Source organism: Schistocerca piceifrons, chromosome 1 (genome assembly GCF_021461385.2).
Source record: "Schistocerca piceifrons isolate TAMUIC-IGC-003096 chromosome 1, iqSchPice1.1, whole genome shotgun sequence".
Classification (NCBI taxonomy): Eukaryota; Metazoa; Arthropoda; class Insecta; order Orthoptera; family Acrididae; genus Schistocerca; species Schistocerca piceifrons.
In genome coordinates, this window is record NC_060138.1 from 175,964,056 (window position 1) to 176,497,065 (window position 533,010).

The 533,010-nt window shown below is 45.9% G+C and overlaps 14 protein-coding genes and 484 non-coding genes across 500 annotated transcripts in view; all 498 read right to left on the reverse strand.

Moving 5' to 3' along the window:
* The window catches only part of Trnat-ugu, a 72-nt gene extending 31 nt beyond the window's left edge, over positions 1-41 (reverse strand). Inside the window, exon 1 of the tRNA in view lies at positions 1-41. This exon is cut by the window's left edge and continues 31 nt beyond it. This is a non-coding gene — a tRNA (tRNA-Thr).
* Positions 42-6,014: 5,973 nt separating this feature from the next.
* Trnat-ugu lies at positions 6,015-6,086 on the reverse strand. The gene has a single exon. It is a non-coding gene; the product is annotated as a tRNA-Thr (tRNA).
* Positions 6,087-6,332: 246 nt separating this feature from the next.
* Positions 6,333-6,404, reverse strand: Trnat-ugu. Its single transcript has one exon. It is a non-coding gene; the product is annotated as a tRNA-Thr (tRNA).
* A 4,408-nt stretch (positions 6,405-10,812) lies between these two features.
* Positions 10,813-10,884, reverse strand: Trnat-ugu. The gene has a single exon. It is a non-coding gene; the product is annotated as a tRNA-Thr (tRNA).
* A 246-nt stretch (positions 10,885-11,130) lies between these two features.
* Trnat-ugu lies at positions 11,131-11,202 on the reverse strand. The gene has a single exon. It is a non-coding gene; the product is annotated as a tRNA-Thr (tRNA).
* A 4,408-nt stretch (positions 11,203-15,610) lies between these two features.
* Trnat-ugu lies at positions 15,611-15,682 on the reverse strand. Its single transcript has one exon. It is a non-coding gene; the product is annotated as a tRNA-Thr (tRNA).
* Positions 15,683-16,924: 1,242 nt separating this feature from the next.
* LOC124788012 (glycerol-3-phosphate acyltransferase 3-like) lies at positions 16,925-19,206 on the reverse strand. Its single transcript, XM_047255062.1, has one exon. It carries the CDS (start codon positions 19,124-19,126, stop codon positions 17,636-17,638), a length of 1,491 nt encoding a protein of 496 aa, XP_047111018.1. The 5' UTR covers positions 19,127-19,206; the 3' UTR covers positions 16,925-17,635.
* Positions 19,207-19,483: 277 nt separating this feature from the next.
* Positions 19,484-19,555, reverse strand: Trnat-ugu. Its single transcript has one exon. It is a non-coding gene; the product is annotated as a tRNA-Thr (tRNA).
* A 5,968-nt stretch (positions 19,556-25,523) lies between these two features.
* On the reverse strand, positions 25,524-25,595 carry Trnat-ugu. The gene has a single exon. It is a non-coding gene; the product is annotated as a tRNA-Thr (tRNA).
* A 5,949-nt stretch (positions 25,596-31,544) lies between these two features.
* On the reverse strand, positions 31,545-31,616 carry Trnat-ugu. Its single transcript has one exon. It is a non-coding gene; the product is annotated as a tRNA-Thr (tRNA).
* A 246-nt stretch (positions 31,617-31,862) lies between these two features.
* On the reverse strand, positions 31,863-31,934 carry Trnat-ugu. The gene has a single exon. It is a non-coding gene; the product is annotated as a tRNA-Thr (tRNA).
* A 332-nt stretch (positions 31,935-32,266) lies between these two features.
* LOC124799120 (peroxisome biogenesis factor 10-like) lies at positions 32,267-33,448 on the reverse strand. Its single transcript, XM_047262661.1, has one exon. It carries the CDS (start codon positions 33,285-33,287, stop codon positions 32,415-32,417), a length of 873 nt encoding a protein of 290 aa, XP_047118617.1. The 5' UTR covers positions 33,288-33,448; the 3' UTR covers positions 32,267-32,414.
* A 362-nt stretch (positions 33,449-33,810) lies between these two features.
* Positions 33,811-33,882, reverse strand: Trnat-ugu. The gene has a single exon. It is a non-coding gene; the product is annotated as a tRNA-Thr (tRNA).
* Positions 33,883-34,128: 246 nt separating this feature from the next.
* Trnat-ugu lies at positions 34,129-34,200 on the reverse strand. Its single transcript has one exon. It is a non-coding gene; the product is annotated as a tRNA-Thr (tRNA).
* Positions 34,201-38,457: 4,257 nt separating this feature from the next.
* Trnat-ugu lies at positions 38,458-38,529 on the reverse strand. The gene has a single exon. It is a non-coding gene; the product is annotated as a tRNA-Thr (tRNA).
* Positions 38,530-38,775: 246 nt separating this feature from the next.
* On the reverse strand, positions 38,776-38,847 carry Trnat-ugu. The gene has a single exon. It is a non-coding gene; the product is annotated as a tRNA-Thr (tRNA).
* A 246-nt stretch (positions 38,848-39,093) lies between these two features.
* Positions 39,094-39,165, reverse strand: Trnat-ugu. Its single transcript has one exon. It is a non-coding gene; the product is annotated as a tRNA-Thr (tRNA).
* A 246-nt stretch (positions 39,166-39,411) lies between these two features.
* Trnat-ugu lies at positions 39,412-39,483 on the reverse strand. Its single transcript has one exon. It is a non-coding gene; the product is annotated as a tRNA-Thr (tRNA).
* A 6,035-nt stretch (positions 39,484-45,518) lies between these two features.
* Trnat-ugu lies at positions 45,519-45,590 on the reverse strand. The gene has a single exon. It is a non-coding gene; the product is annotated as a tRNA-Thr (tRNA).
* Positions 45,591-45,836: 246 nt separating this feature from the next.
* Trnat-ugu lies at positions 45,837-45,908 on the reverse strand. Its single transcript has one exon. It is a non-coding gene; the product is annotated as a tRNA-Thr (tRNA).
* A 246-nt stretch (positions 45,909-46,154) lies between these two features.
* On the reverse strand, positions 46,155-46,226 carry Trnat-ugu. Its single transcript has one exon. It is a non-coding gene; the product is annotated as a tRNA-Thr (tRNA).
* Positions 46,227-46,472: 246 nt separating this feature from the next.
* Positions 46,473-46,544, reverse strand: Trnat-ugu. The gene has a single exon. It is a non-coding gene; the product is annotated as a tRNA-Thr (tRNA).
* A 246-nt stretch (positions 46,545-46,790) lies between these two features.
* Positions 46,791-46,862, reverse strand: Trnat-ugu. Its single transcript has one exon. It is a non-coding gene; the product is annotated as a tRNA-Thr (tRNA).
* A 13,357-nt stretch (positions 46,863-60,219) lies between these two features.
* Positions 60,220-60,291, reverse strand: Trnat-ugu. The gene has a single exon. It is a non-coding gene; the product is annotated as a tRNA-Thr (tRNA).
* Positions 60,292-67,075: 6,784 nt separating this feature from the next.
* Trnat-ugu lies at positions 67,076-67,147 on the reverse strand. Its single transcript has one exon. It is a non-coding gene; the product is annotated as a tRNA-Thr (tRNA).
* A 246-nt stretch (positions 67,148-67,393) lies between these two features.
* Positions 67,394-67,465, reverse strand: Trnat-ugu. The gene has a single exon. It is a non-coding gene; the product is annotated as a tRNA-Thr (tRNA).
* Positions 67,466-86,658: 19,193 nt separating this feature from the next.
* Positions 86,659-86,730, reverse strand: Trnat-ugu. Its single transcript has one exon. It is a non-coding gene; the product is annotated as a tRNA-Thr (tRNA).
* Positions 86,731-86,976: 246 nt separating this feature from the next.
* Trnat-ugu lies at positions 86,977-87,048 on the reverse strand. The gene has a single exon. It is a non-coding gene; the product is annotated as a tRNA-Thr (tRNA).
* A 246-nt stretch (positions 87,049-87,294) lies between these two features.
* Positions 87,295-87,366, reverse strand: Trnat-ugu. The gene has a single exon. It is a non-coding gene; the product is annotated as a tRNA-Thr (tRNA).
* A 246-nt stretch (positions 87,367-87,612) lies between these two features.
* Trnat-ugu lies at positions 87,613-87,684 on the reverse strand. The gene has a single exon. It is a non-coding gene; the product is annotated as a tRNA-Thr (tRNA).
* A 246-nt stretch (positions 87,685-87,930) lies between these two features.
* Positions 87,931-88,002, reverse strand: Trnat-ugu. Its single transcript has one exon. It is a non-coding gene; the product is annotated as a tRNA-Thr (tRNA).
* A 246-nt stretch (positions 88,003-88,248) lies between these two features.
* On the reverse strand, positions 88,249-88,320 carry Trnat-ugu. The gene has a single exon. It is a non-coding gene; the product is annotated as a tRNA-Thr (tRNA).
* Positions 88,321-88,735: 415 nt separating this feature from the next.
* LOC124798035 (G patch domain-containing protein 11-like) lies at positions 88,736-89,689 on the reverse strand. The gene has a single exon (XM_047261259.1). It carries the CDS (start codon positions 89,598-89,600, stop codon positions 88,779-88,781), a length of 822 nt encoding a protein of 273 aa, XP_047117215.1. The 5' UTR covers positions 89,601-89,689; the 3' UTR covers positions 88,736-88,778.
* Positions 89,690-89,960: 271 nt separating this feature from the next.
* Trnat-ugu lies at positions 89,961-90,032 on the reverse strand. The gene has a single exon. It is a non-coding gene; the product is annotated as a tRNA-Thr (tRNA).
* Positions 90,033-90,278: 246 nt separating this feature from the next.
* Positions 90,279-90,350, reverse strand: Trnat-ugu. Its single transcript has one exon. It is a non-coding gene; the product is annotated as a tRNA-Thr (tRNA).
* Positions 90,351-90,596: 246 nt separating this feature from the next.
* Positions 90,597-90,668, reverse strand: Trnat-ugu. Its single transcript has one exon. It is a non-coding gene; the product is annotated as a tRNA-Thr (tRNA).
* Positions 90,669-90,914: 246 nt separating this feature from the next.
* On the reverse strand, positions 90,915-90,986 carry Trnat-ugu. Its single transcript has one exon. It is a non-coding gene; the product is annotated as a tRNA-Thr (tRNA).
* A 246-nt stretch (positions 90,987-91,232) lies between these two features.
* Trnat-ugu lies at positions 91,233-91,304 on the reverse strand. The gene has a single exon. It is a non-coding gene; the product is annotated as a tRNA-Thr (tRNA).
* A 246-nt stretch (positions 91,305-91,550) lies between these two features.
* Trnat-ugu lies at positions 91,551-91,622 on the reverse strand. Its single transcript has one exon. It is a non-coding gene; the product is annotated as a tRNA-Thr (tRNA).
* Positions 91,623-91,868: 246 nt separating this feature from the next.
* Positions 91,869-91,940, reverse strand: Trnat-ugu. Its single transcript has one exon. It is a non-coding gene; the product is annotated as a tRNA-Thr (tRNA).
* A 246-nt stretch (positions 91,941-92,186) lies between these two features.
* Trnat-ugu lies at positions 92,187-92,258 on the reverse strand. The gene has a single exon. It is a non-coding gene; the product is annotated as a tRNA-Thr (tRNA).
* Positions 92,259-92,504: 246 nt separating this feature from the next.
* On the reverse strand, positions 92,505-92,576 carry Trnat-ugu. The gene has a single exon. It is a non-coding gene; the product is annotated as a tRNA-Thr (tRNA).
* A 985-nt stretch (positions 92,577-93,561) lies between these two features.
* On the reverse strand, positions 93,562-97,202 carry LOC124782298 (protein ERGIC-53-like). Its single transcript, XM_047253927.1, has one exon. It carries the CDS (start codon positions 97,190-97,192, stop codon positions 95,699-95,701), a length of 1,494 nt encoding a protein of 497 aa, XP_047109883.1. The 5' UTR covers positions 97,193-97,202; the 3' UTR covers positions 93,562-95,698.
* A 5,868-nt stretch (positions 97,203-103,070) lies between these two features.
* On the reverse strand, positions 103,071-103,142 carry Trnat-ugu. Its single transcript has one exon. It is a non-coding gene; the product is annotated as a tRNA-Thr (tRNA).
* A 246-nt stretch (positions 103,143-103,388) lies between these two features.
* On the reverse strand, positions 103,389-103,460 carry Trnat-ugu. The gene has a single exon. It is a non-coding gene; the product is annotated as a tRNA-Thr (tRNA).
* A 246-nt stretch (positions 103,461-103,706) lies between these two features.
* Positions 103,707-103,778, reverse strand: Trnat-ugu. The gene has a single exon. It is a non-coding gene; the product is annotated as a tRNA-Thr (tRNA).
* A 246-nt stretch (positions 103,779-104,024) lies between these two features.
* On the reverse strand, positions 104,025-104,096 carry Trnat-ugu. The gene has a single exon. It is a non-coding gene; the product is annotated as a tRNA-Thr (tRNA).
* Positions 104,097-104,342: 246 nt separating this feature from the next.
* Trnat-ugu lies at positions 104,343-104,414 on the reverse strand. Its single transcript has one exon. It is a non-coding gene; the product is annotated as a tRNA-Thr (tRNA).
* A 246-nt stretch (positions 104,415-104,660) lies between these two features.
* Positions 104,661-104,732, reverse strand: Trnat-ugu. The gene has a single exon. It is a non-coding gene; the product is annotated as a tRNA-Thr (tRNA).
* An 8,142-nt stretch (positions 104,733-112,874) lies between these two features.
* Trnat-ugu lies at positions 112,875-112,946 on the reverse strand. The gene has a single exon. It is a non-coding gene; the product is annotated as a tRNA-Thr (tRNA).
* A 5,882-nt stretch (positions 112,947-118,828) lies between these two features.
* Trnat-ugu lies at positions 118,829-118,900 on the reverse strand. The gene has a single exon. It is a non-coding gene; the product is annotated as a tRNA-Thr (tRNA).
* Positions 118,901-119,146: 246 nt separating this feature from the next.
* On the reverse strand, positions 119,147-119,218 carry Trnat-ugu. The gene has a single exon. It is a non-coding gene; the product is annotated as a tRNA-Thr (tRNA).
* Positions 119,219-119,464: 246 nt separating this feature from the next.
* Trnat-ugu lies at positions 119,465-119,536 on the reverse strand. The gene has a single exon. It is a non-coding gene; the product is annotated as a tRNA-Thr (tRNA).
* A 246-nt stretch (positions 119,537-119,782) lies between these two features.
* Trnat-ugu lies at positions 119,783-119,854 on the reverse strand. The gene has a single exon. It is a non-coding gene; the product is annotated as a tRNA-Thr (tRNA).
* Positions 119,855-120,100: 246 nt separating this feature from the next.
* On the reverse strand, positions 120,101-120,172 carry Trnat-ugu. Its single transcript has one exon. It is a non-coding gene; the product is annotated as a tRNA-Thr (tRNA).
* A 5,872-nt stretch (positions 120,173-126,044) lies between these two features.
* Positions 126,045-126,116, reverse strand: Trnat-ugu. Its single transcript has one exon. It is a non-coding gene; the product is annotated as a tRNA-Thr (tRNA).
* Positions 126,117-126,362: 246 nt separating this feature from the next.
* On the reverse strand, positions 126,363-126,434 carry Trnat-ugu. The gene has a single exon. It is a non-coding gene; the product is annotated as a tRNA-Thr (tRNA).
* A 572-nt stretch (positions 126,435-127,006) lies between these two features.
* Positions 127,007-128,589, reverse strand: LOC124789416 (mitochondrial import inner membrane translocase subunit Tim23-like). Its single transcript, XM_047256764.1, has one exon. The coding sequence runs from the start codon at positions 128,521-128,523 to the stop codon at positions 127,912-127,914; it is 612 nt and encodes a 203-aa protein (XP_047112720.1). The 5' UTR covers positions 128,524-128,589; the 3' UTR covers positions 127,007-127,911.
* Positions 128,590-128,866: 277 nt separating this feature from the next.
* On the reverse strand, positions 128,867-128,938 carry Trnat-ugu. The gene has a single exon. It is a non-coding gene; the product is annotated as a tRNA-Thr (tRNA).
* Positions 128,939-129,184: 246 nt separating this feature from the next.
* On the reverse strand, positions 129,185-129,256 carry Trnat-ugu. The gene has a single exon. It is a non-coding gene; the product is annotated as a tRNA-Thr (tRNA).
* Positions 129,257-135,022: 5,766 nt separating this feature from the next.
* Trnat-ugu lies at positions 135,023-135,094 on the reverse strand. The gene has a single exon. It is a non-coding gene; the product is annotated as a tRNA-Thr (tRNA).
* Positions 135,095-135,340: 246 nt separating this feature from the next.
* On the reverse strand, positions 135,341-135,412 carry Trnak-uuu. The gene has a single exon. It is a non-coding gene; the product is annotated as a tRNA-Lys (tRNA).
* Positions 135,413-135,658: 246 nt separating this feature from the next.
* On the reverse strand, positions 135,659-135,730 carry Trnat-ugu. Its single transcript has one exon. It is a non-coding gene; the product is annotated as a tRNA-Thr (tRNA).
* A 246-nt stretch (positions 135,731-135,976) lies between these two features.
* Positions 135,977-136,048, reverse strand: Trnat-ugu. The gene has a single exon. It is a non-coding gene; the product is annotated as a tRNA-Thr (tRNA).
* Positions 136,049-136,294: 246 nt separating this feature from the next.
* On the reverse strand, positions 136,295-136,366 carry Trnat-ugu. Its single transcript has one exon. It is a non-coding gene; the product is annotated as a tRNA-Thr (tRNA).
* Positions 136,367-136,612: 246 nt separating this feature from the next.
* Positions 136,613-136,684, reverse strand: Trnat-ugu. Its single transcript has one exon. It is a non-coding gene; the product is annotated as a tRNA-Thr (tRNA).
* Positions 136,685-142,790: 6,106 nt separating this feature from the next.
* Trnat-ugu lies at positions 142,791-142,862 on the reverse strand. Its single transcript has one exon. It is a non-coding gene; the product is annotated as a tRNA-Thr (tRNA).
* A 246-nt stretch (positions 142,863-143,108) lies between these two features.
* Positions 143,109-143,180, reverse strand: Trnat-ugu. The gene has a single exon. It is a non-coding gene; the product is annotated as a tRNA-Thr (tRNA).
* A 246-nt stretch (positions 143,181-143,426) lies between these two features.
* Positions 143,427-143,498, reverse strand: Trnat-ugu. Its single transcript has one exon. It is a non-coding gene; the product is annotated as a tRNA-Thr (tRNA).
* A 246-nt stretch (positions 143,499-143,744) lies between these two features.
* Trnat-ugu lies at positions 143,745-143,816 on the reverse strand. Its single transcript has one exon. It is a non-coding gene; the product is annotated as a tRNA-Thr (tRNA).
* A 246-nt stretch (positions 143,817-144,062) lies between these two features.
* Trnat-ugu lies at positions 144,063-144,134 on the reverse strand. Its single transcript has one exon. It is a non-coding gene; the product is annotated as a tRNA-Thr (tRNA).
* Positions 144,135-155,512: 11,378 nt separating this feature from the next.
* Positions 155,513-155,584, reverse strand: Trnat-ugu. Its single transcript has one exon. It is a non-coding gene; the product is annotated as a tRNA-Thr (tRNA).
* Positions 155,585-155,830: 246 nt separating this feature from the next.
* Trnat-ugu lies at positions 155,831-155,902 on the reverse strand. The gene has a single exon. It is a non-coding gene; the product is annotated as a tRNA-Thr (tRNA).
* A 246-nt stretch (positions 155,903-156,148) lies between these two features.
* Positions 156,149-156,220, reverse strand: Trnat-ugu. The gene has a single exon. It is a non-coding gene; the product is annotated as a tRNA-Thr (tRNA).
* A 5,880-nt stretch (positions 156,221-162,100) lies between these two features.
* On the reverse strand, positions 162,101-163,026 carry LOC124792454 (acyl-CoA-binding domain-containing protein 6-like). Its single transcript, XM_047257942.1, has one exon. The coding sequence runs from the start codon at positions 163,015-163,017 to the stop codon at positions 162,283-162,285; it is 735 nt and encodes a 244-aa protein (XP_047113898.1). The 5' UTR covers positions 163,018-163,026; the 3' UTR covers positions 162,101-162,282.
* A 328-nt stretch (positions 163,027-163,354) lies between these two features.
* On the reverse strand, positions 163,355-164,055 carry LOC124792470 (probable methyltransferase-like protein 23). The gene has a single exon (XM_047257943.1). The coding sequence runs from the start codon at positions 164,047-164,049 to the stop codon at positions 163,360-163,362; it is 690 nt and encodes a 229-aa protein (XP_047113899.1). The 5' UTR covers positions 164,050-164,055; the 3' UTR covers positions 163,355-163,359.
* A 284-nt stretch (positions 164,056-164,339) lies between these two features.
* Trnat-ugu lies at positions 164,340-164,411 on the reverse strand. Its single transcript has one exon. It is a non-coding gene; the product is annotated as a tRNA-Thr (tRNA).
* Positions 164,412-164,657: 246 nt separating this feature from the next.
* Positions 164,658-164,729, reverse strand: Trnat-ugu. The gene has a single exon. It is a non-coding gene; the product is annotated as a tRNA-Thr (tRNA).
* A 246-nt stretch (positions 164,730-164,975) lies between these two features.
* Trnat-ugu lies at positions 164,976-165,047 on the reverse strand. Its single transcript has one exon. It is a non-coding gene; the product is annotated as a tRNA-Thr (tRNA).
* Positions 165,048-167,888: 2,841 nt separating this feature from the next.
* Positions 167,889-167,960, reverse strand: Trnat-ugu. The gene has a single exon. It is a non-coding gene; the product is annotated as a tRNA-Thr (tRNA).
* A 246-nt stretch (positions 167,961-168,206) lies between these two features.
* Positions 168,207-168,278, reverse strand: Trnat-ugu. The gene has a single exon. It is a non-coding gene; the product is annotated as a tRNA-Thr (tRNA).
* Positions 168,279-168,524: 246 nt separating this feature from the next.
* Positions 168,525-168,596, reverse strand: Trnat-ugu. Its single transcript has one exon. It is a non-coding gene; the product is annotated as a tRNA-Thr (tRNA).
* A 246-nt stretch (positions 168,597-168,842) lies between these two features.
* Trnat-ugu lies at positions 168,843-168,914 on the reverse strand. The gene has a single exon. It is a non-coding gene; the product is annotated as a tRNA-Thr (tRNA).
* Positions 168,915-169,160: 246 nt separating this feature from the next.
* Positions 169,161-169,232, reverse strand: Trnat-ugu. The gene has a single exon. It is a non-coding gene; the product is annotated as a tRNA-Thr (tRNA).
* A 246-nt stretch (positions 169,233-169,478) lies between these two features.
* On the reverse strand, positions 169,479-169,550 carry Trnat-ugu. The gene has a single exon. It is a non-coding gene; the product is annotated as a tRNA-Thr (tRNA).
* A 246-nt stretch (positions 169,551-169,796) lies between these two features.
* Trnat-ugu lies at positions 169,797-169,868 on the reverse strand. Its single transcript has one exon. It is a non-coding gene; the product is annotated as a tRNA-Thr (tRNA).
* A 505-nt stretch (positions 169,869-170,373) lies between these two features.
* On the reverse strand, positions 170,374-171,132 carry LOC124793245 (acyl-CoA-binding domain-containing protein 6-like). Its single transcript, XM_047258005.1, has one exon. The coding sequence runs from the start codon at positions 171,121-171,123 to the stop codon at positions 170,389-170,391; it is 735 nt and encodes a 244-aa protein (XP_047113961.1). The 5' UTR covers positions 171,124-171,132; the 3' UTR covers positions 170,374-170,388.
* A 328-nt stretch (positions 171,133-171,460) lies between these two features.
* LOC124793261 (probable methyltransferase-like protein 23) lies at positions 171,461-172,161 on the reverse strand. The gene has a single exon (XM_047258006.1). It carries the CDS (start codon positions 172,153-172,155, stop codon positions 171,466-171,468), a length of 690 nt encoding a protein of 229 aa, XP_047113962.1. The 5' UTR covers positions 172,156-172,161; the 3' UTR covers positions 171,461-171,465.
* Positions 172,162-172,445: 284 nt separating this feature from the next.
* Positions 172,446-172,517, reverse strand: Trnat-ugu. The gene has a single exon. It is a non-coding gene; the product is annotated as a tRNA-Thr (tRNA).
* A 246-nt stretch (positions 172,518-172,763) lies between these two features.
* Trnat-ugu lies at positions 172,764-172,835 on the reverse strand. The gene has a single exon. It is a non-coding gene; the product is annotated as a tRNA-Thr (tRNA).
* Positions 172,836-175,677: 2,842 nt separating this feature from the next.
* On the reverse strand, positions 175,678-175,749 carry Trnat-ugu. The gene has a single exon. It is a non-coding gene; the product is annotated as a tRNA-Thr (tRNA).
* A 246-nt stretch (positions 175,750-175,995) lies between these two features.
* Positions 175,996-176,067, reverse strand: Trnat-ugu. The gene has a single exon. It is a non-coding gene; the product is annotated as a tRNA-Thr (tRNA).
* A 246-nt stretch (positions 176,068-176,313) lies between these two features.
* On the reverse strand, positions 176,314-176,385 carry Trnat-ugu. Its single transcript has one exon. It is a non-coding gene; the product is annotated as a tRNA-Thr (tRNA).
* A 246-nt stretch (positions 176,386-176,631) lies between these two features.
* On the reverse strand, positions 176,632-176,703 carry Trnat-ugu. The gene has a single exon. It is a non-coding gene; the product is annotated as a tRNA-Thr (tRNA).
* A 246-nt stretch (positions 176,704-176,949) lies between these two features.
* Trnat-ugu lies at positions 176,950-177,021 on the reverse strand. Its single transcript has one exon. It is a non-coding gene; the product is annotated as a tRNA-Thr (tRNA).
* Positions 177,022-177,267: 246 nt separating this feature from the next.
* On the reverse strand, positions 177,268-177,339 carry Trnat-ugu. The gene has a single exon. It is a non-coding gene; the product is annotated as a tRNA-Thr (tRNA).
* Positions 177,340-177,585: 246 nt separating this feature from the next.
* Positions 177,586-177,657, reverse strand: Trnat-ugu. Its single transcript has one exon. It is a non-coding gene; the product is annotated as a tRNA-Thr (tRNA).
* Positions 177,658-178,162: 505 nt separating this feature from the next.
* LOC124793363 (acyl-CoA-binding domain-containing protein 6-like) lies at positions 178,163-178,921 on the reverse strand. Its single transcript, XM_047258014.1, has one exon. The coding sequence runs from the start codon at positions 178,910-178,912 to the stop codon at positions 178,178-178,180; it is 735 nt and encodes a 244-aa protein (XP_047113970.1). The 5' UTR covers positions 178,913-178,921; the 3' UTR covers positions 178,163-178,177.
* A 328-nt stretch (positions 178,922-179,249) lies between these two features.
* On the reverse strand, positions 179,250-179,950 carry LOC124793379 (probable methyltransferase-like protein 23). Its single transcript, XM_047258015.1, has one exon. It carries the CDS (start codon positions 179,942-179,944, stop codon positions 179,255-179,257), a length of 690 nt encoding a protein of 229 aa, XP_047113971.1. The 5' UTR covers positions 179,945-179,950; the 3' UTR covers positions 179,250-179,254.
* Positions 179,951-180,234: 284 nt separating this feature from the next.
* Positions 180,235-180,306, reverse strand: Trnat-ugu. Its single transcript has one exon. It is a non-coding gene; the product is annotated as a tRNA-Thr (tRNA).
* Positions 180,307-180,552: 246 nt separating this feature from the next.
* On the reverse strand, positions 180,553-180,624 carry Trnat-ugu. The gene has a single exon. It is a non-coding gene; the product is annotated as a tRNA-Thr (tRNA).
* Positions 180,625-183,494: 2,870 nt separating this feature from the next.
* Trnat-ugu lies at positions 183,495-183,566 on the reverse strand. The gene has a single exon. It is a non-coding gene; the product is annotated as a tRNA-Thr (tRNA).
* Positions 183,567-183,812: 246 nt separating this feature from the next.
* Positions 183,813-183,884, reverse strand: Trnat-ugu. Its single transcript has one exon. It is a non-coding gene; the product is annotated as a tRNA-Thr (tRNA).
* Positions 183,885-184,130: 246 nt separating this feature from the next.
* Trnat-ugu lies at positions 184,131-184,202 on the reverse strand. Its single transcript has one exon. It is a non-coding gene; the product is annotated as a tRNA-Thr (tRNA).
* Positions 184,203-184,448: 246 nt separating this feature from the next.
* Positions 184,449-184,520, reverse strand: Trnat-ugu. Its single transcript has one exon. It is a non-coding gene; the product is annotated as a tRNA-Thr (tRNA).
* A 246-nt stretch (positions 184,521-184,766) lies between these two features.
* Trnat-ugu lies at positions 184,767-184,838 on the reverse strand. The gene has a single exon. It is a non-coding gene; the product is annotated as a tRNA-Thr (tRNA).
* Positions 184,839-185,084: 246 nt separating this feature from the next.
* On the reverse strand, positions 185,085-185,156 carry Trnat-ugu. Its single transcript has one exon. It is a non-coding gene; the product is annotated as a tRNA-Thr (tRNA).
* A 246-nt stretch (positions 185,157-185,402) lies between these two features.
* Positions 185,403-185,474, reverse strand: Trnat-ugu. The gene has a single exon. It is a non-coding gene; the product is annotated as a tRNA-Thr (tRNA).
* Positions 185,475-185,720: 246 nt separating this feature from the next.
* On the reverse strand, positions 185,721-185,792 carry Trnat-ugu. Its single transcript has one exon. It is a non-coding gene; the product is annotated as a tRNA-Thr (tRNA).
* Positions 185,793-186,038: 246 nt separating this feature from the next.
* Positions 186,039-186,110, reverse strand: Trnat-ugu. Its single transcript has one exon. It is a non-coding gene; the product is annotated as a tRNA-Thr (tRNA).
* Positions 186,111-186,356: 246 nt separating this feature from the next.
* On the reverse strand, positions 186,357-186,428 carry Trnat-ugu. The gene has a single exon. It is a non-coding gene; the product is annotated as a tRNA-Thr (tRNA).
* Positions 186,429-186,674: 246 nt separating this feature from the next.
* Trnat-ugu lies at positions 186,675-186,746 on the reverse strand. Its single transcript has one exon. It is a non-coding gene; the product is annotated as a tRNA-Thr (tRNA).
* Positions 186,747-186,992: 246 nt separating this feature from the next.
* Trnat-ugu lies at positions 186,993-187,064 on the reverse strand. Its single transcript has one exon. It is a non-coding gene; the product is annotated as a tRNA-Thr (tRNA).
* A 246-nt stretch (positions 187,065-187,310) lies between these two features.
* Trnat-ugu lies at positions 187,311-187,382 on the reverse strand. Its single transcript has one exon. It is a non-coding gene; the product is annotated as a tRNA-Thr (tRNA).
* Positions 187,383-187,628: 246 nt separating this feature from the next.
* On the reverse strand, positions 187,629-187,700 carry Trnat-ugu. The gene has a single exon. It is a non-coding gene; the product is annotated as a tRNA-Thr (tRNA).
* A 246-nt stretch (positions 187,701-187,946) lies between these two features.
* Trnat-ugu lies at positions 187,947-188,018 on the reverse strand. The gene has a single exon. It is a non-coding gene; the product is annotated as a tRNA-Thr (tRNA).
* Positions 188,019-188,264: 246 nt separating this feature from the next.
* Trnat-ugu lies at positions 188,265-188,336 on the reverse strand. Its single transcript has one exon. It is a non-coding gene; the product is annotated as a tRNA-Thr (tRNA).
* Positions 188,337-188,582: 246 nt separating this feature from the next.
* Trnat-ugu lies at positions 188,583-188,654 on the reverse strand. Its single transcript has one exon. It is a non-coding gene; the product is annotated as a tRNA-Thr (tRNA).
* A 246-nt stretch (positions 188,655-188,900) lies between these two features.
* Trnat-ugu lies at positions 188,901-188,972 on the reverse strand. Its single transcript has one exon. It is a non-coding gene; the product is annotated as a tRNA-Thr (tRNA).
* A 246-nt stretch (positions 188,973-189,218) lies between these two features.
* Trnat-ugu lies at positions 189,219-189,290 on the reverse strand. The gene has a single exon. It is a non-coding gene; the product is annotated as a tRNA-Thr (tRNA).
* Positions 189,291-189,536: 246 nt separating this feature from the next.
* Positions 189,537-189,608, reverse strand: Trnat-ugu. The gene has a single exon. It is a non-coding gene; the product is annotated as a tRNA-Thr (tRNA).
* Positions 189,609-189,854: 246 nt separating this feature from the next.
* Trnat-ugu lies at positions 189,855-189,926 on the reverse strand. Its single transcript has one exon. It is a non-coding gene; the product is annotated as a tRNA-Thr (tRNA).
* A 246-nt stretch (positions 189,927-190,172) lies between these two features.
* Positions 190,173-190,244, reverse strand: Trnat-ugu. The gene has a single exon. It is a non-coding gene; the product is annotated as a tRNA-Thr (tRNA).
* Positions 190,245-190,490: 246 nt separating this feature from the next.
* Positions 190,491-190,562, reverse strand: Trnat-ugu. The gene has a single exon. It is a non-coding gene; the product is annotated as a tRNA-Thr (tRNA).
* Positions 190,563-190,808: 246 nt separating this feature from the next.
* Trnat-ugu lies at positions 190,809-190,880 on the reverse strand. The gene has a single exon. It is a non-coding gene; the product is annotated as a tRNA-Thr (tRNA).
* Positions 190,881-191,126: 246 nt separating this feature from the next.
* Trnat-ugu lies at positions 191,127-191,198 on the reverse strand. Its single transcript has one exon. It is a non-coding gene; the product is annotated as a tRNA-Thr (tRNA).
* Positions 191,199-191,444: 246 nt separating this feature from the next.
* Positions 191,445-191,516, reverse strand: Trnat-ugu. Its single transcript has one exon. It is a non-coding gene; the product is annotated as a tRNA-Thr (tRNA).
* A 246-nt stretch (positions 191,517-191,762) lies between these two features.
* On the reverse strand, positions 191,763-191,834 carry Trnat-ugu. The gene has a single exon. It is a non-coding gene; the product is annotated as a tRNA-Thr (tRNA).
* Positions 191,835-192,079: 245 nt separating this feature from the next.
* Positions 192,080-192,151, reverse strand: Trnat-ugu. Its single transcript has one exon. It is a non-coding gene; the product is annotated as a tRNA-Thr (tRNA).
* A 246-nt stretch (positions 192,152-192,397) lies between these two features.
* On the reverse strand, positions 192,398-192,469 carry Trnat-ugu. Its single transcript has one exon. It is a non-coding gene; the product is annotated as a tRNA-Thr (tRNA).
* A 246-nt stretch (positions 192,470-192,715) lies between these two features.
* Trnat-ugu lies at positions 192,716-192,787 on the reverse strand. The gene has a single exon. It is a non-coding gene; the product is annotated as a tRNA-Thr (tRNA).
* A 246-nt stretch (positions 192,788-193,033) lies between these two features.
* Trnat-ugu lies at positions 193,034-193,105 on the reverse strand. The gene has a single exon. It is a non-coding gene; the product is annotated as a tRNA-Thr (tRNA).
* A 245-nt stretch (positions 193,106-193,350) lies between these two features.
* On the reverse strand, positions 193,351-193,422 carry Trnat-ugu. Its single transcript has one exon. It is a non-coding gene; the product is annotated as a tRNA-Thr (tRNA).
* Positions 193,423-193,668: 246 nt separating this feature from the next.
* On the reverse strand, positions 193,669-193,740 carry Trnat-ugu. Its single transcript has one exon. It is a non-coding gene; the product is annotated as a tRNA-Thr (tRNA).
* A 246-nt stretch (positions 193,741-193,986) lies between these two features.
* Trnat-ugu lies at positions 193,987-194,058 on the reverse strand. Its single transcript has one exon. It is a non-coding gene; the product is annotated as a tRNA-Thr (tRNA).
* A 246-nt stretch (positions 194,059-194,304) lies between these two features.
* Trnat-ugu lies at positions 194,305-194,376 on the reverse strand. Its single transcript has one exon. It is a non-coding gene; the product is annotated as a tRNA-Thr (tRNA).
* Positions 194,377-194,622: 246 nt separating this feature from the next.
* Positions 194,623-194,694, reverse strand: Trnat-ugu. Its single transcript has one exon. It is a non-coding gene; the product is annotated as a tRNA-Thr (tRNA).
* Positions 194,695-194,939: 245 nt separating this feature from the next.
* On the reverse strand, positions 194,940-195,011 carry Trnat-ugu. The gene has a single exon. It is a non-coding gene; the product is annotated as a tRNA-Thr (tRNA).
* Positions 195,012-195,257: 246 nt separating this feature from the next.
* Positions 195,258-195,329, reverse strand: Trnat-ugu. The gene has a single exon. It is a non-coding gene; the product is annotated as a tRNA-Thr (tRNA).
* Positions 195,330-195,575: 246 nt separating this feature from the next.
* On the reverse strand, positions 195,576-195,647 carry Trnat-ugu. Its single transcript has one exon. It is a non-coding gene; the product is annotated as a tRNA-Thr (tRNA).
* Positions 195,648-195,892: 245 nt separating this feature from the next.
* On the reverse strand, positions 195,893-195,965 carry Trnat-ugu. Its single transcript has one exon. It is a non-coding gene; the product is annotated as a tRNA-Thr (tRNA).
* Positions 195,966-196,208: 243 nt separating this feature from the next.
* On the reverse strand, positions 196,209-196,282 carry Trnat-ugu. Its single transcript has one exon. It is a non-coding gene; the product is annotated as a tRNA-Thr (tRNA).
* Positions 196,283-196,530: 248 nt separating this feature from the next.
* On the reverse strand, positions 196,531-196,602 carry Trnat-ugu. Its single transcript has one exon. It is a non-coding gene; the product is annotated as a tRNA-Thr (tRNA).
* A 247-nt stretch (positions 196,603-196,849) lies between these two features.
* On the reverse strand, positions 196,850-196,921 carry Trnat-ugu. The gene has a single exon. It is a non-coding gene; the product is annotated as a tRNA-Thr (tRNA).
* A 246-nt stretch (positions 196,922-197,167) lies between these two features.
* Trnat-ugu lies at positions 197,168-197,241 on the reverse strand. Its single transcript has one exon. It is a non-coding gene; the product is annotated as a tRNA-Thr (tRNA).
* A 250-nt stretch (positions 197,242-197,491) lies between these two features.
* Positions 197,492-197,563, reverse strand: Trnat-ugu. Its single transcript has one exon. It is a non-coding gene; the product is annotated as a tRNA-Thr (tRNA).
* A 245-nt stretch (positions 197,564-197,808) lies between these two features.
* Positions 197,809-197,880, reverse strand: Trnat-ugu. Its single transcript has one exon. It is a non-coding gene; the product is annotated as a tRNA-Thr (tRNA).
* A 246-nt stretch (positions 197,881-198,126) lies between these two features.
* Trnat-ugu lies at positions 198,127-198,199 on the reverse strand. Its single transcript has one exon. It is a non-coding gene; the product is annotated as a tRNA-Thr (tRNA).
* Positions 198,200-198,446: 247 nt separating this feature from the next.
* Trnat-ugu lies at positions 198,447-198,519 on the reverse strand. The gene has a single exon. It is a non-coding gene; the product is annotated as a tRNA-Thr (tRNA).
* Positions 198,520-198,765: 246 nt separating this feature from the next.
* Positions 198,766-198,837, reverse strand: Trnat-ugu. Its single transcript has one exon. It is a non-coding gene; the product is annotated as a tRNA-Thr (tRNA).
* A 248-nt stretch (positions 198,838-199,085) lies between these two features.
* On the reverse strand, positions 199,086-199,157 carry Trnat-ugu. The gene has a single exon. It is a non-coding gene; the product is annotated as a tRNA-Thr (tRNA).
* A 246-nt stretch (positions 199,158-199,403) lies between these two features.
* Trnat-ugu lies at positions 199,404-199,477 on the reverse strand. The gene has a single exon. It is a non-coding gene; the product is annotated as a tRNA-Thr (tRNA).
* Positions 199,478-199,707: 230 nt separating this feature from the next.
* Trnat-ugu lies at positions 199,708-199,779 on the reverse strand. The gene has a single exon. It is a non-coding gene; the product is annotated as a tRNA-Thr (tRNA).
* Positions 199,780-200,025: 246 nt separating this feature from the next.
* Trnat-ugu lies at positions 200,026-200,097 on the reverse strand. The gene has a single exon. It is a non-coding gene; the product is annotated as a tRNA-Thr (tRNA).
* Positions 200,098-200,342: 245 nt separating this feature from the next.
* On the reverse strand, positions 200,343-200,414 carry Trnat-ugu. Its single transcript has one exon. It is a non-coding gene; the product is annotated as a tRNA-Thr (tRNA).
* A 246-nt stretch (positions 200,415-200,660) lies between these two features.
* Trnat-ugu lies at positions 200,661-200,732 on the reverse strand. Its single transcript has one exon. It is a non-coding gene; the product is annotated as a tRNA-Thr (tRNA).
* Positions 200,733-200,978: 246 nt separating this feature from the next.
* Trnat-ugu lies at positions 200,979-201,050 on the reverse strand. The gene has a single exon. It is a non-coding gene; the product is annotated as a tRNA-Thr (tRNA).
* A 246-nt stretch (positions 201,051-201,296) lies between these two features.
* On the reverse strand, positions 201,297-201,368 carry Trnat-ugu. Its single transcript has one exon. It is a non-coding gene; the product is annotated as a tRNA-Thr (tRNA).
* Positions 201,369-201,614: 246 nt separating this feature from the next.
* Positions 201,615-201,686, reverse strand: Trnat-ugu. The gene has a single exon. It is a non-coding gene; the product is annotated as a tRNA-Thr (tRNA).
* A 246-nt stretch (positions 201,687-201,932) lies between these two features.
* On the reverse strand, positions 201,933-202,004 carry Trnat-ugu. The gene has a single exon. It is a non-coding gene; the product is annotated as a tRNA-Thr (tRNA).
* A 246-nt stretch (positions 202,005-202,250) lies between these two features.
* Positions 202,251-202,322, reverse strand: Trnat-ugu. Its single transcript has one exon. It is a non-coding gene; the product is annotated as a tRNA-Thr (tRNA).
* A 246-nt stretch (positions 202,323-202,568) lies between these two features.
* On the reverse strand, positions 202,569-202,640 carry Trnat-ugu. Its single transcript has one exon. It is a non-coding gene; the product is annotated as a tRNA-Thr (tRNA).
* Positions 202,641-202,886: 246 nt separating this feature from the next.
* Trnat-ugu lies at positions 202,887-202,958 on the reverse strand. The gene has a single exon. It is a non-coding gene; the product is annotated as a tRNA-Thr (tRNA).
* A 246-nt stretch (positions 202,959-203,204) lies between these two features.
* Trnat-ugu lies at positions 203,205-203,276 on the reverse strand. Its single transcript has one exon. It is a non-coding gene; the product is annotated as a tRNA-Thr (tRNA).
* A 246-nt stretch (positions 203,277-203,522) lies between these two features.
* Trnat-ugu lies at positions 203,523-203,594 on the reverse strand. The gene has a single exon. It is a non-coding gene; the product is annotated as a tRNA-Thr (tRNA).
* A 246-nt stretch (positions 203,595-203,840) lies between these two features.
* Positions 203,841-203,912, reverse strand: Trnat-ugu. The gene has a single exon. It is a non-coding gene; the product is annotated as a tRNA-Thr (tRNA).
* Positions 203,913-204,158: 246 nt separating this feature from the next.
* Trnat-ugu lies at positions 204,159-204,230 on the reverse strand. The gene has a single exon. It is a non-coding gene; the product is annotated as a tRNA-Thr (tRNA).
* Positions 204,231-204,475: 245 nt separating this feature from the next.
* Trnat-ugu lies at positions 204,476-204,547 on the reverse strand. Its single transcript has one exon. It is a non-coding gene; the product is annotated as a tRNA-Thr (tRNA).
* Positions 204,548-204,793: 246 nt separating this feature from the next.
* Trnat-ugu lies at positions 204,794-204,865 on the reverse strand. Its single transcript has one exon. It is a non-coding gene; the product is annotated as a tRNA-Thr (tRNA).
* Positions 204,866-205,111: 246 nt separating this feature from the next.
* On the reverse strand, positions 205,112-205,183 carry Trnat-ugu. Its single transcript has one exon. It is a non-coding gene; the product is annotated as a tRNA-Thr (tRNA).
* A 246-nt stretch (positions 205,184-205,429) lies between these two features.
* On the reverse strand, positions 205,430-205,501 carry Trnat-ugu. Its single transcript has one exon. It is a non-coding gene; the product is annotated as a tRNA-Thr (tRNA).
* A 245-nt stretch (positions 205,502-205,746) lies between these two features.
* Trnat-ugu lies at positions 205,747-205,818 on the reverse strand. The gene has a single exon. It is a non-coding gene; the product is annotated as a tRNA-Thr (tRNA).
* Positions 205,819-206,064: 246 nt separating this feature from the next.
* Trnat-ugu lies at positions 206,065-206,136 on the reverse strand. Its single transcript has one exon. It is a non-coding gene; the product is annotated as a tRNA-Thr (tRNA).
* Positions 206,137-206,381: 245 nt separating this feature from the next.
* Positions 206,382-206,453, reverse strand: Trnat-ugu. Its single transcript has one exon. It is a non-coding gene; the product is annotated as a tRNA-Thr (tRNA).
* A 245-nt stretch (positions 206,454-206,698) lies between these two features.
* On the reverse strand, positions 206,699-206,770 carry Trnat-ugu. The gene has a single exon. It is a non-coding gene; the product is annotated as a tRNA-Thr (tRNA).
* Positions 206,771-207,016: 246 nt separating this feature from the next.
* Trnat-ugu lies at positions 207,017-207,088 on the reverse strand. Its single transcript has one exon. It is a non-coding gene; the product is annotated as a tRNA-Thr (tRNA).
* A 245-nt stretch (positions 207,089-207,333) lies between these two features.
* Trnat-ugu lies at positions 207,334-207,405 on the reverse strand. Its single transcript has one exon. It is a non-coding gene; the product is annotated as a tRNA-Thr (tRNA).
* A 243-nt stretch (positions 207,406-207,648) lies between these two features.
* Trnat-ugu lies at positions 207,649-207,722 on the reverse strand. Its single transcript has one exon. It is a non-coding gene; the product is annotated as a tRNA-Thr (tRNA).
* A 246-nt stretch (positions 207,723-207,968) lies between these two features.
* Trnat-ugu lies at positions 207,969-208,040 on the reverse strand. Its single transcript has one exon. It is a non-coding gene; the product is annotated as a tRNA-Thr (tRNA).
* Positions 208,041-208,285: 245 nt separating this feature from the next.
* Trnat-ugu lies at positions 208,286-208,357 on the reverse strand. Its single transcript has one exon. It is a non-coding gene; the product is annotated as a tRNA-Thr (tRNA).
* A 246-nt stretch (positions 208,358-208,603) lies between these two features.
* On the reverse strand, positions 208,604-208,675 carry Trnat-ugu. The gene has a single exon. It is a non-coding gene; the product is annotated as a tRNA-Thr (tRNA).
* Positions 208,676-208,921: 246 nt separating this feature from the next.
* Positions 208,922-208,993, reverse strand: Trnat-ugu. The gene has a single exon. It is a non-coding gene; the product is annotated as a tRNA-Thr (tRNA).
* Positions 208,994-209,239: 246 nt separating this feature from the next.
* Trnat-ugu lies at positions 209,240-209,311 on the reverse strand. The gene has a single exon. It is a non-coding gene; the product is annotated as a tRNA-Thr (tRNA).
* Positions 209,312-214,915: 5,604 nt separating this feature from the next.
* Trnat-ugu lies at positions 214,916-214,987 on the reverse strand. Its single transcript has one exon. It is a non-coding gene; the product is annotated as a tRNA-Thr (tRNA).
* Positions 214,988-215,277: 290 nt separating this feature from the next.
* Trnat-ugu lies at positions 215,278-215,349 on the reverse strand. The gene has a single exon. It is a non-coding gene; the product is annotated as a tRNA-Thr (tRNA).
* Positions 215,350-215,595: 246 nt separating this feature from the next.
* Positions 215,596-215,667, reverse strand: Trnat-ugu. Its single transcript has one exon. It is a non-coding gene; the product is annotated as a tRNA-Thr (tRNA).
* Positions 215,668-215,913: 246 nt separating this feature from the next.
* Trnat-ugu lies at positions 215,914-215,985 on the reverse strand. Its single transcript has one exon. It is a non-coding gene; the product is annotated as a tRNA-Thr (tRNA).
* Positions 215,986-216,231: 246 nt separating this feature from the next.
* Positions 216,232-216,303, reverse strand: Trnat-ugu. The gene has a single exon. It is a non-coding gene; the product is annotated as a tRNA-Thr (tRNA).
* A 245-nt stretch (positions 216,304-216,548) lies between these two features.
* On the reverse strand, positions 216,549-216,620 carry Trnat-ugu. Its single transcript has one exon. It is a non-coding gene; the product is annotated as a tRNA-Thr (tRNA).
* Positions 216,621-216,866: 246 nt separating this feature from the next.
* Trnat-ugu lies at positions 216,867-216,938 on the reverse strand. Its single transcript has one exon. It is a non-coding gene; the product is annotated as a tRNA-Thr (tRNA).
* A 246-nt stretch (positions 216,939-217,184) lies between these two features.
* Positions 217,185-217,256, reverse strand: Trnat-ugu. Its single transcript has one exon. It is a non-coding gene; the product is annotated as a tRNA-Thr (tRNA).
* A 245-nt stretch (positions 217,257-217,501) lies between these two features.
* On the reverse strand, positions 217,502-217,573 carry Trnat-ugu. Its single transcript has one exon. It is a non-coding gene; the product is annotated as a tRNA-Thr (tRNA).
* Positions 217,574-217,819: 246 nt separating this feature from the next.
* On the reverse strand, positions 217,820-217,891 carry Trnat-ugu. Its single transcript has one exon. It is a non-coding gene; the product is annotated as a tRNA-Thr (tRNA).
* A 246-nt stretch (positions 217,892-218,137) lies between these two features.
* Positions 218,138-218,209, reverse strand: Trnat-ugu. The gene has a single exon. It is a non-coding gene; the product is annotated as a tRNA-Thr (tRNA).
* Positions 218,210-223,219: 5,010 nt separating this feature from the next.
* Positions 223,220-223,291, reverse strand: Trnat-ugu. The gene has a single exon. It is a non-coding gene; the product is annotated as a tRNA-Thr (tRNA).
* A 245-nt stretch (positions 223,292-223,536) lies between these two features.
* Positions 223,537-223,608, reverse strand: Trnat-ugu. Its single transcript has one exon. It is a non-coding gene; the product is annotated as a tRNA-Thr (tRNA).
* Positions 223,609-223,854: 246 nt separating this feature from the next.
* Trnat-ugu lies at positions 223,855-223,926 on the reverse strand. Its single transcript has one exon. It is a non-coding gene; the product is annotated as a tRNA-Thr (tRNA).
* Positions 223,927-224,172: 246 nt separating this feature from the next.
* Positions 224,173-224,244, reverse strand: Trnat-ugu. The gene has a single exon. It is a non-coding gene; the product is annotated as a tRNA-Thr (tRNA).
* Positions 224,245-224,489: 245 nt separating this feature from the next.
* On the reverse strand, positions 224,490-224,561 carry Trnat-ugu. The gene has a single exon. It is a non-coding gene; the product is annotated as a tRNA-Thr (tRNA).
* Positions 224,562-224,807: 246 nt separating this feature from the next.
* On the reverse strand, positions 224,808-224,879 carry Trnat-ugu. The gene has a single exon. It is a non-coding gene; the product is annotated as a tRNA-Thr (tRNA).
* A 246-nt stretch (positions 224,880-225,125) lies between these two features.
* Positions 225,126-225,197, reverse strand: Trnat-ugu. The gene has a single exon. It is a non-coding gene; the product is annotated as a tRNA-Thr (tRNA).
* Positions 225,198-225,442: 245 nt separating this feature from the next.
* Trnat-ugu lies at positions 225,443-225,514 on the reverse strand. The gene has a single exon. It is a non-coding gene; the product is annotated as a tRNA-Thr (tRNA).
* Positions 225,515-225,760: 246 nt separating this feature from the next.
* Trnat-ugu lies at positions 225,761-225,832 on the reverse strand. The gene has a single exon. It is a non-coding gene; the product is annotated as a tRNA-Thr (tRNA).
* A 246-nt stretch (positions 225,833-226,078) lies between these two features.
* Positions 226,079-226,150, reverse strand: Trnat-ugu. Its single transcript has one exon. It is a non-coding gene; the product is annotated as a tRNA-Thr (tRNA).
* Positions 226,151-226,395: 245 nt separating this feature from the next.
* Trnat-ugu lies at positions 226,396-226,467 on the reverse strand. The gene has a single exon. It is a non-coding gene; the product is annotated as a tRNA-Thr (tRNA).
* A 246-nt stretch (positions 226,468-226,713) lies between these two features.
* Positions 226,714-226,785, reverse strand: Trnat-ugu. The gene has a single exon. It is a non-coding gene; the product is annotated as a tRNA-Thr (tRNA).
* A 246-nt stretch (positions 226,786-227,031) lies between these two features.
* Trnat-ugu lies at positions 227,032-227,103 on the reverse strand. The gene has a single exon. It is a non-coding gene; the product is annotated as a tRNA-Thr (tRNA).
* A 245-nt stretch (positions 227,104-227,348) lies between these two features.
* Trnat-ugu lies at positions 227,349-227,420 on the reverse strand. Its single transcript has one exon. It is a non-coding gene; the product is annotated as a tRNA-Thr (tRNA).
* Positions 227,421-227,666: 246 nt separating this feature from the next.
* Positions 227,667-227,738, reverse strand: Trnat-ugu. The gene has a single exon. It is a non-coding gene; the product is annotated as a tRNA-Thr (tRNA).
* A 245-nt stretch (positions 227,739-227,983) lies between these two features.
* Positions 227,984-228,055, reverse strand: Trnat-ugu. Its single transcript has one exon. It is a non-coding gene; the product is annotated as a tRNA-Thr (tRNA).
* Positions 228,056-228,301: 246 nt separating this feature from the next.
* On the reverse strand, positions 228,302-228,373 carry Trnat-ugu. Its single transcript has one exon. It is a non-coding gene; the product is annotated as a tRNA-Thr (tRNA).
* Positions 228,374-228,618: 245 nt separating this feature from the next.
* Trnat-ugu lies at positions 228,619-228,690 on the reverse strand. The gene has a single exon. It is a non-coding gene; the product is annotated as a tRNA-Thr (tRNA).
* An 832-nt stretch (positions 228,691-229,522) lies between these two features.
* LOC124797243 (protein FAM102A-like) lies at positions 229,523-230,674 on the reverse strand. Its single transcript, XM_047260775.1, has one exon. It carries the CDS (start codon positions 230,672-230,674, stop codon positions 229,523-229,525), a length of 1,152 nt encoding a protein of 383 aa, XP_047116731.1.
* A 591-nt stretch (positions 230,675-231,265) lies between these two features.
* Trnat-ugu lies at positions 231,266-231,337 on the reverse strand. Its single transcript has one exon. It is a non-coding gene; the product is annotated as a tRNA-Thr (tRNA).
* Positions 231,338-231,582: 245 nt separating this feature from the next.
* Trnat-ugu lies at positions 231,583-231,654 on the reverse strand. The gene has a single exon. It is a non-coding gene; the product is annotated as a tRNA-Thr (tRNA).
* A 340-nt stretch (positions 231,655-231,994) lies between these two features.
* LOC124788656 (TIP41-like protein) lies at positions 231,995-234,243 on the reverse strand. Of its 3 annotated transcripts, none has more exons than XM_047255935.1 (2): positions 233,977-234,243; positions 231,995-233,860 (listed from the first exon to the last, which is right to left on the reverse strand). In XM_047255935.1, the coding sequence occupies exon 2, from the start codon at positions 233,827-233,829 to the stop codon at positions 232,987-232,989; it is 843 nt and encodes a 280-aa protein (XP_047111891.1). In that variant the 5' UTR covers positions 233,830-233,860; positions 233,977-234,243; the 3' UTR covers positions 231,995-232,986. The 3 variants fall into 3 exon arrangements, with proteins under 3 accessions (XP_047111891.1, XP_047111898.1, XP_047111907.1); XM_047255942.1 differs by having other exon boundaries at positions 231,995-233,864; positions 233,977-234,237; XM_047255951.1 differs by having other exon boundaries at positions 234,137-234,234.
* Positions 234,244-234,514: 271 nt separating this feature from the next.
* Trnat-ugu lies at positions 234,515-234,586 on the reverse strand. Its single transcript has one exon. It is a non-coding gene; the product is annotated as a tRNA-Thr (tRNA).
* Positions 234,587-234,832: 246 nt separating this feature from the next.
* On the reverse strand, positions 234,833-234,904 carry Trnat-ugu. Its single transcript has one exon. It is a non-coding gene; the product is annotated as a tRNA-Thr (tRNA).
* A 246-nt stretch (positions 234,905-235,150) lies between these two features.
* Trnat-ugu lies at positions 235,151-235,222 on the reverse strand. Its single transcript has one exon. It is a non-coding gene; the product is annotated as a tRNA-Thr (tRNA).
* A 245-nt stretch (positions 235,223-235,467) lies between these two features.
* Positions 235,468-235,539, reverse strand: Trnat-ugu. Its single transcript has one exon. It is a non-coding gene; the product is annotated as a tRNA-Thr (tRNA).
* Positions 235,540-235,785: 246 nt separating this feature from the next.
* Positions 235,786-235,857, reverse strand: Trnat-ugu. Its single transcript has one exon. It is a non-coding gene; the product is annotated as a tRNA-Thr (tRNA).
* Positions 235,858-236,103: 246 nt separating this feature from the next.
* On the reverse strand, positions 236,104-236,175 carry Trnat-ugu. The gene has a single exon. It is a non-coding gene; the product is annotated as a tRNA-Thr (tRNA).
* Positions 236,176-236,420: 245 nt separating this feature from the next.
* On the reverse strand, positions 236,421-236,492 carry Trnat-ugu. The gene has a single exon. It is a non-coding gene; the product is annotated as a tRNA-Thr (tRNA).
* Positions 236,493-236,738: 246 nt separating this feature from the next.
* On the reverse strand, positions 236,739-236,810 carry Trnat-ugu. Its single transcript has one exon. It is a non-coding gene; the product is annotated as a tRNA-Thr (tRNA).
* Positions 236,811-237,055: 245 nt separating this feature from the next.
* Trnat-ugu lies at positions 237,056-237,127 on the reverse strand. Its single transcript has one exon. It is a non-coding gene; the product is annotated as a tRNA-Thr (tRNA).
* Positions 237,128-237,373: 246 nt separating this feature from the next.
* Trnat-ugu lies at positions 237,374-237,445 on the reverse strand. Its single transcript has one exon. It is a non-coding gene; the product is annotated as a tRNA-Thr (tRNA).
* Positions 237,446-237,690: 245 nt separating this feature from the next.
* On the reverse strand, positions 237,691-237,762 carry Trnat-ugu. The gene has a single exon. It is a non-coding gene; the product is annotated as a tRNA-Thr (tRNA).
* A 246-nt stretch (positions 237,763-238,008) lies between these two features.
* Trnat-ugu lies at positions 238,009-238,080 on the reverse strand. Its single transcript has one exon. It is a non-coding gene; the product is annotated as a tRNA-Thr (tRNA).
* A 246-nt stretch (positions 238,081-238,326) lies between these two features.
* Trnat-ugu lies at positions 238,327-238,398 on the reverse strand. Its single transcript has one exon. It is a non-coding gene; the product is annotated as a tRNA-Thr (tRNA).
* A 245-nt stretch (positions 238,399-238,643) lies between these two features.
* Positions 238,644-238,715, reverse strand: Trnat-ugu. The gene has a single exon. It is a non-coding gene; the product is annotated as a tRNA-Thr (tRNA).
* Positions 238,716-238,961: 246 nt separating this feature from the next.
* Trnat-ugu lies at positions 238,962-239,034 on the reverse strand. Its single transcript has one exon. It is a non-coding gene; the product is annotated as a tRNA-Thr (tRNA).
* Positions 239,035-239,279: 245 nt separating this feature from the next.
* On the reverse strand, positions 239,280-239,351 carry Trnat-ugu. Its single transcript has one exon. It is a non-coding gene; the product is annotated as a tRNA-Thr (tRNA).
* A 246-nt stretch (positions 239,352-239,597) lies between these two features.
* On the reverse strand, positions 239,598-239,669 carry Trnat-ugu. Its single transcript has one exon. It is a non-coding gene; the product is annotated as a tRNA-Thr (tRNA).
* Positions 239,670-239,915: 246 nt separating this feature from the next.
* Trnat-ugu lies at positions 239,916-239,987 on the reverse strand. Its single transcript has one exon. It is a non-coding gene; the product is annotated as a tRNA-Thr (tRNA).
* A 246-nt stretch (positions 239,988-240,233) lies between these two features.
* Trnat-ugu lies at positions 240,234-240,305 on the reverse strand. The gene has a single exon. It is a non-coding gene; the product is annotated as a tRNA-Thr (tRNA).
* Positions 240,306-240,550: 245 nt separating this feature from the next.
* Trnaa-ugc lies at positions 240,551-240,622 on the reverse strand. Its single transcript has one exon. It is a non-coding gene; the product is annotated as a tRNA-Ala (tRNA).
* Positions 240,623-240,868: 246 nt separating this feature from the next.
* On the reverse strand, positions 240,869-240,940 carry Trnat-ugu. Its single transcript has one exon. It is a non-coding gene; the product is annotated as a tRNA-Thr (tRNA).
* Positions 240,941-241,186: 246 nt separating this feature from the next.
* Positions 241,187-241,258, reverse strand: Trnat-ugu. The gene has a single exon. It is a non-coding gene; the product is annotated as a tRNA-Thr (tRNA).
* A 245-nt stretch (positions 241,259-241,503) lies between these two features.
* On the reverse strand, positions 241,504-241,575 carry Trnat-ugu. Its single transcript has one exon. It is a non-coding gene; the product is annotated as a tRNA-Thr (tRNA).
* Positions 241,576-241,821: 246 nt separating this feature from the next.
* Positions 241,822-241,893, reverse strand: Trnat-ugu. The gene has a single exon. It is a non-coding gene; the product is annotated as a tRNA-Thr (tRNA).
* A 246-nt stretch (positions 241,894-242,139) lies between these two features.
* On the reverse strand, positions 242,140-242,211 carry Trnat-ugu. Its single transcript has one exon. It is a non-coding gene; the product is annotated as a tRNA-Thr (tRNA).
* Positions 242,212-242,456: 245 nt separating this feature from the next.
* Positions 242,457-242,528, reverse strand: Trnat-ugu. The gene has a single exon. It is a non-coding gene; the product is annotated as a tRNA-Thr (tRNA).
* Positions 242,529-242,774: 246 nt separating this feature from the next.
* On the reverse strand, positions 242,775-242,846 carry Trnat-ugu. Its single transcript has one exon. It is a non-coding gene; the product is annotated as a tRNA-Thr (tRNA).
* Positions 242,847-248,788: 5,942 nt separating this feature from the next.
* Positions 248,789-248,860, reverse strand: Trnat-ugu. Its single transcript has one exon. It is a non-coding gene; the product is annotated as a tRNA-Thr (tRNA).
* A 245-nt stretch (positions 248,861-249,105) lies between these two features.
* Trnat-ugu lies at positions 249,106-249,177 on the reverse strand. Its single transcript has one exon. It is a non-coding gene; the product is annotated as a tRNA-Thr (tRNA).
* A 245-nt stretch (positions 249,178-249,422) lies between these two features.
* On the reverse strand, positions 249,423-249,494 carry Trnat-ugu. The gene has a single exon. It is a non-coding gene; the product is annotated as a tRNA-Thr (tRNA).
* Positions 249,495-249,740: 246 nt separating this feature from the next.
* Positions 249,741-249,812, reverse strand: Trnat-ugu. The gene has a single exon. It is a non-coding gene; the product is annotated as a tRNA-Thr (tRNA).
* Positions 249,813-255,611: 5,799 nt separating this feature from the next.
* On the reverse strand, positions 255,612-255,683 carry Trnat-ugu. The gene has a single exon. It is a non-coding gene; the product is annotated as a tRNA-Thr (tRNA).
* Positions 255,684-255,929: 246 nt separating this feature from the next.
* Positions 255,930-256,001, reverse strand: Trnat-ugu. The gene has a single exon. It is a non-coding gene; the product is annotated as a tRNA-Thr (tRNA).
* A 246-nt stretch (positions 256,002-256,247) lies between these two features.
* Trnat-ugu lies at positions 256,248-256,319 on the reverse strand. Its single transcript has one exon. It is a non-coding gene; the product is annotated as a tRNA-Thr (tRNA).
* Positions 256,320-256,564: 245 nt separating this feature from the next.
* Positions 256,565-256,636, reverse strand: Trnat-ugu. Its single transcript has one exon. It is a non-coding gene; the product is annotated as a tRNA-Thr (tRNA).
* Positions 256,637-256,882: 246 nt separating this feature from the next.
* Positions 256,883-256,954, reverse strand: Trnat-ugu. The gene has a single exon. It is a non-coding gene; the product is annotated as a tRNA-Thr (tRNA).
* A 246-nt stretch (positions 256,955-257,200) lies between these two features.
* Positions 257,201-257,272, reverse strand: Trnat-ugu. The gene has a single exon. It is a non-coding gene; the product is annotated as a tRNA-Thr (tRNA).
* A 246-nt stretch (positions 257,273-257,518) lies between these two features.
* On the reverse strand, positions 257,519-257,590 carry Trnat-ugu. Its single transcript has one exon. It is a non-coding gene; the product is annotated as a tRNA-Thr (tRNA).
* A 245-nt stretch (positions 257,591-257,835) lies between these two features.
* Positions 257,836-257,907, reverse strand: Trnat-ugu. The gene has a single exon. It is a non-coding gene; the product is annotated as a tRNA-Thr (tRNA).
* A 246-nt stretch (positions 257,908-258,153) lies between these two features.
* Positions 258,154-258,225, reverse strand: Trnat-ugu. Its single transcript has one exon. It is a non-coding gene; the product is annotated as a tRNA-Thr (tRNA).
* Positions 258,226-258,471: 246 nt separating this feature from the next.
* Trnat-ugu lies at positions 258,472-258,543 on the reverse strand. Its single transcript has one exon. It is a non-coding gene; the product is annotated as a tRNA-Thr (tRNA).
* Positions 258,544-258,788: 245 nt separating this feature from the next.
* On the reverse strand, positions 258,789-258,860 carry Trnat-ugu. The gene has a single exon. It is a non-coding gene; the product is annotated as a tRNA-Thr (tRNA).
* A 246-nt stretch (positions 258,861-259,106) lies between these two features.
* On the reverse strand, positions 259,107-259,178 carry Trnat-ugu. The gene has a single exon. It is a non-coding gene; the product is annotated as a tRNA-Thr (tRNA).
* A 246-nt stretch (positions 259,179-259,424) lies between these two features.
* Positions 259,425-259,496, reverse strand: Trnat-ugu. The gene has a single exon. It is a non-coding gene; the product is annotated as a tRNA-Thr (tRNA).
* Positions 259,497-259,742: 246 nt separating this feature from the next.
* Trnat-ugu lies at positions 259,743-259,814 on the reverse strand. Its single transcript has one exon. It is a non-coding gene; the product is annotated as a tRNA-Thr (tRNA).
* A 246-nt stretch (positions 259,815-260,060) lies between these two features.
* On the reverse strand, positions 260,061-260,132 carry Trnat-ugu. Its single transcript has one exon. It is a non-coding gene; the product is annotated as a tRNA-Thr (tRNA).
* Positions 260,133-260,377: 245 nt separating this feature from the next.
* Positions 260,378-260,449, reverse strand: Trnat-ugu. Its single transcript has one exon. It is a non-coding gene; the product is annotated as a tRNA-Thr (tRNA).
* A 246-nt stretch (positions 260,450-260,695) lies between these two features.
* Positions 260,696-260,767, reverse strand: Trnat-ugu. Its single transcript has one exon. It is a non-coding gene; the product is annotated as a tRNA-Thr (tRNA).
* A 245-nt stretch (positions 260,768-261,012) lies between these two features.
* Trnat-ugu lies at positions 261,013-261,084 on the reverse strand. Its single transcript has one exon. It is a non-coding gene; the product is annotated as a tRNA-Thr (tRNA).
* Positions 261,085-261,330: 246 nt separating this feature from the next.
* Trnat-ugu lies at positions 261,331-261,402 on the reverse strand. Its single transcript has one exon. It is a non-coding gene; the product is annotated as a tRNA-Thr (tRNA).
* A 245-nt stretch (positions 261,403-261,647) lies between these two features.
* On the reverse strand, positions 261,648-261,719 carry Trnat-ugu. Its single transcript has one exon. It is a non-coding gene; the product is annotated as a tRNA-Thr (tRNA).
* A 246-nt stretch (positions 261,720-261,965) lies between these two features.
* Positions 261,966-262,037, reverse strand: Trnat-ugu. The gene has a single exon. It is a non-coding gene; the product is annotated as a tRNA-Thr (tRNA).
* Positions 262,038-262,282: 245 nt separating this feature from the next.
* Trnat-ugu lies at positions 262,283-262,354 on the reverse strand. The gene has a single exon. It is a non-coding gene; the product is annotated as a tRNA-Thr (tRNA).
* A 246-nt stretch (positions 262,355-262,600) lies between these two features.
* On the reverse strand, positions 262,601-262,672 carry Trnat-ugu. Its single transcript has one exon. It is a non-coding gene; the product is annotated as a tRNA-Thr (tRNA).
* A 245-nt stretch (positions 262,673-262,917) lies between these two features.
* Trnat-ugu lies at positions 262,918-262,989 on the reverse strand. Its single transcript has one exon. It is a non-coding gene; the product is annotated as a tRNA-Thr (tRNA).
* A 246-nt stretch (positions 262,990-263,235) lies between these two features.
* Positions 263,236-263,307, reverse strand: Trnat-ugu. The gene has a single exon. It is a non-coding gene; the product is annotated as a tRNA-Thr (tRNA).
* A 246-nt stretch (positions 263,308-263,553) lies between these two features.
* On the reverse strand, positions 263,554-263,625 carry Trnat-ugu. The gene has a single exon. It is a non-coding gene; the product is annotated as a tRNA-Thr (tRNA).
* A 245-nt stretch (positions 263,626-263,870) lies between these two features.
* Trnat-ugu lies at positions 263,871-263,942 on the reverse strand. The gene has a single exon. It is a non-coding gene; the product is annotated as a tRNA-Thr (tRNA).
* A 246-nt stretch (positions 263,943-264,188) lies between these two features.
* Trnat-ugu lies at positions 264,189-264,260 on the reverse strand. The gene has a single exon. It is a non-coding gene; the product is annotated as a tRNA-Thr (tRNA).
* A 245-nt stretch (positions 264,261-264,505) lies between these two features.
* Positions 264,506-264,577, reverse strand: Trnat-ugu. Its single transcript has one exon. It is a non-coding gene; the product is annotated as a tRNA-Thr (tRNA).
* A 246-nt stretch (positions 264,578-264,823) lies between these two features.
* On the reverse strand, positions 264,824-264,895 carry Trnat-ugu. Its single transcript has one exon. It is a non-coding gene; the product is annotated as a tRNA-Thr (tRNA).
* Positions 264,896-265,919: 1,024 nt separating this feature from the next.
* On the reverse strand, positions 265,920-265,991 carry Trnat-ugu. Its single transcript has one exon. It is a non-coding gene; the product is annotated as a tRNA-Thr (tRNA).
* A 245-nt stretch (positions 265,992-266,236) lies between these two features.
* Trnat-ugu lies at positions 266,237-266,308 on the reverse strand. Its single transcript has one exon. It is a non-coding gene; the product is annotated as a tRNA-Thr (tRNA).
* A 246-nt stretch (positions 266,309-266,554) lies between these two features.
* Trnat-ugu lies at positions 266,555-266,626 on the reverse strand. The gene has a single exon. It is a non-coding gene; the product is annotated as a tRNA-Thr (tRNA).
* A 245-nt stretch (positions 266,627-266,871) lies between these two features.
* On the reverse strand, positions 266,872-266,943 carry Trnat-ugu. The gene has a single exon. It is a non-coding gene; the product is annotated as a tRNA-Thr (tRNA).
* Positions 266,944-267,189: 246 nt separating this feature from the next.
* Trnat-ugu lies at positions 267,190-267,261 on the reverse strand. Its single transcript has one exon. It is a non-coding gene; the product is annotated as a tRNA-Thr (tRNA).
* A 245-nt stretch (positions 267,262-267,506) lies between these two features.
* Trnat-ugu lies at positions 267,507-267,578 on the reverse strand. Its single transcript has one exon. It is a non-coding gene; the product is annotated as a tRNA-Thr (tRNA).
* Positions 267,579-267,824: 246 nt separating this feature from the next.
* On the reverse strand, positions 267,825-267,896 carry Trnat-ugu. The gene has a single exon. It is a non-coding gene; the product is annotated as a tRNA-Thr (tRNA).
* A 245-nt stretch (positions 267,897-268,141) lies between these two features.
* On the reverse strand, positions 268,142-268,213 carry Trnat-ugu. The gene has a single exon. It is a non-coding gene; the product is annotated as a tRNA-Thr (tRNA).
* A 246-nt stretch (positions 268,214-268,459) lies between these two features.
* Trnat-ugu lies at positions 268,460-268,531 on the reverse strand. Its single transcript has one exon. It is a non-coding gene; the product is annotated as a tRNA-Thr (tRNA).
* Positions 268,532-268,776: 245 nt separating this feature from the next.
* Trnat-ugu lies at positions 268,777-268,848 on the reverse strand. The gene has a single exon. It is a non-coding gene; the product is annotated as a tRNA-Thr (tRNA).
* A 246-nt stretch (positions 268,849-269,094) lies between these two features.
* On the reverse strand, positions 269,095-269,166 carry Trnat-ugu. Its single transcript has one exon. It is a non-coding gene; the product is annotated as a tRNA-Thr (tRNA).
* A 246-nt stretch (positions 269,167-269,412) lies between these two features.
* Positions 269,413-269,484, reverse strand: Trnat-ugu. The gene has a single exon. It is a non-coding gene; the product is annotated as a tRNA-Thr (tRNA).
* Positions 269,485-269,729: 245 nt separating this feature from the next.
* Trnat-ugu lies at positions 269,730-269,801 on the reverse strand. The gene has a single exon. It is a non-coding gene; the product is annotated as a tRNA-Thr (tRNA).
* A 246-nt stretch (positions 269,802-270,047) lies between these two features.
* On the reverse strand, positions 270,048-270,119 carry Trnat-ugu. Its single transcript has one exon. It is a non-coding gene; the product is annotated as a tRNA-Thr (tRNA).
* A 246-nt stretch (positions 270,120-270,365) lies between these two features.
* Positions 270,366-270,437, reverse strand: Trnat-ugu. The gene has a single exon. It is a non-coding gene; the product is annotated as a tRNA-Thr (tRNA).
* Positions 270,438-270,682: 245 nt separating this feature from the next.
* On the reverse strand, positions 270,683-270,754 carry Trnat-ugu. The gene has a single exon. It is a non-coding gene; the product is annotated as a tRNA-Thr (tRNA).
* Positions 270,755-271,000: 246 nt separating this feature from the next.
* Trnat-ugu lies at positions 271,001-271,072 on the reverse strand. The gene has a single exon. It is a non-coding gene; the product is annotated as a tRNA-Thr (tRNA).
* Positions 271,073-271,317: 245 nt separating this feature from the next.
* Positions 271,318-271,389, reverse strand: Trnat-ugu. The gene has a single exon. It is a non-coding gene; the product is annotated as a tRNA-Thr (tRNA).
* Positions 271,390-271,635: 246 nt separating this feature from the next.
* On the reverse strand, positions 271,636-271,707 carry Trnat-ugu. Its single transcript has one exon. It is a non-coding gene; the product is annotated as a tRNA-Thr (tRNA).
* A 245-nt stretch (positions 271,708-271,952) lies between these two features.
* Positions 271,953-272,024, reverse strand: Trnat-ugu. The gene has a single exon. It is a non-coding gene; the product is annotated as a tRNA-Thr (tRNA).
* A 246-nt stretch (positions 272,025-272,270) lies between these two features.
* Trnat-ugu lies at positions 272,271-272,342 on the reverse strand. Its single transcript has one exon. It is a non-coding gene; the product is annotated as a tRNA-Thr (tRNA).
* A 245-nt stretch (positions 272,343-272,587) lies between these two features.
* Positions 272,588-272,659, reverse strand: Trnat-ugu. The gene has a single exon. It is a non-coding gene; the product is annotated as a tRNA-Thr (tRNA).
* Positions 272,660-272,904: 245 nt separating this feature from the next.
* On the reverse strand, positions 272,905-272,976 carry Trnat-ugu. Its single transcript has one exon. It is a non-coding gene; the product is annotated as a tRNA-Thr (tRNA).
* A 246-nt stretch (positions 272,977-273,222) lies between these two features.
* On the reverse strand, positions 273,223-273,294 carry Trnat-ugu. The gene has a single exon. It is a non-coding gene; the product is annotated as a tRNA-Thr (tRNA).
* A 245-nt stretch (positions 273,295-273,539) lies between these two features.
* Positions 273,540-273,611, reverse strand: Trnat-ugu. The gene has a single exon. It is a non-coding gene; the product is annotated as a tRNA-Thr (tRNA).
* Positions 273,612-273,857: 246 nt separating this feature from the next.
* Positions 273,858-273,929, reverse strand: Trnat-ugu. The gene has a single exon. It is a non-coding gene; the product is annotated as a tRNA-Thr (tRNA).
* A 245-nt stretch (positions 273,930-274,174) lies between these two features.
* On the reverse strand, positions 274,175-274,246 carry Trnat-ugu. The gene has a single exon. It is a non-coding gene; the product is annotated as a tRNA-Thr (tRNA).
* Positions 274,247-274,492: 246 nt separating this feature from the next.
* Trnat-ugu lies at positions 274,493-274,564 on the reverse strand. The gene has a single exon. It is a non-coding gene; the product is annotated as a tRNA-Thr (tRNA).
* A 245-nt stretch (positions 274,565-274,809) lies between these two features.
* Trnat-ugu lies at positions 274,810-274,881 on the reverse strand. The gene has a single exon. It is a non-coding gene; the product is annotated as a tRNA-Thr (tRNA).
* A 246-nt stretch (positions 274,882-275,127) lies between these two features.
* On the reverse strand, positions 275,128-275,199 carry Trnat-ugu. Its single transcript has one exon. It is a non-coding gene; the product is annotated as a tRNA-Thr (tRNA).
* Positions 275,200-275,444: 245 nt separating this feature from the next.
* Trnat-ugu lies at positions 275,445-275,516 on the reverse strand. Its single transcript has one exon. It is a non-coding gene; the product is annotated as a tRNA-Thr (tRNA).
* A 246-nt stretch (positions 275,517-275,762) lies between these two features.
* Trnat-ugu lies at positions 275,763-275,834 on the reverse strand. Its single transcript has one exon. It is a non-coding gene; the product is annotated as a tRNA-Thr (tRNA).
* Positions 275,835-276,079: 245 nt separating this feature from the next.
* On the reverse strand, positions 276,080-276,151 carry Trnat-ugu. Its single transcript has one exon. It is a non-coding gene; the product is annotated as a tRNA-Thr (tRNA).
* A 246-nt stretch (positions 276,152-276,397) lies between these two features.
* Trnat-ugu lies at positions 276,398-276,469 on the reverse strand. The gene has a single exon. It is a non-coding gene; the product is annotated as a tRNA-Thr (tRNA).
* A 245-nt stretch (positions 276,470-276,714) lies between these two features.
* Positions 276,715-276,785, reverse strand: Trnat-ugu. The gene has a single exon. It is a non-coding gene; the product is annotated as a tRNA-Thr (tRNA).
* Positions 276,786-277,031: 246 nt separating this feature from the next.
* Positions 277,032-277,103, reverse strand: Trnat-ugu. Its single transcript has one exon. It is a non-coding gene; the product is annotated as a tRNA-Thr (tRNA).
* A 246-nt stretch (positions 277,104-277,349) lies between these two features.
* On the reverse strand, positions 277,350-277,421 carry Trnat-ugu. Its single transcript has one exon. It is a non-coding gene; the product is annotated as a tRNA-Thr (tRNA).
* Positions 277,422-277,667: 246 nt separating this feature from the next.
* On the reverse strand, positions 277,668-277,739 carry Trnat-ugu. Its single transcript has one exon. It is a non-coding gene; the product is annotated as a tRNA-Thr (tRNA).
* A 245-nt stretch (positions 277,740-277,984) lies between these two features.
* On the reverse strand, positions 277,985-278,056 carry Trnat-ugu. The gene has a single exon. It is a non-coding gene; the product is annotated as a tRNA-Thr (tRNA).
* Positions 278,057-278,302: 246 nt separating this feature from the next.
* Positions 278,303-278,374, reverse strand: Trnat-ugu. Its single transcript has one exon. It is a non-coding gene; the product is annotated as a tRNA-Thr (tRNA).
* A 246-nt stretch (positions 278,375-278,620) lies between these two features.
* Trnat-ugu lies at positions 278,621-278,692 on the reverse strand. Its single transcript has one exon. It is a non-coding gene; the product is annotated as a tRNA-Thr (tRNA).
* A 245-nt stretch (positions 278,693-278,937) lies between these two features.
* Positions 278,938-279,009, reverse strand: Trnat-ugu. Its single transcript has one exon. It is a non-coding gene; the product is annotated as a tRNA-Thr (tRNA).
* Positions 279,010-279,255: 246 nt separating this feature from the next.
* Positions 279,256-279,327, reverse strand: Trnat-ugu. Its single transcript has one exon. It is a non-coding gene; the product is annotated as a tRNA-Thr (tRNA).
* A 245-nt stretch (positions 279,328-279,572) lies between these two features.
* Positions 279,573-279,644, reverse strand: Trnat-ugu. Its single transcript has one exon. It is a non-coding gene; the product is annotated as a tRNA-Thr (tRNA).
* A 246-nt stretch (positions 279,645-279,890) lies between these two features.
* On the reverse strand, positions 279,891-279,962 carry Trnat-ugu. Its single transcript has one exon. It is a non-coding gene; the product is annotated as a tRNA-Thr (tRNA).
* Positions 279,963-280,207: 245 nt separating this feature from the next.
* Trnat-ugu lies at positions 280,208-280,279 on the reverse strand. Its single transcript has one exon. It is a non-coding gene; the product is annotated as a tRNA-Thr (tRNA).
* Positions 280,280-280,525: 246 nt separating this feature from the next.
* Trnat-ugu lies at positions 280,526-280,597 on the reverse strand. Its single transcript has one exon. It is a non-coding gene; the product is annotated as a tRNA-Thr (tRNA).
* A 245-nt stretch (positions 280,598-280,842) lies between these two features.
* On the reverse strand, positions 280,843-280,914 carry Trnat-ugu. Its single transcript has one exon. It is a non-coding gene; the product is annotated as a tRNA-Thr (tRNA).
* A 521-nt stretch (positions 280,915-281,435) lies between these two features.
* LOC124793895 (transcription factor BTF3 homolog 4-like) lies at positions 281,436-282,279 on the reverse strand. The gene has a single exon (XM_047258055.1). It carries the CDS (start codon positions 282,196-282,198, stop codon positions 281,623-281,625), a length of 576 nt encoding a protein of 191 aa, XP_047114011.1. The 5' UTR covers positions 282,199-282,279; the 3' UTR covers positions 281,436-281,622.
* Positions 282,280-282,885: 606 nt separating this feature from the next.
* Trnaf-gaa lies at positions 282,886-282,966 on the reverse strand. The gene has a single exon. It is a non-coding gene; the product is annotated as a tRNA-Phe (tRNA).
* Positions 282,967-288,583: 5,617 nt separating this feature from the next.
* On the reverse strand, positions 288,584-288,655 carry Trnat-ugu. The gene has a single exon. It is a non-coding gene; the product is annotated as a tRNA-Thr (tRNA).
* Positions 288,656-288,900: 245 nt separating this feature from the next.
* Positions 288,901-288,972, reverse strand: Trnat-ugu. The gene has a single exon. It is a non-coding gene; the product is annotated as a tRNA-Thr (tRNA).
* Positions 288,973-289,218: 246 nt separating this feature from the next.
* Trnat-ugu lies at positions 289,219-289,290 on the reverse strand. Its single transcript has one exon. It is a non-coding gene; the product is annotated as a tRNA-Thr (tRNA).
* A 245-nt stretch (positions 289,291-289,535) lies between these two features.
* On the reverse strand, positions 289,536-289,607 carry Trnat-ugu. Its single transcript has one exon. It is a non-coding gene; the product is annotated as a tRNA-Thr (tRNA).
* A 246-nt stretch (positions 289,608-289,853) lies between these two features.
* On the reverse strand, positions 289,854-289,925 carry Trnat-ugu. Its single transcript has one exon. It is a non-coding gene; the product is annotated as a tRNA-Thr (tRNA).
* A 245-nt stretch (positions 289,926-290,170) lies between these two features.
* Positions 290,171-290,242, reverse strand: Trnat-ugu. The gene has a single exon. It is a non-coding gene; the product is annotated as a tRNA-Thr (tRNA).
* Positions 290,243-290,488: 246 nt separating this feature from the next.
* Trnat-ugu lies at positions 290,489-290,560 on the reverse strand. Its single transcript has one exon. It is a non-coding gene; the product is annotated as a tRNA-Thr (tRNA).
* A 245-nt stretch (positions 290,561-290,805) lies between these two features.
* On the reverse strand, positions 290,806-290,877 carry Trnat-ugu. Its single transcript has one exon. It is a non-coding gene; the product is annotated as a tRNA-Thr (tRNA).
* A 246-nt stretch (positions 290,878-291,123) lies between these two features.
* Positions 291,124-291,195, reverse strand: Trnat-ugu. Its single transcript has one exon. It is a non-coding gene; the product is annotated as a tRNA-Thr (tRNA).
* Positions 291,196-291,440: 245 nt separating this feature from the next.
* On the reverse strand, positions 291,441-291,512 carry Trnat-ugu. Its single transcript has one exon. It is a non-coding gene; the product is annotated as a tRNA-Thr (tRNA).
* Positions 291,513-291,758: 246 nt separating this feature from the next.
* On the reverse strand, positions 291,759-291,830 carry Trnat-ugu. Its single transcript has one exon. It is a non-coding gene; the product is annotated as a tRNA-Thr (tRNA).
* A 245-nt stretch (positions 291,831-292,075) lies between these two features.
* Positions 292,076-292,147, reverse strand: Trnat-ugu. The gene has a single exon. It is a non-coding gene; the product is annotated as a tRNA-Thr (tRNA).
* A 246-nt stretch (positions 292,148-292,393) lies between these two features.
* On the reverse strand, positions 292,394-292,465 carry Trnat-ugu. Its single transcript has one exon. It is a non-coding gene; the product is annotated as a tRNA-Thr (tRNA).
* A 238-nt stretch (positions 292,466-292,703) lies between these two features.
* Trnat-ugu lies at positions 292,704-292,775 on the reverse strand. Its single transcript has one exon. It is a non-coding gene; the product is annotated as a tRNA-Thr (tRNA).
* Positions 292,776-293,021: 246 nt separating this feature from the next.
* On the reverse strand, positions 293,022-293,093 carry Trnat-ugu. Its single transcript has one exon. It is a non-coding gene; the product is annotated as a tRNA-Thr (tRNA).
* A 245-nt stretch (positions 293,094-293,338) lies between these two features.
* Trnat-ugu lies at positions 293,339-293,410 on the reverse strand. The gene has a single exon. It is a non-coding gene; the product is annotated as a tRNA-Thr (tRNA).
* Positions 293,411-293,656: 246 nt separating this feature from the next.
* Trnat-ugu lies at positions 293,657-293,728 on the reverse strand. Its single transcript has one exon. It is a non-coding gene; the product is annotated as a tRNA-Thr (tRNA).
* A 245-nt stretch (positions 293,729-293,973) lies between these two features.
* On the reverse strand, positions 293,974-294,045 carry Trnat-ugu. Its single transcript has one exon. It is a non-coding gene; the product is annotated as a tRNA-Thr (tRNA).
* A 246-nt stretch (positions 294,046-294,291) lies between these two features.
* Trnat-ugu lies at positions 294,292-294,363 on the reverse strand. Its single transcript has one exon. It is a non-coding gene; the product is annotated as a tRNA-Thr (tRNA).
* Positions 294,364-294,608: 245 nt separating this feature from the next.
* Positions 294,609-294,680, reverse strand: Trnat-ugu. The gene has a single exon. It is a non-coding gene; the product is annotated as a tRNA-Thr (tRNA).
* A 246-nt stretch (positions 294,681-294,926) lies between these two features.
* On the reverse strand, positions 294,927-294,998 carry Trnat-ugu. The gene has a single exon. It is a non-coding gene; the product is annotated as a tRNA-Thr (tRNA).
* A 245-nt stretch (positions 294,999-295,243) lies between these two features.
* Trnat-ugu lies at positions 295,244-295,315 on the reverse strand. The gene has a single exon. It is a non-coding gene; the product is annotated as a tRNA-Thr (tRNA).
* A 246-nt stretch (positions 295,316-295,561) lies between these two features.
* On the reverse strand, positions 295,562-295,633 carry Trnat-ugu. Its single transcript has one exon. It is a non-coding gene; the product is annotated as a tRNA-Thr (tRNA).
* Positions 295,634-295,878: 245 nt separating this feature from the next.
* Positions 295,879-295,950, reverse strand: Trnat-ugu. The gene has a single exon. It is a non-coding gene; the product is annotated as a tRNA-Thr (tRNA).
* Positions 295,951-296,196: 246 nt separating this feature from the next.
* Trnat-ugu lies at positions 296,197-296,268 on the reverse strand. The gene has a single exon. It is a non-coding gene; the product is annotated as a tRNA-Thr (tRNA).
* A 245-nt stretch (positions 296,269-296,513) lies between these two features.
* Trnat-ugu lies at positions 296,514-296,585 on the reverse strand. Its single transcript has one exon. It is a non-coding gene; the product is annotated as a tRNA-Thr (tRNA).
* A 246-nt stretch (positions 296,586-296,831) lies between these two features.
* Positions 296,832-296,903, reverse strand: Trnat-ugu. Its single transcript has one exon. It is a non-coding gene; the product is annotated as a tRNA-Thr (tRNA).
* A 245-nt stretch (positions 296,904-297,148) lies between these two features.
* Positions 297,149-297,220, reverse strand: Trnat-ugu. The gene has a single exon. It is a non-coding gene; the product is annotated as a tRNA-Thr (tRNA).
* A 246-nt stretch (positions 297,221-297,466) lies between these two features.
* On the reverse strand, positions 297,467-297,538 carry Trnat-ugu. Its single transcript has one exon. It is a non-coding gene; the product is annotated as a tRNA-Thr (tRNA).
* Positions 297,539-297,783: 245 nt separating this feature from the next.
* Trnat-ugu lies at positions 297,784-297,855 on the reverse strand. Its single transcript has one exon. It is a non-coding gene; the product is annotated as a tRNA-Thr (tRNA).
* Positions 297,856-298,103: 248 nt separating this feature from the next.
* On the reverse strand, positions 298,104-298,175 carry Trnat-ugu. Its single transcript has one exon. It is a non-coding gene; the product is annotated as a tRNA-Thr (tRNA).
* A 248-nt stretch (positions 298,176-298,423) lies between these two features.
* On the reverse strand, positions 298,424-298,496 carry Trnat-ugu. The gene has a single exon. It is a non-coding gene; the product is annotated as a tRNA-Thr (tRNA).
* A 246-nt stretch (positions 298,497-298,742) lies between these two features.
* Trnat-ugu lies at positions 298,743-298,814 on the reverse strand. Its single transcript has one exon. It is a non-coding gene; the product is annotated as a tRNA-Thr (tRNA).
* A 247-nt stretch (positions 298,815-299,061) lies between these two features.
* Trnat-ugu lies at positions 299,062-299,133 on the reverse strand. The gene has a single exon. It is a non-coding gene; the product is annotated as a tRNA-Thr (tRNA).
* Positions 299,134-299,379: 246 nt separating this feature from the next.
* On the reverse strand, positions 299,380-299,452 carry Trnat-ugu. Its single transcript has one exon. It is a non-coding gene; the product is annotated as a tRNA-Thr (tRNA).
* A 247-nt stretch (positions 299,453-299,699) lies between these two features.
* Trnat-ugu lies at positions 299,700-299,771 on the reverse strand. Its single transcript has one exon. It is a non-coding gene; the product is annotated as a tRNA-Thr (tRNA).
* Positions 299,772-300,018: 247 nt separating this feature from the next.
* On the reverse strand, positions 300,019-300,090 carry Trnat-ugu. Its single transcript has one exon. It is a non-coding gene; the product is annotated as a tRNA-Thr (tRNA).
* A 245-nt stretch (positions 300,091-300,335) lies between these two features.
* On the reverse strand, positions 300,336-300,407 carry Trnat-ugu. Its single transcript has one exon. It is a non-coding gene; the product is annotated as a tRNA-Thr (tRNA).
* Positions 300,408-300,654: 247 nt separating this feature from the next.
* Trnat-ugu lies at positions 300,655-300,726 on the reverse strand. Its single transcript has one exon. It is a non-coding gene; the product is annotated as a tRNA-Thr (tRNA).
* Positions 300,727-300,971: 245 nt separating this feature from the next.
* On the reverse strand, positions 300,972-301,043 carry Trnat-ugu. The gene has a single exon. It is a non-coding gene; the product is annotated as a tRNA-Thr (tRNA).
* A 248-nt stretch (positions 301,044-301,291) lies between these two features.
* Trnat-ugu lies at positions 301,292-301,363 on the reverse strand. Its single transcript has one exon. It is a non-coding gene; the product is annotated as a tRNA-Thr (tRNA).
* A 245-nt stretch (positions 301,364-301,608) lies between these two features.
* Positions 301,609-301,680, reverse strand: Trnat-ugu. Its single transcript has one exon. It is a non-coding gene; the product is annotated as a tRNA-Thr (tRNA).
* A 246-nt stretch (positions 301,681-301,926) lies between these two features.
* Positions 301,927-301,998, reverse strand: Trnat-ugu. The gene has a single exon. It is a non-coding gene; the product is annotated as a tRNA-Thr (tRNA).
* A 246-nt stretch (positions 301,999-302,244) lies between these two features.
* Positions 302,245-302,316, reverse strand: Trnat-ugu. Its single transcript has one exon. It is a non-coding gene; the product is annotated as a tRNA-Thr (tRNA).
* A 245-nt stretch (positions 302,317-302,561) lies between these two features.
* On the reverse strand, positions 302,562-302,633 carry Trnat-ugu. Its single transcript has one exon. It is a non-coding gene; the product is annotated as a tRNA-Thr (tRNA).
* Positions 302,634-302,878: 245 nt separating this feature from the next.
* Positions 302,879-302,950, reverse strand: Trnat-ugu. Its single transcript has one exon. It is a non-coding gene; the product is annotated as a tRNA-Thr (tRNA).
* Positions 302,951-303,195: 245 nt separating this feature from the next.
* On the reverse strand, positions 303,196-303,267 carry Trnat-ugu. The gene has a single exon. It is a non-coding gene; the product is annotated as a tRNA-Thr (tRNA).
* A 246-nt stretch (positions 303,268-303,513) lies between these two features.
* On the reverse strand, positions 303,514-303,585 carry Trnat-ugu. The gene has a single exon. It is a non-coding gene; the product is annotated as a tRNA-Thr (tRNA).
* Positions 303,586-303,831: 246 nt separating this feature from the next.
* Trnat-ugu lies at positions 303,832-303,903 on the reverse strand. The gene has a single exon. It is a non-coding gene; the product is annotated as a tRNA-Thr (tRNA).
* A 247-nt stretch (positions 303,904-304,150) lies between these two features.
* Positions 304,151-304,222, reverse strand: Trnat-ugu. The gene has a single exon. It is a non-coding gene; the product is annotated as a tRNA-Thr (tRNA).
* A 246-nt stretch (positions 304,223-304,468) lies between these two features.
* On the reverse strand, positions 304,469-304,540 carry Trnat-ugu. Its single transcript has one exon. It is a non-coding gene; the product is annotated as a tRNA-Thr (tRNA).
* Positions 304,541-304,786: 246 nt separating this feature from the next.
* Positions 304,787-304,858, reverse strand: Trnat-ugu. Its single transcript has one exon. It is a non-coding gene; the product is annotated as a tRNA-Thr (tRNA).
* A 223-nt stretch (positions 304,859-305,081) lies between these two features.
* On the reverse strand, positions 305,082-305,153 carry Trnat-ugu. The gene has a single exon. It is a non-coding gene; the product is annotated as a tRNA-Thr (tRNA).
* A 246-nt stretch (positions 305,154-305,399) lies between these two features.
* On the reverse strand, positions 305,400-305,471 carry Trnat-ugu. Its single transcript has one exon. It is a non-coding gene; the product is annotated as a tRNA-Thr (tRNA).
* A 245-nt stretch (positions 305,472-305,716) lies between these two features.
* Trnat-ugu lies at positions 305,717-305,788 on the reverse strand. Its single transcript has one exon. It is a non-coding gene; the product is annotated as a tRNA-Thr (tRNA).
* A 246-nt stretch (positions 305,789-306,034) lies between these two features.
* Positions 306,035-306,106, reverse strand: Trnat-ugu. Its single transcript has one exon. It is a non-coding gene; the product is annotated as a tRNA-Thr (tRNA).
* Positions 306,107-306,351: 245 nt separating this feature from the next.
* Positions 306,352-306,423, reverse strand: Trnat-ugu. Its single transcript has one exon. It is a non-coding gene; the product is annotated as a tRNA-Thr (tRNA).
* A 246-nt stretch (positions 306,424-306,669) lies between these two features.
* Trnat-ugu lies at positions 306,670-306,741 on the reverse strand. The gene has a single exon. It is a non-coding gene; the product is annotated as a tRNA-Thr (tRNA).
* A 245-nt stretch (positions 306,742-306,986) lies between these two features.
* Positions 306,987-307,058, reverse strand: Trnat-ugu. The gene has a single exon. It is a non-coding gene; the product is annotated as a tRNA-Thr (tRNA).
* Positions 307,059-307,304: 246 nt separating this feature from the next.
* Trnat-ugu lies at positions 307,305-307,376 on the reverse strand. Its single transcript has one exon. It is a non-coding gene; the product is annotated as a tRNA-Thr (tRNA).
* A 245-nt stretch (positions 307,377-307,621) lies between these two features.
* Positions 307,622-307,693, reverse strand: Trnat-ugu. The gene has a single exon. It is a non-coding gene; the product is annotated as a tRNA-Thr (tRNA).
* Positions 307,694-307,939: 246 nt separating this feature from the next.
* On the reverse strand, positions 307,940-308,011 carry Trnat-ugu. The gene has a single exon. It is a non-coding gene; the product is annotated as a tRNA-Thr (tRNA).
* Positions 308,012-308,256: 245 nt separating this feature from the next.
* Positions 308,257-308,328, reverse strand: Trnat-ugu. The gene has a single exon. It is a non-coding gene; the product is annotated as a tRNA-Thr (tRNA).
* Positions 308,329-308,574: 246 nt separating this feature from the next.
* On the reverse strand, positions 308,575-308,646 carry Trnat-ugu. The gene has a single exon. It is a non-coding gene; the product is annotated as a tRNA-Thr (tRNA).
* A 245-nt stretch (positions 308,647-308,891) lies between these two features.
* Trnat-ugu lies at positions 308,892-308,963 on the reverse strand. The gene has a single exon. It is a non-coding gene; the product is annotated as a tRNA-Thr (tRNA).
* Positions 308,964-309,209: 246 nt separating this feature from the next.
* Positions 309,210-309,281, reverse strand: Trnat-ugu. The gene has a single exon. It is a non-coding gene; the product is annotated as a tRNA-Thr (tRNA).
* Positions 309,282-309,527: 246 nt separating this feature from the next.
* Trnat-ugu lies at positions 309,528-309,599 on the reverse strand. Its single transcript has one exon. It is a non-coding gene; the product is annotated as a tRNA-Thr (tRNA).
* A 245-nt stretch (positions 309,600-309,844) lies between these two features.
* Trnat-ugu lies at positions 309,845-309,916 on the reverse strand. Its single transcript has one exon. It is a non-coding gene; the product is annotated as a tRNA-Thr (tRNA).
* Positions 309,917-310,161: 245 nt separating this feature from the next.
* Trnat-ugu lies at positions 310,162-310,233 on the reverse strand. Its single transcript has one exon. It is a non-coding gene; the product is annotated as a tRNA-Thr (tRNA).
* A 246-nt stretch (positions 310,234-310,479) lies between these two features.
* Trnat-ugu lies at positions 310,480-310,551 on the reverse strand. The gene has a single exon. It is a non-coding gene; the product is annotated as a tRNA-Thr (tRNA).
* Positions 310,552-310,796: 245 nt separating this feature from the next.
* Trnat-ugu lies at positions 310,797-310,868 on the reverse strand. The gene has a single exon. It is a non-coding gene; the product is annotated as a tRNA-Thr (tRNA).
* A 246-nt stretch (positions 310,869-311,114) lies between these two features.
* Positions 311,115-311,186, reverse strand: Trnat-ugu. Its single transcript has one exon. It is a non-coding gene; the product is annotated as a tRNA-Thr (tRNA).
* A 245-nt stretch (positions 311,187-311,431) lies between these two features.
* Positions 311,432-311,503, reverse strand: Trnat-ugu. The gene has a single exon. It is a non-coding gene; the product is annotated as a tRNA-Thr (tRNA).
* Positions 311,504-311,749: 246 nt separating this feature from the next.
* Positions 311,750-311,821, reverse strand: Trnat-ugu. The gene has a single exon. It is a non-coding gene; the product is annotated as a tRNA-Thr (tRNA).
* Positions 311,822-312,067: 246 nt separating this feature from the next.
* Positions 312,068-312,139, reverse strand: Trnat-ugu. The gene has a single exon. It is a non-coding gene; the product is annotated as a tRNA-Thr (tRNA).
* A 245-nt stretch (positions 312,140-312,384) lies between these two features.
* Positions 312,385-312,456, reverse strand: Trnat-ugu. Its single transcript has one exon. It is a non-coding gene; the product is annotated as a tRNA-Thr (tRNA).
* A 246-nt stretch (positions 312,457-312,702) lies between these two features.
* Positions 312,703-312,774, reverse strand: Trnat-ugu. Its single transcript has one exon. It is a non-coding gene; the product is annotated as a tRNA-Thr (tRNA).
* A 245-nt stretch (positions 312,775-313,019) lies between these two features.
* Positions 313,020-313,091, reverse strand: Trnat-ugu. Its single transcript has one exon. It is a non-coding gene; the product is annotated as a tRNA-Thr (tRNA).
* A 246-nt stretch (positions 313,092-313,337) lies between these two features.
* Positions 313,338-313,409, reverse strand: Trnat-ugu. Its single transcript has one exon. It is a non-coding gene; the product is annotated as a tRNA-Thr (tRNA).
* Positions 313,410-313,647: 238 nt separating this feature from the next.
* On the reverse strand, positions 313,648-313,719 carry Trnat-ugu. Its single transcript has one exon. It is a non-coding gene; the product is annotated as a tRNA-Thr (tRNA).
* A 245-nt stretch (positions 313,720-313,964) lies between these two features.
* On the reverse strand, positions 313,965-314,036 carry Trnat-ugu. The gene has a single exon. It is a non-coding gene; the product is annotated as a tRNA-Thr (tRNA).
* A 245-nt stretch (positions 314,037-314,281) lies between these two features.
* On the reverse strand, positions 314,282-314,353 carry Trnat-ugu. Its single transcript has one exon. It is a non-coding gene; the product is annotated as a tRNA-Thr (tRNA).
* A 246-nt stretch (positions 314,354-314,599) lies between these two features.
* On the reverse strand, positions 314,600-314,671 carry Trnat-ugu. Its single transcript has one exon. It is a non-coding gene; the product is annotated as a tRNA-Thr (tRNA).
* A 245-nt stretch (positions 314,672-314,916) lies between these two features.
* On the reverse strand, positions 314,917-314,988 carry Trnat-ugu. The gene has a single exon. It is a non-coding gene; the product is annotated as a tRNA-Thr (tRNA).
* A 246-nt stretch (positions 314,989-315,234) lies between these two features.
* Positions 315,235-315,306, reverse strand: Trnat-ugu. Its single transcript has one exon. It is a non-coding gene; the product is annotated as a tRNA-Thr (tRNA).
* Positions 315,307-315,551: 245 nt separating this feature from the next.
* Positions 315,552-315,623, reverse strand: Trnat-ugu. The gene has a single exon. It is a non-coding gene; the product is annotated as a tRNA-Thr (tRNA).
* A 246-nt stretch (positions 315,624-315,869) lies between these two features.
* On the reverse strand, positions 315,870-315,941 carry Trnat-ugu. The gene has a single exon. It is a non-coding gene; the product is annotated as a tRNA-Thr (tRNA).
* A 246-nt stretch (positions 315,942-316,187) lies between these two features.
* Trnat-ugu lies at positions 316,188-316,259 on the reverse strand. The gene has a single exon. It is a non-coding gene; the product is annotated as a tRNA-Thr (tRNA).
* Positions 316,260-316,504: 245 nt separating this feature from the next.
* On the reverse strand, positions 316,505-316,576 carry Trnat-ugu. The gene has a single exon. It is a non-coding gene; the product is annotated as a tRNA-Thr (tRNA).
* Positions 316,577-316,822: 246 nt separating this feature from the next.
* Positions 316,823-316,894, reverse strand: Trnat-ugu. The gene has a single exon. It is a non-coding gene; the product is annotated as a tRNA-Thr (tRNA).
* A 245-nt stretch (positions 316,895-317,139) lies between these two features.
* On the reverse strand, positions 317,140-317,211 carry Trnat-ugu. Its single transcript has one exon. It is a non-coding gene; the product is annotated as a tRNA-Thr (tRNA).
* A 246-nt stretch (positions 317,212-317,457) lies between these two features.
* On the reverse strand, positions 317,458-317,529 carry Trnat-ugu. Its single transcript has one exon. It is a non-coding gene; the product is annotated as a tRNA-Thr (tRNA).
* Positions 317,530-317,774: 245 nt separating this feature from the next.
* On the reverse strand, positions 317,775-317,846 carry Trnat-ugu. Its single transcript has one exon. It is a non-coding gene; the product is annotated as a tRNA-Thr (tRNA).
* Positions 317,847-318,092: 246 nt separating this feature from the next.
* On the reverse strand, positions 318,093-318,164 carry Trnat-ugu. The gene has a single exon. It is a non-coding gene; the product is annotated as a tRNA-Thr (tRNA).
* A 245-nt stretch (positions 318,165-318,409) lies between these two features.
* Trnat-ugu lies at positions 318,410-318,481 on the reverse strand. Its single transcript has one exon. It is a non-coding gene; the product is annotated as a tRNA-Thr (tRNA).
* A 246-nt stretch (positions 318,482-318,727) lies between these two features.
* Trnat-ugu lies at positions 318,728-318,799 on the reverse strand. Its single transcript has one exon. It is a non-coding gene; the product is annotated as a tRNA-Thr (tRNA).
* A 6,112-nt stretch (positions 318,800-324,911) lies between these two features.
* Trnat-ugu lies at positions 324,912-324,983 on the reverse strand. Its single transcript has one exon. It is a non-coding gene; the product is annotated as a tRNA-Thr (tRNA).
* Positions 324,984-325,229: 246 nt separating this feature from the next.
* Positions 325,230-325,301, reverse strand: Trnat-ugu. Its single transcript has one exon. It is a non-coding gene; the product is annotated as a tRNA-Thr (tRNA).
* A 245-nt stretch (positions 325,302-325,546) lies between these two features.
* Trnat-ugu lies at positions 325,547-325,618 on the reverse strand. Its single transcript has one exon. It is a non-coding gene; the product is annotated as a tRNA-Thr (tRNA).
* Positions 325,619-325,864: 246 nt separating this feature from the next.
* On the reverse strand, positions 325,865-325,936 carry Trnat-ugu. The gene has a single exon. It is a non-coding gene; the product is annotated as a tRNA-Thr (tRNA).
* A 245-nt stretch (positions 325,937-326,181) lies between these two features.
* Positions 326,182-326,253, reverse strand: Trnat-ugu. The gene has a single exon. It is a non-coding gene; the product is annotated as a tRNA-Thr (tRNA).
* Positions 326,254-326,499: 246 nt separating this feature from the next.
* Positions 326,500-326,571, reverse strand: Trnat-ugu. The gene has a single exon. It is a non-coding gene; the product is annotated as a tRNA-Thr (tRNA).
* A 245-nt stretch (positions 326,572-326,816) lies between these two features.
* Trnat-ugu lies at positions 326,817-326,888 on the reverse strand. Its single transcript has one exon. It is a non-coding gene; the product is annotated as a tRNA-Thr (tRNA).
* Positions 326,889-327,134: 246 nt separating this feature from the next.
* On the reverse strand, positions 327,135-327,206 carry Trnat-ugu. The gene has a single exon. It is a non-coding gene; the product is annotated as a tRNA-Thr (tRNA).
* Positions 327,207-327,451: 245 nt separating this feature from the next.
* Trnat-ugu lies at positions 327,452-327,523 on the reverse strand. The gene has a single exon. It is a non-coding gene; the product is annotated as a tRNA-Thr (tRNA).
* A 246-nt stretch (positions 327,524-327,769) lies between these two features.
* On the reverse strand, positions 327,770-327,841 carry Trnat-ugu. Its single transcript has one exon. It is a non-coding gene; the product is annotated as a tRNA-Thr (tRNA).
* A 245-nt stretch (positions 327,842-328,086) lies between these two features.
* On the reverse strand, positions 328,087-328,158 carry Trnat-ugu. The gene has a single exon. It is a non-coding gene; the product is annotated as a tRNA-Thr (tRNA).
* Positions 328,159-328,404: 246 nt separating this feature from the next.
* Trnat-ugu lies at positions 328,405-328,476 on the reverse strand. The gene has a single exon. It is a non-coding gene; the product is annotated as a tRNA-Thr (tRNA).
* Positions 328,477-328,721: 245 nt separating this feature from the next.
* Trnat-ugu lies at positions 328,722-328,793 on the reverse strand. Its single transcript has one exon. It is a non-coding gene; the product is annotated as a tRNA-Thr (tRNA).
* Positions 328,794-329,039: 246 nt separating this feature from the next.
* On the reverse strand, positions 329,040-329,111 carry Trnat-ugu. Its single transcript has one exon. It is a non-coding gene; the product is annotated as a tRNA-Thr (tRNA).
* Positions 329,112-329,356: 245 nt separating this feature from the next.
* Trnat-ugu lies at positions 329,357-329,428 on the reverse strand. The gene has a single exon. It is a non-coding gene; the product is annotated as a tRNA-Thr (tRNA).
* Positions 329,429-329,674: 246 nt separating this feature from the next.
* On the reverse strand, positions 329,675-329,746 carry Trnat-ugu. The gene has a single exon. It is a non-coding gene; the product is annotated as a tRNA-Thr (tRNA).
* Positions 329,747-329,991: 245 nt separating this feature from the next.
* On the reverse strand, positions 329,992-330,063 carry Trnat-ugu. Its single transcript has one exon. It is a non-coding gene; the product is annotated as a tRNA-Thr (tRNA).
* Positions 330,064-330,309: 246 nt separating this feature from the next.
* On the reverse strand, positions 330,310-330,381 carry Trnat-ugu. The gene has a single exon. It is a non-coding gene; the product is annotated as a tRNA-Thr (tRNA).
* Positions 330,382-330,626: 245 nt separating this feature from the next.
* Trnat-ugu lies at positions 330,627-330,698 on the reverse strand. Its single transcript has one exon. It is a non-coding gene; the product is annotated as a tRNA-Thr (tRNA).
* A 246-nt stretch (positions 330,699-330,944) lies between these two features.
* Positions 330,945-331,016, reverse strand: Trnat-ugu. The gene has a single exon. It is a non-coding gene; the product is annotated as a tRNA-Thr (tRNA).
* A 245-nt stretch (positions 331,017-331,261) lies between these two features.
* Trnat-ugu lies at positions 331,262-331,333 on the reverse strand. The gene has a single exon. It is a non-coding gene; the product is annotated as a tRNA-Thr (tRNA).
* Positions 331,334-331,579: 246 nt separating this feature from the next.
* Positions 331,580-331,651, reverse strand: Trnat-ugu. Its single transcript has one exon. It is a non-coding gene; the product is annotated as a tRNA-Thr (tRNA).
* A 245-nt stretch (positions 331,652-331,896) lies between these two features.
* On the reverse strand, positions 331,897-331,968 carry Trnat-ugu. The gene has a single exon. It is a non-coding gene; the product is annotated as a tRNA-Thr (tRNA).
* A 245-nt stretch (positions 331,969-332,213) lies between these two features.
* Trnat-ugu lies at positions 332,214-332,285 on the reverse strand. Its single transcript has one exon. It is a non-coding gene; the product is annotated as a tRNA-Thr (tRNA).
* A 245-nt stretch (positions 332,286-332,530) lies between these two features.
* Positions 332,531-332,602, reverse strand: Trnat-ugu. Its single transcript has one exon. It is a non-coding gene; the product is annotated as a tRNA-Thr (tRNA).
* Positions 332,603-332,847: 245 nt separating this feature from the next.
* On the reverse strand, positions 332,848-332,919 carry Trnat-ugu. Its single transcript has one exon. It is a non-coding gene; the product is annotated as a tRNA-Thr (tRNA).
* A 246-nt stretch (positions 332,920-333,165) lies between these two features.
* On the reverse strand, positions 333,166-333,237 carry Trnat-ugu. Its single transcript has one exon. It is a non-coding gene; the product is annotated as a tRNA-Thr (tRNA).
* A 246-nt stretch (positions 333,238-333,483) lies between these two features.
* On the reverse strand, positions 333,484-333,555 carry Trnat-ugu. Its single transcript has one exon. It is a non-coding gene; the product is annotated as a tRNA-Thr (tRNA).
* Positions 333,556-333,801: 246 nt separating this feature from the next.
* Positions 333,802-333,873, reverse strand: Trnat-ugu. Its single transcript has one exon. It is a non-coding gene; the product is annotated as a tRNA-Thr (tRNA).
* Positions 333,874-334,118: 245 nt separating this feature from the next.
* Trnat-ugu lies at positions 334,119-334,190 on the reverse strand. Its single transcript has one exon. It is a non-coding gene; the product is annotated as a tRNA-Thr (tRNA).
* Positions 334,191-334,435: 245 nt separating this feature from the next.
* On the reverse strand, positions 334,436-334,507 carry Trnat-ugu. Its single transcript has one exon. It is a non-coding gene; the product is annotated as a tRNA-Thr (tRNA).
* Positions 334,508-334,752: 245 nt separating this feature from the next.
* On the reverse strand, positions 334,753-334,824 carry Trnat-ugu. The gene has a single exon. It is a non-coding gene; the product is annotated as a tRNA-Thr (tRNA).
* A 245-nt stretch (positions 334,825-335,069) lies between these two features.
* On the reverse strand, positions 335,070-335,141 carry Trnat-ugu. The gene has a single exon. It is a non-coding gene; the product is annotated as a tRNA-Thr (tRNA).
* A 246-nt stretch (positions 335,142-335,387) lies between these two features.
* Positions 335,388-335,459, reverse strand: Trnat-ugu. Its single transcript has one exon. It is a non-coding gene; the product is annotated as a tRNA-Thr (tRNA).
* A 245-nt stretch (positions 335,460-335,704) lies between these two features.
* Positions 335,705-335,776, reverse strand: Trnat-ugu. The gene has a single exon. It is a non-coding gene; the product is annotated as a tRNA-Thr (tRNA).
* Positions 335,777-336,021: 245 nt separating this feature from the next.
* On the reverse strand, positions 336,022-336,093 carry Trnat-ugu. Its single transcript has one exon. It is a non-coding gene; the product is annotated as a tRNA-Thr (tRNA).
* Positions 336,094-336,338: 245 nt separating this feature from the next.
* On the reverse strand, positions 336,339-336,410 carry Trnat-ugu. Its single transcript has one exon. It is a non-coding gene; the product is annotated as a tRNA-Thr (tRNA).
* Positions 336,411-336,656: 246 nt separating this feature from the next.
* On the reverse strand, positions 336,657-336,728 carry Trnat-ugu. Its single transcript has one exon. It is a non-coding gene; the product is annotated as a tRNA-Thr (tRNA).
* A 245-nt stretch (positions 336,729-336,973) lies between these two features.
* Trnat-ugu lies at positions 336,974-337,045 on the reverse strand. The gene has a single exon. It is a non-coding gene; the product is annotated as a tRNA-Thr (tRNA).
* A 245-nt stretch (positions 337,046-337,290) lies between these two features.
* Positions 337,291-337,362, reverse strand: Trnat-ugu. Its single transcript has one exon. It is a non-coding gene; the product is annotated as a tRNA-Thr (tRNA).
* Positions 337,363-337,607: 245 nt separating this feature from the next.
* Positions 337,608-337,679, reverse strand: Trnat-ugu. The gene has a single exon. It is a non-coding gene; the product is annotated as a tRNA-Thr (tRNA).
* Positions 337,680-337,925: 246 nt separating this feature from the next.
* On the reverse strand, positions 337,926-337,997 carry Trnat-ugu. Its single transcript has one exon. It is a non-coding gene; the product is annotated as a tRNA-Thr (tRNA).
* A 246-nt stretch (positions 337,998-338,243) lies between these two features.
* On the reverse strand, positions 338,244-338,315 carry Trnat-ugu. The gene has a single exon. It is a non-coding gene; the product is annotated as a tRNA-Thr (tRNA).
* Positions 338,316-338,561: 246 nt separating this feature from the next.
* On the reverse strand, positions 338,562-338,633 carry Trnat-ugu. Its single transcript has one exon. It is a non-coding gene; the product is annotated as a tRNA-Thr (tRNA).
* A 245-nt stretch (positions 338,634-338,878) lies between these two features.
* On the reverse strand, positions 338,879-338,950 carry Trnat-ugu. The gene has a single exon. It is a non-coding gene; the product is annotated as a tRNA-Thr (tRNA).
* A 246-nt stretch (positions 338,951-339,196) lies between these two features.
* Positions 339,197-339,268, reverse strand: Trnat-ugu. The gene has a single exon. It is a non-coding gene; the product is annotated as a tRNA-Thr (tRNA).
* Positions 339,269-339,513: 245 nt separating this feature from the next.
* Positions 339,514-339,585, reverse strand: Trnat-ugu. Its single transcript has one exon. It is a non-coding gene; the product is annotated as a tRNA-Thr (tRNA).
* A 246-nt stretch (positions 339,586-339,831) lies between these two features.
* Trnat-ugu lies at positions 339,832-339,903 on the reverse strand. Its single transcript has one exon. It is a non-coding gene; the product is annotated as a tRNA-Thr (tRNA).
* A 245-nt stretch (positions 339,904-340,148) lies between these two features.
* On the reverse strand, positions 340,149-340,220 carry Trnat-ugu. The gene has a single exon. It is a non-coding gene; the product is annotated as a tRNA-Thr (tRNA).
* Positions 340,221-340,465: 245 nt separating this feature from the next.
* Positions 340,466-340,537, reverse strand: Trnat-ugu. The gene has a single exon. It is a non-coding gene; the product is annotated as a tRNA-Thr (tRNA).
* Positions 340,538-340,782: 245 nt separating this feature from the next.
* Positions 340,783-340,854, reverse strand: Trnat-ugu. Its single transcript has one exon. It is a non-coding gene; the product is annotated as a tRNA-Thr (tRNA).
* A 241-nt stretch (positions 340,855-341,095) lies between these two features.
* On the reverse strand, positions 341,096-341,167 carry Trnat-ugu. The gene has a single exon. It is a non-coding gene; the product is annotated as a tRNA-Thr (tRNA).
* Positions 341,168-341,410: 243 nt separating this feature from the next.
* On the reverse strand, positions 341,411-341,484 carry Trnat-ugu. Its single transcript has one exon. It is a non-coding gene; the product is annotated as a tRNA-Thr (tRNA).
* A 246-nt stretch (positions 341,485-341,730) lies between these two features.
* Trnat-ugu lies at positions 341,731-341,802 on the reverse strand. The gene has a single exon. It is a non-coding gene; the product is annotated as a tRNA-Thr (tRNA).
* Positions 341,803-342,046: 244 nt separating this feature from the next.
* Positions 342,047-342,118, reverse strand: Trnat-ugu. The gene has a single exon. It is a non-coding gene; the product is annotated as a tRNA-Thr (tRNA).
* Positions 342,119-342,363: 245 nt separating this feature from the next.
* Trnat-ugu lies at positions 342,364-342,435 on the reverse strand. The gene has a single exon. It is a non-coding gene; the product is annotated as a tRNA-Thr (tRNA).
* Positions 342,436-342,680: 245 nt separating this feature from the next.
* On the reverse strand, positions 342,681-342,752 carry Trnat-ugu. Its single transcript has one exon. It is a non-coding gene; the product is annotated as a tRNA-Thr (tRNA).
* Positions 342,753-342,998: 246 nt separating this feature from the next.
* Trnat-ugu lies at positions 342,999-343,070 on the reverse strand. Its single transcript has one exon. It is a non-coding gene; the product is annotated as a tRNA-Thr (tRNA).
* A 245-nt stretch (positions 343,071-343,315) lies between these two features.
* On the reverse strand, positions 343,316-343,387 carry Trnat-ugu. The gene has a single exon. It is a non-coding gene; the product is annotated as a tRNA-Thr (tRNA).
* Positions 343,388-343,629: 242 nt separating this feature from the next.
* On the reverse strand, positions 343,630-343,703 carry Trnat-ugu. The gene has a single exon. It is a non-coding gene; the product is annotated as a tRNA-Thr (tRNA).
* A 244-nt stretch (positions 343,704-343,947) lies between these two features.
* Trnat-ugu lies at positions 343,948-344,019 on the reverse strand. The gene has a single exon. It is a non-coding gene; the product is annotated as a tRNA-Thr (tRNA).
* Positions 344,020-344,265: 246 nt separating this feature from the next.
* On the reverse strand, positions 344,266-344,337 carry Trnat-ugu. The gene has a single exon. It is a non-coding gene; the product is annotated as a tRNA-Thr (tRNA).
* Positions 344,338-344,582: 245 nt separating this feature from the next.
* Trnat-ugu lies at positions 344,583-344,654 on the reverse strand. The gene has a single exon. It is a non-coding gene; the product is annotated as a tRNA-Thr (tRNA).
* A 244-nt stretch (positions 344,655-344,898) lies between these two features.
* Trnat-ugu lies at positions 344,899-344,970 on the reverse strand. The gene has a single exon. It is a non-coding gene; the product is annotated as a tRNA-Thr (tRNA).
* A 244-nt stretch (positions 344,971-345,214) lies between these two features.
* Trnat-ugu lies at positions 345,215-345,286 on the reverse strand. Its single transcript has one exon. It is a non-coding gene; the product is annotated as a tRNA-Thr (tRNA).
* Positions 345,287-345,531: 245 nt separating this feature from the next.
* On the reverse strand, positions 345,532-345,603 carry Trnat-ugu. Its single transcript has one exon. It is a non-coding gene; the product is annotated as a tRNA-Thr (tRNA).
* Positions 345,604-345,845: 242 nt separating this feature from the next.
* On the reverse strand, positions 345,846-345,919 carry Trnat-ugu. The gene has a single exon. It is a non-coding gene; the product is annotated as a tRNA-Thr (tRNA).
* Positions 345,920-346,164: 245 nt separating this feature from the next.
* On the reverse strand, positions 346,165-346,236 carry Trnat-ugu. The gene has a single exon. It is a non-coding gene; the product is annotated as a tRNA-Thr (tRNA).
* A 245-nt stretch (positions 346,237-346,481) lies between these two features.
* On the reverse strand, positions 346,482-346,553 carry Trnat-ugu. Its single transcript has one exon. It is a non-coding gene; the product is annotated as a tRNA-Thr (tRNA).
* Positions 346,554-346,794: 241 nt separating this feature from the next.
* Positions 346,795-346,868, reverse strand: Trnat-ugu. The gene has a single exon. It is a non-coding gene; the product is annotated as a tRNA-Thr (tRNA).
* Positions 346,869-347,113: 245 nt separating this feature from the next.
* Trnat-ugu lies at positions 347,114-347,185 on the reverse strand. The gene has a single exon. It is a non-coding gene; the product is annotated as a tRNA-Thr (tRNA).
* Positions 347,186-347,430: 245 nt separating this feature from the next.
* Positions 347,431-347,502, reverse strand: Trnat-ugu. Its single transcript has one exon. It is a non-coding gene; the product is annotated as a tRNA-Thr (tRNA).
* A 246-nt stretch (positions 347,503-347,748) lies between these two features.
* On the reverse strand, positions 347,749-347,820 carry Trnat-ugu. The gene has a single exon. It is a non-coding gene; the product is annotated as a tRNA-Thr (tRNA).
* Positions 347,821-348,063: 243 nt separating this feature from the next.
* Trnat-ugu lies at positions 348,064-348,135 on the reverse strand. The gene has a single exon. It is a non-coding gene; the product is annotated as a tRNA-Thr (tRNA).
* A 246-nt stretch (positions 348,136-348,381) lies between these two features.
* Positions 348,382-348,453, reverse strand: Trnat-ugu. The gene has a single exon. It is a non-coding gene; the product is annotated as a tRNA-Thr (tRNA).
* Positions 348,454-533,010: the final 184,557 nt, after the last annotated feature.

The following is a 533,010-nucleotide window of genomic DNA, read 5'->3' on the forward strand; positions in this document are numbered from 1 at the left end:
TGGTTTACAAGACCAGTGCTCTGCCCCTGAGCTAAGGAGGCTGTTACAGCTTACACCTCTTTGCGATCGCTACAGCCCTCGAGAAAAATACATTTCAGAGTCCTGAAAATGCGTACAAAGATTTACTCTGCCACAACAATTCGCTACCACTGAGGTCCACAGCGATGACTGACGGGTGCTGCCGTCTTTCGTCTATCGTCATCTGTGATCTTGGCTCAGGCCCGAAAAGACACGCTATTTTGAAATTTTCGGTTCAAAGCATTACATTGGCCCATTTAAAATTGTGCTGCCCCCTGTGAGAATCGAACTCACGACCCCTGGTTTACAAGACCAGTGCTCTGCCCCTTTTTTTTTTTTTTTTTTTTTTTATATATTTTTTTTTAGCAGGAATCATACCCCCTTTTTTTTTTTTTTTTTTTTTTTTTAGGACCTCCTGCACCCGAAGCAGGAATCATACCCCTTTTTTTTTTTTTTTTTTTTTTGAAGCAGACACTCTACCACTCGAACGAATATATCTATTGAAAAAAATATTAAAGAATATCCACCACACAGCCACTTCAAAAGAAGTACAGTACTGAAATTAAAATCCTAAAACATGACTATATAATGTAGACTGCTTACTGAAATAAAGGTTAAAACACGAAAACTTCAGTCCTGGTGTAGAGAAGAAACATACATAAAGGCGGCAAATTCAGAAACAGTATAAAAGAAAATGGCTCACACAGGTGACCTTAGCCAACACCCTCTCTTTCAAATGTCAGGCTAAGCATATTGGCAAAATCATCTCGGAGGCCTGGCAATCGCAAGCGCTGCCAGTAAGCAGTAAGCATGTACTGCCGAAACGCTAGGTGTCCATCCTCTTCATGACAACTGTTGACAAAATGTACGAAATGGCCAATCAACCACATGACGGTATGGAGCTTCGTCCGCGGAAAAAAGGAAGAATCGGGCCGGACGATGATGTCAATAGTATAAGCGGCTTCAGCAGACCTAGTGACAAAAGCAAGTTGTTTCCTTAGCCAACGCCAATTAGCAAGGTGCCCACAGCAGGTGAATCGATGTTCAAGGGTATCCAGGAGACCACACCGAGTACAGGTGTCCGTGTCAGAAAGACCAATACGGTGCAGTCGTACATTGGTGGGAACCAAATTATTTATTACCCTATACCACGTGGACGCCACGGCCATAGAGTGGATCGGCAGACTAACGTTCTTCCAGACGTTCCTCCAGGACACGGATGGAGACGCCAGTTCTATTGGATTGGGACTGGCCAGCCCCTACCAGCGGGCAATCAAGCTCTTGGTCGTTGGCACCGGTCGCCGCAAGAAGACGTCACCGAGGTAACTCACCGCAATGTAAAATTCCCGAATGTGTTTCAACTTAAAATTTAGGCGTCCGACATCGACAGGTGGAGCAAGGCTCGCCGGACACACAACAGTAAAAAGCCTGGATGTAATTGAAGTCACTTCTTGCGTAACAATTAGAGTCGTTCGGCGGACGTACAAAGCAGACGCCTTGCGAGTAATGTCAGAGAGGCCCAAGCCTCCGGAGAGACGCGGTTTCGTCATTACCTCGTAACGTAACTTGAGTAGATGGCCCTTCCATATAAACCTGCTAGACAATTGGCGCAACCTTTTCGCCACCATCATGGGAAGTGGGAACAGCTGAGCAACATAATAAGCTTTACATAGGACGTAGGTGTCTAAAATTCGGACTTTTTGCAAAATGGTAGCAGAGCGCTGCTCATGGACCATCAGAGCCCCCTGTATCTTCTCGGTGACAGATTTCCAATTGAGAGCCGCCATTTTTAGAGGACACCGATCAATGATAATCCCCAAGGACGTATGGCGATCGACAAAAGTGGCCCAAGGGACGTCAGCATCGCGAAATCCTCGAATATCAAGGAACTTACATTTACCCTGATTGAGACGCGCTCCAGAGACACGACAGTATGCATCAACTGCCCCTTTCAACAACGGGATATCATCTCGTTGACGGAGGAGAACAACGACATCATCCGCATATGCCTTAACCGAGAGCTTCCCACCAGAGAGGGACATACCCTGAAGCTTGAGAGCAATAGTCCGAAGCAGCGGTTCCAGGGACAAAACGAATAAAGACATAGAGAGCGGACTACCCTGAGGCACTCCGCGGCGGATAGCAATGGGCGGCGTCAGCTGCCCATTGACAGACACCCGAGCTGTTATTCCCCTGTACAAATTGCCAAGAACACCACGTGATGAAGCGTTAAAACCTATTGTACCTAAAACACGATCTAAAAACACATGACTGACGTGATCAAAAGCCTTATAAAAATCAAGGAAGGCAAAAGCACAATGTACGTTTGTAACCGCCGCAACCGAGACAACATCCCGATATTCGGCTACTGGTGTCAGAATAGATCTATCATGAAAACAACATTGATGTGCACCAATCACACCCCGAAGCAGAGAAGACAGCCGGCTATTGAGCGCTCTAGCAGCTGTCTTATAGTCAAAATTCAGCAATGTGAGCGGACGAAGATTGGCAGCAGATAAACGACCAGAGGACTTCGGAATTAAAACAATTTTCCCTACTTTAAAATCGGCAGGCACATCCATCCCTCTGACAATCTCATTTAAAATCTGCGTAAAAATGCCACCCAAAAGAGGCCAAAAACGGAGATAAAATTCTTTAGGCAGGCCGTCTGGACCCGGCGATTTACTGGACGGAGAGCGAGCAATAAAATCGAAAACATCATCTACCTGGAACTCCCGGAGAAATTCGCCGTTCGCGTCAGGCGCGATCGTCGCAGTTAGATCCCCAAAGACATCATCCGAAAGAGACTCACCAGAATCATCGGCAGAATAGAGACTAGTGTAATACTGATGAAGAGCACGAACCATTTCCTCCTGTGCACTAAGCTGTCGCCCATCATCCACCGTAAGAGAAGAGATGAAGGAGCGACGACAACGAGTCTGATGCCGTAGCAGGTGGTACAAGGATGTCAGTTCACCTTCAACAAGAGAGTGAGGTTTCGACTTAACTCGCAGACCATCCATCTGTCGTCGTTTAAGGCTCAAGAGCTTGGCTTTAATACGACGAACATCATGGATCCGCAGTGGAGAGGTACCCGCCGCGTCATATAGTTCACGCAGGACAGAGTAGTAATATTCATACGTGTTCTTAAAATCACGCGTCCTAGCAGCACAGTAGAAAATCAAAGTCTGACGAATCTTGGGCTTGGCAAACGCAGTCCACCAAACCAGCAAGGAGGGGTATCGCGGGACAGAGCGAAGACATCGCTCCCACACGCCACTTATAACATCATCCATAGCACTGTCGGCAAGGTGGGAAACATTTAACATCCACTGGGAACGATAAAGTTTTGCAGGTTGGCGACTAAGATTTACAGTTGCAGTAAAAGCACAATGGTCAGAAAAACTAGTAGGAATAACATCGACAGAAAGAATTTTATCACATAAAATATCAGATAAATAGAATCTGTCGAGTCTACTGCATGAGGACGCGGTAAAAAACGTATATTTCACCAGGGTTGGATATTTGTGTTCCCAAACATCACGCAGATGCATCGTACGAACTAAGTCATGTAAATCACGGCAATAATTAAAATTGGGGGACTGGTCTGCAGGGCGTAAAACACAATTAAAATCGCCTCCGAGCAGGAGACTCCGAGGACTCTGGCGCAAAAGATAAATAAGCTCTTCTTTATAAAAGCGCGATCGAGCCACAGTGTGACCCGAACCAGAGGGGGCATACAAAACAACGAGGCGGAGATCAAAAAGACGACAACCAATCCCACGGCCAGAGTCAAGGAATTCAATGTCAGTAATAGGAATGCCCTCTCGAAAGAAAAGAGCAGTTCCTGTTGAATATTCCAGCGCGACATTAAAAACAGTTTGAAATCCAGGTAGAGAGAGATCAGAAAACAACACTTCCTGCAAAAACACTACGTCCGCACAGGCGTCGTAAATAAACTGCCGCAAAGAGGCAATGCGAACGTCGGACTCAATACGGTTAACATTTAAGGTAAGAAAGGTGTATGCTTGAACCATAGAGAGAAAAGCGAGAAAACAAATCACCTACACCGACGCACCAGCGTCACAGTCCATAGCAGGGGTGACGGAGGCATCCGAGGGAGGGGGACTGCTACCCCGTTCCGCGGATCCCTTACGTTTCGGTTTTTTACGAACAGCATTAACGTTCGGCTGAACGCGTAACTTGCGTCGGCTGACGGGCAGGGAAACTTCAGCCGCCGGTGACGTAGGAGGGTCAAGTTCTGTATCCGACACCACCCGCGCCGGTCCACATGCGGGATCCGGGGTCGCGGGGGAAACATCCGACAAAACGGAATGGTCAACACCTGCACTAGCTTCCGGCAAACATGGACTGCACGGAGGCGAAACGTGAGCAGGAAGGTCCGAGGCCGCAGAGTTGGAAGGAAGCGGAGCAGCTCCGCTGGCAGAGGTATGGGGCAGCGAAGCAGGAAGTTGTCGCGGCTCCACTTGTTGTGACATCGAAGTCGGTTCGGAAGACGGCGCCAACAGGCCCGACCGACGACCCGACTCGAGAGAAGCTGCGTCGGAGGCCGGAGGGGCGCCAGCAGCCGCCACCGGAACCGCTACCTCAGGAGGGCAGGGAGCAGCTACAGTACACAGTGGCTCGGAGGATGCCGGTCGCTCGGACTGGGGCATCTCAGGGAGATCCTCATCCGTACTATTTCCATCGTGTGGGCGACGCCTCTTATTATTCAAAAGTGGCACACCTACCTGAGGGACAGACGGAACAACATCAGATTTAGCACGCAAAGGAGGAAATTCTGTATCAGGGGTGCGCAAAACCTGTGGCGGGGCGCTACTACCACTGGACTGTGCTACACCAAGAGCAGAACCACCTGCAACGAGGTCAGCGACCGTTAACTTGCGACGCTGTTCGAGAGAATTTTTTAAAACAAAAACTCTCCGCGGACAGTCGGTACGCACGTGACCACTTTCATTGCACAAAAAACAGGTGCCCACCTGACCACTATATGTTACATGGACACGATATCCACCGATCTGCAGGTGAGATGGAATATTCTGCTTAACGTGCATTTCGACTGAACGAATACCACTGTAACATTGCAGGCGATGTTGGCTTGACCAGCGTTCAAGGCGAATGCTCTTTACATCACCATACTTCTGTAGACCCTCCTTAAGATAGACATTATCCACCTCCGGTGGAAGGTTGTAAACACGAACATTGGTATACGTGATGGAAGCATTGGAAAGCAGCACGGTACTTACAGAATCATCCCGATGCCGAAAGAGAACTTGATGACCATATTTAGAAAGAATTTTATCAACCTGAAGTGGGTCCATAAACTTAACAAAGAAAACATACAGTTCGGTATCAAAATAAGCAGTGTGCACCTGATCCGAATGAACACCAAAGGTATCTACCAACCAATCATGAATCTCAAGAGAACTAGGTTGCACATGGCGGGTTGACTTGTCAAAAGCAAAACTAACTGTAGCCTGACGAGGAATAACCTGGGACGACATTTTCAAAATATGCGGTCGAAACCGCTACACAAAAAACACTGAAATAAGGACAGAAAGTAACACAAGGTACGAAACAACGACGGAGAAACACTCACAGAAGTTGCAACACAACACGTAAACAAAAACGATAGTCCACTATACGTAACGCTACGGCGGAGCGGAAGACTAGGCACGTCCACACTGCACGGCGTCTAAAGCGGGACTGTGCCCCTGAGCTAAGGAGGCTGCTACAGCTTACATCGCTTTGCGATCGCTACAGCCCTCGAGAAAAACACATTTCAGAGTCCTGAAAATGCGTACAAAGATTTACTCTGCCACAACAATTCGCTACCACTGAGGTCCACAGCGATGACTGACGGGTGCTGCCGTCTTTCGTCTATCGTCATCTGTGATCTTGGCTCAGGCCCGAAAAGACACGCTATTTTGAAATTTTCGGTTCAAAGCATTACATTGGCCCATTTAAAATTGTGCTGCCCCCTGTGAGAATCGAACTCACGACCCCTGGTTTACAAGACCAGTGCTCTGCCCCTGAGCTAAGGAGGCTGCTACAGCTTACACCTCTTTGCGATCGCTACAGCCCTCGAGAAAAATACATTTCAGAGTCCTGAAAATGCGTACAAAGATTTACTCTGCCACAACAATTCGCTACCACTGAGGTCCACAGCGATGACTGACGGGTGCTGCCGTCTTTCGTCTATCGTCATCTGTGATCTTGGCTCAGGCCCGAAAAGACACGCTATTTTGAAATTTTCGGTTCAAAGCATTACATTGGCCCATTTAAAATTGTGCTGCCCCCTGTGAGAATCGAACTCACGACCCCTGGTTTACAAGACCAGTGCTCTGCCCCTGAGCTAAGGAGGCTGCTACAGCTTACACCTCTTTGCGATCGCTACAGCCCTCGAGAAAAATACATTTCAGAGTCCTGAAAATGCGTACAAAGATTTACTCTGCCACAACAATTCGCTACCACTGAGGTCCACAGCGATGACTGACGGGTGCTGCCGTCTTTCGTCTATCGTCATCTGTGATCTTGGCTCAGGCCCGAAAAGACACGCTATTTTGAAATTTTCGGTTCAAAGCATTACATTGGCCCATTTAAAATTGTGCTGCCCCCTGTGAGAATAGAACTCACGACCCCTGGTTTACAAGACCAGTGCTCTGCCCCTTTTTTTTTTTTTTTTTTTTTTTTTCCAGAGACACGACAGTATGCATCAACTGCCCCTTTCAACAACGGGATATCATCACGTTGACGGAGGAGAACAACGACATCATCCGCATATGCCTTAACAGAGAGCTTCCCACCAGAGAGGGACATACCCTGAAGCTTGAGAGCAATAGTCCGAAGCAGCGGTTCCAGGGACAACACGAATAAAGACATAGAGAGCGGACTACCCTGAGGCACTCCGCGGCGGATAGCAATGGGCGGCGTCAGCTGCCCATTGACTGACACCCGAGCTGTTATTCCCCTATACAAATTGCCAAGAACACCACGTGATGAAGCGTTAAAACCTATTGTACCTAAAACACGATCTAAAAACACATGACTGACGTGATCAAAAGCCTTATAAAAATCAAGGAAGGCAAAGGCACAATGTACGTTTGTAACCGCCGCAACCGAGACAACATCCCGATATTCGGCTACTGGTGTCAGAATAGATCTATCATGAAAACAACATTGATGTGCACCAATCACACCCCGAAGCAGAGAAGACAACCGGCTATTGAGCGCTCTAGCAGCTGTCTTATAGTCAAAATTCAGCAATGTGAGCGGACGAAGATTGGCAGCAGATAAACGACCAGAGGACTTCGGGATTAAAACAATTTTCCCTACTTTAAAATCGGCAGGCACATCCATCCCCCTGACAATCTCTTTTAAAATCTGCGTAAAAATGTCACCCAAAAGAGGCCAAAAACGGAGATAAAATTCTTTAGGCAGGCCGTCTGGACCCGGCGATTTACTGGACGGAGAGCGAGCAATAAAATCGAAAACATCATCTACCTGGAACTCCCGGAGAAATTCGCCGTTCGCGTCAGGCGCGATCGTCGCAGTTAGATCCCCAAAGACATCATCCGAAAGAGACTCACCAGAATCATCGGCAGAATATAGACTAGTGTAATACTGATGAAGAGCACGAACCATTTCCTCCTGTGCAATAAGCTGTCGCCCATCATCCACCGTAAGAGAAGAGATGAAGGAGCGACGACGACGAGTCTGATGCCGTAGCAGGTGGTACAAGGATGTCAGTTCACCTTCAACAAGAGAGTGAGGTTTCGACTTAACTCGCAGACCATCCATCTGTCGTCGTTTAAGGCTCAAGAGCTTGGCTTTAATACGACGAACATCAGGGATCCGCAGTGGAGAGGTACCCGCCGCGTCATATAGTTCACGCAGGACAGAGTAGTAATATTCATACGTGTTCTTAAAATCACGCGTCCTAGCAGCACAGTAGAAAATCAAAGTCTGACGAATCTTGGGCTTGGCAAACGCAGTCCACCAAACCAGCAAGGAGGGGTATCGCGGGACAGAGCGAAGACATCGCTCCCACACGCCACTTATAACATCATCCATAGCACTGTCGGCAAGGTGGGAAACATTTAACATCCACTGGGAACGATAAAGTTTTGCAGGTTGGCGACTAAGATTTACAGTTGCAGTAAAAGCACAATGGTCAGAAAAACTAGTAGGAATAACATCGACAGAAAGAATTTTATCACATAAAATATCAGATAAATAGAATCTGTCGAGTCTACTGCATGAGGACGCGGTAAAAAACGTATATTTCACCAGGGTTGGATATTTGTGTTCCCAAACATCACGCAGATGCATCGTACGAACTAAGTCATGTAAATCACGGCAATAATTAAAATTGGGGGACTGGTCTGCAGGGCGTAAAACACAATTAAAATCGCCTCCGAGCAGGAGACTCCGAGGACTCTGGCGCAAAAGATAAATAAGCTCTTCTTTATAAAAGCGCGATCGAGCCACAGTGTGACCCGAACCAGAGGGGGCATACAAAACAACGAGGCGGAGATCAAAAAGACGACAACCAATCCCACGGCCAGAGTCAAGGAATTCAATGTCAGTAATAGGAATGCCCTCTCGAAAGAAAAGAGCAGTTCCTGTTGAATATTCCGGCGCGACATTAAAAACAGTTTGAAATCCAGGTAGAGAGAGATCAGAAAACAACACTTCCTGCAAAAACACTACGTCCGCACAGGCGTCGTAAATAAACTGCCGCAAAGAGGCAATGCGAACGTCGGACTCAATACGGTTAACATTTAAGGTAAGAAAGGTGTATGCTTGAATCATAGAGAGAAAAGCGAGAAAACAAATCACCTACACCGACGCACCAGCGTCACAGTCCATAGCAGGGGTGACAGAGGCATCCGAGGGAGGGGGACTGCTACCCCGTTCCGCGGATCCCTTACGTTTCGGTTTTTTACGAACAGCATTAACGTTCGGCTGAACGCGTAACTTGCGTCGGCTGACGGGCAAGGAAACTTCAGCCGCCGGTGACGTAGGAGGGTCAAGTTCTGTATCCGACACCACCCGCGCCGGTGCACATGCGGGATCCGGGGTCGCGGGGGAAACATCCGACAAAACGGAATGGTCAACACCTGCACTAGCTTCCGGCAAACATGGACTGCACGGAGGCGAAACGTGAGCAGGAAGGTCCGAGGCCGCAGAGTTGGAAGGAAGCGGAGCAGCTCCGCTGGCAGAGGTATGGGGCAGCGAAGCAGGAAGTTGTCGCGGCTCCACTTGTTGTGACATCGAAGTCGGTTCGGAAGACGGCGCCAACAGGCCCGACCGACGACCCGACTCGAGAGAAGCTGCGTCGGAGGCCGGAGGGGCGCCAGCAGCCGCCACCGGAACCGCTACCTCAGGAGGGCAGGGAGCAGCTACAGTACACAGTGGCTCGGAGGATGCCGGTCGCTCGGACTGGGGCATCTCAGGGAGATCCTCATCCGTACTATTTCCATCGTGTGGGCGACGCCTCTTATTATTCAAAAGTGGCACACCCACCTGAGGGACAGACGGAACAACATCAGATTTAGCACGCAAAGGAGGAAATTCTGTATGAGGGGTGCGCAAAACCTGTGGAGGGGCGCTACTACCACTGGACTGTGCTACACCAAGAGCAGAACCACCTGCAACGAGGTCAGCGACCGTTAACTTGCGACGCTGTTCGAGAGAATTTTTTAAAACAAAAACTCTCCGCGGACAGTCGGTACGCACGTGACCACTTTCATTGCACAAAAAACAGGTGCCCACCTGACCACTATATGTTACATGGACACGATATCCACCGATCTGCAGGTGAGATGGAATATTCTGCTTAACGTGCATTTCGACTGAACGAATACCACTGTAACATTGCAGGCGATGTTGGCTTGACCAGCGTTCAAGGCGAATGCTCTTTACATCACCATACTTCTGTAGACCCTCCTTAAGATAGACATTATCCACCTCCGGTGGAAGGTTGTAAACACGAACATTGGTATACGTGATGGAAGCATTGGAAAGCAGCACGGTACTTACAGAATCATCCCGATGCCGAAAGAGAACTTGATGACCATATTTAGAAAGAATTTTATCAACCTGAAGTGGGTCCATAAACTTAACAAAGAAAACATACAGTTCGGTATCAAAATAAGCAGTGTGCACCTGATCCGAATGAACACCAAAGGTATCTACCAACCAATCATGAATCTCAAGAGAACTAGGTTGCACATGGCGGGTTGACTTGTCAAAAGCAAAACTAACTGTAGCCTGACGAGGAATAACCTGGGACGACATTTTCAAAATATGCGGTCGAAACCGCTACACAAAAAACACTGAAATAAGGACAGAAAGTAACACAAGGTACGAAACAACGACGGAGAAACACTCACAGAAGTTGCAACACAACACGTAAACAAAAACGATAGTCCACTATACGTAACGCTACGGCGGAGCGGAAGACTAGGCACGTCCACACTGCACGGCGTCTAAAGCGGGACTGTGCCCCTGAGCTAAGGAGGCTGCTACAGCTTACATCGCTTTGCGATCGCTACAGCCCTCGAGAAAAACACATTTCAGAGTCCTGAAAATGCGTACAAAGATTTACTCTGCCACAACAATTCGCTACCACTGAGGTCCACAGCGATGACTGACGGGTGCTGCCGTCTTTCGTCTATCGTCATCTGTGATCTTGGCTCAGGCCCGAAAAGACACGCTATTTTGAAATTTTCGGTTCAAAGCATTACATTGGCCCATTTAAAATTGTGCTGCCCCCTGTGAGAATCGAACTCACGACCCCTGGTTTACAAGACCAGTGCTCTGCCCCTGAGCTAAGGAGGCTGCTACAGCTTACACCTCTTTGCGATCGCTACAGCCCTCGAGAAAAATACATTTCAGAGTCCTGAAAATGCGTACAAAGATTTACTCTGCCACAACAATTCGCTACCACTGAGGTCCACAGCGATGACTGACGGGTGCTGCCGTCTTTCGTCTATCGTCATCTGTGATCTTGGCTCAGGCCCGAAAAGACACGCTATTTTGAAATTTTCGGTTCAAAGCATTACATTGGCCCATTTAAAATTGTGCTGCCCCCTGTGAGAATCGAACTCACGACCCCTGGTTTACAAGACCAGTGCTCTGCCCCTGAGCTAAGGAGGCTGCTACAGCTTACACCTCTTTGCGATCGCTACAGCCCTCGAGAAAAATACATTTCAGAGTCCTGAAAATGCGTACAAAGATTTACTCTGCCACAACAATTCGCTACCACTGAGGTCCACAGCGATGACTGACGGGTGCTGCCGTCTTTCGTCTATCGTCATCTGTGATCTTGGCTCAGGCCCGAAAAGACACGCTATTTTGAAATTTTCGGTTCAAAGCATTACATTGGCCCATTTAAAATTGTGCTGCCCCCTGTGAGAATAGAACTCACGACCCCTGGTTTACAAGACCAGTGCTCTGCCCCTTTTTTTTTTTTTTTTTTTTTTTTTTCCAGAGACACGACAGTATGCATCAACTGCCCCTTTCAACAACGGGATATCATCACGTTGACGGAGGAGAACAACGACATCATCCGCATATGCCTTAACAGAGAGCTTCCCACCAGAGAGGGACATACCCTGAAGCTTGAGAGCAATAGTCCGAAGCAGCGGTTCCAGGGACAACACGAATAAAGACATAGAGAGCGGACTACCCTGAGGCACTCCGCGGCGGATAGCAATGGGCGGCGTCAGCTGCCCATTGACTGACACCCGAGCTGTTATTCCCCTATACAAATTGCCAAGAACACCACGTGATGAAGCGTTAAAACCTATTGTACCTAAAACACGATCTAAAAACACATGACTGACGTGATCAAAAGCCTTATAAAAATCAAGGAAGGCAAAGGCACAATGTACGTTTGTAACCGCCGCAACCGAGACAACATCCCGATATTCGGCTACTGGTGTCAGAATAGATCTATCATGAAAACAACATTGATGTGCACCAATCACACCCCGAAGCAGAGAAGACAGCCGGCTATTGAGCGCTCTAGCAGCTGTCTTATAGTCAAAATTCAGCAATGTGAGCGGACGAAGATTGGCAGCAGATAAACGACCAGAGGACTTCGGGATTAAAACAATTTTCCCTACTTTAAAATCGGCAGGCACATCCATCCCCCTGACAACCTCATTTAAAATCTGCGTAAAAATGTCACCCAAAAGAGGCCAAAAACGGAGATAAAATTCTTTAGGCAGGCCGTCTGGACCCGGCGATTTACTGGACGGAGAGCGAGCAATAAAATCGAAAACATCATCTACCTGGAACTCCCGGAGAAATTCGCCGTTCGCGTCAGGCGCGATCGTCGCAGTTAGATCCCCAAAGACATCATCCGAAAGAGACTCACCAGAATCATCGGCAGAATATAGACTAGTGTAATACTGATGAAGAGCACGAACCATTTCCTCCTGTGCAATAAGCTGTCGCCCATCATCCACCGTAAGAGAAGAGATGAAGGAGCGACGACGACGAGTCTGATGCCGTAGCAGGTGGTACAAGGATGTCAGTTCACCTTCAACAAGAGAGTGAGGTTTCGACTTAACTCGCAGACCATCCATCTGTCGTCGTTTAAGGCTCAAGAGCTTGGCTTTAATACGACGAACATCAGGGATCCGCAGTGGAGAGGTACCCGCCGCGTCATATAGTTCACGCAGGACAGAGTAGTAATATTCATACGTGTTCTTAAAATCACGCGTCCTAGCAGCACAGTAGAAAATCAAAGTCTGACGAATCTTGGGCTTGGCAAACGCAGTCCACCAAACCAGCAAGGAGGGGTATCGCGGGACAGAGCGAAGACATCGCTCCCACACGCCACTTATAACATCATCCATAGCACTGTCGGCAAGGTGGGAAACATTTAACATCCACTGGGAACGATAAAGTTTTGCAGGTTGGCGACTAAGATTTACAGTTGCAGTAAAAGCACAATGGTCAGAAAAACTAGTAGGAATAACATCGACAGAAAGAATTTTATCACATAAAATATCAGATAAATAGAATCTGTCGAGTCTACTGCATGAGGACGCGGTAAAAAACGTATATTTCACCAGGGTTGGATATTTGTGTTCCCAAACATCACGCAGATGCATCGTACGAACTAAGTCATGTAAATCACGGCAATAATTAAAATTGGGGGACTGGTCTGCAGGGCGTAAAACACAATTAAAATCGCCTCCGAGCAGGAGACTCCGAGGACTCTGGCGCAAAAGATAAATAAGCTCTTCTTTATAAAAGCGCGATCGAGCCACAGTGTGACCCGAACCAGAGGGGGCATACAAAACAACGAGGCGGAGATCAAAAAGACGACAACCAATCCCACGGCCAGAGTCAAGGAATTCAATGTCAGTAATAGGAATGCCCTCTCGAAAGAAAAGAGCAGTTCCTGTTGAATATTCCGGCGCGACATTAAAAACAGTTTGAAATCCAGGTAGAGAGAGATCAGAAAACAACACTTCCTGCAAAAACACTACGTCCGCACAGGCGTCGTAAATAAACTGCCGCAAAGAGGCAATGCGAACGTCGGACTCAATACGGTTAACATTTAAGGTAAGAAAGGTGTATGCTTGAATCATAGAGAGAAAAGCGAGAAAACAAATCACCTACACCGACGCACCAGCGTCACAGTCCATAGCAGGGGTGACAGAGGCATCCGAGGGAGGGGGACTGCTACCCCGTTCCGCGGATCCCTTACGTTTCGGTTTTTTACGAACAGCATTAACGTTCGGCTGAACGCGTAACTTGCGTCGGCTGACGGGCAAGGAAACTTCAGCCGCCGGTGACGTAGGAGGGTCAAGTTCTGTATCCGACACCACCCGCGCCGGTCCACATGCGGGATCCGGGGTCGCGGGGGAAACATCCGACAAAACGGAATGGTCAACACCTGCACTAGCTTCCGGCAAACATGGACTGCACGGAGGCGAAACGTGAGCAGGAAGGTCCGAGGCCGCAGAGTTGGAAGGAAGCGGAGCAGCTCCGCTGGCAGAGGTATGGGGCAGCGAAGCAGGAAGTTGTCGCGGCTCCACTTGTTGTGACATCGAAGTCGGTTCGGAAGACGGCGCCAACAGGCCCGACCGACGACCCGACTCGAGAGAAGCTGCGTCGGAGGCCGGAGGGGCGCCAGCAGCCGCCACCGGAACCGCTACCTCAGGAGGGCAGGGAGCAGCTACAGTACACAGTGGCTCGGAGGATGCCGGTCGCTCGGACTGGGGCATCTCAGGGAGATCCTCATCCGTACTATTTCCATCGTGTGGGCGACGCCTCTTATTATTCAAAAGTGGCACACCCACCTGAGGGACAGACGGAACAACATCAGATTTAGCACGCAAAGGAGGAAATTCTGTATCAGGGGTGCGCAAAACCTGTGGAGGGGCGCTACTACCACTGGACTGTGCTACACCAAGAGCAGAACCACCTGCAACGAGGTCAGCGACCGTTAACTTGCGACGCTGTTCGAGAGAATTTTTTAAAACAAAAACTCTCCGCGGACAGTCGGTACGCACGTGACCACTTTCATTGCACAAAAAACAGGTGCCCACCTGACCACTATATGTTACATGGACACGATATCCACCGATCTGCAGGTGAGATGGAATATTCTGCTTAACGTGCATTTCGACTGAACGAATACCACTGTAACATTGCAGGCGATGTTGGCTTGACCAGCGTTCAAGGCGAATGCTCTTTACATCACCATACTTCTGTAGACCCTCCTTAAGATAGACATTATCCACCTCCGGTGGAAGGTTGTAAACACGAACATTGGTATACGTGATGGAAGCATTGGAAAGCAGCACGGTACTTACAGAATCATCCCGATGCCGAAAGAGAACTTGATGACCATATTTAGAAAGAATTTTATCAACCTGAAGTGGGTCCATAAACTTAACAAAGAATACATACAGTTCGGTATCAAAATAAGCAGTGTGCACCTGATCCGAATGAACACCAAAGGTATCTACCAACCAATCATGAATCTCAAGAGAACTAGGTTGCACATGGCGGGTTGACTTGTCAAAAGCAAAACTAACTGTAGCCTGACGAGGAATAACCTGGGACGACATTTTCAAAATATGCGGTCGAAACCGCTACACAAAAAACACTGAAATAAGGACAGAAAGTAACACAAGGTACGAAACAACGACGGAGAAACACTCACAGAAGTTGCAACACAACACGTAAACAAAAACGATAGTCCACTATACGTAACGCTACGGCGGAGCGGAAGACTAGGCACGTCCACACTGCACGGCGTCTAAAGCGGAACTTTCCCCTGAGCTAAGGAGGCTGCTACAGCTTACACCTCTTTGCGATCGCTACAGCCCTCGAGAAAAATACATTTCAGAGTCCTGAAAATGCGTACAAAGATTTACTCTGCCACAACAATTCGCTACCACTGAGGTCCACAGCGATGACTGACGGGTGCTGCCGTCTTTCGTCTATCGTCATCTGTGATCTTGGCTCAGGCCCGAAAAGACACGCTATTTTGAAATTTTCGGTTCAAAGCATTACATTGGCCCATTTAAAATTGTACTGCCCCCTGTGAGAATCGAACTCACGACCCCTGGTTTACAAGACCAGTGCTCTGCCCCTGAGCTAAGGAGGCTGCTACAGCTTACACCTCTTTGCGATCGCTACAGCCCTCGAGAAAAATACATTTCAGAGTCCTGAAAATGCGTACAAAGATTTACTCTGCCACAACAATTCGCTACCACTGAGGTCCACAGCGATGACTGACGGGTGCTGCCGTCTTTCGTCTATCGTCATCTGTGATCTTGGCTCAGGCCCGAAAAGACACGCTATTTTGAAATTTTCGGTTCAAAGCATTACATTGGCCCATTTAAAATTGTGCTGCCCCCTGTGAGAATCGAACTCACGACCCCTGGTTTACAAGACCAGTGCTCTGCCCCCTTTTCTTTTTTTTTTTTTTTCCTAAAACAGCATTAATGATTGCCAGTTTATTTACAAGCTTTGCTAGTACATAACAATACAAAATGCAACAAAAGAGCTTGACTCACCATTTTAACACACATTTTCTAAAAATGTGAAGTACACAAACAAATAAATTACAAAAGTTTTTCTTCACAGATTTAGTGCAGTGACTGGTATGACTACTTACAATAGAAAGTCCATTTCTATATACAATGAAAATCTAAGATAAGAATAACAATACTCTCATTTCTTTTACACCTATTGTTCAGTCTTCATGTATAATTTACTGTCATTTTACTTCATCTTATGAAGTGCAATGTACAAAAATATTGAAAGATCATTAGGGAAGTTTGCCTTTGCTATTACCTTAAAAAAAAACTTCACAGTAAGCTATCAGGAAAGTCACAGTTGAACACAACATTTCTTAGATAAAGTTATTCAAAATATGTAATGGAATACTTTGTGCCATAATCTTGCTTAACCCTCTTATTTTCCTTGCCACAATAAATATAAAAAAAAACATTAAGTGAAATGTATTCAAGACATTATTGCATCAAAACAAGTTATAAAATTACCTAGTGCCTATATACAAGTTACAAAGTGTGTTCCCACCCATTTTACTAGGCATCTTCACTTATTCCCTCCTTTAATATCATAAAAACTCTACACAGCCTCATATTTCCTTGTCTCAGTCACGCCGTCCAGCAGTCTTATCTGAACATGATTGCAAGTTCTTGGAATTGTTTAAGAATGACTTTCTGGGTCCTGAATAATCAAAACTGTATAAATGAAAATGAATGCCATCTGAGTTAACTCACTTGGTTGTTTCCACTCAATTTTGATATATCTGAAGCTCAATGATACTTTACTTCTACCATGGCACTTCTGCAAGATTCCACAGGAGTAATTTTGTTGCTTTTCAGTTATCACAGTGAGTTTATTAATTAAAAAGCACATTAAAAATGTTGGTACGGTCTATACAAAATAGGTTCTATCACACCAGCACAAGTTTTACTGCTTAACATTTACACAATTTACAAGTCATACAAACTGTGATGTAAACAGAACAAAATGAAAATGCATACATGGAATGTGTGCCACAAATTATGATGCTATAATGCCTACAGTTGACACAAACACGTTTAATTACAAATACACAACTATCAATGAAACTAAAAAAAATGATCAATGAATTTTATACAGTGAATTCTTTGGTGAGGATGGCTACATGCATTCAGATGATATGCATGTCCAGTTTCTGGATGAATATCCCCAGAAATGATAATGCAGACACAACACAACTCATCATGTCAGGAACATATGTAATTGCTCATACTTTATAACTCTCATCCTGTCTTGTCAAACACAAATTGACATAGAATGTGTAATCACCATACAAAATAGTCAGTCCACTGAATTCTGGATGTAAACATAAGAAATACTTGCATAAAAAGCATTTCTGTAAACAGAGCTGTACTACCAAAATTAGTTTGCACAGCCATTCTTGTTATCAAAGATAAAGACAACAATAACCATATAAAATAATCCAGAATTAAAAGACTGCAAATCACAGGGACCACTTTTTCAAAACAATAAAATGATGGAAATGTTTCACTGTAGTTAAACCTCATTCCAGTTTCAGTCTCTTGCTAAATTCTTTTTGCTGGTTCTCTTTCCACTCTTTCTTTGGTTTCATGCGCTTCAGTTGCCCATCCCACATCAGATCTACCAGTCCACCTTGCCTGGCAATAACGCCTTTCACCCTGTTTGCAAAGTCTATAGCTGTCTCTCCTTCTTGCTGGTACATAGGTGGCAGATACCATACATCACTAACAATGGCCCAACTTGTCATCATCATGTACAAGTATTGCATCATTGAATAACGACTGCTGTTCCAAAATGCATCACCAAATTTTGGATCATACTTTATGGCTACAGGATAAATGACACCTCCAACTTCAAAGCTTCCTTTCTTGAACTGCATAACTGATGTATTGTTAATGCAAGTTCCTTCAGGGAAAATGAGAATTGGAGGGTTGTTAGGATCAGACACATGCTCACGAAGCCTTCTTGCAACTGCTTCTCTGTCCTTTACTTCAGAACGTTCAAACCATATGTGAGGGGACGCTCTCGCTAAAGCTCGCTGGAGGAGTCCTAAGAAACCACCATGCCTCTGACCAATCAAGGCATAGCAGTTATCACAGGCTAGGACGAGGACATCAATTGGAGACGTGTGATTTGCTACACATATTCCACTCTTAGGTCTGTTTTCTGGATTGTGGTAGGTAATCACAGATGACAGAGCACTGGACAAAACACCAAAGCACATTATGGAAACACGATGGTTGAGCCAACGCTTGAATGGACCCTCAGGAACATAGCCCACAACAGCTGTACAAGCTGTCAACCACATAACCCCTATGAAACAAATCATTACACGTAGAGGCAGTAGAAAGAAGTAGCGGACAAAGAATCCTGCCATCCAAATAACAGTAAGTCTCCAGCTGATGAATTCATAGTATTGATTTGTACGTGTCAAAAGATTCCAGGACTTGAGTTCTTCTGCTTCAAATCTGTGTGTAACTTCATCTTCTATTATTGCTTCAACTCCAGCCTTGACATAGTCAAGGAGATCTGAAAGCTGAAATTCCCTCTTCAGCGTCTCAAATGATCTCCTTCGAATGAGATCAGGAGGAGCAGTGGATGTCTCTTCCTGTTTGTTATTGCCTTTGTAGTTCTGTACAGGATCTGGCGCGAGGATGAGATCTTCTCTGCTGATCAAATTATTGCTTATCACCCCATTCATTTTCTTTTCTGGTGTTTTATTGCACACATTATTGCAGTTTTCTTTAACCTCTAAAACATCTTTTTGTTCTTTTTCTTCCTCCTTTTCTTCATCATCTGAGTTATCTCTGCTCACCTGGCGGTCTTTCTGTGCTATTTCTATATGTTGACGTCCATACTCGAAAATCTTCAACAACAGATTGACGTAAAGTCTTCTAACTCCAAGAGATTTTCCGATTGAGGCCAGAAATATTATTCCTAATAGAACCATCAGAAATGGGGTTATAAGAAGAGAAAAAGAGAACGATACGACTGTCCACATAGTTGCCACCATCTTTAATAAATTGTCCGTTGTATACTTGACAGTTTAGATTTAACTACATTCGCTCACACACAACTTCCCCTAACCAGCGCTAGACCGCAACTGCCCCTGAGCTAAGGAGGCTGCTACAGCTTACACCTCTTTGCGATCGCTACAGCCCTCGAGAAAAATACATTTCAGAGTCCTGAAAATGCGTACATAGATTTACTCTGCCACAACAATTCGCTACCACTGAGGTCCACAGCGATGACTGACGGGTGCTGCCGTCTTTCGTCTATCGTCATCTGTGATCTTGGCTCAGGCCCGAAAAGACACGCTATTTTGAAATTTTCGGTTCAAAGCATTACATTGGCCCATTTAAAATTGTGCTGCCCCCTGTGAGAATCGAACTCACGACCCCTGGTTTACAAGACCAGTGCTCTGCCCCTGAGCTAAGGAGGCTGTTACAGCTTACACCTCTTAGCGATCGCTACAGCCCTCGAGAAAAATACATTTCAGAGTCCTGAAAATGCGTACAAAGATTTACTCTGCCACAACAATTCGCTACCACTGAGGTCCACAGCGATGACTGACGGGTGCTGCCGTCTTTCGTCTATCGTCATCTGTGATCTTGGCTCAGGCCCGAAAAGACACGCTATTTTGAAATTTTCGGTTCAAAGCATTACATTGGCCCATTTAAAATTGTGCTGCCCCCTGTGAGAATCGAACTCACGACCCCTGGTTTACAAGACCAGTGCTCTGCCCCTTTTTTTTTTTTTTTTTTTTTTTTTTTTTTTTTTTTTTTTTTTTTTTTGTCACGCTGACCACTTTTTTTTTTTTTTTTTTTTTTTTTTTTTTTTTACAAGTGCTCTACCATCTTTTTTTTTTTTTTTTTTTTTTTTTTTTTTAATTATGGAACAAACGGAGAGTACATATATATATACACAAAGCAAAAGTTCTTCAAGGTACCAGTTAAACATATACAAAGGAGTGTTAGGTAAACAAATTATTAGAATAACATGAAATACAACAAATTAGAACATATCCTGTTTTCCTTTTTTTTTGTTTTTGTTTTGTTTAAAAATTTGTATTGAACAAACTAAAAGTACATATATATTCACTATGCAAGAGTTCTTCAAGGTACCATTTAAAAATATACAAATGACTGTTAGTTAAACAAAAAAAATATTAAAAAAGAAAAACATTAAATACAACAAAATATAACATATTCTGTCTTCTTCCTTTTTTTTAAAAAAAAATAAAATTGTGTTTGTTTTTGGTCGATGCATGAGAACGTTGATAAGGGTGTTGTATCATGTGACAGGTAGGCATGGTACACCCCAACTTTGAGGGGGGTCAAGGAAGACGCTGCGGAGATAACCGGCAAAAGTTTGTCTGTAAGATGGTTTTCGGGTGAGGGTGCTATGCGCGGTCACAACTTTGTACCAGAAGTCAAGGACTGTATGCGGACCACTCCGAAAGAGATATTCTAAAGCCTGTCCTCGAAACCAGATTAGGGTATGGTGCTTAGCAAGAGGGTAGTGAAATGTCTGGGGCAACAACAGGAAATCCGGGGTTACCGTCGTTGGCGGGGCACGGAGGTAAAAGCCCACGATTCGTTGGATGAGGAGCCATACGTTTTGTTTCAGGGGGCACGTAAGACGGTGCTCGTCGGTGTCTTCGAGCTGACAGTCAGGACAGAGTGGGGAGGTGGCCATTCCTATGCGATAAAGTCGACTATTAGTCGGGAATTTTCCATAGACTAAAACATACCAGAGTGCAGACACAGACGATGGTAAAAAGGGTGCATGCACACACCCCCAAACCGTGCGCCAGTTAATGTCAGGATGCTGTAGCACCATGGGGTCGCAAGGGTTGGACAGCATAAACAAACGATAATAATCTTTTGTACGGGGAGGACGGGTGACTGGAAGATCGGCCCGAACGTAGCTGAGTTCTATGAAACAATTCGCGACGTAGTACAATAATGGAGAAATAGGTGCCACATTGATCGGTGGATCGAGAGAAGCTGGTCGGAGGGTATCTAAGAGACTGCGTGTTAAAGACGGGACCGGCCCCTGCCAGTGCCGCAACAGAGTGTGGACAAAGAGTGCAGAAGAGCGTGCCCGCACGTTGATGAGTCCGAGGCCACCTTTTGCAGGAGGCAGTGTTAGAGTGTTGTAGCGGACTTTGAAAAGTGCCCCTGCTGACACGAAATATCCAAAGGCTGATTGGATGCGGCGGCCAAGGAGTAACGGCAGTGGGAGGATCTGGGCGACGTGTACCAGTTTAGGGGCGACATAGATGTTTACATAGGACACACGTTGGAGTTGGTTTAAGTTACGGTGCACTTGACCGCGAACATGGTGCCGAATTGACTGCAAAAGCCGCCGGTAAGCCAGGGCCACTGTGCGGTGTGTGGAGCTCGTAAATTCGATACCCAAGTAACGAAGGGTGGCACTAACTGGGAGTGGGGTCGGCACCATAGCCGGGAGGCCGCGCCCAATGTGCATCATAGTCGATTTACGGACATTAAGAATGCTACCAGAAAGACGTCCATACTGCTGGATCCATTGGATGGCGTCATTGAGTTCCGTGGAGGAGCAGGTGAGAAAGAGGAGATCGTCCGCATAAGCCCTACAGTGAAAGGTGTGGTCACGCAAAGTGAGGCCCTGCAGTCTAGAGGTAAGTCCCGTGATGAGGGGCTCAAGTGCAATGGCATATAGTAAAGTAGACATAGGGCATCCTTGACGCACAGAGCGGCGTATAGGAATCGGTCCTACAAGCCTCCCATTGACTTGTACCATCGAGACCGCGGGAAGGAGCAACCGGCGAATGGCATCGACAAAAAGCAATGGGAACCCCATACGTGTCGCCACCATGAGGAGGAAAGGGTGTCGAACGCGATCAAAGGCACTCGTGAAATCGACGGATACCAGTGCTGCACGAAGGCGACAAACCGACGCCAGTGCAATGAGGTCACGGCATTCTCCCAGGGCTGTTTGTAAGGTGGCCCCACAACCACGTGCAGTCTGCTCAGGAGAAAGGACCGTAGGTAAGACGGTGCGTATGCGCGCTGCTAAGAGGCGTGCATAGATTTTATAGTCTGCATTCAGTAGTGTAAGGGGGCGATATGCAGAGACATGAGACCCTCCCTTCGGTTTAGGCACAGGTAGAAGAATGCCAGTGACGAATTCAGGTGGAATTGGGAAGGACGGAGTAAAGAGTTCCTGAATCATTTCCGTCCAGCGAGGAAGCATTAACGTGGTGAACGCCCGGTAAAACTCCACTGGGAGACCATCTGGTCCGGGTGATTTGTTCTTGGCCCCTTTGTTGATCGCATCTACCATCTCTTCTGCGGTGATTGCAGACATCATGGACGTTGACTCCGCTACGGTGAGGGTCCGTTCAGGGGAAGGACGGAGATCATCAGGAATGGGCGTCGCCATCGGTTCATCATCATAAAATTGGCGATAATGTTCAGCAAAGGCAGACACGACCGCCGCCTGTGTTGTGTGGTGAACACCATCGGAGGTCGTGATGTTGGGGACGAAAAGCCGACGTCGACGACTATGGTCGGATGCGGCATGGATTGTGGATGGGGTTTCGTCGTGGAGGAGGTCTTGTCGTCGGGAACGCACCACGACACCATGCAGTCGTGCACGTTGAAGAGAGAGGAGACGAGCTTTAGTACGTTGTCGTTCCCTGTGGGTGTCAGGTGATGGAGGGAGCGCATCGAGCTCACGGAGGACGGCGTAGTGAAAATTTGTGGTTTCTCGATGCCATGCTGCTGCTTCCTTGCCACATTGTATGAAGGCCTTTCTGATCGCAGGTTTGGCACATTTGAGCCACCAATGGAACGTGGATGTGTACTGCGGAAGGCGTCTTTCGCAAGACGCCCATGTGGTGGCAATACATTGTCGGCAATGTGGATCATTAAGGAGGGAGGTATTAAGCTTCCAGTAACCTCTGCTGCGCCACACTGACTGAGGTGGCAGAGCCAGGGAGCAAATGACGGCGCAATGGTCCGAAAATGCAAGGGGCCATCGTTCAGCTTGGGCGACTTCATTGCCGAGGTGAGCAGAGACATAAAACCGGTCCGGTCTGCTCGCAGAATGTGCTGTATAATGGGTAAAACCGGGGGTATTGCCATGAATTTTCTCCCAAACATCCACTAGATGAAAATCTTCGATTAAGGTGAGCAGCGCCGGGCATGGCGAATAACCAGGTACTTGGTCCTGCGGATGGAGGACACAGTTGAAATCCCCTCCCATGATAAGGCGATCATAGCGTCCAGAAAACAGGGGCGCCACGTCATGTCCGAAGAAAGTGGACCGCTGCCGACGGTTCGTGGACCCAGACGGAGCGTAGATATTGATGACGCGCGTGTCGAAGATGGTAACAGCCATGCCTCTTCCACAGGGAAGGATTGTCGTGTCCGTGAGTGGGATTCCTTCGCGTATGTAGAAAGCCACTCCACGCCCTGATTGATCACATGTGGACGTGTATGAGTCGTAGCCGTAGACTGGTGGTAGTGTGGCAACGCGTACTTCCTGAAGAAGGGCGACGTCGACGTCAGAGGCCCGAAGCATGTCACATAGGAGTTGCAGCTTGGGTGCAGTGCCGATCATGTTGATGTTCAGTGTGCCAAACCGGTATGTTTGTTTCAGTGGTGGTGGACGCGCATCTACCATCACCAAGGGAAGTAAGAGGAGGGCACCGACAGGAAGTCCCGTCCCATCAGCTGCAATGCCTCGCTTTTGATGTTAACAGGTAGCCTCGTCCGGCGGAGGTAACTCATCCGGAGGAGGGGGCGTACCTTCCTCAATGTCGTCGGCCCATGCTCCTGTGCCGTGGGTCTGTCCAATGTCCATGGGAATTGCGTCGTGGTGAGAGAGATCTGGAGTTTTCGGCGGGGAGACAGGCGTCTCAACCGGCGCACCGATCGTTACATAGTGCGTGGCGACCTCCATAGTGGTCCCGTCCTGCGAAACGTCTTGTTCATCGTGAAAGTTGTCCGCCGACCTCTGCGTGGAAATGTCGGCTGCTTGGGTGTCGTCTTCGTCGTCGCGGGTGGCAACGCTCTGAGAGCCCGTGGGTGAACGGCGACGGCGTTTGCGCCTACGTGGCGAGCGTTGTTTGCGCACGTGTTCCTCAGTGTCGGACGACGGCAAGGAGGAGCGTCGACCTGGTTCGAAGGCGTCGGTGGGTACAATGAGATTGTCAAACAGGTGTTGTGAAGATGTACTGGTCTCCTCAGCGTCCGGTGCGGGAGCCTGTTCGGCGGCAAGGTTGTCAGGTGGGACGTCTGTACCGTCCGTTGGTGACTGGGACGGTGGGACGTGCCGATCGGAAGGACCGGGCGACGGACTGGACGAAACTGTAGACGTGGCAAGAGCCGCTGCGTAAGTGACCGGTAGGGCGGTCATCGTGGGTGTGACGGACGCTTCCGACAACGGGAGCTGCGCGACACGTCGTTGAATGCATTCAGACCGTAGGTGACCTTCTTTCCCGCAACCGGAACAGGTCCGAGGTTGGCCGTCGTACATTATAATGGCACGGCAGCCTCCGATACGTAGATAGGAAGGCACGTGTTTCTGCAACTCGATGCGGACCTGTCTAACACCGTTTAAAACTGGATAGGTCTGAAATTGGACCCATCGTTCGGCAACATGTTCCAGAACGTTGCCATAGGGACGGAGCGCCTCGATGACGACGTCTGCAGGTAGTTCGAACGGCAGTTCGAAGATCCTTATCGTCCGTGTGCCGAGACCTGCGTGATCGACGGTAACGGGTCCGACGTTGCCGTCGGAATGACAGAAGCGCAGTCCACGTTTTGCCTCTTGAATCACCTTGTCGCACGCCGCATCGTTGATCATTTTGACGTAGACGGTACTGCTAACTATGGACAAGTGGATACCAATTAGATCCGTTGGTGGTATTTTAACTTCATCGCGTATAAATCGTTCTACCTCCAGGGCCTTGGGTCGGGCGAAGTCGGAACAAAAGTTGAAACGTAATGTCTTCTTCCGATAGTTGTGCGCCATGGTGGTCTAGAAGGAAAACGGCACTTACAGCGGCCGAAGTAAACACAAACACACCGTGCGCGCCTCGCCCGCAGCGCTCTGGCGCGTGACCGCCTCGCAGCACTGCCGGCGGCAGACTACCCCTGAGCTAAGGAGGCTGCTACAGCTTACCCCTCTTTGCGATCGCTACAGCCCTCGAGAAAAATACATTTCAGAGTCCTGAAAATGCGTACAAAGATTTACTCTGCCACAACAATTCGCTACCACTGAGGTCCACAGCGATGACTGACGGGTGCTGCCGTCTTTCGTCTATCGTCATCTGTGATCTTGGCTCAGGCCCGAAAAGACACGCTATTTTGAAATTTTCGGTTCAAAGCATTACATTGGCCCATTTAAAATTGTGCTGCCCCCTGTGAGAATCGAACTCACGACCCCTGGTTTACAAGACCAGTGCTCTGCCCCTGAGCTAAGGAGGCTGCTACAGCTTACACCTCTTTGCGATCGCTACAGCCCTCGAGAAAAATACATTTCAGAGTCCTGAAAATGCGTACAAAGATTTACTCTGCCACAACAATTCGCTACCACTGAGGTCCACAGCGATGACTGACGGGTGCTGCCGTCTTTCGTCTATCGTCATCTGTGATCTTGGCTCAGGCCCGAAAAGACACGCTATTTTGAAATTTTCGGTTCAAAGCATTACATTGGCCCATTTAAAATTGTGCTGCCCCCTGTGAGAATAGAACTCACGACCCCTGGTTTACAAGACCAGTGCTCTGCCCCTCTTTTTTTTTTTTTATTTTTTTTTTTTTTTTTTGCTCGTCCGGGATTTGAACCCGCGACCTCCTGCACCCTAAGCAGGAATCATTCCCCTAGACCAACTTTTTTTTTTTGTTTTTTTGAAGCAGACACTCTACCACTCGAAAATATATCTATTGAAAAAAATATTAAAGAATATCCACCACACAGCCACTTCAAAAGAAGTACAGTACTGAAATTAAAATCCTAAAACATGACTATATAATGTAGACTGCTTACTGAAATAAAGGTTAAAACACGAAAACTTCAGTCCTGGTGTAGAGAAGAAACATACATAAAGGCGGCAAATTCAGAAACAGTATAAAAGAAAATGGCTCACACAGGTGACCTTAGCCAACACCCTCTCTTTCAAATGTCAGGCTAAGCATATTGGCAAAATCATCTCGGAGGCCTGGCAATCGCAAGCGCTGCCAGTAAGCAGTAAGCATGTACTGCCGAAACGCTAGGTGTCCATCCTCTTCATGACAACTGTTGACAAAATGTACGAAATGGCCAATCAACCACATGACGGTATGGAGCTTCGTCCGCGGAAAAAAGGAAGAATCGGGCCGGACGATGATGTCAATAGTATAAGCGGCTTCAGCAGACCTAGTGACAAAAGCAAGTTGTTTCCTGAGCCAACGCCAATTAGCAAGGTGCCCACAGCAGGTGAATCGATGTTCAAGGGTATCCAGGAGACCACACCGAGTACAGGTGTCCGTGTCAGAAAGACCAATACGGTGCAGTCGTACATTGGTGGGAACCAAATTATTTATTACCCTATACCACGTGGACGCCACGGCCATAGAGTGGATCGGCAGACTAACGTTCTTCCAGACGTTCCTCCAGGACACAGATGGAGACGCCAGTTCTATTGGATTGGGATCGGCCAGCCCCTCCCAGCGGGCAATCAAGCCCTTGGTCGTTGGCACCGGTCGCCGCAAGAAGACGTCACCGAGGTAACTCACCGCAATGTAAAATTCCCGAATGTGTTTCAACTTAAAATTGAGGCGTCCGACATCGACAGGTGGAGCAAGGCTCGCCGGACGCACAACAGTGAAAAGCCTGGATGTAATTGAAGTCACTTCTTGCGTAACAATTAGAGTCGTTCGGCGGACGTACAAAGCAGACGCCTTGCGAGTAATGTCAGAGAGGCCCAAGCCTCCGGAGAGACGCGGTTTCGTCATTACCTCGTAACGTAACTTGAATAGGTGGCCCTTCCATATAAACCTGCTAGACAATTGGCGCAACCTTTTCGCCACCATCATGGGAAGTGGGAACAGCTGAGCAACATAATAAGCTTTACATAGGACGTAGGTGTCTAAAATTCGGACTTTTTGCAAAATGGTAGCAGAGCGCTGCTCATGGACCATCAGAGCCCCCTGTATCTTCTCGGTGACAGATTTCCAATTGAGAGCCGCCATTTTTAGAGGACACCGATCAATGATAATCCCCAAGGACGTATGGCGATCGACAAAAGTGGCCCAAGGGACGTCAGCATCGCGAAATCCTCGAATATCAAGGAACTTACATTTACCCTGATTGAGACGCGCTCCAGAGACACGACAGTATGCATCAACTGCCCCTTTCAACAACGGGATATCATCTCGTTGACGGAGGAGAACAACGACATCATCCGCATATGCCTTAACCGAGAGCTTCCCACCAGAGAGGGACATACCCTGAAGCTTGAGAGCAATAGTCCGAAGCAGCGGTTCCAGGGACAAAACGAATAAAGACATAGAGAGCGGACTACCCTGAGGCACTCCGCGGCGGATAGCAATGGGCGGCGTCAGCTGCCCATTGACTGACACCCGAGCTGTTATTCCCCTGTACAAATTGCCAAGAACACCACGTGATGAAGCGTTAAAACCTATTGTACCTAAAACACGATCTAAAAACACATGACTGACGTGATCAAAAGCCTTATAAAAATCAAGGAAGGCAAAGGCACAATGTACGCTTGTAACCGCCGCAACCGAGACAACATCCCGATATTCGGCTACTGGTGTCAGAATAGATCTATCATGAAAACAACATTGATGTGCACCAATCACACCCCGAAGCAGAGAAGACAGCCGGCTATTGAGCGCTCTAGCAGCTGTCTTATAGTCAAAATTCAGCAATGTGAGCGGACGAAGATTGGCAGCAGATAAACGACCAGAGGACTTCGGAATTAAAACAATTTTCCCTACTTTAAAATCGGCAGGCACATCCATCCCTCTGACAATCTCATTTAAAATCTGCGTAAAAATGCCACCCAAAAGAGGCCAAAAACGGAGATAAAATTCTTTAGGCAGGCCGTCTGGACCCGGCGATTTACTGGACGGAGAGCGAGCAATAAAATCGAAAACATCATCTACCTGGAACTCCCGGAGAAATTCGCCGTTCGCGTCAGGCGCGATCGTCGCAGTTAGATCCCCAAAGACATCATCCGAAAGAGACTCACCAGAATCATCGGCAGAATAGAGACTAGTGTAATACTGATGAAGAGCACGAACCATTTCCTCCTGTGCACTAAGCTGTCGCCCATCATCCACCGTAAGAGAAGAGATGAAGGAGCGACGACGACGAGTCTGATGCCGTAGCAGGTGGTACAAGGATGTCAGTTCACCTTCAACAAGAGAGTGAGGTTTCGACTTAACTCGCAGACCATCCATCTGTCGTCGTTTAAGGCTCAAGAGCTTGGCTTTAATACGACGAACATCATGGATCCGCAGTGGAGAGGTACCCGCCGCGTCATATAGTTCACGCAGGACAGAGTAGTAATATTCATACGTGTTCTTAAAATCACGCGTCCTAGCAGCACAGTAGAAAATCAAAGTCTGACGAATCTTGGGCTTGGCAAACGCAGTCCACCAAACCAGCAAGGAGGGGTATCGCGGGACAGAGCGAAGACATCGCTCCCACACGCCACTTATAACATCATCCATAGCACTGTCGGCAAGGTGGGAAACATTTAACATCCACTGGGAACGATAAAGTTTTGCAGGTTGGCGACTAAGATTTACAGTTGCAGTAAAAGCACAATGGTCAGAAAAACTAGTAGGAATAACATCGACAGAAAGAATTTTATCACATAAAAAATCAGATAAATAGAATCTGTCGAGTCTACTGCATGAGGACGCGGTAAAAAACGTATATTTCACCAGGGTTGGATATTTGTGTTCCCAAACATCACGCAGATGCATCGTACGAACTAAGTCATGTAAATCACGGCAATAATTAAAATTGGGGGACTGGTCTGCAGGGCGTAAAACACAATTAAAATCGCCTCCGAGCAGGAGACTCCGAGGACTCTGGCGCAAAAGATAAATAAGCTCTTCTTTATAAAAGCGCGATCGAGCCACAGTGTGACCCGAACCAGAGGGGGCATACAAAACAACGAGGCGGAGATCAAAAAGACGACAACCAATCCCACGGCCAGAGTCAAGGAATTCAATGTCAGTAATAGGAATGCCCTCTCGAAAGAAAAGAGCAGTTCCTGTTGAATATTCCGGCGCGACATTAAAAACAGTTTGAAATCCAGGTAGAGAGAGATCAGAAAACAACACTTCCTGCAAAAACACTACGTCCGCACAGGCGTCGTAAATAAACTGCCGCAAAGAGGCAATGCGAACGTCGGACTCAATACGGTTAACATTTAAGGTAAGAAAGGTGTATGCTTGAACCATAGAGAGAAAAGCGAGAAAACAAGTCACCTACACCGACGCACCAGCGTCACAGTCCATAGCAGGGGTGACGGAGGCATCCGAGGGAGGGGGACTGCTACCCCGTTCCGCGGATCCCTTACGTTTCGGTTTTTTACGAACAGCATTAACGTTCGGCTGAACGCGTAACTTGCGTCGGCTGACGGGCAAGGAAACTGCAGCCGCCGGTGACGTAGGAGGGTCAAGTTCTGTATCCGACACCACCCGCGCCGGTCCACATGCGGGATCCGGGGTCGCGGGGGAAACATCCGACAAAACGGAATGGTCAACACCTGCACTAGCTTCCGGCAAACATGGACTGCACGGAGGCGAAACGTGAGCAGGAAGGTCCGAGGCCGCAGAGTTGGAAGGAAGCGGAGCAGCTCCGCTGGCAGAGGTATGGGGCAGCGAAGCAGGAAGTTGTCGCGGCTCCACTTGTTGTGACATCGAAGTCGGTTCGGAAGACGGCGCCAACAGGCCCGACCGACGACCCGACGCGAGAGAAGCTGCGTCGGAGGCCGGAGGGGCGCCAGCAGCCGCCACCGGAACCGCTACCTCAGGAGGGCAGGGAGCAGCTACAGTACACAGTGGCTCGGAGGATGCCGGTCGCTCGGACTGGGGCATCTCAGGGAGATCCTCATCCGTACTATTTCCATCGTGTGGGCGACGCCTCTTATTATTCAAAAGTGGCACACCCACCTGAGGGACAGACGGAACAACATCAGATTTAGCACGCAAAGGAGGAAATTCTGTATCAGGGGTGCGCAAAACCTGTGGCGGGGCGCTACTACCACTGGACTGTGCTACACCAAGAGCAGAACCACCTGCAACGAGGTCAGCGACCGTTAACTTGCGACGCTGTTCGAGAGAATTTTTTAAAACAAAAACTCTCCGCGGACAGTCGGTACGCACGTGACCACTTTCATTGCACAAAAAACAGGTGCCCACCTGACCACTATATGTTACATGGACACGATATCCACCGATCTGCAGGTGAGATGGAATATTCTGCTTAACGTGCATTTCGACTGAACGAATACCACTGTAACATTGCAGGCGATGTTGGCTTGACCAGCGTTCAAGGCGAATGCTCTTTACATCACCATACTTCTGTAGACCCTCCTTAAGATAGACATTATCCACCTCCGGTGGAAGGTTGTAAACACGAACATTGGTATACGTGATGGAAGCATTGGAAAGCAGCACGGTACTTACAGAATCATCCCGATGCCGAAAGAGAACTTGATGACCATATTTAGAAAGAATTTTATCAACCTGAAGTGGGTCCATAAACTTAACAAAGAAAACATACAGTTCGGTATCAAAATAAGCAGTGTGCACCTGATCCGAATGAACACCAAAGGTATCTACCAACCAATCATGAATCTCAAGAGAACTAGGTTGCACATGGCGGGTTGACTTGTCAAAAGCAAAACTAACTGTAGCCTGACGAGGAATAACCTGGGACGACATTTTCAAAATATGCGTCGAAACCGCTACACAAAAAACACTGAAATAAGGACAGAAAGTAACACAAGGTACGAAACAACGACGGAGAAACACTCACAGAAGTTGCAACACAACACGTAAACAAAAACGATAGTCCACTATACGTAACGCTACGGCGGAGCGGAAGACTAGGCACGTCCACACTGCACGGCGTCTAAAGCGGAACTGCCCCTGAGCTAAGGAGGCTGCTACAGCTTACACCTCTTTGCGATCGCTACAGCCCTCGAGAAAAATACATTTCAGATTCCTGAAAATGCGTACAAAGATTTACTCTGCCACAACAATTCGCTACCACTGAGGTCCACAGCGATGACTGACGGGTGCTGCCGTCTTTCGTCTATCGTCATCTGTGATCTTGGCTCAGGCCCGAAAAGACACGCTATTTTGAAATTTTCGGTTCAAAGCATTACATTGGCCCATTTAAAATTGTGCTGCCCCCTGTGAGAATCGAACTCACGACCCCTGGTTTACAAGACCAGTGCTCTGCCCCTGAGCTAAGGAGGCTGCTACAGCTTACACCTCTTTGCGATCGCTACAGCCCTCGAGAAAAATACATTTCAGAGTCCTGAAAATGCGTACAAAGATTTACTCTGCCACAACAATTCGCTACCACTGAGGTCCACAGCGATGACTGACGGGTGCTGCCGTCTTTCGTCTATCGTCATCTGTGATCTTGGCTCAGGCCCGAAAAGACACGCTATTTTGAAATTTTCGGTTCAAAGCATTACATTGGCCCATTTAAAATTGTGCTGCCCCCTGTGAGAATCGAACTCACGACCCCTGGTTTACAAGACCAGTGCTATGCCCCTGAGCTAAGGAGGCTGCTACAGCTTACACCTCTTTGCGATCGCTACAGCCCTCGAGAAAAATACATTTCAGAGTCCTGAAAATGCGTACAAAGATTTACTCTGCCACAACAATTCGCTACCACTGAGGTCCACAGCGATGACTGACGGGTGCTGCCGTCTTTCGTCTATCGTCATCTGTGATCTTGGCTCAGGCCCGAAAAGACACGCTATTTTGAAATTTTCGGTTCAAAGCATTACATTGGCCCATTTAAAATTGTGCTGCCCCCTGTGAGAATCGAACTCACGACCCCTGGTTTACAAGACCAGTGCTCTGCTCTTTTTTTTTTTTTTTTTTTTTAACTGGATGTTTAATTTTAATTATGAACAGCTTTTTCCATGTACAGAAGGAAGTGGACTAGAGACATATGTAATCTCATCACATCACAATCACTATGAATGGCATTGTTTATAAACTGTCAATCCTCAATAATTAAAGAAGTAATCAAATTTTAGCTCATGGAAAATTCTGTAGCATTATCACTTTGTTAGGAGTTACACCATCTTTGCATACAGGGCACTGTTCCTGTGATTTCAGCCACTCCAAAATACACGACCAACAAAACACATGACCACATGTTGTTGCTGATGGACTGGCTAATTCTTCCAAGCATAATGAACAAGTATGTCCTTTAATTCTTTGGATATTAGTAGAATACTGTGTTTTTTCTACTGAATGTGAAAACTCATGTAAAAGTTTTCTATATCCGTGATACAATGCAAGTAATAAGTATGTAACAGATGAAATTAACACTGCTTTGAATACGGTATCTGTGCTGTGATCTTTGATCCAGTGGTGATGAAGAACATATCGAATTCCTGTTAGACGCTTGGACAATGCTAAGTATGTGCCATTTAAGTAAAACAATGTAGTATGTATCTTCTCAAAAAATGGTAAACACTTTTCAGCCAATAGCATCAGTTTTGATGCTTTCTGGCACGCTTCCTCATCAGCATCACTTGTTGATGGCAGTTTATCTATGTACACTCGTAATTTCTTCATTAACCAAGTAAGTAGTAGTAGTCCTTCACATTGTGCAGAAATCATCACAAATCTTTCAAATTTGCTTGGAACTTTTCTCAGTGACTGGTCAACCATTACAATTCCAGTGTACTCCTCTCCTAGTGTTTGAAAACCACTTAATGTAGTTAAAGCATAATACAGGTTTCTTGAACCAACTGAAGTCCATTTACTGTATTTACGGAACCAATGACTGCCCAATGTCCTTAGCAACACTTCTGCCAACTGTGATCGCATTTTTTCAGACACCAGTTCATCTTTCTGACTTGCTCGCAGTATTTCTGCTCGTCCAGCAGTAGTGAAAACCATTTCAAACACTCTAAAATGTGTTTTTTGCTGCAGTAGGGCGTTTTAACTTAACTATAAAAGCAAAAGATAAGCTGTCACAACGCTACAACGTCTCTCTATAACCTTACAGGACACAATTACAAACAAAAGCACGGGCAAGAATTGATATTCTGCGCTCTACTGGCGCAAATTAATCAAAAAAACTTCTTCATGAGATAATTTACGAAGAAAGCGTTAAATGACTTAGTACCACTGTGTTAGTACTGAACATCAGATAACGCCCCTGAGCTAAGGAGGCTGCTACAGCTTACACCTCTTTGCGATCGCTACAGCCCTCGAGAAAAATACATTTCAGAGTCCTGAAAATGCGTACAAAGATTTACTCTGCCACAACAATTCGCTACCACTGAGGTCCACAGCGATGACTGACGGGTGCTGCCGTCTTTCGTCTATCGTCATCTGTGATCTTGGCTCAGGCCCGAAAAGACACGCTATTTTGAAATTTTCGGTTCAAAGCATTACATTGGCCCATTTAAAATTGTGCTGCCCCCTGTGAGAATCGAACTCACGACCCCTGGTTTACAAGACCAGTGCTCTGCCCCCGAGCTAAGGAGGCTGCTACAGCTTACACCTCTTTGCGATCGCTACAGCCCTCGAGAAAAATACATTTCAGAGTCCTGAAAATGCGTACAAAGATTTACTCTGCCACAACAATTCGCTACCACTGAGGTCCACAGCGATGACTGACGGGTGCTGCCGTCTTTCGTCTATCGTCATCTGTGATCTTGGCTCAGGCCCGAAAAGACACGCTATTTTGAAATTTTCGGTTCAAAGCATTACATTGGCCCATTTAAAATTGTGCTGCCCCCTGTGAGAATCGAACTCACGACCCCTGGTTTACAAGACCAGTGCTCTGCCCCTGAGATAAGTAGGCTGCTACAGCTTACACCTCTTTGCGATCGCTACAGCCCTCGAGAAAAATACATTTCAGAGTCCTGAAAATGCGTACAAAGATTTACTCTGCCACAACAATTCGCTACCACTGAGGTCCACAGCGATGACTGACGGGTGCTGCCGTCTTTCGTCTATCGTCATCTGTGATCTTGGCTCAGGCCCAAAAAGACACGCTATTTTGAAATTTTCGGTTCAAAGCATTACATTGGCCCATTTAAAATTGTGCTGCCCCCTGTGAGAATCGAACTCACGACCCCTGGTTTACAAGACCAGTGCTCTGCCCCTTTTTTTTTTTTTTTTTTTTTTTTTTTTTTTTTTTTTTTTTTTTTTTTTCCACCTACGTACTTTACTGGTGCCGCATTCTTGTTATATCCACGTGCTATAACAGGCGTCTACTCTTCGTTGAGGAGCTGCAACCGGGGCTGAGTTCCACCTACTCTTCAGCACGGTCAAAACGGCAGGGCTCGTCCGGGATTTGAACCCGGGACCTCCTGCACCCAAAGCAGGAATCATACCCCTTTTTTTTTTTTTTTTTTTTAAAAAATCAAGGAAGGCAAAGGCACAATGTACGTTTGTAACCGCCGCAACCGAGACAACATCCCGATATTCGGCTACTGGTGTCAGAATAGATCTATCATGAAAACAACATTGATGTGCACCAATCACACCCCGAAGCAGAGAAGACAGCCGGCTATTGAGCGCTCTAGCAGCTGTCTTATAGTCAAAATTCAGCAATGTGAGCGGACGAAGATTGGCAGCAGATAAACGACCAGAGGACTTCGGAATTAAAACAATTTTCCCTACTTTAAAATCGGCAGGCACATCCATCCCTCTGACAATCTCATTTAAAATCTGCGTAAAAATGCCACCCAAAAGAGGCCAAAAACGGAGATAAAATTCTTTAGGCAGGCCGTCTGGACCCGGCGATTACTGGACGGAGAGCGAGCAATAAAATCGAAAACATCATCTACCTGGAACTCCCGGAGAAATTCGCCGTTCGCGTCAGGCGCGATCGTCGCAGTTAGATCCCCAAAGACATCATCCGAAGGAGACTCACCAGAATCATCGGCAGAATAGAGACTAGTGTAATACTGATGAAGAGCACGAACCATTTCCTCCTGTGCACTAAGCTGTCGCCCATCATCCACCGTAAGAGAAGAGATGAAGGAGCGACGACGACGAGTCTGATGCCGTAGCAGGTGGTACAAGGATGTCAGTTCACCTTCAACAAGAGAGTGAGGTTTCGACTTAACTCGCAGACCATCCATCTGTCGTCGTTTAAGGCTCAAGAGCTTGGCTTTAATACGACGAACATCATGGATCCGCAGTGGAGAGGTACCCGCCGCGTCATATAGTTCACGCAGGACAGAGTAGTAATATTCATACGTGTTCTTAAAATCACGCGTCCTAGCAGCACAGTAGAAAATCAAAGTCTGACGAATCTTGGGCTTGGCAAACGCAGTCCACCAAACCAGCAAGGAGGGGTATCGCGGGACAGAGCGAAGACATCGCTCCCACACGCCACTTATAACATCATCCATAGCACTGTCGGCAAGGTGGGAAACATTTAACATCCACTGGGAACGATAAATTTTTGCAGGTTGGCGACTAAGATTTACAGTTGCAGTAAAAGCACAATGGTCAGAAAAACTAGTAGGAATAACATCGACAGAAAGAATTTTATCACATAAAAAATCAGATAAATAGAATCTGTCGAGTCTACTGCATGAGGACGCGGTAAAAACCGTGTATTTCACCAGGGTTGGATATTCGTGTTCCCAAACATCACGCAGATGCATCGTACGAACTAAGTCATGTAAATCACGGCAGTAATTAAAATTGGGGGACTGGTCTGCAGGGCGTAAAACACAATTAAAATCGCCTCCGAGCAGGAGACTCCGAGGACTCTGGCGCAAAAGATAAATAAGCTCTTCTTTATAAAAGCGCGATCGAGCCACAGTGTGACCCGAACCAGAGGGGGCATACAAAACAACGAGGCGGAGATCAAAAAGACGACAACCAATCCCACGGCCAGAGTCAAGGAATTCAATGTCAGTAATAGGAATGCCCTCTCGAAAGAAAAGAGCAGTTCCTGTTGAATATTCCGGCGCGACATTAAAAACAGTTTGAAATCCAGGTAGAGAGAGATCAGAAAACAACACTTCCTGCAAAAACACTACGTCCGCACAGGCGTCGTAAATAAACTGCCGCAAAGAGGCAATGCGAACGTCGGACTCAATACGGTTAACATTTAAGGTAAGAAAGGTGTATGCTTGAACCATAGAGAGAAAAGCGAGAAAACAAATCACCTACACCGACGCACCAGCGTCACAGTCCATAGCAGGGGTGACGGAGGCATCCGAGGGAGGGGGACTGCTACCCCGTTCCGCGGATCCCTTACGTTTCGGTTTTTTACGAACAGCATTAACGTTCGGCTGAACGCGTAACTTGCGTCGGCTGACGGGCAAGGAAACTTCAGCCGCCGGTGACGTAGGAGGGTCAAGTTCTGTATCCGACACCACCCGCGCCGGTCCACATGCGGGATCCGGGGTCGCGAGGGAAACATCCGACAAAACGGAATGGTCAACACCTGCACTAGCTTCCGGCAAACATGGACTGCACGGAGGCGAAACGTGAGCAGGAAGGTCCGAGGCCGCAGAGTTGGAAGGAAGCGGAGCAGCTCCGCTGGCAGAGGTATGGGGCAGCGAAGCAGGAAGTTGTCGCGGCTCCACTTGTTGTGACATCGAAGTCGGTTCGGAAGACGGCGCCAACAGGCCCGACCGACGACCCGACTCGAGAGAAGCTGCGTCGGAGGCCGGAGGGGCGCCAGCAGCCGCCACCGGAACCGCTACCTCAGGAGGGCAGGGAGCAGCTACAGTACACAGTGGCTCGGAGGATGCCGGTCGCTCGGACTGGGGCATCTCAGGGAGATCCTCATCCGTACTATTTCCATCGTGTGGGCGACGCCTCTTATTATTCAAAAGTGGCACACCCACCTGAGGGACAGACGGAACAACAGCAGATTTAGCACGCAAAGGAGGAAATTCTGTATCAGGGGTGCGCAAAACCTGTGGCGGGGCGCTACTACCACTGGACTGTGCTACACCAAGAGCAGAACCACCTGCAACGAGGTCAGCGACAGTTAACTTGCGACGCTGTTCGAGAGAATTTTTTAAAACAAAAACTCTCCGCGGACAGTCGGTACGCACGTGACCACTTTCATTGCACAAAAAACAGGTGCAACCTGACCACTATATGTTACATGGACACGATATCCACCGATCTGCAGGTGAGATGGAATATTCTGCTTAACGTGCATTTCGACTGAACGAATACCACTGTAACATTGCAGGCGATGTTGGCTTGACCAGCGTTCAAGGCGAATGCTCTTTACATCACCATACTTCTGTAGACCCTCCTTAAGATAGACATTATCCACCTCCGGTGGAAGGTTGTAAACACGAACATTGGTATACGTGATGGAAGCATTGCAAAGCAGCACGGTACTTACAGAATCATCCCGATGCCGAAAGAGAACTTGATGACCATATTTAGAAAGAATTTTATCAACCTGAAGTGGGTCCATAAACTTAACAAAGAAAACATACAGTTCGGTATCAAAATAAGCAGTGTGCACCTGATCCGAATGAACACCAAAGGTATCTACCAACCAATCATGAATCTCAAGAGAACTAGGTTGCACATGGCGGGTTGACTTGTCAAAAGCAAAACTAACTGTAGCCTGACGAGGAATAACCTGGGACGACATTTTCAAAATATGCGGTCGAAACCGCTACACAAAAAACACTGAAATAAGGACAGAAAGTAACACAAGGTACGAAACAACGACGGAGAAATACTCTCAGAAGTTGCAACACAACACGTAACAAAAACGATAGTCCACTATACGTAACGCTACGGCGGAGCGGAAGACTAGGCACGTCCACACTGCACGGCGTCTAAAGCGGAACTGCCCCTGAGCTAAGGAGGCTGCTACAGCTTACACCTCTTTGCGATCGCTACAGCCCTCGAGAAAAATACATTTCAGAGTCCTGAAATTGCGTACAAAGATTTACTCTGCCACAACAATTCGCTACCACTGAGGTCCACAGCGATGACTGACGGGTGCTGCCGTCTTTCGTCTATCGTCATCTGTGATCTTGGCTCAGGCCCGAAAAGACACGCTATTTTGAAATTTTCGGTTCAAAGCATTACATTGGCCCATTTAAAATTGTGCTGCCCCCTGTGAGAATCGAACTCACGACCCCTGGTTTACAAGACCAGTGCTCTGCCCCTGAGCTAAGGAGGCTGCTACAGCTTACACCTCTTTGCGATCGCTACAGCCCTCGAGAAAAATACATTTCAGAGTCCTGAAAATGCGTACAAAGATTTACTCTGCCACAACAATTCGCTACCACTGAGGTCCACAGCGATGACTGACGGGTGCTGCCGTCTTTCGTCTATCGTCATCTGTGATCTTGGCTCAGGCCCGAAAAGACACGCTATTTTGAAATTTTCGGTTCAAAGCATTACATTGGCCCATTTAAAATTGTGCTGCCCCCTGTGAGAATCGAACTCACGACCCCTGGTTTACAAGACCAGTGCTCTGCCCCTGAGCTAAGGAGGCTGCTACAGCTTACACCTCTTTGCGATCGCTACAGCCCTCGAGAAAAATACATTTCAGAGTCCTGAAAATGCGTACAAAGATTTACTCTGCCACAACAATTCGCTACCACTGAGGTCCACAGCGATGACTGACGGGTGCTGCCGTCTTTCGTCTATCGTCATCTGTGATCTTGGCTCAGGCCCGAAAAGACACGCTATTTTGAAATTTTCGGTTCAAAGCATTACATTGGCCCATTTAAAATTGTGCTGCCCCCTGTGAGAATCGAACTCACGACCCCTGGTTTACAAGACCAGTGCTCTGCCCCTGAGCTAAGGAGGCTGCTACAGCTTACACCTCTTTGCGATCGCTACAGCCCTCGAGAAAAATACATTTCAGAGTCCTGAAAATGCGTACAAAGATTTACTCTGCCACAACAATTCGCTACCACTGAGGTCCACAGCGATGACTGACGGGTGCTGCCGTCTTTCGTCTATCGTCATCTGTGATCTTGGCTCAGGCCCGAAAAGACACGCTATTTTGAAATTTTCGGTTCAAAGCATTACATTGGCCCATTTAAAATTGTGCTGCCCCCTGTGAGAATCGAACTCACGACCCCTGGTTTACAAGACCAGTGCTCTGCCCCTGAGCTAAGGAGGCTGCTACAGCTTACACCTCTTTGCGATCGCTACAGCCCTCGAGAAAAATACATTTCAGAGTCCTGAAAATGCGTACAAAGATTTACTCTGCCACAACAATTCGCTACCACTGAGGTCCACAGCGATGACTGACGGGTGCTGCCGTCTTTCGTCTATCGTCATCTGTGATCTTGGCTCAGGCCCGAAAAGACACGCTATTTTGAAATTTTCGGTTCAAAGCATTACATTGGCCCATTTAAAATTGTGCTGCCCCATGTGAGAATCGAACTCACGACCCCTGGTTTACAAGACCAGTGCTCTGCCTTTTTTTTTTTTTTTTTTTTAATCTCTAACCAACTTTTTTTTTTTTCTTTTAACCACTTTTTTTTTTCCTTATCCATTTTTTTTTTCTTTATCCATTTTTTTTATGCTTTATCCATTTTTTTTCTTTTTGTATTTCTTTCACTGTGTTGACCCAGTGCAGCTCGGGGGAGGCGCGTTGGGCAGGGGTCGAAATCCGAGGCCTGGCCATGACGTCTCCTCCTCCCTGCACTGAAGCACAGTGGCACCAATACGTAGTAATTTCCCTTGGTTCAGAGTCTTATGATACTTATATGTGGACACGGGGCTTGTGATGCAGTGTCTATCCAAACAGGTAAAAGCTTGGCAGGAAAGCAAAATAAGTAAGAGCTAGCGAGAATGTCTTCCCTATCGTGAAGTGAGATCAGTATGCCCCTATACCGGTGCCATTAATGTAACTGGCGCAGGAGCGATCAAGAGAAGTGGAAACTTAACCAATCCCCTGCTTTTCGAAGACAATACTAAGCATATTCGCAAAGTCCCTCTTAAGATGTGGGAAAGATTGTTGCGTCCAGTACTCATGAAGCATGTAACTAAGAAACGAAATAAAATCGGAAATACCATCACCATCAACCACTGCAAAAATGTAACGGCCAAGAAGCCACATAATGGTATTGTTCTTTGTCCCGGGATAAAAAACCGTGTCCGGCCAGCAGAGAATATCAGTTGTAAATGCCGATTCCGAGCTCCTGGTGAGTAACGCCAATTGTCGGCGCAGCCAGTACCACATGCGAAGACGGTCAGCGCAGGTAAATCGGTGTTGGAGTGTATCAACACAACCACACGTTTGACAAAGCGGAGAGACACTTAAACCTATGCGATGAAGTCGTTCATTCGTAGGAATCAGCTGGTGAACTACCTTATACCATAGGGAGGCAACAGGTGCTGAATGAACGGGTAAGCTAATATTCGTCCATATGTGACGCCAATTAAAACGGGGATATTGCAAAACAATCGGGATGGAAGAAGAAGACCTGTGCCATTTGTCAAGCAGTGTTCGCATAGTAAAAACAGGACGACGTTGGAAGTGGAGATCCAGATAACTAATCTCAATGTAGAAGTCCCGAACATGCCGTAGCTTCGCATTTAGAGGCCCTACGTTAATAGGCGGTGACAAGCTCGCAGGACGAACGACATGGAATAATCGCGAAGTAACAGTCGGGGACTCAGAAAATAAAAGATGGAGGGTGCGCTTAACATAAAGGGCCGCAGCCTTGACACGGACATCGGTGAACGACAAGCCGCCCGCAAGACGCGGCTTCGTAAGAACATCACAACGTAATTTAAAAATGTGCCCCCGCCAAATATATCTGTTGATAAGCTGGACCATTTTTGCACCCTGCATTCTTGGAAGCGGAAACAACTGAGCAACGTAAAATACTTTACATAAAACATAAGTGTCTAATACACGCTTTTTTTGCAGTAGCGGTATCGAACGCCATGAGTGTTCGAATAAAACACCTTGAAGCTTGGAAATGGCCACTTGCCAATTTTTTGCAGCCATACGAAGAGGACACCGTTCAAGATAGATGCCTAAATGTGTATGGTGTTCAACAGCCGTAACCCACGGAACAACCACATTTTCAAAGCCCCGCAAATTCAGAAGTTTGCTTTTACGGGGGTTGAGACGAGAGCCGGAGGCCGCAGAAAATTTATCTAGTTCCATTTTCAACTGCGGCACTTCGGCGGCGGAACGAAGCAAAACAACCAAATCATCAGCATAAGCTGTTGCTGTCAGGGTAACCCCAGAAATCGTAAGACCACGAAGTGTCGAGTTGAGACGAGAGAGGAGTGGTTGAAGGGAGAGAGCATAAAGGGTCATGGATAAAGGGCTACCTTGCGGGACGCCACGTTTAATATCAATGACCTTCGTTAGCTGGCCATTAATGTCAATCTTAGCAGAAATACCAGTCGTCATATTCTTAAGTACCAGCAGCGCCTTTTCATTAAAACCGAGTCGGCGCAGCAGAAGCTCTAAAAACGAATGGGACACACGATCAAAAGCCTTACTAAAATCAACAAATAAAAGCGCACAGGAAATATTGGTGACAGCGACAATCGACACGACATCACGATACCCCGCCAGAGGAGTCAATATGGAGCGCCCTGGAAAGCAGCTTTGACAAGGAGTTATCACAGGTGTAAGCAAGAGGGATAGACGTGCATTAACAGCCCTAGCAGCCGTCTTATAATCAAAATTTAAAAGGGTTAAAGGACGAAAGTCACTAGCTGTCTTCAAACCAGCAGATTTTGGTATCAGGACAACCGTACCTCTCTTGAAATCGGCTGGAATTGTGCCACCATTCAAGATTTCATTTACAATATCCGTAAAAACAGGCCCTATAATAGTCCAAAAGCGAACAAAAAATTCCTTAGGAAGGCCATCCGGACCAGGAGATTTGTGAGATGGTGAACAAGCAATGAAAGCTGAAATTTCGTCTGCAGTAAAAGGAGCTAAAAATTCCACATTATGGTCCTCTGTTAAAACTGATGGGATAGCAGTTAAAATCTCATCAACATCAAGCGGATCAGAATCAGCCACAGCATATAAGGTCTCATAGTAGCAGGTAAGTTCATGGGTTATTTGATTCTGTAAGGTAAGCCGGCAACCATCAGCTGCCATAAGGCCGTCAATCAATACACGTCGACGGTTCTTGTGGTGACGAAACAGGTGGTACATGGAAGTCATTTCATGTGCTAAGGTGGACGGCGGTTTAGATTTAATCTTCAATCCTTCCATCTGAAGCCGTTTAATACTAAGGAGCTTGGCTTTAATTTTCCGAATCTCAGAAAGGTGGGCACCTGTCATTCGAGAAGTATCATAAAGTTCGCGAAGCACCGAATAATAATACTCAAAAGTCAGTTTCAGATCTCGCGCTCTATTATAACTGTAGGACATTAAAGTGCGACGTAGTTTTGGCTTCGCACAGTGGATCCACCAGTGAAGCTTAGACGGATAGTATCGCAGAGAACGTAAACACATGTCCCACGCCGTCTGTATTAGAGGTTCGATGTCAGGGTCATCGAGCAAGGAGACATTTAATTTCCACAGCGGCCGATAAAGTTTAAGAGGCTGACGCTCCAAATTAATTATAACCGCAAGGGCACAATGATCCGTAAAACTGGCTGGAATAACATCTACATTTAAAACAGAAACACTAAGGGGATCAGAAATATACAATCGGTCCAGTCGACTACTTGACGTGGCAGTAAAAAATGTAAATTTAACTAAAGTGGGGTGTTTAACCTCCCACGCATCGCGTAGTCGTAGTTGACGTACAAGAGAATGTAGCTCGAAACAATAATTAAAATGAGGCGATTGGTCCTTAGCTTGTAATACACAATTAAAATCACCCCCCAATATCAAAGTCGCAGGATTTTTGCGTAAAAGATAAATCAGATCCTCTTTATAAAAACGAGACCTTTCCTGCCGTTTGCTGGAACCAGAGGGGGCGTAAATATTAACCAAGGTTGTGTCAAATAACCGACAACCAATACCCCTTCCCGAGTCTAAGAGCTCAATTTCGGTAACGGGGATACCGTCACGAATTAGTAAGGCAGTACCTGTGGAAAACTCAGGCGCAAAAGTTAGAATAGTGCGAAAGCCAGGAACAAACAGGTGTGCAACGGAGACTTCCTGCAGGAAAACAACATCAGCTGCAGAGTCATAAATGAACTGCTGCAGAGACGCTAACTTCAGAGCAGATTGAATGCTATTTATATTTAAGGTAATAAACGTGTACGCCTGCAACATCAACAAAACAAAAGGGAAAATGAACCCTAATTACACCACATTAGAAGCAACGACATCCAGATCATCAACATCAGACATGGCAGAGGGTGATTGCCCGGAATCAACGGAATCAGAGTCATCCTTTGCATGCTTGTGTTTTTTCCGCACCGCGTGAAGATTGGGGGGCACTTTCACCCGACGGCGTATCTGATGCACACCAGATTCAAGAGCAGGTGGAGTGGGGGGTTCGAGATCAGGCACGTCAACCAAGGCATCCGAAGGATTAGCAGAGCGAGAGGAATCAGAAGAAGGAGCAAGCAAGGGGAAAACTGCATCAGGAACATCGGCACCGGCATCAGAAGGTGTAGGTATGGGAAGTGTAGGAGGTGGAGAGATAGGGTTGGAATCCGCTGAAGCGGAGCGCGCAGTTCTAGAAGCGATTTTCCGACAAACAGCTGTCTGCACCGAAGTGTCGTCAACATGTGGTGATGCCTGTGTCGGGGGGGATGTCAACACCACCTCGACCGAATGTTGGGGCTCTTGCGCCGACGGCGTGGCAGCAAGTTTGACGTCATCAGGCAAAGCAGGAGACACAGTGGGAACAGAATCCAAAACAAGCATGGGAGACTCCGGAAGTCTCTCGTCAGATCCGCAAACCGGCTGCGAAACAGCAGCTTCGTCATCAGTGCTACCGGTATCACTAGCACGACGGCGTTTGTTATTGGAAACAGACGGGATCGGTGTAGAAGCAGCCGATACATCTGGGCGAGTGGGTAACGGGGGAAAACCTGCATCAGAGGAAGGTGTCACCCGTTGTGAAGAATCTACTGCAGGAGGCTGACACGAGACAGTGGAGGAAGCTGCTGGCACAAGATCGGCAACCGTTAATTTGCGGCGTTGTGCTAGCCCATTTTTAAGCACAAACACCCGCTTAGGGCAATTAGCACGAACATGACCATTTTCATTACATAGAAAACACGTACCAACTTGCCCCTCATAAGTAAGATGAACACGATAACCACATACAACCAGATGGGACGGTATGTTCGACTTAATATGCATTTCAACCGATCTGACACCATTATAACATTGCAGCTTATGTTGTGCAGACCAACGTTCATTTCGAATCGACCGAACGGTACCATAACCAAGCAAAGCTTCCTTGAGGTAACTGTTTTCAACTTCAGGGGGTAAATTATAAACCCGAACTGTGGTATACGTAATTTCAGCATTTGAAACAGTAACACTGCTAACAGAACCATCTCTATGACGGAACGACACTTGCTCACCATGTTTAAGTAAAATCTTATCTAGCAAAACCGGGTTCAACAATTTCACAAAAAAGCAGTAAAGTTCTGTGTCAAAATACGCCGTATGTACCTGGTCCGATGTAATGCCAATCGTATCCACAATCCATTCGTGAATTTCCAACGAAGTTGGTTGAACATTCCTGGTAGCCTTGTTAAACTGAAAACTGAGAGTACACTTCCGCGGAAACAACCGGGAAGCCATAACACTTAATTAATGCGGCAAAAGCCGCTATACAACACAAGACACAACACAAACACTAAGGCGACGAAACAACGAAGAAAAGAAGACAAAGAAACGTCACACACAGAAAGTAAATAGTCACAACCCGAGGGAAACGGCGGATCGAATACACAGCACGTGCGATCGCTGTCGCGTCTCAAGCGGAACTGCCCCTGAGCTAAGGAGGCTGCTACAGCTTACACCTCTTTGCGATCGCTACAGCCCTCGAGAAAAATACATTTCAGAGTCCTGAAAATGCGTACAAAGATTTACTCTGCCACAACAATTCGCTACCACTGAGGTCCACAGCGATGACTGACGGGTGCTGCCGTCTTTCGTCTATCGTCATCTGTGATCTTGGCTCAGGCCCGAAAAGACACGCTATTTTGAAATTTTCGGTTCAAAGCATTACATTGGCCCATATAAAATTGTGCTGCCCCCTGTGAGAATCGAACTCACGACCCCTGGTTTACAAGACCAGTGCTCTGCCCCTGAGCTAAGGAGGCTGCTACAGCTAACACCTCTTTGCGATCGCTACAGCCCTCGAGAAAAATACATTTCACAGTCCTGAAAATGCGTACAAAGATTTACTCTGCCACAACAATTCGCTACCACTGAGGTCCACAGCGATGACTGACGGGTGCTGCCGTCTTTCGTCTATCGTCATCTGTGATCTTGGCTCAGGCCCGAAAAGACACGCTATTTTGAAATTTTCGGTTCAAAGCATTACATTGGCCCATTTAAAATTGTGCTGCCCCCTGTGAGAATCGAACTCACGACCCCTGGTTTACAAGACCAGTGCTCTGCCCCTGAGCTAAGGAGGCTGCTACAGCTTACACCTCTTTGCGATCGCTACAGCCCTCGAGAAAAATACATTTCAGAGTCCTGAAAATGCGTACAAAGATTTACTCTGCCACAACAATTCGCTACCACTGAGGTCCACAGCGATGACTGACGGGTGCTGCCGTCTTTCGTCTATCGTCATCTGTGATCTTGGCTCAGGCCCGAAAAGACACGCTATTTTGAAATTTTCGGTTCAAAGCATTACATTGGCCCATTTAATATTGTGCTGCCCCCTGTGAGAATCGAACTCACGACCCCTGGTTTACAAGACCAGTGCTCTGCCCCTGAGCTAAGGAGGCTGCTACAGCTTACACCTCTTTGCGATCGCTACAGCCCTCGAGAAAAATACATTTCAGAGTCCTGAAAATGCGTACAAAGATTTACTCTGCCACAACAATTCGCTACCACTGAGGTCCACAGCGATGACTGACGGGTGCTGCCGTCTTTCGTCTATCGTCATCTGTGATCTTGGCTCAGGCCCGAAAAGACACGCTATTTTGAAATTTTCGGTTCAAAGCATTACATTGGCCCATTTAAAATTGTGCTGCCCCCTGGGAGAATCGAACTCACGACCCCTGGTTTACAAGACCAGTGCTCTGCCCCAGAGCTAAGGAGGCTGCTACAGCTTACACCTCTTTGCGATCGCTACAGCCCTCGAGAAAAATACATTTCAGAGTCCTGAAAATGCGTACAAAGATTTACTCTGCCACAACAATTCGCTACCACTGAGGTCCACAGCGATGACTGACGGGTGCTGCCGTCTTTCGTCTATCGTCATCTGTGATCTTGGCTCAGGCCCGAAAAGACACGCTATTTTGAAATTTTCGGTTCAAAGCATTACACTGGCCCATTTAAAATTGTGCTGCCCCCTGTGAGAATCGAACTCACGACCCCTGGTTTACAAGACCAGTGCTCTGCCCCTGAGCTAAGGAGGCTGCTACAGCTTACACCTCTTTGCGATCGCTACAGCCCTCGAGAAAAATACATTTCAGAGTCCTGAAAATGCGTACAAAGATTTACTCTGCCACAACAATTCGCTACCACTGAGGTCCACAGCGATGACTGATGGGTGCTGCCGTCTTTCGTCTATCGTCATCTGTGATCTTGGCTCAGGCCCGAAAAGACGCGCTATTTTGAAATTTTCGGTTCAAAGCATTACATTGGCCCATTTAATATTGTGCTGCCCCCTGTGAGAATCGAACTCACGACCCCTGGTTTACAAGACCAGTGCTCTGCCCCTTTTTTTTTTTTTTTTTTTTTTTTTTTTTTTTTTTTGGTGCTGCATGCGCATGCATTTAACAAACTTGCATGCGATGTACTAGTTCCTGGGGAACGAATGGAATCGTTGTACGTGCCAGTCTTTACGTATAGATATAAGTAAGCGAAGACGGCTTAATCCTGCCACGTAGATTGCTATCCATAAGACGCACCTGTGAGTCTCATGGGCCGGTGGCCTGACGTGCAGTTTTTCCTGCTGCATGGCTTACTTTCAGAGACTCGCAAGTTTATCGTAGTGCTGGGTTGTCGCGAAAGTGAAAAGTAGGGCCTGTCCGGGATTTGAACCCGGGACCTCCTGCACCCAAAGCAGGAATCATACCCCTTTTTTTTTTTTTTTTTTTACAAGTCGCATAAGAGGAGCAACAAAAACGCGCTTTTCCGGTACCGGGAATCGAACCCGGGCCTCCTGGGTGAGAGCCAGGTATCCTAGCCACTTTTTTTTTTTTTTTTTTTTTTTTTTTTACTGTACTGAAATTAAAATCCTAAAACATGACTATATAATGTAGACTGCTGACTGAAATAAAGATTAAAACACGAAAACTTCAGTCCTGTTGTAGAGAAGAAACATATATACAGGCTGCAAATCCAGAAACAGTATAAAAGAAAATGGCTCACACAGGTGATTTTAGCCAACACCCTCTCTTTCAAATGTCAGGCTAAGCATATTGGCAAAATCATCTCGGAGGCCTGGCAATCGCAAGCGCTGCCAGTAAGCAGTAAGCATGTACTGCCGAAACGCTAGGTGTCCATCCTCTTCATGACAACTGTTGACAAAATGTACGAAATGGCCAATCAACCACATGACGGTATGGAGCTTCGTCCGCGGAAAAAAGGAAGAATCGGGCAGGACGATGATGTCAATAGTATAAGCGGCTTCAGCAGACCTAGTGACAAAAGCAAGTTGTTTCCTGAGCCAACGCCAATTAGCAAGGTGCCCACAGCAGGTGAATCGATGTTCAAGGGTATCCAGGAGACCACACCGAGTACAGGTGTCCGTGTCAGAAAGACCAATACGGTGCAGTCGTACATTGGTGGGAACCAAATTATTTATTACCCTATACCACGTGGACGCCACGGCCATAGAGTGGATCGGCAGACTAACGTTCTTCCAGACGTTCCTCCAGGACACAGATGGAGACGCCAGTTCTATTGGATTGGGACCGGCCAGCCCCTCCCAGCGGGCAATCAAGCCCTTGGTCGTTGGCACCGGTCGCCGCAAGAAGACGTCACCGAGGTAACTCACCGCAATGTAAAATTCCCGAATGTGTTTCAACTTAAAATTTAGGCGTCCGACATCGACAGGTGGAGCAAGGCTCGCCGGACGCACAACAGTAAAAAGCCTGGATGTAATTGAAGTCACTTCTTGCGTAACAATTAGAGTCGTTCGGCGGACGTACAAAGCAGACGCCTTGCGAGTAATGTCAGAGAGGCCCAAGCCTCCGGAGAGACGCGGTTTCGTCATTACCTCGTAACGTAACTTGAATAGATGGCCCTTCCATATAAACCTGCTAGACAATTGGCGCAACCTTTTCGCCACCATCATGGGAAGTGGGAACAGCTGAGCAACATAATAAGCTTTACATAGAACGTAGGTGTCTAAAATTCTGACTTTTTGCAAAATGGTAGCAGAGCGCTGCTCATGGACCATCAGAGCCCCCTGTATCTTCTCGGTGACAGATTTCCAATTGAGAGCCGCCATTTTTAGAGGACACCGATCAATGATAATCCCCAAGGACGTATGGCGATCGACAAAAGTGGCCCAAGGGACGTCAGCATCGCGAAATCCTCGAATATCAAGGAACTTACATTTACCCTGATTGAGACGCGCTCCAGAGACACGACAGTATGCATCAACCGCCCCTTTCAACAACGGGATATCATCACGTTGACGGAGGAGAACAACGACATCATCCGCATATGCCTTAACAGAGAGCTTCCCACCAGAGAGGGACATACCCTGAAGCTTGAGAGCAATAGTCCGAAGCAGCGGTTCCAGGGACAATACGAATAAAGACATAGAGAGCGGACTACCCTGAGGCACTCCGCGGCGGATAGCAATGGGCGGCGTCAGCTGCCCATTGACTGACACCCGAGCTGTTATTCCCCTATACAAATTGCCAAGAACACCACGTGATGAAGCGTTAAAACCTATTGTACCTAAAACACGATCTAAAAACACATGACTGACGTGATCAAAAGCCTTATAAAAATCAAGGAAGGCAAAGGCACAATGTACGTTTGTAACCGCCGCAACCGAGACAACATCCCGATATTCGGCTACTGGTGTCAGAATAGATCTATCATGAAAACAAACATTGATGTGCACCAATCACACCCCGAAGCAGAGAAGACAACCGGCTGTTGAGCGCTCTAGCAGCTGTCTTATAGTCAAAATTCAGCAATGTGAGCGGACGAAGATTGGCAGCAGATAAACGACCAGAGGACTTCGGGATTAAAACAATTTTCCCTACTTTAAAATCGGCAGGCACATCCATCCCCCTGACAATCTCATTTAAAATCTGCGTAAAAATGCCACCCAAAAGAGGCCAAAAACGGAGATAAAATTCTTTAGGCAGGCCGTCTGGACCCGGCGATTTACTGGACGGAGAGCGAGCAATAAAATCGAAAACATCATCTACCTGGAACTCCCGGAGAAATTCGCCGTTCGCGTCAGGCGCGATCGTCGCAGTTAGATCCCCAAAGACATCATCCGAAAGAGACTCACCAGAATCATCGGCAGAATATAGACTAGTGTAATACTGATGAAGAGCACGAACCATTTCCTCCTGTGCAATAAGCTGTCGCCCATCATCCACCGTAAGAGAAGAGATGAAGGAGCGACGACGACGAGTCTGATGCCGTAGCAGGTGGTACAAGGATGTCAGTTCACCTTCAACAAGAGAGTGAGGTTTCGACTTAACTCGCAGACCATCCATCTGTCGTCGTTTAAGGCTCAAGAGCTTGGCTTTAATACGACGAACATCATGGATCCGCAGTGGAGAGGTACCCGCCGCGTCATATAGTTCACGCAGGACAGAGTAGTAATATTCATACGTGTTCTTCAAATCACGCGTCCTAGCAGCACAGTAGAAAATCAAAGTCTGACGAATCTTGGGCTTGGCAAACGCAGTCCACCAAACCAGCAAGGAGGGGTATCGCGGGACAGAGCGAAGACATCGCTCCCACACGCCACTTATAGCATCATCCATAGCACTGTCGGCAAGGTGGGAAACATTTAACATCCACTGGGAACGATAAAGTTTTGCAGGTTGCCGACTAAGATTTACAGTTGCAGTAAAAGCACAATGGTCAGAAAAACTAGTAGGAATAACATCGACAGAAAGAATTTTATCACATAAAAAATCAGATAAATAGAATCTGTCGAGTCTACTGCATGAGGACGCGGTAAAAAACGTATATTTCACCAGGGTTGGATATTTGTGTTCCCAAACATCACGCAGATGCATCGTACGAACTAAGTCATCTAAATCACGGCAATAATTAAAATTGGGGGACTGGTCTGCAGGGCGTAAAACACAATTAAAATCGCCTCCGAGCAGGAGACTCCGAGGACTCTGGCGCAAAAGATAAATAAGCTCTTCTTTATAAAAGCGCGAGCGAGCCACAGTGTGACCCGAACCAGAGGGGGCATACAAAACAACGAGGCGGAGATCAAAAAGACGACAACCAATCCCACGGCCAGAGTCAAGGAATTCAATGTCAGTAATAGGAATGCCCTCTCGAAAGAAAAGAGCAGTTCCTGTTGAATATTCCGGCGCGACATTAAAAACAGTTTGAAATCCAGGTAGAGAGAGATCAGAAAACAACACTTCCTGCAAAAACACTACGTCCGCACAGGCGTCGTAAATAAACTGCCGCAAAGAGGCAATGCGAACGTCGGACTCAATACGGTTAACATTTAAGGTAAGAAAGGTGTATGCTTGAACCATAGAGAGAAAAGCGAGAAAACAAATCACCTACACCGACGCACCATCGTCACAGTCCATAGCAGGGGTGACAGAGGCATCCGAGGGAGGGGGACTGCTACCCCGTTCCGCGGATCCCTTACGTTTCGGTTTTTTACGAACAGCATTAACGTTCGGCTGAACGCGTAACTTGCGTCGGCTGACGGGCAAGGAAACTTCAGCCGCCGGTGACGTAGGAGGGTCAAGTTCTGTATCCGACACCACCCGCGCCGGTCCACATGCGGGATCCGGGGTCGCGGGGGAAACATCCGACAAAACGGAATGGTCAACACCTGCACTAGCTTCCGGCAAACATGGACTGCACGGAGGCGAAACGTGAGCAGGAAGGTCCGAGGCCGCAGAGTTGGAAGGAAGCGGAGCAGCTCCGCTTGCAGAGGTATGGGGCAGCGAAGCAGGAAGTTGTCGCGGCTCCACTTGTTGTGACATCGAAGTCGGTTCGGAAGACGGCGCCAACAGGCCCGACCGACGACCCGACTCGAGAGAAGCTGCGTCGGAGGCCGGAGGGGCGCCAGCAGCCGCCACCGGAACCGCTACCTCAGGAGGGCAGGGAGCAGCTACAGTACACAGTGGCTCGGAGGATGCCGGTCGCTCGGACTGGGGCATCTCAGGGAGATCCTCATCCGTACTATTTCCATCGTGTGGGCGACGCCTCTTATTATTCAAAAGTGGCACACCCACCTGAGGGACAGACGGAACAACATCAGATTTAGCACGCAAAGGAGGAAATTCTGTATCAGGGGTGCGCAAAACCTGTGGAGGGGCGCTACTACCACTGGACTGTGCTACACCAAGAGCAGAACCACCTGCAACGAGGTCAGCGACCGTTAACTTGCGACGCTGTTCGAGAGAATTTTTTAAAACAAAAACTCTCCGCGGACAGTCGGTACGCACGTGACCACTTTCATTGCACAAAAAACAGGTGCCCACCTGACCACTATATGTTACATGGACATGATATCCACCGATCTGCAGGTGAGATGGAATATTCTGCTTAACGTGCATTTCGACTGAACGAATACCACTGTAACATTGCAGGCGATGTTGGCTTGACCAGCGTTCAAGGCGAATGCTCTTTACATCACCATACTTCTGTAGACCCTCCTTAAGATAGACATTATCCACCTCCGGTGGAAGGTTGTAAACACGAACATTGGTATACGTGATGGAAGCATTGGAAAGCAGCACGGTACTTACAGAATCATCCCGATGCCGAAAGAGAACTTGATGACCATATTTAGAAAGAATTTTATCAACCTGAAGTGGGTCCATAAACTTAACAAAGAAAACATACAGTTCGGTATCAAAATAAGCAGTGTGCACCTGATCCGAATGAACACCAAAGGTATCTACCAACCAATCATGAATCTCAAGAGAACTAGGTTGCACATGGCGGGTTGACTTGTCAAAAGCAAAACTAACTGTAGCCTGACGAGGAATAACCTGGGACGACATTTTCAAAATATGCGGTCGAAACCGCTACACAAAAAACACTGAAATAAGGACAGAAAGTAACACAAGGTACGAAACAACGACGGAGAAACACTCACAGAAGTTGCAACACAACACGTAAACAAAAACGATAGTCCACTATACGTAACGCTACGGCGGAGCGGAAGACTAGGCACGTCCACACTGCACGGCGTCTGAAGCGGAACTGGCCCCTGAGCTAAGGAGGCTGCTACAGCTTACACCTCTTTGCGATCGCTACAGCCCTCGAGAAAAATACATTTCAGAGTCCTGAAAATGCGTACAAAGATTTACTCTGCCACAACAATTCGCTACCACTGAGGTCCACAGCGATGACTGACGGGTGCTGCCGTCTTTCGTCTATCGTCATCTGTGATCTTGGCTCAGGCCCGAAAAGACACGCTATTTTGAAATTTTCGGTTCAAAGCATTATATTGGCCCATTTAAAAATGTGCTGCCCCCTGTGAGAATCGAACTCACGACCCCTGGTTTACAAAACCAGTGCTCTGCCCCTTTTTTTTTTTTTTTTTTTTTTTTTTTTTTTTTTCACACCCCGAAGCAGAGAAGACAACCGGCTATTGAGCGCTCTAGCAGCTGTCTTATAGTCAAAATTCAGCAATGTGAGCGGACGAAGATTGGCAGCAGATAAACGACCAGAGGACTTCGGGATTAAAACAATTTTCCCTACTTTAAAATCGGCAGGCACATCCATCCCCCTGACAATCTCATTTAAAATCTGCGTAAAAATGTCACCCAAAAGAGGCCAAAAACGGAGATAAAATTCTTTAGGCAGGCCGTCTGGACCCGGCGATTTACTGGACGGAGAGCGAGCAATAAATCGAAAACATCATCTACCTGGAACTCCCGGAGAAATTCGCCGTTCGCGTCAGGCGCGATCGTCGCAGTTAGATCCCCAAAGACATCATCCGAAAGAGACTCACCAGAATCATCGGCAGAATATAGACTAGTGTAATACTGATGAAGAGCACGAACCATTTCCTCCTGTGCAATAAGCTGTCGCCCATCATCCACCGTAAGAGAAGAGATGAAGGAGCGACGACGACGAGTCTGATGCCGTAGCAGGTGGTACAAGGATGTCAGTTCACCTTCAACAAGAGAGTGAGGTTTCGACTTAACTCGCAGACCATCCATCTGTCGTCGTTTAAGGCTCAAGAGCTTGGCTTTAATACTACGAACATCATGGATCCGCAGTGGAGAGGTACCCGCCGCGTCATATAGTTCACGCAGGACAGAGTAGTAATATTCATACGTGTTCTTAAAATCACGCGTCCTAGCAGCACAGTAGAAAATCAAAGTCTGACGAATCTTGGGCTTGGCAAACGCAGTCCACCAAACCAGCAAGGAGGGGTATCGCGGGACAGAGCGAAGACATCGCTCCCACACGCCACTTATAACATCATCCATAGCACTGTCGGCAAGGTGGGAAACATTTAACATCCACTGGGAACGATAAAGTGTTGCAGGTTGGCGACTAAGATTTACAGTTGCAGTAAAAGCACAATGGTCAGAAAAACTAGTAGGAATAACATCGACAGAAAGAATTTTATCACATAAAATATCAGATAAATAGAATCTGTCGAGTCTACTGCATGAGGACGCGGTAAAAAACGTATATTTCACCAGGGTTGGATATTTGTGTTCCCAAACATCACGCAGATGCATCGTACGAACTAAGTCATGTAAATCACGGCAATAATTAAAATTGGGGGACTGGTCTGCAGGGCGTAAAACACAATTAAAATCGCCTCCGAGCAGGAGACTCCGAGGACTCTGGCGCAAAAGATAAATAAGCTCTTCTTTATAAAAGCGCGATCGAGCCACAGTGTGACCCGAACCAGAGGGGGCATACAAAACAACGAGGCGGAGATCAAAAAGACGACAACCAATCCCACGGCCAGAGTCAAGGAATTCAATGTCAGTAATAGGAATGCCCTCTCGAAAGAAAAGAGCAGTTCCTGTTGAATATTCCGGCGCGACATTAAAAACAGTTTGAAATCCAGGTAGAGAGAGATCAGAAAACAACACTTCCTGCAAAAACACTACGTCCGCACAGGCGTCGTAAATAAACTGCCGCAAAGAGGCAATGCGAACGTCGGACTCAATACGGTTAACATTTAACGTGAGAAAGGTGTATGCTTGAACCATAGAGAGAAAAGCGAGAAAACAAATCACCTACACCGACGCACCAGCGTCACAGTCCATAGCAGGGGTGACGGAGGCATCCGAGGGAGGGGGACTGCTACCCCGTTCCGCGGATCCCTTACATTTCGGTTTTTTACGAACAGCATTAACGTTCGGCTGAACGCGTAACTTGCGTCGGCTGACGGGCAAGGAAACTTCAGCCGCCGGTGACGTAGGAGGGTCAAGTTCTGTATCCGACACCACCCGCGCCGGTCCACATGCGGGATCCGGGGTCGCGGGGGAAACATCCGACAAAACGGAATGGTCAACACCTGCACTAGCTTCCGGCAAACATGGACTGCACGGAGGCGAAACGTGAGCAGGAAGGTCCGAGGCCGCAGAGTTGGAAGGAAGCGGAGCAGCTCCGCTGGCAGAGGTATGGGGCAGCGAAGCAGGAAGTTGTCGCGGCTCCACTTGTTGTGACATCGAAGTCGGTTCGGAAGACGGCGCCAACAGGCCCGACCGACGACCCGACTCGAGAGAAGCTGCGTCGGAGGCCGGAGGGGCGCCAGCAGCCGCCACCGGAACCGCTACCTCAGGAGGGCAGGGAGCAGCTACAGTACACAGTGGCTCGGAGGATGCCGGTCGCTCGGACTGGGGCATCTCAGGGAGATCCTCATCCGTACTATTTCCATCGTGTGGGCGACGCCTCTTATTATTCAAAAGTGGCACACCCACCTGAAGGACAGACGGAACAACATCAGATTTAGCACGCAAAGGAGGAAATTCTGTATCAGGGGTGCGCAAAACCTGTGGAGGGGCGCTACTACCACTGGACTGTGCTACACCAAGAGCAGAACCACCTGCAACGAGGTCAGCGACCGTTAACTTGCGACGCTGTTCGAGAGAATTTTTTAAAACAAAAACTCTCCGCGGACAGTCGGTACGCACGTGACCACTTTCATTGCACAAAAAGCAGGTGCCAACCTGACCACTATATGTTACATGGACACGATATCCACCGATCTGCAGGTGAGATGGAATATTCTGCTTAACGTGCATTTCGACTGAACGAATACCACTGTAACATTGCAGGCGATGTTGGCTTGACCAGCGTTCAAGGCGAATGCTCTTTACATCACCATACTTCTGTAGACCCTCCTTAAGATAGACATTATCCACCTCCGGTGGAAGGTTGTAAACACGAACATTGGTATACGTGATGGAAGCATTGGAAAGCAGCACGGTACTTACAGAATCATCCCGATGCCGAAAGAGAACTTGATGACCATATTTAGAAAGAATTTTATCAACCTGAAGTGGGTCCATAAACTTAACAAAGAAAACATACAGTTCGGTATCAAAATAAGCAGTGTGCACCTGATCCGAATGAACACCAAAGGTATCTACCAACCAATCATGAATCTCAAGAGAACTAGGTTGCACATGGCGGGTTGACTTGTCAAAAGCAAAACTAACTGTAGCCTGACGAGGAATAACCTGGGACGACATTTTCAAAATATGCGGTCGAAACCGCTACACAAAAAACACTGAAATAAGGACAGAAAGTAACACAAGGTACGAAACAACGACGGAGAAACACTCACAGAAGTTGCAACACAACACGTAAACAAAAACGATAGTCCACTATACGTAACGCTACGGCGGAGCGGAAGACTAGGCACGTCCACACTGCACGGCGTCTAAAGCGGAACTGGCCCCTGAGCTAAGGAGGCTGCTACAGCTTACACCTCTTTGCGATCGCTACAGCCCTCGAGAAAAATACATTTCAGAGTCCTGAAAATGCGTACAAAGATTTACTCTGCCACAACAATTCGCTACCACTGAGGTCCACAGCGATGACTGACGGGTGCTGCCGTCTTTCGTCTATCGTCATCTGTGATCTTGGCTCAGGCCCGAAAAGACACGCTATTTTGAAATTTTCGGTTCAAAGCATTACATTGGCCCATTTAAAACTGTGCTGCCCCCTGTGAGAATCGAACTCACGACCCCTGGTTTACAAGACCAGTGCTCTGCCCCTTTTTTTTTTTTCTTTTTTATACAAATATCCACGTGCTATAACAGGCGTCTACTCTTCATTGAGGAGCTGCAACCGGGGCTGAGTTCCACCTACTCTTCAGCACGGTCAAAATGACAGGGCTCGTCCGGGATTTGAACCAGGGACCTCCTGCACCCAAAGCAGGAATCATACCCCTTTTTTTTTTTTTTTTTTTTTTAGAATCATCGGCAGAATATAGACTAGTGTAATACTGATAAAGAGCACGAACCATTTCCTCCTGTGCAATAAGCTGTCGCCCATCATCCACCGTAAGAGAAGAGATGAAGGAGCGACGACGACGAGTCTGATGCCGTAGCAGGTGGTACAAGGATGTCAGTTCACCTTCAACAAGAGAGTGAGGTTTCGACTTAACTCGCAGACCATCCATCTGTCGTCGTTTAAGGCTCAAGAGCTTGGCTTTAATACTACGAACATCATGGATCCGCAGTGGAGAGGTACCCGCCGCGTCATATAGTTCACGCAGGACAGAGTAGTAATATTCATACGTGTTCTTAAAATCACGCGTCCTAGCAGCACAGTAGAAAATCAAAGTCTGACGAATCTTGGGCTTGGCAAACGCAGTCCACCAAACCAGCAAGGAGGGGTATCGCGGGACAGAGCGAAGACATCGCTCCCACACGCCACTTATAACATCATCCATAGCACTGTCGGCAAGGTGGGAAACATTTAACATCCACTGGGAACGATAAAGTTTTGCAGGTTGGCGACTAAGATTTACAGTTGCAGTAAAAGCACAATGGTCAGAAAAACTAGTAGGAATAACATCGACAGAAAGAATTTTATCACATAAAAAATCAGATAAATAGAATCTGTCGAGTCTACTGCATGAGGACGCGGTAAAAAACGTATATTTCACCAGGGTTGGATATTTGTGTTCCCAAACATCACGCAGATGCATCGTACGAACTAAGTCATGTAAATCACGGCAATAATTAAAATTGGGGGACTGGTCTGCAGGGCGTAAAACACAATTAAAATCGCCTCCGAGCAGGAGACTCCGAGGACTCTGGCGCAAAAGATAAATAAGCTCTTCTTTATAAAAGCGCGATCGAGCCACAGTGTGACCCGAACCAGAGGGGGCATACAAAACAACGAGGCGGAGATCAAAAAGACGACAACCAATCCCACGGCCAGAGTCAAGGAATTCAATGTCAGTAATAGGAATGCCCTCTCGAAAGAAAAGAGCAGTTCCTGTGGAATATTCCGGCGCGACATTAAAAACAGTTTGAAATCCAGGTAGAGAGAGATCAGAAAACAACACTTCCTGCAAAAACACTACGTCCGCACAGGCGTCGTAAATAAACTGCCGCAAAGAGGCAATGCGAACGTCGGACTCAATACGGTTAACATTTAAGGTAAGAAAGGTGTATGCTTGAACCATAGAGAGAAAAGCGAGAAAACAAATCACCTACACCGACGCACCAGCGTCACAGTCCATAGCAGGGGTGACAGAGGCATCCGAGGGAGGGGGACTGCTACCCCGTTCCGCGGATCCCTTACGTTTCGGTTTTTTACGAACAGCATTAACGTTCGGCTGAACGCGTAACTTGCGTCGGCTGACGGGCAAGGAAACTTCAGCCGCCGGTGACGTAGGAGGGTCAAGTTCTGTATCCGACACCACCCGCGCCGGTCCACATGCGGGATCCGGGGTCGCGGGGGAAACATCCGACAAAACGGAATGGTCAACACCTGCACTAGCTTCCGGCAAACATGGACTGCACGGAGGCGAAACGTGAGCAGGAAGGTCCGAGGCCGCAGAGTTGGAAGGAAGCGGAGCAGCTCCGCTGGCAGAGGTATGGGGCAGCGAAGCAGGAAGTTGTCGCGGCTCCACTTGTTGTGACATCGAAGTCGGTTCGGAAGACGGCGCCAACAGGCCCGACCGACGACCCGACTCGAGAGAAGCTGCGTCGGAGGCCGGAGGGGCGCCAGCAGCCGCCACCGGAACCGCTACCTCAGGAGGGCAGGGAGCAGCTACAGTACACAGTGGCTCGGAGGATGCCGGTCGCTCGGACTGGGGCATCTCAGGGAGATCCTCATCCGTACTATTTCCATCGTGTGGGCGACGCCTCTTATTATTCAAAAGTGGCACACCCACCTGAGGGACAGACGGAACAACATCAGATTTAGCACGCAAAGGAGGAAATTCTGTATCAGGGGTGCGCAAAACCTGTGGAGGGGCGCTACTACCACTGGACTGTGCTACACCAAGAGCAGAACCACCTGCAACGAGGTCAGCGACCGTTAACTTGCGACGCTGTTCGAGAGAATTTTTTAAAACAAAAACTCTCCGCGGACAGTCGGTACGCACGTGACCACTTTCATTGCACAAAAAACAGGTGCCCACCTGACCACTATATGTTACATGGACACGATATCCACCGATCTGCAGGTGAGATGGAATATTCTGCTTAACGTGCATTTCGACTGAACGAATACCACTGTAACATTGCAGGCGATGTTGGCTTGACCAGCGTTCAAGGCGAATGCTCTTTACATCACCATACTTCTGTAGACCCTCCTTAAGATAGACATTATCCACCTCCGGTGGAAGGTTGTAAACACGAACATTGGTATACGTGATGGAAGCATTGGAAAGCAGCACGGTACTTACAGAATCATCCCGATGCCGAAAGAGAACTTGATGACCATATTTAGAAAGAATTTTATCAACCTGAAGTGGGTCCATAAACTTAACAAAGAAAACATACAGTTCGGTATCAAAATAAGCAGTGTGCACCTGATCCGAATGAACACCAAAGGTATCTACCAACCAATCATGAATCTCAAGAGAACTAGGTTGCACATGGCGGGTTGACTTGTCAAAAGCAAAACTAACTGTAGCCTGACGAGGAATAACCTGGGACGACATTTTCAAAATATGCGGTCGAAACCGCTACACAAAAAACACTGAAATAAGGACAGAAAGTAACACAAGGTACGAAACAACGACGGAGAAACACTCACAGAAGTTGCAACACAACACGTAAACAAAAACGATAGTCCACTATACGTAACGCTACGGCGGAGCGGAAGACTAGGCACGTCCACACTGCACGGCGTCTAAAGCGGAACTGGCCCCTGAGCTAAGGAGGCTGCTACAGCTTACACCTCTTTGCGATCGCTACAGCCCTCGAGAAAAATACATTTCAGAGTCCTGAAAATGCGTACAAAGATTTACTCTGCCACAACAATTCGCTACCACTGAGGTCCACAGCGATGACTGACGGGTGCTGCCGTCTTTCGTCTATCGTCATCTGTGATCTTGGCTCAGGCCCGAAAAGACACGCTATTTTGAAATTTTCGGTTCAAAGCATTACATTGGCCCATTTAAAATTGTGCTGCCCCCTGTGAGAATCGAACTCACGACCCCTGGTTTACAAGACCAGTGCTCTGCCCCTGAGCTAAGGAGGCTGCTACAGCTTACACCTCTTTGCGATCGCTACAGCCCTCGAGAAAAATACATTTCAGAGTCCTGAAAATGCGTACAAAGATTTACTCTGCCACAACAATTCGCTACCACTGAGGTCCACAGCGATGACTGACGGGTGCTGCCGTCTTTCGTCTATCGTCATCTGTGATCTTGGCTCAGGCCCGAAAAGACACGCTATTTTGAAATTTTCGGTTCAAAGCATTACATTGGCCCATTTAAAATTGTGCTGCCCCCTGTGAGAATCGAACTCACGACCCCTGGTTTACAAGACCACTGCTCTGCCCCTTTTTTTTTTTTTTTTTTTTTTTTTTTTTTTTTTTTTTTTTTTTCATGAAATGCAAAATGTTAATAGCAGTCCACACGTGAATGGGGAACGCTCCAAATGGTTATGCTTTTGCTACTAGGATTAATAACGGGACGTAAGGGGTTTAACTGCGAGAAGACGACCTCAGCTGTTCCTCCCCGCAGGAAAGACATCTCACCGTTTTGGGTGCTGCATGCGCATGCATTTAACAAACTTGCATGCGATGTACTAGTTCCTGGGGAACGAATGGAATCGTTGTACGTGCCAGTCTTTACGTATAGATATAAGTAAGCGAAGACGGCTTAATCCTGCCACGTAGATTGCTATCCATAAGACGCACCTGTGAGTCTCATGGGCCGGTGGCCCGACATGCAGTTTTTCCTGCTGCATGGCTTACTTTCAGAGACTCGCAAGTTTATCGTAGTGCTGGGTTGTCGCGAAAGTGAAAAGTAGGGCCTGTCCGGGATTTGAACCCGGGACCTCCTGCACCCAAAGCAGGAATCATACCCCTTTTTTTTTTTTTTTTTTTTTTTTTTTTTTTTTTTTTTTTTTTTTTTTACATCTCAAATCTAGCGTCCCGATGCTTCCATAGTCAGCTGCTACGAAATAAAAGTATGCCCCAGGTGAGGCTCGAACTCACAACCCCGGCATTGCTCACGGCTACTGCCTTATAAGTACCGTGCGCTAACCAATTGCGCCACTTTTTTTTTTTTTTTTTTTTTAACTGTGACAGGATTCGAACCTGCAATCTTCAGATCCGAAGTCCGACGCCATATCCATTTTTTTTTTTTTTTTTTTTTGTACGAAGTCCGACGCCTTATCCATTTTTTTTATGCTTTATCCATTTTTTTTCTTTTTGTGTTTCTTTCACTGTGTTGACCCAGTGCAGCTCGGGGGAGGCGCGTTGGGCAGGGGTCGAAATCCGAGGCCTGGCCATGACGTCTCCTCCTCCCTGCACTGAAGCACAGTGGCACCAATACGTAGTAATTTCCCTTGGTTCAGAGTCTTATGATACTTATATGTGGACACGGGGCTTGTGATGCAGTGTCTATCCAAACAGGTAAAAGCTTGGCAGGAAAGCAAAATAAGTAAGAGCTAGCGAGAATGTCTTCCCTATCGTGAAGTGAGATCAGTATGCCCCTATACCGGTGCCATTAATGTAACTGGCGCAGGAGCGATCAAGAGAAGTGGAAACTTAACCAATCCCCTGCTTTTCGAAGACAATACTAAGCATATTCGCAAAGTCCCTCTTAAGATGTGGGAAAGATTGTTGCGTCCAGTACTCATGAAGCATGTAACCAATAAACGAAATAAAATCGGAAATACCATCACCATCAACCACTGCAAAAATGTAACGGCCAAGAAGCCACATAATGGTATTGTTCTTTGTCCCGGGATAAAAAACCGTGTCCGGCCAGCAGAGAATATCAGTTGTAAATGCCGATTCCGAGCTCCTGGTGAGTAACGCCAATTGTCGGCGCAGCCAGTACCACATGCGAAGACGGTCAGCGCAGGTAAATCGGTGTTGGAGTGTATCAACACAACCACACGTTTGACAAAGCGGAGAGACACTTAAACCTATGCGATGAAGTCGTTCGTTCGTAGGAATCAGCTGGTGAACTACCTTATACCATAGGGAGGCAACAGGTGCTGAATGAACGGGTAAGCTAATATTCGTCCATATGTGACGCCAATTAAAACGGGGATATTGCAAAACAATCGGGATGGAAGAAGAAGACCTGTGCCATTTGTCAAGCAGTGTTCGCAGAGTAAAAACAGGACGACGTTGGAAGTGGAGATCCAGATAACTAATCTCAATGTAGAAGTCCCGAACATGCCGTAGCTTCGCATTTAGAGGCCCTACGTTAATAGGCGGTGACAAGCTCGCAGGACGAACGACATGGAATAATCGCGAAGTAACAGTCGGGGACTCAGAAAATAAAAGATGGAGGGTGCGCTTAACATAAAGGGCCGCAGCCTTGACACGGACATCGGTGAACGACAAGCCGCCCGCAAGACGCGGCTTCGTAAGAACATCACAACGTAATTTAAAAATGTGCCCCCGCCAAATATATCTGTTGATAAGCTGGACCATTTTTGCACCCTGCATTCTTGGAAGCGGAAACAACTGAGCGACGTAAAATACTTTACATAAAACATAAGTGTCTAATACACGCTTTTTTTGCAGTAGCAGTATCGAACGCCATGAGTGTTCGAACAAAACACCTTGAAGCTTGGAAATGGCCACTTGCCAATTTTTTGCAGCCATACGAAGAGGACACCGTTCAAGATAGATGCCTAAATGTGTATGGTGTTCAACAGCCGTAACCCACGGAACAACCACATTTTCAAAGCCCCGCAAATTCAGAAGTTTGCTTTTACGGGGGTTGAGACGAGAGCCGGAGGCCGCAGAAAATTTATCTAGTTCCATTTTCAACTGCGGCACTTCGGCGGCGGAACGAAGCAAAACAACCAAATCATCAGCATAAGCTGTTGCTGTCAGGGTAACCCCAGAAATCGTAAGACCACGAAGTGTCGAGTTGAGACGAGAGAGGAATGGTTGAAGGGAGAGAGCATAAAGGGTCATGGATAAAGGGCTACCTTGCGGGACGCCACGTTTAATATCAATGACCTTCGTTAGCTGGCCATTAATGTCAATCTTAGCAGAAATACCAGTCGTCATATTCTTAAGTACCAGCAGCGCCTTTTCATTAAAACCGAGTCGGCGCAGCAGAAGCTCTAAAAACGAATGGGACACACGATCAAAAGCCTTACTAAAATCAACAAATAAAAGCGCACAGGAAATATTGGTGACAGCGACAATCGACACGACATCACGATACCCCGCCAGAGGAGTCAATATGGAGCGCCCTGGAAAGCAGCTTTGACAAGGAGTTATCACAGGTGTAAGCAAGAGGGATAGACGTGCATTAACAGCCCTAGCAGCCGTCTTATAATCAAAATTTAAAAGGGTTAAAGGACGAAAGTCACTAGCTGTCTTCAAACCAGCAGATTTTGGTATCAGGACAACCGTACCTCTCTTGAAATCGGCTGGAATTGTGCCACCATTTAAGATTTCATTTACAATATCCGTAAAAACAGGCCCTATAATAGTCCAAAAGCGAACAAAAAATTCCTTAGGAAGGCCATCCGGACCAGGAGATTTGTGAGATGGTGAACAAGCAATGAAAGCTGAAATTTCGTCTGCAGTAAAAGGAGCTAAAAATTCCACATTATGGTCCTCTGTTAAAACTGATGGGATAGCAGTTAAAATCTCATCAACATCAAGCGGATCAGAATCAGCCACAGCATATAAGGTCTCATAGTAGCAGGTAAGTTCATGGGTTATTTGATTCTGTAAGGTAAGCCGGCAACCATCAGCTGCCATAAGGCCGTCAATCAATACACGTCGACGGTTCTTGTGGTGACGAAACAGGTGGTACATGGAAGTCATTTCATGTGCTAAGGTGGACGGCGGTTTAGATTTAATCTTCAATCCTTCCATCTGAAGCCGTTTAATACTAAGGAGCTTGGCTTTAATTTTCCGAATCTCAGAAAGGTGGGCACCTGTCATTCGAGAAGTATCATAAAGTTCGCGAAGCACCGAATAATAATACTCAAAAGTCAGTTTCAGATCTCGCGCTCTATTATAACTGTAGGACATTAAAGTGCGACGTAGTTTTGGCTTCGCACAGTGGATCCACCAGTGAAGCTTAGACGGATAGTATCGCAGAGAACGTAAACACATGTCCCACGCCGTCTGTATTAGAGGTTCGATGTCAGGGTCATCGAGCAAGGAGACATTTAATTTCCACAGCGGCCGATAAAGTTTAAGAGGCTGACGCTCCAAATTAATTATAACCGCAAGGGCACAATGATCCGTAAAACTGGCTGGAATAACATCTACATTTAAAACAGAAACACTAAGGGGATCAGAAATATACAATCGGTCCAGTCGACTACTTGACGTGGCAGTAAAAAATGTAAATTTAACTAAAGTGGGGTGTTTAACCTCCCACGCATCGCGTAGTCGTAGTTGACGTACAAGAGAATGTAGCTCGAAACAATAATTAAAATGAGGCGATTGGTCCTTAGCTTGTAATACACAATTAAAATCACCCCCCAATATCAAAGTCGCAGGATTTTTGCGTAAAACATAAATCAGATCCTCTTTATAAAAACGAGACCTTTCCTGCCGTTTGCTGGAACCAGAGGGGGCGTAAATATTAACCAAGGTTGTGTCAAATAACCGACAACCAATACCCCTTCCCGAGTCTAAGAGCTCAATTTCGGTAACGGGGATACCGTCACGAATTAGTAAGGCAGTACCTGTGGAAAACTCAGGCGCAAAATTTAGAATAGTGCGAAAGCCAGGAACAAACAGGTGTGCAACGGAGACTTCCTGCAGGAAAACAACATCAGCTGCAGAGTCATAAATGAACTGCTGCAGAGACGCTAACTTCAGAGCAGATTGAATGCTATTTATATTTAAGGTAATAAACGTGTACGCCTGCAACATCAACAAAACAAAAGGGAAAATGAACCCTAATTACACCACATTAGAAGCAACGACATCCAGATCATCAACATCAGACATGGCAGAGGGTGATTGCCCGGAATCAACGGAATCAGAGTCATCCTTTGCATGCTTGTGTTTTTTCCGCACCGCGTGAAGATTGGGGGGCACTTTCACCCGACGGCGTATCTGATGCACACCAGATTCAAGAGCAGGTGGAGTGGGGGGTTCGAGATCAGGCACGTCAACCAAGGCATCCGAAGGATTAGCAGGGCGAGAGGAATCAGAAGAAGGAGCAAGCAAGGGGAAAACTGCATCAGGAACATCGGCACCGGCATCAGAAGGTGTAGGTATTGGAAGTGTAGGAGGTGGAGAGATAGGGTTGGAATCCGCTGAAGCGGAGCGCGCAGTTCTAGAAGCGATTTTCCGACAAACAGCTGTCTGCACCGAAGTGTCGTCAACATGTTGTGATGCCTGTGTCGGGGGGGATGTCAACACCACCTCGACCGAATGTTGGGGCTCTTGCGCCGACGGCGTGGCAGCAAGTTTGACGTCATCAGGCAAAGCAGGAGACACAGTGGGAACAGAATCCAAAACAAGCATGGGAGATTCCGGAAGTCTCTCGTCAGATCCGCACACCGGCTGCGAAACAGCAGCTTCGTCATCAGTGCTACCGGTATCACTAGCACGACGGCGTTTGTTATTGGAAACAGACGGGATCGGTGTAGAAGCAGCCGATACATCTGGGCGAGTGGGTAACGGGGGAAAACCTGCATCAGAGGAAGGTGTCACCCGTTGTGAAGAATCTACTGCAGGAGGCTGACACGAGACAGTGGAGGAAGCTGCTGGCACAAGATCGGCAACCGTTAATTTGCGGCGTTGTGCTAGCCCATTTTTAAGCACAAACACCCGCTTAGGGCAATTAGCACGAACATGACCATTTTCATTACATAGAAAACACGTACCAACTTGCCCCTCATAAGTAAGATGAACACGATAACCACATACAACCAGATGGGACGGTATGTTCGACTTAATATGCATTTCAACCGATCTGACACCATTATAACATTGCAGCTTATGTTGTGCAGACCAACGTTCATTTCGAATTGACCGAACGGTACCATAACCAAGCAAAGCTTCCTTGAGGTAACTGTTTTCAACTTCAGGGGGTAAATTATAAACCCGAACTGTGGTATACGTAATTTCAGCATTTGAAACAGTAACACTGCTAACAGAACCATCTCTATGACGGAACGACACTTGCTCACCATGTTTAAGTAAAATCTTATCTAGCAAAACCGGGTTCAACAATTTCACAAAAAAGCAGTAAAGTTCTGTGTCAAAATACGCCGTATGTACCTGGTCCGATGTAATGCCAATCGTATCCACAATCCATTCGTGAATTTCCAACGAAGTTGGTTGAACATTCCTGGTAGCCTTGTTAAACTGAAAACTGAGAGTACACTTCCGCGGAAACAACCGGGAAGCCATAACACTTAATTAATGCGGCAAGAGCCGCTATACAACACAAGACACAACACAAACACTAAGGCGACGAAACAACGAAGAAAAGAAGACAAAGAAACGTCACACACAGAAAGTAAATAGTCACAACCCGAGGGAAACGGCGGATCGAATACACAGCACGTGCGATCGCTGTCGCGTCTCAAGCGGAACGCCCCTGAGCTAAGGAGGCTGCTACAGCTTACACCTCTTTGCGATCGCTACAGCCCTCGAGAAAAATACATTTCAGAGTCCTGAAAATGCGTACAAAGATTTACTCTGCCACAACAATTCGCTACCACTGAGGTCCACAGCGATGACTGACGGGTGCTGCCGTCTTTCGTCTATCGTCATCTGTGATCTTGGCTCAGGCCCGAAAAGACACGCTATTTTGAAATTTTCGGTTCAAAGCATTACATTGGCCCATTTAAAATTGTGCTGTCCCCTGTGAGAATCGAACTCACGACCCCTGGTTTACAAGACCAGTGCTCTGCCCCTGAGCTAAGGAGGCTGCTACAGCTTACACCTCTTTGCGATCGCTACAGCCCTCGAGAAAAATACATTTCAGAGTCCTGAAAACGCGTACAAAGATTTACTCTGCCACAACAATTCGCTACCACTGAGGTCCACAGCGATGACTGACGGGTGCTGCCGTCTTTCGTCTATCGTCATCTGTGATCTTGGCTCAGGCCCGAAAAGACACGCTATTTTGAAATTTTCGGTTCAAAGCATTACATTGGCCCATTTAAAATTGTGCTGCCCCCTGTGAGAATCGAACTCACGACCCCTGGTTTACAAGACCAGTGCTCTGCCCCTGAGCTAAGGAGGCTGCTACAGCTTACACCTCTTTGCGATCGCTACAGCCCTCGAGAAAAGTACATTTCAGAGTCCTGAAAACGCGTACAAAGATTTACTCTGCCACAACAATTCGCTACCACTGAGGTCCACAGCGATGACTGACGGGTGCTGCCGTCTTTCGTCTATCGTCATCTGTGATCTTGGCTCAGTTCCGAAAAGACACGCTATTTTGAAATTTTCGGTTCAAAGCATTACATTGGCCCATTTAAAATTGTGCTGCCCCCTGTGAGAATCGAACTCACGACCCCTGGTTTACAAGACCAGTGCTCTGCCCCTTTTTTTTTTTTTTTTTTTTTTTTATCACCAACGCAGAGCAATTCCATTGGCGTCGCATCAAAGCGAATACCTGCCGAAACCCGGGATCGAACCAGGGACCTTTAGATCTTCAGTCTAACGCTCTCCCAACTTTTTTTTTTTTTTTTTTTTTTTTTTTTTTTTTTTTTTTTTACAGTACTGAAATTAAAATCCTAAAACATGACTATATAATGTAGACTGCTGACTGAAATAAAGATTAAAACACGAAAACTTCAGTCCTGGTGTAGAGAAGAAACATATATAAAGGCGGCAAATCCAGAAACAGTATAAAAGAAAATGGCTCACACAGTTGACCTTAGCCAACACCCTCTCTTTCAAATGTCAGGCTAAGCATATTGGCAAAATCATCTCGGAGGCCCGGCAATCACAAGCGCTGCCAGTAAGCAGTAAGCATGTACTGCCGAAACGCTAGGTGTCCATCCTCTTCATGACAACTGTTGACAAAATGTACGAAATGGCCAATCAACCACATGACGGTATGGAGCTTCGTCCGCGGAAAAAAGGAAGAATCGGGCCGGACGATGATGTCAATAGTATAAGCGGCTTCAGCAGACCTAGTGACAAAAGCAAGTTGTTTCCTGAGCCAACGCCAATTAGCAAGGTGCCCACAGCAGGTGAATCGATGTTCAAGGGTATCCAGGAGACCACACCGAGTACAGGTGTCCGTGTCAGAAAGACCAATACGGTGCAGTCGTACATTGGTGGGAACCAAATTATTTATTACCCTATACCACGTGGACGCCACGGCCATAGAGTGGATCGGCAGACTAACGTTCTTCCATACATTCCTCCAGGACACAGATGGAGACGCCAGTTCTATTGGATTGGGACCGGCCAGCCCCTCCCAGCGGGCAATCAAGCCCTTGGTCGTTGGCACCGGTCGCCGCAAGAAGACGTCACCGAGGTAACTCACCGCAATGTAAAATTCCCGAATGTGTTTCAACTTAAAATTTAGGCGTCCGACATCGACAGGTGGAGCAAGGCTCGCCGGACGCACAACAGTAAAAAGCCTGGATGTAATTGAAGTCACTTCTTGCGTAACAATTAGAGTCGTTCGGCGGACGTACAAAGCAGACGCCTTGCGAGTAATGTCAGAGAGGCCCAAGCCTCCGGAGAGACGCGGTTTCGTCATTACCTCGTAACGTAACTTGAATAGATGGCCCTTCCATATAAACCTGCTAGACAATTGGCGCAACCTTTTCGCCACCATCATGGGAAGTGGGAACAGCTGAGCAACATAATAAGCTTTACATAGAACGTAGGTGTCTAAAATTCTGACTTTTTGCAAAATGGTAGCAGAGCGCTGCTCATGGACCATCAGAGCCCCCTGTATCTTCTCGGTGACAGATTTCCAATTGAGAGCCGCCATTTTTAGAGGACACCGATCAATGATAATCCCCAAGGACGTATGGCGATCGACAAAAGTGGCCCAAGGGACGTCAGCATCGCGAAATCCTCGAATATCAAGGAACTTACATTTACCCTGATTGAGACGCGCTCCAGAGACACGACAGTATGCATCAACCGCCCCTTTCAACAACGGGATATCATCACGTTGACGGAGGAGAACAACGACATCATCCGCATATGCCTTAACAGAGAGCTTCCCACCAGAGAGGGACATACCCTGAAGCTTGAGAGCAATAGTCCGAAGCAGCGGTTCCAGGGACAAAACGAATAAAGACATAGAGAGCGGACTACCCTGAGGCACTCCGCGGCGGATAGCAATGGGCGGCGTCAGCTGCCCATTGACTGACACCCGAGCTGTTATTCCCCTATACAAATTGCCAAGAACACCACGTGATGAAGCGTTAAAACCTATTGTACCTAAAACACGATCTAAAAACACATGACTGACGTGATCAAAAGCCTTATAAAAATCAAGGAAGGCAAAGGCACAATGTACGTTTGTAACCGCCGCAACCGAGACAACATCCCGATATTCGGCTACTGGTGTCAGAATAGATCTATCATGAAAACAACATTGATGTGCACCAATCACACCCCGAAGCAGAGAAGACAACCGGCTATTGAGCGCTCTAGCAGCTGTCTTATAGTCAAAATTCAGCAATGTGAGCGGACGAAGATTGGCAGCAGATAAACGACCAGAGGACTTCGGGATTAAAACAATTTTCCCTACTTTAAAATCGGCAGGCACATCCATCCCCCTGACAATCGCATTTAAAATCTGCGTAAAAATGCCACCCAAAAGAGGCCAAAAACGGAGATAAAATTCTTTAGGCAGGCCGTCTGGACCCGGCGATTTACTGGACGGAGAGCGAGCAATAAAATCGAAAACATCATCTACCTGGAACTCCCGGAGAAATTCGCCGTTCGCGTCAGGCGCGATCGTCGCAGTTAGATCCCCAAAGACATCATCCGAAAGAGACTCACCAGAATCATCGGCAGAATATAGACTAGTGTAATACTGATGAAGAGCACGAACCATTTCCTCCTGTGCAATAAGCTGTCGCCCATCATCCACCGTAAGAGAAGAGATGAAGGAGCGACGACGACGAGTCTGATGCCGTAGCAGGTGGTACAAGGATGTCAGTTCACCTTCAACAAGAGAGTGAGGATTCGACTTAACTCGCAGACCATCCATCTGTCGTCGTTTAAGGCTCAAGAGCTTGGCTTTAATACGACGAACATCATGGATCCGCAGTGGAGAGGTACCCGCCGCGTCATATAGTTCACGCAGGACAGAGTAGTAATATTCATACGTGTTCTTAAAATCACGCGTCCTAGCAGCACAGTAGAAAATCAAAGTCTGACGAATCTTGGGCTTGGCAAACGCAGTCCACCAAACCAGCAAGGAGGGGTATCGCGGGACAGAGCGAAGACATCGCTCCCACACGCCACTTATAACATCATCCATAGCACTGTCGGCAAGGTGGGAAACATTTAACATCCACTGGGAACGATAAAGTCTTGCAGGTTGGCGACTAAGATTTACAGTTGCAGTAAAAGCACAATGGTCAGAAAAACTAGTAGGAATAACATCGACAGAAAGAATTTTATCACATAAAAAATCAGATAAATAGAATCTGTCGAGTCTACTGCATGAGGACGCGGTAAGAAACGTATATTTCACCAGGGTTGGATATTTGTGTTCCCAAACATCACGCAGATGCATCGTACGAACTAAGTCATGTAAATCACGGCAATAATTAAAATTGGGGGACTGGTCTGCAGGGCGTAAAACACAATTAAAATCGCCTCCGAGCAGGAGACTCCGAGGACTCTGGCGCAAAAGATAAATAAGCTCTTCTTTATAAAAGCGCGATCGAGCCACAGTGTGACCCGAACCAGAGGGGGCATACAAAACAACGAGGCGGAGATCAAAAAGACGACAACCAATCCCACGGCCAGAGTCAAGGAATTCAATGTCAGTAATAGGAATGCCCTCTCGAAAGAAAAGAGCAGTTCCTGTTGAATATTCCGGCGCGGCATTAAAAACAGTTTGAAATCCAGGTAGAGAGAGAGCAGAAAACAACACTTCCTGCAAAAACACTACGTCCGCACAGGCGTCGTAAATAAACTGCCGCAAAGAGGCAATGCGAACGTCGGACTCAATACGGTTAACATTTAAGGTAAGAAAGGTGTATGCTTGAACCATAGAGAGAAAAGCGAGAAAACAAATCACCTACACCGACGCACCAGCGTCACAGTCCATAGCAGGGGTGACAGAGGCATCCGAGGGAGGGGGACTGCTACCCCGTTCTGTGGATCCCTTACGTTTCGGTTTTTTACGAACAGCATTAACGTTCGGCTGAACGCGTAACTTGCGTCGGCTGACGGGCAAGGAAACTTCAGCCGCCGGTGACGTAGGAGGGTCAAGTTCTGTATCCGACACCACCCGCGCCGGTCCACATGCGGGATCCGGGGTCGCGGGGGAAACATCCGACAAAACGGAATGGTCAACACCTGCACTAGCTTCCGGCAAACATGGACTGCACGGAGGCGAAACGTGAGCAGGAAGGTCCGAGGCCGCAGAGTTGGAAGGAAGCGGAGCAGCTCCGCTGGCAGAGGTATGGGGCAGCGAAGCAGGAAGTTGTCGCGGCTCCACTTGTTGTGACATCGAAGTCGGTTCGGAAGACGGCGCCAACAGGCCCGACCGACGACCCGACTCGAGAGAAGCTGCGTCGGAGGCCGGAGGGGCGCCAGCAGCCGCCACCGGAACCGCTACCTCAGGAGGGCAGGGAGCAGCTACAGTACACAGTGGCTCGGAGGATGCCGGTCGCTCGGACTGGGGCATCTCAGGGAGATCCTCATTCGTACTATTTCCATCGTGTGGGCGACGCCTCTTATTATTCAAAAGTGGCACACCCACCTGAGGGACAGACGGAACAACATCAGATTTAGCACGCAAAGGAGGAAATTCTGTATCAGGGGTGCGCAAAACCTGTGGAGGGGCGCTACTACCACTGGACTGTGCTACACCAAGAGCAGAACCACCTGCAACGAGGTCAGCGACCGTTAACTTGCGACGCTGTTCGAGAGAATTTTTTAAAACAAAAACTCTCCGCGGACAGTCGGTACGCACGTGACCACTTTCATTGCACAAAAAACAGGTGCCCACCTGACCACTATATGTTACATGGACACGATATCCACCGATCTGCAGGTGAGATGGAATATTCTGCTTAACGTGCATTTCGACTGAACGAATACCACTGTAACATTGCAGGCGATGTTGGCTTGACCAGCGTTCAAGGCGAATGCTCTTTACATCACCATACTTCTGTAGACCCTCCTTAAGATAGACATTATCCACCTCCGGTGGAAGGTTGTAAACACGAACATTGGTAAACGTGATGGAAGCATTGGAAAGCAGCACGGTACTTACAGAATCATCCCGATGCCGAAAGAGAACTTGATGACCATATTTAGAAAGAATTTTATCAACCTGAAGTGGGTCCATAAACTTAACAAAGAAAACATACAGTTCGGTATCAAAATAAGCAGTGTGCACCTGATCCGAATGAACACCAAAGGTATCTACCAACCAATCATGAATCTCAAGAGAACTAGGTTGCACATGGCGGGTTGACTTGTCAAAAGCAAAACTAACTGTAGCCTGACGAGGAATAACCTGGGACGACATTTTCAAAATATGCGGTCGAAACCGCTACACAAAAAACACTGAAATAAGGACAGAAAGTAACACAAGGTACGAAAACAACGACGGAGAAACACTCACAGAAGTTGCAACACAACACGTAAACAAAAACGATAGTCCACTATACGTAACGCTACGGCGGAGCGGAAGACTAGGCACGTCCACACTGCACGGCGTCTAAAGCGGAACTGCCCCTGAGCTAAGGAGGCTGCTACAGCTTACACCTCTTTGCGATCGCTACAGCCCTCGAGAAAAATACATTTCAGAGTCCTGAAAATGCGTACAAAGATTTACTCTGCCACAACAATTCGCTACCACTGAGGTCCACAGCGATGACTGACGGGTGCTGCCGTCTTTCGTCTATCGTCATCTGTGATCTTGGCTCAGGCCCGAAAAGACACGCTATTTTGAAATTTTCGGTTCAAAGCATTACATTGGCCCATTTAAAATTGTGCTGCCCCCTGTGAGAATCGAACTCACGACCCCTGGTTTACAAGACCAGTGCTCTGCCCCTTTTTTTTTTTTATTGAATATTATCGCACGACGCTGTGAAACCTCCCACGATGCACAACTATACATTGACTCATGTCCTTTACTGTTGTGCAATCGTTGCATGGGGCCGTTACTAATAAAACGTCGCCTAAATGTTGTCTGCAAACTTATCGCGCTAAGCTCGTAACACACTATCGAAGACTGCTGGCACTCGATGCAACAACAAATTGCACCAGTTGTTACGTCTCATACGTTGAAGCAGAGAATTGACGTGTTTTGTCGACACTCACTGGGCAATTGGAAAATTCGCAAGCATTTCGAATGCAATGTTCCCCACGTTTTCGCTCATTTCACGGTTCCGTTGAAGACGTTCTTCACCACCTGACACAGAAAAAGGAACGCAGTCGGTAGGGCTTTTTTGATTCTTTTGCTTCAAAGGGAGTTAGTTTTCTAGTGAGTTCCTCTTATGGCATGCACTAGACAACCAGAACTGCTACAGCAGAGAGTCATTTTTGTTGTCAGCTGTAGTTGCATTATCACCAACGCAGAGCAATTCCATTGGCGTCGCATCAAAACGAATACCTGCCATAACCCGGGATCGAACCAGGGACCTTTAGATCTTCAGTCTAACGCTCTCCCAACTTTTTTTTTTTTTTTTTTTTTTTTTTTTACAGTACTGAAATTAAAATCCTAAAACATGACTATATAATGTAGACTGCTGACTGAAATAAAGATTAAAACACGAAAACTTCAGTCCTGGTGTAGAGAAGAAACATACATAAAGGCGGCAAATCCAGAAACAGTATAAAAGAAAATGGCTCACACAGGTGACCTTAGCCAACACCCTCTCTTTCAAATGTCAGGCTAAGCATATTGGCAAAATCATCTCGGAGGCCTGGCAATCGCAAGCGCTGCCAGTAAGCAGTAAGCATGTACTGCCGAAACGCTAGGTGTCCATCCTCTTCATGACAACTGTTGACAAAATGTACGAAATGGCCAATCAACCACATGACGGTATGGAGCTTCGTCCGCGGAAAAAAGGAAGAATCGGGCCGGACGATGATGTCAATAGTATAAGCGGCTTCAGCAGACCTAGTGACAAAAGCAAGTTGTTTCCTGAGCCAACGCCAATTAGCAAGGTGCCCACAGCAGGTGAATCGATGTTCAAGGGTATCCAGGAGACCACACCGAGTACAGGTGTCCGTGTCAGAAAGACCAATACGGTGCAGTCGTACATTGGTGGGTACCAAATTATTTATTACCCTATACCACGTGGACGCCACGGCCATAGAGTGGATCGGCAGACTAACGTTCTTCCAGACGTTCCTCCAGGACACAGATGGAGACGCCAGTTCTATTGGATTGGGACCGGCCAGCCCCTCCCAGCGGGCAATCAAGCCCTTGGTCGTTGGCACCGGTCGCCGCAAGAAGACCTCACCGAGGTAACTCACCGCAATGTAAAATTCCCGAATGTGTTTCAACTTAAAATTTAGGCGTCCGACATCGACAGGTGGAGCAAGGCTCGCCGGACGCACAACAGTAAAAAGCCTGGATGTAATTGAAGTCACTTCTTGCGTAACAATTAGAGTCGTTCGGCGGACGTACAAAGCAGACGCCTTGCGAGTAATGTCAGAGAGGCCCAAGCCTCCGGAGAGACGCGGTTTCGTCATTACCTCGTAACGTAACTTGAATAGATGGCCCTTCCATATAAACCTGCTAGACAATTGGCGCAACCTTTTCGCCACCATCATGGGAAGTGGGAACAGCTGAGCAACATAATAAGCTTTACATAGAACGTAGGTGTCTAAAATTCTGACTTTTTGCAAAATGGTAGCAGAGCGCTGCTCATGGACCATCAGAGCCCCCTGTATCTTCTCGGTGACAGATTTCCAATTGAGAGCCGCCATTTTTAGAGGACACCGATCAATGAGAATCCCCAAGGACGTATGGCGATCGACAAAAGTGGCCCAAGGGACGTCAGCATCGCGAAATCCTCGAATATCAAGGAACTTACATTTACCCTGATTGAGACGCGCTCCAGAGACACGACAGTATGCATCAACCGCCCCTTTCAACAACGGGATATCATCACGTTGACGGAGGAGAACAACGACATCATCCGCATATGCCTTAACAGAGAGCTTCCCACCAGAGAGGGACATACCCTGAAGCTTGAGAGCAATAGTCCGAAGCAGCGGTTCCAGGGACAATACGAATAAAGACATAGAGAGCGGACTACCCTGAGGCACTCCGCGGCAGATAGCAATGGGCGGCGTCAGCTGCCCATTGACTGACACCCGAGCTGTTATTCCCCTATACAAATTGCCAAGAACACCACGTGATGAAGCGTTAAAACCTATTGTACCTAAAACACGATCTAAAAACACATGACTGACGTGATCAAAAGCCTTATAAAAATCAAGGAAGGCAAAGGCACAATGTACGTTTGTAACCGCCGCAACCGAGACAACATCCCGATATTCGGCTACTGGTGTCAGAATAGATCTATCATGAAAACAACATTGATGTGCACCAATCACACCCCGAAGCAGAGAAGACAACCGGCTATTGAGCGCTCTAGCAGCTGTCTTATAGTCAAAATTCAGCAATGTGAGCGGACGAAGATTGGCAGCAGATAAACGACCAGAGGACTTCGGGATTAAAACAATTTTCCCTACTTTAAAATCGGCAGGCACATCCATCCCCCTGACAATCTCATTTAAAATCTGCGTAAAAATGTCACCCAAAAGAGGCCAAAAACGGAGATAAAATTCTTTAGGCAGGCCGTCTGGACCCGGCGATTTACTGGACGGAGAGCGAGCAATAAAATCGAAAACATCATCTACCTGGAACTCCCGGAGAAATTCGCCGTTCGCGTCAGGCGCGATCGTCGCAGTTAGATCCCCAAAGACATCATCCGAAAGAGACTCACCAGAATCATCGGCAGAATATAGACTAGTGTAATACTGATGAAGAGCACGAACCATTTCCTCCTGTGCAATAAGCTGTCGCCCATCATCCACCGTAAGAGAAGAGATGAAGGAGCGACGACGACGAGTCTGATGCCGTAGCAGGTGGTACAAGGATGTCAGTTCACCTTCAACAAGAGAGTGAGGTTTCGACTTAACTCGCAGACCATCCATCTGTCGTCGTTTAAGGCTCAAGAGCTTGGCTTTAATACGACGAACATCATGGATCCGCAGTGGAGAGGTACCCGCCGCGTCATATAGTTCACGCAGGACAGAGTAGTAATATTCATACGTGTTCTTAAAATCACGCGTACTAGCAGCACAGTAGAAAATCAAAGTCTGACGAATCTTGGGCTTGGCAAACGCAGTCCACCAAACCAGCAAGGAGGGGTATCGCGGGACAGAGCGAAGACATCGCTCCCACACGCCACTTATAACATCATCCATAGCACTGTCGGCAAGGTGGGAAACATTTAACATCCACTGCGAACGATAAAGTTTTGCAGGTTGGCGACTAAGATTTACAGTTGCAGTAAAAGCACAATGGTCAGAAAAACTAGTAGGAATAACATCGACAGAAAGAATTTTATCACATAAAAAATCAGATAAATAGAATCTGTCGAGTCTACTGCATGAGGACGCGGTAAAAAACGTATATTTCACCAGGGTTGGATATTTGTGTTCCCAAACATCACGCAGATGCATCGTACGAACTAAGTCATGTAAATCACGGCAATAATTAAAATTGGGGGACTGGTCTGCAGGGCGTAAAACACAATTAAAATCGCCTCCGAGCAGGAGACTCCGAGGACTCTGGCGCAAAAGATAAATAAGCTCTTCTTTATAAAAGCGCGATCGAGCCACAGTGTGACCCGAACCAGAGGGGGCATACAAAACAACGAGGCGGAGATCAAAAAGACGACAACCAATCCCACGGCCAGAGTCAAGGAATTCAATGTCAGTAATAGGAATGCCCTCTCGAAAGAAAAGAGCAGTTCCTGTTGAATATTCCGGCGCGACATTAAAAACAGTTTGAAATCCAGGTAGAGAGAGAGCAGAAAACAACACTTCCTGCAAAAACACTACGTCCGCACAGGCGTCGTAAATAAACTGCCGCAAAGAGGCAATGCGAACGTCGGACTCAATACGGTTAACATTTAAGGTAAGAAAGGTGTATGCTTGAACCATAGAGAGAAAAGCGAGAAAACAAATCACCTACACCGACGCACCAGCGTCACAGTCCATAGCAGGGGTGACAGAGGCATCCGAGGGAGGGGGACTGCTACCCCGTTCCGCGGATCCCTTACGTTTCGGTTTTTTACGAACAGCATTAACGTTCGGCTGAACGCGTAACTTGCGTCGGCTGACGGGCAAGGAAACTTCAGCCGCCGGTGACGTAGGAGGGTCAAGTTCTGTATCCGACACCACCCGCGCCGGTCCACATGCGGGATCCGGGGTCGCGGGGGAAACATCCGACAAAACGGACTGGCCAACACCTGCACTAGCTTCCGGCAAACATGGACTGCACGGTGGCGAAACGTGAGCAGGAAGGTCCGAGGCCGCAGAGTTGGAAGGAAGCGGAGCAGCTCCGCTGGCAGAGGTATGGGGCAGCGAAGCAGGAAGTTGTCGCGGCTCCACTTGTTGTGACATCGAAGTCGGTTCGGAAGACGGCGCCAACAGGCCCGACCGACGACCCGACTCGAGAGAAGCTGCGTCGGAGGCCGGAGGGGCGCCAGCAGCCGCCACCGGAACCGCTACCTCAGGAGGGCAGGGAGCAGCTACAGTACACAGTGGCTCGGAGGATGCCGGTCGCTCGGACTGGGGCATCTCAGGGAGATCCTCATCCGTACTATTTCCATCGTGTGGGCGACGCCTCTTATTATTCAAAAGTGGCACACCCACCTGAGGGACAGACGGAACAACATCAGATTTAGCACGCAAAGGAGGAAATTCTGTATCAGGGGTGCGCAAAACCTGTGGAGGGGCGCTACTACCACTGGACTGTGCTACACCAAGAGCAGAACCACCTGCAACGAGGTCAGCGACCGTTAACTTGCGACGCTGTTCGAGAGAATTTTTTAAAACAAAAACTCTCCGCGGACAGTCGGTACGCACGTGACCACTTTCATTGCACAAAAAACAGGTGCCCACCTGACCACTATATGTTACATGGACACGATATCCACCGATCTGCAGGTGAGATGGAATATTCTGCTTAACGTGCATTTCGACTGAACGAATACCACTGTAACATTGCAGGCGATGTTGGCTTGACCAGCGTTCAAGGCGAATGCTCTTTACATCACCATACTTCTGTAGACCCTCCTTAAGATAGACATTATCCACCTCCGGTGGAAGGTTGTAAACACGAACATTGGTATACGTGATGGAAGCATTGGAAAGCAGCACGGTACTTACAGAATCATCCCGATGCCGAAAGAGAACTTGATGACCATATTTAGAAAGAATTTTATCAACCTGAAGTGGGTCCATAAACTTAACAAAGAAAACATACAGTTCGGTATCAAAATAAGCAGTGTGCACCTGATCCGAATGAACACCAAAGGTATCTACCAACCAATCATGAATCTCAAGAGAACTAGGTTGCACATGGCGGGTTGACTTGTCAAAAGCAAAACTAACTGTAGCCTGACGAGGAATAACCTGGGACGACATTTTCAAAATATGCGGTCGAAACCGCTACACAAAAAACACTGAAATAAGGACAGAAAGTAACACAAGGTACGAAACAACGACGGAGAAACACTCACAGAAGTTGCAACACAACACGTAAACAAAAACGATAGTCCACTATACGTAACGCTACGGCGGAGCGGAAGACTAGGCACGTCCACACTGCACGGCGTCTAAAGCGGAACTGGCCCCTGAGCTAAGGAGGCTGCTACAGCTTACACCTCTTTGCGATCGCTACAGCCCTCGAGAAAAATACATTTCAGAGTCCTGAAAATGCGTACAAAGATTTACTCTGCCACAACAATTCGCTACCACTGAGGTCCACAGCGATGACTGACGGGTGCTGCCGTCTTTCGTCTATCGTCATCTGTGATCTTGGCTCAGGCCCGAAAAGACACGCTATTTTGAAATTTTCGGTTCAAAGCATTACATTGGCCCATTTAAAATTGTGCTGCCCCCTGTGAGAATCGAACTCACGACCCCTGGTTTACAAGACCAGTGCTCTGCCCCTTTTTTTTTTTTTTTTTTTAGAAATGTAACACTGTCAACCTTTTCGATCTGCATGTCTTCATATGTTATAAACATGCTGTCGCTGGAGAAATCGAGCAGTTTGCAAATCTGACATAAAACTTGGATTAGCGTACTCACACTTTCCCCAATACGACTAGCTTTTACAGCACAGGAGTAAACGAATATGTCACATTACGTATAATTTTTGTTGTATTATAAGGCTGTACACTTTATTCTATTATGCGAGCAGCACAAGAAATTAAGCTTCGAATTTAACCTACAGTTCTCAGTTTACATATTACTTCATACTTAAAAACGCACGTTGTTAACATTTTACTTAAACAGTGCTTTGGCGAAGTTCCGCGTACTTTCTGTCGCAGCTGCGAAGATAATATTTCTAATAGCGACCGATAACCTACAAACATATAATATGAAACACTAATAATCGTTCTAACATCAACTAAAATGTACCCGGAGTTAATAAGCTGAGGTTATGACACGATTCATGCGACATTCCTGCTATTTCACACTACTCGCAGTTACACTGATAACTAAACTGATGGATTCCAACTATGTCGTTATTTAACTGTCGGAGTTATCGGTATTCGCTAGCGATAAATAACTTGGCAGTTATTAATAACCGTTACCGATAACGGTTATCAAAGAATAACTGGAACTGTGATAACGGTTACTCCAGAATAACCGTTTGGCCCACCTCTATTGTGCATGTAGTACATACAATCACAGAGTATATCCACTCGGCACTCAATGTCTCTCACACTGTCGGTCACGTCGATTCAAGTCACGTACTCTCACTTCACATGGCTGTACACAACTGTTTATTCGCGGGAATTGTGGTCATCACAAGATGATTCTCAATCTCAACCGTTTTCATGCAAAACGTGCATATAGTCACACACTTGATGAAGCTTATTCGTCGATACTGCAGCCCACATTTGTGCGAGAATGACCATTACCGGACTCAAAATAGATGTACAAATTAATTTGTAATATGAATGTCAAATGACTCGTTCAACATCATGCCGGATTTATCGTGCAAAATGATCCATGGAACATAAAAACAATTAACTAATCAAATGGTTTGCAACTTGCAGCGATTGCTTGTATGTTAGAGAAGGAAGACAGAAGCGCGAGGAAGCGCAAAAAAGTGTGTAGGCCCGAAAAAAACTATTACACGGTACAAAAGGGATATTTCATATTCTACAATTGCTCGGGCTAGAGGAATCTCCATTTTATAAATATTTTATAAAGTCGAAGCACCAATTTTCTCATTCGTTACGTCAAACTGCACCCAGAAATATTAATAGAAACATGGAGTTACAAGCAGCCATTACACCCCGTGAAAAATACATTTTGCCCCTGAGCTAAGGAGGCTGCTACAGCTTACACCTCTTTGCGATCGCTACAGCCCTCGAGAAAAATACATTTCAGAGTCCTGAAAATGCGTACAAAGATTTACTCTGCCACAACAATTCGCTACCACTGAGGTCCACAGCGATGACTGACGGGTGCTGCCGTCTTTCGTCTATCGTCATCTGTGATCTTGGCTCAGGCCCGAAAAGACACGCTATTTTGAAATTTTCGGTCCAAAGCATTACATTGGCCCATTTAAAATTGTGCTGCCCCCTGTGAGAATCGAACTCACGACCCCTGGTTTACAAGACCAGTGCTCTGCCCCTTTTTTTTTTTTTTTTTTTTACATACACCAAGGCGGTAAATCCCGAAACAGTATAAAAGAAAATGGCTCACACAGGTGTCCTTAGCCAACACCCTCTCTTTCAAATGTCAGGCTAAGCATATTTGCAAAATCATCACGGAGGCCTGGCAATCGCAAGCGCTGCCAGTAAGCAGTAAGCATGTACTGCCGAAACGCTAGGTGTCCATCGTCTTCATGACAACTGATGACAAAATGTACGAAATGTCCAATCAACCACATGACTGTATGGAACTTCGTTCGCGGAAAAAAGGAGGAATCGGGCCGGACGATGATGTCAATAGTATAAGCGGCTTCAGCAGACCTAGTGACAAAAGCAAGTTGTTTCCTGAGCCAACGCCAATTGGCAAGGTGCCCACAGCAGGTGAATCGATGTTCAAGGGTATCCAGGAGACCACACCGAGTACAGGTGTCCGTGTCAGAAAGACCAATACGGTGCAGTCGTACATTGGTGGGAACCAAATTATTTATTACCCTATACCACGTGGACGCCACGGCCATAGAGTGGATCGGCAGACTAACATTCTTCCAGACGTTCCTCCAGGACACAGATGGAGACGCTAGTTCTATTGGATTGGGACCGGCCAGCCCCTCCCAGCGGGCAATCAAGCCCTTGGTCGTTGGCACCGGTCGCCGCAAGAAGACGTCACCGAGGTAACTCACCGCAATGTAAAACTCCCGAATGTGTTTCAGCTTAATATTTAGGCGTCCGACATCGACAGGTGGAGCAAGGCTCGCCGGACGCACAACAGTAAAAAGCCTGGATGTAATTGAAGTCTCTTCTTGCGTAACAATTAGAGTCGTTCGGCGGACGTACAAAGCAGACGCCTTGCGAGTAATGTCAGAGAGGCCCAAGCCTCCGGAGAGACGCGGTTTCGTCATTACCTCGTAACGTAACTTGAATAGATGGCCCTTCCATATAAACCTGCTAGACAATTGGCGCAACCTTTTCGCCACCATCATGGGAAGTGGGAACAGCTGAGCAACATAATAAGCTTTACATAGAACGTAGGTGTCTAAAATTCTGACTTTTTGCAAAATGGTAGCAGAGCGCTGCTCATGGACCATCAGAGCCCCCTGTATCTTCTCGGTGACCGATTTCCAATTGAGAGCCGCCATTTTTAGAGGACACCGATCAATGATAATCCCCAAGGACGTATGGCGATCGACAAAAGTGGCCCAAGGGACATCAGCATCGCGAAATCCTCGAATATCAAGGGACTTACATTTACCCTGATTGAGACGCGCTCCAGAGACACGACAGTATGCATCAACTGCCCCTTTCAACAACGGGATATCATCACGTTGACGGAGGAGAACAACGACATCATCCGCATATGCCTTAACCGAGAGCTTCCCACCAGAGAGGGACATACCCTGAAGCTTGAGAGCAATAGTCCGAAGCAGCGGTTCCAGGGACAATACGAATAAAGACATAGAGAGCGGACTACCCTGAGGCACTCCGCGGCGGATAGCAATGGGCGGCGTCAGCTGCCCATTGACTGACACCCGAGCTGTTATTCCCCTATACAAATTGCCAAGAACACCACGTGATGAAGCGTTAAAACCTATTGTACCTAAAACACGATCTAAAAACACATGACTGACGTGATCAAAAGCCTTATGAAAATCAAGGAAGGCAAAGGCACAATGTACGTTTGTAACCGCCGCAACCGAGACAACATCCCGATATTCGGCTACTGGTGTCAGAATAGATCTATCATGAAAACAACATTGATGTGCACCAATCACACCCCGAAGCAGAGAGGACAACCGGCTATTGAGCGCTCTAGCAGCTGTCTTGTAGTCAAAATTCAGCAATGTGAGCGGACGAAGATTGGCAGCAGATAAACGACCAGAAGACTTCGGAATTAAAACAATTTTCCCTACTTTAAAATCGGCAGGCACATCCATCCCCCTGACAATCTCATTTAAAATCTGCGTAAAAATGCCACCCAAAAGAGGCCAAAAACGGAGATAAAATTCTTTAGGCAGGCCGTCTGGACCCGGCGATTTACTGGACGGAGAGCGAGCAATAAAATCGAAAATCTCATCTACCTGGAACTCCCGGAGAAATTCGCCGTTCGCGTCAGGCGCGATCGTCGCAGTTAGATCCCCAAAGACATCTTCCGAAAGAGACTCACCAGAATCATCGGCAGAATATAGACTAGTGTAATATTGGTGAAGAGCACGAACCATTTCCTCCTGTGCAATAAGCTGTCGCCCATCATCCACCGTAAGAGAAGAGATGAAGGAGCGACGACGACGAGTCTGATGCCTTAGCAGGTGGTACAAGGATGTCAGCTCACCTTCAACAAGAGAGTGAGGTTTCGACTTAACTCGCAGACCATCCATCTGTCGTCGTTTAAGGCTCAAGAGCTTGGCTTTAATACGACGAACATCATGGATCCGCAGAGGAGAGGTACCCGCCGCGTCATATAGTTCACGCAGGACAGAGTAGTAATATTCATACGTGTTCTTAAAATCACGCGCCCTTGCAGCACAGTAAAAAATCAAAGTCTGACGAATCTTGGGCTTGGCAAACGCAGTCCACCAAACCAGCAAGGAGGGGTAACGCGGAACAGAGCGAAGACATCGCTCCCACACGGCACTTATAACATCATCTATAGCACTGTCGGCAAGGTGGGAAACATTTAACATCCACTGGGAACGATAAAGTTTTGCAGGTTGGTGACTAAGATTTACAGTTGCAGTAAAAGCACAATGGTCAGAAAAACTAGTAGGAATAACATCGACAGAAAGAATTTTATCACATAAAAAATCAGATAAATAGAATCTGTCGAGTCTACTGCATGAGGACGCGGTAAAAAACGTATATTTCACCAGGGTTGGATATTTGTGTTCCCAAACATCACGCAGATGCATCGTACGAACTAAGTCATGTAAATCACGGCAATAATTAAAATTGGGGGACTGGTCTTCAGGGCGTAAAACACAATTAAAATCGCCTCCGAGCAGGAGACTCCGAGGACTCTGGCGCAAAAGATAAATAAGCTCTTCTTTATAAAAGCGCGAGCGAGCCACAGTGTGACCCGAACCAGAGGGGGCATACAAAACAACGAGGCGGAGATCAAAAAGACGACAACCAATCCCACGGCCAGAGTCAAGGAATTCAATGTCAGTAATAGGAATGCCCTCTCGAAAGAAAAGAGCAGTTCCTGTTGAATATTCCGGCGCGACATTAAAAACAGTTTGAAATCCAGGTAGAGAGAGATCAGAAAACAACACTTCCTGCAAGAACACTACGTCCGCACAGGCGTCGTAAATAAACTGCCGCAAAGAGGCAATGCGAACGTCGGACTCAATACGGTTAAGATTTAAGGTAAGAAAGGTGTATGCTTGAACCATAGAGAGAAAAGCGAGAAAGGAAATCACCTACACCGACGCACCAACGTCACAGTCCATAGCAGGGGAGACGGAGGCATCCGAGGGAGGGGGACTGGTACCCCGTTCCGCGGATCCCTTACGCTTCGGTTTTTTACGAACAGCATTAACGTTCGGCTGAACGCGTAACTTGCGTCGGCTGACGGGCAAGGAAGCTTCAGCCGCCGGTGACGTAGGAGGGTCAAGTTCTGTATCCGACACCACCCGCGCCGGTCCACATGCGGGATCCGGGGTCGCGGGGGAAACATCCGACAAAACGGAATGGTCAACACCTGCACTAGCTTCCGGCAAACATGGACTGCACGGAGGCGAAACGTGAGCAGGAAGGTCCGAGGCAGCAGAGTTGGAAGGAAGCGGAGCAGCTCCGCTGGCAGAGGTATGGGGCAGCGAAGCAGGAAGTTGTCGCGGCTCCACTTGTTGTGACATCGAAGTCGGTTCGGAAGACGGCGCCAACAGGCCCGACCGACGACCCGACTCGAGAGAAGCTGCGTCGGAGGCCGGAGGGGCGCCAGCAGCCGCTACCGGAACCGCTACCTCAGGAGGGCAGGGAGCAGCTACAGTACACAGTGGCTCGGAGGATGCCGGTCGCTCGGACTGGGGCATCTCAGGGAGATCCTCATCCGTACTATTTCCATCGTGTGGGCGACGCCTCTTATGATTCAAAAGTGGCACACCCACCTGAGGGACAGACGGAACAACATCAGATTTAGCACGCAAAGGAGGAAATTCTGTGTCAGGGTTGCGCAAAACCTGTGGCGGGGCGCTACTACCACTGGACTGTGCTACACCAAGAGCAGAACCACCTGCAACGAGGTCAGCGACCGTTAACTTGCGACGCTGTTCGAGAGAATTTTTTAAAACAAAAACTCTCCGCGGACAGTCGGTACGCACGTGACCACTTTCATTGCACAAAAAACAGGTGCCAACCTGACCACTATATGTTACATGGACACGATATCCACCGATCTGCAGGTGAGATGGAATATTCTGCTTAACGTGCATTTCGACTGAACGAATACCACTGTAACATTGCAGGCGATGTTGGCTTGACCAGCGTTCAAGGCGAATGCTCTTTATATCACCATACTTCTGTAGACCCTCCTTAAGATAGACATTATCCACCTCCGGTGGAAGGTTGTAAACACGAACACTGGTGTACGTAATGGAAGCATTGGAAAGCAGCACGGTACTTACAGAATCATCCCGATGCCGAAAGAGAACTTGATGACCGTATTTAGAAAGAATTTTATCAACCTGAAGTGGGTCCATAAACTTAACAAAGAAAACATACAGTTCGGTATCAAAATAAGCAGTGTGCACCTGATCCGAATGAACACCAAAGGTATCTACCAACCAATCATGAATCTCAAGAGAACTAGGTTGCACATGGCGGGTTGACTTGTCAAAAGCAAAACTAACTGTAGCCTGACGAGGAATAACCTGGGACAACATTTTCAAAATATGCGGTCGAAACCGCTACACAAAAAAACACTGAAATAAGGACAGAAAGTAACACAAGGTACGAAACAACGACGGAGAAACACTCACAGAAGTTGCAACACAACACGTAAACAAAAACGACAGTCCACTATACGTAACGCTACGGCGGAGCGGAAGACTAGGCACGTCCACACTGCATGGCGTCTAAAGCGGAACTGCCCCTGAGCTAAGGAGGCTGCTACAGCTTACACTTCTTTGCGATCGCTACAGCCCTCGAGAAAAATACATTTCAGAGTCCTGAAAATGCGTACAAAGATTTACTCTGCCACAACAATTCGCTACCACTGAGGTCCACAGCGATGACTGATGGGTGCTGCCGTCTTTCGTCTATCGTCATCTGTGATCTTGGCTCAGGCCCGAAAAGACACGCTATTTTGAAATTTTCGGTTCAAAGCATTACATTGGCCCATTTAAAATTGTGCTGCCCCCTGTGAGAATCGAACTCACGACCCCTGGTTTACAAGACCAGTGCTCTGCCCCTGAGCTAAGGAGGCTGCTACAGCTTACACTTCTTTGCGATCGCTACAGCCCTCGAGAAAAATACATTTCAGAGTCCTGAAAATGCGTACAAAGATTTACTCTGCCACAACAATTCGCTACCACTGAGGTCCACAGCGATGACTGACGGGTGCTGCCGTCTTTCGTCTATCGTCATCTGTGATCTTGGCTCAGGCCCGAAAAGACACGCTATTTTGAAATTTTCGGTTCAAAGCATTACATTGGCCCATTTAAAATTGTGCTGCCCCCTGTGAGAATCGAACTCACGGCTCCTGGTTTACAAGACCAGTGCTCTGCCCCTGAGCTAAGGAGGCTGCTACAGCTTACACTTCTTTGCGATCGCTACAGCCCTCGAGAAAAATACATTTCAGAGTCCTGAAAATGCGTACAAAGATTTACTCTGCCACAACAATTCGCTACCACTGAGGTCCACAGCGATGACTGACGGGTGCTGCCGTCTTTCGTCTATCGTCATCTGTGATCTTGGCTCAGGCCCGAAAAGACACGCTATTTTGAAATTTTCGGTTCAAAGCATTACATTGGCCCATTTAAAATTGTGCTGCCCCCTGTGAGAATCGAACTCACGACCCCTGGTTTACAAGACCAGTGCTCTGCCCCTGAGCTAAGGAGGCTGCTACAGCTTACACCTCTTTGCGATCGCTACAGCCCTCGAGAAAAATACATTTCAGAGTCCTGAAAATGCGTACAAAGATTTACTCTGCCACAACAATTCGCTACCACTGAGGTCCACAGCGATGACTGACGGGTGCTGCCGTCTTTCGTCTATCGTCATCTGTGATCTTGGCTCAGGCCCGAAAAGACACGCTATTTTGAAATTTTCGGTTCAAAGCATTACATTGGCCCATTTAAAATTGTGCTGCCCCCTGTGAGAATCGAACTCACGACCCCTGGTTTACAAGACCAGTGCTCTGCCCCTGAGCTAAGGAGGCTGCTACAGCTTACACCTCTTTGCGATCGCTACAGCCCTCGAGAAAAATACATTTCAGAGTCCTGAAAATGCGTACAAAGATTTACTCTGCCACAACAATTCGCTACCACTGAGGTCCACAGCGATGACTGACGGGTGCTGCCGTCTTTCGTCTATCGTCATCTGTGATCTTGGCTCAGGCCCGAAAAGACACGCTATTTTGAAATTTTCGGTTCAAAGCATTACATTGGCCCATTTAAAATTGTGCTGCCCCCTGTGAGAATCGAACTCACGACCCCTGGTTTACAAGAACAGTGCTCTGCCCCTGAGCTAAGGAGGCTGCTACAGCTTACACCTCTTTGCGATCGCTACAGCCCTCGAGAAAAATACATTTCAGAGTCCTGAAAATGCGTACAAAGATTTACTCTGCCACAACAATTCGCTACCACTGAGGTCCACAGCGATGACTGACGGGTGCTGCCGTCTTTCGTCTATCGTCATCTGTGATCTTGGCTCAGGCCCGAAAAGACACGCTATTTTGAAATTTTCGGTTCAAAGCATTACATTGGCCCATTTAAAATTGTGCTGCCCCCTGTGAGAATCGAACTCACGACCCCTGGTTTACAAGACCAGTGCTCTGCCCCTGAGCTAAGGAGGCTGCTACAGCTTACACCTCTTTGCGATCGCTACAGCCCTCGAGAAAAATACATTTCAGAGTCCTGAAAATGCGTACAAAGATTTACTCTGCCACAACAATTCGCTACCACTGAGGTCCACAGCGATGACTGACGGGTGCTGCCGTCTTTCGTCTATCGTCATCTGTGATCTTGGCTCAGGCCCGAAAAGACACGCTATTTTGAAATTTTCGGTTCAAAGCATTACATTGGCCCATTTAAAATTGTGCTGCCCCCTGTGAGAATCGAACTCACGACCCCTGGTTTACAAGAACAGTGCTCTGCCCCTTTTTTTTTTTTTTTTTTTTACCCTGGAATATGCATTTTATTGTTCTGAAACTAACACATATCAACAATGTCCACACTTCATACCTTATGTCGACTGATGTTGACCAGTGGTTCTTTTTAATTATTTATTTATTTATTCATAACTATAAGATTACTAATGATCTGCCCTTGTGCTTCCAGGGCAATTCTGCTGCATATCTTTTTCATCGTCAAATTCTGTTCCACACCAGATGCAATAGTGATATGTTCTTCTTAGATACAACGTGATTATTTCCAGTTTTTCTGGAGTCTGAAATGTTATTTCCTCACTGCTCTCCTCCTCCTCCTCCTCATCCCCATCACATTCTTCTTCCTCCTCCTCCTCTTCATCTGACTCATTTTCTTCCTCTTGTGACCAACCATCAGGCCAAAACCACGGTTCTGCTGGAATGTCAATGTCCTTTCTTTTGTCAAGCTGCTCACAAATTCTCTGACTTTTCCTTAGATCAGCTTCATTCTGACGTTCTTCCATTTTTCTTGTCATCTGACTTCTGTAACTTTCTATATCATTTAATTGATTCCTGTGTTTTAATAATCTTGCCTTAATTGCCAGTTTTTGTTCTTTAATTTCTTTCAATGCTACTTCCCTCCCAAGACCTCCTCTATTTGTCTTCACAGCTATTGGTACAGGCTCCACAATTCCTGAACCTGATTTTCCAATAGCTGATCCTGGTTTGTAGCCCATTTTCTGCAGAAGGGCAAACCCCTTATTGTCACTGGAAATTGCTTCTTTTAGTCCTTCGTCCCTCCTTTCTTCCTCAAGCACACTTTTTCTTGGAAATATTTTCTTATTTTCTGCATCTTTCACCAATTTTTGTTTATATTTTGTATGTGATCTTTTCTGACTGTGGTTAAGTATTAAGCCCGGTCTTATGTCCTGTTGTTCACATTGAACCAATATGTCATCTGACATATAATCAACGTCATCAGAAGCCATATTAAATGTGGAACTGTGATTATACTACCACCGCAAAATAACTTGCACTACACTACCATTTACACACTACCACTGAACAACATTCTCGCCCCTACGCCCCTGAGCTAAGGAGGCTGCTACAGCTTACACCTCTTCGCGATCGCTACAGCCCTCGAGAAAAATACATTTCAGAGTCCTGAAAATGCGTACAAAGATTTACTCTGCCACAACAATTCGCTACCACTGAGGCCCACAGCGATGACTGACGGGTGCTGCCGTCTTTCGTCTATCGTCATCTGTGATCTTGGCTCAGGCCCGAAAAGACACGCTATTTTGAAATTTTCGGTTCAAAGCATTACATTGGCCCATTTAAAATTGTGCTGCCCCCTGTGAGAATCGAACTCACGACCCCTGGTTTACAAGACCAGTGCTCTGCCCCTGAGCTAAGGAAGCTGCTACAGCTTACACTTCTTTGCGATCGCTACAGCCCTCGAGAAAAATACATTTCAGAGTCCTGAAAATGCGTACAAAGATTTACTCTGCCACAACAATTCGCTACCACTGAGGTCCACAGCGATGACTGACGGGTGCTGCCGTCTTTCGTCTATCGTCATCTGTGATCTTGGCTCAGGCCCGAAAAGACACGCTATTTTGAAATTTTCGGTTCAAAGCATTACATTGGCCCATTTAAAATTGTGCTGTCCCCTGTGAGAATCGAACTCACGACCCCTGGTTTACAAGACCAGTGCTCTGCCCCTGAGCTAAGGAGGCTGCTACAGCTTACACCTCTTTGCGATCGCTACAGCCCTCGAGAAAAATACATTTCAGAGTCCTGAAAATGCGTACAAAGATTTACTCTGCCACAACAATTCGCTACCACTGAGGTCCACAGCGATGACTGACGGGTGCTGCCGTCTTTCGTCTATCGTCATCTGTGATCTTGGCTCAGGCCCGAAAAGACACGCTATTTTGAAATTTTCGGTTCAAAGCATTACATTGGCCCATTTAAAATTGTGCTGCCCCCTGTGAGAATCGAACTCACGACCCCTGGTTTACAAGACCAGTGCTCTGCCCCTGAGCTAAGGAGGCTGCTACAGCTTACACCTCTTTGCGATCGCTACAGCCCTCGAGAAAAATACATTTCAGAGTCCTGAAAATGCGTACAAAGATTTACTCTGCCACAACAATTCGCTACCACTGAGGTCCACAGCGATGACTGACGGGTGCTGCCGTCTTTCGTCTATCGTCATCTGTGATCTTGGCTCAGGCCCGAAAAGACACGCTATTTTGAAATTTTCGGTTCAAAGCATTACATTGGCCCATTTAAAATTGTGCTGCCCCCTGTGAGAATCGAACTCACGACCCCTGGTTTACAAGACCAGTGCTCTGCCCCTGAGCTAAGGAGGCTGCTACAGCTTACACTTCTTTGCGATCGCTACAGCCCTCGAGAAAAATACATTTCAGAGTCCTGAAAATGCGTACAAAGATTTACTGTGCCACAACAATTCGCTACCACTGAGGTCCACAGCGATGACTGACGGGTGCTGCTGTCTTTCGTCTATCGTCATCTGTGATCTTGGCTCAGGCCCGAAAAGACACGCTATTTTGAAATTTTCGGTTCAAAGCATTACATTGGCCCATTTAAAATTGTGCTGCCCCCTGTGACAATCGAACTCACGACCCCTGGTTTACAAGACCAGTGCTCTGCCCCTGAGCTAAGGAGGCTGCTACAGCTTACACCTCTTTGCGATCGCTACAGCCCTCGAGAAAAATACATTTCAGAGTCCTGAAAATGCGTACAAAGATTTACTCTGCCACAACAATTCGCTACCACTGAGGTCCACAGCGATGACTGACGGGTGCTGCCGTCTTTCGTCTATCGTCATCTGTGATCTTGGCTCAGGCCCGAAAAGACACGCTATTTTGAAATTTTCGGTTCAAAGCATTACATTGGCCCATTTAAAATTGTGCTGCCCCCTGTGAGAATCGAACTCACGACCCCTGGTTTACAAGACCAGTGCTCTGCCCCTGAGCTAAGGAGGCTGCTACAGCTTACACCTCTTTGCGATCGCTACAGCCCTCGAGAAAAATACATTTCAGAGTCCTGAAAATGCGTACAAAGATTTACTCTGCCACAACAATTCGCTACCACTGAGGTCCACAGCGATGACTGACGGGTGCTGCCGTCTTTCGTCTATCGTCATCTGTGATCTTGGCTCAGGCCCGAAAAGACACGCTATTTTGAAATTTTCGGTTCAAAGCATTACATTGGCCCATTTAAAATTGTGCTGCCCCCTGTGAGAATCGAACTCACGACCCCTGGTTTACAAGACCAGTGCTCTGCCCCTGAGCTAAGGAGGCTGCTACAGCTTACACTTCTTTGCGATCGCTACAGCCCTCGAGAAAAATACATTTCAGAGTCCTGAAAATGCGTACAAAGATTTACTCTGCCACAACAATTCGCTACCACTGAGGTCCACAGCGATGACTGACGGGTGCTGCCGTCTTTCGTCTATCGTCATCTGTGATCTTGGCTCAGGCCCGAAAAGACACGCTATTTTGAAATTTTCGGTTCAAAGCATTACATTGGCCCATTTAAAATTGTGCTGCCCCCTGTGAGAATCGAACTCACGACCCCTGGTTTACAAGACCAGTGCTCTGCCCCTGAGCTAAGGAGGCTGCTACAGTTTACACCTCTTTGCGTTCGCTACAGCCCTCGAGAAAAATACATTTCAGAGTCCTGAAAATGCGTACAAAGATTTACTCTGCCACAACAATTCGCTACCACTGAGGTCCACAGCGATGACTGACGGGTGCTGCCGTCTTTCGTCTATCGTCATCTGTGATCTTGGCTCAGGCCCGAAAAGACACGCTATTTTGAAATTTTCGGTTCAAAGCATTACATTGGCCCATTTAAAATTGTGCTGCCCCCTGTGAGAATCGAACTCACGACCCCTGGTTTACAAGACCAGTGCTCTGCCCCTGAGCTAAGGAGGCTGCTACAGCTTACACTTCTTTGCGATCGCTACAGCCCTCGAGAAAAATACATTTCAGAGTCCTGAAAATGCGTACAAAGATTTACTCTGCCACAACAATTCGCTACCACTGAGGTCCACAGCGATGACTGACGGGTGCTGCCGTCTTTCGTCTATCGTCATCTGTGATCTTGGCTCAGGCCCGAAAAGACACGCTATTTTGAAATTTTCGGTTCAAAGCATTACATTGGCCCATTTAAAATTGTGCTGCCCCCTGTGAGAATCGAACTCACGACCCCTGGTTTACAAGACCAGTGCTCTGCCCCCTTTTTTTTTTTTTTTTTTTTTTTTTTAACAAATATTGCACGCCAGTTTTATTTGACTGTTCACTTCTGTTTACAACAGTCTACCTGAGACTCAATGAACAAATGGTGAGGTTCCAATGCCTACAGCACGGTTTACATAACATCACTTAATTTTTACTTTCATCTGTCTGATAGAAAAACTGCATTTACTGGAAATTTCTCTTTGTGGAAAGTAGCTACCTGCGATGTATTTTGCCATAAGTAAAAGAGACACAATAAATGAGATATAAAATGAATACCACAAAATGAATTTTGTTAGACATGGTACTACTAAAAAAATTAAGATGTAATAACCCACAACACATTCATTTACAAACCACATTTGCTAATTTTGTGCAATACACAGCAGTCTTCATCAAACAATAATAAATACACATTTTTGACTATGTGGCAGTGTATGAATGGGTATGCCAGATGCTACCATCTTAATTTTTCTTTGGGTTAAAATAGTGTTCAGAAAATATAGTAATTCTGAATAAGTACAAAAATTTTAGATCCTTACACACCAAAGGTCATCATTTACCCCATAACTTTGTGACAACTATTCTAACACCCTTTGAAAACAAATTCACACTGTAGTAGTAACTCTGAACAAGGGCTACATTATAGATACACAACAAGTTTCTAGAATTGCCATGCATGTTAATGTGTGTAAATTTCATGTTTTATTCATTTTTAGCTGCAGGATGAATAAATGGTCTTCAATGTGACAAGTAAATTATAACTAACAAAAAATTAGTATGAAATAATTTTCTAGCAGGAACAATCTGGTCCATACGAGAGTAACACCCAAAGCATCGCACTTTATCTCTCACTGTACAATAACCTAATTAACAGTGTTTATATATAACTCCTTACAAGAAAATAAGAAGGAACAGAGACAGCATTTTAAAGATTGCCAAACAGAAAAAATTCATGCACAACATAACAGGGTAGGAGAGGATAACAGGTTGGAAATTGTTTAAGACAAAAGCTTCACTAAGATTGCTGTGTATGTCACAAATTTGAAACACAAATTTCTTTACATGTATTGCTGCTTTCACATTTTCACATAACTTGCTGTGGAAAAAAATGTTCAAAAACAAACTGCCACAAATCACAATCATCAATTAAACTCAGAAAACATTAAAGTTTTGGAAAATTATCATAGGACTTACATACAAGACAACTAAATATCAGAAACATGAAGAGACAACCACAAGAAAAATGCAAAGAAAATTGTCACAACAAACAAATTCTACAACAGAAAAAACTAAGAACAAACAGAAAACGCAAAATGGATGGAAACAAATTCAAATGCATGTAATGGCACAGGAAGCAAACAATTTTGGTCAGAGGAAAGTCACTTTTGAACCACAGAACACAAACTTACAGTAATGACAAAAGTAAGTTTCAAAAATAAATTACTGACCATACAGTTGCTGCTACCACTAATACCAAGACAATGTTCAAATGGTAACACACTGTTACCTTAAATTCGTTTAGCCCTAATTAAGTGAAAAACAGACCAACTGTGCTCCAGTGCTTCCTCACCAAATAATGAGAAAAACCAACAAATTACTTTATGAACACACACACACACACACACACACACACACACACACACACACACACACACACACACACAATTTTTTCAAACTGGAGAACAATATCCACTAACATACAATTCTGTTACACCTTTTAATACTTAAATTTATGTACACCAGGCCCTATGAAATGCATCTGTTAAAATATAATCACTCAGTACTACAACAGCATTACAAAATTTGCCACAGCTCAGAAAAATGCAAAAATATATGCATTTATTTATGTTGGAATGTCTGCAAAAACTTAAGGACTGCCCAAAGCAATGAAAGAATCTTATGATTACTCCCACTGATTACCTCTTTCCAATTCCAAAGCTTCTCTCAGTGGGCTATTACATGTCAATCATAAACACACACTGGTTCTTGAATTAAAAGTTCACACTCATTTATAATTCTTTTCCAGAACAACTATGTCAGAAGAGCACAAGTTTTCTTTGAAACACTAGAGCATCACAACCACATAACTTAAGAGAGGTATGTCTTCCTGAATGTGAAGACCATGCACAAATCTGCGTATACTGCCTGAAAATTGGCACCTTTTCTTGAATGTCCATATACTTAAAACTAAAAACTGTGATAAATGTGTCTTTTCAGAAGCTTCCTCTGAGTGAGAAACATGGCCTTGGATTCTGTACTGAAACACACTTATGTTTTACAGCTCAAAACATCTCTTTACAATGTGAACTTCGAAGAGTGCGCGCGCGCACATACACGATTAGCTATGATGACTACAGTCAGCCAATAATGTAAGTTTAATTTTGTCATGTAGAACGCCTAAAGTAAATTTTACACACATTTACAGGGCTCATTCCATATTGCTCTGAGCAGTCTCAGTAACAGGTACAGTGTTCAGAGAACAAAGAATTCTTTATTACCAATGGTGTTTGAAATATTGATCTTATTTTGTCTCTTACGATATGGGAATTAAGATGAATATGGGTATAAAAAAACACAGCGGAAACAGAACTGTCTATTGTCTGTCATGGGATGAATTACAATCATTTAAAAAAAAAGCTTCTGTCAATAATGGAACAAATGTAATACCCTAGATACTATTTAGTGTTCAAACTTAACAGCCTTTTACTCTTTATTATCACAGGTCCCATCCTCAGTTACTTCATGAACACAACATTGCCATTACTACAGTTTCTCCACTTCTTTGGAAGCCTTCTGTCGAGCACAAATCACAGAAGTTAAAAGAACTTCTTTGCCTGTGCTTCTTTGTTGTCCCTGTAGTAAACATACAGGAGTAGGACAAGCATCTGCCCAGCAACAATGACCAGCACCATGGTCAATGAAACACATGATACACTTGGACAAGATGGCACAACTTTCTGTGCCATTTCACGCTTGAGTGAATTAAGTGCATCACGCACTTCATTCCCTAAGCCAACAGCCTCATAGCTGACAGATGCAACTTGTCCAGTTGACTGCTTTGATTGAGTTTGCAAAATAGTGTCTGCTCGTGAATGGACCTCGTGTAAAGTAGATCTTATTTCCCGAGCAGCATTGATGATAGTATTCTGATTGGACAGGACAGCATCCACCTCATGGCGGCGGATAGTGTCAGTTATTTGTAGTGGTTGTCCCCCTGCCACCTGTCCTCCTGTTGATATACCAGAGAGAAGGCTCATAACTCTTTCCTGTCTGCCAACCACCTCATCCAGTTTTCGGCTCAGCTCATGAATCATTTCAGACATTTTGCTCTGTCCTGCAAATATCTGTCTCAATTCCCGTTGGCTATCAGATTCAAACCACTCATCAGAGAATTGATCACGGTCCTTGACTGCATCAGGGTGCTCACGGCGATACTCTTCTTTCTGCTGTTCCAGCTTCTTCTGATAATCTGCATATTCCTGACTGAGTTTCTTCTGCTCCTCGTCAGTGACCCATGCTGGGGAGGGCGGTGGAGGTGCTTGCCCAGGAGGATGCAAGCTTGTGGTCAGGAAGTGGAGAACATCGTGATCATCTGCTAACCCTCCTGTTGCAGCAGAGAGACCAAAGTAACCATTTTTGGGAAGGACTACATTATCGGCTCTGAAACAGATTTCCATTTCCTGTTCATTGTTTGTCATACCACTATGGATCAGGACAGTGAGTGAGTTGAGGTAATACTCTATTCGAGCTCTTGTCGGGTAAGGCTTGTTGCGGAAATCTCTCATACATCCATTCAACATCTGAGTTGCTCCATCATGAGGATGATCAAATTCCTTTGTACCATCATTGAGTACACCCATAATGAAGGGGTTATTGTGTTTATTATCATTGTCAAATGAATCAAAGAACACACCAAGTCCAACCCATTTATCAGAACTGCCAAAAACTGGTCCATCATAGGCACCTTTTGACTCTGTGAACCAGAAAGCCAGCCCATCAGCACCCAGTCTACCTCTTCCTGTGATGCGGAAAACAATATCTACTTCCAACCAATCAAAATTTGTTTTTGATTTAGTCCATATTGCTCCCTTTTGACTTTTCATTGACGGAGCTATTCGGACATTTTCTGAACTGGCAATGGCATTTCCGCCGTACTCCCAAAACGGGACAGATCCATCCTTCTGAGCCAAATATGGAGGCTTGAAACTATATTTATATTCAAACCTCCTGAACCGATTATTCCCAAAAGTCTCAGACGTCAACAATAGGACAAACACCACGCACAGCCACCTCAACCCTGCCGCCACCATGTTTCACGACGGTCAGACTGCCCCTGAGCTAAGGAGGCTGCTACAGCTTACACCTCTTTGCGATCGCTACAGTCCTCGAGAAAAATACATTTCAGAGTCCTGAAAATGCGTACAAAGATTTACTCTGCCACAACAATTCGCTACCACTGAGGTCCACAGCGATGACTGACGGGTGCTGCCGTCTTTCGTCTATCGTCATCTGTGATCTTGGCTCAGGCCCGAAAAGACACGCTATTTTGAAATTTTCGGTTCAAAGCATTACATTGGCCCATTTAAAATTGTGCTGCCCCCTGTGAGAATCGAACTCACGACCCCCGGTTTACAAGACCAGTGCTCTGCCCCTTTTTTTTTTTTTTTTTTTTTTTTTTCTTTTTTTTTTTTGAAAGCCAGGTATCCTAGCCACTTTTTTTTTTTTTTTTTTTTTTTTTTTTTTACAGTACTGAAATTAAAATCCTAAAACATGACTATATAATGTAGACTGCTGACTGAAATAAAGATTAAAACACGAAAACTTCAGTCCTGGTGTAGAGAAGAAACATATATAAAGGCGGCAAATCCAGAAACAGTATAAAAGAAAATGGCTCACACAGGTGATTTTAGCCAACACCCTCTCTTTCAAATGTCAGGCTAAGCATATTGGCAAAATCATCTCGGAGGCCTGGCAATCGCAAGCGCTGCCAGTAAGCAGTAAGCATGTACTGCCGAAACGCTAGGTGTCCATCCTCTTCATGACAACTGTTGACAAAATGTACGAAATGGCCAATCAACCACATGACGGTATGGAGCTTCGTCCGCGGAAAAAAGGAAGAATCGGGCCGGACGATGATGTCAATAGTATAAGCGGCTTCAGCAGACCTAGTGACAAAAGCAAGTTGTTTCCTGAGCCAACGCCAATTAGCAAGGTGCCCACAGCAGGTGAATCGATGTTCAAGGGTATCCAGGAGACCACACCGAGTACAGGTGTCCGTGTCAGAAAGACCAATACGGTGCAGTCGTACATTGGTGGGAACCAAATTATTTATTACCCTATACCACGTGGACGCCACGGCCATAGAGTGGATCGGCAGACTAACGTTCTTCCAGACGTTCCTCCAGGACACAGATGGAGACGCCAGTTCTATTGGATTGGGACCGGCCAGCCCCTCCCAGCGGGCAATCAAGCCCTTGGTCGTTGGCACCGGTCGCCGCAAGAAGACGTCACCGAGGTAACTCACCGCAATGTAAAATTCCCGAATGTGTTTCAACTTAAAATTTAGGCGTCCGACATCGACAGGTGGAGCAAGGCTCGCCGGACGCACAACAGTAAAAAGCCTGGATGTAATTGAAGTCACTTCTTGCGTAACAATTAGAGTCGTTCGGCGGACGTACAAAGCAGACGCCTTGCGAGTAATGTCAGAGAGGCCCAAGCCTCCGAAGAGACGCGGTTTCGTCATTACCTCGTAACGTAACTTGAATAGATGGCCCTTCCATATAAACCTGCTAGACAATTGGCGCAACCTTTTCGCCACCATCATGGGAAGTGGGAACAGCTGAGCAACATAATAAGCTTTACATAGAACGTAGGTGTCTAAAATTCTGACTTTTTGCAAAATGGTAGCAGAGCGCTGCTCATGGACCATCAGAGCCCCCTGTATCTTCTCGGTGACAGATTTCCAATTGAGAGCCGCCATTTTTAGAGGACACCGATCAATGAGAATCCCCAAGGACGTATGGCGATCGACAAAAGTGGCCCAAGGGACGTCAGCATCGCGAAATCCTCGAATATCAAGGAACTTACATTTACCCTGATTGAGACGCGCTCCAGAGACACGACAGTATGCATCAACCGCCCCTTTCAACAACGGGATATCATCACGTTGACGGAGGAGAACAACGACATCATCCGCATATGCCTTAACAGAGAGCTTCCCACCAGAGAGGGACATACCCTGAAGCTTGAGAGCAATAGTCCGAAGCAGCGGTTCCAGGGACAATACGAATAAAGACATAGAGAGCGGACTACCCTGAGGCACTCCGCGGCGGATAGCAATGGGCGGCGTCAGCTGCCCATTGACTGACACCCGAGCTGTTATTCCCCTATACAAATTGCCAAGAACACCACGTGATGAAGCGTTAAAACCTATTGTACCTAAAACACGATCTAAAAACACATGACTGACGTGATCAAAAGCCTTATAAAAATCAAGGAAGGCAAAGGCACAATGTACGTTTGTAACCGCCGCAACCGAGACAACATCCCGATATTCGGCTACTGGTGTCAGAATAGATCTATCATGAAAACAACATTGATGTGCACCAATCACACCCCGAAGCAGAGAAGACAACCGGCTATTGAGCGCTCTAGCAGCTGTCTTATAGTCAAAATTCAGCAATGTGAGCGGACGAAGATTGGCAGCAGATAAACGACCAGAGGACTTCGGGATTAAAACAATTTTCCCTACTTTAAAATCGGCAGGCACATCCATCCCCCTGACAATCTCATTTAAAATCTGCGTAAAAATGCCACCCAAAAGAGGCCAAAAACGGAGATAAAATTCTTTAGGCAGGCCGTCTGGACCCGGCGATTTACTGGACGGAGAGCGAGCAATAAAATCGAAAACATCATCTACCTGGAACTCCCGGAGAAATTCGCCGTTCGCGTCAGGCGCGATCGTCGCAGTTAGATCCCCAAAGACATCATCCGAAAGAGACTCACCAGAATCATCGGCAGAATATAGACTAGTGTAATACTGATGAAGAGCACGAACCATTTCCTCCTGTGCACTAAGCTGTCGCCCATCATCCACCGTAAGAGAAGAGATGAAGGAGCGACGACGACGAGTCTGATGCCGTAGCAGGTGGTACAAGGATGTCAGTTCACCTTCAACAAGAGAGTGAGGTTTCGACTTAACTCGCAGACAATCCATCTGTCGTCGTTTAAGGCTCAAGAGCTTGGCTTTAATACGACGAACATCATGGATCCGCAGTGGAGAGGTACCCGCCGCGTCATATAGTTCACGCAGGACAGAGTAGTAATATTCATACGTGTTCTTAAAATCACGCGTCCTAGCAGCACAGTAGAAAATCAAAGTCTGACGAATCTTGGGCTTGGCAAACGCAGTCCACCAAACCAGCAAGGAGGGGTATCGGGGGACAGAGCGAAGACATCGCTCCCACACGCCACTTATAACATCATCCATAGCACTGTCGGCAAGGTGGGAAACATTTAACATCCACTGGGAACGATAAAGTTTTGCAGGTTGGCGACTAAGATTTACAGTTGCAGTAAAAGCACAATGGTCAGAAAAACTAGTAGGAATAACATCGACAGAAAGAATTTTATCACATAAAAAATCAGATAAATAGAATCTGTCGAGTCTACTGCATGAGGACGCGGTAAAAAACGTATATTTCACCAGGGTTGGATATTTGTGTTCCCAAACATCACGCAGATGCATCGTACGAACTAAGTCATGTAAATCACGGCAATAATTAAAATTGGGGGACTGGTCTGCAGGGCGTAAAACACAATTAAAATCGCCTCCGAGCAGGAGACTCCGAGGACTCTGGCGCAAAAGATAAATAAGCTCTTCTTTATAAAAGCGCGATCGAGCCACAGTGTGACCCGAACCAGAGGGGGCATACAAAACAACGAGGCGGAGATCAAAAAGACGACAACCAATCCCACGGCCAGAGTCAAGGAATTCAATGTCAGTAATAGGAATGCCCTCTCGAAAGAAAAGAGCAGTTCCTGTTGAATATTCCGGCGCGACATTAAAAACAGTTTGAAATCCAGGTAGAGAGAGATCAGAAAACAACACTTCCTGCAAAAACACTACGTCCGCACAGGCGTCGTAAATAAACTGCCGCAAAGAGGCAATGCGAACGTCGGACTCAATACGGTTAACATTTAAGGTAAGAAAGGTGTATGCTTGAACCATAGAGAGAAAAGCGAGAAAACAAATCACCTACACCGACGCACCAGCGTCACAGTCCATAGCAGGGGTGACAGAGGCATCCGAGGGAGGGGGACTGCTACCCCGTTCCGCGGATCCCTTACGTTTCGGTTTTTTACGAACAGCATTAACGTTCGGCTGAACGCGTAACTTGCGTCGGCTGACGGGCAAGGAAACTTCAGCCGCCGGTGACGTAGGAGGGTCAAGTTCTGTATCCGACACCACCCGCGCCGGTCCACATGCGGGATCCGGGGTCGCGGGGGAAACATCCGACAAAACGGAATGGTCAACACCTGCACTAGCTTCCGGCAAACATGGACTGCACGGAGGCGAAACGTGAGCAGGAAGGTCCGAGGCCGCAGAGTTGGAAGGAAGCGGAGCAGCTCCGCTGGCAGAGGTATGGGGCAGCGAAGCAGGAAGTTGTCGCGGCTCCACTTGTTGTGACATCGAAGTCGGTTCGGAAGACGGCGCCAACAGGCCCGACCGACGACCCGACTCGAGAGAAGCTGCGTCGGAGGCCGGAGGGGCGCCAGCAGCCGCCACCGGAACCGCTACCTCAGGAGGGCAGGGAGCAGCTACAGTACACAGTGGCTCGGAGGATGCCGGTCGCTCGGACTGGGGCATCTCAGGGAGATCCTCATCCGTACTATTTCCATCGTGTGGGCGACGCCTCTTATTATTCAAAAGTGGCACACCCACCTGAGGGACAGACGGAACAACATCAGATTTAGCACGCAAAGGAGGAAATTCTGTATCAGGGGTGCGCAAAACCTGTGGAGGGGCGCTACTACCACTGGACTGTGCTACACCAAGAGCAGAACCACCTGCAACGAGGTCAGCGACCGTTAACTTGCGACGCTGTTCGAGAGAATTTTTTAAAACAAAAACTCTCCGCGGACAGTCGGTACGCACGTGACCACTTTCATTGCACAAAAAACAGGTGCCAACCTGACCACTATATGTTACATGGACACGATATCCACCGATCTGCAGGTGAGATGGAATATTCTGCTTAACGTGCATTTCGACTGAACGAATACCACTGTAACATTGCAGGCGATGTTGGCTTGACCAGCGTTCAAGGCGAATGCTCTTTACATCACCATACTTCTGTAGACCCTCCTTAAGATAGACATTATCCACCTCCGGTGGAAGGTTGTAAACACGAACATTGGTATACGTGATGGAAGCATTGGAAAGCAGCACGGTACTTACAGAATCATCCCGATGCCGAAAGAGAACTTGATGACCATATTTAGAAAGAATTTTATCAACCTGAAGTGGGTCCATAAACTTAACAAAGAATACATACAGTTCGGTATCAAAATAAGCAGTGTGCACCTGATCCGAATGAACACCAAAGGTATCTACCAACCAATCATGAATCTCAAGAGAACTAGGTTGCACATGGCGGGTTGACTTGTCAAAAGCAAAACTAACTGTAGCCTGACGAGGAATAACCTGGGACGACATTTTCAAAATATGCGGTCGAAACCGCTACACAAAAAACACTGAAATAAGGACAGAAAGTAACACAAGGTACGAAACAACGACGGAGAAACACTCACAGAAGTTGCAACACAACACGTAAACGAAAACGATAGTCCACTATACGTAACGCTACGGCGGAGCGGAAGACTAGGCACGTCCACACTGCACGGCGTCTAAAGCGGAACTCGCCCCTGAGCTAAGGAGGCTGCTACAGCTTACACCTCTTTGCGATCGCTACAGCCCTCGAGAAAAATACATTTCAGAGTCCTGAAAATGCGTACAAAGATTTACTCTGCCACAACAATTCGCTACCACTGAGGTCCACAGCGATGACTGACGGGTGCTGCCGTCTTTCGTCTATCGTCATCTGTGATCTTGGCTCAGGCCCGAAAAGACACGCTATTTTGAAATTTTCGGTTCAAAGCATTACATTGGCCCATTTAAAATTGTGCTGCCCCCTGTGAGAATCGAACTCACGACCCCTGGTTTACAAGACCAGTGCTCTGCCCCTGAGCTAAGGAGGCTGCTACAGCTTACACCTCTTTGCGATCGCTACAGCCCTCGAGAAAAATACATTTCAGAGTCCTGAAAATGCGTACAAAGATTTACTCTGCCACAACAATTCGCTACCACTGAGGTCCACAGCGATGACTGACGGGTGCTGCCGTCTTTCGTCTATCGTCATCTGTGATCTTGGCTCAGGCCCGAAAAGACACGCTATTTTGAAATTTTCGGTTCAAAGCATTACATTGGCCCATTTAAAATTGTGCTGCCCCCTGTGAGAATCGAACTCACGACCCCTGGTTTACAAGAACAGTGCTCTGCCCCTGAGCTAAGGAGGCTGCTACAGCTTACACCTCTTTGCGATCGCTACAGCCCTCGAGAAAAATACATTTCAGAGTCCTGAAAATGCGTACAAAGATTTACTCTGCCACAACAATTCGCTACCACTGAGGTCCACAGCGATGACTGACGGGTGCTGCCGTCTTTCGTCTATCGTCATCTGTGATCTTGGCTCAGGCCCGAAAAGACACGCTATTTTGAAATTTTCGGTTCAAAGCATTACATTGGCCCATTTAAAATTGTGCTGCCCCCTGTGAGAATCGAACTCACGACCCCTGGTTTACAAGACCAGTGCTCTGCCCCTGAGCTAAGGAGACTGCTACAGCTTACACCTCTTTGCGATCGCTACAGCCCTCGAGAAAAATACATTTCAGAGTCCTGAAAATGCGTACAAAGATTTACTCTGCCACAACAATTCGCTACCACTGAGGTCCACAGCGATGACTGACGGGTGCTGCCGTCTTTCGTCTATCGTCATCTGTGATCTTGGCTCAGGCCCGAAAAGACACGCTATTTTGAAATTTTCGGTTCAAAGCATTACATTGGCCCATTTAAAATTGTGCTGCCCCCTGTGAGAATCGAACTCACGACCCCTGGTTTACAAGACCAGTGCTCTGCCCCTGAGCTAAGGAGGCTGCTACAGCATACACTTCTTTGCGATCGCTACAGCCCTCGAGAAAAATACATTTCAGAGTCCTGAAAATGCGTACAAAGATTTACTCTGCCACAACAATTCGCTACCACTGAGGTCCACAGCGATGACTGACGGGTGCTGCCGTCTTTCGTCTATCGTCATCTGTGATCTTGGCTCAGGCCCGAAAAGACACGCTATTTTGAAATTTTCGGTTCAAAGCATTACATTGGCCCATTTAAAATTGTGCTGCCCCCTGTGAGAATCGAACTCACGACCCCTGGTTTACAAGACCAGTGCTCTGCCCCTGAGCTAAGGAGGCTGCTACAGCTTACACCTCTTTGCGATCGCTACAGCCCTCGAGAAAAATACATTTCAGAGTCCTGAAAATGCGTACAAAGATTTACTCTGCCACAACAATTCGCTACCACTGAGGTCCACAGCGATGACTGACGGGTGCTGCCGTCTTTCGTCTATCGTCATCTGTGATCTTGGCTCAGGCCCGAAAAGACACGCTATTTTGAAATTTTCGGTTCAAAGCATTACATTGGCCCATTTAAAATTGTGCTGCCCCCTGTGAGAATCGAACTCACGACCCCTGGTTTACAAGACCAGTGCTCTGCCCCTGAGCTAAGGAGGCTGCTACAGCTTACACTTCTTTGCGATCGCTACAGCTCTCGAGAAAAATACATTTCAGAGTCCTGAAAATGCGTACAAAGATTTACTCTGCCACAACAATTCGCTACCACTGAGGTCCACAGCGATGACTGACGGGTGCTGCCGTCTTTCGTCTATCGTCATCTGTGATCTTGGCTCAGGCCCGAAAAGACACGCTATTTTGAAATTTTCGGTTCAAAGCATTACATTGGCCCATTTAAAATTGTGCTGCCCCCTGTGAGAATCGAACTCACGACCCCTGGTTTACAAGACCAGTGCTCTGCCCCTTTTTTTTTTTTTTTTTTTTTTTTTTTTTTTTTGAGAGGTTCACACTACTTTTTATTATTGTAATAACATGATGATGGATTTATGTACATGAGTATGCAAATAAAAAACTAACTCATAAATGAACATGCTAAACCGAGATTACATTTTCTTTCAGTAAACAGACAAATCATTATATTTAAGGATTATCTTCCTTATAACTGCATACAAAACCTGTACTTTTGTGTATATATATATATTTTTAAAAAGATCATCATTAAAATTAGCTTACAATGGAAGGTCACACACTGCTTGTGAACATGAATTATACTTTAAAAATGTAATATAATGTGCAGGGAGGCTTGTATTCTGGCCACCCCGGCCACTCGTCTTCACTATCACTGGAAAGACTTTCAGTACTGACATATTTTTTCTTTATCTCCACCAAATCAGTAAGAAGAAACACTTCTTCAACGTCCATATCACTGTCACTTTCCACCTTCATGTTCCAGTTTATTAGTTCTTCCACATGGTCATTTTCTTTTACAGAAACTATCTCTCCTCCTGGAATTGTATTTAGTGGAGTGACCCTAGAGTTCCACCCCAGCCAATTTTCTTCTTCCGCCTCAGAGTCGGCAGTGCTCATATGTGCATGCTGTGAGTCACTGACATTTCTATTAATCCTGCCAGAGTGTCTCTTTCCCCTATTTTTTTGGACCACATTGCTTGTCAACACATTTGAATCACCTTTGGAAGAATTCATGTGTCCTTTTTTATCACAATTTTTATTAATGGAAGCTACTTTACTAGCTTCGTCTTTTTCTGAGACAACCAAACTTTCTGTATTCTCAAACTCTGCCTCAAATGGAATATAACTATCTTGTTTTACTTCAGAAGCAAAAGTAGAGGCAGCTTTCTCCAACTCTAGATGAAGCTCTGTTTTATCGACTTCATTTGGAACTCTGACTGCTGGTTTCACAGATGTATCACACCTGCTTTTTTTCATTTTTGTTTGTCTATATCTGGGTGCACTTGCAGAAATACTTCCTGCCTTATGAGTATCTGACGGTATCACTAAGTGACCACCACTCATTAACTCTCTTTCAGACAAACGAGATAGCCTAACTGAACACGGTCTGATTACCCCACACCAATTGTCTTCAACATTTCGGGTAAAACATGTGAGCACCTTTCCTTCTGTGCTTAAAATAGTTCCAACACTCCCGTTTTGCCGTCTGAAATTGTTAAATTTGAACTGGAAATTCTTCTTTGTTTTTACGTTCTTCTTGCTTTGTAACACCTTTGCTATATCCGATGCTGGATGAGGCATCATATTATTAGAGTAGAACAACGCTGCTGAAGACTTGTATTCTGGACAGTCTTGACAGTCTTCCTCTCTAGCACTAAAACATTCTTCAGTACTTTGCAGGTTCTGTTCTACAGCTTCAAATCCTTTCAACTGCATCTTTCCCACGTATTCCTCCTCTTCAGAGTCAGGTATTTCACTGTAGCCATCTTTTGTACCCACTGCATCACTGCTTGATTTCCTATTTCTTTTGAGGACTTGTTTATTTTGCTTATGCCTAGTCATGTTAATAAAGCCAACTGCACTTTGTCTTGTAATACTCTTCATATGTGGCAGGTTTGTATTTTTACCAACATAAATCTGTTTCTGCCAACCACGTTTTCTTGACTTTGGAAGTTTGCCTTTACTTTCTTGCGATTCTTTGAAACTGTCTTTAATTGTTTCGGTTTCACGTGCAAACGTATTTGCTGTTTTGTCTAACTCCATGAGAAGTTCCTTACTGTCAACCTCATTTGCAGGTTTAACGGTTGTTCTGCTTTTTCTCATTGTCCTTCCCACACTAATACGTTCAAGCAGATTCTCTCTCTCTTTGAAAACTGTGTTTAGTGCATAATTCCCATGCGCAGAAGCTGAATTGCACTTCGCTTCGCCAGAACAGTAAATGGAAAAGTCTTCAATCGTCCACAGCTTTTATTCCAGAGATCCTCTTGTATGTTCGAGGATGAATGAGTCATCATAGTTCGCCTAAACACGAATTATTACCCCTGAGCTAAGGAGGCTACTACAGCTTACACTTCTTTGCGATCGCTACAGCCCTCGAGAAAAATACATTTCAGAGTCCTGAAAATGCGTACAAAGATTTACTCTGCCACAACAATTCGCTACCACTGAGGTCCACAGCGATGACTGACGGGTGCTGCCGTCTTTCGTCTATCGTCATCTGTGATCTTGGCTCAGGCCCGAAAAGACACGCTATTTTGAAATTTTCGGTTCAAAGCATTACATTGGCCCATTTAAAATTGTGCTGCCCCCTGTGAGAATCGAACTCACGACCCCTGGTTTACAAGACCAGTGCTCTGCCCCTTTTTTTTTTTTTTTTTTTTTTTTTTTTATGTGGACACGGGGCTTGTGATGCAGTGTCTATTCAAACAGGTAAAAGCTTGGCAGGAAAGCAAAATAAGTAAGAGCTAGCGAGAATGTCTTCCCTATCATGAAGTGAGATCAGTATGCCCCTATACCGGTGCCATTAATGTAACTGGCGCAGGAGCGATCAATAGAAGTGGAAACTTAACCAATCCCCTGCTTTTCGAAGACAATACTAAGCATATTCGCAAAGTCCCTCTTAAGATGTGGGAAAGATTGTTGCGTCCAGTACTCATGAAGCATGTAACCAATAAACGAAAGAAAATCGGAAATACCATCACCATCAACCACTGCAAAAATGTAACGGCCAAGAAGCCACATAATGGTATTGTTCTTTGTCCCGGGATAAAAAACCGTGTCCGGCCAGCAGAGAATATCAGTTGTAAATGCCGATTCCGAGCTCCTGGTGAGTAACGCCAATTGTCGGCGCAGCCAGTACCACATGCGAAGACGGTCAGCGCAGGTAAATCGGTGTTGGAGTGTATCAACACAACCACACGTTTGACAAAGCGGAGAGACACTTAAACCTATGCGATGAAGTCGTTCGTTCGTAGGAATCAGCTGGTGAACTACCTTATACCATAGGGAGGCAACAGGTGCTGAATGAACGGGTAAGCTAATATTCGTCCATATGTGACGCCAATTAAAACGGGGATATTGCAAAACAATCGGGATGGAAGAAGAAGACCTGTGCCATTTGTCAAGCAGTGTTCGCATAGTAAAAACAGGACCACGTTGGAAGTGGAGATCCAGATAACTAATCTCAATGTAGAAGTCCCGAACATGCCGTAGCTTCGCATTTAGAGGCCCTACGTTAATAGGCGGTGACAAGCTCGCAGGACGAACGACATGGAATAATCGCGAAGTAACAGTCGGGGACTCAGAAAATAAAAGATGGAGGGTGCGCTTAACATAAAGGGCCGCAGCCTTGACACGGACATCGGTGAACGACAAGCCGCCCGCAAGACGCGGCTTCGTAAGAACATCACAACGTAATTTAAAAATGTGCCCCCGCCAAATATATCTGTTGATAAGCTGGACCATTTTTGCACCCTGCATTCGGGGAAGCGGAAACAACTGAGCAACGTAATATACTTTACATAAAACATAAGTGTCTAATACACACTTTTTTTGCAGTAGCGGTATCGAACGCCATGAGTGTTCGAATAAAACACCTTGAAGCTTGGAAATGGCCACTTGCCAATTTTTTGCAGCCATACGAAGAGGACACCGTTCAAGATAGATGCCTAAATGTGTATGGTGTTCAACAGCCGTAACCCACGGAACAACCACATTTTCAAAGCCCCGCAAATTCAGAAGTTTGCTTTTACGGGGGTTGAGACGAGAACCGGAGGCCGCAGAAAATGTATCTAGTTCCATTTTCAACTGCGGCACTTCGGCGGCGGAACGAAGCAAAACAACCAAATCATCAGCATAAGCTGTTGCTGTCAGGGTAACCCCAGAAATCGTAAGACCACGAAGTGTCGAGTTGAGACGAGAGAGGAGTGGTTGAAGGGAGAGAGCATAAAGGGTCATGGATAAAGGGCTACCTTGCGGGACGCCACGTTTAATATCAATGACCTTCGTGAGCTGGCCATTAATGTCAATCTTAGCAGAAATACCAGTCGTCATATTCTTAAGTACCAGCAGCGCCTTTTCATTAAAACCGAGTCGGCGCAGCAGAAGCTCTAAAAACGAATGGGACACACGATCAAAAGCCTTACTAAAATCAACAAATAAAAGCGCACAGGAAATATTGGTGACAGCGACAATCGACACGACATCACGATACCCCGCCAGAGGAGTCAATATGGAGCGCCCTGGAAAGCAGCTTTGACAAGGAGTTATCACAGGTGTAAGCAAGAGGGATAGACGTGCATTAACAGCCCTAGCAGCCGTCTTATAATCAAAATTTAAAAGGGTTAAAGGACGAAAGTCACTAGCTGTCTTCAAACCAGCAGATTTTGGTATCAGGACAACCGTACCTCTCTTGAAATCGGCTGGAATTGTGCCACCATTCAAGATTTCATTTACAATATCCGTAAAAACAGGCCCTATAATAGTCCAAAAGCGAACAAAAAATTCCTTAGGAAGGCCATCCGGACCAGGAGATTTGTGAGATGGTGAACAAGCAATGAAAGCTGAAATTTCGTCTGCAGTAAAAGGAGCTAAAAATTCCACATTATGGTCCTCTGTTAAAACTGATGGGATAGCAGTTGAAATCTCGTCAACATCAAGCGGATCAGAATCAGCCACAGCATATAAGGTCTCATAGTAGCAGGTAAGTTCATGGGTTATTTCATTCTGTAAGGTAAGCCGGCGACCATCAGCTGCCATAAGGCCGTCAATCAATACACGTCGACAGTTCTTGTGGTGACGAAACAGATGGTACATAGAAGTCATTTCATGTGCTAAGGTGGACGGCGGCTTAGATTTAATCTTCAATCCTTCCATCTGAAGCCGTTTAATACTAAGGAGCTTGGCTTTAATTTTCCGAACCTCAGAAAGGTGGGCACATGTCATTCGAGGAGTATCATAAAGTTCGCGAAGCACCGAATAATAATACTCAAAAGTCAGTTTCAGATCTCGCGCTCTATTATAACTGTAGGACATTAAAGTGCGACGTAGTTTTGGCTTCGCACAGTGGATCCACCAGTGAAGCTTAGACGGATAGTATCGCAGAGAACGTAAACACATGACCCACGCCGTCTGTATTAGAGGTTCGATGTCAGGGTCATCGAGCAAGGAGACATTTAATTTCCACAGTGGCCGATAAAGTTTAAGAGGCTGACGTTCCAAATTAATTATAACCGCAAGGGCACAATGATCCGTAAAACTGGCTGGAATTACATCTACATTTAAAACAGAAACACTAAGGGGATCAGAAATATACAATCGGTCCAGGCGACTACTTGACGTGGCAGTAAAAAATGTAAATTTAACTAAAGTGGGGTGTTTAACCTCCCACGCATCGCGTAGTCGTAGTTGACGTACAAGAGAATGTAGCTCGAAACAATAATTAAAATGAGGGGATAGGTCCTTAGCTTGTAATACACAATTAAAATCACCCCCCAATATCAAAGTCGCAGGATTTTTGCGTAAAAGATAAATCAGATCCTCTTTATAAAAACGAGACCTTTCCTGCCGTTTGCTGGAACCAGAGGGGGCGTAAATATTAACCAAGGTTGTGTCAAATAACCGACAACCAATACCCCTTCCCGAGTCTAAGAGCTCAATTTCGGTAACGGGGATACCGTCACGAATTAGTAAGGCAGTACCTGTGGAAAACTCAGGCGCAAAATTTATAATAGTGCGAAAGCCAGGAACAAACAGGTGTGCAACGGAGACTTCCTGCAGGAAAACAACATCAGCTGCAGAGTCATAAATGAACTGCTGCAGAGACGCTAACTTCAGAGCAGATTGAATGCTATTTATATTTAAGGTAATAAACGTGTACGCCTGCAACATCAACAAAACAAAAGGGAAAATGAACCCTAATTACACCACATTAGAAGCAACTACATCCAGATCATCAACATCAGACATGGCAGAGGGTGATTGCCCGGAATCAACGGAATCAGAGTCATCCTTTGCATGCTTGTGTTTTTTCCGCACCGCGTGAAGATTGGGGGGCACTTTCACCCGACGGCGTATCTGATGCACACCAGAGTCAAGAGCAGGTGGAGTGGGGGGTTCGAGATCAGGCACGTCAACCAAGGCATCCGAAGGATTAGCAGGGCGAGAGGAATCTGAAGAAGGAGCAAGCAAGGGGAAAACTGCATCAGGAACATCGGCACCGGCATCAGAAGGTGTAGGTATTGGAAGTGTAGGAGGTGGAGAGATAGGTTTGGAATCCGCTGAAGCGGAGCGCGCAGTTCTAGAAGCGATTTTCCGACAAACAGCTGTCTGCACCGAAGTGTCGTCAACATGTTGTGATGCCTGTGTCGGGAGGGATGTCAACACCACCTCGACCGAATGTTGGGGCTCTTGCGCCGACAGCGTAGCACCAGGTAGACGTCATCAGGCAAAGCAGGAGACACAGTGGGAACAGAATCCAAAACAAGCAAGGGAGATTCCGGAATTCTCTCGTCAGATTCGCTAACCGGCTGCGAAACAGCAGCTTCGTCATCAGTGCTACCGGTATCACTAGCACGACGGCGTTTGTTATTGGAAACAGACGGGATCGGTGTAGAAGCAGCCGATACATCTGGGCGAGTGGGTAACGGGGGAAAACCTGCATCAGAGGAAGGTGTCACCCGTTGTGAACAATCTACTGCAGGAGGCTGACACGAGACAGTGGAGGAAGCTGCTGGCACAAGATCGGCAACCGTTAATTTGCGGCGTTGTGCGAGCCCATTTTTAAGCACAAACACCCGCTTAGGGCAATTAGCACGAACATGACCATTTTCATTACATAGAAAACACGTACCAACTTGCCCCTCATAAGTAAGATGAACACGATAACCACATACAACCAGATGGGACGGTATATTCGACTTAATATGCATTTCAACCGATCTGACACCATTATAACATTGCAGCTTATGTTGTGCAGACCAACGTTCATTTCGAATTGACCGAACGGTACCATAACCAAGCAAAGCTTCCTTAAGGTAACTGTTTTCAACTTCAGGGGGTAAATTATAAATCCGAACTGTGGTATACGTAATTTCAGCATTTGAAACAGTAACACTGCTAACAGAACCATCTCTATGACGGAACGACACTTGCTCACCATGTTTAAGTAAAATCTTATCTAGCAAAACCGGGTTCAACAATTTCACAAAAAAGCAGTAAAGTTCTGTGTCAAAATACGCCGTATGTACCTGGTCCGATGTAATGCCAATCGTATCCACAATCCATTCGTGAATTTCCAACGAAGTTGGTTGAACATTCCTGGTGGCCTTGTTAAACTGAAAACTGAGAGTACACTTCCGCGGAAACAACCGGGAAGCCATAACACTTAATTAATGCGGCAAAAGCCGCTATACAACACAAGACACAACACAAACACTAAGGCGACGAAACAACGAAGAAAAGAAGACAAAGAAACGTCACACACAGAAAGTAAATAGTCACAACCCGAGGGAAACGGCGGATCGAATACACAGCACGTGCGATCGCTGTCGCGTCTCAAGCGGAACTGCGCCCCTGAGCTAAGGAGGCTGCTACAGCTTACACCTCTTTGCGATCGCTACAGCCCTCGAGAAAAATACATTTCAGAGTCCTGAAAATTCGTACAAAGATTTACTCTGCCACAACAATTCGCTACCACTGAGGTCCACAGCGATGATTGACGGGTGCTGCCGTCTTTCGTCTATCGTCATCTGTGATCTTGGCTCAGGCCCGAAAAGACACGCTATTTTGAAATTTTCGGTTCAAAGCATTACATTGGCCCATTTAAAATTGTGCTGCCCCCTGTGAGAATCGAACTCACGACCCCTGGTTTACAAGACCAGTGCTCTGCCCCTGAGCTAAGGAGGCTGCTACAGCTTACACTTCTTTGCGATCGCTACAGCCCTCGAGAAAAATACATTTCAGAGTCCTGAAAATGCGTACAAAGATTTACTCTGCCACAACAATTCGCTACCACTGAGGTCCACAGCGATGACTGACGGGTGCTGCCGTCTTTCGTCTATCGTCATCTGTGATCTTGGCTCAGGCCCGAAAAGACACGCTATTTTGAAATTTTCGGTTCAAAGCATTACATTGGCCCATTTAAAATTGTGCTGCCCCCTGTGAGAATCGAACTCACGACCCCTGGTTTACAAGACCAGTGCTCTGCCCCTTTTTTTTTTTTTTTTTTTTTTTTTTTTTTTTTTTTTTTTTTTTATTTTCGCCTGGACGGGGGCTTGAACCCGGGACCCTTTGGTTGAAGGTCTAGCGCTCTACTGACTCTTTTTTTTTTTTTTTTTTACAGTACTGAAATTAAAATCCTAAAACATGACTATATAATGCAGACTGCTGACTGAAATAAAGATTAAAACACGAAAACTTCAGTCCTGGTGTAGAGAAGAAACATATATAAAGGCGGCAAATCCAGAAACAGTGTAAAAGAAAATGGCTCACACAGGTGACCTTAGCCAACACCCTCTCTTTCAAATGTCAGGCTAAGCATATTGGCAAAATCATCTCGGAGGCCTGGCAATCGCAAGCGCTGCCAGTAAGCAGTAAGCATGTACTGCCGAAACGCTAGGTGTCCATCCTCTTCATGACAACTGTTGACAAAATGTACGAAATGGCCAATCAACCACATTACGGTATGGAGCTTCGTCCGCGGAAAAAAGGAAGAATCGGGCCGGACGATGATGTCAATAGTATAAGCGGCTTCAGCAGACCTAGTGACAAAAGCAAGTTGTTTCCTGAGCCAACGCCAATTAGCAAGGTGCCCACAGCAGGTGAATCGATGTTCAAGGGTATCCAGGAGACCACACCGAGTACAGGTGTCCGTGTCAGAAAGACCAACACGGTGCAGTCGTACATTGGTGGGAACCAAATTATTTATTACCCTATACCACGTGGACGCCACGGCAATAGAGTGGATCGGCAGACTAACGTTCTTCCAGACGTTCCTCCAGGACACAGATGGAGACGCCAGTTCTATTGGATTGGGACCGGCCAGCCCCTCCCAGCGGGCAATCAAGCCCTTGGTCGTTGGCACCGGTCGCCGCAAGAAGACGTCACCGAGGTAACTCACCGCAATGTAAAATTCCCGAATGTGTTTCAACTTAAAATTTAGGCGTCCGACATCGACAGGTGGAGCAAGGCTCTCCGGACGCACAACAGTAAAAAGCCTGGATGTAATTGAAGTCACTTCTTGCGTAACAATTAGAGTCGTTCGGCGGACGTACAAAGCAGACGCCTTGCGAGTAATGTCAGAGAGGCCCAAGCCTCCGGAGAGACGCGGTTTCGTCATTACCTCGTAACGTAACTTGAATAGATGGCCCTTCCATATAAACCTGCTAGACAATTGGCGCAACCTTTTCGCCACCATCATGGGAAGTGGGAACAGCTGAGCAACATAATAAGCTTTACATAGGACGTAGGTGTCTAAAATTCGGACTTTTTGCAAAATGGTAGCAGAGCGCTGCTCATGGACCATCAGAGCCCCCTGTATCTTCTCGGTGACAGATTTCCAATTGAGAGCCGCCATTTTTAGAGGACACCGATCAATGATAATCCCCAAGGACGTATGGCGATCGACAAAAGTGGCCCAAGGGACGTCAGCATCGCGAAATCCTCGAATATCAAGGAACTTACATTTACCCTGATTGAGACGCGCTCCAGAGACACGACAGTATGCATCAACCGCCCCTTTCAACAACGGGATATCATCACGTTGACGGAGGAGAACAACGACATCATCCGCATATGCCTTAACAGAGAGCTTCCCACCAGAGAGGGACATACCCTGAAGCTTGAGAGCAATAGTCCGAAGCAGCGGTTCCAGGGACAATACGAATAAAGACATAGAGAGCGGACTACCCTGAGGCACTCCGCGGCGGATAGCAATGGGCGGCGTCAGCTGCCCATTGACTGACACCCGAGCTGTTATTCCCCTATACAAATTGCCAAGAACACCACGTGATGAAGCGTTAAAACCTATTGTACCTAAAACACGATCTAAAAACACATGACTGACGTGATCAAAAGCCTTATAAAAATCAAGGAAGGCAAAGGCACAATGTACGTTTGTAACCGCCGCAACCGAGACAACATCCCGATATTCGGCTACTGGTGTCAGAATAGATCTATCATGAAAACAACATTGATATGCACCAATCACACCCCGAAGCAGAGAAGACAACCGGCTATTGAGCGCTCTAGCAGCTGTCTTATAGTCAAAATTCAGCAATGTGAGCGGACGAAGATTGGCAGCAGATAAACGACCAGAGGACTTCGGGATTAAAACAATTTCCCCTACTTTAAAATCGGCAGGCACATCCATCCCCCTGACAATCTCATTTAAAATCTGCGTAAAAATGCCACCCAAAAGAGGCCAAAAACGGAGATAAAATTCTTTAGGCAGGCCGTCTGGACCCGGCGATTTACTGGACGGAGAGCGAGCAATAAAATCGAAAACATCATCTACCTGGAACTCCCGGAGAAATTCGCCGTTCGCGTCAGGCGCGATCGTCGCAGTTAGATCCCCAAAGACATCATCCGAAAGAGACTCACCAGAATCATCGGCAGAATATAGACTAGTGTAATACTGATGAAGAGCACGAACCATTTCCTCCTGTGCAATAAGCTGTCGCCCATCATCCACCGTAAGAGAAGAGATGAAGGAGCGACGACGACGAGTCTGATGCCGTAGCAGGTGGTACAAGGATGTCAGTTCACCTTCAACAAGAGAGTGAGGTTTCGACTTAACTCGCAGACCATCCATCTGTCGTCGTTTAAGGCTCAAGAGCTTGGCTTTAATACGACGAACATCATGGATCCGCAGTGGAGAGGTACCCGCCGCGTCATATAGTTCACGCAGGACAGAGTAGTAATATTCATACGTGTTCTTAAAATCACGCGTCCTAGCAGCACAGTAGAAAATCAAAGTCTGACGAATCTTGGGCTTGGCAAACGCAGTCCACCAAATCAGCAAGGAGGGGTATCGCGGGACACAGCGAAGACATCGCTCCCACACGCCACTTATAACATCATCCATAGCACTGTCGGCAAGGTGGGAAACATTTAACATCCACTGGGAACGATAAAGTTTTGCAGGTTGGCGACTAAGATTTACAGTTGCAGTAAAAGCACAATGGTCAGAAAAACTAGTAGGAATAACATCGACAGAAAGAATTTTATCACATAAAAAATCAGATAAATAGAATCTGTCGAGTCTACTGCATGAGGACGCGGTAAAAAACGTATATTTCACCAGGGTTGGATATTTGTGTTCCCAAACATCACGCAGATGCATCGTACGAACTAAGTCATGTAAATCACGGCAATAATTAAAATTGGGGGACTGGTCTGCAGGGCGTAAAACACAATTAAAATCGCCTCCGAGCAGGAGACTCCGAGGACTCTGGCGCAAAAGATAAATAAGCTCTTCTTTATAAAAGCGCGATCGAGCCACAGTGTGACCCGAACCAGAGGGGGCATACAAAACAACGAGACGGAGATCAAAAAGACGACAACCAATCCCACGGCCAGAGTCAAGGAATTCAATGTCAGTAATAGGAATGCCCTCTCGAAAGAAAAGAGCAGTTCCTGTTGAATATTCCGGCGCGACATTAAAAACAGTTTGAAATCCAGGTAGAGAGAGATCAGAAAACAACACTTCCTGCAAAAACACTACGTCCGCACAGGCGTCGTAAATAAACTGCCGCAAAGAGGCAATGCGAACGTCGGACTCAATACGGTTAACATTTAAGGTAAGAAAGGTGTATGCTTGAACCATAGAGAGAAAAGCGAGAAAACAAATCACCTACACCGACGCACCAGCGTCACAGTCCATAGCAGGGGTGACGGAGGCATCCGAGGGAGGGGGACTGCTACCCCGTTCCGCGGATCCCTTACGTTTCGGTTTTTTACGAACAGCATTAACGTTCGGCTGAACGCGTAACTTGCGTCGGCTGACGGGCAAGGAAACTTCAGCCGCCGGTGACGTAGGAGGGTCAAGTTCTGTATCCGACACCACCCGCGCCGGTCCACATGCGGGATCCGGGGTCGCGGGGGAAACATCCGACAAAACGGACTGGCCAACACCTGCACTAGCTTCCGGCAAACATGGACTGCACGGTGGCGAAACGTGAGCAGGAAGGTCCGAGGCCGCAGAGTTGGAAGGAAGCGGAGCAGCTCCGCTGGCAGAGGTATGGGGCAGCGAAGCAGGAAGTTGTCGCGGCTCCACTTGTTGTGACATCGAAGTCGGTTCGGAAGATGGCGCCAACAGGCCCGACCGACGACCCGACTCGAGAGAAGCTGCGTCGGAGGCCGGAGGGGCGCCAGCAGCCGCCACCGGAACCGCTACCTCAGGAGGGCAGGGAGCAGCTACAGTACACAGTGGCTCGGAGGATGCCGGTCGCTCGGACTGGGGCATCTCAGGGAGATCCTCATCCGTACTATTTCCATCGTGTGGGCGACGCCTCTTATTATTCAAAAGTGGCACACCCACCTGAGGGACAGACGGAACAACATCAGATTTAGCACGCAAAGGAGGAAATTCTGTATCAGGGGTGCGCAAAACCTGTGGAGGGGCGCTACTACCACTGGACTGTGCTACACCAAGAGCAGAACCACCTGCAACGAGGTCAGCGACCGTTAACTTGCGACGCTGTTCGAGAGAATTTTTTAAAACAAAAACTCTCCGCGGACAGTCGGTACGCACGTGACCACTTTCATTGCACAAAAAACAGGTGCCCACCTGACCACTATATGTTACATGGACACGATATCCACCGATCTGCAGGTGAGATGGAATATTCTGCTTAACGTGCATTTCGACTGAACGAATACCACTGTAACATTGCAGGCGATGTTGGCTTGACCAGCGTTCAAGGCGAATGCTCTTTACATCACCATACTTCTGTAGACCCTCCTTAAGATAGACATTATCCACCTCCGGTGGAAGGTTGTAAACACGAACATTGGTATACGTGATGGAAGCATTGGAAAGCAGCACGGTACTTACAGAATCATCCCGATGCCGAAAGAGAACTTGATGACCATATTTAGAAAGAATTTTATCAACCTGAAGTGGGTCCATAAACTTAACAAAGAAAACATACAGTTCGGTATCAAAATAAGCAGTGTGCACCTGATCCGAATGAACACCAAAGGTATCTACCAACCAATCATGAATCTCAAGAGAACTAGGTTGCACATGGCGGGTTGACTTGTCAAAAGCAAAACTAACTGTAGCCTGACGAGGAATAACCTGGGACGACATTTTCAAAATATGCGGTCGAAACCGCTACACAAAAAACACTGAAATAAGGACAGAAAGTAACACAAGGTACGAAACAACGACGGAGAAACACTCACAGAAGTTGCAACACAACACGTAAACAAAAACGATAGTCCACTATACGTAACGCTACGGCGGAGCGGAAGACTAGGCACGTCCACACTGCACGGCGTCTAAAGCGGAACTGAACAGGCCCCTGAGCTAAGGAGGCTGCTACAGCTTACACCTCTTTGCGATCGCTACAGCCCTCGAGAAAAATACATTTCAGAGTCCTGAAAATGCGTACAAAGATTTACTCTGCCACAACAATTCGCTACCACTGAGGTCCACAGCGATGACTGACGGGTGCTGCCGTCTTTCGTCTATCGTCATCTGTGATCTTGGCTCAGGCCCGAAAAGACACGCTATTTTGAAATTTTCGGTTCAAAGCATTACATTGGCCCATTTAAAATTGTGCTGCCCCCTGTGAGAATGGAACTCACGACCGATGGTTTACAAGACCAGTGCTCTGCCCCTGAGCTAAGGAGGCTGCTACAGCTTACACTTCTTTGCGATTGCTACAGCCCTCGAGAAAAATACATTTCAGAGTCCTGAAAATGCGTACAAAGATTTACTCTGCCACAACAATTCGCTACCACTGAGGTCCACAGCGATGACTGACGGGTGCTGCCGTCTTTCGTCTATCGTCATCTGTGATCTTGGCTCAGGCCCGAAAAGACACGCTATTTTGAAATTTTCGGTTCAAAGCATTACATTGGCCCATTTAAAATTGTGCTGCCCCCTGTGAGAATCGAACTCATGACCCCTGGTTTACAAGACCAGTGCTCTGCCCCTGAGCTAAGGAGGCTGCTACAGCTTACACCTCTTTGCGATCGCTACAGCCCTCGAGAAAAATACATTTCAGAGTCCTGAAAATGCGTACAAAGATTTACTCTGCCACAACAATTCGCTACCACTGAGGTCCACAGCGATGACTGACGGGTGCTGCCGTCTTTCGTCTATCGTCATCTGTGATCTTGGCTCAGGCCCGAAAAGACACGCTATTTTGAAATTTTCGGTTCAAAGCATTACATTGGCCCATTTAAAATTGTGCTGCCCCCTGTGAGAATCGAACTCACGACCCCTGGTTTACAAGACCAGTGCTCTGTCCCTGAGCTAAGGAGGCTGCTACAGCTTACACCTCTTTGCGATCGCTACAGCCCTCGAGAAAAATACATTTCAGAGTCCTGAAAATGCGTACAAAGATTTACTCTGCCACAACAATTCGCTACCACTGAGGTCCACAGCGATGACTGACGGGTGCTGCCGTCTTTCGTCTATCGTCATCTGTGATCCTGGCTCAGGCCCGAAAAGACACGCTATTTTGAAATTTTCGGTTCAAAGCATTACATTGGCCCATTTAAAATTGTGCTGCCCCCTGTGAGAATCGAACTCACGACCCCTGGTTTACAAGACCAGTGCTCTGCCCCTGAGCTAAGGAGGCTGCTACAGCTTACACCTCTTTGCGATCGCTACAGCCCTCGAGAAAAATACATTTTAGAGTCCTGAAAATGCGTACAAAGATTTACTCTGCCACAACAATTCGCTACCACTGAGGTCCACAGCGATGACTGACGGGTGCTGCCGTCTTTCGTCTATCGTCATCTGTGATCTTGGCTCAGGCCCGAAAAGACACGCTATTTTGAAATTTTCGGTTCAAAGCATTACATTGGCCCATTTAAAATTGTGCTGCCCCCTGTGAGAATCGAACTCACGACCCCTGGTTTACAAGACCAGTGCTCTGCCCCTGAGCTAAGGAGGCTGCTACAGCTTACACCTCTTTGCGATCGCTACAGCCCTCGAGAAAAATACATTTCAGAGTCCTGAAAATGCGTACAAAGATTTACTCTGCCACAACAATTCGCTACCACTGAGGTCCACAGCGATGACTGACGGGTGCTGCCGTCTTTCGTCTATCGTCATCTGTGATCTTGGCTCAGGCCCGAAAAGACACGCTATTTTGAAATTTTCGGTTCAAAGCATTACATTGGCCCATTTAAAATTGTGCTGCCCCCTGTGAGAATCGAACTCACGACCCCTGGTTTACAAGACCAGTGCTCTGCCCCTTTTTTTTTTTTTTTTTTTTTTTATCGAACCGGGGACCTTCTGCGTGTTTTTTTTTTTTTTTTTTTTTTTTTTTTTTTTTTTTTTTTTTTTACAGTACTGAAATTAAAATCCTAAAACATGACTATATAATGTAGACTGCTGACTGAAATAAAGATTAAAACACGAGAACTTCAGTCCTGGTGTAGAGAAGAAACATACATAAAGGCGGCAAATCCAGAAACAGTATAAAAGAAAATGGCTCACACAGGTGACCTTAGCCAACACCCTCTCTTTCAAATGTCAGGCTAAGCATATTGGCAAAATCATCTCGGAGGCCTGGCAATCGCAAGCGCTGCCAGTAAGCAGTAATCATGTACTGCCGAAACGCTAGGTGTCCATCCTCGTCATGACAACTGTTGACAAAATGTACGAAATGGCCAATCAACCACATGACGGTATGGAGCTTCGTCCGCGGAAAAAAAGAAGAATCGGGCCGGACGATGATGTCAATAGTATAAGCGGCTTCAGCAGACCTAGTGACAAAAGCAAGTTGTTTCCTGAGCCAACGCCAATTAGCAAGGTGCCCACAGCAGGTGAATCGATGTTCAAGGGTATCCAGGAGACCACACCGAGTACAGGTGTCCGTGTCAGAAAGACCAATACGGTGCAGTCGTACATTGGTGGGAACCAAATTATTTATTACCCTATACCACGTGGACGCCACGGCCATAGAGTGGATCGGCAGACTAACGTTCTTCCAGACGTTCTTCCAGGACACAGATGGAGACGCCAGTTCTATTGGATTGGGACCGGCCAGCCCCTCCCAGCGGGCAATCAAGCCCTTGGTCGTTGGCACCGGTCGCCGCAAGAAGACGTCACCGAGGTAACTCACCGCAACGTAAAATTCCCGAATGTGTTTCAACTTAAAATTTAGGCGTCCGACATCGACAGGTGGAGCAAGGCTCGCCGGACGCACAACAGTAAAAAGCCTGGATGTAATTGAAGTCACTTCTTGCGTAACAATTAGAGTCGTTCGGCGGACGTACAAAGCAGACGCCTTGCGAGTAATGTCAGAGAGGCCCAAGCCTCCGGAGAGACGCGGTTTCGTCATTACCTCGTAACGTAACTTGAATAGATGGCCCTTCCATATAAACCTGCTAGACAATTGGCGCAACCTTTTCGCCACCATCATGGGAAGTGGGAACAGCTGAGCAACATAATAAGCTTTACATAGAACGTAGGTGTCTAAAATTCTGACTTTTTGCAAAATGGTAGCAGAGCGCTGCTCATGGACCATCAGAGCCCCCTGTATCTTCTCGGTGACAGATTTCCAATTGAGAGCCGCCATTTTTAGAGGACACCGATCAATGATAATCCCCAAGGACGTATGGCGATCGACAAAAGTGGCCCAAGGGACGTCAGCATCGCGAAATCCTCGAATATCAAGGAACTTACATTTACCCTGATTGAGACGCGCTCCAGAGACACGACAGTATGAATCAACTGCCCCTTTCAACAACGGGATATCATCACGTTGACGGAGGAGAACAACGACATCATCCGCATATGCCTTAACAGAGAGCTTCCCACCAGAGAGGGACATACCCTGAAGCTTGAGAGCAATAGTCCGAAGCAGCGGTTCCAGGGACAACACGAATAAAGACATAGAGAGCGGACTACCCTGAGGCACTCCGCGGCGGATAGCAATGGGCGGCGTCAGCTGCCCATTGACTGACACCCGAGCTGTTATTCCCCTATACAAATTGCCAAGAACACCACGTGATGAAGCGTTAAAACCTATTGTACCTAAAACACGATCTAAAAACACATGACTGACGTGATCAAAAGCCTTATAAAAATCAAGGAAGGCAAAGGCACAATGTACGTTTGTAACCGCCGCAACCGAGACAACATCCCGATATTCGGCTACTGGTGTCAGAATAGATCTATCATGAAAACAACATTGATGTGCACCAATCACACCCCGAAGCAGAGAAGACAACCGGCTATTGAGCGCTCTAGCAGCTGTCTTATAGTCAAAATTCAGCAATGTGAGCGGACGAAGATTGGCAGCAGATAAACGACCAGAGGACTTCGGGATTAAAACAATTTTCCCTACTTTAAAATCGGCAGGCACATCCATCCCCCTGACAATCTCATTTAAAATCTGCGTAAAAATGTCACCCAAAAGAGGCCAAAAACGGAGATAAAATTCTTTAGGCAGGCCGTCTGGACCCGGCGATTTACTGGACGGAGAGCGAGCAATAAAATCGAAAACATCATCTACCTGGAACTCCCGGAGAAATTCGCCGTTCGCGTCAGGCGCGATCGTCGCAGTTAGATCCCCAAAGACATCATCCGAAAGAGACTCACCAGAATCATCGGCAGAATATAGACTAGTGTAATACTGATGAAGAGCACGAACCATTTCCTCCTGTGCAATAAGCTGTCGCCCATCATCCACCGTAAGAGAAGAGATGAAGGAGCGACGACGACGAGTCTGATGCCGTAGCAGGTGGTACAAGGATGTCAGTTCACCTTCAACAAGAGAGTGAGGTTTCGACTTAACTCGCAGACCATCCATCTGTCGTCGTTTAAGGCTCAAGGGCTTGGCTTTAATACGACGAACATCAGGGATCCGCAGTGGAGAGGTACCCGCCGCGTCATATAGTTCACGCAGGACAGAGTAGTAATATTCATACGTGTTCTTAAAATCACGCGTCCTAGCAGCACAGTAGAAAATCAAAGTCTGACGAATCTTGGGCTTGGCAAACGCAGTCCACCAAACCAGCAAGGAGGGGTATCGCGGGACAGAGCGAAGACATCGCTCCCACACGCCACTTATAACATCATCCATAGCACTGTCGGCAAGGTGGGAAACATTTAACATCCACTGGGAACGATAAAGTGTTGCAGGTTGGCGACGAAGATTTACAGTTGCAGTAAAAGCACAATGGTCAGAAAAACTAGTAGGAATAACATCGACAGAAAGAATTTTATCACATAAAAAATCAGATAAATAGAATCTGTCGAGTCTACTGCATGAGGACGCGGTAAAAAACGTATATTTCACCAGGGTTGGATATTTGTGTTCCCAAACATCACGCAGATGCATCGTACGAACTAAGTCATGTAAATCACGGCAATAATTAAAATTGGGGGACTGGTCTGCAGGGCGTAAAACACAATTAAAATCGCCTCCGAGCAGGAGACTCCGAGTACTCTGGCGCAAAAGATAAATAAGCTCTTCTTTATAAAAGCGCGATCGAGCCACAGTGTGACCCGAACCAGAGGGGGCATACAAAACAACGAGGCGGAGATCAAAAAGACGACAACCAATCCCACGGCCAGAGTCAAGGAATTCAATGTCAGTAATAGGAATGCCCTCTCGAAAGAAAAGAGCAGTTCCTGTTGAATATTCCGGCGCGACATTAAAAACAGTTTGAAATCCAGGTAGAGAGAGATCAGAAAACAACACTTCCTGCAAAAACACTACGTCCGCACAGGCGCCGTAAATAAACTGCCGCAAAGAGGCAATGCGAACGTCGGACTCAATACGGTTAACATTTAAGGTGAGAAAGGTGTATGCTTGAACCATAGAGAGAAAAGCGAGAAAACAAATCACCTACACCGACGCACCAGCGTCACAGTCCATAGCAGGGGTGACAGAGGCATCCGAGGGAGGGGGACTGCTACCCCGTTCCGCGGATCCCTTACGTTTCGGTTTTTTACGAACAGCATTAACGTTCGGCTGAACGCGTAACTTGCGTCGGCTGACGGGCAAGGAAACTTCAGCCGCCGGTGACGTAGGAGGGTCAAGTTCTGTATCCGACACCACCCGCGCCGGTCCACATGCGGGATCCGGGGTCGCGGGGGAAACATCCGACAAAACGGAATGGTCAACACCTGCACTAGCTTCCGGCAAACATGGACTGCACGGAGGCGAAACGTGAGCAGGAAGGTCCGAGGCCGCAGAGTTGGAAGGAAGCGGAGCAGCTCCGCTGGCAGAGGTATGGGGCAGCGAAGCAGGAAGTTGTCGCGGCTCCACTTGTTGTGACATCGAAGTCGGTTCGGAAGACGGCGCCAACAGGCCCGACCGACGACCCGACTCGAGAGAAGCTGCGTCGGAGGCCGGAGGGGCGCCAGCAGCCGCCACCGGAACCGCTACCTCAGGAGGGCAGGGAGCAGCTACAGTACACAGTGGCTCGGAGGATGCCGGTCGCTCGGACTGGGGCATCTCAGGGAGATCCTCATCCGTACTATTTCCATCGTGTGGGCGACGCCTCTTATTATTCAAAAGTGGCACACCCACCTGAGGGACAGACGGAACAACATCAGATTTAGCACGCAAAGGAGGAAATTCTGTATCAGGGGTGCGCAAAACCTGTGGAGGGGCGCTACTACCACTGGACTGTGCTACACCAAGAGCAGAACCACCTGCAACGAGGTCAGCGACCGTTAACTTGCGACGCTGTTCGAGAGAATTTTTTAAAACAAAAAACTCTCCGCGGACAGTCGGTACGCACGTGACCACTTTCATTGCACAAAAAGCAGGTGCCAACCTGACCACTATATGTTACATGGACACGATATCCACCGATCTGCAGGTGAGATGGAATATTCTGCTTAACGTGCATTTCGACTGAACGAATACCACTGTAACATTGCAGGCGATGTTGGCTTGACCAGCGTTCAAGGCGAATGCTCTTTACATCACCATACTTCTGTAGACCCTCCTTAAGATAGACATTATCCACCTCCGGTGGAAGGTTGTAAACACGAACATTGGTATACGTGATGGAAGCATTGGAAAGCAGCACGGTACTTACAGAATCATCCCGATGCCGAAAGAGAACTTGATGACCATATTTAGAAAGAATTTTATCAACCTGAAGTGGGTCCATAAACTTAACAAAGAAAACATACAGTTCGGTATCAAAATAAGCAGTGTGCACCTGATCCGAATGAACACCAAAGGTATCTACCAACCAATCATGAATCTCAAGAGAACTAGGTTGCACATGGCGGGTTGACTTGTCAAAAGCAAAACTAACTGTAGCCTGACGAGGAATAACCTGGGACGACATTTTCGAAATATGCGGTCGAAACCGCTACACAAAAAACACTGAAATAAGGACAGAAAGTAACACAAGGTACGAAACAACGACGGAGAAACACTCACAGAAATTGCAACACAACATGTAAACAAAAACGATAGTCCACTATACGTAACGCTACGGCGGAGCGGAAGACTAGGCACGTCCACACTGCACAGCGTCTAAAGCGGAACTGCACGACCCCTGGTTTACAAGACCAGTGCTCTGCCCCTGAGCTAAGGAGGCTGCTACAGCTTACACTTCTTTGCGATCGCTACAGCCCTCGAGAAAAATACATTTCAGAGTCCTGAAAATGCGTACAAAGATTTACTCTGCCACAACAATTCGCTACCACTGAGGTCCACAGCGATGACTGACGGGTGCTGCCGTCTTTCGTCTATCGTCATCTGTGATCTTGGCTCAGGCCCGAAAAGACACGCTATTTTGAAATTTTCGGTTCAAAGCATTACATTGGCCCATTTAAAATTGTGCTGCCCCCTGTGAGAATCGAACTCACGACCCCTGGTTTACAAGACCAGTGCCCTGCCCCTCAGCTAAGGAGGCTGCTACAGCTTACACCTCTTTGCGATCGCTACAGCCCTCGAGAAAAATACATTTCAGAGTCCTGAAAATGCGTACAAAGATTTACTCTGCCACAACAATTCGCTACCACTGAGGTCCACAGCGATGACTGACGGGTGCTGCCGTCTTTCGTCTATCGTCATCTGTGATCTTGGCTCAGGCCCGAAAAGACACGCTATTTTGAAATTTTCGGTTCAAAGCATTACATTGGCCCATTTAAAATTGTGCTGCCCCCTGTGAGAATCGAACTCACGACCCCTGGTTTACAAGACCAGTGCTCTGCCCCTGAGCTAAGGAGGCTGCTACAGCTTACACTTCTTTGCGATCGCTACAGCCCTCGAGAAAAATACATTTCAGAGTCCTGAAAATGCGTACAAAGATTTACTCTGCCACAACAATTCGCTACCACTGAGGTCCACAGCGATGACTGACGGGTGCTGCCGTCTTTCGTCTATCGTCATCTGTGATCTTGGCTCAGGCCCGAAAAGACACGCTATTTTGAAATTTTCGGTTCAAAGCATTACATTGGCCCATTTAAAATTGTGCTGCCCCCTGTGAGAATCGAACTCACGACCCCTGGTTTACAAGACCAGTGCTCTGCCCCTTTTTTTTTTTTTTTTTTTTTTTTTTTTTTTTTTTTATGCAGTATGGCAACATTTTTATTTCACACAATGAGAAATGAATGTTAAGAACAGATAGGACAAATAAGACGGGGGAAAAAAGATGGATGAGGGTAAACACTGTAAGATAGATAGAAGTATACTGGAAAAGTAACTTCTTACTTCACCAGAATTTGTTCATGTTCTAGATAATTTTTTCCAAGCACCGTTTTCTCAATCTTCTATCTGCTCCCCAAAATTAATAGCCATCAGTTAATTTCATTTACTTTCTTTGTTTTCTGCAGTTTCCCCATCTTATTACATTACATTCTTAGGCACACAATAGGTTCTCAATAAAAGTTCAAGGTACCAAGTGACAGCTTAGTAATTAGTATATATGAATTGTTGACAGTCTATATACCTGACTGCAATGACTTTCCATCCATGTAATATTAAACACTTTTAACCCCATGTTACAGCAATTTATAGTACCTACTGCTTGTTTTTAGATTGAATACAAGTTCCATCACATGCGTTTTCAGCGTTTCCTGAGCAGACTGAAGTTGTTCTTGTTACCTACTTAAATCCCACCGTGTGTTTTCAGAATTGTGCCTCAGACACATCAAAATACGAAAAGTAAGTATGAACTAAAAATGATAGTTATAACAATTGTATTTTTACATAACATAGATTATATCTGGAAAGGAAAGATGTTTACTGACACCTCCAGAACAGCAAAATTTTATATTTATATAGCAAAAATGGCAGAAGAAATCTCTGGGAGCCCATAAAAGAATATAAACTAGAACTACAACTTAATGAGCCATTACACACATGCGACTTATCAACAAGCACACACAGCAGCTATTACACTGGTTTTAAAATCACAGATTTCACAAAGAGCTAAAATCTTAAACTCAAAATACAGCATAACAGTGCATCATAACCTTCAAGTAATCCCTAAAAACAAATACAGCATATCATATCTTCTGTTTTCTGAGAGTTTACTAGATGCCACAAAACCAAATTTGATTTGTAGCCTCTACTTTACACAGTGCTTTATTGTCCGGCTTCATAACTAAGTTTTATGTACAAGTTCACAAAAAACAAGATCTAAATTTTCAACAAATCTTTTCCTTTGAGTGTTCTATAAATATTCAACAAACTATAACACATTCTTACGCTGGATTGAATTCACGGCGAAAATCTTGCAATTTATCCCTAGAACTCCACAAGCAATAAGCTGCTGCAAGGGTGAATCCAACTCCTCCTCCAATTGCACACTTTCTCAATCCAGCTGATGACTTGTACAACAAGCCTGTTGCAGTTGCAGCTGAGATTGTATTGAGTTCGTCATCACATCCTCTCATCCATGACAATATTGTGCCAAAGCCACTGTACATAACGGCTATGACGCCAAGGGTGTTGGCAGTTGCTGCTCCTTGTTTCATAACATAATTTAGGAGCTGTGTTCTTCTCAACTTCCCAGTATGTCCTGCAAGGGTTGTACTTTTCAGCCCATTGTAAAATCCGTTAATGCCTCCTATTGTTGCTCCAGCCATGCATGAAACGCCTATCTGTGAAAACGCTAGCTCATATCGCCCTCTCTGTCTCGAAGCACCTTCAGGGAATATGAATTCCGGCTGGCTTTGTGGTAGATACACAGGGTTGAAGTTCAGGTAAGGAGAGAGGGGAGCAAGGTTTTTCGTTGAGCCTGTAACGTTCAAGTCGGAATCCTTATTCGGAAAATCGGAATACATGCTACCGGAATACGTCGTTCGATCTCCCATATCAGTTTACTTTACAATAATTCTCATGCATGGGTAACACCAACAACTTAACCTATTACGAAACGTTTATCGAAAGACGCCCCTGAGCTAAGGAGGCTGCTACAGCTTACACCTCTTTGCGATCGCTACAGCCCTCGAGAAAAATACATTTCAGAGTCCTGAAAATGCGTACAAAGATTTACTCTGCCACAACAATTCGCTACCACTGAGGTCCACAGCGATGACTGACGGGTGCTGCCGTCTTTCGTCTATCGTCATCTGTGATCTTGGCTCAGGCCCGAAAAGACACGCTATTTTGAAATTTTCGGTTCAAAGCATTACATTGGCCCATTTAAAATTGTGCTGCCCCCTGTGAGAATCGAACTCACGACCCCTGGTTTACAAGACCAGTGCTCTGCCCCTGAGTTAAGGAGGCTGCTACAGCTTACACCTCTTTGCGATCGCTACAGCCCTCGAGAAAAATACATTTCAGAGTCCTGAAAATGCGTACAAAGATTTACTCTGCCACAACAATTCGCTACCACTGAGGTCCACAGCGATGATTGACGGGTGCTGCCGTCTTTCGTCTATCGTCATCTGTGATCTTGGCTCAGGCCCGAAAAGACACGCTATTTTGAAATTTTCGGTTCAAAGCATTACATTGGCCCATTTAAAATTGTGCTGCCCCCTGTGAGAATCGAACTCACGACCCCTGGTTTACAAGACCAGTGCTCTGCCCCTGAGCTAAGGAGGCTGCTACAGCTTACACTTCTTTGCGATCGCTACAGCCCTCGAGAAAAATACATTTCAGAGTCCTGAAAATGCGTACAAAGATTTACTCTGCCACAACAATTCGCTACCACTGAGGTCCACAGCGATGACTGACGGGTGCTGCCGTCTTTCGTCTATCGTCATCTGTGATCTTGGCTCAGGCCCGAAAAGACACGCTATTTTGAAATTTTCGGTTCAAAGCATTACATTGGCCCATTTAAAATTGTGCTGCCCACTGTGAGAATCGAACTCACGACCCCTGGTTTACAAGACCAGTGCCCTGCCCCTTTTTTTTTTTTTTTTTTTTATACAGTACTGAAATTAAAATCCTAAAACATGACTATATAATGTAGACTGCTGACTGAAATAAAGATTAAAACACGAAAACTTCAGTCCTGGTGTAGAGAAGAAACATATATAAAGGCGGCAAATCCAGAAACAGTATAAAAGAAAATGGCTCACACAGGTGACCTTAGCCAACACCCTCTCTTTCAAATGTCAGGCTAAGCATATTGGCAAAATCATCTCGGAGGCCTGGCAATCGCAAGCGCTGCCAGTAAGCAGTAAGCATGTACTGCCGAAACGCTAGGTGTCCATCCTCTTCATGACAACTGTTGACAAAATGTACGAAATGGACAATCAACCACATGACGGTATGGAGCTTCGTCCGCGGAAAAAAGGAAGAATCGGGCCGGACGATGATGTCAATAGTATAAGCGGCTTCAGCAGACCTAGTGACAAAAGCAAGTTGTTTCCTGAGCCAACGCCAATTAGCAAGGTGCCCACAGCAGGTGAATCGATGTTCAAGGGTATCCAGGAGACCACACCGAGTACAGGTGTCCGTGTCAGAAAGACCAATACGGTGCAGTCGTACATTGGTGGGAACCAAATTATTTATTACCCTATACCACGTGGACGCCACGGCCATAGAGTGGATCGGCAGACTAACGTTCTTCCAGACGTTCCTCCAGGACACAGATGGAGACGCCAGTTCTATTGGATTGGGACCGGCCAGCCCCTCCCAGCGGGCAATCAAGCCCTTGGTCGTTGGCACCGGTCGCCGCAAGAAGACGTCACCGAGGTAACTCACCGCAATGTAAAATTCCCGAATGTGTTTCAACTTAAAATTTAGGCGTCCGACATCGACAGGTGGAGCAAGGCTCGCCGGACGCACAACAGTAAAAAGCCTGGATGTAATTGAAGTCACTTCTTGCGTAACAATTAGAGTCGTTCGGCGGACGTACAAAGCAGACGCCTTGCGAGTAATGTCAGAGAGGCCCAAGCCTCCGGAGAGACGCGGTTTCGTCATTACCTCGTAACGTAACTTGAATAGATGGCCCTTCCATATAAACCTGCTAGACAATTGGCGCAACCTTTTCGCCACCATCATGGGAAGTGGGAACAGCTGAGCAACATAATAAGCTTTACATAGGACGTAGGTGTCTAAAATTCTGACTTTTTGCAAAATGGTAGCAGAGCGCTGCTCATGGACCATCAGAGCCCCCTGTATCTTCTCGGTGACAGATTTCCAATTGAGAGCCGCCATTTTTAGAGGACACCGATCAATGATAATCCCCAAGGACGTATGGCGATCGACAAAAGTGGCCCAAGGGACGTCAGCATCGCGAAATCCTCGAATATCAAGGAACTTACATTTACCCTGATTGAGACGCGCTCCAGAGACACGACAGTATGCATCAACCGCCCCTTTCAACAACGGGATATCATCACGTTGACGGAGGAGAACAACGACATCATCCGCATATGCCTTAACAGAGAGCTTCCCACCAGAGAGGGACATACCCTGAAGCTTGAGAGCAATAGTCCGAAGCAGCGGTTCCAGGGACAATATGAATAAAGACATAGAGAGCGGACTACCCTGAGGCACTCCGCGGCGGATAGCAATGGGCGGCGTCAGCTGCCCATTGACTGACACCCGAGCTGTTATTCCCCTATACAAATTGCCAAGAACACCACGTGATGAAGCGTTAAAACCTATTGTACCTAAAACACGATCTAAAAACACATGACTGACGTGATCAAAAGCCTTATAAAAATCAAGGAAGGCAAAGGCACAATGTACGTTTGTAACCGCCGCAACCGAGACAACATCCCGATATTCGGCTACTGGTGTCAGAATAGATCTATCATGAAAACAACATTGATGTGCACCAATCACACCCCGAAGCAGAGAAGACAACCGGCTATTGAGCGCTCTAGCAGCTGTCTTATAGTCAAAATTCAGCAATGTGAGCGGTCGAAGATTGGCAGCAGATAAACGACCAGAGGACTTCGGGATTAAAACAATTTTCCCTACTTTAAAATCGGCAGGCACATTTATCCCCCTGACAATCTCATTTAAAATCTGCGTAAAAATGCCACCCAAAAGAGGCCAAAAACGGAGATAAAATTCTTTAGGCAGGCCGTCTGGACCCGGCGATTTACTGGACGGAGAGCGAGCAATAAAATCGAAAACATCATCTACCTGGAACTCCCGGAGAAATTCGCCGTTCGCGTCAGGCGCGATCGTCGCAGTTAGATCCCCAAAGACATCATCCGAAAGAGACTCACCAGAATCATCGGCAGAATATAGACTAGTGTAATACTGATGAAGAGCACGAACCATTTCCTCCTGTGCAATAAGCTGTCGCCCATCATCCACCGTAAGAGAAGAGATGAAGGAGCGACGACGACGAGTCTGATGCCGTAGCAGGTGGTACAAGGATGTCAGTTCACCTTCAACAAGAGAGTGAGGTTTCGACTTAACTCGCAGACCATCCATCTGTCGTCGTTTAAGGCTCAAGAGCTTGGCTTTAATACGAAGAACATCATGGATCCGCAGTGGAGAGGTACCCGCCGCGCCATATAGTTCACGCAGGACAGAGTAGTAATATTCATACGTGTTCTTAAAATCACGCGCCCTTGCAGCACAGTAAAAAATCAAAGTCTGACGAATCTTGGGCTTGGCAAACGCAGTCCACCAAACCAGCAAGGAGGGGTATCGCGGGACAGAGCGAAGACATCGCTCCCACACGCCACTTATAACATCATCCATAGCACTGTCGGCAAGGTGGGAAACATTTAACATCCACTGGGAACGATAAAGTTTTGCAGGTTGGCGACTAAGATTTACAGTTGCAGTAAAAGCACAATGGTCAGAAAAACTAGTAGGAATAACATCGACAGAAAGAATTTTATCACATAAAAAATCAGAAATAGAATCTGTCGAGTCTACTGCATGAGGACACGGTAAAAAACGTATATTTCACCAGGGTTGGATATTTGTGTTCCCAAACATCACGCAGATGCATCGTACGAACTAAGTCATGTAAATCACGGCAATAATTAAAATTGGGGGACTGGTCTGCAGGGCGTAAAACACAATTAAAATCGCCTCCGAGCAGGAGACTCCGAGGACTCTGGCGCAAAAGATAAATAAGCTCTTCTTTATAAAAGCGCGATCGAGCCACAGTGTGACCCGAACCAGAGGGGGCATACAAAACAACGAGGCGGAGATCAAAAAGACGACAACCAATCCCACGGCCAGAGTCAAGGAATTCAATGTCAGTAATAGGAATGCCCTCTCGAAAGAAAAGAGCAGTTCCTGTTGAATATTCCGGCGCGACATTAAAAACAGTTTGAAATCCAGGTAGAGAGAGATCAGAAAACAACACTTCCTGCAAAAATACTACGTCCGCACAGGCGTCGTAAATAAACTGCCGCAAAGAGGCAGTGCGAACGTCGGACTCAATACGGTTAACATTTAAGGTAAGAAAGGTGTATGCTTGAACCATAGAGAGAAAAGCGAGAAAACAAATCACCTACACCGACGCACCAGCGTCACAGTCCATAGCAGGGGTGACGGAGGCATCCGAGGGAGGGGGACTGCTACCCCGTTCCGCGGATCCCTTACGTTTCGGTTTTTTACGAACAGCATTAACGTTCGGCTGAACGCGTAACTTGCGTCGGCTGACGGGCAAGGAAACTTCAGCCGCCGGTGACGTAGGAGGGTCAAGTTCTGTATCCGACACCACCCGCGCCGGTCCACATGCGGGATCCGGGGTCGCGGGGGAAACATCCGACAAAACGGAATGGTCAACACCTGCACTAGCTTCCGGCAAACATGGACTGCACGGAGGCGAAACGTGAGCAGGAAGGTCCGAGGCCGCAGAGTTGGAAGGAAGCGGCGCAGCTCCGCTGGCAGAGGTATGGGGCAGCGAAGCAGGAAGTTGTCGCGGCTCCACTTGTTGTGACATCGAAGTCGGTTCGGAAGACGGCGCCAACAGGCCCGACCGACGACCCGACTCGAGAGAAGCTGCGTCGGAGGCCGGAGGGGCGCCAGCAGCCGCCACCGGAACCGCTACCTCAGGAGGGCAGGGAGCAGCTACAGTACACAGTGGCTCGGAGGATGCCGGTCGCTCGGACTGGGGCATCTCAGGGAGATCCTCATCCGTACTATTTCCATCGTGTGGGCGACGCCTCTTATTATTCAAAAGTGGCACACCCACCTGAGGGACAGACGGAACAACATCAGATGTAGCACGCAAAGGAGGAAATTCTGTGTCAGGGGTGCGCAAAACCTGTGGCGGGGCGCTACTACCACTGGACTGTGCTACACCAAGAGCAGAACCACCTGCAACGAGGTCAGCGACCGTTAACTTGCGACGCTGTTCGAGGGAATTTTTTAAAACAAAAACTCTCCGCGGACAGTCGGTACGCACGTGACCACTTTCATTGCACAAAAAACAGGTGCCAACCTGACCACTATATGTTACATGGACACGATATCCACCGATCTGCAGGTGAGATGGAATATTCTGCTTAATGTGCATTTCGACTGAACGAATACCACTGTAACATTGCAGGCGATGTTGGCTTGACCAGCGTTCAAGGCGAATGCTTTTTACATCACCATACTTCTGGAGACCCTCCTTAAGATAGACATTATCCACCTCCGGTGGAAGGTTGTAAACACGAACACTGGTGTACGTAATGGAAGCATTGGAAAGCAGCACGGTACTTACAGAATCATCCCGATGCCGAAAGAGAACTTGATGGCCGTATTTAGAAAGAATTTTATCAACCTGAAGTGGGTCCATAAACTTAACAAAGAAAACATACAGTTCGGTATCAAAATAAGCAGTGTGCACCTGATCCGAATGAACACCAAAGGTATCTACCAACCAATCATGAATCTCAAGAGAACTAGGTTGCACATGGCGGGTTGACTTGTCAAAAGCAAAACTAACTGTAGCCTGACGAGGAATAACCTGGGACGACATTTTCAAAATACGCGGTCGAAACCGCTACACAAAAAACACTGAAATAAGGACAAAAAGTAACACAAGGTACGAAACAACGACGGAGAAACACTCACAGAAGTTGTAACACCACGTAAACAAAAACGATAGTCCACTATACGTAACGCTACGGCGGAGCGGAAGACTAGGCACGTCCACACTGCACGGCGTCTAAAGCGGAACTGCCCCTGAGCTAAGGAGGCTGCTACAGCTTACACTTCTTTGCGATCGCTACAGCCCTCGAGAAAAATACATTTCAGAGTCCTGAAAATGCGTACAAAGATTTACTCTGCCACAACAATTCGCTACCACTGAGGTCCACAGCGATGACTGACGGGTGCTGCCGTCTTTCGTCTATCGTCATCTGTGATCTTGGCTCAGGCCCGAAAAGACACGCTATTTTGAAATTTTCGGTTCAAAGCATTACATTGGCCCATTTAAAATTGTGCTGCCCCCTGTGAGAATCGAACTCACGACCCCTGGTTTACAAGACCTGTGCTCTGCCCCTGAGCTAAGGAGGCTGCTACAGCTTACACCTCTTTGCGATCGCTACAGCCCTCGAGAAAAATACATTTCAGAGTCCTGAAAATGCGTTCAAAGATTTACTCTGCCACAACAATTCGCTACCACTGAGGTCCACAGCGATGACTGACGGGTGCTGCCGTCTTTCGTCTATCGTCATCTGTGATCTTGGCTCAGGCCCGAAAAGACACGCTATTTTGAAATTTTCGGTTCAAAGCATTACATTGGCCCATTTAAAATTGTGCTGCCCCCTGTGAGAATCGAACTCACGACCCCTGGTTTAAAAGACCAGTACTCTGCCCCTGAGCTAAGGAGGCTGCTACAGCTTACACTTCTTTGCGATCGCTACAGCCCTCGAGAAAAATACATTTCAGAGTCCTGAAAATGCGTACAAAGATTTACTCTGCCACAACAATTCGCTACCACTGAGGTCCACAGCGATGACTGACGGGTGCTGCCGTCTTTCGTCTATCGTCATCTGTGATCTTGGCTCAGGCCCGAAAAGACACGCTATTTTGAAATTTTCGGTTCAAAGCATTACATTGGCCCATTTAAAATTGTGCTGCCCCCTGTGAGAATCAAACTCACGACCCCTGGTTTACAAGACCAGTGCTCTGCCCCTGAGCTAAGGAGGCTGCTACAGCTTACACCTCTTTGCGATCGCTACAGCCCTCGAGAAAAATACATTTCAGAGTCCTGAAAATGCGTACAAAGATTTACTCTGCCACAACAATTCGCTACCACTGAGGTCCACAGCGATGACTGACGGGTGCTGCCGTCTTTCGTCTATCGTCATCTGTGATCTTGGCTCAGGCCCGAAAAGACACGCTATTTTGAAATTTTCGATTCAAAGCATTACATTGGCCCATTTAAAATTGTGCTGCCCCCTGTGAGAATCGAACTCACGACCCCTGGTTTACAATACCAGTGCTCTGCCCCTGAGCTAAGGAGGCTGCTACAGCTTACACTTCTTTGCGATCGCTACAGCCCTCGAGAAAAATACATTTCAGAGTCCTGAAAATGCGTTCAAAGATTTACTCTGCCACAACAATTCGCTACCACTGAGGTCCACAGCGATGACTGACGGGTGCTGCCGTCTTTCGTCTATCGTCATCTGTGATCTTGGCTCAGGCCCGAAAAGACACGCTATTTTGAAATTTTCGGTTCAAAGCATTACATTGGCCCATTTAAAATTGTGCTGCCCCCTGTGAGAATCGAACTCACGACCCCTGGTTTACAAGACCAGTGCTCTGCCCCTGAGCTAAGGAGGCTGCTACAGCTTACACCTCTTTGCGATCGCTACAGCCCTCGAGAAAAATACATTTCAGAGTCCTGAAAATGCGTACAAAGATTTACTGTGCCACAACAATTCGCTACCACTGAGGTCCACAGCGATGACTGACGGGTGCTGCCGTCTTTCGTCTATCGTCATCTGTGATCTTGGCTCAGGCCCGAAAAGACACGCTATTTTGAAATTTTCGGTTCAAAGCATTACATTGGCCCATTTAAAATTGTGCTGCCCCCTGTGAGAATCGAACTCACAACCCCTGGTTTACAAGACCAGTGCTCTGCCCCTGAGCTAAGGAGGCTGCTACAGCTTACACCTCTTTGCGATCGCTACAGCCCTCGAGAAAAATACATTTCAGAGTCCTGAAAATGCGTACAAAGATTTACTCTGCCACAACAATTCGCTACCACTGAGGTCCACAGCGATGACTGACGGGTGCTGCCGTCTTTCGTCTATCGTCATCTGTGATCTTGGCTCAGGCCCGAAAAGACACGCTATTTTGAAATTTTCGGTTCAAAGCATTACATTGGCCCATTTAAAATTGTGCTGCCCCCTGTGAGAATCGAACTCACGACCCCTGGTTTACAAGACCAGTGCTCTGCCCTTTTTTTTTTTTTTTTTTTTTTTTTTTTTTTTACAGCATTCTTTTAAGTCCAAAGGGAACACACACAGACACACACACACACACACACACACACACACACACACACACACAGACACACACACACACACACTTAAATAAAAAGAAGATATAATTGGTTTCTAATGCAAACAGCAAAGGGTGGATTTGTACCTCAATTTTGATATACTGGGAGTGCATAATAAATTCATATTTTTTTTTCATTGTGTAAAGTTAGAGGTGACAGTGAGATTCAGGCCTGCGGAAGCAAAGTGGGCAGGGGTCGAAGCCCGAGGCCTGGCCACGATGACTCCACCGTCCTGTTTCCGAAAGGCACCTGTACAAGGGCGTAGTATTATCCCCTACTGTCTCGGTTCGTGGTCGCTCGTTTGTTTTTCTTGAGCGCCCTAAAGGTCCACGAAAACTGCAGTCCTGGATGTAGAGAAGAAACATACACCAAGGCGGTAAATCCCGAAACAGTATATAAGAAAATGGCTCACACAGGTGTCCTTAGCCAACACCCTCTCTTTCAAATGTCAGGCTAAGCATATTTGCAAAATCATCACGGAGGCCTGGCAATCGCAAGCGCTGCCAGTAAGCAGTAAGCATGTACTGCCGAAACGCTAGGTGTCCATCGTCTTCATGACAACTGATGACAAAATGTACGAAATGTCCAATCAACCACATGACTGTATGGAGCTTCGTTCGCGGAAAAAAGGAGGAATCGGGCCGGACGATGATGTCAATAGTATAAGCGGCTTCAGCAGACCTAGTGACAAAAGCAAGTTGTTTCCTGAGCCAACGCCAATTGGCAAGGTGCCCACAGCAGGTGAATCGATGTTCAAGGGTATCCAGGAGACCACACCGAGTACAAGTGTCCGTGTCAGAAAGACCAATACGGTGCAGTCGTACATTGGTGGGAACCAAATTATTTATTACCCTATACCACGTGGACGCCACGGCCATAGAGTGTATCGGCAGACTAACATTCTTCCAGACGTTCCTCCAGGATACAGATGGAGACGCCAGTTCTATTGGATTGGGACCGGCCAGCCCCTCCCAGCGGGCAATCAAGCCCTTGGTCGTTGGCACCGGTCGCCGCAAGAAGACGTCACCGAGGTAACTCACCGCAATGTAAAACTCCCGAATGTGTTTCAGCTTAATATTTAGGCGTCCGACATCGACAGGTGGAGCAAGGCTCGCCGGACGCACAACAGTAAAAAGCCTGGATGTAATTGAAGTCTCTTCTTGCGTAACAATTAGAGTCGTTCGGCGGACGTACAAAGCAGACGCCTTGCGAGTAATGTCAGAGAGGCCCAAGCCTCCGGAGATACGCGGTTTCGTCATAACCTCGTAACGTAACTTGAATAGATGGCCCTTCCATATAAACCTGCTAGACAATTGGCGCAACCTTTTCGCCACCATCATGGGAAGTGGGAACAGCTGAGCAACATAATAAGCTTTACATAGAACGTAGGTGTCTAAAATTCTGACTTTTTGCAAAATGGTAGCAGAGCGCTGCTCATGGACCATCAGAGCCCCCTGTATCTTCTCGGTGACAGATATCCAATTGAGAGCCGCCATTTTTAGAGGACACCGATCAATGATAATCCCCAAGGACGTATGGCGATCGACAAAAGTGGCCCAAGGGACATCAGCATCGCGAAATCCTCGAATATCAAGGAACTTACATTTACCCTGATTGAGACGCGCTCCAGAGACACGACAGTATGCATCAACTGCCCCTTTCAACAACCGGATATCATCACGTTGACGGAGGAGAACAACGACATCATCCGCATATGCCTTAACAGAGAGCTTCCCACCAGAGAGGGACATACCCTGAAGCTTGAGAGCAATAGTCCGAAGCAGCGGTTCCAGGGACAATACGAATAAAGACATAGAGAGCGGACTACCCTGAGGCACTCCGCGGCGGATAGCAATGGGCGGCGTCAGCTGCCCATTGACTGACACCCGAGCTGTTATTCCCCTATACAAATTGCCAAGAACACCACGTGATGAAGCGTTAAAACCTATTGTACCTAAAACATGATCTAAAAACACATGACTGACGTGATCAAAAGCCTTGTAAAAATCAAGGAAGGCAAAGGCACAATGTACGTTTGTAACCGCCGCAACCGAGACAACATCCCGATATTCGGCTACTGGTGTCAGAATAGATCTATCATGAAAACAACATTGATGTGCACCAATCACACCCCGAAGCAGAGAAGACAACCGGCTATTGAGCGCTCTAGCAGCTGTCTTGTAGTCAAAGTTCAGCAATGTGAGCGGACGAAGATTGGCAGCAGATAAACGACCAGAGGACTTCGGAATTAAAACAATTTTCCCTACTTTAAAATCGGCAGGCACATCCACCCCCCTGACAATCTCATTTAAAATCTGCGTAAAAATGCCACCCAAAAGAGGCCAAAAACGGAGATAAAATTCTTTAGGCAGGCCGTCTGGACCCGGCGATTTACTGGACGGAGAGCGAGCAATAAAATCGAAAACATCATCTACCTGGAACTCCCGGAGAAATTCGCCGTTCGCGTCAGGCGCGATCGTCGCAGTTAGATCCCCAAGGACATCATCCGAAAGAGACTCACCAGAATCATCGGCAGAATATAGACTAGTATAATACTGATGAAGAGCACGAACCATTTCCTCCTGTGCAATAAGCTGTCGTCCATCATCCACCGTAAGAGAAGAGATGAAGGAGCGACGACGACGAGTCTGATGCCGTAGCAGGTGGTACAAGGATGTCAGTTCACCTTCAACAAGAGAGTGAGGTTTCGACTTAACTCGCAGACCATCCATCTGTCGTCGTTTAAGGCTCAAGAGCTTGGCTTTAATACGACGAACATCATGGATCCGCAGAGGAGAGGTACCCGCCGCGTCATATAGTTCACGCAGTACAGAGTAGTAATATTCATACGTGTTCTTAAAATCACGCGCCCTTGCAGCACAGTAAAAAATCAAAGTCTGACGAATCTTGGGCTTGGCAAACGCAGTCCACCAAACCAGCAAGGAGGGGTATCGCGGGACAGAGCGAAGACATCGCTCCCACACGCCACTTATAACATCATCCATAGCACTGTCGGCAAGGTGGGAAACATTTAACATCCACTGGGAACGATAAAGTTTTGCAGGTTGGTGACTAAGATTTACAGTTGCAGTAAAAGCACAATGGTCAGAAAAACTAGTAGGAATAACATCGACAGAAAGAATTTTATCACATAAAAAATCAGATAAATAGAATCTGTCGAGTCTACTGCATGAGGACCCGGTAAAAAACGTATATTTCACCAGGGTTGGATATTTGTGTTCCCAAACATCACGCAGATGCATCGTACGAACTAAGTCATGTAAATCACGGCAATAATTAAAATTGGGGGACTGGTCTGCAGGGCGTAAAACACAATTAAAATCGCCTCCGAGCAGGAGACTCCGAGGACTCTGGCGCAAAAGATAAATAAGCTCTTCTTTATAAAAGCGCGATCGAGCCACAGTGTGACCCGAACCAGAGGGGGCATACAAAACAACGAGGCGGAGATCAAAAAGACGACAACCAATCCCACGGCCAGAGTCAAGGAATTCAATGTCAGTAATAGGAATGCCCTCTCGAAAGAAAAGAGCAGTTCCTGTTGAATATTCCGGCGCGACATTAAAAGCAGTTTGAAATCCAGGTAGAGAGAGATCAGAAAACAACACTTCCTGCAAAAACACTACGTCCGCACAGGCGTCGTAAATAAACTGCCGCAAAGAGGCAATGCGAACGTCGGACTCAATACGGTTAACATTTAAGGTAAGAAAGGTGTATGCTTGAACCATAGACAGAAAAGCGAGAAAACAAATCACCTACACCGACGCACCAGCGTCATAGTCCATACCAGGGTTGACGGAGGCATCCGAGGGAGGGGGACTGCTACCCCGTTCCGCGGATCCCTTACGTTTCGGTTTTTTACGAACAGCATTAACGTTCGGCTGAACGCGTAACTTGCGTCGGCTGACGGGCAAGGAAGCTTCAGCCGCCGGTGACGTAGGAGGGTCAAGTTCTGTATCCGACACCACCCGCGCCGGTCCACATGCGGGATCCGGGGTCGCGGCGGAAACATCCGACGAAACGGAATGGTCAACACCTGCACTAGCTTCCGGCAAACATGGACTGCACGGAGGCGAAACGTGAGCAGGAAGGTCCGAGGCCGCAGAGTTGGAAGGAAGCGGAGCAGCTCCGCTGGCAGAGGTATGGGGCAGCGAAGCAGGAAATTGTCGCGGCTCCACTTGTTGTGACATCGAAGTCGGTTTGGAAGACGGCGCCAACAGGCCCGACCGACGACCCGACTCGAGAGAAGCTGCGTCGGAGGCCGGAGGGGGGCCAGCAGCCGCCACCGGAACCGCTACCTCAGGAGGGCAGGGAGCAGCTACAGTACACAGTGGCTCGGAGGATGCCGGTCGCTCGGACTGGGGCATCTCAGGGAGATCCTCATCCGTACTATTTCCATCGTGTGGGCGACGCCTCTTATTATTCAAAAGTGGCACACCCACCTGAGGGACAGACGGAACAACATCAGATTTAGCACGCAAAGGAGGAAATTCTGTGTCAGGGGTGCGCAAAACCTGTGGCGGGGCGCTACTACCACTGGACTGTGCTACACCAAGAGCAGAACCACCTGCAACGAGGTCAGCGACCGTTAACTTGCGACGCTGTTCGAGAGAATTTTTTAAAACAAAAACCCTCCGCGGACAGTCAGTACGCACGTGACCACTTTCATTGCACAAAAAACAGGTGCCAACCTGACCACTATATGTTACATGGACACGATATCCACCGATCTGCAGGTGAGATGGAATATTCTGCTTAATGTGCATTTCGACTGAACGAATACCACTGTAACATTGCAGGCGATGTTGGCTTGACCAGCGTTCAAGGCGAATGCTCTTTACATCACCATACTTTTGTAGACCCTCCTTAAGATAGACATTATCCACCTCCGGTGGAAGGTTGTAAACACGAACATTGGTATACGTGATGGAAGCATTGGAAAGCAGAACGGTACTTACAGAATCATCCCGATGCCGAAAAAGAACTTGATGACCATATTTAGAAAGAATTTTATCAACCTGAAGTGGGTCCATGAACTTAACAAAGAAAACATACAGTTCGGTATCAAAATAAGCAGTGTGCACCTGATCCGAATGAACACCAAAGGTATCTACCAACCAATCATGAATCTCAAGGGAACTAGGTTGCACATTGCGGGTTGACTTGTCGAAAGTAAAACTAACTGTAGCCTGACGAGGAATAACCTGGGACGACATTTTCAAAATAGGCGGTCGAAACCGCTACACACAACACACTGAAATAAGGACAGAAAGTAACACAAGGTACGAAACAACGACGGAGAAACACTCACAGAAGTTGCAACACAACACGTAAACAACGATAGTCCACTATACGTAACGCTACGGCGGAGCGGAAGACTAGGCACGTCCACACTGCACGGCGTCTAAATCGGAACTGCCCCTGAGCTAAGGAGGCTGCTACAGCTTACACCTCTTTGCGATCGCTACAGCCCTCGAGAAAAATACATTTCAGAGTCCTGAAAATGCGTACAAAGATTTACTCTGCCACAACAATTCGCTACCACTGAGGTCCACAGCGATGACTGACGGGTGCTGCCGTCTTTCGTCTATCGTCATCTGTGATCTTGGCTCAGGCCCGAAAAGACACGCTATTTTGAAATTTTCGGTTCAAAGCATTACATTGGCCCATTTAAAATTGTGCTGCCCCCTGTGAGAATCGAACTCACGACCCCTGGTTTACAAGACCAGTGCTCTGCCCCTGAGCTAAGGAGGCTGCTACAGCTTACACCTCTTTGCGATCGCTACAGCCCTCGAGAAAAATACATTTCAGAGTCCTGAAAATGCGTACAAAGATTTACTCTGCCACAACAATTCGCTACCACTGAGGTCCACAGCGATGACTGACGGGTGCTGCCGTCTTTCGTCTATCGTCATCTGTGATCTTGGCTCAGGCCCGAAAAGACACGCTATTTTGAAATTTTCGGTTCAAAGCATTACATTGGCCCATTTAAAATTGTGCTGCCCCCTGTGAGAATCGAACTCACGACCCCTGGTTTACAAGACCAGTGCTCTGCCCCTTAGCTAAGGAGGCTGCTACAGCTTACACCTCTTTGCGATCGCTACAGCCCTCGAGAAAAATACATTTCAGAGTCCTGAAAATGCGTACAAAGATTTACTCTGCCACAACAATTCGCTACCACTGAGGTCCACAGCGATGACTGACGGGTGCTGCCGTCTTTCGTCTATCGTCATCTGTGATCTTGGCTCAGGCCCGAAAAGACACGCTATTTTGAAATTTTCGGTTCAAAGCATTACATTGGCCCATTTAAAATTGTGCTGCTCCCTGTGAGAATCGAACTCACGACCCCTGGTTTACAAGACCAGTGCTCTGCCCCTGAGCTAAGGAGGCTGCTACAGCTTACACCTCTTTGCGATCGCTACAGCCCTCGAGAAAAATACATTTCAGAGTCCTGAAAATGCGTACAAAGATTTACTCTGCCACAACAATTCGCTACCACTGAGGTCCACAGCGATGACTGACGGGTGCTGCCGTCTTTCGTCTATCGTCATCTGTGATCTTGGCTCAGGCCCGAAAAGACACGCTATTTTGAAATTTTCGGTTCAAAGCATTACATTGGCCCATTTAAAATTGTGCTGTCCCCTGTGAGAATCGAACTCACGACCCCTGGTTTACAAGACCAGTGCTCTGCCCCTGAGCTAAGGAGGCTGCTACAGCTTACACCTCTTTGCGATCGCTACAGCCCTCGAGAAAAATACATTTCAGAGTCCTGAAAATGCGTACAAAGATTTACTCTGCCACAACAATTCGCTACCACTGAGGTCCACAGCGATGACTGACGGGTGCTGCCGTCTTTCGTCTATCGTCATCTGTGATCTTGGCTCAGGCCCGAAAAGACACGCTATTTTGAAATTTTCGGTTCAAAGCATTACATTGGCCCATTTAAAATTGTGCTGCCCCCTGTGAGAATCGAACTCACGACCCCTGGTTTACAAGACCAGTGCTCTGCCCCTGAGCTAAGGAGGCTGCTACAGCTTACACCTCTTTGCGATCGCTACAGCCCTCGAGAAAAATACATTTCAGAGTCCTGAAAATGCGTACAAAGATTTACTCTGCCACAACAATTCGCTACCACTGAGGTCCACAGCGATGACTGACGGGTGCTGCCGTCTTTCGTCTATCGTCATCTGTGATCTTGGCTCAGGCCCGAAAAGACACGCTATTTTGAAATTTTCGGTTCAAAGCATTACATTGGCCCATTTAAAATTGTGCTGCCCCCTGTGAGAATCGAACTCACGACCCCTGGTTTACAAGACCAGTGCTCTGCCCCTTTTTTTTTTTTTTTTTTTTTTTTTTTTTAAGAATATCCACCACACAGCCACTTCAAAAGAAGTACAGTACTGAAATTAAAATCCTAAAACATGACTATATAATGTAGACTGCTTACTGAAATAAAGGTTAAAACACGAAAACTTCAGTCCTGGTGTAGAGAAGAAACATATATAAAGGCGGCAAATCCAGAAACAGTATAAAAGAAAATGGCTCACACAGGTGACCTTAGCCAACACCCTCTCTTTCAAATGTCAGGCTAAGCATATTGGCAAAATCATCTCGGAGGCCTGGCAATCGCAAGCGCTGCCAGTAAGCAGTAAGCATGTACTGCCGAAACGCTAGGTGTCCATCCTCTTCATGACAACTGTTGACAAAATGTACGAAATGGCCAATCAACCACATGACGGTATGGAGCTTCGTCCGCGGAAAAAAGGAAGAATCGGGCCGGACGATGATGTCAATAGTATAAGCGGCTTCAGCAGACCTAGTGACAAAAGCAAGTTGTTTCATGAGCCAACGCCAATTAGCAAGGTGCCCACAGCAGGTGAATCGATGTTCAAGGGTATCCAGGAGACCACACCGAGTACAGGTGTCCGTGTCAGAAAGACCAATACGGTGCAGCCGTACATTGGTGGGAACCAAATTATTTATTACCCTATACCACGTGGACGCCACGGCCATAGAGTGGATCGGCAGACTAACGTTCTTCCAGACGTTCCTCCAGGACACGGATGGAGACGCCAGTTCTATTGGATTGGGACTGGCCAGCCCCTCCCAGCGGGCAATCAAGCTCTTGGTCGTTGGCACCGGTCGCCGCAAGAAGACGTCACCGAGGTAACTCACCGCAATGTAAAATTCCCGAATGTGTTTCAACTTAAAATTTAGGCGTCCGACATCGACAGGTGGAGCAAGGCTCGCCGGACGCACAACAGTAAAAAGCCTGGATGTAATTGAAGTCACTTCTTGCGTAACAATTAGAGTCGTTCGGCGGACGTACAAAGCAGACGCCTTGCGAGTAATGTCAGAGAGGCCCAAGCCTCCGGAGAGACGCGGTTTCGTCATTACCTCGTAACGTAACTTGAATAGATGGCCCTTCCATATAAACCTGCTAGACAATTGGCGCAACCTTTTCGCCACCATCATGGGAAGTGGGAACAGCTGAGCAACATAATAAGCTTTACATAGGACGTAGGTGTCTAAAATTCTGACTTTTTGCAAAATGGTAGCAGAGCGCTGCTCATGGACCATCAGAGCCCCCTGTATCTTCTCGGTGACAGATTTCCAATTGAGAGCCGCCATTTTTAGAGGACACCGATCAATGATAATCCCCAAGGACGTATGGCGATCGACAAAAGTGGCCCAAGGGACGTCAGCATCGCGAAATCCTCGAATATCAAGGAACTTACATTTACCCTGATTGAGACGCGCCCCAGAGACACGACAGTATGCATCAACTGCCCCTTTCAACAACTGGATATCATCTCGTTGACGGAGGAGAACAACGACATCATCCGCATATGCCTTAACCGAGAGCTTCCCACCAGAGAGGGACATACCCTGAAGCTTGAGAGCAATAGTCCGAAGCAGCGGTTCCAGGGACAAAACGAATAAAGACATAGAGAGCGGACTACCCTGAGGCACTCCGCGGCGGATAGCAATGGGCGGCGTCAGCTGCCCATTGACTGACACCCGAGCTGTTATTCCCCTGTACAAATTGCCAAGAACACCACGTGATGAAGCGTTAAAACCTATTGTACCTAAAACACGATCTAAAAACACATGACTGACGTGATCAAAAGCCTTATAAAAATCAAGGAAGGCAAAGGCACAATGTACGTTTGTAACCGCCGCAACCGAGACAACATCCCGATATTCGGCTACTGGTGTCAGAATAGATCGATCATGAAAACAACATTGATGTGCACCAATCACACCCCGAAGCAGAGAAGACAGCCGGCTATTGAGCGCTCTAGCAGCTGTCTTATAGTCAAAATTCAGCAATGTGAGCGGACGAAGATTGGCAGCAGATAAACGACCAGAGGACTTCGGAATTAAAACAATTTTCCCTACTTTAAAATCGGCAGGCACATCCATCCCTCTGACAATCTCATTTAAAATCTGCGTAAAAATGCCACCCAAAAGAGGCCAAAAACGGAGATAAAATTCTTTAGGCAGGCCGTCTGGACCCGGCGATTTACTGGATGGAGAGCGAGCAATAAAATCGAAAACATCATCTACCTGGAACTCCCGGAGAAATTCGCCGTTCGCGTCAGGCGCGATCGTCGCAGTTAGATCCCCAAAGACATCATCCGAAAGAGACTCACCAGAATCATCGGCAGAATAGAGACTAGTGTAATAGTGATGAAGAGCACGAACCATTTCCTCCTGTGCACTAAACTGTCGCCCATCATCCACCGTAAGAGAAGAGATGAAGGAGCGACGACGACGAGTCTGATGCCGTAGCAGGTGGTACAAGGATGTCAGTTCACCTTCAACAAGAGAGTGAGGTTTCGACTTAACTCGCAGACCATCCATCTGTCGTCGTTTAAGGCTCAAGAGCTTGGCTTTAATACGACGAACATCATGGATCCGCAGTGGAGAGGTACCCGCCGCGTCATATAGTTCACGCAGGACAGAGTAGTAATATGCATACGTGTTCTTAAAATCACGCGTCCTAGCAGCACAGTAGAAAATCAAAGTCTGACGAATCTTGGGCTTGGCAAACGCAGTCCACCAAACCAGCAAGGAGGGGTATCGCGGGACAGAGCGAAGACATCGCTCCCACACGCCACTTATAACATCATCCATAGCACTGTCGGCAAGGTGGGAAACATTTAACATCCACTGGGAACGATAAAGTTTTGCAGGTTGGCGACTAAGATTTACAGTTGCAGTAAAAGCACAATGGTCAGAAAAACTAGTAGGAATAACATCGACAGAGAGAATTTTATCACATAAAAAATCAGATAAATAGAATCTGTCGAGTCTACTGCATGAGGACGCGGTAAAAAACGTATATTTCACCAGGGTTGGATATTTGTGTTCCCAAACATCACGCAGATGCATCGTACGAACTAAGTCATGTAAATCACGGCAATAATTAAAATTGGGGGACTGGTCTGCAGGGCGTAAAACACAATTAAAATCGCCTCCGAGCAGGAGACTCCGAGGACTCTGGCGCAAAAGATAAATAAGCTCTTCTTTATAAAAGCGCGATCGAGCCACAGTGTGACCCGAACCAGAGGGGGCATACAAAACAACGAGGCGGAGATCAAAAAGACGACAACCAATCCCACGGCCAGAGTCAAGGAATTCAATGTCAGTAATAGGAATGCCCTCTCGAAAGAAAAGAGCAGTTCCTGTTGAATATTCCGGCGCGACATTAAAAACAGTTTGAAATCCAGGTAGAGAGAGATCAGAAAACAACACTTCCTGCAAAAACACTACGTCCGCACAGGCGTCGTAAATAAACTGCCGCAAAGAGGCAATGCGAACGTCGGACTCAATACGGTTAACATTTAAGGTAAGAAAGGTGTATGCTTGAACCATAGACAGAAAAGCGAGAAAACAAATCACCTACACCGACGCACCAGCGTCACAGTCCATACCAGGGGTGACGGAGGCATCCGAGGGAGGGGGACTGCTACCCCGTTCCGCGGATCCCTTACGTTTCGGTTTTTTACGAACAGCATTAACGTTCGGCTGAACGCGTAACTTGCGTCGGCTGACGGGCAAGGAAACTTCAGCCGCCGGTGACGTAGGAGGGTCAAGTTCTGTATCCGACACCACCCGCGCCGGTCCACATGCGGGATCCGGGGTCGCGGGGGAAACATCCGACAAAACGGAATGGTCAACACCTGCACTAGCTTCCGGCAAACATGGACTGCACGGAGGCGAAACGTGAGCAGGAAGGTCCGAGGCCGCAGAGTTGGAAGGAAGCGGAGCAGCTCCGCTGGCAGAGGTATGGGGCAGCGAAGCAGGAAGTTGTCGCGGCTCCACTTGTTGTGACATCGAAGTCGGTTCGGAAGACGGCGCCAACAGGCCCGACCGACGACCCGACTCGAGAGAAGCTGCGTCGGAGGCCGGAGGGGCGCCAGCAGCCGCCACCGGAGCCGCTACCTCAGGAGGGCAGGGAGCAGCTACAGTACACAGTGGCTCGGAGGATGCCGGTCGCTCGGACTGGGGCATCTCAGGGAGATCCTCATCCGTACTATTTCCATCGTGTGGGCGACGCCTCTTATTATTCAAAAGTGGCACACCCACCTGAGGGACAGACGGAACAACATCAGATTTAGCACGCAAAGGAGGAAATTCTGTATCAGGGGTGCGCAAAACCTGTGGCGGGGCGCTACTACCACTGGACTGTGCTACACCAAGAGCAGAACCACCTGCAACGAGGTCAGCGACCGTTAACTTGCGACGCTGTGCGAGAGAATTTTTTAAAACAAAAACTCTCCGCGGACAGTCGGTACGCACGTGACCACTTTCATTGCACAAAAAACAGGTGCCAACCTGACCACTATATGTTACATGGACACGATATCCACCGATCTGCAGGTGAGATGGAATATTCTGCTTAACGTGCATTTCGACTGAACGAATACCACTGTAACATTGCAGGCGATGTTGGCTTGACCAGCGTTCAAGGCGAATGCTCTTTACATCACCATACTTCTGTAGACCCTCCTTAAGATAGACATTATCCACCTCCGGTGGAAGGTTGTAAACACGAACATTGGTATACGTGATGGAAGCATTGGAAAGCAGCACGGTACTTACAGAATCATCCCGATGCCGAAAGAGAACTTGATGACCATATTTAGAAAGAATTTTATCAACCTGAAGTGGGTCCATAAACTTAACAAAGAAAACATACAGTTCGGTATCAAAATAAGCAGTGTGCACCTGATCCGAATGAACACCAAAGGTATCTACCAACCAATCATGAATCTCAAGAGAACTAGGTTGCACATGGCGGGTTGACTTGTCAAAAGCAAAACTAACTGTAGCCTGACGAGGAATAACCTGGGACGACATTTTCAAAATATGCGGTCGAAACCGCTACACAAAAAACACTGAAATAAGGACAGAAGTAACACAAGGTACGAAACAACGACGGAGAAATACTCTCAGAAGTTGCAACACAACACGTAACAAAAACGATAGTCCACTATACGTAACGCTACGGCGGAGCGGAAGACTAGGCACGTCCACACTGCACGGCGTCTAAAGCGGAACTGCCCCTGAGCTAAGGAGGCTGCTACAGCTTACACCTCTTTGCGATCGCTACAGCCCTCGAGAAAAATACATTTCAGAGTCCTGAAAATGCGTACAAAGATTTACTCTGCCACAACAATTCGCTACCACTGAGGTCCACAGCGATGACTGACGGGTGCTGCCGTCTTTCGTCTATCGTCATCTGTGATCTTGGCTCAGGCCCGAAAAGACACGCTATTTTGAAATTTTCGGTTCAAAGCATTACATTGGCCCATTTAAAATTGTGCTGCCCCCTGTGAGAATCGAACTCACGACCCCTGGTTTACAAGACCAGTGCTCTGCCGCTTTTTTTTTTTTTTTTTTTTTTTTTTTTTTTTTTTTTCCACCACACAGCCACTTCAAAAGAAGTACAGTACTGAAATTAAAATCCTAAAACATGACTATATAATGTAGACTGCTTACTGAAATAAAGGTTAAAACACGAAAACTTCAGTCCTGGTGTAGAGAAGAAACATACATAAAGGCGGCAAATTCAGAAACAGTATAAAAGAAAATGGCTCACACAGGTGACCTTAGCCAACACCCTCTCTTTCAAATGTCAGGCTAAGCATATTGGCAAAATCATCTCGGAGGCCTGGCAATCGCAAGCGCTGCCAGTAAGCAGTAAGCATGTACTGCCGAAACGCTAGGTGTCCATCCTCTTCATGACAACTGTTGACAAAATGTACGAAATGGCCAATCAACCACATGACGGTATGGAGCTTCGTCCGCGGAAAAAAGGAAGAATCGGGCCGGACGATGATGTCAATAGTATAAGCGGCTTCAGCAGACCTAGTGACAAAAGCAAGTTGTTTCCTGAGCCAACGCCAATTAGCAAGGTGCCCACAGCAGGTGAATCGATGTTCAAGGGTATCCAGGAGACCACACCGAGTACAGGTGTCCGTGTCAGAAAGACCAATACGGTGCAGTCGTACATTGGTGGGAACCAAATTATTTATTACCCTATACCACGTGGACGCCACGGCCATAGAGTGGATCGGCAGACTAACGTTCTTCCAGACGTTCCTCCAGGACACAGATGGAGACGCCAGTTCTATTGGATTGGGACCGGCCAGCCCCTCCCAGCGGGCAATCAAGCCCTTGGTCGTTGGCACCGGTCGCCGCAAGAAGACGTCACCGAGGTAACTCACCGCAATGTAAAATTCCCGAATGTGTTTCAACTTAAAATTTAGGCGTCCGACATCGACAGGTGGAGCAAGGCTCGCCGGACGCACAACAGTAAAAAGCCTGGATGTAATTGAAATCACTTCTTGCGTAACAATTAGAGTCGTTCGGCGGACGTACAAAGCAGACGCCTTGCGAGTAATGTCAGAGAGGCCCAAGCCTCCGGAGAGACGCGGTTTCGTCATTACCTCGTAACGTAACTTGAATAGGTGGCCCTGCCATATAAACCTGCTAGACAATTGGCGCAACCTTTTCGCCACCATCATGGGAAGTGGGAACAGCTGAGCAACATAATAAGCTTTACATAGGACGTAGGTGTCTAAAATTCTGACTTTTTGCAAAATGGTAGCAGAGCGCTGCTCATGGACCATCAGAGCCCCCTGTATCTTCTCGGTGACAGATTTCCAATTGAGAGCCGCCATTTTTAGAGGACACCGATCAATGATAATCCCCAAGGACGTATGGCGATCGACAAAAGTGGCCCAAGGGACGTCAGCATCGCGAAATCCTCGAATATCAAGGAACTTACATTTACCCTGATTGAGACGCGCTCCAGAGACACGACAGTATGCATCAACTGCCCCTTTCAACAACGGGATATCATCTCGTTGACGGAGGAGAACAACGACATCATCCGCATATGCCTTAACCGAGAGCTTCCCACCAGAGAGGGACATACCCTGAAGCTTGAGAGCAATGGTCCGAAGCAGCGGTTCCAGGGACAAAACGAATAAAGACATAGAGAGCGGACTACCCTGAGGCACTCCGCGGCGGATAGCAATGGGCGGCGTCAGCTGCCCATTGACTGAGACCCGAGCTGTTATTTCCCTGTACAAATTGCCAAGAACACCACGTGATGAAGCGTTAAAACCTATTGTACCTAAAACACGATCTAAAAACACATGACTGACGTGATCAAAAGCCTTATAAAAATCAAGGAAGGCAAAGGCACAATGTACGTTTGTAACCGCCGCAACCGAGACAACATCCCGATATTCGGCTACTGGTGTCAGAATAGATCGATCATGAAAACAACATTGATGTGCACCAATCACACCCCGAAGCAGAGAAGACAGCCGGCTATTGAGCGCTCTAGCAGCTGTCTTATAGTCAAAATTCAGCAATGTGAGCGGACGAAGATTGGCAGCAGATAAACGACCAGAGGACTTCGGAATTAAAACAATTTTCCCTACTTTAAAATCGGCAGGCACATCCATCCCTCTGACAATCTCATTTAAAATCTGCGTAAAAATGCCACCCAAAAGAGGCCAAAAACGGAGATAAAATTCTTTAGGCAGGCCGTCTGGACCCGGCGATTTACTGGACGGAGAGCGAGCAATAAAATCGAAAACATCATCGACCTGGAACTCCCGGAGAAATTCGCCGTTCGCGTCAGGCGCGATCGTCGCAGTTAGATCCCCAAAGACATCATCCGAAAGAGACTCACCAGAATCATCGGCAGAATAGAGACTAGTGTAATACTGATGAAGAGCACGAACCATTTCCTCCTGTGCACTAAGCTGTCGCCCATCATCCACCGTAAGAGAAGAGATGAAGGAGCGACGACGACGAGTCTGATGCCGTAGCAGGTGGTACAAGGATGTCAGTTCACCTTCAACAAGAGAGTGAGGTTTCGACTTAACTCGCAGACCATCCATCTGTCGTCGTTTAAGGCTCAAGAGCTTGGCTTTAATACGACGAACATCATGGATCCGCAGTGGAGAGGTACCCGCCGCGTCATATAGTTCACGCAGGACAGAGTAGTAATATTCATACGTGTTCTTAAAATCACGCGTCCTAGCAGCACAGTAGAAAATCAAAGTCTGACGAATCTTGGGCTTGGCAAACGCAGTCCACCAAACCAGCAAGGAAGGGTATCGCGGGACAGAGCGAAGACATCGCTCCCACACGCCACTTATAACATCATCCATAGCACTGTCGGCAAGGTGGGAAACATTTAACATCCACTGGGAACGATAAAGTTTTGCAGGTTGGCGACTAAGATTTACAGTTGCAGTAAAAGCACAATGGTCAGAAAAACTAGTAGGAATAACATCGACAGAAAGAATTTTATCACATAAAAAATCAGATAAATAGAATCTGTCGAGTCTACTGCATGAGGACGCGGTAAAAAACGTATATTTCACCAGGGTTGGATATTTGTGTTCCCAAACATCACGCAGATGCATCGTACGAACTAAGTCATGTAAATCACGGCAATAATTAAAATTGGGGGACTGGTCTGCAGGGCGTAAAACACAATTAAAATCGCCTCCGAGCAGGAGACTCCGAGGACTCTGGCGCAAAAGATAAATAAGCTCTTCTTTATAAAAGCGCGATCGAGCCACAGTGTGACCCGAACCAGAGGGGGCATACAAAACAACGAGGCGGAGATCAAAAAGACGACAACCAATCCCACGGCCAGAGTCAAGGAATTCAATGTCAGTAATAGGAATGCCCTCTCGAAAGAAAAGAGCAGTTCCTGTTGAATATTCCGGCGCGACATTAAAAACAGTTTGAAATCCAGGTAGAGAGAGATCAGAAAACAACACTTCCTGCAAAAACACTACGTCCGCACAGGCGTCGTAAATAAACTGCCGCAAAGAGGCAATGCGAACGTCGGACTCAATACGGTTAACATTTAAGGTAAGAAAGGTGTATGCTTGAACCATAGAGAGAAAAGCGAGAAAACAAATCACCTACACCGACGCACCAGCGTCACAGTCCATAGCAGGGGTGACGGAGGCATCCGAGGGAGGGGGACTGCTACCCCGTTCCGCGGATCCCTTACGTTTCGGTTTTTTACGAACAGCATTAACGTTCGGCTGGACGCGTAACTTGCGTCGGCTGACGGGCAAGGAAACTTCAGCCGCCGGTGACGTAGGAGGGTCAAGTTCTGTATCCGACACCACCCGCGCCGGTCCACATACGGGATCCGGGGTCGCGGGGGAAACATCCGACAAAACGGAATGGTCAACACCTGCACTAGCTTCCGGCAAACATGGACTGCACGGAGGCGAAACGTGAGCAGGAAGGTCCGAGGCCGCAGAGTTGGAAAGAAGCGGAGCAGCTCCGCTGGCAGAGGTATGGGGCAGCGAAGCAGGAAGTTGTCGCGGCTCCACTTGTTGTGACATCGAAGTCGGTTCGGAAGACGGCGCCAACAGGCCCGACCGACGACCCGACTCGAGAGAAGCTGCGTCGGAGGCCGGAGGGGCGCCAGCAGCCGCCACCGGAACCGCTACCTCAGGAGGGCAGGGAGCAGCTACAGTACACAGTGGCTCGGAGGATGCCGGTCGCTCGGACTGGGGCATCTCAGGGAGATCCTCATCCGTACTATTTCCATCGTGTGGGCGACGCCTCTTATTATTCAAAAGTGGCACACCCACCTGAGGGACAGACGGAACAACATCAGATTTAGCACGCAAAGGAGGAAATTCTGTATCAGGGGTGCGCAAAACCTGTGGCGGGGCGCTACTACCACTGGACTGTGCTACACCAAGAGCAGAACCACCTGCAACGAGGTCAGCGACCGTTAACTTGCGACGCTGTTCGAGAGAATTTTTTAAAACAAAAACTCTCCGCGGACAGTCGGTACGCACGTGACCACTTTCATTGCACAAAAAACAGGTGCCAACCTGACCACTATATGTTACATGGACACGATATCCACCGATCTGCAGGTGGGATGGAATATTCTGCTTAACGTGCATTTCGACTGAACGAATACCACTGTAACATTGCAGGCGATGTTGGCTTGACCAGCGTTCAAGGCGAATGCTCTTTACATCACCATACTTCTGTAGACCCTCCTTAAGATAGACATTATCCACCTCCGGCGGAAGGTTGTAAACACGAACATTGGTATACGTGATGGAAGCATTGGAAAGCAGCACGGTACTTACAGAATCATCCCGATGCCGAAAGAGAACTTGATGACCATATTTAGAAAGAATTTTATCAACCTGAAGTGGGTCCATAAACTTAACAAAGAAAACATACAGTTCGGTATCAAAATAAGCAGTGTGCACCTGATCCGAATGAACACCAAAGGTATCTACCAACCAATCATGAATCTCAAGAGAACTAGGTTGCACATGGCGGGTGGACTTGTCAAAAGCAAAACTAACTGTAGCCTGACGAGGAATAACCTGGGACGACATTTTCAAAATATGCGGTCGAAACCGCTACACAAAAAACACTGAAATAAGGACAGAAAGTAACACAAGGTACGAAACAACGACGGAGAAACACTCACAGAAGTTGCAACACAACACGTAAACAAAAACGATAGTCCACTATACGTAACGCTACGGCGGAGCGGAAGACTAGGCACGTCCACACTGCACGGCGTCTAAAGCGGGACTGTGCCCCTGAGCTAAGGAGGCTGCTACAGCTTACATCGCTTTGCGATCGCTACAGCCCTCGAGAAAAACACATTTCAGAGTCCTGAAAATGCGTACAAAGATTTACTCTGCCACAACAATTCGCTACCACTGAGGTCCACAGCGATGACTGACGGGTGCTGCCGTCTTTCGTCTATCGTCATCTGTGATCTTGGCTCAGGCCCGAAAAGACACGCTATTTTGAAATTTTCGGTTCAAAGCATTACATTGGCCCATTTAAAATTGTGCTGCCCCCTGTGAGAATCGAACTCACGACCCCTGGTTTACAAGACCAGTGCTCTGCCCCTGAGCTAAGGAGGCTGCTACAGCTTACACCTCTTTGCGATCGCTACAGCCCTCGAGAAAAATACATTTCAGAGTCCTGAAAATGCGTACAAAGATTTACTCTGCCACAACAATTCGCTACCACTGAGGTCCACAGCGATGACTGACGGGTGCTGCCGTCTTTCGTCTATCGTCATCTGTGATCTTGGCTCAGGCCCGAAAAGACACGCTATTTTGAAATTTTCGGTTCAAAGCATTACATTGGCCCATTTAAAATTGTGCTGCCCCCTGTGAGAATCGAACTCACGACCCCTGGTTTACAAGACCAGTGCTCTGCCCCTGAGCTAAGGAGGCTGCTACAGCTTACGTCTCTTTGCGATCGCTACAGCCCTCGAGAAAAATACATTTCAGAGTCCTGAAAATGCGTACAAAGATTTACTCTGCCACAACAATTCGCTACCACTGAGGTCCACAGCGATGACTGACGGGTGCTGCCGTCTTTCGTCTATCGTCATCTGTGATCTTGGCTCAGGCCCGAAAAGACACGCTATTTTGAAATTTTCGGTTCAAAGCATTACATTGGCCCATTTAAAATTGTGCTGCCCCCTGTGAGAATCGAACTCACGACCCCTGGTTTACAAGACCAGTGCTCTGCCCCTGAGCTAAGGAGGCTGCTACAGCTTACACCTCTTTGCGATCGCTACAGCCCTCGAGAAAAATACATTTCAGAGTCCTGAAAATGCGTACAAAGATTTACTCTGCCACAACAATTCGCTACCACTGAGGTCCACAGCGATGACTGACGGGTGCTGCCGTCTTTCGTCTATCGTCATCTGTGATCTTGGCTCAGGCCCGAAAAGACACGCTATTTTGAAATTTTCGGTTCAAAGCATTACATTGGCCCATTTAAAATTGTGCTGCCCCCTGTGAGAATCGAACTCACGACCCCTGGTTTACAAGACCAGTGCTCTGCCCCTTTTTTTTTTTTTTTTTTTTTTTTTTTTTTTTTGATACTGATATGTGGACACGGGGCTTATTTATGCGTTGTCTATCTAAACAGGTAAAATCTTGGCAGGAAGGCAAAATAACTAAGAGCTAGCGTGAATGTCTCCCCTATCATGAAGTGAGATCAGTATCCCCCTATACCGGTGCCATTAATGCAACTGGCGCAGGAGCGAGCAATAGAAGTGGAAACTTAACCAATCCCCTGCTTTTCGAAAACAATACTGAGCATGTTCGCAAAGTCCCTCTTAAGATGTGAGAAAGATTGTTGCGTCCAGTACTCATGAAGCATGTAACCAGTAAACGAAATAAAATCGGAAATACCATCACCATCAACCACTGCAAAAATGTAACGGCCAAGAAGCCACATAATGGTGTTGTTCTTTGTCCGGGGATAAAAAACCGTGTCCGGCCAGCAGAGAATATCAGTTGTAAAAGCTGATTCCGAGCTTCTGGTGAGTAACGCCAATTGTCGGCGCAGCCAGTACCACATGCGAAGACGGTCAGCGCAGGTAAATCGATGTGGGAGTGTATCAATACAACCACACGTTTGACAAAGCGGAGTGACACTTAAACCTATACGATGAAGTCGTTCGTTCGTAGGAATCAGCTGATTAACTACCTTATACCATAGGGAGGCAACAGTTGCGGAATGAACGGGTAAGCTGATATTCGTCCATATGTTACGCCAATGAAAACGGGGATATTGTAAAACAATCGGGATGGAAGAAGAAGACCTGTGCCATTTGTCAAGCAGTGTTCGCGTAGTAAAAACAGGACTACGTTGTAAGTGGAGATCCAGATAACTAATCTCAATGTAGAAGTCCCGAACATGCCGTAGCTTCGCATTTAGAGGCCCTACGTTAATAGGCGGTGACAAGCTCGCAGGACGAACGACATGGAATAATCGCGAAGTAACAGTCGGGGACTCAGAAAATAAAAGATGGAGGGTGCGCTTAACATAAAGGGCAGCAGCCTTGACACGGACATCGGTGAACGACAAGCCGCCCTCAAGTCGCGGCTTCGTAAGAACATCACAACGTAATTTAAAAATGTGCCCCCGCCAAATATATCTGTTAATAAGCTGGACCATTTTTGCACCCTGCATTCTGGGAAGCGGAAACAACTGAGCAACATAATATACTTTACATAAAACATAAGTGTCTAATACATGCTTTTTGTGCAGTATCGGTATCGAACGCCATGAGTGTTCGAATAAAACACCTTGAAGCTTGGAAATGGCCACTTGCCAATTTTTCGCAGCCATACGAAGAGGACACCGTTCAAGATAGATACCTAAATGTGTATGATGTTCAACAGCCGTAACCCACGGAACAACCACATGTTCAAAGCCCCGCAAATTCAGGAGTTTGCTTTTACGGGGGTTGATACGAGAACCTGAGGCCGCAGAAAATTTATCTAGTTCCATTTTCAACGGCGGCACTTCTGCGGTGGAACGAAGCAAAACAACCAAATCATCAGCATAAGCTGTTGCTGTCAGGGTAACCCCAGAGATCGTAAGACCACGAAGTGTCGAGTTGAGACGTGTGAGGAGTGGTTGAAGGGAGAGAGCATAAAGGGTCATGGATAAAGGGCTACCTTGCGGGACGCCACGTTTAATATCAATGACCTTCGTCAGCTGTCCATTAATGTCAATCTTAGCAGAAATGCCAGTCGTCATATTCTTAAGAACCAGCAGCGCCTTTTCATTAAAACCGAGTCGGCGCAGCAGAAGCTCTAAAAACGAATGGGACACACGATCAAAAGCCTTACTAAAATCAACAAATAAAAGCGCACAGGAAATATTGGTGACAGCGACAATCGACACAATATCACGATACCCCGCCAGAGGCGTCAAGATGGAGCGCCCTGGAAAGCAGCTTTGACAAGGAGTTATCACAGGTGTAAGCAAGAGGGATAGACGTGCATTAACAGCTCTAGCAGCCGTCTTATAATCAAAATTTAAAAGGGTTAAAGGACGAAAGTCACTAGCTGTCTTCAAACCAGCAGATTTCGGTATCAGGACAACCGTACCTCTCTTGAAATCGGCTGGAATTGTGCCACCATTCAAAATTTCATTTACTATATCCGTAAAAACAGGCCCTATAATAGTCCAAAAGCGAACAAAAAACTCCTTAGGAAGGCCATCCGGACCAGGAGATTTGTGAGATGGTGAACAAGCAATGAAAGCTGAAATTTCGTCTGCAGTAAAAGGAGCTAAAAATTCCATATTATGGTCCTCTGTTAAAACTGATGGGATAGCAGTTAAAATCTCGTCAACATCAAGCGGATCAGAATCAGCCACAGCATATAAGGTCTCATAGTAGCAGGTAAGTTCATGGGTTATTTGATTCTGGAAGGTAAGCCGGCGACCATCAGCTGCCATAAGGCCGTCAATCAATACACGTCGACGGTTCTTGTGGTGACGAAACAGATGGTACATGGAAGTCATTTCATGTGCTAAGGTGGACGGCGGTTTAGATTTAATCTTCAATCCTTCCATCTGAAGCCGTTTAATACTAAGGAGCTTGGCTTTAATTTTCCGAACCTCAGAAAGGTGGGCACATGTCATTCGAGAAGTATCATAAAGTTCGCGAAGCACCGAATAATAATACTCAAAAGTCAGTTTCAGATCTCGCGCTCTGTGATAACTGTAGGACATTAAAGTGCGACGTAGTTTTGGCTTCGCACAGTGGATCCACCAGTGAAGCTTAGACGGATAGTATCGCAGAGAACGTAAACATATGTCCCACGCCGTCTGTATTAGAGGTTCGATGTCAGGGTCATCGAGCAAGGAGACATTTAATTTCCACAGTGGCCGATAAAGTTTAAGAGGCTGACGCTCCAAATTAATGATAACCGCAAGGGCACAATGATCCGTAAAACTGGCTGGAATAACATCTACATTTAAAACAGAAACACTAAGGGGATCAGAAATATACAATCGGTCCAGTCGACTACTTGACGTGGCAGTAAAAAATGTAAATTTAACTAAAGTGGGGTGTTTAACCTCCCACGCATCGCGTAGTCGTAGTTGACGTACAAGAGAATGTAGCTCGAAACAATAATTAAAATGAGGGGATTGGTCCTTAGCTTGTAATACACAATTAAAATCACCCCCCAATATCAAAGTCGCAGGATTTTTGCGTAAAAGATAAATCAGATCCTCTTTATAAAAACGAGACCTTTCCTGCCGTTTGCTGGAACCAGAGGGGGCGTAAATATTAACCAAGGTGGTGTCAAATAACCGACAACCAATACCCCTTCCCGAGTCTAAGAGCTCAATTTCGGTAACGGGGATACCGTCACGAATTAGTAAGGCAGTACCTGTGGAAAACTCAGGCGCAAAATTTATAATAGTGCGAAAGCCAGGAACAAACAGGTGTGCAACGGAGACTTCCTGCAGGAAAACAACATCAGCTGCAGAGTCATAAATGAACTGCTGCAGAGACGCTAACTTCAGAGCAGATTGAATGCTATTTATATTTAAGGTAATAAACGTGTACGCCTGCAACATCAACCAAAAAAGGGAAAATGAACCCTAATTACACCACATTAGAAGCAACTACATCCAGATCATCAACATCAGACATGGCAGAGGGTGATTGCCCGGAATCAACGGAATCAGAGTCATCCTTTGCATGCTTGTGTTTTTTCCGCACCGCGTGAAGATTGGGGGGCACTTTCACCCGACGGCGTATCTGATGCACACCAGATTCAAGAGCAGGTGGAGTGGGGGGTTCGAGATCAGGCACGTCAACCAAGGCATCCGAAGGATTATCAGGGCGAGAGGAATCAGAAGAAGGAGCAAGCAAGGGGAAAACTGTATCAGGAACATCGGCACCGGCAGCAGAAGGTGTAGGTATTGGAAGTGTAGGAGGTGGAGAGATCGGTTTGGAATCCGCTGAAGCGGAGCGCGCAGATCTAGAAGCGATTTTCCGACAAACAGCTGTCTGCACCGAAGTGTCGTCAACATGTTGTGATGCCTGTGTCGGGAGGGATGTCAACACCACCTCGACCGAACGTTGGGGCTCTTGCGCCGACAGCGTGGCAGCAGGTTTGACGTCATCAGGCAAAGCAGGAGACACAGTGGGAACAGAATCCAAAACAATCATGGGAGCTTCCGGAATTCTCTCGTCAGATTCGCAAACCGGCTGCGAAACAGCAGCTTCGTCATCAGTGCTACCGGTATCACTAGCACGACGGCGTTTGTTATTGGAAACAGACGGGATCGGTGTAGAAGCAGCCGATACATCTGGGCGAGTGGGTAACGGGGGAAAACCTGCATCAGAGGAAGGTGTCAGTTGTTGTGAAGAATCTACTGCAGGAGGCTGACACGAGACAGTGGAGGAAGCTGCTGGCACAAGATCGGCAACCGTTAATTTGCGGCGTTGTGCTAGCCCATTTTTAAGCACAAACACCCGCTTAGGGCAATTAGCACGAACATGACCATTTTCATTACATAGAAAACACGTACCAACTTGCCCCTCATAAGTAAGATGAACACGATAACCACATACAACCAGATGGGACGGTATATTCGACTTAATATGCATTTCAACCGATCTGATACCATTATAACATTGCAGCTTATGTTGTGCAGACCAACGTTCATTTCGAATTGACCGAACGGTACCATAACCAAGCAAAGCTTCCTTGAGATAACTGTTTTCAACTTCAGGGGGTAAATTATAAACCCGAACTGTGGTATACGTAATTTCCGCATTTGAAACAGCAACACTGCTAACAGAACCATCTCTATGACGGAACGACACTTGCTCACCATGTTTAAGTAAAATCTTATCTAGCAAAACCGGGTTCAACAATTTCACAAAAAAGCAGTAAAGTTCTGTGTCAAAATACGCCGTATGTACCTGGTCCGATGTAATGCCAATCGTATCCACAATCCATTCGTGAATTTCCAACGAAGTTGGTTGAACATTCCTGGTGGCCTTGTTAAACTGAAAACTGAGAGTACACTTCCGCGGAAACAACCGGGAAGCCATAACACTTAATTAATGCGGCAAAAGCCGCTATACAACACAAGACACAACACAAACACTAAGGCGACGAAACAACGAAGAAAAGAAGACAAAGAAACGTCACACACAGAAAGTAAATAGTCACAACCCGAGGGAAACGGCGGATCGAATACACAGCACGTCCGATCGCTGTCGCGTCTCAAGCGGAACTGCCCCTGAGCTAAGGAGGCTGCTACAGCTTACGTCTCTTTGCGATCGCTACAGCCCTCGAGAAAAATACATTTCAGAGTCCTGAAAATGCGTACAAAGATTTACTCTGCCACAACAATTCGCTACCACTGAGGTCCACAGCGATGACTGACGGGTGCTGCCGTCTTTCGTCTATCGTCATCTGTGATCTTGGCTCAGGCCCGAAAAGACACGCTATTTTGAAATTTTCGGTTCAAAGCATTACATTGGCCCATTTAAAATTGTGCTGCCCCCTGTGAGAATCGAACTCACGACCCCTGGTTTACAAGACCAGTGCTCTGCCCCTTTTTTTTTTTTTTTTTTTTTTTTGAAGCTCAAAAAGAATTTAATGACTTATTTCAAATTTACAGTCTTGTTTTAAATGATGGCGCACTTATTTACAACATATTATACTTCAAGGCTTTATCAGCTATGCAAATGAAGGGAAAAGATCAATTAACTTCATTATCAATGCAAGAATAATCATGATGTCAAATGTTCATAGGCCTACATGAAACAATATCAGTTTGCTATTGTCAGAGCCTTCAATATTTCACTGTCAGCAGCGATCTCTTTTGGGAGTGTCCCATCAAGATCAGCAATATTGGGATCTCCACCATGTTGAACTAAAAATTTAGTAACATTAACATGTCCACAGGCTGCAGCATAATGCAAAGCAGTTTGGCCATCAGCATCTTTTAAATTCACATCAGCTTTCAGTTTCTCAACTAGACAGTCTACCATTTCCATATTTCCTCTGTCAGCAGCCCAATGAAGTAATGCCATCCCACTTTCATCTTGTTTATTAATCATTTCAAGTGAACTGAAGCTCCTAGAGGCATCAATGACCTTCTGAACATTACCTTCTTTCACCCAGTCAAATACTGTTTTCTCTGTGTCTGGTAAGTACTCATCAGTATTTGTCATGCAGCTTACTGCCACCCATCCTGCACCACTGCCAGCAGGTCTTTCAGTAAATCGTTCCTCCCAAACAGGATCCACTTCAGATATTATTTTAACATATTTTATCATAGCAGTCTCACGATCCATATCCTTTAGGCGTCTCCATGATTCCCATTTCTGTTTAGCTGTTAAGTCATACCAACTGGGCTTTGATGTTTGGCAAGGTCCTTCTGTAGCTTGTTTATAGTAACCATACAGTTCCAGAAGTTCATTACTGTCAAAATCCCCACAAATCTCTTTAGCATACTTTGCTGCTTTTGCAAATTTTTCTACAAGCTCATCAGTATCATCCATACTGTTACAAATACTACAAAAACTGGTAACTGACTACAAATGACTATAATCACCAAATATTATTGTCAGTGTGATGCAACTTGAACTGTTATTTGATTTCCTTCTAAAACATGAGTCTGTTTATTGGTGACCTTGTTAAAACCTGATTTATTACCAAGCACAACAAAACCATAGCCTCTTGATAAGCCAGTGTTTTTGTCAAAAACAACGACTGCTGAGGCAACAGGACCAAACTCGGAAAAATACATCCTCAGTTCACGATGTCCAATAGTCCAAGGAAGGTTTCCAACAAATATTTTATATGCAGCTCGTGCTGCCATTATTAACTGCCTATTATATAAATCAAGCTCTTGTTATTTCTAAGAGATGGATAGTGTGATCTTGCATTAATTCACTAGTGTCTATTCCTGATTCTGTGCCCAAGTTGTTTAAGGGGATATGTTCGCACTGCAGTCTCCACTTGTGCAATAAATGTTCTATGCACCAGTCGGCACTGCGTTCCTGATAAGTGCATAAAAATTTTGCGTGTGGATTCCTTTCCAATAAGAACGCAACGCTTACGATAATGTCTTCAAACACACCTGGTTCATAGAAACAATCTGATCCCAAAATGAGATCTACCTGACCAAGGCTAAATATACTTGATAGGAAAAGTCCCCAAGTCAGGCCAATGACTCTTGCCTGGTTTGGTTGGAGTCCATTTATTTCACAACACCGTTTCACGTGTTGCAAGCTCTTCGGCAGACAAGCATTATCCGTTAATGTTACAGCAGCACCACACTTTGCAGCGACAATCCCTGGAAGCGCGGTGCCCGAACCAAGTTCCAGTATATGTTTTCCCGGCAGTTCACGTCGATGTTCCCACAAGAACCATGCAAGTACTGGTGCTGATGGCCACGTGTAAAAACTGTAACCTGCTTGAAGTTGCTCTGGTATCAGTATTTCTAGCGTCTCTATCTCGTTTTCACTCGCTCTATTGTTAACTGATTTGAAAACAAACTTTTTCACTTGCTCTGAAACCCCATCAGACATTGGACTGTTATACCGGAAATGAACTGCCCCTGAGCTAAGGAGGCTGCTACAGCTTACACCTCTTTGCGATCGCTACAGCCCTCGAGAAAAATACATTTCAGAGTCCTGAAAATGCGTACAAAGATTTACTCTGCCACAACAATTCGCTACCACTGAGGTCCACAGCGATGACTGACGGGTGCTGCCGTCTTTCGTCTATCGTCATCTGTGATCTTGGCTCAGGCCCGAAAAGACACGCTATTTTGAAATTTTCGGTTCAAAGCATTACATTGGCCCATTTAAAATTGTGCTGCCCCCTGTGAGAATCGAACTCACGACCCCTGGTTTACAAGACCAGTGCTCTGCCCCTGAGCTAAGGAGGCTGCTACAGCTTACACCTCTTTGCGATCGCTACAGCCCTCGAGAAAAATACATTTCAGAGTCCTGAAAATGCGTACAAAGATTTACTCTGCCACAACAATTCGCTACCACTGAGGTCCACAGCGATGACTGACGGGTGCTGCCGTCTTTCGTCTATCGTCATCTGTGATCTTGGCTCAGGCCCGAAAAGACACGCTATTTTGAAATTTTCGGTTCAAAGCATTACATTGGCCCATTTAAAATTGTGCTGCCCCCTGTGAGAATCGAACTCACGACCCCTGGTTTACAAGACCAGTGCTCTGCCTCTGAGCTAAGGAGGCTGCTACAGCTTACACCTCTTTGCGATCGCTACAGCCCTCGAGAAAAATACATTTCAGAGTCCTGAAAATGCGTACAAAGATTTACTCTGCCACAACAATTCGCTACCACTGAGGTCCACAGCGATGACTGACGGGTGCTGCCGTCTTTCGTCTATCGTCATCTGTGATCTTGGCTCAGGCCCGAAAAGACACGCTATTTTGAAATTTTCGGTTCAAAGCATTACATTGGCCCATTTAAAATTGTGCTGCCCCCTGTGAGAATCGAACTCACGACCCCTGGTTTACAAGACCAGTGCTCTGCCCCTGAGCTAAGGAGGCTGCTACAGCTTACACCTCTTTGCGATCGCTACAGCCCTCGAGAAAAATACATTTCAGAGTCCTGAAAATGCGTACAAAGATTTACTCTGCCACAACAATTCGCTACCACTGAGGTCCACAGCGATGACTGACGGGTGCTGCCGTCTTTCGTCTATCGTCATCTGTGATCTTGGCTCAGGCCCGAAAAGACACGCTATTTTGAAATTTTCGGTTCAAAGCATTACATTGGCCCATTTAAAATTGTGCTGCCCCCTGTGAGAATCGAACTCACGACCCCTGGTTTACAAGACCAGTGCTCTGCCCCTTTTTTTTTTTTTTTTTTTTTTTTTTTTTTTTTTTTTTTTTTTTTTTGGCCTCCCTTCTCCCCACATAGCCCATCCAATCGCTCACCTTTTGTGCCTTCGTCGGCTAGCTTCTACGCTGTAAGTTTTTTTTTTTTTTTTTTTTTTTTTTTTTTTTTTTTTTATTTGTAAATGTTATAACATAAAGTAAATGAGAACAAAAGAGATGAGTGGCTTCGACTCTTGAATGCCATCTCCGGGAAGAAATCCTCTGTATGTGCCGCCTTCATCGGCATTGTGTTGGTTCGTGATTGTTCTCGAATTACCCTTGGCAACCGTACCGTAGTGGCCCTCGTACGTCGGGAAACTGTAAGGTCGGTTTCTCGGGTTGCAATGTGTTTACTCCGTTGCGAGTTCGTCCTGTTTCATCGTGTGGTCTCTTCTCTTTACTTTCCTGTCTTGTCTAATCTTAGCTTTACACCCGCCAAGTCTGTGGGGGATCCATGATCGCTTTGATGAGAAAATTTGCGTATACCTGTTTATAATGTGGAAGTTTGCGAAGTCCATCGTGCTGTGTCTGTAAATATGTCGAAAAGTCTCCAATACTACGTTCTGAGTTTGCAATAATATAATATATGGCTTGTCCTTTCAGCCAGGTTACGGCATTTCGTTTCGTGGTAGGGTAGAGGTCATCGTCCGGTAGAAGTAGACTCTTAAGGGTGATGGCTTGAGGGGACGTGCGTTGTAGAAAGGCCAAGAGGTTTCTAACCGCTTTCCAGATGTCATGCGCCGTACCGCATACGAATGGGTGTTCATCAGTATCTTGCACATTACAGGTTGCACAAAGGGAAGTAGCAGCCAAATGTATCGAATGTAATCGGGAAGTCGTGGGAAGTTTCCTATTGACCACGTAATACCACAATGCTCTCACTCCCGTTGGCAAATGTGGATGATGAACACTTCTCCATATACGTGGCCAGACTGCCTCGGGGTACTTAACTTCAATACTGTTTCGAGCGTGCGTCGTGAGCAAATATTTGTACACTGTTCGCACTGTGACTATTTGTTCCTCAGGCATTCCCATGCGGATGTAGCTATAGTCAAGCAAAAATTGCTTGAGATGATGAAGGTCGTGTGGTATGTGATGAACATCCACAGGCGCGTCAAGATTAGCCGGCTTTATTTCGTTCAATAGAAAACTGGTGATACTATTAGGCGAATTCTTCCATCTGTTAAATGTAGAACTGACGTACAGGGCCCGTGTCTTCGTATAGACGTCGATGAGGTTGAGACCACCTGACGCCGACGGTAGAGTCAACGTAGAATACTTGACTTTGAAAACGTGGCCGCGGCTGACAAAGTGGCCGAAGGCAGCTAACAATCTGCTTGCCATCGGGAGGGGTAGCGGAAGTACGCGTGCCACATAGTTAAGTTTAGAGACGAGATAAATGTTCACCAAGGCCACGCGTTGTATTTCGTCCAGCGACCTGAGGGTATGTTGACGTATGCTCGCGCGCACTGTATTCAGCAAATCTTTGTAATTGATTGCAATCGTGCGTCGGATGTCACGAGTAAATTTCACTCCCAAGCACTTCATGACCGTGGTCACCTTGATCTGTCCAGGAATAGGGGCCTTCAATCCGCGACCGATGTTCAGGACACCGGACTTCATTACATTCAACTGAGCCCCCGCCGCCTTCCTATACTGCTCTACTATGTCCATCGCCGTCCGTATCTCAGACGTGGTTCGCACAAGAAAGGCCACATCATCCGCGTAGGCGCGGCATACAAACTTGTGACCATACATCAGGACACCCTGGAGGTGTGAGGTCAGCGCTGTTAATAGCGGCTCGATGGCGATAGCAAACAGCGCCATCGACATAGGGCAGCCCTGTCTGACCGAACTTTCAATAGTTATCGGCCCCACTGATCGCCCGTTGAGCAAAATCGTGGACTGGGAGTGGCGCAGCAGTCGTTCGATGATGGTGAGGAAACGGTGGGGGAAGTTCATTGTCTGCATGGTTTTCAGTAAATACTCATGGTTCACACGGTCAAATGCCTTGTCAAAATCGAGAGCAACCAAGGCGCACGGAATGCGACAGGCGGCAGCTATCGCTATGACGTCGCGATAGTCACACAAGGTGTCGTGAATGTTGCGGCCTATACCGACACTCGTTTGTGGCGGGGCTGTAACCGTGTTCATCACCGGTTTGAGTCTCCTAGCTATAATCCTTGCAAAGATCTTATAATCACAGTTTAACAGTGTGAGCGGGCGATAGTGTTTTGCGGATTGCTACCCCTGAGCTAAGGAGGCTGCTACAGCTTACACCTCTTTGCGATCGCTACAGCCCTCGAGAAAAATACATTTCAGAGTCCTGAAAATGCGTACAAAGATTTACTCTGCCACAACAATTCGCTACCACTGAGGTCCACAGCGATGACTGACGGGTGCTGCCGTCTTTCGTCTATCGTCATCTGTGATCTTGGCTCAGGCCCGAAAAGACACGCTATTTTGAAATTTTCGGTTCAAAGCATTACATTGGCCCATTTAAAATTGTGCTGCCCCCTGTGAGAATCGAACTCACGACCCCTGGTTTACAAGACCAGTGCTCTGCCCCTGAGCTAAGGAGGCTGCTTCAGCTTACACCTCTTTGCGATCGCTACAGCCCTCGAGAAAAATACATTTCAGAGTCCTGAAAATGCGTACAAAGATTTACTCTGCCACAACAATTCGCTACCACTGAGGTCCACAGCGATGACTGACGGGTGCTGCCGTCTTTCGTCTATCGTCATCTGTGATCTTGGCTCAGGCCCGAAAAGACACGCTATTTTGAAATTTTCGGTTCAAAGCATTACATTGGCCCATTTAAAATTGTGCTGCCCCCTGTGAGAATCGAACTCACGACCCCTGGTTTACAAGACCAGTGCTCAGCCCCTGAGCTAAGGAGGCTGCTACAGCTTACACCTCTTTGCGATCGCTACAGCCCTCGAGAAAAATACATTTCAGAGTCCTGAAAATGCATACAAAGATTTACTCTGCCACAACAATTCGCTACCACTGAGGTCCACAGCGATGACTGACGGGTGCTGCCGTCTTTCGTCTATCGTCATCTGTGATCTTGGCTCAGGCCCGAAAAGACACGCTATTTTGAAATTTTCGGTTCAAAGCATTACATTGGCCCATTTAAAATTGTGCTGCCCCCTGTGAGAATCGAACTCACGACCCCTGGTTTACAAGACCAGTGCTCTGCCCCTGAGCTAAGGAGGCTGCTACAGCTTACACCTCTTTGCGATCGCTACAGCCCTCGAGAAAAATACATTTCAGAGTCCTGAAAATGCGTACAAAGATTTACTCTGCCACAACAATTCGCTACCACTGAGGTCCACAGCGATGACTGACGGGTGCTGCCGTCTTTCGTCTATCGTCATCTGTGATCTTGGCTCAGGCCCGAAAAGACACGCTATTTTGAAATTTTCGGTTCAAAGCATTACATTGGCCCATTTAAAATTGTGCTGCCCCCTGTGAGAATCGAACTCACGACCCCTGGTTTACAAGACCAGTGCTCTGCCCCTGAGCTAAGGAGGCTGCTACAGCTTACACTTCTTTGCGATCGCTACAGCCCTCGAGAAAAATACATTTCAGAGTCCTGAAAATGCGTACAAAGATTTACTCTGCCACAACAATTCGCTACCACTGAGGTCCACTGCGATGACTGACGGGTGCTGCCGTCTTTCGTCTATCGTCATCTGTGATCTTGGCTCAGGCCCGAAAAGACACGCTATTTTGAAATTTTCGGTTCAAAGCATTACATTGGCCCATTTAAAATTGTGTTGCCCCCTGTGAGAATCGAACTCACGACCCCTGGTTTACAAGACCAGTGCTCTGCCCCTGAGCTAAGGAGGCTGCTACAGCTTATACCTCTTTGCGATCGCTACAGCCCTCGAGAAAAATACATTTCAGAGTCCTGAAAATGCGTACAAAGATTTACTCTGCCACAACAATTCGCTACCACTCAGGTCCACAGCGATGACTGACGGGTGCTGCCGTCTTTCGTCTATCGTCATCTGTGATCTTGGCTCAGGCCCGAAAAGACACGCTATTTTGAAATTTTCGGTTCAAAGCATTACATTGGCCCATTTAAAATTGTGCTGCCCCCTGTGAGAATCGAACTCACGACCCCTGGTTTACAAGACCAGTGCTCTGCCCCTGAGCTAAGGAGGCTGCTACAGCTTACACCTCTTTGCGATCGCTACAGCCCTCGAGAAAAATACATTTCAGAGTCCTGAAAATGCGTACAAAGATTTACTCTGCCACAACAATTCGCTACCACTGAGGTCCACAGCGATGACTGACGGGTGCTGCCGTCTTTCGTCTATCGTCATCTGTGATCTTGGCTCAGGCCCGAAAAGACACGCTATTTTGAAATTTTCGGTTCAAAGCATTACATTGGCCCATTTAAAATTGTGCTGCCCCCTGTGAGAATCGAACTCACGACCCCTGGTTTACAAGACCAGTGCTCTGCCCCTGAGCTAAGGAGGCTGCTACAGCTTACGTCTCTTTGCGATCGCTACAGCCCTCGAGAAAAGTACATTTCAGAGTCCTGAAAATGCGTACAAAGATTTACTCTGCCACAACAATTCGCTACCACTGAGGTCCACAGCGATGACTGACGGGTGCTGCCGTCTTTCGTCTATCGTCATCTGTGATCTTGGCTCAGGCCCGAAAAGACACGCTATTTTGAAATTTTCGGTTCAAAGCATTACATTGGCCCATTTAAAATTGTGCTGCCCCCTGTGAGAATCGAACTCACGACCCCTGGTTTACAAGACCAGTGCTCTGCCCCTTTTTTTTTTTTTTTTTTTTTTTTGAAGCTCAAAAAGAATTTAATGACTTATTTCAAATTTACAGTCTTGTTTTAAATGATGGCGCACTTATTTACAACATATTATACTTCAAGGCTTTATCAGCTGTGCAAATGAAGGGAAAAGATCAATTAACTTCATTATCAATGCAAGAATAATCATGATGTCAAATGTTCATAGGCCTACATGAAACAATATCAGTTTGCTATTGTCAGAGCCTTCAATATTTCACTGTCAGCAGCGATCTCTTTTGGGAGTGTCCCATCAAGATCAGCAATATTGGGATCTCCACCATGTTGAACTAAAAATTTAGTAACATTAACATGTCCACAGGCTGCAGCATAATGCAAAGCAGTTTGGCCATCAGCATCTTTTAAATTCACATCAGCTTTCAGTTTCTCAACTAGACAGTCTACCATTTCCATATTTCCTCTGTCAGCAGCCCAATGAAGTAATGCCATCCCACTTTCATCTTGTTTATTAATCATTTCAAGTGAACTGAAGCTCCTAGAGGCATCAATGACCTTCTGAACATTACCTTCTTTCACCCAGTCAAATACTGTTTTCTCTGTGTCTGGTAAGTACTCATCAGTATTTGTCATGCAGCTTACTGCCACCCATCCTGCACCACTGCCAGCAGGTCTTTCAGTAAATCGTTCCTCCCAAACAGGATCCACTTCAGATATTATTTTAACATATTTTATCATAGCAGTCTCACGATCCATATCCTTTAGGCGTCTCCATGATTCCCATTTCTGTTTAGCTGTTAAGTCATACCAACTGGGCTTTGATGTTTGGCAAGGTCCTTCTGTAGCTTGTTTATAGTAACCATACAGTTCCAGAAGTTCATTACTGTCAAAATCCCCACAAATCTCTTTAGCATACTTTGCTGCTTTTGCAAATTTTTCTACAAGCTCATCAGTATCATCCATACTGTTACAAATACTACAAAAACTGGTAACTGACTACAAATGACTATAATCACCAAATATTATTGTCAGTGTGATGCAACTTGAACTGTTATTTGATTTCCTTCTAAAACATGAGTCTGTTTATTGGTGACCTTGTTAAAACCTGATTTATTACCAAGCACAACAAAACCATAGCCTCTTGATAAGCCAGTGTTTTTGTCAAAAACAACGACTGCTGAGGCAACAGGACCAAACTCGGAAAAATACATCCTCAGTTCACGATGTCCAATAGTCCAAGGAAGGTTTCCAACAAATATTTTATATGCAGCTCGTGCTGCCATTATTAACTGCCTATTATATAAATCAAGCTCTTGTTATTTCTAAGAGATGGATAGTGTGATCTTGCATTAATTCACTAGTGTCTATTCCTGATTCTGTGCCCAAGTTGTTTAAGGGGATATGTTCGCACTGCAGTCTCCACTTGTGCAATAAATGTTCTATGCACCAGTCGGCACTGCGTTCCTGATAAGTGCATAAAAATTTTGCGTGAGGATTCTTTTCCAATAAGAACGCAACGCTTACGATAATGTCTTCAAACACACCTGGTTCATAGAAACAATCTGATCCCAAAATGAGATCTACCTGACCAAGGCTAAATATACTTGATAGGAAAAGTCCCCAAGTCAGGCCAATGACTCTTGCCTGGTTTGGTTGGAGTCCATTTATTTCACAACACCGTTTCACGTGTTGCAAGCTCTTCGGCAGACAAGCATTATCCGTTAATGTTACAGCAGCACCACACTTTGCAGCGACAATCCCTGGAAGCGCGGTGCCCGAACCAAGTTCCAGTATATGTTTTCCCGGCAGTTCACGTCGATGTTCCCACAAGAACCATGCAAGTACTGGTGCTGATGGCCACGTGTAAAAACTGTAACCTGCTTGAAGTTGCTCTGGTATCAGTATTTCTAGCGTCTCTATCTCGTTTTCACTCGCTCTATTGTTAACTGATTTGAAAACAAACTTTTTCACTTGCTCTGAAACCCCATCAGACATTGGACTGTTATACCGGAAATGAACTGCCCCTGAGCTAAGGAGGCTGCTACAGCTTACACCTCTTTGCGATCGCTACAGCCCTCGAGAAAAATACATTTCAGAGTCCTGAAAATGCGTACAAAGATTTACTCTGCCACAACAATTCGCTACCACTGAGGTCCACAGCGATGACTGACGGGTGCTGCCGTCTTTCGTCTATCGTCATCTGTGATCTTGGCTCAGGCCCGAAAAGACACGCTATTTTGAAATTTTCGGTTCAAAGCATTACATTGGCCCATTTAAAATTGTGCTGCCCCCTGTGAGAATCGAACTCACGACCCCTGGTTTACAAGACCAGTGCTCTGCCTCTGAGCTAAGGAGGCTGCTACAGCTTACACCTCTTTGCGATCGCTACAGCCCTCGAGAAAAATACATTTCAGAGTCCTGAAAATGCGTACAAAGATTTACTCTGCCACAACAATTCGCTACCACTGAGGTCCACAGCGATGACTGACGGGTGCTGCCGTCTTTCGTCTATCGTCATCTGTGATCTTGGCTCAGGCCCGAAAAGACACGCTATTTTGAAATTTTCGGTTCAAAGCATTACATTGGCCCATTTAAAATTGTGCTGCCCCCTGTGAGAATCGAACTCACGACCCCTGGTTTACAAGACCAGTGCTCTGCCCCTGAGCTAAGGAGGCTGCTACAGCTTACACCTCTTTGCGATCGCTACAGCCCTCGAGAAAAATACATTTCAGAGTCCTGAAAATGCGTACAAAGATTTACTCTGCCACAACAATTCGCTACCACTGAGGTCCACAGCGATGACTGACGGGTGCTGCCGTCTTTCGTCTATCGTCATCTGTGATCTTGGCTCAGGCCCGAAAAGACACGCTATTTTGAAATTTTCGGTTCAAAGCATTACATTGGCCCATTTAAAATTGTGCTGCCCCCTGTGAGAATCGAACTCACGACCCCTGGTTTACAAGACCAGTGCTCTGCCCCTTTTTTTTTTTTTTTTTTTTTTTTTTTTTTTTTTTTTTTTTTTTTTTGGCCTCCCTTCTCCCCACATAGCCCATCCAATCGCTCACCTTTTGTGCCTTCGTCGGCTAGCTTCTACGCTGTAAGTTTTTTTTTTTTTTTTTTTTTTTTTTTTTTTTTTTTTTTATTTGTAAATGTTATAACATAAAGTAAATGAGAACAAAAGAGATGAGTGGCTTCGACTCTTGAATGCCATCTCCGGGAAGAAATCCTCTGTATGTGCCGCCTTCATCGGCATTGTGTTGGTTCGTGATTGTTCTCGAATTACCCTTGGCAACCGTACCGTAGTGGCCCTCGTACGTCGGGAAACTGTAAGGTCGGTTTCTCGGGTTGCAATGTGTTTACTCCGTTGCGAGTTCGTCCTGTTTCATCGTGTGGTCTCTTCTCTTTACTTTCCTGTCTTGTCTAATCTTAGCTTTACACCCGCCAAGTCTGTGGGGGATCCATGATCGCTTTGATGAGAAAATTTGCGTATACCTGTTTATAATGTGGAAGTTTGCGAAGTCCATCGTGCTGTGTCTGTAAATATGTCGAAAAGTCTCCAATACTACGTTCTGAGTTTGCAATAATATAATATATGGCTTGTCCTTTCAGCCAGGTTACGGCATTTCGTTTCGTGGTAGGGTAGAGGTCATCGTCCGGTAGAAGTAGACTCTTAAGGGTGATGGCTTGAGGGGACGTGCGTTGTAGAAAGGCCAAGAGGTTTCTAACCGCTTTCCAGATGTCATGCGCCGTACCGCATACGAATGGGTGTTCATCAGTATCTTGCACATTACAGGTTGCACAAAGGGAAGTAGCAGCCAAATGTATCGAATGTAATCGGGAAGTCGTGGGAAGTTTCCTATTGACCACGTAATACCACAATGCTCTCACTCCCGTTGGCAAATGTGGATGATGAACACTTCTCCATATACGTGGCCAGACTGCCTCGGGGTACTTAACTTCAATACTGTTTCGAGCGTGCGTCGTGAGCAAATATTTGTACACTGTTCGCACTGTGACTATTTGTTCCTCAGGCATTCCCATGCGGATGTAGCTATAGTCAAGCAAAAATTGCTTGAGATGATGAAGGTCGTGTGGTATGTGATGAACATCCACAGGCGCGTCAAGATTAGCCGGCTTTATTTCGTTCAATAGAAAACTGGTGATACTATTAGGCGAATTCTTCCATCTGTTAAATGTAGAACTGACGTACAGGGCCCGTGTCTTCGTATAGACGTCGATGAGGTTGAGACCACCTGACGCCGACGGTAGAGTCAACGTAGAATACTTGACTTTGAAAACGTGGCCGCGGCTGACAAAGTGGCCGAAGGCAGCTAACAATCTGCTTGCCATCGGGAGGGGTAGCGGAAGTACGCGTGCCACATAGTTAAGTTTAGAGACGAGATAAATGTTCACCAAGGCCACGCGTTGTATTTCGTCCAGCGACCTGAGGGTATGTTGACGTATGCTCGCGCGCACTGTATTCAGCAAATCTTTGTAATTGATTGCAATCGTGCGTCGGATGTCACGAGTAAATTTCACTCCCAAGCACTTCATGACCGTGGTCACCTTGATCTGTCCAGGAATAGGGGCCTTCAATCCGCGACCGATGTTCAGGACACCGGACTTCATTACATTCAACTGAGCCCCCGCCGCCTTCCTATACTGCTCTACTATGTCCATCGCCGTCCGTATCTCAGACGTGGTTCGCACAAGAAAGGCCACATCATCCGCGTAGGCGCGGCATACAAACTTGTGACCATACATCAGGACACCCTGGAGGTGTGAGGTCAGCGCTGTTAATAGCGGCTCGATGGCGATAGCAAACAGCGCCATCGACATAGGGCAGCCCTGTCTGACCGAACTTTCAATAGTTATCGGCCCCACTGATCGCCCGTTGAGCAAAATCGTGGACTGGGAGTGGCGCAGCAGTCGTTCGATGATGGTGAGGAAACGGTGGGGGAAGTTCATTGTCTGCATGGTTTTCAGTAAATACTCATGGTTCACACGGTCAAATGCCTTGTCAAAATCGAGAGCAACCAAGGCGCACGGAATGCGACAGGCGGCAGCTATCGCTATGACGTCGCGATAGTCACACAAGGTGTCGTGAATGTTGCGGCCTATACCGACACTCGTTTGTGGCGGGGCTGTAACCGTGTTCATCACCGGTTTGAGTCTCCTAGCTATAATCCTTGCAAAGATCTTATAATCACAGTTTAACAGTGTGAGCGGGCGATAGTGTTTTGCGGATTGCTACCCCTGAGCTAAGGAGGCTGCTACAGCTTACACCTCTTTGCGATCGCTACAGCCCTCGAGAAAAATACATTTCAGAGTCCTGAAAATGCGTACAAAGATTTACTCTGCCACAACAATTCGCTACCACTGAGGTCCACAGCGATGACTGACGGGTGCTGCCGTCTTTCGTCTATCGTCATCTGTGATCTTGGCTCAGGCCCGAAAAGACACGCTATTTTGAAATTTTCGGTTCAAAGCATTACATTGGCCCATTTAAAATTGTGCTGCCCCCTGTGAGAATCGAACTCACGACCCCTGGTTTACAAGACCAGTGCTCTGCCCCTGAGCTAAGGAGGCTGCTTCAGCTTACACCTCTTTGCGATCGCTACAGCCCTCGAGAAAAATACATTTCAGAGTCCTGAAAATGCGTACAAAGATTTACTCTGCCACAACAATTCGCTACCACTGAGGTCCACAGCGATGACTGACGGGTGCTGCCGTCTTTCGTCTATCGTCATCTGTGATCTTGGCTCAGGCCCGAAAAGACACGCTATTTTGAAATTTTCGGTTCAAAGCATTACATTGGCCCATTTAAAATTGTGCTGCCCCCTGTGAGAATCGAACTCACGACCCCTGGTTTACAAGACCAGTGCTCAGCCCCTGAGCTAAGGAGGCTGCTACAGCTTACACCTCTTTGCGATCGCTACAGCCCTCGAGAAAAATACATTTCAGAGTCCTGAAAATGCATACAAAGATTTACTCTGCCACAACAATTCGCTACCACTGAGGTCCACAGCGATGACTGACGGGTGCTGCCGTCTTTCGTCTATCGTCATCTGTGATCTTGGCTCAGGCCCGAAAAGACACGCTATTTTGAAATTTTCGGTTCAAAGCATTACATTGGCCCATTTAAAATTGTGCTGCCCCCTGTGAGAATCGAACTCACGACCCCTGGTTTACAAGACCAGTGCTCTGCCCCTGAGCTAAGGAGGCTGCTACAGCTTACACCTCTTTGCGATCGCTACAGCCCTCGAGAAAAATACATTTCAGAGTCCTGAAAATGCGTACAAAGATTTACTCTGCCACAACAATTCGCTACCACTGAGGTCCACAGCGATGACTGACGGGTGCTGCCGTCTTTCGTCTATCGTCATCTGTGATCTTGGCTCAGGCCCGAAAAGACACGCTATTTTGAAATTTTCGGTTCAAAGCATTACATTGGCCCATTTAAAATTGTGCTGCCCCCTGTGAGAATCGAACTCACGACCCCTGGTTTACAAGACCAGTGCTCTGCCCCTGAGCTAAGGAGGCTGCTACAGCTTACACTTCTTTGCGATCGCTACAGCCCTCGAGAAAAATACATTTCAGAGTCCTGAAAATGCGTACAAAGATTTACTCTGCCACAACAATTCGCTACCACTGAGGTCCACTGCGATGACTGACGGGTGCTGCCGTCTTTCGTCTATCGTCATCTGTGATCTTGGCTCAGGCCCGAAAAGACACGCTATTTTGAAATTTTCGGTTCAAAGCATTACATTGGCCCATTTAAAATTGTGCTGCCCCCTGTGAGAATCGAACTCACGACCCCTGGTTTACAAGACCAGTGCTCTGCCCCTGAGCTAAGGAGGCTGCTACAGCTTATACCTCTTTGCGATCGCTACAGCCCTCGAGAAAAATACATTTCAGAGTCCTGAAAATGCGTACAAAGATTTACTCTGCCACAACAATTCGCTACCACTCAGGTCCACAGCGATGACTGACGGGTGCTGCCGTCTTTCGTCTATCGTCATCTGTGATCTTGGCTCAGGCCCGAAAAGACACGCTATTTTGAAATTTTCGGTTCAAAGCATTACATTGGCCCATTTAAAATTGTGCTGCCCCCTGTGAGAATCGAACTCACGACCCCTGGTTTACAAGACCAGTGCTCTGCCCCTGAGCTAAGGAGGCTGCTACAGCTTACACCTCTTTGCGATCGCTACAGCCCTCGAGAAAAATACATTTCAGAGTCCTGAAAATGCGTACAAAGATTTACTCTGCCACAACAATTCGCTACCACTGAGGTCCACAGCGATGACTGACGGGTGCTGCCGTCTTTCGTCTATCGTCATCTGTGATCTTGGCTCAGGCCCGAAAAGACACGCTATTTTGAAATTTTCGGTTCAAAGCATTACATTGGCCCATTTAAAATTGTGCTGCCCCCTGTGAGAATCGAACTCACGACCCCTGGTTTACAAGACCAGTGCTCTGCCCCTGAGCTAAGGAGGCTGCTACAGCTTACGTCTCTTTGCGATCGCTACAGCCCTCGAGAAAAGTACATTTCAGAGTCCTGAAAATGCGTACAAAGATTTACTCTGCCACAACAATTCGCTACCACTGAGGTCCACAGCGATGACTGACGGGTGCTGCCGTCTTTCGTCTATCGTCATCTGTGATCTTGGCTCAGGCCCGAAAAGACACGCTATTTTGAAATTTTCGGTTCAAAGCATTACATTGGCCCATTTAAAATTGTGCTGCCCCCTGTGAGAATCGAACTCACGACCCCTGGTTTACAAGACCAGTGCTCTGCCCCTTTTTTTTTTTTTTTTTTTTTTTTGAAGCTCAAAAAGAATTTAATGACTTATTTCAAATTTACAGTCTTGTTTTAAATGATGGCGCACTTATTTACAACATATTATACTTCAAGGCTTTATCAGCTGTGCAAATGAAGGGAAAAGATCAATTAACTTCATTATCAATGCAAGAATAATCATGATGTCAAATGTTCATAGGCCTACATGAAACAATATCAGTTTGCTATTGTCAGAGCCTTCAATATTTCACTGTCAGCAGCGATCTCTTTTGGGAGTGTCCCATCAAGATCAGCAATATTGGGATCTCCACCATGTTGAACTAAAAATTTAGTAACATTAACATGTCCACAGGCTGCAGCATAATGCAAAGCAGTTTGGCCATCAGCATCTTTTAAATTCACATCAGCTTTCAGTTTCTCAACTAGACAGTCTACCATTTCCATATTTCCTCTGTCAGCAGCCCAATGAAGTAATGCCATCCCACTTTCATCTTGTTTATTAATCATTTCAAGTGAACTGAAGCTCCTAGAGGCATCAATGACCTTCTGAACATTACCTTCTTTCACCCAGTCAAATACTGTTTTCTCTGTGTCTGGTAAGTACTCATCAGTATTTGTCATGCAGCTTACTGCCACCCATCCTGCACCACTGCCAGCAGGTCTTTCAGTAAATCGTTCCTCCCAAACAGGATCCACTTCAGATATTATTTTAACATATTTTATCATAGCAGTCTCACGATCCATATCCTTTAGGCGTCTCCATGATTCCCATTTCTGTTTAGCTGTTAAGTCATACCAACTGGGCTTTGATGTTTGGCAAGGTCCTTCTGTAGCTTGTTTATAGTAACCATACAGTTCCAGAAGTTCATTACTGTCAAAATCCCCACAAATCTCTTTAGCATACTTTGCTGCTTTTGCAAATTTTTCTACAAGCTCATCAGTATCATCCATACTGTTACAAATACTACAAAAACTGGTAACTGACTACAAATGACTATAATCACCAAATATTATTGTCAGTGTGATGCAACTTGAACTGTTATTTGATTTCCTTCTAAAACATGAGTCTGTTTATTGGTGACCTTGTTAAAACCTGATTTATTACCAAGCACAACAAAACCATAGCCTCTTGATAAGCCAGTGTTTTTGTCAAAAACAACGACTGCTGAGGCAACAGGACCAAACTCGGAAAAATACATCCTCAGTTCACGATGTCCAATAGTCCAAGGAAGGTTTCCAACAAATATTTTATATGCAGCTCGTGCTGCCATTATTAACTGCCTATTATATAAATCAAGCTCTTGTTATTTCTAAGAGATGGATAGTGTGATCTTGCATTAATTCACTAGTGTCTATTCCTGATTCTGTGCCCAAGTTGTTTAAGGGGATATGTTCGCACTGCAGTCTCCACTTGTGCAATAAATGTTCTATGCACCAGTCGGCACTGCGTTCCTGATAAGTGCATAAAAATTTTGCGTGAGGATTCTTTTCCAATAAGAACGCAACGCTTACGATAATGTCTTCAAACACACCTGGTTCATAGAAACAATCTGATCCCAAAATGAGATCTACCTGACCAAGGCTAAATATACTTGATAGGAAAAGTCCCCAAGTCAGGCCAATGACTCTTGCCTGGTTTGGTTGGAGTCCATTTATTTCACAACACCGTTTCACGTGTTGCAAGCTCTTCGGCAGACAAGCATTATCCGTTAATGTTACAGCAGCACCACACTTTGCAGCGACAATCCCTGGAAGCGCGGTGCCCGAACCAAGTTCCAGTATATGTTTTCCCGGCAGTTCACGTCGATGTTCCCACAAGAACCATGCAAGTACTGGTGCTGATGGCCACGTGTAAAAACTGTAACCTGCTTGAAGTTGCTCTGGTATCAGTATTTCTAGCGTCTCTATCTCGTTTTCACTCGCTCTATTGTTAACTGATTTGAAAACAAACTTTTTCACTTGCTCTGAAACCCCATCAGACATTGGACTGTTATACCGGAAATGAACTGCCCCTGAGCTAAGGAGGCTGCTACAGCTTACACCTCTTTGCGATCGCTACAGCCCTCGAGAAAAATACATTTCAGAGTCCTGAAAATGCGTACAAAGATTTACTCTGCCACAACAATTCGCTACCACTGAGGTCCACAGCGATGACTGACGGGTGCTGCCGTCTTTCGTCTATCGTCATCTGTGATCTTGGCTCAGGCCCGAAAAGACACGCTATTTTGAAATTTTCGGTTCAAAGCATTACATTGGCCCATTTAAAATTGTGCTGCCCCCTGTGAGAATCGAACTCACGACCCCTGGTTTACAAGACCAGTGCTCTGCCTCTGAGCTAAGGAGGCTGCTACAGCTTACACCTCTTTGCGATCGCTACAGCCCTCGAGAAAAATACATTTCAGAGTCCTGAAAATGCGTACAAAGATTTACTCTGCCACAACAATTCGCTACCACTGAGGTCCACAGCGATGACTGACGGGTGCTGCCGTCTTTCGTCTATCGTCATCTGTGATCTTGGCTCAGGCCCGAAAAGACACGCTATTTTGAAATTTTCGGTTCAAAGCATTACATTGGCCCATTTAAAATTGTGCTGCCCCCTGTGAGAATCGAACTCACGACCCCTGGTTTACAAGACCAGTGCTCTGCCCCTGAGCTAAGGAGGCTGCTACAGCTTACACCTCTTTGCGATCGCTACAGCCCTCGAGAAAAATACATTTCAGAGTCCTGAAAATGCGTACAAAGATTTACTCTGCCACAACAATTCGCTACCACTGAGGTCCACAGCGATGACTGACGGGTGCTGCCGTCTTTCGTCTATCGTCATCTGTGATCTTGGCTCAGGCCCGAAAAGACACGCTATTTTGAAATTTTCGGTTCAAAGCATTACATTGGCCCATTTAAAATTGTGCTGCCCCCTGTGAGAATCGAACTCACGACCCCTGGTTTACAAGACCAGTGCTCTGCCCCCCTTTTTTTTTTTTTTTTTTTTTTTTTTTTTTTTTTTTTTTTTTTTTTTTTTTTTTTTTTTTTTTGGCCTCCCTTCTCCCCACATAGCCCATCCAATCGCTCACCTTTTGTGCCTTCGTCGGCTAGCTTCTACGCTGTAAGTTTGTTTTTTTTTTTTTTTTTTTTTTTTTTTTTTTTTTTTTTTTTTTTTATTTGTAAATGTTATAACATAAAGTAAATGAGAACAAAAGAGATGAGTGGCTTCGACTCTTGAATGCCATCTCCGGGAAGAAATCCTCTGTATGTGCCGCCTTCATCGGCATTGTGTTGGTTCGTGATTGTTCTCGAATTACCCTTGGCAACCGTACCGTAGTGGCCCTCGTACGTCGGGAAACTGTAAGGTCGGTTTCTCGGGTTGCAATGTGTTCACTCCGTTGCGAGTTCGTCCTGTTTCATCGTGTGGTCTCTTCTCTTTACTTTCCTGTCTTGTCTAATCTTAGCTTTACACCCGCCAAGTCTGTGGGGGATCCATGATCGCTTTGATGAGAAAATTTGCGTATACCTGTTTATAATGTGGAAGTTTGCGAAGTCCATCGTGCTGTGTCTGTAAATATGTCGAAAAGTCTCCAATACTACGTTCTGAGTTTGCAATAATATAATATATGGCTTGTCCTTTCAGCCAGGTTACGGCATTTCGTTTCGTGGTAGGGTAGAGGTCATCGTCCGGTAGAAGTAGACTCTTAAGGGTGATGGCTTGAGGGGACGTGCGTTGTAGAAAGGCCAAGAGGTTTCTAACCGCTTTCCAGATGTCATGCGCCGTACCGCATACGAATGGGTGTTCATCAGTATCTTGCACATTACAGGTTGCACAAAGGGAAGTAGCAGCCAAATGTATCGAATGTAATCGGGAAGTCGTGGGAAGTTTCCTATTGACCACGTAATACCACAATGCTCTCACTCCCGTTGGCAAATGTGGATGATGAACACTTCTCCATATACGTGGCCAGACTGCCTCGGGTTACTTAACTTCAATACTGTTTCGAGCGTGCGTCGTGAGCAAATATTTGTACACTGCTCGCACTGTGACTATTTGTTCCTCAGGCATTCCCATGCGGATGTAGCTATAGTCAAGCAAAAATTGCTTGAGATGATGAAGGTCGTGTGGTATGTGATGAACATCCACAGGCGCGTCAAGATTAGCCGGCTTTATTTCGTTCAATAGAAAACTGGTGATACTATTAGGCGAATTCTTCCATCTGTTAAATGTAGAACTGACGTACAGGGCCCGTGTCTTCGTATAGACGTCGATGAGGTTGAGACCACCTGACGCCGACGGTAGAGTCAACGTAGAATACTTGACTTTGAAAACGTGGCCGCGGCTGACAAAGTGGCCGAAGGCAGCTAACAATCTGCTTGCCATCGGGAGGGGTAGCGGAAGTACGCGTGCCACATAGTTAAGTTTAGAGACGAGATAAATGTTCACCAAGGCCACGCGTTGTATTTCGTCCAGCGACCTGAGGGTATGTTGACGTATGCTCGCGCGCACTGTATTCAGCAAATCTTTGTAATTGATTGCAATCGTGCGTCGGATGTCACGAGTAAATTTCACTCCCAAGCACTTCATGACCGTGGTCACCTTGATCTGTCCAGGAATAGGGGCCTTCAATCCGCGACCGATGTTCAGGACACCGGACTTCATTACATTCAACTGAGCCCCCGCCGCCTTCCTATACTGCTCTACTATGTCCATCGCCGTCCGTATCTCAGACGTGGTTCGCACAAGAAAGGCCACATCATCCGCGTAGGCGCGGCATACAAACTTGTGACCATACATCAGGACACCCTGGAGGTGTGAGGTCAGCGCTGTTAATAGCGGCTCGATGGCGATAGCAAACAGCGCCATCGACATAGGGCAGCCCTGTCTGACCGAACTTTCAATAGTTATCGGCCCCACTGATCGCCCGTTGAGCAAAATCGTGGACTGGGAGTGGCGCAGCAGTCGTTCGATGATGGTGAGGAAACGGTGGGGGAAGTTCATTGTCTGCATGGTTTTCAGTAAATACTCATGGTTCACACGGTCAAATGCCTTGTCAAAATCGAGAGCAACCAAGGCGCACGGAATGCGACAGGCGGCAGCTATCGCTATGACGTCGCGATAGTCACACAAGGTGTCGTGAATGTTGCGGCCTATACCGACACTCGTTTGTGGCGGGGCTGTAACCGTGTTCATCACCGGTTTGAGTCTCCTAGCTATAATCCTTGCAAAGATCTTATAATCACAGTTTAGAAGTGTGAGCGGGCGATAGTGTTTTGCGGATTGCTACCCCTGAGCTAAGGAGGCTGCTACAGCTTACACCTCTTTGCGATCGCTACAGCCCTCGAGAAAAATACATTTCAGAGTCCTGAAAATGCGTACAAAGATTTACTCTGCCACAACAATTCGCTACCACTGAGGTCCACAGCGATGACTGACGGGTGCTGCCGTCTTTCGTCTATCGTCATCTGTGATCTTGGCTCAGGCCCGAAAAGACACGCTATTTTGAAATTTTCGGTTCAAAGCATTACATTGGCCCATTTAAAATTGTGCTGCCCCCTGTGAGAATCGAACTCACGACCCCTGGTTTACAAGACCAGTGCTCTGCCCCTGAGCTAAGGAGGCTGCTTCAGCTTACACCTCTTTGCGATCGCTACAGCCCTCGAGAAAAATACATTTCAGAGTCCTGAAAATGCGTACAAAGATTTACTCTGCCACAACAATTCGCTACCACTGAGGTCCACAGCGATGACTGACGGGTGCTGCCGTCTTTCGTCTATCGTCATCTGTGATCTTGGCTCAGGCCCGAAAAGACACGCTATTTTGAAATTTTCGGTTCAAAGCATTACATTGGCCCATTTAAAATTGTGCTGCCCCCTGTGAGAATCGAACTCACGACCCCTGGTTTACAAGACCAGTGCTCAGCCCCTGAGCTAAGGAGGCTGCTACAGCTTACACCTCTTTGCGATCGCTACAGCCCTCGAGAAAAATACATTTCAGAGTCCTGAAAATGCGTACAAAGATTTACTCTGCCACAACAATTCGCTACCACTGAGGTCCACAGCGATGACTGACGGGTGCTGCCGTCTTTCGTCTATCGTCATCTGTGATCTTGGCTCAGGCCCGAAAAGACACGCTATTTTGAAATTTTCGGTTCAAAGCATTACATTGGCCCATTTAAAATTGTGCTGCCCCCTGTGAGAATCGAACTCACGACCCCTGGTTTACAAGACCAGTGCTCTGCCCCTGAGCTAAGGAGGCTGCTACAGCTCACACCTCTTTGCGATCGCTACAGCCCTCGAGAAAAATACATTTCAGAGTCCTGAAAATGCGTACAAAGATTTACTCTGCCACAACAATTCGCTACCACTGAGGTCCACAGCGATGACTGACGGGTGCTGCCGTCTTTCGTCTATCGTCATCTGTGATCTTGGCTCAGGCCCGAAAAGACACGCTATTTTGAAATTTTCGGTTCAAAGCATTACATTGGCCCATTTAAAATTGTGCTGCCCCCTGTGAGAATCGAACTCACGACCCCTGGTTTACAAGACCAGTGCTCTGCCCCTGAGCTAAGGAGGCTGCTACAGCTTACACTTCTTTGCGATCGCTACAGCCCTCGAGAAAAATACATTTCAGAGTCCTGAAAATGCGTACAAAGATTTACTCTGCCACAACAATTCGCTACCACTGAGGTCCACAGCGATGACTGACGGGTGCTGCCGTCTTTCGTCTATCGTCATCTGTGATCTTGGCTCAGGCACGAAAAGACACGCTATTTTGAAATTTTCGGTTCAAAGCATTACATTGGCCCATTTAAAATTGTGCTGCCCCCTGTGAGAATCGAACTCACGACCCCTGGTTTACAAGACCAGTGCTCTGCCCCTGAGCTAAGGAGGCTGCTACAGCTTACACCTCTTTGCGATCGCTACAGCCCTCGAGAAAAATACATTTCAGAGTCCTGAAAATGCGTACAAAGATTTACTCTGCCACAACAATTCGCTACCACTGAGGTCCACAGCGATGACTGACGGGTGCTGCCGTCTTTCGTCTATCGTCATCTGTGATCTTGGCTCAGGCCCGAAAAGACACGCTATTTTGAAATTTTCGGTTCAAAGCATTACATTGGCCCATTTAAAATTGTGCTGCCCCCTGTGAGAATCGAACTCACGACCCCTGGTTTACAAGACCAGTGCTCTGCCCCTGAGCTAAGGAGGCTGCTACAGCTTACACCTCTTTGCGATCGCTACAGCCCTCGAGAAAAATACATTTCAGAGTCCTGAAAATGCGTACAAAGATTTACTCTGCCACAACAATTCGCTACCACTGAGGTCCACAGCGATGACTGACGGGTGCTGCCGTCTTTCGTCTATCGTCATCTGTGATCTTGGCTCAGGCCCGAAAAGACACGCTATTTTGAAATTTTCGGTTCAAAGCATTACATTGGCCCATTTAAAATTGTGCTGCCCCCTGTGAGAATCGAACTCACGACCCCTGGTTTACAAGACCAGTGCTCTGCCCCTGAGCTAAGGAGGCTGCTACAGCTTACGCCTCTTTGCGATCGCTACAGCCCTCGAGAAAAATACATTTCAGAGTCCTGAAAATGCGTACAAAGATTTACTCTGCCACAACAATTCGCTACCACTGAGGTCCACAGCGATGACTGACGGGTGCTGCCGTCTTTCGTCTATCGTCATCTGTGATCTTGGCTCAGGCCCGAAAAGACACGCTATTTTGAAATTTTCGGTTCAAAGCATTACATTGGCCCATTTAAAATTGTGCTGCCCCCTGTGAGAATCGAACTCACGACCCCTGGTTTACAAGACCAGTGCTCTGCCCCTGAGCTAAGGAGGCTGCTACAGCTTACACCTCTTTGCGATCGCTACAGCCCTCGAGAAAAATACATTTCAGAGTCCTGAAAATGCGTACAAAGATTTACTCTGCCACAACAATTCGCTACCACTGAGGTCCACAGCGATGACTGACGGGTGCTGCCGTCTTTCGTCTATCGTCATCTGTGATCTTGGCTCAGGCCCGAAAAGACACGCTATTTTGAAATTTTCGGTTCAAAGCATTACATTGGCCCATTTAAAATTGTGCTGCCCCCTGTGAGAATCGAACTCACGACCCCTGGTTTACAAGACCAGTGCTCTGCCCCTGAGCTAAGGAGGCTGCTACAGCTTACGCTTCTTTGCGATCGCTACAGCCCTCGAGAAAAATACATTTCAGAGTCCTGAAAATGCGTACAAAGATTTACTCTGCCACAACAATTCGCTACCACTGAGGTCCACAGCGATGACTGACGGGTGCTGCCGTCTTTCGTCTATCGTCATCTGTGATCTTGGCTCAGGCCCGAAAAGACACGCTATTTTGAAATTTTCGGTTCAAAGCATTACATTGGCCCATTTAAAATTGTGCTGCCCCCTGTGAGAATCGAACTCACGACCCCTGGTTTACAAGACCAGTGCTCTGCCCCTGAGCTAAGGAGGCTGCTACAGCTTACACCTCTTTGCGATCGCTACAGCCCTCGAGAAAAATACATTTCAGAGTCCTGAAAATGCGTACAAAGATTTACTCTGCCACAACAATTCGCTACCACTGAGGTCCACAGCGATGACTGACGGGTGCTGCCGTCTTTCGTCTATCGTCATCTGTGATCTTGGCTCAGGCCCGAAAAGACACGCTATTTTGAAATTTTCGGTTCAAAGCATTACATTGGCCCATTTAAAATTGTGCTGCCCCCTGTGAGAATCGAACTCACGACCCCTGGTTTACAAGACCAGTGCTCTGCCCCTGAGCTAAGGAGGCTGCTACAGCTTACACCTCTTTGCGATCGCTACAGCCCTCGAGAAAAATACATTTCAGAGTCCTGAAAATGCGTACAAAGATTTACTCTGCCACAACAATTCGCTACCACTGAGGTCCACAGCGATGACTGACGGGTGCTGCCGTCTTTCGTCTATCGTCATCTGTGATCTTGGCTCAGGCCCGAAAAGACACGCTATTTTGAAATTTTCGGTTCAAAGCATTACATTGGCCCATTTAAAATTGTGCTGCCCCCTGTGAGAATCGAACTCACGACCCCTGGTTTACAAGACCAGTGCTCTGCCCCTGAGCTAAGGAGGCTGCTACAGCTTACACCTCTTTGCGATCGCTACAGCCCTCGAGAAAAATACATTTCAGAGTCCTGAAAATGCGTACAAAGATTTACTCTGCCACAACAATTCGCTGCCACTGAGGTCCACAGCGATGACTGACGGGTGCTGCCGTCTTTCGTCTATCGTCATCTGTGATCTTGGCTCAGGCCCGAAAAGACACGCTATTTTGAAATTTTCGGTTCAAAGCATTACATTGGCCCATTTAAAATTGTGCTGCCCCCTGTGAGAATCGAACTCACGACCCCTGGTTTACAAGACCAGTGCTCTGCCCCTGAGCTAAGGAGGCTGCTACAGCTTACGCCTCTTTGCGATCGCTACAGCCCTCGAGAAAAATACATTTCAGAGTCCTGAAAATGCGTACAAAGATTTACTCTGCCACAACAATTCGCTACCACTGAGGTCCACAGCGATGACTGACGGGTGCTGCCGTCTTTCGTCTATCGTCATCTGTGATCTTGGCTCAGGCCCGAAAAGACACGCTATTTTGAAATTTTCGGTTCAAAGCATTACATTGGCCCATTTAAAATTGTGCTGCCCCCTGTGAGAATCGAACTCACGACCCCTGGTTTACAAGACCAGTGCTCTGCCCCTGAGCTAAGGAGGCTGCTACAGCTTACACCTCTTTGCGATCGCTACAGCCCTCGAGAAAAATACATTTCAGAGTCCTGAAAATGTGTACAAAAATTTACTCTGCCACAACAATTCGCTACCACTGAGGTCCACAGCGATGACTGACGGGTGCTGCCGTCTTTCGTCTATCGTCATCTGTGATCTTGGCTCAGGCCCGAAAAGACACGCTATTTTGAAATTTTCGGTTCAAAGCATTACATTGGCCCATTTAAAATTGTGCTGCCCCCTGTGACAATCGAACTCACGACCCCTGGTTTACAAGACCAGTGCTCTGCCCCTGAGCTAAGGAGGCTGCTACAGCTTACACCTCTTTGCGATCGCTACAGCCCTCGAGAAAAATACATTTCAGAGTCCTGAAAATGCGTACAAAGATTTACTCTGCCACAACAATTCGCTACCACTGAGGTCCACAGCGATGACTGACGGGTGCTGCCGTCTTTCGTCTATCGTCATCTGTGATCTTGGCTCAGGCCCGAAAAGACACGCTATTTTGAAATTTTCGGTTCAAAGCATTACATTGGCCCATTTAAAATTGTGCTGCCCCCTGTGAGAATCGAACTCACGACCCCTGGTTTACAAGACCAGTGCTCTGCCCCTGAGCTAAGGAGGCTGCTACAGCTTACGCCTCTTTGCGATCGCTACAGCCCTCGAGAAAAATACATTTCAGAGTCCTGAAAATGCGTACAAAGATTTACTCTGCCACAACAATTCGCTACCACTGAGGTCCACAGCGATGACTGACGGGTGCTGCCGTCTTTCGTCTATCGTCATCTGTGATCTTGGCTCAGGCCCGAAAAGACACGCTATTTTGAAATTTTCGGTTCAAAGCATTACATTGGCCCATTTAAAATTGTGCTGCCCCCTGTGAGAATCGAACTCACGACCCCTGGTTTACAAGACCAGTGCTCTGCCCCTGAGCTAAGGAGGCTGCTACAGCTTACACCTCTTTGCGATCGCTACAGCCCTCGAGAAAAATACATTTCAGAGTCCTGAAAATGCGTACAAAGATTTACTCTGCCACAACAATTCGCTACCACTGAGGTCCACAGCGATGACTGACGGGTGCTGCCGTCTTTCGTCTATCGTCATCTGTGATCTTGGCTCAGGCCCGAAAAGACACGCTATTTTGAAATTTTCGGTTCAAAGCATTACATTGGCCCATTTAAAATTGTGCTGCCCCCTGTGAGAATCGAACTCACGACCCCTGGTTTACAAGACCAGTGCTCTGCCCCTGAGCTAAGGAGGCTGCTACAGCTTACACCTCTTTGCGATCGCTACAGCCCTCGAGAAAAATACATTTCAGAGTCCTGAAAATGCGTACAAAGATTTACTCTGCCACAACAATTCGCTACCACTGAGGTCCACAGCGATGACTGACGGGTGCTGCCGTCTTTCGTCTATCGTCATCTGTGATCTTGGCTCAGGCCCGAAAAGACACGCTATTTTGAAATTTTCGGTTCAAAGCATTACATTGGCCCATTTAAAATTGTGCTGCCCCCTGTGAGAATCGAACTCACGACCCCTGGTTTACAAGACCAGTGCTCTGCCCCTGAGCTAAGGAGGCTGCTACAGCTTACACCTCTTTGCGATCGCTACAGCCCTCGAGAAAAATACATTTCAGAGTCCTGAAAATGCGTACAAAGATTTACTCTGCCACAACAATTCGCTACCACTGAGGTCCACAGCGATGACTGACGGGTGCTGCCGTCTTTCGTCTATCGTCATCTGTGATCTTGGCTCAGGCCCGAAAAGACACGCTATTTTGAAATTTTCGGTTCAAAGCATTACATTGGCCCATTTAAAATTGTGCTGCCCCCTGTGAGAATCGAACTCACGACCCCTGGTTTACAAGACCAGTGCTCTGCCCCTGAGCTAAGGAGGCTGCTACAGCTTACACCTCTTTGCGATCGCTACAGCCCTCGAGAAAAATACATTTCAGAGTCCTGAAAATGCGTACAAAGATTTACTCTGCCACAACAATTCGCTACCACTGAGGTCCACAGCGATGACTGACGGGTGCTGCCGTCTTTCGTCTATCGTCATCTGTGATCTTGGCTCAGGCCCGAAAAGACACGCTATTTTGAAATTTTCGGTTCAAAGCATTACATTGGCCCATTTAAAATTGTGCTGCCCCCTGTGAGAATCGAACTCACGACCCCTGGTTTACAAGACCAGTGCTCTGCCCCTGAGCTAAGGAGGCTGCTACAGCTTACGCCTCTTTGCGATCGCTACAGCCCTCGAGAAAAATACATTTCAGAGTCCTGAAAATGCGTACAAAGATTTACTCTGCCACAACAATTCGCTACCACTGAGGTCCACAGCGATGACTGACGGGTGCTGCCGTCTTTCGTCTATCGTCATCTGTGATCTTGGCTCAGGCCCGAAAAGACACGCTATTTTGAAATTTTCGGTTCAAAGCATTACATTGGCCCATTTAAAATTGTGCTGCCCCCTGTGAGAATCGAACTCACGACCCCTGGTTTACAAGACCAGTGCTCTGCCCCTGAGCTAAGGAGGCTGCTACAGCTTACACCTCTTTGCGATCGCTACAGCCCTCGAGAAAAATACATTTCAGAGTCCTGAAAATGTGTACAAAGATTTACTCTGCCACAACAATTCGCTACCACTGAGGTCCACAGCGATGACTGACGGGTGCTGCCGTCTTTCGTCTATCGTCATCTGTGATCTTGGCTCAGGCCCGAAAAGACACGCTATTTTGAAATTTTCGGTTCAAAGCATTACATTGGCCCATTTAAAAATGTGCTGCCCCCTGTGAGAATCGAACTCACGACCCCTGGTTTACAAGACCAGTGCTCTGCCCCTGAGCTAAGGAGGCTGCTACAGCTTACACCTCTTTGCGATCGCTACAGCCCTCGAGAAAAATACATTTCAGAGTCCTGAAAATGCGTACAAAGATTTACTCTGCCACAACAATTCGCTACCACTGAGGTCCACAGCGATGACTGACGGGTGCTGCCGTCTTTCGTCTATTGTCATCTGTGATCTTGGCTCAGGCCCGAAAAGACACGCTATTTTGAAATTTTCGGTTCAAAGCATTACATTGGCCCATTTAAAATTGTTCTGCCCCCTGTGAGAATCGAACTCACGACCCCTGGTTTACAAGACCAGTGCTCTGCCCCTGAGCTAAGGAGGCTGCTACAGCTTACGCCTCTTTGCGATCGCTACAGCCCTCGAGAAAAATACATTTCAGAGTCCTGAAAATGCGTACAAAGATTTACTCTGCCACAACAATTCGCTACCACTGAGGTCCACAGCGATGACTGACGGGTGCTGCCGTCTTTCGTCTATCGTCATCTGTGATCTTGGCTCAGGCCCGAAAAGACACGCTATTTTGAAATTTTCGGTTCAAAGCATTACATTGGCCCATTTAAAATTGTGCTGCCCCCTGTGAGAATCGAACTCACGACCCCTGGTTTACAAGACCAGTGCTCTGCCCCTGAGCTAAGGAGGCTGCTACAGCTTACACCTCTTTGCGATCGCTACAGCCCTCGAGAAAAATACATTTCAGAGTCCTGAAAATGCGTACAAAGATTTACTCTGCCACAACAATTCGCTACCACTGAGGTCCACAGCGATGACTGACGGGTGCTGCCGTCTTTCGTCTATCGTCATCTGTGATCTTGGCTCAGGCCCGAAAAGACACGCTATTTTGAAATTTTCGGTTCAAAGCATTACATTGGCCCATTTAAAATTGTGCTGCCCCCTGTGAGAATCGAACTCACGACCCCTGGTTTACAAAACCAGTGCTCTGCCCCTGAGCTAAGGAGGCTGCTACAGCTTACACCTCTTTGCGATCGCTACAGCCCTCGAGAAAAATACATTTCAGAGTCCTGAAAATGCGTACAAAGATTTACTCTGCCACAACAATTCGCTACCACTGAGGTCCACAGCGATGACTGACGGGTGCTGCCGTCTTTCGTCTATCGTCATCTGTGATCTTGGCTCAGGCCCGAAAAGACACGCTATTTTGAAATTTTCGGTTCAAAGCATTACATTGGCCCATTTAAAATTGTGCTGCCCCCTGTGAGAATCGAACTCACGACCCCTGGTTTACAAGACCAGTGCTCTGCCCCTGAGCTAAGGAGGCTGCTACAGCTTACACCTCTTTGCGATCGCTACAGCCCTCGAGAAAATACATTTCAGAGTCCTGAAAATGCGTACAAAGATTTACTCTGCCACAACAATTCGCTACCACTGAGGTCCACAGCGATGACTGACGGGTGCTGCCGTCTTTCGTCTATCGTCATCTGTGATCTTGGCTCAGGCCCGAAAAGACACGCTATTTTGAAATTTTCGGTTCAAAGCATTACATTGGCCCATTTAAAATTGTGCTGCCCCCTGTGAGAATCGAACTCACGACCCCTGGTTTACAAGACCAGTGCTCTGCCCCTGAGCTAAGGAGGCTGCTACAGCTTACACCTCTTTGCGATCGCTACAGCCCTCGAGAAAAATACATTTCAGAGTCCTGAAAATGCGTACAAAGATTTACTCTGCCACAACAATTCGCTACCACTGAGGTCCACAGCGATGACTGACGGGTGCTGCCGTCTTTCGTCTATCGTCATCTGTGATCTTGGCTCAGGCCCGAAAAGACACGCTATTTTGAAATTTTCGGTTCAAAGCATTACATTGGCCCATTTAAAATTGTGCTGCCCCCTGTGAGAATCGAACTCACGACCCCTGGTTTACAAGACCAGTGCACTGCCCCTGAGCTAAGGAGGCTGCTACAGCTTACACCTCTTTGCGATCGCTACAGCCCTCGAGAAAAATACATTTCAGAGTCCTGAAAATGCGTACAAAGATTTACTCTGCCACAACCATTCGCTACCACTGAGGTCCACAGCGATGACTGACGGGTGCTGCCGTCTTTCGTCTATCGTCATCTGTGATCTTGGCTCAGGCCCGAAAAGACACGCTATTTTGAAATTTTCGGTTCAAAGCATTACATTGGCCCATTTAAAATTGTGCTGCCCCCTGTGAGAATCGAACTCACGACCCCTGGTTTACAAGACCAGTGCTCTGCCCCTGAGCTAAGGAGGCTGCTACAGCTTACACCTCTTTGCGATCGCTACAGCCCTCGAGAAAAATACATTTCAGAGTCCTGAAAATGCGTACAAAGATTTACTCTGCCACAACAATTCGCTACCACTGAGGTCCACAGCGATGACTGACGGGTGCTGCCGTCTTTCGTCTATCGTCATCTGTGATCTTGGCTCAGGCCCGAAAAGACACGCTATTTTGAAATTTTCGGTTCAAAGCATTACATTGGCCCATTTAAAATTGTGCTGCCCCCTGTGAGAATCGAACTCACGACCCCTGGTTTACAAGACCAGTGCTCTGCCCCTGAGCTAAGGAGGCTGCTACAGCTTACACCTCTTTGCGATCGCTACAGCCCTCGAGAAAAATACATTCAGAGTCCTGAAAATGCGTACAAAGATTTACTCTGCCACAACAATTCGCTACCACTGAGGTCCACAGCGATGACTGACGGGTGCTGCCGTCTTTCGTCTATCGTCATCTGTGATCTTGGCTCAGGCCCGAAAAGACACGCTATTTTGAAATTTTCGGTTCAAAGCATTACATTGGCCCATTTAAAATTGTGCTGCCCCCTGTGAGAATCGAACTCACGACCCCTGGTTTACAAGACCAGTGCTCTGCCCCTGAGCTAAGGAGGCTGCTACAGCTTACACCTCTTTGCGATCGCTACAGCCCTCGAGAAAAATACATTTCAGAGTCCTGAAAATGCGTACAAAGATTTACTCTGCCACAACAATTCGCTACCACTGAGGTCCACAGCGATGACTGACGGGTGCTGCCGTCTTTCGTCTATCGTCATCTGTGATCTTGGCTCAGGCCCGAAAAGACACGCTATTTTGAAATTTTCGGTTCAAAGCATTACATTGGCCCATTTAAAATTGTGCTGCCCCCTGTGAGAATCGAACTCACGACCCCTGGTTTACAAGACCAGTGCTCTGCCCCTGAGCTAAGGAGGCTGCTACAGCTTACACCTCTTTGCGATCGCTACAGCCCTCGAGAAAAATACATTTCAGAGTCCTGAAAATGCGTACAAAGATTTACTCTGCCACAACAATTCGCTACCACTGAGGTCCACAGCGATGACTGACGGGTGCTGCCGTCTTTCGTCTATTGTCATCTGTGATCTTGGCTCAGGCCCGAAAAGACACGCTATTTTGAAATTTTCGGTTCAAAGCATTACATTGGCCCATTTAAAATTGTTCTGCCCCCTGTGAGAATCGAACTCACGACCCCTGGTTTACAAGACCAGTGCTCTGCCCCTGAGCTAAGGAGGCTGCTACAGCTTACGCCTCTTTGCGATCGCTACAGCCCTCGAGAAAAATACATTTCAGAGTCCTGAAAATGCGTACAAAGATTTACTCTGCCACAACAATTCGCTACCACTGAGGTCCACAGCGATGACTGACGGGTGCTGCCGTCTTTCGTCTATCGTCATCTGTGATCTTGGCTCAGGCCCGAAAAGACACGCTATTTTGAAATTTTCGGTTCAAAGCATTACATTGGCCCATTTAAAATTGTGCTGCCCCCTGTGAGAATCGAACTCACGACCCCTGGTTTACAAGACCAGTGCTCTGCCCCTGAGCTAAGGAGGCTGCTACAGCTTACACCTCTTTGCGATCGCTACAGCCCTCGAGAAAAATACATTTCAGAGTCCTGAAAATGCGTACAAAGATTTACTCTGCCACAACAATTCGCTACCACTGAGGTCCACAGCGATGACTGACGGGTGCTGCCGTCTTTCGTCTATCGTCATCTGTGATCTTGGCTCAGGCCCGAAAAGACACGCTATTTTGAAATTTTCGGTTCAAAGCATTACATTGGCCCATTTAAAATTGTGCTGCCCCCTGTGAGAATCGAACTCACGACCCCTGGTTTACAAGACCAGTGCTCTGCCCCTGAGCTAAGGAGGCTGCTACAGCTTACACCTCTTTGCGATCGCTACAGCCCTCGAGAAAAATACATTCAGAGTCCTGAAAATGCGTACAAAGATTTACTCTGCCACAACAATTCGCTACCACTGAGGTCCACAGCGATGACTGACGGGTGCTGCCGTCTTTCGTCTATCGTCATCTGTGATCTTGGCTCAGGCCCGAAAAGACACGCTATTTTGAAATTTTCGGTTCAAAGCATTACATTGGCCCATTTAAAATTGTGCTGCCCCCTGTGAGAATCGAACTCACGACCCCTGGTTTACAAGACCAGTGCTCTGCCCCTGAGCTAAGGAGGCTGCTACAGCTTACACCTCTTTGCGATCGCTACAGCCCTCGAGAAAAATACATTTCAGAGTCCTGAAAATGCGTACAAAGATTTACTCTGCCACAACAATTCGCTACCACTGAGGTCCACAGCGATGACTGACGGGTGCTGCCGTCTTTCGTCTATCGTCATCTGTGATCTTGGCTCAGGCCCGAAAAGACACGCTATTTTGAAATTTTCGGTTCAAAGCATTACATTGGCCCATTTAAAATTGTGCTGCCCCCTGTGAGAATCGAACTCACGACCCCTGGTTTACAAGACCAGTGCTCTGCCCCTGAGCTAAGGAGGCTGCTACAGCTTACACCTCTTTGCGATCGCTACAGCCCTCGAGAAAAATACATTTCAGAGTCCTGAAAATGCGTACAAAGATTTACTCTGCCACAACAATTCGCTACCACTGAGGTCCACAGCGATGACTGACGGGTGCTGCCGTCTTTCGTCTATCGTCATCTGTGATCTTGGCTCAGGCCCGAAAAGACACGCTATTTTGAAATTTTCGGTTCAAAGCATTACATTGGCCCATTTAAAATTGTGCTGCCCCCTGTGAGAATCGAACTCACGACCCCTGGTTTACAAGACCAGTGCTCTGCCCCTGAGCTAAGGAGGCTGCTACAGCTTACACCTCTTTGCGATCGCTACAGCCCTCGAGAAAAATACATTTCAGAGTCCTGAAAATGCGTACAAAGATTTACTCTGCCACAACAATTCGCTACCACTGAGGTCCACAGCGATGACTGACGGGTGCTGCCGTCTTTCGTCTATCGTCATCTGTGATCTTGGCTCAGGCCGAAAAGACACGCTATTTTGAAATTTTCGGTTCAAAGCATTACATTGGCCCATTTAAAATTGTGCTGCCCCCTGTGAGAATCGAACTCACGACCCCTGGTTTACAAGACCAGTGCTCTGCCCCCTGAGCTAAGGAGGCTGCTACAGCTTACACCTCTTTGCGATCGCTACAGCCCTCGAGAAAAATACATTTAGAGTCCTGAAAATGCGTACAAAGATTTACTCTGCCACAACAATTCGCTACCACTGAGGTCCACAGCGATGACTGACGGGTGCTGCCGTCTTTCGTCTATCGTCATCTGTGATCTTGGCCTCAGGCCCGAAAAGACACACTATTTTGAAATTTTCGGTTCAAAGCATTACATTGGCCCATTTAAAATTGTGCTGCCCCTGTGAGAATCGAACTCACGACCCCTGGTTTACAAGACCAGTGCTCTGCCCCTGAGCTAAGGAGGCTGCTACAGCTTACACCTCTTTGCGATCGCTACAGCCACCTCGAGAAAAATACATTTCAGAGTCCTGAAAAAGCGTACAAAGATTTACTCTGCCACAACAATTCGCTACCACTGAGGTCCACAGCGATGACTGACGGGTGCTGCCGTCTTTCGTCTATCGTCATCTGTGATCTTGGCTCAGGCCCGAAAAGACACGCTATTTTGAAATTTTCGGTTCAAAGCATTACATTGGCCCATTTAAAATTGTGCTGCCCCCTGTGAGAATCGAACTCACGACCCCTGGTTTACAAGACCAGTGCTCTGCCCCTGAGCTAAGGAGGCTGCTACAGCTTTACACCTCTTTGCGATCGCTACAGCCCTCGAGAAAAATACATTTCAGAGTCCTGAAAATGCGTACAAAGATTTACTCTGCCACAACAATTCGCTACCACTGAGGTTCCACAGCGATGACTGACGGGTGCTGCCGTCTTTCGTCTATCGTCATCTGTGATCTTGGCTCAGGCCCGAAAAGACACGCTATTTGAAATTTTCGGTTCAAAGCATTACATTGGCCCATTTAAAATTGTGCTGCCCCCTGTGAGAATCGAACTCACGACCCCTGGTTTACAAGACCAGTGCTCTGCCCCTGAGCTAAGGAGGCTTGCTACAGCTTACACCTCTTTGCGATCGCTACAGCCCTCGAGAAAAATACATTTCAGAGTCCTGAAAATGCGTACAAAGGTTACTCTGCCACAACAATTCGCTACCACTGAGGTCCACAGCGATGACTGACGGGTGCTGCCGTCTTTCGTCTATCGTCATCTGTGATCTTGGCTCAGGCCCGAAAAGACACGCTATTTTGAAATTTTCGGTTCAAAGCATTACATTGGCCCATTTAAAATTGTGCTGCTCCCCTGTGAGAATCGAACTCACGACCCCTGGTTTACAAGACCAGTGCTCTGCCCCCTGAGCTAAGGAGGCTGCTACAGCTTACACCTCTTTGCGATCGCTACAGCCCTCGAGAAAAATACATTTCAGAGTCCTGAAAATGCGTACAAAGATTTACTCTGCCACAACAATTCGCTACCACTGAGGTCCACAGCGATTGACTGACGGGGGTGCTGCCGTCTTTCGTCTATCGTCATCTGTGATCTTGGCTCAGGCCCGAAAAGACACGCTATTTTGAAAATTTTCGGTTCAAAGCATTACATTGGGCCCATTAAAATTGTGCTGCCCCCTGTGAGAATCGAACTCACGACCCCTGGTTTACAAGACCAGTGCTCTGCCCCTGAGCTAAGGAGGCTGCTACAGCTTACACCTCTTTGCGATCGCTACAGCCCTCGAGAAAAATACATTTCAGAGTCCTGAAAATGCGTACAAAGATTTACTCTGCCACAACAATTCGCTACCACTGAGGTCCACAGCGATGACTGACGGGTGCTGCCCGTCTTTCGTCTATCGTCATCTGTGATCTTGGCTCAGGCCCGAAAAGACACGCTATTTTGAAATTTTCGTTCAAAGCATTACATTGGCCATTTAAAATTGTGCTGCCCCCTGTGAGAATCGAACTCACGACCCCTGGTTTACAAGACCAGTGCTCTGCCCCTGAGCTAAGGAGGCTGCTACAGCTTACACTCTTTGCGATCCGCTACAGCCCTCGAGAAAAATACATTTCAGAGTCCTGAAAATGCGTACAAAGATTTACTCTGATACAACAATTCGCTACCACTGAGGTCCACAGCGATGACTGACGGGTGCTGCCGTCTTTCGTCTATCGTCATCTGTGATCTTGGCTCAGGCCCGAAAAGACACGCTATTTTGAAATTTTCGGTTCAAAGCATTACATTGGCCCATTTAAAATTGTGCTGCCCCCTGTGAGAATCGAACTCACGACCCCTGGTTTACAAGACCAGTGCTCTGCCCACTGAGCTAAGGAGGCTGCTACAGCTTACACCTCTTTGCGATCGCTACAGCCCTCGAGAAAAATACATTTCAGAGTCCTGAAAATGCGTACAAAGATTTACTCTGCCACAACAATTCGCTACCACTGAGGTCCACAGCGATGACTGACGGGTGCTGCGTCTTTTCGTCTATCGTCATCTGTGATCTTGGCTCAGGCCCGAAAAGACACGCTATTTTTGAAATTTTCGGTTCAAAGCATTACATTGGCCCATTTAAAATTGTGCTGCCCCCTGTGAGAATCGAACTCACGACCCCCTGGTTTACAAGACCAGTGCTCTGCCCCTGAGCTAAGGAGGCTGCAACAGCTTACACCTCTTTGCGATCGCTACAGCCCTCGAGAAAAATACATTTCAGAGTCCTGAAAATGCGTACAAAGATTTACTCTGCCACAACAATTCGCTACCACTGAGGTCCACAGCGATGACTGACGGGTGCTGCCGTCTTTCGTTCTATCGTCATCTGTGATCTTGGCTCAGGCCCGAAAAGACACGCTATTTTGAAATTTTCGGTCAAAGCATTACATTGGCCCTTTTAAAATTGTGCTGCCCCCTGTGAGAATCGAACTCACGACCCCTGGTTTACAAGACCAGTGCTCTGCCCCTGAGCTAAGGAGGCTGCTACAGCTTACACCTCTTTGCGATCGCTACAGCCCTCGAGAAAAATACATTTCAGAGTCCTGAAAATGCGTACAAAGATTTACTCTGATACAACAATTCGCTACCACTGAGGTCCACAGCGATGACTGACGGGTGCTGCCGTCTTTCGTCTATCGTCCTATCTGTGATCTTGGCTCAGGCCCGAAAAGACACGCTATTTTGAAATTTTCGGTTCAAAGCATTACATTGGCCCATTTAAAATTGTGCTGCCCCCTGTGAGAATCGAACTCACGACCCCTGGTTTACAAGACCAGTGCTCTGCCCCTGAGCTAAGGAGGCTGCTACAGCCTTACACCTCTTTGCGATCGCTACAGCCCTCGGAGAAAATACATTTCAGAGTCCTGAAAAATGCGTACAAAGATTTACTCTGCCACAACAATTCGCCTACCACTGAGGTCCACAGCGATGACTGACGGGTGCTGCCGTCTTTTCGTCTATCGTCATCTGTGATCTTGGCTCAGGCCCCGAAAGACACGCTATTTTGAAATTTTCGGTTCAAAGCATTACATTGGCCATTTAAAATTGTGCTGCCCCTGTGAGAATCGAACTCACGACCCCTGGTTTACAAGACCAGTGCTCTGCCCCTGAGCTAAGGAGGCTGCTACAGCCTTACCACCTCTTTGCGAAAAATACATTTCAGAGTCCTGAAAATGCGTACAAAGATTTACTCTGCCACAACAATTCGCTACCACTGAGGTCCACAGCGATGACTGACGGGTGCTGCCGTCTTTCGTCTATCGTCATCTGTGATCTTGGCTCAGGCCCGAAAAGACACGCTATTTTGAAATTTTCGGTTCAAAGCATTACATTGGCCCATTTAAAATTGTGCTGCCCCCTGTGAGAATCGAACTCACGACCCCTGGTTTACAAGACCAGTGCTCTGCCCCTGAGCTAAGGAGGCTGCTACAGCTTACACCTCTTTGCGATCGCTACAGCCCTCGAGAAAAATACATTTCAGAGTCCTGAAAATGCGTACAAAGATTTACTCTGCCACAACAATTCGCTACCACTGAGGTCCACAGCGATGACTGACGGGTGCTGCCGTCTTTCGTCTATCGTCATCTGTGATCTTGGCTCAGGCCCGAAAAGACACGCTATTTTGAAATTTTCGGTTCAAAGCATTACATTGGCCCATTTAAAATTGTGCTGCCCCCTGTGAGAATCGAACTCACGACCCCTGGTTTACAAGACCAGTGCTCTGCCCCTGAGCTAAGGAGTTTGCTACAGCTTACACCTCTTTGCGATCGCTACAGCCCTCGAGAAAAATACATTTCAGAGTCCTGAAAATGCGTACAAAGATTTACTCTGCCACAACAATTCGCTACCACTGAGGTCCACAGCGATGACTGACGGGTGCTGCCGTCTTTCGTCTATCGTCATCTGTGATCTTGGCTCAGGCCCGAAAAGACACGCTATTTTGAAATTTTCGGTTCAAAGCATTACATTGGCCCATTAAAATTGTGCTGCCCCCTGTGAGAATCGAACTCACGACCCCTGGTTTACAAGACCAGTGCTCTGCCCCTGAGCTAAGGAGGCTGCTACAGCTTACACCTCTTTGCGATCGCTACAGCCCTCGAGAAAAATACATTTCAGAGTCCTGAAAATGCGTACAAAGATTTACTCTGCCACAACAATTCGCTACCACTGAGGTCCACAGCGATGACTGACGGGTGCTGCCGTCTTTCGTCTATCGTCATCTGTGATCTTGGCTCAGGCCCGAAAAGACACGCTATTTTGAAATTTTCGGTTCAAAGCATTACATTGGCCCATTTAAAATTGTGCTGCCCCCTGTGAGAATCGAACTCACGACCCCTGGTTTACAAGACCAGTGCTCTGCCCCTGAGCTAAGGAGGCTGCTACAGCTTACACCTCTTTGCGATCGCTACAGCCCTCGAGAAAAATACATTTCAGAGTCCTGAAAATGCGTACAAAGATTTACTCTGCCACAACAATTCGCTACCACTGAGGTCCACAGCGATGACTGACGGGTGCTGCCGTCTTTCGTCTATCGTCATCTGTGATCTTGGCTCAGGCCCGAAAAGACACGCTATTTTGAAATTTTCGGTTCAAAGCATTACATTGGCCCATTTAAAATTGTGCTGCCCCCTGTGAGAATCGAACTCACGACCCCTGGTTTACAAGACCAGTGCTCTGCCCCTGAGCTAAGGAGGCTGCTACAGCTTACACCTCTTTGCGATCGCTACAGCCCTCGAGAAAAATACATTTCAGAGTCCTGAAAATGCGTACAAAGATTTACTCTGCCACAACAATTCGCTACCACTGAGGTCCACAGCGATGACTGACGGGTGCTGCCGTCTTTCGTCTATCGTCATCTGTGATCTTGGCTCAGGCCCGAAAAGACACGCTATTTTGAAATTTTCGGTTCAAAGCATTACATTGGCCCATTTAAAATTGTGCTGCCCCCTGTGAGAATCGAACTCACGACCCCTGGTTTACAAGACCAGTGCTCTGCCCCTGAGCTAAGGAGGCTGCTACAGCTTACACCTCTTTGCGATCGCTACAGCCCTCGAGAAAAATACATTTCAGAGTCCTGAAAATGCGTACAAAGATTTACTCTGCCACAACAATTCGCTACCACTGAGGTCCACAGCGATGACTGACGGGTGCTGCCGTCTTTCGTCTATCGTCATCTGTGATCTTAGCTCAGGCCCGAAAAGACACGCTATTTTGAAATTTTCGGTTCAAAGCATTACATTGGCCCATTTAAAATTGTGCTGCCCCCTGTGAGAATCGAACTCACGACCCCTGGTTTACAAGACCAGTGCTCTGCCCCTGAGCTAAGGAGGCTGCTACAGCTTACACCTCTTTGCGATCGCTACAGCCCTCGAGAAAAATACATTTCAGAGTCCTGAAAATGCGTACAAAGATTTACTCTGCCACAACAATTCGCTACCACTGAGGTCCACAGCGATGACTGACGGGTGCTGCCGTCTTTCGTCTATCGTCATCTGTGATCTTGGCTCAGGCCCGAAAAGACACGCTATTTTGAAATTTTCGGTTCAAAGCATTACATTGGCCCATTTAAAATTGTGCTGCCCCCTGTGAGAATCGAACTCACGACCCCTGGTTTACAAGACCAGTGCTCTGCCCCTGAGCTAAGGAGGCTGCTACAGCTTACACCTCTTTGCGATCGCTACAGCCCTCGAGAAAAATACATTTCAGAGTCCTGAAAATGCGTACAAAGATTTACTCTGCCACAACAATTCGCTACCACTGAGGTCCACAGCGATGACTGACGGGTGCTGCCGTCTTTCGTCTATCGTCATCTGTGATCTTAGCTCAGGCCCGAAAAGACACGCTATTTTGAAATTTTCGGTTCAAAGCATTACATTGGCCCATTTAAAATTGTGCTGCCCCCTGTGAGAATCGAACTCACGACCCCTGGTTTACAAGACCAGTGCTCTGCCCCTGAGCTAAGGAGGCTGCTACAGCTTACACCTCTTTGCGATCGCTACAGCCCTCGAGAAAAATACATTTCAGAGTCCTGAAAATGCGTACAAAGATTTACTCTGCCACAACAATTCGCTACCACTGAGGTCCACAGCGATGACTGACGGGTGCTGCCGTCTTTCGTCTATCGTCATCTGTGATCTTGGCTCAGGCCCGAAAAGACACGCTATTTTGAAATTTTCGGTTCAAAGCATTACATTGGCCCATTTAAAATTGTGCTGCCCCCTGTGAGAATCGAACTCACGACCCCTGGTTTACAAGACCAGTGCTCTGCCCCTGAGCTAAGGAGGCTGCTACAGCTTACACCTCTTTGCGATCGCTACAGCCCTCGAGAAAAATACATTTCAGAGTCCTGAAAATGCGTACAAAGATTTACTCTGCCACAACAATTCGCTACCACTGAGGTCCACAGCGATGACTGACGGGTGCTGCCGTCTTTCGTCTATCGTCATCTGTGATCTTGGCTCAGGCCCGAAAAGACACGCTATTTTGAAATTTTCGGTTCAAAGCATTACATTGGCCCATTTAAAATTGTGCTGTCCCCTGTGAGAATCGAACTCACGACCCCTGGTTTACAAGACCAGTGCTCTGCCCCTGAGCTAAGGAGGCTGCTACAGCTTACACCTCTTTGCGATCGCTACAGCCCTCGAGAAAAATACATTTCAGAGTCCTGAAAATGCGTACAAAGATTTACTCTGCCACAACAATTCGCTACCACTGAGGTCCACAGCGATGACTGACGGGTGCTGCCGTCTTTCGTCTATCGTCATCTGTGATCTTGGCTCAGGCCCGAAAAGACACGCTATTTTGAAATTTTCGGTTCAAAGCATTACATTGGCCCATTTAAAATTGTGCTGCCCCCTGTGAGAATCGAACTCACGACCCCTGGTTTACAAGACCAGTGCTCTGCCCCTGAGCTAAGGAGGCTGCTACAGCTTACACCTCTTTGCGATCGCTACAGCCCTCGAGAAAAATACATTTCAGAGTCCTGAAAATGCGTACGAAGATTTACTCTGTCACAACAATTCGCTACCACTGAGGTCCACAGCGATGACTGACGGGTGCTGCCGTCTTTCGTCTATCGTCATCTGTGATCTTGGCTCAGGCCCGAAAAGACACGCTATTTTGAAATTTTCGGTTCAAAGCATTACATTGGCCCATTTAAAATTGTGCTGCCCCCTGTGAGAATCGAACTCACGACCCCTGGTTTACAAGACCAGTGCTCTGCCCCTGAGCTAAGGAGGCTGCTACAGCTTACACCTCTTTGCGATCGCTACAGCCCTCGAGAAAAATACATTTCAGAGTCCTGAAAATGCGTACAAAGATTTACTCTGCCACAACAATTCGCTACCACTGAGGTCCACAGCGATGACTGACGGGTGCTGCCGTCTTTCGTCTATCGTCATCTGTGATCTTGGCTCAGGCCCGAAAAGACACGCTATTTTGAAATTTTCGGTTCAAAGCATTACATTGGCCCATTTAAAATTGTGCTGCCCCCTGTGAGAATCGAACTCACGACCCCTGGTTTACAAGACCAGTGCTCTGCCCCTGAGCTAAGGAGGCTGCTAGAGCTGACACCTCTTTGCGATCGCTACAGCCCTCGAGAAAAATACATTTCAGAGTCCTGAAAATGCGTACAAAGATTTACTCTGCCACAACAATTCGCTACCACTGAGGTCCACAGCGATGACTGACGGGTGCTGCCGTCTTTCGTCTATCGTCATCTGTGATCTTGGCTCAGGCCCGAAAAGACACGCTATTTTGAAATTTTCGGTTCAAAGCATTACATTGGTCCATTTAAAATTGTGCTGCCCCCTGTGAGAATCGAACTCACGACCCCTGGTTTACAAGACCAGTGCTCTGCCCCTGAGCTAAGGAGGCTGCTACAGCTTACACCTCTTTGCGATCGCTACAGCCCTCGAGAAAAATACATTCAGAGTCCTGAAAATGCGTACAAAAATTTACTCTGCCACAACAATTCGCTACCACTGAGGTCCACAGCGATGACTGACGGGTGCTGCCGTCTTTCGTCTATCGTCATCTGTGATCTTGGCTCAGGCCCGAAAAGACACGCTATTTTAAAATTTTCGGTTCAAAGCATTACATTGGCCCATTTAAAATTGTGCTGCCCCCTGTGAGAATCGAACTCACGACCCCTGGTTTACAAGACCAGTGCTCTGCCCCTGAGCTAAGGAGGCTGCTACAGCTTACACCTCTTTGCGATCGCTACAGCCCTCGAGAAAAATACATTTCAGAGTCCTGAAAATGCGTACAAAGATTTACTCTGCCACAACAATTCGCTACCACTGAGGTCCACAGCGATGACTGACGGGTGCTGCCGTCTTTCGTCTATCGTCATCTGTGATCTTGGCTCAGGCCCGAAAAGACACGCTATTTTGAAATTTTCGGTTCAAAGCATTACATTGGCCCATTTAAAATTGTGCTGCCCCCTGTGAGAATCGAACTCACGACCCCTGGTTTACAAGACCAGTGCTCTGCCCCTGAGCTAAGGAGGCTGCTACAGCTTACACCTCTTTGCGATCACTAGAGCCCTCGAGAAAAATACATTTCAGAGTCCTGAAAATGCGTACAAAGATTTACTCTGCCACAACAATTCGCTACCACTGAGGTCCACAGCGATGACTGACGGGTGCTGCCGTCTTTCGTCTATCGTCATCTGTGATCTTGGCTCAGGCCCGAAAAGACACGCTATTTTGAAATTTTCGGTTCAAAGCATTACATTGGCCCATTTAAAATTGTGCTGCCCCCTGTGAGAATCGAACTCACGACCCCTGGTTTACAAGACCAGTGCTCTGCCCCTGAGCTAAGGAGGCTGCTACAGCTTACACCTCTTTGCGATCGCTACAGCCCTCGAGAAAAATACATTTCAGAGTCCTGAAAATGCGTACAAAGATTTACTCTGCCACAACAATTCGCTACCACTGAGGTCCACAGCGATGACTGACGGGTGCTGCCGTCTTTCGTCTATCGTCATCTGTGATCTTGGCTCAGGCCCGAAAAGACACGCTATTTTGAAATTTTCGGTTCAAAGCATTACATTGGCCCATTTAAAATTGTGCTGCCCCCTGTGAGAATCGAACTCACGACCCCTGGTTTACAAGACCAGTGCTCTGCCCCTGAGCTAAGGAGGCTGCTACAGCTTACACCTCTTTGCGATCGCTACAGCCCTCGAGAAAAATACATTCAGAGTCCTGAAAATGCGTACAAAGATTTACTCTGCCACAACAATTCGCTACCACTGAGGTCCACAGCGATGACTGACGGGTGCTGCCGTCTTTCGTCTATCGTCATCTGTGATCTTGGCTCAGGCCCGAAAAGACACGCTATTTTGAAATTTTCGGTTCAAAGCATTACATTGGCCCATTTAAAATTGTGCTGCCCCCTGTGAGAATCGAACTCACGACCCCTGGTTTACAAGACCAGTGCTCTGCCCCTGAGCTAAGGAGGCTGCTACAGCTTACACCTCTTTGCGATCGCTACAGCCCTCGAGAAAAATACATTTCAGAGTCCTGAAAATGCGTACAAAGATTTACTCTGCCACAACAATTCGCTACCACTGAGGTCCACAGCGATGACTGACGGGTGCTGCCGTCTTTCGTCTATCGTCATCTGTGATCTTGGCTCAGGCCCGAAAAGACACGCTATTTTGAAATTTTCGGTTCAAAGCATTACATTGGCCCATTTAAAATTGTGCTGCCCCCTGTGAGAATGGAACTCACGACCCCTGGTTTACAAGACCAGTGCTCTGCCCCTGAGCTAAGGAGGCTGCTACAGCTTACACCTCTTTGCGATCGCTACAGCCCTCGAGAAAAATACATTCAGAGTCCTGAAAATGCGTACAAAGATTTACTCTGCCACAACAATTCGCTACCACTGAGGTCCACAGCGATGACTGACGGGTGCTGCCGTCTTTCGTCTATCGTCATCTGTGATCTTGGCTCAGGCCTGAAAAGACACGCTATTTTGAAATTTTCGGTTCAAAGCATTACATTGGCCCATTTAAAATTGTGCTGCCCCCTGTGAGAATCGAACTCACGACCCCTGGTTTACAAGACCAGTGCTCTGCCCCTGAGCTAAGGAGGCTGCTACAGCTTACACCTCTTTGCGATCGCTACAGCCCTCGAGAAAAATACATTCAGAGTCCTGAAAATGCGTACAAAGATTTACTCTGCCACAACAATTCGCTACCACTGAGGTCCACAGCGATGACTGACGGGTGCTGCCGTCTTTCGTCTATCGTCATCTGTGATCTTGGCTCAGGCCCGAAAAGACACGCTATTTTGAAATTTTCGGTTCAAAGCATTACATTGGCCCATTTAAAATTGTGCTGCCCCCTGTGAGAATCGAACTCACGACCCCTGGTTTACAAGACCAGTGCTCTGCCCCTGAGCTAAGGAGGCTGCTACAGCTTACACCTCTTTGCGATCGCTACAGCCCTCGAGAAAAATACATTTCAGAGTCCTGAAAATGCGTACAAAGATTTACTCTGCCACAACAATTCGCTACCACTGAGGACCACAGCGATGACTGACGGGTGCTGCCGTCTTTCGTCTATCGTCATCTGTGATCTTGGCTCAGGCCCGAAAAGACACGCTATTTTGAAATTTTCGGTTCAAAGCATTACATTGGCCCATTTAAAATTGTGCTGCTCCCTGTGAGAATCGAACTCACGACCCCTGGTTTACAAGACCAGTGCTCTGCCCCTGAGCTAAGGAGGCTGCTACAGCTTACACCTCTTTGCGATCGCTACAGCCCTCGAGAAAAATACATTCAGAGTCCTGAAAATGCGTACAAAGATTTACTCTGCCACAACAATTCGCTACCACTGAGGTCCACAGCGATGACTGACGGGTGCTGCCGTCTTTCGTCTATCGTCATCTGTGATCTTGGCTCAGGCCCGAAAAGACACGCTATTTTGAAATTTTCGGTTCAAAGCATTACATTGGCCCATTTAAAATTGTGCTGCCCCCTGTGAGAATCGAACTCACGACCCCTGGTTTACATGACCAGTGCTCTGCCCCTGAGCTAAGGAGGCTGCTACAGCTTACACCTCTTTGCGATCGCTACAGCCCTCGAGAAAAATACATTTCAGAGTCCTGAAAATGCGTACAAAGATTTACTCTGCCACAACAATTCGCTACCACTGAGGTCCACAGCGATGACTGACGGGTGCTGCCGTCTTTCGTCTATCGTCATCTGTGATCTTGGCTCAGGCCCGAAAAGACACGCTATTTTGAAATTTTCGGTTCAAAGCATTACATTGGCCCATTTAAAATTGTGCTGCCCCTGTGAGAATCGAACTCACGACCCCTGGTTTACAAGACCAGTGCTCTGCCCCTGAGCTAAGGAGGCTGCAACAGCTTACACCTCTTTGCGATCGCTACAGCCCTCGAGAAAAATACATTTCAGAGTCCTGAAAATGCGTACAAAGATTTACTCTGCCACAACAATTCGCTACCACTGAGGTCCACAGCGATGACTGACGGGTGCTGCCGTCTTTCGTCTATCGTCATCTGTGATCTTGGCTCAGGCCCGAAAAGACACGCTATTTTGAAATTTTCGGTTCAAAGCATTACATTGGCCCATTTAAAATTGTGCTGCCCCCTGTGAGAATCGAACTCACAACCCCTGGTTTACAAGACCAGTGCTCTGCCCCTGAGCTAAGGAGGCTGCTACAGCTTACACCTCTTTGCGATCGCTACAGCCCTCGAGAAAAATACATTCAGAGTCCTGAAAATGCGTACAAAGATTTACTCTGCCACAACAATTCGCTACCACTGAGGTCCACAGCGATGACTGACGGGTGCTGCCGTCTTTCGTCTATCGTCATCTGTGATCTTGGCTCAGGCCCGAAAAGACACGCTATTTTGAAATTTTCGGTTCAAAGCATTACATTGGCCCATTTAAAATTGTGCTGCCCCCTGTGAGAATCGAACTCACGACCCCTGGTTTACAAGACCAGTGCTCTGCCCCTGAGCTAAGGAGGCTGCTACAGCTTACACCTCTTTGCGATCGCTACAGCCCTCGAGAAAAATACATTTCAGAGTCCTGAAAATGCGTACAAAGATTTACTCTGCCACAACAATTCGCTACCACTGAGGTCCACAGCGATGACTGACGGGTGCTGCCGTCTTTCGTCTATCGTCATCTGTGATCTTGGCTCAGGCCCGAAAAGACACGCTATTTTGAAATTTTCGGTTCAAAGCATTACATTGGCCCACTTAAAATTGTGCTGCCCCCTGTGAGAATGGAACTCACGACCCCTGGTTTACAAGACCAGTGCTCTGCCCCTGAGCTAAGGAGGCTGCTACAGCTTACACCTCTTTGCGATCGCTACAGCCCTCGAGAAAAATACATTTCAGAGTCCTGAAAATGCGTACAAAGATTTACTCTGCCACAACAATTCGCTACCACTGAGGTCCACAGCGATGACTGACGGGTGCTGCCGTCTTTCGTCTATCGTCATCTGTGATCTTGGCTCAGGCCCGAAAAGACATGCTATTTTGAAATTTTCGGTTCAAAGCATTACATTGGCCCATTTAAAATTGTGCTGCCCCCTGTGAGAATCGAACTCACGACCCCTGGTTTACAAGACCAGTGCTCTGCCCCTGAGCTAAGGAGGCTGCTACAGCTTACACCTCTTTGCGATCGCTACAGCCCTCGAGAAAAATACATTTCAGAGTCCTGAAAATGCGTACAAAGATTTACTCTGCCACAACAATTCGCTACCACTGAGGTCCACAGCGATGACTGACGGGTGCTGCCGTCTTTCGTCTATCGTCATCTGTGATCTTGGCTCAGGCCCGAAAAGACACGCTATTTTGAAATTTTCGGTTCAAAGCATTACATTGGCCCATTTAAAATTGTGCTGCCCCCTGTGAGAATCGAACTCACGACCCCTGGTTTACAAGACCAGTGCTCTGCCCCTGAGCTAAGGAGGCTGCTACAGCTTACACCTCTTTGCGATCGCTACAGCCCTCGAGAAAAATACATTCAGAGTCCTGAAAATGCGTACAAAGATTTACTCTGCCACAACAATTCGCTACCACTGAGGTCCACAGCGATGACTGACGGGTGCTGCCGTCTTTCGTCTATCGTCATCTGTGATCTTGGCTCAGGCCCGAAAAGACACGCTATTTTGAAATTTTCGGTTCAAAGCATTACATTGGCCCATTTAAAATTGTGCTGCCCCCTGTGAGAATCGAACTCACGACCCCTGGTTTACAAGACCAGTGCTCTGCCCCTTTTTTTTTTTTTTTTTTTTTTTTGAACGCTGGACCCTTAGGTTAAAAGCCTAATGCTCTACCGACTTTTTTTTTTTTTTTTTTTTTTTTTACAGTACTGAAATTAAAATCCTAAAACATGACTATATAATGTAGACTGCTGACTGAAATAAAGATTAAAACACGAAAACTTCAGTCCTGGTGTAGAGAAGAAACATACATAAAGGCGGCAAATCCAGAAACAGTATAAAAGAAAATGGCTCACACAGGTGACCTTAGCCAACACCCTCTCTTTCAAATGTCAGGCTAAGCATATTGGCAAAGTCATCTCGGAGGCCTGGCAATCGCAAGCGCTGCCAGTAAGCAGTAAGCATGTACTGCCGAAACGCTAGGTGTCCATCCTCTTCATGACAACTGTTGACAAAATGTACGAAATGGCCAATCAACCACATGACGGTATGGAGCTTCGTCCGCGGAAAAAAGGAAGAATCGGGCCGGACGATGATGTCAATAGTATAAGCGGCTTCAGCAGACCTAGTGACAAAAGCAAGTTGTTTCCTGAGCCAACGCCAATTAGCAAGGTGCCCACAGCAGGTGAATCGATGTTCAAGGGTATCCAGGAGACCACACCGAGTACAGGTGTCCGTGTCAGAAAGACCAATACGGTGCAGTCGTACATTGGTGGGAACCAAATTATTTATTACCCTATACCACGTGGACGCCACGGCCATAGAGTGGATCGGCAGACTAACGTTCTTCCAGACGTTCCTCCAGGACACGGATGGAGACGCCAGTTCTATTGGATTGGGACTGGCCAGCCCCTCCCAGCGGGCAATCAAGCTCTTGGTCGTTGGCACCGGTCGCCGCAAGAAGACGTCACCGAGGTAACTCACCGCAATGTAAAATTCCCGAATGTGTTTCAACTTAAAATTTAGGCGTCCGACATCGACAGGTGGAGCAAGGCTCGCCGGACGCACAACAGTAAAAAGCCTGGATGTAATTGAAGTCACTTCTTGCGTAACAATTAGAGTCGTTCGGCGGACGTACAAAGCAGACGCCTTGCGAGTAATGTCAGAGAGGCCCAAGCCTCCGGAGAGACGCGGTTTCGTCATTACCTCGTAACGTAACTTGAATAGATGGCCCTTCCATATAAACCTGCTAGACAATTGGCGCAACCTTTTCGCCACCATCATGGGAAGTGGGAACAGCTGAGCAACATAATAAGCTTTACATAGAACGTAGGTGTCTAAAATTCTGACTTTTTGCAAAATGGTAGCAGAGCGCTGCTCATGGACCATCAGAGCCCCCTGTATCTTCTCGGTGACAGATTTCCAATTGAGAGCCGCCATTTTTAGAGGACACCGATCAATGATAATCCCCAAGGACGTATGGCGATCGACAAAAGTGGCCCAAGGGACGTCAGCATCGCGAAATCCTCGAATATCAAGGAACTTACATTTACCCTGATTGAGACGCGCTCCAGAGACACGACAGTATGCATCAACTGCCCCTTTCAACAACGGGATATCATCACGTTGACGGAGGAGAACAACGACATCATCCGCATATGCCTTAACAGAGAGCTTCCCACCAGAGAGGGACATACCCTGAAGCTTGAGAGCAATAGTCCGAAGCAGCGGTTCCAGGGACAATACGAATAAAGACATAGAGAGCGGACTACCCTGAGGCACTCCGCGGCGGATAGCAATGGGCGGCGTCAGCTGCCCATTGACTGACACCCGAGCTGTTATTCCCCTATACAAATTGCCAAGAACACCACGTGATGAAGCGTTAAAACCTATTGTACCTAAAACACGATCTAAAAACACATGACTGACGTGATCAAAAGCCTTATAAAAATCAAGGAAGGCAAAGGCACAATGTACGTTTGTAACCGCCGCAACCGAGACAACATCCCGATATTCGGCTACTGGTGTCAGAATAGATCTATCATGAAAACAACATTGATGTGCACCAATCACACCCCGAAGCAGAGAAGACAACCGGCTATTGAGCGCTCTAGCAGCTGTCTTATAGTCAAAATTCAGCAATGTGAGCGGACGAAGATTGGCAGCAGATAAACGACCAGAGGACTTCGGGATTAAAACAATTTTCCCTACTTTAAAATCGGCAGGCACATCCATCCCCCTGACAATCTCATTTAAAATCTGCGTAAAAATGTCACCCAAAAGAGGCCAAAAACGGAGATAAAATTCTTTAGGCAGGCCGTCTGGACCCGGCGATTTACTGGACGGAGAGCGAGCAATAAAATCGAAAACATCATCTACCTGGAACTCCCGGAGAAATTCGCCGTTCGCGTCAGGCGCGATCGTCGCAGTTAGATCCCCAAAGACATCATCCGAAAGAGACTCACCAGAATCATCGGCAGAATATAGACTAGTGTAATACTGATGAAGAGCACGAACCATTTCCTCCTGTGCACTAAGCTGTCGCCCATCATCCACCGTAAGAGAAGAGATGAGGGAGCGACGACGACGAGTCTGATGCCGTAGCAGGTGGTACAAGGATGTCAGTTCACCTTCAACAAGAGAGTGAGGTTTCGACTTAACTCGCAGACCATCCATCTGTCGTCGTTTAAGGCTCAAGAGCTTGGCTTTAATACGACGAACATCATGGATCCGCAGTGGAGAGGTACCCGCCGCGTCATATAGTTCACGCAGGACAGAGTAGTAATATTCATACGTGTTCTTAAAATCACGCGTCCTAGCAGCACAGTAGAAAATCAAAGTCTGACGAATCTTGGGCTTGGCAAACGCAGTCCACCAAACCAGCAAGGAGGGGTATCGCGGGACAGAGCGAAGACATCGCTCCCACACGCCACTTATAACATCATCCATAGCACTGTCGGCAAGGTGGGAAACATTTAACATCCACTGGGAACGATAAAGTTTTGCAGGTTGGCGACTAAGATTTACAGTTGCAGTAAAAGCACAATGGTCAGAAAAACTAGTAGGAATAACATCGACAGAAAGAATTTTATCACATAAAAAATCAGATAAATAGAATCTGTCGAGTCTACTGCATGAGGACGCGGTAAAAAACGTATATTTCACCAGGGTTGGATATTTGTGTTCCCAAACATCACGCAGATGCATCGTACGAACTAAGTCATGTAAATCACGGCAATAATTAAAATTGGGGGACTGGTCTGCAGGGCGTAAAACACAATTAAAATCGCCTCCGAGCAGGAGACTCCGAGGACTCTGGCGCAAAAGATAAATAAGCTCTTCTTTATAAAAGCGCGATCGAGCCACAGTGTGACCCGAACCAGAGGGGGCATACAAAACAACGAGGCGGAGATCAAAAAGACGACAACCAATCCCACGGCCAGAGTCAAGGAATTCAATGTCAGTAATAGGAATGCCCTCTCGAAAGAAAAGAGCAGTTCCTGTTGAATATTCCGGCGCGACGTTAAAAACAGTTTGAAATCCAGGTAGAGAGAGATCAGAAAACAACACTTCCTGCAAAAACACTACGTCCGCACAGGCGTCGTAAATAAACTGCCGCAAAGAGGCAATGCGAACGTCGGACTCAATACGGTTAACATTTAAGGTAAGAAAGGTGTATGCTTGAACCATAGAGAGAAAAGCGAGAAAACAAATCACCTACACCGACGCACCAGCGTCACAGTCCATAGCAGGGGTGACAGAGGCATCCGAGGGAGGGGGACTGCTACCCCGTTCCGCGGATCCCTTACGTTTCGGTTTTTTACGAACAGCATTAACGTTCGGCTGAACGCGTAACTTGCGTCGACTGACGGGCAAGGAAACTTCAGCCGCCGGTGACGTAGGAGGGTCAAGTTCTGTATCCGACACCACCCGCGCCGGTCCACATGCGGGATCCGGGGTCGCGGGGGAAACATCCGACAAAACGGAATGGTCAACACCTGCACTAGCTTCCGGCAAACATGGACTGCACGGAGGCGAAACGTGAGCAGGAAGGTCCGAGGCCGCAGAGTTGGAAGGAAGCGGAGCAGCTCCGCTGGCAGAGGTATGGGGCAGCGAAGCAGGAAGTTGTCGCGGCTCCACTTGTTGTGACATCGAAGTCGGTTCGGAAGACGGCGCCAACAGGCCCGACCGACGACCCGACTGGAGAGAAGCTGCGTCGGAGGCCGGAGGGGCGCCAGCAGCCGCCACCGGAACCGCTACCTCAGGAGGGCAGGGAGCAGCTACAGTACACAGTGGCTCGGAGGATGCCGGTCGCTCGGACTGGGGCATCTCAGAGAGATCCTCATCCGTACTATTTCCATCGTGTGGGCGACGCCTCTTATTATTCAAAAGTGGCACACCCACCTGAGGGACAGACGGAACAACATCAGATTTAGCACGCAAAGGAGGAAATTCTGTATCAGGGGTGCGCAAAACCTGTGGAGGGGCGCTACTACCACCGGACTGTGCTACACCAAGAGCAGAACCACCTGCAACGAGGTCAGCGACCGTTAACTTGCGACGCTGTTCGAGAGAATTTTTTTAAAACAAAAACTCTCCGCGGACAGTCGGTACGCACGTGACCACTTTCATTGCACAAAAAACAGGTGCCAACCTGACCACTATATGTTACATGGACACGATATCCACCGATCTGCAGGTGAGATGGAATATTCTGCTTAATGTGCATTTCGACTGAACGAATACCACTGTAACATTGCAGGCGATGTTGGCTTGACCAGCGTTCAAGGCGAATGCTCTTTACATCACCATACTTCTGTAGACCCTCCTTAAGATAGACATTATCCACCTCCGGTGGAAGGTTGTAAACACGAACATTGGTATACGTGATGGAAGCATTGGAAAGCAGCACGGTACTTACAGAATCATCCCGATGCCGAAAGAGAACTTGATGACCATATTTAGAAAGAATTTTATCAACCTGAAGTGGGTCCATAAACTTAACAAAGAAAACATACAGTTCGGTATCAAAATAAGCAGTGTGCACCTGATCCGAATGAACACCAAAGGTATCTACCAACCAATCATGAATCTCAAGAGAACTAGGTTGCACATGGCGGGTTGACTTGTCAAAAGCAAAACTAACTGTAGCCTGACGAGGAATAACCTGGGACGACATTTTCAAAATATGCGGTCGAAACCGCTACACAAAAAACACTGAAATAAGGACAGAAGGTAACACAAGGTACGAAACAACGACGGAGAAATACTCTCAGAAGTTGCAACACAACACGTAACAAAAACGATAGTCCACTATACGTAACGCTACGGCGGAGCGGAAGACTAGGCACGTCCACACTGCACGGCGTCTAAAGCGGAACTAGGCATTACATTGGCCCATTTAAAATTGTGCTGCCCCCTGTGAGAATCGAACTCACGACCCCTGGTTTACAAGACCAGTGCTCTGCCCCTGAGCTAAGGAGGCTGCTACATTATACCGGAAATGAACTGCCCCTGAGCTAAGGAGGCTGCTACAGCTTACACCTCTTTGCGATCGCTACAGCCCTCGAGAAAAATACATTTCAGAGTCCTGAAAATGCGTACAAAGATTTACTCTGCCACAACAATTCGCTACCACTGAGGTCCACAGCGATGACTGACGGGTGCTGCCGTCTTTCGTCTATCGTCATCTGTGATCTTGGCTCAGGCCCGAAAAGACACGCTATTTTGAAATTTTCGGTTCAAAGCATTACATTGGCCCATTTAAAATTGTGCTGCCCCCTGTGAGAATCGAACTCACGACCCCTGGTTTACAAGACCAGTGCTCTGCCCCTGAGCTATGGAGGCTGCTACAGCTTACACCTCTTTGCGATCGCTACAGCCCTCGAGAAAAATACATTTCAGAGTCCTGAAAATGCGTACAAAGATTTACTCTGCCACAACAATTCGCTACCACTGAGGTCCACAGCGATGACTGACGGGTGCTGCCGTCTTTCGTCTATCGTCATCTGTGATCTTGGCTCAGGCCCGAAAAGACACGCTATTTCGAAATTTTCGGTTCAAAGCATTACATTGGCCCATTTAAAATTGTGCTGCCCCCTGTGAGAATCGAACTCACGACCCCTGGTTTACAAGACCAGTGCTCTGCCCCTGAGCTAAGGAGGCTGCTACAGCTTACACCTCTTTGCGATCGCTACAGCCCTCGAGAAAAATACATTTCAGAGTCCTGAAAATGCGTACAAAGATTTACTCTGCCACAACAATTCGCTACCACTGAGGTCCACAGCGATGACTGACGGGTGCTGCCGTCTTTCGTCTATCGTCATCTGTGATCTTGGCTCAGGCCCGAAAAGACACGCTATTTTGAAATTTTCGGTTCAAAGCATTACATTGGCCCATTTAAAATTGTGCTGCCCCCTGTGAGAATCGAACTCACGACCCCTGGTTTACAAGACCAGTGCTCTGCCCCTGAGCTAAGGAGGCTGCTACAGCTTACACCTCTTTGCGATCGCTACAGCCCTCGAGAAAAATACATTTCAGAGTCCTGAAAATGCGTACAAAGATTTACTCTGCCACAACAATTCGCTACCACTGAGGTCCACAGCGATGACTGACGGGTGCTGCCGTCTTTCGTCTATCGTCATCTGTGATCTTGGCTCAGGCCCGAAAAGACACGCTATTTTGAAATTTTCGGTTCAAAGCATTACATTGGCCCATTTAAAATTGTGCTGCCCCCTGTGAGAACCGAACTCACGACCCCTGGTTTACAAGACCAGTGCTCTGCCCCTGAGCTAAGGAGGCTGCTACAGCTTACACCTCTTTGCGATCGCTACAGCCCTCGAGAAAAATACATTCAGAGTCCTGAAAATGCGTACAAAGATTTACTCTGCCACAACAATTCGCTACCACTGAGGTCCACAGCGATGACTGACGGGTGCTGCCGTCTTTCGTCTATCGTCATCTGTGATCTTGGCTCAGGCCCGAAAAGACACGCTATTTTGAAATTTTCGGTTCAAAGCATTACATTGGCCCATTTAAAATTGTGCTGCCCCCTGTGAGAATCGAACTCACGACCCCTGGTTTACAAGACCAGTGCTCTGCCCCTGAGCTAAGGAGGCTGCTACAGCTTACACCTCTTTGCGATCGCTACAGCCCTCGAGAAAAATACATTTCAGAGTCCTGAAAATGCGTACAAAGATTTACTCTGCCACAACAATTCGCTACCACTGAGGTCCACAGCGATGACTGACGGGTGCTGCCGTCTTTCGTCTATCGTCATCTGTGATCTTGGCTCAGGCCCGAAAAGACACGCTATTTTGAAATTTTCGGTTCAAAGCATTACATTGGCCCATTTAAAATTGTGCTGCCCCCTGTGAGAATCGAACTCACGACCCCTGGTTTACAAGACCAGTGCTCTGCCCCTGAGCTAAGGAGGCTGCTACAGCTTACACCTCTTTGCGATCGCTACAGCCCTCGAGAAAAATACATTTCAGAGTCCTGAAAATGCGTACAAAGATTTACTCTGCCACAACAATTCGCTACCACTGAGGTCCACAGCGATGACTGACGGGTGCTGCCGTCTTTCGTCTATCGTCATCTGTGATCTTGGCTCAGGCCCGAAAAGACACGCTATTTTGAAATTTTCGGTTCAAAGCATTACATTGGCCCATTTAAAATTGTGCTGCCCCCTGTGAGAATCGAACTCACGACCCCTGGTTTACAAGACCAGTGCTCTGCCCCTGAGCTAAGGAGGCTGCTACAGCTTACACCTCTTTGCGATCGCTACAGCCCTCGAGAAAAATACATTCAGAGTCCTGAAAATGCGTACAAAGATTTACTCTGCCACAACAATTCGCTACCACTGAGGTCCACAGCGATGACTGACGGGTGCTGCCGTCTTTCGTCTATCGTCATCTGTGATCTTGGCTCAGGCCCGAAAAGACACGCTATTTTGAAATTTTCGGTTCAAAGCATTACATTGGCCCATTTAAAATTGTGCTGCCCCCTGTGAGAATCGAACTCACGACCCCTGGTTTACAAGACCAGTGCTCTGCCCCTGAGCTAAGGAGGCTGCTACAGCTTACACCTCTTTGCGATCGCTACAGCCCTCGAGAAAAATACATTTCAGAGTCCTGAAAATGCGTACAAAGATTTACTCTGCCACAACAATTCGCTACCACTGAGGTCCACAGCGATGACTGACGGGTGCTGCCGTCTTTCGTCTATCGTCATCTGTGATCTTGGCTCAGGCCCGAAAAGACACGCTATTTTGAAATTTTCGGTTCAAAGCATTACATTGGCCCATTTAAAATTGTGCTGCCCCCTGTGAGAATCGAACTCACGACCCCTGGTTTACAAGACCAGTGCTCTGCCCCTGAGCTAAGGAGGCTGCTACAGCTTACACCTCTTTGCGATCGCTACAGCCCTCGAGAAAAATACATTTCAGAGTCCTGAAAATGCGTACAAAGATTTACTCTGCCACAACAATTCGCTACCACTGAGGTCCACAGCGATGACTGACGGGTGCTGCCGTCTTTCGTCTATCGTCATCTGTGATCTTGGCTCAGGCCCGAAAAGACACGCTATTTTGAAATTTTCGGTTCAAAGCATTACATTGGCCCATTTAAAATTGTGCTGCCCCCTGTGAGAATCGAACTCACGACCCCTGGTTTACAAGACCAGTGCTCTGCCCCTGAGCTAAGGAGGCTGCTACAGCTTACACCTCTTTGCGATCGCTACAGCCCTCGAGAAAAATACATTCAGAGTCCTGAAAATGCGTACAAAGATTTACTCTGCCACAACAATTCGCTACCACTGAGGTCCACAGCGATGACTGACGGGTGCTGCCGTCTTTCGTCTATCGTCATCTGTGATCTTGGCTCAGGCCCGAAAAGACACGCTATTTTGAAATTTTCGGTTCAAAGCATTACATTGGCCCATTTAAAATTGTGCTGACCCCTGTGAGAATCGAACTCACGACCCCTGGTTTACAAGACCAGTGCTCTGCCCCTTTTTTTTTTTTTTTTTTTTTTTTTTTTTTTTTTTTTTTACATAGGACGTAGGTGTCTAAAATTCTGACTTTTTGCAAAATGGTAGCAGAGCGCTGCTCATGGACCATCAGAGCCCCCTGTATCTTCTCGGTGACAGATTTCCAATTGAGAGCCGCCATTTTTAGAGGACACCGATCAATGATAATCCCCAAGGACGTATGGCGATCGACAAAAGTGGCCCAAGGGACGTCAGCATCGCGAAATCCTCGAATATCAAGGAACTTACATTTACCCTGATTGAGACGCGCTCCAGAGACACGACAGTATGCATCAACTGCCCCTTTCAACAACGGGATATCATCTCGTTGACGGAGGAGAACAACGACATCATCCGCATATGCCTTAACCGAGAGCTTCCCACCAGAGAGGGACATACCCTGAAGCTTGAGAGCAATAGTCCGAAGCAGCGGTTCCAGGGACAAAACGAATAAAGACATAGAGAGCGGACTACCCTGAGGCACTCCGCGGCGGATAGCAATGGGCGGCGTCAGCTGCCCATTGACTGACACCCGAGCTGTTATTCCCCTGTACAAATTGCCAAGAACACCACGTGATGAAGCGTTAAAACCTATTGTACCTAAAACACGATCTAAAAACACATGACTGACGTGATCAAAAGCCTTATAAAAATCAAGGAAGGCAAAGGCACAATGTACGTTTGTAACCGCCGCAACCGAGACAACATCCCGATATTCGGCTACTGGTGTCAGAATAGATCTATCATGAAAACAACATTGATGTGCACCAATCACACCCCGAAGCAGAGAAGACAGCCGGCTATTGAGCGCTCTAGCAGCTGTCTTATAGTCAAAATTCAGCAATGTGAGCGGACGAAGATTGGCAGCAGATAAACGACCAGAGGACTTCGGAATTAAAACAATTTTCCCTACTTTAAAATCGGCAGGCACATCCATCCCTCTGACAATCTCATTTAAAATCTGCGTAAAAATGCCACCCAAAAGAGGCCAAAAACGGAGATAAAATTCTTTAGGCAGGCCGTCTGGACCCGGCGATTTACTGGACGGAGAGCGAGCAATAAAATCGAAAACATCATCTACCTGGAACTCCCGGAGAAATTCGCCGTTCGCGTCAGGCGCGATCGTCGCAGTTAGATCCCCAAAGACATCATCCGAAAGAGACTCACCAGAATCATCGGCAGAATAGAGACTAGTGTAATACTGATGAAGAGCACGAACCATTTCCTCCTGTGCACTAAGCTGTCGCCCATCATCCACCGTAAGAGAAGAGATGAAGGAGCGACGACGACGAGTCTGATGCCGTAGCAGGTGGTACAAGGATGTCAGTTCACCTTCAACAAGAGAGTGAGGTTTCGACTTAACTCGCAGACCATCCATCTGTCGTCGTTTAAGGCTCAAGAGCTTGGCTTTAATACGACGAACATCATGGATCCGCAGCGGAGAGGTACCCGCCGCGTCATATAGTTCACGCAGGACAGAGTAGTAATATTCATACGTGTTCTTAAAATCACGCGTCCTAGCAGCACAGTAGAAAATCAAAGTCTGACGAATCTTGGGCTTGGCAAACGCAGTCCACCAAACCAGCAAGGAGGGGTATCGCGGGACAGAGCGAAGACATCGCTCCCACACGCCACTTATAACATCATCCATAGCACTGTCGGCAAGGTGGGAAACATTTAACATCCACTGGGAACGATAAAGTTTTGCAGGTTGGCGACTAAGATTTACAGTTGCAGTAAAAGCACAATGGTCAGAAAAACTAGTAGGAATAACATCGACAGAAAGAATTTTATCACATAAAAAATCAGATAAATAGAATCTGTCGAGTCTACTGCATGAGGACGCGGTAAAAAACGTATATTTCACCAGGGTTGGATATTTGTGTTCCCAAACATCACGCAGATGCATCGTACGAACTAAGTCATGTAAATCACGGCAATAATTAAAATTGGGGGACTGGTCTGCAGGGCGTAAAACACAATTAAAATCGCCTCCGAGCAGGAGACTCCGAGGACTCTGGCGCAAAAGATAAATAAGCTCTTCTTTATAAAAGCGCGATCGAGCCACAGTGTGACCCGAACCAGAGGGGGCATACAAAACAACGAGGCGGAGATCAAAAAGACGACAACCAATCCCACGGCCAGAGTCAAGGAATTCAATGTCAGTAATAGGAATGCCCTCTCGAAAGAAAAGAGCAGTTCCTGTTGAATATTCCGGCGCGACATTAAAAACAGTTTGAAATCCAGGTAGAGAGAGATCAGAAAACAACACTTCCTGCAAAAACACTACGTCCGCACAGGCGTCGTAAATAAACTGCCGCAAAGAGGCAATGCGAACGTCGGACTCAATACGGTTAACATTTAAGGTAAGAAAGGTGTATGCTTGAACCATAGAGAGAAAAGCGAGAAAACAAATCACCTACACCGACGCACCAGCGTCACAGTCCATAGCAGGGGTGACGGAGGCATCCGAGGGAGGGGGACTGCTACCCCGTTCCGCGGATCCCTTACGTTTCGGTTTTTTGCGAACAGCATTAACGTTCGGCTGAACGCGTAACTTGCGTCGGCTGACGGGCAAGGAAACTTCAGCCGCCGGTGACGTAGGAGGGTCAAGTTCTGTATCCGACACCACCCGCGCCGGTCCACATGCGGGATCCGGGGTCACGGGGGAAACATCCGACAAAACGGAATGGTCAACACCTGCACTAGCTTCCGGCAAACATGGACTGCACGGAGGCGAAACGTGAGCAGGAAGGTCCGAGGCCGCAGAGTTGGAAAGAAGCGGAGCAGCTCCGCTGGCAGAGGTATGGGGCAGCGAAGCAGGAAGTTGTCGCGGCTCCACTTGTTGTGACATCGAAGTCGGTTCGGAAGACGGCGCCAACAGGCCCGACCGACGACCCGACTCGAGAGAAGCTGCGTCGGAGGCCGGAGGGGCGCCAGCAGCCGCCACCGGAACCGCTACCTCAGGAGGGCAGGGAGCAGCTACAGTACACAGTGGCTCGGAGGATGCCGGTCGCTCGGACTGGGGCATCTCAGGGAGATCCTCATCCGTACTATTTCCATCGTGTGGGCGACGCCTCTTATTATTCAAAAGTGGCACACCCACCTGAGGGACAGACGGAACAACATCAGATTTAGCACGCAAAGGAGGAAATTCTGTATCAGGGGTGCGCAAAACCTGTGGCGGGGCGCTACTACCACTGGACTGTGCTACACCAAGAGCAGAACCACCTGCAACGAGGTCAGCGACCGTTAACTTGCGACGCTGTTCGAGAGAATTTTTTAAAACAAAAACTCTCCGCGGACAGTCGGTACGCACGTGACCACTTTCATTGCACAAAAAACAGGTGCCAACCTGACCACTATATGTTACATGGACACGATATCCACCGATCTGCAGGTGAGATGGAATATTCTGCTTAACGTGCATTTCGACTGAACGAATACCACTGTAACATTGCAGGCGATGTTGGCTTGACCAGCGTTCAAGGCGAATGCTCTTTACATCACCATACTTCTGTAGACCCTCCTTAAGATAGACATTATCCACCTCCGGTGGAAGATTGTAAACACGAACATTGGTATACGTGATGGAAGCATTGGAAAGCAGCACGGTACTTACAGAATCATCCCGATGCCGAAAGAGAACTTGATGACCATATTTAGAAAGAATTTTATCAACCTGAAGTGGGTCCATAAACTTAACAAAGAAAACATACAGTTCGGTATCAAATAAGCAGTGTGCACCTGATCCGAATGAACACCAAAGGTATCTACCAACCAATCATGAATCTCAAGAGAACTAGGTTGCACATGGCGGGTTGACTTGTCAAAAGCAAAACTAACTGTAGCCTGACGAGGAATAACCTGGGACGACATTTTCAAAATATGCGGTCGAAACCGCTACACAAAAAAACACTGAAATAAGGACAGAAAGTAACACAAGGTACGAAACAACGACGGAGAAATACTCTCAGAAGTTGCAACACAACACGTAACAAAAACGATAGTCCACTATACGTAACGCTACGGCGGAGCGGAAGACTAGGCACGTCCACACTGCACGGCGTCTAAAGCGGAACTCGCTGAAAAATGGCTCTGAGCACTATGGGACTTAACATCTATGGTCATCAGTCCCCTAGAACTTAGAACTACTTAACCCTAACTAACCTAAGGACAGCACACAACACCCAGCCATCACGAGGCAGAGAAAATCCCTGACCCCGCCGGGAATCGAACCCGGGAACCCGGGCGTGGGAAGCGAGAACGCTACCGCACGACCACGAGATGCGGGCAATGATAATGATTAGGACAACACAACACCCAGTCCCTGAGCGGAGAAAATTTCCGACCCAGCCGGGAATCGAACCCGGGCCCTTAGGATTGACAGTCTGTCACGCTGACCACTCAGCTACCGGGGCGGACGCCCCTGAGCTAAGGAGGCTGCTACAGCTTACACCTCTTTGCGATCGCTACAGCCCTCGAGAAAAATACATTTCAGAGTCCTGAAAATGCGTACAAAGATTTACTCTGCCACAACAATTCGCTACCACTGAGGTCCACAGCGATGACTGACGGGTGCTGCCGTCTTTCGTCTATCGTCATCTGTGATCTTGGCTCAGGCCCGAAAAGACACGCTATTTCGAAATTTTCGGTTCAAAGCATTACATTGGCCCATTTAAAATTGTGCTGCCCCCTGTGAGAATCGAACTCACGACCCCTGGTTTACAAGACCAGTGCTCTGCCCCTGAGCTAAGGAGGCTGCTACAGCTTACACCTCTTTGCGATCGCTACAGCCCTCGAGAAAAATACATTCAGAGTCCTGAAAATGCGTACAAAGATTTACTCTGCCACAACAATTCGCTACCACTGAGGTCCACAGTGATGACTGACGGGTGCTGCCGTCTTTCGTCTATCGTCATCTGTGATCTTGGCTCAGGCCCGAAAAGACACGCTATTTTGAAATTTTCGGTTCAAAGCATTACATTGGCCCATTTAAAATTGTGCTGCCCCCTGTGAGAATCGAACTCACGACCCCTGGTTTACAAGACCAGTGCTCTGCCCCTGAGCTAAGGAGGCTGCTACAGCTTACACCTCTTTGCGATCGCTACAGCCCTCGAGAAAAATACATTTCAGAGTCCTGAAAATGCGTACAAAGATTTACTCTGCCACAACAATTCGCTACCACTGAGGTCCACAGCGATGACTGACGGGTGCTGCCGTCTTTCGTCTATCGTCATCTGTGATCTTGGCTCAGGCCCGAAAAGACACGCTATTTTGAAATTTTCGGTTCAAAGCATTACATTGGCCCATTTAAAATTGTGCTGCCCCCTGTGAGAATCGAACTCACGACCCCTGGTTTACAAGACCAGTGCTCTGCCCCTGAGCTAAGGAGGCTGCTACAGCTTACACCTCTTTGCGATCGCTACAGCCCTCGAGAAAAATACATTTCAGAGTCCTGAAAATGCGTACAAAGATTTACTCTGCCACAACAATTCGCTACCACTGAGGTCCACAGCGATGACTGACGGGTGCTGCCGTCTTTCGTCTATCGTCATCTGTGATCTTGGCTCAGGCCCGAAAAGACACGCTATTTTGAAATTTTCGGTTCAAAGCATTACATTGGCCCATTTAAAATTGTGCTGCCCCCTGTGAGAATCGAACTCACGACCCCTGGTTTACAAGACCAGTGCTCTGCCCCTGAGCTAAGGAGGCTGCTACAGCTTACACCTCTTTGCGATCGCTACAGCCCTCGAGAAAAATACATTCAGAGTCCTGAAAATGCGTACAAAGATTTACTCTGCCACAACAATTCGCTACCACTGAGGTCCACAGCGATGACTGACGGGTGCTGCCGTCTTTCGTCTATCGTCATCTGTGATCTTGGCTCAGGCCCGAAAAGACACGCTATTTTGAAATTTTCGGTTCAAAGCATTACATTGGCCCATTTAAAATTGTGCTGCCCCCTGTGAGAATCGAACTCACGACCCCTGGTTTACAAGACCAGTGCTCTGCCCCTGAGCTAAGGAGGCTGCTACAGCTTACACCTCTTTGCGATCGCTACAGCCCTCGAGAAAAATACATTTCAGAGTCCTGAAAATGCGTACAAAGATTTACTCTGCCACAACAATTCGCTACCACTGAGGTCCACAGCGATGACTGACGGGTGCTGCCGTCTTTCGTCTATCGTCATCTGTGATCTTGGCTCAGGCCCGAAAAGACACGCTATTTTGAAATTTTCGGTTCAAAGCATTACATTGGCCCATTTAAAATTGTGCTGCCCCCTGTGAGAATCGAACTCACGACCCCTGGTTTACAAGACCAGTGCTCTGCCCCTGAGCTAAGGAGGCTGCTACAGCTTACACCTCTTTGCGATCGCTACAGCCCTCGAGAAAAATACATTTCAGAGTCCTGAAAATGCGTACAAAGATTTACTCTGCCACAACAATTCGCTACCACTGAGGTCCACAGCGATGACTGACGGGTGCTGCCGTCTTTCGTCTATCGTCATCTGTGATCTTGGCTCAGGCCCGAAAAGACACGCTATTTTGAAATTTTCGGTTCAAAGCATTACATTGGCCCATTTAAAATTGTGCTGCCCCCTGTGAGAATCGAACTCACGACCCCCGGTTTACAAGACCAGTGCTCTGCCCCTGAGCTAAGGAGGCTGCTACAGCTTACACCTCTTTGCGATCGCTACAGCCCTCGAGAAAAATACATTCAGAGTCCTGAAAATGCGTACAAAGATTTACTCTGCCACAACAATTCGCTACCACTGAGGTCCACAGCGATGACTGACGGGTGCTGCCGTCTTTCGTCTATCGTCATCTGTGATCTTGGCTCAGGCCCGAAAAGACACGCTATTTTGAAATTTTCGGTTCAAAGCATTACATTGGCCCATTTAAAATTGTGCTGCCCCCTGTGAGAATCGAACTCACGACCCCTGGTTTACAAGACCAGTGCTCTGCCCCTGAGCTAAGGAGGCTGCTACAGCTTACACCTCTTTGCGATCGCTACAGCCCTCGAGAAAAATACATTTCAGAGTCCTGAAAATGCGTACAAAGATTTACTCTGCCACAACAATTCGCTACCACTGAGGTCCACAGCGATGACTGACGGGTGCTGCCGTCTTTCGTCTATCGTCATCTGTGATCTTGGCTCAGGCCCGAAAAGACACGCTATTTTGAAATTTTCGGTTCAAAGCATTACATTGGCCCATTTAAAATTGTGCTGCCCCCTGTGAGAATCGAACTCACGACCCCTGGTTTACAAGACCAGTGCTCTGCCCCTGAGCTAAGGAGGCTGCTACAGCTTACACCTCTTTGCGATCGCTACAGCCCTCGAGAAAAATACATTTCAGAGTCCTGAAAATGCGTACAAAGATTTACTCTGCCACAACAATTCGCTACCACTGAGGTCCACAGCGATGACTGACGGGTGCTGCCGTCTTTCGTCTATCGTCATCTGTGATCTTGGCTCAGGCCCGAAAAGACACGCTATTTTGAAATTTTCGGTTCAAAGCATTACATTGGCCCATTTAAAATTGTGCTGCCCCCTGTGAGAATCGAACTCACGACCCCTGGTTTACAAGACCAGTGCTCTGCCCCTGAGCTAAGGAGGCTGCTACAGCTTACACCTCTTTGCGATCGCTACAGCCCTCGAGAAAAATAAATTCAGAGTCCTGAAAATGCGTACAAAGATTTACTCTGCCACAACAATTCGCTACCACTGAGGTCCACAGCGATGACTGACGGGTGCTGCCGTCTTTCGTCTATCGTCATCTGTGATCTTGGCTCAGGCCCGAAAAGACACGCTATTTTGAAATTTTCGGTTCAAAGCATTACATTGGCCCATTTAAAATTGTGCTGCCCCCTGTGAGAATCGAACTCACGACCCCTGGTTTACAAGACCAGTGCTCTGCCCCTGAGCTAAGGAGGCTGCTACAGCTTACACCTCTTTGCGATCGCTACAGCCCTCGAGAAAAATACATTTCAGAGTCCTGAAAATGCGTACAAAGATTTACTCTGCCACAACAATTCGCTACCACTGAGGTCCACAGCGATGACTGACGGGTGCTGCCGTCTTTCGTCTATCGTCATCTGTGATCTTGGCTCAGGCCCGAAAAGACACGCTATTTTGAAATTTTCGGTTCAAAGCATTACATTGGCCCATTTAAAATTGTGCTGCCCCCTGTGAGAATCGAACTCACGACCCCTGGTTTACAAGACCAGTGCTCTGCCCCTGAGCTAAGGAGGCTGCTACAGCTTACACCTCTTTGCGATCGCTACAGCCCTCGAGAAAAATACATTTCAGAGTCCTGAAAATGCGTACAAAGATTTACTCTGCCACAACAATTCGCTACCACTGAGGTCCACAGCGATGACTGACGGGTGCTGCCGTCTTTCGTCTATCGTCATCTGTGATCTTGGCTCAGGCCCGAAAAGACACGCTATTTTGAAATTTTCGGTTCAAAGCATTACATTGGCCCATTTAAAATTGTGCTGCCCCCTGTGAGAATCGAACTCACGACCCCTGGTTTACAAGACCAGTGCTCTGCCCCTGAGCTAAGGAGGCTGCTACAGCTTACACCTCTTTGCGATCGCTACAGCCCTCGAGAAAAATACATTCAGAGTCCTGAAAATGCGTACAAAGATTTACTCTGCCACAACAATTCGCTACCACTGAGGTCCACAGCGATGACTGACGGGTGCTGCCGTCTTTCGTCTATCGTCATCTGTGATCTTGGCTCAGGCCCGAAAAGACACGCTATTTTGAAATTTTCGGTTCAAAGCATTACATTGGCCCATTTAAAATTGTGCTGCCCCCTGTGAGAATCGAACTCACGACCCCTGGTTTACAAGACCAGTGCTCTGCCCCTGAGCTAAGGAGGCTGCTACAGCTTACACCTCTTTGCGATCGCTACAGTCCTCGAGAAAAATACATTTCAGAGTCCTGAAAATGCGTACAAAGATTTACTCTGCCACAACAATTCGCTACCACTGAGGTCCACAGCGATGACTGACGGGTGCTGCCGTCTTTCGTCTATCGTCATCTGTGATCTTGGCTCAGGCCCGAAAAGACACGCTATTTTGAAATTTTCGGTTCAAAGCATTACATTGGCCCATTTAAAATTGTGCTGCCCCCTGTGAGAATCGAACTCACGACCCCTGGTTTACAAGACCAGTGCTCTGCCCCTGAGCTAAGGAGGCTGCTACAGCTTACACCTCTTTGCGATCGCTACAGCCCTCGAGAAAAATACATTCAGAGTCCTGAAAATGCGTACAAAGATTTACTCTGCCACAACAATTCGCTACCACTGAGGTCCACAGCGATGACTGACGGGTGCTGCCGTCTTTCGTCTATCGTCATCTGTGATCTTGGCTCAGGCCCGAAAAGACACGCTATTTTGAAATTTTCGGTTCAAAGCATTACATTGGCCCATTTAAAATTGTGCTGCCCCCTGTGAGAATCGAACTCACGACCCCTGGTTTACAAGACCAGTGCTCTGCCCCTGAGCTAAGGAGGCTGCTACAGCTTACACCTCTTTGCGATCGCTACAGCCCTCGAGAAAAATACATTTCAGAGTCCTGAAAATGCGTACAAAGATTTACTCTGCCACAACAATTCGCTACCACTGAGGTCCACAGCGATGACTGACGGGTGCTGCCGTCTTTCGTCTATCGTCATCTGTGATCTTGGCTCAGGCCCGAAAAGACACGCTATTTTGAAATTTTCGGTTCAAAGCATTACATTGGCCCATTTAAAATTGTGCGGCCCCCTGTGAGAATCGAACTCACGACCCCCGGTTTACAAGACCAGTGCTCTGCCCCTGAGCTAAGGAGGCTGCTACAGCTTACACCTCTTTGCGATCGCTACAGCCCTCGAGAAAAATACATTCAGAGTCCTGAAAATGCGTACAAAGATTTACTCTGCCACAACAATTCGCTACCACTGAGGTCCACAGCGATGACTGACGGGTGCTGCCGTCTTTCGTCTATCGTCATCTGTGATCTTGGCTCAGGCCCGAAAAGACACGCTATTTTGAAATTTTCGGTTCAAAGCATTACATTGGCCCATTTAAAATTGTGCTGCCCCCTGTGAGAATCGAACTCACGACCCCTGGTTTACAAGACCAGTGCTCTGCCCCTGAGCTAAGGAGGCTGCTACAGCTTACACCTCTTTGCGATCGCTACAGCCCTCGAGAAAAATACATTTCAGAGTCCTGAAAATGCGTACAAAGATTTACTCTGCCACAACAATTCGCTACCACTGAGGTCCACAGCGATGACCGACGGGTGCTGCCGTCTTTCGTCTATCGTCATCTGTGATCTTGGCTCAGGCCCGAAAAGACACGCTATTTTGAAATTTTCGGTTCAAAGCATTACATTGGCCCATTTAAAATTGTGCTGCCCCCTGTGAGAATCGAACTCACGACCCCTGGTTTACAAGACCAGTGCTCTGCCCCCTTTTTTTTTTTTTTTTTTTTAGTGTATGAAATAGGAACATTTTAATATTTTTCACCTAAATGAATATTCTGTAACAAAAGTTACTTAATAAAAACAGACCATAAATAATTGATAATACTGCACAGAATTTTGACAATAAATATTTGTTAAAACAGAGTCTGACATTTTAACAGTAAAGTCTAAATGTCTTCATTCCGCTTCAAAACATATCTCCCAGAACATTCTTCATGCTGGGAAAGTACAGGACAGGAATATTTTCTGTTACTGAGACTTACTTAGAACGACAAAATGTAATTTTGTACATTTTCTGGAAGGAAGTACTAACTGTACAAAACACATTCAACAAAATAACAGCAAAGGCAGAAAACAGCGAAATCACTTTTCATTAAGGAACTATATGACAATATCTACAAGCTGAAATATGGTTCACATTTCCAAAAATACACTTCACATTTGTGAAAATGTGTTGCACACATTATAAGGCACTTAATGAAACACTGTTCAAATACATTTATCAGTTTTTAAGACTAATTTTGATTAGACTTCACTACAACTTCTTTCAAACTTCCTGAAAGTACCTGACTTCTGGTTTTAGGAGTTCCCAGGGTAGTTGAACCATCTTTAGCTATAAAAAGTTGCAACCCCAAATTTTCATCATTTTCATTTGGCTGATCATGTATGGTTGACCTAATAAGTTCATCAATCAAACTATCAGCATCAATTCCACTACCTGAATTACTATCACGAATAATTCCATGCTCTGCCTTCTTCCGCCTATCTAAAGATGATGTCTCGTCAAGTCCTGAAGTTTCATTGAAACAAAAACCAGTGCTGGAATTTCTTGCATGTCTATATATCTTGGGGCTGCTGTGCCATCGATGATGGCTGTAGCCATTGACAGTATGCAAGTCAGTATTATTGTTCACACTGCTTGATGTTGGACCACTTTCAAGACGAGCTGTAGAGTATTCACCATTTTCAGTGCTCGATACAATCTCTATCTGCCTGTCTCCTTCTTTAACTACAGGCTCAACATTTGGAGCAATTTCACATGAAGTTAATCCCAGTCTTTTTCTGGATAAGCTGCCACTAGCTGGTGTTACACCTGTTACTGACTTAGCTGTGGGGCCACTTGAAAGAGTAGCTCCTCTTTCACAGCTGTCAGCTTCATTGTTGTCTTGTTTTGTAACAGGACTGGGTTTTGCTGATGCAGATGGTACCTTGAACAGAATATCACCTGAAAGCAAATTCATTTTTATGGAAACACCAAGCACTGAATTATCTTGTCTCTGGTGTGTACCATATCCTTCCAGTAGATACCGCCTTGCAATTTCACCACAGCCTGCAAATTCTGCAAGATTTACAGTACAAAAACCAAGCTTTTGAAATGAGCGACCACCCTTCACTTCTCTGCGAACAGATATTCGAAGGATACACGGGTTAAGTACGCCAGTAGACGCGTTAGCTGTCATTTTACAGTCAAACTGAAATTTTGCAGCCCACTGCACAGTATGTTCGCGTACTTCCTCCCTGCTAGAAGTTTCGGTGAAGCCTCCCCCATTTAGTAGTCTCACTTTAGCAAACAGTACTGCGTTGATGAAAGGTACCGCAGTCAGTTCTTCTACACAGATTTCTACCTGAAACTTGTAATATTTTTTCCTTTGCAGCATAAATGCCATTTCATTGATGTCACCTGGAGTACTATCAGTGCACTGTGATCAGTCAAACTCGAAAAACAGTGGACAACAGCGTACAAACACACACGTAATACGACGTAACAGGTATAAGAAGCTAACAAAACCGATGACAGGAAACTCCAAACAGCTGATCATATACCTCAAATAACGCAATGACACACGACTAACACATCCGACAGCAGCTCCGCAGAGACTGCCGATCACGCGTATCACGCTTAACGTAATAATTAACACCTTGGCAGCGACGTCACTCAATCTCGAGCTACGTACACACCAGTTTTAACACATTTTATCAGAGGCGCTTCTGTGCCCCTGAGCTAAGGAGGCTGCTACAGCTTACACCTCTTTGCGGTCGCTACAGCCCTCGAGAAAAATACATTTCAGAGTCCTGAAAATGCGTACAAAGATTTACTCTGCCACAACAATTCGCTACCACTGAGGTCCACAGCGATGACTGACGGGTGCTGCCGTCTTTCGTCTATCGTCATCTGTGATCTTGGCTCAGGCCCGAAAAGACACGCTATTTTGAAATTTTCGGTTCAAAGCATTACATTGGCCCATTTAAAATTGTGCTGCCCCCTGTGAGAATCGAACTCACGACCCCTGGTTTACAAGACCAGTGCTCTGCCCCTGAGCTAAGGAGGCTGCTACAGCTTACACCTCTTTGCGATCGCTACAGCCCTCGAGAAAAATACATTCAGAGTCCTGAAAATGCGTACAAAGATTTACTCTGCCACAACAATTCGCTACCACTGAGGTCCACAGCGATGACTGACGGGTGCTGCCGTCTTTCGTCTATCGTCATCTGTGATCTTGGCTCAGGCCCGAAAAGACACGCTATTTTGAAATTTTCGGTTCAAAGCATTACATTGGCCCATTTAAAATTGTGCTGCCCCCTGTGAGAATCGAACTCACGACCCCTGGTTTACAAGACCAGTGCTCTGCCCCTGAGCTAAGGAGGCTGCTACAGCTTACACCTCTTTGCGATCGCTACAGCCCTCGAGAAAAATACATTTCAGAGTCCTGAAAATGCGTACAAAGATTTACTCTGCCACAACAATTCGCTACCACTGAGGTCCACAGCGATGACTGACGGGTGCTGCCGTCTTTCGTCTATCGTCATCTGTGATCTTGGCTCAGGCCCGAAAAGACACGCTATTTTGAAATTTTCGGTTCAAAGCATTACATTGGCCCATTTAAAATTGTGCTGCCCCCTGTGAGAATCGAACTCACGACCCCCGGTTTACAAGACCAGTGCTCTGCCCCTTTTTTTTTTTTTTTTTTTTTTTTTTTTACTTTTCAAAATTTCACTTTTTTAATGTATATTGATAAAACATGATGTCTGCTTTTACACACACACACACACACACACACACACACACACACACACACACACAAGGTTGGAAATGAGCACAAAGTACAGTGTCTCACTAAAGATTATGTTTACATAATTCTGTGAACACTTGTTCAATGAATACCTATTCTGTTCACAATATATTGTACTGGTTAACAATTTTTCATGATGTACACACACACACACACACACACACACACACACACACACACACGTGCGCGTGCACGTGATGGGAATGAGCACAAAATACAGTGTCTCACTAAACATAATGTTTACATAATTTTACAAGCGTGCGCAGGTGATGGGAAATGAGCACAAAGTACAGTGTCTCATTAAACATAATGTTTACATAATTTTACAAATACCTATTCAATATGTACCTATTCTGTTCTTGTAATGGTTAACAACTTTTTTGACGTCCTCAACAGTGCTCACAAAATTTAATGCTTTCATAATTAATTGAGAATATGGCAACTAATTATGATTCTACATATATACTGGTAGATTTCTGAAATAGTAAATACATTATATGGGGTGTAGGAAAGATGTAACAGTTCTCTCATTACAGACAAATGCACAGGCAAAAAACAGGATAAAGAAATGAAACCTACATCATTTCATTAAGTTTGCAGCTCTAGAGAAGCAATATACATCAATTATTCAATTTCCTCAATTCCATGGAATGGATTGATCACTGTTAGTAACATTGACAACAGGTCTCACTGATTATTCAAGGCTTAATCAGTATGAGCCACATGTTTTTACACGAGTTCATAGACTCGATTTCCCTTGCATTTTACATTTTAACTACTGCTAAAAACCATGTACTTGACTATATAAACATACTTCAGCAATATAAAGTACACCAATTATTTAAAAAAAAACACACACACACACACACCAAAAATGACAACATTGGCTTTATCATACATTCTGCAAATTATTTTATTCCTGAAGAACTGCTTTCTGGGAAGCTAAGTTTAGAATAATGAGACTCAATTAATGGAAGAAGTGGTGACACCTCATTTGGTTCTCTGAGGACAGAAGGTGGAACATGTTTTATTTCGGATGCCTGAGCTGCTCTAGATGTATATTCTCTCAGTATAAAATCTGTTCCAAATTCATGATACAGCCGAGTATCATTTGTTCGCAACATGACATTGTCCACCCTCAGGAAGTACCGCAACAAGACAAAGAAACTACTTGGCATTACCCTCACTTTCACTGAGCAAACTGCAATGCCATTATCATGTAACTCATCTTCAAACAATGTGAGATCATTATAAAATAATATTTGCTCCCTTTGCCGTAGTTTCTCAATATTTATCCTCTCATCTGTTTGTCTGACAATAAAATTTCCCAACAATGTGCCCATATAGTCCGTGGTAAATGTCCAGTCAAATGGCTTAACTTCATCAAGATTTCCATGCTCCTGTCTTGATTCCTTCCATTCCTCAGAACAGGCAACTTTCAAAGATAATTTTCCATTACTGACTCTTCGCAGAGCATCCAAGGCATTGAACTCTATTCCACAACCATTATCATGCTGTAGCACCATCACATTGTTGGGGAACACCATGTCAGGTAAATGTGGAAGCTCTAGTTCACTGTTGTAAATGCACAACAAGCATTTATTTTTATCGTCTTCGCAAGGCCCATTGACACATTTTGAGTGTAGTATGTGACTTTTCTTGTATTTTACTTTCCATGAATTAAACTTGTGTTCCTCTGAATCCACAGGCAATTTCTGGATGTCAATTTCACCCTTTAATGCGGAAATCATTCTTCTTCTCTAAGTGATCTTCCACTAATTGCTAACTGAAAACAAAAAAGAAACTATTTCTTCGAGTGATTACATATCTGGTTTCAGGAAAACACACAGAGAAAAAGAGACATTGATATTGCTGCATACGAAGTCTGTCATGTATACCTGGCATGCACATAATTTAGAGATAAGCAATATTTCAAATTTCACTAGCTTATCATAGGCTACATATGTTTCTGAAAAAAGTGGAGGATGACACTGAAGACGTATAATCGAACAATTAACGGTGTGAGCTATGCTATCTTCAGAATTGTCTTTCAGTTACATTTTTTTCGGGGAAATACAAACAGCATACACATAAATAATACATTTCGACATTCACTTGTCTTTCCTCTTAAGTGTCTAGCCGCCAGCGTCTCACCACGGTGAAAGATAACAGGCCCCTGAGCTAAGGAGGCTGCTACAGCTTACACCTCTTTGCGATCGCTACAGCCCTCGAGAAAAATACATTCAGAGTCCTGAAAATGCGTACAAAGATTTACTCTGCCACAACAATTCGCTACCACTGAGGTCCACAGCGATGACTGACGGGTGCTGCCGTCTTTCGTCTATCGTCATCTGTGATCTTGGCTCAGGCCCGAAAAGACACGCTATTTTGAAATTTTCGGTTCAAAGCATTACATTGGCCCATTTAAAATTGTGCTGCCCCCTGTGAGAATCGAACTCACGACCCCTGGTTTACAAGACCAGTGCTCTGCCCCTGAGCTAAGGAGGCTGCTACAGCTTACACCTCTTTGCGATCGCTACAGCCCTCGAGAAAAATACATTTCAGAGTCCTGAAAATGCGTACAAAGATTTACTCTGCCACAACAATTCGCTACCACTGAGGTCCACAGCGATGACTGACGGGTGCTGCCGTCTTTCGTCTATCGTCATCTGTGATCTTGGCTCAGGCCCGAAAAGACACGCTATTTTGAAATTTTCGGTTCAAAGCATTACATTGGCCCATTTAAAATTGTGCTGCCCCCTGTGAGAATCGAACTCACGACCCCTGGTTTACAAGACCAGTGCTCTGCCCCTGAGCTAAGGAGGCTGCTACAGCTTACACCTCTTTGCGATCGCTACAGCCCTCGAGAAAAATACATTTCAGAGTCCTGAAAATGCGTACAAAGATTTACTCTGCCACAACAATTCGCTACCACTGAGGTCCACAGCGATGACTGACGGGTGCTGCCGTCTTTCGTCTATCGTCATCTGTGATCTTGGCTCAGGCCCGAAAAGACACGCTATTTTGAAATTTTCGGTTCAAAGCATTACATTGGCCCATTTAAAATTGTGCTGCCCCCTGTGAGAATCGAACTCACGACCCCTGGTTTACAAGACCAGTGCTCTGCCCCTGAGCTAAGGAGGCTGCTACAGCTTACACCTCTTTGCGATCGCTACAGCCCTCGAGAAAAATACATTCAGAGTCCTGAAAATGCGTACAAAGATTTACTCTGCCACAACAATTCGCTACCACTGAGGTCCACAGCGATGACTGACGGGTGCTGCCGTCTTTCGTCTATCGTCATCTGTGATCTTGGCTCAGGCCCGAAAAGACACGCTATTTTGAAATTTTCGGTTCAAAGCATTACATTGGCCCATTTAAAATTGTGCTGCCCCCTGTGAGAATCGAACTCACGACCCCTGGTTTACAAGACCAGTGCTCTGCCCCTGAGCTAAGGAGGCTGCTACAGCTTACACCTCTTTGCGATCGCTACAGCCCTCGAGAAAAATACATTTCAGAGTCCTGAAAATGCGTACAAAGATTTACTCTGCCACAACAATTCGCTACCACTGAGGTCCACAGCGATGACTGACGGGTGCTGCCGTCTTTCGTCTATCGTCATCTGTGATCTTGGCTCAGGCCCGAAAAGACACGCTATTTTGAAATTTTCGGTTCAAAGCATTACATTGGCCCATTTAAAATTGTGCTGCCCCCTGTGAGAATCGAACTCACGACCCCTGGTTTACAAGACCAGTGCTCTGCCCCTGAGCTAAGGAGGCTGCTACAGCTTACACCTCTTTGCGATCGCTACAGCCCTCGAGAAAAATACATTTCAGAGTCCTGAAAATGCGTACAAAGATTTACTCTGCCACAACAATTCGCTACCACTGAGGTCCACAGCGATGACTGACGGGTGCTGCCGTCTTTCGTCTATCGTCATCTGTGATCTTGGCTCAGGCCCGAAAAGACACGCTATTTTGAAATTTTCGGTTCAAAGCATTACATTGGCCCATTTAAAATTGTGCTGCCCCCTGTGAGAATCGAACTCACGACCCCTGGTTTACAAGACCAGTGCTCTGCCCCTGAGCTAAGGAGGCTGCTACAGCTTACACCTCTTTGCGATCGCTACAGCCCTCGAGAAAAATACATTCAGAGTCCTGAAAATGCATACAAAGATTTACTCTGCCACAACAATTCGCTACCACTGAGGTCCACAGCGATGACTGACGGGTGCTGCCGTCTTTCGTCTATCGTCATCTGTGATCTTGGCTCAGGCCCGAAAAGACACGCTATTTTGAAATTTTCGGTTCAAAGCATTACATTGGCCCATTTAAAATTGTGCTGCCCCGTGTGAGAATCGAACTCACGACCCCTGGTTTACAAGACCAGTGCTCTGCCCCTGAGCTAAGGAGGCTGCTACAGCTTACACCTCTTTGCGATCGCTACAGCCCTCGAGAAAAATACATTTCAGAGTCCTGAAAATGCGTACAAAGATTTACTCTGCCACAACAATTCGCTACCACTGAGGTCCACAGCGATGACTGACGGGTGCTGCCGTCTTTCGTCTATCGTCATCTGTGATCTTGGCTCAGGCCCGAAAAGACACGCTATTTTGAAATTTTCGGTTCAAAGCATTACATTGGCCCATTTAAAATTGTGCTGCCCCCTGTGAGAATCGAACTCACGACCCCTGGTTTACAAGACCAGTGCTCTGCCCCTGAGCTAAGGAGGCTGCTACAGCTTACACCTCTTTGCGATCGCTACAGCCCTCGAGAAAAATACATTCAGAGTCCTGAAAATGCGTACAAAGATTTACTCTGCCACAACAATTCGCTACCACTGAGGTCCACAGCGATGACTGACGGGTGCTGCCGTCTTTCGTCTATCGTCATCTGTGATCTTGGCTCAGGCCCGAAAAGACACGCTATTTTGAAATTTTCGGTTCAAAGCATTACATTGGCCCATTTAAAATTGTGCTGCCCCCTGTGAGAATCGAACTCACGACCCCTGGTTTACAAGACCAGTGCTCTGCCCCTGAGCTAAGGAGGCTGCTACAGCTTACACCTCTTTGTGATCGCTACAGCCCTCGAGAAAAATACATTTCAGAGTCCTGAAAATGCGTACAAAGATTTACTCTGCCACAACAATTCGCTACCACTGAGGTCCACAGCGATGACTGACGGGTGCTGCCGTCTTTCGTCTATCGTCATCTGTGATCTTGGCTCAGGCCCGAAAAGACACGCTATTTTGAAATTTTCGGTTCAAAGCATTACATTGGCCCATTTAAAATTGTGCTGCCCCCTGTGAGAATCGAACTCACGACCCCTGGTTTACAAGACCAGTGCTCTGCCCCTGAGCTAAGGAGGCTGCTACAGCTTACACCTCTTTGCGATCGCTACAGCCCTCGAGAAAAATACATTCAGAGTCCTGAAAATGCGTACAAAGATTTACTCTGCCACAACAATTCGCTACCACTGAGGTCCACAGCGATGACTGACGGGTGCTGCCGTCTTTCGTCTATCGTCATCTGTGATCTTGGCTCAGGCCCGAAAAGACACGCTATTTTGAAATTTTCGGTTCAAAGCATTACATTGGCCCATTTAAAATTGTGCTGCCCCCTGTGAGAATCGAACTCACGACCCCTGGTTTACAAGACCAGTGCTCTGCCCCTGAGCTAAGGAGGCTGCTACAGCTTACACCTCTTTGCGATCGCTACAGCCCTCGAGAAAAATACATTTCAGAGTCCTGAAAATGCGTACAAAGATTTACTCTGCCACAACAATTCGCTACCACTGAGGTCCACAGCGATGACTGACGGGTGCTGCCGTCTTTCGTCTATCGTCATCTGTGATCTTGGCTCAGGCCCGAAAAGACACGCTATTTTGAAATTTTCGGTTCAAAGCATTACATTGGCCCATTTAAAATTGTGCTGCCCCCTGTGAGAATCGAACTCACGACCCCTGGTTTACAAGACCAGTGCTCTGCCCCTGAGCTAAGGAGGCTGCTACAGCTTACACCTCTTTGCGATCGCTACAGCCCTCGAGAAAAATACATTTCAGAGTCCTGAAAATGCGTACAAAGATTTACTCTGCCACAACAATTCGCTACCACTGAGGTCCACAGCGATGACTGACGGGTGCTGTCGTCTTTCGTCTATCGTCATCTGTGATCTTGGCTCAGGCCCGAAAAGACACGCTATTTTGAAATTTTCGGTTCAAAGCATTACATTGGCCCATTTAAAATTGTGCTGCCCCCTGTGAGAATCGAACTCACGACCCCTGGTTTACAAGACCAGTGCTCTGCCCCTGAGCTAAGGAGGCTGCTACAGCTTACACCTCTTTGCGATCGCTACAGCCCTCGAGAAAAATACATTCAGAGTCCTGAAAATGCGTACAAAGATTTACTCTGCCACAACAATTCGCTACCACTGAGGTCCACAGCGATGACTGACGGGTGCTGCCGTCTTTCGTCTATCGTCATCTGTGATCTTGGCTCAGGCCCGAAAAGACACGCTATTTTGAAATTTTCGGTTCAAAGCATTACATTGGCCCATTTAAAATTGTGCTGCCCCCTGTGAGAATCGAACTCACGACCCCTGGTTTACAAGACCAGTGCTCTGCCCCTGAGCTAAGGAGGCTGCTACAGCTTACACCTCTTTGCGATCGCTACAGCCCTCGAGAAAAATACATTTCAGAGTCCTGAAAATGCGTACAAAGATTTACTCTGCCACAACAATTCGCTACCACTGAGGTCCACAGCGATGACTGACGGGTGCTGCCGTCTTTCGTCTATCGTCATCTGTGATCTTGGCTCAGGCCTGAAAAGACACGCTATTTTGAAATTTTCGTTTCAAAGCATTACATTGGCCCATTTAAAATTGTGCTGCCCCCTGTGAGAATCGAAACTCACGACCCCTGGTTTACAAGACCAGTGCTCTGCCCCTGAGCTAAGGAGGCTGCTACAGCTTACACCTCTTTGCGATCGCTACAGCCCTCGAGAAAAATACATTCAGAGTCCTGAAAATGCGTACAAAGATTTACTCTGCCACAACAATTCGCTACCACTGAGGTCCACAGCGATGACTGACGGGTGCTGCCGTCTTTCGTCTATCGTCATCTGTGATCTTGGCTCAGGCCCGAAAAGACACGCTATTTTGAAATTTTCGGTTCAAAGCATTACATTGGCCCATTTAAAATTGTGCTGCCCCCTGTGAGAATCGAACTCACGACCCCTGGTTTACAAGACCAGTGCTCTGCCCCTGAGCTAAGGAGGCTGCTACAGCTTACACCTCTTTGCGATCGCTACAGCCCTCGAGAAAAATACATTTCAGAGTCCTGAAAATGCGTACAAAGATTTACTCTGCCACAACAATTCGCTACCACTGAGGTCCACAGCGATGACTGACGGGTGCTGCCGTCTTTCGTCTATCGTCATCTGTGATCTTGGCTCAGGCCCGAAAAGACACGCTATTTTGAAATTTTCGGTTCAAAGCATTACATTGGCCCATTTAAAATTGTGCTGCCCCCTGTGAGAATCGAACTCACGACCCCTGGTTTACAAGACCAGTGCTCTGCCCCTGAGCTAAGGAGGCTGCTACAGCTTACACCTCTTTGCGATCGCTACAGCCCTCGAGAAAAATACATTTCAGAGTCCTGAAAATGCGTACAAAGATTTACTCTGCCACAACAATTCGCTACCACTGAGGTCCACAGCGATGACTGACGGGTGCTGCCGTCTTTCGTCTATCGTCATCTGTGATCTTGGCTCAGGCCCGAAAAGACACGCTATTTTGAAATTTTCGGTTCAAAGCATTACATTGGCCCATTTAAAATTGTGCTGCCCCCTGTGAGAATCGAACTCACGACCCCTGGTTTACAAGACCAGTGCTCTGCCCCTGAGCTAAGGAGGCTGCTACAGCTTACACCTCTTTGCGATCGCTACAGCCCTCGAGAAAAATACATTTCAGAGTCCTGAAAATGCGTACAAAGATTTACTCTGCCACAACAATTCGCTACCACTGAGGTCCACAGCGATGACTGACGGGTGCTGCCGTCTTTCGTCTATCGTCATCTGTGATCTTGGCTCAGGCCCGAAAAGACACGCTATTTTGAAATTTTCGGTTCAAAGCATTACATTGGCCCATTTAAAATTGTGCTGCCCCCTGTGAGAATCGAACTCACGACCCCTGGTTTACAAGACCAGTGCTCTGCCCCTGAGCTAAGGAGGCTGCTACAGCTTACACCTCTTTGCGATCGCTACAGCCCTCGAGAAAAATACATTCAGAGTCCTGAAAATGCGTACAAAGATTTACTCTGCCACAACAATTCGCTACCACTGAGGTCCACAGCGATGACTGACGGGTGCTGCCGTCTTTCGTCTATCGTCATCTGTGATCTTGGCTCAGGCCCGAAAAGACACGCTATTTTGAAATTTTCGGTTCAAAGCATTACATTGGCCCATTTAAAATTGTGCTGCCCCCTGTGAGAATCGAACTCACGACCCCTGGTTTGCAAGACCAGTGCTCTGCCCCTGAGCTAAGGAGGCTGCTACAGCTTACACCTCTTTGCGATCGCTACAGCCCTCGAGAAAAATACATTTCAGAGTCCTGAAAATGCGTACAAAGATTTACTCTGCCACAACAATTCGCTACCACTGAGGTCCACAGCGATGACTGACGGGTGCTGCCGTCTTTCGTCTATCGTCATCTGTGATCTTGGCTCAGGCCCGAAAAGACACGCTATTTTGAAATTTTCGGTTCAAAGCATTACATTGGCCCATTTAAAATTGTGCTGCCCCCTGTGAGAATCGAACTCACGACCCCTGGTTTACAAGACCAGTGCTCTGCCCCTGAGCTAAGGAGGCTGCTACAGCTTACACCTCTTTGCGATCGCTACAGCCCTCGAGAAAAATACATTTCAGAGTCCTGAAAATGCGTACAAAGATTTACTCTGCCACAACAATTCGCTACCACTGAGGTCCACAGCGATGACTGACGGGTGCTGCCGTCTTTCGTCTATCGTCATCTGTGATCTTGGCTCAGGCCCGAAAAGACACGCTATTTTGAAATTTTCGGTTCAAAGCATTACATTGGCCCATTTAAAATTGTGCTGCCCCCTGTGAGAATCGAACTCACGACCCCTGGTTTACAAGACCAGTGCTCTGCCCCTGAGCTAAGGAGGCTGCTACAGCTTACACCTCTTTGCGATCGCTACAGCCCTCGAGAAAAATACATTCAGAGTCCTGAAAATGCGTACAAAGATTTACTCTGCCACAACAATTCGCTACCACTGAGGTCCACAGCGATGACTGACGGGTGCTGCCGTCTTTCGTCTATCGTCATCTGTGATCTTGGCTCAGGCCCGAAAAGACACGCTATTTTGAAATTTTCGGTTCAAAGCATTACATTGGCCCATTTAAAATTGTGCTGCCACCTGTGAGAATCGAACTCACGACCCCTGGTTTACAAGACCAGTGCTCTGCCCCTGAGCTAAGGAGGCTGCTACAGCTTACACCTCTTTGCGATCGCTACAGCCCTCGAGAAAAATACATTTCAGAGTCCTGAAAATGCGTACAAAGATTTACTCTGCCACAACAATTCGCTACCACTGAGGTCCACAGCGATGACTGACGGGTGCTGCCGTCTTTCGTCTATCGTCATCTGTGATCTTGGCTCAGGCCCGAAAAGACACGCTATTTTGAAATTTTCGGTTCAAAGCATTACATTGGCCCATTTAAAATTGTGCTGCCCCCTGTGAGAATCGAACTCACGACCCCTGGTTTACAAGACCAGTGCTCTGCCCCTGAGCTAAGGAGGCTGCTACAGCTTACACCTCTTTGCGATCGCTACAGCCCTCGAGAAAAATACATTTCAGAGTCCTGAAAATGCGTACAAAAATTTACTCTGCCACAACAATTCGCTACCACTATGGTCCACAGCGATGACTGACGGGTGCTGCCGTCTTTCGTCTATCGTCATCTGTGATCTTGGCTCAGGCCCGAAAAGACACGCTATTTTGAAATTTTCGGTTCAAAGCATTACATTGGCCCATTTAAAATTGTGCTGCCCCCTGTGAGAATCGAACTCACGACCCCTGGTTTACAAGACCAGTGCTCTGCCCCTGAGCTAAGGAGGCTGCTACAGCTTACACCTCTTTGCGATCGCTACAGCCCTCGAGAAAAATACATTCAGAGTCCTGAAAATGCGTACAAAGATTTACTCTGCCACAACAATTCGCTACCACTGAGGTCCACAGCGATGACTGACGGGTGCTGCCGTCTTTCGTCTATCGTCATCTGTGATCTTGGCTCAGGCCCGAAAAGACACGCTATTTTGAAATTTTCGGTTCAAAGCATTACATTGGCCCATTTAAAATTGTGCTGCCCCCTGTGAGAATCGAACTCACGACCCCTGGTTTACAAGACCAGTGCTCTGCCCCTGAGCTAAGGAGGCTGCTACAGCTTACACCTCTTTGCGATCGCTACAGCCCTCGAGAAAAATACATTTCAGAGTCCTGAAAATGCGTACAAAGATTTACTCTGCCACAACAATTCGCTACCACTGAGGTCCACAGCGATGACTGACGGGTGCTGCCGTCTTTCGTCTATCGTCATCTGTGATCTTGGCTCAGGCCCGAAAAGACACGCTATTTTGAAATTTTCGGTTCAAAGCATTACATTGGCCCATTTAAAATTGTGCTGCCCCCTGTGAGAATCGAACTCACGACCCCTGGTTTACAAGACCAGTGCTCTGCCCATGAGCTAAGGAGGCTGCTACAGCTTACACCTCTTTGCGATCGCTACAGCCCTCGAGAAAAATACATTTCAGAGTCCTGAAAATGCGTACAAAGATTTACTCTGCCACAACAATTCGCTACCACTGAGGTCCACAGCGATGACTGACGGGTGCTGCCGTCTTTCGTCTATCGTCATCTGTGATCTTGGCTCAGGCCCGAAAAGACACGCTATTTTGAAATTTTCGGTTCAAAGCATTACATTGGCCCATTTAAAATTGTGCTGCCCCCTGTGAGAATCGAACTCACGACCCCTGGTTTACAAGACCAGTGCTCTGCCCCTTTCTGTTTTGGGCCTCCCATCTCCCCTTCTAGCCCTTCCATTCGCTCTCCTTCATGCGCCTTCTTCGGCGAGCTTCTTTGCTAAAATCAAATTAAATGCACCTTCTCACGTAAGGGAATCCAAGCCAAACGTGGTGAGAAAAGTAAATTTCTGCATCCAAATGAACTTATTCTGTGATGTTGGATGGTTTTTCATAATGAGGGAACTTGATCTGTTGAAAAATGGGGATAAAGAAAGAAAAATTAAGTGGTAAACTGAAAAACGTAGACTTCTTAAGGACACACACAATACATGACACTGATCTCAGATTATAATCACAGTATATCATTCAACACATCATCCAATACCTTCCTTTTGAAAGAGTATGTGGAGCATATTTCCAAAATGCTTGGTGTGGTTCCGTTGGGCGCGTAGCTTGTAATATTCCTCCGTGATGTAGCAGTTGTAGTCCTCAATGGTGTCCGTGGTCGTTTTGTGGATGACAAAGTGAACAAAATTGCCGTATAGCCACAGTATGGTATTATTTTTCTGACGCGGAAAATACATCACGTCCGGGGCCGAGAGTTCGGTGGTGGTGATGAATCTACCATCATTGCGCCTGAGGAATGCGACCTGCTGCTTAATGTGGTTCCATATGGTATTGTATCCTTGACAAGTAAACCTGTGAACTGTCGTATCCACATATCCACAACGGCGACACAAGGGAGTATCATGAAGTCCTATAGCATGGAGCCTCTCATTGTTGGCGATGATATCGTTAACCACTTGATACCATGTCGACCGTACTGACATGCTTAAGACTTTATTATGAATATTCTTCCAAACAGTATTCCAATCTTTGGATGGATATTTTTTCTCGATTCGATTCCTGACTGAACAGCGCCATGTAATAGAAGTAGCAGATGACGTGGCGCTACGGCTGGGTGTCAGATGTATACTCTCTTTGTAACTGATCTCGGTGAAGTAAAGTCTGACATGGTGCAGCTTAAAATGAATCGGAGCCACATTGACAGGAGCATCTAAACTTTGAGGTTCAGTCAGATGAAATAGTTGCGTCGTAATACTGTCGGGGTACTTACGGAGATGTTCTCGAGTACGCTTGATAAATAAAGTCACTGTCTTGTGACGAATATCTGTGAGTCCGAGGCCACCGGCGACCGGAGGTAAGGTCACTGTACGAGCTGCCACTTTAAAAATACAGCCTCTCCATAACAGCTGACAAACTGCCCGCGTAATATTTTTGGCGATGCCCAAGGGAATAGGTAGACATTGCCCCAGGTAAATCGCTTTTGACAGGATCACACAGTTAATCAGTTGTACCCTTTGCATTAAATTGAGGTCCCTATTTCGATGCTCTATTAAGGAGCCTCTGATGTTGGTAAGCATGTTCTTCCAGTTAACGGAAGCCATCTTGAGCGGGCAGCTAGAAAATGTGACACCGAGAGACTTATGTTGGTTCGTGGAAGTGATCCAATCTAAGTCTGCGTTCGCATAACCATTGAGGCTGAGCATAGAGCTTTTAGTGTTATTCACAGCAGCACCAGTAGCACCACAATAAACGTGTAAGGCGGTCTTAAGAGTTTGAACATCGTCGTCACTCCGAACTATGACCCCTAAATCATCTGCATACACATTGGTTACTTTCTTTACCGACATAATCGTGATCCCTTCCAAGAGAACGTTTAAATGTCGGACAAGAGGTTCCAGAGCTATGACATAGAGCAGCATGGAGAGTGGGCTTCCTTGCGGGAATCCACGACAAATATTTATGGCTCTCGTGCATTGACCGTTGACAAGTACTTTTGCCGTCATCCCAGTAATCATACTTTGCAAAGACTTCAAGCACCGTCCCCCAAAACCCAGGGCCGACATTGTTTTAAAAAGATAACGATGATCAATCCGGTCAAAAGCATTTGCAAAATCAATAAAGCATAGAGCACCTTGAAGTTGAGCTGCCGAAAAAATGGAAATCACATCACGATATTCACTGACCGTTTTGATGATACTTCTATGCGGAAGGGCCGTTTGGTCCTGCGCAATGACACGTTGTAGGACTGGAGTCAGTCGCAATTTCAGTGCACGGGCAACAATTTTATAGTCTCCATTTAATAAACATATAGGTCGCAGACGACGGACATCCTTCATTCCTCGCCCCTTGGGTACCATCACAAAGACACCCTCTTTAAACTCCGAGGGTATGGAGATACCGTTGATGACTTCATTGATGATGGCGGTGAGCACATCGCCTAGAACATTCCAAAACCTGTAGTAAAATTCGACTGGTAAACCATCCGGCCCAGGCGTCTTGTTTACCGGAGAAGTTTTGACGATATCCAAAACATCATCACTAGTAAATATGTCCAATAGCGCCCTATTCTCGTCCTCAGTAACTATCGAGTCTGTGCCGTGAAGTAACGTCGCCACAGACTGTTCATTGACGTCAGGGGCAGTATATAAACACGTAAAAAAGCGATGGATTTCGTTAATGATGTCACGTTGTTCATGGAGCACATCGTTATTCACATCGCGCAGGGTGTTGATAAAACTATTCCTTCTATTCTTTGCATGCCGGAGGAGATGATACAAAGAGGCAGTTTCATCTTCGAGAGTGGAATGTGATCTTGACTTTACCTTCAAACCATCAAGTTGTCGTCGTTTCAGTTGGGTTAAAATCGCCTTAATTTTCTGTATTTGCATGAAATGGTCAGCAGACAAAACGGGACGATCATACAGTTCTCGCAAACAGGTATAATAAAATTCAATAGTGTCTTTCCGAAGTTGAGCCCTTGCCTTGCCATAGTCGATCAAAGTCATCCTCAGCTTCCTTTTAGCGTAGTTTGTCCACCACTCAATGGTGGAAACGTATCTGGGGCGCGCTCTGAGGCACATATTCCAGGTCACTTGGATGGATTCATTTAAGTCTGTTTCGTGAAGAAGACTGACATTCAATTTCCAAAGACCGCGTCCCCAATAGGTCGTTTGCCGGGCAAGATGTATGCTACAACGAACTCCACAGTGATCAGAAAAACTGGTGGGAATCGTGTCTATTGAAGATGCACACTGCATTAAACTATCGGATATATAAATTCTGTCAATTCTACTGGCCGCCAAGTTCGTCATATATGTAAACTTAACAGCTGTGGGGTGAAATAATTCCCATGCGTCTGTAAGACGTAAGGCTGTGACACAATCTTTCAGTGCTTGAGAGAAGTTAAAGTTCGGTTTTTGATCTTTTGACTTCAGTACACAGTTCCAGTCGCCAGCTATAATGATATTTTCTGAATTGTCGTTTAATAAGTGAACCATTTCACCGGTGAAAAAAGTTGTCCTGGCCGCTCGGGAGCTGCTACCAGAGGGGGCATAGACATTAACAACAGTCGTATTAAAGATTTTACAAGAGATTCCGCGACCGGATTCTAGAAGACACAATGGCTCCGCCGGTATACCATGTTTCACCAAAATAGCCGTTCCACATTCATTTTCGAAAGCAACATTTAAAATTTCAGTAAACCCCGGGAAATTAAATTCACTGACCATTACCTCCTGCAAGAGAGCAATATCGGTATCCGAATTATACAAGAAATCTTTCAAAGCCGCCAATTTTGGTGGACTCCTAATCCTGTTAATATTCAAAGTCATTATATTGTAAGTCTGTGACATTCTCTGTAAACGTCGTTCCATTTAGGAAGAGAAAACCAATGGACACACCAACATAAAAACCAGTGTAACGTTCAACAAAATCGTCCTGTTATTATCTGTGGACAAATGAGGCATTTCATTTTAGCGCAGCGATCCAGGGTGCCCTGCAAGGAGACTTTCGTCAACTGGTATGCTATCAATGATCATCGGCAGCGTGTCAACTGCCGTCGTTGCTCGTGGTGCACAGTCATCTTCCTTGTCCGTCGCCCAGTCCAACCTAGGGGAAGACCGATCCGTGCTACATTCACGAGATGGCCGTCTGGGTGGACCATCGTTGGGAGCCGCCAAGCCTTCTTTACACTCTATCCCTTCTCTAGACCTGTGTGTTACAGGGTTTCTACCATCTTCCCTATCTGGACTATACGTTGAACTATCTGAAATATCCTTATTTTCCTCTGGTCCATCATTGCTTTGGTCATCGTCCATCTTCGTAATCTGACGCAACTTTTCCCTGGTTTTTGGGACCTCGTGCGCCGCCGCCGGATGGGCAATCCGTCTCTTCTTGTTTTTTCGCGATCTAGGCGGGGAAGAGACCATATCTTGCCCGTCATCCGGTGGGGAGTGAGGCAGAGTAACTCCAACAGTGGCTGAGTATTCCAACTCCTGGAGCACCGTCGCATCAGTTCGACGCTGGGGAGTATCAGTCGAAACCTCTGGGTTAACTGGAACTTCGTTTTGTAGCCGGGGTAAAGCAGGTTCGCCCTGGTCAGAGACCGTGGAATCGTGAAGGGGAACTGCTTGAGAGACATGGTCGGTACCCGTCGCTTGGATGACACTTGTCGCAACGGGAGGGGACGGTGGAGCGATGACAGCCGCAGCCGCATACGAGAGCGATATATTTACAACTCCAGGTGAGCGCGTGACGCTGTCTCCGGGTGGTAACTGCGCGATCCGACGCCGCGAACACTCGGCGCGAATGTGCTCCGTCGAGTTACATATAGAACAAGTTCGCGGCTGTCCATCATAAATAACTAAAGCACGATACCCGGATACACTGATGAAGGACGGGATGTGCTTCAGCAAATCAATTCGAACCTGCCTCACGCCGTTCAGTACAGGCAACGGATAATCATTTCCCCACTTTTCTTCGTGAATAGAAAGGACACGTCCATATGCACGTAAAACCTCGCTCACATGATCACAAGGGATTTCGAAAGGAAGTTCAAATATCCGCACCGTACGCAAACCAAGTCCACCAAAAGAGACGTGAACTTCGGTAACACTCCCATCAGAACGTGTAAATCTCATAACACCACCACTTTCTTCAACGATACGACTACAGAGATCAGAATCCTTCAATTTAACAAATCCGACTGTTGCAAGGTGCGACAAATGTATTCCAGTAATAGCATCGGAAGGAATCTTAACTTGTTCAATCACAAAATATTGAAATTCGAGGGCAGACGGTTTAACACATCCTCGTTCAAAAGTAAACTTAAGAGTATCTCTTCTAGAAATCAAAGCCATCTTCAAACTGGCACCATTACACAAACATCAACACGAGCACCCAGACAGCACAAACGAATGTATTGATAACGGCAACGAAAAATCAACTAATAACAAGATAAACAACACAATATGGCGTCACAAGCAGCAGCAAACTTGCCTTGCCCTGAGCAGCGACGGAGCACAGCGTAAACACGTCCGCTCTCCACGACGGCTCAAGCCGGAATGCCCCTGAGCTAAGGAGGCTGCTACAGCTTACACCTCTTTGCGATCGCTACAGCCCTCGAGAAAAATACATTTCAGAGTCCTGAAAATGCGTACAAAGATTTACTCTGCCACAACAATTCGCTACCACTGAGGTCCACAGCGATGACTGACGGGTGCTGCCGTCTTTCGTCTATCGTCATCTGTGATCTTGGCTCAGGCCCGAAAAGACACGCTATTTTGAAATTTTCGGTTCAAAGCATTACATTGGCCCATTTAAAATTGTGCTGCCCCCTGTGAGAATCGAACTCACGACCCCTGGTTTACAAGACCAGTGCTCTGCCCCTGAGCTAAGGAGGCTGCTACAGCTTACACCTCTTTGCGATCGCTACAGCCCTCGAGAAAAATACATTCAGAGTCCTGAAAATGCGTACAAAGATTTACTCTGCCACAACAATTCGCTACCACTGAGGTCCACAGCGATGACTGACGGGTGCTGCCGTCTTTCGTCTATCGTCATCTGTGATCTTGGCTCAGGCCCGAAAAGACACGCTATTTTGAAATTTTCGGTTCAAAGCATTACATTGGCCCATTTAAAATTGTGCTGCCCCCTGTGAGAATCGAACTCACGACCCCTGGTTTACAAGACCAGTGCTCTGCCCCTGAGCTAAGGAGGCTGCTACAGCTTACACCTCTTTGCGATCGCTACAGCCCTCGAGAAAAATACATTCAGAGTCCTGAAAATGCGTACAAAGATTTACTCTGCCACAACAATTCGCTACCACTGAGGTCCACAGCGATGACTGACGGGTGCTGCCGTCTTTCGTCTATCGTCATCTGTGATCTTGGCTCAGGCCCGAAAAGACACGCTATTTTGAAATTTTCGGTTCAAAGCATTACATTGGCCCATTTAAAATTGTGCTGCCCCTTGTGAGAATCGAACTCACGACCCCTGGTTTACAAGACCAGTGCTCTGCCCCTGAGCTAAGGAGGCTGCTACAGCTTACACCTCTTTGCGATCGCTACAGCCCTCGAGAAAAATACATTTCAGAGTCCTGAAAATGCGTACAAAGATTTACTCTGCCACAACAATTCGCTACCACTGAGGTCCACAGCGATGACTGATGGGTGCTGCCGTCTTTCGTCTATCGTCATCTGTGATCTTGGCTCAGGCCCGAAAAGACACGCTATTTTGAAATTTTCGGTTCAAAGCATTACATTGGCCCATTTAAAATTGTGCTGCCCCCTGTGAGAATCGAACTCACGACCCCTGGTTTACAAGACCAGTGCTCTGCCCCTGAGCTAAGGAGGCTGCTACAGCTTACACCTCTTTGCGATCGCTACAGCCCTCGAGAAAAATACATTTCAGAGTCCTGAAAATGCGTACAAAGATTTACTCTGCCACAACAATTCGCTACCACTGAGGTCCACAGCGATGACTGACGGGTGCTGCCGTCTTTCGTCTATCGTCATCTGTGATCTTGGCTCAGGCCCGAAAAGACACGCTATTTTGAAATTTTCGGTTCAAAGCATTACATTGGCCCATTTAAAATTGTGCTGCCCCCTGTGAGAATCGAACTCACGACCCCTGGTTTACAAGACCAGTGCTCTGCCCCTTTTTTTTTTTTTTTTTTTTTTTTTTTTACAGCCACTTCAAAAGAAGTACAGTACTGAAATTAAAATCCTAAAACATGACTATATAATGTAGACTGCGTACTGAAATAAAGGTTAAAAACACGAAAACTTCAGTCCTGGTGTAGAGAAGAAACATACATAAAGGCGGCAAATTCAGAAACAGTATAAAAGAAAATGGCTCACACAGGTGACCTTAGCCAACACCCTCTCTTTCAAATGTCAGGCTAAGCATATTGGCAAAATCATCTCGGAGGCCTGGCAATCGCAAGCGCTGCCAGTAAGCAGTAAGCATGTACTGCCGAAATGCTACTAGGTGTCCATCCTCTTCATGACAACTGTTGACAAAATGTACGAAATGGCCAATCAACCACATGACGGTATGGAGCTTCGTCCGCGGAAAGAAGGAAGAATCGGGCCGGACGATGATGTCAATAGTATAAGCGGCTTCAGCAGACCTAGTGACAAAAGCAAGTTGTTTCCTGAGCCAACGCCAATTAGCAAGGTGCCCACAGCAGGTGAATCGATGTTCAAGGGTATCCAGGAGACCACACCGAGTACAGGTGTCCGTGTCAGAAAGACCAATACGGTGCAGTCGTACATTGGTGGGAACCAAATTATTTATTACCCTATACCACGTGGACGCCACGGCCATAGAGTGGATCGGCAGACTAACGTTCTTCCAGACGTTCCTCCAGGACACGGATGGAGACGCCAGTTCTATTGGATTGGGACTGGCCAGCCCCTCCCAGCGGGCAATCAAGCTCTTGGTCGTTGGCACCGGTCGCCGCAAGAAGACGTCACCGAGGTAACTCACCACAATGTAAAATTCCCGAATGTGTTTCAACTTAAAATTTAGGCGTCCGACATCGACAGGTGGAGCAAGGCTCGCCGGACGCACAACAGTAAAAAGCCTGGATGTAATTGAAGTCACTTCTTGCGTAACAATTAGAGTCGTTCGGCGGACGTACAAAGCAGACGCCTTGCGAGTAATGTCAGAGAGGCCCAAGCCTCCGGAGAGACGCGGTTTCGTCATTACCTCGTAACGTAACTTGAATAGATGGCCCTTCCATATAAACCTGCTAGACAATTGGCGCAACCTTTTCGCCACCATCATGGGAAGTGGGAACAGCTGAGCAACATAATAAGCTTTACATAGGACGTAGGTGTCTAAAATTCGGACTTTTTGCAAAATGGTAGCAGAGCGCTGCTCATGGACCATCAGAGCCCCCTGTATCTTCTCGGTGACAGATTTCCAATTGAGAGCCGCCATTTTTAGAGGACACCGATCAATGATAATCCCCAAGGACGTATGGCGATCGACAAAAGTGGCCCAAGGGACGTCAGCATCGCGAAATCCTCGAATATCAAGGAACTTACATTTACCCTGATTGAGACGCGCTCCAGAGACACGACAGTATGCATCAACTGCCCCTTTCAACAACGGGATATCATCTCGTTGACGGAGGAGAACAACGACATCATCCGCATATGCCTTAACCGAGAGCTTCCCACCAGAGAGGGACATACCCTGAAGCTTGAGAGCAATAGTCCGAAGCAGCGGTTCCAGGGACAAAACGAATAAAGACATAGAGAGCGGACTACCCTGAGGCACTCCGCGGCGGATAGCAATGGGCGGCGTCAGCTGCCCATTGACTGACACCCGAGCTGTTATTCCCCTGTACAAATTGCCAAGAACACCACGTGATGAAGCGTTAAAACCTATTGTACCTAAAACACGATCTAAAAACACATGACTGACGTGATCAAAAGCCTTATAAAAATCAAGGAAGGCAAAGGCACAATGTACGTTTGTAACCGCCGCAACCGAGACAACATCCCGATATTCGGCTACTGGTGTCAGAATAGATCTATCATGAAAACAACATTGATGTGCACCAATCACACCCCGAAGCAGAGAAGACAGCCGGCTATTGAGCGCTCTAGCAGCTGTCTTATAGTCAAAATTCAGCAATGTGAGCGGACGAAGATTGGCAGCAGATAAACGACCAGAGGACTTCGGAATTAAAACAATTTTCCCTACTTTAAAATCGGCAGGCACATCCATCCCTCTGACAATCTCATTTAAAATCTGCGTAAAAATGCCACCCAAAAGAGGCCAAAAACGGAGATAAAATTCTTTAGGCAGGCCGTCTGGACCCGGCGATTTACTGGACGGAGAGCGAGCAATAAAATCGAAAACATCATCTACCTGGAACTCCCGGAGAAATTCGTCGTTCGCGTCAGGCGCGATCGTCGCAGTTAGATCCCCAAAGACATCATCCGAAAGAGACTCACCAGAATCATCGGCAGAATAGAGACTAGTGTAATACTGATGAAGAGCACGAACCATTTCCTCCTGTGCACTAAGCTGTCGCCCATCATCCACCGTAAGAGAAGAGATGAAGGAGCGACGACGACGAGTCTGATGCCGTAGCAGGTGGTACAAGGATGTCAGTTCACCTTCAACAAGAGAGTGAGGTTTCGACTTAACTCGCAGACCATCCATCTGTCGTCGTTTAAGGCTCAAGAGCTTGGCTTTAATACGACGAACATCATGGATCCGCAGTGGAGAGGTACCCGCCGCGTCATATAGTTCACGCAGGACAGAGTAGTAATATTCATACGTGTTCTTAAAATCACGCGTCCTAGCAGCACAGTAGAAAAGCAAAGTCTGACGAATCTTGGGCTTGGCAAACGCAGTCCACCAAACCAGCAAGGAGGGGTATCGCGGGACAGAGCGAAGACATCGCTCCCACACGCCACTTATAACATCATCCATAGCACTGTCGGCAAGGTGGGAAACATTTAACATCCACTGGGAACGATAAAGTTTTGCAGGTTGGCGACTAAGATTTACAGTTGCAGTAAAAGCACAATGGTCAGAAAAACTAGTAGGAATAACATCGACAGAAAGAATTTTATCACATAAAAAATCAGATAAATAGAATCTGTCGAGTCTACTGCATGAGGACGCGGTAAAAAACGTATATTTCACCAGGGTTGGATATTTGTGTTCCCAAACATCACGCAGATGCATCGTACGAACTAAGTCATGTAAATCACGGCAATAATTAAAATTGGGGGACTGGTCTGCAGGGCGTAAAACACAATTAAAATCGCCTCCGAGCAGGAGACTCCGAGGACTCTGGCGCAAAAGATAAATAAGCTCTTCTTTATAAAAGCGCGATCGAGCCACAGTGTGACCCGAACCAGAGGGGGCATACAAAACAACGAGGCGGAGATCAAAAAGACGACAACCAATCCCACGGCCAGAGTCAAGGAATTCAATGTCAGTAATAGGTATGCCCTCTCGAAAGAAAAGAGCAGTTCCTGTTGAATATTCCGGCGCGACATTAAAAACAGTTTGAAATCCAGGTAGAGAGAGATCAGAAAACAACACTTCCTGCAAGAACACTACGTCCGCACAGGCGTCGTAAATAAACTGCCGCAAAGAGGCAATGCGAACGTCGGACTCAATACGGTTAAGATTTAAGGTAAGAAAGGTGTATGCTTGAACCATAGAGAGAAAAGCGAGAAAGGAAATCACCTACACCGACGCACCAACGTCACAGTCCATAGGAGGGGAGACGGAGGCATCCGAGGGAGGGGGACTGGTACCCCGTTCCGCGGATCCCTTACGCTTCGGTTTTTTACGAACAGCATTAACGTTCGGCTGAACGCGTAACTTGCGTCGGCTGACGGGCAAGGAAGCTTCAGCCGCCGGTGACGTAGGAGGGTCAAGTTCTGTATCCGACACCACCCGCGCCGGTCCACATGCGGGATCCGGGGTCGCGGGGGGAAACTCCGACAAAACGGAATGGTCAACACTTACACTAGCTTCCGGCAAACATGGACTGCACGGAGGCGAATCGTGAGCAGGAAGGTCCGAGGCCGCAAAGTTGGACGGAATCGGAGCAGCTCCGCTGGCAGAGGTATGGGGCAGCGAAGCAGGAAGTTGTCGCGGCTCCACTTGTTGTGACATCGAAGTCGGTTCGGAAGACGGCGCCAACAGGCCCGACCGACGATCCGACTCGAGAGAAGCTGCGTCGGAGGCCGGAGGGGCGCCAGCAGCCGCCACCGTAACCGTTACCTCAGGAGAGCAGGGAGCAGCTACAGTACACAGTGGCTCGGAGGATGCCGGTCGCTCGGACTGGGGCATCTCAGGGAGATCCTCATCCGTACTATTTCCATCGTGTGGGCGACGCCTCTTATTATTCAAAAGTGGCACACCCACCTGAGGGACAGACGGAACAACATCAGATTTAGCACGCAAAGGAGGAAATTCTGTGTCAGGGGTGCGCAAAACCTGTGGCGGAGCGCTACTACCACTGGACTGTGCTACACCAAGAGCAGAACCACCTGCAACGAGGTCAGCGACCGTTAACTTGCGACGCTGTTCGAGAGAATTTTTTAAAACGAAAACCCTCCGCGGACAGTCGGTACGCACGTGACCACTTTCATTGCACAAAAAACAGGTGCCAACCTGACCACTATATGTTAGATGGACACGATATCCACCGATCTGCAGGTGAGATGGAATATTCTGCTTAACGTGCATTTCGACTGAACGAATACCACTGTAACATTGCAGGCGATGTTGGTTTGACCAGCGTTCAAGGCGAATGCTCTTTACATCACCATACTTTTGTAGACCCTCCTTAAGATAGACATTATCCACCTCCGGTGGAAGGTTGTAAACACGAACATTGGTATACGTGATGGAAGCATTGGAAAGCAGCACGGTACTTACAGAATCATCCCGATGCCGAAAGAGAACTTGATGACCATATTTAGAAAGAATTTTATCAACCTGAAGTGGGTCCATAAACTTAACAAAGAAAACATACAGTTCTGTATCAAAATAAGCAGTATGCACCTGATCCGAATGAACACCAAAGGTATCTACCAACCAATCATGAATCTCAAGGGAACTAGGTTGCACATGGCGGGTTGACTTGTCAAAAGTAAAACTAACTGTAGCCTGACGAGGAATAACCTGGGACGACATTTTCAAAATATGCGGTCGAAACCGCTACACACAACACACTGAAATAAGGACAGAAAGTAACACAAGGTACTAAACAACGACGGAGAAACACTCACAGAAGTTGCAACACAACACGTAAACAAAAACGATAGTCCACTATACGTAACGCTACGGCGGAGCGGAAGACTAGGCACGTCCACACTGCACGGCGTCTAAAGCGGAACTGCCCCTGAGCTAAGGAGGCTGCTACAGCTTACACCTCTTTGCGATCGCTACAGCCCTCGAGAAAAATACATTCAGAGTCCTGAAAATGCGTACAAAGATTTACTCTGCCACAACAATTCGCTACCACTGAGGTCCACAGCGATGACTGACGGGTGCTGCCGTCTTTCGTCTATCGTCATCTGTGATCTTGGCTCAGGCCCGAAAAGACACGCTATTTTGAAATTTTCGGTTCAAAGCATTACATTGGCCCATTTAAAATTGTGCTGCCCCCTGTGAGAATCGAACTCACGACCCCTGGTTTACAAGACCAGTGCTCTGCCCCTGAGCTAAGGAGGCTGCTACAGCTTACACTTCTTTGCGATCGCTACAGCCCTCGAGAAAAATACATTTCAGAGTCCTGAAAATGCGTACAAAGATTTACTCTGCCACAACAATTCGCTACCACTGAGGTCCACAGCGATGACTGACGGGTGCTGCCGTCTTTCGTCTATCGTCATCTGTGATCTTGGCTCAGGCCCGAAAAGACACGCTATTTTGAAATTTTCGGTTCAAAGCATTACATTGGCCCATTTAAAATTGTGCTGCCCCCTGTGAGAATCGAACTCACGACCCCTGGTTTACAAGACCAGTGCTCTGCCCCTGAGCTAAGGAGGCTGCTACAGCTTACACCTCTTTGCGATCGCTACAGCCCTCGAGAAAAATACATTTCAGAGTCCTGAAAATGCGTACAAAGATTTACTCTGCCACAACAATTCGCTACCACTGAGGTCCACAGCGATGACTGACGGGTGCTGCCGTCTTTCGTCTATCGTCATCTGTGATCTTGGCTCAGGCCCGAAAAGACACGCTATTTTGAAATTTTCGGTTCAAAGCATTACATTGGCCCATTTAAAATTGTGCTGCCCCCTGTGAGAATCGAACTCACGACCCCTGGTTTACAAGACCAGTGCTCTGCCCCTGAGCTAAGGAGGCTGCTACAGCTTACACCTCTTTGCGATCGCTACAGCCCTCGAGAAAAATACATTCAGAGTCCTGAAAATGCGTACAAAGATTTACTCTGCCACAACAATTCGCTACCACTGAGGTCCACAGCGATGACTGACGGGTGCTGCCGTCTTTCGTCTATCGTCATCTGTGATCTTGGCTCAGGCCCGAAAAGACACGCTATTTTGAAATTTTCGGTTCAAAGCATTACATTGGCCCATTTAAAATTGTGCTGCCCCCTGTGAGAATCGAACTCACGACCCCTGGTTTACAAGACCAGTGCTCTGCCCCTGAGCTAAGGAGGCTGCTACAGCTTACACCTCTTTGCGATCGCTACAGCCCTCGAGAAAAATACATTTCAGAGTCCTGAAAATGCGTACAAAGATTTACTCTGCCACAACAATTCGCTACCACTGAGGTCCACAGCGATGACTGACGGGTGCTGCCGTCTTTCGTCTATCGTCATCTGTGATCTTGGCTCAGGCCCGAAAAGACACGCTATTTTGAAATTTTCGGTTCAAAGCATTACATTGGCCCATTTAAAATTGTGCTGCCCCCTGTGAGAATCGAACTCACGACCCCTGGTTTACAAGACCAGTGCTCTGCCCCTGAGCTAAGGAGGCTGCTACAGCTTACACCTCTTTGCGATCGCTACAGCCCTCGAGAAAAATACATTTCAGAGTCCTGAAAATGCGTACAAAGATTTACTCTGCCACAACAATTCGCTACCACTGAGGTCCACAGCGATGACTGACGGGTGCTGCCGTCTTTCGTCTATCGTCATCTGTGATCTTGGCTCAGGCCCGAAAAGACACGCTATTTTGAAATTTTCGGTTCAAAGCATTACATTGGCCCATTTAAAATTGTGCTGCCCCCTGTGAGAATCGAACTCACGACCCCTGGTTTACAAGACCAGTGCTCTGCCCCTGAGCTAAGGAGGCTGCTACAGCTTACACCTCTTTGCGATCGCTACAGCCCTCGAGAAAAATACATTTCAGAGTCCTGAAAATGCGTACAAAGATTTACTCTGCCACAACAATTCGCTACCACTGAGGTCCACAGCGATGACTGACGGGTGCTGCCGTCTTTCGTCTATCGTCATCTGTGATCTTGGCTCAGGCCCGAAAAGACACGCTATTTTGAAATTTTCGGTTCAAAGCATTACATTGGCCCATTTAAAATTGTGCTGCCCCCTGTGAGAATCGAACTCACGACCCCTGGTTTACAAGACCAGTGCTCTGCCCCTGAGCTAAGGAGGCTGCTACAGCTTACACCTCTTTGCGATCGCTACAGCCCTCGAGAAAAATACATTCAGAGTCCTGAAAATGCGTACAAAGATTTACTCTGCCACAACAATTCGCTACCACTGAGGTCCACAGCGATGACTGACGGGTGCTGCCGTCTTTCGTCTATCGTCATCTGTGATCTTGGCTCAGGCCCGAAAAGACACGCTATTTTGAAATTTTCGGTTCAAAGCATTACATTGGCCCATTTAAAATTGTGCTGCCCCCTGTGAGAATCGAACTCACGACCCCTGGTTTACAAGACCAGTGCTCTGCCCCTGAGCTAAGGAGGCTGCTACAGCTTACACCTCTTTGCGATCGCTACAGCCCTCGAGAAAAATACATTTCAGAGTCCTGAAAATGCGTACAAAGATTTACTCTGCCACAACAATTCGCTACCACTGAGGTCCACAGCGATGACTGACGGGTGCTGCCGTCTTTCGTCTATCGTCATCTGTGATCTTGGCTCAGGCCCGAAAAGACACGCTATTTTGAAATTTTCGGTTCAAAGCATTACATTGGCCCATTTAAAATTGTGCTGCCCCCTGTGAGAATCGAACTCACGACCCCTGGTTTACAAGACCAGTGCTCTGCCCCTGAGCTAAGGAGGCTGCTACAGCTTACACCTCTTTGCGATCGCTACAGCCCTCGAGAAAAATACATTTCAGAGTCCTGAAAATGCGTACAAAGATTTACTCTGCCACAACAATTCGCTACCACTGAGGTCCACAGCGATGACTGACGGGTGCTGCCGTCCTTCGTCTATCGTCATCTGTGATCTTGGCTCAGGCCCGAAAAGACACGCTATTTTGAAATTTTCGGTTCAAAGCATTACATTGGCCCATTTAAAATTGTGCTGCCCCCTGTGAGAATCGAACTCACGACCCCTGGTTTACAAGACCAGTGCTCTGCCCCTGAGCTAAGGAGGCTGCTACAGCTTACACCTCTTTGCGATCGCTACAGCCCTCGAGAAAAATACATTCAGAGTCCTGAAAATGCGTACAAAGATTTACTCTGCCACAACAATTCGCTACCACTGAGGTCCACAGCGATGACTGACGGGTGCTGCCGTCTTTCGTCTATCGTCATCTGTGATCTTGGCTCAGGCCCGAAAAGACACGCTATTTTGAAATTTTCGGTTCAAAGCATTACATTGGCCCATTTAAAATTGTTCTGCCCCCTGTGAGAATCGAACTCACGACCCCTGGTTTACAAGACCAGTGCTCTGCCCCTGAGCTAAGGAGGCTGCTACAGCTTACACCTCTTTGCGATCGCTACAGCCCTCGAGAAAAATACATTTCAGAGTCCTGAAAATGCGTACAAAGATTTACTCTGCCACAACAATTCGCTACCACTGAGGTCCACAGCGATGACTGACGGGTGCTGCCGTCTTTCGTCTATCGTCATCTGTGATCTTGGCTCAGGCCCGAAAAGACACGCTATTTTGAAATTTTCGGTTCAAAGCATTACATTGGCCCATTTAAAATTGTGCTGCCCCCTGTGAGAATCGAACTCACGACCCCTGGTTTACAAGACCAGTGCTCTGCCCCTGAGCTAAGGAGGCTGCTACAGCTTACACCTCTTTGCGATCGCTACAGCCCTCGAGAAAAATACATTTCAGAGTCCTGAAAATGCGTACAAAGATTTACTCTGCCACAACAATTCGCTACCACTGAGGTCCACAGCGATGACTGACGGGTGCTGCCGTCTTTCGTCTATCGTCATCTGTGATCTTGGCTCAGGCCCGAAAAGACACGCTATTTTGAAATTTTCGGTTCAAAGCATTACATTGGCCCATTTAAAATTGTGCTGCCCCCTGTGAGAATCGAACTCACGACCCCTGGTTTACAAGACCAGTGCTCTGCCCCTGAGCTAAGGAGGCTGCTACAGCTTACACCTCTTTGCGATCGCTACAGCCCTCGAGAAAAATACATTTCAGAGTCCTGAAAATGCGTACAAAGATTTACTCTGCCACAACAATTCGCTACCACTGAGGTCCACAGCGATGACTGACGGGTGCTGCCGTCTTTCGTCTATCGTCATCTGTGATCTTGGCTCAGGCCCGAAAAGACACGCTATTTTGAAATTTTCGGTTCAAAGCATTACATTGGCCCATTTAAAATTGTGCTGCCCCCTGTGAGAATCGAACTCACGACCCCTGGTTTACAAGACCAGTGCTCTGCCCCTGAGCTAAGGAGGCTGCTACAGCTTACACCTCTTTGCGATCGCTACAGCCCTCGAGAAAAATACATTTCAGAGTCCTGAAAATGCGTACAAAGATTTACTCTGCCACAACAATTCGCTACCACTGAGGTCCACAGCGATGACTGACGGGTGCTGCCGTCTTTCGTCTATCGTCATCTGTGATCTTGGCTCAGGCCCGAAAAGACACGCTATTTTGAAATTTTCGGTTCAAAGCATTACATTGGCCCATTTAAAATTGTGCTGCCCCCTGTGAGAATCGAACTCACGACCCCTGGTTTACAAGACCAGTGCTCTGCCCCTGAGCTAAGGAGGCTGCTACAGCTTACACCTCTTTGCGATCGCTACAGCCCTCGAGAAAAATACATTCAGAGTCCTGAAAATGCGTACAAAGATTTACTCTGCCACAACAATTCGCTACCACTGAGGTCCACAGCGATGACTGACGGGTGCTGCCGTCTTTCGTCTATCGTCATCTGTGATCTTGGCTCAGGCCCGAAAAGACACGCTATTTTGAAATTTTCGGTTCAAAGCATTACATTGGCCCATTTAAAATTGTGCTGCCCCCTGTGAGAATCGAACTCACGACCCCTGGTTTACAAGACCAGTGCTCTGCCCCTGAGCTAAGGACACTGCTACAGCTTACACCTCTTTGCGATCGCTACAGCCCTCGAGAAAAATACATTTCAGAGTCCTGAAAATGCGTACAAAGATTTACTCTGCCACAACAATTCGCTACCACTGAGGTCCACAGCGATGACTGACGGGTGCTGCCGTCTTTCGTCTATCGTCATCTGTGATCTTGGCTCAGGCCCGAAAAGACACGCTATTTTGAAATTTTCGGTTCAAAGCATTACATTGGCCCATTTAAAATTGTGCTGCCCCCTGTGAGAATCGAACTCACGACCCCTGGTTTACAAGACCAGTGCTCTGCCCCTGAGCTAAGGAGGCTGCTACAGCTTACACCTCTTTGCGATCGCTACAGCCCTCGAGAAAAATACATTCAGAGTCCTGAAAATGCGTACAAAGATTTACTCTGCCACAACAATTCGCTACCACTGAGGTCCACAGCGATGACTGACGGGTGCTGCCGTCTTTCGTCTATCGTCATCTGTGATCTTGGCTCAGGCCCGAAAAGACACGCTATTTTGAAATTTTCGGTTCAAAGCATTACATTGGCCCATTTAAAATTGTGCTGCCCCCTGTGAGAATCGAACTCACGACCCCTGGTTTACAAGACCAGTGCTCTGCCCCTGAGCTAAGGAGGCTGCTACAGCTTACACCTCTTTGCGATCGCTACAGCCCTCGAGAAAAATACATTTCAGAGTCCTGAAAATGCGTACAAAGATTTACTCTGCCACAACAATTCGCTACCACTGAGGTCCACAGCGATGACTGACGGGTGCTGCCGTCTTTCGTCTATCGTCATCTGTGATCTTGGCTCAGGCCCGAAAAGACACGCTATTTTGAAATTTTCGGTTCAAAGCATTACATTGGCCCATTTAAAATTGTGCTGCCCCCTGTGAGAATCGAACTCACGACCCCTGGTTTACAAGACCAGTGCTCTGCCCCTGAGCTAAGGAGGCTGCTACAGCTTACACCTCTTTGCGATCGCTACAGCCCTCGAGAAAAATACATTCAGAGTCCTGAAAATGCGTACAAAGATTTACTCTGCCACAACAATTCGCTACCACTGAGGTCCACAGCGATGACTGACGGGTGCTGCCGTCTTTCGTCTATCGTCATCTGTGATCTTGGCTCAGGCCCGAAAAGACACGCTATTTTGAAATTTTCGGTTCAAAGCATTACATTGGCCCATTTAAAATTGTGCTGCCCCCTGTGAGAATCGAACTCACGACCCCTGGTTTACAAGACCAGTGCTCTGCCCCTGAGCTAAGGAGGCTGCTACAGCTTACACCTCTTTGCGATCGCTACAGCCCTCGAGAAAAATACATTTCAGAGTCCTGAAAATGCGTACAAAGATTTACTCTGCCACAACAATTCGCTACCACTGAGGTCCACAGCGATGACTGACGGGTGCTGCCGTCTTTCGTCTATCGTCATCTGTGATCTTGGCTCAGGCCCGAAAAGACACGCTATTTTGAAATTTTCGGTTCAAAGCATTACATTGGCCCATTTAAAATTGTGCTGCCCCCTGTGAGAATCGAACTCACGACCCCTGGTTTACAAGACCAGTGCTCTGCCCCTGAGCTAAGGAGGCTGCTACAGCTTACACCTCTTTGCGATCGCTACAGCCCTCGAGAAAAATACATTCAGAGTCCTGAAAATGCGTACAAAGATTTACTCTGCCACAACAATTCGCTACCACTGAGGTCCACAGCGATGACTGACGGGTGCTGCCGTCTTTCGTCTATCGTCATCTGTGATCTTGGCTCAGGCCCGAAAAGACACGCTATTTTGAAATTTTCGGTTCAAAGCATTACATTGGCCCATTTAAAATTGTGCTGCCCCCTGTGAGAATCGAACTCACGACCCCTGGTTTACAAGACCAGTGCTCTGCCCCTGAGCTAAGGAGGCTGCTACAGCTGACACCTCTTTGCGATCGCTACAGCCCTCGAGAAAAATACATTTCAGAGTCCTGAAAATGCGTACAAAGATTTACTCTGCCACAACAATTCGCTACCACTGAGGTCCACAGCGATGACTGACGGGTGCTGCCGTCTTTCGTCTATCGTCATCTGTGATCTTGGCTCAGGCCCGAAAAGACACGCTATTTTGAAATTTTCGGTTCAAAGCATTACATTGGCCCATTTAAAATTGTGCTGCCCCCTGTGAGAATCGAACTCACGACCCCTGGTTTACAAGACCAGTGCTCTGCCCCTGAGCTAAGGAGGCTGCTACAGCTTACACCTCTTTGCGATCGCTACAGCCCTCGAGAAAAATACATTCAGAGTCCTGAAAATGCGTACAAAGATTTACTCTGCCACAACAATTCGCTACCACTGAGGTCCACAGCGATGACTGACGGGTGCTGCCGTCTTTCGTCTATCGTCATCTGTGATCTTGGCTCAGGCCCGAAAAGACACGCTATTTTGAAATTTTCGGTTCAAAGCATTACATTGGCCCATTTAAAATTGTGCTGCCCCCTGTGAGAATCGAACTCACGACCCCTGGTTTACAAGACCAGTGCTCTGCCCCTGAGCTAAGGAGGCTGCTACAGCTTACACCTCTTTGCGATCGCTACAGCCCTCGAGAAAAATACATTTCAGAGTCCTGAAAATGCGTACAAAGATTTACTCTGCCACAACAATTCGCTACCACTGAGGTCCACAGCGATGACTGACGGGTGCTGCCGTCTTTCGTCTATCGTCATCTGTGATCTTGGCTCAGGCCCGAAAAGACACGCTATTTTGAAATTTTCGGTTCAAAGCATTACATTGGCCCATTTAAAATTGTGCTGCCCCCTGTGAGAATCGAACTCACGACCCCTGGTTTACAAGACCAGTGCTCTGCCCCTGAGCTAAGGAGGCTGCTACAGCTTACACCTCTTTGCGATCGCTACAGCCCTCGAGAAAAATACATTTCAGAGTCCTGAAAATGCGTACAAAGATTTACTCTGCCACAACAATTCGCTACCACTGAGGTCCACAGCGATGACTGACGGGTGCTGCCGTCTTTCGTCTATCGTCATCTGTGATCTTGGCTCAGGCCCGAAAAGACACGCTATTTTGAAATTTTCGGTTCAAAGCATTACATTGGCCCATTTAAAATTGTGCTGCCCCCTGTGAGAATCGAACTCACGACCCCTGGTTTACAAGACCAGTGCTCTGCCCCTGAGCTAAGGAGGCTGCTACAGCTTACACCTCTTTGCGATCGCTACAGCCCTCGAGAAAAATACATTCAGAGTCCTGAAAATGCGTACAAAGATTTACTCTGCCACAACAATTCGCTACCACTGAGGTCCACAGCGATGACTGACGGGTGCTGCCGTCTTTCGTCTATCGTCATCTGTGATCTTGGCTCAGGCCCGAAAAGACACGCTATTTTGAAATTTTCGGTTCAAAGCATTACATTGGCCCATTTAAAATTGTGCTGCCCCCTGTGAGAATCGAACTCACGACCCCTGGTTTACAAGACCAGTGCTCTGCCCCTGAGCTAAGGAGGCTGCTACAGCTTACACCTCTTTGCGATCGCTACAGCCCTCGAGAAAAATACATTTCAGAGTCCTGAAAATGCGTACAAAGATTTACTCTGCCACAACAATTCGCTACCACTGAGGTCCACAGCGATGACTGACGGGTGCTGCCGTCTTTCGTCTATCGTCATCTGTGATCTTGGCTCAGGCCCGAAAAGACACGCTATTTTGAAATTTTCGGTTCAAAGCATTACATTGGCCCATTTAAAATTGTGCTGCCCCCTGTGAGAATCGAACTCACGACCCCTGGTTTACAAGACCAGTGCTCTGCCCCTGAGCTAAGGAGGCTGCTACAGCTTACACCTCTTTGCGATCGCTACAGCCCTCGAGAAAAATACATTCAGAGTCCTGAAAATGCGTACAAAGATTTACTCTGCCACAACAATTCGCTACCACTGAGGTCCACAGCGATGACTGACGGGTGCTGCCGTCTTTCGTCTATCGTCATCTGTGATCTTGGCTCAGGCCCGAAAAGACACGCTATTTTGAAATTTTCGGTTCAAAGCATTACATTGGCCCATTTAAAATTGTGCTGCCCCCTGTGAGAATCGAACTCACGACCCCTGGTTTACAAGACCAGTGCTCTGCCCCTGAGCTAAGGAGGCTGCTACAGCTTACACCTCTTTGCGATCGCTACAGCCCTCGAGAAAAATACATTTCAGAGTCCTGAAAATGCGTACAAAGATTTACTCTGCCACAACAATTCGCTACCACTGAGGTCCACAGCGATGACTGACGGGTGCTGCCGTCTTTCGTCTATCGTCATCTGTGATCTTGGCTCAGGCCCGAAAAGACACGCTATTTTGAAATTTTCGGTTCAAAGCATTACATTGGCCCATTTAAAATTGTGCTGCCCCCTGTGAGAATCGAACTCACGACCCCTGGTTTACAAGACCAGTGCTCTGCCCCTGAGCTAAGGAGGCTGCTACAGCTTACACCTCTTTGCGATCGCTACAGCCCTCGAGAAAAATACATTCAGAGTCCTGAAAATGCGTACAAAGATTTACTCTGCCACAACAATTCGCTACCACTGAGGTCCACAGCGATGACTGACGGGTGCTGCCGTCTTTCGTCTATCGTCATCTGTGATCTTGGCTCAGGCCCGAAAAGACACGCTATTTTGAAATTTTCGGTTCAAAGCATTACATTGGCCCATTTAAAATTGTGCTGCCCCCTGTGAGAATCGAACTCACGACCCCTGGTTTACAAGACCAGTGCTCTGCCCCTTTTTTTTTTTTTTTTTTTTTTCACTACCACTCGAACGAATATATCTATTGAAAAAAAATATTAAAGAATATCCACCACACAGCCACTTCAAAAGAAGTACAGTACTGAAATTAAAATCCTAAAACATGACTATATAATATAGACTGCTTACTGAAATAAAGGTTAAAACACGAAAACTTCAGTCCTGGTGTAGAGAAGAAACATACATAAAGGCGGCAAATCCAGAAACAGTATAAAAGAAAATGGCTCACACAGGTGACCTTAGCCAACACCCTCTCTTTCAAATGTCAGGCTAAGCATATTGGCAAAATCATCTCGGAGGCCTGGCAATCGCAAGCGCTGCCAGTAAGCAGTAAGCATGTACTGCCGAAACGCTAGGTGTCCATCCTCTTCATGACAACTGTTGACAAAATGTACGAAATGGCCAATCAACCACATGACGGTATGGAGCTTCGTCTGCGGAAAAAAGGAAGAATCGGGCCGGACGATGATGTCAATAGTATAAGCGGCTTCAGCAGACCTAGTGACAAAAGCAAGTTGTTTCCTGAGCCAACGCCAATTAGCAAGGTGCCCACAGCAGGTGAATCGATGTTCAAGGGTATCCAGGAGACCACACCGAGTACAGGTGTCCGTGTCAGAAAGACCAATACGGTGCAGTCGTACATTGGTGGGAACCAAATTATTTATTACCCTATACCACGTGGACGCCAAAAATTGTGCTGCCCCCTGTGAGAATCGAACTCACGACCCCTGGTTTACAAGACCAGTGCTCTGCCCCTGAGCTAAGGAGGCTGCTACAGCTTACACCTCTTTGCGATCGCTACAGCCCTCGAGAAAAATACATTCAGAGTCCTGAAAATGCGTACAAAGATTTACTCTGCCACAACAATTCGCTACCACTGAGGTCCACAGCGATGACTGACGGGTGCTGCCGTCTTTCGTCTATCGTCATCTGTGATCTTGGCTCAGGCCCGAAAAGACACGCTATTTTGAAATTTTCGGTTCAAAGCATTACATTGGCCCATTTAAAATTGTGCTGCCCCCTGTGAGAATCGAACTCACGACCCCTGGTTTACAAGACCAGTGCTCTGCCCCTGAGCTAAGGAGGCTGCTACAGCTTACACCTCTTTGCGATCGCTACAGCCCTCGAGAAAAATACATTTCAGAGTCCTGAAAATGCGTACAAAGATTTACTCTGCCACAACAATTCGCTACCACTGAGGTCCACAGCGATGACTGACGGGTGCTGCCGTCTTTCGTCTATCGTCATCTGTGATCTTGGCTCAGGCCCGAAAAGACACGCTATTTTGAAATTTTCGGTTCAAAGCATTACATTGGCCCATTTAAAATTGTGCTGCCCCCTGTGAGAATCGAACTCACGACCCCTGGTTTACAAGACCAGTGCTCTGCCCCTGAGCTAAGGAGGCTGCTACAGCTTACACCTCTTTGCGATCGCTACAGCCCTCGAGAAAAATACATTCAGAGTCCTGAAAATGCGTACAAAGATTTACTCTGCCACAACAATTCGCTACCACTGAGGTCCACAGCGATGACTGACGGGTGCTGCCGTCTTTCGTCTATCGTCATCTGTGATCTTGGCTCAGGCCCGAAAAGACACGCTATTTTGAAATTTTCGGTTCAAAGCATTACATTGGCCCATTTAAAATTGTGCTGCCCCCTGTGAGAATCGAACTCACGACCCCTGGTTTACAAGACCAGTGCTCTGCCCCTGAGCTAAGGAGGCTGCTACAGCTTACACCTCTTTGCGATCGCTACAGCCCTCGAGAAAAATACATTTCAGAGTCCTGAAAATGCGTACAAAGATTTACTCTGCCACAACAATTCGCTACCACTGAGGTCCACAGCGATGACTGACGGGTGCTGCCGTCTTTCGTCTATCGTCATCTGTGATCTTGGCTCAGGCCCGAAAAGACACGCTATTTTGAAATTTTCGGTTCAAAGCATTACATTGGCCCATTTAAAATTGTGCTGCCCCCTGTGAGAATCGAACTCACGACCCCTGGTTTACAAGACCAGTGCTCTGCCCCTGAGCTAAGGAGGCTGCTACAGCTTACACCTCTTTGCGATCGCTACAGCCCTCGAGAAAAATACATTCAGAGTCCTGAAAATGCGTACAAAGATTTACTCTGCCACAACAATTCGCTACCACTGAGGTCCACAGCGATGACTGACGGGTGCTGCCGTCTTTCGTCTATCGTCATCTGTGATCTTGGCTCAGGCCCGAAAAGACACGCTATTTTGAAATTTTCGGTTCAAAGCATTACATTGGCCCATTTAAAATTGTGCTGCCCCCTGTGAGAATCGAACTCACGACCCCTGGTTTACAAGACCAGTGCTCTGCCCCTGAGCTAAGGAGGCTGCTACAGCTTACACCTCTTTGCGATCGCTACAGCCCTCGAGAAAAATACATTTCAGAGTCCTGAAAATGCGTACAAAGATTTACTCTGCCACAACAATTCGCTACCACTGAGGTCCACAGCGATGACTGACGGGTGCTGCCGTCTTTCGTCTATCGTCATCTGTGATCTTGGCTCAGGCCCGAAAAGACACGCTATTTTGAAATTTTCGGTTCAAAGCATTACATTGGCCCATTTAAAATTGTGCTGCCCCCTGTGAGAATCGAACTCACGACCCCTGGTTTACAAGACCAGTGCTCTGCCCCTGAGCTAAGGAGGCTGCTACAGCTTACACCTCTTTGCGATCGCTACAGCCCTCGAGAAAAATACATTCAGAGTCCTGAAAATGCGTACAAAGATTTACTCTGCCACAACAATTCGCTACCACTGAGGTCCACAGCGATGACTGACGGGTGCTGCCGTCTTTCGTCTATCGTCATCTGTGATCTTGGCTCAGGCCCGAAAAGACACGCTATTTTGAAATTTTCGGTTCAAAGCATTACATTGGCCCATTTAAAATTGTGCTGCCCCCTGTGAGAATCGAACTCACGACCCCTGGTTTACAAGACCAGTGCTCTGCCCCTGAGCTAAGGAGGCTGCTACAGCTTACACCTCTTTGCGATCGCTACAGCCCTCGAGAAAAATACATTTCAGAGTCCTGAAAATGCGTACAAAGATTTACTCTGCCACAACAATTCGCTACCACTGAGGTCCACAGCGATGACTGACGGGTGCTGCCGTCTTTCGTCTATCGTCATCTGTGATCTTGGCTCAGGCCCGAAAAGACACGCTATTTTGAAATTTTCGGTTCAAAGCATTACATTGGCCCATTTAAAATTGTGCTGCCCCCTGTGAGAATCGAACTCACGACCCCTGGTTTACAAGACCAGTGCTCTGCCCCTGAGCTAAGGAGGCTGCTACAGCTTACACCTCTTTGCGATCGCTACAGCCCTCGAGAAAAATACATTCAGAGTCCTGAAAATGCGTACAAAGATTTACTCTGCCACAACAATTCGCTACCACTGAGGTCCACAGCGATGACTGACGGGTGCTGCCGTCTTTCGTCTATCGTCATCTGTGATCTTGGCTCAGGCCCGAAAAGACACGCTATTTTGAAATTTTCGGTTCAAAGCATTACATTGGCCCATTTAAAATTGTGCTGCCCCCTGTGAGAATCGAACTCACGACCCCTGGTTTACAAGACCAGTGCTCTGCCCCTAAGCTAAGGAGGCTGCTACAGCTTACACCTCTTTGCGATCGCTACAGCCCTCGAGAAAAATACATTTCAGAGTCCTGAAAATGCGTACAAAGATTTACTCTGCCACAACAATTCGCTACCACTGAGGTCCACAGCGATGACTGATGGGTGCTGCCGTCTTTCGTCTATCGTCATCTGTGATCTTGGCTCAGGCCCGAAAAGACACGCTATTTTGAAATTTTCGGTTCAAAGCATTACATTGGCCCATTTAAAATTGTGCTGCCCCCTGTGAGAATCGAACTCACGACCCCTGGTTTACAAGACCAGTGCTCTGCCCCTGAGCTAAGGAGGCTGCTACAGCTTACACCTCTTTGCGATCGCTACAGCCCTCGAGAAAAATACATTTCAGAGTCCTGAAAATGCGTACAAAGATTTACTCTGCCACAACAATTCGCTACCACTGAGGTCCACAGCGATGACTGACGGGTGCTGCCGTCTTTCGTCTATCGTCATCTGTGATCTTGGCTCAGGCCCGAAAAGACACGCTATTTTGAAATTTTCGGTTCAAAGCATTACATTGGCCCATTTAAAATTGTGCTGCCCCCTGTGAGAATCGAACTCACGACCCCTGGTTTACAAGACCAGTGCTCTGCCCCTGAGCTAAGGAGGCTGCTACAGCTTACACCTCTTTGCGATCGCTACAGCCCTCGAGAAAAATACATTCAGAGTCCTGAAAATGCGTACAAAGATTTACTCTGCCACAACAATTCGCTACCACTGAGGTCCACAGCGATGACTGACGGGTGCTGCCGTCTTTCGTCTATCGTCATCTGTGATCTTGGCTCAGGCCCGAAAAGACACGCTATTTTGAAATTTTCGGTTCAAAGCATTACATTGGCCCATTTAAAATTGTGCTGCCCCCTGTGAGAATCGAACTCACGACCCCTGGTTTACAAGACCAGTGCTCTGCCCCTGAGCTAAGGAGGCTGCTACAGCTTACACCTCTTTGCGATCGCTACAGCCCTCGAGAAAAATACATTTCAGAGTCCTGAAAATGCGTACAAAGATTTACTCTGCCACAACAATTCGCTACCACTGAGGTCCACAGCGATGACTGACGGGTGCTGCCGTCTTTCGTCTATCGTCATCTGTGATCTTGGCTCAGGCCCGAAAAGACACGCTATTTTGAAATTTTCGGTTCAAAGCATTACATTGGCCCATTTAAAATTGTGCTGCCCCCTGTGAGAATCGAACTCACGACCCCTGGTTTACAAGACCAGTGCTCTGCCCCTGAGCTAAGGAGGCTGCTACAGCTTACACCTCTTTGCGATCGCTACAGCCCTCGAGAAAAATACATTTCAGAGTCCTGAAAATGCGTACAAAGATTTACTCTGCCACAACAATTCGCTACCACTGAGGTCCACAGCGATGACTGACGGGTGCTGCCGTCTTTCGTCTATCGTCATCTGTGATCTTGGCTCAGGCCCGAAAAGACACGCTATTTTGAAATTTTCGGTTCAAAGCATTACATTGGCCCATTTAAAATTGTGCTGCCCCCTGTGAGAATCGAACTCACGACCCCTGGTTTACAAGACCAGTGCTCTGCCCCTGAGCTAAGGAGGCTGCTACAGCTTACACCTCTTTGCGATCGCTACAGCCCTCGAGAAAAATACATTCAGAGTCCTGAAAATGCGTACAAAGATTTACTCTGCCACAACAATTCGCTACCACTGAGGTCCACAGCGATGACTGACGGGTGCTGCCGTCTTTCGTCTATCGTCATCTGTGATCTTGGCTCAGGCCCGAAAAGACACGCTATTTTGAAATTTTCGGTTCAAAGCATTACATTGGCCCATTTAAAATTGTGCTGCCCCCTGTGAGAATCGAACTCACGACCCCTGGTTTACAAGACCAGTGCTCTGCCCCTGAGCTAAGGAGGCTGCTACAGCTTACACCTCTTTGCGATCGCTACAGCCCTCGAGAAAAATACATTTCAGAGTCCTGAAAATGCGTACAAAGATTTACTCTGCCACAACAATTCGCTACCACTGAGGTCCACAGCGATGACTGACGGGTGCTGCCGTCTTTCGTCTATCGTCATCTGTGATCTTGGCTCAGGCCCGAAAAGACACGCTATTTTGAAATTTTCGGTTCAAAGCATTACATTGGCCCATTTAAAATTGTGCTGCCCCCTGTGAGAATCGAACTCACGACCCCTGGTTTACAAGACCAGTGCTCTGCCCCTGAGCTAAGGAGGCTGCTACAGCTTACACCTCTTTGCGATCGCTACAGCCCTCGAGAAAAATACATTCAGAGTCCTGAAAATGCGTACAAAGATTTACTCTGCCACAACAATTCGCTACCACTGAGGTCCACAGCGATGACTGACGGGTGCTGCCGTCTTTCGTCTATCGTCATCTGTGATCTTGGCTCAGGCCCGAAAAGACACGCTATTTTGAAATTTTCGGTTCAAAGCATTACATTGGCCCATTTAAAATTGTGCTGCCCCCTGTGAGAATCGAACTCACGACCCCTGGTTTACAAGACCAGTGCTCTGCCCCTGAGCTAAGGAGGCTGCTACAGCTTACACCTCTTTGCGATCGCTACAGCCCTCGAGAAAAATACATTTCAGAGTCCTGAAAATGCGTACAAAGATTTACTCTGCCACAACAATTCGCTACCACTGAGGTCCACAGCGATGACTGACGGGTGCTGCCGTCTTTCGTCTATCGTCATCTGTGATCTTGGCTCAGGCCCGAAAAGACACGCTATTTTGAAATTTTCGGTTCAAAGCATTACATTGGCCCATTTAAAATTGTGCTGCCCCCTGTGAGAATCGAACTCACGACCCCTGGTTTACAAGACCAGTGCTCTGCCCCTGAGCTAAGGAGGCTGCTACAGCTTACACCCCTTTGCGATCGCTACAGCCCTCGAGAAAAATACATTCAGAGTCCTGAAAATGCGTACAAAGATTTACTCTGCCACAACAATTCGCTACCACTGAGGTCCACAGCGATGACTGACGGGTGCTGCCGTCTTTCGTCTATCGTCATCTGTGATCTTGGCTCAGGCCCGAAAAGACACGCTATTTTGAAATTTTCGGTTCAAAGCATTACATTGGCCCATTTAAAATTGTGCTGCCCCCTGTGAGAATCGAACTCACGACCCCTGGTTTACAAGACCAGTGCTCTGCCCCTGAGCTAAGGAGGCTGCTACAGCTTACACCTCTTTGCGATCGCTACAGCCCTCGAGAAAAATACATTTCAGAGTCCTGAAAATGCGTACAAAGATTTACTCTGCCACAACAATTCGCTACCACTGAGGTCCACAGCGATGACTGACGGGTGCTGCCGTCTTTCGTCTATCGTCATCTGTGATCTTGGCTCAGGCCCGAAAAGACACGCTATTTTGAAATTTTCGGTTCAAAGCATTACATTGGCCCATTTAAAATTGTGCTGCCCCCTGTGAGAATCGAACTCACGACCCCTGGTTTACAAGACCAGTGCTCTGCCCCTGAGCTAAGGAGGCTGCTACAGCTTACACCTCTTTGCGATCGCTACAGCCCTCGAGAAAAATACATTCAGAGTCCTGAAAATGCGTACAAAGATTTACTCTGCCACAACAATTCGCTACCACTGAGGTCCACAGCGATGAATGACGGGTGCTGCCGTCTTTCGTCTATCGTCATCTGTGATCTTGGCTCAGGCCCGAAAAGACACGCTATTTTGAAATTTTCGGTTCAAAGCATTACATTGGCCCATTTAAAATTGTGCTGCCCCCTGTGAGAATCGAACTCACGACCCCTGGTTTACAAGACCAGTGCTCTGCCCCTGAGCTAAGGAGGCTGCTACAGCTTACACCTCTTTGCGATCGCTACAGCCCTCGAGAAAAATACATTCAGAGTCCTGAAAATGCGTACAAAGATTTACTCTGCCACAACAATTCGCTACCACTGAGGTCCACAGCGATGACTGACGGGTGCTGCCGTCTTTCGTCTATCGTCATCTGTGATCTTGGCTCAGGCCCGAAAAGACACGCTATTTTGAAATTTTCGGTTCAAAGCATTACATTGGCCCATTTAAAATTGTGCTGCCCCCTGTGAGAATCGAACTCACGACCCCTGGTTTACAAGACCAGTGCTCTGCCCCTGAGCTAAGGAGGCTGCTACAGCTTACACCTCTTTGCGATCGCTACAGCCCTCGAGAAAAATACATTTCAGAGTCCTGAAAATGCGTACAAAGATTTACTCTGCCACAACAATTCGCTACCACTGAGGTCCACAGCGATGACTGACGGGTGCTGCCGTCTTTCGTCTATCGTCATCTGTGATCTTGGCTCAGGCCCGAAAAGACACGCTATTTTGAAATTTTCGGTTCAAAGCATTACATTGGCCCATTTAAAATTGTGCTGCCCCCTGTGAGAATCGAACTCACGACCCCTGGTTTACAAGACCAGTGCTCTGCCCCTGAGCTAAGGAGGCTGCTACAGCTTACACCTCTTTGCGATCGCTACAGCCCTCGAGAAAAATACATTCAGAGTCCTGAAAATGCGTACAAAGATTTACTCTGCCACAACAATTCCCTACCACTGAGGTCCACAGCGATGACTGACGGGTGCTGCCGTCTTTCGTCTATCGTCATCTGTGATCTTGGCTCAGGCCCGAAAAGACACGCTATTTTGAAATTTTCGGTTCAAAGCATTACATTGGCCCATTTAAAATTGTGCTGCCCCCTGTGAGAATCGAACTCACGACCCCTGGTTTACAAGACCAGTGCTCTGCCCCTGAGCTAAGGAGGCTGCTACAGCTTACACCTCTTTGCGATCGCTACAGCCCTCGAGAAAAATACATTTCAGAGTCCTGAAAATGCGTACAAAGATTTACTCTGCCACAACAATTCGCTACCACTGAGGTCCACAGCGATGACTGACGGGTGCTGCCGTCTTTCGTCTATCGTCATCTGTGATCTTGGCTCAGGCCCGAAAAGACACGCTATTTTGAAATTTTCGGTTCAAAGCATTACATTGGCCCATTTAAAATTGTGCTGCCCCCTGTGAGAATCGAACTCACGACCCCTGGTTTACAAGACCAGTGCTCTGCCCCTGAGCTAAGGAGGCTGCTACAGCTTACACCTCTTTGCGATCGCTACAGCCCTCGAGAAAAATACATTCAGAGTCCTGAAAATGCGTACAAAGATTTACTCTGCCACAACAATTCGCTACCACTGAGGTCCACAGCGATGACTGACGGGTGCTGCCGTCTTTCGTCTATCGTCATCTGTGATCTTGGCTCAGGCCCGAAAAGACACGCTATTTTGAAATTTTCGGTTCAAAGCATTACATTGGCCCATTTAAAATTGTGCTGCCCCCTGTGAGAATCGAACTCACGACCCCTGGTTTACAAGACCAGTGCTCTGCCCCTGAGCTAAGGAGGCTGCTACAGCTTACACCTCTTTGCGATCGCTACAGCCCTCGAGAAAAATACATTTCAGAGTCCTGAAAATGCGTACAAAGATTTACTCTGCCACAACAATTCGCTACCACTGAGGTCCACAGCGATGACTGACGGGTGCTGCCGTCTTTCGTCTATCGTCATCTGTGATCTTGGCTCAGGCCCGAAAAGACACGCTATTTTGAAATTTTCGGTTCAAAGCATTACATTGGCCCATTTAAAATTGTGCTGCCCCCTGTGAGAATCGAACTCACGACCCCTGGTTTACAAGACCAGTGCTCTGCCCCTGAGCTAAGGAGGCTGCTACAGCTTACACCTCTTTGCGATCGCTACAGCCCTCGAGAAAAATACATTCAGAGTCCTGAAAATGCGTACAAAGATTTACTCTGCCACAACAATTCGCTACCACTGAGGTCCACAGCGATGACTGACGGGTGCTGCCGTCTTTCGTCTATCGTCATCTGTGATCTTGGCTCAGGCCCGAAAAGACACGCTATTTTGAAATTTTCGGTTCAAAGCATTACATTGGCCCATTTAAAATTGTGCTGCCCCCTGTGAGAATCGAACTCACGACCCCTGGTTTACAAGACCAGTGCTCTGCCCCTGAGCTAAGGAGGCTGCTACAGCTTACACCTCTTTGCGATCGCTACAGCCCTCGAGAAAAATACATTTCAGAGTCCTGAAAATGCGTACAAAGATTTACTCTGCCACAACAATTCGCTACCACTGAGGTCCACAGCGATGACTGACGGGTGCTGCCGTCTTTCGTCTATCGTCATCTGTGATCTTGGCTCAGGCCCGAAAAGACACGCTATTTTGAAATTTTCGGTTCAAAGCATTACATTGGCCCATTTAAAATTGTGCTGCCCCCTGTGAGAATCGAACTCACGACCCCTGGTTTACAAGACCAGTGCTCTGCCCCTGAGCTAAGGAGGCTGCTACAGCTTACACCTCTTTGCGATCGCTACAGCCCTCGAGAAAAATACATTCAGAGTCCTGAAAATGCGTACAAAGATTTACTCTGCCACAACAATTCGCTACCACTGAGGTCCACAGCGATGACTGACGGGTGCTGCCGTCTTTCGTCTATCGTCATCTGTGATCTTGGCTCAGGCCCGAAAAGACACGCTATTTTGAAATTTTCGGTTCAAAGCATTACATTGGCCCATTTAAAATTGTGCTGCCCCCTGTGAGAATCGAACTCACGACCCCTGGTTTACAAGACCAGTGCTCTGCCCCTGAGCTAAGGAGGCTGCTACAGCTTACACCTCTTTGCGATCGCTACAGCCCTCGAGAAAAATACATTTCAGAGTCCTGAAAATGCGTACAAAGATTTACTCTGCCACAACAATTCGCTACCACTGAGGTCCACAGCGATGACTGACGGGTGCTGCCGTCTTTCGTCTATCGTCATCTGTGATCTTGGCTCAGGCCCGAAAAGACACGCTATTTTGAAATTTTCGGTTCAAAGCATTACATTGGCCCATTTAAAATTGTGCTGCCCCCTGTGAGAATCGAACTCACGACCCCTGGTTTACAAGACCAGTGCTCTGCCCCTGAGCTAAGGAGGCTGCTACAGCTTACACCTCTTTGCGATCGCTACAGCCCTCGAGAAAAATACATTCAGAGTCCTGAAAATGCGTACAAAGATTTACTCTGCCACAACAATTCGCTACCACTGAGGTCCACAGCGATGACTGACGGGTGCTGCCGTCTTTCGTCTATCGTCATCTGTGATCTTGGCTCAGGCCCGAAAAGACACGCTATTTTGAAATTTTCGGTTCAAAGCATTACATTGGCCCATTTAAAATTGTGCTGCCCCCTGTGAGAATCGAACTCACGACCCCTGGTTTACAAGACCAGTGCTCTGCCCCTGAGCTAAGGAGGCTGCTACAGCTTACACCTCTTTGCGATCGCTACAGCCCTCGAGAAAAATACATTTCAGAGTCCTGAAAATGCGTACAAAGATTTACTCTGCCACAACAATTCGCTACCACTGAGGTCCACAGCGATGACTGACGGGTGCTGCCGTCTTTCGTCTATCGTCATCTGTGATCTTGGCTCAGGCCCGAAAAGACACGCTATTTTGAAATTTTCGGTTCAAAGCATTACATTGGCCCATTTAAAATTGTGCTGCCCCCTGTGAGAATCGAACTCACGACCCCTGGTTTACAAGACCAGTGCTCTGCCCCTGAGCTAAGGAGGCTGCTACAGCTTACACCTCTTTGCGATCGCTACAGCCCTCGAGAAAAATACATTCAGAGTCCTGAAAATGCGTACAAAGATTTACTCTGCCACAACAATTCGCTACCACTGAGGTCCACAGCGATGACTGACGGGTGCTGCCGTCTTTCGTCTATCGTCATCTGTGATCTTGGCTCAGGCCCGAAAAGACACGCTATTTTGAAATTTTCGGTTCAAAGCATTACATTGGCCCATTTAAAATTGTGCTGCCCCCTGTGAGAATCGAACTCACGACCCTGGTTTACAAGACCAGTGCTCTGCCCCTGAGCTAAGGAGGCTGCTACAGCTTACACCTCTTTGCGATCGCTACAGCCCTCGAGAAAAATACATTTCAGAGTCCTGAAAATGCGTACAAAGATTTACTCTGCCACAACAATTCGCTACCACTGAGGTCCACAGCGATGACTGACGGGTGCTGCCGTCTTTCGTCTATCGTCATCTGTGATCTTGGCTCAGGCCCGAAAAGACACGCTATTTTGAAATTTTCGGTTCAAAGCATTACATTGGCCCATTTAAAATTGTGCTGCCCCCTGTGAGAATCGAACTCACGACCCCTGGTTTACAAGACCAGTGCTCTGCCCCTGAGCTAAGGAGGCTGCTACAGCTTACACCTCTTTGCGATCGCTACAGCCCTCGAGAAAAATACATTTCAGAGTCCTGAAAATGCGTACAAAGATTTACTCTGCCACAACAATTCGCTACCACTGAGGTCCACAGCGATGACTGACGGGTGCTGCCGTCTTTCGTCTATCGTCATCTGTGATCTTGGCTCAGGCCCGAAAAGACACGCTATTTTGAAATTTTCGGTTCAAAGCATTACATTGGCCCATTTAAAATTGTGCTGCCCCCTGTGAGAATCGAACTCACGACCCCTGGTTTACAAGACCAGTGCTCTGCCCCTGAGCTAAGGAGGCTGCTACAGCTTACACCTCTTTGCGATCGCTACAGCCCTCGAGAAAAATACATTTCAGAGTCCTGAAAATGCGTACAAAGATTTACTCTGCCACAACAATTCGCTACCACTGAGGTCCACAGCGATGACTGACGGGTGCTGCCGTCTTTCGTCTATCGTCATCTGTGATCTTGGCTCAGGCCCGAAAAGACACGCTATTTTGAAATTTTCGGTTCAAAGCATTACATTGGCCCATTTAAAATTGTGCTGCCCCCTGTGAGAATCGAACTCACGACCCCTGGTTTACAAGACCAGTGCTCTGCCCCTGAGCTAAGGAGGCTGCTACAGCTTACACCTCTTTGCGATCGCTACAGCCCTCGAGAAAAATACATTCAGAGTCCTGAAAATGCGTACAAAGATTTACTCTGCCACAACAATTCGCTACCACTGAGGTCCACAGCGATGACTGACGGGTGCTGCCGTCTTTCGTCTATCGTCATCTGTGATCTTGGCTCAGGCCCGAAAAGACACGCTATTTTGAAATTTTCGGTTCAAAGCATTACATTGGCCCATTTAAAATTGTGCTGCCCCCTGTGAGAATCGAACTCACGACCCCTGGTTTACAAGACCAGTGCTCTGCCCCTGAGCTAAGGAGGCTGCTACAGCTTACACCTCTTTGCGATCGCTACAGCCCTCGAGAAAAATACATTTCAGAGTCCTGAAAATGCGTACAAAGATTTACTCTGCCACAACAATTCGCTACCACTGAGGTCCACAGCGATGACTGACGGGTGCTGCCGTCTTTCGTCTATCGTCATCTGTGATCTTGGCTCAGGCCCGAAAAGACACGCTATTTTGAAATTTTCGGTTCAAAGCATTACATTGGCCCATTTAAAATTGTGCTGCCCCCTGTGAGAATCGAACTCACGACCCCTGGTTTACAAGACCAGTGCTCTGCCCCTGAGCTAAGGAGGCTGCTACAGCTTACACCTCTTTGCGATCGCTACAGCCCTCGAGAAAAATACATTTCAGAGTCCTGAAAATGCGTACAAAGATTTACTCTGCCACAACAATTCGCTACCACTGAGGTCCACAGCGATGACTGACGGGTGCTGCCGTCTTTCGTCTATCGTCATCTGTGATCTTGGCTCAGGCCCGAAAAGACACGCTATTTTGAAATTTTCGGTTCAAAGCATTACATTGGCCCATTTAAAATTGTGCTGCCCCCTGTGAGAATCGAACTCACGACCCCTGGTTTACAAGACCAGTGCTCTGCCCCTGAGCTAAGGAGGCTGCTACAGCTTACACCTCTTTGCGATCGCTACAGCCCTCGAGAAAGATACATTCAGAGTCCTGAAAATGCGTACAAAGATTTACTCTGCCACAACAATTCGCTACCACTGAGGTCCACAGCGATGACTGACGGGTGCTGCCGTCTTTCGTCTATCGTCATCTGTGATCTTGGCTCAGGCCCGAAAAGACACGCTATTTTGAAATTTTCGGTTCAAAGCATTACATTGGCCCATTTAAAATTGTGCTGCCCCCTGTGAGAATCGAACTCACGACCCCTGGTTTACAAGACCAGTGCTCTGCCCCTGAGCTAAGGAGGCTGCTACAGCTTACACCTCTTTGCGATCGCTACAGCCCTCGAGAAAAATACATTTCAGAGTCCTGAAAATGCGTACAAAGATTTACTCTGCCACAACAATTCGCTACCACTGAGGTCCACAGCGATGACTGACGGGTGCTGCCGTCTTTCGTCTATCGTCATCTGTGATCTTGGCTCAGGCCCGAAAAGACACGCTATTTTGAAATTTTCGGTTCAAAGCATTACATTGGCCCATTTAAAATTGTACTGCCCCCTGTGAGAATCGAACTCACGACCCCTGGTTTACAAGACCAGTGCTCTGCCCCTGAGCTAAGGAGGCTGCTACAGCTTACACCTCTTTGCGATCGCTACAGCCCTCGAGAAAAATACATTCAGAGTCCTGAAAATGCGTACAAAGATTTACTCTGCCACAACAATTCGCTACCACTGAGGTCCACAGCGATGACTGACGGGTGCTGCCGTCTTTCGTCTATCGTCATCTGTGATCTTGGCTCAGGCCCGAAAAGACACGCTATTTTGAAATTTTCGGTTCAAAGCATTACATTGGCCCATTTAAAATTGTGCTGCCCCCTGTGAGAATCGAACTCACGACCCCTGGTTTACAAGACCAGTGCTCTGCCCCTGAGCTAAGGAGGCTGCTACAGCTTACACCTCTTTGCGATCGCTACAGCCCTCGAGAAAAATACATTTCAGAGTCCTGAAAATGCGTACAAAGATTTACTCTGCCACAACAATTCGCTACCACTGAGGTCCACAGCGATGACTGACGGGTGCTGCCGTCTTTCGTCTATCGTCATCTGTGATCTTGGCTCAGGCCCGAAAAGACACGCTATTTTGAGATTTTCGGTTCAAAGCATTACATTGGCCCATTTAAAATTGTGCTGCCCCCTGTGAGAATCGAACTCACGACCCCTGGTTTACAAGACCAGTGCTCTGCCCCTGAGCTAAGGAGGCTGCTACAGCTTACACCTCTTTGCGATCGCTACAGCCCTCGAGAAAAATACATTCAGAGTCCTGAAAATGCGTACAAAGATTTACTCTGCCACAACAATTCGCTACCACTGAGGTCCACAGCGATGACTGACGGGTGCTGCCGTCTTTCGTCTATCGTCATCTGTGATCTTGGCTCAGGCCCGAAAAGACACGCTATTTTGAAATTTTCGGTTCAAAGCATTACATTGGCCCATTTAAAATTGTGCTGCCCCCTGTGAGAATCGAACTCACGACCCCTGGTTTACAAGACCAGTGCTCTGCCCCTGAGCTAAGGAGGCTGCTACAGCTTACACCTCTTTGCGATCGCTACAGCCCTCGAGAAAAATACATTTCAGAGTCCTGAAAATGCGTACAAAGATTTACTCTGCCACAACAATTCGCTACCACTGAGGTCCACAGCGATGACTGACGGGTGCTGCCGTCTTTCGTCTATCGTCATCTGTGATCTTGGCTCAGGCCCGAAAAGACACGCTATTTTGAAATTTTCGGTTCAAAGCATTACATTGGCCCATTTAAAATTTTGCTGCCCCCTGTGAGAATCGAACTCACGACCCCTGGTTTACAAGACCAGTGCTCTGCCCCTGAGCTAAGGAGGCTGCTACAGCTTACACCTCTTTGCGATCGCTACAGCCCTCGAGAAAAATACATTCAGAGTCCTGAAAATGCGTACAAAGATTTACTCTGCCACAACAATTCGCTACCACTGAGGTCCACAGCGATGACTGACGGGTGCTGCCGTCTTTCGTCTATCGTCATCTGTGATCTTGGCTCAGGCCCGAAAAGACACGCTATTTTGAAATTTTCGGTTCAAAGCATTACATTGGCCCATTTAAAATTGTGCTGCCCCCTGTGAGAATCGAACTCACGACCCCTGGTTTACAAGACCAGTGCTCTGCCCCTGAGCTAAGGAGGCTGCTACAGCTTACACCTCTTTGCGATCGCTACAGCCCTCGAGAAAAATACATTTCAGAGTCCTGAAAATGCGTACAAAGATTTACTCTGCCACAACAATTCGCTACCACTGAGGTCCACAGCGATGACTGACGGGTGCTGCCGTCTTTCGTCTATCGTCATCTGTGATCTTGGCTCAGGCCCGAAAAGACACGCTATTTTGAAATTTTCGGTTCAAAGCATTACATTGGCCCATTTAAAATTGTGCTGCCCCCTGTGAGAATCGAACTCACGACCCCTGGTTTACAAGACCAGTGCTCTGCCCCTTTTTTTTTTTTTTTTTTTTTGATTTTTTTATCAGTTTTATTATACAATCTGCTAGTTAAGTCTCACTTGCTCAACAGCTGATAAAATAGTGTGGTTAAAGAATACAAAACAACTTTAAGACACTAACTCAACATTTCTCCTCCGAAGTTTAAGAGCTTTATAACATGTAAGAGAAATGAAAATTAACTTGTTTCTTCCAATTATATCAAGCAAGTATACAATCACTCAAAGTTATTTTTATTAAACTTTGATTTTGATTCTATTCACATACAATGAGAGTAAATTTTTATAGAACTGATGTTGCAAATGCACATCGAAATGTCCATGAAGACTGCTGCCGCTGCTTGGAGGATTCAGGGGTACAGCTACTCTTCACGGCAAAATAACTGAGCCTTCAGATTCTTCAATTCTCCTTGTCCTTGTTTGTTGCTTCCGCCTTATTTTCTTTGGATTTTTCTTCCTGTTTTCCGTCACTTGCGGATCCATCTGCGTCCTTCCCCTTGGATTTATCTGATATTACTGCAACCTCTTCCTTACTTGCCTCGTCGAAGTTCTCAACAAGTTCAGGAACTTCGTCGTCTTCTTCAATGCTAGCTTTGCCGCCTGCAGCACTGTTTGCCACACTCGATGCCAGGCGCTTTAATTGAGTCAAACCTTCAGTGCCCAACTGACTTAGAATACCCGGTAACATTTCTGTAATTTGCTTTGTTTCTCCAAGGCCAGTGATGGCAAATGTATTGGCCGCTAAAGACGCTTGGGCTTTAGGATTATTAAAGTGAATTACAGTACCGTCATCCTTGATCATATTTACTTCTTCGATGCCCGGTATAGTATTTACTGAAAGCTTCTTCAACGAACTTTGCAACTTCTTGTCATCAGTAGCTGCGGTTGCATGAACAACCTTCTTCTTCCTTCGCGGTGTGCCTTTCCCTCCAATCCGCACCTGGGCCTGTAGTTTCTTCAACTTTTCTTGGTTCATTTCTGCTGCCTTAACTTTTTACACACGTGCTCTCACACAAAACCAATTCATGAAGAAAATGGATGCCGGCAGGATTGCCAAAGCAACTCGTTCACAAAGTAAGCAACGTAAGCCACATATGATTAACACGTACACAAACAATTACGCCCCTGAGCTAAGGAGGCTGCTACAGCTTACACCTCTTTGCGATCGCTACAGCCCTCGAGAAAAATACATTCAGAGTCCTGAAAATGCGTACAAAGATTTACTCTGCCACAACAATTCGCTACCACTGAGGTCCACAGCGATGACTGACGGGTGCTGCCGTCTTTCGTCTATCGTCATCTGTGATCTTGGCTCAGGCCCGAAAAGACACGCTATTTTGAAATTTTCGGTTCAAAGCATTACATTGGCCCATTTAAAATTGTGCTGCCCCCTGTGAGAATCGAACTCACGACCCCTGGTTTACAAGACCAGTGCTCTGCCCCTTTTTTTTTTTTTTTTTTTTTTTTTTTTGACACAGAAAAAGGAATGCAGTCGGTAGGATATTTTTAATCCTTTTGTTTCTAAGGGAGTTAGTTGTCTAGTGAGTTCCTCTTACGGCATGCACTAGGCAACCAGAACAGCTACAGGAGAGAGTCATTTTTGTTGTCAGCGGTAGTTGCATTATCGCAAACGCAGAGTAATTCCATTGGCGTCGCATCAAAATGAATACCTGCCGAAACCCGGGATCGAACCAGGGACCTTTAGATCTTCAGTCTAACGCTCTCCCAACTGAGCTATTTTTTTTTTTTTTTTTTTTTTTTTTTTTTTTTTTTTTTTTTTTTTTTTCTCCTGCACCCAAAGCAGGAATCATACCCCTTTTTTTTTTTTTTTTTTTTTTTTTTTCCTACCACTCGAACGAATGTATCTATTGAAAAAAATATTAAAGAATATCCACCACACAGCCACTTCAAAAGAAGTACAGTACTGAAATTAAAATCCTAAAACATGACTATATAATGTAGACTGCTTACTGAAATAAAGGTTAAAACACGAAAACTTCAGTCCTGGTGTAGAGAAGAAACATACATAAAGGCGGCAAATTCAGAAACAGTATAAAAGAAAATGGCTCACACAGGTGACCTTAGCCAACACCCTCTCTTTCAAATGTCAGGCTAAGCATATTGGCAAAATCATCTCGGAGGCCTGGCAATCGCAAGCGTTGCCAGTAAGCAGTAAGCATGTACTGCCGAAACGCTAGGTGTCCATCCTCTTCATGACAACTGTTGACAAAATGTACGAAATGGCCAATCAACCACATGACGGTATGGAGCTTCGTCCGCGGAAAAAAGGAAGAATCGGGCCGGACGATGATGTCAATAGTATAAGCGGCTTCAGCAGACCTAGTGACAAAAGCAAGTTGTTTCCTGAGCCAACGCCAATTAGCAAGGTGCCCACAGCAGGTGAATCGATGTTCAAGGGTATCCAGGAGACCACACCGAGTACAGGTGTCCGTGTCAGAAAGACCAATACGGTGCAGTCGTACATTGGTGGGAACCAAATTATTTATTACCCTATACCACGTGGACGCCACGGCCATAGAGTGGATCGGCAGACTAACGTTCTTCCAGACGTTCCTCCAGGACACGGATGGAGACGCCAGTTCTATTGGATTGGGACTGGCCAGCCCCTCCCAGCGGGCAATCAAGCTCTTGGTCGTTGGCACCGGTCGCCGCAAGAAGACGTCACCGAGGTAACTCACCGCAATGTAAAATTCCCGAATGTGTTTCAACTTAAAATTTAGGCGTCCGACATCGACAGGTGGAGCAAGGCTCGCCGGACGCACAACAGTAAAAAGCCTGGATGTAATTGAAGTCACTTCTTGCGTAACAATTAGAGTCGTTCGGCGGACGTACAAAGCAGACGCCTTGCGAGTAATGTCAGAGAGGCCCAAGCCTCCGGAGAGACGCGGTTTCGTCATTACCTCGTAACGTAACTTGAATAGATGGCCCTTCCATATAAACCTGCTAGACAATTGGCGCAACCTTTTCGCCACCATCATGGGAAGTGGGAACAGCTGAGCAACATAATAAGCTTTACATAGGACGTAGGTGTCTAAAATTCTGACTTTTTGCAAAATGGTAGCAGAGCGCTGCTCATGGACCATCAGAGCCCCCTGTATCTTCTCAGTGACAGATTTCCAATTGAGAGCCGCCATTTTTAGAGGACACCGATCAATGATAATCCCCAAGGACGTATGGCGATCGACAAAAGTGGCCCAAGGGACGTCAGCATCGCGAAATCCTCGAATATCAAGGAACTTACATTTACCCTGATTGAGACGCGCTCCAGAGACACGACAGTATGCATCAACTGCCCCTTTCAACAACGGGATATCATCTCGTTGACGGAGGAGAACAACGACATCATCCGCATATGCCTTAACCGAGAGCTTCCCACCAGAGAGGGACATACCCTGAAGCTTGAGAGCAATAGTCCGAAGCAGCGGTTCCAGGGACAAAACGAATAAAGACATAGAGAGCGGACTACCCTGAGGCACTCCGCGGCGGATAGCAATGGGCGGCGTCAGCTGCCCATTGACTGACACCCGAGCTGTTATTCCCCTGTACAAATTGCCAAGAACACCACGTGATGAAGCGTTAAAACCTATTGTACCTAAAACACGATCTAAAAACACATGACTGACGTGATCAAAAGCCTTATAAAAATCAAGGAAGGCAAAGGCACAATGTACGTTTGTAACCGCCGCAACCGAGACAACATCCCGATATTCGGCTACTGGTGTCAGAATAGATCTATCATGAAAACAACATTGATGTGCACCAATCACACCCCGAAGCAGAGAAGACAGCCGGCTATTGAGCGCTCTAGCAGCTGTCTTATAGTCAAAATTCAGCAATGTGAGCGGACGAAGATTGGCAGCAGATAAACGACCAGAGGACTTCGGAATTAAAACAATTTTCCCTACTTTAAAATCGGCAGGCACATCCATCCCTCTGACAATCTCATTTAAAATCTGCGTAAAAATGCCACCCAAACGAGGCCAAAAACGGAGATAAAATTCTTTAGGCAGGCCGTCTGGACCCGGCGATTTACTGGACGGAGAGCGAGCAATAAAATCGAAAACATCATCTACCTGGAACTCCCGGAGAAATTCGCCGTTCGCGTCAGGCCCGATCGTCGCAGTTAGATCCCCAAAGACATCATCCGAAAGAGACTCACCAGAATCATCGGCAGAATAGAGACTAGTGTAATACTGATGAAGAGCACGAACCATTTCCTCCTGTGCACTAAACTGTCGCCCATCATCCACCGTAAGAGAAGAGATGAAGGAGCGACGACGACGAGTCTGATGCCGTAGCAGGTGGTACAAGGATGTCAGTTCACCTTCAACAAGAGAGTGAGGTTTCGACTTAACTCGCAGACCATCCATCTGTCGTCGTTTAAGGCTCAAGAGCTTGGCTTTAATACGACGAACATCATGGATCCGCAGTGGAGAGGTACCCGCCGCGTCATATAGTTCACGCAGGACAGAGTAGTAATATTCATACGTGTTCTTAAAATCACGCGTCCTAGCAGCACAGTAGAAAATCAAAGTCTGACGAATCTTGGGCTTGGCAAACGCAGTCCACCAAACCAGCAAGGAGGGGTATCGCGGGACAGAGCGAAGACATCGCTCCCACACGCCACTTATAACATCATCCATAGCACTGTCGGCAAGGTGGGAAACATTTAACATCCACTGGGAACGATAAAGTTTTGCAGGTTGGCGACTAAGATTTACAGTTGCAGTAAAAGCACAATGGTCAGAAAAACTAGTAGGAATAACTTCGACAGAAAGAATTTTATCACATAAAAAATCAGATAAATAGAATCTGTCGAGTCTACTGCATGAGGACGCGGTAAAAAACGTATATTTCACCAGGGTTGGATATTTGTGTTCCCAAACATCACGCAGATGCATCGTACGAACTAAGTCATGTAAATCACGGCAATAATTAAAATTGGGGGACTGGTCTGCAGGGCGTAAAACACAATTAAAATCGCCTCCGAGCAGGAGACTCCGAGGACTCTGGCGCAAAAGATAAATAAGCTCTTCTTTATAAAAGCGCGATCGAGCCACAGTGTGACCCGAACCAGAGGGGGCATACAAAACAACGAGGCGGAGATCAAAAAGACGACAACCAATCCCACGGCCAGAGTCAAGGAATTCAATGTCAGTAATAGGAATGCCCTCTCGAAAGAAAAGAGCAGTTCCTGTTGAATATTCCGGCGCGACATTAAAAACAGTTTGAAATCCAGGTAGAGAGAGAACAGAAAACAACACTTCCTGCAAAAACACTACGTCCGCACAGGCGTCGTAAATAAACTGCCGCAAAGAGGCAATGCGAACGTCGGACTCAATACGGTTAACATTTAAGGTAAGAAAGGTGTATGCTTGAACCATAGAGAGAAAAGCGAGAAAACAAATCACCTACACCGACGCACCAGCGTCACAGTCCATAGCAGGGGTGACGGAGGCATCCGAGGGAGGGGGACTGCTACCCCGTTCCGCGGATCCCTTACGTTTCGGTTTTTTACGAACAGCATTAACGTTCGGCTGAACGCGTAACTTGCGTCGGCTGACGGGCAAGGAAACTTCAGCCGCCGGTGACGTAGGAGGGTCAAGTTCTGTATCCGACACCACCCGCGCCGGTCCACATGCGGGATCCGGGGTCGCGGGGGAAACATCCGACAAAACGGAATGGTCAACACCTGCACTAGCTTCCGGCAAACATGGACTGCACGGAGGCGAAACGTGAGCAGGAAGGTCCGAGGCCGCAGAGTTGGAAGGAAGCGGAGCAGCTCCGCTGGCAGAGGTATGGGGCAGCGAAGCAGGAAGTTGTCGCGGCTCCACTTGTTGTGACATCGAAGTCGGTTCGGAAGACGGCGCCAACAGGCCCGACCGACGACCCGACTCGAGAGAAGCTGCGTCGGAGGCCGGAGGGGCGCCAGCAGCCGCCACCGGAACCGCTACCTCAGGAGGGCAGGGAGCAGCTACAGTACACAGTGGCTCGGAGGATGCCGGTCGCTCGGACTGGGGCATCTCAGGGAGATCCTCATCCGTACTATTTCCATCGTGTGGGCGACGCCTCTTATTATTCAAAAGTGGCACACCCACCTGAGGGACAGACGGAACAACATCAGATTTAGCACGCAAAGGAGGAAATTCTGTATCAGGGGTGCGCAAAACCTGTGGCGGGGCGCTACTACCACTGGACTGTGCTACACCAAGAGCAGAACCACCTGCAACGAGGTCAGCGACCGTTAACTTGCGACGCTGTTCGAGAGAATTTTTTAAAACAAAAACTCTCCGCGGACAGTCGGTACGCACGTGACCACTTTCATTGCACAAAAAACAGGTGCCAACCTGACCACTATATGTTACATGGACACGATATCCACCGATCTGCAGGTGAGATGGAATATTCTGCTTAACGTGCATTTCGACTGAACGAATACCACTGTAACATTGCAGGCGATGTTGGCTTGACCAGCGTTCAAGGCGAATGCTCTTTACATCACCATACTTCTGTAGACCCTCCTTAAGATAGACATTATCCACCTCCGGTGGAAGGTTGTAAACACGAACATTGGTATACGTGATGGAAGCATTGGAAAGCAGCACGGTACTTACAGAATCATCCCGATGCCGAAAGAGAACTTGATGACCATATTTAGAAAGAATTTTATCAACCTGAAGTGGGTCCATAAACTTAACAAAGAAAACATACAGTTCGGTATCAAAATAAGCAGTGTGCACCTGATCCGAATGAACACCAAAGGTATCTACCAACCAATCATGAATCTCAAGAGAACTAGGTTGCACATGGCGGGTTGACTTGTCAAAAGCAAAACTAACTGTAGCCTGACGAGGAATAACCTGGGACGACATTTTCAAAATATGCGGTCGAAACCGCTACACAAAAAACACTGAAATAAGGACAGAAAGTAACACAAGGTACGAAACAACGACGGAGAAATACTCTCAGAAGTTGCAACACAACACGTAACAAAAACGATAGTCCACTATACGTAACGCTACGGCGGAGCGGAAGACTAGGCACGTCCACACTGCACGGCGTCTAAAGCGGAACTGCCCCTGAGCTAAGGAGGCTGCTACAGCTTACACCTCTTTGCGATCGCTACAGCGCTCGAGAAAAATACATTTCAGAGTCCTGAAAATGCGTACAAAGATTTACTCTGCCACAACAATTCGCTACCACTGAGGTCCACAGCGATGACTGACGGGTGCTGCCGTCTTTCGTCTATCGTCATCTGTGATCTTGGCTCAGGCCCGAAAAGACACGCTATTTTGAAATTTTCGGTTCAAAGCATTACATTGGCCCATTTAAAATTGTACTGCCCCCTGTGAGAATCGAACTCACGACCCCTGGTTTACAAGACCAGTGCTCTGCCCCTGAGCTAAGGAGGCTGCTACAGCTTACACCTCTTTGCGATCGCTACAGCCCTCGAGAAAAATACATTCAGAGTCCTGAAAATGCGTACAAAGATTTACTCTGCCACAACAATTCGCTACCACTGAGGTCCACAGCGATGACTGACGAGTGCTGCCGTCTTTCGTCTATCGTCATCTGTGATCTTGGCTCAGGCCCGAAAAGACACGCTATTTTGAAATTTTCGGTTCAAAGCATTACATTGGCCCATTTAAAATTGTGCTGCCCCCTGTGAGAATCGAACTCACGACCCCTGGTTTACAAGACCAGTGCTCTGCCCCTGAGCTAAGGAGGCTGCTACAGCTTACACCTCTTTGCGATCGCTACAGCCCTCGAGAAAAATACATTTCAGAGTCCTGAAAATGCGTACAAAGATTTACTCTGCCACAACAATTCGCTACCACTGAGGTCCACAGCGATGACTGACGGGTGCTGCCGTCTTTCGTCTATCGTCATCTGTGATCTTGGCTCAGGCCCGAAAGGACACGCTATTTTGAAATTTTCGGTTCAAAGCATTACATTGGCCCATTTAAAATTGTGCTGCCCCCTGTGAGAATCGAACTCACGACCCCTGGTTTACAAGACCAGTGCTCTGCCCCTGAGCTAAGGAGGCTGCTACAGCTTACACCTCTTTGCGATCGCTACAGCCCTCGAGAAAAATACATTCAGAGTCCTGAAAATGCGTACAAAGATTTACTCTGCCACAACAATTCGCTACCACTGAGGTCCACAGCGATGACTGACGGGTGCTGCCGTCTTTCGTCTATCGTCATCTGTGATCTTGGCTCAGGCCCGAAAAGACACGCTATTTTGAAATTTTCGGTTCAAAGCATTACATTGGCCCATTTAAAATTGTGCTGCCCCCTGTGAGAATCGAACTCACGACCCCTGGTTTACAAGACCAGTGCTCTGCCCCTGAGCTAAGGAGGCTGCTACAGCTTACACCTCTTTGCGATCGCTACAGCCCTCGAGAAAAATACATTTCAGAGTCCTGAAAATGCGTACAAAGATTTTCTCTGCCACAACAATTCGCTACCACTGAGGTCCACAGCGATGACTGACGGGTGCTGCCGTCTTTCGTCTATCGTCATCTGTGATCTTGGCTCAGGCCCGAAAAGACACGCTATTTTGAAATTTTCGGTTCAAAGCATTACATTGGCCCATTTAAAATTGTGCTGCCCCCTGTGAGAATCGAACTCACGACCCCTGGTTTACAAGACCAGTGCTCTGCCCCTGAGCTAAAGAGGCTGCTACAGCTTACACCTCTTTGCGATCGCTACAGCCCTCGAGAAAAATACATTCAGAGTCCTGAAAATGCGTACAAAGATTTACTCTGCCACAACAATTCGCTACCACTGAGGTCCACAGCGATGACTGACGGGTGCTGCCGTCTTTCGTCTATCGTCATCTGTGATCTTGGCTCAGGCCCGAAAAGACACGCTATTTTGAAATTTTCGGTTCAAAGCATTACATTGGCCCATTTAAAATTGTGCTGCCCCCTGTGAGAATCGAACTCACGACCCCTGGTTTACAAGACCAGTGCTCTGCCCCTGAGCTAAGGAGGCTGCTACAGCTTACACCTCTTTGCGATCGCTACAGCCCTCGAGAAAAATACATTTCAGAGTCCTGAAAATGCGTACAAAGATTTACTCTGCCACAACAATTCGCTACCACTGAGGTCCACAGCGATGACTGACGGGTGCTGCCGTCTTTCGTCTATCGTCATCTGTGATCTTGGCTCAGGCCCGAAAAGACACGCTATTTTGAAATTTTCGGTTCAAAGCATTACATTGGCCCATTTAAAATTGTACTGCCCCCTGTGAGAATCGAACTCACGACCCCTGGTTTACAAGACCAGTGCTCTGCCCCTGAGCTAAGGAGGCTGCTACAGCTTACACCTCTTTGCGATCGCTACAGCCCTCGAGAAAAATACATTCAGAGTCCTGAAAATGCGTACAAAGATTTACTCTGCCACAACAATTCGCTACCACTGAGGTCCACAGCGATGACTGACGGGTGCTGCCGTCTTTCGTCTATCGTCATCTGTGATCTTGGCTCAGGCCCGAAAAGACACGCTATTTTGAAATTTTCGGTTCAAAGCATTACATTGGCCCATTTAAAATTGTGCTGCCCCCTGTGAGAATCGAACTCACGACCCCTGGTTTACAAGACCAGTGCTCTGCCCCTGAGCTAAGGAGGCTGCTACAGCTTACACCTCTTTGCGATCGCTACAGCCCTCGAGAAAAATACATTTCAGAGTCCTGAAAATGCGTACAAAGATTTACTCTGCCACAACAATTCGCTACCACTGAGGTCCACAGCGATGACTGACGGGTGCTGCCGTCTTTCGTCTATCGTCATCTGTGATCTTGGCTCAGGCCCGAAAAGACACGCTATTTTGAAATTTTCGGTTCAAAGCATTACATTGGCCCATTTAAAATTGTGCTGCCCCCTGTGAGAATCGAACTCACGACCCCTGGTTTACAAGACCAGTGCTCTGCCCCTGAGCTAAGGAGGCTGCTACAGCTTACACCTCTTTGCGATCGCTACAGCCCTCGAGAAAAATACATTCAGAGTCCTGAAAATGCGTACAAAGATTTACTCTGCCACAACAATTCGCTACCACTGAGGTCCACAGCGATGACTGACGGGTGCTGCCGTCTTTCGTCTATCGTCATCTGTGATCTTGGCTCAGGCCCGAAAAGACACGCTATTTTGAAATTTTCGGTTCAAAGTATTACATTGGCCCATTTAAAATTGTGCTGCCCCCTGTGAGAATCGAACTCACGACCCCTGGTTTACAAGACCAGTGCTCTGCCCCTGAGCTAAGGAGGCTGCTACAGCTTACACCTCTTTGCGATCGCTACAGCCCTCGAGAAAAATACATTTCAGAGTCCTGAAAATGCGTACAAAGATTTACTCTGCCACAACAATTCGCTACCACTGAGGTCCACAGCGATGACTGACGGGTGCTGCCGTCTTTCGTCTATCGTCATCTGTGATCTTGGCTCAGGCCCGAAAAGACACGCTATTTTGAAATTTTCGGTTCAAAGCATTACATTGGCCCATTTAAAATTGTGCTGCCCCCTGTGAGAATCGAACTCACGACCCCTGGTTTACAAGACCAGTGCTCTGCCCCTGAGCTAAGGAGGCTGCTACAGCTTACACCTCTTTGCGATCGCTACAGCCCTCGAGAAAAATACATTCAGAGTCCTGAAAATGCGTACAAAGATTTACTCTGCCACAACAATTCGCTACCACTGAGGTCCACAGCGATGACTGACGGGTGCTGCCGTCTTTCGTCTATCGTCATCTGTGATCTTGGCTCAGGCCCGAAAAGACACGCTATTTTGAAATTTTCGGTTCAAAGCATTACATTGGCCCATTTAAAATTGTGCTGCCCCCTGTGAGAATCGAACTCACGACCCCTGGTTTACAAGACCAGTGCTCTGCCCCTGAGCTAAGGAGGCTGCTACAGCTTACACCTCTTTGCGATCGCTACAGCCCTCGAGAAAAATACATTTCAGAGTCCTGAAAATGCGTACAAAAATTTACTCTGCCACAACAATTCGTTACCACTGAGGTCCACAGCGATGACTGACGGGTGCTGCCGTCTTTCGTCTATCGTCATCTGTGATCTTGGCTCAGGCCCGAAAAGACACGCTATTTTGAAATTTTCGGTTCAAAGCATTACATTGGCCCATTTAAAATTGTGCTGCCCCCTGTGAGAATCGAACTCACGACCCCTGGTTTACAAGACCAGTGCTCTGCCCCTGAGCTAAGGAGGCTGCTACAGCTTACACCTCTTTGCGATCGCTACAGCCCTCGAGAAAAATACATTCAGAGTCCTGAAAATGCGTACAAAGATTTACTCTGCCACAACAATTCGCTACCACTGAGGTCCACAGCGATGACTGACGGGTGCTGCCGTCTTTCGTCATCTGTGATCTTGGCTCAGGCCCGAAAAGACACGCTATTTTGAAATTTTCGGTTCAAAGCATTACATTGGCCCATTTAAAATTGTGCTGCCCCCTGTGAGAATCGAACTCACGACCCCTGGTTTACAAGACCAGTGCTCTGCCCCTGAGCTAAGGAGGCTGCTACAGCTTACACCTCTTTGCGATCGCTACAGCCCTCGAGAAAAATACATTTCAGAGTCCTGAAAATGCGTACAAAGATTTACTCTGCCACAACAATTCGCTACCACTGAGGTCCACAGCGATGACTGACGGGTGCTGCCGTCTTTCGTCTATCGTCATCTGTGATCTTGGCTCAGGCCCGAAAAGACACGCTATTTTGAAATTTTCGGTTCAAAGCATTACATTGGCCCATTTAAAATTGTACTGCCCCCTGTGAGAATCGAACTCACGACCCCTGGTTTACAAGACCAGTGCTCTGCCCCTGAGCTAAGGAGGCTGCTACAGCTTACACCTCTTTGCGATCGCTACAGCCCTCGAGAAAAATACATTCAGAGTCCTGAAAATGCGTACAAAGATTTACTCTGCCACAACAATTCGCTACCACTGAGGTCCACAGCGATGACTGACGGGTGCTGCCGTCTTTCGTCTATCGTCATCTGTGATCTTGGCTCAGGCCCGAAAAGACACGCTATTTTGAAATTTTCGGTTCAAAGCATTACATTGGCCCATTTAAAATTGTGCTGCCCCCTGTGAGAATCGAACTCACGACCCCTGGTTTACAAGACCAGTGCTCTGCCCCTGAGCTAAGGAGGCTGCTACAGCTTACACCTCTTTGCGATCGCTACAGCCCTCGAGAAAAATACATTTCAGAGTCCTGAAAATGCGTACAAAGATTTACTCTGCCACAACAATTCGCTACCACTGAGGTCCACAGCGATGACTGACGGGTGCTGCCGTCTTTCGTCTATCGTCATCTGTGATCTTGGCTCAGGCCCGAAAAGACACGCTATTTTGAAATTTTCGGTTCAAAGCATTACATTGGCCCATTTAAAATTGTGCTGCCCCCTGTGAGAATCGAACTCACGACCCCTGGTTTACAAGACCAGTGCTCTGCCCCTGAGCTAAGGAGGCTGCTACAGCTTACACCTCTTTGCGATCGCTACAGCCCTCGAGAAAAATACATTCAGAGTCCTGAAAATGCGTACAAAGATTTACTCTGCCACAACAATTCGCTACCACTGAGGTCCACAGCGATGACTGACGGGTGCTGCCGTCTTTCGTCTATCGTCATCTGTGATCTTGGCTCAGGCCCGAAAAGACACGCTATTTTGAAATTTTCGGTTCAAAGCATTACATTGGCCCATTTAAAATTGTGCTGCCCCCTGTGAGAATCGAACTCACGACCCCTGGTTTACAAGACCAGTGCTCTGCCCCTGAGCTAAGGAGGCTGCTACAGCTTACACCTCTTTGCGATCGCTACAGCCCTCGAGAAAAATACATTTCAGAGTCCTGAAAATGCGTACAAAAATTTACTCTGCCACAACAATTCGCTACCACTGAGGTCCACAGCGATGACTGACGGGTGCTGCCGTCTTTCGTCTATCGTCATCTGTGATCTTGGCTCAGGCCCGAAAAGACACGCTATTTTGAAATTTTCGGTTCAAAGCATTACATTGGCCCATTTAAAATTGTGCTGCCCCCTGTGAGAATCGAACTCACGACCCCTGGTTTACAAGACCAGTGCTCTGCCCCTGAGCTAAGGAGGCTGCTACAGCTTACACCTCTTTGCGATCGCTACAGCCCTCGAGAAAAATACATTCAGAGTCCTGAAAATGCGTACAAAGATTTACTCTGCCACAACAATTCGCTACCACTGAGGTCCACAGCGATGACTGACGGGTGCTGCCGTCTTTCGTCTATCGTCATCTGTGATCTTGGCTCAGGCCCGAAAAGACACGCTATTTTGAAATTTTCGGTTCAAAGCATTACATTGGCCCATTTAAAATTGTGCTGCCCCCTGTGAGAATCGAACTCACGACTCCTGGTTTACAAGACCAGTGCTCTGCCCCTGAGCTAAGGAGACTGCTACAGCTTACACCTCTTTGCGATCGCTACAGCCCTCGAGAAAAATACATTTCAGAGTCCTGAAAATGCGTACAAAGATTTACTCTGCCACAACAATTCGCTACCACTGAGGTCCACAGCGATGACTGACGGGTGCTGCCGTCTTTCGTCTATCGTCATCTGTGATCTTGGCTCAGGCCCGAAAAGACACGCTATTTTGAAATTTTCGGTTCAAAGCATTACATTGGCCCATTTAAAATTGTGCTGCCCCCTGTGAGAATCGAACTCACGACCCCTGGTTTACAAGACCAGTGCTCTGCCCCTGAGCTAAGGAGGCTGCTACAGCTTACACCTCTTTGCGATCGCTACAGCCCTCGAGAAAAATACATTCAGAGTCCTGAAAATGCGTACAAAGATTTACTCTGCCACAACAATTCGCTACCACTGAGGTCCACAGCGATGACTGACGGGTGCTGCCGTCTTTCGTCTATCGTCATCTGTGATCTTGGCTCAGGCCCGAAAAGACACGCTATTTTGAAATTTTCGGTTCAAAGCATTACATTGGCCCATTTAAAATTGTGCTGCCCCCTGTGAGAATCGAACTCACGACCCCTGGTTTACAAGACCAGTGCTCTGCCCCTGAGCTAAGGAGGCTGCTACAGCTTACACCTCTTTGCGATCGCTACAGCCCTCGAGAAAAATACATTTCAGAGTCCTGAAAATGCGTACAAAAATTTACTCTGCCACAACAATTCGCTACCACTGAGGTCCACAGCGATGACTGACGGGTGCTGCCGTCTTTCGTCTATCGTCATCTGTGATCTTGGCTCAGGCCCGAAAAGACACGCTATTTTGAAATTTTCGGTTCAAAGCATTACATTGGCCCATTTAAAATTGTGCTGCCCCCTGTGAGAATCGAACTCACGACCCCTGGTTTACAAGACCAGTGCTCTGCCCCTGAGCTAAGGAGGCTGCTACAGCTTACACCTCTTTGCGATCGCTACAGCCCTCGAGAAAAATACATTCAGAGTCCTGAAAATGCGTACAAAGATTTACTCTGCCACAACAATTCGCTACCACTGAGGTCCACAGCGATGACTGACGGGTGCTGCCGTCTTTCGTCTATCGTCATCTGTGATCTTGGCTCAGGCCCGAAAAGACACGCTATTTTGAAATTTTCGGTTCAAAGCATTACATTGGCCCATTTAAAATTGTGCTGCCCCCTGTGAGAATCGAACTCACGACCCCTGGTTTACAAGACCAGTGCTCTGCCCCTGAGCTAAGGAGGCTGCTACAGCTTACACCTCTTTGCGATCGCTACAGCCCTCGAGAAAAATACATTTCAGAGTCCTGAAAATGCGTACAAAGATTTACTCTGCCACAACAGTTCGCTACCACTGAGGTCCACAGCGATGACTGACGGGTGCTGCCGTCTTTCGTCTATCGTCATCTGTGATCTTGGCTCAGGCCCGAAAAGACACGCTATTTTGAAATTTTCGGTTCAAAGCATTACATTGGCCCATTTAAAATTGTACTGCCCCCTGTGAGAATCGAACTCACGACCCCTGGTTTACAAGACCAGTGCTCTGCCCCTGAGCTAAGGAGGCTGCTACAGCTTACACCTCTTTGCGATCGCTACAGCCCTCGAGAAAAATACATTCAGAGTCCTGAAAATGCGTACAAAGATTTACTCTGCCACAACAATTCGCTACCACTGAGGTCCACAGCGATGACTGACGGGTGCTGCCGTCTTTCGTCTATCGTCATCTGTGATCTTGGCTCAGGCCCGAAAAGACACGCTATTTTGAAATTTTCGGTTCAAAGCATTACATTGGCCCATTTAAAATTGTGCTGCCCCCTGTGAGAATCGAACTCACGACCCCTGGTTTACAAGACCAGTGCTCTGCCCCTGAGCTAAGGAGGCTGCTACAGCTTACACCTCTTTGCGATCGCTACAGCCCTCGAGAAAAATACATTTCAGAGTCCTGAAAATGCGTACAAAGATTTACTCTGCCACAACAATTCGCTACCACTGAGGTCCACAGCGATGACTGACGGGTGCTGCCGTCTTTCGTCTATCGTCATCTGTGATCTTGGCTCAGGCCCGAAAAGACACGCTATTTTGAAATTTTCGGTTCAAAGCATTACATTGGCCCATTTAAAATTGTGCTGCCCCCTGTGAGAATCGAACTCACGACCCCTGGTTTACAAGACCAGTGCTCTGCCCCTGAGCTAAGGAGGCTGCTACAGCTTACACCTCTTTGCGATCGCTACAGCCCTCGAGAAAAATACATTCAGAGTCCTGAAAATGCGTACAAAGATTTACTCTGCCACAACAATTCGCTACCACTGAGGTCCACAGCGATGACTGACGGGTGCTGCCGTCTTTCGTCTATCGTCATCTGTGATCTTGGCTCAGGCCCGAAAAGACACGCTATTTTGAAATTTTCGGTTCAAAGCATTACATTGGCCCATTTAAAATTGTGCTGCCCCCTGTGAGAATCGAACTCACGACCCCTGGTTTACAAGACCAGTGCTCTGCCCCTGAGCTAAGGAGGCTGCTACAGCTTACACCTCTTTGCGATCGCTACAGCCCTCGAGAAAAATACATTTCAGAGTCCTGAAAATGCGTACAAAGATTTACTCTGCCACAACAATTCGCTACCACTGAGGTCCACAGCGATGACTGACGGGTGCTGCCGTCTTTCGTCTATCGTCATCTGTGATCTTGGCTCAGGCCCGAAAAGACACGCTATTTTGAAATTTTCGGTTCAAAGCATTACATTGGCCCATTTAAAATTGTGCTGCCCCCTGTGAGAATCGAACTCACGACCCCTGGTTTACAAGACCAGTGCTCTGCCCCTGAGCTAAGGAGGCTGCTACAGCTTACACCTCTTTGCGATCGCTACAGCCCTCGAGAAAAATACATTCAGAGTCCTGAAAATGCGTACAAAGATTTACTCTGCCACAACAATTCGCTACCACTGAGGTCCACAGCGATGACTGACGGGTGCTGCCGTCTTTCGTCTATCGTCATCTGTGATCTTGGCTCAGGCCCGAAAAGACACGCTATTTTGAAATTTTCGGTTCAAAGCATTACATTGGCCCATTTAAAATTGTGCTGCCCCCTGTGAGAATCGAACTCACGACCCCTGGTTTACAAGACCAGTGCTCTGCCCCTGAGCTAAGGAGGCTGCTACAGCTTACACCTCTTTGCGATCGCTACAGCCCTCGAGAAAAATACATTTCAGAGTCCTGAAAATGCGTACAAAAGATTTACTCTGCCACAACAATTCGCTACCACTGAGGTCCACAGCGATGACTGACGGGTGCTGCCGTCTTTCGTCTATCGTCATCTGTGATCTTGGCTCAGGCCCCGAAAAGACACGCTATTTTGAAATTTTCGGTTCAAAGCATTACATTGGCCCATTTAAAATTGTGCTGCCCCCTGTGAGAATCGAACTCACGACCCCTGGTTTACAAGACCAGTGCTCTGCCCCTGAGCTAAGGAGGCTGCTACAGCTTACACCTCTTTGCGATCGCTACAGCCCTCGAGAAAAATACATTCAGAGTCCTGAAAATGCGTACAAAGATTTACTCTGCCACAACAATTCAGCGCTACCACTGAGGTCCACAGCGATGACTGACGGGTGCTGCCGTCTTTCGTCTATCGTCATCTGTGATCTTGGCTCAGGCCCGAAAAGACACGCTATTTTGAAATTTTCGGTTCAAAGCATTACATTGGCCCATTTAAAATTGTGCTGCCCCCCTGTGAGAATCGAACTCACGACCCCTGGTTTACAAGACCAGTGCTCTGCCCCTGAGCTAAGGAGGCTGCTACAGCTTACACCTCTTTGCGATCGCTACAGCCCTCGAGAAAAATACATTCAGAGTCCTGAAAATGCGTACAAAGATTTACTCTGCCACAACAATTCGCTACCACTGAGGTCCACAGCGATGACTGACGGGTGCTGCCGTCTCTTTCGTCTATCGTCATCTGTGATCTTGGCTCAGGCCCGAAAAGACACGCTATTTGAAATTTTCGGTTCAAAGCATTACATTGGCCCATTTAAAATTGTGCTGCCCCCTGTGAGAATCGAACTCACGACCCCTGGTTTACAAGACCAGTGCTCTGCCCCTGAGCTAAGGAGGCTGCTACAGCTTACACCTCTTTGCGATCGCTACAGCCCTCGAGAAAAATACATTCAGAGTCCTGAAAATGCGTACAAAGATTTACTCTGCCACAAACAATTCGCTACCACTGAGGTCCACAGCGATGACTGACGGGTGCTGCCGTCTTTCGTCTATCGTCATCTGTGATCTTGGCTCAGGCCCGAAAAGACACGCTATTTTGAAATTTTCGGTTCAAAAGCATTACATTGGCCCATTTAAAATTGTGCTGCCCCCTGTGAGAATCGAACTCACGACCCCTGGTTTACAAGACCAGTGCTCTGCCCCTGAGCTAAGGAGGCTGCTACAGCTTACACCTCTTTGCGATCGCTACAGCCCTCGAGAAAAATACATTTCAGAGTCCTGAAAATGCGTACAAAGATTTACTCTGCCACAACAATTCGCTACCACTGAGGTCCACAGCGATGACTGACGGGTGCTGCCGTCTTTCGTCTATCGTCATCTGTGATCTTGGCTCAGGCCCGAAAAGACACGCTATTTTGAAATTTTCGGTTCAAAGCATTACATTGGCCCATTTAAAATTGTGCTGCCCCCTGTGAGAATCGAACTCACGACCCCTGGTTTACAAGACCAGTGCTCTGCCCCCTGAGCTAAGGAGGCTGCTACAGCTTACACCTCTTTGCGATCGCTACAGCCCTCGAGAAAAATACATTTCAGAGTCCTGAAAATGCGTACAAAGATTTACTCTGCCACAACAATTCGCTACCCACTGAGGTCCACAGCGATGACTGACGGGTGCTGCCGTCTTTCGTCTATCGTCATCTGTGATCTTGGCTCAGGCCCGAAAAGACACGCTATTTTGAAATTTTCGGTTCAAAGCATTACATTGGCCCATTTAAAATTGTGCTGCCCCCTGTGAGAATCGAACTCACGACCCCTGGTTTACAAGACCAGTGCTCTGCCCCTGAGCTAAGGAGGCTGCTACAGCTTACACCTCTTTGCGATCGCTACAGCCCTCGAGAAAAATACATTCAGAGTCCTGAAAATGCGTACAAAGATTTACTCTGCCACAACAATTCGCTACCACTGAGGTCCACAGCGATGACTGACGGGTGCTGCCGTCTTTCGTCTATCGTCATCTGTGATCTTGGCTCAGGGCCCGAAAAGACACGCTATTTTGAGAATTTTCGGTTCAAAGCATTACATTGGCCCATTTAAAATTGTGCTGCCCCCTGTGAGAATCGAACTCACGACCCCTGGTTTACAAGACCAGTGCTCTGCCCCTGAGCTAAGGAGGCTGCTACAGCTTACACCTCTTTGCGATCGCTACAGCCCTCGAGAAAAATACATTCAGAGTCCTGAAAATGCGTACAAAGATTTACTCTGCCACAACAATTCGCTACCACTGAGGTCCACAGCGATGACTGACGGGTGCTGCCGTCTTTCGTCTATCGTCATCTGTGATCTTGGCTCAGGCCCGAAAAGACACGCTATTTTGAAATTTTCGGTTCAAAGCATTACATTGGCCCATTTAAAATTGTGCTGCCCCCTGTGAGAATCGAACTCACGACCCCTGGTTTACAAGACCAGTGCTCTGCCCCTGAGCTAAGGAGGCTGCTACAGCTTACACCTCTTTGCGATCGCTACAGCCCTCGAGAAAAATACATTTCAGAGTCCTGAAAATGCGTACAAAGATTTACTCTGCCACAACAATTCGCTACCACTGAGGTCCACAGCGATGACTGACGGGTGCTGCCGTCTTTCGTCTATCGTCATCTGTGATCTTGGCTCAGGCCCGAAAAGACACGCTATTTTGAAATTTTCGGGTTCAAAGCATTACATTGGCCCATTTAAAATTGTGCTGCCCCCTGTGAGAATCGAACTCACGACCCCTGGTTTACAAGACCAGTGCTCTGCCCCTGAGCTAAGGAGGCTGCTACAGCTTACACCTCTTTGCGATCGCTACAGCCCTCGAGAAAAATACATTCAGAGTCCTGAAAATGCGTACAAAGATTTACTCTGCCACAACAATTCGCTACCACTGAGGTCCACAGCGATGACTGACGGGTGCTGCCGTCTTTCGTCTATCGTCATCTGTGATCTTGGCTCAGGCCCGAAAAGACACGCTATTTTGAAATTTTCGGTTCAAAGCATTACATTGGCCCATTTAAAATTGTGCTGCCCCCTGTGAGAATCGAACTCACGACCCCTGGTTTACAAGACCAGTGCTCTGCCCCTGAGCTAAGGAGGCTGCTACAGCTTACACCTCTTTGCGATCGCTACAGCCCTCGAGAAAAAATACATTTCAGAGTCCTGAAAATGCGTACAAAGATTTACTCTGCCACAACAATTCGCTACCACTGAGGTCCACAGCGATGACTCGACGGGTGCTGCCGTCTTTCGTCTATCGTCATCTGTGATCTTGGCTCAGGCCCGAAAAGACACGCTATTTTGAAATTTTCGGTTCAAAGCATTACATTGGCCCATTTAAAATTGTGCTGCCCCCTGTGAGAATCGAACTCACGACCCCTGGTTTACAAGACCAGTGCTCTGCCCCTGAGCTAAGGAGGCTGCTACAGCTTACACCTCTTTGCGATCGCTACAGCCCTCGAGAAAAATACATTCAGAGTCCTGAAAATGCGTACAAAGATTTACTCTGCCACAACAATTCGCTACCACTGAGGTCCACAGCGATGACTGACGGGTGCTGCCGTCTTTCGTCTATCGTCATCTGTGATCTTGGCTCAGGCCCGAAAAGACACGCTATTTTGAAATTTTCGGTTCAAAGCATTACATTGGCCCATTTAAAATTGTGCTGCCCCCTGTGAGAATCGAACTCACGACCCCTGGTTTACAAGACCAGTGCTCTGCCCCTGAGCTAAGGAGGCTGCTACAGCTTACACCTCTTTGCGATCGCTACAGCCCTCGAGAAAAATACATTTCAGAGTCCTGAAAATGCGTACAAAGATTTACTCTGCCACAACAATTCGCTACCACTGAGGTCCACAGCGATGACTGACGGGTGCTGCCGTCTTTCGTCTATCGTCATCTGTGATCTTGGCTCAGGCCCGAAAAGACACGCTATTTTGAAATTTTCGGTTCAAAGCATTACATTGGCCCATTTAAAATTGTGCTGCCCCCTGTGAGAATCGAACTCACGACCCCTGGTTTACAAGACCAGTGCTCTGCCCCTGAGCTAAGGAGGCTGCTACAGCTTACACCTCTTTGCGATCGCTACAGCCCTCGAGAAAAATACATTTCAGAGTCCTGAAAATGCGTACAAAGATTTACTCTGCCACAACAATTCGCTACCACTGAGGTCCACAGCGATGACTGACGGGTGCTGCCGTCTTTCGTCTATCGTCATCTGTGATCTTGGCTCAGGCCCGAAAAGACACGCTATTTTGAAATTTTCGGTTCAAAGCATTACATTGGCCCATTTAAAATTGTGCTGCCCCCTGTGAGAATCGAACTCACGACCCCTGGTTTACAAGACCAGTGCTCTGCCCCTGAGCTAAGGAGGCTGCTACAGCTTACACCTCTTTGCGATCGCTACAGCCCTCGAGAAAAATACATTCAGAGTCCTGAAAATGCGTACAAAGATTTACTCTGCCACAACAATTCGCTACCACTGAGGTCCACAGCGATGACTGACGGGTGCTGCCGTCTTTCGTCTATCGTCATCTGTGATCTTGGCTCAGGCCCGAAAAGACACGCTATTTTGAAATTTTCGGTTCAAAGCATTACATTGGCCCATTTAAAATTGTGCTGCCCCCTGTGAGAATCGAACTCACGACCCCTGGTTTACAAGACCAGTGCTCTGCCCCTGAGCTAAGGAGGCTGCTACAGCTTACACCTCTTTGCGATCGCTACAGCCCTCGAGAAAAATACATTCAGAGTCCTGAAAATGCGTACAAAGATTTACTCTGCCACAACAATTCGCTACCACTGAGGTCCACAGCGATGACTGACGGGTGCTGCCGTCTTTCGTCTATCGTCATCTGTGATCTTGGCTCAGGCCCGAAAAGACACGCTATTTTGAAATTTTCGGTTCAAAGCATTACATTGGCCCATTTAAAATTGTGCTGCCCCCTGTGAGAATCGAACTCACGACCCCTGGTTTACAAGACCAGTGCTCTGCCCCTGAGCTAAGGAGGCTGCTACAGCTTACACCTCTTTGCGATCGCTACAGCCCTCGAGAAAAATACATTCAGAGTCCTGAAAATGCGTACAAAGATTTACTCTGCCACAACAATTCGCTACCACTGAGGTCCACAGCGATGACTGACGGGTGCTGCCGTCTTTCGTCTATCGTCATCTGTGATCTTGGCTCAGGCCCGAAAAGACACGCTATTTTGAAATTTTCGGTTCAAAGCATTACATTGGCCCATTTAAAATTGTGCTGCCCCCTGTGAGAATCGAACTCACGACCCCTGGTTTACAAGACCAGTGCTCTGCCCCTGAGCTAAGGAGGCTGCTACAGCTTACACCTCTTTGCGATCGCTACAGCCCTCGAGAAAAATACATTTCAGAGTCCTGAAAATGCGTACAAAGATTTACTCTGCCACAACAATTCGCTACCACTGAGGTCCACAGCGATGACTGACGGGTGCTGCCGTCTTTCGTCTATCGTCATCTGTGATCTTGGCTCAGGCCCGAAAAGACACGCTATTTTGAAATTTTCGGTTCAAAGCATTACATTGGCCCATTTAAAATTGTGCTGCCCCCTGTGAGAATCGAACTCACGACCCCTGGTTTACAAGACCAGTGCTCTGCCCCTGAGCTAAGGAGGCTGCTACAGCTTACACCTCTTTGCGATCGCTACAGCCCTCGAGAAAAATACATTTCAGAGTCCTGAAAATGCGTACAAAGATTTACTCTGCCACAACAATTCGCTACCACTGAGGTCCACAGCGATGACTGACGGGTGCTGCCGTCTTTCGTCTATCGTCATCTGTGATCTTGGCTCAGGCCCGAAAAGACACGCTATTTTGAAATTTTCGGTTCAAAGCATTACATTGGCCCATTTAAAATTGTGCTGCCCCCTGTGAGAATCGAACTCACGACCCCTGGTTTACAAGACCAGTGCTCTGCCCCTGAGCTAAGGAGGCTGCTACAGCTTACACCTCTTTGCGATCGCTACAGCCCTCGAGAAAAATACATTTCAGAGTCCTGAAAATGCGTACAAAGATTTACTCTGCCACAACAATTCGCTACCACTGAGGTCCACAGCGATGACTGACGGGTGCTGCCGTCTTTCGTCTATCGTCATCTGTGATCTTGGCTCAGGCCCGAAAAGACACGCTATTTTGAAATTTTCGGTTCAAAGCATTACATTGGCCCATTTAAAATTGTAGCTGCCCCCTGTGAGAATCGAACTCACGACCCCTGGTTTACAAGACCAGTGCTCTGCCCCTGAGCTAAGGAGGCTGCTACAGCTTACACCTCTTTGCGATCGCTACAGCCCTCGAGAAAAATACATTTCAGAGTCCTGAAAATGCGTACAAAGATTTACTCTGCCACAACAATTCGCTACCACTGAGGTCCACAGCGATGACTGACGGGTGCTGCCGTCTTTCGTCTATCGTCATCTGTGATCTTGGCTCAGGCCCGAAAAGACACGCTATTTTGAAATTTTCGGTTCAAAGCATTACATTGGCCCATTTAAAATTGTGCTGCCCCCTGTGAGAATCGAACTCACGACCCCTGGTTTACAAGACCAGTGCTCTGCCCCTGAGCTAAGGAGGCTGCTACAGCTTACACCTCTTTGCGATCGCTACAGCCCTCGAGAAAAATACATTTCAGAGTCCTGAAAATGCGTACAAAGATTTACTCTGCCACAACAATTCGCTACCACTGAGGTCCACAGCGATGACTGACGGGTGCTGCCGTCTTTCGTCTATCGTCATCTGTGATCTTGGCTCAGGCCCGAAAAGACACGCTATTTTGAAATTTTCGGTTCAAAGCATTACATTGGCCCATTTAAAATTGTGCTGCCCCCTGTGAGAATCGAACTCACGACCCCTGGTTTACAAGACCAGTGCTCTGCCCCTGAGCTAAGGAGGCTGCTACAGCTTACACCTCTTTGCGATCGCTACAGCCCTCGAGAAAAATACATTCAGAGTCCTGAAAATGCGTACAATCGCTACCACTGAGGTCCACAGCGATGACTGACGGGTGCTGCCGTCTTTCGTCTATCGTCATCTGTGATCTTGGCTCAGGCCCGAAAAGACACGCTATTTTGAAATTTTCGGTTCAAAGCATTACATTGGCCCATTTAAAATTGTGCTGCCCCCTGTGAGAATCGAACTCACGACCCCTGGTTTACAAGACCAGTGCTCTGCCCCTGAGCTAAGGAGGCTGCTACAGCTTACACCTCTTTGCGATCGCTACAGCCCTCGAGAAAAATACATTTCAGAGTCCTGAAAATGCGTACAAAGATTTACTCTGCCACAACAATTCGCTACCACTGAGGTCCACAGCGATGACTGACGGGTGCTGCCGTCTTTCGTCTATCGTCATCTGTGATCTTGGCTCAGGCCCGAAAAGACACGCTATTTTGAAATTTTCGGTTCAAAGCATTACATTGGCCCATTTAAAATTGTACTGCCCCCTGTGAGAATCGAACTCACGACCCCTGGTTTACAAGACCAGTGCTCTGCCCCTGAGCTAAGGAGGCTGCTACAGCTTACACCTCTTTGCGATCGCTACAGCCCTCGAGAAAAATACATTCAGAGTCCTGAAAATGCGTACAAAGATTTACTCTGCCACAACAATTCGCTACCACTGAGGTCCACAGCGATGACTGACGGGTGCTGCCGTCTTTCGTCTATCGTCATCTGTGATCTTGGCTCAGGCCCGAAAAGACACGCTATTTTGAAATTTTCGGTTCAAAGCATTACATTGGCCCATTTAAAATTGTGCTGCCCCCTGTGAGAATCGAACTCACGACCCCTGGTTTACAAGACCAGTGCTCTGCCCCTGAGCTAAGGAGGCTGCTACAGCTTACACCTCTTTGCGATCGCTACAGCCCTCGAGAAAAATACATTTCAGAGTCCTGAAAATGCGTACAAAGATTTACTCTGCCACAACAATTCGCTACCACTGAGGTCCACAGCGATGACTGACGGGTGCTGCCGTCTTTCGTCTATCGTCATCTGTGATCTTGGCTCAGGCCCGAAAAGACACGCTATTTTGAAATTTTCGGTTCAAAGCATTACATTGGCCCATTTAAAATTGTGCTGCCCCCTGTGAGAATCGAACTCACGACCCCTGGTTTACAAGACCAGTGCTCTGCCCCTGAGCTAAGGAGGCTGCTACAGCTTACACCTCTTTGCGATCGCTACAGCCCTCGAGAAAAATACATTCAGAGTCCTGAAAATGCGTACAAAGATTTACTCTGCCACAACAATTCGCTACCACTGAGGTCCACAGCGATGACTGACGGGTGCTGCCGTCTTTCGTCTATCGTCATCTGTGATCTTGGCTCAGGCCCGAAAAGACACGCTATTTTGAAATTTTCGGTTCAAAGCATTACATTGGCCCATTTAAAATTGTGCTGCCCCCTGTGAGAATCGAACTCACGACCCCTGGTTTACAAGACCAGTGCTCTGCCCCTGAGCTAAGGAGGCTGCTACAGCTTACACCTCTTTGCGATCGCTACAGCCCTCGAGAAAAATACATTTCAGAGTCCTGAAAATGCGTACAAAGATTTACTCTGCCACAACAATTCGCTACCACTGAGGTCCACAGCGATGACTGACGGGTGCTGCCGTCTTTCGTCTATCGTCATCTGTGATCTTGGCTCAGGCCCGAAAAGACACGCTATTTTGAAATTTTCGGTTCAAAGCATTACATTGGCCCATTTAAAATTGTGCTGCCCCCTGTGAGAATCGAACTCACGACCCCTGGTTTACAAGACCAGTGCTCTGCCCCTGAGCTAAGGAGGCTGCTACAGCTTACACCTCTTTGCGATCGCTACAGCCCTCGAGAAAAATACATTCAGAGTCCTGAAAATGCGTACAAAGATTTACTCTGCCACAACAATTCGCTACCACTGAGGTCCACAGCGATGACTGACGGGTGCTGCCGTCTTTCGTCTATCGTCATCTGTGATCTTGGCTCAGGCCCGAAAAGACACGCTATTTTGAAATTTTCGGTTCAAAGCATTACATTGGCCCATTTAAAATTGTGCTGCCCCCTGTGAGAATCGAACTCACGACCCCTGGTTTACAAGACCAGTGCTCTGCCCCTGAGCTAAGGAGGCTGCTACAGCTTACACCTCTTTGCGATCGCTACAGCCCTCGAGAAAAATACATTTCAGAGTCCTGAAAATGCGTACAAAGATTTACTCTGCCACAACAATTCGCTACCACTGAGGTCCACAGCGATGACTGACGGGTGCTGCCGTCTTTCGTCTATCGTCATCTGTGATCTTGGCTCAGGCCCGAAAAGACACGCTATTTTGAAATTTTCGGTTCAAAGCATTACATTGGCCCATTTAAAATTGTACTGCCCCCTGTGAGAATCGAACTCACGACCCCTGGTTTACAAGACCAGTGCTCTGCCCCTGAGCTAAGGAGGCTGCTACAGCTTACACCTCTTTGCGATCGCTACAGCCCTCGAGAAAAATACATTCAGAGTCCTGAAAATGCGTACAAAGATTTACTCTGCCACAACAATTCGCTACCACTGAGGTCCACAGCGATGACTGACGGGTGCTGCCGTCTTTCGTCTATCGTCATCTGTGATCTTGGCTCAGGCCCGAAAAGACACGCTATTTTGAAATTTTCGGTTCAAAGCATTACATTGGCCCATTTAAAATTGTGCTGCCCCCTGTGAGAATCGAACTCACGACCCCTGGTTTACAAGACCAGTGCTCTGCCCCTGAGCTAAGGAGGCTGCTACAGCTTACACCTCTTTGCGATCGCTACAGCCCTCGAGAAAAATACATTTCAGAGTCCTGAAAATGCGTACAAAGATTTACTCTGCCACAACAATTCGCTACCACTGAGGTCCACAGCGATGACTGACGGGTGCTGCCGTCTTTCGTCTATCGTCATCTGTGATCTTGGCTCAGGCCCGAAAAGACACGCTATTTTGAAATTTTCGGTTCAAAGCATTACATTGGCCCATTTAAAATTGTGCTGCCCCCTGTGAGAATCGAACTCACGACCCCTGGTTTACAAGACCAGTGCTCTGCCCCTGAGCTAAGGAGGCTGCTACAGCTTACACCTCTTTGCGATCGCTACAGCCCTCGAGAAAAATACATTCAGAGTCCTGAAAATGCGTACAAAGATTTACTCTGCCACAACAATTCGCTACCACTGAGGTCCACAGCGATGACTGACGGGTGCTGCCGTCTTTCGTCTATCGTCATCTGTGATCTTGGCTCAGGCCCGAAAAGACACGCTATTTTGAAATTTTCGGTTCAAAGCATTACATTGGCCCATTTAAAATTGTGCTGCCCCCTGTGAGAATCGAACTCACGACCCCTGGTTTACAAGACCAGTGCTCTGCCCCTGAGCTAAGGAGGCTGCTACAGCTTACACCTCTTTGCGATCGCTACAGCCCTCGAGAAAAATACATTTCAGAGTCCTGAAAATGCGTACAAAGATTTACTCTGCCACAACAATTCGCTACCACTGAGGTCCACAGCGATGACTGACGGGTGCTGCCGTCTTTCGTCTATCGTCATCTGTGATCTTGGCTCAGGCCCGAAAAGACACGCTATTTTGAAATTTTCGGTTCAAAGCATTACATTGGCCCATTTAAAATTGTACTGCCCCCTGTGAGAATCGAACTCACGACCCCTGGTTTACAAGACCAGTGCTCTGCCCCTGAGCTAAGGAGGCTGCTACAGCTTACACCTCTTTGCGATCGCTACAGCCCTCGAGAAAAATACATTCAGAGTCCTGAAAATGCGTACAAAGATTTACTCTGCCACAACAATTCGCTACCACTGAGGTCCACAGCGATGACTGACGGGTGCTGCCGTCTTTCGTCTATCGTCATCTGTGATCTTGGCTCAGGCCCGAAAAGACACGCTATTTTGAAATTTTCGGTTCAAAGCATTACATTGGCCCATTTAAAATTGTGCTGCCCCCTGTGAGAATCGAACTCACGACCCCTGGTTTACAAGACCAGTGCTCTGCCCCTGAGCTAAGGAGGCTGCTACAGCTTACACCTCTTTGCGATCGCTACAGCCCTCGAGAAAAATACATTTCAGAGTCCTGAAAATGCGTACAAAGATTTACTCTGCCACAACAATTCGCTACCACTGAGGTCCACAGCGATGACTGACGGGTGCTGCCGTCTTTCGTCTATCGTCATCTGTGATCTTGGCTCAGGCCCGAAAAGACACGCTATTTTGAAATTTTCGGTTCAAAGCATTACATTGGCCCATTTAAAATTGTGCTGCCCCCTGTGAGAATCGAACTCACGACCCCTGGTTTACAAGACCAGTGCTCTGCCCCTGAGCTAAGGAGGCTGCTACAGCTTACACCTCTTTGCGATCGCTACAGCCCTCGAGAAAAATACATTTCAGAGTCCTGAAAATGCGTACAAAGATTTACTCTGCCACAACAATTCGCTACCACTGAGGTCCACAGCGATGACTGACGGGTGCTGCCGTCTTTCGTCTATCGTCATCTGTGATCTTGGCTCAGGCCCGAAAAGACACGCTATTTTGAAATTTTCGGTTCAAAGCATTACATTGGCCCATTTAAAATTGTGCTGCCCCCTGTGAGAATCGAACTCACGACCCCTGGTTTACAAGACCAGTGCTCTGCCCCTGAGCTAAGGAGGCTGCTACAGCTTACACCTCTTTGCGATCGCTACAGCCCTCGAGAAAAATACATTCAGAGTCCTGAAAATGCGTACAAAGATTTACTCTGCCACAACAATTCGCTACCACTGAGGTCCACAGCGATGACTGACGGGTGCTGCCGTCTTTCGTCTATCGTCATCTGTGATCTTGGCTCAGGCCCGAAAAGACACGCTATTTTGAAATTTTCGGTTCAAAGCATTACATTGGCCCATTTAAAATTGTGCTGCCCCCTGTGAGAATCGAACTCACGACCCCTGGTTTACAAGACCAGTGCTCTGCCCCTGAGCTAAGGAGGCTGCTACAGCTTACACCTCTTTGCGATCGCTACAGCCCTCGAGAAAAATACATTCAGAGTCCTGAAAATGCGTACAAAGATTTACTCTGCCACAACAATTCGCTACCACTGAGGTCCACAGCGATGACTGACGGGTGCTGCCGTCTTTCGTCTATCGTCATCTGTGATCTTGGCTCAGGCCCGAAAAGACACGCTATTTTGAAATTTTCGGTTCAAAGCATTACATTGGCCCATTTAAAATTGTGCTGCCCCCTGTGAGAATCGAACTCACGACCCCTGGTTTACAAGACCAGTGCTCTGCCCCTGAGCTAAGGAGGCTGCTACAGCTTACACCTCTTTGCGATCGCTACAGCCCTCGAGAAAAATACATTTCAGAGTCCTGAAAATGCGTACAAAGATTTACTCTGCCACAACAATTCGCTACCACTGAGGTCCACAGCGATGACTGACGGGTGCTGCCGTCTTTCGTCTATCGTCATCTGTGATCTTGGCTCAGGCCCGAAAAGACACGCTATTTTGAAATTTTCGGTTCAAAGCATTACATTGGCCCATTTAAAATTGTACTGCCCCCTGTGAGAATCGAACTCACGACCCCTGGTTTACAAGACCAGTGCTCTGCCCCTGAGCTAAGGAGGCTGCTACAGCTTACACCTCTTTGCGATCGCTACAGCCCTCGAGAAAAATACATTCAGAGTCCTGAAAATGCGTACAAAGATTTACTCTGCCACAACAATTCGCTACCACTGAGGTCCACAGCGATGACTGACGGGTGCTGCCGTCTTTCGTCTATCGTCATCTGTGATCTTGGCTCAGGCCCGAAAAGACACGCTATTTTGAAATTTTCGGTTCAAAGCATTACATTGGCCCATTTAAAATTGTGCTGCCCCCTGTGAGAATCGAACTCACGACCCCTGGTTTACAAGACCAGTGCTCTGCCCCTGAGCTAAGGAGGCTGCTACAGCTTACACCTCTTTGCGATCGCTACAGCCCTCGAGAAAAATACATTTCAGAGTCCTGAAAATGCGTACAAAGATTTACTCTGCCACAACAATTCGCTACCACTGAGGTCCACAGCGATGACTGACGGGTGCTGCCGTCTTTCGTCTATCGTCATCTGTGATCTTGGCTCAGGCCCGAAAAGACACGCTATTTTGAAATTTTCGGTTCAAAGCATTACATTGGCCCATTTAAAATTGTGCTGCCCCCTGTGAGAATCGAACTCACGACCCCTGGTTTACAAGACCAGTGCTCTGCCCCTGAGCTAAGGAGGCTGCTACAGCTTACACCTCTTTGCGATCGCTACAGCCCTCGAGAAAAATACATTCAGAGTCCTGAAAATGCGTACAAAGATTTACTCTGCCACAACAATTCGCTACCACTGAGGTCCACAGCGATGACTGACGGGTGCTGCCGTCTTTCGTCTATCGTCATCTGTGATCTTGGCTCAGGCCCGAAAAGACACGCTATTTTGAAATTTTCGGTTCAAAGCATTACATTGGCCCATTTAAAATTGTGCTGCCCCCTGTGAGAATCGAACTCACGACCCCTGGTTTACAAGACCAGTGCTCTGCCCCTGAGCTAAGGAGGCTGCTACAGCTTACACCTCTTTGCGATCGCTACAGCCCTCGAGAAAAATACATTTCAGAGTCCTGAAAATGCGTACAAAGATTTACTCTGCCACAACAATTCGCTACCACTGAGGTCCACAGCGATGACTGACGGGTGCTGCCGTCTTTCGTCTATCGTCATCTGTGATCTTGGCTCAGGCCCGAAAAGACACGCTATTTTGAAATTTTCGGTTCAAAGCATTACATTGGCCCATTTAAAATTGTGCTGCCCCCTGTGAGAATCGAACTCACGACCCCTGGTTTACAAGACCAGTGCTCTGCCCCTGAGCTAAGGAGGCTGCTACAGCTTACACCTCTTTGCGATCGCTACAGCCCTCGAGAAAAATACATTTCAGAGTCCTGAAAATGCGTACAAAGATTTACTCTGCCACAACAATTCGCTACCACTGAGGTCCACAGCGATGACTGACGGGTGCTGCCGTCTTTCGTCTATCGTCATCTGTGATCTTGGCTCAGGCCCGAAAAGACACGCTATTTTGAAATTTTCGGTTCAAAGCATTACATTGGCCCATTTAAAATTGTACTGCCCCCTGTGAGAATCGAACTCACGACCCCTGGTTTACAAGACCAGTGCTCTGCCCCTGAGCTAAGGAGGCTGCTACAGCTTACACCTCTTTGCGATCGCTACAGCCCTCGAGAAAAATACATTCAGAGTCCTGAAAATGCGTACAAAGATTTACTCTGCCACAACAATTCGCTACCACTGAGGTCCACAGCGATGACTGACGGGTGCTGCCGTCTTTCGTCTATCGTCATCTGTGATCTTGGCTCAGGCCCGAAAAGACACGCTATTTTGAAATTTTCGGTTCAAAGCATTACATTGGCCCATTTAAAATTGTGCTGCCCCCTGTGAGAATCGAACTCACGACCCCTGGTTTACAAGACCAGTGCTCTGCCCCTGAGCTAAGGAGGCTGCTACAGCTTACACCTCTTTGCGATCGCTACAGCCCTCGAGAAAAATACATTTCAGAGTCCTGAAAATGCGTACAAAGATTTACTCTGCCACAACAATTCGCTACCACTGAGGTCCACAGCGATGACTGACGGGTGCTGCCGTCTTTCGTCTATCGTCATCTGTGATCTTGGCTCAGGCCCGAAAAGACACGCTATTTTGAAATTTTCGGTTCAAAGCATTACATTGGCCCATTTAAAATTGTGCTGCCCCCTGTGAGAATCGAACTCACGACCCCTGGTTTACAAGACCAGTGCTCTGCCCCTGAGCTAAGGAGGCTGCTACAGCTTACACCTCTTTGCGATCGCTACAGCCCTCGAGAAAAATACATTCAGAGTCCTGAAAATGCGTACAAAGATTTACTCTGCCACAACAATTCGCTACCACTGAGGTCCACAGCGATGACTGACGGGTGCTGCCGTCTTTCGTCTATCGTCATCTGTGATCTTGGCTCAGGCCCGAAAAGACACGCTATTTTGAAATTTTCGGTTCAAAGCATTACATTGGCCCATTTAAAATTGTGCTGCCCCCTGTGAGAATCGAACTCACGACCCCTGGTTTACAAGACCAGTGCTCTGCCCCTGAGCTAAGGAGGCTGCTACAGCTTACACCTCTTTGCGATCGCTACAGCCCTCGAGAAAAATACATTTCAGAGTCCTGAAAATGCGTACAAAGATTTACTCTGCCACAACAATTCGCTACCACTGAGGTCCACAGCGATGACTGACGGGTGCTGCCGTCTTTCGTCTATCGTCATCTGTGATCTTGGCTCAGGCCCGAAAAGACACGCTATTTTGAAATTTTCGGTTCAAAGCATTACATTGGCCCATTTAAAATTGTGCTGCCCCCTGTGAGAATCGAACTCACGACCCCTGGTTTACAAGACCAGTGCTCTGCCCCTGAGCTAAGGAGGCTGCTACAGCTTACACCTCTTTGCGATCGCTACAGCCCTCGAGAAAAATACATTCAGAGTCCTGAAAATGCGTACAAAGATTTACTCTGCCACAACAATTCGCTACCACTGAGGTCCACAGCGATGACTGACGGGTGCTGCCGTCTTTCGTCATCTGTGATCTTGGCTCAGGCCCGAAAAGACACGCTATTTTGAAATTTTCGGTTCAAAGCATTACATTGGCCCATTTAAAATTGTGCTGCCCCCTGTGAGAATCGAACTCACGACCCCTGGTTTACAAGACCAGTGCTCTGCCCCTGAGCTAAGGAGGCTGCTACAGCTTACACCTCTTTGCGATCGCTACAGCCCTCGAGAAAAATACATTCAGAGTCCTGAAAATGCGTACAAAGATTTACTCTGCCACAACAATTCGCTACCACTGAGGTCCACAGCGATGACTGACGGGTGCTGCCGTCTTTCGTCTATCGTCATCTGTGATCTTGGCTCAGGCCCGAAAAGACACGCTATTTTGAAATTTTCGGTTCAAAGCATTACATTGGCCCATTTAAAATTGTGCTGCCCCCTGTGAGAATCGAACTCACGACCCCTGGTTTACAAGACCAGTGCTCTGCCCCTGAGCTAAGGAGGCTGCTACAGCTTACACCTCTTTGCGATCGCTACAGCCCTCGAGAAAAATACATTCAGAGTCCTGAAAATGCGTACAAAGATTTACTCTGCCACAACAATTCGCTACCACTGAGGTCCACAGCGATGACTGACGGGTGCTGCCGTCTTTCGTCTATCGTCATCTGTGATCTTGGCTCAGGCCCGAAAAGACACGCTATTTTGAAATTTTCGGTTCAAAGCATTACATTGGCCCATTTAAAATTGTGCTGCCCCCTGTGAGAATCGAACTCACGACCCCTGGTTTACAAGACCAGTGCTCTGCTCCTGAGCTAAGGAGGCTGCTACAGCTTACACCTCTTTGCGATCGCTACAGCCCTCGAGAAAAATACATTTCAGAGTCCTGAAAATGCGTACAAAGATTTACTCTGCCACAACAATTCGCTACCACTGAGGTCCACAGCGATGACTGACGGGTGCTGCCGTCTTTCGTCTATCGTCATCTGTGATCTTGGCTCAGGCCCGAAAAGACACGCTATTTTGAAATTTTCGGTTCAAAGCATTACATTGGCCCATTTAAAATTGTACTGCCCCCTGTGAGAATCGAACTCACGACCCCTGGTTTACAAGACCAGTGCTCTGCCCCTGAGCTAAGGAGGCTGCTACAGCTTACACCTCTTTGCGATCGCTACAGCCCTCGAGAAAAATACATTCAGAGTCCTGAAAATGCGTACAAAGATTTACTCTGCCACAACAATTCGCTACCACTGAGGTCCACAGCGATGACTGACGGGTGCTGCCGTCTTTCGTCTATCGTCATCTGTGATCTTGGCTCAGGCCCGAAAAGACACGCTATTTTGAAATTTTCGGTTCAAAGCATTACATTGGCCCATTTAAAATTGTGCTGCCCCCTGTGAGAATCGAACTCACGACCCCTGGTTTACAAGACCAGTGCTCTGCCCCTGAGCTAAGGAGGCTGCTACAGCTTACACCTCTTTGCGATCGCTACAGCCCTCGAGAAAAATACATTTCAGAGTCCTGAAAATGCGTACAAAGATTTACTCTGCCACAACAATTCGCTACCACTGAGGTCCACAGCGATGACTGACGGGTGCTGCCGTCTTTCGTCTATCGTCATCTGTGATCTTGGCTCAGGCCCGAAAAGACACGCTATTTTGAAATTTTCGGTTCAAAGCATTACATTGGCCCATTTAAAATTGTGCTGCCCCCTGTGAGAATCGAACTCACGACCCCTGGTTTACAAGACCAGTGCTCTGCCCCTGAGCTAAGGAGGCTGCTACAGCTTACACCTCTTTGCGATCGCTACAGCCCTCGAGAAAAATACATTCAGAGTCCTGAAAATGCGTACAAAGATTTACTCTGCCACAACAATTCGCTACCACTGAGGTCCACAGCGATGACTGACGGGTGCTGCCGTCTTTCGTCTATCGTCATCTGTGATCTTGGCTCAGGCCCGAAAAGACACGCTATTTTGAAATTTTCGGTTCAAAGCATTACATTGGCCCATTTAAAATTGTGCTGCCCCCTGTGAGAATCGAACTCACGACCCCTGGTTTACAAGACCAGTGCTCTGCCCCTGAGCTAAGGAGGCTGCTACAGCTTACACCTCTTTGCGATCGCTACAGCCCTCGAGAAAAATACATTTCAGAGTCCTGAAAATGCGTACAAAGATTTACTCTGCCACAACAATTCGCTACCACTGAGGTCCACAGCGATGACTGACGGGTGCTGCCGTCTTTCGTCTATCGTCATCTGTGATCTTGGCTCAGGCCCGAAAAGACACGCTATTTTGAAATTTTCGGTTCAAAGCATTACATTGGCCCATTTAAAATTGTGCTGCCCCCTGTGAGAATCGAACTCACGACCCCTGGTTTACAAGACCAGTGCTCTGCCCCTGAGCTAAGGAGGCTGCTACAGCTTACACCTCTTTGCGATCGCTACAGCCCTCGAGAAAAATACATTTCAGAGTCCTGAAAATGCGTACAAAGATTTACTCTGCCACAACAATTCGCTACCACTGAGGTCCACAGCGATGACTGACGGGTGCTGCCGTCTTTCGTCTATCGTCATCTGTGATCTTGGCTCAGGCCCGAAAAGACACGCTATTTTGAAATTTTCGGTTCAAAGCATTACATTGGCCCATTTAAAATTGTACTGCCCCCTGTGAGAATCGAACTCACGACCCCTGGTTTACAAGACCAGTGCTCTGCCCCTGAGCTAAGGAGGCTGCTACAGCTTACACCTCTTTGCGATCGCTACAGCCCTCGAGAAAAATACATTCAGAGTCCTGAAAATGCGTACAAAGATTTACTCTGCCACAACAATTCGCTACCACTGAGGTCCACAGCGATGACTGACGGGTGCTGCCGTCTTTCGTCTATCGTCATCTGTGATCTTGGCTCAGGCCCGAAAAGACACGCTATTTTGAAATTTTCGGTTCAAAGCATTACATTGGCCCATTTAAAATTGTGCTGCCCCCTGTGAGAATCGAACTCACAACCCCTGGTTTACAAGACCAGTGCTCTGCCCCTGAGCTAAGGAGGCTGCTACAGCTTACACCTCTTTGCGATCGCTACAGCCCTCGAGAAAAATACATTTCAGAGTCCTGAAAATGCGTACAAAGATTTACTCTGCCACAACAATTCGCTACCACTGAGGTCCACAGCGATGACTGACGGGTGCTGCCGTCTTTCGTCTATCGTCATCTGTGATCTTGGCTCAGGCCCGAAAAGACACGCTATTTTGAAATTTTCGGTTCAAAGCATTACATTGGCCCATTTAAAATTGTGCTGCCCCCTGTGAGAATCGAACTCACGACCCCTGGTTTACAAGACCAGTGCTCTGCCCCTGAGCTAAGGAGGCTGCTACAGCTTACACCTCTTTGCGATCGCTACAGCCCTCGAGAAAAATACATTCAGAGTCCTGAAAATGCGTACAAAGATTTACTCTGCCACAACAATTCGCTACCACTGAGGTCCACAGCGATGACTGACGGGTGCTGCCGTCTTTCGTCTATCGTCATCTGTGATCTTGGCTCAGGCCCGAAAAGACACGCTATTTTGAAATTTTCGGTTCAAAGCATTACATTGGCCCATTTAAAATTGTGCTGCCCCCTGTGAGAATCGAACTCACGACCCCTGGTTTACAAGACCAGTGCTCTGCCCCTGAGCTAAGGAGGCTGCTACAGCTTACACCTCTTTGCGATCGCTACAGCCCTCGAGAAAAATACATTTCAGAGTCCTGAAAATGCGTACAAAGATTTACTCTGCCACAACAATTCGCTACCACTGAGGTCCACAGCGATGACTGACGGGTGCTGCCGTCTTTCGTCTATCGTCATCTGTGATCTTGGCTCAGGCCCGAAAAGACACGCTATTTTGAAATTTTCGGTTCAAAGCATTACATTGGCCCATTTAAAATTGTGCTGCCCCCTGTGAGAATCGAACTCACGACCCCTGGTTTACAAGACCAGTGCTCTGCCCCTGAGCTAAGGAGGCTGCTACAGCTTACACCTCTTTGCGATCGCTACAGCCCTCGAGAAAAATACATTCAGAGTCCTGAAAATGCGTACAAAGATTTACTCTGCCACAACAATTCGCTACCACTGAGGTCCACAGCGATGACTGACGGGTGCTGCCGTCTTTCGTCTATCGTCATCTGTGATCTTGGCTCAGGCCCGAAAAGACACGCTATTTTGAAATTTTCGGTTCAAAGCATTACATTGGCCCATTTAAAATTGTGCTGCCCCCTGTGAGAATCGAACTCACGACCCCTGGTTTACAAGACCAGTGCTCTGCCCCTGAGCTAAGGAGGCTGCTACAGCTTACACCTCTTTGCGATCGCTACAGCCCTCGAGAAAAATACATTTCAGAGTCCTGAAAATGCGTACAAAGATTTACTCTGCCACAACAATTCGCTACCACTGAGGTCCACAGCGATGACTGACGGGTGCTGCCGTCTTTCGTCTATCGTCATCTGTGATCTTGGCTCAGGCCCGAAAAGACACGCTATTTTGAAATTTTCGGTTCAAAGCATTACATTGGCCCATTTAAAATTGTGCTGCCCCCTGTGAGAATCGAACTCACGACCCCTGGTTTACAAGACCAGTGCTCTGCCCCTGAGCTAAGGAGGCTGCTACAGCTTACACCTCTTTGCGATCGCTACAGCCCTCGAGAAAAATACATTCAGAGTCCTGAAAATGCGTACAAAGATTTACTCTGCCACAACAATTCGCTACCACTGAGGTCCACAGCGATGACTGACGGGTGCTGCCGTCTTTCGTCTATCGTCATCTGTGATCTTGGCTCAGGCCCGAAAAGACACGCTATTTTGAAATTTTCGGTTCAAAGCATTACATTGGCCCATTTAAAATTGTGCTGCCCCCTGTGAGAATCGAACTCACGACCCCTGGTTTACAAGACCAGTGCTCTGCCCCTGAGCTAAGGAGGCTGCTACAGCTTACACCTCTTTGCGATCGCTACAGCCCTCGAGAAAAATACATTTCAGAGTCCTGAAAATGCGTACAAAGATTTACTCTGCCACAACAATTCGCTACCACTGAGGTCCACAGCGATGACTGACGGGTGCTGCCGTCTTTCGTCTATCGTCATCTGTGATCTTGGCTCAGGCCCGAAAAGACACGCTATTTTGAAATTTTCGGTTCAAAGCATTACATTGGCCCATTTAAAATTGTGCTGCCCCCTGTGAGAATCGAACTCACGACCCCTGGTTTACAAGACCAGTGCTCTGCCCCTGAGCTAAGGAGGCTGCTACAGCTTACACCTCTTTGCGATCGCTACAGCCCTCGAGAAAAATACATTTCAGAGTCCTGAAAATGCGTACAAAGATTTACTCTGCCACAACAATTCGCTACCACTGAGGTCCACAGCGATGACTGACGGGTGCTGCCGTCTTTCGTCTATCGTCATCTGTGATCTTGGCTCAGGCCCGAAAAGACACGCTATTTTGAAATTTTCGGTTCAAAGCATTACATTGGCCCATTTAAAATTGTGCTGCCCCCTGTGAGAATCGAACTCACGACCCCTGGTTTACAAGACCAGTGCTCTGCCCCTTTTTTTTTTTTTTTTTTTTTTTTTTTTTTTTACAGCATTCTTTTAAGTCCAAAGGGAACACACACAGACACACACACACACACACACACACACACACACACACACACACACACAGACACACACACACACACTTAAATAAAAAGAAGATATAATTGGTTTCTAATGCAAACAGCAAAGGGTGGATTTGTACCTCAATTTTGATATACTGGGAGTGCATAATAAATTCATACTTTTTTTCATTGTGTAAAGTTAGAGGTGACAGTGAGATTCAGGCCTGCGGAAGCAAAGTGGGCAGGGGTCGAAGCCCGAGGCCTGGCCACGATGACTCCACCGTCCTGTTTCCGAAAGGCACCTGTACAAGGGCGTAGTATTATCCCCTACTGTCTCGGTTCGTGGTCGCTCGTTTGTTTTTCTTGAGCGCCCTAAAGGTCCACGAAAACTTCAGTCCTGGATTTAGAGAAGAAACATACACCAAGGCGGTAAATCCCGAAACAGTATAAAAGAAAATGGCTCACACAGGTGTCCTTAGCCAACACCCTCTCTTTCAAATGTCAGGCTAAGCATATTTGCAAAATCATCACGGAGGCCTGGCAATCGCAAGCGCTGCCAGTAAGCAGTAAGCATGTACTGCCGAAACGCTAGGTGTCCATCGTCTTCATGACAACTGATGACAAAATGTACGAAATGTCCAATCAACCACATGACTGTATGGAGCTTCGTTCGCGGAAAAAAGGAGGAATCGGGCCGGACGATGATGTCAATAGTATAAGCGGCTTCAGCAGACCTAGTGACAAAAGCAAGTTGTTTCCTGAGCCAACGCCAATTGGCAAGGTGCCCACAGCAGGTGAATCGATGTTCAAGGGTATCCAGGAGACCACACCGAGTACAGGTGTCCGTGTCAGAAAGATCAATACGGTGCAGTCGTACATTGGTGGGAACCAAATTATTTATTACCCTATACCACGTGGACGCCACGGCCATAGAGTGGATCGGCAGACTAACGTTCTTCCAGACGTTCCTCCAGGACACGGATGGAGACGCCAGTTCTATTGGATTGGGACTGGCCAGCCCCTCCCAGCGGGCAATCAAGCCCTTGGTCGTTGGCACCGGTCGCCGCAAGAAGACGTCACCGAGGTAACTCACCGCAATGTAAAATTCCCGAATGTGTTTCAACTTAAAATTTAGGCGTCCGACATCGACAGGTGGAGCAAGGCTCGCCGGACGCACAACAGTAAAAAGCCTGGATGTAATTGAAGTCACTTCTTGCGTAACAATTAGAGTCGTTCGGCGGACGTACAAAGCAGACGCCTTGCGAGTAATGTCAGAGAGGCCCAAGCCTCCGGAGAGACGCGATTTCGTCATTACCTCGTAACGTAACTTGAATAGATGGCCCTTCCATATAAACCTGCTAGACAATTGGCGCAACCTTTTCGCCACCATCATGGGAAGTGGGAACAGCTGAGCAACATAATAAGCTTTACATAGGACGTAGGTGTCTAAAATTCTGACTTTTTGCAAAATGGTAGCAGAGCGCTGCTCATGGACCATCAGAGCCCCTTGTATCTTCTCGGTGACAGATTTCCAATTGAGAGCCGCCATTTTTAGAGGACACCGATCAATGATAATCCCCAAGGACGTATGGCGATCGACAAAAGTGGCCCAAGGGACGTCAGCATCGCGAAATCCACGAATATCAAGGAACTTACATTTACCCTGATTGAGACGCGCTCCAGAGACACGACAGTATGCATCAACTGCCCCTTTCAACAACGGGATATCATCTCGTTGACGGAGGAGAACAACGACATCATCCGCATATGCCTTAACCGAGAGCTTCCCACCAGAGAGGGACATACCCTGAAGCTTGAGAGCAATAGTCCGAAGCAGCGGTTCCAGGGACAATACGAATAAAGACATAGAGAGCGGACTACCCTGAGGCACTCCGCGGCGGATAGCAATGGGCGGCGTCAGCTGCCCATTGACTGACACCCGAGCTGTTATTCCCCTATACAAATTGCCAAGAACACCACGTGATGAAGCGTTAAAACCTATTGTACCTAAAACACGATCTAAAAACACATGACTGACGTGATCAAAAGCCTTATAAAAATCAAGGAAGGCAAAGGCACAATGTACGTTTGTAACCGCCGCAACCGAGACAACATCCCGATATTCGGCTACTGGTGTCAGAATAGATCTATCATGAAAACAACATTGATGTGCACCAATCACACCCCGAAGCAGAGAAGACAACCGGCTATTGAGCGCTCTAGCAGCTGTCTTATAGTCAAAATTCAGCAATGTGAGCGGACGAAGATTGGCAGCAGATAAACGACCAGAGGACTTCGGAATTAAAACAATTTTCCCTACTTTAAAATCGGCAGGCACATCCATCCCCCTGACAATCTCATTTAAAATCTGCGTAAAAATGCCACCCAAAAGAGGCCAAAAACGGAGATAAAATTCTTTAGGCAGGCCGTCTGGACCCGGCGATTTACTGGACGGAGAGCGAGCAATAAAATCGAAAACATCATCTACCTGGAACTCCCGGAGAAATTCGCCGTTCGCGTCAGGCGCGATCGTCGCAGTTAGATCCCCAAAGACATCATCCGAAAGAGACTCACCAGAATCATCGGCAGAATAGAGACTAGTGGAATACTGATGAAGAGCACGAACCATTTCCTCCTGTGCACTAAGCTGTCGCCCATCATCCACCGTAAGAGAAGAGATGAAGGAGCGACGACGACGGGTCTGATGCCGTAGCAGGTGGTACAAGGATGTCAGTTCACCTTCAACAAGAGAGTGAGGTTTCGACTTAACTCGCAGACCATCCATCTGTCGTCGTTTAAGGCTCAAGAGCTTGGCTTTAATACGACGAACATCATGGATCCGCAGTGGAGAGGTACCCGCCGCGTCATATAGTTCACGCAGGACAGAGTAGTAATATTCATACGTGTTCTTAAAATCACGCGTCCTAGCAGCACAGTAGAAAATCAAAGTCTGACGAATCTTGGGCTTGGCAAACGCAGTCCACCAAACCAGCAAGGAGGGGTATCGCGGGACAGAGCGAAGACATCGCTCCCACACGCCACTTATAACATCATCCATAGCACTGTCGGCAAGGTGGGAAACATTTAACATCCACTGGGAACGATAAAGTTTTGCAGGTTGGCGACTAAGATTTACAGTTGCAGTAAAAGCACAATGGTCAGAAAAACTAGTAGGAATTACATCGACAGAAAGAATTTTATCACATAAAAAATCAGATAAATAGAATCTGTCGAGTCTACTGCATGAGGACGCGGTAAAAAACGTATATTTCACCAGGGTTGGATATTTGTGTTCCCAAACATCACGCAGATGCATCGTACGAACTAAGTCATGTAAATCACGGCAATAATTAAAATTGGGGGACTGGTCTGCAGGGCGTAAAACACAATTAAAATCGCCTCCGAGCAGGAGACTCCGAGGACTCTGGCGCAAAAGATAAATAAGCTCTTCTTTATAAAAGCGCGATCGAGCCACAGTGTGACCCGAACCAGAGGGGGCATACAAAACAACGAGGCGGAGATCAAAAAGACGACAACCAATCCCACGGCCAGAGTCAAGGAATTCAATGTCAGTAATAGGAATGCCCTCTCGAAAGAAAAGAGCAGTTCCTGTTGAATATTCCGGCGCGACATTAAAAACAGTTTGAAATCCAGGTAGAGAGAGATCAGAAAACAACACTTCCTGCAAAAACACTACGTCCGCACAGGCGTCGTAAATAAACTGCCGCAAAGAGGCAATGCGAACGTCGGACTCAATACGGTTAACATTTAAGGTAAGAAAGGTGTATGCTTGAACCATAGAGAGAAAAGCGAGAAAACAAATCACCTACACCGACGCACCAGCGTCACAGTCCATAGCAGGGGTGACGGAGGCATCCGAGGGAGGGGGACTGCTACCCCGTTCCGCGGATCCCTTACGTTTCGGTTTTTTACGAACAGCATTAACGTTCGGCTGAACGCGTAACTTGCGTCGGCTGACGGGCAAGGAAGCTTCAGCCGCCGGTGACGTAGGAGGGTCAAGTTCTGTATCCGACACCACCCGCGCCGGTCCACATGCGGGATCGGGGGTCGCGGGGGTAACATCCGACAAAACGGAATGGTCAACACCTGCACTAGCTTCCGGCAAACATGGACTGCACGGAGGCGAAACGTGAGCAGGAAGGTCCGAGGCCGCAGAGTTGGAAGGAGGCGGAGCAGCTCCGCTGGCAGAGGTATGGGGCAGCGAAGCAGGAAGTTGTCGCGGCTCCACTTGTTGTGACATCGAAGTCGGTTCGGAAGACGGCGCCAACAGGCCCGACCGACGAACCGACTCGAGAGAAGCTGCGTCGGAGGCCGGAGGGGCGCCAGCAGCCGCCACCGGAACCGCTACCTCAGGAGGGCAGGGAGCAGCTACAGTACACAGTGGCTCGGAGGATGCCGGTCGCTCGGACTGGGGCATTTCAGGGAGATCCTCATCCGTACTATTTCCATCGTGTGGGCGACGCCTCTTATTATTCAAAAGTGGCACACCCACCTGAGGGACAGACGGAACAACATCAGATTTAGCACGCAAAGGAGGAAATTCTGTATCAGCGGTGCGCAAAACCTGTGGAGGGGCGCTACTACCACTGGACTGTGCTACACCAAGAGCAGAACCACCTGCAACGAGGTCAGCGACCGTTAACTTGCGACGCTGTTCGAGAGAATTTTTTAAAACAAAAACTCTCCGCGGACAGTCGGTACGCACGTGACCACTTTCATTGCACAAAAAACAGGTGCCAACCTGACCACTATATGTTACATGGACACGATATCCACCGATCTGCAGGTGAGATGGAATATTCTGCTTAACGTGCATTTCGACTGAACGAATACCACTGTAACATTGCAGGCGATGTTGGCTTGACCAGCGTTCAAGGCGAATGCTCTTTACATCACCATACTTCTGTAGACCCTCCTTAAGATAGACATTATCTACCTCCGGTGGAAGGTTGTAAACACGAACATTGGTATACGTGATGGAAGCATTGGAAAGCAGCACGGTACTTACAGAATCATCCCGATGCCGAAAGAGAACTTGATGACCATATTTAGAAAGAATTTTATCAACCTGAAGTGGGTCCATAAACTTAACAAAGAAAACATACAGTTCGGTATCAAAATAAGCAGTGGGCACCTGATCCGAATGAACACCAAAGGTATCTACCAACCAATCATGAATCTCAAGAGAACTAGGTTGCACATGGCGGGTTGACTTGTCAAAAGCAAAACTAACTGTAGCCTGACGAGGAATAACCTGGGACGACATTTTCAAAATATGCGGTCGAAACCGCTACACAAAAAAAACACTGAAATACGGACAGAAAGTAACACAAGGTACGAAACAACGACGGAGAAACACTCTCAGAAGTTGCAACACAACACGTAACAAAACAGATAGTCCACTATACGTAACGCTACGGCGGAGCGGAAGACTAGGCACGTCCACACTGCACGGCGTCTAAAGCGGAACTTGCCCCTGAGCTAAGGAGGCTGCTACAGCTTACACCTCTTTGCGATCGCTACAGCCCTCGAGAAAAATACATTCAGAGTCCTGAAAATGCGTACAAAGATTTACTCTGCCACAACAATTCGCTACCACTGAGGTCCACAGCGATGACTGACGGGTGCTGCCGTCTTTCGTCTATCGTCATCTGTGATCTTGGCTCAGGCCCGAAAAGACACGCTATTTTGAAATTTTCGGTTCAAAGCATTACATTGGCCCATTTAAAATTGTGCTGCCCCCTGTGAGAATCGAACTCACGACCCCTGGTTTACAAGACCAGTGCTCTGCCCCTGAGCTAAGGAGGCTGCTACAGCTTACACCTCTTTGCGATCGCTACAGCCCTCGAGAAAAATACATTTCAGAGTCCTGAAAATGCGTACAAAGATTTACTCTGCCACAACAATTCGCTACCACTGAGGTCCACAGCGATGACTGACGGGTGCTGCCGTCTTTCGTCTATCGTCATCTGTGATCTTGGCTCAGGCCCGAAAAGACACGCTATTTTGAAATTTTCGGTTCAAAGCATTACATTGGCCCATTTAAAATTGTACTGCCCCCTGTGAGAATCGAACTCACGACCCCTGGTTTACAAGACCAGTGCTCTGCCCCTGAGCTAAGGAGGCTGCTACAGCTTACACCTCTTTGCGATCGCTACAGCCCTCGAGAAAAATACATTCAGAGTCCTGAAAATGCGTACAAAGATTTACTCTGCCACAACAATTCGCTACCACTGAGGTCCACAGCGATGACTGACGGGTGCTGCCGTCTTTCGTCTATCGTCATCTGTGATCTTGGCTCAGGCCCGAAAAGACACGCTATTTTGAAATTTTCGGTTCAAAGCATTACATTGGCCCATTTAAAATTGTGCTGCCCCCTGTGAGAATCGAACTCACGACCCCTGGTTTACAAGACCAGTGCTCTGCCCCTGAGCTAAGGAGGCTGCTACAGCTTACACCTCTTTGCGATCGCTACAGCCCTCGAGAAAAATACATTTCAGAGTCCTGAAAATGCGTACAAAGATTTACTCTGCCACAACAATTCGCTACCACTGAGGTCCACAGCGATGACTGACGGGTGCTGCCGTCTTTCGTCTATCGTCATCTGTGATCTTGGCTCAGGCCCGAAAAGACACGCTATTTTGAAATTTTCGGTTCAAAGCATTACATTGGCCCATTTAAAATTGTGCTGCCCCCTGTGAGAATCGAACTCACGACCCCTGGTTTACAAGACCAGTGCTCTGCCCCTGAGCTAAGGAGGCTGCTACAGCTTACACCTCTTTGCGATCGCTACAGCCCTCGAGAAAAATACATTCAGAGTCCTGAAAATGCGTACAAAGATTTACTCTGCCACAACAATTCGCTACCACTGAGGTCCACAGCGATGACTGACGGGTGCTGCCGTCTTTCGTCTATCGTCATCTGTGATCTTGGCTCAGGCCCGAAAAGACACGCTATTTTGAAATTTTCGGTTCAAAGCATTACATTGGCCCATTTAAAATTGTGCTGCCCCCTGTGAGAATCGAACTCACGACCCCTGGTTTACAAGACCAGTGCTCTGCCCCTGAGCTAAGGAGGCTGCTACAGCTTACACCTCTTTGCGATCGCTACAGCCCTCGAGAAAAATACATTTCAGAGTCCTGAAAATGCGTACAAAGATTTACTCTGCCACAACAATTCGCTACCACTGAGGTCCACAGCGATGACTGACGGGTGCTGCCGTCTTTCGTCTATCGTCATCTGTGATCTTGGCTCAGGCCCGAAAAGACACGCTATTTTGAAATTTTCGGTTCAAAGCATTACATTGGCCCATTTAAAATTGTGCTGCCCCCTGTGAGAATCGAACTCACGACCCCTGGTTTACAAGACCAGTGCTCTGCCCCTGAGCTAAGGAGGCTGCTACAGCTTACACCTCTTTGCGATCGCTACAGCCCTCGAGAAAAATACATTCAGAGTCCTGAAAATGCGTACAAAGATTTACTCTGCCACAACAATTCGCTACCACTGAGGTCCACAGCGATGACTGACGGGTGCTGCCGTCTTTCGTCTATCGTCATCTGTGATCTTGGCTCAGGCCCGAAAAGACACGCTATTTTGAAATTTTCGGTTCAAAGCATTACATTGGCCCATTTAAAATTGTGCTGCCCCCTGTGAGAATCGAACTCACGACCCCTGGTTTACAAGACCAGTGCTCTGCCCCTGAGCTAAGGAGGCTGCTACAGCTTACACCTCTTTGCGATCGCTACAGCCCTCGAGAAAAATACATTTCAGAGTCCTGAAAATGCGTACAAAGATTTACTCTGCCACAACAATTCGCTACCACTGAGGTCCACAGCGATGACTGACGGGTGCTGCCGTCTTTCGTCTATCGTCATCTGTGATCTTGGCTCAGGCCCGAAAAGACACGCTATTTTGAAATTTTCGGTTCAAAGCATTACATTGGCCCATTTAAAATTGTGCTGCCCCCTGTGAGAATCGAACTCACGACCCCTGGTTTACAAGACCAGTGCTCTGCCCCTGAGCTAAGGAGGCTGCTACAGCTTACACCTCTTTGCGATCGCTACAGCCCTCGAGAAAAATACATTCAGAGTCCTGAAAATGCGTACAAAGATTTACTCTGCCACAACAATTCGCTACCACTGAGGTCCACAGCGATGACTGACGGGTGCTGCCGTCTTTCGTCTATCGTCATCTGTGATCTTGGCTCAGGCCCGAAAAGACACGCTATTTTGAAATTTTCGGTTCAAAGCATTACATTGGCCCATTTAAAATTGTGCTGCCCCCTGTGAGAATCGAACTCACGACCCCTGGTTTACAAGACCAGTGCTCTGCCCCTGAGCTAAGGAGGCTGCTACAGCTTACACCTCTTTGCGATCGCTACAGCCCTCGAGAAAAATACATTTCAGAGTCCTGAAAATGCGTACAAAGATTTACTCTGCCACAACAATTCGCTACCACTGAGGTCCACAGCGATGACTGACGGGTGCTGCCGTCTTTCGTCTATCGTCATCTGTGATCTTGGCTCAGGCCCGAAAAGACACGCTATTTTGAAATTTTCGGTTCAAAGCATTACATTGGCCCATTTAAAATTGTGCTGCCCCCTGTGAGAATCGAACTCACGACCCCTGGTTTACAAGACCAGTGCTCTGCCCCTGAGCTAAGGAGGCTGCTACAGCTTACACCTCTTTGCGATCGCTACAGCCCTCGAGAAAAATACATTCAGAGTCCTGAAAATGCGTACAAAGATTTACTCTGCCACAACAATTCGCTACCACTGAGGTCCACAGCGATGACTGACGGGTGCTGCCGTCTTTCGTCTATCGTCATCTGTGATCTTGGCTCAGGCCCGAAAAGACACGCTATTTTGAAATTTTCGGTTCAAAGCATTACATTGGCCCATTTAAAATTGTGCTGCCCCCTGTGAGAATCGAACTCACGACCCCTGGTTTACAAGACCAGTGCTCTGCCCCTGAGCTAAGGAGGCTGCTACAGCTTACACCTCTTTGCGATCGCTACAGCCCTCGAGAAAAATACATTTCAGAGTCCTGAAAATGCGTACAAAGATTTACTCTGCCACAACAATTCGCTACCACTGAGGTCCACAGCGATGACTGACGGGTGCTGCCGTCTTTCGTCTATCGTCATCTGTGATCTTGGCTCAGGCCCGAAAAGACACGCTATTTTGAAATTTTCGGTTCAAAGCATTACATTGGCCCATTTAAAATTGTGCTGCCCCCTGTGAGAATCGAACTCACGACCCCTGGTTTACAAGACCAGTGCTCTGCCCCTGAGCTAAGGAGGCTGCTACAGCTTACACCTCTTTGCGATCGCTACAGCCCTCGAGAAAAATACATTCAGAGTCCTGAAAATGCGTACAAAGATTTACTCTGCCACAACAATTCGCTACCACTGAGGTCCACAGCGATGACTGACGGGTGCTGCCGTCTTTCGTCTATCGTCATCTGTGATCTTGGCTCAGGCCCGAAAAGACACGCTATTTTGAAATTTTCGGTTCAAAGCATTACATTGGCCCATTTAAAATTGTGCTGCCCCCTGTGAGAATCGAACTCACGACCCCTGGTTTACAAGACCAGTGCTCTGCCCCTGAGCTAAGGAGGCTGCTACAGCTTACACCTCTTTGCGATCGCTACAGCCCTCGAGAAAAATACATTTCAGAGTCCTGAAAATGCGTACAAAGATTTACTCTGCCACAACAATTCGCTACCACTGAGGTCCACAGCGATGACTGACGGGTGCTGCCGTCTTTCGTCTATCGTCATCTGTGATCTTGGCTCAGGCCCGAAAAGACACGCTATTTTGAAATTTTCGGTTCAAAGCATTACATTGGCCCATTTAAAATTGTGCTGCCCCCTGTGAGAATCGAACTCACGACCCCTGGTTTACAAGACCAGTGCTCTGCCCCTGAGCTAAGGAGGCTGCTACAGCTTACACCTCTTTGCGATCGCTACAGCCCTCGAGAAAAATACATTCAGAGTCCTGAAAATGCGTACAAAGATTTACTCTGCCACAACAATTCGCTACCACTGAGGTCCACAGCGATGACTGACGGGTGCTGCCGTCTTTCGTCTATCGTCATCTGTGATCTTGGCTCAGGCCCGAAAAGACACGCTATTTTGAAATTTTCGGTTCAAAGCATTACATTGGCCCATTTAAAATTGTGCTGCCCCCTGTGAGAATCGAACTCACGACCCCTGGTTTACAAGACCAGTGCTCTGCCCCTGAGCTAAGGAGGCTGCTACAGCTTACACCTCTTTGCGATCGCTACAGCCCTCGAGAAAAATACATTTCAGAGTCCTGAAAATGCGTACAAAGATTTACTCTGCCACAACAATTCGCTACCACTGAGGTCCACAGCGATGACTGACGGGTGCTGCCGTCTTTCGTCTATCGTCATCTGTGATCTTGGCTCAGGCCCGAAAAGACACGCTATTTTGAAATTTTCGGTTCAAAGCATTACATTGGCCCATTTAAAATTGTGCTGCCCCCTGTGAGAATCGAACTCACGACCCCTGGTTTACAAGACCAGTGCTCTGCCCCTGAGCTAAGGAGGCTGCTACAGCTTACACCTCTTTGCGATCGCTACAGCCCTCGAGAAAAATACATTCAGAGTCCTGAAAATGCGTACAAAGATTTACTCTGCCACAACAATTCGCTACCACTGAGGTCCACAGCGATGACTGACGGGTGCTGCCGTCTTTCGTCTATCGTCATCTGTGATCTTGGCTCAGGCCCGAAAAGACACGCTATTTTGAAATTTTCGGTTCAAAGCATTACATTGGCCCATTTAAAATTGTGCTGCCCCCTGTGAGAATCGAACTCACGACCCCTGGTTTACAAGACCAGTGCTCTGCCCCTGAGCTAAGGAGGCTGCTACAGCTTACACCTCTTTGCGATCGCTACAGCCCTCGAGAAAAATACATTTCAGAGTCCTGAAAATGCGTACAAAGATTTACTCTGCCACAACAATTCGCTACCACTGAGGTCCACAGCGATGACTGACGGGTGCTGCCGTCTTTCGTCTATCGTCATCTGTGATCTTGGCTCAGGCCCGAAAAGACACGCTATTTTGAAATTTTCGGTTCAAAGCATTACATTGGCCCATTTAAAATTGTGCTGCCCCCTGTGAGAATCGAACTCACGACCCCTGGTTTACAAGACCAGTGCTCTGCCCCTGAGCTAAGGAGGCTGCTACAGCTTACACCTCTTTGCGATCGCTACAGCCCTCGAGAAAAATACATTCAGAGTCCTGAAAATGCGTACAAAGATTTACTCTGCCACAACAATTCGCTACCACTGAGGTCCACAGCGATGACTGACGGGTGCTGCCGTCTTTCGTCTATCGTCATCTGTGATCTTGGCTCAGGCCCGAAAAGACACGCTATTTTGAAATTTTCGGTTCAAAGCATTACATTGGCCCATTTAAAATTGTGCTGCCCCCTGTGAGAATCGAACTCACGACCCCTGGTTTACAAGACCAGTGCTCTGCCCCTGAGCTAAGGAGGCTGCTACAGCTTACACCTCTTTGCGATCGCTACAGCCCTCGAGAAAAATACATTTCAGAGTCCTGAAAATGCGTACAAAGATTTACTCTGCCACAACAATTCGCTACCACTGAGGTCCACAGCGATGACTGACGGGTGCTGCCGTCTTTCGTCTATCGTCATCTGTGATCTTGGCTCAGGCCCGAAAAGACACGCTATTTTGAAATTTTCGGTTCAAAGCATTACATTGGCCCATTTAAAATTGTGCTGCCCCCTGTGAGAATCGAACTCACGACCCCTGGTTTACAAGACCAGTGCTCTGCCCCTGAGCTAAGGAGGCTGCTACAGCTTACACCTCTTTGCGATCGCTACAGCCCTCGAGAAAAATACATTCAGAGTCCTGAAAATGCGTACAAAGATTTACTCTGCCACAACAATTCGCTACCACTGAGGTCCACAGCGATGACTGACGGGTGCTGCCGTCTTTCGTCTATCGTCATCTGTGATCTTGGCTCAGGCCCGAAAAGACACGCTATTTTGAAATTTTCGGTTCAAAGCATTACATTGGCCCATTTAAAATTGTGCTGCCCCCTGTGAGAATCGAACTCACGACCCCTGGTTTACAAGACCAGTGCTCTGCCCCTGAGCTAAGGAGGCTGCTACAGCTTACACCTCTTTGCGATCGCTACAGCCCTCGAGAAAAATACATTTCAGAGTCCTGAAAATGCGTACAAAGATTTACTCTGCCACAACAATTCGCTACCACTGAGGTCCACAGCGATGACTGACGGGTGCTGCCGTCTTTCGTCTATCGTCATCTGTGATCTTGGCTCAGGCCCGAAAAGACACGCTATTTTGAAATTTTCGGTTCAAAGCATTACATTGGCCCATTTAAAATTGTGCTGCCCCCTGTGAGAATCGAACTCACGACCCCTGGTTTACAAGACCAGTGCTCTGCCCCTGAGCTAAGGAGGCTGCTACAGCTTACACCTCTTTGCGATCGCTACAGCCCTCGAGAAAAATACATTCAGAGTCCTGAAAATGCGTACAAAGATTTACTCTGCCACAACAATTCGCTACCACTGAGGTCCACAGCGATGACTGACGGGTGCTGCCGTCTTTCGTCTATCGTCATCTGTGATCTTGGCTCAGGCCCGAAAAGACACGCTATTTTGAAATTTTCGGTTCAAAGCATTACATTGGCCCATTTAAAATTGTGCTGCCCCCTGTGAGAATCGAACTCACGACCCCTGGTTTACAAGACCAGTGCTCTGCCCCTGAGCTAAGGAGGCTGCTACAGCTTACACCTCTTTGCGATCGCTACAGCCCTCGAGAAAAATACATTCAGAGTCCTGAAAATGCGTACAAAGATTTACTCTGCCACAACAATTCGCTACCACTGAGGTCCACAGCGATGACTGACGGGTGCTGCCGTCTTTCGTCTATCGTCATCTGTGATCTTGGCTCAGGCCCGAAAAGACACGCTATTTTGAAATTTTCGGTTCAAAGCATTACATTGGCCCATTTAAAATTGTGCTGCCCCCTGTGAGAATCGAACTCACGACCCCTGGTTTACAAGACCAGTGCTCTGCCCCTGAGCTAAGGAGGCTGCTACAGCTTACACCTCTTTGCGATCGCTACAGCCCTCGAGAAAAATACATTCAGAGTCCTGAAAATGCGTACAAAGATTTACTCTGCCACAACAATTCGCTACCACTGAGGTCCACAGCGATGACTGACGGGTGCTGCCGTCTTTCGTCTATCGTCATCTGTGATCTTGGCTCAGGCCCGAAAAGACACGCTATTTTGAAATTTTCGGTTCAAAGCATTACATTGGCCCATTTAAAATTGTGCTGCCCCCTGTGAGAATCGAACTCACGACCCCTGGTTTACAAGACCAGTGCTCTGCCCCTGAGCTAAGGAGGCTGCTACAGCTTACACCTCTTTGCGATCGCTACAGCCCTCGAGAAAAATACATTCAGAGTCCTGAAAATGCGTACAAAGATTTACTCTGCCACAACAATTCGCTACCACTGAGGTCCACAGCGATGACTGACGGGTGCTGCCGTCTTTCGTCTATCGTCATCTGTGATCTTGGCTCAGGCCCGAAAAGACACGCTATTTTGAAATTTTCGGTTCAAAGCATTACATTGGCCCATTTAAAATTGTGCTGCCCCCTGTGAGAATCGAACTCACGACCCCTGGTTTACAAGACCAGTGCTCTGCCCCTGAGCTAAGGAGGCTGCTACAGCTTACACCTCTTTGCGATCGCTACAGCCCTCGAGAAAAATACATTTCAGAGTCCTGAAAATGCGTACAAAGATTTACTCTGCCACAACAATTCGCTACCACTGAGGTCCACAGCGATGACTGACGGGTGCTGCCGTCTTTCGTCTATCGTCATCTGTGATCTTGGCTCAGGCCCGAAAAGACACGCTATTTTGAAATTTTCGGTTCAAAGCATTACATTGGCCCATTTAAAATTGTGCTGCCCCCTGTGAGAATCGAACTCACGACCCCTGGTTTACAAGACCAGTGCTCTGCCCCTGAGCTAAGGAGGCTGCTACAGCTTACACCTCTTTGCGATCGCTACAGCCCTCGAGAAAAATACATTTCAGAGTCCTGAAAATGCGTACAAAGATTTACTCTGCCACAACAATTCGCTACCACTGAGGTCCACAGCGATGACTGACGGGTGCTGCCGTCTTTCGTCTATCGTCATCTGTGATCTTGGCTCAGGCCCGAAAAGACACGCTATTTTGAAATTTTCGGTTCAAAGCATTACATTGGCCCATTTAAAATTGTGCTGCCCCCTGTGAGAATCGAACTCACGACCCCTGGTTTACAAGACCAGTGCTCTGCCCCTGAGCTAAGGAGGCTGCTACAGCTTACACCTCTTTGCGATCGCTACAGCCCTCGAGAAAAATACATTTCAGAGTCCTGAAAATGCGTACAAAGATTTACTCTGCCACAACAATTCGCTACCACTGAGGTCCACAGCGATGACTGACGGGTGCTGCCGTCTTTCGTCTATCGTCATCTGTGATCTTGGCTCAGGCCCGAAAAGACACGCTATTTTGAAATTTTCGGTTCAAAGCATTACATTGGCCCATTTAAAATTGTGCTGCCCCCTGTGAGAATCGAACTCACGACCCCTGGTTTACAAGACCAGTGCTCTGCCCCTGAGCTAAGGAGGCTGCTACAGCTTACACCTCTTTGCGATCGCTACAGCCCTCGAGAAAAATACATTCAGAGTCCTGAAAATGCGTACAAAGATTTACTCTGCCACAACAATTCGCTACCACTGAGGTCCACAGCGATGACTGACGGGTGCTGCCGTCTTTCGTCTATCGTCATCTGTGATCTTGGCTCAGGCCCGAAAAGACACGCTATTTTGAAATTTTCGGTTCAAAGCATTACATTGGCCCATTTAAAATTGTGCTGCCCCCTGTGAGAATCGAACTCACGACCCCTGGTTTACAAGACCAGTGCTCTGCCCCTGAGCTAAGGAGGCTGCTACAGCTTACACCTCTTTGCGATCGCTACAGCCCTCGAGAAAAATACATTCAGAGTCCTGAAAATGCGTACAAAGATTTACTCTGCCACAACAATTCGCTACCACTGAGGTCCACAGCGATGACTGACGGGTGCTGCCGTCTTTCGTCTATCGTCATCTGTGATCTTGGCTCAGGCCCGAAAAGACACGCTATTTTGAAATTTTCGGTTCAAAGCATTACATTGGCCCATTTAAAATTGTGCTGCCCCCTGTGAGAATCGAACTCACGACCCCTGGTTTACAAGACCAGTGCTCTGCCCCTGAGCTAAGGAGGCTGCTACAGCTTACACCTCTTTGCGATCGCTACAGCCCTCGAGAAAAATACATTCAGAGTCCTGAAAATGCGTACAAAGATTTACTCTGCCACAACAATTCGCTACCACTGAGGTCCACAGCGATGACTGACGGGTGCTGCCGTCTTTCGTCTATCGTCATCTGTGATCTTGGCTCAGGCCCGAAAAGACACGCTATTTTGAAATTTTCGGTTCAAAGCATTACATTGGCCCATTTAAAATTGTGCTGCCCCCTGTGAGAATCGAACTCACGACCCCTGGTTTACAAGACCAGTGCTCTGCCCCTGAGCTAAGGAGGCTGCTACAGCTTACACCTCTTTGCGATCGCTACAGCCCTCGAGAAAAATACATTCAGAGTCCTGAAAATGCGTACAAAGATTTACTCTGCCACAACAATTCGCTACCACTGAGGTCCACAGCGATGACTGACGGGTGCTGCCGTCTTTCGTCTATCGTCATCTGTGATCTTGGCTCAGGCCCGAAAAGACACGCTATTTTGAAATTTTCGGTTCAAAGCATTACATTGGCCCATTTAAAATTGTGCTGCCCCCTGTGAGAATCGAACTCACGACCCCTGGTTTACAAGACCAGTGCTCTGCCCCTGAGCTAAGGAGGCTGCTACAGCTTACACCTCTTTGCGATCGCTACAGCCCTCGAGAAAAATACATTTCAGAGTCCTGAAAATGCGTACAAAGATTTACTCTGCCACAACAATTCGCTACCACTGAGGTCCACAGCGATGACTGACGGGTGCTGCCGTCTTTCGTCTATCGTCATCTGTGATCTTGGCTCAGGCCCGAAAAGACACGCTATTTTGAAATTTTCGGTTCAAAGCATTACATTGGCCCATTTAAAATTGTGCTGCCCCCTGTGAGAATCGAACTCACGACCCCTGGTTTACAAGACCAGTGCTCTGCCCCTGAGCTAAGGAGGCTGCTACAGCTTACACCTCTTTGCGATCGCTACAGCCCTCGAGAAAAATACATTCAGAGTCCTGAAAATGCGTACAAAGATTTACTCTGCCACAACAATTCGCTACCACTGAGGTCCACAGCGATGACTGACGGGTGCTGCCGTCTTTCGTCTATCGTCATCTGTGATCTTGGCTCAGGCCCGAAAAGACACGCTATTTTGAAATTTTCGGTTCAAAGCATTACATTGGCCCATTTAAAATTGTGCTGCCCCCTGTGAGAATCGAACTCACGACCCCTGGTTTACAAGACCAGTGCTCTGCCCCTGAGCTAAGGAGGCTGCTACAGCTTACACCTCTTTGCGATCGCTACAGCCCTCGAGAAAAATACATTCAGAGTCCTGAAAATGCGTACAAAGATTTACTCTGCCACAACAATTCGCTACCACTGAGGTCCACAGCGATGACTGACGGGTGCTGCCGTCTTTCGTCTATCGTCATCTGTGATCTTGGCTCAGGCCCGAAAAGACACGCTATTTTGAAATTTTCGGTTCAAAGCATTACATTGGCCCATTTAAAATTGTGCTGCCCCCTGTGAGAATCGAACTCACGACCCCTGGTTTACAAGACCAGTGCTCTGCCCCTGAGCTAAGGAGGCTGCTACAGCTTACACCTCTTTGCGATCGCTACAGCCCTCGAGAAAAATACATTCAGAGTCCTGAAAATGCGTACAAAGATTTACTCTGCCACAACAATTCGCTACCACTGAGGTCCACAGCGATGACTGACGGGTGCTGCCGTCTTTCGTCTATCGTCATCTGTGATCTTGGCTCAGGCCCGAAAAGACACGCTATTTTGAAATTTTCGGTTCAAAGCATTACATTGGCCCATTTAAAATTGTGCTGCCCCCTGTGAGAATCGAACTCACGACCCCTGGTTTACAAGACCAGTGCTCTGCCCCTGAGCTAAGGAGGCTGCTACAGCTTACACCTCTTTGCGATCGCTACAGCCCTCGAGAAAAATACATTTCAGAGTCCTGAAAATGCGTACAAAGATTTACTCTGCCACAACAATTCGCTACCACTGAGGTCCACAGCGATGACTGACGGGTGCTGCCGTCTTTCGTCTATCGTCATCTGTGATCTTGGCTCAGGCCCGAAAAGACACGCTATTTTGAAATTTTCGGTTCAAAGCATTACATTGGCCCATTTAAAATTGTGCTGCCCCCTGTGAGAATCGAACTCACGACCCCTGGTTTACAAGACCAGTGCTCTGCCCCTGAGCTAAGGAGGCTGCTACAGCTTACACCTCTTTGCGATCGCTACAGCCCTCGAGAAAAATACATTCAGAGTCCTGAAAATGCGTACAAAGATTTACTCTGCCACAACAATTCGCTACCACTGAGGTCCACAGCGATGACTGACGGGTGCTGCCGTCTTTCGTCTATCGTCATCTGTGATCTTGGCTCAGGCCCGAAAAGACACGCTATTTTGAAATTTTCGGTTCAAAGCATTACATTGGCCCATTTAAAATTGTGCTGCCCCCTGTGAGAATCGAACTCACGACCCCTGGTTTACAAGACCAGTGCTCTGCCCCTGAGCTAAGGAGGCTGCTACAGCTTACACCTCTTTGCGATCGCTACAGCCCTCGAGAAAAATACATTCAGAGTCCTGAAAATGCGTACAAAGATTTACTCTGCCACAACAATTCGCTACCACTGAGGTCCACAGCGATGACTGACGGGTGCTGCCGTCTTTCGTCTATCGTCATCTGTGATCTTGGCTCAGGCCCGAAAAGACACGCTATTTTGAAATTTTCGGTTCAAAGCATTACATTGGCCCATTTAAAATTGTGCTGCCCCCTGTGAGAATCGAACTCACGACCCCTGGTTTACAAGACCAGTGCTCTGCCCCTGAGCTAAGGAGGCTGCTACAGCTTACACCTCTTTGCGATCGCTACAGCCCTCGAGAAAAATACATTCAGAGTCCTGAAAATGCGTACAAAGATTTACTCTGCCACAACAATTCGCTACCACTGAGGTCCACAGCGATGACTGACGGGTGCTGCCGTCTTTCGTCTATCGTCATCTGTGATCTTGGCTCAGGCCCGAAAAGACACGCTATTTTGAAATTTTCGGTTCAAAGCATTACATTGGCCCATTTAAAATTGTGCTGCCCCCTGTGAGAATCGAACTCACGACCCCTGGTTTACAAGACCAGTGCTCTGCCCCTGAGCTAAGGAGGCTGCTACAGCTTACACCTCTTTGCGATCGCTACAGCCCTCGAGAAAAATACATTTCAGAGTCCTGAAAATGCGTACAAAGATTTACTCTGCCACAACAATTCGCTACCACTGAGGTCCACAGCGATGACTGACGGGTGCTGCCGTCTTTCGTCTATCGTCATCTGTGATCTTGGCTCAGGCCCGAAAAGACACGCTATTTTGAAATTTTCGGTTCAAAGCATTACATTGGCCCATTTAAAATTGTACTGCCCCCTGTGAGAATCGAACTCACGACCCCTGGTTTACAAGACCAGTGCTCTGCCCCTGAGCTAAGGAGGCTGCTACAGCTTACACCTCTTTGCGATCGCTACAGCCCTCGAGAAAAAATACATTCAGAGTCCTGAAAATGCGTACAAAGATTTACTCTGCCACAACAATTCGCTACCACTGAGGTCCACAGCGATGACTGACGGGTGCTGCCGTCTTTCGTCTATCGTCATCTGTGATCTTGGCTCAGGCCCGAAAAGACACGCTATTTTGAAATTTTCGGTTCAAAGCATTACATTGGCCCATTTAAAATTGTGCTGCCCCCTGTGAGAATCGAACTCACGACCCCTGGTTTACAAGACCAGTGCTCTGCCCCTGAGCTAAGGAGGCTGCTACAGCTTACACCTCTTTGCGATCGCTACAGCCCTCGAGAAAAATACATTTCAGAGTCCTGAAAATGCGTACAAAGATTTACTCTGCCACAACAATTCGCTACCACTGAGGTCCACAGCGATGACTGACGGGTGCTGCCGTCTTTCGTCTATCGTCATCTGTGATCTTGGCTCAGGCCCGAAAAGACACGCTATTTTGAAATTTTCGGTTCAAAGCATTACATTGGCCCATTTAAAATTGTGCTGCCCCCTGTGAGAATCGAACTCACGACCCCTGGTTTACAAGACCAGTGCTCTGCCCCTGAGCTAAGGAGGCTGCTACAGCTTACACCTCTTTGCGATCGCTACAGCCCTCGAGAAAAATACATTCAGAGTCCTGAAAATGCGTACAAAGATTTACTCTGCCACAACAATTCGCTACCACTGAGGTCCACAGCGATGACTGACGGGTGCTGCCGTCTTTCGTCTATCGTCATCTGTGATCTTGGCTCAGGCCCGAAAAGACACGCTATTTTGAAATTTTCGGTTCAAAGCATTACATTGGCCCATTTAAAATTGTGCTGCCCCCTGTGAGAATCGAACTCACGACCCCTGGTTTACAAGACCAGTGCTCTGCCCCTGAGCTAAGGAGGCTGCTACAGCTTACACCTCTTTGCGATCGCTACAGCCCTCGAGAAAAATACATTTCAGAGTCCTGAAAATGCGTACAAAGATTTACTCTGCCACAACAATTCGCTACCACTGAGGTCCACAGCGATGACTGACGGGTGCTGCCGTCTTTCGTCTATCGTCATCTGTGATCTTGGCTCAGGCCCGAAAAGACACGCTATTTTGAAATTTTCGGTTCAAAGCATTACATTGGCCCATTTAAAATTGTGCTGCCCCCTGTGAGAATCGAACTCACGACCCCTGGTTTACAAGACCAGTGCTCTGCCCCTGAGCTAAGGAGGCTGCTACAGCTTACACCTCTTTGCGATCGCTACAGCCCTCGAGAAAAATACATTCAGAGTCCTGAAAATGCGTACAAAGATTTACTCTGCCACAACAATTCGCTACCACTGAGGTCCACAGCGATGACTGACGGGTGCTGCCGTCTTTCGTCTATCGTCATCTGTGATCTTGGCTCAGGCCCGAAAAGACACGCTATTTTGAAATTTTCGGTTCAAAGCATTACATTGGCCCATTTAAAATTGTGCTGCCCCCTGTGAGAATCGAACTCACGACCCCTGGTTTACAAGACCAGTGCTCTGCCCCTGAGCTAAGGAGGCTGCTACAGCTTACACCTCTTTGCGATCGCTACAGCCCTCGAGAAAAATACATTTCAGAGTCCTGAAAATGCGTACAAAGATTTACTCTGCCACAACAATTCGCTACCACTGAGGTCCACAGCGATGACTGACGGGTGCTGCCGTCTTTCGTCTATCGTCATCTGTGATCTTGGCTCAGGCCCGAAAAGACACGCTATTTTGAAATTTTCGGTTCAAAGCATTACATTGGCCCATTTAAAATTGTACTGCCCCCTGTGAGAATCGAACTCACGACCCCTGGTTTACAAGACCAGTGCTCTGCCCCTGAGCTAAGGAGGCTGCTACAGCTTACACCTCTTTGCGATCGCTACAGCCCTCGAGAAAAATACATTCAGAGTCCTGAAAATGCGTACAAAGATTTACTCTGCCACAACAATTCGCTACCACTGAGGTCCACAGCGATGACTGACGGGTGCTGCCGTCTTTCGTCTATCGTCATCTGTGATCTTGGCTCAGGCCCGAAAAGACACGCTATTTTGAAATTTTCGGTTCAAAGCATTACATTGGCCCATTTAAAATTGTGCTGCCCCCTGTGAGAATCGAACTCACGACCCCTGGTTTACAAGACCAGTGCTCTGCCCCTGAGCTAAGGAGGCTGCTACAGCTTACACCTCTTTGCGATCGCTACAGCCCTCGAGAAAAATACATTTCAGAGTCCTGAAATGCGTACAAAGATTTACTCTGCCACAACAATTCGCTACCACTGAGGTCCACAGCGATGACTGACGGGTGCTGCCGTCTTTCGTCTATCGTCATCTGTGATCTTGGCTCAGGCCCGAAAAGACACGCTATTTTGAAATTTTCGGTTCAAAGCATTACATTGGCCCATTTAAAATTGTGCTGCCCCCTGTGAGAATCGAACTCACGACCCCTGGTTTACAAGACCAGTGCTCTGCCCCTGAGCTAAGGAGGCTGCTACAGCTTACACCTCTTTGCGATCGCTACAGCCCTCGAGAAAAATACATTCAGAGTCCTGAAAATGCGTACAAAGATTTACTCTGCCACAACAATTCGCTACCACTGAGGTCCACAGCGATGACTGACGGGTGCTGCCGTCTTTCGTCTATCGTCATCTGTGATCTTGGCTCAGGCCCGAAAAGACACGCTATTTTGAAATTTTCGGTTCAAAGCATTACATTGGCCCATTTAAAATTGTGCTGCCCCCTGTGAGAATCGAACTCACGACCCCTGGTTTACAAGACCAGTGCTCTGCCCCTGAGCTAAGGAGGCTGCTACAGCTTACACCTCTTTGCGATCGCTACAGCCCTCGAGAAAAATACATTCAGAGTCCTGAAAATGCGTACAAAGATTTACTCTGCCACAACAATTCGCTACCACTGAGACAGCGATGACTGACGGGTGCTGCCGTCTTTCGTCTATCGTCATCTGTGATCTTGGCTCAGGCCCGAAAAGACACGCTATTTTGAAATTTTCGGTTCAAAGCATTACATTGGCCCATTTAAAATTGTGCTGCCCCCTGTGAGAATCGAACTCACGACCCCTGGTTTACAAGACCAGTGCTCTGCCCCTGAGCTAAGGAGGCTGCTACAGCTTACACCTCTTTGCGATCGCTACAGCCCTCGAGAAAAATACATTTCAGAGTCCTGAAAATGCGTACAAAGATTTACTCTGCCACAACAATTCGCTACCACTGAGGTCCACAGCGATGACTGACGGGTGCTGCCGTCTTTCGTCTATCGTCATCTGTGATCTTGGCTCAGGCCCGAAAAGACACGCTATTTTGAAATTTTCGGTTCAAAGCATTACATTGGCCCATTTAAAATTGTGCTGCCCCTGTGAGAATCGAACTCACGACCCCTGGTTTACAAGACCAGTGCTCTGCCCCTGAGCTAAGGAGGCTGCTACAGCTTACACCTCTTTGCGATCGCTACAGCCCTCGAGAAAAATACATTTCAGAGTCCTGAAAATGCGTACAAAGATTTACTCTGCCACAACAATTCGCTACCACTGAGGTCCACAGCGATGACTGACGGGTGCTGCCGTCTTTCGTCTATCGTCATCTGTGATCTTGGCTCAGGCCCGAAAAGACACGCTATTTTGAAATTTTCGGTTCAAAGCATTACATTGGCCCATTTAAAATTGTGCTGCCCCCTGTGAGAATCGAACTCACGACCCCTGGTTTACAAGACCAGTGCTCTGCCCCTGAGCTAAGGAGGCTGCTACAGCTTACACCTCTTTGCGATCGCTACAGCCCTCGAGAAAAATACATTCAGAGTCCTGAAAATGCGTACAAAGATTTACTCTGCCACAACAATTCGCTACCACTGAGGTCCACAGCGATGACTGACGGGTGCTGCCGTCTTTCGTCTATCGTCATCTGTGATCTTGGCTCAGGCCCGAAAGACACGCTATTTTGAAATTTTCGGTTCAAAGCATTACATTGGCCCATTTAAAATTGTGCTGCCCCCTGTGAGAATCGAACTCACGACCCCTGGTTTACAAGACCAGTGCTCTGCCCCTGAGCTAAGGAGGCTGCTACAGCTTACACCTCTTTGCGATCGCTACAGCCCTCGAGAAAAATACATTCAGAGTCCTGAAAATGCGTACAAAGATTTACTCTGCCACAACAATTCGCTACCACTGAGGTCCACAGCGATGACTGACGGGTGCTGCCGTCTTTCGTCTATCGTCATCTGTGATCTTGGCTCAGGCCCGAAAAGACACGCTATTTTGAAATTTTCGGTTCAAAGCATTACATTGGCCCATTTAAAATTGTGCTGCCCCCTGTGAGAATCGAACTCACGACCCCTGGTTTACAAGACCAGTGCTCTGCCCCTGAGCTAAGGAGGCTGCTACAGCTTACACCTCTTTGCGATCGCTACAGCCCTCGAGAAAAATACATTCAGAGTCCTGAAAATGCGTACAAAGATTTACTCTGCCACAACAATTCGCTACCACTGAGGTCCACAGCGATGACTGACGGGTGCTGCCGTCTTTCGTCTATCGTCATCTGTGATCTTGGCTCAGGCCCGAAAAGACACGCTATTTTGAAATTTTCGGTTCAAAGCATTACATTGGCCCATTTAAAATTGTGCTGCCCCCTGTGAGAATCGAACTCACGACCCCTGGTTTACAAGACCAGTGCTCTGCCCCTGAGCTAAGGAGGCTGCTACAGCTTACACCTCTTTGCGATCGCTACAGCCCTCGAGAAAAATACATTTCAGAGTCCTGAAAATGCGTACAAAGATTTACTCTGCCACAACAATTCGCTACCACTGAGGTCCACAGCGATGACTGACGGGTGCTGCCGTCTTTCGTCTATCGTCATCTGTGATCTTGGCTCAGGCCCGAAAAGACACGCTATTTTGAAATTTTCGGTTCAAAGCATTACATTGGCCCATTTAAAATTGTGCTGCCCCCTGTGAGAATCGAACTCACGACCCCTGGTTTACAAGACCAGTGCTCTGCCCCTGAGCTAAGGAGGCTGCTACAGCTTACACCTCTTTGCGATCGCTACAGCCCTCGAGAAAAATACATTCAGAGTCCTGAAAATGCGTACAAAGATTTACTCTGCCACAACAATTCGCTACCACTGAGGTCCACAGCGATGACTGACGGGTGCTGCCGTCTTTCGTCTATCGTCATCTGTGATCTTGGCTCAGGCCCGAAAAGACACGCTATTTTGAAATTTTCGGTTCAAAGCATTACATTGGCCCATTTAAAATTGTGCTGCCCCCTGTGAGAATCGAACTCACGACCCCTGGTTTACAAGACCAGTGCTCTGCCCCTGAGCTAAGGAGGCTGCTACAGCTTACACCTCTTTGCGATCGCTACAGCCCTCGAGAAAAATACATTCAGAGTCCTGAAAATGCGTACAAAGATTTACTCTGCCACAACAATTCGCTACCACTGAGGTCCACAGCGATGACTGACGGGTGCTGCCGTCTTTCGTCTATCGTCATCTGTGATCTTGGCTCAGGCCCGAAAAGACACGCTATTTTGAAATTTTCGGTTCAAAGCATTACATTGGCCCATTTAAAATTGTGCTGCCCCTGTGAGAATCGAACTCACGACCCCTGGTTTACAAGACCAGTGCTCTGCCCCTGAGCTAAGGAGGCTGCTACAGCTTACACCTCTTTGCGATCGCTACAGCCCTCGAGAAAAATACATTCAGAGTCCTGAAAATGCGTACAAAGATTTACTCTGCCACAACAATTCGCTACCACTGAGGTCCACAGCGATGACTGACGGGTGCTGCCGTCTTTCGTCTATCGTCATCTGTGATCTTGGCTCAGGCCGAAAAGACACGCTATTTTGAAATTTTCGGTTCAAAGCATTACATTGGCCCATTTAAAATTGTGCTGCCCCCTGTGAGAATCGAACTCACGACCCCTGGTTTACAAGACCAGTGCTCTGCCCCTGAGCTAAGGAGGCTGCTACAGCTTACACCTCTTTGCGATCGCTACAGCCCTCGAGAAAAATACATTTCAGAGTCCTGAAAATGCGTACAAAGATTTACTCTGCCACAACAATTCGCTACCACTGAGGTCCACAGCGATGACTGACGGGTGCTGCCGTCTTTCGTCTATCGTCATCTGTGATCTTGGCTCAGGCCCGAAAAGACACGCTATTTTGAAATTTTCGGTTCAAAGCATTACATTGGCCCATTTAAAATTGTGCTGCCCCCTGTGAGAATCGAACTCACGACCCCTGGTTTACAAGACCAGTGCTCTGCCCCTGAGCTAAGGAGGCTGCTACAGCTTACACCTCTTTGCGATCGCTACAGCCCTCGAGAAAAATACATTCAGAGTCCTGAAAATGCGTACAAAGATTTACTCTGCCACAACAATTCGCTACCACTGAGGTCCACAGCGATGACTGACGGGTGCTGCCGTCTTTCGTCTATCGTCATCTGTGATCTTGGCTCAGGCCCGAAAAGACACGCTATTTTGAAATTTTCGGTTCAAAGCATTACATTGGCCCATTTAAAATTGTGCTGCCCCCTGTGAGAATCGAACTCACGACCCCTGGTTTACAAGACCAGTGCTCTGCCCCTGAGCTAAGGAGGCTGCTACAGCTTACACCTCTTGCGATCGCTACAGCCCTCGAGAAAAATACATTCAGAGTCCTGAAAATGCGTACAAAGATTTACTCTGCCACAACAATTCGCTACCACTGAGGTCCACAGCGATGACTGACGGGTGCTGCCGTCTTTCGTCTATCGTCATCTGTGATCTTGGCTCAGGCCCGAAAAGACACGCTATTTTGAAATTTTCGGTTCAAAGCATTACATTGGCCCATTTAAAATTGTGCTGCCCCCTGTGAGAATCGAACTCACGACCCCTGGTTTACAAGACCAGTGCTCTGCCCCTGAGCTAAGGAGGCTGCTACAGCTTACACCTCTTTGCGATCGCTACAGCCCTCGAGAAAAATACATTCAGAGTCCTGAAATGCGTACAAAGATTTACTCTGCCACAACAATTCGCTACCACTGAGGTCCACAGCGATGACTGACGGGTGCTGCCGTCTTTCGTCTATCGTCATCTGTGATCTTGGCTCAGGCCCGAAAAGACACGCTATTTTGAAATTTTCGGTTCAAAGCATTACATTGGCCCATTTAAAATTGTGCTGCCCCCTGTGAGAATCGAACTCACGACCCCTGGTTTACAAGACCAGTGCTCTGCCCCTGAGCTAAGGAGGCTGCTACAGCTTACACCTCTTTGCGATCGCTACAGCCCTCGAGAAAAATACATTCAGAGTCCTGAAAATGCGTACAAAGATTTACTCTGCCACAACAATTCGCTACCACTGAGGTCCACAGCGATGACTGACGGGTGCTGCCGTCTTTCGTCTATCGTCATCTGTGATCTTGGCTCAGGCCCGAAAAGACACGCTATTTTGAAATTTTCGGTTCAAAGCATTACATTGGCCCATTTAAAATTGTGCTGCCCCCTGTGAGAATCGAACTCACGACCCCTGGTTTACAAGACCAGTGCTCTGCCCCTGAGCTAAGGAGGCTGCTACAGCTTACACCTCTTTGCGATCGCTACAGCCCTCGAGAAAAATACATTCAGAGTCCTGAAAATGCGTACAAAGATTTACTCTGCCACAACAATTCGCTACCACTGAGGTCCACAGCGATGACTGACGGGTGCTGCCGTCTTTCGTCTATCGTCATCTGTGATCTTGGCTCAGGCCCGAAAAGACACGCTATTTTGAAATTTTCGGTTCAAAGCATTACATTGGCCCATTTAAAATTGTGCTGCCCCTGTGAGAATCGAACTCACGACCCCTGGTTTACAAGACCAGTGCTCTGCCCCTGAGCTAAGGAGGCTGCTACAGCTTACACCTCTTTGCGATCGCTACAGCCCTCGAGAAAAATACATTCAGAGTCCTGAAAATGCGTACAAAGATTTACTCTGCCACAACAATTCGCTACCACTGAGGTCCACAGCGATGACTGACGGGTGCTGCCGTCTTTCGTCTATCGTCATCTGTGATCTTGGCTCAGGCCCGAAAAGACACGCTATTTTGAAATTTTCGGTTCAAAGCATTACATTGGCCCATTTAAAATTGTGCTGCCCCCTGTGAGAATCGAACTCACGACCCCTGGTTTACAAGACCAGTGCTCTGCCCCTGAGCTAAGGAGGCTGCTACAGCTTACACCTCTTTGCGATCGCTACAGCCCTCGAGAAAAATACATTCAGAGTCCTGAAAATGCGTACAAAGATTTACTCTGCCACAACAATTCGCTACCACTGAGGTCCACAGCGATGACTGACGGGTGCTGCCGTCTTTCGTCTATCGTCATCTGTGATCTTGGCTCAGGCCCGAAAAGACACGCTATTTTGAAATTTTCGGTTCAAAGCATTACATTGGCCCATTTAAAATTGTGCTGCCCCCTGTGAGAATCGAACTCACGACCCCTGGTTTACAAGACCAGTGCTCTGCCCCTGAGCTAAGGAGGCTGCTACAGCTTACACCTCTTTGCGATCGCTACAGCCTCGAGAAAAATACATTCAGAGTCCTGAAAATGCGTACAAAGATTTACTCTGCCACAACAATTCGCTACCACTGAGGTCCACAGCGATGACTGACGGGTGCTGCCGTCTTTCGTCTATCGTCATCTGTGATCTTGGCTCAGGCCCGAAAAGACACGCTATTTTGAAATTTTCGGTTCAAAGCATTACATTGGCCCATTTAAAATTGTGCTGCCCCTGTGAGAATCGAACTCACGACCCCTGGTTTACAAGACCAGTGCTCTGCCCCTGAGCTAAGGAGGCTGCTACAGCTTACACCTCTTTGCGATCGCTACAGCCCTCGAGAAAAATACATTCAGAGTCCTGAAAATGCGTACAAAGATTTACTCTGCCACAACAATTCGCTACCACTGAGGTCCACAGCGATGACTGACGGGTGCTGCCGTCTTTCGTCTATCGTCATCTGTGATCTTGGCTCAGGCCCGAAAAGACACGCTATTTTGAAATTTTCGGTTCAAAGCATTACATTGGCCCATTTAAAATTGTGCTGCCCCCTGTGAGAATCGAACTCACGACCCCTGGTTTACAAGACCAGTGCTCTGCCCCTGAGCTAAGGAGGCTGCTACAGCTTACACCTCTTTGCGATCGCTACAGCCCTCGAGAAAAATACATTCAGAGTCCTGAAAATGCGTACAAAGATTTACTCTGCCACAACAATTCGCTACCACTGAGGTCCACAGCGATGACTGACGGGTGCTGCCGTCTTTCGTCTATCGTCATCTGTGATCTTGGCTCAGGCCCGAAAAGACACGCTATTTTGAAATTTTCGGTTCAAAGCATTACATTGGCCCATTTAAAATTGTGCTGCCCCCTGTGAGAATCGAACTCACGACCCCTGGTTTACAAGACCAGTGCTCTGCCCCTGAGCTAAGGAGGCTGCTACAGCTTACACCTCTTTGCGATCGCTACAGCCCTCGAGAAAAATACATTCAGAGTCCTGAAAATGCGTACAAAGATTTACTCTGCCACAACAATTCGCTACCACTGAGGTCCACAGCGATGACTGACGGGTGCTGCCGTCTTTCGTCTATCGTCATCTGTGATCTTGGCTCAGGCCCGAAAAGACACGCTATTTTGAAATTTTCGGTTCAAAAGCATTACATTGGCCCATTTAAAATTGTGCTGCCCCCTGTGAGAATCGAACTCACGACCCCTGGTTTACAAGACCAGTGCTCTGCCCCTGAGCTAAGGAGGCTGCTACAGCTTACACCTCTTTGCGATCGCTACAGCCCTCGAGAAAAATACATTCAGAGTCCTGAAAATGCGTACAAAGATTTACTCTGCCACAACAATTCGCTACACTGAGGTCCACAGCGATGACTGACGGGTGCTGCCGTCTTTCGTCTATCGTCATCTGTGATCTTGGCTCAGCCCGAAAAGACACGCTATTTTGAAATTTTCGGTTCAAAGCATTACATTGGCCCATTTAAAATTGTGCTGCCCCCTGTGAGAATCGAACTCACGACCCCTGGTTTACAAGACCAGTGCTCTGCCCCTGAGCTAAGGAGGCTGCTACAGCTTACACCTCTTTGCGATCGCTACAGCCCTCGAGAAAAATACATTTCAGAGTCCTGAAAATGCGTACAAAGATTTACTCTGCCACAACAATTCGCTACCACTGAGGTCCACAGCGATGACTGACGGGTGCTGCCGTCTTTCGTCTATCGTCATCTGTGATCTTGGCTCAGGCCCGAAAAGACACGCTATTTTGAAATTTTCGGTTCAAAGCATTACATTGGCCCATTTAAAATTGTGCTGCCCCCTGTGAGAATCGAACTCACGACCCCTGGTTTACAAGACCAGTGCTCTGCCCCTGAGCTAAGGAGGCTGCTACAGCTTACACCTCTTTGCGATCGCTACAGCCCTCGAGAAAAATACATTCAGAGTCCTGAAAATGCGTACAAAGATTTACTCTGCCACAACAATTCGCTACCACTGAGGTCCACAGCGATGACTGACGGGTGCTGCCGTCTTTCGTCTATCGTCATCTGTGATCTTGGCTCAGGCCCGAAAAGACACGCTATTTTGAAATTTTCGGTTCAAAGCATTACATTGGCCCATTTAAAATTGTGCTGCCCCCTGTGAGAATCGAACTCACGACCCCTGGTTTACAAGACCAGTGCTCTGCCCCTGAAGTATGGCGTTTGTCGTTGATGCATTTATCCTTCGGGAATTTTTGCGCCCACCCCCACCCGTTGCAGGAATTTAATTTCTCTGTATTATTGTATATACACGTGCAGTACTTGTAACGTCCTGCGAGAGATTCTTATATGATCTTTGAACGTTTTTTATATAGTAGGCTTATGTTGTAATGAGGACAATCCTTGTAGTTCAAGATTTTTTCTTTTCTTTCTTGCGTCGTTGTTATAGGTTTCTAGTGATGCAACCACCAATTGGACTGTATTTGTGCACTATTTTCGATGTGTATGGACGATAATTATTTTTTTCTCTCAGTTCCGTTGGTTTATTAAAGTCATTGAATACTTTTCATACTGTTTTACCCTAAAATTATCTTTGACATCCAGTAATTTGTATATTTATTCTCAGTGGTTTTGTGCCTGTTTCGGTATATATACTGGTTCCCTCTGTCTCCTGGAACTGGAAATTATGTGGAAGCGCTCGTGTTCTGTAATGGATGGTGATTTCAGCTGTCTTTAATAAGATTTTTGTATGTGTTATCGTTATTAGAAGGATTCGGTCTCAAATGGTGACTGCCAGTGCCGAAACTCTTCACCTACTTAAAGAAGTATTTTACTTCAGTGCCATTTGTAACGTCCGTAACTAACTGTATTATAAAGTGTGTGGTATATTGTCGCAAACCTCGACAGATACTAAGCACATTGTATAACAGCAAAATTTCTTCTCGGGATCGTCGTCCGATGCATTGTTGAATGACTTTCCTGGCGTTGTTTCGAATTGAAGGCATTTAAAGACTCGCCCTTCATTGCTATCTGAAGGTAAATATTTTAAAATTACTCCCATCCTCCTGGCGTAGCGCAAGAAGAATCACTTGACAAACGTCGGCCGAAGATACGAAGAAGGAATGCCTAAAAGCCAGTGCCTCAAGAGGTGGCGACGAATCTCACAATAGTTTTGTGAGTGTATTATGTGACAGTGCATGCCATGAGAACAATGCATAAAATTATACGTTTCCGAGGGTGCAAACGTATACCCGTACGAGGGATAACATTTGCTTTAAATCTCAACTATTTCAGAGGCAAATGCTTCAGAGGTAGCGCTTCTGATTACATGAGTTCCACAAGTTTTCTACGAACGTCCCGATAAACTGATGGGATGATCCGTGAATGTTCACTATCCGTTTTGTCTCCTGCAACAAATATGACACTGCGTAGATACCCAATCAGCCGCGGCGACTGGCGCTAGGGTGTTACACTTGCATCACTGATATCGAAGTTCGGCTGTCCTGCTATCTTTGACTGCTCACCCGGCCGTTTTCCGGGTGAACGTGTGACGAGTGAGTCTCCGGTCGGCATTCAAAGAGCCAACTTGTGTTGAAAACAAGCCCGCGTACCTAACCGTGGTGCATGGGCCTCGCCGTGCTCGCCGCCCTTGTCTTTTGGCGCGCGCCCGATGTACGGTGCCGATCACTGGGCGCCTTGTGCAGAATTGCGGTGGGTTCGTCGTCTCAGTGCGTAATTTGCAAGATCCATGTTACGTATGATTTTATTCTGTGTTTAACTAAGAAGATTGTTGAAACGTATTGTGGGTGGGTAGCTGCCGGAGATGGTTCTGAACTTGGTTCCACAGTGGCTATCTTAAGGAGGCTCATGGTCCTCATTCCGTTTCTGATCATCCGTGGAGGGTGTGTTTTCAGTGGTTTTCATGCAAATTTTATCTTGTCTTGGGACATATTGTCCGCTTTGGGACTGGCTGCGGTTGTGTACGTGCCCGTCAGCCGTTGAGTAAATGGTTTAATCATTTAGTATGTTTATTTAATGTTGAAAGTGATCTCTAAGTTTCCTGCTAATTTACTGGGGGATGGGTAATGTTAAAGTATTACTCCACAATAATTAGGGCGTGCTTATTATATATTCCAGCGTGGTTGTGATTTGATCTTGTCTTAATTGCACTCTATTTGTGCTCTAGGCCATTTGTTAAGACTGCTCGTTCCCTGGCGTCGGCACGGTTATGGAATGTTGTTAGGACCGCTCATTGTGGGGCCGGTCGGATTATGTATAAATATATACCACCTGCTATGTGACCCTGTGCACAAGCTGTTAAGAGTGAACGCTCGTATTGCCTGCCGACCATAACGTTATTGCTTCCAGACTCTGCTGTGGCCTTAACGCTGTCAACGTTAAGTGCAATTTGGGAATCATTCTGAGTCATAATGTCCGTTAGTTAAGTGAGGCTACTTGGTTAATATTAACGTGTCTGTAAGTCATTTTACTGCTTGAGTTATTACTACCTATTCTTATTTAACACTTATGTTAATCATTTGTGTATCTTTAATGAACGTGCAGTTTGTTCTTGTTCTGTGTGCAAGTTTCGCGACCTTGGTTGCCCCACTTTGTATTTTTAGTATAAGCATGTTTCACTGTGGGCCTTTATGTGGGCAGTTCAGTTTTATTAAGCTTTAAGATCTCTTTGTTCTTTATGAAGTTGTGATATTATGTGGCTGTGCAACTTTGGTTGGAAGTGTGTAGTGTTATTAGTGTCTTGAGATATGATTAAATAAGGAAGATTGTTTATGACTGATTATTCACCGTGCCTACTATCAATGATTTTGGTGGCGGACGCAAAATAACATGATTCTTATTCGCGTTTATGTAATTCAATCAAAGTGAAGATTTGTACATTGCATCAGTAAGAGGGCAAATGTCCGAATTGAAATTTATAATAAAGTATGTTTTGAGTCAAATTAAAATTGTAAAACAATCACAAGCTTGTCCATCACCAGTGATACCGGGCTTCCTATTTCCTATGTGGTGAGATAGTAATTTTGATTTTCTAATGCATTGAGTAGTACCACGGTTCACCCAAGTGTATAGTCACCATAATCCTGAGCATCACACAGTACACTGGACAGTTAATCAAACATCAAGTACGCCCAGCTGCTGAACATTTATAAAGCAGGGGTGACATGCCACCTTCGTCCCATTATACTATGTTCTTAACTTTTGTGTAATCTGTTCGCGGTATTCTTTATAATAACACTACCTTTGAGCCTCGTCGGTCTATTTTTGTAGATTATAGAATTACAACACTACACGTAGTTTACTCAGAGGTACTCTAGCAACGCGATGGAACCCACAGACAGACACCCCGTACTCGAGCTTGCTTGCAGGTGGGACTCAAAGAAACCAATCAGTTCGTAGAATGATTGTCTGAGGATTATCATGGGGATGCATGAGAACGGGAAGGAGCATACCACAATTGTAACAACGAATTCAAAAATGGTACAAATGGCTCTAAGCACTATGGGACTTAACACCTGAGGTCATCAGTCCCCTAGACTTAGAACTAATTAAACCTAACTAACCTGAGGACATCACACACATCCGAGCCAGAGGCAGGATTCGAACCTGCGACCGTAACAGCAGCGTGGTTCCGGACTGAAGCGCCTAGAACAGCTCGGCCACAGCGGCCGGCGTAACAACGAGAATAGCTCAAATTTCAGTCGATAAATAAAACGTGGTGTCCACCAAATACTTGCATATATGTAAGACAATAAATACACTGATACAAAAAAACCACAGTACCAAAAAATAATCAATAGCATTTTCCGTTAAAACATTTGTGTACGTAACACATTTAAATGACTAACGTTGTAAGCGCCAGATAAGCCACTGGAGATGCGAAAATCTGGTAGATTACTAACCGGTGTAACCGACAAAATGTTGATGCAAGCATGCAAACGCGCAAGCACTGTGTTGTACAGATCGCGGGTGTCAGTTTGTGGGACGGAGTTCCACGCCTGTTGTAGTCGACCGGCTTATTCAGGGACGGTTACGGCTGGTTGTGGATGACATTGGAGTTGTCGTCCGATGAAAATGGAAATGCCGTGTGGCTAGGGCCTCCCATTGGGTAGACCGTTCGCCTGGCGCAAGTCTTTCGAGTTGACGCCACTTCGGCGACTTGCGTGTCGATGGAGGTGAAATGATAATGATAACGACAACACCCAGTCCCTGAGCGGAGAAAATCTCCGATGCCGCCGGGAATCAAAGCCGGGCCGCGCTGACCACTCAGCTACCAGGGGCGGACTGTCATTCGATAACATCTCATATGATCATGTGATTCAGCACACCAAGGCAACATGCTGACGCACAGTTGGGTGGATGGGACAACCACGAGAGTACCACAACCGTCAGACGAAGTCGCAGACTGTAATTACAGGTGTAGGTGCAGAGTGTGTAGCACGCAGACAGCTTGAGTACAGGTACTCAGCTGGCCTTCATCTGACCAACATACAGCCATCATTGTCACCGAGGCAGTACCATCTTTCATCAGAAAATACAGTAGACCTCCACCTCGCCCTCCAATGAGCTGTCGCTTGACACCACTGAAGACGCAAATGGCTGTCGTTTGGCGTCAGTGGAATGCACACTACAGGGCGTCTGGCTTGGAGCTGTCCTCGAAGAAACCGATTTCGAACAATTCGTTGTGTCACTGTGGTGCCAACTGCTACTCATAATGCTGCTGCAGATGTAGTACGATGCGCCAGAGCCATACGCAACACAATGGTCTCCCCTGTCGGTAGGCCACGTGGCCGTCCGGAGCTCTATCTTCTTCTGACCATACATTCTGGTGACCCCCGCTGTCAGCAGTCATTTACAATGGATGTATTCCTGCCAAGTCATTCTAAAGTACTGCAACTTAACATCTAGTTTCTCATAGTCCTATTATACGACCTCGTTCAAGTTTAGCGAGGTGTTTGTTGTCCGCAGCTCTTGGTCTTGCGGTAGCGTTCTCGCTTCCCGCTCACGTGGTCCCGGGCTCGATTCACGGCGGGGTCAGGGATTTTCCCTGCCTCGAGAAGACTGGGTGTTGTTGTATCGTTTTCATCATCATCATTGATCCCCATTACGGTTGGAGGACCCTGCCTAACGGTGCGGTTCTCCCGCATCGTTCCCTACACTCCTTGGAGTATGGGACCTCATCACCTCAGGTGTTGATAAAGGTGTCTTTGTACCCTTAAAGGCATTCTTTACTAACATCAAGTCACTACGTCCAATATCAAAGGTAACGAACGATCCTGACCGTTACAATGCGTACTTAAAGCAAACCTGATTTGCTTCCTTATAGTGTCGCTACTAGTGCCACTCTGATGCGACTGCCGCGAAATTTGAACGGACGTCACCATTCAAATGTAGAAACATGGCTACCGACTTTCTTTTATATAGAACAACCTTTCTTGGTGTCGCGACTTTTTTCCGTCGGTGTATTTTGCGGTGAAACAGGGGTAGAGATAGTGCTGTGCAAGTGCATAAAGGTTTGCCCAAAAGCACGTACGCCAGAACGGGTGAGCATCCGGTGTTTAAGAGATCGTTGTAAGGTGTGAAATCAGAAATGCTAAAGTTTACTATTGTAACTGAATCATGGCACAGTTTATTGTCTATCCTTAAGGGATACAGAAATGTAGTTTGAATTCTTCCGTAGAAGTTGAAGGCGTCACGGCCTCAGGGGAGCGGACGTACGGTGTGAGAGCTGACAGAGAAGAGGCCGACCTGTCTTCACTCCCCCGCGCCCCTCAGCTCGCACCAGCACCCCACGTGTCCCATTCCGTATCCGTGATTGGTTCCGTCCTGTACAATTTGTTATCTGACTGCTTCAGCGAAGCTTAAACGTGGTGTTACCTTGTCAGCACAAGTTCACATATCACGTGAATGGCTGGCTTTCGGCTAATATCATGGTATCAGACAACACAGACCCTCTTGCCGCTTGGGGAATTCATGAGGTACTCATGGATGGAAAGTTAATGAGATAAAGCAAGTTGTTGGGTATATTTCGGCCCAACTTGTACACTACAATATTATTGGTTATTCGATGTCAAAAACTAACAAAAACGTCTATGGCTCAAAATGGCTCAAATGGCTCTGAGCACTATGGGACTCAGCTGCTGAGGTCATTAGTCCCCTAGAACTTAGAACTAGTTAAACCTAACTAACCTAAGGACATCACAAACACCCATGCCCGAGGCAGGATTCGAACCTGCGACCGTAGCGGTCTTGCGGTTCCAGACTGCAGCGCCTTTAACCGCACGGCCACTTCGGCCGGCTAAACGTCTATTTAAAAATGTTACAAAAAGGAGAACAGAGACACGAATTTTAGGAACAGGCGACAAACGAGCATTTTTCGACATTTATTAGTAGTATTTTAGATACTAGTTAGACTTTTTAGTGTAGCCTGTTTCCTTGTAATGACCCTTCGTTGAACTTTCCGCCCCGATTCGGCTTCATGGCTGACGCGTTAACTGATTAAGGCAACCTTCGATTACAGTGTGGACTACAGTCTGTCGGTGCCTAACGGTTACTGTTCGTTGGAAGATATTACTTCAGTTTACTTTCAGTAAAATAGTCTGAGCCCTCTTTAGCAGCTTGTAGTTTATATAAGAATTTTTGGTGATATTCCGCTTGAATTCTTTGCCGGCTGTATTCTTTGGTATAGTCTTAGTTCTGATTCTTAATTTACCTTAAGAAAGAAATTGGATAATTATTATAATGCGTGGTGTCTGTTCTTTCAGACATGTCCTAAAGAACAACAAGCACGCCGAATCCAAAACTGTGACACATTAGATGTAAATTGAAGATGGAGGGGGAGAGAAAGGAAAGGAAGGGTTTACTGATGTCAGTTGAATTGCAAAGTTATGCGGAATCAGCGGTGACCAGTGAAAATGTGTACCGGCAGGTGCATTAACCGCTGCGTCATTCGGGACACAATGTTATCGTATCTGCACGGACTGTCTCGGTACTTCTCATGGCTGACACACATTCCCATCGAGCACCACCTATCTGCAGTCCCTACCCATTTCCTCGTTGCTCCCTACTCTGACATTGTACGTAAATTGAAGGTAGAGAGGGTAAGAAAGGAGAGGAGGGGTCACTGCTGTCACCCGCACTGGGAATCGGCGGCAACGAGTGAAAATGTGCACAGATAGGGCCGGGACTCGAAACCGGGATCTGCTGCTTACGGAGCACTGTGCTATATGGGGCACAGTGCCATCGCACCTGCACGGACTATCTCGGCTCACGACACGGCCGATCCACACTCCCATAGAGTGCCACCTATTCGAAGATCCCATCCATTTGCTCTTCCGAAATTACCACAGGAGGTCGGACGTATTTGCGCATCCATACTGAAGAACGTGGATTCATTGCCCAGCTAGGCCTATCAGATTATAAGTATGTGTGGTTTTTGTTGTTTCGGAATCCGCAGCTGATACACAATATGTACACTGAATGTGGAGGGGGGGGGGAGGGGCGGGTGGGAATAAAGGAAATAAAAGTGAAAGGATTACTGATGTCTGTGGCATCGGGACACTACGCGGAATCAGCGGCGACCAGTGAAAATGTGTCCCAGTGCAGCTGACATCAGCAGTCAATTCACTTTCCTTTCTTCGCCCCCCCCTCCCCTTTCCAGCTTCAATTTACATAGAATTGCATAATGTTGCAGTTTTGCGCAAACTACTAACAAGTTCGTTCTCACTCTTCTTAGGTTTAGATTGTTTAAAATTCCAAGCTTTTAGCATGGCCTGCCGGTCGTAGTGGCCGAGCGGTTCTAGGCGCTACAGTCTGGAACCGCACGACCGCTACGGTCGCAGGTTCGAATCCTGCCTCGGGCATGGATGTGTGTGATGTCCTTAGGTTAGTTAGGTTCAAGTAGTTCTAAGTTCTAGAGGATTGATGACCTCAGAAGTTAAGTCCCATAGTGCTCAGAGCCATTTGAACCTTTTTTTTTTACTATGGCCTGCCTGGATTGCAGATAATTGGGTATACTTAATAGGTCTGTTTTTATTCCTTTGTCTTATTTTATTTTATTGTCCAACATTTTGTGCAGTTCATAAGGGTACTTGCTCCTTGGTCCTGAAACTCCTTCTCCTGCCTTTTTATCAGTCCCCTCTTTTGGCTCTACCCTGTTCCTGTGTTTCTTCCCCTCCCCTCCCCTATAAAATTCCCCCCTTCCCCTCCCCCTTCCCCTCCCTCGTCCCTTTTTCCCCGGTAGTTGTTCCATTCCTTGCCTCTCCCCGTACCGGACGCTACCTTTTGTTTTTAACCGTTCATATATTTTGTGTATCTAATGTCGTACTTTACTGTTGCTTATATACATTCTTCAAGCTGTTATGTGGGGCTACTGGCCATAACATTTGGTACAGTGTAGGAGATAACCTAGCGTTTTAGTTTCTGCCTTGATTTCTGAAGAGTCATTTAAAAAGGTTTTCATAATTATTATTGTGTTAGGTTTGTTTCTTGTTAAGTATTTTAGGAGTATAATATATTTCTAAAGCTGATGATAGTTTTTGGTTTCTTTGCGCTGTAGTTTATGCTTCACAATCAATGATTTTACGAGTCGCTGTAGCATGCAACTTTTGTTTGTATACGCCGTACGTGGCGTTGCTGCTGCTTACCGTTCCTGGGTGTTAAATGCTCTGCTATTTCCGTAAAAATTTTGAAATGTTTAAGTGTGGTAGTGGACGTGTACTTTATTGTATTAAGTGTTTTATCCCTTGTGACTGAAATTACAATGAAGACGTTCCCTACATCCTTGTTAAGGCGCCCCCTACCTGAGGTTATATGTTTGTTCTGTCTCTGTTTATGATTAAACTCGACTTTGTTACACCTACCTGTACAATCTTAACATGGTTCATATGTTATTTTGGAAAATACTTCTTTATCTTGTGTGTGGTGTCTGATCTTTCCGACATGTCTGAAAGTACAGACGCAATTTACATCTCGCAGGCAGTATGGTCTAGCACAAATTTTCAGCTTTCGCCATTGATTTAAATCAATGCCTAATGGCAGCTCATCTTATTCATTCCTTTGTGACTTCTTTGTCTGTCTGATACGTCTATCCTGGCGGTATACTGTCTGCACCTTGTTATGTGCACTCGATAAAAGGGTGCTATTATGGCTGTAGAGGGTTGTAATACCAAATAGAGAAACAGAGTGACTGCTGCTGCTACCATCAGTTTGTGTACTTCGTAGGAATTTGCTTACTTAAACGTTGCTGCTGCAGCCTGGATAGTCTTGGCTCCCGTTTGGTACTTAAGGTCGTGCATTTAAGAATGCACAAATTTAATCTTGGGCTAATTTAAATTGTTTATAAGTCACGAAAAACAATAGCTTGTATTCAATTATCAGGCAAGGAAGTGCAACAGGATGTGCTCTGGATCAAGGTGGATGGGGCTCGGGATGAATTTCATTTAAGGATACCACGAATATAGTTACGAGTAAAAATGAGCTTGTATTGACTCCGAAAATATAACTAAAAACATTTGTAAATATAGTAAAATGTGACGACTACTGATGCCTGATATATATTAAGTTCCGTATTTGATAAATCTTAAACCTTGGTTTTGAGTACGCTACTAAATTCGTGGTTTATGGAATGGGAATAATCAATGGATAAGTTAACCATACACGCCTTTAACAGCTTCATGCAGTTGATGATGTTTTCACAGTGGAGTAAAGCGAAAAACAATGGCCCTCCGCTGGCCGGAGTGACCGAGCGGTTCTACGTGCTACAGTCTGGAACCGCGCGGCCGCTACGGTCACAGGTTCGAATCCTGCCTCGGGCATGGATGTGTATAATGTCCTTAGGTTAGTTAGATTTAAGTAGTTCTAGGTCTAGGGGACTGATGACCTCAGAAGTTAAGTCCCATAGTGCTCAGAGCCCTTTTTTTTCTGCTCACTCGATTTTAACGAGCGGAATGGATACGTAAAGTTACCTTTGAAATATAGGTTGAAATATAGGAACGGAGATCAAAACATGAACTAAGTAACAGATTTAATTTAAATGCACACTATAAGATTAGATTAGATTAGATTTACTTTCATTCCAATTGATCTGTAGTGAGGAGGTCCTCCAGGATGTGGAACATGTCAGAAAAACAACAATACATGACAAATATTTACAACTAAAACAAATATGCTAATGTACCATTCCACAGGTCCCAAGTGGAATGATCGTCATTTTTTAATGAAGACAAAGAGTAATTTTACAAATACTAATGCACTGAATTTAAAATAAAAAAGTTTTTTATTTATTTATAAGGTAATACAACTACTGTAATACTTATTTACAATGAACACATTACTGCACTGAAATGGTGCAGAAGTTAGATTATACTAACACACACACACACACACACACACACACACACACACACACTCACTCACTCACACACACACACACACACACACACACACAAATTTTCAATGAACACATTACTCCACTGAAATTGTGCAGAAGTTATGTTGTACTTATATACAAATCAGTTGGTTTTACTAAGAAATTCATCAATGGAGTAGAAGGAGTTGGCCACCAATAAATCCTTTAGGCTTCTCTTAAACTGAATTTCATTAGTTGTTAAGGTTTTAATGGCTGCTGGCAAGTTATTGAAAATGTGTGTTCCTGAATAATGCACACCTTTTTGTACAAGACTAAGTGACTTTAAATCCTTGTGAAGATTATTCTTATTTCTAGTATTGATTCCATAAATTGAGCTGTTGGTTTGAAAAAGTGATATATTTTTAATGACAAATTTCATTAAGGAATAAATATATTGGAAAGCAGTAGTTAGTATCCCTAGTTCCCTAAACAGGCTTCTGCAGGATGATCTTGAGTTTACACCACATATAACTCTCACTGCACGTTTTTGTGCCCGGAAAACTTTAGCTTGGCTTGATGAATTACCCCAACAAATAATCCCATATGACATTATGGAATGAAAGTAAGTATAGTATGCCAGCTTTTTCATTTTTAAATCCCCTATGTCTGACAAAATTCGCATTGCAAACAGAGATTTGTTAAGACGCTTCAGCAGTTCTGTGGTGTGCTCCTCCCAGTTGAATTTATTATCAAGCTGTAATCCCAAGAATTTAACACTGTCCACTTCTTCTATCTTCTTGTCATCGTATGTTAGACATACACTCTTGGGACACCCCTTACAAGTTCTGAACTGGATGTAGTGTGTTTTTTCAAAGTTTAGTGACAAATAATTGGCTAGGAACCAGTGATTAATGTCCACAAATATTTTATTGGCTGATCTTTCTAAGACTACACTTGATTTGCTGTTTATTGCAATGTTTGTATCATCGGCAAACAAAACAAACTTGGCATCTGGTAATGTTACTGATGAAAGGTCATTGATATACTCAAGGAAAAGTAAGGGCCTCAAAATGGAACCTTGTGGGACCCAACATGTAATTAGTTCCCAGAGTGATGATGCCTGATAGCTTGATACATGTCTCTTTCCTAATAACACCCTTTGTTTCCCGTCAGAGATATAAGATTTGAACCATTTTGCAGCATTTCCTGTTATACTATAATATTCTAGTTTACTTAAAAGGATATTGTGATTTACACAGTCAAATGCCTTTGACAGATCACAAAATATACCAGTTGCCTGCAATTTTTTGTCTAATGAATTAAGCACATTTTCACTGTAAGTGTAGATAGCCTTCTCAATTTCAGAACCTTTTAGAAATCCAAACTGTGACTTTGACAGTATGTTATTTGAGATAAAATGGTTATAAAGACGACTGTACATTACTTTTTCGAAAATTTTTGAGAATGCTGGCAACAGTGAAATTGGACGGAAATTTGATGCTATTTCTTTATCTCCCTTCTTAAACAGTGGCTTAACTTCAGAGGAAGGTTTTTGAAGCTACAGCACAAAAGGATCTTAAACTGGAGCACAAGCACGTGGCGGTAACGAAACGAGAGTAAGTACCGAACAAAAAGGAATTTCAGGATAAATGGATTAGAATTGCACTGAAATTATCGTAAAAATATGAAAGCTGAATACTCTTAAACTAAAAGCTCGAGTGTGATGGTAATGAACAAGACAAGTACCGAACAATGGAAGGTACGATTTTTTTATGCCTACAGATCCTATGAACGTGTCTTGATTTTTCTTCAGACTTGCTTCCGTTATCAACCGTAATGTCAGAGCTGCCTCCATGGTGCCTTCACCTTTCGAAGAGCCAAACTAGTCGTAAGCTAACAGATCCTCAGTTTTCTTTTCTTATGTATGGTACTCCTGTCAGAAACTTAGATTCATGACGTGTCAAGGAGATGCGTGATAACACTCGCAGCTGTCGGCTTTTGCTATCTTCAGAATTGTGTCAATGATGTTTTTCCGAAATTCCGATGATATATGACCAGTCTCATACATTCTAGACAATAACGTGAACAGTCTTGTTGTTGCCACTTCCCACAATTATTTCAGAAATTCCAGTGGAATATTATTTACCCCTTCTGCCTTATTTGATCTTAAGTCGTCGCAAGCTCTGTTAAATCGTGATTCTAATTCTATATTCGCCATCTCTTCCCGATCGACTCTTGTTTCTTCTTCTATCACGTCATCAGACAAATCCTCGCCATCATTCTCATCATCGATGTACTCTTTCCATTTATTCGTCCTCTCCCCTGCATTTGATAATGGAGTTCACATTACGTTCTCAATGTTACCGCCCTTGCTTTTAATTTCGCCGGAGGTTGTTTTGACTTTTCTTATGCTGATTCAGCCCTTCCGACAATTATTTCTTTTTCAATTTCTTCACATTTCTGATACAGTCATATCGCCCTGGCTTTCCTGCACTTCCTCTTTATTTTGTTTCTAAGTGACTTGGATTTCTGTATTCCTGAAATTTCCCTTGCCTTTTTTTTACTTTTTACCGAAGTATTTTATGTTACACACCGTTTTATTGCAGCTACCGTCTTTGTAACTATGTTTTTCTTTCTAGCTTCTACTATTGCTCGTTTTAGATACGTCCATACCATTTCAATTGCACTGCCTACTGAGATATTCAATATCGCAGTACCTATAGCCTCAGGGAACTTGAACCGTATCTCTTCATTTCTTAGTTCTTCCGTACCCCACTTTTATGGGCCTTGGTTCTTCCTGACTAGTCTGTTAAACTTCAGCTTACTCTTCATCACTACTACGTCGTGATCTGAGTCCGTATCTGTTCCTGCGTACGCTTGCAATCCAGTATCTGATTTCCGAATCTCTGCTTCATCATGGTGTAATCTAATTGGAATCCTCCTGCATTTTCCGTCCTTTTCCAACTACATCACCTCCTCATGTGATTCTTGAACATATAATTCGCTATTAATAGCTGAAATTTACTGCATAAACAATTAGTCTTTCTCCTGTCTTATTCCTACTACCAAGCCCATATTCTCCAGTTACCCTTCTTCTACTTCTTCCTCTACATCCGGATTCAAATCTCCAATGACTATTAGATTTTCATCTCCCTGTATGTGCTGTTCAGTGTCCTAATAAACTTTTTCTATCTTTTCATAATCTGCTTGAGATGCCGGCATGCATACTTGAACTGTTGTTCTCAATGTTGGTATCCTGTAGATTCTGATAAGAACAACCCTATCATTGAACTGTTCACACTAATTCACTATCTACCCCACCTTCCTATTCATAACGAATCCTACTTCCGTTATACTATTTTCTGCTACTGTTGATATTACCGTACATTCGTCTGACCACAAATTCTTGTCTTCTTTCTATTTTACCTCAGTGACTGCCACTACACTGAGGCGACAAAAGTCATAGAATAGGTAGAATAGAGATATGCACATACGCAGATGGCGGTAGTATCGCGTACAGAAACTATAAAACGGCAGTGCGTTTGCAGAACTGTCGTTTGTGCTCAGGGGATTCATGTTAAAGGAGTTAGACGTGGTTATGACCGCACAACGGGAGTTAACATACTTTCAACGCGGAATGGTAGTTGTACCTAGACGCATAGGACTTTTCATTTCGGATATCGTTAGGGAATTCAGTATTCCGAGATCCGCACTGCCAATAGTGCTCCTAGAATACCAAATTTCAGGCATAAGCTCTCACCATGGACAACAGAATGACTAACGACCTTCACTTAACGAACGGGAGCAGCGGCGTTTGGAAGAGTATTCAGTGCTAACAGAGAAGCAACATGCGTTACATAACCACAGAAATCAATGTGGAAGGTACAATGAACATATTCATTCGGACAGTGAGGCGAAATTTGACCTTAATGGGCTACTGCAGCGACGACTGACGCGAGTGGCTTTGCTAACAGCACAATATGGCCTGCAGCGCGTCTCCTGGGATCGTGACCATATAGACTGGACCCTACACGACGGGAAAACCTTGGCCTGGTCAGATTATTTCAGTTGGTAAGATCTGATGGTAGGTTTCGAGTGTGGTGCAGACCCGACGAAGCAATGGAGCCAAATTGTCAACAAGGCACTGTGAAAGCTGGTGGTGACTTCATGGTGGTTTGGACTGTGTGTACGCGAAATGGACTGGGTCCTCTGCGTCCATTGATTGGGAATGGTTATTTTCGGCTAATTGGAGATCGTTTGCAGCCCATCGTGGATGTGACACCATCTCGTGTATTTATTCACTGGTGGTTGTATCGCAGGTTTGCATATGGTAAGTGTGTTTTCAAACATCCCCTTTTTTTTATCTGTACTAAGGAGCTCTACTGCGTTTTTTTAATGAGCCAAACTGCGTCGATTAGAAAGAAATGCTGTCTAGATCAGACCGGCTAATGTCACAACACTTTTCGCTGTGGCCGAGCGGTTCTAGGCCGTTCAGTCCGAAACGACGCGGCTGCTACGTCGCAGGTTCGAATTCCGCCTCGGGCATGGATGTGTGTGAAGTCCTTGATTAGTTAGGTTTACGTACTTCTAAGTCTAGGGGACTAATGAACATTTTGAACACTCTTCGGCCCCACGCCCGGGTTCCCGGGTTCGATTCCCGGCGGGGTCAGGGATTTTCTCTGCCTCGTGATGACTGGGTGTTGTGTGCTGTCCTTAGGTTAGTTAGGTTTAAGTAGTTCTAAGTTCTAGGGGACTGATGACCTAAGATGTTAAGTCCCATAGTGCTCAGAGCCATTTGAACCACTCTTCGGCCAGCACTGTCTTGCTGATAGTTGGCGTTAACTTAAGGGCCCCACACACGCACCAGCTGGTCGACCGACAGACTGGACGTGTGCACGCGTTTTGGCCGACCGACCGAATAACATTGCTTGTCGGGGTGTCGGACGGGTAGGACCACCCGACAGCCAAACCCCCAACCCCCCATAGCCTCCCCAAAAATTCGCCTGTTGTCTCCGAGCGCGGAATTAAATGCTGACCTAATATAAATGTTAGGCTTCGAGGCAGACGAAATTTTAAGTACAGAGTTTTTGGAGAAATTTAAAGACTGTAGATGTGTGCGCAGCACGTTGTCCGAGGAATATTGCGATACATATGTAAGAAAGGAAGCGCTTTTTCCATTTTTTAACGAATCCAAGTGTGGAACTTAAAAAGTTTCTGCAGGTTTTTGTTCGATACTTACCGGAAATGAAAGCTAAATACCGAAATACAGACGCTCAATGGACGTTAACTGAAAAAACGGACTTGTTCTATTTTTAGAAATATAAAAATATCCAGCCTATATCCAAGCCCTCTGCTATGAACAACAAGTGTGGGATTCTTTTTTACAGTTTTTCTTTCAAACAGTTCCTAAAAGCTTCATTTCTTATGTACTTTTTGTATTTATTATGTGATGTGCACCGCCACCGTGTGTAGTTCAAATGGCTCTGAGCACTATGCGACTTAACTTCTGAGGTCATCAGTCGCCTAGAACTTAGAACTAATTAAACCTAACTATCCTAAGACATCACAAACATCCATGCCCGAGGTAGGATTCAAACCTGCGATCGTAGCGGTCGCGCGGTTCCAGACTGAAGCGCCTAGAACTGCTCGGCCACACAGGCCGGCACCATGTGTAGTCTTTCTTCTTCAAATCTGAAATGAGTTTCTTAATTTTGCTGCTCATCTTTAATGCCAAATACATAAATAAATTACGTTTCCACGAGCTTCTTTTTTATTTTGCTTTACCATGATGTACTTCCTCAGGCAGCTATAAATCACGTAGCTTGTTCCAGGAATCATTTTAGTTAATAATTGTGAGGAAACAACAGTACCGAATTTCAGGTCGTCTTAAGCGGCCAGAAATCATAATGTAGCTAACAGACTCTCTCACTACTGTATTCTTTTTCGTTAAGAATGGTCCAATATTTTCAGCAGTTCGGAAATGCACGATTCATCCATTCTTAGATAATTACGAAATCATCAGCTTCCAGCTGCTTAAGTAACAGAACTTGGGTGAATTTCTTTCCTTACATTAATCACTTCTTTTCTTCTTCTTCTTCTTCTTCTTCTTCTTTTCTCTGCCTCGTGGTGACCGGGTGTTGTGTGATGTCCTTAGGTTAGTTAAGTTTAAGTAGTTCTAAGTTCTAGGGTACTGATGACCATAGATGTTAGCCGGCCGAAGTGGCCGTGCGGTTCTAGGCGCTGCAGTCTGGAACCGCGAGACCGCTACGGTCGCAGGTTCGAATCCTGCCTCGGGCGTGGAGGTGTGTGATGTCCTTAGGTTAGTTAGGTTTAACTAGTTCTCAGTTCTAGCGGACTAATGACCTCAGTAGTTGAGTCCCATAGTGCTCAGAGCCTTTTGAACCATTAATCACTTCTTTGCCCACAGCTTTCTCTCGACTGTTGTTTGCCTTGTTACCTCTAAAACAGCTACGACAAATCCCCGTTTTTGTTTCTGTGTGAAATCTAGGGGGACCTCATGGAACATAAACTCAATGATCTTAAGATAAACAAAACAGAACAACAGCACAGCGCTGTAATAGTAGAGTGCAGCCGGTCGGGGGTGTGTTGGCTGCCAGGAAATTGGTCGGTCAGCCGATAAATTGGTACATGTGTAGGGGCTTCTACAGGCAATACTATACTAGTTAATAGATTAGCTGACGCTCATGCCTTCCTGGAGTACTGCATTAGATGAGCTCATGCCTATGACGACAACACAGGTCATCCACGTGGAGCGGTAAACATTCGGACGGCCGCGCTGCACTTGCTGTACGTAGGCGGACCGCCAGTCACCGCAGCACATCGCGAGCAGTACGTCGCTTCTTCAACAGGTACGCAGGCCAGCCTTGATTGTTATTTTTAACATGCCTACAGCTTTTGAGTCTGTAAATAAATCGGAAACGTCATAAGAGATTGAAAAATTCATACCGTTTTTATAACGGTAGCACAGGAAAAGTCTCTATTCGATGGTAATTGAGAAATATTATTCGTGCTAGCGTGTACTTTCATCTAAATGCAGAAAGCATATTGATTTCATTAAGCAATGGGTAAAGTGATGTCACTGACAATTTTTCGCTTTTGTTGGCAGAACACTGGTCTTCGAAATGCAGCACGGTAAACTTTGAAGCTACGTTTATATACTGTAAGTAATATCTGCATTTGAGCTGTAGTTAGGAACTACAAATTTGTTAATGGTGTAGTTTCATTTTTTAGTGTTTTGTATGACGTGTGGTGTCACAATCGTTGATCTCAACCGTTAACTAAGGCGCCACGACTCATGTGGAACCAATCGTTGTACACAAGAGTGGGATACTATTATTCGCCTAATAGAACTCTCATGCCCTTAGCAGAATTATGCCTTAAAGAATTTGCTCTTCTTTGATAGGGTGGAGACTACCCTTATTTAGCTTCCTTAATAGTAGTATCTTACTGCTCTACAGAACTAATGGTTTGCTTGGCTAACAACGCTTTTGAGAATGTTTCGGATAGATTAATCGTTCGCCATGTATATATTCCGCCGTGTGATCGAAATACGCCATTCATAAACCGGTCGTTGGAGTATAAATTTTGTGTAGTTTATATAAAACAGGTCAACTGAGACTGCTTAAAGAAAAAAGTTAGTCGCGGCAAAGTTAGAATGAAATAATGAACCTCCTTGTTGAAGCAACTTGCAGATTAAACGAGGTCGCTTTCGTTCCAAGCAGGTTTTACAACCTTTTTGCTACCTGTATTGTAAAAACCCATTTATAGTTACTGATGAGCTGGGACGACTGGGGGGGAGGAGGACGACGAGGATGAAGTTATGAACAACTGATAAAATTGGTGAATTTTTCACACTAACTTAATGTGAATGCTCGCAGATCTGAATATCACGCGGTAGAACGCATGTTAAACACTATAAACGCGGCACTTACTATACCGTACGCAAGAAAAAGGCTTTAATAAAACGGATACCAGATGGCAAATAGTTAAGCTGAATGAAAATACGAGGTTGTAGAGCCAGTGGCAGAACTGCATCAAAATATCACGGAAGTACTGAATAAGTTATAACCCGTCATTTCAACCAGAGACGCTATAAACCAATATGGTAACTAAGTCCTATAATCACGCGTGTTGTAGTTGTTTAAAAATACCTATAGTCCCGTGATTATGGGGGTGGAGGAATGAATAGGAATTTTCTTCTTAGTAGTGCCTTAAGAAAATAGCCTTAATACTGCCCACAGTTGGAGCTTATGTGTAATATATAAAAATTGTAATCACATTCGTAGGTACAACTAACTGAAACCGAAACGATCTTCCAGCCTATCCTATACCTAGGGCTATGTTTGTTTCCCAGCAACCTAGATTGAATGAAAGTGTACGGAGTCAACTGAGCCTTCTGTTAGTGGAAATGTTTCCTGGGAATGTTTGTGTTCTTAGATTCATTTGCGTAACCAGTCCACGGTCGAAGACGTTCTGTTTGTAAAGAGCGGTGCGAATCGCAGGTCTATCTGTGACGAAATGTTTAGAAAATTATAAAACGCTAGAGTACAAATAAAGTCAAGTGACGTATCGACCCCGTACAGCCCACCCCCTCCCCCCACCTTAACCAACTAGAATAAAAGATCAAAAGGAACTATCTCATAGATGTTGCGTGCAGAGTAGGAAAGCTTTTTTTTTATAATTTTCAGCAACACATTTGGTTTGTGAGTTAAGAATTTCCAGTTTAGCCAATGAAAGATGCTCTTTGCATTCGTAAAATTAATGGAATCACCAATGGTTCCTCTTCCTCAACCACCAGCAGCGAGCGTAGTGTCAAAGGAACTAGACTAGCATTCGTAACCCCATCGGGTAATGTGGAATAACAGCTTCGTTAAAACATTAAAGGGAATTCTCGGGGTTCTTTCCTTTGGAGAGAACACTATCAGTTTCCTCCCCCAACTGGTTGCAATCACAGCTCATCATAGTCTTAAATGATTTCTACGACGAGCTGTTAAATCTCAATTTTCTTCCCTTCTACAACTAGCGAGCGGCTGGAATAAGTGTAATTTACAGAGAATGCATAACTAAACTTACCATTTTGCCGTTTTTATTTAGAATGTCTGTTTTTCCTAGCACGCTAATGCTGAAGGCCGGCTTTTTATGCTGAAATCTTATAGATTTTCTTCGTTATTATATGCCACATTTTCAGTTTGCTGACATTGGAATCAAATAGAACTATAGGTTAACCAGGAATGCAAAAGTCTTAGGGAAATCGCTTAACTTCGATGAAGCCCTGTTAACACTTCACATGGTATTAGTAAATGATCTTTAAAGAGTTTTCAGTAATGCAATACTACTAGCTCTTCAGATATTATTTAATCCTAAGGATTGTGGTCTTGCGTATTTTCTGGACAGATTCAGCATTTCGTGTAGAACTGGAGGCGTCATCTCTGACCTAATGTGAAACGTTCCTACGTAATGTGGAAAAAATGACTTTAAACATTATTTAATACTGATGTTGCATTCAGATATACTTCCGGAAAGGGTGAATTTCTTGTAGCTAATTTTTCTAAGCTTCATTGGCGTGACTCCAAAAATCGTCATGTTTCCGTGAATTATCGTTAACCTGCATCACAATGAATGTGTTTTTAACGCATGATGCAGCTGACTCGGTTGATAAACTAATGTATAGAATCAAGAAGCTCGAAACTAGGAATGATTTTACACAACACTATCACCAATTGCCCTATATGGAGTAAATATTTACTGAAAGTGTTATCTAGTTTTACGTTCATTCGTATTCCAAGTTTAGTTCGCTTTTTCAGCATAAGAGGGTTAAGTAAATACTTCTCTCTCTCTCACTCTCTCTCTCACTCTCTCTCTCTCTCTCTCTCTCTCTCTCTCTCTCTCTCTCTCTCTCTCTCTCTCACTCTCTCTCTCACACACACACACACACACACACACACACACACACACACACACACACACACTCCTCCCCCCGCCCCCCCCCATTAACACGAACTTTCAACTTACGAACTGTACTGCCGTGATGGGTTCATTTAATAACATCAGAGTAAAGCAAAAATTACTACTGGTCAATATGCCCAACGATCGTGGAAACTTCAACATCCCGTCGCGGCATTACTAGCCGTGCCACAAAGAATTCCTCGAAATCATACACAACGAACCTCCGGCATAATGTTGGCGAGGACAGCCGAGTTGTCTGTGTGAATTTAAAATGAGCAATTACTGCGCAGTACATAACGAATTGGTTTCTACCAGCGACCCAGTCACTAACTTTTATCTCATCCCTTTTGAATGAGAGTAGAATATAATTAAACTATACATTGTGCCTTTAGATCAATCGGTAATGATATCTGTTCGTATTGTACGCCCATATTCTCCTTCTGCGACATAACACTAAAATCACTGATATGCATGCCAGGCAGTGTAGAAGGCCCGCAGTAATCAATGGATCGTTTTTTCTCGGTCATTAATAAGGTTTACCTGAGGTTATTGAACACGAAGTGTGTTAAAGACTTCCTAGCAGATTAAAACTGTGTGCCGGACCGAGACTCGAACTCGGGACCTTTTCCTTTCACGGGCAAGTGCTCTACCAACTGAGATACCAAAGCATGACTCACGCCCCGTCCTAACAGCTTTACTTTTGCCAGTACCTCGTCTCCTACCTTCCAAACTTTACAGAAGCTCTCCTGCGAACCTTGCAGAACTAGCACTCCTGAAAGAAAGGATATTGCGGAGACATGGCTTAGCCACAGCCTGGGGGATATTTCCAGAATGAGATTTTCACTCTGCAGTGGAGATTTTCACTCCGCTGCAGAGTGAAAATCTCATTCTGGGGACGAAGTGTATTGTTAAACACACATACGAAGCAATAGTTACTAATCAAAGTAAGGAACTGTTTTTAGATACCAAACACCAGTGAAGGAAAGTCACTCTTGTAGACAGCTGTTGTGAACTTGGTCCTGACAACTGTTAATATTGCCCTCATAACGAAAAAGGTGGACCACGGTTGCTAAGAGACCTGGTGAGTGTAGAATTAAGGGAAATACTGGAAACGCCGTAAATTACGCTCTTCTCTAATTTCGTGTAACTTTTTGTTCCGTGGAACACTGGGACCTCTGAAATGTTGAGAAACTGTGGCTAAACTCGAGGTTTTGTAACATACAATTCACGATGATGCTGTAATTACACAATTCCGACGATCAGCGAGAGATTAAACAGTACAATTAAAATTTGTTTTATTGTACAAACCGTTATTTACAGTGTGTTTTGATTCTGACCAATGTGCCGACATAATAGTAATCATTAGTCCACAAAACACATTCTTACGTGTTTCGTACGCTATTAGCTATTACTATTGATACTGTTCATAAGTTCTCGCAATGACGAAAGCAGTTTCCGTCAATACTGTGAACGAATGAAAGTGGGGGAGGGGTAGGAGGAAGTGAGGTTGGGATGAGGTAGGCGGGTGGGAAGGAGAACATCAACAAAAAAGCGCGTGCATGTAAACAGAACTGTTACTCGCCTTTCTTTAAACTGCATGTCCCAAGGAGCCATATCTGTGTGACGAACCAAAATATGAAGAGCAGAAAGTCATCCTGCATTTAGATTTTAAACTGAAATTTTTCGTGGATCAACTTCCGATGATTCAAAAAGATCTTGGATTTTATCGACACCATAGGTTCTTACCACAAAGGTGTTGCCAATATATCTCCAAAATACTTTTGGTTTCAAGCAAGCAAGGCCGGCCCGTGTGGCCGAGCGGTTTTAGGCGCTACAGTCTGAAACCGCGAGACCGCTACGGTCGTAGGTTCGAATTTTTGCCTCAGGCATGGATGTGTGTGATGTCCTTAGGTCAGTTAGGTTTAAGTAGTTCTAAGTTGTAGGGGACTGATGACCTCAGAAGTTAAGTCACATAGCACTGAGAGCCATTTGAACCATTTTTGAACCAAGCAGATTCCAGTACCGACGCATGCAGACTTAAAATCACATGCAAATAGCTGTTACCAACCTTTCCAGGCGGAGTGTCGTCAGAACTTCGGTTCACGGAGCGCATAGCGTTGCTAACGAAAAGTGTCCTGTATCAGATTCTACACTTACATGGTGTTCCTGAAGCTAATAGGCATAAGGCGGAACGAATAAAACTGCAGATTGGCGTAAGGAAGAAAGGTGGTGATAAAGGGTTTTAAATCCACTTCATTTTTGGAATACGCGGGAGATGTCGTCAAAAATATAGGTCGGATCCTGGACAGTGACATAATTAGTGATTTTTCGCCCTGTACTGAAGACAGTAGTACTTTGGGGTTTCGCCAAAAATAACTTGATGCTTGACGATGCTAGGGTTCATATCCTCTTGGGAGTGAGGTCTTTCGTATTTAGGGCAGAAGACTCATATAGCTCGTCAAAAATGCATGGAACACCGACGGTACATCCTGATCTTACATCCCATTAAATCGTCTGTGAAAGAGAATAGGTGGGATTATTGGGATTCCTGGTCATGTCGGTCTGCCAGGAAATGAGGCTGCTGACGCTGCTGCCGAGGCTGCAGTCCTCGTACCTTATCCCACTAGTTCCTATATTCCCTCACTGATCTGGATTGCCGTCTGTCAGGTGGTGGTGTCCCTTTGGCATCACCTGTGGTCCTCCCTTCATGGGAATAAGCTCCGGACTATTAAGCCTCTCACAGCTGCTTGGACGACCTCCTTTCGTCCCTCCCGCCGGGAGGAAGTCATTTTATCTCGGTTGCGTATTCGACACTGCCTTTTTAGCCATCGTCATTTGATAAGTGGCGCTCCTCCACCACTTTGCATGCATTGCGTCCAAGATTTAAGTGTTGTCCACTTCTTGACGGAATGCCCATTTTTTTAGCCGTTCACATTCCCACTTGGGTTTGCCGTCTGAGCTACTGGCCGTTTTAGCAAATCATGCAATACCAGTCGACCGTGTTCTACTTTTTATCCGTGAAAGCAATGTTGCGAAGGCCGTTCGATTTTTATTTTTCGACCTCCGTTTCTGTATGGTGTCTTTTGTAGCCCTTTCTCCACGTCCCTGTTTTTTAGCTGTCTTCTCTTATGTCAACTGGGATTGACATAAAGACGTTTTCTAATTTCTCCGTCTTCGTGTTCTATAGTTTTGACTTGGACACGTATGACCCCAGTTGTTTTTGCGCCCCAAAACAAACCAAACTTTCCTGATTTGAGTTCGTGTTACCCACATAGCACCCCCCCACCCCCACTCCACCCCATATCACAGACAATCGGGTCCTGCAGGGCTCTCTACTTAATGTTCCTCTCTTTTTAGAGGCCGTCAATGTTCTAGCAGCAGCTATAGGTTCTTTGGTATCACCATCCTTATATGCCGGCGATTTTTGCTTTTATTATTGCTCTTCTAGTGTGGGTGTTGCCGAATGCAGACTGCAGGGCGCCATTCAAATGTGCAGTCTACCAACTGCTTTAAATTTTCCACCGCCAAGACTTGTCATACACTCCTGCCGCTCTCACACTGTTTCCTCACAGCCACAAGTTTACGTCGAGTACTAATTACTCAATGTGGTGAAGACTTATCGCTTTTTGGGACGTCTTCGATGATTGGCTGACGTGATGACATGGCTTTCTGGTCTTCACCAACTTGAGCAAAGGTACTGCCTGCACCTTACTACATTTAGCTGCCTCAGTAACACCAGCTTGGGTGCAGTTTTATGATTATCATTAACCTTTTTTGTATATTAATTTTCTTTATTTACTTTACAACAATTCCATCAAACAAAATATTTCTACCAAAACTATCCTTCTGCAGCTTTATAAAGCCCTGATCCGGTTCTTTCTTCATTAGGGGGACTGGCATATGGCTTGGCATCACCCTCAGCATATAAGTTAAATATGTGTGAAATATATTTGACATTTGCCTATACAAGCAAAGCCACAGATAAAAAGGTGGTTTTAAACTCCTGGGAAGATTTCAACAAATATGGTACACACATTAGATAGCAACTGGAAAGAAATACTGTATGTCTACAATCACCAACCTCCTCTTGGTGTGTACGCGATAACCTGGAGAGAAGGGGGAAGGAGGAGGGGGTGGACAGACAGTGGGGGTAAAGGAGATAGGCTAAACGAAACGGACAGAAAGGGGAGAGAAGGAGACAGAGGGGGGAGAGTAGGAGGCATAAAGGGAAGGGGAGGGGAGAAACAGCACGATTTCTCAACTAACAAGAGATAATTTGGGTCCTGAAATGGCAATAGAAGGCCTTTTTCGTCAAGCAACAGGAAGTATCGAAATGGAGTGCTTAAGAGAGCCTGAAACATAGCACTCTTAAATTGCCCAATAATGTAACAGTGATACAATTTCCATCGCCACTGAACTACTCAGTGAACTATAACCAACTGTTCACTATAATTACTAAGAATATTACAGTCATGCTATTTCTAAGTTACTCTTTTCCATGTTACGTTACACGCTCTAGCGGAAGTCTTTCTGGGGAACAATTTCCTATCTCTGAGCTTTAGGTGGCTACGGCGTCATTACGAAAGTTTTTGTGGTATCATGCTGCTGATCCTAAAGGCTCAAAGTGGCGCTGTTTCAGCACCCAACACCGGCTGCCTGTCTGACTGAAGATTTCAGTTGTCATCCAAACGTCCGAGGATCCCTAGAGAGAACATTGCAACAGACTCCCGACCTCGATCCTCTCAGCTATGCTGACAATTTTCTTACATTGGCAGTTCTTTTGGCTCTGGCCTTCTATAGACTCTTGACGATTTGCATGGCTGTAAAGGTGACATTTTGATCTGGTCATAATGTGTATTGTTGTTTCTCCATCTACAAAGGCCGTTGTGCAAATCATAATCAGTTATTTTGACTTTGGCGGCCTTTTGACTTCATCTTCCTGCTAGACTCCTCCTGAATTTTGTTACTCATCTAAGCTTCGAATATATTAAACGTTATCGTACCATGCTGCCGACACCATTGCTCCCTATGGACTAGGCCGTATACTCTAGTAGAAATAAATTACGCCTCTCTTTCGTTGATCGGTGCACGATATCTAATCTAAAGTATCTGGACACCGGTATGTAACAGGGAATTGACCATGAGACGCCACGAGAGGCGTATCTGTTAGTGTAATAGAAAGTGGGGACAAAACGTTTTCTGTGTATGGTACCGCGTCATATTGTATAAAACTACTGCCGGAGAAAACCAACGTTTTGGCCAAAGTTGCAGCGGCCTTCTTCTGGGTCTACTGGTGCTTTCTAACTATGCAGTTTCCATTATATTTTGTTGTTACTGTTCGCTGCGCATGCCATTGCCATAATTTTAAAGAGACAGTGCATTTCACTGGTCAGTTAAGGAAGAAGGAGAGGAAAATGAAGTTCCCTCTCCTTTCTTAAATGATCAGTGAAATGAATTATCTTCTTAAAAGTGCGCCTTAATGGCATACACAGTGAACAATAACAAAATATAAGGGACACTGCATAGCTAGAACGCACCAGTAGACCCAGGAGGAGGCCGCGGAAACCTAGGCCGAAACGTTAGCTTTCTCCAGCAGTTGTTTTATACAATGTGTCGCGGTATCATACACAGAAAACTTTTATGTCGACTGACCCTGGCCGCGGAAGCCTACGCAATTATAGAAAGTGGGGAGCTGTGTAATGTCAGCAGAGAAGCAATAACAGCAAAATGAGTCGACCAGAAGAGCTTAGTGACCTCTAAGGTGGACTGCTCATCGGCTGTCACCTGAGTAACAAATCAGTCAGATCGACCTAAGGCTGCCCAAGTCGACTTGTCAATGTGAAGAAAGAAAGCGAAGGAACAACCACAGCTAAGTAAAGATCTCATGTCCGGACGGACAGGGGCCGTCGAGCATTGTGAAGTGTCGTTGTAAAAAGTCGCATTAAATCGGCGGAGCAAAACATTTACAAAAAGAGATGCTATGGTCGTGCAGCTAATCACAAGTCAGAAATTTCTGCAGTCACTGCAATAGATCAAAATGTTCAAATGTGTGTGAAATCTTATGTGACTTAACTGCTAAGGTATCAGCCCCTAAGCTTACACACTACTTAACCTAAATTATCCTAAGTACAAACACACGTACCCATGCCCGAGGGAGGACTCGAACCTCCGCTGGGACCAGCCGCATAGTCCATGACTGCAGCGCGCCCCAGACCGCTCGGCTAATACCGCGCGGCCAGTGCAATAGACGACTGAGGTGGAGTAAAAACCGACGCTGATGGAAAGTGGGTGACAAACGTATGATGTGCAGTGATGAATCGCGCTTAGCACTGCAGTAACTGAACGGAAGTGCGCGCGTTTGGCGAGTGCCTGGGGAACGTTACCTTCCATCATGTGTAGTGCCAACAGTGACGTAATTAGATGGTGTTGGGGTATGAGGGTGATTATCGTGGTCAGGGTGTGATCACATTATTACACTTAATGCGGAAGGATATGGACGGCACTATGTACTGTGTACTGTAGAGGAACCGTTTGGAGAGGGCGACTGACGTATCAGCATTACAATCCACCGTGTGTGTCAATGGTTCGTGGACAAGAACATTTTTGAAACGATTGGCCTGCCCTACTCAGAGTACAAACCTGAACCGAACGGAACACCGTTGCGGTGAGTGTGTCAACTTCCTCCAAACGTCCAACAATGCTAACTTCGGCTGGGCTGCCATTCCTACATAGACGTTCAGGTACATCATTGGAAGTATTGCTGGCAGAGATGAAGCCTTCTTTCGGGCTAAGGGTGGACACACCCCGTATTAACGTCCATTATTAAGTGTCTGGATGCTTCAGGTCTATAGTGGTCTGTTAGCAAGTGTCCTCAACCTCTTGCGTCCCATTTTTCGAAGCTGTTGCCGGTGCGCCAGTTTCCCAGTGCCAGCCATTCTCAGCTTCACCGCCACTAGTCTGTTACCGCTTTGTGCTGCTAATCACGTAAGTTTCCCAGAAATCCGCGGCTGGCAATCGCTCTGTGGTTTCCCTGACAGCTGCGTGGCTCACACCAAACATAACGGAAACCCGAAGTATCCCATATGGCTACTCTCCAGAAACTCCTTTTGTTCCCGTGACTTGTCTACTTCACATTGTCCGTTTCGTTGAAACGCCTGACAGTCATCATGCCTCTTGGTTTCAACTGCTGATGGAACTAGATGTGCAATATTTATGATAATTAAGCAAAAATTTTGTCCATCTTACGTTAACTGACGTAACAACGCAAGAAATTCGACTCGACAAAATATTAATACTGAAATGAGGTTCATACAGCGAATTTTATAGCTTTGTCGACAGAAACGACATTCATTTGCCAACTGCCAAGTTATTAAACCTTGCCAGCAGTAATAAGAGAAACTTTCAGATTAGGGACTAAGTAATACGTCGCTGACATGTGTATAAATACCGTTGAAATAACGAAATTTCTTAATTACATGTCCCAACAGAGGAAGCCACAATAATACAAATGTTCAGAATAGAGGTGCTTCTGTAAAACTTCTCAGTGAACCTGTAAAATCATTCAATGCTTCAGACTAGCTGCGTTTTGCAAAATACAATAATTCACATTCGTGAACATGGTTCACAGTATTGCAGACACATTGCCGGCATATTTTCATATTTAATTTGAGAGGAACTACTGTAGCCTCATTTCCAGGAAGAGTAAAATACGTAGATTTTTTGCAAAAAGCGGAAACTATCGAAAACAGTTTCATGGCAAATACTGTATTTTGAAGTCAACTCAAATCAAACTTAAACTGGTGAAAGAAATAAACGTCCATTTGCTTCATATATTGTTTTTCAGCAGAATTTTCTTGAAATATATGCCAGAAGAATCTTGGGCGACATTAAACCATCCTTTTGCTCAAGCCTCGCGACAGCATTGATACTTTAGAGACAGAAGTTTTACAGTTTGTTGTTAAACGTTTGGCACACAGCATAATTTTCTCCTGGAAGCACATGAGAACATTCATTACTTACACTGATTTAGAATAAAATTACGCACCATAAATATGTCACACTGTGGAAGAGACTTTCTGAATATAGAAGCTGAAAAAATTCTTCAGGTAATTTTCTTTGGTTCATTTTCATATTCAAGTCACCAATCGCAGGTGAAAGAGCGTTGCTCCTCGATTTGTCAGACGTATGGAGAAGCGGGTACAGCATACTGAGCAAAGCAGTAAGGGTACCAGTTGCGATATCACACAGTATGTACAGGCACAACTAACTATATTAGCTTTCATTTCAAAGGACTTTAACAAGAATGCAATTCCAAAGAAAGCAGGTGCCGACAGGTGTGTGAACTACCGAACTATTAGTTCAGTAAGTCATGGATGCAAAATACTAACACGAATTCTTTACAGAGGGATGGAAAAACTTCGAAGAAGATCAGTTTAGTTTCAGGGGAGACGTAGCAACACACGAGGCAGTACTTGACCCTACTAGTACCCTCAGAAGATAGGTTAAGGAAAGGCATTCTTAAGTATACAGGGTGGTCCATTGATCGTGACCGGGCCAAATATCTCACGAAATAAGCCTCAAACGAAAAAACTACAAAGAACGAAACTTGTCTAGCTTAAAGGGGAAAACCGGATGGCGCTATGGTTGGCCCGCTAGATTGCGCTGCCATAAGTCAAACGGATAGCAACTGCGTTTTTTTTAAAATGGGAACCCCCATTTTTATTATATATTCGTGTAGTACGCAAAGAAATATGAATGTTTTAGTTGGACCACGTTTTTCGCTTTGTGACAGATGGCGCTGTAATAGTCACAAACACATGGCTCACAATTTTAGGCCAACAGTTGGTAACAGGTAGGTTTTTAAATTGAAATACAGAACGTAGGAACATTTGAACATTTTACTTCGGTTGTTCCAATGTGATACATGTACCTTCGTGAACTTATTATTTCTGAGAACGCATGCTGTGAAAGCGTGATCACCTGTAAATACCACACTAACGCAATAAATGCTCAAAATGATGTCCGTCAACCACAATGCATTTAGCAATACGTGTAACGACATTCCTCTCAACAGCGAGTAGTTCCCCTTCTCTAATGTTCGCACATGCATTGGCAATGTGCTGACGTATGTTGTCAGGCGTCGTCGGTGGATTACGATAGCAAATATCCTTCAACGTTCCCCACAGAAAGAAATCCGGGGACGTCAGATCCGGTGAACGTGCAGGCCACGGTATGGTGCTTCGATGACCAATCCACCTGCCGTGAAATATGCTATTCAATACCGCTTCAACCGCACGCGAGCTATGTGCCGAACATCCATCATGTTGGAAGTATATCGCCATTCTGTCATGCAGTGAAACATCTTGTAGTAACATGGGAGAACATTACGTAGGAAATCAGCATACATTGCACCATTTACATTGCCATCGATAAAATGGGGGCCAATTATCCTCCTCCCATAATGGCGCACCATACATTAACCCGCCAAGGTCGCTGACGTTCCACCTGTTGCAGCCATCGTGGATTTTCCATTGCCCAGTAGTGCATATTATGCCGGTTTACGTTACCGCTGTTGGTGAATGACACTTCGTCTCTAATAGAACGCGTACAAAAAATTTGTCATCGTCCCGTAATTTCTCTTGTGCCCAGTGGCAGAACTGTACACGACGTTCAAAGTCGTCGCCATGCAATTCCTGGTGCATAGAAATACGGTATGGGGGCAATCGATGTTGATTTAGCATTCTCAACACCGACGTTTTTGAGATTTCCAATTCTCGCGCAATTCGTCTGCTACTGATGTGTGGATTAGCCGTAACAGCAGCTGAAACACCTACTTGGGCATCATTTGTTGCAGGTCGTGGTTGACGTTTCACATGTGGCTGGACGCTTCCTGTTTCCTTAAGTAACTATTCGGCGAACGGTCCGGACACTTGTATGATGATGTCGTCCAGGATACCGAGCAGCATACATAGCACACGCCCGTTGGGCATTTTGATCACAATAGCCATACATCAACACGATATCGACATTTTCCGCAATTGGTAAACGGTGCACTTTAACACGGGTAATGTATCACGAAGCAAATACCGTCCGCACTGGCGGAATGTTACGTGATACCACGTGCTTATACGTTTGTGACTATTACAGCGCCATCTATCACAAAGCAAAAAAAGTGGTCCAACTAAAACATTCATATTTCTTTACGTACTATACGAATATGTAATAAAAAATGGGGGTTCCTATTTAAAAAAACGAAGTTGATATCCGTTTGACCTATGGCAGCGCCATCTAGCGGGCCAACCATAGAACCATCTGGTTTTCCACTTCAAGCTAGACAAGTTTCGTCCTTTGTAGTTTTTTCGTTTGACGCTTATTTTGTGACACATTTGGCCCGGTCACTATCAATGGACCACCCTGTATAGCATTTGTAGACTTAGAGAAAACTTTTGACAATGTCGTCTGGAATACTCATTGAAATTCTGAAGGTACCAATAGTAAAATAAAGGGAGCGAAAGGCTATTTACAACCTGTCCAGACACCGGAAGGCAGTTACGACAGTCGAGAGGCTTGGAAAGGAAGCAGTGGTTCAGAAGGGAGTGAGACAGGATTGCAGCCTATCGCCGATGTTACTCGCACGCAGTAAAGGAAATCACAGCAAGATTTGGAGTAGGAATAAAAGTACAGGGAGAAGAAATGACATTGAGGTATTTGGAGTCATTGTAAATGTCACACAGCAAAGGATTTGGAAGAGCAGTTGAACAGAACGGACTGTCTTCAAAGGAGGATTTAAGATGAAAATCAACAAAATGAAAAGTAATGTGATGGAATGTAATCGAATTAAATCACGTGATACTGAGGAAATTAGATTAGGAAACAGAACACTTCAAGTAGTAGAAGAGTTTTGCTATTTGGGCAGCAAACAAAGTAGCTGACGGTGGCCGAGGTAGAGAGGACGTAAAAAGTTAACTGGTAGTGGCAAGAAAAGCGTTTCTGAAGAAATTGATTATACACTGAATATAGATTTAAGTGTTGGAGAAATCTTTCAGAAAAGTATTTGTGTGTTGTGTAGTTTAGTATGGAACTGAAACATGGACGATAAACAGTTTTGACAACCCAGGGAATCAGTTCTTTTGCGAGTTGGTGTGTGGCGCACAGGAGGCCTCAAGCTATTGCACCCCACTCTCCCTTTCTGGGCTGTATTTCCTTCACTGTGTCCCCCATTCCCCATCATCACTCCTTCCCTCTGTCTTCCGATTTATGTCGACCTGGCTCTCGACCAGGTTTGCTTCATTCCTTGGGGTTTTGTTCCTCTTGTCTATCATTTTTGGCGTTTTAGGTCCCGCCTTGGGAGTCGAGCTCCACTTCTAATTTTTCTGTTTTCATTGTGAGACATTTGGGGAAGCACTCCGTCCCTAGCGTCTACGATGAGGATTCCTCTCTCACCTTCCATCCACTATTCCATCCCAGCAGTAGCCCTACTCTGCCCTGCTAGGTCACCAACGTGTGTAGGCAGTGCGTGCGTCGGGGCTGTTACATACCCATCTGGCGAGCCCCTGACAACACAGGAATCACAATATGATACGTGAGCTGTTGCCTCCTCATGTATGCCAAGCAGTGATTGCCCATCATCCTGGAGAATTGGAACTCCTGCCAACAGCCACCATGCCATATGACCCTTGCTGTTTCTGGGTGGCGACAAAGAGGAGGGCCCTGATGAGAGTGGGTGGTATCAGGGCAGATGCTTGGTGCATGGAGCGTATCAAGCTGAAAAACTCTGGCCAGGAGTGTTAAAAGATCACTGAGCACTGCTTCATATCATCATGCAGGCTTCCCTTCCCTGGCTACAACATGGGAGGAGAGCCAGGCTCGCTGTCTTGGGATGTAACCCTTTCCCCGGTACCTGGTGTATACTAGGACAGATTGGGACACACTCGCTGCCACAACGCCATTGCTATTTAAGCAAAATATCAAAGACAAGTTTGAGAAAGTGAAGTATCTCAGAAACATGCAGTTGATTAACTGTTGATCAAATCTACTGCTGCCACTCAATCTGCAGCTCTTCATGTTGTGATCGTATTGGTGGCATCCCAGTGTCTGTTACTCCTCACCAGTCTCTATATATGGTACAAGGTGTGATGTTTCATAGGGGCCTCATTCTTCAAAGGCGCGTATGACCTAGTTGTTTCTGTGCCCTAAAACAAAGCAATCATCCTCCAAACTGATGAGGAACTCCAGGCTAATCTGGAGCAATGGTATTCGTTTTGTTCAGCATGTGAAGAAGAGTTTTCAAGACAACCACACTGATAGTGGCACCTTTATTCTGAATTTAGAGGGACATATCCTCCCAGAGAAGGCAATGGTTGTTTGTCACCGATGTGACACCATCCATGAGTTGCGTTTTTGAGCATCTATCTTCTCTCTGTATGGTGAACCCCTTGTGTGGTAACTGGACACCCACTCCATGAGTGTAGCCTCTGTGTTCTGCCACCTTTGAGTGTCAATTGTTGTGACTACCTCTTTCCATGCTTGCCAGACTGCCCATCTTACACGAGAAAAAAGATCCAAGAATAAAAGTCCATGGATCATCTAATGCTGAGGCTCACTAGAAGTATGACCAACCCAGTATTGGTGTATTATTCTTCTTTTGTCTCTGTTACATACTTTCCCCTCTTACCTCTTCCTTAACTCAGCACCACCCCCTCTCTTAACTATGGTTCCCACACCCTCCCCTCCACATGGTGATCCCTCTCCCTGGCCAAAGAAATGCCCACCTTTTTCCGCACCTGGTGGTGAAAGGGGGTCCTCACAGGAATCCCTCCCCGCTCCTCCCAGCACATCTCAGATCAGGAGCCTCCTACCACAACTCGGTCATGTGACATGCCATCTGTCTCTCTTTCGGTTCAGGATCTTGCAGAAGCCTGCTCTCTCTGTATGCCCTACACTTCTCAACCTCAAGAAGAAGAAGAAGAAGAAGAAGAAGAAGAAGAAGAAGAAGAAACAAATTACAGTACAAGGCCCGCCTGGTGCTCCCAGAGGAGCCATTTCCCCCTCACAATCTGAATCTGACATCTTTCTTACATCCATCCATCTTCATCGGTGATCACCACTGACATGGCAATGTGACACCCCAACTTGCCTTCTTTGTCTAACCTGGTCTCTCGCCACATAACAATCCAGTGTAACTGCAACAGATATTACCATCACCTACCAGAAATGCAACAATGTATTTCCTATTATTCTGCATTCTGTCATGCTCTTCAAGAAACGAACTTCCATGATGACCACTCTCCTACATTTCGTGGATACTGGGTCTTCTGTCAGAACCATGTCAGCATCTGGAGATGTCTGCACATTGGTTTGCACCGATTTCACTAGTGACTGAATCCCCTTTGCACCAGCCTGGAAGCAATGACGATGAGAGTGAGAACCACTCCAGCAATCAACATTTACAATATCTACCTCTCTCCCAGGTAGGCCACTTCCTTATGTTGACCTGCCAAACTTAGTACAGCAAATCCTGCCCCAGTGTCTCCTCCTTAGGGACTTCAGTTCTCAGCAACCCCGTGGAGGAGTGCTATTTTGACGGATAGGGATCTTCAAGTTGAACAACTTATTGCAGACTTCCATTAGTCTTGTCAATGAAGGTTCCCCTATCCGCTTCAGTGCCGCTCAAGGCACGTTTTCTGTTCTCACGATCTGCTCCCTTGTTCTCAATGGCTTCCCTATGTAGCTCGTGCCATGATGGTCTTTGTGACAGTGACTAGTTTCTGGTGATTCCATCGTTACCTTGCCGCGGCCAGGCCGACAGGCTTCCATGTTGGGCATTCCGCAGAGCCAGTTGTTCTTTTTATATGTCTGCTGTGCACTTAGACACTTCTCCCGGATTTGCATTTATGCAGTCATGCAAGACGTCTCTGCCACTATTCTTCATGCCGCTGGCACTGCTATCCCCCTACCCACAGCTCCAGCTCATTGTCAATCTGTACTGTTGTGGACCAAGAACGTAGCAGTCGCTACCCAGGACCGCAGACTGCCGCTGCATCGGTTTATACGATACCCTGCACAGATAAACCTTCTCGCTTTTAAGTGTCTTCATGCTAAGACTAGTTACCAATCAAGAATAGTAATACGAAATGCTGAGAACGCTACGGCTCCTCCCTGGGGACACAAGCATCCCAGGTTTACTCCAAGCTTTGTAGCATTCTGGGCCACCAGTGATGATCAGCTGTCCAGGATCTCCTACAGGATGCTCTGTGTACTGGTCCATAAGTCCTTGCAGAACACATCACGACACACTTTGTGACAGCAACAGCGTCCTATTCCTATCCTGATACCTTCCTCTAGGAGAAACGGCGAGTTAAGGAAATACCCTGTTTCAACTCCCGCCAAGCTGAAGCCTATAATGAACCCTTCGCTGAATGAGAATTCTTGCTGACATTTACCTCTTCCGATGACTGGCCACATTCCATCCACAACCATATGATCCAACACATGGACTTTACCCAGAGGCAACATCTAGTCAGGGTCTTCAACTGTAATTGGCTCGTGGGTGCATTCCCCTCACAATGGTGAGACAGAATAGTTATCCCCCATCCCTAACACTGGGAAGAAACCAACGTCCCTCGGCAGCTACCGCCCAATTAACCCGACAAACGTGATTTCTAAACTACTTGAGAAGATAGCATCCAGTTGCGTTGGGTACTCGAATCTCAGGGATTTTCATCCCCGTTTCAGTATGGCTTCCAGGAAGGACGATCTACAACTCATCATTCACTCAGATTGGAAGCAGCAATACGACGGGCTTGTTGCCATCTTAGACTTACATATGGCTATGGCACAGGGTGGTGCTATCAAATTTTAGTTACTTTACATGACTGGAGCTTTTTTGACCCCTTCTGATTTTTATCTGCTCATTTTAAGCTACCAACCCTGAGCCTGAGTTGGCACTTCACTTAGAACCCCTCAAATCCAGGAGAATGGTACCCCACAGGGTTCTGTGTTGAGTGTCACTATTCCCCTTCATCAATGGATAGCCTCTGTTGGGTCTCTGGTTACCGCAGTGTTGTATGCCGACGATTATTGCATCTGATGCAGCTCCCACTCCTGCTGGTCGCCTGCTCCAAGGTGCTGTCTGATGGGCCTCTGTGACGGACCTTCCCCATGGCTTCAAGTTTCCTCCCTCCACAATTTGGGTTATGCGTTTTTGCCGTCGACCTGCAGTACACCCTTATCCAGAACTTTATGTAGGCTACCAACGCCTACATGCTGTAGCATAGTCCCATTTCTTGGGTGTTACTCTTGATGAAATTCTGATGGGGCTGCCCCATATTCGGCCGCAAAGGGAAACTTAATGCTCACCACCTCCTGGTCCACACATCTTGGGGTGAAGACTGTGCTACCCTTCTCCATCACTATGCTCTGATTTTGTCCAGATTAGATTATGGTTGTCTGGCTTATTGCTCAGTGGACCCTTCCACTCTGAAACTGTCTGATCCTGTTCATCGTTTTGTGACTAGCTATCAGTGCCTTTTGCACTAGTCCCATCGAGTGTCTACTCAGAGAAGGGGGATTCCTCATCTACAAGTACGATGGAGCCAGCTCCTGGTTTCTTATGCAGTCGCCATCGACAATTCTCTGACCATCCCATGTACCCATCCTCTTTGGAAATGAGGGATGTATCCCTCCTGATATCTGCCCTTGAGTGGGACTGTGGGATGGAATGGAATTCTAAGAATAGCCATTCCCACTTCCACTTGCAGCTACTTTGCAAGGCCAACATTTGCTGGTAGTTGGGAGCTCCAACGTTAGGAGCGTAATGGGGACCCTTAGGAACATGGCTGCCAAGGAGGGGAAGGAAGCCAGTGTGCACTCAGTGTGCAATCCGGGGGGGAGTCATTCTGGATGTGGAGAGGGTGCTTCCGGGTGCCATGAAGAGTACAGGGTGCAGCCAACTACTGGTGGTGGCTCATGTCGGTACCAATGACATGTATCGCTTTGGATCAGAGCAGATCCTGTCTGGTTTCGGGCGGCTAACGGAAATGGTAAAGACTACCAGTCTTACTTCCGAGATTAAGGTGGAGCTCACCATCTGCAACATCGTCGATAGAACAGACTGTGGTCGTTTGGTGCAGAGCCGAGTGGAGGGTCTGAATCAGATGCTCAGGTGGTTCTGCGACCATGTAGGCTGCAGTTCCCTTGACTTGCGCCATTGGGTGGTGGGTTTCCGGGTTCTGCTTAATAGGTCAGGAGTTCACTACACACAGGAGGCAGCTACATGGGTAGCGGGGGCTGTGTGGAAGGGACTGGGTGGTTTTTTAGGTTAGAGGGTCTCAGGGAACCACAGAAGGGGCGTCAGTATAGAAGTGGGCAGGTAAAAAACTGTAAGGTAGTTGTAGAAACGATTGGTATTGTAGTTGTAAATTGCCGTAGCTGTGTTGGGAAAGAATCAGAGCTCCAAGCGTTAACAGAAAACACTGAAGCTCAAATAGTTGTAGGTACAGAGAACTGGCTAAAGCCGGAAATAAATTCAGCCGATTTTTTTTCAAACGATCTAACAGGGTTGTGAAGGGATAGTTTAAATACAGTTGGTGGTGGAGTATTTATTGCTGTCAGAGGTAGTTTGCCTTGTAGCGAAATTGAAGTAGATAGTTAATGTGAAATAGTATGCGTAGAGGTTATACCTGACAATCGGACTAAACTATTAACTGGATCGTTTTACCGACCCCCCCCCCCCCCCCTCGACTTACAAGACATAGTTGCTAAGAAGTTCAAAGAAAACGTCAGTCTCATTTCAAATAAGTAGCCCGCTCATACAATTATAGTCGGTGGTGACTCCAATCTACCCTCGATATGCTGGAAAAATTAGACGTTTAAAGCCGGCGGCAGGCATAAAACATCATCCGAAATTGTACTGAATGCTTTCTCAGAAAATTATTTTGAACGATTAGTTCTTGAGCCCACTCTAAGCGTAAATGGTTGCGAAAGCATACTTGACATTTTAGCAACAAATAATTCTGGACAAATAGTGAGTGTTGTGACGAATACACGGATTAGCGACCACAAGCCAGTTGCTGTTAGGCTGAATACTGTAACACCTACAACCATCAAAAAGAAACGCAAAGTATATCTATTTAAAAAAACTGATAAAAATGTTCTTAACGCTTTTTAAGAGACAGTCTTCACTCCTTCCGATCTGATCATGTAAGTGTAGAAAAATTGTGGAATGTTTTCAAAGAGATAGTATCAATAGCAATTGAAAGAGATATACCCCATAAATTAATAAGTGATGGCACTAATCCCCCATGGTACACAAAACGGGTCAGATTGTTGTTGCAGAAGCAATTAAAAAAGCTTTCCAAGTTTAGAAGAACGCAAAATCCCCAAGATTGGCAAAGTTTTACACAAGTTCGAAATATAGCGCGTACTACAATGTGAGATGCTTTTAATAATTTCCACAACGAAATTCTGTCTCGAAATCTGGCAGAAAACGCAGAGAGATTCTGGTCATACATAACGCACACCAGTGGCAAGACACAATCAATACCTTCACAGCGCGATAACAACGGTTAAGTCAATGATGACAGTGCCACTAAAGCATAGTTAGTAAACACGGTTTTCCGAAACTCCTTCACCAAAGAAGACGAAGTAAATATTCCTGAATTCCAATCAAGAACAACTGCCAAGATGAGAATCATAGTAGATATCCTCGGTGTAACAAAGCAGCTTAAATCACTTAATAAAGGCAAGGCCTCCGGTCGAGATTGTATACCTGTCAGGTTCCTCTCAGAGTATGCTGATAAAAAAGCTCCATATTTAGCAATTATATATACCCAGACGCTCACAGAAAGATCCGTACCTAAAGACTGGAAAATTTCCCAAGTCAAACCAATACCCAAAAAGGGAAGTAGGAGTAATCCGCTGAATTACAGGCCTATATCACTAACGTCGATTTGTTGTAGGGTTTTAGAACATATACTGTATTCGAACATAATGAAGTACCTCGAAGTAAAAGATTTGACACATAGTCAACACGGATTCAGAAAGTATCGTTCTTGTGAAACACAACTATATCCTTATACTTACGAAGTAATAAGTGCTATCGACAGGGATGTAAAATTGATTCCATATTTTTAGATTCCTAGAAGGCGTTCGACACAGTTCCTCACAAGCGTCTTCTAACCAAATTGTTTACCTATGGAATATCGCCTCAGTTGTGCGACTGGATTCGTGATTTCCTGTCAGAAAGGTCACAGTTCGTAATAACAGACGGAAAGTCATCGAGTAAAACAGAAGTAATATCCGGCTTTCCCCAAGGAACTGTTATAGGCCATGTATTATTCCTGATCTATATAAACGACATAGGAGACAGTCTAAGTAGCCGTCTTGGATTGTTTGCAGATGTCATTTACAGTCTTGTAAAGTCATCAGATGATCAAAACGACTTGCAAAATAATTTAGATAAGATATCTGTACGGTGCGAAAAGTGGCAATAGACCCTGAGTAAAGAAAAGTGTGAAGTTATTCACATGAGTACTACAAAAAAAAAACCAGGTAAATTGCGATTACGCGATAAGTCACACAAATCTGAGGGCTGTAAATTCAACTAAATACTTAGGGATTACGATTACAAAGAACCTAAATTAGAACGAGCACATAGATAATATTGTGGGTAGAGCAAACCAAAGACTGCGAGTCATTGGCAGAACACTTAGAAGATGCAGCAGGTCTACCAAAGACACTGTTTACACCACGCTTTTCCGCCCTGTTCTGGAGTATTGCTGTGCGGTGAGGGATCCGCATCAGGTGGGACTGACGGATGACATCGAAAAAGTACAAGGATGGGCAGCTCGTTTTGTTTTAACGCGAAATAGGGGAGATAGTGTCACAGACACGATAAGTGAATTGGAGTGGCAATCATTAAAACAAAGGCGTTTTTCGTTGCGACGAGATCTTCTCATGTAATTTCAATCATCAGTTTTTTCCTCCGATTGCGAAAACATTCTGTTGACACCCAACTACGTAGGTAGAAATGATCACCACGATAAAATAAGAGACATCAGGGCTCGCACAAAAAAATTGAAGTGCTCGTTTTTCCTGCCTGCCGTTCGGGAGTGGAACGGTAGAGAGACAGCTTGAAGGTGGTTTATTGAACCCTCTGCCAGGCACATTATTGTGAATAGCAGAGTAATAACGTAGATGTAGATGACATAGGTAGAACATCGTAAACAGGACTTGTGTGTGTGGTTAATAGATCCAAAAGCAAATATTGTGGTACGAAAACTTTATTCTTTGAATATCCATTTACACTTAAAAAACAGCTGTTTATTTATGTTTGCTCGGTGAACTTTTAACAATTTTCAGCTTAATTTTTAGCAACTTCATCCGAATTACCTAATTCTTTCCTCAATCCGACATATACCGAGGCGGTAACACACGAATTAGTCATTTTCTCCAGCACGCTATTAGAGAGTCGAACAGGATTTCAGCTAGAATATAGTTTACCTTTTCTGACATGTGGAGTACACACGCGTAAAGTTAGTTAATTTAGGTCCGCTTTGGGCGGTTACTTGTAAGTTAATTTACGAAAACTATTGCTGTACTTCAGTTGAGTCGATTACTTTAATGCTCTCTCAAAACAGTTCTGTAGTAAGTGTAGGTACAATTGAATTCTTCTAAAGAACACACCATTTCTACAGTAACTTAGGTTATCAATGCCAGTAACAAGTGTGTCCAGGTATCCACAAACCGTAGAATTTGTCAGGTCGCCTCTTCCCCGCTAATATCTCAGAAATGTTCAGTACAGAGGATGCTAACGTAAAATGAATCGAAGACGAGATGCAGTAATGCGATGTATGTATGGGAGGGAGTACTAGCATCATTTAGCGCCCGCTGTACATGTGGAGTACCCCGAGGTCTAGGGGTAGCGTCTTAGGTTAATAACCAGCATTGGTGGCCGAAGACCTCTGGCAAAAGAAGTCATCCTCATTCTGTCAACGGCCTTGTCTAATAGTGTGGAGGAGCGGACAGAGGTTCAGGGCACTCTCTTGTCCTAGGGGCGGGAAACTGCCCTTAAAGGCGGAAGAATAAGCAATGAGGGTGTAGAAGGCAATGGAAACCACTCCATTAAAGACAAGTAACGGGAATCCACAGGACACGTGGCCTGTAATTGAAGTGTCGTGATGATCTCTCCATTGGTAAAAGATTCTGGAATAGTCCCCCATTCGGATCTCTGGGAGGGGACTGCCAAGGGGTGGCTACCATGAGAAAAGGATTGAATATTCAATGGAAGGATAACATTCTAAGAGTCGGGGCGTGGAATGTCAGAAGCTTGAACGTGGTAAGGAAACCAGAAAAGCCGGCCGGAGTGGCCAAGCGGTTGTAGGCGCTACAATCTGGAACCGCGAGACCGCTACGGTCGCAGGTTTGAATCCTGCCTCGGGCATGGTTGTGTGTGATGTCCTTAGGTTAGTTAGGTTTAAGTATTTCTAAGTTCTGTGGGACTGATGACCTCAGAAGTTGAGTCCCATAGTGCTCAGAGCCATTTCAAACCAGAAAATCTGAAAAAGGAAATTCAAAGGCTCAATCTAGATAGTCGGGGTCAGTAAAGTGAAGTGGAAAGAAGACAAAGATTTCTGGGCAGATGAGTATAGGTTAATATCAACAGCAGCAGAAAGTGGTATAACAAGAGTAGGATTCGTTATAAATAGGAAGTTAAGACATAGTGTATGCTACTGCGAACAGTTCAGTGACAGGGTTGAGCTTATCAGAATCGACAGCAAACCCACACCGACAACAATAGTACAGGTATACATGCCCACGTATCAAGCTGAAGATGAAGAGAGAAAGTATATGAGGATATTTAAAGGATAATACAGTATGTAAAGGGAGATGAAAATCTAATAGTCATGGGGTACTGGAATGCAGTTGTAGGGGAAGGAGTAGAAGGAAAGGTTACAGGAGAATATGGACTTCGGACATGTAATGCGAGAGGAGAGAGACTATTTGAGTTTTGTAATAAATTTCAGCTAGTTACAGCGAATACCATGTACAAGAATCACTTGGGAAAGGGCGGGTGATACACGAAGACTTGTCAGATTACATCATGGTGAGACAGAGATTCCGAAATCAGATAGTGGATTGTAAGGCGTACCCAGGAGCAGATATACACTCAGATCACGATAAAGTAGTGGTAAATAGTACGCTAAAGTTGGCCTTGCTGCTGCTACGGTCGCAGGTTGGAATCCTGCCTCGGGGATGGATGTGTGTGATGCCCTTACGTTCCATAGGTTTAAGTAGTTCTAAGTCTAGGGAACTGATGACCTCAGATGTTAAGTTCCATAGTGCTTAGAGCCATTTGAACCAGTGATTAGTCAGGAAGAATCAATACGCAAAGAAACGGGATACGGAAGCACTAAGGAATGACGAGATATGGTTGAAGTTCTCTAAGGCTATAGATACAGCAATAAGGAATAGCCCAGTAGGCAATACAGTTGAGAGGAATGGACGTCTCTAAAAAGGGCCATCACAGAAGTTAGGAAGGAAAACTTGGGTACAAAGAAGGTAACTGCGAAGAAACCATGGGTGACAGAAGAAATACTTCAGTTGATCAATGAAAGGAGCAAGTACAAAAATCTTCCGTGAAACTCGGAATACAGAAAAAAGTCGCTGAGGAATGAAATGAATAGGAAGTGCAGGGAAGCTAAGATGAAATGACTGCAGGAAAAAAGTGAAGACAACGAAAAAGAAATGACTGTCGGAAGGACAGACAGCATACAGGAAAGTCAAAACAATCTTCGGTGACATTAAAATCACTGATGATAACATTAAGAGTGCAACGGGAATTCCAGTGTTACATGCAGAGGAGAGAGCGGACATTGAAAGCCTCTGAGGGGGAAGATTATCTGATGTGATAGAACAAGAAACATGAGTCGATTTTTAGGGGATCCAATACTAGAATCAGAGTTTAAGAGCTTTGGAGGACTTATGATCAAATAAGGCAGAAGATGTAACATTCCATCAGAATTTCTAAAATCATTGGGGTTACTGGCAACAAAACGAATATTCACGTTGGTGTGTAGAATGTATGACATACCATCTGACTTTCAGAAAAGCATCCTCCACACAATTACGAAGACGGCAAGAGCTGGAAAGTGCGAGAATTATCTCACAATTAGCTTAACAGCTCATGCATTCAAGTTGCTTGCAAGAATAATATACAGAAGAATGGAAAAGAAAATTGAGGATGCGCTAGATGACGATCAGTTTGGCTTTAGGAAAGGTAAAGGCACGAGAGAAGCATTTCTGACCTTCCGGTTAAAAATGAGAGCAAGGCTAAAGAAAAATCACGACACATTCATAGAATTTGTCGACCTGGAAAAAGCGTTCGACAGTGTAAGATGGTACAAGAAGTTCGAAATCCTAAGAAAAGTACGGGTAAGCTATAGGGAGAGACGGGTCATATACAGTACGTACAACAGCCAAGAGGAATAATAAGAGTGGACCAACAAGAATGAAGCGTTCGTATTAAAAAGGATGTAAGGCAAGGATGTTGCCCTTCGCCCCCTACTGTTCAATCTGTACATAGAGGAAGCAATGATGGAAATAAAAGAAAGGTTCAGGAGTGGAATTAAAATTTAAGGTGAAAGGATATCAATGATAAGATTCGCAGATGACATTGCTATCCTGAGTGAAAGTGAAGAATTACGTGATCTGCTGAATGGAATGAACAGTCTAATGAGTACAGAAGTATGGATTGAGAGTAAATCGAAGAAAGACGAAGGTAATGAGAAGTAGCAGAAATAACAGCGGGAGACTTAATATCAGGATTGATGGTCACGAACTAGATGAAGTTAATGAATTCTGCTACCTAGGCAGTAAAATAACCAATGACGCAGGGAGCAAGGAGGACATCAAAAGCAGACTTGCAATTGCGAAAAGGGCCTTAATTTAAGGAAAATATTTATGAGAACGTACGTCTGGAGTACAGCATTGTATGGTAGTGAAACATGGACTGTGGGAAGACAAGAACAGAAGAGAATCGAAGCATTTGAAATGTTCTGTTGCAGACGAATGTTGAAAATTAGATGGACTGATAAGGTAAAGAATGAGGCGGTTCTGCGCAGAATCGAAGAGGAAAGGAATATGTGGGAAAACACTGATAAGGAGATGGGACAGGATGAGAGGACACGAGGAATGACTTCCATGACACTAGAGGGAGCTGTAGAGGGAATAAAACAAGCAAATAATTGAGGATGTAGGTAGCAAGCGCTACTCCGAGATGGAGAGGTTACCACAGGAGAGGAATTTGTGTGTGCCGCATCAAACCAGTCAGAAGACTAATGACAAAAAAGGCTATTACGACGAAAAACCCGCCTCCACAACCCTTGCAATTACGTAGGATTCATCGAGAATGACCACCGATGCAGGCTGCCAGACACAGGGATATCTGATAGTTTTGTACTCTATTTACGCTACAACACAGTGCCTGTCGTTTCGTGAAAGCTGTCGAACAGGTCAACGTTAATTCTCCGACGTTGGCATGCAGATCAGAATGGGATGTGGTTGTTAATAACCACCAACCACAGGAGCGAAGACAACTGTGATAAATTATGGTGCAGAGGAACCTAGCTTTCCAGCCCAAGTCATTCAGAGGATTTGTCTCTCTATTTTCAATCAACTATATTATTGTTTTATTGTGTACAAATGGAAACACTTTACTCATAAATGAAGGCTTAAAACAACCCCATTCTTTTCACGGACAAAATTTCTATCAACATTCCTTCCTGTTTTATATGGTCATTCACTCACATAGGTCTGACGGTTACACCTAGGTATTTTAACACCGCTAATGAATTGGTGCAATAGAACAGGAGAGCGTCTCCTCGTCTATTTATGTAGTAGTTACATTTACCTAAATTTCTCTCGGCCAGGCATCTACTTCACGAATATGGGCCCATACCACTTCAGGTAGGTTATTCCGAGGTACTTAAGTTAATCCATTTTCCCACAATAGTGTAGTGGTAGAGCAATACTGGATTTATTTCTCTGTGTGTGCTACATCAGGTGTCAGCTCTGTCTTCCTGCAGTTTGCTACAGTCTACAAGCACTAGTTTCTCTTATAGCCAGCAGCATCCGACCTTTGTGTGTCTTATGATGAAAATTGCGTGACCTTTCCATGCAATAAGTGAAATAAAACAACGCCCCCCCCCCACACTTTATTATTTACTTATCATTGTCACCATCCAATTCTCAGTTGCTTTTAAAAGCAGTTCAGTTCTGATTTCTGATGTGTGTGTCAGCCTCGCAGAGTTAGTTTCTGTCTTACAACTTTCGAGGAAGGAGTCACTGTATTGTAATGTGGGTACAGTGCACAAGTGGCAAATATCCCTCTGGGCTCGCGGCCTGCGTCGCTAGTCACTCTCGATGAATGCAGCGAAAGCGGGAGGGTACGTTTTGTGTTATACCATGCAAAAACTTTCCACCACATGTCGTACGACGGCACCTGATTTTCCTTAAACTCCGCTTTAACACCATCTGTGGTCGCACTACCACATCCTCTGATGTGCTCAATTTTGCTCACCTGTTAGGAAGGAAGACTAGACCAACTGACAAACGCTAGGGTTTGTGGAGAACATACACGTCCGTTGCGTTTAATGACATAAATCACACTTAAAATGGTATATTCCTTAGCAAGTATTTAGTTGAGCCTACGCCTAACACAGCTGCTTTTTGGTGGCATAATGGTGATCGAGTCGACAGTTACGGACGTCAGTAGCTACCGTAAACACCTTAGAAGACCCAAAATGGACTTAAAATAGCTACCACTACGCACATCTATACTTCCCATGTGAGAGAAGATACTTTATGATAAGAAATCTTGTTCAACTCTCAAATGGCGTAAGAAATCGATCTAAATGCAGTTAAAAATTACAGTGTAGTTCTGATTCACGCGAAGTCGATTTAAGGCCAAAGTGACGCAAGCGACCGCTTCCAGCTCCATTCTTGTAATTTTGACCTGGAGTTTTTCTTGCAGACATATTTGGATCTCATTCAGAATTCGAAAAAGAAAAGAAAATCCGTCCGAGGAAAGTGGGGAAGAAATTCGAGTGTGAAACGCTGAACCGATGGACGGTGAAAAAGAACGCTCCTTTAAGGTAAACTTCTTGTGCGTTGTCTAGGCGACTGTCCGCTCACTGAAAGATTGTAGGTGATGGACAGTGATAGTAAGAGCTTCTGCTTTCTTTCCGATATTCAGGTTGTCCACACATGGGATGGTGGAATTGCATGCATGGCTCTTGCGATTTTATTGAGAGGTAATGAATGACATCCATGAAAAGAAACTAAGATTTCTCGATTTTAGCTCCTATTTCTGCTGCAAGTGGTTCTCCACAAAGGCCTTTAACTTAGGTTACAAAGATAAATTTTCAATTTCCCTCGGTACTTTTGTAAGTTTACAGATCTTCCCTGTTTTACATATAAAATTGTGTTGATAAACTCAGTTATCGATCTAGTCTACGTTAGCAAAGCATTTCGTCAATGGAATATCCACTTAAGTCACATTGAAGTCGCGAGATTAATTCCATTTTGAAATGTGTTGCTACGCTAGACACCAGAAAAATTTCAGTATGTTTTTATGCAAGGGAAAAATTGTCACCATATACACTAAACAGCAATAGAAATTATAATTCTAATAATAAAGCGTGCAATATTTCTCATTTACAGACGTAAAATGTTAAGATGTTAATCAATTTTCAGTATTTTTCGTGGAAAATTGTCTAAAATTCCGATACTTGCTTGAGGTTTCTTTATGTATCTCATGTAACTTAAACAACTAAACATTGTCTTGCCTTTAACACATCAGCATAATACTGAACTCTTTTATTGTATCTGCCCCAGTTTTTCCAGTGGAAAGTGGCATAATTTGTAAATTACAGAATTAAAAAGTTCCATTATCAGACTAAAAATACAAATATTGTATTTTCATCTTTATTTCTCCGTTCAATAAATAGATTTTTATTGAATGTAGAGTAATATATCTGGTCCAGTTCTTTGATTTCACTAAAAGATGTTGAATATCCCTGAAAGTGTAAATCAAAATGTTTATTCTTCAGATATTAATGACTGGAATAATATTGAGAGCTTAATGCTCTTCACCTGCTGGCCCTCACAGTTTGAGGTGCAGACTGTGCTACTCTTCTCCATTTTTACTGCATTCAAGTTTTGTCCAGACTCGATTATGGTTGTCAGGTTTAGGGCTTCGCAGATCCTTCCACACAAACTATTTGACCCTGTCAATCATAATGGTCTGCGTCCGGCTATCAGTGCCTTTCGCACTAGTCTCCTTGGAGAAGTGGGATTCTCCTCTACAAATACAGCGTAGACAACTCCTGGTATCTTAGGCAATCGCCATTCGACGATCCCCTGACCATCGAATGTACCCCATCCTCTTTGCAAACTAGGAAGGATTCCCTCCTGATACAATATGTGAGCAAAAGCATACAGACACCTGGCTGAAAATGACTTAAGAGTTAGTGGCGCCCTTCATCGGTAATGCTGGAATTCAATATGGTGTTGGCCCACCCTTAGCGTTGACGACAGCTTCAACTCTCGCAGGCATACGGTCAATCAAGTGATGGAAGGTTTCTTAGGCAATGGCAGACCATTCTTCACGGAGTGCAACACTGAGGAGGGGTGTCGATGTCGGTCAGTGAGGCCTGGTACGGAGTCTGCTTTCCAAAACATCCCAGAGATGTTCTACAGGATTCAGGTCAAGACTCTGTGCAGGCCAATCCATTACAGGTATGTTATTGTCATGACCACTCCGCCACATGTTGTCCATTATGAACAAGTGCTCGATGGTGTTCAAAGCAATCGCCATCCCCGAATTGCTCTTAAACAGTGGGAAGCAAGAAGGTGCTTAAAACACCAATGTAGGCCTGTGCTGTGACGGTGCCACGTAAAACGAGTGCAAGCCCCCTCCATGAAAAACACGACCACACCATAAAACTTCATCCTCGGAATTTTACTGTTGGCACTACACACGCTGGCAAATTATGTTCACCGGCATTCGCCACACCCACACCCTGCCATCGGATCGCCACATTGTGTACTGTGATTAGTCACTCGACACGTTTTTCCATTGTTCAATCGTCCAATGTTTACACTCCTTACACAAAGCGAGGCGTTGTTTGGCATTTACCGGTGTGATGTGTGGCTTACGAGCAGCCGCTCGATCAATGAAATCCAAGTTTTCTCACCTTCCGCTTAACTGTCATAGTACACTACTGGCCATTAAAATTGCTACACCACGAAAATGACGTGCTACAGACGCAAAATTTCATCGACAGGAAGAACATGCTGTGGTATCCAAATGATTAGCTTCTCAGAGCATTCACGCAAGGTTGGCGCCGGTGGCGACGCCTACAATGTGCTGACATGAGGAAAGTTTCCAACCGATTTCTCACACACAAACAGCAATTGACTGGCGTTGCCTGGTGAAACGTTGTTGTGATGCCTCGTGTAAGGAAGAGAAATGCGTACCATCGCGTTTCCGACTTTGATAAGGTCGGATTGTAGCCTATAGCTATTGCGGTTTATCGTATGGCGACATTGCTGCTCGCGTTGATCGGGATCCAATGACTGTTAGCAGAATATGGAATCGGTGGGTTCAGGAGGGTAATACGGAACGCCGTGCTGGATCCCAACGGCCTCGTATCACTAGCAGTCGAAATGACAGGCATCCTATCCGCATGGCTGTAACGGATCGTGCAGCCACGTCTCGATCCCTGAGTCAACAGATGGGGACGTTTGCAAGACCTCAACCATCTGCACGAACAGTTCGACGATGTTTGCAGCAGCATGGACTATCAGCTCGGAGACCATGGCTGCGGTTACCCTTGACGCTGCATTCCAGACAGGAGCGTCCGCAGCTCGTGGTCGTGCGGTAGCGTTCTCGCTTCCCACGCCCGGGTTCCCGGGTTCGATTCCCGACGGGGTCTGGGATTTTCTCTGCCTCGTGATGACTGGGTGTTGTGTGATGTCCTTAGGTTCGTTACGTTTAAGTAGTTCTAAGTTCTGGGGGACTGATGACCATAGATGTTAAGTCCCATAGTGCTCAGAGCCATTTGAACCATTTTTGAACCAGACAGGAGCGCTTGCGATGGTGTACTCAATGACGAACCTGGGTGCACGAATGCCGAAACATCATTTTTTCGGATGAATCCAGGTTCTGTTTACAGCATCATGATGGTCGCATCAGTGTTTGGCGACATCGCGGTGAACTCACATTGGAAGCGTGTATTCTTCATCGCCATACTGGCGTATCACCCGGCGTGATGGTATGGGGTGTCATTGGTTGCACGACTCTGTCACCTTTTGTTCGCATTGACGGTACTTTGAACAGTGGACGCTAAATTTCAGATGTGTTAAGACCCGTGGCTCTATCCTTTATTCGATCCCTGCGAAACCCTACATTTCAGCAGGATAATGCACGACCGCATGTTGCAGGTTCTGTACGGGCCTCTATGGATACAGAAAATGTTCGACTGCTGGCCTGGCCAGCACATTCCCCAGATATCTCACCAATTGAAAACGTCTGGTCAATGGTGGCCGAGCAACTGGCTCGTCACAATACGCCAGTCACTACTCTTCATGAACTGTGGTATCGTGTTGAGGCTGCATGGGCAGCTGTACCTGTTCACGCCATCCAAGCTCTGTTTGACTACTCAATAGTCAGGCGTGTCAAGGCCGTTATTACGGCCAGAGGTAGTTGTTTTGGGTACTAATTTCTCAGGATCTATGCACCCAAATTGCGTGAAAATGTAATCACATGTCAGTACTAGTATAATATATTTGTCCAGTGAATACCGGTTTATCATCTGCATTTCTTCTTGGAGTAGCAATTTTAATGGCCAGTAGTGTATTTGCAGTGGATACTGATGGTCTGGAAATCCTGTGTGATGGTGTGGATAGATGTCTGCCTATTACGCATTACGACCCTCTTCAACGGTCGTCAGTCTCTGTTAATAACAGACGAGGTGGGCCTGTACGCTTTTGTGCTGTACGTGTCCCTTCACGTTTCCATTTCACTATGAAATCGAACTCAGTGGACCTAGGGATGATTAGGAGTGTGGAAATCTCGCGTACAGAAGTATGATAAAAGTGGCACCCAATCATCTGACCATGTTCGAAGTCCGTGAGTTCCGCGGAGCTCACCATTCTGCTCTCACGATGTCTAACGATTACTGAGGTCGATGATACGGACTGCCTGGCTGTAGGCGGCAGCATAATGCATCTAATATGACAAATGTGTATTTTTGTGGGCGTCCGGATACTTTTGATCACATAGTGTACCTGCCCTCAGGTGGGATTACTTGCTGGAATGTGTCTCACTTCCCCCAGTCTCGATCTCCACTCATTGGAAAGAGAACCATGTATTTCCTCCCACACCATCCCTTTGGACGGTGCCTAGAACACACATCAGGAACAACCTATTCCAGAGTCCTAAGGTCTCTGTAGCCCTACGACATTTCTGGCTGCTCTTACATTCCATCCTTGAAGCGTTTAAGGGTGCTACCATCGTCTAAAACGATAGATGACAGAGGACACGCTTTTGTGTCACCTGGCATGAAACACCATTTACGGCTGGGATCATGTAGTTCAACAGCACAGCTACTAGACATTAACTGGGCCCTCCATTTTGTTTATCAGGCCTCCCTTCAGTGTTTTAATATGTACCGACTCAATGAACTGCCTGCAGACTATAGACGGATGCTACATTCGTCATCCTTTGGTCTGCGCTATCCATGACCACCTTTCTGTCCTTGGCTGTGCCGCCTGCTCAGTTGTCTTTCCCTGGGTACAAAGTCATGTCGTTATCCCAGGGAATGAACTGGCTGACCGTGTGGCTAGAGGCAAATACTTCCCCCATTATCTTTAATGATCCTAGGCGCAGACAAGATGATTAACAGCAAATCTCTGCTTGCCCGAAAGTGGAATGTCGTCTGGTGCACTATTCTCGGTAACCACGTCAACACATTATAGACAGCTGCAATCTGGCGTCTTTCTTCCGCTTCTCTCATGAATCCATTGTCTTATGCTGTGTTCGCATCAGTCATATCACGCTCACCCATTGTTATCTCTTGTATAACAAGCCACTCCCCACAGTGTGGCTATGGAGCCAGACTGGCGTTATCCCATATACTGTTGGTGTGTCCTCTTTCCTTGGACCTTCATACAAAGTGTAGCCTTCCGTATTCTTTGTCTTTAATATTAGCAGATTATTCATGAAAGGTTGAACTGGTCCTCGGTTTCCTACATGAAAGTCGTTTTTGTTTCCAGTTACAAGATTTCACATTACTCCTAGAGCAGGGACAGGGTGATTGTGGTTGGGGCCTCATTGACCGATGACCACTCCCCCGTGCAAAGACTGCTCTTTTATCCCTCTGTTTTCCAGTTTTTAGATTTGGCCTACCCTGTCATGCCTTCTACTGTGTTTTTTAGCTTCCCTGCTTTATAGTTTGACCCCTCTGACTAGATCCGCCAACTTTCAGCGAACCCTCTACTTTACACAAGTGACTTCAGAGTCTCGGGACTGATGAATTCGCCGTTTAGTCCCATAACCCCGCATCAATCATATTTATTAGCTGTCTTGTCCAGATATTTGTACCAAAGGGTTATCCTTCTTACGCTTCTATACGAAACAAATACAGAAATTTCTCAGCGAAAGTATTTTTATACTGTCTTTAGCCTCTGTGGTTTCTAATTCCAAGGCAGCTTGAAATTCAATTACTTCCATGTTAGAGTAAGTACCTTTCTCTTTTATCAGGCGGTGTTCCGCACGTATCAGAATTTTGTGTTTGCAGGTAATGGGTCAAAAAATATTAGGAACCACTGCTCGATGGTATGTGCCAAAACATCTACATGACTTTACACTCCTATGATTTAAATTGTGGTAAGATCTATGGGACCAAACTGCTGAGGTAATCGGTCCCTAGGCTTACACACCACTTAATCTAACTTACACTAACTTACGCTAAGGAAAACACACACACACACACACACACACACACACACACACACACACACACACACACACACACACACACACACACACACACTTACGCCCGAGGATGGACTCAAACTCCCGACTGGGGAACCGCGCTGAGGCAAGGCGCCTCAGACCGTACGGCTGCCCCGATCGGCATGTGAAGTTCACTGAAAATTTCCTTCCTTCAAGTAAATGAAGAGATTTTATAAATTTCTGAACACTGTAGCCACCTGCTATGTCAACTTACTCCTGAAATAAGCAAATAAGATGTTAGATTTATTGTAACTAAAACAGCATGTTACGCCAATGTATTTGAAACTTATAATGGTATTGCAGTGCTGCATAAGTAGGTCATTCACGTTTTCCATACACATTCCATTCCGTTTACCCATAATGACAAGCGCAGATCCATTATATAACCTCTCGCTACAAACAGGCATACATAGACATTCCCGAGCCACTTTAGACAGTCCATGATAAGGTGTTGCTTTTGAGTTACACCATTCGACAGGTGAATGTCTCCCATCTGGTTTTCCATCAACAGATACATAGAAATTTGATTGACAGTTTCCTCTTCCACCACGCACGATGCAAAGACATTCTTCGCATATTTTGAATGCGTCGATGATGAGCCTTCGTTCTCTGTATGCCATTCTGCAAATAATACAACATCCCTGCCTGGAAAACAAATATGTAACATCGCGTAGCTGGTAGTTAATCTGGTGAATTGTTCACATGAATTTACGTCTCTTTCCTATTATACTGTCAAACATTGAGGACGTTAGCGCCGATAAAACATTTACATATCATAGCTTCGCATTTATCTTGAAGTGCAGCACATCAGAACATGCTGCGGCATGAACTTCCTCTCTATTACCGAGACTTGCTTTAGATGACGTGTCTACCGTATTAGAAATAATGCAAGCAAATGCAGTGCCTTTATTTCCATTGTTTTCGCTTAAGATATATCGAGCTCTCGCTTTCAGCAGTGCTGTTTCCCGCAAATATTTCATAATACTGTGGCAAATCACTGTCTTTAAAAACTCTTGTCCAGTTGTTCGGGCCGCTGTGGCCGAGAGGCTCTAGAGACTTCAGTCCGGAACCGCGCTGCTGCCACGGTCGCAGGTTCGAATCCTGCCTCGGGCGTGGATGTGTGTGATGTCATTAGGTTAGTTAGGTTTAAGTAGTTCTAAGTCTAGGGGACTGATGACCTCGGATGTTAAGTCTCATAGTACTTGGAGCCATTTGATTTTTTTTGTGCAGTTTTGGGTGTTTAGAATGCGTAACAAAAATATTAATTTTATTTACAAATGCGTCCTTTTACTTATATGGGATCGATTATCTCATTGTCAGCCTCATTCTCAGCACTAATGACCCAAGCAGTTGCAGCGTCAAACCATTGACAGCTTCCATTGCCTTGGTAGCCTCTTGAAATACTTCGAGCCACTGAATTAATTTTTCAGCTACCTGGCAATCTCAGTTCCCAAACAAGTGTATTTTCCCGTATTAATTTAAAACTTCAGCAATTCGTTCATGTCGCATAAACAAGGATTTTAGCATAACACAAAATATTCCAGCGAAGCTTTACGGTGAACTATAGCCTGAGAGTCTTTCACATGGCCACTCTTTTTAATATAAGTTACGGCATTTTTCATTGATTCCAACGATGTGTCCCTCCCCGCGGACGTTATAGTCCTCCCTCGGCGTGTGCGTGTGCGTGTGCGTGTTGTACACACACACACACACACACACACACACACACACACACACACACACACACACACACACACACACACACACACGTCCAACAATGTGTAAACATTAGGACAATATCCCTGAAACCATTTATCCTCAAAGGTGAGGCGCGGAACAGAGCTGAGGGAGTTGTATGGACGGCGAAATAGTTATCTAGTCCTTTTTGACATCGGCCCTCTGATCGGTAACGAACCTAGCCTTGTAAATCCCCTAACTTTCTCATGTTAGTTTTAGTTTCGCCCCGAATATTTGTATCACTTTCCTCCATGTCAGATAAGAAGTCTGCAACAAATATGGCCAGATTTTTGCACTGCAACTCTAACGAGATGGAATGCATAACAAGAGCGAATAATGCGTTTGTGTTCTCTCCTGCCCGCATGACAGTTGTACGTGCGCTCACACCGCCCTCCATGTTCTGCAACACTTGAAATTGCTATTGGGTTAGGAAGCATATATCTTGGCTTTCCAGTGGGATGCTGTGCTCCTATTTCTGTAAATGTCTGTGCAAGACCTAGAAAGCATTTTCCTGCAATTTTGCTGAACCGCTGCGGATGTCTTGCGCACATTGTTACTCCGCTTCCGAACAACTGGTATTGCTGACTATTACGAGAAGCTTCGCATGTATTAAAGTGTCGCAGCAGTGTACTAATACTGACATCACGTAAGCTAACAACTTACGACAGTCACAACACTCTGCACAACCTAGACGCGTTTTGCATATACACAACCCGTGTAAAATTTTAGATGCGATGTTCTCCTGATTCCTCCAGATGAGGTACGTTCACTCCTCCAGTATGCACTGCTGAACTGTCTGCGTATTTTTCCTCTTCTACACATTGTGTATTCCTTGGACATTCGCTGTTCGATGTGTATTTCTGATGATGATGATGATGATGATGATGATGATGATGATATAAAACAGCCCAAAAGAGGCTCGTCACAGAGACTTGCACTGAACTGTCTGCATAGTGCTGCATTAATTGCCCACGGACGAGAGGATGTTAGGGACGAGACACAGATATTTCAGATAGTATTTGGTACAACTGGAGTATTTGCCCATGCGTTAATGCAGACACGACCTTGACGCGCAAGTCTCGGAACAGTCGATCTGTTCTTATTATCTGGGCGCACACTTGGGGATTTCTGTAGCAACGGGGTAGGCCACGTTCAGGAAGTTCACTAGTTTTCCTACTGTTTTCACGTGACATAAAGTCGTAGTAGCTTTCAATGCGGTGAATGAATGGACCACTGACCACAGAACTTATAAAATTGTGCCGCAAAAGACCACCTTTGTGGAAAATGACCCAGGAATAAGGCACGAAGAAGAGTAGAAAAAGTACTTTGTACGAAGAGATGATTGAAATATTTCTAGACGATATTCCAACTGTGGATCGAAGTGCAATAAAAACTCAATTACAAAATTTGGACTGGCATTTGAGAGGACGACTGTTCAATCCCGAGTCCGGCCATCCTGACTTACATTTTACCGTGATTTCCCTAAATCGCCCCAGGCAAATGCCGGGATGGTTCCTTTGAAAGGGCACGGCCGCCTTCCTTCCCTGTCCTTCCCTAATCCGATGAGACCGATGACCTCACTGTTTGGTCTCTTCCCCCAAAACAACTCAACAACTCAGCAAAATTTGGGATCAAGTGTCATGAAATATCTCAGAAATGTGGAGGCCTTAGAAAGAAGCGGAAAAGTAAAGGATGAAAAGCATAAATCAATAAAAAAATTGCTTGTACTGGGTTCGTTGTTGTATTACGCATTACTATGTTACATGCATCATCATTTATTAAGTTATGTTTCTTTACAAAGGATCAAGAACACCCTCTTCCTAACTCATCAAACCTTCTACACGATTCTCAGAGGAGCGTAGACGATTCAGAAAGCCAGTCTGCTCGCTTGTGGCCAGTTATTCCCGCCTACCCAGCTGTCTGTTTCCCTGTTGCACCGAGCCCTGTTGACACCCAGGCTCTGCCTGATACCCTGGCGAGCCACGGGCTTGGAGGACGCACCGCGGCTGGCGCACTCTGCTCCCGGCACAGCTGAGCTCGACTGACGGCGGTGCGGGCGGCCGCAGCCGGGCTCCGGCGGGTAAGTGTGACGCGATGCATGGCAGGTTAAGTGCGACAGTAAGGGCCATGCTGTGTACGCTAAGAAGTACTGAATCAATTTACATACCTGGTACTATTTCTGTAAGCTCATCCTTTGTTCACTAAGCAACGGTGAGGCTGTATCAGAAATAGGCCTACCGTCCGGGACTTGAGCGATATGTGCATATTGTCTGCATCATGCATTTGACGGTCCTTCAAGACAAGAATATGCTCTAATATTTATGCTTTTTTAAGTCACTTCGAATCCTCCATTGTTCGATCCACTTTTAATAAATTTTTATATACAATCTGTACACGCTGCATATGGGGATTTTCTGAGGAAATATAAACTTTTATTGAAAGGTCTATTATGAACAAAGACATTCTTCACAAAAATTTGGTTATGTTGAAATAAGAATGCTTGCCTCTGTACCTCAGTCGATACAGGAATCAATGCTGTTGACAATGTGACACAAGTGACAGTCCTTCAGAGTACCATTAAGTTCAGAAAATCATAGTTCAAGGTACCGAAAGAGATTTTATGGGCATGGTAATATGAAGGGTGAGACGTACTAATGTCTGTGTACTTCTGAAGCCTTCACTCACACTCTCTGCGTGTCGAAAGTTAACTACACGCGTAACCAATTTCTAAACTTCGTTGTCCAGTATGTGTAAAGGTGGTTGACCACACACCTGTCGCAGTACACTGTTAACTATCTATAATTTGATGAGAGAGAGGGTTATCTTTGGTGAAACGAAATGTCCTGGACACAATTCGGGTACTGTTCAGTAATGAAAATGTTTATTCATTGCTTACTTAATACCCTGAGTGCAACGACTGATTAATTGCTGACAAATTGTCAGTTCACTCCTGTCTCGGGTTCTTCTGACGACGTTTGATTATTTTTCGGGCGTTTCGCCAACACGAGTGACTGGCATTGTTAAGGGTTCACCCTCTTTGCTGATGGTGCACTAGAGTCGAGCTCGCGGCCGCGGATCATATGTTCCTGGTGCGCCAACTCCGAAAGGGTTTTCTGTGCTCATTACTCCTGTGGCTCTCCCCTTGCTACCTGTAACGGTCGTTCGCTTCAGCACGGGAATCCAGGAATCGTTCACCTCGAGGTTTTCTTCTTTCTTTGTTGCAGCTGTCGTCACGTTCGAATATTTCTATAGTTTCCTTGAAGAAGGTGGTCTTCTATACAGCAAGAATATCGGTGTCTGCAAATTTTACTGTGTTCGGTCTCACGCAGCACGTTCTCAGCCACCTGCCACAACTTGCAATGCCGCTTACGTTTGGCAATCCTATTGTTAAGTGAGAGTCCAGCCATGCAATATACACATTTCCACACGTGCATGTTATGCGATATATTCCCGACACAGCAAGTGGGGATCCCTTTTCTCCCTTGCTGATCTCAGGCACCCTTTGATGTTCGTTATCGGTTGATAGTCTTCACGCCGTGTTTTCAGAGTACACGGTCGGCTATGTCCGACAATCTGGCAATGTACGGCAGAAAGGTCGTACCAGACATTTCTTCCTCCGATTCCTTTCTCATTTCCTGAGTGTCTGATTCTGTGACACTTCTTATGTGGCTGCTGGAGTACCCATTGCTCCTCAGAACGTTCTCAAAGTGTTGCATCTACACTCCTGGAAATGGAAAAAAGAACACATTGACACCGGTGTGTCAGACCCACCATACTTGCTCCGGACACTGCGAGAGGGCTGTACAAGGAATGATCACACGCATGGCACAGCGGACACACCAGGAACCGCGGTGTTGATCGTCGAATGGCGCTAGCTGCGCAGCATTTGTGCACCGCCGCCGTCAGTGTCAGCCAGTTTGCCGTGGCATACGGAGCTCCATCGCAGTCTTTAACACTGGTAGCATGCCGCGACAGCGTGGACGTGAACCGTATGTGCAGTTGACGGACTTTGAGCGAGGGCGTATAGTGGGCATGCGGGAGGCCGGGTGGACGTACCGCCGAATTGCTCAACACGTGGAGCGTGAGGTCTCCACAGTACATCGATGTTGTCGCCAGTGGTCGGCGGAAGGTGCACGTGCCCGTCGACCTGGGACCGGACCGCAGCGACGCACGGATGCACGCCAAGACCGTAGGATCCTACGCAGTGCCGTAGGGGACCGCACCGCCACTTCCCAGCAAATTAGGGACACTGTTGCTCCTGGGGTATCGGCGAGGACCATTCGCAACCGTCTCCATGAAGCTGGGCTACGGTCCCGCACACCGTTAGGCCGTCTTCCGCTCACGCCCCAACATCGTGCTGCCCGCCTCCAGTGGAGTCGCGACAGGCGTGAATGGAGGGACGAATGGAGACGTGTCGTCTTCAGCGATGAGAGTCGCTTCTGCCTTGGTGCCAATGATGGTCGTATGCGTGTTTGGCGCCGTGCAGGTGAGCGCCACAATCAGGACTGCATACGACCGAGGCACACAGGGCCAACACCCGGCATCATGGTGTGGGGAGCGATCTCCTACACTGGCCGTACACCACTGGTGATCGTCGAGGGGACACTGAATAGTGCACGGTACATCCAAACCGTCATCGAACCCATCGCTCTACCATTCCTAGACCGGCAAGGGAACTTGCTGTTCCAACAGGACAATGCACGTCCGCATGTATCCCGTGCCACCCAACGTGCTCTAGAAGGTGTAAGTCAACTACCCTGGCCAGCAAGATCTCCGGATCTGTCCCCCATTGACCATGTTTGGGACTGGATGAAGCGTCGTCTCACGCGGTCTGGACGTCCAGCACGAACGCTGGTCCAACTGAGGCGCCAGGTGGATATGGCATGGCAAGCCGTTCCACAGGACTACATCCAGCATCTCTACGATCGTCTCCATGGGAGAATAGCAGCCTCCATTGCTGCGAAAGGTGGATATACACTGTACTAGTGCCGACATTGTGCATGCTCTGTTGCCTGTGTCTATGTGCCTGTGGTTCTGTCAGTGTGATCATGCGATGTATCTGACCCCAGGAATGTGTCAATAAAGTTTCCCCTTCCTGGGACAATGAATTCACGGTGTTCTTATTTCAATTTCCAGGAGTGTAGTTACTGAGGTGCTGCGGCTCTCACATTCTTTCTGCCCGCATTAAGAGCGTGTTCATCATGCCTGTTCTTTAGCCTGGCTGGCGATCCGATAGTTCGTGCACGTATCGGTCTGTATGTGGCGTCGGTTTTTGATAAACGCTGTGTTCAGGTTTTCACCATCCGTCGTGATCAGCACATTCAAAAACTTTACTTGTTGGTCCTTCTCCACCTCCAGGGTAAATTATGGCATTGAGACTGTGTAGGTGTCACACGAAGTCAGCAAGCTGTTTCTCACCATGTCTTCACACAACTAACACAACATCGACGTATCTGTATCACACTTCACGTTTACAAAGTGCCAAGTCCAGCGCCTCTGCTTAGAAATGCCCCATAATGAAGTTGTCCAGGACTGGACTAAGTGGATTACCCATTGGACACCTGCCAGCTGTGAGAAGTTGTAATTCCAAGCGATATAACTCTTCGTGAGACGTGCATGAAAGACCTTGATGTCTATCACGAAAATGTAACCGATATACTCCAGAGAATCCTTGATTGAGTGCTGCTTTGGTGAACTGGACTTCGCACCGCGCAAACCTAATGTCAAGTCATCAGATAAGCCTCGCCCTCTTTCCAACTATCGACTCTACAGTCTGCATTTAACTGTGGAATTCCCATTGTAATCTTAATGTTACAGCCTTTGCTTTTAATTTCACCGAAGGTTATTTCGACTTTCCTACATGCTGAGTTAGTCCTTCCGACAAACATTTTAGATTTCTTCACATTTTTCCTGTGGCCATTTCGTTTAGCTTGCACTTCCGCTTTATTTCATACCTAAGTGACTTGTCTCTCTGTATTAGATTTTTCTCAAACATTTTTGTTCTTGCTTATTTCATCGCTCAACTCAAGTATTTCTTCTTCGCATTTACCTTCTTTCTACCTATATTTTTCTTTCCAACTTCTGTAATTCCCGTTTTTAGAGATGTCTATTCCTCAACTTAACTGCCTTGTTTGTTATTCGTAACCGCATTATCTATAGTCTGAGAGAACTTCAAAGCGTATCTCTTGATTCATTAGTGGTTCTGTATCCCACCTCTTTGCACATTGATTCTTCCTGACTACTGTCTAAACTACAGCTTACTCATCATCACTACTAAGCGGTGATCTTAGTCTGTATTTGCTCATGAGAACACCTTAGAATCCAGTATCTGTTTTCGGAATGTCTACTTGACTGTGATGTAATGTAACTGAAATTTTCCAAGTATACCTCCTCCTCCTCCTCCTCTTGTGCTTATTAGCTATTATTAGCTGAAATTTATTGCGGAACTCAATTACTCAATTACTCTTTCTCAGTCCCAGTACCAACTCAATATTCTCCCGTAAGCCTTTCTTCTACTCGTTCTCTCTCTCTCTCTCTCTCTCTCTCTCTCTCTCTGTGTGTGTGTGTGTGTGTGTGTGTGTGTGTGTGTGTGTGTGTGTGTGTGTGTGTGTGTGTGCAACCCTTCTACTGAACTGCTCACAAAAACTAGCACTCTACCCTACCTTCATACTCGTATCAAATACTACTCCCCATCTCAATTTAACTCTTATAATGTAGGACGTACTGTAGCCATTTAATATGTATACGTTCACACTATCAACTTCACACACATTTTTGTAGTTGATTATATTACTATATGCTCCTTTTGCTTTTCTACCTAAAAATTTTGTTCAATTATACAACGTCCGTGCAATGTTCGCTGGAAGGAGATTTAATACTAACTTAAAACTAGGCAGTTGCTCGATAGGTATTAATGCATAACTTTTTTAATGTACACATAATCGTTTTCTGTAAATATACTGAAACGTCCCCTTTGAACACTTATACACGACTGTGCTTATACTGACACACAATATTTTCAGCGCAACGCAATCTGACTTTCAAAAATCCCTACAAAAGAATGGCCCTGACTAACATTAACCTATACGTTTCACAAATCACTTACCTCACAAAAATCTTGGTTACTCGAACTACTGCAATACAGCGAGCGCCACTACTGCCAGCTAAATAAAAGATTCAAACTACGGAAGGCACTAACTACTGATAGGCATAATTAGCAAATGAAAGATTTTAATGGAGAACAAACAATGTACTTACCTTAATAGTGTTGAAAACTCATAATATACATAGGAGTTCATGACATCCAGTTTTAACAATTTCCAAACTCCGCCATTTCTCTCCCCACATCCACCACTGCTGGCGGCTCACCTCCAACTGCCAACGCTACGCGCTGTTCACATCCAGCTGCCCCCCCAGGGGGTCCACAACTCTTTTGTGGACACGTGCGTAGCGAGCACGGGACCCCGAGCTAATGTGGCCCTCCTTCCTTTCCGGGCTGCATACCTTCCCATCCCTTTCCGCATCCCTCCCCATCCCCCATCTTCGCCCCCCCCCTCACCTCTGGCTCTTTCCTTCCCTTTCTCCCCCTCTGGGATTATGGTTTGTGCCTACGTCCGGAGACGGACGCTCGAAACTGTTCCAATTTCCTTGCTTTTACGCTTGCAAGTCCTCGTCCTTCCTCTGTCCTTGTCTTTTCCTTCCCTCTTCTCCTTGCCTTTTTTTCCGCTGCGGCGTTTGAGACCCCCTTTTCTTTCCTTTCCCTTTCTTTTTTTTCCTCCCTGTGCGTGTCTGAAGGCCGACCCACGCACTTCCATGCGTAGCCGGTGACGGGGTAACGCGTAATTCCCCGCCCCGGGTAGACAGGTAGGACACGTACGTACCCCCTGGTAGCGGCCAGGCCCAGGGAGGGGTGATTACCCGAGCTGATACCTTCCGAAAGTGCCGATTGGTCCCTCCGTCCGTTTGTCGGGAGGTGTGACCTGAGGTGTGAACAATCACCTAAGGCGGGTGTGCCCTCGGTGAGGGCCCCCACAAGGTAGGAGCGCGCCATCGGAGACGCCGGTAATCATGGGGGATTCTTCCGCAATGGTTTCCTCACCTTCCACTATGTCTGCTCACAAACGTAAGTTCACTGAGTCTCAGCCACAGACGGTTCTTCCATCGTTGCCACAGTTCCTTGTTGTTTCTCGGTCTGACGAAGGTCACGACTTTTCCACGGTCAACCCTTTCATTATTCAGAAAGGTGTCGACGCAATTGCGGGTCCTGTAAAGTCTTGTTCGAGATTACGGAATGGCACCCTGTTGTTAGAAACACACAGTGCCCTCCAGGCTCAAAAATTGCTGCGTACTTCTCTGCTCCACACCTTCCCTGTCCGGGTGGAACCGCACCGTACCTTAAATTCCTCGCGTGGAGTCGTTTATACACGCTCCCTCGATGGATTGTCTGACGAAGAAATTCAGCACTACCTGTCTGACCAGGGCGTCACAGCTGTTCATCGGGTTATGAAAAGGGATGACTCGAACATCATTCCAACCCGCACTGTCTTCTTGACATTTGACAAAGTTCAACTCCCATCAAAAATCAAAGCAGGCTATGAGATAATTTCCGTTCGCCCTTATGTCCCAAACCCTACGCGTTGCTATCGATGTCAGCGGTTCAATCACACCAGCCAGTCCTGTTCCAATCCGGCCAAACGTGTTACGTGTGGCAAGGATGCCCATGAGGGTGCTTGTCCACCTCCATCCCCTCGCTGCATCAACTGTACGGGTGACCACGCTGCTTCCTCTCGAGATTGCCCCGTTTTTAAGGACGAAAAGCTCATCCAGGAAATAAGAGTGAAGGAAAAGGTGTCGACCTTTGCTGCTCGAAAGTTACTCGCCAGTCGACAGCCCACCGTGCCTCAGAAAGGGAAATACAGCACTGTCCTTGCATCTCCTCGGCCAACAAAGGAGGCGGCCACGCAGACTTGCGACCTCACATTTAGTACCACGGTCTTCAGATCGGCCAGCGCAAAGATCGCCCGTTCAACCTCACCACTTTCGCCTGCCCACTCTATGGCTCACCCTTCGTCGGGTTCTGCTAAATATCGAGCCCAAAAGTCAGACGCCACGTCTTCGAAAAAAGAGCATTTTCGTGAAGAGTTTTTACGTACTGCAACTTCACAACCATCGGTTCCTCCTTCATCTAAACATCATACCTCCAAGAAGGCTACGAAGAAACCCAGTTCCTCTCCTTCTCCGCCAAGGCGTGTACCATCTACAGCACCACCTGGCGGAAATCGCCCTCGGCCATCTTCTGTGTCGCCGAGGCGCACTGCTGGTGGCCAGCAAACTGGCCGATCGTTGGTGGCAGGAGCTGCTCCTGCCCAACCTATGGATCAGGATCTTCTGCCTTAGACTGAATGCCATTCCATGCTGTCGGTCGCCAGCTCTGAGCAGTCGTTGAGTTGACAGCACCCTTGGTCACGTTCCTCCATTTTCTGTTCACCCTATGTCCATTATCCACTGGAATATCCGCGGCATTCGCGCCAATCGGGATGAATTGTCGATCCTCTTACGATCCTACTCGCCGGTCATCTTCTGTCTTCAGGAAACAAAGCTGCGTCCCCATGACCGCTTTGTTCTCCCTCATTTTCAGTCCGTCCGATATGACCTCCCCTCTGTTGAAGGCACTCCAGCCCATGGAGGACTCATGATTCTGCTCCATGATACTCTCCATTATCACCCAATCCCCTTAAACACTTCCTTCCAAGCTGTCGCCGTCCGTCTTTCCCTTTCTGGATACACGTTCTGTCTTTCTACGGTATACATTCCATCGTCCACACCAATGGCACGAGCTGATCTCCTTCATCTTCTTGATCAGCTTCCACCCCCCTATTTGCTGGTTGGGGACTTCAATGCCCACCACCTGCTTTGGGGATCTCCACATCCTTGTCCCCGTGGCTCCCTATTGCTAGACGTCTTCCACCAAGCGGATCTAGTTTGCCTCAACACTGGGGCCCCCACATTTTTGTCAGCCTCCACGACACATTTATCTCATTTGGACCTTGCGGTCGGTACTGTTCCGCTAGCTCGGCGCTTCGAATGGTTCGCCCTTGATGATACACACTCGAGTGACCACTTTCCATGTGTTCCTCGACTGCAGCCTCAACTGCCATATATGCGCTCGCGACGCTGGAAGTTTGCCCAAGCCGATTGGACACTTTTTCGTCTCTAGCGACATTCGATGACCGTCGCTTTCCCAGCGTCGACGATGAGGTCACACATTTTACCGACGTTATTCGCACAGCTGCGGAACGTTCAATACCACGCACCTCCGAATTGCCCCGGCGCCCCCCAGTTCCTTGGTGGAACGAGGCATGTCGTGACGCAATACGTGAGCGGCTACGTGCTCTTCGCATTTTCCGTCACCGTCCAACTTTGGCCAACTGTATCCGATATATGCAGCTCCGTGCGCGATGCCGTCGCGTCATCCGCGATAGCAAGAAGGCAAGCTGGAAATTCTTTATTAGCTCATTTAACACCTTCACTCCCTCCTCGGAAGTTTGGAGTCGGCTTCGACGGTTCTCAGGCGCGCCTAGTTTCTCCCCGGTCTCTGGGCTCACTGTCGCGCATGATACCTTAGTGGACCCCATCGCAATTTCTAACTCATTGGGTCAGCACTTTGCTGAGATTTCGAGCTCTTCAAATTACCCACCAGCGTTTCTCCCGAAGAAACGTGCAGCGGAAGTGCGACATCTTGCTTTCTCCTCTAAAAATCGCGAAAGCTACAATCCTGTTTTCTCCATGCGCGAACTCCAACATGCACTCTCTTCTTCTCGCTCCTCCGCCCCAGGACCGGATGGTATCCATGTCCAAATGTTGCTGCATTTATCAACCCATAGCCTGCGTTACCTCCTTCGCCTTTATAATCGAATTTGGACCGACAGTACCTTTCCCAGGCGATGGCGGGAAGCTATTGTCGTTCCCGTTCCGAAACCTGGAAAGGACAAACATCTCCCCTCTAGCTATCGCCCCATTTCTCTCACGAGTAGTGTCTAAGGTTTTGGAGCGTATGGTGAATTACCGTTTAGCTTGGTGGCTGGAATCCCGCAGTCTTTTAACACCTGCCCAATGCGGATTCCGAAAGCATCGTTCTGCCGTTGACCATCTTGTTGCTCTCTCCACTTATATCATGAACAATTTTCTCCGGAAACGCCAAACGGTAGCAATATTTTTTGATCTGGAGAGAGCATACGATACCTGTTGGAGGACAGGCATCCTCCGCACACTGTTCTCTTGGGGCTTTCGAGGCCGGCTGCCCCTTTTTCTTCGCGAATTTATGGCAGAGCGCACATTTAGAGTGCGGGTGAACACTACTCTCTCCCGTACTTTCTCCCAAGAAAACGGGGTACCCCAGGGCTCCGTGCTGAGTGTTGTACTGTTTATCATCGCCATTAATCCAATTATGGATTGTCTCCTTCCTGATGTCTCGGGCTCCCTCTTTGTGGACGATTTTGCGATCTACTACAGCTCTCAACGGACCAGCCTTCTTGAAAGACGTCTTCAAGGATGTCTCGATCGCCTCCACTCGTGGAGCATCGAAACCGGCTTCCGTTTCTCACCCAGTAAGACCGTTTGTGTTAATTTTTGGCGACGAAAGGAGTTTCTTCCGCCCTCCTTACATCTAGGTCCTGTCAACCTTCCGTTTTCCGACGTCGCTAAATTCTTGGGTCTTATGTTTGACAGAAAACTGTGCTGGTCCTCCGACGTTTCCTATCTTTCGGCTCGCTGTCTGCGTCCCCTTAACATCCTCCGTGTCCTGAATGGTACCTCTTGGGGAGCGGACCGAGTGGTCCTTCTCCACCTCTATCGCGCCTTAGTGCGCTCGAAATTGGATTATGGAAGCATAGTCTACTCCTCTGCTCGGCCGTCTATTCTTCGGCGTCTCGACTCTATCCACCACCGTGGATTACGTTTAGTGTCTGGAGCTTTTTACACCAGCCCTGTGGAAAGCCTTTATGCTGAGACTGCTCAACCTCCGCTGTCCAATCGGTGGGCAGTCCTTCTGAGTCGTTATGCTAGCCATCTGTCTTCCATGCCTGCTAATCCAGCCCATGACCTTTCTTTCGACGCCTCCTTTGATGTCGGGTATTCAGGCCGCTCCTCCTCCCTACTACCCCCGGGAGTCCGCTTCCGTTAACTGCTCCATTCTCTTTCCTTCCGCTTTCCTAAAATCTTCTTGACAACTTGGGGTACAGCACCGCCTTGGCTCCGTCCCCGGATCGACTTGCTCAGAGACCTATGTCAATTTCCCAAGGATGGTACCCCTACACTTGTTTACCGTCGGGCATTTGCTGCTCTATGTGCACAAATGACGGAAGCCACATTTATTTACACCGATGGCTCGAAAACATCGTTAGGTGTAGGGAGTGCCTATATTGTTGGCGACACCCCAAAACGATTTCGGCTTCCCGACCAGTGTTCGGTTTATACTGCGGAGCTTTACGCTGTTCTCCAGGCTGTCCACTACATCCGCCGCCATCAGCGGATACAGTACGTAATCTGCTCAGATTCTCTCAGCTCTCTCCTAAGTCTCCAAGCTCTTTACCCTGTGCACCCTCTGGTCCACCGGATTCAGGACTGTCTGCGCTTGCTCCACCTGGGGGGCGTCTTAGTGGCGTTCCTCTGGCTCCCGGGACACGCTGGTATCTGTGGAAATGAGGCGGCTGATATAGCGGCCAAGGCTGCAGTCTCTCTTCCTCGGCCAGCTATTCAGTCTCTTCCGTTTACCGATCTACGGAGCGGTTTATGTCGCCAAGTTGCTCATTTATGGCATGCGCATTGGTCGACACTTCCCCATAATAAATTGTGGGAAGTGAAAGCCCTTCCTTGCGCTTGGACCTCTTCCTCCCAAACGCGTCGTCGGGAGGAGGTAATTTTAGCTAGACTCCGGATAGGGCACTGTCTTTTTAGTCATCGACATCTTTTAAGCGGTGATCCTCCCCCACTCTGTCCCCACTGCTCTCAGCTGTGGACGGTCAGACACCTTTTAATTGAATGCCCCTATTTTAATCCGTTACGCTCCCGTCTACAGCTATCGCCTGATCTATCATTGATTTTAGCAGATGACACGCGCTCAGCTGACCGCGTTCTACAGTTTATTAGTGACAGTGGAATGACGTCAGTCATTTGAAGCTTTTTTTGGGGGACAACCAACCCCTTTCTATAGTGGATTTTTAAGCATTCCTTCTGCCTTTAGTTTCTCAAATTTTATGACTTTGTTCCCATTGCTGCTTATTTTAAATTTCGTTTTTTTCATTTTTTCTACGTCACGGGCTGGGCGCTAATGACCATAGAAGTTTTGCGCCCTAAAACCACAAAAACACAAAACACATCCAGCTGCCGCTGCCCAACAGTACAATGGCAGACAACAATGCAAACGAGCCACAGACTGCACACAGCACAGTCAGTGATTTTCATACAGAGCCCTACATAACGTTGCCAATAAGAAAACATATACAGCCTACTTACATAGCCCCCATGCTCCCCACAAAAAATTTTACAAATTGTTTTGGGCAGTGGCCAATACAGATTTGAAGAAATTTTTCATATTCACGATAACAAAGATATCAAATGTATACACTTATTGATACAATGTTGGTCGAAAGCTAAAATTTTCTCACAGTCCATAAAGACAGTCCTCATCATTCGTCACAGTAAAATTGCAGAGTTTTTCTCAAAGTCTGAGCAGTAAAAGAAAATGCACACAGAAGTAGTGGATTTCCATGCAGTCTTGAAGTAGTGTTGACCTTCCAACGGAAAGACAGTGCTGACTCTCAACATGCAGACAGGTAATGCGCCACAACAGAGCAAACCCACAGCAGAGTCAGTCGAAGTTTTGAAGAATATTGGTAGGTAGGTCATCACAGAGCAGACCCACTGTAGTCCTGGTAGAGTGTATGGTATTGGTGGGCCACCAGAGATGCAGACCCACTATAGTCCTTGTAGAGATAATGGTATTGGTGAGTCAGCAAAGGTGTAGACCCACTGTAGTCCTTGTAGAAATAATGGTATCGGTGGGTCATCAAAGATGCAGACCCACTGTAGTCCTTGTAGAGATGGCCAGCAGCCATCTGTTGTGACTGTGCGGGTGCACAGTCACCATTGAAGAGTCTTGCAGATAATATAGTAAGTCCATAACCACCACTTGTGCACTCACAAAGTTTTTGGAATTGTCCTTAAAACAGCAATGCTGTTAACGAGTCCCTTGCTGAATTATTAACACACGTGCAAACACTATCAGTCCCTACTTCTCACATATTGTCCATATACTATGACCAACAGAAACGTGTGCAGTGAAATGTAACGTACAAGTTAATAATATGATGAACTGGTGACAATTACAATTTTATAACATAAGAATACAATTACAAAGGTACAAAATACATCATTAAAGAACATAACAATACAGATAACATTTGTAGTAATACAGGCTTTACAAAAGAATAGAAATAACATATACAACAGTGTTACAGGAATTATGACATAAGTAAATACATAAAAGATCAGAATAACTTTTGAAACATCAACTTCACACATGAGCAACAAAACAGAACAGATAAATAATGTCTAAACATCTTTACAAAGTAAATAACATATTATTAATGTCAATTATATTTGAGGATAACAGTATTCCTCATCATAGTGAATGTAGCTTAGTATTAGAAGAGAAAAAAATTCTATGAAACAGTACACAAAGACAGGAAGGAAACAAATACACAAGGGTACACAAACACATAGCATAATAATACAAAAGGAAAGGACAGGGTTTGTTTTACTGCAGTATTTTGCAAACAAAACTTTCTTTACTTCTTGGAGATCTCCCTTCATTCGTCATTATTCCCAAAAAGTCCTATCTATACCTGCTTTCTGTATTCTATTCATATTTCTTTCAAAATAATTATTTCTCAGTACAAAATACTCATTTTTGCCAAATCTGTTTCTTATAGCTTCTTAATGCATTTCTTCCAATTCATCATAGTTAATTTCTTATATAGTCTACCCCCTCTTAAACTAACTTAAATCTACTGAGCTCATATATATATACCAAGGGACGAGGCAATGAAGCAGCACATAAAACAATTAATACAAACAGCAATGAAAAAAAATGGAAATTGTCAAAGCAAGCTGCAGTAAATCTAAATTACCAAGCAATACAACATTACAACTAATATGAGCCAATGTGCAGCAACAAGAAAAATAAATCAGTAGTAAAACTAGATTAACAGAGTAATACAAAGTGAAATTTAATAGCACTATGCCTGGCAAACAGCAGCAGCAAATGCTAAGTCGTCATTAATTCCACAGAAAGTACTTTAAATCCAGAATGTATTTTCAAGTAAACCAAAATGTTGCATTAAAATCTCATTAGCAGTACTGGTAAATGTTCCAAGTATGTGAGCCTTACAGTCGTTACGCAATTGTGCAACTAACAAGCAAGAATGTACACACACAATAACACTGTGTCGTCTGTTCACAATAACAATGCATTCGTTATAACTGTCTAAATAAGTTCTCTTGGTTCTTGACTGGATATTTATCTTCAAACATTGTTGCATATTAACAGATTCTAAGTCTGACAAAGCATACTAATAATGTAAAGTGAAAAGTTATATGGCAAAGACAAAGTTAAAAAGCAGATTATCTTTCAATAGACGGTTTTACATGTGAAATGTGGTGCAATCTTTTACTCTTCATAGTACTCAGAGTTTGAACTTGAATGCAATTGTCATGCGGTATACGTCGGTAAAGAATACTGGAATTTTTCTCAAGGTTAGCGTCTGTTATTTTTCCCTGAGCCAGCGGGCGCACGTGGCTGCCTGCAGTGCGAGTCATTGTCTGTTTCTTTGTTGGCGCGCGTCGTTACTGGGATTTGGAGACCTAACTTCTACAAATTCGCCTTGCGGAGAGGGCCCAGCCGCGTTAGAATCCCGCCAGTTCTGATGAAATTGACGTCTGTCGTTACGATCATATCGTCTGTCGTCATGTCGGTAGTTCCTGTAGTTTCTTTCTTGTCGGTTAAGTGGTGGAGAATTTCTCCCTGAATCGTAACTGCGCACTGGACCGTTGCGTCTAAAGTTATTCTGTCTCCCGTAATAATAATTGTTTTGGTTCCCATATTGTCTGTTTCTCTGATTGTCTCTGTGATAGTTATTACCGCAGAGAGGTTATCTTTCCCTGTAATTATTACTACTCTGCCAACGGTTGTCATACGGGTGGTGTCTGTTTTGGTCACGATTTATGTTGTGAGAATAGCCTTGTCGCGTCCAGTTATTATTTCTTTCATCGCGGAAATGTGACAGATGTGACCTGTAATCGTTGTGCTCCTGTTTTCGCGTTCCGCGATTGTCAGTGTCAATTTCCAGTTCTTGTAATAGTCCCTGAAAAGCTTCAATGTCGTCTTTGCAACGTCCTGCTGAAATAATATGTCGTAAATGTTCAGGCCATTTGATTAAGCAAATGCGGATGAGTTCTGAGGGGCTGTATGGGTTTGACAGGTACTGATTCTTGTGCAACATGTCTTCAAAATATTTGACAAGACTGGAAAATTCAGATTGTTCAGTGTTTCATCATCGTGATGCTATGTTTTACTCTGTCTTGTGTAGCATGAGACCAATATGCTGAGAGGAACGCATGGTAAAATTCTCCTTCACTGTGACAATCCGGGCGCTAATGACCATAGAAGTTTTGCGCCCTAAAACAAAAAAAAACTGACAATCGTGAATGACCGATCGCATTCTTTCAGCTGGTTCATTCTCTAAGTAGCCACACACAAATTATAATCTGTGCTCTAACGACGAGTTGGGAGGAAAACAATGAGAGAATTGATGGAGCCATGCTTGTGGATGAATGTCGTTGCCAGAATTCTTAAATGTTTTGAATTTACGTGTAGTAATCAACAGCTTACAGTCAAAGTCATCATGTCGGCGAGTCACATGTCGGTCATTGTTACGTTGTTTCGGTGGTTCCATCTCAAAATTCGGTGTGCCTTGCTAATTTCTTTCATTGTTTTGTGTTGTTCCGTATTTCTAAGTCCCTCTTCCCGTGTTGGAGCGCGAGTGTCCTCTGAAATATGTAATTTTTGTATTACTTGTGCCAACTGATCTTGTACTTCCCGGATTTCTCTTTTATGTTGCGAATTAATTTGATTCTGATTTTGTTTGAATTTCTTAATTTGTTCATACTCTTCTGTGTCAGTGATGGCTACAGGTCTTGTGTCATTCAGATCATCATCTACCTTTGCAGATAAGTTAGTGAACTGATCCGAAAGTTCGGCTACTTTATCCGTCAGTGAAATTATTTCCTCTGTGTGTTTTTCTGAACTAAGTTTGAGTGTCCATTTGTGTTTAAATCGTATCTACTGTGTCCTTTAAGTTTTCCCGAGTTTTTGCAAGTTGCATAACCGAATCGGTAGATGCAACTGAGTCAATTTTAGCTTGCAGGGTGTCGTGATTTTCATGAACAATAGTTTGGAGTTCTTTTATGGCTGCTTCGTGATTCTGTAATGCATTTTCATGACGCGAAAAAATAGGTTGGAAATGCTCACAAATTTGTGTTTTTACGTCATTACAGACTTTTTGACATTTCGATTCGATTTTATGTAACTCAGTAGTTAAATCTTCACGTGTTTGTTCAAGTGAGGTGTCTAACTTTTGAAGATTTTGTTCCATTGTGTCTAACTTTTGAAGCTTTTGTCCCATTTCTTGCATTAATTGTAATAACAATGCACTGGTGTCTGAAACATGTTCCTCAGTGCTTCTCAGCAGTGAATTTGCATCGGCAACATTCACATTTTTACAAGCAGAAAATGTGTCTTGACTTATTTGAGAAAACGGTGAGGACGCAAAACCTGAATCTACAGTATTTGCAAAATTGTGTCCTGTCATTTCGGATTCCTGAGGCGAGCTGTTGCCGAGCGATCGATCGATAATGCTTCCCTGTTCACTAATTGTTTCATTGCCTACGCCATTGTTTGCTGCCCGCTCCATTTCCCTATGCACAATTACCAAGTTACTATGTTGAACATTAGTTAATTCATTACACAGTGGCGCTAACACACTGCTTTCGTCTTCGCTGTCATTTCTCAGTTTACTTTGGAGCCTAGTGTTATGTTTTTCACACGCCATTATTGTCACAATATTTCACACGACAACACAGAAAAACACAATTTGAAGAGCAAAAATAGGGAACACATTAACATAGCACTGAAAATAATATCTAGTTAATAGCAAGCGCAGCTGCGAAATACTTGCTGCAAATCTACATGCATGCCACAACTGTTTTACTGTACAACAATGAAAAACTACAACTACAAAGGAAATTCTCTATAATTACGCGCTAGCAATACACAAAAGCTACACTAATTACACAAACTACAAGAAAAAATCAGAAGATTCCAGTGAGGTATCCTCGGCTAAGGGTCGACATATGAAACGTCCCCTTTGAACACTTATACACGACTGTGCTTATACTGACACACAATATTTTCAGCGCAACGCTATCTGACATTCAAAAATCCCTTCAAAAGAATGGCCTTGACTAACATTAACCTATACGTTTCACAAATCACTTACCTCACAAAAATCTTGGTTACTCGAACTACTGCAATACAGCTAGCGCCACTACTGCCAGCTAAATAAAAGATTCAAACTACGGAAGGCACTAACTACTGATAGGCATAATTAGCAAATGAAAGATTTTAATGGAGAACAAACAATGTACTTACCTTAATAGTGTTGAAAACTCTTAATATACATAGGAGTTCATAACATCCAGTTTTAACAATTTCCAAACTCCGCCATTTCTCTCCCCACATCCACCACTGCTGGCGGCTCACCTCCAACTGCCAACGCTACGCGCTGTTCACATCCAGCTGCCGCTGCCCAACACTACAATGGCAGACAACAATACAAACGAGCCACAGACTGCACACAGCACAGCCAGTGATTTTCATACAGAGCGCTACGTAACGTTGCCAATAAGAAAACATATACAGCCTACTTACAATACAGCTGTATTCATCAATCACCTTGTGCTTAAAGGGCGCAAATATTTACAGTGAAGTTGTTTCGATTTACCTTTTGCAACTGAAAATCAGTGTTCTTGTAGGCGGAGAAGAATCACATTACCTTTCATAGCTTATTAGAAACTTTCCTATTCCTTCATTGAACATAGATATCCTGCTATCGTGTTTAGTGTAGCTTACATAGTGTCACTTGTAAATGCAAGTATTTTTTTCTAATTGGTCTTTTATTTCTTCACTATAAGTATTCATGAGATTAATTCCTCTCTCCTTTTAGTTTTAGATTTGTAGTGTAAAATCTTCAGTTCTATAGTAGTTAACTTACGTTGTAAAGTTTCTAAAATATGGTTTGGTTAGTGTTCATTTTCTAAGCTGCTTCAGTCTCCCAGCTGTGCAATGTGTAGGGCTATGCTGCGCTGTGAACATGCACAGTGGCTGTTGACTTGTGAGCTTGCCCCACTATGCATGTGCAGTGTCTTCCTCTCTTCACTGCCTCACATGTTCTGTGTCTCAGGCATGTTACTACAGTATGTTTAGTGTGTGCACAGATTATGAAAGTAAGTCTTCCACTCGTCACTAGAAGTGTTTTCAGAACTTCCTGTGGCTCATGGACATTTAATCAAAATCTTAAATAACTAAAACTTACATTCTGTTCAATTAATAAAGATGAAATAAGTGTATGAAAATCTTTCCTTAATCTTAATCATAAAATTGATACAGAGGTTATAATATATATATATATAACTTGCTTTTTTGCGTATGCTAACTTCATCTAGTCCATAAAAAATTCCTGTAAAGCCTTAGGTGGATAGTCCCTTGTCCTTTCCACTGCTCTTGCAGGCTAACCTGTAAGTGTTTCGATGTGGTATTTTAGTTACGAAATTGTCCTGTATACAGAAGCAACCATTTACAGCTTAACATACATCGTGGATTTGGGGTGTGTTCTTAGGGATTCCTAGTGTCCTTAATGAAACTGAACAGCACGCCCTAATCTGTTACCATACTATCTGCTTTGTTCTGCCTTCTTTTCAAGTTTGACCAACTCTTGGAGTATTTTATTTCAAGTGGCATTTCCTTTCTAGGAGTTTTCGACAATGTTTTTTCCCACTCACCTACTTGTCTTCTTCCAAACGTTAATTCAGCTAGTGTAAAGCCAGTAGAGGCATTTGTAAGGTTGTGAATGCAGGCTTTCCCGGTGTATACTGCTGATGAAATCTTCTCGGGCTTCCGTCCGGGTAGCTGCGTCGAAAATCCGCGACGTTTCGATGAGTGTCATTATCATCTTCTGGCGAAGTGACTTCGCCAGAAGATGATGAGAATGACACTCATCGAAACGTCGCGGATTTTCGACGCAGCTACCCGGATGGAAGCCCAAGAAGGTGTCAATATTTGGAAGGTTGTTGTTGATTTGTGTAACATACTCAATCCAATCTGTGTGTTCTTGAGGGGTATAGGTGCGGATGATTCTACTGATTTTTTAAAAATATTCTATCAGGATTTTTTCTGGATGGAATTGGGACTCTACTTACTGAAGTGCTTAATTCCATCAATGTTAATGAATTCTTCCCATCGGTTACCCAAAAGATACGATGCATTATCGGTTAATAATGTTTCTGACTTTCCTATCGCTCAGAGATAGCCCTCTGTGATTCTCCTACTAATGTTACTGGCAGTCACTGACCGTACAGCGCGCAGTCTGACATACTTTGAGAAAAACATCGTACAAAGGAACAGTATATTTTATGCGTCCTTTGTGTTGTGGATAGAGCCTGCCCACATCCAAGGATAAAGTTTATAATCGTCTTTTTGGCAATATTGGGTACAGCTCAATTAATCTGGACTTGTTTGAATGTTTCGTGTTTCGGCGTGTAATACACTTCCGTAACATGTGAAGAACCTTCTGCCGCAAATTAGGATAGTAAGATTAGGTATTTATTTTTCTAGTACATTTGGTAACGCCACAATGACACAAAATATTGGGAGTATGCAACGTAAAATTGTCCACATAGTCTTCTGGTAAATACATACACAATTGGCTTTCCTCTATGTGGTGTCTGTGACACAAGACCATTTGTAAATAATTAAAAATTTCTTTAAATTATCATCGCCATTTTGTAATGGTTCCAATCTTACCTTTCACCATCTTGGATCAGCTTGTTACAGCTGTTCCATACTCTTAGACATCTTAATGTAGTAGGCTGTTGTTTTACCTTGCATTAACAAAACCCCCATTTCTTAATTATGTCCAATAAATTCTAAGAACTCGTGAAGTACTAGAGGTGGCCCTGACATAGAATCTGCAGTTACAGTTTGGCTACCTTTAATATACAGTGTGCAGCAAAATTCGCCCATTCAGGCTTCGCAGCGCAACTCCTCACATGCCAATGATAAAAAAATCTCTCACAAAATTTCCCCGCTGCGGGTCCATGGGTTGAGAATAGGTCTGAGATATTCCTGCCTGTTGTAAGAGGTGACTAAAACGAGTCACGCGTTTCAGCCTTTGTATGACGGTCTCCTGTATGGTTTGACCTCCATTTTTCAAAATTTTCCCAAAGATCTTCAGCCCACTATTTCATCGTTTCATTGCAGTCCCATCCATTCTCCATCTCTTGAGCGAGAACACCTTCCTGGGAGCATTTCCCACCACACACTATGCAGTGTCACTTTCTGCGCCCACGATGACTAGTTTGCACCTGATATCCAGCACAGTAGCCAGTCCGTTGTGGTGGGGCCGCCATGTATCCTGTTGGTTGTAGCCCCCTGACAACACAGGGATTTCTCTGCTGATGGCTGCGTCATTAACTCCCCACGTATACCAAGGAGTAGATGCCTGTCACCCTGCGACATCGGTACTTCCGCCAATGGCCATCCTGCCAGGTGCCTTTGCTGTGGCTGGGTGGTGCCTGTGGGGAAGGCCCCTGGTCACATTGGGTGGCATCATGGCGGATGACAGGCCATTAAGCATAGTAAGTCATCTCTTGCTAATGGTCCGCCACCAGCAGTCTCTAAGCGGACAAAGTCTAACTTCAGTGGTAAAAACTATGACCCCAAGTCGTTCCTCTCCCTGGCCACGCCATGGGAGGAATGCCAGGCTAAGGATGGCAGTGAAGCTTATTCGCACCAGTATCTTGTATGTACGAGAGTTGATAGAGAATCTTTCATGTCCATGAAACCTGTTTTTTGTGGAGCATTTGGAGGACAAGTTTGGGGAGGTGGAGGGCTTGTTGAAAATGCGCTCTGGGTCACTTGTAATAAAAACAGCTTTCTCTGCCCAGTCACAGGCATTACTCACTTGTGGCAAGTTGGGGGATGTTTGTTACCATCATGCCTCATGAGAGCTTAAATATGGTCCAGGGTATTATATTCCACAAGGACCTTGTTTTGCAGTCTGTCGACGAGCTGCGCGCCAATTCAGTGCGGCGAGGCTTTCATTTCGTCCAGTGCGTCCATCGAGGTATGAGGGATGACCAGGTCATCACTGGTGCCTTCATCTTCGCCTTCGCGTTGACCCATTGCCTGAGAAGGTCAAGGTGATGGTCTACAGCTGTGATGTCAAGCCATATATCCCTTCCCCAGTGTGGTGCTTTAAGTGCTGGTACTTTGGCCATATGTCTTCCCTATGTACTTCCAGCCCCACCTGTCGAGATTGTGGACGTCCATCGCATCCCAATACTTCATGTGCCCCGCCTCCCATCTGTGTCTACTGCAGACAGCATCATTCACCTTGATCGGCAGACTGCAGGATTTTACAGAAAGAGAGGAAAATCGTGGAATATAAGACCCTGGACCGACTGACCTACCCTGAGGCTAAGAGGAAATTTGAGCATCAACATCCTGTGGCTATGGCCACCTCGACTCATCAGTTCAGCGAATTTCACTTGGCTCTCTGAGCCAGAATGCTACACGTGCCCTCTTGATGGTGGGGGCACTTCCCCTGTTGCTCCTGCACCACCTACATTAAGAGCAACATGCTCCTAACCATCAGGGATCTCAGTCCCCACTTCTGAGCCAGAGAAGTGTAAGGCTTTGGCTCCTCTCGCTAGGGAGGGGGTCCCTTGGGTCACTACCTCCCCAGGTTTCTGCTACAGGGAAAGATCACTCGCCAGCAGCTGAAGATCTCGGAAGCAGCTGGTCATAGAGCTTCACGCTCATCCTCAGTCCCAGAGACTGAGCCAGTGAAGTCCTCCCAACCAGGGAGACCCAAGGAGCAGCGAGAGAAATCAAAAAAGAAGACCCCCTTAGAACAAGGAAGTTGCGGTGCCACCCACACCACCACCACTGCTTACAATCTCTTCTGAGGATGGGGTGGAGATTCTGGCATCTGCTGATGACCTGGATCTAGCTAGACCCTCAGACACAATGGATATAGACTCCACAGGCCAAAAGTCTGAGGAATCAGGCGACACTGAGGCGTAAACTGCCTCATTGAATGTTCCATGCCTTCCCAGTCTCACAATGACATTATTCTCCATGGAACTGCAGTGGTTTTTTCCACCACATTTCTGAGCTATGGCAACTGTTAAGCCTTACATCTGCTTTCTGCATTGCCCTCGAGGAAACCTGGTTCCCCAAAATGCTGACCCCTGCCCTCCTTGGATATAGGAGATATTCAAAGAACTGTAGTAATAGTGTGTCAGGTGGAGTTAGTGTCTGTCCTGAACTCAGTATGAAGTGAACCTGTGCTCCTTCAAACCTCCCTCGAAGCTGTGGTTATCAGAATGACGATGCAGAAAATAGCTCTCTGCAAAGTACGTGTTCCTCCAGATGGTGCAGTACCCCTGAACGCATTGGCTGCACTGATTGGTCAACTCCCTAAACATTTCCTACTTTTTGGAGATTTCAACACCCATAACCCCTTGTGGGGTGACACCGTGCTTACTGGCTGAGGCAGAGATGTTGAAAATTTACTGTCACAACTCGACCTATGCCCTTTAAATACCAGCGCCCTCATACATTTCAGTGTGGCACATGGCACATATTCGGCTATTGATCTCTCATTTTGCAGTCCTGTCACCCCTCTATCCACTGGAGAGCACATGACGACCTGTGTGGTAGTGACTACTTCTCCATCATCCTGTCACTGCCCCAGTGTCAGGCCCACGGACGCCTGCCCAGATGGGCTTTGAACAAAGCAGATTGGAAAGCTGTCACCTCTACTGTCACCACTGAATCTCCTCCACATGGTAACATTGATGTGGTGGGTGAGCAGGTAAATACAAAGATCGTTTCTGCAGCGGAAAACGCGATCCCTCGCTCTTCAACTCACCCCTGGCGAAATACCGTCCCTTGGTGGTCGCCAGGAGCCGCTGAAGCAATTAAGGCGTGCCGGCGAGCTCTACAGGGCATAAGCGGTACCCTTTTCTGGAGCACCTCATAGCATTTAAAACGCTCTGTGCCCATGTTCGCCAGCTTATCAAACGACGGAAACAGGAGTGTTGGGAGAGATGCGTCTCGACAGTTGAGTGCGACACGTCACCTTCCCAAGTCTGGGCAAAGATCAAACGATTTTTTACGTACTAGAGCCCCACAGGCGTTCCCGATAGTAACATAATTGGCGTGTTCTGTACCGATGCAAACGTGATCGTCGAGCACTTTGCTCAGCACTATGCTTTCGCCTATGCGTCGGAAAATAGCCCCCAGCCTTTCGCACACTCAAGTTACGAATAGAAGGGAAAGTCCTTTCGTTCACTAGACGCCACAGTGAACCCTATAACGCCTCATTTACAGAGTGGGAACTTGTCACTGCCCTTTCACATTGCCCCGACACAGGTTCTCGTGATCTTCAACTGGATCTGGTGCGATAGTGTCTTTCCATCGCACTGCAGGGAGAGCACCATCTTGCCAGTGCTCAAATCCGGCAAAAACCCGCTTGATGTGGATAGCTATCTGCCCATCAGCCTCACGAACGTTCTTTCTAAGCTGTTGGAATGTATGGTGTGTCGGCAGTTGGGTTGGGTCCTGGAGTCACGTGGCCTACTTGCTGTGTTAGGGCGATTTCCACCTGGGTCGCTCTACCACTGATAACCTTGTGTCCCTCAAGTCTGCCATCCGAACAGACTTCCCCAGACGTCAACACCTGGTTGCCGTCTTTTTTGATTTACGAAAAGCATATGACACCACCTGGTGACATCATATGCTTGCTACATTATATGAGTGGGGTCTCAGAGTCCTGCTCCCGATTATTATCCAGGATTTCCTGTCGCTTCATACTTTCCGTGATCAAGTTGGTGCCTCCCATAGTTCCCATCATATCTAGGAGAAACGGATCCCAAAGGGCACTGTATTGAGTGTATATCTCTTTTTAGTGACCATTAACGGTCTAGCAGCAGCTGTAAGGCCGTCTGTCTCACCCACTCTGTATGCAGACGACTTCTGAATTTCGTACTGCTCCTCCATTACTGGTGTTGCTGAGCGGCGCCTACTGGGAGCCATCCACAAGGCGCAGTCAAGGGCTCTAGCCCATGGCTTCTAGTTTCTGGCCACAATGTAATGTGTTATGCACTTCTGTCGGTGTCGTACCGTTCATCCGGAACTAGAACTTTACCTAAGTGACGATTCCCCTCACTGTAGTGGAGACATACCGATTTTTAGGACAGGTTTTCAGCCCCCAATTGACATGGCATCCTTATCTCAGTCAGCTGAAGTGGAAATGCTGGCAGCACTTCAATGCTATCCGCTGCCTGAGCAACACCAACTGGGGTGCAATTCAATCCCACCTTGGCTATGGGAGTCTGGTTTATGATTCGGTGCCGCCCTCATCGGTGAATTTAGTCGTTCTGTGCACCACTGTGGCGTTCGACTAGTGATGGGAGCTTTTAGGACGAGTCTGGTGACCAGCGTCCTGGCGGAGGGTGGAGTCGCTCCACTGCACGTCAGGCATGCACAAGTGCTCGTTAGGTTGCACACAGTCGTAGTTCTGCTGCGCATCCGAATTACCATCTCCTTTTCCCACTTACGGCAGTTCATCTCCTACATCGGCTGCCCAGGTCAGGGCATATTTCTGTTCGTGGCTGATCAGTTCTATCCGAACTGGAATCCTTGCCTTCACACCTATACTCGAGGTCCATTCATGTACACCTCCATGGAGATGTACACCTAGGCCGCAGCTTTGCCTAGACCTTTCACGTGGCCCAAAGGACTCGGTTCACCCTGTGGCTATCTGCTGTCGCTTCCTCTTGATTCTTGGCATGTGCCCAGGCCATGAAGTTGTTTACACTGACGGCTAGATGGCTGATGGTCAAGTTGGCTTAGTGTATGTCCATGGAGGACACATTAAACAGCATTCCTTGCCTGATGGCTACAGTGTTTCCACTGCAGCTGGTGGCTATATCTGGTGCTCTTGAGTATATCTTTTCATGCCCTAGGGAGTCGTTTCTCCTGTGTACTCATTCCTTGAGCAGCCTATAAGCTGTCGACCAGTGCTACTTTCGTTATCCTTTGGTAGCGACTATCCAGGAGTCGATCTATGCCGTGGAATGGTCCAGTCGTTTAGTGGTGTTCGTGTGGACCACAGGACGCGTCGGAATCCCGGGCAACGAGCTGGCTGACAGGCTGGCCAAACAGGCTACACGGAAATCGCTTATTGGGATGGCCGTTTCAATTACTTACCTGCGTTCGTTTTTACGCCATACGTTGTCCAGCTATGGGAAACGGAATGACATAGTCTCAGTGCACACAACAAATTGCGTGCCATTAAGGAGACTAGGAATGTGTGGCAGTCCTCCATGTGGGCCTCTCGCAGGGACTCAATGGTTCTCTGCCGGCTCCGCATTGGCCACGCTTGGGCGACCCAAGGCTACCTCCAGCACTGTGAAGACCCACCTCAGTGTCATGTGGCGCCCGGTTGACAGTGGCCCATGTTCTGGTGCGCTGTCCCACTTTGACTGCCCTACAACGAAATCTTCGGTTATCAGACTCATTGCTGCTAATTCTATCTGATAGCGCCTCATTGCCTGATTTAGTTTTAAGTTTTATTCATGAGGGTGGTTTTTATCATTTGCTGTAACATTTAGCGCGTGTCCTTTGTCCCTCTGTGTCCTCCACCCTACTGCTTTTAGGGTCGAGGCTTTAATGTGTTGCAGAGTGGCTGGCTGCTCCTTTTCATTCTCATGCTCAGTTGGCCATTGTAATGTTTTGTTGTTTTAATTTCTTCTACCTGTATCTTCCGTTTCTGTGGCTTTTTTCTCCTCTCTCCGTTTTGTGTTGTCAGTCTCCTTTGTTTTATTCTCACCCTTGTGGCATTGTTTTATTCGGAACAAGGGACCGATTACCTAGCAGTTTGGTCCCTTTCCCCCTCTTTTAAATCAACCAACTAATCTACTACTATCTGGCTTACTCACAGCAAGATGGGATGACAGTATGGAGAGAGAGAGAAGGCTGTATAATTTCCAAATCTCTCGTTCTACTAATTTATTTTTTCACTGCCTCCTCCTCCTGCTCTGGGGGAAGGGGTATGGAGAGTAACAAAGTTTTGTAGGGGTTATACCTCCATTTTATACTTTCATTACGCCAGGAAGCTTCCCAAAAACATTTGCATATCTGAGTTCTTGAAGCTCCTTTTTCTGGTCTTCAGTCAAACACGCAGATTCTCTTACCTAGTTGTGTATGATCAAAGGATATGTCTCTTGTTCTCGTAGCTGTTCAACCTCTTGTGTATTTATAAACATGACAGATGGATAAAATAATTCTATGTGGATATTTGGTTTGTGCTCTTGTCTAGTTCCATAGGTGTTTGTTTCGTTTCAAGGAAATGTACTGAGACTTGTTAGTTTATTGTAAAATGGCATTTCCCTTTTCCTATCTCTATTTGTGCCTGATACTTCCTGAAAGTGTACATACCTTAAGGCAATTTACTGTCAGTTTCTCACCCACTACAAAACACACCGTAAAGGAAAATAACCAATTTTAACAGGGATTAATGATGCAGTTTGTCTCCCTTGGACTTTTTTCTTACAGCTGTCTGTATTTTGCAGTTCTGAACTGGAAGTGTTGGTACGGACCTCGCCTTTGCAATTCATCAAATAGTCTCTGGGATATCATGTTAGTTGCGGCACCAGTATCAAGTATCACAGATACATTTAAGTCGAATATTTGGGCATTAACTTTTGCTTTGCGTTGTTTCCTCATTTTCCTGGACAATTCATCTTTGATGTCTCCACTCAATCTAATAAAATTTTTTTATTAACTTTGTCGCCATTCCCTTCATTGATCAATGAGATCTTTTTAAGTTTCCCTCGCTAACAAGGCTGTTGACCACCTCATTTGAGGCGATGTCTACTAAGAGTGAATTTTGGTTTAGTTCGTCCTATTTGTACCTTGTGCAACTCTTGATTCGAAATTTCGATGGCCTTACCCACTACTTGAATCGCAGTTGTGGTTGTGTTGACTTTAATCATCTGTTGGCGGATTGTTTGATTGCCTTATTGCGTTTTGTCTTTGCCAACTGCCGTACTGGTTGTTTCCACCAGTCGGTAGTGCATTGTATACCTGCTGGCTGTACTCATTCTGATCAATAGAGCCTGACAAGTTAAAATTTTGTTCTTGATTGTTATTATAACATCGTTTATATTTTTGGTCTCCCCGTGGCCAAAGCGTTTTCTATTCCAACTGTTGTGAAGTGGGTACAGTTGCCATCCGTGCTGGTCATTGTTACAATTTCCACCTTGCTGTTCGCTAAATCGTGGGGGCTCAACTTGTGCGCTGACATTTTGTTTGCACTTGCTTTCCTTATAAATAATGTCAAGGTGGAATCAAGTACTGATAAAAAACACTATCATGTTCTGGAATGTTAATTTTTGAATGATGTGGGCAGGCAGACAGCTCTTCAAAATCTTTAACACTACCACGCGGGGGATAGGTTTGTTCTGAATCGAGTTTTATTCAAATATTTCGCAAAGTATTTTCTTGGACACCCGCGTTTGCTGTTGAATGATGGTAGACCGAAAATTCTACGGCGCAACCTTCCCTGTACCGAAGGAGCCCAAATTTATCCAAAAATGCCCTTTCGAACTGTTCATAAGTGTGGCATGTTTCTGCCATATCCATGGCCCACAGCGTGTATCCTTCAACAAAATGGATCTTTTGTGTCTCTTTCCTATTTCTAGGGAATACATTACGAAAGGCCCTTATGAACACCACCGTGTTTATTCCTTTGCCTTCCAATGAAGTAATAGGGAACTGTATATGCCGAAATAGACCTTCATCAGCTAATAAGGTGGAAAGATACGCAACAATGAGCAACTCTGGTTTTATCTCCTTTCCAATGTTTAAGACTTTACACGTTAATTCTTTGGATACGTCAGTGCGTAAATTCTGATTGAGATAATCGAACAGCTGTGTTAAATGATATTTAAGACATTCAAACCTTTGCTTCTATTCATTTCTAAAAGTGTTAACGGTTTGTGCTTGTTTTTCAGCAAATTTGTCAAACTTTTGCTTCTGTTCCTTCGTAAAATAATCTTCTAAATCACTAAATTTCGCATCAACTATTTCGTTATCTCTTGCACTGTCGGGTTCAGTGTACCGGGTGTTCCGACCATATTTCGTTCACTTATATTGACGTAAGATGTCTGTCACAGGAGAAGTGTAATTTAACGAATCTGCGCTATCGCGTCTTTCACTCTGGCCAGGACAGAAAATGCTTCTCAGTGAAAACTGCGTAGCCGTTTCGTCTACCGTAATCATACTAGCATCACGGATTTTAACGTTGCTGTCATCTGCGTCCGGAGTGTTTAAAGTGACAGATACTTTCAGCTTCACTGTCATCTGTTGTACGTCTGCGTCGGCGGCATCTCGTGTCTGTATGTTCACTAATAGACTACCATAGACCTATCTGATGTACTCATTTTTACTACTTTCAATAACAGAATTAAGCAACTGAAAAATTGTGAAATAAAATGTAATTTTCGAAATTGATACCACTTCACAACCTAGTATGTAGTGCATCACTGACTTATATTACAAGTCTTCTCCTTGTCAGCGTAATCTAACTGGACGCACATACTTCTCAACATCAAAATAATTTCTTAACGTAAATATCTACTTCTTTTAAAAAGAATACCTCAAAATTGGGAAATGTGCTAAGACTGCCCTTGGAAGAGGCGCTACTAAGCGCAGTCATGGAAGCAGTACGTAGTTAATTTTCTTACCTTAAGTTGCTCTGTTAGATATTCTCGGTGTTAATTCTCCAGTTAATCCGCTCTCGTCTATGCATACCCCGTGTCTGTCTCTCCTCCGTTATGATAATGGTATTCCAACCGCGAAACTAAAAACACGACGACAATGTAATGAAAGATTACAAAATACGCAATTATATAACAAACAATCACGTGATCGTCTCTCTCTATAGCACCATCCTTTCATCGTCGTTTTATAAAAATTCAGTTATTTTGGCGAGAGAGAGGTATGAAATCACAATCAACAACGCCTATCGAAATTTCTCCGTTAAAAAATGTAGAGTGCGAGGTACGACGATTGGTACTACCTTCAATCTTACGTAACATATAATCGAAATCATTAACATAGAGGGTCCTCTTCCTCTTATAGATATTTATATTTCCTCTCAGGTATTACAACGTCGATGACTATACGACAGTCGTTCTCTCGAAGATTACTCTCGTTTATCCGAAGGCTGACGTCATGGTTCTTGATGCGCATAGAAAGGAACAGGTGTACTTGAAACTTGTAGAAATAAAATACTTTTCTTCCATGAGCTATCCACTTTTAATTTGTTAGACACATATAGATCAAGATACGTCCGTACACCACGGTGGAGGTGGACAGAAGAGCTCTATTACAGGCATTAAAATAAGAAATGCGGAGTTAAAAAACTGAAGGTGGTAGTATGGTGTTTCTAATTTTTTCCGCTGCCCTTTCAGATTACGCCAACGGGGCGTAACGTTAATATATCTTGGGCGCAATCAACTGTCACATTATGAATTAATACATTTCGTTTATCCTTATAGGCGAACCTTATAAATACCAACACAAATCCCGTCCCACAAATTGACATCTGGCAGCTGTACAACTCAATGCTTGCATGTTTGCATTCAACATTCTGGTGATTGCACCGATTATTAATGAACCAGCATTTCATATTTGCATTGCTTATCTCGCGTTTACATTAACCTGTGATTTTTCGATATTAATAACTGAAATATGTTACGTAGACGAATGTATTCCCAAAATATCACTACATTATTTGTCGTTTCGACTTTTTTCGTTAGTGTATTTCAGCTTGCCGAGAGACCACTCTTGCAGAATTAAGCTTTGAACTCTGTCGTTGTACCTGAGGAAGTATTCCATGAAATACCGGTCGCCAAGAAGACTGCTGCGACGTGATCACTTCAGGCTGATTCTTAGAAAAGCTGAAAGACCCTCGGTGTTGGCAAGACCCCGCTACTGGAGTGAAAGTGTTGACGCATGGCAGTCTTAGAACTTGCTCCTCGATTACAGATTGAGAGCATTCACAGCAGTTTAATATGATACCTCTCCACAACATCGCTCATAAATGCAGGGAATCACCTGTGGCTTTTTGTGATGCTATTAGTATAATGTGATGCATTCAGTTGTCAAAAAAGGTTTCATTTTTCTAAATCCGTTTTTACGCTCTCACAAAACATGAATGAAATTATTCTGCTCACTGAATGCTCAAAAATTACCTGTGTGACAGTGATAAAGGTAGTGAATAGTAAAAGAATATTTTGACTTGTTAAACCAGCCTCCTTTCAAACTAGTACAAAGTAACATTTAAATTTTCCGAGCAACGAAGAATTGTAGAATCTGAAACAATGGTGTTGACTTTTTGCTACCGTTTTCAAAGTGCGGTGGACAAAATACACACACAAAGGGAGCTATTGCTGATATTTATTGTTCCGTAGTAAATTTTGCTTCCATGGAAGTAAATAGCTATTACTTCGTGATTCTCTTCGGTCATACATATAACAAAATTAAGAAATATGAAGCACAATAGACGCCTGTTATTGACTCAGAAAGCAAAACCCAGAAATACGTTACCAGAAATAGACAAACTGAATTACCTGCTTCAATCGTTCTCTCTCTTTGCCAGCAGGTGACGTTCACCATCTCCTTTCTGGAAATCAACGCAACACTGCCACGTCTGAAGACGAACAGCTGCACCATGGATCCTGGGTAAGAAAAGGACCGCTATTTCTCACATGAAATTTTCTTGTGAGTGTCAACATTGTGTGTGTCTTAGAAATATGTAGCGGAAGCTGTAAGAGTATCTCATGCTTTAAACACTTACGGGTTTTTTCAGTAGCACAGTAGACGCCACTCTCAGTAAGACTAGTCCTACATTCCCAACAGCGTACGGTACCACCCATAGAACGCTGGCTGAGGAAATGCGAAAGTGACAGGTTCAAAGAAACACTCTACAAACGGTCGGAGGCAAGAATCTACTGAATATTTGGAGGGGCGTGAGTGAGGCTGCATTGTGAGAATTCGAAGTCCTGAGCGCATCTGTCGATATTCTAAATCTACATCCATACTCCGCAAGCCACCAAGCCATTGTGTTCATATGCCTTAATTATAATAAATGAGGGGTGGAACGCAGACCACGGAAATCAGTGACAGTCAGAGATGGTTGGAACAAGGATAGAGGTAGAAATCTCAGAAAACCGAATCTCAACTACTAAGCTTTCAAAGTAGACAACGGAACTGTGCATCAGAGGTTGCAGGTCGGCTCAAATACAACCAGCAGTGGCCGCAGGTTCACTGTTCGTAGAGAAGGCAGTCGCAAAATGAGCAGGATACACCTACGAAGAGCCCACAATCGCGACCATTTATTCCAAGGCTAGCTGCTAGGTATAGTTTGTGATATGTACTGCCTCTCACTCCAGAACCGACGGTGAAAAGAGAGATATGGTAGCTGCTTTATACAACATTACTAAGGGTCGTATGGCATAGGATATCCCCTAATATCGTGTCGGACCTCTTTCTCCTCGATGTAGCCTGGACTCATCACGTCGTTTGAAGTTCTCTGCAGAAATGTTGAGAAATGCTGCCTTTATAGACGTCAATGATTGCGAAAGTGTTGCCAGGGCGCGATTTTGTACACGAACCTTCTCGATTAGGCCCATTAAATGTTCGATGGGATTTGTGTCAAGCTATCTGAGTGGCTAGATTATTCGCATGAGCTGCACAGAATATTCTGACATGACGCAATATCATCCATAAAAATACCATCGTTGTTCATCAACTTCATGAATGGCTGCAAACGGTCCGCAAGTACCGAAACGTAACCATCTTCAGTCAATGATCGGTTCAGTTGGACCGGAAGACCCTGTCCATTTCATATAAACACAGACCATACCATTCTGGACCCACCACAGGCTTGGACAGTAACTTGTTGACAACTTAGGTCCATGACTTCGTGGGGTCTGCACCACACACGGTCACTACCCTTAGCTCTTACCAACTGAAATAGGGACTAAACTGAACAGTCCACCGTTTTCCTATATTCTACGATACAACAGACAGTAGTCCAGGAGAGGCGCTTCAGGTGATGTGCTGTCAGCAAAGGCGCTCGCTTTAGGCACTGCTGACCATTTTGCCAGACTATGCGTTTGTCCTTCATCCCACATTGATTTATGCGGTAATTTGAAAGTGTGGCTACTTTGCTAGCACCGACGACAGGCAATGGCCACTGCTCTCGGTCGTTAAGTGAAGGCCGACAGCCACTTCGTTATTCGAGGTGACAGGTAATGCATGACATTAGGTATTCTCGACACACACTTCATACTGTGTATTTCGGGATATTGAATTCCTTAACGATTTGCGAAATGGAGTGTGTCATTCGTCTAGCTCCAACTAAAATTCAGCATTCAACGTCTTTTACTTCCCGTCGTGCAGCCAGTCACATCGAAACACATTCGAATGAATCACCTCAGTACAAATACCTCCGCCAATGCACTATTCTTTTATACGTTGTTTATACGTTGTTTATACGTTTTATACAGCCATCTGTGAACGCGCATATAGCTATCCCATGACTGTTGTCGCCTTAGTGTAACAACACACAGACTGCTTTCAATTTCCTTACTACAAAACGGTAGCAATACGATAAGCTGTGAAGGAAGTTGTAATGAGTTTCCTTGTAAGATTTCCAGACTGGAACTCGTTCGTCACTATCAGACTGTGGAATGGTCAATAAGTGAAGGCGATGAAAAGACGGAATCTAGCTCTAATTTACTACGCTATTTGATGACAGTAGTCAAATTATCTATAAGCATACTTCATAATGTAGGCCATCTATTCCTAAATCCTTTGCATGTCAACCTTCATGTCGATATGCACTAAATTAACAGTTAATTATATAAAATTCAATCCAATTCATTTTTAATAATGAGACTACCGCCGCGCTGTTGGCTGGGCTGGGGTGGGGAGCTAGAATAGACCAATGATCATTTTTTGTCTGCCGTATGAGGCGAGAGCCAGAGAAGAAGAAATGGAAGTGAAGTTTTCCGAGTTCTTGGTTTGTTCCTGAACTGACGGCGAATCTTTCGCCACAACGAAGTCACTGTTTTTCGGTGCTGATCAAAACATCGCATGCCAACCGATCACAAGAAATCTACCTTTCCCTTTCTAGCACTTTCGGTCAGATTTATTAAAGCTGTTCTTATCTTGCCATTGGGTTTCTCCTTCTGATATCTTAGGAATCTTATCTATGGATTCATTTCTTTCTCTTCTCTCGAACAATAGTTCAGCAGGTGTAAAGTTTGTGGTCATATGAGGCAAATTGTTCATGATTTCCTCAAATGTATCGATATTCTATCCATCTTGTCTGCTTCGCATGGAAGTATGTTCGCATAAATCTATTTAATTCACAGAAAGTTCTCCCGATTTGGTTCGCACCTGGATTATATCTGAATGTTAATATTTGTGTGATGTTGGCTCTAGATAATTCATGCCTCCACCCATATCCAGTGAAATTTGTAGCATTGTCGGATAACATTACATTCAGCTTTCCAAGGTGCGGAATGTAGTCATTGAATAAACGGTTCAGAATTGGCGCTGCTGTAGCGTTTTCATTGGATAGAATTTTACATATTTTGTAAATATGTCCAAGAAAGCTAAAACTTCTATACAGCCTCCTAGCCTTCGGTAAGGGTCCACATACATCCACTGATAAAATAGCTAGCAGCTTTTCTGGAATAATGGAATGTAGCAGGCTTTTACTGCCTTTATTTGGTTTTGTTTTCTGACATATTACAAATTTTCTCAGTACTCTCCAAATCTCCAAATTGGGAAGTAACAGTACATTATCAGTTTGTTCGCATATTTTGCAACATAAGTGTCCCCAAGTGTTGTGAGTATAGGTTATTAACTTCTCATGTTCCTCGGGTATACAAACACACCAATTATGACTCATATTACTCCGACAATGAAACAGTACATCATTCAATAACTTACAGTACTGGTTTACTTTATCTTCTTGAGGATCTTCTAATTTCTGTCGAATCTTCATCCATCTTGGATCACATTGTTGGAGTCTCGTCATACCACCACATAACTCTAAATAGTATCTTCGGTTTTCTTGATCTCTCATCGATAATATGGGGAATTCATCTTCATTTTCATCCGAGATGCTGCCTTCTTCTAACCCTTCTGGAAGGCGGGATAATGCATCTGCTATTATATCCTCCTCCCGATTTACGCAACACGAAATTGGTGCTCTTGAAGAGCGATTGTCCATCTTCCTAATCTTGCATGTAATAGCTTACAAGTTTGTAAAAAGCTAAGAGCTTGATGGTCATAAAAAACACAGTGGTTCTTGCGCCATATAAATAATAAACTTTTTGAATGCCCACATTACTGCAAGAGCCTCTTTCTCCGTGGTCGTATGTGACCTCTCGCAACTTGGCAGTGTCCTACTAGCGAAAGCTATTGGACAAAAGGTGGGCTTGCCATCTATTTCTCGAATTTGGGACAAACAAACGCCCAAACTAACAGACGAAGCATCCATCGTTAATCGAAATTCCAAGGACGTATCAGGATGATACAGAATATTTGCATTAGACAAAGCTTGCTTATTGCTTTGAATGCTCGTTGACATTCCTCAGTCCAATGTCAATGCACATTCTTCCTTAATTTAGTAATGGAACAGAATTCATCGTCTGATCCTCTATGAACTGATGAAAAAATGATGCAAGAACTAAAAATCCTTTTAACTGCCTTTTCGTTCTAGGAACAGGAAATTTTTTTATTGCGCTTACCTTTTCATCCGGTAAGATGCCTATTGAATTTATTAAATGCCCAAAGAACTTTTTTTCCAGGCGGAGGTGTGACTTTTGGAGTTAGCTGTTATTCCCACACTAGAAAACCTCTCTAATACTCGTGTCAGTAGATTCACATGTTCTTGCCAGGTATTTGTAGCTATCAAGATATTCTCCACAAACAACGTTCGTTGACTCCTTAGTTCAGGTCCTAATGCTTCATCCAATGCAGATATGAAAACTCCTGCACTGATACTAAAACCAAATGAAATAACCTTGAAATGATAACTTCTTCTGGCATATACAAATGGAGGAGGAGGAGGAGGAGGAGGAGGAGGAGGAGGAGGAGGAGGAGGAGGAGGAGGAGGGGGGGGGGGGAGAGGAGGAGGAGGAGACCCCCCCATGAGACTGATGCTTTCTCCCCCCCCCCCCCCTCTGTCACCTTGTTGTGCCTTTAGACTCTCTTGTACAAGCTGCTGCCTGGGTTACCTCTATTTTCTTTTACCTCTTGGATTACTACTACTGTCACCCTTTTTCAAACTCTTTGAATTGCTTACATAGTTGCTGCAGCCACGTCACCCCTTTTTTCGCTTTTTTTTTTACTCTCTTACGTTCCCCTCAAGAAACGAAGGGACTGAAGACCCAGTAGTTCAGTCCCTTTAAACACACCATCATCACTGCTATAACTGCAGGGGAAGAACTAACTCGTTTTGCCCACTTTTATTTTATTAAAAAAAAACAATAAGGATCGCTTCTGCGTATCAAGCAAGTAACTAATTCCTATAATCAGAGTTCCCTGCGACTTTATACCCTGTACGACTATTCCCCGTCCATCACTGTTAGTAGGTGGTAGATAGCCTAATATGGCTTATCTAGCCCTGGGAGGAAGGATATTTCCAATACTATTTGCACACACGTGATCGCCAGGAAATAGTTCGTTGATCGTCACGCCCCCTTCCTCTGCTGCTGATTGATGCTCTCTGATGGAGATTGACCGCACCTGTGTGTTTCTTGTCAACTGTGGTATTTACATGTAAACGCTCCTGCGTCTGCCAGACTTGGCAGCGGAGTCGGCAACCCGCATTGCTGGTATCTCTGCTGCGTTGCCGCTGCCTTTGGCGTCTGAGGTGAGGTGACTGCAGCAATCATAATACTCAATTATTGGTGACATTATTACACACATCAAAACAAAGTTTTGCATCACCTTGGTTCCCAGAACTCCTGAAGATAGACGTTGGCTATGGATATTGTATCACAGACACATTCCCTTTCGCTGTTCAGAGATATCACTAAACCCGCCCAAAGATGTAAACAAACATGCATAAGCAGCGCATATTAGACGGAGGGGATCAGACAGTCGATCATTTACAGACATTCCTCCAGGAAGGAGGTACACGGCTCGTATTCTCTGTAGTTTAACAATGTCTAGACGGTAAACACTGCGGTTCGATCGCGTCCGCATTGTTATCCTGTGCCAGGAAGAGCTCTCAACAAGGGAAGTGTCCAGGCGTCTCGGAGTGAACCAAAGCGATGTTGTTCTGACATGGAGATACAGAGAGAGAGAGAGAGAGAGAGAGAGAGAGAGAGAGAGAGAGAGAGAGAGAGAGAGAGAGAAACTGTCGATGACATGGCTCGCTCAGGCCGCCCAAGGGTACTACTGCAGTGGATGACCGCTATCTACGGATTATGGCTCGGAGGAACGGTGACAGCAAAGCCACCATGTTCAATGATGATTTTCGCGCAGCCACTGGACGTCGTGTTAAGACTCAATCTGTGCGCAATAGGCTGCATGATGCGCAACTCCACTCCCCACATCCAATGGCGAGGTCCATCTTTACAACCACAACACCATGCAACGTGGTATAGATGGGCCCAACAACATGCCGAATGGACCGCTTAGGATTAGCATCACATTCTCTTCAGACGAGTATCGCATATGCCTTCAACCAGACAATCATCGGCAACCCTGTGAGGCTGAACGCCTTAGACACCGTCCAGCGAGTGCAGCAAGGTGGAGGTTCCCTGCTGTCTTGGGGCGGCGTTATGTGGGGCCGACGTACGTCGCTGGTGGTAATGGAGCTGCCGTAACGGATGTACGATTCGTGAATGAATGCCATACTCCGACCGATAGTGCAACCATATCGGCAGCATATTGGCCAGGCATTCGTCTTCATGGACGACAATTCACGCCCCCATCGTGCACATCTTCTGAATGGCTTCCTTCAGGATAACGACATCCCTCGATTAGCACGCCATCTAGCTGGTCAGCATGCTGTCCAGACATGAACTCTATCGGCCATGCCTGGGACAGATTGAAAAGGGCTGTGTATGGGCGACGTGAACCACCAACCACTCCGAGCGATCTACGCCGAATCACCGTTGAGGAGTGGGACAATCTGGACCAAAAGGGGAACTTGGGGATAGTGTGCCACGACAAATACAGGCATGCATCAATGCAAGAGGACGTGCTACTGGGTATTAGAGGTACAGAAATCCGGACCACCACCTCTGAGGGTTTCGCCGTATGGTGGTACAAAATACAATTTGTGGTTTGCATGAGCAATAAGAAGGGCGGAAATGATCATGTTGATCTCTGTTCCAATTTTTTGTGCAATTTCCGGAACTATCGGAACCGAGGTGATGCAAAATTTTTTGATGTGTGTAATGTCAGGTAATGAAGGGAGACGAAAATTTTATAGTCATGGTTGACTGGAATTCGAGAGTAGATAAAGGGAGAGAAGGAAACACAGTGGGTGAATATGGATCGGGGGAGAGAATTTAAAGAGGAAGCCGTCTGATAGAATTTTGCACAAAGCATAACTTAATCATAGCTAACACTTGGTTCAAGAATCATAAAAGAAGGTTGTATACATCGAAGAATCCTGGAGATACTAGACGGGATCAGATAGATTATATAATGGTAAGACAGAGATTTAGGAACCAGGTTTTAAATTGTAAGACATTTCCAGGGACAGAAGTGGACTCTGACCACAATCTGTTGGTTATGAACTGTAGATTAAAACTGAAGAAACTGCAAAAAGGTGGCAATTTAAGGAGATGGGACCTGGATAAACTGACTAAACCAGAGGTTGTACAGAGTTTCAGCGTGAGCATAAGGGAACAATTGACAGGAATGGGGGAAAGAAATACAGTAGAACAAGAATGGGTAGCTCTGAGGGATGAAGTAGTGAAGACAGCCGAGGATCAAGTAAGTAAAAGACGAGGGCTAGTAGAAATCCTTGGGTAACAGAAGAAATATTGAATTTAATTGACGAAATGAGAAAATATAAAAATGCAGTAAATGAAGCAGGCAAGAAGGAATACAAACGTATCAAAAATGAGATCGACAGAAAGTGCAAAATGGCTAAGCAGGCATGGCTAGAGGACAAATGTAAGGATGTAGAGGCTTATGTCACTAGGTGTAAGGTAGATACTGCCTACAGTAAAATTAAAGTGGAGAAAAGAGAAACACTTGCGTGAATATCAAGAGCTTAGATGGAAACCCAGTTCAAAGCAAAGAAGGGAAATCAGAAAGGTGGAAGGAGTATATAGTGTCTAAACAAGGGCGATGTACTTGAGGACAATATTATGGAAATGGAAGAGGATGTAGATGGAGAAAATGGGAGATATGATACTGCGTGAAGAGCTTGACAGAGCACTGAAAGACCTGAGTCGAAACAAGGCCCCTGGAGTAGACAACATTCCATTAGAACTACTGACGGCCTTGGGAGAGCCAGTCCTGACAAAACTCTACCATCTGGTGAGCAAGATGTATGAGACAGGCGAAATTCCCTCAGACTTCAAGAAGAATATGAAAATTTTAATCACAAAGAAGGCAGGTGTTAACAGATGTGAAAATTACCGAACTATCAGTTTAATAAGCCACAGCAGCAAAATACTAACGCGAGTTTTTTTACAGACGAATGGAAAAACTGGTAGAAGCCGACCTCGGGGAAGATCAGTTTGGATTCCGCAGAAATGTTGGAACATTGACCCTACGACTTACCTTAAAAAACAGATTAAGGAAACGCAAACCTACATTTCTAGCATTTGTAGACTTAGAGAAAGCTTTTGACAATGTTAACTGGAATACTCTTTCAAATTCTAAAATGGCAGGGGTAAAATACAGGGAGCGAAATGCTATTTACAATTTGTACAGAAACCAGATGGCGTGAAAGGGAAGCAGTGGTTGGGAAGGGAGCGAGACAGGGTTGTAGCCTGTCCCCGATGTTATTCAATCTGTATATTGAGCAAGGAGTAAAGGAAACAAAAGAAAAATTCGGAGTAGGTATTAAAGTGCATGGAGAAGAAATAAAAACGTTGAGGTTCGCCGATGACATTGTAATTCTGTCTGAGACAGCAGAGGACTTGGAAGAGCTGTTGAACGGAATGGACAGTGTCTTGAAAGGAGGATATAAGATGAACATCAACAAAAGCAAAACGAGGATAATGGAATGTAGTCGAATTAAATCGGGTGAGTCTGTGGGAATTAGATTAGGAAATGAGACACTTAAAGCAGTAAAGGAGTTTTGCTATTTGGGGAGCAAAATAACTGATGATGGTCGAATTAGAGAGGACATAAAATGTAGACTGGCAATGGCAAGGAAAGCATTTCTGAAGAAGAGAAATTTTTTAACATCGAGTATAGATGTGTCAGGAAGTCATTTCTGAAAGTATTTGTATGGAGTGTAGCCATGTATGGAAGTGAAACATGGACGATAAATAGTTTGGACAAGAAGAGAATAGAAGCTTTCGAAATGTGGTGCTACAGAAGAATGCTGAAGATTAGATGGGTAGACCACATAACTAATGAGGAGGTATTGAATAGAATTGGGGAGGAGTTTGTGGCACAACTTAACTAGAAGAAGGGACCGGTTTGTCGGACATGTTCTGAGGCGTCAAGGGATGAAAAATTTAGCATTGGAGGGCAGTGTGGATTGTAAAAATCTTAGAGGGAGACCAAGAGATGAATACACTAAGCAGATTCAGAAGGATGTAGGTTGCAGTAAGTACTGGGAGATGAAGCTTGCACAGGATAGAGTAGCATGGAGAGCTACATCAAACCAGTCTCAGGACTGAAGACGACTACAACAACAACAACAACAACAACACAATGTCACCAACACTTCTCCCGAAAAACCATTAAAGTCTCCTTATCATAATTTGGATTTTTTTTTTCTTCCAAAGAGGTAGTTACGTTACTTAATCCAGCTTCAAATCCTGAGAACAATTTTCGTGCTTTGTGGGGGGCCAGAAAGAACCTCAGATACGAGAGCGAACATCTGCTCGATTTCTTGGAAGGCATTACCAACTTCCCGGCAGCTTAGATCCACCCTATATCATCAGTTGTTAGAGGGTGGAGGAATGTTCCTCATAATCGGAGCACAATGTGACTTTAGAGAAACTCCCAGTGGACTCTTAATTTTATGAGTACGTCCTTGGCACACATGGGGCCCTTGCCCTTTCTATACTGCATGTCTATCCTCCTGTACTTTCTCCCCTCTCTTCAGGACCTTGTCGTGAAAGTACTGGAAGTACTTAAGTATTTATCTCCTTTCTTTTTCTGACTTCTCCTACCGTCCGTTTGCTTCAGCGATTGAGGTTTCTTCCTCCCTGCGAAGGCCAGCGCAACTGCCAGTTGGTCCCTTTGTCTGGAGTTCGGGAGGTGTGGCTTCAGATGTGAAGTCACCTAAGGTGACCCTCTTGAGTACACCATCAGAGACGCTGGCAGTCATGGGGGATTCACATGCGGTGAGTACCTCAACTCCACCAACGCAACCTCAATCTAATAAAAGGAACTGGAATGAGGCCAAAGAGATGACGAATATTTCAGTTGCACCCCTCTACATTATAATGTCATGCACAACAGGTGGTCAGAAATTTTTTTCAGTAAACCTGTTCCTCATTCATAAAGGGGTGTACACAATCGCAGGCCCACTGAAGTCCTGCACTCGCATATGCAATGTACCTTTTGTTCTAGAGATTGTGATTTTGAAGCCCAAAAACTGCTTAAACCCACGATCCTCCAGATACCCATCAAACATTGAATTCATGTGACTGTTTGATAAAATGACTAAGAGATCACAACATTATCTTTCTGATCAGGGCGTAACCACAGTCCATCGGATTATAAAGAGTGTTGATGCAGAAATAGTGCCCGCTCACAGCCTTTTCTTAACTTTTGATTGAGTGGAGCTCCTGCCAAAGCTGACAGCAGACCATGAAGTCATCAATGTCACACCCTACATACCAAACTCAATGCGTTGCTATCAGTGTCAGCGTCCTCCTTCTCCCCCCCCCCCCCCCCTCCGCTCCGTCCACTGCATCAACTGCACTAGTAATCATGCCGCTTCATCTCACAAATGCTGTGTGTACCTCAATGAGTAAGCCATTTAGGTGGTCTTTGTGAATCGAAAGGTACCCCTCACTGTTGCTCACAAAATGTTACTTTGTGAAAAGTATTGCATACAACTGTCGGGCAGTTACAGTACCACTCCTGCAATGTCATGGCCACGAAGACATGAGAAGTCCAATTCATTGCTACACTTGTGAAATCGCCTAATGCTAAGGTGGCATTCTCAGCTCCAGCCACACCAAAAGACCTTCGCCTATACTGGTGAAGTCACCTTTGACACAACCAGGAGAATATAAATTTAAAAAGGAATAATACCAAGATGACTTATTGCACACCTCAAATCAACCAACATCTGGGTCCATGTGTGATACACGCAAAGGTATTAAGAAGTTGAACAAACGAACGTTCTTCCCCATCTCAAAATCAGAGATCCTGTACAATAGGGACACCGCCCAACACCTCTTTCCAGCAAACTTCCATTTCATCGGTGCAAATCGCCGACTGATTCTCTACCCTGGAGTCGCCTGACCGATCCAGTAAGGTTGCTGATGCCTCTGAACAGATTATGAAACAGGATCCTCAAGCCTCATAACTCCGTAGTAGTATGCAGCTGAAATCTGGCACTCGGCAGCCACCGAAGTAATTACCACTTAAAGGAGAAAAAATCTCATCACCTAATGTGGCTGTTCCCCAAGGGAACGATTGGGGGCATCAGATCTCACAGGAAAGACTGAGGTTCTATTGCGATTGCAAAGCCCAGTTGTTTTAAAGCCTCCATGAAACGAAAATACACTCTCAAGGTCGCTTTGAACCTCTTACAGTTCACTCCAGTAAGTCTCGACATTCCTTCTGAGGAATGAATTCCAGCTCATAAGGGAGTCAAGATGCTTATTCAGGATGACATCCATAGCGAAACCATTTCATTGAACACTCAGCTAAAAGCTGTTGCTGTCCCCTTCTATTCCTGGATATACATTTCCTGTACTGCATACCGTGTCATCTGATCTCATCAGGGCAGACCTAATGCAGCTTAACATTCAGCTCCATCAACCATTTTTGCAAGTCGGCGACTTCAGTGCCTTCCGTCCTATTTGGGTTCCGTAATGCATAGCTTACTCATCGTCTAGAGTGGTATGTCTTCTCAGACACACACTCCTGTGTGTAGGTTGTCTGCTAAGTCATGTTCCATCTGTGTGGGAGACCAACTGGCAGCTTTCTAAAGCTGACTGGATGTTCTAGGCAACCTTCTGTATTATGTTCCAATTCCCTCAGGAGCCTGTGCAAGGTGTAAATTTACCGCCCCTTAGTACAATGAATCCGAGACTGCTCCACTCGCTCGCTGACAGCAGTCAACGTTATGTTCATGTGTAACCATGGTCACATTGGGGCGTTGGGAATGGAGCTGCCAATGCTACTGCCCTCTGATAACCCCTGTGTTGCCACACGTTGGAACACTGTGTCACTCTGGCGTGAACGCTGGTTTTCTCTATATTAGAACAGACTCCGGAACATTAAATGTCTCCCAATGGCTTGGACGACTTCTTCTCTTTCCTGTCGTCGCATAGAGATATTTCTAGCTAGGCTGCGTAATGAGCACTGTCCTTCCATTCACCGTCATTTAAATGGAGATCCGACACCATTCTGTGCTTACTGCAACCAACCACTGGCAGTGCGCCATTCTCCGACCCTATGGCATTTTACGATTGCCACAGGAAGTTGCATCTCCCAAACCTTTCCCCTACCGCGACATGTCCGAGTCCCTTGGTGGACTGAGGAGTGCCAAAGCACAGTTCATGTGCAGAGACGTAATCTACATGTTACTGAATGCCACCCCTCAAAGGAGAATTGTATTCATTAAGAATGTTGTCAAAGTGTCGTCACATTATTGGAGAAAGCAAAAAGCAAGTTGACTCTAATTCTTTCAACCGTTTTACCCCGTCTTCAGCTTTCTGGAAACAAAGTACATCTTCAAATTCCTGACCTGACAGTAGCGAACGATTCACTGTGGACCCTATCGACATTTCCAGCTCCTTGGGTCAATACTTCAGACATATCGAGCCCTACCCGTAACCAACTCCCTTTCCTACTTTGGAAACGAGTGGACGAGGCTCGCGAGATACCTTTTTACTCTCAGAACCGCCAATGCTACAATAATGATTTTATTATGAGGGAGCTAGAACTGTGAGGGAGCTTGTCACGATCCTCTGCTCCAGGATTGGGTGATACGTTCAGACGTTGCAGCATTTCTCTCTTGATGGCCAGCACTTTCGCAGTCATATATAAGTAGTCGCATCAGGACGAATCGAGCGTTTCCCAGACGTTGGCCACTGTAATCCCTATACCCAAGCCTGGTAAAGACAAACGTCTTCCATTCAGCTACCGCCTAATTTCCTTCACCTGCAGTGTCTCAAAGGTGATGGAACGCATGATCAGTGGTTGTCTGGTATGGTGGCTCGAGTCACGGAATTTGCTGACAAATGTACAGTGTGGATTTCGTAAGCAATACTCTGCAGTTGATCATCCCGCCACCCTGTTATTCCATATTATGAACAGTCTTGTGCGGAAATGCCAGTCTGTAGCTGCCTTTCCTTTTAGAAGGCTTCAAGGTACACGTCGGTTCCGTTTTGTCGAACACTTCTATTCAAGAGATCGGGGTGCCTCAGAGCTAAGTGCTGACTAGCCTTATTAGTCATAGCAATAACCCCATCAGGGACTGTCTCCTGCCAGGCATCTCTTGTTCTCTTTTGTCGATGACTTGGCTATCTGCTGCAGCCCTCAACGGATCCGTTCACTTAAGCTACGATTTCAGTGATATCTCGACCGCCTTTGCTCGTGGGGCATCGACAACAGCTTCCACTTTTCCACTGAAAAAACTGAACTCCTAAGGCGTAAGGAGTTTCTTCCATCCTTACATCTCGGTCCTGTTGCTCTTTAGTTTGTCGAAACCAAAAAATTCTTGGAGCTCACACTCGATAGCGAACCGTGTTGTTCCCCCGTTATATCTTACCTCGAAGCGCGCTATACATGATCTCTCCATCCTATGTGTTTTAAACTGTACTCTGTGGCGAGCTGATCGGAAAATCCTCTTCCACTCATACCATGCCTGTGTCAGATCTAAAACGGGCTACAGGTGTCTCGTTTACTCACCTGTAAAATTGTCTTGTTTACGCTTTGTGAACACTATCCACCATCGAGGCGCATGTTTGGAGCGCTTTGTACTAGCCCAGTTAAGATTCCGCATACAAACGTTGTAGAGCTACCACTGTCATATCAGTGTGATGTTATCCTTAACATTTACACGTGCCATCTGTCCTCTATGCTCAACCATCCATCCTATACGTCCTTTCTTAATGACTCCCTTGACAGCCAATATGAGTAAGCGGAACTTCTTCGTTGCCTCCCAGAGATCGTTTTCGTATACTGCTTCAGAAGCATAATACTATGTTACCTGCCACTTTCCCAATGGGTGAGAGCCCTTCACCGCCTTGTCTTCGCGTAAAAGTTCGCTTTCATCTTGGACTTCCCAAGGACACCGTTCTAGATTCGACATCTCTCTGTAAGTTTCTCGAACTTAGCACAGAAGTTGGAGACAGAACCTTTTTATTGCAGAGCTCTCCGCCCTCAATTAGGCCTTTCAGTACATACGACGATTTGTGTATTATGTTCCGATTAACTTAGTGCCCTCGACAGCCTCTGCGAGTTATACACATACCACCCCTTAATACAGCGAATCCGAAACTGCCTCCAATCGCTCGCTAATTACAGAGTCAACGTAATTCTCATGTGGGACCATGGTCACGTTGGAGTGTTGAAAATGAAGCTGCCTATGCTGCTGCCAAGGGTGAACTACCTACGCCTTTTAGCTGTTGTGGTTCTTCAGATGATTTCTGAGTTGTTGCATGTAGGAACACAATCACTCAGACGTGAATAGTGGTTTTCTCTGTCCGGGAATGAACTCCGGGACATTAAACATCTCCTAACGGTATAAAGACTACTTCTCGTCCCTGTCGTCGCAAGGAGATACTTCTAGGTAGGCTGCGTGGTGAGCACTGTCCTTCCAGTCGCCGTCATTTATGTGGAGACCCCTCACCACTCTGTGTTTACTGCAACCAACCACTGGCAATGAGCCATTCTCTGACCCTATGCCAATCTTACAACTGTTTGTTTTAATGTATGTTTGACACTTGAATTATCAGATTTTTAGCAGATAACATGAGCTGTAAATGGCATTTTATTTTTTATGCCTCGTTGTTTTAAAAAAATGGTTCAAATGACTCTAACCACTATGGAACTTAACATCTGAAGTCACCAGTCCCCTAGACTTAGAACTACTTAAACCTAAGTAACCAAAGAACATCACACACATCCATGCCCGAGGCAGGATTCGAACCTGCGACCATAGTAGCCGCGTGGTTCCGGACTGAAGCTTCTAGAACCGCTCGGCCACGGCGGCCGGCTGCTTTCAATTGCCAAGGTATTCATGGAGTTTTCCATTAACTCCATGGTTACTTTCCTTGTCGGTTAGATGGCGAATCTAGAACTACTAGGAGAACGATTTGTTATGGCAGTACAGGGTTCATAAATAGACATTGTCTTGGAACTGATGTCCCAAGAGTTTCCAATTGCCAATACTGTTTATAAGGACCTATTTTGAAGTTCACGAAACACTGCTGCCATGAATATTCTGACCCCCCAGTGGGTCCACAACTCTTTTGTGGATACGTGCGTAGCGAGCACGGGACCCCGAGCTAATGTGGCCCTCCTTCCTTTCCGGGCTGCATACCCTCCCTTTCCGCATCCTTCCCTGTCCCCCATCTTCTCCCCCCCCTTCACGGCTGGCTCTTTCCTTTCCTTTCTCCCCCTCTGAGAGTATGGTTTGTGCCTACGTCCAGAGACGGACGCTTGTAAATGTACCGCATTCTTCGCCTTCCTTGCTTGTATGTCTTCATCCTTCCTTTGTCCTTCTCTTTTCCTTACCTCTTCTCTTTACCCTTTTCTCCGCTGCGGCGTTTGAGACCTCTCTTCTTTCCTTTCCCTTTCTCTTTCTTCCTCCCTGTACGTGTCTGAAGGCCGACCCACGCACTTCCATGCGTAGCCGGTGACGGGGTAACACGTAATTCCCCGCCCCGGGTAGACAGGTAGGACACGTATGTACCCGCTGGTAACGGCCAGGCCCAGGGAGGGGTGATTACCCGAGCTGATACCTTCCGAAAGTGCCGATTGGTCCCTCCGTCCGTTTGTCGGGAGGTGTGACCTGATGTGTGAACAATCACCTAAGGCGGGAGTGCCCTCAGAGAGGGCCCCCACAAGGGAGGAGCGCGCCATCAGAGAGGCCGGTAATCATGGGGGATTCTTCCGCAATGGTTTCCTCACCTTACACTATGCCTGCTCACAAACGTAAGTTCACTGGGTCTCAGCCACAGTCAGTTCTTCAATCGTTGCCACAGTTCCTTGTTGTTTCTTGGTCTGACGACGGTCACGACTTCTCCACGGTCAACCCTTTCATTATTCAGAAAGGTGTCGACGCAATTGCAGGTCCTGTAAAGTCTTGTTCCAGATTACGGAATGGCTCCCTGTTGTTAGAAACAGTCAGTGCCCTCCAGGCACAAAAATTGCTGCGTACCTCACTACTACACACCTTCCCTGTCCGGGTGGAACCGCACCGTACTTTAAATTCCTCGCGTGGAGTCATTTATACACGCTCCCTCAATGGATTGTCTGACGAAGAAATTCAGCACTACCTGTCTGACCAGGGCGTAACGGCTGTTCATAGGGTTATGAAAAGGGTTGACACGAACATCATTCCAACCCGCACTGTCTTCTTGACATTTGACAAAGTTCAACTCCCATCGAAAATCAAAACAGGCTATGAGACAACTTCCGTTCGCCCTTACGTCCCATACCCTACGCGTTGCTATCGGTGTAAGCGGTTGAATAGCACCAGCCAGTCCTGTTCCAATCCGGCCAAATGTGTTACGTGTGGCAAGGATGCCCATGAGGGTGCTTGTCCACCTCCATCCCCTTGCTGCATCAACTGTATGGGTGACCACGCTGCTTCCTCTCGAGATTGTCCCGTTTTTAAGGACGAAAACCTCATCCAGGAAATTAGAGTAAAGGAAAAGGTGTCGACCTTTGCTGCTCAAAAATTATTCGCCAGTCGACAGCCCACCGTGCCTCAGAAAGGAAAATACAGCACTGTCCTTGCTTCTCCTCGGCCAACAAAGGAGGCGGCCACGCAGACTTGCGACCTCACCTTTAGTGCCACGGTCGTCAGATCGGCCAGCGCAAAGATCGCCCGTTCAACCTCACCACTTTCGCCTGCCCACTCTCTGGCTCACCCTTCGTCGAGTTCTGCTAAATATCGAGCCCAAAAGTCAGACACCAAGACTTCGCAAAAAGAGCATACTCGTGAAGAGTTTTTACGTACGGCAACTTCCCAACCATCGGTTCCTCCTTCCTCTAAACAACATACTTCCAAGAAGGCTACGAAGAAACCCAGTTCCTCTCCTTCTCCGCCAAGGCGTGTACCATCTACAGCACCACCTGGCGGAAATCGCCCTCGGCCGTCTTCTGTGTCGCCGAGGCGCACTGCTGGCGGCCGATCAACCGGCCGATCGCTGGTGGCAGGAGCTGCTCCTGACCAACCTATGGATCAGGATCTTCTGCCTTCGGCTGAATGCCATTCCATGCTGTCGGTCGCAAGCTCAGAGCAGTCGTTGAGTTGACAGCGACCTTGGTCACATTCGTCCATTTTCTGTTCACCCTATGTCCATTATCCACTGGAATATCCACGGTATTCGAGCCAATCGGGATGAATTGTCGATCCTCTTACGATCCTACTCGCCGGTCGTCTTCTGTCTTCAGGAAACAAAGCTGTGTCCCCATGACCGCTTTGTTCTCCCTCATTTTCAGTTCGTCCGATATGATCTCCCCTCTGTTGAAGGCACTCCAGAACATGGAGGACTCGTGATTCTTCTCCATGAAACTCTCCATTACCACCCAATCCATTTAAACACTTCCTTCCAAGCTGTCGCCGTCCGTCTTTCCCTTTCCGGATACACGTTCTCTCTTTGTACTGTATACATTCCATCGTCCACACCAATGGCACGAGCTGATTTCCTTCATCTTCTTGTGCTGCAGTCTCTCTTCCTCGGCCAGCTATTCAATCGATTCCCTTCGCCGATCTACGGAGCGTTCTATGTCGACGTGTTGTTCATTTATGGCACACGCATTGGTCGACACTTCCCAATAATAAATTGCGGGACTTGAAAGCTTTTCCTTGTGCTTGGACCTCTTCCTCCCGAACGCGTCGTCGGGTGGAGGTAATTTTAACTAGACTCCGGATAGGGCACTGTCTTTTTAGCCATCGACATCTTTTAAGCGGCGATCCTCCCCCACTCTGTCTCCACTGCTCTCAGCTGTGGATGGTAAAACACCTTTTAATTGAGTGCCCCTGTTCTAATCCGTTACGCTCCCGTCTACAGCTATCGCCTGATATATCGTCGATTTTAGCAGATGACACGCGCTCAGCCGACCGCGTTCTCAAGTTTATTAGTGCCAGTTAAATGACGTCAGTCATTTGAAGCTTTTTTTTTGGGGACAACCAACCCCTTTCTGTAGTGGTTTTTTAAGCCTTCCTTCTGCTTTTAGTTTCTCCAATTTTATGACTTTCGTTCCCATTGCTGCTGGTTTTCAATTTCGGTTTTTTACTGTTTCCTAAGTCACGGACCGGGCGCTAATGACCATAGAAGTTTTGCGCCCTAAAACAAAAAACAAAAAATGAATGTTCTGACACTAGTGTTGGGATCTTGGATTTTTTCTGAGTGCAGTAGTATTTAGATACCGCAGTATTAGGCGGAATCGTGTGTTAACCGTTCAACTTTGAAAGCGAAAAATTATTGCAAGACTCGTTGACTGGAATGAAGTATGTGTGCAGAATAAGGCCTGAGAGTAAACCAAAGACGAAAGTGAAGTAATGGTGAGTAGCAGAAATGCTTTTACTGATAACAGTAAGATCAAAATCGGTGAACACACAGTACGTGAAGTGAAGGAATTGATATGTTGGCAGCAGAACACTGTCTGAGGAGGCAAAGAGAGCTTGAAAAGCGGCAGCAGATAAAGAGGGCACTCCTGGCCAGAAGCAGCACTAGACATGGGTTTTGAGGAAGAAATTTCTAAGAATATTCGTTAGAAACACAGCACGAATGGAAGGTGAGTCATGGACTGCGTAAAAACCGATGAATCATACATTCAGTGTCTGAGATTTACTATAGAAGAGTATAAAAAATTAAGTGGACTTCTAAGAGGAAATACAGTTCTTTAGGAAGAGGAAGTAGATAGGACCTCTGTTGCGACATCAAGGAGCAATAGCTTCAGTGACACTAGTGGAAACTGCACGGGGTAAAAGCTGCAGGGAAGGCAGACACTGGAATATATCCAGCTAAAAATTGAGGACTTTAGGTGCAAGGTCTGCTCTGAGATTGAGGTTGACACATGACATCAGTCGGCTGATTGATCAATATAAGAAGGTAAACCAAGAAACAATACTTTATCAGGGTCACAAGGGAGGCCGTTGATCATACCCAAGTCGCGCGAGTCGAAAAGATCTAGTGGACCTCACGGACCACGGTAGGAAAGCGCTTCCTCGAATGCACGCCAAGTACCAAAGAGGTGACGAGTGACGTAACTTGTTTACATTTGCAATAAAGCAACACTGTGCCAGTGTATCGGGCGAACTCGACTGGGGAGTTTCTTCTTAGCTGTAGCCTGTGTTTTTGCCTTTTCCAAAGGTGAGACACGATCTGTGTACGGGCATTTTCCAGTCGTTTCGAAATTGCATCCTGCCGTGGTTACAGATTGATGGCGTCGAGGGTCTGAAAAGTTTGTGCGGCCACAGGGAGGTACGTGAGAGTTACAAAGTCGGTCCGTGCAGAACAGTGGGCGGTACGAATATGTTCCAGAAAGCCGCGAACGACAGTGCCATTTTTCACGGCGACATGCTCGGGTTCTATTCATCACAGTGTTGTTAATAGCCCTTTTGTACACCTGTTGGAACTGGCGGTATACTGTAGCCATACAGTGTAGAAGTAGTAGTGTGCCGTCTCCGCTAGTTCACAGGTTCCGCCACGAGATGTCAGTCGCTCCGCTTGTGACCCTTGGAAATACATGTTATTACACCAAGCGCTGCACACGAACTTGCTCATTCATAAAATTTATGTAATCATATGAAAAGTAGATGGATTTAATTAACTTAGTAGACATCAGTTGTCAGCTAGTTTGGATGGTTTCCAGGCAGTCTTGGAAGTTTCGGAAGACTTAAAGTCCTTCCGAATTTGTTTAATGCCAGTGAAAAACCATCATTTCATACAACGAAGAATCAGCTTGGAAACTGTTTTTCACATGATCTTCGCAGCATCCAACGTTAGCTATTTCAACACTTGCGTGGTCCAAGCTATAGAGGCAATAATAAAAAATGTCTCCCCATAAACCGTCCTCACGGAGTTTTACCGCGACTATATCTTCCACCTGCATAAGAACATTGAAGATGCCTTTCGAAGGATTTGTGAGCAGTGTGTTTTCTGTAGAAGAGTCGTAATCTGTAATAGATTAAATAAAGAGAATGGGATGTCAGACGAATTTCCACTTAGAAGGCACAAACAGTTATGGCATTCTACGGCTTTTCTTGCTTGATGCACCACGTAACCTGATAGATGATGAACTTAACCTTCCTTTCCTGTGGTGCTTTAAAGACTCTCCGGAATATGTTGTGGATTGGGTCGAGCCTCTGTGAAGTTATGTGGAGCACACAGCGTTTTTTTTTTTTAAATGTCTTCCATTTCCATAACTCTGTTCTTTTGCTGCAAATGTCTGGCTAACGTCCGCATTTGGCATATGTATGTCGTCAATGAAAATGCACATTTATGTTCGCAGTTTCCGCCGGAAATAGGGCTGGTTTTACAGGAATGTAAACGCACTGTAACATTTGCAAGCTCAAGAAATCTACTACTGACAGGTGATCATTGCAGCTCAGAGACCTTACGATACCGAAATGACGTTCAAGTGGGTTGTGATTAAATTTTGCAGTCAAGACATAGCTGAAACCTTTTTTCCCAGAAATATTCAGATATCTCCAATATATTTTCAATGGTTACCATTAGAGACTGGAAAGTTCTTTCGGAAGCAAAGCTGTTATTTTTATCGGCGAGAATGCTTTCCCATTTAATTAAATGTTTTGTGAGCCTCCGAGTTTTTGTACAATGCATTCTTAGGAAACGAAGAATAAAGTGCGTCCACTACGTTGTTCATAAATCTAGTGAATGATTCCGTTGATTCACTGCCTTCGAATCCTGTTGCTTTAATTTCGCTGAAGAATGTTATGCCGTTGGCTACTGAGTTACTGAATAACTGCAGGCCTAATCTTACATTCATTCGTTGAAATGACGTTGGGTTCAAGTGGGTGGGAGTTAACTTGTGGCAAACTTTTAATCCGGCAAATCCTGGGAAATTATCTTCTTCATAGACTCTGCGATAAAAATCATAGTTGACGATCTCCTCGTTAAAAAGTACTTCAGTTTTATCACAAGAAATTGTTTCTTGCACACTTTATTGCGTGAACAGCGTCTAAAAATGACCAAACACTTCTGGATTCGTCAGCAGATTTGCCATTTTTTGCCACTAATACCAAGACATTGCCAGACCCTTTTATTCGGTTGACTGTCATCACAAGTGAATGCAATAATTCTTGTTCCGGCTTGTTCCAGCTGGATAATCACTTGAATTAATATCTGCAAGACGACGTCGCCTGGAGTTGCGTTGCGACTTGCATACACAGCGACAGGTTGGATCCACTTATGCAACAGAGGAGCAAACACGAACACGCGAGCATGATTGGCAAGTTTATTCTTACAGTCGTCCGGAGTATACTCTCCTAAATTGACTAAACCACAACCTTTCATGGAATTATTGAATTGCAGTTCTTCTTGGCACTTAATTTCATCAAAAATCAGCACACCTAAGCGTTTGTTCTCATCTTGTTTTTCTCGAAAATGATTCTTAATGGCCGCCACAGCGTGTGTATTGATTCCATATGAGCATTTGAGACCCTTTACTAAATTTCTAAGATGTTTCAGAAGGAAGTGGCAACAAACCATGCTTCAAACGATGTCTGTATCCTTTGGGCGACTTAATTTTTAAGAACACGCTGCCCACGAGAAACTCATCATACCGCGGTCCCTTAGTGCTTTTTAATTGGCATTTCTGTATCATATTGTGTACTATCATTTTCTGTTTCTTAATCGGTTCGGTATGATGTAGGAGATTTGATTGAGCTGTCTTAAGCTTTTCGTCTGAGAGCTGCTTTCGCAGTAGATGGATTTCTGCATTCGCTGTTCTTAGATTATTTCGCAACCCCACAACTTCCAGCTTCTTACACTTCAATGTTCTCTTTAGTGAAATGAGCGCTGCATCCGGTACCTTCCGTACATTTACCTCGATATTTGAAACACTGGGAAACATCGGCAATTCTTGTTGAACGTTTTCTTTACAGCAGCTATTCTGGTTGGCGGTGGTTTTCTTTTGTGTAATATTTTCGATAGATATTTTCGATAGATATTTCGGTACATTTTGAGATGAATGAGGCACTGCCCCTGATTTTAGAGACCACCTTTGTCTTGGAATTTTAACTTGTTTACCCCCGATGAGACACGTCAGCTTTTATAATAAGTTCCTCTCAGAAATGTGAATCACACACGAAACAATCGTGTGTTAGAATTATGTCTTTCCGAGGAATTGCTCTGACCAATTTTGCAAATTCTGCTTCTTCTTTTGGAGACCTAAAAAAACTATTTACCTTTACTTCCTCGGTAGCCAGATCCGCACGCTGGAACGAAACAAGTCGGCATTTTTTATCCTTCTTCAAATAGGGGGGAGTCGGCACACTTTCTTTTCTACTCGCTGTTGTTGTGGTCTTCAGTCCTGAGACTGGTTTGATGCAGCTCTCCATGCTACTCTATCCTGTGCAAGCTTCATCTCCCATCTGCAACCTACATCCTTCTGAATCTGCTTAGTGTATTGATCTCTTGGTCTCCCCCTACGATTTTTACCCTCCACGCTGCCCTCCAATGCTAAATTTGTGATCCCTTGATGCCTCAAAACATGTCCTACCAACCGATCCCTTCTTCTAGTCAAGTTGTGCCACAAACTACTCTTCTCCCCAATCCTATTCAATACCTCCTCATTAGTTATGTGATCCACCCACCTTATCTTCAGCATTCTTCTGTAGCACCACACTTCGAAAGCTTCTATTCCCTTCTTGTCCAAACTGGTTATCGTCCATGTTTCACTTCCATACATGGCTACACTCCATACAAATATTTTCAGAAACGACTTCCTGACACTTAAATCCATACTCGATGTTAACAAATTTCTCTTCTTCAGAAACTATTTCCTTTCCATTGCCAGTCTACATTTTATATCCTCTCTACTTCGACCATCATCAGTTATTTTACTCCCTAAATAGCAAAACTCCTTTACTACTTTAAGTGTGTCATTTCCTAATCTAATCCCCTCAGCATCACCCGATTTAATTTGACTACATTCCATCATCCTCGTTTCGCTTTTGTTGATGTTCATCTTATATCCTCCTTTCAAGACACTGTCCATTCCGTTCAACTGCTCTTCCAAGTCCTTTGCTGTCTCTGACAGAATTACAATGTCATCGGCAAACCTCAAAGTTTTTACTTCTTCTCCATGAATTTTAATACCGACTCCGAATTTTTCTTTTGTTTCCTTTACTGCTTGCTCAATATACAGATTGAATAGCATAGGGGAGAGGCTACAACTCTCTCTCACTCCCTTCCCAACCACTGCTTCCCTTTCATACCTCTCGACGCTTGTAACTGCCATCTGGTTTCTGTACAAATTGTAAATAGCCTTTCGCTCCCTGTATTTTACCCCTGCCACCTTCAGAATTTGAAAGAGAGTATTCCAGTTAAAGTTGTGAAAAGCTTTCTCTAAGTCTACAAATGCTAGAAACGTAGGCTTGCCTTTTCTTAATCTTTCTTCTAAGATAAGTCGTAAGGTTAGTATTGCCTCACGTGTTCCAACATTTCTACGGAATCCAAACTGATCCTCCCCGAGGTCCGCTTCTACCAGTTTTTCCATTCGTCTGTAAAGAATTCACGTTAGTATTTTGCAGCTGTGACTTATTAAACTGATAGGTCTGTAATTTTCACATCTGTCAACACCTGCTTTCTTTGAGATTGGAATTATGCTATGCTGTAGCTATCCCACAGAAGAGGGTCAAAATCTAAACATAACGCCCTTCCTCCAGCTCAGGCAAATTGAGCGATTTTGGTTGGTTCTTTCGCATTAGGTGTGATTTGGGGTGGCCCTTAGTCTGCTTATAAAAGAATTATTTACTGATGGGCAGTTCCTGAGAAAACTGCGGAAAATATGATTTGTAAGAATGACAACTTCTGTTCATGTCAAATCGTCAAAATTTTTGTCACATTTTTTAAGAAGATGATCTCGGGAACCTAAAAATTTTTTCATTATCCATTACCGAGATCGAGAGGTTCAAAGTTGCCGCACTCATGCACGTAAAATATGCACATAATATCCGATCTAAGGCTTAAATGTATACTTCACTGACGTAGCGAACAAAAGGCGAACGTTCTAGGGTTATGAAAAGTGTTGTGGTCACCAAACTACGTATTTAGTCAATATTTTTCACCAGTGAATCTTCATGACGCACGGTCTGTATAATGAACACTTCACGCCTCTAGAAATACGTCCAAAGTGGTACTGCAGTGACAAAAATGGGCTACAAAGGGTCTTGAAATGAAGGAAAACATTCAAAACGACTGCCAAAAAAGACTGCAAATTCACTGACGTATTTCTAATAACATTTGTTCTTTTATAGTACAAAACATTAAGCCCGCACATTTCGATGAATCACAAAGTATTCAGGAAAAATGTAAAGAGAAGAAAGACCAGTCCAAATGGTAATCTGATCCTTCTATACACCGCATGTGTCGGGATTTGCTCTAGTAGGGCAGGGAGGGAGAGAGGGAGGGGGGGGGGCAGAGGGAGGAGGTGGCGGGGGCCAAATTATTACCCATACATAATCGACTGTATTGTTAACTTCCCCCACTGTACTGCAGCTTCACTTTTTTCTCTGACTGGTTTTGGCCTATGGACATGCTCGTTAATTTCCATCGTCGCTTACTCGACCAATAAGGATCTCCGAAACTCCAGCGTATGCTGGTTGACGCAGTGTTACAGTTCAGGAAGACATTAGACACCGTCCTAATCTAATGTTACCTTGCCGAGTATCGGAAAAGATTTGCGATTCTATTCAAGAATTCCCTTCAGATAGAACTCAACACATCGCCCTTAACGGAACAAAATCGACAGATGTCAATCTGTGAACTGCAAGAAAGCGTAAAAAGAACGTTATTGTTTAGAATGTACGTAAATGATATAGTAGAAATCTTCGGAAACTCTTAAAGAATGTTCACTAGTAATTCGGTTCTGTATAGGCAAATATCAATGCCAGAAGACAGTATTCCTTTGCAGAATGACCTGCAGAAGATTGATGAAAAATGCAGGCTCTGGCAATTGACCGTGAAAGTAAACAAATCTAAAATATTGCGCATACGTAGAAAAGAAACCATTACTATACAGCTACACTACTGATAACAAATTATTGGAAGCGGAATTCACCGTGATGTACCTGAGTAACTATCCAGAGCTACCTTAAGTGGAATGACCACATGGAACAAATAGGAGAACAAATGCGAGATGGAGGTTAATAGGTCAATGTAGCTCGTTCACTAAGGAAGTGGCTAATAAGGCGCTTGTTCTGCCGACCCTTGAGTATTGTTAATCAATGTGGTATACTTGACAGGTAACACTGAGAGAAGTAATAGCAAAGATACAACGACGAGGGCGTGTTTAATCACGGGATCGTTTAGCTGGTGCGAGAGCGTTACGGATACACTAAACAAACTTCAGCGGCAGACGTTATAAGATAAGTCTTGTACATCATGGAGACAACTACTGTTGAAATTTCAAGAGATCTTCCCGGGAAGAACGCGTACTTCCTGCGAAAAGAAAATAGGAGAAATAAGAGCTAATTCAGAGGCTTACCGGAAATAACCTCCCCCGTACCCCGTCAGGCGTCTCGTGAAGTATGATGTAGATGTCAGAAGCAAATAACTGCCTATTGCTCTCTACCCTGTCCGTCGGATTACTGATGCTACTTCTTTTTTTGAGTCGTCATTCTTCTGATTGGTTTGATGTGGCCCACCGCGAATTCCTCTCCTACGCAAACCTCATCTCAGAGCAGCACTTTGCCCTGTGTCCTCAATTACATGTTGGATGTACTCCATCCTCTCTTACCTTATAGTTTCTACCGTCTACAGTTTCCTGTAGTAGCATGGAGGTTTTCCCTGATGCCTCAACACATGTCCTTCATGCCCCTTCTTCTTGCCAGTGTTTCCAGTGTGTTCCTTTCTTCGCCGATTCTGCGGAGGACCACCTCATTCCTTATACTCCAGCCGATTTTCAGCGTTCTTCTCTAGCACTACACCTCAAACTATTCGATTCTCTTGTATTCCAGTTTCTCTAAACTCCATCTTTCATTACTGTAGACTGCTGCGTGCCAAAGGTGGATTCTCAGATATTTATTCCTCAAATTGTTGAAATGCCTCTGAGCACTATGGGACTTGACATCTGAGGTCATCACTCCCCTAGAACTTAGAACTACTTAAACCTAACTAACGTAAGGACATCACACACAGCCATGCCCGAGGCATGATTCGAACATGAGACCGTAGCGGTCGCGCAGTTAGAGACTGAAGCGCCTATAACCGCTCGGCCACAGTGGCTGGCAAATTAATGCCAATGTTTGATACCAGTAACACCTCTTGGTCAGGAAAGCCCTCTTTGTCTGCGCTAAACTGCTTTTCATGTCCTTACTTCGTCCGTCTTACGTATTTTCCTTCTAAGATAACAGAATGCCTTAACTTCATGATCACCAACTTTACATTTTCCAGTATCATTGTTTCTGTTATGTCTCTTTACCTTTCTGGCTCCCGTTTATGTTCAATCCACGTTCCATTTTCATTAGGCTGTTGAATGGAATTAACAGATACTCTAATCCTTCACTCTCACTGACAACATTGTCATTAACGAATGTTATCGCTGATATCCTTTCACCTCTAATATTAATCCCACTGTTCAACGTTTCTTTTATCTCCGTGATTCAATTTTCGATGTATTGATTAAACACTACATCCCTGTCTTTTACCCTCGATAACCGGACCATTACATTCTGTCTTCCAATCTTGTTGATTCTTGTATATATTGTGCATTTCTCATCCTTCCCTATATCTTACCACTATTTTTCTCGAAATTTCGAGCATATAGCAGCATTTTACAGTATCAAACGCTTTTTCTAGGCCAACGAATGCGATGAGGGTGTCTTGATTTTTCTCCAGCCTTGATTTCATTAACTACAATAACACCAAAAAGTATTGGCACAGTTACATTTTAGAGGTTGTAGGTTAAACAAAACACACATTTCAGAACAGAACCCAGACATTTGCCACCTTACATTACATAGGTTACAAATATGTCAAAATCACCTGTCCGTAAAGAAATATACAGTGTTACGAAAGTAAGCATCGCTCTTCTGCATCCAAAAGAAGTATTGGCACACGTGTTTGAATCGGACAGTGTGTTCGTTTTCTTCATTGATGTTCACCTTCCAATAGCTAGTGTGCATCCCTTTAGCATGTATATCAGCACGTAAACGCCTAGGAATGCTTTGTATTAAATTCCGGGTGTTATCAGGGGTAATTTTCGACCATTCCTCCAGGAACACTTTCTCCAAATCGTTTTTACCGGACGGACGCCTTTTTCTAACTTGTGTGTCAAGATGAGCCCACAGGTTCTCAATGGGGTTCAAATCAGGGCTCTGAGGTGGTGTTAGAACCCTTCTGGGAGCATTGTAAAGTAAACACTCCCGGGTTTTCATGGCGGCATGTTTTGGGTTGTTGTCCTGTTGGAAATGAAACACCCCAGTAAGGCCCAATGTCTGTGCACTAGCGTGTAAATTACCTCGCAACACGTCGATGTATCTCATATGATCCAATGTACCGTGGATTACAGCTAGATTTCCAACGCCGGACGCCACCATACAGCCCCAGACCACGATACCGCCCCCACCATGTTTGACTGTGGGATGCATGTGTTTGATGTCGAGTTGCGTATTCGGCTTGCTCCAAACTTTCCTGCTTGCATCAAATCCTAACACATTGAACTTCTATTCGTCGCTAAATATCACACTGTTCCAAAACTCCATCGGCTTGCTGACGTAGTCCTTGGCAAACTGCAGGCGTTTGTGCCGGATAATTTCCGATATGTATGGCTTTTTCCTGGGAGAACGTCCATGCGTGTCAGCCTCATTCAACACACTTCGTACAGTTTGAACGCTAACAGTCTGGTCGGACGTTGTCTGAACAACCTCAGCAAAGTTGCTGCACTTGTAGCAGGTTCCTTCCGAGCAAGTGCGATGATACGGCGACGCTGTCGGGTTGTAAGCGCTTCTGGACGTCCAGAACACTTATTCATTGTTGCTCCAGTCTCTCTATATTTGAGTGATGGCTCTTACCGCGGTGTAGCTACCGGACACCTCTGCTCCGATTTTGTCGATAGCTTCTCCCTTGTGAATGGAGCAATACCACTCTCTCACGCAACGCCACTGAACGTTCCTTCTTCTTCGGCCCCATGCTGACCACTATCGCGCAATACAGCAACATACCAGCGACTGGGCCGTCAACAACACGCAGTGTCTATTGCGTCAGCAAATGGCGTTTCGGTACCTGAAAACCCAGTAATATACCGAGAAGCCACGCTCTGTGCCAGTACTTTTTGTGTGCAGAGGAGATAAATGTTTGCCCCCTAAAACTGCATTTCTTTGTCAATGGTAGGCACTGTGGGCAGAATTGTTACGTCTAGTTCGTGAGACAGCACGTACATGTGCTGTGTACCGGAAGGTGCGGCGTTTGTAACCAGCACCGATAAATACGCAAGTGTGCCAATACTTTTGGATGCGATTGTACTTGGTCAGAACTGGTGGCTTTATCTTTCCTAAAGCCGAACTGATCGTCATTTAACTTATCCTCACTTTTCCTTTCCATTCTTCTGCATACTATCCTTGTCAGCAGCTTGGTTGCATGACCTGTATAAGCTGATTGTGGGATAATTCTCGGACTTACCTGCACTTGCTATCTTCGACTTCCATGGATGACGATTTTTCCGAAAGTCTGATCGTACGTCAACAGTCTCACATCCCAGACACCAACTTCAGTAGCAGTTTTGTTGGCACTTCCCCCAATTATTTTAGAGTATCTGATGGGACGCTGTGTATCCCTTCTGACTTATTTGATCTCAAGCTTTCCAGGCTTTGTTTATATTCCCTATAACTGGATCCCCTACTTCAACCCTTTCTTCTATCACGTTATCAGATAAGACCTCGCTCTCATAGACGTACACTACTGGCCACTAAAATTGCTACTCCAAGAAGAAATGTAGATGATAAACGGGCATTCATTGGACAAATATATTATAGTAGAACTGACACTACAGGTACAGCTGCCCACGCAGCTTCAACAAGATACCACAGTTCAGAAAGAGTACTGACTCGCGTATTGTGACGAGCCAGTTGCTCGGCCACCATTGACCAAACGTTTTCAATTGGTGAGAGATATGGAAAATGTGCTGGCCAGGCAGCAGTCGATCATTTACTGTATCCAGAAAGGCCCGTACAGGACCTGCAACAGCGGTCGTGTATTATCCTTCTGAAATGTAGTATTTCGCAGGGATCGGATGAAGGGTAGAGATACGGGTCGTAACACATCTGAAATGTAACGTCCACTGTTCAAAGTGCCGTCAATGCGAACAAGAGGAGACCACACGAGTAACCAATGGCACCCCATACCATCACGCCGGGTGATACGCCAGTATGGGGATGACGAATACACGCTTCCAATGTGCGTTCACCTCAGCGTCGCCAAACACGGGTGCGACCGTCATGATGCTGTAAACAGAACCTGGATTCATTCGAAAAAATGACCTTTTGCCATTCGTGCTCCCAGGTTCGTCGTTGAGTACACCATTGCAGGCTCTCCTGTCTGTGATGCAGCGTCAAGGGTAACCGCAGCCACGGTCTCCGAGCTGATAGTCCATGCTGCTGCAAACGTCGTCGAACTGTTGGTGCAGATGGTTGTAGTCTTGTAACCGTCCCCATCTGTTGTCTCAGGGATCGAGACGTGGCTGCACGATCCGTTACAGTCATGCGGATAAGATACCTGTCATCTCGACTGCTAGTGATACGAGGCCATTGGGATCCAGCACAGCGTTCCGTATTACCCTCCTGATCCCACCGATTCCATATTCTGCTAACAGTCATTGGATCTCGACCAACGCGAGCAGCAATGCCGCGATACGATAAACCGCAATCTCGATAGGCTACAATCCGACCTTTATCAAAGTCTGAAACGTGATGGTACGCGTTTATCCCCCTTACACGAGGCACGTTTCACCAGGCAACGCCGGTTTGTGTATGAGAAATCTGTTGGAAAGGTTGTGGGTGTCGCCACCTTGTATGAATGCTCTGAAAAGCTGATAATTTGCATATCACAGCATCTTCTTCCTGACGGTTAAATTTCGCGTCTGTAGCATTACATCTTCGTGGTGTAGCAATTTTAATGGCCAGTAGTGTATATGAAAGGGTGAGAGCGGTTCTATCACACATCCTAGATGCATTCACTAGCACACAGTTGTGTCCTTACAACCAATCTTCAAATTATGACCGCTGTATTTCGCAGTCGGTGCACAAGTGGTGTGTTTGCCTCAGGAGGAGCAGTAGCAGCAACAGCATCTGCGGCCGGCAGTCGCGCTGCGACCGGCGGCAGCTGTGGCACCAGGAGCGGCTCAGCTTACTGCGGACGGCGCAGGACAACGTGGCGCGCCAGCGGCAGCAGGCGGAGCTGCGCCGCCTCACCGACAAGTTGCTGGGCGCGCTCACCCAGCTGGAGGTGGAGCCGCAGCCGCCCCCACGCAGCCGCGGCGACACTGGGGCCGCCGCTCCCACCGGGTCCACCACCCCCGCCATCCCCGCAGCCACCGTGTCGCCCCCGCCGAGCCGCAGCAGCTGGGTGCGGGACCAGCTGGAGTTGCTCGCAGACCTAGACCTCATAGAGCACTAGCCGCCAGCCGGCTGCTAGTCCTTGCTGCGCAGCTAGTCTTAACGTGTGAGATGCAGCGAAAACAACCTTCTGGCGAAGGTAGCAGCGTTTCATACGTGAATTCGCTGCAGTGTGGCCGTACGATGTACTCTCCTAGATGCATGTTACTTTGCCAGAAGCGTGTCGGTACTGACACCATTTTAACAACTGTATAAGTAGTAATGCATGCTAGTGCAGTAACGGTAACATTTTGTACCTGTCCACACTCGTTTTAAAGATTTTTAATATTCCCCTCTCTACGAGAACAGCATGAGGGGCTGCGCTGATCTTTCGTGTACCGATCTTTCGTTACGCAATATTTTCCGCTTGTTAATGCAGTGCGTAGATGCCAAGGTGCATTACCTGTTACTCCTTCGAAGCAAAATAAATGTAGTTTTAAACGCATAAAATTATTGCTCTCTGCAGGAAATGGGAGTGTTGTTCATAAAATTGTAAATACTTTATAATAACTTTAGTAACACAGAATCTAACTATTATAATATGACATCTGAAAATTTCAAGGAATTGTGTGTGTTGTTCCCTGTGCAACATACATGAAATTGTAGACAATATAATCCAATAAATTTAATTTCCCGTCTTGCTTGGACTCGTACAGTCTACGTCCTTATTCAACTTCACAGTACGCAAGAATGACCCTTTCCTTCAGTTTCTTTTCTTTAATTTTAAAAAGCAAATATTTTATAAGATGAATGATACACTGCTGAGATAAGATATTATGACCACTGCCGAATGCCGCCTGGTGGCGTTCCGCGCATGTGATGCGGTAACAGAAGTACGTGAGATATGGACCGCAGATGGGGAAACCTATTAATGCAGGGCAGATCATTATTATCCAGAACCTTTGAATATGCATCCCGAAAACTGCGAAGCTGGTCGAATGTTCACGTGTATCTAAGGAAAGAAGTAGGACGACAGTGAAACTACCAACAGCCGCTACGTGGTTGGACGTTCAGGCTCTTCACAGAACGTGGGGTTCGAGGGGCTTGTCTGCTCTGTAAAGTAGGATTGAAAGTGATTCGTGGAATCTCTGCCAAAAGAGCACAATGCTAGTTGATGCATAAGCGTTTCGTTCCTTGTGCGTTGTTCAACGCGGGGCGCCGCAGCAGACCACCCCTACCTGTTCACATGTTGACGCAACGACATCGTCAGGTAAGACTGCAGTGGACTCGGGACCATCGGGATTCAACCGTAGATCGATGTAAACGTGTTGGCTCTTCGGGTGAATGAATTTTTGCTGTACTGGGTCGATGTCGTACCCACCACACACCCCAGATGGGGGAGCCCAAGTGATGTTCATGTGGGTTCTTGGCCATGTTGGTGTGCCTGGGAATGAAGCTGCTGATGCTGCAGCCAAGGCCGCAGTCCATCTCGGTCGGTCCGCCTCTTACTCTGTTCCCTCGCGAGATATTTGTACCTCTATCGGCGTATCACGTCACTTTGGCATGACCATTGGTGCTTCCTTCCTAGAAAAAACTCAGATAAGTCAAACCTCTGGCAACAGCCTAGTCGACTTTCTCCCGGCCGTCTCGCCGTGAGGAAGTAATGTTAGCTCGGTTGCGAATAGGGCACTGCCGCTTTAGTCACCGCCACTTGCTGAGTGGTGACAATGTTCCCAGCTGTCCTTTCTGTAGCCAGACATTAACAGACAGACATTTGCTGATTTTCTGCCCGCTTTGCCGGACATTTTAGCGGATGACGTGCGAGCTGTGGTTCGCGTCTCAACTTTTTTTAAGCAGTAATATGACATAAGAGATTTGATTTCTGCCTGGTGACTCCGGTATCTTGTCGACGTCTTTTAGATACTCTTCCGTAACGTCTTGACGTTTTAGATTTGGTGTTTTCTTCCTTTTTGTATTGGACCTCGCAACGGTTTTTTATCCTTGCGGTCCCAGCATTCTATGATTCTATGCTGGGCGCTCATGACCTTAGCTGTTTCCCCTCTAAACCCCAAACAAAAAATCCACCACACACACCGTCTGAGATGAAAGGTGGCTCCAAACGTGCAGCGCGCCATTGGACAGGCTGGTGGGGGCAGCGTTACGCTGTGGGAGACATTCCCCTGTGTTTGAATGGGATCTGTGGTAGTAATCGAAGACACGCCGACAGCTGCGAACCACCTGCATCCCTTCATGCTTGATCTCTTCCCCGACGGCGATGTACAGCTGCAAAATTGTTCGTATATAGGAGACAGACAGTGGTTTGATGAGCATTATAGTGAACTCTGGTCACCGAGACATCAACCTAATTTGCCTGACATCAACCTAATTTGCCTGACATCAACCTAATTTGCCTGACATCAACCTAATTTGCCTGACATCAACCTAATTTGCCTGACATCAACCTAATTTGCCTGACATCAACCTAATTTGCCTGACATCAACCTAATTTGCCTGACATCAACCTAATTTGCCTGACATCAACCTAATTTGCCTGACATCAACCTAATTTGCCTGACATCAACCTAATTTGCCTGACATCAACCTAATTTGCCTGACATCAACCTAATTTGCCTGACATCAACCTAATTTGCCTGACATCAACCTAATTTGCCTGACATCAACCTAATTTGCCTGACATCAACCTAATTTGCCTGACATCAACCTAATTTGCCTGACATCAACCTAATTTGCCTGACATCAACCTAATTTGCCTGACATCAACCTAATTTGCTTGACATCAACCTAATTTGCCTGACATCAACCTAATTTGCCTGACATCAACCTAATTTGCCTGACATCAACCTAATTTGCCTGACATCAACCTAATTTGCCTGACATCAACCTAATTTGCCTGACATCAACCTAATTTGCCTGACATCAACCTAATTTGCCTGACATCAACCTAATTTGCCTGACATCAACCTAATTTGCCTGACATCAACCTAATTTGCCTGACATCAACCTAATTTGCCTGACATCAACCTAATTTGCCCGACATTAAACCTATGCAGCCGATCTGAACAAATGAGTGTGTGTTAATTTAATGCAAAATTATTTAATGTGACTCCTCGTTTTAAAACATAAAAATTCATTACACCGGGTGATCAAAAAGTCAGTATAAATTTGAAAACTTAATAAACCACGGAATAATGTAGATAGAGGGGTAAAAATTGACACACATGCTTGGAATGACATGGGGTTTTATTAGAACAAAAAAAAACAAAGTATTGCTAGACGCGTGAAAGATATCTTGCGCGCGTCGTTTGGTGATGACCGTGTGCTCAGCCGCTACTTTCGTCATGCTTGACCTCCCAGGTCCCCAGACCTCAGTCCGTGCGATTATTGGCTTTAGGGTTACCTGAAGTCGCAAGTGTATCGTGATCCACAGACATCTATAGGGATGCTGAAAGTAAACATCCGACGCCAATGCCTCACCATAGCTCCGGACATGCTTTAAAGTGCTGTTCACAACATTATTCGTCGACTACAGCTATTGTTGAGGAATGACGGACATATTGAGCATTTCCTGTAAAGAATATAATCTTTACTTTCTTACTTTGTCATGCTAATTATTGCTATTCTGATCAGATGACGCGCCATCTGTCGGACAATTTTAAACTTTTGTATTTTTTGGTTCTAATAAAACCCCATGTCATTCCAAGCATGTGTGTCAATTTGTACATTTCTATCTACATTATTCCGTGATTTATTCAGTTTTCAAATTTATACTGACTTTTTTTATCACCCGGTTTTATAATAGCAGTCGAAGTCGTTTGAAGAGGACAGTCCCGTATGGGTACAGGAAAGGCAGCGCCGCCAGGTGAAGGATGGCTTGAACACGCGCTCCGCCGTGTATCAAGAAGTTTCTTAGTGCCGGCGTATCAAAAATGAAAATAATTCTCCGATTAAAATTGTTCCCATGTAGCTCTTGCCACTGACATTTGTACGGTTGGAACGTGTAATCCTGCACTGTAAGCCACACAGATGTAAGACTGATACCAGTGACTGCAGCAACGTCTCGTAAGCTGACATGAGTGTCGTGGTGCATTTCAGTTAAACACCTACGTCTCCTCACTTCTTCCTGATATTCGCCTGTTACTGCCGGGCTTTCTCAAACTGTGTCCCGAAGTCGTCGTTGACATAACGGCTGCCGGAGCTCTTCAACCAGAACATCTGAAGCCAAACGCAGTGGCTCCTTTACATTGGAAGCCTGTTGTCATTCGCTCATCATCAGCAACATGACAACATACTCGTCAGATGAGCAGGCTATGTTTATTCCACGTCAGTATCCGCGGAAATCTGAACCCCATTTGTTTGTGAGGTTCGGCCTTCTGTGTATACAGCGGTGCAAGGTGACGGTCGGCAGTCTGACCGAACATGACATCTAACAGTGCATCAAGGAAGGTTTTCGCTTCGTGACACTGGCAACGTTACGTCTCGTCTGCAGGTCTTTTCGAAGGTGAACTGCATTGTATGTTCAGGAACATGGACATCAACATTCCGTCACCAAAACATACATCTGCACACTGCCAAGTATTATGTACAACATGTTGCATCCATCCGTAAGACTTTGAAGATTTCAATCTCGCAAAGTAATGCTATTTAAACTGATTAGCGCACAGGTTGGTACCAATTCATCAGCTGTACTAACGCTCTATTTGAAAAATTGTATTTCGTTGTTGCAACTCTGTGGAAAAATCTGTTCACAACCCCTTACGAAGTGTGAAGTTTCTTACATGGACCGATCTAAATAAATATTCTTGTCACCTGTTATTTGGTAATTTACAGAGGCATACACTTTATTTGAAACACTGTTTATTTCTTCTTCTTTTGGTAGGAAATTAAATATTCCTGTTTGTGAGTCTCGTGCAAGAAAATTGGGCAAACCCAAAACATTGGTCACCTATTTTTATCAGTTGTGTAAATATTTTGGAGTATTCTGTGACTGCACATCTTAAAGAAAAATGAGAGACATTATAGCAATTAATATTAATTCCTGGAGAATATTGATACTCAGCATTTAGAAACGAATGTTGTAATACAGTAAGAGTATTGGGATTGACTGAACTACACATCGTAATTGAACTTGAATGGCACAGTGAGGAACTCTGGGCGGTTAGATTTGGTGATGGCGATGGGGATGACGTGGGTAAATATAACAGTACTATACTTAGTTTGGATGGTAATCTCTGTTACAGATTAAAAGTAATCGTCTTAGTGATCACCCATTAATAAGTCATAGTACATCAGATAACAGGAACTACTGAATTTATACGGTATTGTGAGAAAGTCAGTTATTACGCCGAAAATAAACTAAGGATTGTCTGCTGATTTTATTTATTTATTTATTGATTTATTTATTTATTTAATTATTTTCCCTATACATCGTCGAACGTAGACGGCTGCGTTCGACCTTGATCCAAAGCAGTCCTGAGCGCTTAGACGTTATCACAGTCAATCTGAGTTGCATGCCTACCGCTTAAGCCTCCTACCACGAGCAGAGTCACCACAGTGGCCTGCCTCATCCCGCAATTACTCCAGTAGCCTACATGGTAGGTGTCACGCCCAGGTGTACAGCGAGAGGTGAGGTCATCCATGAAGCTGTCCTTTCATCACACAGCATACACTCATCCACGACAACTGTGAATATAATCCGATTTCTCGTGTTATGGCATGTAATAATAAGAGCCTAAGATTCGATCGACTGCTTCACCGTGTTTAATATACTTCGTGAATACCGCGTGGATAACAAACCAACTATATTAATCGTACAGACTCTGCGACACATTTTCTAAAGTAAAATTTATGGACAAAATCTCCGAACCTTTTTAAATTAAAACTGGAGTAAGACAAGTAATGGACTGTCGCCATTCGTCTTCGACCTAGTACGCGATAAGATATTCAAAACTTCGTAGTAAGAAATAGATGGAATACGTATGGGAACAGAAGGTAAACGAATCAACATCAAGTGCGTTGCTTTTTCTGGCGGCTAGCAATTATTTTCCGTTCTTCCGAGGACTCCAGCACTGCCATCGACAAGTTTCATGTGACCACCATAAAGACTTGACTCCAAATTTCTTGCGAAAAAACGCAACACACAGTCTCAAAGAATCCAAATCTGGCATCACTTGCAACCAGATATGACAACATCTAGATGAAATTATTTGAAACACTAAGAACGAAATAGTAGGAACGAAACACGTGCAGAGAAATTACGTAAATCCCCTAAAATTTTCTGGAATACGTACAAGAAATAACTGTCCGTCAAATGCAATCTTTGACACTACCATTCATTTTTACTGAAGCACTGTACGCTACTAGACGAAATTATTAACTATCAACGTCAAAGACATTGACAAACTTCAATGACAAACACTAAGAAAAATATCAGGACTCAAAATTTAAGGCAGTATGTGGATGCACAAAACCTCAGAACTGTGTTCGCTGCCAGTTTTACCTCATTCACGGAAAAGACGTATGAAATTCCGCGATCATTGAGCGCGAAGGGACGACTCTCACTTGATCAAGAAAACCTTCCACATCAACGGGACCCGACAATGCGAAATACGTCGGCTGGTAGACGCCACAATGACACTACGGAAATCTGTATTGACCCACCAGCAACTGCACATACGAATAGAGGTAGAAAATCTATACGCACAACTTCATTCCCAAGAACCCAACAGGAAGGAATTTGAAACTCCGAAACACGTGGACGCAAGAAAACAGACTGGCCTTCAGTGAAAGAACGAAGTTTTGGGAAGCTAATAACAAGAAGCTAGTGCTAAGTTACGGCTCCACCTGCTCCTTAAAAGGCAAAATGAAATACATATATTAGTTAAATGAACAAGTTGGCTTTAAAAAAATGATGTTGCTAAGGTATACAATGTAGAGCCACATCTTCGCATGACAGATTAATACGCAATCCATTGATGGAAACTTGGTGTCGATGATAATAAATAAATCCTCAATCTTGGAAAGTATTTTGTTGTAAGTAGCGGTGGCCATCCGGTTCTAGGCCCTTCAGTCCGGAACCACGCTGCTGCTAGGGTCGCATGTTCGAATCCTGCCTCGGGCATGGATGTGTGTCACGTCCTTAGGTTAGTTAGGTTTAAGTAGATCTAAGTCTAGGGGACTGATGACCTCAGATGTTGAGTCCCATAGTGCTTAGAGCCATTTGAACCATTGGTTGTAAGTAACTAATCAGGACTCTGAGAAAGACGATACTCTTAACCTGTTTTCAGCGAGCGAGATGGAGTGGATACTGCAGTGAGTTGGGATTCGGCAGGATGACTGTTCAAATCCCCGTCCGACCATTAAGATTTAGCTTTTCCGTGATTTCCCTAATGCCGGGATGATTCCATTGCAATGACACATGCGATTTCCTCCCCCATACTTTCGTAATCCGACATTGTATTCCGTCTCAGATGCCGTCACCGTCGACGGGACGTTAAACTTACTTCCTTCCTTCCTTCCTTCCTTCCTTCCTTCCCCCTATGTTCTTTAACGTAGTCATTTTGATTTCTTTTCCCATAATTTCAAATTGTTGGTGCAAACATTTTTCTAGTCATCAGTGTTGTGGCTGGTTTGACGCGGCCCGCCATGGATTCCCCTCTCGTACCAACGTTTTCATCTCAAGAGTGGTACTTAAGACCTATGTCCTCCGTTATTTGCTGCATATATTCCTACAGTCTTGACCCCTCTACAGCTCCCTCTAGTATTGTGGACGTTATCATCTGAAACCTTAAGGATAGCATATCATCCTGTCCCTTTTTCTTTTGTAACTGATTTCCATATATTGCTTTCCTCGTCGGTTTTGTCCTCATTCCCTATCTTATAAGACCACCTGATTGTCAATATTCGTCTCTAGCATTACATCTCAAATGCTTCGATTCTCTTCTGCTCTGGTTTTCCCGTAGTCCGTCTCACTAACCTACAATGCTGTGCTACAAACGTACGTTCTCAGAAGTTTCTTCCTTAAGGCCTATGTTTGATACTAGTAGACTACTCTTTGCCAGAAATGCTCTTTCTGCTAGTGAGCCTCCTTTTTATGTTCTCCTTGATCCGTCCATCATGCGTTATTTTGCCGCTTACGTAGCAGAATTCTTGAACTACGTGTACCTCGTCATCCGTAGTTCTGACATGTTTCTCGCTGTTCTCATTTCTGCTACTTCTAATTACTTTCGTCTTTTTTCGATTTACATTCAATTGTCTGCACTCATTAGAGTATTCATTCCATACAACACATCCTGTAATTCTTCTTCACATTCACTGAGGGTATTAATATCAGCAAATATTTCATTGATATCCTTTCACATTTAATCCCACTCTTGATCCTTCGTTTCCTTCATTGCTTCTTCATTAAGTAGATTGAAGAGTGTGGTGAAAGACATCATCCCTTTCTGACACCCTTTTTAATCTGAGCACTTCGTTGTTGCTCTTAAAGTATTGTTTTTCCCTCTTAATATAAAGGCATGAAAAAGGTCGCTGATACATTTTGTGTCGAGCGAACTGCGCACCTGTGCGATAGGCCACTGTTCTGGGAATCTTTGCTTCACAGCATTTGCGTAATGCAGCCCACTAAACAGAGGATCCTCATCATCAAAGAGTCACCTTCCGCTAGCTGTTCTTCTTTCTGCATCAGTTCCTACGACTTACCTTGGCAGAGGTAGTAAGGATTTTAGCCCATAGGTCAGTTAACTCCTAGTCGAGATCATGAGAAAGTAATTCACAACGTCCACAATGTGAAAAAGAAACATTATGTACCATTTCACAGTTATACGCGTTGGTCCGAACGAACTTGGTATCATGTTCAGGGATGTAAATTTCTCTGTATTTCGTGATAATACATTTCATTTGCTAATCTTGTTATAAATTTAAGTGGAAACCCTGCCTACCTATTTTCTGTGTCCCTGAGATATAGAACTCGCTGAAAAGCCGCACGTCCCGTTAGGGTGGCAATAAAAAATGGTACATACCCTCACGCCTTGCTGATGCTTGATGGGCTGAGATTTAACTTAAAACCCAGCAACGTCACTTAGCGTCACATTTGTCGGCGTCTGGAGCGGTCAACACGTAGCGCCCGTGTCCGTAACAGGGATCTGGTGGGCAACCGCCAGCCAGTGTCAGCGCATCATGGTAAGATGCTATGGCCTACAGGCTAGGTAACGCACCATCATGCTGTGCAGTTGCTTCGCATTGCCTGTATTTCTCTCTCTCGCTCATTTCAACGTTATAAGGGTTCACTGATTGCAGTTCTGTAGTTTTCATCGTATCTGATATAACTTGAACTTGATGCAGAATACACATACGGGATATTTAACAGCTTTCCTTCCCCATTTCCATGATTATCTACGACGAAGAAATCAGAAGATCTGATGTACATGTAGACAGAACATTATCAAAGTTTTTGAGTAATTCGACGATTTATGCAAGAGAAAGAGCTTCATAAATTGAGCAAGTCGAGAAGGCGCTGGTGCCACACTGGCCCTTACGCAAGCAGTTATTTAGCTTGACACTGACAGAGTTTCTGGATGACCTCCAGAGGCACATCGTGTCAAATTCTTCCCAACTGGAGCCTTCTATCGTCACAATCCGGAGCTGGTTGGAGGGCACTGCCCACAATGCTCCAAACGTTCTTTCTCAATTGGGAGAGAGACTCTGCGAATTTGCTAGTCAAGGTTTAGCAGGCTCGAAGACCAGCAGTAAGAACTCGCGTCGTGTGCGGGCGCGCATTATTTTGCTGAAATGTAAACCCAGGTTGACTTGCCATGAAAGGCAACAAAACGTGGCGTAGGATGTCGTCTACGTACCGCTGTGCGATGAGGATACCGCGGATGACAACCGAAGTAGTCACGCTATGAAAAGAAATGGCACCCCCAGACCACCACTCATGATTGTGGAAGTCCATCGTCTTCGTGCTCGTGGGACAGTGGCTGATGATATAAATAAAGAAAGCGAACCACCATTGCCGTATCCTTAAAGAAATTAGTTTCTTTTTTTTACCATAGAAGAATTTATGTAGCTACAAGTCAATTATCAGACTTAAGCATTATAGCTACATAAAGACCTGAAGTTGCACCGAAACTAGTCGTTGGAAATAATTATCTTTGATGATACTGCTGTTGTGGTTAATTTCGTTATGACTCCTGCTTGTCGAGCCATATGACAGACGAGAGTCAGGTTGGTATGCTACCGCTGTCTGGGGCTTATTAGGTCTGTAATATCATTCACTGGAGTAGAATTGTCTTCAGTGATGAGTCCCGCTTAGAAATGAGCTTCAATGACCAGTGAATACGTTTCCGACGACTCCCCGGACAGCCGGCCGCGGTGGTCTAGCAGTTCTAGGCGCTCAGTCCGGAACCGCGCGACTGCTTCGGTGGCAGGTTCGAATCCTGCCTCGGGCATGGATGTGTGTGCTGTCCTTAGGTTAGTTAGGTTTAAGTAGTTCTGTTCTAGGGGACTGATGACCACAGATGTTAAGTCCCATAGTGCTCAGAGCCTTTTTTTTTTTTTTTTTTTCTCCTCGGACAACTGAGGGACACGAACCTGAATGTTGCCCTCCACACGGCCCGACAGCCACGTGTATGGAGGCGACCCAGACGGCGCTGGGACCCGGGCCTGACTGTTGCCCGTCGTACGGCCCGATAACAAGCAGTGATGATGCTCCGGGGTGAAGTAACTTTCTGTAGCAGAACTTCTTTGGTTGTCATTCACGGCGCCCTTACACCACAGCGCTAAGTCGACGATATTCTACGCCCCTTTGTTTCCATTCATGGCAAGTCATCCTGAATTTATATTTCAGAAAGATAATGGCCGCCGCACACGGAGAGTTTCTATTGCTGTTTTCGTGCATGCCAAACGTTCCTTCGGCCAGGGAGGTCGCCGGTTCTCTTCTCAATTGAGAAGGTTTGGAGCATTATGGGCAGGGCCTTGCATCGAGGCCGGATCGGTGATTCCGTTATCTTCCATTTGTAGAATGAGTCACGACAGATGCCACGTGACGTTCTTATGCTATTGACAGTTTTACACATGTGGTGGAGCAGTTCCAATCCTGCTAGTAGTGAAGTAGGGTCATAGAGGGTGGAGCTTCAGCAGGTTTCAGGGTGTCTCGATGTTTTCCTCATACGTCCTTAACATCGAACATGTCTTGAAGATGTAGTTCTGCTAATGGTTGTGATGATGGTGGGGTGGATATAGAATCTAGCCTCTGCAGAGCAGCATCAGCCAAATAACCATCCAGTGGAAGATAAGGACGGGTTAAATTTTTGTTGTATTCCTTAACTAATCTTGCCTGCCGGCGAATATGAGGAGGAACTACATGGCTCGAAACAGGTAGCAAAGACGGAGTGCTTTTAGACATTCATTAATTATTCTTATTGCTTTAGTCAGTTTGGTGTCAATGTTCCTCACATGGCGCTGTCCAACCAAACTGGGGCGCAGTATTCGGCAATCGATTATACAAGACTAAGTGCTGATTTGATTAGGATGGTTGAGTTCGCCCCCCCCCCCCTCCCTCCCTCACAGGCCGCCCTTCCCCCTAACGCCCAAGTCGTAACGCACAATTTGTGAGTTATATTGCTTCTAGAGTTGAGTTTTGCTATGTTTTCCAGAAGTTTCGTAAAAGATAAAGTTCGGTCTACTGATTTCCGTAAATATTTCGGGAAAGGTTACAGCGAACTGAGTTGTTGTTGAAGTACACTTGGGGCAAATGGCGTGCTTGTTCATTATAGAGGTGAAAGCACGACGCTTCACTTTTTTTTGTCCTGTTTGGAATTATTCTCCAGTCAGAAAAGTATCTCCTCAGGACTGTAAGATCTTCCGAGATGAAATTGCCTTACCCCATAAACTTATTGCGGACCGCAAGGGCTATGTCGTGGACATATACAAATTTTGTAGCTCTCGTATCTGGTGTATACGAAACACACAGGTTAAATAGGACCTGTGCGATTACTGAGCCTTGAGACAGCCCATTGTTTAAAGGTGTCATTTTACTACTACTGTTTCCTGTTGTTAATTGGAAAGGCCTGTCACAGAGGATGCTATTTAATGAGGATGTTACTCGCGAGCAAGCTAGCACGTTGAGAAGTCAATAAAGAGCTTCGCTTCAGTCCGTATCGTATGCCACAGTCAAGTCAATGTACACCACTCTGATTTTCAGCTGTTTTTGAAACACAGCGTCAGCGTGTGTGATTAGGCTGAGTACCTGGTCGACACAACTGCGATGCGGTCTGAATCCCGCCTGACGATCGGAACTCTGATCCAGTATTGATGACAATATTCTCTCTAGAATCATTATTCCTGGGAGTTTGTAAATAAAATCATAGGGCTATTGGGCGGTGGCTTTCAAGTATGTTCTTTAATTTGTTTGATTTCAGTCGTGCAATGAGTTTCCATTTCTTCAGCTCTTTAGAAATATATCTTGTTAGCAGGATGTCTGAGAAATACTTGCTTAGCCACGTTCTTGTACGTTTTCCACCATTTTGAGGAATTTGGAGTGGATTCCATGAAACCCAGTAACTCCACAGGGCTTACTGTTCTCTAGGGCTTTATTTACGTCATAGATTGTAAATATCCTTGAGTACACAACGTAAGCTATTCTTGCTTGGCGTCTTACTTTCGGCTCTTTTTAATCTCTTTGTTACGCTCTTCATTACTTGGATCCGCTGCAATTTGGTCCGTCAGTATGTCTTAATGTTGGCGTACACTTGAGTTTTTGCAGTTCATGTTATTAGTTGTTTGTGCCCATTTTTTCTTTTTTCGACGGTATACATGCTGCTAGTTGAAGAGCTCGTTAGCTGTTTGAGTCTCCGCTGTTCTGGAAATCTTCGTAACGCTTCTCCGCATCATTATTCCAGCCTGAAAAATATTACCTTCTGAATTCACGGGTTGTATTCCTTTTAGCTGTTCTTGTAACGGCTTTCATATACCTGCCGTAGATGATACATTTTCGAGGGATCCATCGAACGATTGTCTAGCTGTGCAGAAAATTTGAGCCTTCCCATAATTCCACATAGGCATTCGTGCGGAATGGATTATCTGGAATTGAATTGCATTTGCATAATGCGGGACGCTGTCGGATTGTCCAGAACTCTCCATGAAAGTGATGGCCGGTTTTGAATCCTCTGAGGCGAATCACAGTTACAGATTTTCTTAGGCAACAAAAATTAAATCAAGATTATTGAAATCAGCCCAGTTTACAAAGTGTTGGTCAGTTTCTTCTGCGATTTAGTACTACGAGACAGTGTGATGATTTCTGAAATCGGCAGCTTATATTGCAAGGTGGAGGTGTATATCTAATGTATTGTCAGACCGAGGTAGTTGTAGTTTGGTTGTCGCCGGTGATGCTTGCTGTTAATTGTTGAATATTTGAGTTTATGTTGGGGAATTAGTTCAGCGTTATCAGTGGCTTTCCGGACGTAGATTGATCATATCCATGTATTTTGTCTCTTTGACGTTGTTGGTCTTCCTTTTCTGTGTGGGTTTTCTGGATAATGATTGTTTTGCATATGATTATGATTCTACGTCCCCCATGATTAGCTTCGTATTAATCCATATTCAGAGTGACTGCTTGATTCACCCATTCACTGTGTGCCATTTGTCAGAGGAAGCAGTGGGCAGGCGAGGTATAGCACCTCAATTTAAATATTAATCGAGAAATTGTGGTTCGTGTTTATATATATATATATAATCTCGGCCATCAGTCTTCGCGCTAGTCTCGCACATCTCAAGCATGATTGTGTCCTGTATTTCGTACAGCTTAGCTGTCGAACAAAGCACCAGTGAAAATAAATTATCTCTCTCCACGGTTCAGTTTTTTCTGCAGTTTTAATATGTTGCACCCGTCCCTACAAATCGTGCTAAAGGCGATAATAGTTTTGTGGCTGTGAAGCCAACGAAACACGTCTCGGCATGAATATCAGTTTGCCCCCCCCCCCCCCCCCCCCAACACACGCACAAACACACGACGTGTTAGAAACTTTACTAACAATATTCTTCGGGTATTGTGAGAATTGTGACTGAAGTGAAGCATTATCAGCTGTAACAGAAAAGAGACTCGGCACATAATTTCTTAGAAAACTGGTGCATTGAAAAATAAATCACTCTATAAACGATAGATAATATTTCGAGAGAGCCAGGAGACAAATACCAATGAAGCAATCTATTTCGTCTTTTCGTTCTGAGAATTTCCTCATTCTTGCATAATTGCCTTGGGTTGAGAATAAAATGCTGTCGTTCCTTTTGGTATAAATAATCAGTTTTTGTATCAGGAATGTCATGAATGATGATCGTTGATAATTTGACACTTCGTATCGAAATCAAATCATAAGACCCATGTGTAAATGGAATGAAATTGCTCGTTGCTCAGTAAAACGTGTCCACAGAGCATTCTGTCTCGCCAATAAGTTTCGCCGTCACTTTGGCATTATATAGAAGAGTCAATTACATCTGTTGTGGAAGGAATATAATTTGTGTTAACTCCGTTAACCTCTTTACTTGCCGGCGCTTCAGCTTGGAACCACGCGACCGCTATGGTCGCAGGTTCGAATCTTGCCTCGGGCATGGCTGTGTGAGATGTCCTTAGGTTAGTTAGGTTTAAGTAGTTCTAAGTTCTAGGGGACTGATGACCTCATATGGTAAGTCCCATAGTGCTCAGAGCAATTTGAACCATTTGAACCTCCTTACTTCGAAATTTTGCGGATGGGCCGACACTAACCTCGCAGTCATTCGGATTGTCCCAACAATTTCGTCCTCGTTGCCTAACTGAAATGTGCAAGCAAAGCTAACGAAGAGAACATACAGTCAGCACTGACAACAGCCAAAACATGAAAGCGAAAACATCTAGAAATACTCCAACGAAACATCCGTTTCTTCAAGACGCTACTGAGTGGGACACACACATCGCTGTGCCTTTCACGAAATACTTTACCGCCGACTGAACTATCTGAGGCTGATGCACGACCCACCTTCACAACTTCGTTTTAACCAGTACCGCTTCTAATCAACGGTCCCTGGTTCGAGCGCCAGTCACATCTTTAACCTGTCAGGTGGCTTAAAATCAGCGCACACTCCGCTGCTGATTGAAATATTATTGTGGAACGCTGTGCATATTCAGAATTCCACGGCACACAATTCTAGAGTACGCGCCTTAATACAGGAACAGAAATCAAATAGTGACAGTACACACGTCTAGGATCACCGGTCAAGAAGTCCACGGCAGTTCGGGACCATACAACACTGTGTCACGACGTATTTAACGACCAAATGGCTAAGAAAATGAGACCCATTAACAATTCAGCAGAAGAATAAGGCACAATTACCAGAATAAAAGAAGTGATTCCATGAACTTCTTGCAAGGGGATTTCTTGCATTGTATATGGAACGTTCAATATCCACGACTTGAGAATTTGACGTATGTTGAGAAATTTTCAGGAATGTATTGCGTCCATCTTTCTCCTGTTGAATGACCCAGAAATAGTAATTATTATTTATTGTTGCTGTATATTAAACGAATTACATCTGCGAGTTAGTTTAACCAGTCACTTAAAGGATATTTTATTTTGTTTTCTTAACTAGCTAAGTCGTTTTATTCTCATCCAACGCAGCCGTTCTTTTTAGCGTTTTAGTGGGAAATGAAGGCTGCTCATGTCTGAAGAGAGAGAACAATTTTAACATAGCAACTGGAGCTTTAACGCCAATCTAAAACATTGACATATACTTCGGATACTAGTGCATTGGCAAACCTGAATAAAATCCTTGACTCAAAAGGGGACCGCACCTTCTCCTCATCACCGATTTCGTCCAGCTTTATGGCATATGCAGGGGTTGACCAGAAGTGGAAGTGCAGAAGTGGGAGCTCCAGATGGCTAAGCGTTTAGAGAAAGAAGCGTTTCTGGCTCGGATCGGGTGAGGCATGAGCCGTTTATGTTAGCGTAACTTCCAGGTAGCTTTCGGCGCAACGGAAAGACTACAGAGCGGTTATTAGAGGGTGCTAGAGTCGAGCCCCTCCGCGAATTCTTTTCTTTCCTGTTTTTAAGTTACATTACAAATGAACCAATATGATTGTCAATACACTTATTAACACGTAAATAAAAGGCTTGAAAGGGAGTCGGGAGCTACCTAGCAAACGAACGAGCCACACAGCTGAAGTAAGCGTTGTGCCCAACAGCCAATGGGGCCGATTTTACCTCCACCGGGAAAACCTATTCTTCGCGTGCAGATGCCGAGGGCTCCTTGAAGGTCAACATGAAACTAACGGGATACGAAGTCCTTCACGGCTTGGAATCACTTCTTGGAAAGTTAACTACAGAGTCTTCGGGGAAGAGACCCTTCTTCGAAATTTGTTTGCAAGCCCAAATTTTCCTTTGCCTTTCCTTTTCATGCCTTTCAGGAAGATATTAATAAATACAATATACTGAATATCAATATTTTGAACATGGCTGTGCTTCAGCAGCGGTTAGTCAGCCAATGAATCCAAAGCAGCCTGCCAGTTGCAACGTAAAGTGGTTTTAATCAGCTTTTTACCATGGTTTCGACGAATGTAAACCCGTCTTCTGAAAAGACCTGTAACAGTATTCCATACTGGAGCCCCAAATAATTAAGCGATTTGACATTTACCCAATGAAAATATGCTGTCAGCGAACATCACTTTATACGTCATACAATATGCTGGCACCTATGGTCAGTGTTTGTCAAGTAAAACAGTTAAAATCCATAGCTGAGATTTTGATTGGTTTTATTTCTGGATTTTAACTATTTTACTCGATGAGCCCTTATCATAGAGGGCAGCATATTTTATAACGTGTACAGTGATGTGCGCTGACCACATAATTTCATTGGACAAATGTTATATCGCTTCATTATTTGAATTTCCAATGTGAAATTCTGTTAGTTTTTCTGAAGAAAACTGCTTTACATCCGTCGAAATCATGGTAAAATTCTGAGTAAAAGTACCTTCGGTTTCAACTGATGGGCTGCTTTGAATTCATTTACTAATATACTGAACATTTCTTTGGTTTATTTGCCGTGTAAGTAACGTAAAACTTGAAAATAAAACAAAAACGACTGCGTATGGACTCGAGTGCAAAACCCCCGAACTACAGTTCTGTGGTCTTTACGCTGCACCAACCACTGCTGGAAACTATCTCCCCCCTAAACGCTTAACTATCTGAAATTCTCACTTATTTCTTGCCAAGACCTGCACATACCATAAATCTGGATGAAACTGGTGATGACGAGTAGACGCAGTCCGCTTGTTAGTTAAAATTATTTACTTACGTTGGCATCAAAAACGGCACTGATACCGCCATATATTTAACACCTACGATTAACGCCGTAGAAGCAGGCACAAAGCTCCGTCACCTAACCACTTTTTCTTCCTCCTCAAGATATTACCCGCCCTGGGAAGGCGATAAGAATCTAGACGTTCTGCAGCTTAAATTTGCGTTCAGGAGCATCACTTCACAAGAGTTGACTAAAAGACCTGCTGGAGAAAACAGTGAATCAGCAGATGGAATATTAAATCACTACTAACAGTGTTTGTTTATGAGTGCATTTTACTGCCTCTTTCAACATACATAATTCGCATGATTGTCAGTGAGGCACCAAGGAACACTGCCCTCCATCCTGAGAACGTTTTTTCAACATTAACATTAGAGCTCACACTGCACAGACCACTACCCTCAGTAATACTGTTCATTGTATCCTTCATTTACGCAGGGAAAACTTTCAAACCTCAAATTTCCAAAGGACATCTCCACTGAAACAACGATATGGCACTGTACATCATGAACTTATGTGAAAGAACTAAAAACCTACGGCACAGCGTAGTGTGTACGACAGTTAGTACATCATGATCTGAATTACAATATTTGAGAATCAGAGTAAACTCATACTGGCAAATGCCTGAAATATACGACTAGACAGCCAGTCATTGTGGTAGTAAGTAGATCAACATGAGATACAGTAAATAAATGTAGCAAGCACAAATGCGTATGAGGCGTGTTGCCATGAGTCTTCCAAGCAGGTTGCAAATAATACTGGACGCAGAATTCGACTGCTAGCTTCTCATTGTAGAATGTCGTCTGTCAACTTTGTCACGACGAGCATTTCCGTAAAGAGACTACGCCAATGGTAACACCATACCAATTATTAAATAAAAATCAGAGAGTATGATCCTTAAAGATATAATTATACTTTCGACCAAGCAAAATAACTGTTTCCGAAAACGATTGGGAGCCGTATGCTCGCTGTTGCGCAGAACTACTCCATACATTACATTTTGGCGACAGTTTCACTTGATACCCCCTGTTATCGTGTCGAATCTCCTATTGCCCAGGAACTCGACGTGGCATGGACTCAAGCCGTTGTAAGTCCGCTGCGGTAGTACGGAGTCATGGTGCTTCTGTAGCCGTCCATAACTGCGAACATTTCGCCAGTGCAGGATGTTGTGCACGAACGATCATATCGTCGCATAAATGTTCGATGGGATTCATGTCAAACGCTCTGGGTGGCAAAGTCATTCACTCTAATTGCCCAGAATGCTCTTTAAACCAATCACGAACAATTGTGACCCTGTGACATGACATCGTTATTTGGGAACATGAAGTCAATTAATAGCTGCAAATGGTCTCCAAGTACCCGAACAGTACCATTTCCACTCAACGATTGGTTCACTTGAACCAGAGAACCCAGTCCATTCCATGTAAACACAGCCTACACCATTATGGAACCACCAATAGCTTGCAGCAGGCCGGTGTGGGCGAGCGGTTCTAGGCGCTTCAGTCTGGAAACGCGCGACCGCTGCGGTTGCAGTTTCGAATCCTGCCCCGGGCATGGATGTGTGTGATGTCGTTAGGTTAGTTAGGTTAGTTAGGTTTAAGTAGTTCTAAGTTCTAGGGGACTGATGACCTCAGATGTTAAGTCCCATAGTGCTCAGAGCCATTTGAACCAGCTTGCACAGTGCCTTGAAGTCCACGCCACGCTCTAGTCCTATCATCAGCTCCTACCAGCTGAAATCGATAGACATCTGACCAGGCAACGGTTTTCTACTCGTCTAGAGTTGAAACGATATCGTCACGACCCCAAAACAGGGGCGTTCATTTTTCGCAATGTCGCTTGTCTGTTAGCACTGGCAAACACCGCTGCTCTCGGCCTTTAAGAGAAACCTTCCGCCACTGTGTTGCCCGTCTTGAGGTGTAATGCCTGAAATACGTTGTTCCCGAAACACTCTGACTCTGCGAATTTTGAAATAGCTTCTAACTCCAATTACCGTTCAGAGTTCAAAGTCTTTTAATTCGCGTCGTGCACACATAATCATGTAGGAAACCTTTTCACGTGAATCACCTGAGTACAAATCACAACACCTTCAATGCACTGCCTTTTTACATCTCGTGTACACGACGCTACCGCCATCTGTATGTGGATTAGGTAGCACATTACGTTTGTGACCTCTGTGTATTACGACGTGCGCTTTATGACCTCTGGCAGTTGTTCCACTCTTTGAAAATTGTATTCAAAGCTGCAAAACTTGTATACGTGAACCGTACGTACATAAGCATTGGTCAAAACCAATGAGCTTTTAGGTTGTCACAAGCCACTGGGATACGTTTTATCCCACTTACTGGCACGTACACTCATAGCCACAATTGTCAGCAAGAAAACTTGATTGGAAATAAGGATTATTATCGCAGTTTCGATAAATTTCACTGAACGAAACGTTAAATTGCACATTTCGTCTGCAAGTAAATACGGTCTTAGTGCTGACGTATATAATTTGCAGCTCCAGTAAATGTTACATTTACGATAAATGTTAGTACATTTGCGTTGTGTTTGAGAAAGTAACTGGTTTTACCGAGATCTTTTGCGTATGAAATTTGTCTCATGTTACTTATTTTCAGTTCCTCATAAAGCTAGATGAACATTACCGCGTGTATAGTAGAGCCCTGATCCGGTACTGCAGCATATTTGGTGACATTGCTACACTAGATCACCGCTACCGTACTGAGTATTTAACACATCGACTGCAGTGTGACCGGCGATGGCCTCGTGGCCGTTAGTGTATTAATAACTCACTTTTTTTAATGCTGTATGTTGTAAACATCGACAGGCAAGGACTGTCCACAGGCGCATCACTCCGTTCAGTAACACATATGCACTGATACAACATACATAGGGCCTACACACACGAATTTAGTTTTCGGCTCGGAGAACTTCCTTAACGATGGCCGAATGAAAGTAATTAGGTTCCAATCGTTGATTCCGACCAAGGTTTGTTGGGAAATTTTCCTTCGTTCTAAGACGGATGCTGGAAATGGTAAGGCCCCCTCCCATTTATTCCCATTGGGATCCCCTGTCTGCCCCACTATCAGCTCCTCTGATAGTTGGCTGAAAAGAACCGCGACTCTATAATCGGCCCAATCTCGAACAGCCTGCAAAACTTACAGTAAGATTAAGAAACAAAAGTAAGAAAACAGTGACTGGAAAGACTTTCGAGCCTTGTCATTGACAATCAGTTTCAAAGCCGACAGGAATTGCTGCTGTCAACTAGTTTCCGGCCAAGCATTGTGAGTGAAACGCCGTACTGTGAACATTCGCGGTCGGATACCTCGTTTGACGAGCCCCGGGCACTCTATTACATCTCGTCTGTCCCGACTAAATTAATGGATCTTAATGTCCTAGAAAACATCTGATACTACTTACAACGGCAAGATAGGAAATGACGTGTCCACAATTAGGAATCTCATCTGCATCTAATCGTCAGCCAATTCCTTTTGCTGGATGTGGCATACCTGAAGACGCGACGGATCTCTTATTCGCCGAACTGAGGCCATTATCAAGTCCAATACCTGCGTTACTTAGCGTCATGTCTCAAGTCTACTGCAAAATTTTTCTCTGAACAGTAGAAATTTCAAGTTGGAATATCATCAATATTGTAAAAGGGTAGATTGCTACTCAGACTCGATGAGCTGCCACCGCGTCATCCTTACGGTCAGTGGCAATCTTATCGTTTTCCTAATAGTGTTAACTTTTTGTCCGTTGAAATTACTTTGGAAATGAAACAAGAGCAGCAAGTAGTTCGAAATAATACATGCATCTAAAAACTGAATTCCGTTCAAACAGGCGTTGAAAGGCCCAACGGTATTGACCAATCGCCGAAGGCGCCACTGAACACTGTGTGGAGAGGCATACGGCTAGCACACCGCTCTCCCGGCTGTTAGCTATTAGCTTTCGTGACCGGAACAGCTATTTGTCACTCGTGGAGCGCCTCAACTGGCCTCACAAGGTCTGGGTGAACCCCCACTTGAAAAAAACCCGGACGGTTACCCATCGAAGTACTAATCACGCCCGACAACGCTAACTCTACCGATTTGACGGCAAGGCCGTTGGTTTAATAAGTATATCTACCTAATATGAAGCAACTGTGCTTAGTAACTGTTATACGCTTACAGGGGACAACAGTGCAGTGAACATACCATACTATTCAACGTGAAAGCCATGTTGTTATGTCGCACCCACGAGCGTCCTCAGTTACTACTTGAACGTAGCATTCAGAGAAGCGGATCTCGTCGACAACTTTTTTTAATAGTTACTAACCAGTAAGTCCCTCTTCATTTGAAGTAGCGCTCTGCTTTTACTTTGGCAGCAATTCCACTAATTACATCATAAAATGGTTCAAATGGCTCTGAGCACTATGGGACTTAACATCTGAGGTGCTCAGTCCCCTAGAACTTAGAACTACTTAAACCTAACTAATCTAAGGACATGACACACACGCATGCCCGAGGCAGGATTTGAACCTGCGACGTAGCGGTCACGCGGTTCCAGACTGTAGCGCCTACAACCGCTCGGCCACTCCGGCCGGCTTTTACACTGTAAAAGTTATTTCTATTCGCAGATAAGGTTTTTCTCGAAGTGCTTGCTCTGATTTTTCTGGTGTTGTCTGTTTGTCGTACTATATAAACAGCTCGGAGGAGGGAAAATAGCATTAGATCATAGGCTACAAATTAAGTATACAGCAATTAAGATTTAGGAATGATTTCTTATTGCCTAAAAAGTGTGGTTGTTTCTGGTTCCATACTTTATCCATATACAAAGCTGTCGGGTCCTGAGCTGCTTTCCATATCGCTACTCAGCTGAGAACGAAGCTTTGCTCCTGGTGCTATTTCCACATACACCGTATGCCCCACCCTCCGCCAGTGCCTAACGGGATTTCGCTATCTGGTCGTTAATGGTCTCCTCCGATCCACGTGTGCAAAGAGCGGAGGCCACTTTCGCAAAGATAGCTTGGCTCTGTCTCACTTAATATTCTGTGTACTGTTACCGCCTACAGTCTCGTCGATATTTGTATCGCGACATTTCCTGTTGCACTGCTACGCAAAAATATTGTGATTCTGACAGAAGGTTGCACTGGGTTCCGGTAAAGCGTACTCTTCCCGAACAGCACGCCTTTCGACGGACTGATAACCGTTATCTTCGTACGTCCATCCTCGTAGTAGATGCTTACAGGGACCCACACAGGGTTTTCAGTATGAATTCTAACACCTGCAGCCATCTACTTTAAATTTATTTATGCAACATTTTAGGTGTAAAGATGGTGTAATGAAATACAGAGGAGAGGAGAGTTGCGTAAATAAATTAAATACAAAAGAGATAGCTGCAGATGTTTTAACTTTCATTTCATGTTCACTACAATGTTAAATTTCCATTATAATTTGTCACTGAAAGAGATTGGGACATTGATCTAATATCAGGTTACCTTCCATTAGGAAAGTTGCTGCACTCAGCGACTCTGATATTATTTATAAATTATAGAGCGCAGCAACCATGCGTCCTTCTTTTTTGTTTTGTTTGGCAAATCCAGATTTCGGCTAATGCCTAGCCATTATCAATCCGCTATTTTCTAGTCTCGATACACGTCAGTTCTCTGTTGTTCGGGCGTCACAGTTCTTTGAATGTTCAGTGAGTATTCAAAGAACAGCAACTGACGCTCGAACAACAGAGAACTGACATGTATCGAAATGAGAAAATAGTGCATTGATAATGGCTAGGCACTAGCCGAAATCTGGATTTGCCAAACAAAACCTACAAAAAAGACCACTGATTGCTGCACTCCATAATTTATAAACTGATCTAATAGCTGCAATCGACAATGTACGCCACTTTTGTCTCTGTGTCATACAGGTCGCTTCAAATTCTTCCACACAGGGGATTCGATTCGGTTATTTGCTAGTCGGACGCCACCATACTAGTGACAGATATCCAACGAACAAGCACTGAGTATGTATGTCCCTATTTGGGACTTTCCGTGAACAGAGGGATTCTCTGTTACAGTGTCCACTAAAAACTTCTAATGAAAAGTGGCTACTGTCTGACTATAAAACAAAGCATCAGGCTATAGAAACGAGAGGTGCGGAGCGAATCATTTTCGACTGTTAAAAGGACAATGCGTGAAACCTTCAGTGACTACCGAAGCAGAATCTCCCACAAAACCCAAAGCAATTGTAATCTTCTGTTAAAGCTGTCAGTAATCCTGAAATTACTGTCCAGACACTAATGCATGACACAGGAACGGAATTTTAAAAGTAGCAAAGCAAAACCATAAATACTGGATTCCGTTCCCAAACGTTCCTTTACTAAGAACGCTGGATTACTGCCTCATTTTAGTTCTTTCGTCACTGCAAATTTATGATGAGATAAAAGAAATTATTCAGATAATGAAGGAAGACGAAAATTTAATAGTCATGGGTGACTGGAATTCGATAGTAGGACAAGGAAGAGAAGGAAACATAGAAGCTGAATATGGATTGGGAGTAAGAAATGAAAGAGGAAGCCGCCTCGTGGAATTTTGCACAGAGCATAACTTAATCACAGCTAACACTTGGTTCAAGAATAATAATAGGAGGTTGTACACATGGAAGAAGCCTGGAGATACTAACAGGTTTCAGACAGATTATATAATGGTAAGACAGAGATTTAGGAACCAGATTTTCAATTGTAAGACATTTCCAGGGGCACATATGGACTCTGACCGCAATCTATTCGTTATGAACTGCAGATTAAAGCTGAAGAAACTGCAAAAAGGTGGGAATATAAGGAGATGGGACCTGGATAAACTGACTAAACCAGAGGTTGTACAGAGTTTCAGGGAGAGCGTAAGGGAACAATTGACAAGAATGGGGGAAAGAAATAAAATAGAACAAGAATGGGTAGCTTTGAGGGATGAAGTAGTGAAGGCAGCCGAGGATCAAATAGGTAAAAAGACGAGAGCTAGTAGAAATCCTTGGGTGACATAAGAAATATTGAATTTAATTGACGAAAGGAGAAAATACAAAAATGCAGTAAATGAAGCAGGCAAAAAGGAATACAAACGTCTCAAAAATGAGATCGACAGGAAATGCAAAATGGCTAAGCAGGGATGGCTAGAGGACAAATGTAAGGATGTAGAGGCTTATATCACTAGGGGTAAGATAGATACTGCCTACAGGAAAATTAGAGAGACCTTTGGAGAAAAGAGAACCACTTGTATGAATATCAAGAGCTCAGATGGAAACCCAGTTCTAAGCAAAGAAGGGAAAGCAGAAAGGTGGAAGGAGTATATAGAGGGTCTATACAGGGGCGATGTACTTGAGGGCAATGTTATAGAAATGGAAGAGGATGTAGATGAGGATGAAATGGGATATATCATACTGCGTGAAGAGGTTGATAGAGCACTGAAAGACCTAAGTCGAAACAAGGCCCCGGGAGTAGACGACATTCCATTAGAACTATTGTCAGCCTTGGGAGAGCCAGTCCTGACAAAACTCTACCATCTGGTGAGCAAAATGTATGAGATAGGCGAAATACCGTCAGACTTCAAGAAGAATATAATAATTCCAATCCCAAAGAAAGCAGGCGTTGACAGATGTGAAAATTACCGAACTATCAGTTTAATAAGTCACGGCTGCAAAATACTAACGCGAATTCTTTAGACGAATGGAAAAACTGGTAGAAGCCGACCTCGGGGAAGAAATGTTGGAACACGTGAGGCAATACTGACCCTACGACTTATTTTAGAAGCTAGGTTAAGGAAAGGCAAACCTACGTTTCTAGCATTTGTAGACATAGAGAAAGCTTTTGACGGTGTTGACTGGAATACTCTCTCTCAAGTTCTAAAGGTGGCTAGGGTAAAATACAGGGAGCGAAAGGCTATTTACAATTTGTACAGAAACCAGATGGCAGTTACAGAAGTCGAGGGGCGTGAAAGGGAGGCAGTGGTTGGGAAGGGAGTAAGACAGGGTTGTAGCCTGTCCCCGATGTTATTCAATCTGTATATTGAGCAAGGAGTAAAGGAAACAAAAGAAAAATTCGGAGTAGGTATTAAAGTGCATGGAGAAGAAATAAAAACGTTGAGGTTCGCCGATGACATTGTAATTCTGTCTGAGACAGCAAAGGACTTGGAAGAGCTGTTGAACGGAATGGATAGTGTCTTGAAAGGTGGATATAAGATGAACATCAACAAAAGCAAAACGAGGATAATGGAATGTAGTCGAATTAAATCGGGTGAGTCTGTGGGAATTAGATTAGGAAATGAGACACTTAAAGCAGTAAAGGAGTTTTGCTATTTGGGGAGCAAAATAACTGATGATGGTCGAAGTAGAGAGGATATAAAATCTAGACTGGCAATGGCAAGGAAAGCGTTTCTGAAGAAGAGAAATTTGTTAACATCGAGTATAGATGTGTCAGGAAGTCGTTTCTGAAAGTATTTGTATGGAGTGTAGCCATGTATGGAAGTGAAACATGGACGATAAATAGTTTGGACAAGAAGAGAATAGAAGCTTTCTAAATGTGGTGCTACAGAAGAATGCTGAAGATTAGATGGGTAGATCATATAACTAATGAGGTATTGAATAGGATTGGGGAGAAGAGAAGTTTGTGGCACAACTTGACTAGAAGAAGGGATCGGTTGGTAGGATATGTTCTGAGACATCAAGGGATCACCAATTTAGTATTGGAGGGAAGCGTAGAGGGTAAAAATCGTAGAGGGAGACAAGAGATGAATATACTAAACAGATTCAGTAGGATGTAGGTTGCAGTAGGTACTGGGATATGAAGAATCTTGCACAGGATAGAGTAGCATGGAGAGCTGCATCAAACCAGTCTCAGGACTGAAGACAATTACAACAACAACAACAACAACAACAACAACAACAACGACGTCACTGCAAATATGAGTTGTACAACTCTTAGTGCAGTTACGCTACAAAACACCCAAAGTCGGTATAAACAAGTGTTCGGGGCCCGATGGACTCCTCCTTGTCTGAAATTATACAGAATTTGCAGCTGAGTTAGCTCAAGTTTTAATAATAAAATACCGTAGAGCCCCCGGACACAAACTGTGCCCAATTATTGGAAGAAAGCACAAGTCACACCTGTCGAGAAGACGATTAGCAGATGTGATCCAGTCTCAATGAGATACATGCATGGTAAACTCCTAAAACATAAGCTGAACTCCAACATACTCGGCGTATCTCGAACAGACGACCTCGTTCCCAGTTGGCATGGATTCCGCGAATCCTTAGTCGCGCTTTAGAGAGTCGACTAAAGTATAACTTCCACCGTCTGTCACGAGAGTATCTAGGACTTTTGCTGTTCATTTTTTAATATATTAGACCTGGCTGACAATGACATTAGTACAGACTTTTGCAGAAGAAGCAGCTACCTATAACGGAAAACTACCTGATAAAACTGAACAAATATTATAGTTGACTTGTATAATATTTCGATCTGGTGCGTAAGGTGGATACTTGCTTTTAATGTACAAAAATTCTGAACTGTGCTATTCACAACTCGCTTCTGCTGGTATTTCAGGTAACTGAATACACGCGCCTCTTCGAACCTGTTTCTGGAAATACCAAAAACACAACGCATTACCATGCCTAATACCGTGTAACAAACCCGTTGGCATTCAGATGAGCTTCCAGCCATTTCGGAACGGATAAATAAACAGCCCCTATGTAGTTTTCATGGGGCTCTTATAGCAAAAATGCAAAATAGTAGCACGTGTAGGTAACGAGGATGGAAGTGGATAGCAATCGCACTCACTTTTCTCCAAAGCAGACCACAAAGACACGTTAATGTTGAGATGGCCAGGGGAAATACCATAGTTCAGCACTGTACACAGGAAACTAATCCTGGTCCTGGACTGTGCGAGCTTTGTGAACAGGGGCTCTGTCGTCTTGCAACACAGTATTATCATTAAGGGATAAACAATTGTTCAGTCGAAACGGAAGCATAATCCTTGGCGGTAATGTGATCTTGCCGAATAACTACCGGGCCAAAGGTATACAGCGATATGACATGAATGCGTGGACTCTGTTCTTTACGCGTAAAGTCCCGAAGCAGCTGACATCAGTAGTCTCTTTCCTTTCCTTTCTCCCTTTCTTTCCTTTCTCCCTTTCTTTCCTTTCTCCCTTTCTTTCCTTTCTCCCTTTCTTTCCTTTCTCCCTTTCTTTCCTTTCTCCCTTTCTTTCCTTTCTCCCTTTCTTTCCTTTCTCCCTTTCTTTCCTTTTTCCCTTTCTTTCCTTTTTCCCTTTCTTTCCTTTTTCATCCCTCCTCTTCAATTTACAGACAATGTTATGAGTCCCAAGTCATTGCCGAACCCACGTCACTTTCCATTTCTGGGATGTAAACTCGTCCAGAAGTTGGAAACAGTGGGAAGCAAGACACATTCGACTAAAAAACTTTCATTATTCCATAGTCCATATTCCATAGTCCATATTTCATAGCTTCGACACCACGTTTTCTTGCTACTGGCATTTACATCACTGATGAGTGGTTTCGAATACTCTCACGCCCTGTAGTTCCCTGCTTATGGAGCTGCCATGGTCCGTGGGTGCGACATTCACTTTCCAGTGACTTTTGCAGCTATCGTCATTTTATTTTTCGCACAAACCTCTTCATAGACCATCGCTCACGATCACTCATCATACACTTTCATCCGTATTCTGGTTTAGTATAAGATGTTTTTCCACTTTCACTGCATGCGCTATAAATCTTAGATAAGTGGCACTTGAAACACCAAACACTTCGCCTGCCTCGGTACGAAAGCACCTACCGAACGTGCGCCAACGATTTCCCTTCAACCAAATTCACCTAACTGCTACATAATGCACTCATAGCTACTCAGGACACTGTTCTACCCGAAGCTGACGCTTGCAACGTATTGAGATAGCACAGGTGCCTTTTGTGGTGAATTACAACAGCGCAACTCCCAGACTGGGCTAGCATATGCAAATATGTTAAAGTATGCATTTGTCATGTTGTTCCCATCATTTTGTCCAACCTCTACATGTGACGTATTCAAATCGTCCGAGAACGACGTGACAGTGAGTCTGAACTGACAATGATGCCGCGTATGTGGTCTTAGGCAAAAAATGGTTCAAATGGCTCTGAGCACTATGGGACTCAACTTCTGAGGTCATTAGTCCCCTAGAACTTAGAACTAGTTAAAACTAACTAACCTAAGGACATCACACTCATCCATGCCCGAGGCAGGATTCGAACCTGCGACCGTAGCGGTCTTGCGGTTCCAGACTGCAGCGCCTAGAACCGCACGGCCACTTTGGCCGGCGGTCTTGGGCAAAAATGAATGACTGTCTTGGCGGAGAAAAGTATCGGTGATTTCTAAATAGTCTGTTGATGAACAACACGGAGAATGGGCTGTTAGGAAATTGGGCTGGAATGTACTTCCAGTAGGAAGAGTTTACATTCACTGGCAGGCGAAAGGAGAAAGACGGATAAAGAGCACGTTGGTTTTATTACATGGAACTCTTGCACTGCAAATAATTTATGAGCTTTAAAATTTGTCACCCCCATTTGCACACCTAACCACTTCTGGTATTTTGTCTGACGTCCTGTCTGCCATATTTTACTTGTGCCCGGATTTCTAATGTCTGGCCTCGTTTCAGACAATTTTATTTTCTCTCTAATGTTAAGATTAGGGTTTTCATGAAATTCTAGATACCCTTTCAGATTTCTCTTTTATTTTGATCGGTCTGTTTTTATTTTTACCTTACAATAATCAATAATGTCTCTCCTCCAGTCACGCCCGTTTCCTTCTAAAACAGCTACCGAGCCGCTGTCTAGATTTCTTCGAGTATACTAATATAGCCGCGAATATTCCCAGTAATAATTATTTTGCGGATGAAAGCCTGCGTAGACGCGAAGTCCACGGATGTTAATATCACGGCTAGTGTTACCTTACGTCCCTCTTACTAACGCACACTACTGCATCAAGTGGTAGTGTAAGCCGGTCGGGAATCTGTTAAAAAGTGGTCACGATAGGTTCTTAATATTCTTGTTTTACAGGATGTAACATAAGGCATCCGTGCGCAATTCATCTAACATCGAGTGCTAAATTCCTACTCTTCAGAAACTTTAATTAATCAAGCAAGATGTTAAGCGTGTTTGTTAGATGCGAAAACGAAATTAGTTTACTAAAGTTAAGTTTTGTTACGGAAGGAAAGTGTACCGTGATGGGTTTTGCTTTAAATTTCTTAAATCCTCATCAACTGGTTTCTCACCTTGTGATGTTACACCTATAACGGTCAGAGATTTCTTCTGCCATATGTACAGCCACACGATGCCAGTTCACTTACTAAAATTTTGGCGTCTCGTGTATTTGAAGTTGGAGTAGCTGTTTACTAACGTGGGCAAAAGACATCGGCATTGATGTGAGGAAATTTCTGAGCATGTACATTTTAGCACAGCACAGCATTGTATTGGCGGTGACTCATGGACTGTCGGAAAACAGGAAAAGAAGGCAATCAAGCCGCTTCAGACCTAGTATTACAGAAGAATGTTGAAAATAAAGTGGACTGATAATTTAAGAAATGAGGTAGTTCTCTGCAGAATCGGCGAAGAAAGGAGCGTAAAGAAAAACAAACAAGATGAAGGGACGGGATAATACGACATGCCTTAAGACATCGGTGAATAACGACCAAGGTACTAGAAAGAGTTGTAAAATGTAAAAATATAGGGGAAGACAGACATAGGAATAGATTCACGCAGTTACTTGAGGACGTAGAGTGCTGGTACTGCTCTAATATGAAGAGGTTGACACAAGAGAATATTTCGTGATGGGAAACATCAGACCAGTCAGCAGAATGACGACTCAAAAAGGAAAAACATAACTACATAGTAGTAATACGGTATCACTGGTTCATTTTATAAAATTCAGTTTTTGGTGATTACTGTTTCTATTGTCAGCTTGTATTTAAATTCTATCTGTTTTCATATTTTCATTCCGGTCTCGTAAGCTGACATAAGGCATAAGGCCGGGAGAGCGGTTTGACGACCACATGCCTCTCGGTATCCGCATCCAGTGACGCCTGTGGGCTGAGAATCACTCGGCGGCCTGTCGATACTGTTGGGCCTTCATGGCCTGTTCGAGCAGAGTTTGGATTTTTATTCTTGTTTTATCACTTAATAGTGCTGAAGGTGGTTGTGATTAAAATAAAGCCGACAATACATAGACAATTTTTTTGTGTTCAATAAGCAGAAGTTGTTTGATCTGATGTGAAGAACAGTCAGGCATGATGAGCCGTTTATTCACAGAAAAGGTCCAAAGCCAAGTATACGGATTTCAGTACAAAAAACAATTCGAGCCTGGTGTAAGTCTATTGCCAGATTTCTCGCCGTAACAAATCAGTTCAAATGTATCAGAGCATGTCAGCGCGCACAATGCGCACTAGTGACTCAAGTGTAAGAGATTTACAGATACGAGTAGGATTTCGCTTAGACAATTACCAGAGTTCATCTCTATAGTTTTAAATGCATTCTCGTTATGTATTACGGATGTAAATCAACTGTGGCATAAATGTGTTCCTGAAACATCTCAAGCCAAATATAAGTCTGTGAGTTATTCGGAAACTGTATATTTCTTCCTCTGGTATTTTGATTTTAAGTCACAATGAGAATCGAACATGGGTAGTGAGTTCGGAATTGCAGCTTCCTAAGGATATGGAGATAGGTTTCGACTCGATTGGAATGACCATAACGAGATCCTGGTTCTACTCTAATGTCGTAACCACTCCATTTGCGGGAGAGGTGTCAATAAGGCCCGAGATAGTTGAGACCACTGGTTTAAATTCCTGATGACTCATTTTCCACCCTTGGTCCCAGCCTGCGAGCCTTCCAGGTACTGCCTCGAGTCTAGTTCACCCCCTCCCTCCCTCCCTCCCCCACCCCTTCCCGCTACCCTAACCATACACAGTGTCTGTGGCTACGGTTAGTACCATCCTTTTGTTGAAGATTGCGACAGTCTTCTTTTCAACGCTCCACAGGCTGGAGACGCGCAGCTTGTGAGGTCATTCTCTGCCTATCGGAGGTTGTTGGAGATACGTCAAGGCAGTCTTAGGTTTTTTTAAGGTGAATCGGCTTCCATAATTTGTTGCTGACGACTACGAGACGGGTAGCATCTGAGATGGCAACGTCCGGACCCAATGAAGAAAATGCGGTGATCGACGCTTCGAGTCCTGAGGTAAGATTCGAATCTATTTCGTGCGTTTCTCAGAGACCTAAGACTGTTAGCCGTCAGATTAGTAACGAGATCTTGCGACTTATGATGTCAAATGACTTTAATGACGTGTTTTTTGCTAAAATAGCATGAGGTCTTTGCCAGGAACATCTCTGCATATTGCAAGCGTTATTTCCTTCTGCTTCTGTTCCGTTGGTAAATTTATTATTCAGCGTTTCATTCACGTAGAAAAACATACTTACGTAACGTCTCAGTGTAGTCTTTCTTTGGCGTGTATATTTATATTTGAGTATCTTCAATTTTTGGGGTATGTCAGAAAAACGCACGTCTCATTTCGCTCTCCTTGGCGTTTATCCAGATTGAAAAAAAATAGCAAGAAAGAAACTTGCGAATGAATGCATTCATATCGTTCGAGGCACAGATGTTGCCTTCAAAATCTGTCCGGAAGAGTGTTGCATAATACAAATTTTTCTCCTGTCTTGTTGAAGGACCCGAGTGTTTTCTGCTGTAAACTAGTGCTTCCATTTATTTTGTTCAGAGTTCCTTTTCGAGACGGCTTTTATAGTGAATTATAACTATAACTTCTTTACTGTGTATATTAAATAGTGTCCAGAAATAATTCTCTTCACGTGGCGTTTTACACATAACTGATTTCACGTATAATTATGGGCTGAAAGTGATTTTCTTGACGTTCGTTACTGAGCTCAAAGAAACGAATTACATGTTGTGATGTAGGTATGTACTGTGTAAGAAATATTATTACAGGGACAAGTACATTTACTTAAGCGGTTTTACTTTTATTCCTTAAATGCCATGTACGGTGCCTTGTCAGCAGTTCTTCACTTTAAACTCTAGCAATGGTTTTTTTTTTTTTTTTTTTTTTTTTTTTTGTGCTCAGAAACAGTGAATCATTACCCACGTTAACTTCTAACTAGCCTACTCAGAGGGAGGTCTTTTATTTAACAAGACAAAGTCTAGCAAAGCGCTTTGATTTCCAAACATGTTTTTTCTCTCGATGAATGTCTTTACCCAATTTGTTACTGTACATACAGCTTGATACGTAGATATCGCCTTTGATTACTGTGCATGAGAGAAGAGTATGAGCGAAATTTACGCGTCGGCCAGTGGGCCGAGCGGTTCTAGGCGCTACAGTCTGCAGCCGCGCGACCGCTACGGTCGTAGGTTCGAATCCTGCCTCGGGCATGGATGTGTGTGGCGTCCTTAGGTTAGTTAGGTTTAAGTATTCTACGTTCTAAGGGCCTGATGACCTCAGAAGTTACGTCCCATAGTGCTCAGAGCCATTTGAGCCATTTGAAATTAACGCGAAGGTAAATTCTTTTTCGAGACGTTTGAGACCGAAAATCGGTTTATTGAACACCTTAGGAATTTGAAAGTATTTCTATCGCTAAAATTTTGCGTATAGTTTGATCCAAAGTTTATTTTTTATCCACGGCAGTGCTTGACATGTATTCGTCGGAGTTTCTCCTGATACTTTGGACGTTTTAGTGTTAATTTTCATTATCTTTATGCTGTATCCGTAACGCTAGGAGCTTATTACTTACGCACCTGAAGATGGAACGAAACATTACGGAAAATGGCTCAACACAGGTAGTGCAGAGGGTCTCATCCTGCCACGTGTTGTTGTTACCTACTGTTTACTGATTATGATGCGTGTACGAAAGTATTACGAATGTTATAAGATATTCGTTGAAGGTTTTTATTTTTAAAAAATACAAAATCTCCGATATCTGTGCTACTGTAGTGTTAAATTTCATTATCCCTTTGGTTCATAACAGGTGGTAATATGGCATTTCCCATAACAGCACTGCGGATTAATTGAATGCTATCTTCTTGTACTAGCTACTGAAATATCGGATGCCGTTATCTCAATAACAAAAACTGTAACGGCAGTATCACATTAGTTCCAGAATGCCTTCCGTCTGGTGACTAACAGGGTAAAAGCGAGCGACATTTTGATATGTCATCTAAATATATGTCGATTAATCTGAAGTGTTGTTCTTTGTAGTACATTCAACACATTTATGCTGGACCAAGACAATAAGCAAGTGTCTTATTACTGAAAAGTTAGTCGACAAAAATCTCCGGCTTGGCGTAAGTTTTTGTGAACACGCAGTCAACGGAGTCCTAGGGATATGTAGTTTATAGAGCTGACGTTGTATCCTTACACGTACGCACAGTACAAATGTCCCACTGAATGTGACTTTGGTTAGTTCGCTACATGTTTCATTACTATTTGCTCGGCACATCTGACTATTGACCAAAATTAGTGAGTTCCTGCTGATAATTTACAGAAGCTATGAAAAAAGTGTAAGTAGTTATTCCACTCGGAAGTGCTGCAAGTATCTAAATAAATAATTGTTGGTGGTTTTGGAGGTGTAGTGTAGAGATTTCCAGTTCTTTAACGATAACTTCGCTATTTTACCTTCATCTTGCGTCAATGACGAAAAGTAATCAACCACTTTGGCAGTAACTATCATCGGGCTTACTTTTTTCATTTAGTGTTATATTTTGTTGTAAAAAAGATGTCACTTCTGTCGCAGGGCTAGAGTGAAGGTATTTTCCCTACCTTGAGAAGGGAAGGTAAGACATACTTTCAAATACCTTTGCAAACTCCGCAACCGCCGAGTTCAATAGGGACTCGGCTGTCTTATCGGTCAGTCAGCCACCCCCTCACCCTCTCCCAGGTCTGTGAGCCGGTAGCATTGTACGCCAGCCCAGTCAGCGACATTCACACCAGCATCAAGGGCAAACAAACCCCTAAAGTGCGCCACTTAACGACTTTGCGAGTTGAGAAATGTCAGTACTGAGATCCGAATGCCCAGCACTGAAGTAAGAGACTTCCGGAGTCAGTACGCTAGAATTTATTTTCGTAATACTCTATATAGGGATAATGTGGGAGGTAATGGGCACAGGTTCTGAAAAGTCTTACAATAATTATACACTTTAAATAGTTACAGATTGATTCTTGCAGAGAAGATAAAAGCAACGAAAGCTATTTATTCCCATAAACAGCGCCGTCTCCGATTTCGGATTGGCAGGTCAATCATCAGATGGCTTATTCCCTTTAAGATACATTTTTGTTGTAATGTACTTAAGTTGTCATTTTTGACTCCCCCCCTCCAACTAGTGAAAATTATTTGGTGTGTTGGAGCGCTGCAACCAAAACATGTGAGAAATTGTCTATTTCACTGTAATTGTGCATCATAACGATTTCAAACAATGTAAACAAATAATTAAAGTAACAGTGATTTAATTACGTACCTCGGCGTGGAATTTCCGATTTAGTAACTAAACCATTTTCACTTCCATAACTTTGCTACATTGTTTGAAGTAGTTATGTGGCGCAGTTTCAATTAAATACACAATTTCTCACATCACGTTTTGGCTGTAGGGCCCCACCACCCGAAGGAATGTTAACGACATGGGGGAATAAAAAGTGAGAACCAAAGTAAACTATAACAGAAATGTATCTTAATGAACAGCCCGTCTGATGCTGAACCTGTCGGTATTTATGTGAATAAACAGCATTATAAAAAGTGTCTGGCTGCTGTTACCTTCTCTCCAAGAATCTACCTGTATTTTTCATGCAGCCGCAGTGTCAGACTATCAATTTTCGACAAAATAGCATTGAAGTTGAAAACTTGTTGGTGATATATATAGTAATCAATTGTTATGGGAACTGTCATCCGAATCATTAATTCTCATGATTTCAACAATACTCCTACAGGGTGGTGATTAAAGTATGTATAAATTACATTGGATGTTGCACAAGTGCTAGTCAGACATTTTTGTGTTTTGGGTATTAGAAACTTTTTCTCACTAGTTACCAACAATTACAAACCGATATTTAATAATTCTCAGTCTTCTTGGGAAGCAAGATATGAAATACGAGAAAGCTCAGTGAACGAAGAACGCTCACCAGGCTATGGCGCGTAGAGCTACGTTTCTCATTGACAGTTAATTTTGTTGAGCGACGGTACCGCTGTCAACCTAATTCAGATGTTCAGCACGTTCCAATCGAGTAGTCGTAACTGTCGGTATTGTCTGTATTCATGAATGGTAGAAGTGCCACGAGCTTTGGAAGTTCACACTTGGCTATTTGTTCACGATGCCTAGTGTGATTCGGTATCACAGTTGTTAAAATGCCGAACCGAAGGTTCGACGCTCTGCTAGTCCCAGGTAGCACATGGCTTTTGGGAGGAAAATGTATGCTCTCTTGCGATTCGCATTGGCAAAGCTGTTGTGTGGCGTCGTCTCAGGTCTGAGGAAGAAATTAGGACCACGCACATAAATGTTCACGTCGACCGCTTATGACTGCTTCAATGAAGTACAACTTCCGTCTCGAGTAGGAATTTAGCAAACGTCTATCCTGGATTTCTTTCGCGCGTATGGTACAGCACGTTTCATAAAAATTCATTGTCCTTTATTGCTCAGTGAACATATGGTGCCACATTTGTCGACTGACTACTTACAATACTCCAGGGCCAGTCTGCTTATGGTTATCCATAGTTCTCGAAGGTACCGACTAATCAAAAGAGGAGTTTTCGTTTGATACACTGAAAATTATTCCACAGCCTAACTGAAATTTATTTATGTCGTACTTTGGGCTCTACGGCTAATACAGCTCATTCAGAAAGCCGGTCATCATTATTGGGATTCTCCATTTTCAGGTTGGTGAATGTCCAATGAGTCAGAGGTTTCATTTAAATAATGTGCTTTTGACGAAAATCGCAACGGCGTTTCGAAAAGCGCATTGTACTTACTATTTAATTTATTCATTCATTATAGTTAAAATTCATGAAAACGGAACCGTTCCAAGTCGAGTTTGAAATAACGTATCAATCTAATATTTCATTTTCAGTTTGACGTGGTTTCGTTCCGCGTTCTTGGGATAAATTTAGAACTTTTTTACTTGAAATATAAGAACAGTCTTAAACATGACAATGAGAAAATTAATTTATCCCTGAAATCTTACGTAATGGCACTTGTTATTTCTCCAACTATCGGACTTTCCCGAAGGACACAGCCTATTGGATCTACTTCTTTGCTGTGACAACAGCTTTGCGTTGCGCTTTGTCTGTCGGTTTCTTTTTATGCTGTCCAAATCATCAAAGTGTTATCATCTGGTAGGGAGTAACTCAATTAAAACAAAATATGTAATGCATCGGACAGTAAGTGCCTTTTAAACAGATACAGAACGCACATAAAATTAGAGAATAAATTTGTTGTTACAGTTGCAGCACCAGCACCAGAAATGACTGTCTGAGACTCATAAAAGATCGCACTCGACATTTTAAAAGTTAGACAAGAAGAAAGAGCCTACCATAGTTCTAGTGGAAAACATAATGTTTTTTTAAATCCTTCGATATTAATGTTGGCGCAGCGATATGCCTATAGAAGAGACTTAAGCTTTCTCATTGTAATGCAGACGGCTCTGGTATTACTCCAAGGTGGTCGTCATGAAGTCGACCAGTTAAAATTCTTACACTGTGAGCATCATCTCCACCGTCTCTGACACCGAAAAGCAAGGACCTGTGTGCTTCGCTTGCGTTCACGCTATTACCTTCTGTGGTTTCATATTATGGGGCAACTCTGTGTACGCATCAAGGAAAGTCCAAAAAAATCCTGTCAGGGAGATATTTGGTGTCAGTTCGCAAACTTAATGTTGGTCGTTGTCTTGTAGTTCTGACTCTGCCATCCCTGTACATATATACCATCGTGGTGTTTGTTGCTGACAATACTGTCTCATTCAGTGAACGTTAGACACGGCAACGATTTACGTTTGTATTATATTTCCTTAAGCATTGCACAGAAAGTTTTGCGCTTTTTAAGAGGTTTCGTTTCCAGTTGGCTTCTAGTAGACCCGAAAAATAGTTGATACACCTACCAGTTTTCAAATCCAGAAAGGTATCCTTATGACAGACTCCTGTTTTGTACAGAAAGTCCTAACTGTTGTTGAAAACATTCCTCTCTCTCTCTCTCTCTCTCTCTCTCTCTCTCTCTCTCTCTCTCTCTCTCTCTCTCTCTCTCTTTCTCTATCGTGTTATAATAATTCTTTTTAGCTATTTTATTACTTTTCAGCCAGACGGAGTGGCCGAGCGGTTCTAGGCGCTTCAGTCTGGACCTGCGCAACCACTACGGTCCCAGGTTCGAATCCTGCATCGGGCATGGATGTGTGTGATGTCCTTAGGTTAGTTAGGTTTAAGTAGTTCTAAGTTCTAGGGGACTGATGACCTCAGATGTTAAGTCCCATAGTGCTCAGAAGCATTTGAACCATTTTTTTGTTACTTTTCCAATCTGTATTCTACCCACAGACTCATTTGTTGGCGAAGTTTCTTGGGCGCGCTTGGTCCCCACATCATGTGATAAGTAAAAACAAATGTTTAGAGTAGAATAGGACTGTACCGTAGCACTCACAACTGTTCTATGGGAAGTGGCTCCAACATGTTTTACTGAAACTGCGTAACATCATCGAATCTGGCTGTGTCAGAATATGGTTTATAAAGTTTTCATGTCAAGTAATAAATTCCCTCAAATCACGTCCCGACACACGTTAGTAGAGTAACTGAAGCAAACGAATGCTAAAAGTCTGGGTCCTCCTTTACAGGCATGTTTACACCCGAAACGCGTCGGACATTCTTAAAACATTGAAAACGTAATGGCAAGGCACGGTTTGTTAGTGGCAAACACCTAGAACAACGAGGTTTTCATTTGAAATGTTCTATGAAACAGTGGAAAAAAAGTCGGTCTGACCTTGAAGCCTGCTATTCCTCGAACTCGCCCACACTGTCTCCAGCAGAGCGCCACCTTGATCAGCAGTTGTAATATAACTGGCACTGCACACTAAAAGGATCACGGTCATTTAATCACTGTCGCGTGCAAAACAACATTGAGATTCTGTACTACTTTGGTATTCATGCGCTATGAAGTATTCACACAGTTTCTACGAAATTCTTTTGTGGATGTCCATTTCTCATCAATACTTGCGTTTTAAAACATTCTCGACAGTACACAACGATATCCTACAATTTGCGAGATTGGGAGATATTGGAGCGAAATATTGATCTCATTCTTCAGTGGAGCATGTGGCACTCTACATCACTGCAGTTACCAGAGTTTAGAAAGAGGCATAATACGTTCATTTTCAAAAATCTTTTCACTTGAAATAGATTCTGAAGGAAGGCAATAGGCTGGAGATGGGCTTTTTTCTATCTCCCTAATATGAGAACGTTTCATTTCTGCGGGACCTAGTACGAAGAGCTTATCGGATAAGCAACAGTACAAAGCACACTGAGTATTCTGGAACATTGTATTTTGGTATTAACTTGATGTGCTGCTCTTATTCGTAATTACAATGTATCATCTCAAATTTTATGAGGCTTGGTACAATCATTTTATTTAAGTTCCGTAGAAATATTTTGCACGTTTTGTGATGATGATGTCTGCTGTCCTCTGATTTAGTGTGTTCCTGTGAGTGTGATAAGGAACTGAAATTGCACTCTGGTAGAAATCTCTTGATTGTAGGCAGTGCAACCGTTCATGATTTGTCATCATAATTTTCGGCACTCTGTTTCAAATTGCCAGATCTGTCTGTAAAAGTTACTAGACTAACAGTTCTGATACCTTTTAACATTGTCCATGAAGTTAATCTATAAGCCAACTTCTTTCAGTTTTGATGTACTAGACGATTGGATCTCAGAGTATGAGACGTTTTTCGTCAGGAATAGCGTCTCTTCCCCGTTTTTATTCAAAGTGCCATTTTTCCGCACTCATATTTTCTTTTTTTGCCATAAACAAAATTGCAACAGTCGTTTACTATCATTAGGCTGTTTTCATTCTGATTATTGCAGGTGAAGTAGTCAAAAGGACTGATATTTGGTACGTGGTACACAGAGCAAAAGGTAATTTGAGACTTTAGAGCATAGTTTCGAGCCGATGTTGTGCGTTAGGAAGTTGTTCATTTTTTATCGGCATTGTGATTGACGCTAATTCACAACCGTAAATACGAAATATTGGTATTCTGAAGCCATTGCGTATAAATAAATGTTAACTGTATGTGTGCAACAGTTTTGGTTGATAAAATAATAAAGCGAAAGGACATAAATGAACGACTACGTCAAACAAGCTGCAGTAGACGTTGCCGTGTTTTCTCTCTGACAGTGATTTCGCAGGCTCCTGAGTTTTCTCTATCAGAACGTTCGATATATATTCATTTTATTTATATTTGTATTGACGAGCCATCGTCTATATCCACTGCTCACTATTCTGCATTATACTTATTATACTTACTCTTTGTAAATGTATTATGTTGAAATGAAGCCTTGGCTGGTCTTTTTCTGTAAAGTGTCCCGAATGGCATAGGCCATTTTCAGTCTTTCTAGGTTGTATCTGTTTCCCCCAAATTTATTTTAAAACTGAGGCGCACTGTCAGTCTGGGTCTGAGCGCCACTAGCTGTGCGCACGTGGATTCTTAAGATTGTTCGTAACAATACCTCCCAGAAATCTCCGTCCGAACAGGCCTCAGAATGGCAAACAGAACCGACCGATCGCTGTGTCATCCTCAGCTGATAGGCGTCACTGAATGCGGACATGGAGAGGCGTGTGGTCAGCACACTGCTCTCCCGGCCATTGTCAGTTTTCGTGACCGGAGCCACTACTTCTCATCAGTAGCTCCTCAATTGGCCTCACAAAGGCTGAATGCACCCCGCTTGCCAACAGCTCGCGGCAGACACGGACAGTCACCCATCCAAGTTCTAGCCAAACCTGGCAGCGCCTAAACTCGGTGATCTGACTGAAAAAAAAAAATACTGTTACCACTGCGGCAAGATAGTTAGCACAGTGAAATTACCAGCGCACGGTTGTACGTTTGTCGGGCAATACACATCACAGTGTTGGATAAAGTTGTTGTTGGCAACAGTTTCTGTGCCTTCGACCAATAGTTCCGCAGATGCGATTTCATGTTGTCGATTTTAACTCACTTTGCAAACTACTTTGAAGATATTCAGATAAAAAGGCTTGACACGTAATAACAGTGCGATACTTCAGCATCCTGTGTCTTAATAAGGGGGATGATACCTATTATCACTTCAGTCTCCCCGAATGACGCAACCGCCATTAAAAAAAATTGTTATCTAAGCCAAAACTGTAGATGCGCAGAATCACTTTCACATGATGTTGATCTGCAGGTACTATCAACAGGTTACAAATTTAGATCCAGTTTAACGTGTTCCGTCCACGGAACATAAACTGTGATGAGTCACCAGTTTTTTCCACCTATTTATGGAATCCGACATTTCCTGCAAATTCCTGTCAATGTCTAGACCCTGTCTCGTAAATCAGAACATTTGATTGATCTCTCCCATGGAAAGGCGAGTTCTGTCAAATAAAACCAGCATACAGATTACTTTTGCTATACTGAATTAAACAGCATCAAAATACAGCAAAGTGATGAGTTTACAGTTGTCTAATCATTCCATCATTTGAAACGGTCTATCAAAGCCTGCTCCGTTTCATTATTACCAATTTTATATCTATACAATTTTTCCTCGTACTTTACTTCTACAACATGAGTTTATTTACTCACTGGGATAAATTCCAGCTTCATCCAGATGCTATGATGAAAGGTACATTAGTATTGGCCGTCGCTTTCGTGGAGTTTAAATGTAAATATTTAAAATAAAAATAAATAACGTCGAAATGTTCGCTACGTTTCTAGCATGACATATCGTTTTTGAGTTTCTGTAAGGCGACTTAATATTATTCATATTTACACATACTACTGAACTCTTGCTACTGTCTGGGACTCTATGGTGAATTCAGAGTTATGGGTGAGATTATAGCGGTGAAAATCTCACGGACCTTACATTTTACGAATTAATAACTTTTTAGGTAATCATTTAATTAGGGATGCCACTGCGTACTTTGCAGCGTAGTTTTTATTTGCTAAGAAGAATCTCAGACAAAATGTTAAATTTCGTTTCATACATAGTGGAGCTATTATGATGCGAATTGGTAACTGAAAATCAATGAGACAAGAAATTGGTAGGCGAAACACAGATCCTGTGACATGAACCATGTCTGTTGTTGAAGTAAGTTCTTTTTTTTTTAATTCTATCATTAATGCAGTTTTCGTTTGCATTTCAGGAAATTTTGATCTCCTCAATGAAGAGTATCCACTTAGATGCAGCCGACAAAGACAACAAGAAGTAAGTAAACCTTATCTGAAACACATTTTCTTTTGTAGAAATTCTATTATGTCTCGGTTTCTTGTCATTGTCTTTCGATGCACGGTCCAGTAAAAGATTTTCCTAACGTTTCACTATCACGTGAACACAGTGTTCCTTTCTGCCTGTGCGAATGCTTCAATGAATAACTGCGAACTTGTTTGTGAAGTAAATGACAGATACTACGGCGCAGTAGACAGCATGTCAAAGAAAACCGAAAGAGACTGTACGGTATTGTAAACTACTGCTGTTGCTATGCTGATCTTCAGCCAGAAGGCTGGTACTACAGCCGTCTACATCCATCTCGACTTCCTAAGCCTCAGTCTTCTTCTCTAATTATTACCGCAACGGTTTCCTTAATTACCAAATAAGCTAATCAAGAAGTGTTCTATCAATTTATCCCTTCTTTTAGTGAAGTCGTGCTACCAATTTTTCTTTCCAGCTTTGAATAAAAGCTCCCCACTTCCTCATTAGTTACCCGACCTAGCCATCTAATCTTCCGTATGTGGCACCACATTTCACAATCTTCTGTTCTTTTCATGTATGGACAGTGCGTCGTCGACGTTTCACTTCCGCACAATGTTACACACTAGGCAAAATATTTTCAGAAGAGACACCTTAACACTGAAACCTATGTTCTCTTTCTCAGAAACACTTTTCGTTCTGTTGCCGGTTACCATTTAAGATCCTTTCTACTTCTGCTCCTCAAATAGAAAAACTCGTAGAGTACATTTAGTGATACGCTTCCTAATTTAATTCACAATTAAGTGCTTGGTAGTGTGTTAATGGAACAACCTTTAAGGTATTTCTCTACCGTTCCACCCTTGAACAGCCCGCGATATCTGATTTCTGTTATTTTATTATGACAATCATTTCTCCCCATGTAGGTGGGCACCAACAAAATATTTCCACAATCTGAGGGGAAAGTTGACATTTCATGACAAGATCCAGTCCACAACGAAACGCATTTCTTTTATCACTGTTACCCCAAATCGTATCCATAGCACTCACTCCCCTATTTGGCTATAATATAAAACGAGCTGCCCTTCCTTGGACATTTTCAATGTCCTTCGTCAATACTAACTGATGCGGAGCCGTCACGGCAGAGCAACCCTCTTGCATTATCTAAGTGTTCTGCCAATAAATCGCAGTCTTTGGTTTGCTATTCATACTTGTAATTGCCCACAGCTCGTGATCTAGTGCCTACCGTTGCTGCCTCTGGATCACGGGGTCCTGGGTTCCATTCCCAGCCGGGTTGGGGATTTTCTCTGCCCGGGGACTGGGTGTTGGTGTTGCCCTCATCATTTCATCATATCATCATCATCATCATCATCATCCGTGACAGTGGTTAGATTGGACTGTCAAAACAAATTGGACTGTGTAAAAATTGGGACTTTGTACGGGCGCTGATGACCGTCCAGTTGAGCGCCCTACAAACCAATCATCATCATACTTGTAATCCTTAAGTATCTAGTTGAACTAATAGCCTTTATATTTGTGAGACTCATAGTGCAACCGACATTTAGCGGATTCCTTTTTGTACTCATGTGTGTGATTTCACACTTTTCTTTATTTAGTCAATTGCCACTTCTCGCATAATACAGATACCTTGTCTAGATCATTTCGCAATTGTTTTTGATGTTCTGGTGACTTTAAAAGACGGTAAATGACAGAATCATCTGCAAAAATTCTAAGAGGGCCATTCAGGTTCCGTGCCAAATCTTTTATGCAAATCAGGAACACCAGAGGGCCTGCAACACTTCCGTAGGGAGCGCCAGATATTACTTCCGTTTCACTCGATGACTTTCCGTCAGTTACTACGAACTGTGACCCCTGAGGAGTGATCACGAATTCAGTAGTACAGCTAATAAGATACTCCAAAGGCACGCAGTTTGATTAGAAGTGACTTGTGAGGAACTGTGTCAAAAGACTTCCGGAAACCTGAAAACATGTAATCAGTGTGACATCTTCTTTCGATAACTTATTACTTCGTAAAAGTAAAGAACTACTTTTTTTCACGAAAGGACGATATTTTCTGAATCAGTATTGGCTGTTCGTCAATAAATCGTTTTTCTTTCAGGTAATGCATAATGATCGAGAGTAGTACATGTTAAAAACTACTACTGCAAATCCCTGTTAACGACATAGGTTTTTAACTCAGCGGATTCTTATTTGTTTCCTTGGATACTGGTGGGACTTGTACAACTTTAGGCACAGATTTTTCGACGAGCGAGTGGCTGCATATGATTGCTAAATATGGAGCTGTTGTATGAGTATACTCTGAAATTAACCTGACTGGTAAGAAGTCTGGGTCGGAGGCCTAAGCTTTATTATTTAAGCCCTCAGGTTTAATTCGACTACTTTCGATTACTCTTGTTTCATTTTTTGGATATCCATCTTATCTTTTTTCTAGACAAATCATTTCATTCAACTGCCGTATGAAAGGCTTTCCGGCACTAACAGATTTACATCGTGAAGTGCAAACCGCAAATATTTTTCGTGACTGAACCTTAATTTTCTATTCAAATGCCTCTTTTGTTTCCGTTATTTTTTGCTCAGCCGACAGATAGAGTAATTTTGGGTGTCGGCTATAGCCCAATCTCATTCCGACTACTGATTCTCACTGATGCCCTTTGACTCTGGTGACTACATCGTTTCTGCAATAGACGTAACCTTCTGTTGCTTGTGTATTGTCCCTGTTACAATTAAAATTTGCTGTAAATATATGTTTGTCTTTCTTCAACGTATCATCTAAATTGAGTTGTTAGGTCAGTGCTCCTTCGCATGTTCTGCTTTTCTTACAGAAGCCAGTTTAATCTTTCCACAGGTCAGCTACTTTCATTTGTACTTTTCTTCTGAAGACAAACCACACTTACTTTTCGGAAGAAATACTTCTTAAATTGATAGTTCAACATTATTCCGCTTGCCAGCAGCTGCCTTCTTTGTAGCCCTATTGCGATTTTTATACTGTTCTTGAAACCTGCGGTATTTGGGCTCTCTTATATTCTATATATCGACTGAAGCAGTTTTGCAGAGTGGCTAATATCCACTGTTTTCACGAATGATTAGCCGCATTTGTTAATCTGAAATACCATTTTTGTCTCCCATTTCATTATTGAGGGCTGTATTATCTTACTGTTTCCATTTACACACGAGACTACTTTCAACTGCAGATAAATTTACACTGCTCGTTCAATAATTTCTGGATTCGAATTGCTGTACGAGAAACGCATGATGGTATCACTCGAACACAATAGGGAATTCTGTAGACTGAAGTATTTTTTGGAGCGTTGGGCAACAGTGTGTTTTAATTACTACGGCGGTGCGTGGCTATTTTTTCCCGTCTTTTTCCAGCCCACAGTAGAGTTGTGATGCTAATTTGGCTCCAGACTCAAACATGCCGTCAAGGGACAGGAAGTTGCACAGATACAATGGAATCAGAGGGCGATTAATAAACAGCATCCCAAGAAATTTCAGAGCCTCTACGATCGGTCCTGCGAGTGCGCGGCGAGGAAAGGGACATACAAGGGCTGCGCAAAGATATGGAAACGCCATAAGCTACGCGGGCTTGAACATAAATGCAGGTATCTGCCAACCAGCAAGTTGCGCTGTTGTATTTGATCACTGCATTGAAGTGTCAGTTGTGATCAGAACAATGTTATGTGTAGCTCTGAATGTATCAGGTCGGAGCTAAGTCGTTCCGAACGTGGGAAAATTGTTGATGCTTGTGTGGTCTATGTATCCGGAAACAAGGTAGGCGAAATATTTGGCACGGTATCGGAAATGAATACCGCATATAGGGTACGCGAGAAACAACGTCCACTAAGTCTCAACGTGGATGAAAGTGTGTGTTGAGTGATCGCGGCAGACGGTCGTTGAGTATTGTGACGAAGAATAGGGGACCGACAGCAGCAAAAATCACTATAGGACTGAATGTCGCACTTCCGACCACCGTCGGAATTTTGGGGCAAGAGGTAAATTCATATCCATTTATCAGTGACGCAAATGCCCGTAACGGGGACCTAAGCCGTAAACCCTATAGCGTGGAGCAACGGATGAGAGTAATTTGGTCGGATGGGTGCTGTTTCACTCTGATTCCAACCTCTGGCCGAGTTTACGTCCCAGTGATTCGGTGGTGATTTGGGCAGCCACATGGTGGTATTTCATTCGCCCTGTGGCTCCTCTGCAAGGTGACATTACTATCGAGGGTTAAATTACCGTTTTGGTCGATCAGGTCGTTCTCATAGTCTTTCTTCCGCAAAGGTCATACTGTGTTCAAAGATGAGAGGTGTGCTGTTCATACAGGTCGCATCGGCCAGGACTGGTTTTGTGAGCACGAGAGCGAATTGTCGCTTCTCCCCTGGTTACCATAGCTACCATGTCTCCATATTGCTGAGCCCTCACGGTCTGATTAAACGCGTGCTGTCGCACACCACACACGTTGTATTTGTTTGCTAGTTGATGAACGTAATGGGTATATAGGCTTGCATTACGGTATTTCAAAAACTGTTAATTGTTTAATGTCATTTCAGTTTTTACACTCGAGATTTGCCAAAATCTGTGAATTAAAGCAAACAAGGAAGTTATATCGTGCGCTCTCTAATTTTGAATTATTTATTTATTTAAGTTGGTCATATACCTGCTTTCAAACCCTCTTACATCGTATCCGAGTTTCACACATACCGAATCTTTTTTACATGATAGTTAACTGAGAAAAAACAATACTTCTGATGCGAAAAATAGTATTAGAATGAGTTGATAGCCTGTAGAGACTATATGAATAAACAGTATTCGCTAAAAGCTAATGTAGTTGATAGTGACAGTACTTCTAATACTTCTGCTTCCATTGATAATAATAACAGTGATAATGATAATGCCAGCTATAAAAGGAAAGAGAAATTTAAGGAGAATGCACCAGCTATGAACGCAGGGAAATGAGGAAGTTGATGTTGGAAAGAAGGTTGTAAAGCGGTAACGAGAACGCACAGCGACAATAGTAGTCGTTATTGTTGCTTCAGTAGATATGTTATTAACTATCTTTTTGAAACTGGAGATGTTACCCAGTTCTCTAATAAAGTGTGGCAGGTTATTCCATAGTCGGAAACCTGCTGCTGTAAATGACTTCAAACAAGTGGCTGGGCGATGAAGTGAGATAGAAAGAACATTGCTCTGGTGCGATCGGATGTTTCTGCAATGTTGTTGAGACAAGAGCATTTAGATCGAGAGGACAGATGAGACACTGGGACGTTGATTCGCAGTCAGGATAGCTGTGCGTATCGTTGGCATATCGTGGTGAAATATGAACGAAGAGTCGAACGTCACAAATGTACCGAACACAGGCGATCATCAGTTCCAAGCGCAGATCGCTTTCCTGAGAAAGCCTTCACTGTAATCAATAACCGGAATTATAATCTTTAGTAAAGTTTCTTTTTCAGATCAAGAGGGAAGAGATTTTTATATTTTTGCTGGGCGTGGAGAGACGGTGATGCCTTCTTTCACATTGCAGCTATGTGCTGAGTCTAGTTTAGATTTTCATCTATTATTACTCCCAAATCCTTTGCTGAGTGAGAGAAGTTTGTTTGTCCCATTCAGGATTACAGATGGTAGAAATTAATTATGTATCTGGTTAAAGAGCGTAGAATGACTAACCAGTACCGCTTGGGTTTTGGGTGCCCAGTTTGATAGTGCACGCAGGTCATTATTGAGATTCTCGATAGCTTTCTTCAGTTTTATTGGTTCTGCACTCAGATACAACAGGTGACCATCAGTGTAGAAAAGAGTATAGAACCTAACACGGAACTTGGGGGATGCCTGATACTACGTACCTCGTGTGTGACGTTACGGTGCTTGACACTACTTGTGTGATGTCAGGCATGAGGGGACCCACTGCACTGTACTTGGCGAAAAATTTAGGCTGCTAAGTTTAGCAAATAAAATGCCGAAATCATTGACAAATGCTTTTCTGGAGTCTAAGTAACACACCATAATCACCTCTTGTCCATCCATGAAAAGCTTGAAGTCATCCGTCACCTTTACTAAGACAGATGCTGTGTTACGATGTTAAGGGAAGTTTATTGGCATTGGTTTAATAGACTGTAGTTAGGCAGTATGTTAACTGGTAATGGACTATTTATTCTAAGACCTTGGGCAGCGCAGGAAGAATGCTGTCTTGTTCAGAAGTACAATGCAATTTTCCTTCGGACACGCATGCATATCCCAATGAACGGGCACTGAGGGGACCACAGCCATTATGAAATATATGAAATGTATTCGCAGTTGCCAATTTGGACGACGACGACAGTGAAAACTTGTGTCGGACCACGAGTCGAACCCGGATTTTCCGCTTATCGTGAGCAGTCGCCTTACCATTAAGCTATCAGAGCACGCTTTACCACCAGATTCAAACGTTAATATGTGGTAAACCATGTGTCTTCAACCTGCACTTATACATCAGTTACGTATATTCCTGTAGAATGGAAACATCTTGGTTGAATGCCCAGTGTTGGAGAGTTGGCGCAGAAATACGATACTGAAGTACCTGTGATGTTCAGCAGTACATCTTATCGTATTTTTCCGAAGAAACTTTTCATCGTACTTCTGAACAACAAAGGCATTGTCTTATCGTATTTCTCTGCCGACACCGGGAAATTGACATAATCTATACGTCTCCCACGTACGGGAATTTACACTGAGGTGAATAATGTCGTGGCATACCGCTCAATATCGTGTCAGGCCTCGTTTTGCACGGTGTAGTGTACCAGATCGACGTGGCATGGACCGAACAAGTCGCTGACAGTCCTCCGCAGAAATACTAAGCCATGCTGCTCTTATAGCCGTCCATAATTGTAAAAATGCTACCAGTGAAGGATTTCGTGCACGAACTCACCTCTCGATTATCGCTCTGTGGTGTGTGTACCTTCGGTACACACACCATCAGATTATTTGACTTGTCGCTCTAGCGAAGTAGGCGAGTGTCAGCAATATGTCTCGTGGTCTTATCGTGGCGTGTTTATCTTCTGCCGTTACATCAGACGATAGAAATGCCACTTGCACGCTTAGAGTAGCAGATTGACGGTGAACAACTTTAAATAGAACTCGATTAATTATCACACACATTTATTAAAATAATAAAAATCATAAACCTTACTTAGCTTGATTCTGGATGCTATTTACAATTGACAATCTGAAGTTAATTTGGTCTTGGTACGTTAATCTTATTCTCACATATCTCTGATACTTGACAAAGTGTCCATTTATTTTCATGGATATGTACAGGAATATGACGATCTTATTAGGCGCAGGCTGAAACTTGACTATAGACTGGTGCGGACTGATTAATCGGAGGTCTGTACACTCGTTATAATACCTCGCACGTTCAGGTATCACAGCGCGAGTGTGATCCGCGAGGAGATAAGGTTCTACGTTAGCAGCAATCTCATTGGCCGCGTTACATATTAATACACGGATCGGCGGAAGCAGAATTTTGTCCGTCTCTAAGACAGTGCCACCTCGTAGTGCGGAGACAGACGAGCGCTGCGCCTGCGCTGTTGTTCTAAGCGGGGCGCGCTCTATTGGGAAAATTGTGTACGCGCTGACTACACGGAACTATGTACACAACACACTCGTACATATTCGGTGGGATTCTAGTTGGGCGAATTGTCCAGAATTTTTATTCCAGACCAGTCACGAACGATTGGTGCCAGGTGATACAGCGCAGTGTCATCGATAAAGATTCCACCATTGTTCGGAAACATGAATGGCTGCAGGTGGTATCCAAGTTTCACAAGCTGCGACATCGTGAAAAAACACAGTGACCAGTATATGTAATAAGTTTCCTTTAACTTCCGTCAATGGTTACAATTTTTTCTGTTTGATTACCGGTTTCGGTCTTTAATGACCATCATCATATGTCTCATAAAATCATTAGGACTTTGATTTTATGAGACAGATCTGATGATGGTCATTAAAGACCGAAACCGGTAATCTGTTAAACGGAAAAAATTGTGACCATATACGGAAATCAAAGGAAACTTATGGTATCCAAGTAACCGAACGTAAGTTCCCAGTCAGCGATCGGGTCACATGGACCAAAGGACCCAGTTCATTACATGTAAATATAGCGCACACCGTTAGAGCCACCACCAACTTCGGCAGTGTCTTGTTGACTGCGGAGTATGCGGAACATTAGATTTTATCAACGCCAAAAGACTCACCTGACCAGGCCACTGTTTTGCAGCCATCTAGGTTCCAATAGATACGGTGACCAGCCCAGGAGAAGCTCCGGAGGCGCTCTTGTGCTGTTAGTGACGGCACTCACATCGGTCGTCTTCCGCCACAGCCATTGACACTGATGTTCGCCGCACAGTCCTAACGGATACGTCCTAAATTGATTTCTGCGGTAATGTAACGTGGTGTTGCTTGTCTGTTAACACTGACAACACTACGCAAACGCTGCTGCCCTCGATCGTTAAGTGGACGCCGTTGTGAGAGAGGTAATACTTGAAATTTGCTATTCTGAGGGCAATCTTGACACTGTGGATCTCGGAATGTTGAATTCCCCAACGATTTCCGAAATGGAATGTCCCATGCGACTTGCAGTTCCAACTACCGTTCTACGTTCAAAATCTTTTACTTCCGGTCGTGCAGTAATAATCACGTGGAAAACCGTTTCGCATGAATCATCTGAGTACAATTAACGGCCCCACCAATGTACTGTCCTTCGATACTTTGCGTACTTGTTACTACCGCCGTATGTATAAGCGCATATCGCTATCCCAAAACGGTTGTCACCTCAATGTACATAATGGATGTTAGAGTGCAAGTTGTAGATACAAGGCCGCCCGGGGTGACCGAGCGATTCTAGGCGCTACAGTCTGGAACCGCGCGACCGCTACGGTCGCAGGTTCGAATCCTGCCTCGGCCATCGATGTGTGTGGTGTCCTTGGGTTAGTTAGGTTTACGTAGCTCTAAGCCTAGGGAACTGATTACCTCAGATGTTAGGTCCCATAGTGCTCAGAGCCATTTTTTACAAGACTGGAGTCTGGCCGTGAAGCCTGCTAGGATAACCTTACGATAAGGTGACCACTCTCGATAAGCGGGAAATCTGGGTTCGAGTAGCGACCTAGTAAAAATTTCAATTGTCATTGCGTTATACGGATGACGGTTGTCCATGTTGACAACTCGTAATTTATTTTTAGATAGTGGCTTAACTAATCTCAGCTTCCAGACACAAAGGACAACACTGGTGGCTCAGGATTAGTTAAAGAGATATGTTACAATGAGAGGAAGTGAGTCAATAGTAAGCTTCCTCATTTGGTATGTGCCAGTAGATACTGCTGGCCATGTCCACAACAAAATGGCTCCCGCTAACTCGAACCACCTGTCTGTTACCACAGGGACGCGGACATCGCTGGGGCGTCGCAGAGGGCGCGCAGGCGCCGATTCAAGCGGTGCGGCGACGAGGAGCGGCTGTCACTGCTGAAGGAGGCGCAGAGGAACTGCCGGAAGCTGAAGAACGGGGCGCACATGCGGCTGTACGTGCGAGAGCTGACGGCGTACGTGTGGAGCTGTCCGCGCAGCTTGCGGAAGGCACTCGAAGAGGCGGGCATGTCGAAGAAGGAGGCGCGCCGTAAGGCGAAGGATCCGAATCTGGTGGTGCAGCCGAGCCGGCCCGCCACAAACGGGTACATTGGACGCGCGAGCATCTGGGCCCCGGAGGGCTTCAACCCGCTACTCGACCTGAGCCACCTGCTCAACAGCCCCGAGCCGCAACAGGATGAGGCGCACCACGGCGACGACGGGGCCCTCAAGTGATACCATCAGCACTCTGCAGTCCCCGACACATCGCCACACGCAGCGTCCTACAAGGCAATCCCTGCGTAAACTCGTTAACGCACTGAGCGTGACCACCGCCGTATCAGACTTTTCAACAGGCCCTACTGCTTCAAAACAAAACAAAACAAAGAAAGTGACTACCACCTCAGATACTGTCAATTTCGGGCTACCTTACCCAGATACTCACATTCTCTTTAACTTGTTGAGCAGCAGCACAGTAAGACACAAGTTGTAATGACAACGAATGCATAGTTGCACATAATACTGAAACAGTGTTAAATAGCGCTAATATGTATGAAAATAAACTCGTACGAATAAAATAGATTTATAAAAACAATTTGTACGAAACATTTTATTGTTTTACAGCATCTCTTTCCTTAATTATGAACTCAAGTAAATTCAATGTTTTTGTGTCTCAAGATAATGGATTAATATGATATGAAACAGTTATCCACCAGATTAAAACTGTGTGCCGGACCGATACTCGAACTCGGGACCTTTGCCTTAATCTGCCAGGGAGTTTCATATAGGCGCACACTCCGCTGCAGAGTGAAAATCGCATTCAGTTGTCCACCATTTTAACAGCAGCCCTACTGCAACTGCACTTCCAGTTTCACTATCGCGACGATCGCGTGAATGGGAAGGTCCCCGACTACATAATTTTGTTCCTGCCATATCACGAAGTAATGTTGTTTGATTGGTACAAAGTTAAATGACTTTAAGGAACGATTGTCCTTCACACTACACTTTTGTAATTTTTTTGGTCTTGATTTTTGTAACTACACACCATTTTTGCTGATTTTGTTAGCATAAATCGTTCATACTGTAACTTCAGGAGTTAGTATTTGTCGTACTGCTTGAGGAAAAATAGTTCTCTTATTTCATCTCACATTGTGGTATAGAGTACACAACCTTATTTCCATGCCAGACCACTCTGACCACCTTCTTTTTAAACAGTTGTAAGTAGGCTGTTTAGGTTTTTGTGTTGGTAACGCTACGTAGCGCTCTATATGAAAATCACTGACTGTGCTGTGTGAAATTTGTGGCTGGTTTGCATTGTTGGAATATTTGCTATTGTAGTGTTGGGCAGTTGGATGTGAACTGCGCGTAGCGTTGCGCAGTTGGAGGTGAGCCGCCAGCGGTGGTGGACGTGGGGGGAGAGATGGCAGAGTTTTGAGAGCGGACGATCTGGACGTGTCTCCATCAGAAAAAGTAAATTTGTAATATTGTACATCATGACTTTTGAACATTATTAGGGTAAACACATTGTTTGTTCTCTATCAAAATCTTTCATTTACTAACTATGTCTATCAGTAGTTAGTGCCTTCAGTTGTTAGAATCATTTATTCAGCTGGCAGTATTGGCGCATGCTGTATTGCAGTAGTTTGAGTAGCGAAGATTTTTGTGAGGTAAGTGTTCATGAAAGGTATAGGCTATTGTTAGTCAGGACCATTCTTTTGTAGGAATTATTGAAAGTCAGATTGCGTTGCGCTAAAAAAATATTGTGCCAGTTTAATCTTGATCAGAATAAGTAAAGAGAAAAATGTCTGAGTACGATCAGTTCTGCTCAGCTGTTTGAAAATCAAATGACGGAAGAGATTTATCAGCACAGTAATTCATAAATTTTTCTAAGGGGGTGTTTCACAGTCACTATGAGCGACAGAGCTGTTGTACGTGCTGTTGAACACACGTGGAGAACACACAACTACTACTGGAAGGGCTGTGTTAATTTATAGAAAAGCTCAAATATTTCATGTCGCACTTTAATAGCAAATACTTGACATTTGACCTGCGATAAAGGAAATGTCACAGATCTTATTAACGTTGCAGAATAGAAATTTATCCTCATAAACTAAAAGCACTATATCACACTAAAATAACCTAAAGTGGATGATTTGCATCAGAGGTTTATCCAATAATGAATTTTCCGGTAGTAATTTGATGACACTTTTCTGCTACAGTGTTACATGCATGGCTGCTTGCTAGACCAGAACGGCTCGTTTTGAAACTTCCGCATTATTTAACCATAATCATCTAAAATAAATAAATGAGTGTGTGTGACAGAGGACACATGCTGGGGCATTGTGCTGAGAACCTTCGGCTGCCGTATTCATTGCTTCTGCTCTGGCGTCACCAAAATTTTTATGAATGCAAGAGTAAAAAACTCAAAATAGTGTTCACCCACGTCCGCTTTCATATAGTAAGTATTATCCAGTGCCAATAACTATGTCAAATTAAAACAAAACTTACTGGAAGAAAGTACTGTACATGATATTTATATAGTAAAGATCTGTCACTTAGGAACATTAGTGCTCACCCAACCGCATTCAGAACAACTCTGTAATGTGTCTACAGAAGTCAACCAGCGATGACACGAATTTTACGAAACTAATATCTTTATGACCTTAAAATGCTAGTACGCTTAGTGCATTATTCAATAATCTAGTTAATTTTCTAACGATTGTGGCCTATTTTGAGATTTATGTCTTATCCTGGGCACGTAGTTTAAGATTCTGTAGCTGTTTATGATTTTGAAGGTAGTTCCGATTTTGACTAATTTTCTATCGATTATTTCCCTTACTTTCACTGAGCTGTGATAACAGATAAATGATCACAAAACATTCCGTCGTTCATTTCTTTGAACGGTATCATGGCTAGGAGAACAAAAATCATTTTAACAATATTTTATTGGTGAAAAGAATACAATTTCATATCTCTAAAATCTAGAAAAATCTTAAATTCACATACAGCGTGCTATTCGTTAGATGGAGGTACATAATCATGTGACAGGCAAAAGAAGTATTTTCTAGCAGTTCTGATAAAGTAATAAAACTAATGGTAACATTGGTGATTGTTAAGATAGGCTAATGACGTGTAACGATGGTAGAGGCAAGAAACATTAAGATATTTTACACGAAATACTGATATTACATTTAGTAGAAAAACATTTTATATTATAGTTCAGTCTGTTATCTGACAACAGTTTTACAATGCATTACACTTGTAAATACGAATGCAAAGCGTGAAATGTGCACTAAATTCGTTGCCACTTTCGTTCTTGATTATTCATGTAATGTAACTTCAGACTATAACAACTGATAAAACTGCATTTGCTATCTTTACCAACAATGCTATGAACAACACATTTGCTAAAGCAAAGCTGCTTCTCTACAATATTAATCACTTGATTTCAAAGTGGTGCTACTAATGGGGCACAATGTCAAAATATTACTTTTCAGATTCTGATATGGCAAACTTACTAAACCATGTAAATGCTGTTTCGTTTACAGTATTCTGTACAACAAGTAATAAAACTGCTATTCAAGTAATACGAAATTTTTGCAATTGTCATTTAGGTTTCAGTCCCGCACGTAATCTTCAAAGTGAACGTTACGAGCGTACCAAACAGGAACTACATGGACCTAATCAAACGGTAAATATTCACGACACATTAGCATTGAAAGCTCGCAGAACACAAGTGCTGCGCCCTTAAACGTGTTTCCTAACAGTGCAGAATTCTTAAACACTACTGGAAAAACAGTTTTCGCAAAACGCATGAGCAACTTCGGGAAATATGCGCCAGAAACTAAAAAAGTGCTAAAAGGCGCATTGTTTATTTCTAAGCCAAATGTAAAATCGTATGTCTGGATAGTTATTCATGGATCAGAGCTACTTTTTACTCCCATTTAAAATTATGTTCGACTAAAAATTGTTATAACAAATCCAAACTACATTTTCGTTCAGTCTGAAGTGTCATCCTGTTCGATGATCTGCAGAAACTAGTTTCCGACTAGATATTCTGTTAATTGCGTATCTTCACAAAAATTATTTTACTGAAACTTGAACAGAGAATTAAGAAACGCCATGAAAAAAAACAACGTTAATTATAGTTTGATCTAGCATTGGGTTTGCACTCTTTCACTTTTACATGAGGTCGCTAATCATCGAAACATTTTTTGACTAATCTGTTCCACATGAGTTTTAATTCCCTTTTATTTGTTTTTCCATAGACAATCTCGTTTTTCACAAATATCGGTAGATGTCTATGTTACAAAGAACAACTAATCATGACAGAGAAGAACGACTTCTATAGGCTCCTAAAACTATTCCCAGGAATTATTTTAGAAGCAAACCGTCAAGCAGTACTTATGTGGGGTCGACACAGAACAGTGTGTTACATTTGTTATGGTTAGGAGGTAATTCGATTTTCGAACGCGTTGGGAAGTAAACTGTGTTAAGCATTAGGCGCTTAACAACGATCAACTGTAATATTAGTTTTGTTTCTTCTTCAGAGCCATATTGATAGATAGCTACTACACTCCGGCAGTCCAACTCACGTACACAAGACATCAAATTTTCAGGTAACGCCATTTGACTGACAAGACAGGATCGTTCTCAAATTATTGGCCACGTCCAAACGTCGCATCCACATGAAAAACTTTGTTCTGTTGTCTAGCATTTTCTAAACACTCGTTAACTATACAGAGAAAGTATAAATACCCTACATTGTGGTAAATCACGCTACACTATCTGATTAAAGAATCCGGACACCTTTTGGAAGGCGAAATTTACTGCTACATGTCACATGAGGCGGACCCGGCAGTATAAAACAAGGCGAGGATTATTGTGTTGTCAGCAGAGAAGCCTTATCAGCAGAATTATTGGGGCAGGAGACCTCAGTGAATATGCGCTAGTCGTTGGATGTCTCCTGAGTAATAAATCCACCAGGGACATTGCCAGCATGGCCGGGAACGTGGTTGGTGCGACGCAATGGGTTGTCTGCGATTGAGGTTGGCTGGCTGACACGCGTTTATTTTTCTATCCTTTATTTAATGCTCCCAATTTTAATTTCATTCAAACAAAATGTTCAGATCCTTCTTCGAGCTGGATAACCGCGGAGAGAGGTTGGCGCAGGAAGTGAGAAACCGCCCACATCGACCAACGGGTTCCGGTGGCAACGACGGCGCCCACCCGTCCACTGCTGAGGGTACAGAATGAACGAAAAACGAAGCACTGTTAGGCTGAAGCAGAGATCTGCGTAAGTAACACCACTGGCTGATGAAAATTCACACCAAAATATTCGGTTGAACGTTGTCCTAAAAATCTGTCAGAATGGCATTCAATAAACATTAAAGTTGATTGAAACGTGCACAGTGTATCATTCACAATCACGGCGTCAAATATTTTAGATATTTACACATGCCCATTTACTAATTAAAATTACTAAATGATGAGACACTTGGTCTAGGTATCGCCGATAGCTCTTCGTGTTCGGTCAGAAGACCGGCTGCTCTCCGCAATAAAAAATAAACCATAAAAAAGAGTGAAAGGATCTACGATTAACTTGAACGCGGGTCTTCTGACGTCCGCCCCGACCAAATTCAACGAAAAAAGGGGATAGCGCCTTTGATTACTAATCAAAAAGTCCTCAGTCCGGTTTTGAAACCTGCAACCGCTCAAATTTTGAATAAACATCAGCTTTAATGGGGGCCAAAGACTTCCAGGATAAGGGATCATCCTCATTCTGCCAACGGCCAAAAGAGGGCGGGGGAGCGGACGGAGGCTCGGGACACTCTCTTGCATCATGGGGTGGGAAACTGCCATTAAAGACAGAAAAATCAGCAATGATGAACGGCATGAAGGTGCAGAAGGCAATGGACACCAATGCATTAAACTCACATAATGTGTATAAAAAGGACTTGTGGTCTGTTATTGAGAAGTGTCATGACGATGGCAAAATATTCAGGTAAGGCGGAGGTGACCATGAGAAAAAAATTGAATAACCAACGAAAAATTTGCGTTCTACGCGACGGAGCCTGGAATGTGAGAAGTCTGAACGTGACAGCGAAACTAGCAATCTGATAATGGAAATGCTGAGGCTCAGTCTACTCGTACTGGGGCTTAGTGAAGTGGAAAGGAAAGACAAGGATTTCTGGTCCGAGGAGTACAGGGTAATATCAACACCAGCAGAAAATGGTACAACGAGAGTGGGATTCATTATGAAGATATGGCAGAGTGTGAGTTGCTGTGAAAAATTCAGCGATAGGTTTGTTCTCATCAGAATAGATAGCAAAACGAACACCGACAACGATAGTTCACGTACACTTGCCGACGTTGCAAGTCCAAATTAAGAGAGTGAGAGGAAGTATATGACGATATATAATGGGTAGTTCATTTTGTAAAGGGAGATGAAAATCTAATAAACATGGGAGATTGGAAAGCGGCTGTAGCGGAAGGAGTAGAAGAAAGGGTTACGGGAGAATATGGGCTTGGTTCTAGGAATGAGAGAGGAGAAAGACCAATTGAGTTCTGCAATAAATTTCAGCTAGTAATAGAGAATACTCTGTTAAAGAATCACAAGAGGAGGAGATATACTTGGAAAAGGAGGGAAGATATGGTAATTTTTCAGTTATATAACATCAGGGTGACGCAGAGCTTCCGGAACGAAATACTGGAATGTAAGGCGTACCCAGGAGCTCAGATCAAAATTTAGTAATGTTCAAGACTAGGCTGAAGTTTAGGAGACTAGTCAGGAAAAATCAATGAGCAAAGAAGTGGAATACGGGAGCACTAAGGAAAGGGAAGATAGGCTTGAATTTCTATGAGGGTGTAGATACTGCGATAAGGAAGAGCACTGTAGGTAGTTCAGTTGAAGAGGAATTGACATATTTAAAAAGCGAAGTCACAAAAGTTAGAAAGAAAAAGATAGGTACAAAGAAGGAAACTGCGAATAAACTATGGGTAACAGAAGAAAAACTTCAACTTATCAATAAAAGAAGAAAGAATAAAAATGAAATATAGGAAATGCAAGCAAGCCAAGGCGAAATGGCTCCAGGAAAAATATGAAGAAATCGAAAACCAAATAATTGTCGGAGGACTGACTCAGCATATAGAAAAGACGAAAGAACCTTCGGTGAAATTAAAAGCAAGGGTGGTAACATTAAGAGTGCAACGGGAATTTCACTGTTAATTGCAGAGGACAGAGCGGATACGTGGAAACGGTACATTGAAGACGTCTGTGAGGGTGAAGACTCGCTACATGACGTGATAGGAAAAGAAATAGGAGTCCATATACACTCCTGGAAATTGAAATAAGAACACCGTGAATTCGTTGTCCCAGGAAGGGGAAACTTTATTGACACATTCCTGGGGTCAGATACATCACATGATCACACTGACAGAACCACAGGCACAGACACAGGCAACAGAGCATGCACAATGTCGGCACTAGTACAGTGTATATCCACCTTTCGCAGCAATGCAGGCTGCTATTCTCCCATGGAGACGATCGTAGAGATGCTGGATGTAGTCCTGTGGAACGGCTTGCCATGCCATTTCCACCTGGCGCCTTAGTTGGACCAGCGTTCGTGCTGGACGTGCAGACCGCGTGAGACGACGCTTCATCCAGTCCCAAACATGCTCAATGGGGGACAGATCCGGAGATCTTGCTGGCCAGGGTAGTTGACTTACACCTTCTAGAGCACGTTGGGTGGCACGGGATACATGCGGACGTGCATTGTCCTGTTGGAACAGCAAGTTCCCTTGCCGGTCTAGGAATGGTAGAACGATGGGTTCGATGACGGTTTGGATGTACCGTGCACTATTCAGTGTCCCCTCGACGATCACCAGTGGTGTACGGCCAGTGTAGGAGATCGCTCCCCACACCATGATGCCGGGTGTTGGCCCTGTGTGCCTCGGTTGTATGCAGTCCTGATTGTGGCGCTCACCTGCACGGCGCCAAACACGCATACGACCATCATTGGCACCAAGGCAAAAGCGACTCTCATCGCTGAAGACGACACGTCTCCATTCGTCCCTCCATTCTCGCCTGTCGCGACACCACTGGAGGCGGGCTGCACGATGTTGGGGCGTGAGCGGAAGACGACATAACGGTGTGCGGGACCGTAGCCCAGCTTCATGGAGACGGTTACGAATGGTCCTCGCCGATACCCCAGGAGCAACAGTGTCCCTAATTTGCTGGGAAGTGGCGGTGCGGTCCCCTACGGCACTGCGTAGGATCCTATGGTCTTGGCGTGCATCCGTGCGTCGCTGCGGTCCGGTCCCAGGTCGACGGGCACGTGCACCTTCCGCCGACCACTGGCGACAACATCGATGTACTGTGGAGACCTCACGCCCCACGTGTTGAGCAATTCGGCGGTACGTCCAACCGGCCTCCCGCATGCCCACTATACGCCCTCGCTCAAAGTCCGTCAACTGCACATACGGTTCACGTCCACGCTGTCGCGGCATGCTACCAGTGTTAAAGACTGCGATGGAGCTCCGTATGCCACGGCAAACTGGCTGACACCGACGGCGGCGGTGCACAAATGCTGCGCAGCTAGCGCCATTCGACGGCCAACACGGCGGTTCCTGGTGTGTCCGCTGTGCCGTGCGTGTGATCATTGCTTGTAAAGCCCTCTCGCAGTGTCCGGAGCAAGTATGGTGGGTCTGACACACCGGTGTCAATGTGTTCTTTTTTCCATTTCCAGGAGTGTAGAAGAGGTAGCGGATCCGGTATCAGAATTAAAAGGAGCTCCAGGAGACTAAAAATCAAATAAGGCAGAAGCGATAGCTAAAACTCCATCAGTTATTCTATAATCATTGGGGAAGTGGCAACAAGACAACTATTCACGTTGGTGTGTAGAATATGAGTCTGGCGATATACCATCTGACTTTCGGGAAAACATCATAGACAAAATTCCGAAGATTACAAGTACCGACAAGAACAAGAATCATCGCAAAATCAGTTTAACAGCTAATGTTTCCAAGTTGCATCAACAATAATATACAGAAGAGTGGAAAAGAAAATCGAAGATGTGTTAGATGACGATCATTTTTGCTTTAGGAGAGGCAAGGGTACCAGAGGGGCAACTGTGACGTAGCTGCTGATAATGGAAGCAAGACTGAAGAAAAACCAACACATGTTCATAGGATTTGTCGACCTGGAAAAAGGGTTCGACAGTGTAAATGGTGCAAGATGTTCGAAATTCTGAGAAAAATGGGGTAAGCCATTGATAAAGACAGGTACAATCAGAGGCTACAATAAGAGTGACACCCGAAGACCGAGGTGCTCGGATTAAAAAGGTTGTAAGACAGGAATGTAGTTTTTCGCCGCTATTGTTCAATCTGTACGTCAAATAAACAATTAAGGAAATAAAAGAAATGTTTAGGAGTGAAATTAAAATTCAGGGTGAAAGGATTTCAATGATAAGATTCGCTGATGACATTGCTGACCTCAGTGAAAGTGAAGAAGAATAACAGAATCTGTTGAATGGAATGAACAGTCTAATGCATACAGAATATGGACTGAGAGTAAATCGAAAAGAGACGACAGTATTGAGGAATAGCAGAAATGAGGACAGAAAGAAACTCAACGTCAGGATTGATGATCACGGATTATGTTCAGGCATCCTGTTAACTAGGCAACAAAATAACACACGACGGTCGGAACAAGGAGGTCATCAAAAGCAGACTATCACTAGCTAAAAGGTCATTCTTGGCACAAAGAAGTCTACTAGTGTCAAATACAGGTCTTAATTTGAGGAAGAGATTTTTTAGAATGTATGTTTGGAGCATAGCATTGTGTGTGTGGCAGTGAAACATGGACTGTAGGAAAACCAAAAAAGAGGAGAATCGAAGCATTTGAGATGTGGTGTTACAGAATAATGTTGAAAATTTGGTTGACTGATAAGGTAAACAAAGAGGAGGTTCTCGGATAATCGGCGACGAAAGGGATATATGGAACACACTGAGGAGAAGAAGAAGGGACACGATTGTGGGACATCTGTTAAGACAACAAGGAATGACTTCCATGGTAGAATAGGGAGCTGTAGAGGGTAGAAACAGTAGAGGAGGACAGAGATTCGAATACACCCAGCAAATAATTGAGGACTTAGGTTGTAAGTCGTATTCTATGATGAAGAGGTTGGCACAGGAGAGGAATTCGTGGCCTGCCGCATCAAACTAATCAGAAGACCGATGACTGAATAGAAAAGGAGGGTACCATGCAGGTGCCCATGACTGTGCCACGTGTTTGTTTGTATACCTTTAAAAATGGCTCTGAGTACTGTGGGACTTAACTTCTGAGGTCATCAGTCCCCTAGAACTTAGAACTACTTAAACCTAACTAACCTAAGGACATCACACACATCCATGCCGAGGCAGGATTCGAACCTGCGACCGTACCGGTCTCGCGGTTCCAGACTGTAGCGCCTAGAACCGCTCGGCCACCCCGGCCGGCTGTATACCTTCCTTTCAAAGGAGAAGTAGATGAGTGTTGGCTGAAGGCTGTGTAACAGTCGCTCTCTAAACTGCACTGACTGCTACTTAAAATACAGCGCTCACTTATTAACTTAACTGAACTTGACGTCGCTTAAAACTATGCCAGTAGGCACTTCTGTACAATGTCACTGAAGTAACAGGCACTCGCAGTAGCTGAAACTATGTTTCCAATTTAGTGTGTGGCCTTAAACCCTTCATAAATAAAAAGGCTCTAGGTATGATCAAATAAATAGCCTCTAAGCCTATCAACACTAACAGTAAATACGGGCTTACGGCAGTAGGTTTAGTTGCAACCAGCGCTCTAGACTAATTTAACTCTAAATAACTGGAACAGTTCTCTCCTTAGGATTTTGCAGATGAGAGTTCAAGAGAGCCACTGAGAAAAGTTGACAAGCACGACAACGAACGCTCGTCCGTTGTTCGTTGCACAACAAAAGGGCAGAACTTAATAAATGCGCAAACACCTGTAAAATAATCGGTAGTGACAAGTCAACGAAATGTTCACATAACACGACCACCGATGACCACTTATCGTAAAACCAGACGAAACACATGGCTGAAATCCATTAGCCACACGCTGATGAACACACAAGTAATACTGAAATCGTGACGAGGATACTGAAATCAAATAAAGAACAAAACAAGGCGACGACGCGTCTAAGCACGTCTAAGGCAGTCCAACAACAGTCAACAATATATGAATATAAATATGAACATGTCCGAAAAAATATATAACATCTTCATAATCATATACATATACTGTTGATTGGTTGTTGGATGACTGTAGAACTGCTTAGATGCGCCGTCTCCTTCTTTTGTTCTTTGTTTGCTTTGAGTATCCTCGTCACGATTTCAATATCACTTGTGTATTCATCAGCATGTGACTAATGGATTTCAGCAATGTGTTTCGTCTGGTTTTAAGATAAGTGGTCCTCGGTGGTCGTACATATCCGAAAGAACAGATACCATCTTCATATAGGTAAGGCTTACCGGCCAATGACCTCCTTCAGTGCGGATGCACTCACATTGCTCAAACTCTTGCGGGAATCGGTAGATTGACTGCCGCGAGTAATGAGTATAGTGGGCAGGGGCACTACAGATGTAGTGTGTGGATAGTAAGTTGGAACAGTGGGTCATAGGGGAGCGTGTCGGAGACACGTCACTGCAGTCGCACTATCCTGTGTGTCCTCGATGGCTCAGTCGGATAGAGCGTCTGCCGTGTAAGCTGGAGATCCTGAGTTCGAGTAACGGTCGCGGCGGATGGTGTGCATTTCATTGTAATTTCAGTGAAGAATATCTTGAGAAATTACTAAAATACTCTGTGTGACACTTCTATCGCAAACCACACGCCGTCGAACAACAACACAAAGAGAATTTGTAACGCATATTAGTGCCTCCATTCAATTTTAGCGGCTCAAAATTCCACACCGTACACACTGAAGACTGCAGAGATACGAAATCAGATTTCAGACAGGTGCCGTAAGGAACTCAGAACACGTCAGCCAGTACAAGACACCAGGTAGGCAAACAGAAAGCCCCTCATGTAGTTGGATCTCCAAAACATACACGACAGATATGTGCCAAGTCACTGAGCAGACGTCATTGCGGAGCCACTCACAGTATAGCCATGACCGATTACCGAAAGCGTGATACTCAATAGAATAGGCAATTATACGCCAACTAGACTCACTACAATCTCACGCTGAGAACAGCTTGTCGGTGCCTGCCGCAGGTGCTAACAGAATATGGCAAGCCATGAAGTCTGAGAAGACAGCTAAAGAATTCAGAAACACTTCCATATCCAGACCCATACTGCATAGGATCTAACACTATTTCGTTGCATATTGCAGAACTCTCAATTGCTGTAACCACAACAACGGAAGTCGAATACCGGATTTCGATCGGACTGCGCAACTCAGATGTCAATGTACAGCGGAGGGTACTGCACATCGGGAATGAACTTCAAAGGACTGAACCTCCAAGCGTTTCGCGTCTATGGCAGACCTATATATCCCATTGGGAACGCACGCTGGGAGAAAGTCCTCGAAGAAGGCCGACATCCAAGAATAAAAGTAATAAGGTTCCAATCCTCGGTTCCCATCAAGCTTTTTGGGAGATTTTCCTTGGTTGTAAGGATAGTCCCAGGATCGGTAAGCCCCTCACATTTAATCCCAATTTGCTTTCGCAGCTGCTCCACTATCAGTTTGTCTGATAACGGACCGAACAGAACCGCTACTATTCAATACGTCGGATTTCGAACAGCCCACTGCAATTCTTGGGGAAAAATTAAAAATATAAGATACAGGAACTGGTGAAAAGTGTCGAGTCTTGTCAGTGACAACTATTTTCAAAGTCGGAAGGAATTACTACAGTCAATCTGTTTGCGAGCAAGCTTCGTGCATGGAACACCAAGCAATGGACATTCGGAGTCGGACACCTCGCAAAATACCTTTGCTCATAGCGGCACATGGTGCTGCAATCTTCAGTAGGTCAAACAACACAGAAACAAATAATACGTGAATCTCGTAAAGGAACACCGTCTGAACAGACCACGAATGGTGTAACGGTACTGATCCAAGGCCGACAGCGTCGCAGGACGTTGATTGACGGGACATGTGGTCAGCACACCTCTCTTCTAGCCGTTATCAGGTTTCGCTTCTGGAGCCCCTCCTTATCACTCAAGGACCTCCTTAGCTGGCCTCACAAGGGCTGAGTACACCCGGCATGCCAGCAACGCGGGGCAGATCCGGATTGTTACCCATCCGACTGCTTGCCAAACCCAACAGAGCTTAACTTCGGTGATCTGACGGGAAGTGGTGTTACCACAGCGACAAGGCTTTTAGTTTAACATCGACATCTACCTAGCATGAATATGAAACAAATAATGTTCAGTAGCTTTTAGCACTCTTTCAGAGGATAACAAAGCTACAATTATCGCAAAAATGCACTTACTGGACTCTTGGACGTAAAAGCTGCTCTATTAGATCCGGCGCACATATTTACTACTTGCACGTCAGTTTCAAAAAAGCGGATCTCGTCGTGAACTTTTTTTTTTAGTTAGTGATCATTAACGTCCCTCTTCATATTGAATGCAGCGCTCACCTTGTACTTTGGCTGCGTTTCTCGCTGGTAATTATTTGAATTTTTGAACGATTCATCATGGACGGCTTCTACTGTTGTAGCTAGCACAAGACATCTCCATTACAATCTCACGTCTTTTTGACACTTAGTGAAAGTTGTTTGTATTCGCAGATAACGATTGTCCGAAGTGATTATTCCGGTTTCTTAGGCAGGGTTGTATACTTGTCGTGCTTTATAAACAAATTAAACTTCAACACTTGCTGTTTCTTGCATAAAAATGTGGTTGGTTCTGGTTCCATACTTTAAGCAGGTACAAAGCTGTCGACTCCTGGTCTACTCTCCAAATCGCTACTCAGCTGTGAACGAAACGTTGCTCCTCTCGCTATTGGATTGAAGAGTTCCTAGATAACAGAACGCAGTATGTCATTCTCAATGGAGAGAACTCTTCCGAAGTAAGAGTGATTTCAGGTGTGCAGCAGGGGAGTGTCGTAGGACCGTTGCTATTCACAATATATATAAATGACCTTCTGGATAGCCCACAGCTCGTGGTCGTGCGGTAGCGTTCTTGCTTCCCACGCCCGGGTTCCCGGGTTCGATTCCCGGCGGGGTCAGGAATTTTCTCTGCCTCGTGGTGGGTGGGTGTTGTGTGATGTCCTTAGGTTAGTTAGGTTTAAGTAGTTCTAAGTTCTAGGGGACTGATGACCATAGATGTTAAGTCCCATAGTGCTCAGAGCCATTTTTTTTTGACCTTGTGGATAACATCGGAAGTTCACTGAGGCTTTTTGCGGATGATGCTGTAGTATATCGAGAGGTTGTAAAATTGGAAAATTGTACTGAAATGCAGGAGGATCTGCAACGAATTGAGGCATGGTGCAGGGAATGGCAATTGAATCTCAATGTAGACAAGTGTAATGTGCTGCGAATACACAGAAAGAAAGATCCTTTATCATTAGCTGGTCGGCAATTATCTGGGAGTTGGCATTAGGAGTGATTTAAAATGGAATGACCATATAAAATTAATTGTCTGTAAAGCAGATGCCAGACTGAGATTCATTGGAAGAATCCTGGGGAAATGCAGTCCGAAAACAAAGGAAGTAGGTTACAGTACACTTGTTCGTCCACTGCTTTAAAACTGCTCACCGGTTTGGGGTCCATACCAGATAGTGTTGACAGAAGAGATAGAGAAGATCCAACGGATAGCAGCGCGCTTCGTTACAGGATCATTTAGTAATCGCGAAAGCGTTACGGAGATGATAGATAAGCTCCAGTGGAAGACTCTTCAAGACAGACGCTCCGTAGCTCGGTACGGGCTTTTGTTCAAGTTTCGAGAACATACCTTTACCGAGGAGTCAAGCAGTATATTGCTCCCTCCTACGTATATATCGCGAAGAGACCATGAGGATAAAATCAGAGAGATTAGAGCCCACACAGGCATACCGACAATCTTCCTTTCCACGAACAATACGAAACTGGAATAGAAGGGAGAACCGATAGAGGTACTCAAGGTACACTCCGCCACACACCGTCAGGGGGCTTGCGGAGTATGGATGCAGATGTAGATGTAGATTTACACATAAACCAGGTTCCTCCGCCGTCCGCCGGCGTCTAACGGCGTTTCAGTGTCCTGTCGTTAATGGCATCCAAACCGTGCGTTACAGGAGCAGAGGCCACTTTCGAGGAGATAACTGGGGACTGTCTGGGTTCGCATTCTCCGTCCTGTTACCGCCCAGAATCTCGTAGGTTCACTGCCGTCGATACTTGTTTCGCGGCATTTCCCGTTACGATACTACACAAAAATACTGCCATTCTGACGGATGTTCGCACTCGGTGCCGGGATAGCTTACTCTTCTCAAACATCACCCTGCCGAGATTAACGTAGTCTTTTGATGATCTGATCACCAAGATCTTTTAAATAAGTGTGTGCTCCTGCCATTGCACTATTCTAGCCTGTTGGTAGCATTTTATTAACGTCTCTACGGGTTCGTTTTATTCTACGCGTGCTTCAGTTTTGCACAGAGCCGTTTTATAGTTTATAACACGTTGTAAGAGGAAAATTTTAAGATAATCATGAGATGTCACACGAAAGCGAAACGCATAGTTAATTGAAAAAATAAACTGCAAATAAGGCTATTTTTAATTCAAATACTATAATTTTTGTTGTGTCGGTAGCTGGGCCGACACCGTGATGTTAATGGCTGAAAAGGAATGCTAGACTAACGCTGTGGCCGATAGGGCACGCAAGGCTAAAGCAGACGGGCGTGAAGTCTGGAACATGAGAACTTATAAATGAATAAGAAGAAAAGTATGTAGATGCTTATTACTTATCTTTTAATTGTTCTTTGGAATACATCTCTCTTGAATACTCGTAAGCTATAGGCACTGATACAACTGGCGCCTTGCTAGTTCGTAGCCATTAACATAGCTGATGGCTATTCTGTCTCTCGGCTAATGAGAGAAAGGCTTCGTACAACTTGGCGGTAGCTAGGTTCTCGTACAACTGGGCGGTAGCTTGGTTCTCGTACAACTGGGGCGAGTCCACTCTCGTATCACGAGGCCTGCCTTGGTGGTGGCGCTAGGTCTGCGATTACAGTGGCGACACGCGGGTCCGACATGTACTACATGGACCGCGGCCGATTTAAGCTACCACCTAGCAAGTGTGGTGTCTGGCGGTGACACCACAATTTTTATATGTCAATCCTTACACTAAATGCTTACAGGGACGTCAGGGGCTCAGTACGAAATGAAAATTCTAAACAGCTCCAGCTTTCTGTTTTGTATTTTATTTATTTGAGCAACCAGTGTGAAGGTGGTGTAAGGGGACACAGAAAATGGTTGCCTAAATAAACTAAATGCAAAGTAGATGGCTGCAGATATTTTAAAATTCATTTCATGATAACCATAATGGGAATTTTCTATTATTCTTTGGGTCACTGAGAAGAGGTTAGCCACATAGTCCATGATATTGGCTCACTACCTGGAGGTTGGCAACTGTACGCCGCTTTCCTCTCTCTGTGTCAGACCACCAACAGGTGTCTGTCTTTTTCTACAGTTTTTGCCCTCTGCAGCAGCCTCTAGTACTATGGAAGTCATTCCCTCATATCCTGACAGATGTCCTATCATCCTGTCCCTTTTCCTTATCAGTGTTTTCCACATAATCCTTTCCTCTCCGATTCTGCGCTGAACCACCTTATCAGCGCCCACTTAATTTTCAACATTCGTCTGTAGCAGCATACCTCAAATGCTTCGATTTCTTCTGTTCCGGTTTTCCCACAGTCCATGTTTCACTACCATACAATGCTGTACTCCAGACGTACATTCTCACAAATTTCTTCCTCAAATTAAGGCCGATATTTGATATTAGTGGGCTTCTCTTGACCAGGAATGCCCTTTTCGCCGTTGCTAGTCTGCTTTTGATGTCCTCCTTGCTCCGTCCGTCATTGATTATTTTACTGCC

Coding starts and splice junctions, on each gene's coding strand:
- LOC124788012 (XM_047255062.1), bottom strand. CDS start 19,126: ATGGTGGCAACTATGTGGACAGTCGTATCGTTCTCTTTTTCTCTTCTT.
- LOC124799120 (XM_047262661.1), bottom strand. CDS start 33,287: ATGGTTTTCACTACTGCTGGACGAGCAGAAATACTGCGAGCAAGTCAG.
- LOC124798035 (XM_047261259.1), bottom strand. CDS start 89,600: ATGGCTTCTGATGACGTTGATTATATGTCAGATGACATATTGGTTCAA.
- LOC124782298 (XM_047253927.1), bottom strand. CDS start 97,192: ATGGTGGCGGCAGGGTTGAGGTGGCTGTGCGTGGTGTTTGTCCTATTG.
- LOC124789416 (XM_047256764.1), bottom strand. CDS start 128,523: ATGGGAGATCGAACGACGTATTCCGGTAGCATGTATTCCGATTTTCCG.
- LOC124792454 (XM_047257942.1), bottom strand. CDS start 163,017: ATGGATGATACTGATGAGCTTGTAGAAAAATTTGCAAAAGCAGCAAAG.
- LOC124792470 (XM_047257943.1), bottom strand. CDS start 164,049: ATGTCTGATGGGGTTTCAGAGCAAGTGAAAAAGTTTGTTTTCAAATCA.
- LOC124793245 (XM_047258005.1), bottom strand. CDS start 171,123: ATGGATGATACTGATGAGCTTGTAGAAAAATTTGCAAAAGCAGCAAAG.
- LOC124793261 (XM_047258006.1), bottom strand. CDS start 172,155: ATGTCTGATGGGGTTTCAGAGCAAGTGAAAAAGTTTGTTTTCAAATCA.
- LOC124793363 (XM_047258014.1), bottom strand. CDS start 178,912: ATGGATGATACTGATGAGCTTGTAGAAAAATTTGCAAAAGCAGCAAAG.
- LOC124793379 (XM_047258015.1), bottom strand. CDS start 179,944: ATGTCTGATGGGGTTTCAGAGCAAGTGAAAAAGTTTGTTTTCAAATCA.
- LOC124797243 (XM_047260775.1), bottom strand. CDS start 230,674: ATGGCATTTATGCTGCAAAGGAAAAAATATTACAAGTTTCAGGTAGAA.
- LOC124788656 (XM_047255935.1), bottom strand. CDS start 233,829: ATGATTTCCGCATTAAAGGGTGAAATTGACATCCAGAAATTGCCTGTG.
- LOC124793895 (XM_047258055.1), bottom strand. CDS start 282,198: ATGAACCAAGAAAAGTTGAAGAAACTACAGGCCCAGGTGCGGATTGGA.